Raw genomic sequence first — 576,716 nt, forward strand, 5'->3', positions numbered from 1 at the left:
TCACCTCCTATGAAGATGGTTTACAGAAAAGATGGATCATGTGTGGGATATCGCCAGCATGTTCCAACGTACAGGTAGTGTGGTAATGGAGGCTATTTGTGAGAGACAAAGTTTCAAAAACCTTTATTGATCAACACAGCTAACGGATGATTTCAAGCCAGCAGCTGTAATATTTAGAACAAATGATGCTGAATATGTGTTGAAAATGTTATCGAGGTAATCTTTGCATATTGTAAATCGATAGTAGGGTGAGTTTTTCCACTGATTTCTAGTATAACTTCCCTGTTACAACTGTGCAACACCATGATATTGTCAAGAGAGACATTCTTCTGAATACCTGGGTTTTGTTTAAAAACTTCTTTCCTCTGTCATTTAGAAAAATGTCTGCAAGGATTCCTGCTAGTTGTCCTGAAAGCTAGGCCGTTTATCATGAAAAACTCTTTCGTTAAAATTAAAATAGTTACGGAAAGAGAAGTTATAGCATTTCGTCCAGCTCAGTTGCTTCTTCTTGACTAATTTGCCACATGTTAGGAGGTACTTTTTAATTATTTTTATTGTTTCATTTATTGGAATGCTGGTATATAAGATGATACCTCTGTAAGTATAGCAATATCCTTGACATCTATATAAAATTTGCAACAGTTCCCTATGCTATATGTTCATATGATTACGCAGCTTTCAGTTTTTCTGTTCACAGCTGGCCGAACACAACTTCCTTGCTTACGCAGCTTTACTTGTGAGCGAATTTTGAAAAGCTGCGGATTCAACATTTTCACTCTATGTTTTTCTTCTTCTGTGATAAAAAGAAACTTTATCTCTTCGTTTTTCCCCTAAGCCTGAAATTTACTACTTGGACCACCTTTTGTTTCCACAGTATTACATTCTGCGACACACTTCTTCATTTTGGATGTATTTTTGACGTATATTTAATGATTCAAAATGGACAGCTAGATGACGACTCTCGAAAGGCCTTGCTGTGTGTTATTATTGTTTTAACGTGCTTGAATGCTGAAATGGTTCAAATGGCTCTGAGCACTATGGGACTTAACATCTGAGGTCATCAGTCCCCTAGAAGTTAGAACTACTTAAACCTAACTAACCTAAGCACATCACACACACCCATGCCCTAGGCAGCATTCGAACCTGAGACCGTAGCGGTCGCGCGGTTCCAGACTGTAGCGCCTAGAACCGCTCGGCCACATCCGCCAGCGAAACAGTCATAGAACGGAAACGGTACGTTTCCAGGTATGGATTCCTATTCAAAATATTATGTGCTTAGTCCCCTCTACAAGTCCTAAAAATCTGTAACGGGAATTTCCGAACATCCTGTATAACGATTGATTTGACGAACGCTACCTTTAATCCATCGGGTATCAAAGTATTTCCATGCTGTGGAAATGACTGCACGGGATCTGATGCACGAACCCTGCAACGCCGTTCTAGGCGATGTCCTATTGGAGGTGGTCTGGCATTGCAATCCTCCGACGTGTTGTCAAGTGTATAGCGCGTATCTGCTTCGTGTGGATGACTCTCATGAGTGCTTGCACGATGTAGTGTTGGGTTTGTGTTACTGTTTCTGAAGGGAAGAGAGAGGGTGAAACCTAGTGCCAGTGCATACCCTACTGCTCTCGAATACCAACGAAAGGGGTGTCAAACGGAACGTCGCTATTCGACGGACAGATCATCATCAACAGCGTCACATACCTTTACTTCATGAGGCAATGTATTGAAATTTGGAAACTAATGCAGGGCATCGTCGCAGAGACTTGAGATGAGGAGCTTTACACCACTGCCAGTCCTCCACTTGTCAGCCAAATACTGGCAGCGGAAGTTTTCCACCATCAGGATGCGAGGATGGGAACCGTCATACCTCCAAGTCGAGAGGCACCCCACAAGCGTGCGTTAGGGATCTCTGCTAAAGGGACGGGTCTCTAATCCATTTAATGGACAACATTAAAAGAATTCACTAACAACTATCAAGCAACCGACGTTGCCTACGTAGAAGGCATGAGACCGTCCAAAAGGGCTGTACGGTTGTGTGTCACGGTGGGTGGCGAGGACGCGCGCACGCAGCCTGTCCCGACAAGTGCCGTCCCTCACAGCCACTAACACTCTCACTCACACCCCCGCAGCTGTTCCGCCGGCCTCGCCGCCCGAGGCCTGGGCCGCGGCTGCCGCGCTCGCTGGAGGCCCCCGTCATTAGCGGAAGGCGGCCTCCGGTGTCCTCGCGCTCGCCTTGACCATTTTCACAGCTGTCACGTGGCCACGTCGCCTGTCACGCTACCGCTCAGCGCTCGCTAGATCAGCTGTTCCATCTGCCGCTCAGCGGGAACCGGTGCCACCGAAACATGGTAGATGCGCTGCACCGCAACAAGTAACTAACAACCCACTGTTATTTACAAGTGTCCCTTATTGTATTTCAACCGCTTATCAACTTCGTGCGCAAATCCCTCTTACTAGATCTGTACGCTCTACCTACGATTCTGACTGTTCCTACCTTACTCTGATACACCACCCAACCGTAATACCCATTATTTTGTAAAGAACCAGAAAAACGAGTCTGTAACTACAGCCGATACATATTACGGTATGTTGATAATTTTTACTTTTGGGCCGTTTATCTCTCTCTGTCTCTCTCTCTCTCCCCCCCCCCTCCCTCTCTCTCTCTCTCTCTCTCTCTCTCTCTCTCTCTCTCTCTCTCTCTGTTGCTCTCTGATCACACACATACACACACAAAATTGTAAGAATAAAGCAAATAAAAGAAATCATACCAACACATGTACCATTTCACACACACGCACACACACACACACACACACACACACACACATACACACACACACACACACACACACACACACACACACTCACAACACACACAGATACGTACACAAACACACACATACACAGATCATAGATATCTCAAAATTACACTCAGTAGTTGGCAGTAACATTCGGTCTTTGGCAATAACATTCGACATTTGGCCACACCAACCAAAATGTGCTTAAGTGATAAATAGATGTTCTTTTATGTTTTCTTTCGAATTCAAAAATGGTTCTGAGCACTATGGGACTTAACTTCTGAGGTCATCAGTCCCCTAGAACTTAGAACTACTTAAACCTAACTAACCTAAGGACATCACGCACATCCATGCCCGAGGCAGGACTCGAACCTGCGACCGTAGCAGTCGCGCGGTTCCAGACTGTAGCGTCTAGAACCGCTCGGCCACTCCGGCCCGCTCTTTCGTATTATTACGTAATAACTGTTCTGCATCACGCCTAATTTAATTACCCAAGCAGAAGTGGGTGAGTTAAACATCTGAATCGAATTGAAATAGTGCTGTGAAATCTGGAAAACAAAAATTCAGTTAGCAATTATAAGAAGAAGAACAGCGCCAAAATGGAAAAAAAAGACTAGATATAGAGCTACATCCACGGTAACTGTAAGTAGAATTACAAATTATTACCACATCATAGAAAAGTGAACAACCTGAACTGTTTATTACCTATATACACATTGTCCTAAAATGCAAATTAAATATTATAAACAAAAATATGTACACATTCCAGGCTACTGAAGATGCCTTACAAAGAATACATTCCGCGCTGACCAGTTACAGCTGTAGCGGCGCATTGAAAGCTAAGCACTAATTAATTGTTTGTGTATAGTGATTTATTTAGGAACTATAGTAGTCTTCAGCCGGAGTTTTTAGTATTTTCTGGTGAAATAATTTCAGAAGAACCTTTTGGGAACTGTTTTCAGCTTCGTTACTGTCTCATTAGACGTTTGGTTCTCTTTCTGTATTAGTCTTTTGTTTTATTCACATTTGTTGTTTATTAATACTGTTAATAATAGTAGTTACTTCCCTTGTAGAGTAAGTTTGTGTTTATTGTAGTCAGGTTTTTAACATCTTCTTATTGTAGTAGCGGAACTTAGAAAAAGTAAAATTTTACCATGAGTGAGAAGTGTGGGCTTTGCCGTAGGTTCGTGAGTAGTGGATTGCGGTGTGAGACTTGTTCGAAGTATTTTCACTGGGGGGAATGCAGTGGGGAAGCCAGTGAGCATTCTGGTGAGATCCTCTCCTGGAACTGCAGGTTATGTAGCAAGAGTAAGTTGATAGAGGAGCAGCAGCGTAAGATCTGTGCCCTTCAGGTGCAGTTGAAAAACGCACAGGAGGAGCTAGATAGGATGAGGAGGGAGAAGGGGGTTGGGGAATGGGAGCTGGCTGTTGGCAAGAGATCTGCTAGGAGAAGAAGATTTTCAGATAGTTTTACTATTGGTGTTTACAATAGATATGACCAACTGTCAGAGTCTAGTGGAGAGGAATCTCTAGTAGCTGTAGATGTAGGAAGTGTGCAGCAGACCTCAGTAGTTACGGTGGCTAGAACAGTAGCAAAGTCGAAGAGGAAGAAGAAGGTTCTGCTGTTAGGTAGTTCTCATGGCAGAGGTGTAGGTCAGCAGTTGCAGCAAGTGCTGGGGAGTGAGTACCCGGTCACCAGCATTGTGAAGCCTAATGCAGGATTGGCTCAGGTGACTGTTAACATAGGGGGGTTATGTAGGGATTTTACTAAAGAGGATCAGGTAGTGATTGTGGGTGGGGCTGGTAACAGTATTGATAGGGATGGGGAGTATGACATAGATGGTGACCTGGAAAAGATAGCCACTCAGACTGGCAACACGAATGTGCATTTCGTGGAACTGTTTCAGCGTCACGATCGGCCTCATCTTAATACAGCCGTCAGGCGTAATAACATGAGACTTGGGGGTGCGCTGATTACAGAAAGCATGGGTCACATTTCAGTGGTGTCGGTGGAGTCTATCAGCAGGACGGGTTTCACTAGACATGGCCTGCACCTCAACACGTATGGGAAGGGGAGGTTGGCAAAGCTTATAGGTGACAGCATAGGTGGGGTTGGTGGGATCACTCATGGGAAAATTCCTACAGTAGTGGGTGTTAGAGCTGCACCTTTTTTAGATTGAAGCCAGCTGATATGAATTCCTGCTTAAGGGAAGTCTCTCTAACAAAGGAACCACTTTTGACAAAGCTTAGGTATCCGAGTAATGAGGGAATTAGTATATTTCATCAAAATATACAAGGTATTAGAGATAAAGTTAGTGAACTGCTTATAGATGTTGACTCTGAAATTATTGGTATATCTGAACACTTCTTAAATAAGGAGATGATTCAGAGGCTTCCTTTACCAGGGTACAGGTTGGCTGGCAGCTTTTCGAGGAGCTCTTTGCGGTGTGGGGGAGTAGCCATGTATGTGAAAAACGGCATCCCATTTGAGTCAATTGATGTTTCAAAGAACTGCACTGAAATGGTGTTTGAATGTTGTGCAGGTGTGGTTAAATTTAACGGAGCTAAACTTCTAACTGTTGTTATTTATAGATCTCCAGACTCCGATTTCACGCCGGCCGAAGTGGCCGTGCGGTTAAAGGCGCTGCAGTCTGGAACCGCAAGACCGCTACGGTCGCAGGTTCGAATCCTGCCTCGGGCATGGATGTTTGTGATGTCCTTAGGTTAGTTAGGTTTAACTAGTTCTAAGTTCTAGGGGACTAATGACCTCAGCAGTTGAGTCCCATAGTGCTCAGAGCCATTTTTGAACTCCGATTTCACAACATTTTTGCTAAAGCTAGAGGAGGTTCTTGGTTCACTTTATAGGAAATACAAAATGTTAGTTATATGTGGTGACTTCAATATTAATTGTATAAGTGATTGTGCAAGGAAGAGGATGCTGGTAGACCTCCTTAATTTATATAATCTTATGCAAACCGTATTCTTTCCAACGAGAGTGCAAGGGAACAGTAGAACAACCATAGACAACATTTTTGTTCATTCCTCATTACTAGAAGGGCATTCTGTTAGCAAAAAGGTGAATGGCCTTTCAGATCATGATGCACAAATTTTAACTCTAAAAGATTTTTGTGCTGCAACACGTGTTAAATGTAGTCATCAGCTGTTTAGGAAAGCTGATCCAGTTGCTGTAGAGACCTTTGTAAACCTTATCAAGGAACAAGAGTGCCAAGATGTTTATAGCGCTGATACAGTAGACGATAAATATAATGCTTTTCTAAAGACTTTTCTCGTGCTCTTTGAAAGTTGCCTTCCGTTAGAACGTTCAAAACAGGGTACTAGCACAAACTGGCAGCCTGGGTGGCTGACTAGAGGGATAAGAATATATTGTAGAACAAAGTGGCAATTATATCAAAACGTTAGTCAAAATCTAAATGCAGCAGCCCATTACAAACAGTATTGTAAGGTGCTTAAAAATTTTATTAGGAAGGCAAAAAGTATGTGGTATGCAGGTAGAATAGCTAAGTCTCAGGATAAAATTAAAACCGTATGGTCAGTCGTAAAGGAAGTGGCTGGTCTGCAGAGACAGGTCGAGGATATAGGATCAGTGCGTAGTGGGAATGTCCGTGTTACTGATAAGTCGCATATGTGTACAGTATTTAATAATCACTTTCTGAATATAGCAGGTGAACTAAATAGAAACCTAGTCCCAACAGGGAATCATATAGCGCTCTTAGAAAAAAGTGTTCCGAGACTGTTACCTGAAATGCTCCTCCATGATACTGACAAGAGAGAGATTGAGTTAATAATTAAATCACTAAAGACCAAGAACTCTCATGGATATGACGGAGTATCTAGCAGAATACTGAAGTATTGTTCTATGTATGTTAGTCCAGTACTTAGCCATATATGTAACTTTTCCTTTAGGAGTGGTCGGTTTCCTGACCGATTAAAGTACTCGGTAGTGAAGCCACTTTATAAAAAGGGAGACAGGGATAATGTTGACAATTATAGACCTATTTCTATGCCATCGATGTTTGCTAAAGTTATCGAGAAGGTTGTATATGCAAGGTTACTGGAGCATTTAAATTCACATAATTTGCTGTCAAATGTTCAGTTTGGTTTTAGAAATGGTTTAACAACTGAAAATGCTATATTCTCTTTTCTCTGTGAGGTTTTGGACGGATTAAATAAAAGGTTGCGAACGCTAGGTGTTTTCTTTAATTTAACGAAGGCTTTTGACTGTGTTGACCACAAAATGTTACTGCAGAAGTTGGACCACTATGGAGTAAGGGGAGTAGCTTACAACTGGTTCGCCTCTTACCTTAATAACAGAAAGCAGAAGGTAATTCTCCGCAATATTGAGAGTGGTAGTGATGTGCAGTCCCAATGGGGCACTGTTAAGTGGGGCGTTCCCCAAGGGTCGGTGCTGGGGCCACTGCTGTTTCTTATTTATATAAATGATATGCCTTCTAGTATTACAGGTGATTCAAAAATATTTCTGTTTGCTGATGACACCAGCTTGATAGTGAAGGATCTTGTGTGTAATATTGAAACAGTATCAAATAACGTAGTTCATGAAATAAGTTCGTGGCTTGTGGAAAATAATTTGATGCTAAATCACAGTAAGACTCAGTTTTTACAGTTTCTAACACACAATTCAACAAGAACCGATATTTTGATCAGACAGAATGGGCATATTGTAAGCGTGACGGAACAGTTCAAGTTCCTAGGACTTCGGATAGATAGTAAGCTGTTGTGGAAAGCCCATGTTCAGGATCTTGTTCAGAAACTAAATGCTGCTTTATTTACCATTAGAACAGTATCTGAAATAAGTGACACTTCAACACGAAAAGTAGTCTACTTCGCATATTTCCATACGCTTATGTCGTATGGTATTATTTTTTGAGGTAATTCTTCTGATTCAAAAAGGGTATTTTTGGCTCAAAAACGGGCTGTTCGAGCTACATGTGGTGTAAGTTCGAGAACCTCTTGTCGACCCCTATTCAATAGTCTGGGAATTCTGACATTGCCCTCACAGTATATATTTTCTTTAATGTCGTTTGTTGTTAGCAATATTAGCCTATTCCCAAGAGTTAGCAGCTTTCACTCAGTTAATACTAGGCATAAATCCAATCTGCATGTGGAATGCACTTCCTTGACTCTTGTGCAGAAAGGAGTGCAGTATTCTGCTGTATCCATTTTCAATAAGCTACCACAAGAACTAAAAAATCTTAGCAGTACCCCAAACACTTTTAAGTCTAAACTGAAGAGTTTCGTCATGGCTCACTCCTTCTATTCTGTCGAGGAGCTCCTGGAAGAGCTAAAAAATTAAGCAAATTCCAGTGTTACATTGTTGATTTTCTTTATTTAAATTTACGACTTGTCACCTGAATACGTTTTTTATATTTCATTTTATCTGTTTCTAATATCGTGTTATAATTTCATGTATTGACTCGTTCCATGACCATGGAGACTTCTCCTTAATTTGGTCCCACGGAACAATAAATAAATAAAGGCGAGGCTCGTATTGTAGGAAAATTGTATTTCACTCAGTTGCAATAAGACGGTTCAAAAGTAGACATTAACAACATGCCGTAATGTTACACACAACTGAGGACGACCGGACCACAAAACTTGAAGATGTTATAAAACTTGAAGATGTTACTGGGAAACTGCCAATAACACATAGATGTCTTCTATTCTATACAGGACCTGACCAGCTAAGACACTGTACCCAAAATATCTACTTCCACATCTACATACATACTCTGCAAGCCACTGCATGGTGCATGCGGAAGGTACCTTCTATCGCACTAGTCATTTTCTTTTCCGTTCTACTCGCAAAAAGAGCGAGGAAAAAACAACTGTCTAAATGCCTCTGAACTAGCCCTAATCTCTCTAATCTTACCTTCTTGGTCCTTACGTGAGAATCGTTCTGCAGTCAGCCTCAATGCCAGTTCTCTACATTTCGTCAGTAGTGCTCCTCGAAAAGAATGTAACCTTTCCTCCAGTGATCCCTGTTTGAGTTGCTGAAGCATCTCCGTAATACTTGCGTATTGTTCGAACCTACTGGTAACAAATCTAGCAGCTCATCTCTGAAATGCTTCGATGTCTTCTTTTAATCCAACCTAGTGACGATACCAAACATTCCAACAGTACTCAACAATGGGTGTTCTATCTGCGGTCTCCTTTACACATGAACTACATTTTGCTAAAATTCTTCCAATAAATCGGTGCCGACCATTCGCCTTCCCTACTAGAGTCCTTACATGCTCATTCCATTTGCAACATTGTTGCTTTACAACGTTACGCCTAGATATTTAATTGGCCTGACTTCGTGAAGCTGCAAACTACTAATGCTGTACTCGAACATATGTGTTAACTTACATTTTCTTACATTTAGAGCTACACTATGCGATCAAAAGTATTCGGACACCTGGCTGAAAATGACTTACAAGTTCGTGGTGCCCTCCATAGGTAAAGTTGAAATTCAGTATGTTGTTGGCCCACCCTTAGCACTGATGACAGCTTCCACTCTCGCAGGCATGCGTTCAAACAGGTACTGGAACATTTCTTGGGGAATAGCAGCCCATTCTTCACGTAGTGCTGCACTGAGGAGAAGTATCGATGTCGGTCGGTGAGGCCTGGCCCGAAGTCGGAGTTCCAAAACATCCCAATGGTGTTAATGCCGCGTTACCACTCCGTCACAGGCAGTGCATCATGAACAGGTGCTCGATCATTTTCAAAGATGCAATCGCCATCCCCGAATTTCTCTTCAACAGTGGGAAACCAATAGGTGCTTAAAACATCAATGTAGGCATGTGCTGTGATAGTGCCACGCAAAATAACAAGGTGCACAAGCCCCATCCATGGTAAACACGACCATACCCTAACACCACCGCCTACGAAATTTACTGTTGGCACTACACACGCTGGCAGATGACGTTCACCGGGCATTCGCCGTACCCACACCCTGCCATCGGATCGACACATTGTGTACCGTGATTCGTCACTTCACACAATGGTTTTCCCCTGTTCAGTCGTCCAATGTTTACGGTCCTTACACCAAGCGAGGCGTCGTTTGGCATTTACCGGCGTGATGCGTGGCTAATGAGCAGCCACTCGACCATGAAATCAAAATTTTCTCACCTCCCGCCTAACTGTCATGGTACTTGCATTGGATCCTGATGCAGTCTAGAATTCATGTGTGATTGTCTGGACAGATGTCTGCCTATTGCACATTACGAACCTCTTCAGCAGTCGGCGATCTCTGTTAGTCAACAGACGATGTCGGCCTGTACCCTTTTGTGCTGTACGTGTCTCTTCACGTTTCCACTTCACTGTCACATCGGAAACAGTGGACCTAGGGATGTTTAGGAGTGTGGAAATCTCGGGTACAGACGTGTGACCTAAGTGACACACAATTACCTGACCACGTTAGAAGTCCGTGAGTTCCGCGGAGCGCCCCATTCTGCTCTTTCACGATGTGACCACTGAGGTGGCTGATATGGAGTACCTGGAAGTTGGTGGCAGCACAATGCACCTAATATGAAAAACGTATGTTTTTGGAGGTGTTAAAAAAAATGGCTCTGAGCACTATGGGACTTAATTTCTGAGGTCATCAGTCCCCTGGAACTTAAACTACTTAAACCTAAGGACATTACACACATCCATGCCCGAGGCAGGATTCGAACCTGCGACCGTAGCGGGCGCGTGGTTCCAGACTGTAGCGCCTAGAACCGCTCGGCCACTCCGGCCGCTTTTGAGGGTGTCCGGATACTTATGATCACATAGTGTAGCCGCCATTCATCACACTAACTAGAAATTTTGTCTAAGTCATCTTGTATCCTCCTACACTCACTCAACTTCTACACCTTTGCATAAACTGCACCATGATCAGCAAACAGCCGCAGAGCGCTGCTTACCCCTTCCGCTAGATAAGTTACATATATAGAAGATAACAGCGGTCGTATTACACTTCCCTGGGGAACTCCGGACGATAATACTGGGTTCTGTTACTTTAGAAGTGTTCGAGCCACATATATATGTGGAAAACTATTCCGTATGCTTGTACCTTCATTAACAGTCGGCAGTGTGTCACCGTGTGTAATGCTTAACGGAACTCTAGGAATATCGAATCCGTCTGTAGCCTTTTATTCATTGTTCGCAGGATCTCATCTGTGAGAAGAGCAAGGTGAGCTTCGCACGGGCGATGCTTTCTAAAACAGTGCTGATCTGTGGACGGAAGCTTTTCCCTTTCAAGGAAATTTATTATATTCGATCTGAGAACATGTTCAAGGATTTTGCACCTAATCGATTTTAAAGATATTGGTCGGCAATTCTGCGGGTCCGTTCCCGTACCCTTCTTATATGCAGGACTCACCTCCTGTTTTTCTCGGTCGCTTGGGACTTGGCACTGGGTGAGTGATTCGCGATATATGCGAGCTAAATAAGGAGCCAGTGCTGTAGAGTACTCTTTGTAAAATCGGACTGGGATTCGATCTGGACCTGGTGACTTATTTGCTTTCACGTCTTTCTACACCAGAGACGCTTATTACTATGTCCTTCTTAGTGGAGACTGTGCGAGGTCAGACGACGGTATGTTTGTTCGATTCTCCTGCATGAACGTTTCTTAAATGCGAAGTTTACTTCTGCTATCTTCTACAGCGAAACCAGGCTGGTCAACGACTGACAGGATAGAACCAGTTACCGAATTTCTCGGGTTCTCGGCAAGGTCTATTGCTAAGGTATGACGGAAGTAGTCGTTGCAAGCTTCTCGCATCTATCTTACAGATTGACGAATGTCTATTAACTTTCGCCTGTCGTCCTTTGCGCGTCCTCTTTTGAACCCACAGTGCAACAGCCTTTGCTTCCTCAGAATTTTTCGAATTTCGTTGTCAAACAACGGTGGGTCATTTCCGTCCTCAATCCACTTACTAGGCACGTCCTTTTCAGAGTATGATGTACAGTCTGTTTAAACTTTGCCCATAATTTATGAGCGTCCACCACACTGGAACTAAATAATCTCAAACGGTTGTCTAAGTGGGACGCTAGCAACTGTCTATCTGCTCTTTCTAAAAGAAATAGTTTCCTAACATTTTTGATTGCTTTAAATATATCCAGAACGAAAAAATATACCGAGTTGCGATTTTCAGTGAACTGTAGTGGATGATGTGGCGAATTTTATGAGGTATAGGAGCAATTTTTAACGCTTCTAGCTGCTGAATTTCATTACCTCATTGTTCCCTTTTTCACACTGAATTATATACTTTTTCTGTGGCAACGGAAATTACCTTCGAAAAGGACGCCACTGAGATCACATGTGTGAAACTTGATCGAATAAGATAACAGGGCCGCCAGCCGTTGCTATGGCGTCAGTCTACCAAACGTAAGGAGACATGTGACTCAGGAACGTTTCGTAAGTTCACTGCGCTAAAAGCCATGCAGGCTGTGCTCTGCTGTTGTACCAGTCAGGCAATCTGCTAGCGAAACTATTTACTGTCAAAATGTATGCGAGAGTCGAAAACAGGGATGCGATTGTCGTTGTTAATGAATGCTTCTAAACTGTCAGAGCAGCGGTGCAGTTGTTTACTGAAACGTATCGTGATCCTGCGAAGCCCTCACGATCTGTCTTTCCAAATGTCACTAAAAATAAATAAATAAATGAAGAAAACAATGTACGTGCCACTACGATACAGCTTGAATGTCCGAGTGGGATCAGCCAGAGGAGTGTTCGACGAACATTATGTTTCAGCACATTTCTTCCTTTCCTCTCTCACTCCATCAGCAGCTTCTGACAGTACCTCATGCAATAGGTTACAGTTTTCCAAATGGTGACTACGAAAATCGCGCTGGCCCGGAGGAATGGATTCACATCTGCCTTGATCCGTCAGATTGTTCTGTGTACTTTTCAACAATGCATGATTCGTCCCTGTACCTAATAATACCTAACATATGTACTGCTACGGACACTGGCAGACATGCCGCAGGACATAATGCAATCCACGCAGTATCAGTTTGACGATTGTTCCACCCTTTCTGGGTAGACAATTACAGAGCTTCTAAACAGAAAATCTGGTGGTCGTTGGATACAAACGCAAAATGGTCTGAGTGCTCACCAGATGTAGCGTCTCTAGACTTTTATCTGTGGGAAAAATGGCAACAAAATCTCTTCAAGGAAACACCGACGTCTCCAGCAGACACGAAATGCACTAAAGAAGACGCCTGTGCGATATGTCCAGATGAAATTCAAGGAGCACTTTGTAGAACGTATCAGTGCCCAAAGTCAACATTTGCAGCATTTGACATGACAATCATAATAATAAACCGTACCATATCATATGCTTTTGCCTACAATTCGTGCATTAGGGGAGAAATATTTACGACCTTTTCTCCTTACAGGTCACTGATTTACCATGCTGTTAACTTGTTACTATTTGAGGAAGTTTTGGGAGTTGTTGTAGGAGCGAGATTCGAATCTCATTCCGAACACTACAGGCAATACTTTCCAAATTACAGCAGGCAAATACCAATATGGTTACTTCAACAACACCTCGTCGAGTTTTCTCCGCTATTCTTCTCCATATCAACAACCGGTCGATCCCTAACGATTTCGTTACCGATGGCGCGTAATCGAGAACTTTCCGTCTTTCCTAGACCACATTACTGTCCTGACATACAGTACTTATCTCAGTAGTATTTTACTTATCTTGTCTTTCTTCTAGCCAAACCATATTCTTTAAAAAGTTTAATATAATCTTCGAAGCAGTTCCACATGGAGATCGATATAGTGACTACTTCCTCTCTGTGAAAATGGAACATGTAGAGGAAACGCACGTGATATCTCTCAAGAATTTAACATAACATTTCCGCACAAGTCGATCTCATTGGTCATGTGCATAAGACAATTTACTAAGAATAAATACCAAAATTTCGATTACAAGTGTGGGAGCGGCTGTAGAATTATCTCTGTAAAGTCTGCGCTAGACTCGGCAAAGAGAGCGGAAGACAGCAGGGGAATCCTTTATTGTATAATGTAAATTTTTCACGGTCACAAATGTCAATCTTAGTAAAATATTTATATTTATTATGCCGTATTCGGATGAATGTCAGGTCGAAACCTAACTTTTCGTCTCCTTTCGTGGAGTAAATCTTCAGCGGGGAAGGGGGAGGGGGGGGGGGGTTCTAACGTTTTCGAAGGTGCGATTCACACCCTGGCTCGCTACTAACAGAAGCAATCTTTTACTGTTGGTGAAAAGAACGACGCCACTGTACAGTGGATTATTGAAAACGAGGCATTTGGAGTGATAAATCACTTTATGCCATGCGTCGCAATTGGATGGAAGAGTCTGGGTTTGACGAATACCAGGAAAACTTTAGCTGCCATCACGTATACTGCCAACAGCGAAGTACGAGCAGGCGGCGTTAGGGTATGGGGGTATTTCTGTGGTACCATTATTACGCTGAAAAACGAAATGAACACATTTTTGCAGCATTGTGTACTGCGTACTCTAAAGGAGCAGTTCGGAGATGATGATTGTTTGTATTAGCATGACAATGTACCCCGTCATAAGGCAGCATCTGTGAGGAAATGGTTTGTGGGCATTAACATACCTGAAACGAACTGACCTGCCCTGTGTCCCGACCTGAACACAATGGAACGCCTTTGGGATGAGAGCATCGATTTCGCTCCAGACCACATCGTCCTACTTCACTTATCTTCTCTAGCTTCTGCTCTTGAGAATGAATGGGCTGCCATTCCTCCATGGACATTCAATGTCCCCAGCAGAGTTCAAGTCACAAAGGCGAAGGGGGGAGGCACGCCACACTAATCTCCTCTTTTAGGTGTCCAGATACTTTTGATCATATAGTGCACTTCCCTCTCACTCTCAGCCTTGCTTTCTCTTTCTCGCCCTTCAATGGTGTATACCAAGTCACGTGCAACAGTACTATTTCGCTTCAGTTTGAAATGTGGCATGCGGGAAGGCTCTCGATCTGTTGTCGTCTAGAAGAATCCAGAAGTGTGCAAACGAGAGAACCATGAATGTCATACAGGCCTCTGGTCAGATCTATGGAACACACAAAAAGTATACAGAGACGCAATCTGAAACAGGAAATTCTCGCTGCTACCGTCATTGTAGAAGAAGATCTACAGCAATGAGCTATAATTATATCATATGTAGGTTCTTAAGACGTAATTTTTTTCAAGTTCCTTCACCTGTGTTGTCATGTGCGTGTGGAGCATATAGTTATTGACGTTTTCGTTACTGTCTTTGTAAACATTACTTTTTACATCCCATAATTCTGGTGATATATCGCATTTATTAATTTCATAATACTCTCTCCGTACCGATAAACAAAAATAACATAGTAACATAAACATCTGAGTGTTATTTCAATCTACTTTTGATGCTTTCCTCGAGTCCTTACACCAAGGCGTTCCAAACCAGCACTGTAACTGATATACCGTCTTTGTTATTGGTATTGGTCTTAGCAGTTGTTTTTGAAAAATATATTCGAAATCGTGTTTCAGGATGGTGGACAAGTTATATATTCAGTTATACACTCCTGGAAATTGAAATAAGAACACCGTGAATTCATTGTCCCAGGAAGGGGAAACTTTATTGACACATTCCTGGGGTCAGATACATCACATGATCACACTGACAGAACCACAGGCAAATAGACACAGGCAACAGAGCATGCACAATGTCGGCACTAGTACAGTGTATATCCACCTTTCGCAGCAATGCAGGCTGCTATTCTCCCATGGAGACGATCGTAGAGATGCTGGATGTAGTCCTGTGGAACGGCTTGCCATGCCATTTCCACCTGGCGCCTCAGTTGGACCAGCGTTCGTGCCGGACGTGCAGACCGCTTGAGACGACGCTTCATCCAGTCCCAAACATGGGGACAATGGGGGACAGATCCGGAGATCTTGCTGGCCAGGGTAGTTGACTTACACCTTCTAGAGCACGTTGGGTGGCACGGGATACATGCGGACGTGCATTGTCCTGTTGGAACAGCAAGTTCCCTTGCCGGCCTAGGAATGGTAGAACGATGGGTTCGATGACGGTTTGGATGTACCGTGCACTATTTAGTGTCCCCTCGACGATCACCAGTGGTGTACGGCCAGTGTAGGAGATCGCTCCCCACACCATGACGCCGGGTGTTGGCCCTGTGTGCCTCGGTCGTATGCAGTCCTGATTGTGGCGCTCACCTGCACGGCGCCAAACACGCATACGACCATCATTGGCACCAAGGCAGAAGCGACTCTCATCGCTGAAGACGACACGTCTCCATTCGTCCCTCCATTCACGCCTGTCGCGACACCACTGGAGGCGGGCTGCACGATGTTGGGGCGTGAGCGGAAGACGGCCTAACGGTGTGCGGGACCGTAGCCCAGCTTCATGGAGACGGTTGCGAATGGTCCTCGCCGATACCCCAGGAGCAACAGTGTCCCTAATTTGCTGGGAAGTGGCGGTGCGGTCCCCTACGGCACTGCGTAGGATCCTACGGTCTTGGCGTGCATCCGTGCGTCGCTGCGGTCCGGTCCCAGGTCGACGGGCACGTGCACCTTCCGCCGACCACTGGCGACAACATCGATGTACTGTGGAGACCTCACGCCCCACGTGTTGAGCAATTCGGCGGTACGTCCACCCGGCCTCCCGCATGCCCACTATACGCCCTCGCTCAAAGTCCGTCAACTGCACATACGGTTCACGTCCACGCTGTCGCGGCATGCTACCAGTGTTAAAGACTGCGATGGAGCTCCGTATGCCACGGCAAACTGGCTGACACTGACGGCGGCGGTGCACTAATGCTGCGCAGCTAGCGCCATTCGACGGCCAACACCGCGGTTCCTGGTGTGTCCGCTGTGCCGTGCGTGTGATCATTGCTTGTACAGCCCTCTCGCAGTGTCCGGAGCAAGTAGGGTGGGTCTGACACACCGGTGTCAATGTGTTCTTTTTTCCATTTCCAGGAGTGTATATTATTGAAGCAGTTCGCTCACATAAAAATAACGCATCCACTGAGCCTTATTTATCTTTTTCTTCCTAATTTTTTTCTTTGTGGAATGCAAATGTTGGAGAATCGCACATACTGTCAGTAACTCGCTTTCGTCCATTTCGCGACCATACTGTGATCCGTGTGAACACGTTTGGCCCAAAAATGCATTACTTCCGAACATGTCACTGCACTACTACGTACACAGCTGGTGGCCAGTGTGAAGGTACCTTTAAAACTGCTCGCAAATCGGGCGCTGCCGGTGCAATTGTAAGCGCTGTGCTGTTGCCTCGCGGCCTTGCAGCAGTGGGAGGTTTCGCAACAGACTGGCGACGGACCATGACGGCCGCAACTCAAGAAGAGGCACTCTCATATGGCAGCGTAATAGGCGAGAGCCTGTCGTCCAAAATGACTTGTGTGACATTTCGGCAACTTCACACGCATTCCGTTGTCCCACTCGGGCTCCGAACGATGTGGCGCTTTAGTTAACACGCTGTAAGGCTCACTTTCTCTTTTCATGTTTTTTTCATACATCTTTTACATTAATGGCATTTATGTTACCTGACATATGTAAATATTATAAGTGCGAAACTTTTGTACATGTGTATTTTGTAACATTTGAGTATGATATCAGGTGAATTAACGTTGAGATAAAATCAGAGAGATGAAGATACTTACATAGTTGATTCGAGAGAGGAGTAATAGTATTAGTTGGAGAGCTTGGTCACACTGTCTGAGACGAACAAAAATTGTTCCACACGGCACTAATAATTAACAGCCGGTGTGGAAGGTGCTGTATAGTGGGCTCAGACAGCCAGATGTCAAGTATTGATGTCTAAAACGTTCTGGCCCAGAGTGTGTGATTATACGGTACACTAATTCAGAGAAATAACGCTGTGACTTGGAAGGTCTTTTACATAAATAGTGGTATGGCAGCAAGAATGTATCAGTAATGACAGTGTGAGGATGTACTGTTGTGACTTGGCAAGACAGCCAAGCCACTATGAGGTAGACGAAAGGCACGCGTTGAAGCTCACGCAGGCTGGCGTGAGGTCTGGAACAGTTAAAGGAGTTGAGACTAGTACAATAAGTACGTAGCTTCTGGAATACTTAACTTTAATCCATAATTGGTGAACATCGGTCTGACGGTACATGCATCACAAGATTAATAGCAAATGATAATGGCGCCTTGCTAGGTCGTAGCAAATGACGTAGCTGAAGGCTATGCTAACTATCGTCTCGGCAAATGAGAGCGTAATTTGTCAGTGAACCATCGCTAGCAAAGTCGGCTGTACAACTGGGGCGAGTGCTAGGAAGTCTCTCTAGACCTGCCGTGTGGCGGCGCTCGGTCTGCAATCACTGATAGTGGCGACACGCGGGTCCGACGTATACAAACGGACCGCGGCCGATTTAAAGGCTACCACCTAGCAAGTGTGGTGTCTGGCGGTGACACCACATGTACTATATCATATTCTCTGTCATTAATAATCACTAAATGATAGCCAGTTTGGTCAAATATAAACTACACTCATTTTCGGAAAAAACATAACACCTTGAACAACTGGAGATAGGACGTTCATATTCACAGGGCATTAGTATTTTCTGCAGAAATGATTAGCATTTCAGTCACCTCGGTTCAGCATGTGCCCTGTTACCTAGTAGGCACAGGATCCACCATGGGCCCTCATAACTTCTACCATGCGTGACGGTATCAATGGGTTTAAGGCGCGAACGGTGTCGTGTGATATAACCATCCATGCTGCATTCACATGGTTCCAAATTTCATCTGTGGTGCTTGACAATGATTCATAACGCTGCACCGGTCATTTCACCACATCCCACACATTTACGATTGATGGCAAGTCAGGTGATTGAGCGGTCCAGGGCAAAAGGCTGCCATCTTGTGACATCAAGAAGACACGTGTACGTGCAGCAACATGTGGTCGTGCACCTTCTTGCTGATAAATGGCGTCTTGGGTGTTGTGCAGAAAGGTATGGTTACGGGTCACAGGGTTTCATTCACGAAGGGCACACTACTCGCAGTGCCCTGGACTCGTAGCATCTGTGATTTGTGGTTATACCGGACAGCACACCACACCAAAAGGCCTTCAGCTGGTGCTGCACGTCTTGTACAAATGTAGTAATTGTGAAGCAGCTCCCCTGTCTGCAGCAGAGCCAAATGCGGCCATCATTTTCAAACAAACAAAACCTGGATTCTTCCGACAACACTATCCGATGCCATTCCTGTCATTCCATACACTACTGACGTCCGCCATGTTTCTGCAGATTCGTCAAAGGTAGGCAGAGAAGTGAACGATGCCCATGTAACTCATGCCATCCAACACGTGTGAGACTGCTTCTGATCTATCTTCATACCACAGTTGCTCAAGGACGCTCTGTGAGTAGGAAGAGACCATCTCATACATGCAGAGTTTAGAAGAGTGGAGCAGGATGGACAGTGATGTAATCAGACAATGATCTCAGTGTGGGTTCCACTACACTCCCTGTAAAGGAAACGTTATCACTAACAGAAATTAGTGTACGGGTTCAGGCGAACTGTATGTTAGCAAAAATTGAAAATCTTAGATTTTCGTTATTAAGGTTTATTTTTACTTTAAGTATGACTTCATGACATAGCAATGTAAGCAAAATTACATACAGGATGGTAAAATATTGATACTGGGTTTTCACAACTGTGAGGCGAAGTTCTTAACTATTATAAGACTCTTTAATGGTAAGATGATTGATGACCGTGTCTAGGGACTGACGAAAATACAAACAAATTAAACACAATTGGGGCCACAGATATCAATTACGCTATAAATGCACAATGAAAATACCCAAATATGAATGGGGGTTGGTAAAGAGCAATCAAAAAGAAGTACACAAGTAAAACAATTTCTTAACTCTACGGTGGCCGATCAATCCTTTTCGTTAGATCGGACATCTTCACTTAGGCCTGATAATCGAGAATATGTTTCGTTACAGGTCATGGTTGAATGTACAAAAATAATAGGAGGGATGGAGATGACCGCAGTTCCGAGTCTCAATTGAATATCACTTGCTGGCGTGGCGCAAGCATGTGTGTGTGTTTACCTTGCGAGAAGACAAGAGGCAATTACTCTGTCTGCAATTTGACTATATCGAAGCTGGTGGCCACGCGTTTTCTTTCTGGCCAATCAGGCCATTCGTACTTGTTATAGCTCCACCCACTAGAGTTTTTGTAGCCTATCACTCGTTTCTTTCGTAGGGCAAAGTTCAACTGCATAATACTGAAATAAACAACTTTTTCTTTCATGCTAGTTTTAACGCAGGTGGGTACAATGAGACGCTAATGTTTTGAGTTCGGTTTCTCCAAATATTTTATCTGGGATCTTCCGCCATGTTCCTGTAGGAAGGCTTTTCAAAGGATAGTCGTTAAAAGCAGGGATAAGGGCTGCTTTTTGCCAGCGGCGTACGCAGTGGCGGTGGTGTCCCATTGTGTCCGCTAGGTATCCTGTGGACGGCATGTCGTCGTAAAATTCCCCTTTTCATCAGAACTGCATGCCGTAGCTTGGGTCAGGGAAATTACTTACATGCAGTTACTAGTGTGAGTGTTAGTGGTTCATATTCATGAAATGTTGGCATATTTATTATATCTGCATATTAATAAAATTCGTTCAGTTTCATGTAACTATGTCATGTGACATAATCAGTTAACCAGATTTGCTTCAGAAATTCAATGTAAGGTGTGTTATTTGTTTGACACCTCACATATCACCAACCTTCCGCAATAATTTTTGTACTGAAGTTAGACAATGGTTGAGGTGTTATCTAAGTCAGTCAAAAGTTATACTTTTTCTTAAGCATTGAACGTTGGTCAGCCACTTGGTCTAGTTCTTATTCTGTTTAATTCTATTGGTTTCTACACATTAATTTCTGACATGGTTAACTTTGTTATTAATTTAATTCTCTCGTAAGTGAAGACTATAAATTTTTATACTGACATAAATTTTTTTTTCAAATGATTTGTGTGTATTTTAGATTTTATATTGAAGATGAGGAGCCTCTAATATCGATCTTTTAATACTATTTTCTCAACCATTTACTATTTAAATCAACTCAAGAATTTACATATATTATACAGGGTGGTCTATTGATAGTGACTGGGCCAAATATATCACAAAATTGACAACAAACGAAAAAATAAGAAGAACAAATCCGTTAGAGCGTGATAAGGGAAAACAGATGGCATTGTGGATGGCCCACTAGATGGCACTGCCAAAAGTCAAATCCATAGAAAGCGCATTTTTCAAAATAAGTACTCCATTTTTATTACATATTTGTATATGAATGTTTGATTTGGAACATTTGTATTGCTTTGTGATGGATGGTGCTGTAATATTCTCACAAATGTAACCACTCACCCGATAGCACAGTGTGCAATTCATTACTTAAATTAGGTATGATAATACATTTGTCCAGTCATAATAATTACGCTGAAGACATAATGTTATTAAAATGGAACGTTTATTGGACGTCGAGAAGATAGATATGGTGTTTATTTATGGTTATTTTGATCAAAATGCCCAACAAGTTTGTGCTATGTATGTTGATAGTTATCCTGACAGGCAGCATCCAAGTTGCCGGACCTTTGGTCGGATAATAATTGTATTTAAAAAAACCGGAAGCGTTCAGCCAAAGAAGAAGACGCGACCAAGAACTGCAACTAATGGAGATGCCTAAATAAGTGTTTTAGTTGCAGTTGAGGCTAATCCGCACATCAGTAGCAGACAAATTGAGCGGAAATAGGAAATCTCAAAAACGTCGGTTTTGAGAATTCTACATCATCATACATTTCACTCTTACCATATTTCTATGCACCTGGAATTGCATGAGGATAATTGTAAATTTTTGCCACCGGGCACAAAATAAATTACAAGACGATAACAGGTTTTTTTCAAGACTTCTGTTTAGTGACGAAGCGTTATTCACAAACTGAGGTAACGTGAACCGGCATAGTATGCACTATGGGGCAACGGAAAATCCACGATAGCTGTGACAAGTGGAACATCAGCGACCCTGGCGGGTTAACGTATCGTGTGGTATTATGGGAGGACATCTAATTGGCCCTTATTTTATCAATGGCAATCTAAATGGTGCAATGTATGCCGATTTCTTAATTAATGTCGTACCGATTCTACTACAAGATGTTTCGCTTCATGACAGAATGATGATGTACTTTCAAAGGATGGATGCCCGGCACATAGCACGCGTGCAGTTGAAGTGGTATTAAATAGAATATTTAATGACAGGTGGATTAGTCTCAGAAGCACCACACCAAGGCCTGCGTGTTCACCGGATCTTATATCTCAGGACTTCTTTCTTTGGGGAAAACTGAAAGATATTTGTTATTGTGATCGACTGACAACGCCTGAAAACATGCATCAGCGCAATGTCAGTGCATGTGCGACAATACTGAAGGCGATCTACTCGCTGTTGAGAGGAATTTCGTTACGCATATTGCCAAATGCATTGAAGTTGAAGGACAACATTTTGAGCATTTATTACATTAATGAGGTTATTACAGTTGCTCACGCAATAACAGCATGTGTTCCCATAATTTATGATAAGGTCACAAAAGTAAATGTATCACATTGGAACAACAGAAAAAAGTCCAGGCGTAACTACTTTTAGTGTTTTAATTTAAAAAGTCACACTGTTACCAACTGCTTATCTAAATGGACGAGGCATACTATAAGTGTTGGAATATTACAGCGCCATCCATCACAAAGCGAAACGGAAGTTTCAAATCAAACATTCATATTTATTTACGTACTATACGAATTTGTACTAAAAATGGGATTATCTATTTTAAAAAATGCAGTTTCTATCAATTTGACCTGTGGCAGCGCCATATAGCAGGCCATCCATATGTCATCTGTTTTCCCCTTCACGCTCGAACATATTTGTTCTTCTTATTTTTTCGTTTGATGCTAATTTCGTGAGATATTTGGCCCAGGCACTCTCAATTGACCACCCTGTACATAATCCAAAATTGCAGTATTTACATTCTGCTATTTGTTTTACAAAAATTATGGTTCTAACAGCTAATGTAAGCATCAAAATAATTCTTTAGATCTCCTAATCGTGTCAAAATTTTGAACGTTTCTATTATTGATTTATGCAAATTCAAAAATATTGTAGTCACAAACAACATTATACACACATATTATTCTAAATAAATTACTACTCTAACAGACAATGTTGTTTTTAAGAAATGTTGCACTGATAATTATGCACGAATAAAAGTTTAAAGTATTACACTCACAGACAGTAAATTAAATTTACAAAAAGTTAATTTTAATACCAATATATATGAACAGGTTTTCTTTTTAACGTCTGATTTTAATGAAATTATAACTACACAAAACAGTTCTTTACAAAAAAGTTTCTCCTGCATTACTCATGAAACAAAGATTATGAAAAGACTGTTATACAGTTCTTATCCAGACACTTACACATATTGTACAGAGAGATGTAAATTGTATGAAATCGATATGAATACATCTAAGTCCTATGTTAATTCTTGTGCTTTTTTGCAGCTTTTTTTCTGTCTGACACTGATCCTTACCTATTTTCGACCACTATTTTCACACGATGTCTACAAATGTTCTTGCATGAGGTTGGCAATGAATGTCTTTGCACGAAGCTGAAGGACTTGTGCAAGAAGATTGTCGTCAAACCTTACGGTGGGCAGCGTCGTTCTTCGTCAAATTTTGCAACAGTACGTTGCCATAGTTTGGTGTGGCCCTCATCATAATGTAGACATTTTAGTGTGGAGTCTAGTGGAGTATTGACTTTAAACACATGTATTTTTCTTCTCAAGACATTGCTGAACGTGTTTATATTTTTGTAGCAGTTCGCAGACAACTAATCTACAATAGGATGGGTATTTGGAAAAGTGTATCTTGAAATATTTTCGCCCATCTTCTCTCTTCAATATCAGTCTTGGGACTCTTCATCTTCCGTTCTTCCAAGCATCTTCCTTTCTTCGTTCCTTAGGTCTGGAAGGCTCTTGCCCTTCCACCTATGATGAAACTGTATTGCCTTGGCTCAAAGAAGTGAAATGCTCCCAAAAGTGACGCTACCTTTTCCTCTGTCTATCACAGCTCGTCTTTCATTCAGAAAATCCGCACCTATTATCATGCCCACCATTAATTTCGGTTGGATTCGATCTTTTGACCTTGGCATGAGATAGTTAACCTTGTTTGTTTATAGACATCCGCGGCATGATTTTTGATGGGATGGGTAGGATATAGGAAATTATTGACTACTAGTTGCTTTGAAGTTTTACATTCATTTGTGTTTCAATCGTCGATTAGGACGTGTAGTTCAACATTGCTTGACTGAGTTTTCCTTCAGCTCTGTAGTTCAATATAATAACGCAGTCTCGTGGCGACAGTGCGATTCTACATGTAATTTTTTGTCAAATTGTGCCTCAGACAAGCCATGGTTTCTGCGAGGCGTTTTGGTTTTAGTCAGCGCACACGTTGGTGTTTCATTTGTTTTGTGGCACGTCTTTAACTGCAGTCCTTCCGACGTGAGTATCGTCCGAAAGCGAATGTTCCCAAGGCCTGAATCCAACGTCTATCTCCTGCTGCCCATCCACCCTCCTTGTACTTCCTACATCACTGCAAGGTTGCTGCAGCAGTTAGGTACCAGGGTTGCCTTGATTACAAATCGCCATCCTTCTCGTGCCCTTGCCGGAGACTCCGCATCGTAGAAAATCGTTGATCTCATCCATTCACGTCTCATATACATTTTCCGTTGTTGTCCACCACATTGTTGTGGGCAGTTGACGATTGTTTATTGCAGGAGGTCGAGCACAAAATTTTTTTCTTATAATGTACCTTATGCCTAGTGCCTAATTTTATTTACGCCTCTTAAGAAATTCTTTACATGGTTCGGCGTTCTATCTCTGTGTTACAGTTCTAGTTTCTGTATCGTGTTCCAATTTTTTCCTGATGTTTTAAGCTAATAAGACTCCTTCTTTTCGTTATATGTGGTGTTGTGGGGTGGCATGTTAATATTTCATACTATTAGATCATCACCTTTGCAAACTCTGCATATCATGTTAACTGCTACATATAAAAATTTAAAGTACTTCTCACTTCTATGTCTCTTCTTTTCCTCAGACTTCTGGTCACATCATGTCTGGAACATACTTGACAGCTTGTTTGACATTATTTACTGATCCCTATAAGTGATTATTCATCATACCTTTTAATATGGCTTACATGATGTCCTAAACTTTTACCTATCTCATTCTATGCTCAGTTCATTCTGACTATACCATTTTGTTTGAGTGATGGAATATCGTTCCTTAGGTCTGGAAGGCTCTTGCCCTTCCACCTTTGATGACACTGTATTACCTTGGCTCAAAGAAGTGAAATGCTCCCAAAAGTGACGCTTCCTTTTCCTCTGTCTATCAGAGCTCGTCTTTCATTCAGAAAATCCGCACCTATTATCATGCCCACCATTAATTTCGGTTGGATTCGATCTTTTGACCTTGGCATGAGATAGTTAACCTTGTTTGTTTATAGACATCCGCGGCATGATTTTTGATGGGACCTTTCATTTTAATCTTCTTCGTCTTCAATATCGGTAATTTTTCATTAGCATTGCATTGGTTACATAAAGGCTTCGAAATTTCAGTTAGCTCGCTTCGGCTATCTGTGACTACATTAACTGAGATTTTCGCTACCATGGCCTTCACAACTAGTTGCATCTCGACCGGTTTGCTCTGTTATTCCTCATCTCCCTGCATTAAAGCATCCTCTACTGAATCATATGTGTGCCGCTTCAGGATTTTCACCATTTAATTCGAACTTTCTTCGTGGAAACTCCCAAATAATCGCATCTAAATGCTCTTATTATATATCTGTAACTTCCATCGTTGTATACATTGGAACTTGTGCCCAACTGTAATTTATTTTCAACTTCCGTCGACTGCTCATTATCCTCCTTGAGTTCGTTTTCTCTGGTCTCAGCCTCAACTAACTCTGCAATTCTAATGACTTCGTCCCTAGTCTCTTCTTCCATTGTGCCTGCCTCTGGTAGTTAGTTTTCTTTGTCGGTATCCTACCATTTAATTTCTCCCCAGCATTATGTTGTTGTTTACCTGCCTTGGTTTCATCCCTGCGATCTTATTTCCTCAGTTGTTACCTGTCGTGACAAAATGTTTATTTCTCTCGATGGTACGTTATCCTCTTGGAATCGGCTCTCCCTAGTTTCAGTAATAAATAACTCTGCAGTGCTAATTACTTTACCTCTTGTCTCGACTTTCGTTATGCATGCTTCATTTTGCTCTGGTAGTCCGTTTTTTGTTAAATCCTCCCAACTAATTCCAGTCTAACCTGATGTTTGCGATTTTTCGACTTCTTTCGGTCCTTGCGGTTCTGTTCCTACATCTTCCAGCTCTCGTGACAAAGCGTTTATTTTTTTCGTTACGTTACTGCTGCTTGCTTGGGTAGGTGTGCTGTTCTCCTTGACTTGGGCGCTCTCTCGTCAGTTCGAACGTTTATTGGGGTTTGGTGGCCTTATCTCCATGTCTCTTGTCGGTCCTTCCTGTCTTTGTTCGACTTGATGACATGGCTTTCGTTGGATGTGCCATACAGCGATGGAGAATTGATTAAAGTGTGTACTATGAAGTTGCCACTAAAATACCAGCAGTCATTGGTAGGATGTGTCGACCTGTTCGTCATCCACTATCCACAGCGATTACCGTTATTCCCCCTGTAGCAATTATTGCCATTCCTGGGTGGATAACCATTGCCATGGCTTGTTCCGTATACGTACACATTTCTCTGTTGGAATCAACTGACATTTCTCGGCGCGAAGTTATCATATGGTTTGTAACAGCTGACATTCCTACGTTCGGCCTCTGGCGCATTTCGCGGTCTTTCATTCACGTTTTTACGCGGGTTTCGCTTTTGTCTGCCTCATCTTCCGAGAATACGAATTCTAATTCTCTCAAAAGTCCTTTAAACGCTTCCATACCATTACCTCCATGTCCTACCAATGACTGCTGGTATTTTCGTGGCAACTTCATAGTACACAATTTAATCAATTCTCCATCGCTGTATGGCACATCCAAACATCGGTTTTTCTTTGCCATTGCTTTGAAAAATTTTACAAGGTTTTTCTCTCCGGAATTCTCGAAGTATCGATTTCGTAGTAGTTCATACTTAGCGCTTCACTCGACCAGTAGCGTGAGAGAAACTTATCTCTGCAATCTTCATATGATCGACGTGTAGCTGCTACGTTTTGCATCGTTTCTGCTACTGTTACAGACGTATGGGCACATATAAAGTCTAGTTTGTGTGCTAATGTCCAATGTTCTGGTAGTCCTACTCTGAACTGATCAATGAAGGCTTGTGGATACGGTGAGTTTCCTTCACGGAAATGCTGAAACTTCCTTAGAGTGAGGAAACGATCGTTGTCGTACCTCGTCATGGTACCGTACGAAATTCGAGAGCCCTCATCACTTCTGAACCATTTCGTTTCACATGTCAGTCTTTCAGGTTTTGGTAAATCAATTGGATATTGTCCACTGTGACTTTCACCTAGTCTTGCATGATATCGTTGGCACGGAACCCAATGACTTTCTTCCATAGGCTCTGCGAGTGTGTCGGTATGCCTTACGCTATAACCTTCGAGCCCTTGCATCTCCCTGTAACGTATTGGATTGGTGTCTTGCCTGGCTAATCTTGCCGCTTCATCATGTGGTCCAAACTGTCCCAAAAAGTATGCTTGTGGTACCCGATGTCTTCGTGGTGCCGTCTGCTGTTCGTAAGTTTCGAAACGTGCCTGTGGCATCACAAGTGGTCGGTTATAGCGTAACTTCTCCGCCTGTGATGCGAATTTTATTTGCGTGAAATCTCTTTTCGTTCCTTGTGAAACTTCTTTTCTTTCTGGCGGCCTTTTGACTCAGAGCTTGTATCATCTTGATCACTTCGCTCTTTTATAGTTCGGAACAGTTCTTCTTTGAGTTCAAAAGAAGAATGTGATGAAACTGAAGAACTGGACAGGAAGGGAAGACTTACTATACAACAGAGTAAAGACTATGACATGGGAACGAAACAGAGCAGGAAGTGCTACTATGGAAATTTTGAGCAAAGACGAAGAGGTAGTGTACAAAGATCGTGACGATGTCCTCCAGAGATGGGAAGAATATATAAAAGAGCTATATGACACAAATAGCAAACCAGAAACTCTGGAACTTGAATCACACAACAGTTTAAGTGATGACGAGAAAGGACCGACCATCATAATGGAAGAAGTAAAGTCTGCCATAGCTGCAATGAAAAATGGCAAAGCGGTAGGTACAGATACAATACCGGGAGAAACACTAAAATGCTTGAACCACGATGGAATAAGAGAAATATTTAGATTATGTAATAAAATATATGACAGTGGTGAATGGCCTGAGGACTTCCTGACAACAGTAATGATTCCATTATCGAAAAAACAAGGAACCAAGAAATGCAGCGAGCACAGGACAATCAGCCTCATTTCACTTGCAGCCAAAGTGATGGACTAGAAAAAGTAATGGAGGAGAATCTTGGCGAGGAGCAGTTTGGCTTTAGACGGAATACGGGCACCAGAGATGCAATAGGGCTCCTACGAATCTTGGGATAAAGGTTTACTGAAAAAGGAAGAGGCCTATATATGTGCTTCATCGATCTAGAAAAGGCATTTGACAATGTGGTTTGGGACAAGCTGGCGACTATAATGAGGGAAAAGAGAGTGGACTGGAAAACCAGAAGACTTATAAACTCATTATATCTTAATTAAAAAGTTTCAGTTAACGTGAGAGGAGGAAGTACAAAATGGATCAGACTAGAAAAAGGAGTAAGACAAGGATGCTGTTTATCACCTACTCTTTTCAACTTCTACTAGGAAAATATGATTGACCAATGCTCATTAGATGACAAAGGAGTAGAAATTGGAGGAAGAAGAGTAGGGTGTTTGAGATTTGCTGATGACATGGTCCTTCTAGCCACAGGGGGAAAAGAATTACAGGATTTGGTGGACACCATTGCAACTAACTGAAAAAATATGGAACGAAAATTAACACAAATAAAACAAAAGTATTGGCACTAGGAGGAAATAGGAAATAAAAATTATGCTGAATGGAGAAACACTAGAACAGATGCATTATCTTGGAAGCAGGATAGACACCGACTGGAAGTGCATCACAAAAATTAAAACAAGGATAGCAATGGCAAAAGAGGCGTTTTATAAGAAAAGGAGAATCTTCTGCAGCGGTCTGGACAGAGAACTCAGAAAGAGACTCATAAAATGTCTTGTATGGAGTGTTCTTCTATATGGCGCTGAAACATGGACTATGAGGAAAAAAGACAGAGAAAGGCTGGAGGCTTTTGAGATCTGGACATGGCGGAAGATCGAAAGAATAAGTTGGATGGACAGAGTAAAAAATGGAGAGGTACTGAGAAGAGTGGGAGAGAAAAGACAGTTACTAGATGTAATAAAGAGAAGAAAAAGAAACTGGATTGGGCATATATTAAGAAAGGATGACATAAAAACAGTTTTAGAAGGTTATGTAGAAGGGAAAAGGAAGCGAGGAAGGAAGAGATTCCAGATACTGGATGAGATGATGGACGGTACAACATACAGCAGCCTTAAGAAGGAAGCAACGGATCGCAGAAAATGGAGAGGCAAAGGACCTGCTAATATAGCAGATAACTGATGATGATGATGATCGTCATGCAATATTTGCACGTCTACTTGGATCTTGTCAATGTCTGTTCTTAATTGTGTGTAACCTATTATTACATCTCGGGATTCTTTTGCCTCTTCCTCAACATGACTTAAATTGTTCTCTGATCTCTATGTTTTTTTTTTTTTTTAATTTCACGCAATTGTTTCATTGTTTACCCATTCTGCTCACGTATCTGCTGTTTTATCTCTACGCTTTGTATCGTCATGGTGTGCGTTAATTACTGGAGAATTGCCGACAAATTAATGGGTCCTACTACCTCTTCTTCCAGTGCACTTCGTTCTGCGTTTACATTCTCTTGTCTGTCTGCAACTAACTGCAGTGAACCTTGCGGTGACACATTTCGACTTGTATTACCTGTACTTGGTTGTGAGGGAGGTCTTATTACATGTACTATGTATTCAAGACGTTCCCCATCTTCTTGCACCTCTGCAGTGTTGGTCGCCGCTTACGGGGCCTTGTTGCTCGGTATTTACGTCCTGCTGCACCCCGTGATATATTTCAGGCGGCATTGTATCGTCTGTTAGTCTATCCTGAGGTTCCCGTACGTTATCTTACTGGGTGTCAATCTCAATTCGGTCAAGGTCTCGATCTGCCATTGTTAATCTCTCTGAGTCCCGTCTTTGCAATTTTAACTGACGCGCCCTACTAAGCGCAATCATGCGATCATAGGACCTTACTTACTTCATAATATTACTACCTTCGTCCTTCCTCTAGTGTTCCTAGTTCCCTTCACACAATAAGAAGTCTGAAGGGCCCTCACTTACCACTTGGGACAGAACCAACTTATCAACACTGTGTCAACCACCTGTGCACTAACAAGAAAAACTTAAAGCTAACAGTGGCGTTACAACTATACTATGGGGATATTGCATACGTCTCTCAGTGCATTGCACGTCTCTGTCTCCCTATTGCCTTGTCAGTAGCCATTAATATTTACCATTAGATGAGCAACAAAAAAATTTATTACGAAATTTTTTAAGAGGATTTTTTTGTCCTAGTAATTACATATGATTGACCACGTTACCATGGTATTTTACCATCCTGGCAGGATCACCATTTTCTAACACGTGTGACACAGGTTCTGATCTATCTTCCTATCACAGCTGCGCAAGAACTCTCTGAGTGTGTTTTAGGAATTTGGTGTGGAACCTACGACCTGCAAGGTAGGAAGATCCATTTCATACATGCAGAGTTCAGAAGAGGGAAGCAGTACGGACAGTGATGTAATCAGACAATGTTTTCAATGTCGGCTCCACCACACTCCCTCTAAAGGAAACGCGAACAGAAAATAGTGTACGGGTTCAGGCGTAACTATATGTTAGGAAAAATTGAAAATCTTTGATTTTCGTTATTAAGATTTATTTTTACTTGAAGTATGACTTCCTGACATAGCAATGTTAGCAAAATTACTTACAGGATGGTAAAATTTTGATACTGGGTTTTCACAACCGTGAAGCGAAGATTCTTAGATTCTTTAATGGTAAGATGGTTGATGACCATGTCTGGGGATCAATAAAAATACAAACAAATTAAATACAACTGGGGCCAGAGATATCAATTACGATAAAAATACGCAATGAAAATACCCAAAACTGAATGGGGGTCAGCAAAGAGGAATCACAAAGAAGTACATAATTAAAACAATTCATAACTCTACAGTGGCTGATCAGTCCTTTCCGTTAGATCGGATATCTCACGTTTCTGCTTCAAATAGGCCTGTTAATCGGGAATATGTATCGCTACAGGTCATGGTTGAATGTACAAAAAGAATAGGAGAGACGGATATGACCGTAGTTTTGAGTGTCAATTGAATATCACTTGGTGGCGTGGAGTAAGCATGCGTGTTTTTACCTTGCGTCGGCGGCGGCAGTGGTGGGTGTCGGTGGAGCTGTGAACCTGAGAATTTATTCTCAATCTCTCTCGACTGTTAAACACCAGTCAAACACATTTCCTACGTCTTCGTTGAAGCCGGTACTCCTAGTTATTCCCCAGCTAAGTTAACTGGCTTGGTACACGCTATTTGGCTGGAATAGACAGTACGTCGTTGCCCTCAAATTGCCTGCAAGCGTTAACTGTCAGCGCTCGATGTGATTCTCACAAGGGAACTTCCCCATCGCACCCCCCTCAGATTTAGTTAGAATTTGGCACAGTGGATAGGTCTTGAAAAACTGAACTCAGATCAATCGAGAAAACAGGAAGAAGTTGTGTGGAACTATGAAAAAATAAGCAAAACATACAAACTGAGTAGTCCATGAGTAAGATAGGCAACATCAAGGATGATGTGAGCACAGGCGCGCCGTGGTCCCGTGGTTAGCGTGAGCATCTGCGGAACGAGCAGTCCTTGGTTCAACTCTTCCCTCGAGCGAAAAGTCTACTTACTTTATTTTTGCAAAGTTATGATCTGTCCGTTCATTCATTGACGTCTCTGTTCACTGTAATAAGTTTAGTGTCTGTGTGTTGCGACCGCACCGCAAAACCGTGCGATTAGTAGACGAAAGGAACCGCAAAACCGTGCGATTAGTGGACGAAAGGAACCGAAAACATTTGATCGCAAGGTCATAGGTCAACCGATTCCTCCACAGGAAAACAAGTCTGATATATTCTATACGACACTGGTGACGGCATGTGCGTCACATGACAGGAATATGTTGTCGACCCAACTAACTTGCACACTTGGCGAATGGGTAAAAAGATTCTTCTACCTTGCCCGATTTAGGTTTTCTTGTGGATGTGATAATCACTTCCAAAAAAGTGATGAAAACATAAGAGTGTGTCACATAAACTGCAACAAATGAATGCAACAGTTTCACAGTCGCACAGTTTTCTTTGTGCTCTGTCAAAACATATGTTTTTAACGTTTTCAAATTTTTCCGTGTGTAGACCGTCAAATCCAGCATGTGTCCAAGCAAATCTGAACATGTCCTGGAATTTTGGAGAGCGAAGTTGATTATTTGTGAGTGCCTGAACACTGATAATTCTCTGAAAATAAAAATTAAACTTTTCACACGACGGAAGACTTGAACCAAGGACTTCTCGTTCCGCAGCTGCTCACGCTAACCACGGGACCACGGCGCTCCTGAGCTCACATCGTCCTTGATGTTGCCAATGTTACCCAGAGACTACTCAGTTTGTATATTTTGCTTATTTTTTCATAGTTCCACACAACTTCTTCCTGTTTTCTCGATTGATCTGTCTTCAGTTTTTCAAGGCCTATCCATTGAGGGAGGTGCGATGGGGAGGTTTCCTTGTCAGTACTAGGAGACTGAGCTCCTGGGTCCAGCAGTGGTGGATAGACAAGTGGTAGATAGACAACAGATTAACTATAGCCCTACAGAAAGCTAAACACACAATTTTAATAGGTCCACTTACCTGCAAACTCCACCATTAAATCAGGAGTCAATCCCATCAACAGGCAAGTGGTCACATGACACTTTGGAACAGGACGAAATTTATTACGTTACACGATACGTTCAGACACCCTCACACAAAGCAAGCAACAACATGCACAAACTTGCCCCTGTCTCCATAACTACCTATAGGCTACCGCTGCATGTTGCGGATTCACCTGCAGTTATTTGAACCCTGGGTAACGAGGCTATGAATGGCTCTGTTTAAAAAGGATGGCTCGATATGGTCGTAGAATCGAGCTGTACACATCTACTTTCATGCCCAGCAGTTAACTTGCTGCAAATAATAATCTATAACTGTGATCCGTATGAAATGTTTATTCAAGTAAGTTACCTCAATAAACGGCCAGTGGGCCTACAGTTTTCAATTAGAAAGGAAGATAGAAACACAGTTTTATTACACTGCACTAAAGTTGCGTTAAGTGCGTTACAAGAATGGTAGCAAAATCTTCAAGCAAAATAATTATCCAAGATGCCTGTAAACTGAGTTAATTTCGTGATCAAAATACACGAAATATTTACCAGCTTAAAATAATTCAGAGTTCATCAGACGATTTCCGCATTAACACACAAGAGATAACGAGTAGGAACTCATATTATGTCTACTCTCAGTTCAGTAATCTAAGCGGAGAAGTTGAAGTTCTGCACTGAACGACATTCAGAATTCCCGAAAGTTGAAGTTCCATCAAAAGTCAAAGTACTCTAGCAGCCGTTCACCACCACACTATGTCAGCTACAGGAACGAATATCATATGTTACCTCCGGCAGCCCCCCCATGAACCATGGACCTTGCCGATGTTGGGGAGGCTTGCGTGCCTCAGCGTTACAGATAGCCGTACCGTAGGTGCAACCACAACGGAGGGGTATCTGTTGAGAGGCCAGACAAACGTGTGGTTCCTGAAGAGGGACAGCAGCCTTTTCAGTAGTTGCAGGGGCAACAGTCTGAATGATTGACTGACCTGGCATTGTAACACTAACCAAAACGGCCTTGCTCTTGTGGTACTGCGAACGGCTGAAAGCAAGGGGAAACTACAGCCGTAATTTTTCCCGATGGCATGCAGCGTTACTGTATGGTTAAATGATGATGGCGTCTTCTTGGGGAAAATATTTCGGAGTAAAATAGTCCCCCACTCGGATCTCCGGGCGGGGACTACCCAAGAGGACGTCGTTATCAGGAGAATGAAAACTGGAGTTCTACGGATCGGAGCGTGGAATGTCAGATCCCTTAATCGGACAGGTAGGTTAGAAAATTTAAAAAGGGAAATGAATAGGTTAAAGTTAGATATAGTGGGAATTAGTGACGTTCGGTGGCAGGAGAAACTAGACTTTTGGTCAGGTGAATACTGGGTTATAAATACGAAATCAGATAGGGGTAATGCAGGAGTAGATTTAATAATGAATAAAAAATAGGAGTGGGGAAGCTACTACAAACAGCATAGTAAACGCATTATTGTGGCCAAGATAGACACGAAGCCCACACCTACTACAATAGTACAAGTTTATATGCCAACTAGCTCTGCAGATGACGAAGAAATTGATTAAATGTATGATGAGACAAAAGAAATTATTCAGGTAATGAAGGTAGATGAAAATTTAATAGTCATGGGTGACTGGAATTCGAGAGTAGAAAAAGGGAGAGAAGGAAACATAGTAGGTGAATATGGATTGGGGGTAAGAAATGAAAGAAGAAGCCGTCTGGTAGAATTTTGCACAGAGCATAACTCAATCATAGCTAACACTTGGTTCAAGAATGATAAAAGAAGGTTGTATACACGGAAGAATCCTGGAGATACTAGAAGGTATCAGGTAGATTTTGTAATGGTAAGACAGGGATTTAGGAACCAAGTTTTAAATTGTAAGACATTTCCAGGGGCAGATGTGGACTTTGACCACAATCTATTGGTTATGAACTGTAGATTAAAACAAAAGAAAGTGCAAAAAGGTGGGAATTTAAGGAGATGGGACCTGGATAAACTGACTAAACCAGAAGTTGTACAGAGTTTCAGGGAGAGCATAAGGGAACAATTGACAGGAATGGGGGAAAGAAATACAGTAGAAGAAGAATGGGTAGATCTGAGGGATGGAGTAATGAAGGCAGTAGAGGATCAAGTAGGTAAAAAGACGAGGGCTAGTAGAAATCGTTGGGGAACAGAAGAAATATTGAATTTAATTGATGAAAGGAGAAAATATGAAAATGCAGTAAATAAAGCAGGCAAAAGGGAATACAAACGTCTCAAACATGAGATCGACAGGAAGTGCAAAATGGCTAAGCAGGGATGGCTAGAGGATAAATGTAAGTATGTAGAGGCTTGTCTCACTAGGGGTAAGGTAGATACTGCCTACAGGAAAATTAAAGAGACCTTTCGAGAAAATAGAACCACTTGTATGAATATCAAGAGCTCAGATGGAAACCCAGTTCTAAGCAAAGAAGGGAAAGCACAAAGGTGGAAGGAGTATATAGAAGATCTATACAACGGCGATGTACTTGAGGACAATATTAAGGAAATGGAAGAGAATGTAAATGAAGATGAAGTGGGAGATACGATACTGCGTGAAGAGTTTGACAGAGAACTGAAAGACCTGAGTCGAAACAAGGCCCCGGGAGAAGACAACATTCCATTAGAACTACTGCCGGCCTTGGGAGAGCCAGGCCTGACAAAACTCTACCATCAGGTGAGCAAGATGTATGAGACAGGCGAAATACTCTCAGACTTCAAGAAGAATATAATAATTCCGATTGAGGAGAAAGCGGGAGTGACAGACGTTAAAATTTCCGAACTATCAGTTTAATAAATCATAGCTGCAAAATATTAACACGAATTCTTTACAGACGAACGGAAAACTGGTAGTAGCCGACCTCGGGGAAGATCAGTTTGGATTCCGTAGAAATATTGGAACACGTGAGGCAATACTGACCTTACGACGTATCTTAGAAGATAGCTTAAGGAAAGGCAAACCTACATTTCTAGCATTTGTAGACTTAGAGAAAGCTTTTGACAATGTTGACTGGAATACTCTCTTTCAAATTCTGAAGGCGGCAGGGATAAAATACAGGGAGCGAAAGGCTATTTACAATTTGTACAGAAACCAGATGGCAGTTTTAAGAGTCGAGGGGCATGAAAGGGAAGTAGTGGTTGGGAAGGGAGTGAGACAGGGTTGTAGCCTCTCCCCGATGTTATTCAATCTGTAAATTGAGCAAGCAGTAAAGGAGACAAAAGAAAAATTCGGAGTAGGTATTAAAATCCATGGAGAAGAAATAAAAACTCTGAGGTTCGCCGATGACATTGTAATTCTGTCAGTCACAAAGGACTTGCAAGAGCAGTTAAACGGAAGGGACAGTGTCTTCAAAGGAGGATATAAGATGAACATCAACAAAAGCAAAACGAGGATAATGGAATGTAGTCGAATTAAGTCGGGTGATGATGTGGGAATTAGATTATGAAATGAGACACTTAAAGTAGTAAAGGAGTTTTGCTATTTGGGGACAATATAACTGATGATGGTCGAAGTAGAGAAGATATAAAATGTAGACTGGCAATGGCAAGGAAATCGTTTCTGAAGAAGAGAAATTTGTTAACATCGAGTATTGATTTAAGTGTCAGGAAGTCGTCTCTGAAAGTATTTGTATGGAGTGTAGCCATGTATGGAAGTGAAACTTGGACGATAAATAGTTTGGACAAGAAGAGAATAGAAGCTTTCGAAATGTGGTGCTACAGAAGAATGCTGAAGATTAGATGGGTACATCACATAACTAATGAGGAGGTATTGAATAGAATTGGGGAGAAGAGGAGTTTGTGGCACAACTTGACCAGAAGAAGGGACCTGTTGGTAGGACATGTCTGAGGCATCAAGGGATCACAAATTTAGCATTGAAGGGCAGCGTGGAGGGTAAAAATCGTAGAGGGAGACCAAGAGATGAATACACCAACAGATTCAGAAGGATGTAGGTTGCAGTAAGTACTGGGAGATGAAGAAGTTTGCACAGGATAGGTTAGTATGGAGAGCTGCATCAAACCAGTCTCAGGACTAAAAACCACAACAACAACATCTCCGGCAGGTCTTCCTTGTTTCAGATCTAACGTAAATTGCCTTTAATCGCTCCCTGGAGCGCACCACTCAAAAACTGTCTGCTTCGACTTGACTCCAGCGGTGTTTTGCCACTGTCTAACTCTCATTGGCTGAAGGCCATTCTCAGCAAAATACATAGTTCTTAAGTTCTATAGATTGATTTGACTCAACTTGCCCACTTTCCACTCTAAACTATAAAGACGTTTAACAAAGAAATGTTATAAACATTCTATCACATCATTTAAATAATAGTTTGTTCATATGAAGATAAGCCGACATTCTTGCATCTGTGTTCTTACATTAAATGACAACCAAATGTTGTTAAATATTCTTTAAACAATTACTTATGTGTCACTATTAGAAACATCTTTTGGGATTCTTTTCAGTTACAATGTCAGCTAACACATGTGGTTGACACTTTTAAATTTAGTTTTTAATATCGATTTTAATCATACTTAAATAAAGTTAATGGCAAAAAGAGGAATGTATTACTTGAATAACTACACAAGTATGTGAAGATGTGAAGTATTCATGTTGCATTCGGATGCTATGTTGTTGTGGACGATTCGATGTTCTTACCAACAACTGCGAAATGAAAAGGTTTAAAAAACAAAATAAATCGATAAATAAAATACATACAGATACGTAGCTTCCAGAGATGATAGCTGTATTACAATACTACCATCCGAGACAATGTCAAAATCACATGAATTCTATAATTCCAAAGTTCATATCGAAAATATACAGTCACTGTAAAATATTAACTGTTGTACAAAAAATATTGTTTCATTTCATCCACCTAATTTTTCTGAGATTGTAGATGTATTCAGATTTGCTTTACTATGGAACTGTGATTTATTATTTAATCTCTAAGAGTTGTAAGTAGTCACATTTGAGATTGCCTTACACCCCATCGTTTCTGGTGCATCTTCTGTCCTCCGGTTATTCCAGCAACCGCAGTCGACACGCTCCATGCCACTCGCATTTGGGCTGATCGGTACTGCTCACTTCGGCAATGCTGGCCACTCCGAGCCCTGGGACCCAGGCCCATAACTCCCCTACAAATGTTCAACGTTACAATGAAGACATATCGTAATGCCATTTTCACTGCCACTGTAGATCTCGAGCGTTCTTGTCAGTGAATGTGTGTGAGAGTAATCAAGAACACAATGTCTCAGCAGATAGAATCCCTGCCACGACAGCACATCTATCTAGTTAGACAATTTAGGGGCGATGTGGAGGAGCTGCGCGAATAAGTGAAGAATGTAAATCAAGCTCGACGTACAGGAGTGCTGCAAATAGGCTCAATGCCTTTCGGGACTGATCACTAGGATTCATTACAGCGATGAATAGGGTGTAGTAGCATTATTAACGTGCTATGACGCTAACCCAAAACATACAAAACTATGCACACTTAACCTTAATAAGGTGACGGTTTTCGCTCTGTCCTCTCTTTCTTATCTTACATCGAGATACGCTTGCGACGTTTGTTACTGTTACATTTTATCTCTTCAGTATTAATTTCGTCTCATTTTCTTTATTTTTATCCTGCATTTATACATAAAAACCCACTTATATTTCCCTCAGTTGGTACTACTCCTAAGCCATACTAACATTATAGACGAGAAAGTTACTCTGTTACATTTTCAGACTAAAGCACTGAACTCATTTCGATGAAATGTGGTTAATATAACCGAGAGTTATTAATAGACAATAAATAAATTAGGGGCTAATATACTAATTATTCATAGGTCGTGCAATGCTTACATCTACATCTAGATACATTATCCACAAGCCACTTGTAAGGATAGTTCATTAAGTGAGTAGTTAAAGATATTTATTGATTTGAAGAATATTACGCGAGTTACGAAAAATCTTTACTCTTAGAAAAAGCTATTTACTCTCTGATTTTTTAATTTTACCATATTTGTGTAAATGCTTTTATTTATTGATATGTTCTATGTAATACGATTCAAAATAATGAATACAATGCTTGTACTATCTCTGTCTGTTATATTTTCATCATAATGCAATGTCATAAAAATGTTGAAATTAATCTTGATCATTTAATCTGCAAGTGTGACTCCACACATCTCTTGCAGAATGATTGAAATAATGAGTGGACGAAAACAAGGTAATAAAGCTGTTTAACAGAACAGCAGAATATATTAACGTTAAATCATGTGCTTGGAAGGAAATCGCAGAACTGAAATAATAGCCCGTAATTGAATAAAAACGCATCTGATCACTCATGGATTGATACAACACTTCACAAAACCGAGTTTTTCACAAAACAATTAAGGCCTTGAATAGGAGAAAATATGGGTGTACTGGATTACAATGTTGTAACATCAGAATTCAAGTTTCACATAAAACATCATCATAGTGACATTAATTATGAATACTGAAATTAGTAGCAATATGTAACACTTTAATGTGTGAATCAGTTGGAGAGACAAGAAATTTGTGGCACAGCTTGACCAAATGAAGAAATCGGTTGACACTGAGACACCAAGAGATCACAAATTTGGTGTTGGAGGGAAGTTTGTGTGTTTGGGGGGGGGGGGGGGGAGGTAAAAATTTTAGAGGAAGACTGAGTAATGAATACAGCAAGAAGATTCAGAAAGACGTAGGTTTGCACTATTTATTTGGAGATGAAGAGCACAGGACAGAGTAGCATCGAGAGCTGCATCAAAAAATGTCTTCAGACTGAAGACAACAACAACAAACAAAGCAATAAATTTTGCTTAAGTTTAGCAGAAATACCGAGAGTTATTAATAGACAATAAATAAATTAGGGGCTAATATACTAATTATTCATAGGTCGTGCAATGCTTACATCTACATCTAGATACATTATCTACAAGCCACTGTATGGTGTGTGGACATTTTTCTGTTCCACTCCCAAGCAGAGCCAGGGAAAAACGACTGCCTATATTCCTCCGTACAAGTCCTAATTTCTCTCATCTTCGTGATCCTTACACGGAATGTACGTTATCTGCGGTAGAATAGAAATCAGCTTGAAGTGTCGTTTTTCAAAATTTTGTAAACAGTTTTTCGCTAAAAGAACATCGTCTTCCAAAATACTCAGCGATGGGTCTGCAGTTTCCTTTACAGATGAAACGCACTTTCATAAAATTCTCCCAATAGACCGAAGTCAACAATTCACCTTCTCTACTACAATCCTTACATGCTCATTCCCTTTCATATTGCTAAGCAACGTTACGCCTAGGCATTCAATGTACATGACTGTTTCAAGCAGCACATCAAGATTACGGGGTTGTTTTTGTACTCATCTGCATCAACTTACATTTATCTATACTTAGAACAAGCTCTCACTCATCACACCAACTAGAATTTTTTTTATTTTATTCTTTCTTCTTTATTCTTTCTTATACACTCCTGGAAATGGAAAAAAGAACACATTGACACCGGTGTGTCAGACCCACCATACTTGCTCCGGACACTGCGAGAGGGCTGTACAAGCAATGATCACACGCACGACACAGCGGACACACCAGGAACCGCGGTGTTGGCCGTCGAATGGCGCTAGCTGCGCAGCATTTGTGCACCGCCGCCGTCAGTGTCAGCCAGTTTGCCGTGGCATACGGAGCTCCATCGCAGTCTTTAACACTGGTAGCATGCCGCGACAGCGTGGACGTGAACCGTATGTGCAGTTGACGGACTTTGAGCGAGGGCGTATAGTGGGCATGCGGGAGGCCGGGTGGACGTACCGCCGAATTGCTCAACACGTGGGGCGTGAGGTCTCCACAGTACATCGATGTTGTCGCCAGTGGTCGGCGGAAGGTGCACGTGCCCGTCGACCTGGGACCGGACCGCAGCGACGCACGGATGCACGCCAAGACCGTAGGATCCTACGCAGTGCCGTAGGGGACCGCACCGCCACTTCCCAGCAAATTAGGGACACTGTTGCTCCTGGGGTATCGGCGAGGACCATTCGCAACCGTCTCCATGAAGCTGGGCTACGGTCCCGCACACCGTTAGGCCGTCTTCCGCTCACGCCCCAACATCGTGCAGCCCGCCTCCAGTGGTGTCGCGACAGGCGTGAATGGAGGGACGAATGGAGACGTGTCGTCTTCAGCGATGAGAGTCGCTTCTGCCTTGGTGCCAATGATGGTCGTATGCGTGTTTGGCGCCGTGCAGGTGAGCGCCACAATCAGGACTGCATACGACCGAGGCACACAGGGCCAACACCCGGCATCATGGTGTGGGGAGCGATCTCCTACACTGGCCGTACACCACGGGTGATCGTCGAGGGGACACTGAATAGTGCACGGTACATCCAAACCGTCATCGAACCCATCGTTCTACCATTCCTAGACCGGCAAGGGAACTTGCTGTTCCAACAGGACAATGCACGTCCGCATGTATCCCGTGCCACCCAACGTGCTCTAGAAGATGTAAGTCAACTACCCTGGCCAGCAAGATCTCCGGATCTGTCCCCCATTGAGCATGTTTGGGACTGGATGAAGCGTCGTCTCACGCGGTCTGCACGTCCAGTACGAACGCTGGTCCAACTGAGGCGCCAGGTGGAAATGGCATGGCAAGCCGTTCCACAGGACTACATCCAGCATCTCTACGATCGTCTCCATGGGAGAACAGCAGCCTGCATTGCTGCGAAAGGTGGATATACACTGTACTAGTGCCGACATTGTGCATGCTCTGTTGCCTGTGTCTATGTGCCTGTGGTTCTGTCAGTGTGATCATGTGATGTATCTGACCCCAGGAATGTGTCAATAAAGTTTCCCCTTCCTGGGACAATGAATTCACGGTGTTCTTATTTCAATTTCCAGGAGTGTATTATCTTGTATCCTCTACACTCACACAACGACGACGCCTCCCCGTGGATCACAGCGTCACCAGGAGAAAGCATAAGAGTTTAGATACTGCTGATGACAATATGCACCAAATATTATGGCTACAGCACAACACAGTATAAAGTAATCTGAAATTTGTCATCCACAAAGCTTAAAGTTGTGTATACATAGTCTGTAGTAAGTCGAGTACCTCGCAAGGTAATAACACATTAACTGAATACAAAATGACTTTATTGATTAAAAAAAAGACACGTTTCTGCTTACGCCGTCATCAGACAATCTCGGAACTGAAGCTAACGAGTGAACCTTATGGTTACATAGTATTAACGTAACCGACATGAACAACAGAAGCTTGTGAAGATTTGGCAGTCAGACATTAACGTCAAAAAGATAGCAAATTTCGCGTAATACGGAGGGAAGACCCATTTCTTTTGGATGACACCGCTGGTGAAAAAAAGACAACAATAAAATATCTAGGAGTATCCCTCTAGTGTGACCTAAATACATAACTAGCGGATAATATCAGTTGGTAGTAACATGGATTCCAAGCTGAAATTCTTTAGAAAAATCGTAAGAAACTAGTATTTACAAAACGTCGTTACTCGAAAAATTTCTTGTCTGTCTGAGCCTCTAACCCTTATCAGATAGGATTAATAGATAAGACTCACACAAAAGTGGCAAGTTTAGTCATAGATTTACTGAATGTAGATGTAGATGTTGAAAGAAAAAAAGAAAAACATTTCATACGGGCAGTGATTTGTCTTCAAAATAAACATACTCAGTGTGGGGCACTTATTTTGTAGAATTAATAAAGAACGTTCAAAGAAAAGCGTCATGTGTCGCGACAGCTTCACTTAGCAAGAGCGAGAGCGATGCGGAGATTTTCACCAAACTCAGATGGCTGATACTACAAGAAGGACGTTGTGCGCCACATGGGGGTTTACCGACGAAATTCGTAGAGCGGGCGTTCCAAGAAGAGCCGAAGGTGGTTTGAGGAGTGTAGCCGTAGGTGCAGATATAGATCCAGAAGGAAAATAAAGAAAAGATTAAGTTGCTATACGGACAGTGAAGGCAATTACTATTTTACGTTATTGTCAAGAGTGGAAATATATACAAGCGCAAATGAAATAAACAAATCACAGGAAAATTTTGTGAGCACCCTAACAGGTATTAATTCACTCGATTAGTATTAAATCTTACATAACGATCATATAAGAGTGTGAGAACCTGGAGGGTACTTAATAAAAATAGACATTAGGCGGCACTGGTTGCAAAATCAGTGAGATTTGTTTTCAGTGAGTCCTTCAGCTGGGCAGTATTGCAGCAGTATGCCCAGTCACTGTTGGTGATGACCAATTATGGCGAAACGGCACGACGACCTCTTACACTTCTTTACCGTTGGCCAGCTCAGTACCGTTATAATAACCGTTATTTCAACCCGGATCTCAGGCCATCAGACGCTGGTACACATAATTCCACTGTAGCTGTCGTGCTGCAAATTGTGTTTTCTTTCACGAAATGGATTCGTCGTGTCAAGATCGATCCGACTTCACACGTTTTTCGCGGTTTGAGAACGAGCTGATTTATATAAATGATCACTGGAACCATATTTCTAGAAGATTTCATTCATTACCAAAAGTTAACGTGTGATTTCACTTAGCCTGCTGGATGATTATGATCCTGAGTATTGATGTCATGTAATTTTCGTGTGCGAGTGACTTAACTTTGTTGCCTTACCACTACATAAAGGAACAAAAGTTCAAATGTGTATGAAATCTTATGGGACTTAACTGCTAAGGTCATCAGCCCCTGAGCTTACACACAACTTAACCTAAATTATCCTAAGGACAAACACACACACCCATGCCCGAGGGAGGCCTCGAACTTACGCCGGGATCAGCCGCACAGTCCATGACTGCAGCGCCTTGACCGCTCGGCTAATCCCGCGTGGCATAAAGGTAACTGCTTTAAATTTTTGCAGTGTAAAAATGTTATGCGTGTAGATATGGGGTGGGGGGCATAAGTTGTATAAAAGTTGTAAAGATAAAGTTACAAGATATTCCGCACATAACACAAATAAAGTTGCAAAGCATTTTTCCACACAATCAACCTCGGGATCATTAGAGACTAATGGTAAGCATGTACTGGACAAGGATGTGTTAAGAAACCAGCCGCGGCCCTTTTTGGGGAAACCATCCAGACTTTCACATGAAGTGAGCTCGCGATATCATGGAAATTCCTATGGCTGGACGAAGATCTGAGGACCACACTTGCTAAATGTGAGTCCAGTGCTTTAACAATTGGATCACGTAGTTCGATCGGGCCGCCTTCGAAGAATAGTGTGAAGTAATCTTGTAAATTCTTTCGTCGATCAGCGACTTTAGGCAGAGCCCTTGTAAACTTCCTAGATTAAACAGATTATGAGGCGACACCAGCATCCATCTTTTCAATATATCTGATGTCCATCAGCATTCAAGGCCAAATAACTAAAATGAGCATTCAACAGGCGGCCATTACAGCGATTCGCGTTACACATCAACCGTGTTATGGTAATGAACAGACAGGCAATTTAGGAGACAACTACCGAGCGAGGTGGCGCAGTAGTTAGCACACTGGGCTCGCATTCGGGTGGACGACGGTTAAAACCCGTGTCCGTCCACCGTGACTTAAATTTTCCGTGATTTCCCTAAATCGTTTCGGGTAAATGTTGGAATGGTTTCTTTGAAACGGCACGGCCGACTTCCCTCCACATCCTTCCCTAATCCGATGGGACCGATGACCTCGCTGTTTGCTCCCCCCCTCCCCCACAATATCAACCAACTAACCAAACTAGGAAACAAGCTTGCCGACGCACGAGGCATTCACTGAGATAGTTTCTGTTTGTTAGGCTCCATGGAGTCGCTTAGTTTTGCCGTTCTGCTGGTGAATATGACAGATACATGGTACATTAAAATGAATAAGTAACATTTTTATTTAAACAGAAAAACTCAGACAATTGTAATGTGATGCAGCAGAACAAAAATCGAAGGAAGAAGAAGACACTGGAGTATGGTCTTGAACGACAAATATGTTCCGACATATGAACGAAATTATAAGCGAAATATTAGCAAAAAAATTCATCAAATGCAAGCAATTCATATACGTTACGAAATAACGTCATGTGTGAATTTGGAAGTCACATGGGTTAGTAAATATCGTAGATTTGCCAGAATAGCTCGTTAGGGAACTCTTAGTGCTTTAAATCAAATTTCGGTGCAGTTATATCATTGACCTAGCAGAGGCTGGATGCTGGTTCAGAAGAATCAGCCAAAACGCTGGACGTCCAATGTCAGCTGCTTGTCGTCGTGTTTCCAGATGGCAGCTGCATATAAATTTACTCCTGGACCACAGTGACAAATGAGCAGACGCTGTTTTCCTCAAAGCTACTCCAGCACATGCAAGGACTATGTGCTCTATCCAGTGTGTCTGGTAGAACTAACAGAAGCCATTCACTTTAAGCCGGGGGAAGTAGAAAGGCCGCCGGATACCAGCCTCCTCCTCACACCCTATAGTCGACAAGCCAGCCTCCAATGAAAGTGGACTTACGAAGGGTAAAAAACGGTGTTTAGTGACAGAAGCAGTCTCCATTATTCCGCCAGTGTTTGAGTTTTGCTAGTGCAGTATCTTACCATCAGAGGAGCAACTAGAGGAACCAATGACTACACTATTTGATCAAAAGTATCCGTACAACCCTATGTAATGGGGAATTGGCTACTAGATGTCACGAGACAACCCAGAATACAATAAGGTGAGTACTGTGCTGTCGTCAGAGAACCAGTAACAGCAGCATGGTTCGTTGAGGAGAGATCAATGACTACGAACATGGGCGTCACCTGAGTAAAAAACACATCCGGCACAAATCATGCCTTATAAATCTGGCCAAGTCGTCAGTTGGTGATGTGATTTGAAATGTAAATGCCAAGGAATAGCCACATATAAACAAGACCAGGTAGAATTCATACGCCGATGGCTGGGATCGTCGAGCATCGCTGAGGGTAGTTGTAAAAAGTCACATGAAAGCTCGGAATGGGACTATTCAGAACGAAGGAACAGTCCCTAGGCGATGACTGTATCAGCATGAAATTTACCCTGCCATAAAGCAACATCTGCGAGGCAATCGTTCGTGGGCAGAAACGTTCCTGAAATGGACTGATCTGCCCAAATTCCCTACTTGAACCGAATGGGACGAGTTAGAAGATCGACTTAGCTTCAGAATTTACCGTCCAACATTACTACCTTCTCTGGTTTCTGCTCTTGGGAAAGGATGGGTTGCCATTCTTCCACATTCACACACCTCACTGAAAGTGCCCCAACAGAGTTCAAGCCGTCATAAAGGCTAAGGATCGATATGCCCCCATTAATGTCCACTATTATGTGTCAGGATACTTTGACCATATAATGTACAGCCGGTACAGTATGAGAAAACAACCTGATTCACGTCATATTTTTCATTCAGGATACCAGTATGCTATTTACCTCTGTTCTACTTTTGTATCTGTTATTTACGAGGGTTGCCCAGTAAATAATGCCCCATATTTTTTTTTCTCCAGAAGTATTTATTCCACAACAATCAAATTTACATATGTGAAAGACTGATGTTTTGTCTACTTGCTTTATTTTTCCACATAATCTCCTTCAAGTTCGACGGCCTTTTTCCAGCGAGACACAAGAGCGTGTATTCCCTGCCGGTAAAAATCTTTACTCTGCCTACGGAGCCAGGTTGTCACTTCGTGAATCACTTCTTCGTCATCGGCAAAACGTCTTCCACGAATGAAATTCTTCATTGGCCCAAACAAGTGAAAGTCTGAAGGAGCCAAATCGGGGCTGTAGGGTGGATGGGGTAACACTATCCAACCCAGTTTCGCGATGTGTTCACAAGTCCTCAAACTTGTGTGAGGACGAGCGTTATCATGCTGAATCAAAACATCCTGTGGGTTAACATGACGCCCAAGGCGCCGGAAGCGCTGCTTAAGTTTGTCTAATGTTTTGACATAAGCCTCTGAATTAATGGTACTGACTTTTGGCATCACATCAATGAGAATTACGCCCTCGCAATCCCAAAACACAGTCATCATGACTTTTCCGGCTGAAGGACCTGTTTTGAATTTTTTCTTCTGTGGAGAATAAGCATGACGCCATTCCATCGATTGTCTTTTTGTTTCGGGCTCAAAATGATGCACCCAAGTTTCATCACCTGTCACAATCCGTGACAAAAAGGCCTCCCCGTCAACGTGAAAGCGTCGCAACAAATCGAAAGAAATGCCTTTTCTTTGGGATTTGTGATCGACAGTAAGACACCGAGGAACCCATCTTGCACACACTTTTGAGTATCCAAGCTGATTGATAATCACATCCACACTTCCTTTGCTTACTGACAACTCCAGTGCCAATTGTCGAGTCGTAATGCGTCGATCCCGTCGAATGAGAACATCAGCCCGCTGCAACATGTCAGGCGTGACAGCCGTGGGAGGCCTTCCCGACCGCGGCAAATCTCGGAGCTCCGCAGCACCGCCCTCTGATGCTTTCACCCTCTGTGCCCAGCGACCAACAGTACTCCTATCGACTGCAGATGTTCCGTAGACGTTGCACAAGCGTTTATGAATATTGCCCACGGTTTCTTCCTCTGCTACGAGAAATTCAATCACTGCACGTTGTTTCTGACGGATGTCACTTGCAGACGCCATTTTAGAACATTCCTACACCACCGCTCTCTGTCGGAGGAAATTGAAACATTGCGTACACACGCGGGAAACTTCAAATAACTCGCACCTAAAGTTTCACATTTCTAATATTTTTTATTTCGGAGAAAAAAAATATGGGGCATTATTTACTGGGCAACCCTCGTATAATATTCCTCAACTACTTCTCCACCAACTTAATTCTGAAATTTAAAAATTCGACCAACTGACATTTCTGAAAATATTTTAGAACAGCTTATTCAGTTAGACGATAAAATCTTCAAACTCCATAAAAATGCCTTTATTGAGATTCAACATCATTTTATTAATCCTTCATGTAGAAACCAGACGTAGCTGAATTAATTCACCACGAAACATTACATTCTGAGAAGTAGAAAAAAAAGAACATAGTGAGGTTACAGACAACGATCTTAGTGCATACAATCACTTTACAGTAACAGCTAGTAAGCTAGTAAATAACGAAAGAAAAATACGATGTCCTGGTTGTATCTACAGCTACGTTTCGTGTTCTACACCAACAGAAGGGCGGAGAGTGTAAGGTACTGGCCTTCATTCAGCAAGAGTGGGGTTCAGTACCTCGTCCAAATACACTTATTTCTCTGACTCTTAACAGGTACTCAAAAACGACTTTCACAGGTACGTATGTACGGCAGGGGCTCAAGAAAGTAAATACTATGACACATTCTAAAACGTAAGTAAATATTATTTTCAACGCAAACTTACGTTTTTTTTAAATGGATAAGATAGATACTGCCTACAGGAAAATTAAAGAGACCTTTCGAGAAAAGACAACCACTTGTATGAATATCAATAGCTCAGATGGAAACCCAGTTCTAAGCAAAGAAGGGAAAGCACAAAGGTGGAAGGTGTATGTAGATGGTCTATACAAGCGCGATGTACTTGAGGACAATATTATGGAAATGGAAGAGGATTTAGACGAAGACGAAATGGGAGATATGATACTGCGTGAAGAGTTTGACAGTGCCCTGAAAGACATAGGACGAAACAAGGCCCCGGGAGCAGACAACATTCCATTAGAACTACTGACAGCCTGGGGAGAGCCAGTCCTCACAAAAATCTACCATCTGGTGAGCAAGATGTATGATAGGCGAAATACCCTCAGACTTCAAGAACAATATAATAATTCCAATCCAAAAGAAAGCAGGTGTTGACACATGTGAAAATTGCCGAACTATCAGTTTAATAAGCCATAGCTGCAAAATACTAACGCGGATTCTTTACAGACGAATGGAAAAACTGGTAGAAGCCGACCTCGGGGAAGATCAGTTTGGATTCCGTAGAAATATTGGAACACGTGAGGCAATACTGACCCTACGACTTATCTTAGAAGCTAGATTAAGAAAAGGCAAATCTACGTTTATAGCATTTGTAGACTTAGAGAAAGCTTTTGACAATGTTGACTGGAATACTCTCTTTCAACTTCTGAAGGTGGCAGGGTAAAATTCAGGGAGCGAAAGGCTATTTACAGTTTGTACAGAAACCAGATGGCAATTATAAGTGTCGAAGGACATGAAAGAGAAGCAATGGTTGTGAAGGGAGTGAGTTAGGGTTGTAGCCTCTCCCCGATGTTATTCAATCTGTATATTGAGCAAGCAGTAAAGGAAAATTCGGAGTAGGTCTTAAAATCCACGGAGAAGAAATAAAAACTTTAAGGTTCGCCGATGACATTGTAATTCTGTCAGAGACAGCAAAGGACGTGGAAGAGCAGTTGAACGGAATGGACAGTGTCTTGAAAGGAGCATATAAGATGAACATCAACAAAAGCAAAACGAGGATAATGGAATGTAGTCGAGTTATCTTGGGTGATGCTGAGGCAATTAGATTAGGAAATGGGACACTTAAAGTAGTAAAGGAATTTTGCTATTTGGGGAGCAAAATAACTGATGATGTTCGAAGTAGAGTGGATACGAAATGTGGACTGGCAATGGCAAGGAAAGCGTTTTTGAAGAAGAGAAATTTGTTAACATCGAGTATAGATTTATGTGTCAGGAATTCGTTTCCGAAAGTATTTATATGGAGTGTAGCCATGGAATGGAAGTGAAACATGGACTATAATTAGTTTGGACAAGAAGAGAATAGAAGCTTTCGAAATGTGGTGCTACAGAAGAATGCTGAAGATTAGATGGGTAAATCACATAACTAATGAAGAGGTACTGAATAGAATTGGGGTGAAGAGGCGTTTGTGGCACAACTGGACAAGAAGAAGGGACCGGTTGGTAGGACATGTCCTGAGGCATCAAGGAATCACAAATTTAGCATTGGAGAGCAGCGTGGAGGGTAAAAATCGTAGAGGGAGACCGAGAGATGAATACACTAAGCAGATTCAGAAGGATGTAGGCTGCAGTAGGTACTTGGAGATGAAGAAGCTTGCATAGCATAGAGTAGCATGGAGAGCTGCATCAAACCAGTCTCAGGATTGAAGACCACAACAACAACAAGCATAATCATTGGCGACAATTCTAAATGAAGTCGGAAGAAAGACAACTGCCATTGCGTTTCTTGATAAAGGCTACCTGAACTATTAGGACAAAATCATACGATTTATTACTGAATTGTAGACCTCAAAAAGAACTAAAAAAAGCTACGAGATCATATGTGTATCTATTATTGTTGTCCCTCGTTTTTCTGGATTGTAGGTGCTGAAACGGGTGACCTCAAAAGACAAAGATCTTCATTGTTCGTCAAACGTAAAAGATAAAATTTGGTTCTCACTGGCTTATGTTTAGATCTTTTTGAGCTCTACAATCTGGTACTGTGTACTTACATATTATGTCTGTGTATCAAGAGGGACCGAGGGTGGAAAACGTTTTTGCTTAATTTAGCTGATGAAATTTAAACGGCTGAACAGGCTTTCATCTAACATCGCTAATAATCGTTCCCAGTAATCCTGCTTTCCAACAGAAACACTGCAATGAAAATCGGACCTTTCGTTTGGGAGCTACAATGCCACTGGCAGAGAGACAGATACACACGTTAAACTTATAACACCCCCATTGGTGAAGCTGTAGTAAGTATTAAGGCGATTCATGTAAAATGGTTTCCATCGTGACTATGATCCCACGACAGACTTTGAACTGGGAATGGTAGTAGGAGCTATTCAATATTTTGAGATCCACCGTGTCAGGAGTGTATCTAGAATACCACATTTCAGGCACTACCTCTCACCACTGACAACGCAGTAGCCAATGGCCTTCACTTAACGACCAAGACCAACAGCGTTTGCATAGAGTTGTCAGTACTGACACACAAGCAACACTGTGTGAAATAAATGCAGAAATCAATGTGGGACGTATGACGAACGTGTCTGTTAGGACAACGCGGTGAAATTTTGTGTTAGTACTGGGGCAACAGGGGCATCAGGGCATTTTGTTAGAGTGGATTGCCTAGATCAGCGGTAAGTATACATTCAGGGGCAAAACTATTGTTCTCTTTTGATTGACAGGTCTTTAACCTATTTTTCTGCTAAGAGGATTATGACTCCCTGGGGATAATACTTCCTTTTTATTTCCAGGTCTTTAACCTACTGTTCCTCCACCCCTCCCCCTCCTCCTCTCAACTTCTCAGGAAACCTCCAACTCTGCCCCTCTCCCCCTCACTGATACAGATACACTTTCAGGCCTGAGTTATTCGAATAGCCGCTTCTCACTCTATCAATTTGATTAACTATTTTGCTCACTTTTGACACCAATTTGATTGACTAATTACTTAAACCTATCATCTGGAAAACTTCCCAGCCCTCCCCCTCCTGGAAATTGGTGGGAAAAAGACTGAGTTGATCATTCATTTGAAGGGAAATCGATTGCAGTGTATGGAATATTGTTTAAACAACTTAAACAATGTGTGGAATATTGTTAATTTAAACTATTAATGGGATTTAAGGTGGTATACAGAATATAGTTTATTTATTTAGCTAAACAATTTGTAAGGAAATCGATTGCAGTGGATGAATATTGTTTAAACAATTCAGACAATGTGTGAAATATTGTTTGTTTAAGCATTTTACATGACACAAGGTGGTGTTTGGAATATAGTTTATTTATTTCTAGAAGGGCAAATTATGTTTCAGGCGTTTTGTTTGTGTGGGTTGTCTACATCACGGGAGAGTCTGGACTCTGGGGCAAAGCTATTGTTCTGTTTCAATTGACAAGTAATGTCCCCCTGGGGATAATTCTTACTTTTGACTGACAGTTCCTTAACCTATTGTTCCCCCATCCCTCCCCCTCCCTGTCATCCTCCCAACTCCTCAGGAAACCTCCAACCCAACCTCTCCTGATCACTGATACAGGTACACTTTCAGGCCTGAGTTATTCGAATAGCCTACTCTCATTCTTATCAATTTGATTGACTACTTAATTAAATTCATCAATTAATTAACCCCTACCCCTCTGGTAAAGACCCAACCCTCCCCCCCTGCCCACTCCCCTTCCACTCTCCTATCTGGAAATTGGTGCCTCGTTGCTGGAGAGGAAGGATGTCATAACAAGTGTCATGACACAGTGTACATTGTTTACTTATAAAAATTTGGGTTTGCAGGGGTAGGATTTCTCTCGCTCATCTGTTTCGAAAGATGCAGCTCTTATAAGAATTAGTTACATCAGTCGCTTCTTTTTTTATCTGATCGCTCAAGGCCGGCCAGGGTGGCCGTGCGGTACTAGGCGCTACAGTCTGGACCCGCGGGACCGCTACGGTCTCAGGTTCGAATCCTGCCTCAGGCATGGATGTGTGTGATGTCCTTAGGTTAGTTAGGTTTAAGTAGTTCTCAGTTCTAGGGGACTGATGACCTCAGACATTAAGTCCCATAGTGCTCAGAGCCATTTGAACCATTTGATCGCTCAAGGAGTACCATCATAAACACCCATAACACGTAATTATGCTGTGAAAAAAAGTTCGATCGCGAAGCATGCGCCGTTCACTGGATTACACAGAACGCCACTCACACAGGCCACCGACCACGCCACAGTAACGAGAGCCTGAGAAGCAGCTGCCACACGCAGGTGTCCGCTCGGGCCTCATGACTGACAGAATGGATGTCACACTAATCCTCAAATGAAAGCATTGAGAAATTCCCTTTGAAACACATTCTCTTTCTCTGTTTCTCGTTGTGTCCTGCCAGACCTGTGCACACTGTCAGCCGCTGTCGAACTGAACCGGAAAAAAGCAGTGTTTACCTGGTAAACCCCTGTAGAATGCCAACGCATGCGAGATGCCTTGCTTCGAAGGCAAATTCCTGACTGAGAATGGATTCTGCCATTGGCTCTAAGATGCCGTCTGTGCGCAGAGAAAGGATCTCATTACAAGAAATTCAATTATATATCATAGGATATACTGGTTATTTCTAAAATTCAATTTTCAGGGACTGGATCTCACTTGTATTTGGTGGAAAACGCTCACATCCAGCAACTACATGTCCTAATAACGTAACTACATTGGGGCAGATTGAAGGTGTCATGTTGGAAAACGCTCACATCCAGCAACTACATGTCCTAATAACGTAACTACATTGGGGCAGATTGAAGGTGTCATGTTATTGGGAAATTTTCCTGTGTGTGTTCACCTTAACTGAAGGGATCGACTGAGATAATGCACAGCGCCACCAGCAGAGAACATTGCACTACCCTACCCCTTGACCCCTCCCTCCCCCCCCCCCAAGAAAAAATTGGTAAATAAAAGACTCACTCTGTGCTGGAGAAGAAGGATCTCACGACACGAAATTCAAATCAAAGTCAATAATGTATTGTTACATATTCTTTATTTAATCACTTTGTGGGAGATGCGGTTCCCTAACTTGGGTAGACATCGTGACTGCACCCCACCACCTTGCTCCCAATGACAAAACGACTGTAATCACAAGTGAATGGAATGAAATACGATATAGTAGCCACCGTCTGGGCTCTACCGCGTGTGTCTATCATCAGGACGCTGCCACGAAAGTCAAAACAGCCCAATGTCCTCAATTACAGGTCGTGCTACTAAATACCACCGATCACAGAACGGATATAGTCCTCCTTTGATATTGCGACCTCCAAGTAAGGCAACAAGTGGCTGCATTCTGTTGACGGAAAAATTCCAGACTCGCTTCCTGTCTCTGTCGGTCCCAAGAAGCCACTCCATGCTTGTCTGTGTGAACGAACGTCTCCAAATATGAAGATGGAGGTTTCCATCTCTCGTCAGAATACTGTATTCCTACTGGGTAACGCTGGAAACAAAAGGAAAGCTGACGTAATTTCGATACCAAACACAGAGTGAAATAATCCATTTGCACTACCCTGTCAAAGTAATTCTTCAACAATTTATCAATAATTTACAGGAGTCAAATAGATTGCGTAAAATGCTGACATCCACCTTACAATGATCCTTCTTCGTAATGAAACATATTTTCAGCATGTGAATACCACACACAAACATTATGTAACTAAAGTAATGAAATTTCTGTCACAAGTAGATCATAATGCAAAATATATCAGTGGTCTTATTCACCCCACCCCCCAACCCCACCCCCAGCCCCCTCCCACAACTTTTCCACTAAAACATATCTAGTGATGACGATCACACAAACTCGCAATCACAAAGAATGTGCCACTTGATTTCAGGCACTGCTCGTGTTCGCAGTGGCGAGCCGACCACTGAACGCATGTGTGCACGCAATGCAACTATCAGAAACAATAAACTTCAACCGGGAATTCAACGTCGCGATTGGGTTTGTAGAAGTACTGTAGACTTCCTAAACTGATTCTCTCCACTACATTCGGAAGGAGGGAGGAAGGTTCTACTGTTTGATGGAATAGAGACAACAGCAAATACCACTGCAAGACAGAGTCCACTGTGATGTATTGCAAAGTGCTAAATATGACACTCTTAAACCACAATCCAAATCATAAATTATACAATATGCTCGAAATGCTAGAAATATGTAGAGCGCTGTCTAGTATACTTTGATGTATATGTTCGAGAACTAACAATGAATGCACGTACTGCACAGTCATCTATCTACATTTTCAGTGGTACTCGCAAAGTAAATGAGGGGCTGGGGGTGGTTTAGTAAACTGGGAAGCATGCTGCCGTATCATTGGTCAGTGTTGAAATTATCGTAAAATTGATTGTACTATTAACTGTGATGCTTCTTACAGTATATCAATGGAGTCTTTTCTCTCCCATCTGGTCACTGGTGTGCTGTTGATTACCACATAATCATTGACTGAGATCGCTTGTTTGAGATGGAGAAAGAGTCGGTGGAGGGGGAATACCTTTTGAGGATGGAAACAGTGATCGCGTACATGATTGCAATACGAGGAATAATGCAACTTTGAGCGATTAGCTAATCCATCACCGTGAAAGATGAGGCTGTCAATTACCACAGTTTGAAAACGCTCCACAGCGCCGCAAAACTCTTCCAGTTTCCATGTGTTGCGGCTGTCTTTTATTTAAAATCATCCAGTGTGAGTGTTGTGGTAGGAGCAGCAAAATGATTTACACCGTCCGGCATCTAGTTTTCTGTGAGAGGCAAAGGATCAAAACGTGTTAACATCAGTTTAGAACCTGACACAAGCCTCTAAGTCTTGGCAGAAAAAACAAAACGTATGGCAGTGTACAAAGTATGTTACAGCAAAAAAAAAAGTATCAAACGGCAAGACAGGGATCCATTCTTGCGACTGAGAATCTGTGAGAGATGGTCCTCCTACAGTACACGAGATGAAACTTTACACTGGTCTGTGCAAGTGACTTCAGGCACTGTCCATGTGGTTCCAGTGGATCAATACGTGTACGTTCAATAGGATAGCAGCATATGCTGGATGCCGGCATGCAGACGGTATTCGTTTTCGATGTGTCGTATATCGGAAGAGAGAGATGCGATAAAAATCTTAATGGGTTTTCTGTCAGATGAAGTTAGTGGAGCTCTTACAGTTCATAATTTTTCTTTGTTGGGTGATACAGAATAACGATGATAGAATGTTTGGTGATAGATGTGAATGGACCAATAGGGATGCAGATCTGCTTTGCATTGCAGTACCTGTGTGATACGGATTCTTCATAATTTTCCCAATAAGAAACACTGCCATAACTGTTCGTACTACCTCTTGTTGCAGGAGCAGGCTTCATTTGGCGCTAACCTTACACATCGCACACGGTTGGTGGAGCTATGACAACATGTTCCCATCTCCACCAAGTGGTCAAAACACGGTCCTGCTGCATTAACTCAACTCAGTCTGTTTCTACATGGGTTGCAGAGTATGGTAGACACAGCACTCTCCGACTTCCGCCGTGCAGGATTAGCCGAGCGGTCTAAGGCACTGCAGTCATGGATTGTGCGGCTGGTCCCGGCGGAGGTTCGAGTCCTCCCTCGGGCATGGGTGTGTGTGTTTGTCCTTAGGATAATTTAGGTTAAGTAGTGTGTAAGCTCAGGGACTAATGACCTTAGCAGTTAAGTCCCATAAGATTTCACACACATTTTTTTTTCCTCCGACTTCCGCTCAGTTCCGTCTTAAATTGAAACGATCACATGCGCGAAGCTGCAGGGATGCCGGGGCAGAGACTGAGGGGCAGTTACAATATGCACAGGGACTATCTAAAACCACGTTGGAATTTTACTGTAGCCGATAGTTTCGAAAAAGGTGGCTTGTTTCGAGATGTGAGAGTGCAAGGAATATGATTCACTAGTGGCAGTAATTATTAAAAGATATCTCCTTAGGATCCAACGCAGATAGGTGTTTGAATGGAAAGACTTGATTCCACATCGTATACAGAGTTTCTACCAGAAAGTGTAACAGTGTCAACAACTCTTGTGTGTGCCTGTAGAACAAAGACCGCTTTCTATGCAGGGTGACTTTAACATGGTCGTTGTGATCGTGTTTTTAATAGCGCGGTCATTGCGTGTAATGTGTGTCGCCAGCAGTAGAATCCTTCTGTGGTCAGCTTCATATGTCGCTTACCAATAGCGTTCCTTGAAAAGAACAACGTTTTCCCTCCACAGATTCCCATTTGAACTACCTGGTGAGTGTAATCCGACTGTTATAAAGAAAAGTTACCCGTCAGGCAGAGTGGCTTTCATGATCAGTTTAATTATTTAGCCTGTCAATTTGATATCAGTGACATGCCTCCTGGCGGATGTAGATGATGGCTAGGGCACCACAGATAGGATCCTTCACTTGGTGCTTTTTTTTTTCAGCGATATCTTTTAACGATATTTCAGTCATCCAACTATACAGGGGCAGACAACCATCGTAATAAAATCAGATGTGTTACCGAATTTATAAAGTGGTTCAAATGGCTCTAAGCACTACGTGACTTAACATCTGAGGTCATCAGTCACCTAGACTTAAATCTAACTAACCAAAGGACGTCACACACATCCATGCCCGGGCAGGATTCGAACCTGCCACCATAGCAGTAGCGCGGTTCCAGACTGAAGCGTCTAGAACCGGTCGGCCACAGCGGCCGGCAAATTTGTGATACGTAGTATAAAACTAATATTTACAACTTGTCTGTGGTGTTACCTTAAAGGACTTCGTATGTGGCGAGACATTCGGTTATCTTAAAAAAAGAGAGAGATCGAAAGCGAGGGGGCGTCCTGTGACAGGGATAGATCTTAGCGCTCCGTCATGAGCCAAAAATGAGGTTCATATTCTAGTACTGTACTAGTAACGATACTTTAGCGACGTGAAACCGGATGTAATGTCCAGTTTCTTCCGTCTTCGAAAATAAGTCGTGTGAACGGGAAGAATCTACGAGTACTTTCCGCATGAGAAATTCGAGGTGTATGCTCAACAATATTGCTGCCTCTGATTGAGTAAAGTGGGTTTTATTCAACTGGTGGTCTATGTCGGAGTGGAATTGCTTAAAACTAGTGTGTACATCCAAACTGCAGCCGCTTGATTCACAGTGCAACGTGACTGGCTGCAGTGGTGACCACGAAGAGTCAGCAACCGGAAGTAACGGATTAGCTCAGCCTGTGACGGGTACAAGGGATGCACCTACCTGTTTGATCTTCCAAAGTAAACAGTGTGCTGGGTGAGCGCAACAGAAGCAAACATGTGTGTTTCACGTGAGATAAGATTCAAAATGATGGACGTTTTCACTGGATGTATTGATAATATCCGAATTTCTATCACTCCATTCATCCCCAGATGTCCTCCATGGCCATGGGAAGTGGTGCACTCTGCCATACACGCGCGTCCACAACTGCGAATGCATCTACGGTCGATATTTTTACTGATCTCTTTACGTCGGCGCTGCCAGTATACATGGGGATGGGGGGAGCGCCATATGTGTGAAGTAGATAGCTATAGCTCCTGGCAGACGGCGATTGAAGCATTTTTCATATATCAACTGCGCTATCAATTCTAAAGTTTTTTTCTAGTGTCTGGGATCAGTATGAAGAAAGTGTCGATAAGAGAGGACACAAACACATACACTCCTGAGGCTACATGGTTCTGCACTGAAAATAGGGTATAATGTTAGAGCGGTGCGGTTTCCGACCTATTTGTCATATGGAATGCCAAGCTGTTAATGTTCCAATGTAAGAAATATATTTCGAGCACACTATATGATCAGAATAAACCGGACAACCTCAGAAACAGACCTTTTTCATATTAGGTTCATTGTGCTGCCACCTACTGCCAGGTACTTCATATCGACGACCTCAGAAGTCATTAGACTTCGTGAGAGAGGAAAATGGGGCACACCGTGGAACTCACAGACTTCGAACGTGGTCAGGTGATTGGGTGTCACTTGTGTCACACTCCTGTACGCGAGATTTTCACACTCCTAAACATCCCTAGGTCCATTGTTTCCGATGTGATAGTTAAGTGGAGACGTGAAGGGACACATACAGTACAGAAACGTACAGGCCGACCTCCTCTGTTGACTGACAGAGACCGCCGACAGTTGAATGGCATCATAATGTGTAATAAGCAGGCATCCATCCTGAGCATGACATAGGAATTCCAAACTGCATCAGGATCCACTGTAAATACTATAACAGTTACGTGGAAGGTGAGAAAACTTGGATTTCATGGTCGAGCAGCTGCTCATAAGCCGCACATCACGCTGGTAAATGCCAAACGATGCCTCGCTTGGAGTAAGCAGCGTGAACATTAGACGATTGAACAGTGGAAAAACGTTTGTTAAGTGACGAATCATGGTACATAATGTGGCGATCCGATGGCAGGGTGTGCGTATAGTGAATGCCCAGTGAATGTCATCCGCCGGCATGTGTAGTACCAACAGTAACATTCGGAGTTGGTGATGTTATGGTGTGGTCGTGTTTTTCATGGAGGGGCTTGTACCCCTTGTTGTTTTGCGTGGCACTATCACATCACAGGACTACATTGATGTTTTAAGCACCTACCTGCTTCCCACTGTTGAAGAGCAATTCAGAGTTGGCGATTGCATCTTTCAGCACGACCGAGCACCTGTTCATAATGCACTGCCTGTGGCGGAGTGGTTACACGATAATAACATCCCTGTAGTGGACTTGCCTGCTTAGAGTAGTGACCTGAATCCTATACAACGCCTTTGGGATGTTTTGCAACGCCGACTTCGTGCCAGGCCTCTCTGACCGACATCGATACCTCTCCTCAGTGCAGCATTCCGTGAAGAATGGGCTGCCATTCCCCAAGCAACCTTCCAGCACCTTATTGAACGTATGCCTTTATTCGCACGAAGTAATGGCCGCTATCGACAGGGGATCTCAGGTTGATTCAGTATTTCTGGATTTCCGGAAAGCTTTTGACGCCGTTCCTCACAAGCGACCTCTAATCAAGCTGCGGGCCTATGGGGTATCGTCTCAGTTGTGCGACTGGATTCGTGATTTCCTGTCAGGAAGGTCGCAGTTCGTAGTAATAGACGGCAAATCATCGAGTAAAACTGAAGTGATATAAGGCGTTCCCCCAGGGAAGCGTCCTGGGACCTCTGCTGTTCCTGATCTATATAAATGACCTGGGTGACAATCTGAGCAGTTCTCTTAGGTTGTTCGCAGATGATGCTGTAATTTACCGTCTGGTAAGGTCATCCGAAGACCAGTATCAGTTGCAAAGTGATTTAGAAAAGATTGCTATATGGTGTGGCAGGTGGCAGTTGACGCTAAATAACGAAAAGAGTGAGGTGATCCACATGAGTTCCAAAAGAAATCCGTTGGAATTCGATTAATCGATAAATAGTACAATTCTCAAGGCTGTCAATTCAACTAAGTACCTGGCTGTTAATATCACGAACAACTTCAGTTGGAAAGACCACATAGATAATATTGTGGGGAAGGCGAGCCAAAGGTTGCGTTTCATCGGCAGAACACTTAGAAGATGCAACAAGTCTACTAAAGAGACAGCTTACACTACACTCATTCGTCCTCTGTTAGAATATTGCTGCGCGGTGTGGGATCCTTACCAGGTGGGATTGACGGAGGAAATCGAAAGGGTGCAAAAAAGGGCAGCTCGTTATGTATTATCACGTAATAGGGGAGAGAGTGTGGCAGATATGATACGCGAGTTGGGATGGAAGTCATTAAAGCAAAGACGTTTTTCGTCGCGACGAGATCTATTTACGAAATTTCAGTCACCAACTTTCTCTTCCGAATGCGAAAATATTTTGTTGAGCCCAACCTACATAGGTAGGAATGATCATTAAAGTAAAATAAGAGAAATCAGAGCTCGAACAGAAAGGTTTAGATGTTCGTTTTTCCCGTGCGCTGTTCGGGAGTGGAATGGTAGATAGTATGATTGTGGTTCGATGAACCCTCTGCCAAGCACTTAAATGTGAATTGCAGAGTAGTCATGTAGATGAAGATGTAGAGTAGAAGCTGTCATCAAAGTTAAGGGTGGGCAAACACAATATTGAATTCCAGCATTACCGATGGAGGGCACCACGAACTTGTTCGACATTTTCAGCAAGGTGTCCAGATACTTCTGATCATATTGTGTATACAGTAAAGTGTGCTAGATAGCGTCCTGCATCGATGCAGCTATGTTATCTGTATATTTCTAGGACTTCGATCAATGAATGTAATTTATAGTTTTGATTACCCATCTTTCCCTATGTGAATGGGAATTCACAGAGTATTCTTGCATTTTTAGGATAAAGTTGGAGATTGAAAGCTCTCCCCGCATTTCCATTGACTAACACTTCCTACAACACTGTCGACAATTTAATTTGTACCTGACCAGAAATACACTCCTGGAAATGGAAAAAAGAACACATTGACACCGGTGTGTCAGACCCACCATACTTGCTCCGGACACTGCGAGAGGGCTGTACAAGCAATGATCACACGCACGGCACAGCGGACACACCAGGAACCGCGGTGTTGGCTGCGCAGCATTTGTGCACCGCCGCCGTCAGTGTCAGCCAGTTTGCCGTGGCATACGGAGCTCCATCGCAGTCTTTAACACTGGTAGCATGCCGCGACAGCGTGGACGTGAACCGTATGTGCAGTTGACGGACTTTGAGCGAGGGCGTATAGTGGGCATGCGGGAGGCCGGGTGGACGTACCGCCGAATTGCTCAACACGTGGGGCGTGAGGTCTCCACAGTACATCGATGTTGTCGCCAGTGGTCGGCGGAAGGTGCACGTGCCCGTCGACCTGGGACCGGACCGCAGCGACGCACGGATGCACGCCAAGACCGTAGGATCCTACGCAGTGCCGTAGGGGACCGCACCGCCACTTCCCAGCAAATTAGGGACACTGTTGCTCCTGGGGTATCGGCGAGGACCATTCGCAACCGTCTCCATGAAGCTGGGCTACGGTCCCGCACACCGTTAGGCCGTCTTCCGCTCACGCCCCAACATCGTGCAGCCCGCCTCCAGTGGTGTCACGACAGGCGTGAATGGAGGGACGAATGGAGACGTGTCGTCTTCAGCGATGAGAGTCGCTTCTGCCTTGGTGCCAATGATGGTCGTATGCGTGTTTGGCGCCGTGCAGGTGAGCGCCACAATCAGGACTGCATACGACCGAGGCACACAGGGCCAACACCCGGCATCATGGTGTGGGGAGCGATCTCCTACACTGGCCGTACACCACTGGTGATCGTCGAGGGGACACTGAATAGTGCACGGTACATCCAAACCGTCATCGAACCCATCGTTCTACCATTCCTAGACCGGCAAGGGAACTTGCTGTTCCAACAGGACAATGCACGTCCGCATGTATCCCGTGCCACCCAACGTGCTCTAGAAGGTGTAAGTCAACTACCCTGGCCAGCAAGATCTCCGGATCTGTCCCCCATTGAGCATGTTTGGGACTGGATGAAGCGTCGTCTCACGCGGTCTGCACGTCCAGTACGAACGCTGGTCCAACTGAGGCGCCAGGTGGAAATGGCATGGCAAGCCGTTCCACAGGACTACATCCAGCATCTCTACGATCGTCTCCATGGGAGAATAGCAGCCTGCATTGCTGCGAAAGGTGGATATACACTGTACTAGTGCCGACATTGTGCATGCTCTGTTGCCTGTGTCTATGTGCCTGTGGTTCTGTCAGTGTGATCATGTGATGTATCTGACCCCAGGAATGTGTCAATAAAGTTTCCCCTTCCTGGGACAATGAATTCACGGTGTTCTTATTTCAATTTCCAGGAGTGTAGGACGGTACTATACCTGCTACATTCCATGTCTTGTGCAGAAAGAGAGCGAGCGCAGTGTGTAACTGCTGTTCAGCAAAGTTTGTTTTGCACCAGTATTAATCACAGCATCCATTCAAGTACACAAGATCTCTCCAGATATGCACTTGTCTTGTAGGTTGGCACTCCTTACCAGTGTGTAGTACATATGAGGGTGTCATGATGATAGAACAGATGGTTAAAAAGAATTGTGTGGCTTATGCATGATGGAGCTCTAGATAGAGTATGATGCATTTTACGTAAATCATCTGAGCAATCAATTCTAAAGTATGGTTCTAACACCTGAATCAGTACCAACAAGGTATCGGCGAGAGAGAAATGATCACAGAACATAAATTGACGCACTCCTGAGGCTAGATGGCTTAGCAGTTAAATATGCTATAATGTTAACGCCAAGTGGTTTCTGAAACGTTAGTCATATCGAGTGCAAGGCTCTTAACACTCTAATTCAGGACATATAAACCCAAAATCTGACATACATCCACATCGCAAGTTTTCTATCCCACTTACTATGGTGACAAACGTTAAGATGATAATCATTCCAGGTAGGCTTTCACGGCCGGCGTCTTCATCAATAAACACTTCCGGGCTAAGTTGCCGTGGTCGATCTGTAAAACTTCTTCTACCTAACGTTTCGTTCTCAACTACGGAGAACATCTTCGGAGGTGAGTCAACGACTGGCTGCTAGGAGCTGGGGCCGCCGCTTATATGGATATCGTAGAGGGCGCCAGCATCAATACACGGTTGACGGAGCACAAAAGAAACTGTCGCTTGGGACATATCGACAAATCGGCAGTAGCGGAACATGTTTTTAAGGATGGAGACCACGAAATAAAATTTGGTGAAACCAGCGTGCTAGCGAGGACATCGCATTATTATACACGTATGTGTAGAGAGGCAATTGAAATCCACAAACATCAATACAATTTTAATCGTAAAGAAGAAGGATTAAAATTGGATAAGATATGGCGGTCGACGTTGCATCAATCACGTGACAATCGATTGTCTGCAATCGAGAGAACAGACGATAGCCAGAGATAGCTGCACATCGACGCCACGTGACGTGCGGTGGCGCCCTCTATGATATCCATATAAGCGGCGGCCCCAGCTCCTAGCAGCCAGTCGTTGACTCACCTCCGAAGATGTTCTCCGTAGTTGAGAACGAAACGTTAGGTAGAAGAAGTTTTACAGATCGACCACGGCAACTTAGCCCGGAAGTGTTTATTGATGTTAAGATGATAAAACTACTTTCTCCTACACCAAAGAAAAAAATAGATTCTTTGCAACAGATGCACACTGTAGCTTTCCAGAGGAGTATAGCACCCACTGTTCACATCTGATCATGGTTCAGAATTTATATTATGCTAGCATCAGTCCTATAAAATGATTGTCAGCAATGGAAAATGCCTCTTACAGGGAAACAGAGAAATGCGTAGCAGTGGTGTTTGAGATGTGAAATTACATGCCATAGTGCACTGATTCTGTAAAGAGGACAACTGTCAAGCAAATGTATACATATGGTTTCAGTAGCTCACAGACACCTGTCACAAATACAGAATCAATACAGTAATGAAACTGAAGACTCGATTTATGTCCAAGATGTGGCAGAGAAATGGAGTATTTTGCCTACATCTTCATTCATCTAGAGGAGGGTGTTAAGGTTTTTTCATAGATGGACATGATCCATTACACATGTGTTCGAAGCCTTCTGCTGACTGTGGTATGGAGACTTTCGCTGTTGTTGACTAAAGGCAGATAGTGCTCTAAGTCACACGCAGTTGTATAGAAGTCGATCAAAAGTCATACCACACAACTGATGACCCCTGAGACAACAACAGAAATTATTGTTGAATGTGTGATAAATGACCAGTAGTAACACCTCTCTCTCTCTCTCTCTCTCTCTCTCTCTCTCTTCTCTAAATGCCTGATCAGTCTACCATTTTATCAAGCCTTTTTACAAACCCCTCTCAGTCGATAACTTTATCTATTTTCTATCATCCTTTAATGCAGATCCATGTAAGTTTAGAGGCATATGGTTTTCTTTTGCAGGAAAGCATCAATGACAGCAGTCAACTTGCATGTATCACTATTACCTCAATTGATATATTGCAGAATGTTGTTAAATGCCCATAGAGAAACTTCTCTGTAAGGTGTTTGTTAGCTGACACAGCATCGTTGTGATTGGTGGAGAGTAGAGAGAAGCACATTGTAAATACGGTTTGTTAGGGTTTACTAATACCCATTATGAATTGGGCTGTCATGTGTGTTGCATGCATTCTCCATCAAAAATTGAACAATTGAGTATTGATCGCTGTCAAATGTTGATGCTGGATGTATTGATAACATCTGAATTCCTACCACTCCAATCATCCCCAGGTTCCGTCCCTGGCCTTGGTTGGTGCACTCTGGCACATACATGGGTCAGCAATTACAATTTTGGTCATGGCGGCAGTTTGCTGCGACCCCTTAGTATGGGTGCTGGTGATGTGTCAGGGAGTTGGTGCACTGCATGTGGACTCTGGAGATGAGCATGTGTGATATGTGTTTCAGCGATCTCTGACTTCTCGCTATAACAGCTACTGCTACCGACTAAATTGTGGTTTAAGTGTGTTCTTATCAAGACATGGCAGTGGGCTCTCTTTTGAAATGGAATTTTTTGTTGTCTCTATCCCATCACACAGTAGGGCCTTTTCTTCCGAATGTAGCTGTGAGAGCCAAATTAGGAATTCTATAGTGCTTTTAAAATCCAATCATAACGTGAAATTCTAGATTGCTGGCAATCTCTGACGTCTATCCATGAGAACTACTACTACTACTTCTACTACTACTACTATTACTACTGATTGGATTGTGGTTTTCGTGTGTTGTGGTGGTGGTTAGTGTTTAACGTCCCGTCGACAACGAGGTCATTAGAGACGGAGCGCAAGCTCGGGTTAGGGAAGGATTGGGAAGGAAATCGGCCGTGCCATTTCAAAGGAACCATCTCGGCATTCGCCTGAAACGATTTAGGGAAATCACGGAAAACCTAAATCAGGATGGCCGGAGACGGGATTGAACCGTCGTCCTCCCGAATGCGAGTCCAGTGTGCTAACCACTGCGCCACCTCGCTCGGTGGTTTTCGTGTGTTGCGTTTAGTGCTTCTCAATACATTGCTGTGGACACCATCTTGCAGAGGTACTTCCTGTTTTTGCTCTCTCCTATTATGCAGTAGGCCCTTCCTTCCAAATGCAGTGGAGAGAACCAATTTAGGAATTCTATGGTGTTCTAAGAACCCATTGTAATGTCAAATTCCCAATTGATCAATTTATTGATTCCAACAGTTGTATTGTGAGTACACATCTTGTGAGTCTATCCCGCAAATTATTTAAGGATGTAGCATGCAGCTGAACTGAAATTTGGAATTTTCAGCTACCTCGAATGTAATGGACTTCCTACCAAATGACCTAACTGTACAAGTATCCATCGGTAGGAGGCTAGGGACAGAATATCCAAGAGGATTTGGAAACCAGGCAGCCCTAGTACCTACCTACAGGATGCAAGGAATAACTGGCTGCACACAGAAGGTATCGATTTAATTAATTAGTCACTCAGTCTGATAGAATGAGTGAATATTTCTTAGACGTCCACAGCTGTGGATTTACCAGGAAAATGCTGCTTTGTTTGTGCTTCAGTCTGAATGCAACTGATGGTATGTGTAGGCCCAGCAGTGCACACAACAGGATGTGGCCACTTGAGAGAGAGAGAGAGAGAGAGAGAGAGACAGAGAGAGAGCATGTGTTTTGAAAGTTATTTCTTAGGTGTCAATATGAAAGGATTGCCACCACCCCCCCCCCCCCACCCTCCCCCGATGATCTCATTCTGGGATTAGCACAACCTGAGTAGTGCAGCCTGTGCAAGTGGGAATACGTGAAGCTGCCATCCTAATGAAACTGTTGGGTGGATGGCATGCAATGCCCTGTGGTTAGTGTGACAGAATGATGAGGAAGAGAGTGCAACCACTGAACCTGTGTAAACTGAATTTTATAAATGCTATGTAATTTAGTTTCCTGTCATGAGATCCCTCCTCTCCAGCACAGACCCACCAATTTACAGATGTTGGATGGGAGGGGAGGGCTGAGGAATTTCCTAGATGGGAAGGGGTCAAGTAATTGATTAATTTAATTAATTCGTCAATCAAATTGATAGAGTGGGAGGAGGATATTCGAATAACTCAGGCCTAAAAGTGTACTTGTATCAGTGAGGGAGATGGGGGAGGGTTGAAGGTACCCATAGGGTTTGGGAAGAAGGAGGGAGAGGGGGAGGCCTGGGAGGAGGTTTCTCAGAAGGACAAGTTATCCTTAGGGGGTCATAAATCAACCATGGTGGCATGATAATCCCGTTAGCAGAATAATAGGTGAAGATCACAAATCAATCATCTATCACAATTTAATTAATGTGCATATCAATTTGATATCCAAAGTAGTGTAGAACATTAAGTTAAAAACAGGTGAATCAAAAGAGAATACTAGGTTAAGGGATGACATGGATTAGAACAATAGATTTGCCCCTGAAAGTCTGCTTGCCCCTGTGCGCTGGCGCGGTTCCTTCCGTCCCTTTACGACGAACCTGCACCTACCTGTGAACATTGTCTCAGCAGATCATCAGTAGGGAAGCCGAGCGATACCTACTGTACTTCGACGTGAACCAGGCTGCAATTAAACTCACTAATCTACGTTTCGGGAGAAAGTTTTCACATGAAATGAAAGGTTGGAAATTTTGTCCTTAATTAATATATTCTGAAACTTAGGTGAACAAGTATCACTGCCAAGCCCGTGCTAGTCTTAACACAGTCACTCACAATCCCTTCCACTCACGTTAGCAAGTTTATGATGTTGCATTTCCCGAAAACCTAATAGTTACACAAATACGGATTGTTTTTGATTGAGAATGCTTACCAAATATTAAGTCTGTTGGTACCTAATGCAGTCACCATTTTTACCCACCGACCTGCTCAATACGCCACGCGGAATTTATGTCTTTTCTCGTTACAAAATTCACTTAAAAATTCCGAAATTTCTACACACCCATCGGAATAAATATGCCGTCACTTTACCACACTTTTGATGTATGAAGCACTGCTAGATCCGGCAACTTATGATTTCCATCGGAACTACTACTACACACGTCCGAAATGTTTCATGGCTAGGCTCCGACTCCTTCTCTACCAGCAGAGAAAGGTGCGCGAAGAACATTGCTTTATCATTGGTCAGTTTACTCAACAGCCAATAGTAAAACAACATTCTCCCGCGTCAGTCAGCGCTTTTCATCAATAACCAATTGCAAAATACTAAACCTAACAACTGCACTTTTTTCCGGCTTAATTATCTAATATGCTGAAGTTTTGTTTATGCATAAAGTTATTTACTATTGTTATTTATACCTGAATTTACTTTCCCTTTACCATAAACTTACTTTACAAATCTATTCTACAAAAATCCCCTTTGTTCACATCCATACTTCTTCGAAATGTTCCCACACTAAATTCCACTACATAACTCGTAAAACAATTAGCTTCATATTAACCTTAAATCACACTCACACATCATTCATACTGCTAAAACACATTTATAACATTTTACCTACACGAAAAGACATAATAACGCTTTATGAAAATACTAGAACAGTTTATGAAAAACATTCTATTACTTTACTGCACTCTAGTGGGCACAATCGAAACTAAATCAGTCCCCTATCCAATATTGTCCTCTACCGGCTGATACATAAACTACGTGTGCATCCATTCTCGCGTCACCATCTGTCACTATCCAGTTCTGAGACACATCTCCCACTTCACTGCCTCCAAGGCAGGATCGGTATACGGCGCTACGCCTCACCTGACGTAGGCAACTTGCACTAGCGATCACCCTTGTGATGGCTTTGCCCTACTACTCAAGGGGGTCGTGAATTTCTGCAGACGTGGGTGGACTCTGAACGATCAGTACTTCAATGCCAGGAAACTGATCACACGCTGTGTCTATTAAAGTGAAGTGGTAGAATGTAGGGGTCAAAGGAAATGGTGCTACCAAATGAGTGCAGAAACGCTAAAAACTTTTGAAAAGAAAGAACTGCCTGGAGAGTTTATTTAATGTTATGTGTTTATTTGGCCATTTAATTATGATCCCATAGTATTTAAAATTTATGTTACCGTTGGTAAACATATGCCGATAAGATGTTATGACATATCCTAGAAACCGAGCGAGGTGGCGCAGTGGTTAGCACACTGGACTCGCATTCGGGAGGACGACGGTTCAATCCCGTCTCCGGCCATCCTGATTTAGGTTTTCCGTGATTTCCCTAAATCGTTTCAGGCGAATGCCGAGATGGTTCCTTTGAAAGGGCACGGCCGATTTCCTTCCCAATCCTTCCCTAACCCGAGCTTGCGCTCCGTCTCTAATGACCTCGTTGTCGACGGGACGTTAAACACTAACCACCACCACCACATATCCTAGAAGGAACAGGCTATTTCATACATCACCATAATGATTCTTGCACACTTGTTCTGACACATAAGTATGGTTTCCTACTTATAGGGTTATGTAGATATTTATAGCATTAGGTAAGTATGCACAATTTGGTGAGACTTAATGCGTCAAGTTAGTGAGCTAATGTGCCACATTAAATGGAGGTTTGTGACGTTTCGTTTAGGTGATCTAATCGACCACCCTCTATTGGTATAAGGTAAGAAGAATTTCTTGAACAGCTGAGTGCTGGTGGACAGCCCCAGGCAATCAAAACGCTGTAAGCCGGTCTAGAGGCAGCGACCGTTGCTAGCAAGCCCAGGTTTGGATTCAAAGACTTGGCCAAAAATGTTGAAAATCCTGGTACGGGAGTATTATGAAACTTGAGAGGAAAGACAATGCTCAGAGAAATGGCAGAGCGTCATACAAGCTGAAAGATGCCTTCTCACAGCTCTTTGAAATCCACAATAATTTACAATGAAATATTAATGCAAATCTGAATACTTCTGCGATCACAGAAAAATGAGACACATCTATTTTCGATATCTTTTAAACCACAGAAGTTAATATTTCACAGTGAATAAACATTTTCACAGTGAACTTCTGAATTCACAACTTTTAAACGCTTCATGCAATTTCAATATGCAGTATCTCAGATGATAGCATAGCACTTCAGGTATCATCTCTGAAAGCTAAGTATCTGTATCTATTTTATTTCTTGATTACGTTTTTCACATCTTTTCATAATGCAAATGTTTGTCAGAACACCGTGTGCTCCACAATTACACAGCAAAAGAATACAGCACGAACACCTGATATTTTGTCATACTTGTATATTTATTTAATGAACTGTTTACCATTTCCCCAAAAACTTGGTTTAAATATTAATCACAACGGATAATATAAAATCATCGTAATTTAGGAAATGGACAGTCGCATGTGTTAACTGACACCACCTTTGTAAAAGATATCCAGAAGACGCTTCTGACAAGCAGTCCTAAACAACTGTTTAAACAGTATTTAACTATGATCGGTTGTCATATATCGTGAACACACTTGGGCAAAAATATTGGCTTAATTGTTCACGGGCAAGCATTTGTTCGTATATATTGCGAATGGTATGACTGTCACTGAATGTTTATTACATTTCTGTATTTAAATATTGTTGTAATATATTAGTTTAGTCTGGGAAGTGCTCATGTTGAGTCAAATAATGTCTGTAGGGCTTAAGAACGATGTATTTTTGCAGGGGACAGCAATCAGCAAATGGGAAAGCAGACAGCAGAGGAATGAATACTACGGGAGTCAAGTGGTGGTTCAAACTTCTCGAGTGAAGAGCTCAAGGGAGCGATTTTTGACACTTTAGGACGAGTGCTGGAGAAGGTAGACCTGCCTATGGTCAAGTATGTGATTTAGTCTTATATGTGATTGATTCTAGGAGGTGACCGGCCGCTAAATTATTTTAACTTCTGAAGGAACTTTACATTTCGAGAAGTCTGAATTTTCCTGTATGCTATAGTGTGGAACTCTAACTTTTTCTGCTTGTATTACGGAACCGATGATGGAAAGAGCATCAGTTATTAGTCTTTGTATCATCTGTAAGTCTTTGTATTATTTGCAATTCTGAACTGCCTTCAGCTGGTCAATATTTCGTGTATTGTGATTACGAAATGGACTTAGTTTTCATGTATCTTTGATGATTATTTAGTTTGGAGATTTTGCTACCATTCTCCTAATGCTCTCAACGTAATTTTACCACATTTGGTAAGGGTATTATCTGTCCGTATTTTAACAGAATATCAAACGATTACTTCCCATTTATTTGATATGTTCTTTCTTGAATATTATTCAACATAATTTTCTGTTGTGCAAGTCAATTACAGACTTCAGAATAGAACTTATGTTACAAAGTTAATCGTTTAACTTCAATTTTGTATTTCCGTATATTTTATTAACACGCGATTCTAGCCAAAGCATAGGATATTTGACTGCAGGAGCACAACTACAGGTTATTATATGAAGCGAATTAGATGAGGGTCACGAAAGTAGACATGCGCATCTTGACCCCATGATTACATGATACATTCTAAACCGAGCTGTCGGTAATCCAAGTACCTACAGTAAGAGTAACTTCAGGTAAAGGCGCGAGTGGTTTGCTCGTATGGGATTCTGTTTGGAACAGCAACTACACTAACAGTACGCATTAGGTATCGTCGCAGTCTGCAGTGCAAAACTCTGTCAAAAGCCTTCCGGAAGTCTAAGAACATAGAATTTACATGTTGTCCTTCATAGGGTATCTGCAGGATACTGTGTGAGAAAAGGGCAAGTTGAGCGCAGCACGAGCGAAGCTTTCTAAATACATGCTGATTTGTGAAAAGTTGCTTGTCCGTCTCAAAAAAATTTATTATATTAAAAAGGAGAATATGTCCAAGATATCTGCAGCAAGCAGATATTAAGGATATTGGTCTGAAATTTTGCGAGTCCATTCTTTCACCCATCTTCTACGCAGGAGTAGCCTGCGGCTCTTTCGAGTGTTTGAGAGTTCGCGCTGGCCAAGAGATTCGCAATAAATAGAAGATTAGTAAAGGGCAGTGCCGAAAAGTACTCTCTGTAAAACTAAACTGGGAAGTGGCGACTTATTTCTTTTCAAACCTTTCAGTTGCTTCATGACGCCCGGGATGCCTACTTTCATATCCTCCACGAGGGAGTTGTGCGACAGTCAAACGATCCTGCCCGTGAACCATGTCTCAGTGGTGAAATTTAAAATTTCAGCTTTCCTTTTGCAGTCTCCTATTGCCGAACCTGTATGGTCGACGAATGACTGAATAGAAGCCTTCGAACCGCTTATTGATTTGACGCAGGACCAGGAATTTCTCGGGGCAAAATCTTTCGCTAACGAAGACGGTGGAATTATTATAATTATTCTTCAGAAATATAGCCATCTAGTTTCAGCATGTACGCCATTTTCATGTGCGTGTGTTTAAAAAAAAACACGATTACCGTATCGAACAGTGAGTCATTGATTGTACGCTCATCCTGATTAAGTGACTTGAAAATCTGGTGCAGGTTGTAACTGATTGATCGTAAGGAGCATCTCCTTCTTCAGTCGGATAACTGCAACCCAACAATCAGCGTGTTCCAAAAAGATTCATCCTGTTTCGCAAAACTATATCTTCTATATGCATGAACACAGGAACTTGAGATCCTTTTTAACTTACGCATAAAAACCTAAACGCCTCCCGAACAGGCCATGAAGACCCAACGGCCACCGTGTCATCCTCAGCCCATAGGCGTCACTGGATGCGGATATGGAGGGGCATGTGGTCAGCACGCCCCTCTTCCTTCGGTACGTCAGTTTCCGAGACCGCAGCCGCCACTTCTCAATCAAGTAGCTCCTCAGTTTGCCTCACAAGGGCTGAGTGCACCCCGCTTGCCAACAGCGCTCGACCCACCCAAGTGCTAGGCCAGCCCGACAGCGCTTAACTTCGGTTATCTGATGGGAACCGGTGTTACTGCTGCGGCAAGGCCATTGGCTAACTTACGCACTTATTCATCTTCAAAAGAACGATTCGATATCACATGGGTATATATTTTGAAAGTAAGCACGTACAGCCCACGGATAGTATTTACAATTAGGTTCAAAATCTTTTCGCTAATGTTCATTGTGCCCTCCACTTGACGCACGACAAACATCCAGACGAGAGTCAAATTCGTCCGTAAGTTCAAATGGTTCAAATGGCTCTGAGCACTATGGGACTTAACATCTGAGGTCATCAGTCCCCTAGTACTTACAACTACTTAAACCTAACTAACCTAAGGACATCACACACATCCATGCCCGAGGCAGGATTCGAACCTGTGACCGTAGCGGTCGCGCGGTTCCAGACGGAAGCGCCTAGAACCGCTCGGCCACACCGGCCGGCCGTCCGTAAGTCTTGAGAACGCATTTTAGGGCTCTGGCCTACAACAAGGCATGCAGAAGAAATGACTGCATCACTGTCCATTCTCTTGGCAAGCGATAGTGATAAAATAAAATTAAAACAAAAATTCCGATCGTAAATTCGGACTGTCTTTGAAACTACATATCAGACGTTACTGGTCACGGGTAGCTAAGATAAGTGTTTCAAAATACACTGTCATTACCTGACCAAAAAAAGGCTTTCCACTAATTTCCCATGGCGATCTGAGACTGCCATGGGCTTGCCTAAAGAGACAAAAGTGGCCATGAGTAAGCAAAGAAATTTTCTGGTCCTCGGTTTAATTACTGCAAAAAAAATGGCAGGTTGGCGAATTTTCACAAAGGCTTGCGCACCGTTAATTTAAAACTCATGCCACTCTTATTTCACGGCAGAGCGACACTAGACCCTCTCGCCCTTCTCAGAACTGCCGCGACCCCAATACATCCAACTTCAGAGCTACATCGCCTGCCTTCGCTGGCTGGAACTAATCGTAACTGTCAACAAGGTTAGGTTTGCCTGGGGGGTCTTCTTCCTGCTGGCGGACGCATAGTTTGGTTCGGCGTCCGAATTAACAAATGCGACTGGAAACGCGCTCACCAGCCCAGTCGTTCGTACTTCTTAGACGCAGCACTTCGCGATCACCATTTGCACAGATCTACCGCCATTTACGAGGTGTGGTACGTTCTTCCAGTACTCGGTAGCGCCACGAACAGTGTAGCTCCCTGTATTTCTGACTTCGAACACTAACGCGATTCGTATTTCCGGTCGTGATTTCTTAGTGACGCTTCCGCTGGAATCCCGATCTTCAGGCGTGATGATACTTTCCATGCTTCTGCGATAAGTGAATTTGCGCCGCCCCTGCCTGGCTTTCAGTTAACGTAAATCTTTCTATATCTATCTCTCTATCTCTCTCTCTCTCTCTCTCTCTCTCTCTCTCTCTCTCTCTCTCTCTCTTTCTCTCTTTCCCTCTCTCTCTCTTTCTCTCTCTCTCTCTCTTTCTCTCTCTCTCTAGAAAAGGGCTTAATAAATAGTCCATTTTCCTCTTGCAAATAATCCGATTTCAATTAATTTGTCTTTGTTGAGTCGGACTTCTTTGTCACTGAGGTAGCTAGTAATAATAAAGTTAATTAGTACGCTCTGAATATGTAATGCGTTATTAATCATACGAAACTTATCTTCGCTCGCCAAATTCGGCTGTAGCTACGAAACTGCACACATGAACTTGTGGTTCAGAACATACTAAATGAGCCTCGATCAATGGGTGGCGAATAGATACAGGTTCATAATGGCCTTACTGTGGCTTCACTGCAGTCACTTTAAAACACAAGTTCGTAGACACTTGTTGACATGTTTCTGATAGTGTTCGGGTGTAGGCACAGTTCACTGGAGACGGAATTCTCTTCGCTCGCCGACAGTTGACACGGGCTTTGTCATGGCCAGTAGGCAGCAGAACAGTGTTACTCCGACAGGAACTTTCTGGGAGTGGGCAACATCCGCCCTTCTACTGAAGTGCCTTTTCGGCCTCTGGCGACGCTATTTCAGAGCAGAGGCGCGGCGCAGGTGCCTCGAAACTACGGGAGGCACAGCTTCTTCCTAGAATCTCGCTGTCGCCTCGTGATACCACTTTGCTGTGCAGAATATCTGAATTGATCGATACTTTTTGCGCTGCTCTCAACAGATGATACCGCAATGTTGACCTGCAGGAAGACGTTTTTTGTGCCAAGTCTGTGCTAATTCTATGCGTGGAGTGAGTCCTATTCGAATTGTAACGGGCGATCTCGCATTTCTTGTGATTATGGAAGAATACATTCAAGTTTTTACCAGATCTGTGTGATTCCTAGTTTTTAGTATTCCCCTGTTGCCTCATCTGAAATTAAATTTAGCCACCCGAAACCCCTGCTAGAAGAAATAGAATCTGGAGTCACCATGGTCAACACAAAATGACACTTCGGAGAGTCTCTCTGTGCTTCAGTATGCTACGTGGCTGCTGTGTTCCCTGTATCTTCTACGTTGTGGCGATTCATTTCTCACTGAAATACACCTAGCCTCATCACTGAACATTAAACGTGAAAGTGGACTGTTATCTCCCATCTACATCTGCATCTACATGAATCCTATTCTCGACATACTATTTGTTGGAACAACGACCGTACTCTTTAGAAATAATATGCACTTTAGTCTATAGTCGTAGGTTTTTATTTTGCACACAGTATTACACTCCTGGAAATTGAAATAAGAACACCGTGAATTCATTGTCCCAGGAAGGGGAAACTTTATTGACACATTCCTGGGGTCAGATACATCACATGATCACACTGACAGAACCACAGGCACATAGACACAGGCAACAGAGCATGCACAATGTCGGCACTAGTACAGTGTATATCCACCTTTCGCAGCAATGCAGGCTGCTATTCTCCCATGGAGACGATCGTAGAGATGCTGGATGTAGTCCTGTGGAACGGCTTGCCATGCCATTTCCACCTGGCGCCTCAGTTGCACCAGCATTCGTGCTGGACGTGCAGACCGCGTGAGACGACGCTTCATCCAGTCCCAAACATGCTCAATGGGGGACAGATCCGGAGATCTTGCTGGCCAGGGTAGTTGACTTACACCTTCTAGAGCACGTTGGGTGGCACGGGATACATGCGGACGTGCATTGTCCTGTTGGAACAGCAAGTTCCCTTGCCGGTCTAGGAATGGTAGAACGATGGGTTCGATGACGGTTTGGATGTACCGTGCACTATTCAGTGTCCCCTCGACGATCACCAGTGGTGTACGGCCAGTGTAGGAGATCGCTCCCCAAACCATGATGCCGGGTGTTGGCCCTGTGTGCCTCGGTCGTATGCAGTCCTGATTGTGGCGCTCACCTGCACGGCGCCAAACACGCATACAACCATCATTGGCACCAAGGCAGAAGCGACTCTCATCGCTGAAGGCGACACGTCTCCATTCGTCCCTCCATTCACGCCTGTCGCGACACCACTGGAGGCGGGCTGCACGATGTTGGGGCGTGAGCGGAAGACGGCCTAACGGTGTGCGGGACCGTAGCCCAGCTTCATGGAGACGGTTGCGAATGGTCCTCGCCGATACCCCAGGAGCAACAGTGTCCCTAATTTGCTGGGAAGTGGCGGTGCTGTCCCCTACGGCACTGCGTAGGATCCTACGGTCTTGGCGTGCATCCGTGCGTCGCTGCGGTCCGGTCCCAGGTCGACGGGCACGTGCACCTTCCGCCGACAACTGGCGACAACATCGATGTACTGTGGAGACCTCACGCCCCACGTGTTGAGCAATTCGGCGGTACGTCCACCCGGCCTCCCACATGCCCACTATACGCCCTCGCTCAAAGTCCGTCAACTGCACATACGGTTCACGCCCACGCTGTCGCGGCATGCTACCAGTGTTAAAGACCGCGATGGAGCTCCGTATGCCACGACAAACTGGCTGACACTGACGGCGGCGGTGCACAAATGCTGCGCAGCTAGCGCCATTCGACGGCCAACACCGCGGTTCCTGGTGTGTCCGCTGTGCCGTGCGTGTGATCATCGCTTGTACAGCCCTCTCGCAGTGTCCGGAGCAAGTATGGTGGGTCTGACACACCGGTGTCAATGTTTTCTTTTTTCCATTTCCAGGAGTGTATACTCAGGCCATTCCACAGACATCTACTTGATAAGCGAGCGTGACCATTCCAAGGAATGTCGTGAGGACGGTACTGCGTACCATTACCGGCAGGCAGTAGGCAAAATAAAAACCGGTGACTATAGACTAAAAAATATATTATATCTCTATAAATACCTTGTAATTCACGCTTAATTGCCTGGCAATGAGTTTATCGAACCATGTTCACAATACATTGACGGAAAAAAATTTGCAATACTAAAAAACAATTTATGTAGAGTAATGATATTTCGGGAGTACATCTACGTAACATATTCAAGTGATTAACACTGCAAAATCACAGGTTAGTGTAAGAACCGTATAAGCCATTGAAAATGTTATGTAAAATTGGAAGAGGGAGAAACGAAAGGAAAGGGAAGAAAGAGCCTGCTGACGTCAGCTGCATCGTGACTGTGCAGAAGCAGCGGCGATGAGTGCAAAATGTGTGTCAGACCGGGATTCTAAAATTGTTCAAATGTGTGTGAAATCTTATGGGACTTAACTGCTAAGGTCATCAGTCCCTAAGCTTACACACTACTTAACATAAATTATCCTAAGGACAAACACACACACCCATGCCTGAGGGAGGACTCGAATCTCCGCCGGGACCGGGATTCGAACGCGAGGTCTCCTTCTTACTAGCAGTTGAGTTAACCATAGCGCCACCCGGGCACAGTGTTTATCGCAATTGCGCGAACTATGTCGGCGCGCCTCTAGGCCGATCCACATTCTCAGCTAGCATCACCTATCCGCATTCGTCGTCTATGTCCTCCATGCTCGCTACTTCGAGATCGCCGCGGGAATTCGGACGTAATTGTGCTTGCGCAATAAAGGTGGTGGCTTCAATGGCCAACGAGGCGAATCACTTATATGCACACGTGGTGTATTTTGTTTCGGACATGTCGGTCAATACAGAGATGGTTAATGCTGTTTGAGGATGACGCTGGAGTTATACTATGATGTCCATACATGCTCGACTGGAGAGAGATCTGTGATCAAGAAGGCCAGGGCAACATGTCGACACTTTGTAGTGTATGTTGGGTTACAACAGTAGTATGTTGGAGACTGTTTTCCAGTTGGAAAACACCTTCTGGAATGCCGTTCATGAACGGCAGCACTACAGGTTGAATCACCAGACTGACGTAAAAATTTGCAGTCATGGTGCGTGGGATAACGACGATGTTGACCCTGCTGCCATACAAAATCGCCCTCCAGGCCCCTTACTACAAGTGTAGGTTCTAACAACCCTACCACAAGAAAGGTCAAAAATTTATTATGATTGTAGTGTTGCTCACGCTGCTAAATATTGCATTTTCGGGCAACAACAAAGTTATATTATGTGGCAGGTGTCATTAGAGCACAGTTAATAAAGTCATTTCTTGAAATAATGGATAAACTAAGCACTCATCTTTTCGTGCTTCCCACGCTGGTCTCGTTGTGAACTCATGGCTCAATCGTCGAAAATCTAGGTAGTGATGATTCCAAGCTCGGATGCAAAGAGGCCTAGGTGTTATCCTGCGATATTCAAAAGTTTGATAGATGTGTTTCATAAGCCATTTTTGAAGATTAAACTTTTACAAGTTAGGACAATGGTGATGTAAAAAAGTAATCAGCACTCCGAATTTAAGTTACACTTCTTTTTTATTACTTTTGTTGCAATATCGCGTAACTCGTTCCAAAACATCACTTCACAATATACACTCCTGGAAATGGAAAAAAGAACACATTGACACCGGTGTGTCAGACCCACCATACTTGCTCCGGACACTGCGAGAGGGCTGTACAAGCAATGATCACACGCACGGCACAGCGGACACACCAGGAACCGCGGTGTTGGCCGTCGAATGGCGCTAGCTGCGCAGCATTTGTGCACCGCCGCCGTCAGTGTCAGCCAGTTTGTCGTGGCATACGGAGCTCCATCGCGGTCTTTAACACTGGTAGCATGCCGCGACAGCGTGGACGTGAACCGTATGTGCAGTTGACGGACTTTGAGCGAGGGCGTATAGTGGGCATGCGGGAGGCCGGGTGGACGTACCGCCGAATTGCTCAACACGTGGGGCGTGAGGTCTCCACAGTACATCGATGTTGTCGCCAGCGGTCGGCGGAAGGTGCACGTGCCCGTCGACCTGGGACCGGACCGCAGCGACGCACGGATGCACGCAAAGACCGTAGGATCCTACGCAGTGCCGTAGGGGACCGCACCGCCACTTCCCAGCAAATTAGGGACACTGTTGCTCCTGGGGTATCGGCGAGGACCATTCGCAACTGTCTCCATGAAGCTGGGCTACGGTCCCGCACACCGTTAGGCCGTCTTCCGCTCACGCCCCAACATCGTGCAGCCCGCCTCCAGTGGTGTCGCGACAGGCGTGAATGGAGGGACGAATGGAGACGTGTCGTCTTCAGCGATGAGAGTCGCTTCTGCCTTGGTGCCAATGATGGTCGTATGCGTGTTTGGCGCCGTGCAGGTGAGCGCCACAATCAGGACTGCATACGACCGAGGCACACTGGGCCAACACCCGGCATCATGGTGTGGGGAGCGATCTCATACACTGGCCGTACACCACTGGTGATCGTCGAGGGGACACTGAATAGTGCACGGTACATCCAAACCGTCATCGAACCCATCGTTCTACCATTCCTAGACCGGCAAGGGAACTTGCTGTTCCAACAGGACAATGCACGTCCGCATGTATCCCGTGCCACCCAACGTGCTCTAGAAGGTGTAAGTCAACTAACCTAGCCAGCAAGATCTCCGGATCTGTCCCCCATTGAGCATGTTTGGGACTGGATGAAGCGTCGTCTCACGCGGTCTGCACGTCCAGCACGAACGCTGGTCCAACTGAGGCGCCAGGTGGAAATGGCATGGCAAGCCGTTCCACAGGACTACATCCAGCATCTCTACGATCGTCTCCATGGGAGAATAGCAGCCTGCATTGCTGCGAAAGGTGGATATACACTGTACTAGTGCCGACATTGTGCATGCTCTGTTGCCTGTGTCTATGTGCCTGTGGTTCTGTCAGTGTGATCATGTGATGTATCTGACCCCAGGAATGTGTCAATAAAGTTTCCTCTTCCTGGGACAATGAATTCACGGTGTTCTTATTTCAATTTCCAGGAGTGTAAAACATACTTGAAAATATCTTCCTCACTGTTGAAGTTCACATTTCATAAACTGACTACAATTTGCGTCTTTTTAACATGACGACCAAAGCTTGACTCTCTATCTCACTTGACACCACCGAAGTCGATAATGGCGGTGTTTTGGAGTCAGAAAAATGCACACTACAGGATGTCTGGCTCGGAACTGTCTTTAAAGTAAGCGATTTGTAACAGTTCGTTGCGTCACTGCAATGCTAACTGCTGTGCAAGTTGCTGCTGCAGATGCAGTACGATGAGCCAGAGCCACACGCCGAACACGACAGCCTTCTCTCTCTCGGTAGCGCCACGTGGCCGTCCAGAACCCGGTCCTATTGCGGCCGCACATTCTCGTGACCACCGCTGCCAGCGGTCACGTACAGTGGCTACATTCCTGCCAAGACTTTCTGCAATATCGCAGAAGGAACATCCAGCTTCTCTATTACACGACCTCGTTCAAACTCAGTGACGTGATTATAATGGCATCTACGTCACCTTAAAGGCATTCTTGACTAACATTAACCCACCACGATTAATCTGAGAGGTAACTAACGCTCATGACCTTACAGCGTGTATTGAAAGCAAACGTGATTTGTATCCTCCTAGTGGCGTCGCTATCGCCACTCTTAGGCGTTAAATTTCAATAAACATCATTTTCCGGATGTAAAAACATGCCCACCAACTTCCGTTTATGCCGCACAACATTTTTTGGCAATGCGTTTCCTTTTTCGGGATAGTGTAGTTCTCTATCGTTCCACTGTCGATAGGCCCGCGGGAAAACTTCCATATCGAATTCACAGAACTCTACACATTGTTGTTGGTCACCGTCATGAAGGTGTCCACCAGTTGAATAATGTACAGTTAGAAACACAGATGTCGTCGCAAGACACGACAGACACCTGAGGAACGGGTAACTTTCGGCTGGCAATACCTATAGACTGTTGTCGACTTCATGAAAAACTGTTGAATGTACTCCGTGTCTTGAACGAGCACCGGAAGCCGGCCTGGGGATTTCCCTTAACGTAAACAGTGTCTTGAAACTTCTGGTGCCACGTTCGAATGCTTTGTTGTGTTGTGAGACAGACCGTAAAAAACCTTTGATTGCTGTGTTAGCACCGCATCGACGCACAATGGTTAATGAACGAGCAGCACTACAGGGTCCCTTACCGCCAAGTACATTAACCGGCAAATTACAACTGCCACCAACATTAACTTTTCCTTTACACGTATACCTTCAAATTTACGCCAAATTTCTATCCTCTTTGCTTGGTGAATTCAGAAGCATTTTACTGAAACAACCTCCATCTAATGACTTCAGAGAACACCGACAAAAACAGCTGGGAGAGTGATACACACCATTTATATATTTATTTGTTTACCTAGATTCTAGAACGAGGCAAATTTTGCACGTCAACTGGTATATATGCTTCGTAAATATAACATATTTTAACATAAAATTTTTAATTTGTTAGTATAACGCAGCCTTACGGTGTTTAAAGGAAAGAAAAATAAAAGAAATATCTATGAAGGTGTGCTGAAAAGTTATGCCTCAGAGCTGAAGTCAAAACTCTTGAAGCGCTTGAAATAAAACCAACGTAATAAAAAATCTTCGTCTTTATTCTTCATGCCTACATGTTTGCTGCCTCTGTTGCTAGAAGGTTTCGAATAGGAGCGTGTAACATGACGGCGTGTACGGAACCATGTCGGTGCATGAGAAGCAATGCACTGTAATCGAGTTTCGAATTCTAAGAGTTCGTCCACACGCTGAGAACCCTCTCCTTCACCATGACAATGCCAGACCACACACGAGCGCTGCGACATCTGCAACAATCCGACACCTTGCCTTCACTGTCAATGATCGTTCTTACAATCCCGGCTTGCTCCCATCCAATTTTCATCCGTTTCCACACTGAAAGAACACCCTCGAGGGCTTCACTTTGATGGTGATGAAGCTGTGCCAGCAGAGGCGAGGTTGTGTCACAGTGAACACAGTCAAACATTCTACAGTGGCGGTATCAACGAACGAGTCTCAAGCTGGGAGAAATGTGTTTTTCGTCAGGGTGAATACACTCCTGGAAATTGAAATAAGAACACCGTGAATTCATTGTCTCAGGAAGGGGAAACTTTATTGACACATTCCTGGGGTCAGATACATCACATGATCACACCGACAGAACCACAGGCACATAGACACAGGCAACAGAGCATGCACAATGTCGGCACTAGTACAGTGTATATCCACCTTTCGCAGCAATGCAGGCTGCTATTCTCCCATGGAGACGATCGTAGAGATGCTAGATGTAGTCCTGTGGAACGGCTTGCCATGCCATTTCCACCTGGCGCCTCAGTTGGACCAGCGTTCGTGCTGGACGTGCAGACCGCGTGAGACGACGCTTCATCCAGTCCCAAACATGCTCAATGGGGGACAGATCCGGAGATCTTGCTGGCCAGGGTAGTTGACTTACACCTTCTAGAGCACGTTGGATGGCACGGGATACATGCGGACGTGCATTGTCCTGTTGGAACAGCAAGTTCCCTTGCCGGTCTAGGAATGGTAGAACGATGGGTTCGATGACGGTTTGGATGTACCGTGCACTATTCAGTGTCCCCTCGACGATCACCAGTGGTGTACGGCCAGTGTAGGAGATCGCTCCCCACACCATGATGCGGGGTGTTGGCCCTGTGTGCCTCGGTCGTATGCAGTCCTGATTGTGGCGCTCACCTGCACGGCGCCAAACACGCATACGACCATCATTGGCACCAAGGCAGAAGCGACTCTCATCGCTGAAGACGACACGTCTCCATTCGTCCCTCCATTCACGCCTGTCGCGACACCACTGGAGGCGGGCTGCACGATGTTGGGGCGTGAGCGGAAGACGGCCTAACGGTGTGCGGGACCGTAGCCCAGCTTCATGGAGACGGTTGCGAATGGTCCTCGCCGATACCCCAGGAGCAACAGTGTCCCTAATTTGCTGGGAAGTGGCGGTGCGGTCCCCTACGGCACTGCGTAGGATCCTACGGTCTTGGCGTGCATCCGTGAGTCGCTGCGGTCCGGTCCCAGGTCGACGGGCACATGCACCTTCCGCCGACCACTGGCGACAACATCGATGCACTGTGGAGACCTCACGCCCCACGTGTTGAGCAATTCGGCGGTACGTCCACCCGGCCTCCCGCATGCCCACTATACGCCCTCGCTCAAAGTCCGTCAACTGCACATACGGTTCACGTCCACGCTGTCGCGGCATGCTACCAGTGTTAAAGACTGCGATGGAGCTCCGTATGCCACGGCAAACTGGCTGACACTGACGGCGGCGGTGCACAAATGCTGCGCAGCTAGCGCCATTCGACGGCCAACACCGCGGTTCCTGGTGTGTCCGCTGTGCCGTGCGTGTGATCATTGCTTGTACAGCCCTCTCGCAGTGTCCGGAGCAAGTATGGTGGGTCTGACACACCGGTGTCAATGTGTTCTTTTTTCCATTTCCAGGAGTGTATGTTGAGAAATAAATAGGTAGACACGAAGAATGAAAGTGTGGAATGTTAATAGCGTTCGTTTTATTTAAAAATCTATAAGAGTTTTCACGTAAAAAATTCGGAGGCATTCCTTTTCAGTACCAACTCGTACGTAAATATCTACGTAGAAAATCTTCATACTATTTTCCGCCATTTGGCACACAAATACATACATGCTCATCCGGGATCCAGAAAGCCCATGCTGATGCTCTAATGTACTATATCCTACTGCTGCTGCATCGATTTTGTAGTTGATAATTCTAGATGTAATTCTACCACACAGCACTGATTTTGTGCGCAAATATTAATCGGTTCCCTTAGTGACCTATCGCCAATGTTTAACGTTTGCAAATCATTGCTGCAAGAAATTACATCGTACTTTTATCGTGTACCTTAAAGTAAGCAAATAATTCAGATTTATATTTTATATCTAGAATTAAGGTTAAAAGAGGTACTTTCCCCATGAACCTGATTGTTTAAAGAAGGTTCTAAATGGGCACTGGAATATCGCTACCATATTTCTCCTGTTTCCGGTCCTTACATTTGCTTTTTGTAGCCAGGTATCTACGTTACAGGAACCGCATAAAGAATTCGGTTGAATGGCTGTAAAGGACGTCCTACTTTTTTCGTGAATGGTAGTGAACAAACGATGTTACATCATTGCGTAACAATGAAAGCAGCCCCTTCTCGAAATGTATTTCAAAATATGAGCATACAATGTTATTATTTATTTCCGTGTCTCTTTACAATCACATTCGAAAAGAGTTAAATGGCATTTTACAGGTCGATATTGTAGTCACTTTTCGAAAATGATGATGGTGATGTTTGGTTTGGTTTGTGGAGCGCTCAACTGCGCGGTCATCAGCGCCCATACAAAGCCCCAATTTTGACACAGCCCAATTTTTGGTACACAGTCCAATCCAACCACTGTCACAAATGGTGATGATGATGATGATGACGGTGAAATGATGAGAACAACACAAACACCCTGCCCCTGGCAGAGAAAAATCCCCAACCCGGCTGGGAATCGAACCCAAGACCCCGTGATCCAGAGGCAGCAACGCTAGCCACTAGACCATGAGCTGCGGACAAAAGGCTTTGACACCGGCTGTGATGACACTTGAAAGGAACATCGACACGGTATTTATAAATAGCCCAGATATGCACGATATCTAGTACGATTACCCGTTAATGCTTATAATATCGTTGATATACGATTTTTCTGCTTTTAATATAAATATAAATACTCAGCACTTAACGCTACTTTACTTGGTACCAGAAGCAAAACTAGATTTCATTTCGTCCTGATTGTTATTCGCTGGTGTGTTGAGCCACAACTTGCAGTTCGTAAGCTAGTATTCTGACTGTCAGCAAGTTCAGCTTGAGCCAAAACTCCTCCTTTCTTATTACGACTCTAGACTGCTGTATTAGAAAAAGACATTCCTATCATGGTATGTAACATCTTGTCTAATGACACACTCCCAGATGATGTAGTCGGGGGTGCCGATTGCTCTACGTTCACAAGTGTCTCTCCTTCAGAAGACAGCTGGAGGATGGAACTATACCCACAGGTAATGTACGACATTCTAGATTATCTTAGGACGAAACAGGTCCCCCTCCATCTTTCTGTCGCGACCCAGATTTCTTGCCATTTCTATCAGTACATGCCTTTATTTCCTTCTTTTCGGTTGTTGCTTTTCTGCCTATATCTCCTTTACCTTCTCACATTTGCCCTTTTTGAGCCAATATTGTGCACCTCTCTTTGTTGCGCCAATTCCTTAACGTATATTACAGTTTTACGACACTTGTAACACCTCCGTTTTTATCCCGACCTGATCTGATCGAATAGCAGCCCAAAATTTATTATTAACATGGCCGTGAACCTAATGGGGCTGGTAATCGGAATTGACTGCTACGGAAGTTGTTACTTTCCAGTTCGTCCTGCTCAATACTATAATACTGAATGTATGGTAATACGGAACACCAACACAGTTTTACTAATTACGAACTTATATTCTTCTCAAAACACAAAAAGGAGACAGCCACTCCCTTCATCATACATATCTAATTACGGCTAATCTCAGCACAGACTTTCTTCATTTGCCATTATCGTCACACGCTAATCCATCACTACATCCAACACTGCAATCCAAGGTTAAGCCAGCGCGGTAGACGCGAAACTAAATATCGGCACTAGAAACGTCACGGATCACTTTCATAAAGATACTTCATCACTTTCCCGGTATTTATTTATTATTTAGGGGTCTAACCACGACGATGGTGACACCCTTCTCGGTTAAAAACCCTGTATTCCAATAATGGCCTCCACACGCACACCATTCCCGCCAACCACTCTGGCGCATCTCGACACTCGCTCTCGCAACGCGTCACAATCGATTGTTCGCCCTAACGACCTGTGCCGAGTGCAAAGTTATAGTAAGGGCCTACGGACCCCTTACATACTGCGAGTGGTGGGATATACTTTTAAACATACACTGTGTACCGTTTTCCTGCCGGTACCTGGTGATGTAGTGGTTAACATCTGACACTGAAGAGGAGCGGGATTTAAATCACCATCTGGCCACCCTGATTCATGGTTCCTAACATTTCAAAATAACTTCAGGCGAATGGCAAGATCTTTGTCTCCCAGACACGACACTCAAACGTACAAATGTGTCTTTAATGATGTCAGTGTCGCTAATATGTAAATGTCGAGTGACTAGGGCCTCACGTCGGATAGACCGTTCGCCGGGTGCAAGCCTTTCGATTTCACGTCACTTCGGCGACTTGCGCGTCGATGGGGATGAAGTGATAGATTACATTATATTAGTTTTCGTTCCATAGATCCGTGCTGAGGAGATCCTCGTGGATGTGGAACATGTCAATTTTTTTTAAGCTGAAATTACAATACTAATAGTATGAATATATACAATACATCATTTGTTTCTACTAAAAAATTGGTCAATGGAGTAGAACGAGTTGGCCACTAGTAAGTCTTTCAGGCTCCTTTTAAACTGATCTTTATTTGTAACTAATTTTTTTATGTTTACTGGCAAATTATTGAAGATGAGTGTTCCTGAGTAGTGGACCCCTTTCTGAACTAAAGTAAGTGCTTTTAAGTCCTTGTGCAGATCATTTTTGTTCCTGGTATTGTATGTATGAACTGAGCTGTTTGTTGGAAAAAGAGATATATTATTTAGGACAAATTTCATTAATGAGTAAATATACTGAGAGGCAGTAGTTAGTATACCCAGTTCTTTGAAGAGGTTTCTACAGGACGTTCGTGAATTTACTCCACAAATAATACGTATTACACGCTTTTGGACTCTGAAAACCTTTGTTTGACTTGAAGAGTTACCCCAAAATATTATACCATATGACATTATGGAATGAAAGTAGGCAAAGTATGCAAGCTTTTTCATTTTTATGTCACCTATGTCTGCTAACACTCGAATTGCAAATACAGATTTGTTAAGGCGTTTCTGCAGTTCTGTGGTGTGCTCTTCCCAACTGAATTTATTATCAAGTTGTAATCCCAGGAATTTAAGACTGTCAACCTCTTCTATCTGCTCTTCTTCGTATTTTATGCATATGCTGGGTGGAAACCTCTTACAGGTTCTGAATTGCATATAGTGAGTCCTTTCGAAGTTTAATGTCAGTGAGTTGGCTTTAAACCATTTATTAATATCCATGAAAATATCATTAGCAGATCTTTCTAGAACTACACTTGACATACTATTTATTGCAATACTTGTGTCATCTGCAAACAAAACGAACTCTGCTTCTGGCAGTGTAACTGATGAGAGATCATTAATGTACACAAGAAAAAGCAATGGCCCTAAGATGGATCCTTGTGGGACACGACATGTAATTTCTTCCCATTCTGATGATGACTGATGACGTAATTCACTAGTCCCTTGCACTGACACCCTTTGTTTCCTGTTAGTGAGGTATGACTTGAGCCATTTTGCAGCACTGTCCGTGACACCATACAATTCTAATTTACTTAAAAGGATGTTGTGGTTCACACAATCAAATGCCTTTGACAAATCACAGAAAATACCTGCTGTTTGTAATTTGTTATTTAATGAATAAAGTACACTTTCACCGTAGGTGTAAATAGCCTTCTCGATATCAGAACCCTTCAGAAATCCAAACTGTGTTCTTGATTAGGATGATGGTGATTAGGATAACACAATCCCCAGTCCCTGAGCGGAGGAAATCTCAGCTACCGGGGGCGGACGTCAGTGTCGGTGGGAAAATAAATTACCGATGCTTCCTTCCTTTACTCGTTGTTTACTTCAGTCTTTCCTTCCTTCCTCCTTAGTTTTACAGTACGGATCTTATATAACAAGCAAAAGCGACCGAAAGCGGATGCGTTTATCACTGGTTTTGCGAGGTAAACAAACCACTGGGTCTCTTGACCACACCGCACGCTGCACCTGCGGTTCTTCGAGGAAAACCTGGCATACTGGCCTTCCTGTGCGTTACCGCGAAAGCCGCTGCGGTTTCCAGGAGAAGTGGACGCTGTCCCCCGAAAGGACACCGGACGTGCGAGTATTTGCCAGCACCGGCGCGACCGCCTGCCGCCTCCTGAGCTCGGCTGAGCTGTTAATGGCGACAGTGTTGATGTTGGAGGACAGAAAGCGTCTGCAGCAGATAACGTCTTCCGCTGTCCGAAGGTCTCCGCGCTGCTTACACGGGTTCCTGGAGCTCCTGAAAGCGGCCACGGACGTTCCCCGAGGCCGTGAGCCGCCACTCTGCGCTAACAGTCTATGCGTCTCTATCTCTCTCTCTCTCTCTCTCTCTCTCTCTTTACTCGCGGTGGAGCTGCCCAGCTAACGTGACAACGTTTTGAAGAAAGCTTTCCGGACATCTTGCCTGTGTATGTATTGCAGTGAAACAATATTTTAAAGGTAAAATAAATCAATAAATAAACAAATAAATAATAAATATTTTAAATGTTATTGCCACTAGATGACACTGAATTGAATAAGAAATTGTTCGGTAAGATATTCCAGGCAAGGCCTACGTGCTTGCCTGTTGGCCGTTGTGTTTCCCAGAACCAGTAACCAGGAGAGGTGGGTGTTCCCCGGCCTGCTGATAATAGGCTGCTCTTTCTCTAATCGCCCTAAATATGCGGTGGCCGCAGCCTACAAAGTTAGCTTACAGATATGTTATTTCCAGTGGTAGCTAGTGTTTTCCGACACCTGTTGTTGAAAAACTTGCAAAATCCCTACCAGGAAGCAACAGGAAATGACTGATGACTATACCTGCATTCCGCTCCTGATTCTGAATGACTGCAGTATCTAAATAACTTCGCCGAGCATTTTGGAAACTCGGGGAATCGAAGATATAGCCACGAGCTTCGTGAAGGGTAGAAATCGTTATATTAAGGAAACAAAACTCTCCTTATCTTTTGCCCATGACTGGCGCTGTATCGCACGGTGTGCAATGTGCGCATATACAGGGTGATCAAGTTGCCCCTATCTGTGATTTTTACGCAACCCGCAACGCCTTCATATACCACATGCGTGATTTTCATGTCTCTCGCTCGCTACGAGCAAACTATTCGTTCCGCAGAAAAAAATTAACGGGATATTTTTGTAGGAAATTTAATGTAGTTAAATTTGGTATAGGATTACGGTCTCGCTAGAGGTCATCGCTTTCGAATTATACAAGAAAAACGTACAAAACTGACCTTCGAACACGTTTTTCTTGAATAACTCGTAAAATGTGGCCTCCATCAGAAACATATCCCAGTGCCAAATTTAACTACATTAAATCTTCCTTAAAAAATATCCGATTCTTTTTTCTGTAGAGCTAATAGTTTGTACGTAGCAAGCGCGAGTATATGAAAATCTTGTACATGGTTTTTGAAGGCATTGTTATTTGTATAAAATTCATGCAAAGGGACAGCTGAATCACCCAGTATAGATTTTCGTCTTCATTTGACAGCTATTAAGTAACTTAATAACTCTTAATACTGTAAGTTGTAATTGTACCGCCGGCTGCGGTGGCCGGGCGGTTCTGGGCACTACAGTCCGGAACTGCGCGGCTGCTGCGGTCGCAGGTTCGAATCCTGCCTCGGACATGGATGTGTGTGATGTCCTTACGTTAGTTAGGTTCAACTAGTTGTTAGGGGAGGGATGACCTCAGATGTTAAGTCCCATACTGCTTTGAACCATATATATTTTTTTTTTTTGTAATTTTACACCAAGTAACATTAATTCCCACGACTGCATATACATCTCTACCATCAACTGAACAAAAAGTCCCGATGACAAGTACTCGGGAGGTAATATATTCAGCATGAAATAGAAGAAAGTGTGATAATTTCAGTTAAATAATAAGATAAGAGAATTTTATTTTCACCAATGCAGTTCAGATATGGGCTGCCGTATTTGTTGCTGTTAGAGTCGATCAACATGTGAGTATTACAGAGAGATGCTTCGTCAACTCAAGTGGGATTCCGTGGAGCGAAAACGACCTTCTTTTCATGGAACAGTACTTAGAAAAATTTATAGAACTGGTATTTTAAGGCGACTGCAGAAAGATTCTACTGCCGCCAACGTGTACTTCGCGTAAGAACCATGAACTAGTAAGGAGGGGTTCAGGCAGTCGTTTCTCTCTCACTCTGTTTGCGAGTGGAACAGAAAAGGAAATGACTAGTAGTGGTGCAAGGTATCCTCCATCAAGCACCGTACAGTGGCTTGGTGACCATGTATCTCGATGTAGATGCAAATTTTCTTTCGTATTTTTCGATTTAAGCACGTAAGTATCTGGTAACATTTGGTACGATCATGCCTACAGTTTTTAATATACATTTACTGTAGAATACGACTGCCTAAGTCGGTAAAGAACATTTGCGTCCGTTCGCTGCAACGCTAAAGACGGGAGTTAGTATGTAAAACAGCTGTTTATTAGAAATCACCTGTTTATTATAAAGAAGCCGCGAAAAAGTTGAAGGCCGAGCAACGGGTTTAAATGCGCACTGTTGGTGTCTTTGACAGGTAGCGTCTACTCAGTAAGTTGTCACACTCGTACCTCGGCAGTTAATTTTTTGCGAGATAGTACACTGTGTGATCTCTGGGCGAAAATGGCTATTTCGGACTGTACTGCAGTAACCGGCAGAAGGTAATACATCATGGTCAACGGAGTTATTGCTATAAGAACGTAAAAATCGGTAGGGACTTCAAGTTGAACTTTCCGGTTGTTAGACGGAGTGTTAGCTAGCCGGACACTGGCGTTTATTGAACAAGACATACTTCACGAGGTTCTCATCGAAACCAATAAACTGTATTCACTTCCATGGAAAACTGAGTGTGGTGTTTTCTGGTGTTTGGCTAAAAAATGGTTCAAATGGCTCTGAGCACTATGGGACTTAACATCTGCTGTCATCAGTCCCCTAGAACTTAGAACTACTTAAACCTAACTAACCTAAGGACATCACACACATCCACGCCCGAGGCAGGATTCGAACCTGCGGCCGTAGCAGTCGCGCAGTTCCGGACTGAAGCGCCTAGAACCCCTCGGCGACCACGGCCGGCTTTCTGGTGTTTCCTGTGTCACTGTTTCCCTATTATCTTTGACCTGATTTCCTCGTTGTTGATGCTGATGTTGTCGGAGGATATTGTTAAAGGCTAGTTGCAGCCAGTCCTGTGGTCGCATCTCGGAATCTTTCTGAAAGTGGTTGGACTGTACCGCGCTTTGTTTATTGACACTCGAGCAGTGAGAAGTTTAATCCTGTCTCGCGGAACAAAGCGAAACTAGCGACCATGATGTACAATGATTTTACACGTGTAGCAGTGCAGAGAATTAATCTGATAAAGATTTCAGACTAAATCTTTGCAGCTGTTCGTCGCGCGGTTTGTCCCGCTCGCCGCACTCCGCCAGGAGTGCGTGGACTCCGACCGCTGCCGCGAATGAGGCTTAACAAGACGCGGCGGAAGCTTCGCAGTCGCGTCCTTCCAGCCTGTTGGGGGTACTCCAAGTAGCGATCTGGAAAAACACACTGTACTTTGGCTCTCTTCGTGGTGTGGTAAAAGAGAAGGCAGGCTGTTTTCTTGCCTTTAACTGCAGTGAGTCTTTGTTTCGACCGAGAATTACGTGCAGCAATGTGGTCAGTTCTGAGTAGTTTCTTCATTTGTTTCTACGACGGTCGTTTCAAAAGTTCCGCACACTGAGCATGCGTTATGGGGCGGCTGGCGGATTTTAATTATTTTCTATACTCTCTCTGTGTTTACAAGGGCCTGAAAATAATTTTTTCTGTCAGCCAGAAAGCGATGGTGAACATACTGACCATAACTTCGTGTTTGCAAGTCCACATTCTTCTTGTACTCACTGAAAGGAAATGTTTGTACTGGCTATGTACTCGGTGGAATCACGAACTGTGACTATAAACAAAAGTTTGAGTTCTAATTGATTAATATATTCAGTAAAATTTTACACACACAAACATTGAAAGGTCTCTGTTGGATTCCTTTCGTGTTTAATTTCTTAAATCTGTTGTCATTTACGGCATAAATTCCACTTCTAAATTTACTGTGGCGTTTCTGATTATCTGGGAGGAGACTGAGTAGTGGAACGTGTTACTTTTACACATAAACAAGAACGATCTGTCACACTACTACACTTTAAAACACAGTTTATATGCAATTCATGTCACACAGTCTCATACGGAACCTACATCTGCTTTCTTTTATATACTGTATATGATTAGATACTGTCATCCTCCTTCCCTTCTGTGTGAGAGGATGAATGAGCAAATGTATTTCTAGTTGCATGCTTGAGGGTAGCAGACAAGCCTGTCTGCTAGAGAACAGTAGGACCAACGTCGGAACAGGTAGCTACGCTTTCTAAAAGCAAAGAGGTTTCTATCCTTAGTATGGTCCCGTCCGTCCGTTGTCATGTTGGTATAGGAAGCTGCCCCTCTGGCCACTTCCGTTTGTATTTGTGAGCCACCCCTCAGGAAGGGACCAGGCAGTCTGTCCGTGGCGAGCGTCTGAAGTGGTAAGATCTCCGGCTAAGCGCGTGTCTGTTAAGTCCGTAGGACAATGGATTTCTTAAGTTCAGCCTAACTGAAAATTTAATCACCTTTATTTCAGGTTTAGCTCGAAAAAAATATCTAATGTTATCTTAAATTGCAGCGCAGTGTAATTCTCGTGTGAAGTTCAGAATATATTCCGGTAGTTGCTTTGTCACTACTTTGTGAGTAAAGTGGAACCACGTGTTGATCAGTAACTCTAAGTAAGTTCATCAATCTTAAATCCGAATGACTATTAAAAGATTATAATTAATGTTAGTCTGGTTGGGAATTTGGTAAGCTAGATTGGATACCTGGTGAAACAGTTGCTCAATAATGCAAGGTTAACTTCCCCAGACAGCTCACAGCTTTTAAACCGCTTTTATTGTTTATCACCACCGCTTTCATAGCAAATCAAAGTAACAACGTTACACATGGCGACCCTGTTCTGTGATTCCGCTAGACTCTGGAATCTCTGAAACGTTAGATTGCGAGCGTTGTATAACCTTAATTTTTTCCCTGCAGCGCTCAAAAAACTTCTGCGTTGTTTCTGAGCAGACTTTCAAATGATTCACGGCGTTGTTGAGCGGCGTTGTGTTGTTTGTTTTGTTGTTTTGTTTTCTATATTGTGTTTTTTATGTGTGTGTGTGTGTGTGTGTGTTTTTTTCTCGCTTGTAAATTGCACTGCTTCGATCAAAGTTAAAAATTTGTTTTGCGTGTGAAAAAGTGCGTACTAGGTTGGGTACATTTCGTGTAACTGTCGTAATTTTTGGGGGATACATTTATTGTGATTAGTGTGTGATGTACCGGGTATAAATTGAACTAATGCAGACACGTAACCAAGCTAAAAGTAAGCAGTCCGACAACTTAAGCAACATGGACCAAGGGGATAATTTGATTTCGAATATTAACGCGTCGGACGGTTCCGAAAATGGAATGGGAAATACTTCAGACGAAATTCAAAACAGGACGAATGGGCTCACAGCAGAGCCAGAAATTAATTTGCCTCCTACTAACCAAATTGATTTGGCAGAACTCATGAAAGCCTTATTGCAACAAAATAAAGAAAACGCAGAGAAATCAGAAAAATCGTTCCATGAACAAAAAGAATCATCCGAAAAATCGATCCGAGAGCTAGGCGAACAAATGACGCAGAAATCTGAAAAATCTATCCGTGAGCTAGGCGAACAAATGACGCGGAAATCTAAAAAATCGATACGCGAGCTAGGCGAAGAAATAGACGAAAAACTAATCCAGCAGACAAATAAAGTCGAGAAGTCAATGCAGAGAGTGTCCGATGATATCTCACAAAGAATAAACAATCTGGCAAGTGAAATAAAAAGTGATATTATGAAAGAATTAGGCCGTACATTTGAACAAATTGATGATCGTCTACAAGCCTTAGAACAGGGCAAGCGGAGCCACGATGCGGAATCGAAAGAGAGCGAAGAACATCAACTTAGGAATTTCCAAGCACTGAGAGAAGAATGCCAAAGAGAACACCAGCAGGTACTCTCGAGGGTCCAGGAGGCGGAAACGCATTGTCCTGCCTCCATTAGCAACACAGTAGCGGACAACAATCAAGCGATTCACGCTCTCGAACACCAAGTAGAACAATTGAAGCAGACTGGGGCGGAGGACAACAGACAAATACATGATAAGATTGCGGCATTAGCGGACATCGTAGGCACGATGAAGGTGACGGAAAGCGAGGATCGTCTGCAAGCCTTAGAACAGGGCAAGCGGAGTCGTGATGCGGAATCGAAAGAGAGCGAAGAACAGCTACTTAGGAATTTCCAAGCGCTGAGAGAAGAATGCCAAAGAGAACACCAGCAGGTACTCTCGAGGGTCCAGGAGGCGGAAACGCATTGTCCAGCGTCCATTAGCAACACAGTAGCGGACAACAGTCAAGCGATTCACGCTCTCGAACAGCAAGTGGAACAATTGAAGCAGACTGGGGTGGAGGACAACAGACAAATACATGATAAGATTGCGGCATTAGCGGACATCTTAGGCACGATGAAGGTGACGGAAAGCGAGGACAATACTACACCGGTAGCGGTCGCAGAGACTGAAGAAGTGCGTTCGCTTCTTAGATTTCAGAAGGGACAGTTCGAAGTGAACAGGCGGCACAAAGCTGTAACAGGCGAATTACAAGAACGCGTGGTGCATCTGGAAAACCGCATGGCGTGTGATTACGAACTCGCCAATAGCAGTAAAAATAGCCGTACGGACAGTGCAGAGAGTGACTCCGGCCACGAGGGAGATTTTGACGACAAGGAAAAATGTATTTTGAGGGGCAGACATGAGAGAAATAGAAACATTCAAGGGCCTCGCCGGGAGGAAATGCGGGGATTTGATTTCAAACATTTCCTTACGGTGAGAAAGTCTGAGATATTTCGAAATTCGCAAAAAGGAATACATCCACGAGCATGGCTCGAGCAATTTGAGTTTTGTCTTCCCCCCGACTGGGCAAGTTCTCATAAGATAGAATATATGTGTGGCTATTTGGAAGGCGAACCGGCGTTTCGCATGAGGTCAGCAGCGCGTCACTGCAACTCCACTCGGGAGTTTCGACAAGCCTTTCTGCCCGCCTATTGGTCGGAAGCGGCACAAGATAGGGTCAAACATGGCATAAATATGCTGCGAAATTTGAACCAGTCTGGTTTCGGCAGCCCTGCACGCCTATTCGACCACATGCTGCTGGCAAATCAATTTTTATACAACCCATACGGGCCTGCGGAACTAATTAGGATATGCGTCACCAAATTGCCGATGCACTTGCGCGACGTCATTCTTGCGGGACGATGCAAAGAGGACGTGGAAACGTTTAAGACACTTCTCCAAGAGTTGGAATACAATACAGGAGAATGCCCGCCTAATCAGGCACAAAGTTATTACGGGGCACAGCAGCGCGACCGCAGTCATGGCCGTATTACTAATCAACGGCGTGACTGGTCGTCGCGACGCGAACGGAACAATAATCGGGACCGGCCGTATAGAAACTGGGGTGACAGTCGCGAACATAGGTGGAACAACAGAAATGATCGAGGACATGGACAAGATCGTGAACGCTACAGGTACGGCAACCAGAATCGATACTACGATGAATACAGTGGGAATAGGACTGTAGGCGGAGCACCTCATGATGTTGAAATTCGGCCGGCTAACCCTAGACATAATCCAGCAAATGGAAATGAACAAAACCGGCAATGACAAACGATCAGCGCAGAAGGCGCCCAATCGGAACAAATGAGCGACATGGCAAATGAGTAGAAAGGACAGTGAGAAGTAGAGAGGACCGTGAGGAGAAAGAATTGATTAGTTTAAATTTGTGACGTATGCATTTTGAATAATATGTTGGTAAAAATTAATGATAAAGATGTTTCTATGTGATTGATTGAAGTGATGTTTTAATTTTTTTTCTTTCCTTGTGCAATTAGGATTGAGTTTGATTCAAACATGAAGATAAAAGGTTTCTTTGTGAACGAGTAAAATGCTGTTTATGTTTTTTTTGTGTAAATTGAAAAGAGTCGCTCCTGAGAGAAGCAAGATCTGTGTTGAATTAATGCAAAACTCAGGGGAATATCCGATCTGTGGGTATTATGGGTCTGGCAAACCCAGGTCCCCAGCTGTTAGTAGCCTTGTTTCCGTTTTTCTGCTTTCATTGCTACTATCTATCTATTACTATTCTATATCTGTCAGTATAAATGAGGATCTCTTACTATAGTATGCGTGTTGTATAAATATTTTAAGATAGGAGAACTCTGAGAAAGGAATGAGTAAGTTTGGAATCTTGAAAACAGGATGCGATAATACGATTGTTTAACCAATGGCTTCCCAATATGCGATGATAATATTGATGATATATGCCTTTTTTGTTCTTTATAGCTGAGTATGTAAAGTGCTGTCTGTGGATTTCGTCAGTATATTGCTTCCCTTCAAGGTGAAAGAAAAATTGTGGTTTGTGTAATTTACGTGGCTTGAAATAGTATTATGGCAGTCAAATGACGAGCAGTTTTCCAGCAAATGGAGAATGGAACGGAAATATGGATCCTTTTTGTAGTCTTGATTGATGTTGAGCCAGAGCCTGAAAAATTATTCTACGTTAATACTTGTCCGAGAAAAGCGACGTTTATGTGTTTTGCTGATGCTGTGAGCATTACAGCTTACTGTTTTCGCTGGTGCGGGATGCACTGCAGCCTATATGATTTGTACTGAGGAAATTTCCCTCTTGAAGGTAGAGGAAGATTAAATAATTTTGATTATGGGACCGAAGGAAAGCTTGGTTTAATGTAATAAGGATGAAGCAAAACATTTGTCATTTAAACTACAGGAGGATTCAGATCTTTTGTGTCTGTTGTAAGTTCAATATGTTAAGATGAAACTGTTTTACAGAATAGAGGAGACCACAAGTTTGCCATTCATGAGGAATGAATCCACCACAGGTGGAATAACTGATTTGGAAGCGAAAGGTAACTTAAAGAAGTAACGAAATTGGAGCAAAATGGGTAAGAAAATGTAATATAACCTGTAGGATAAAAAAAAAATAAAAAAAATTTACCCTTCTCAGAGTCATCTGTGTGATTAATTATTGTGATAACGTAATTTTAGATGAAATTTTCTTACTGTTTTAATTGACAATATATGACTATGATAAATGTATAATTGCGAGTCTCTTATCAGGTGTGTCAACTGGTATAAATGTTGTGGCGTGTAAATAACCATTGTTCTTTTTACTGTGTACGTTTAAGGAAAGTTCTCCATATTTATTATGTGACAAGACATATGCGGCTAGCGTCAGGAAGAGGACGAATTAGAACAATGTTGTAGTGGTGTAAACACTTTGTTGAAGTAGCATTGAAGTAGCGTGTTGGATTAACTAGTAGTGGATAGAAGTAGAATTTTGAGTAATGCATGATTATGGGTAGTTAGTTTGTAGAACAGACAACAGGTGTGCATGTGTGTGTGTAAATAACATGTGAACCCTATGCTGTCCTGAACTATACTTGCACAAGGCATAATCCTATCCATTTTAGTGAATTAATAAGTAGCATTTGATTTATTAAAACGTAAGTGAACCACATTAGTGATGTGGATTTAAATATTATATTGTCAGTTCATTTAATTTTTATTTTTATACTGTCAAGTCATTTCACTTTTATTTTTTTATATTGTCAAGTCATTTAACTTTTATTTTTATATTGTCAATTCATGTAATTTTTTTATTTTAAAAAAATTAAGTCTCACTTTCGTTCTTAAAAATTGTGAAAGACAATACTAAGTGGTATTATGTATGACATTTTGTAATCACATAACTATGATAAACAATTTCTATGAATGCAGTTGAGAACGTGAAAGCGAACCGGCTAAACTCTTACGAGACAGCGGGAGGAGCGAGGAGGAGGGCTAGTTGTAAACTAGCATGTTTCCCAGCGGGACACGCTGTCAACCGGGCCTTTTCGGGAGCGCGGCCGACAACAAAAGAAGGGTACGCGGCAAACACTTTCCCTTGCACCTGGAGCTAATGGGTGGCCGCCCTGTGCGCCCCTTCCTGGAGGCGATGACCTGAGATGGGCGAGCGGTCCACCGCGCGGAAATCCATCTGCTGGCAACGCACCACACGCACGCGACCGTGACGAGACGGCCACGGTGAAACGACAGAAGACAGGGGATAAAGGGGTGTGGAGCCTTTTGACAGGTACTGTCCAGAGAAACTTTCAGACGTCAACGACGCCTATCGACATTTCCTGACGGATGCCTACTGTCAAGTGACAGTAAATCATGGTTCGATGTTCTCTGGTTGCTAAGGGTGTCACAAAGAAGAGCCATTAAGTGTCATCCTTGCCCAGGAATATCAAACCGGCGAGCCAATTGAGGATAACTCAAGAATGTTACAACACAAGGGGCGTGGAGCCTTTTGACACATACTGTCCAGAGAAACTGGCAGACTTCAACGACGCCTATCAACATTTCCTGACGGATGCTCACTGTCAAGCGACAGTAAATAATAGTTCGATGTTCTCTGGTAGCTGAGGGTGGCACAAAGAAGAGCCATTAAGTGTCATCCTTGCCCAGGAAAATCAACCCGGCGTGCCAAACGAGGATACCGCACGAATTTGACAACACAAACATGGAACCAAATCGAGATGTACGTGACACGGGCCACCAAGAGAAACTTCATGAGAGGCCAGAGAAGGCGGGATTGCATGCAACAGATGAACAAAAATCCCTACTGACAGCTGCAGCGACGAAACCCCCCTCCCCGCCCCTTTTATTGTGCCTCGGAACAGTGGAAGTACTGAGTGTGTCAGTGAACAGTGATTATACGGTTCTTAGTCCAGTGCATATACGTGTGTTTCTCTCACAGAAACTTTGACTCGTGTGTTTTGCAGGGGTTCGATTTATTGGTGTTTATAAGACTGACTCTTGTATTTTGCAGGTGTTCTATTTATTGTTTTTTTTTAGACTTTGACTCTTGTATTTTGCAGGTGTTTTATTTATTGGTGTTTTTTTTTAGACGTTGACTATTGTACTTTCAGAGCTGTTTTATTTATCAGTGTTTGTTTATGTGTGATTTATTAGATTTGTGATATTTTGTTTCGTAAATTAATTGCTGTGGCATTGCTTCGTTTATCAGTCAGATAGCTTTTCATTCTCATTGGACTGTGATCGATTAGCCTTTGCATGGGGCATATTTATCGTGAGGAACCCCGTAAGGGTAACAATCACATAATTAATTGTGGTTTCAGTATAATGACAAAGTGATCATTGTTTGCTAATTAACTGAAATATAGTAGAGTGATTAAATTAGTGCCACAAAGTTATTTTAATTCTACAAATTATTAGTTTTATAAGATATAGAAGTTTTTTGTGATAACCACTTTGTAAAACATGTTTCTTTTTTCTTATCACTTTTTTTTTTCCTTTTGCGGATTGTGCATTGTAATGTTCTGCTTTATAATACTGACGTTATTTTCATGTTCTTTTTTAATTGCTGTGGCACCTTTGCTATTTTCATAAATTGTTCTTGTTAATAAACAGTCATAAATTTTCCTGTGATCAGTTGGCTCTTGCAATGAGCAAATACTGGTGAACTCCATAAGGGTAACAACCAGAAATTGTTTTCATATTAATGACACAGGAACCATTGTTTTTACTTGCTGACCGAATTTTTACACTTTTGGTTTAAGTAGGGTGTGAGAAGCCTGCTTGGGAATGTCCTAGCATGGCCCAAAAATTCCCTGCACAGTCTTTTCCCGGAGCGTTGGGGTTATGAAAGGTCTCTGTTGGATTCCTTTCATGTTTAATTTCTTAAATCTATTGTCATTTACGGCATAAATTCCACTTCTAAATTTACTGTGGCGTTTCTGATTATCTGGGAGGAGACTGAGTAGTGGAACGTGTTACTTTTACACATAAACAAGAACGATCTGTCACACTACTACACTTTAAAACACAGTTTATATGCAATTCATGTCACACAGTCTCATACGGAACCTACATCTGCTTTCTTTTATATACTGTATATGATTAGATACTGTCATCCCCCTTCCCTTCTGTGTGAGAGGATGAATGAGCAAATGTATTTCTAGTTGCATGCTTGAGGGTAGCAGACAAGCCTGTCTGCTAGAGAACAGTAGGACCAACGTCGGAACAGGTAGCTACGCTTTCTAAAAGCAAAGAGGTTTCTATCCTTAGTATGGTCCCGTCCGTCCGTTGTCATGTTGGTATAGGAAGCTGCCCCTCTGGCCACTTCCGTTTGTATTTGTGAGCCACCCCTCAGGAAGGGACCAGGCAGTCTGTCCGTGGCGAGCGTCTGAAGTGGTAAGATCTCCGGCTAAGCGCGTGTCTGCTAAGTCCGTAGGACAATGGATTTCTTAATTTCAGCCTAACTGAAAATTTAATCACCTTTATTTCAGGTTTAGCTCGAAAAAAATATCTAATGTTATCTTAAATTGCAGCGCAGTGTAATTCTCGTGTGAAGTTCAGAATATATTCCGGTAGTTGCTTTGTCACTACTTTGTGAGTAAAGTGGAACCACGTGTTGATCAGTAACTCTAAGTAAGTTCATCAATCTTAAATCCGAATGTGCGTGAGATTATAACGTCTCGTCTTGACAATAATTTTCAATATAGCAACTTTTCTTTATGTTCAACCCACGTGGGGTGTACTTTGTGAAACCAGTACCACGTGCTTATACAATTGTTTGACCCATCAGGTTAATAGTAAGACGATAGTAACCAGTTCGAGGTTTTTCTTTTGTAAATTGCTTTTCGATCTAATTTATTTTAATTATCAAAATTATTGTGGAGTTACACTCTTTGTGTAAACCAAGTTGACCACGTGAAGCATGTGGTGTAATCATCAAAGTAGCCCTCAGCTATTCTTTTCGGGAAGATTTCACAAAGAGTTAATATGAATTTAGTATACCAGTGTGTGGTAATTACATGACGGACAGGATTGTGCTACGAACGTAACTTCTTTGGGTGAAAATTGAATCAGTTGGTTGTGGTTAATTTCCTCTTGCATATGTTTCAACGTTCTTTGTGTGTTGTTTTATGAATGCAGTGTTGTATGCAGTCTCCCAATCTTGGCTCCATATTTGATGTGTTCCGTAAGATTAGAATCTCACATTTTCACAATCCTAAATAAGGCACCAGTTTAGTTAGGAATCAAGTTGAATATGCTGAAATTTCAATGATCAACGTTAAAATAAATTTCCAAATATAAACTGATTTATTTCTTTATATATATATATATATATATATATATATATATATATATATATATATATATATATATCACCGGTTGTCGTATGACTATTAAAAGATTATAATTAATGTTAGTCTGGTTGGGAATTTGGTAAGCTAGATTGGATACCTGGTGAAACAGTTGCTCAATAATGCAAGGTTAACTTCCCCAGACAGCTCACAGCTTTTATACCGCTTTTATTGTTTATCACCACCGCTTACACCACAAATAAAGCAACAACGTTTCAACATAACAATATTCCTGATAATAATAATAATGTCCATGAGATAAACAGTAATGGTAGCAGTTCAGAAACGACATCTGCGGTAAGTTACAAGTAGAATGGCCTATTGCCCTGACTTCCAATCATGAATGTTAATTGCTCGCCTAAAAAGTGGAAAATAATCCCACCACTAGCCACGCAGTTCTGTCAACATTACAGATACACACGTACAGTTACTGCCACGAAACCTAAGCGATCCAGGACGGTGTTTAGTCATCGCGAGTTCACTTCCTACTTTTACCGAAAACGCGTTTGGAAGCTGCCTCTCGGTGCGAAGTGTCCCTTTGTGAATTCTAAGCGATCCAGGATGGTGTACAGCCCTCACAAGATTACTTCCTACTTTTACCGAAACGCTGTGTCATCATCCGAGAGACATCGTACGCTGACGTTTGACTGACAGACAAAGTGTCTCCCCAATTGCCTCTCCGGCCATGTTTATATATGGGCACAGTGGAGGGCCGAATGTAACATCGGCTGTCAACCGCTCTAGGCACATTCAGCAGCAACTAAATGGTCACTTTCTCGGACACGTATTATCTAATAACTCTGTTGTGAAACAATTTACAATCTTCGTAACTTTTATATGATTGAAGTTACCTTGGCTTTAGTTACTGAAAAAGTTTTAGAATACCTGCATTTCAACTTTTCCAGCTAGAATTTTTAGAATGGAATTGACAGCAGAACATGATTTCTGAACTACTTCTTTAACATTCCTTGCATTGATGGTTATTTGCACTTAAGTCATGAAACTTGATACAGATGTATAATTTAATGAATGTAATCGAGTGCTGTAATTAGAACTTCCTATCATTAATTCATGGGAATTTTCATCTTTCTGAGTCAAATATTTAGCACCTTTCTATTTTTCGTAAAAATGCCGATTCTGACCAAAGTATTTCTCCCATCAGGTTGAGACTAAAAACAGTTAATTGTGACATACATCTGCACATTATGAACAATTTTTATGTTTCTGGCTTTATTATGTATCACCACTCATTCTTTATTAAAACACTGTATTTAGTGAAACCTATTTATCTTATCATCCAGAGATGTAACAATTTTGATATTAATGTACTGAGAAATATATTGACAAAGCTTGGACAAGTACTTTAATTTTTAATTTCATTCTTATATTATCGTACAATACATCAAAATCCACTCTCTACGTCGAAAGAACCCAATGGGAATATACAGTGTTCTGAAAGACGTATGTGGGAATAGTGTAGTGGACTGTAGCACAGTATTACGGTGGTCTGCTCGTTTCCGTGATAATCGGGTACGTTCAAATGGTTCAAATGGCTCTGAGCACTATGGGACTCAACATCTTAGGTCATAAGTCCCCTAGAACTTAGAACTACTTAAACTTAACTAACCTAAGGACATCACACACACCCATGCCCGAGGCAGGATTCGAACCTGCGACCGTAGCAGTCCCGCGGTTCCGGACTGCAGCGCCAGAACCGCTGGACCACCGCGGCCGGCTAATCGGGTAAGTACTAAGGACAACCCAAGAAATGGAAGACCTTCCACTGCAACAGACTAAACTCTCAGATTACTGTTAATGACACTCTGAGAGAGGATCGGCGAAAAACATGTGAAGAAATTTCATATGAGACCAAAATGTCTGTCACCTCCGTTTCCCGAATCATAACTGAAAATTTAAAGAAAAGGTGCAGCTAGGTAGGTTCTCCATGTTCTCAGTGCAAAGCAAAGCGCAAGCCTCGGAAGAACCGCAGAAGAATGGCTTCGACGTTACCGCACAGAAAGAGAACAGTCAACCTTCAGATGGTGAATATGGGGAAACCAAGTAAGCTTGTTGTCAAAAAGAAGACCCAAGAAACTGAACTGTGGAAGCACAGTCAGGCATTCGGCATCGAGGTAGAGCTCTGGATCAGGATGGACTGTAGTATGGCATCAGAAATGTATCACCCTTGATTTAACAGGATAGATCTGAAAATCATGAGAGACTGTCCACGTGGAGTACTCCGGATGACACCCTGGAACTGTTGTTCCATAGAGGCCACCGAGTGGGAACCAGCCCAAATACAGAAACGATCCACATACAGAGTAGGGGTGACGAACAGTCCGCCAGAGCCAACAAGTCCTTTAATAGTACTTAGAAAAAGAAGGGCACTTAACACGGAGCCCTATGCAATGTGGAGAACTGAGAATAGTGAAAACCTGGACTTTGTACCACTGGTGGGGCAGGAACAGGCCAATAGAAATCAGAAAGGGGCCTTGAGGACCCCACTCATAGAGGGTAAGGAGGATGTGATGGCACCAAGCTGTGCAGTGGGCCTTATGAAGATCGAAGAAAACTGTGACACGATAACGAAGCTGAGAAAAGGCCTGCCGAGCTGCAGCTTCCAATTGAAGCAGATGGTCCATTAGAGACCATCCCTCCTAAAAGCCACATAGGAGGAGATAAAAGGTCCGACGATTCAAGGTCTGAATTGAGTAACTTGCAGGGGACATGTGACAGATTGATGGGCCAGTAACTATGAAGGGATGGTAGATCTTTGCCAGGCTCCATTGAGAGCCTTCGAGCCAGTATTGCTAAGCTCCTGGAGGAGATACTAGCGATATCGAGGATTCAGATGTTGAAGCAATTGTTTATGGATAGGATCAGGGACAGGAGCTGAATCATGGGAAGAAGAGAAGGCGAGAAGAATCTCCCATTCAGTAAAAGGTTCACTGTAGGGTTGTGCCTGATGAGGGGTGAAACATACTCAGGAAGCTTCAGCCCGCTGTTTCCAGAAGAGGAAGGCAGCTGGATAGGAGACTGACGCCGATGCCATCACAAAATTGGCCACAAGATGTTCCACAAGAAGTAATGGATCTGCACAAAGGTCACCTGGAAGGACTAGGACAGGAATGGAAGACTACCACTGAAGACTGTGGTGTCACCGCCAGACACCACACTTGCTAGGTGGTAGCTTAAATCGGCCGCGGTCCATTAGTACATGTCGGACCCGCGTGTCGCCACTGTCAGGATCGCAGATCGAGCGCCACCACACGGCAGGTCTCGAGAGACTTACTAGCACTCGCCCCAGTTGTACGACGACGTTGCTAGCGACTACACTGACGAAGCCTTTCTCTCATTTGCCGAGAGACAGTTAGAATAGCCTTCAGCTAAGTCCATGGCTACGACCTAGCAAGGCGCCATTTGTAACATTGCATGTATCTAAAGAGTCTCCCTTGTATCGCCACAATCTCCAGATGTCTCATCAAGAACGATGTATACAAAGGATGGATTAAAGTTAAGTATTCAAGAAGCTACGTACTTTTCTTTATAACATTCATTACGTATCCTGTTTCAGACCTCACTCCATCCTTCGTGAGTTAGCGCGTGCATCTTGGCCGCCTCTTTCAATTAGTGTGCGTAGTGTTGGCAAGTCTGCCGACACTACAAAGACCACACCCAAGACGAAGGGACAGAAGAACCTAGACAGGAGACAAAGCAGTCCCAACACGCCCATTTGCTCTGCCTGATTAAGTAACAGGACTTGGCGCGAAAACCTTTAAAGATAATAAGACTTTCAGAGGATGGGTGCCACTTATGATGCTACAAGACGTGACGACGATCACAGATAGCAGTGGCAATAACCGTGCTCCACCATGGAACTGACCGAAGATGAACAGGAACCATCAAGTGGGGAATGGCAATGCCCGCAGTGAGGATTATCTGAGCTGATCACAAACAAACGGCAAGACGATTTAGAAGAAATATTGGAATGGTGCGAAAAGTGGCAGTTGACCTTAAATAACGAAACGTGTGAGGTCATCCACATGAGTGCTAAAAGGACCTCGTTAAACTTCGGTTACACTATAAATCATTCCAATCTAGAAGCTGTAACTTCAACTAAATAGTTAGGTATTACAATTATGAACAACTTAAATTGGAAGGAACACATAGAAAATGTTGTGGGGAAGGCTAACCAAAGACTGCGTTCTATTGGCTGGACACTTAGAAAATGTAACAGACCTACTAAGGAGACTGCCTTCACTACGCTTGTCCGTCCTCTTTGAGAATACTGCTGCGCGGTGTGGGATCCTCACCAGATAGGACTGACGGAGTACATCGAAGAAGTTCAAAGAAAGGCAGTATGTTTTGTATTATCGCGAAATATGGGAGATAGTGTCACAGAATTATACAGGATTTGGGCTGGACATCATTAAAAGAAAGGCATTTTTCGTTGTGACGGAATCTTCTCACGAAATTCCAATCTCCAACTTTCTCCTCCGAATCCGAAAATATTTTGACACCGACCTACATAGGGAGGAACGATAACCACGATAAAATAAGGGAAATCAGAGCTCGTACGGAAAGATATAGGTGTTCATTCTTTCCGCGCGCTATACGAGATCGCAAGAATTGTGAAGGTGGTTCAATGAACCCTCTGCCAGGCACTTAGATGTGATTTGCAGAGTATCCATGTAGATGTAGATGTAAACTTCGTAAATGTGAAAAAACGATCTGGGAGGTATATAGAGGCCTATCAGCACGATTTCCCCAGTGGGGAAACCTGGTGATCGGCAGTCCGGAAGGGAACTATCACAGAAATCATGACGCAGAGACCAGTGCAAGGAAGGAAGAAGGGGACAAGGGCGAAATGTCAGTAGCAGATCGGTGCCATGTGCAGCACTGAAATCAGTAGGGGAACCATCATTATGAAGACACAAGACATTGTCTGCAAGAAATTGGTCAATGAGGAGCTCCCAACTAGATGAACAAGCACTACTACACAAGGGGTGATGGGCATCAAATTCCCCAAGGATGAGGAAGGGAAGGGGGACTAGCTGAAGGAGGGCAGTTAGGACAGCAGATGCAGTTGGTCTGTCAGGAGGGAAATACAGATTGCAGACCGTGATGGCAGAGTTCAAGTGGGCTCAAATGGCAACTGCTCCTAGTGTTGTATGAAGCAGGATCCATGCACTAACAATATCTGAGTGCACCAACATGCACACGCTACTGAAAGCCCTCAAAGGGCCAATCTGGTTCTTACAGAAAGCACAGAATCCATGAAGGGATGGTGAATGAGCCTCAGCAAAATGACACTCCTGGAGAACGACACAAACTGCCAAGTAAAAGGTAATAAGGGACTGCAACTCTGGGAGTGATAGTAGCATCCGTTACAGTTCCACTTTATAATCATGGAGTGAGTATCCAAATGGCAGGGGAACGAGCTGGAGCCGATCACATCATCAGGTCACCGTCTGTTACCAACGAAAACTTGGTAATATCCATACATCCATAAATGACATAGCAGACTCAGGTTGCAAGGGGGGAGATAGCACCTCAAGGGACACTGGGGGAAGGCCTTGTCATGGGGCTTGCGTTTCTTCTTCTCTTTCATTGGCTGAGGAATGCAGAGCACAGAGGGAGAGCAGGCTTCTGCAAGGTCTAGAACCAAAAGAGAGCAGACGATCTTTGGCAGCACAGGCTGTGTGTCCCACAGCTGAGTTGCGGTAGCAGGCCTCCGACCTGAAAGATGCTGAGGGAAGGAACCCTGGGAGGGAGTCCCATTAGCGGTGGGCGCTGAAGAAGGGGGGTACTTCTCTGGCCAGGTAGGTGGAGCAGAACCTGAAGTGGAAGGAGTGGAAAGTGCAGGAGAGGGGAAGATGACAGGAGGAATGGGATTTGGGTAAGGAAAAGGTAGCAGGAGGCAAAATTGGAAGTCATCAACAAGGAGTCGAGTTAGTCATATTTTTGACGATTCTCAGTGTAATACAGATGATCTAGAAACTTATAATCACGTATTTTCTTTTCTTTCTTGTAAGCCTAGTAATCTGGTGAGCATGGAGAGTGTTGCTTGTGACTATTTACATACACAGGTGGCAGAATACAGGGGCTTCCCTCATAGAGGCCACAGTCATCTCACAGAGGATCTGCCATACACTGGGAAGACATGTGCTAGAAACACAAGCACCGAAAGCACCTAATGGGTAGTGGGACATTTGGCTTCATATCACATCATAAGACAAACCTTTGACTTCTTTGGGAGGGTAGCTCCCTCAAAAGCAGTATAAAGACGCCAGAATTGGTACTGTTCTCCTTATGACCCTTCTGCACATATTGAACAAAATGAATGCATTGTCGTTCCAGATTAGCCCGGAGTTCCTTATCAGTGTGAGGGTTGAAGTCCCTATGAAAAAAATTCCCTGGACCATATTCAGAGACTGGTGAGGTGTAATAGACACTGAGACGTCGCCAAGGCGATCCTAAGCATGAAGAGCTGCGTATTGGGCTGCTGAAGAACCTTTAACCATAAGGGAACCCAACCATATCTTATTGACAGACTCCACTTAGCCAAACTTGTCTTCGATATTTTCGACGAAAAATAGCTGCTTTGTGGTGGTGAATGCATCACAGCCCAGGTAGCAGGGAAAGTGTTTCACCCCAAACCAGCGAGCCTGTCCCTCCTCCAAAGGTGTATAAAGTGAAGGGAGGACCCCAGAGTCACAAGAAGTACCATTCAATGATGCATTAATACCCGAAGAGGCAGCTGTAGGAAAACCACCAGATTTTTGGAGCTTGATATGCTTAATGTGCAAAGCATCCACCCTGATACCACCCACTCCGGTTAGGGGCTCTCCCATTGGGCGCCACCAATCCACAGTAAGGGCAGTCAGCCATGGTGGCCCTTGCTGGCAGTTCCAATGCTATGGAATGACAAGCAACCTCTCCAAGGCATACATGGGGAGTAAACAGCTCAGGTATCAGAAGTGTGACCTCTGTGTTGTCATGGGGCTCAGCTAAATAGGTACATAACTGCCCAACCATATGGACTGGCTACATGTGCTGGTGATCCAGCGGGGCAGCGAGGCTATGGCAGGAAAGGAATGGGAGAGGAATCCACGTTGTAGATGCTAGGGAGGGAGTTCTTCCTGGAAAGGCTCACACTACAGACAGAAAATTTAAATGTGGTGGGTCAAACCCCAAAGGGAACCAACAACGCCAAAAAGGACGAAAGAGAAAATGGAAGGGATACAAAACTGCAAGAAATATTGGTTAGCCACGTCAGCATAAATAAGGGGGAGGCGGGGGCAGTGGGGAAGGAGCAACGTTGGGAAGAGAGGGCACAGTAAAAGAAATGCAGCCCAGGAAGCGAAAATCGGCTGCAAAAACTTGAGGCCCTGAGGGCGCCACACACAAACTCACAAAAGAACTGCAAGCCCCCCTTGGGGGTAAATCAAGATGTGTTGCGTTTGTTTGTATCTCACAAACTCACAAAAGAACTGCAAGCCCCCCTTGGGGGTAAATCAAGATGTGTTGCGTTTGTTTGTATTAATGTTGATTGCCCTCAGATTCTTCTATATGGAGCTGTTAGTTTTACAAGCTACTTTCGTTTCTTGTTTTTTGAATATGTTTCCAATACAGTGAGCTGCTTTGTTGATGTAGATGAATATGTTTCATTTGTTTCTTGTTGCGAGTGTTCCTTGTTTGGATGTGTTCTGTGTGTTCGTGTTTTGTATGCTTTGTGTTTTGTATGTTTATGTTCTATCTCTGCCTGTGGTCATGAATTGGTGCTGATCTGTTTGTTGTGGAGCATTAGTTGTGTCTTTTAATTTTATTTTGAGTTTGTGGTTTTGGTTGTCTATAAAGTTCACTTTCTATCCATTTTCAACAGCTATTTGTCTGATCTTCTGTAGCATAGTTTTGTACTGTCCTCAGTGAACTGAGTTTTATTCAACCAGTGCTGTTGCACGTGTCAGAAACCTACTTCTTTGTAGGTGAGTGACTGATTTGAATTCTGATGTATGGATGTATTGGTGCTGGTCGGTTTTCTAAATATGGAAAACCAACGTTGGTTGTTGTGTCAGTGTATTGTGATGTCTGAGAAATTGAGCTTTTTGCCCTTTTCTGATACTATAGTGATTTTCATCTGTAGGTAAATTGTTTTTATATCATTGTGGAGTTGTTGTATATGGTTGGGTGTTTCATCTAGAAGACATGTGATGTCATCTATACAATATTGCCATAAATTATTCTGTAGTATTTGAGTTTCACTATGGTTTCAAATATTTTTTTCCTGATGGTATTTAAGAACTTGTTGGCTACGAGTCCACTGATTGGCGATTCTATGGGGAATCCATTCAGTTTGAGTAGTAATCTTTGACAAATAGGAAACACTATTGCTCTGTGATTAATTTTAGAATGTGTTATTTCTTTTATTTGGGATCTGAGAATGTTTTTTTATTGTTCTAAGTTCTATCTGATGATGTTGTACATAGATGTGATGTCAAATGCTATGAATATGGCCATTGTGGCTAAAGTGATGTCTCTGATCTTTTTGTATCAGCTCTTCAGTGTTGTGTATCCTTTTCTTGTTTCTGTATGCGTAATTTTTCTACAAGTATGTATTTCTCTGGCTAGGAGTTATGTAGACGCACTTCTGAAATTTATAAGTGGGCTTATTGGCGCATCCTGTTCGTAGATTTGTGGTAGACAGTTTACTGTAAACGCCTTTGGGTTCTTTTGTTTTATCTCAAACATATTCACAAGACAGAAAGTTAATATAATTGATAACTAAATGGCTCAAATGGCTCTGAGCACTATGGGACTTAACATCTATGGTCATCAGTCCCCAAAAACTTAGAACTACTTAAACCTAACTAACCTAAGGACAGCACACAACACCCAGTCATCACGAGGCAGAGAAAATCCCTGACCCCGCCGGGAATCGAACCCGGGAACCCGGGCGTGGGAAGCGAGAACGCTACCGCACGACCACGAGATGCGGACAATTGATAACTATCATGCATAAGATTAGCCAGTTTCATTTTGGCTGCTTCATTTACTTTGTTACAAACTGTGTTGTCAACTGTCTGTAGGACTCTACCAACGCTGTTTCTGACTACTTCACTTGGAATACTTGCCGTAATACGTCTGTCCGACTCAGAAACTGACAACACTGCTAGGAGAGATAGATTTCAACTGCCATATTAGTGCCTGAATACCTCCTTTCCCCACATTTACATGCAAGGTTGTGTTCTCAGTGACGGAGAGCCTTTAGCTAATCTGATTACTATACATCTCGTACATTGTGAAGGAGGTAACAAGAGTGTATAAAGCTACACACCATTACAGAGAAAATTATTACCTTCTTGTAACAATCACTGAAGTAGCACAAAGTGTTGGACATACTTGGATATGCAAACGATTAGCACTTCAGTGTGGGTGTAGAATTTAGGTAGGAGCAATTCCTTCCACATTCAGCATATAATAAAATATTAGGCACCGAGTTTCTTATTCAGAAATCGCATTTCAATCGTATTTGTTTGTGAGAAGAACATGTTAGGCCTCGTGTGAGAATAAGAAATGTCTTCCAGCACTGCTCGGAATTCGGCAGCTGCAGAATCGTGGCTTGTCGAGACGGCAGTTTCTCGCTCCATGATACTGCTGCTCGTACTGGACGGGATCCTACACGTGCCATGAAAATGTGAAATGGAAGGACTGGGGAGAGTTATAACTCAAAGCACATTCTCAGCGGTCCCGCATGACTAGCGCTCAAGAGGACAGACGTATTGCAGGATCGCTTAGTAACGTAATATACTTTGGTGTTGGGAAATATGCTTCTTTGGAGGAAACTCGAATATCCACTCGGACAATTCAACGACGTTTTGGGCATCACGGAGAAGGAGTATGACGATCATGTCCGATAGCATTCTTCATCCTCACATAGAACCAGCATCTACAGCGATGGTAAGTGTGCCATTGGATACAGAACAAGATCACCTCTAGTTCTCATTGCACAATATGTATAACGCTTATGACTTATTAAGGCGGTATTTTCGAGATCTCAGTGACGTTATCTTTCAATACGAAAACACAAAGACGTATGTTGCTCATGCTGTCCTCACCTACAGTAACTTGATAAGTGAGTATTCAACTGTTTTACTGTAACTCCCATCCATGAAAATACCTGGTCATTGCTAGTGGTACCACTCGTGATTCGATTCTATTAATAAACTTCGGAACAGAATTGAAGCATCATGATTCGATGTATCAGTCACCCAAGTTCAGTTTCACTGGGTCACCAGACGTTTTAAAGGTGATGAGTGTACATTTAGCGCACTGTATATTCCCAGATGACCCACAAATTTAATTTTGTGAACCGATAACTGCAGATTCCATATTCTATCTAAAAATATGTGGTTGTACGTTGCTTTAGATTAAATAATTTTTATCCGTCCGTGTACCACTGGTAGCTCTTTTTTTATACTTTTTAAGTGAATATGTTCCCATTTTGCTGTAAACAATGTCGAATATATTGAAAAAGCCTTATATTCTGTGGATGCAAATTTATCTTACATATCTTAAAACATTTTAATCATTATTACATCAAAATAAGTCCATGGACTTAAACATTATTTTCCGTTTTGTCTCTCTTTGTCGTCCGATATATCAAAATTGCATTCCGAAATTGCATCCCTCCTTCCACAATACAAATTAAACTTTTTTTAAAAATATCATTGTTTTGTTAAGATTTTTATGGGTACCTTAGCTTTGCAGGGTTCCTTGGGAGGTTCTAGATTCATTTGAGCAGTCCTCAAATAAAAGGGTAAGGGTATTGATAACCTTGCCGTTGAGCGCTCGTAAGCTCCAAACACACACACACACACACACACACACACACACACAGACACACACACACACAGACACACACACACACACACACACACACTTTGACTACGGACAAATACCGTATCTGCAGTAAACGAACCAGCTATCCAGCTGGATTTCTTTGAAGGAATAAAACTAATTTTGAAAATTTCGGACATGTCCTGTCCACAGTTAGCAATTCATGTAGTCTTCCTGCTAAATTGTATACACACAATAAATAAAATTTTGTAATTTCCTATCCTTCCACATGTAATTTTAATTAGCAGCACTGCCAGTAACCATGTAATTGCACTAAGAGAATCACCGGAAAGAAATGAGAAATAATGTGAATCTTTAACACATCACATCAGATAAGGATCGAGAGCAGATTACGTTCACGACAACTTGCGAGGTGCCGGGGCTAGCAGTGTATGTAACACTAAATTCTTCGAGAATCTTCATATATACGAGGGTGGTTCAGAAAGTAACCTCCGATTGGACACAGTGCGGGTTGTGGGGGGAGTAGCGACGCCATCTGTGCGTTCACGCACTCAACAGGTCAGTCGGCATCAAGCCGTGGTCGAGTGAACGTCGTACCTGCGCTAGTTTAGTTTTTGTGGCAGTTTGAAATGTGTGCTGCAATAGAAAACCCCGCCAAATGTGAAGTGCGTGCTGTCATAAGGTTTTTTACAGCCAAAGGATATTCTGCAGCAGCTATTCATCGTGAGCTTTGTGCCGTATACGGACCAAGAGTTATGAGTGAAGGAGTTGTCCGTGAATGGGTACGTTTATTTAAAAGTGGATGAGAAAACGTTCATGATGAAGAGAGGAGTGGTAGACCATCATTGGTGACTGACGAACTCGTTCAGACAGTTGATGCAAAAGTTCGTGAAAATCGACGTTTCTCAATGTCGGAGTTGTCTACTGGTTTTCCACAGATTTCTAAGACTCTCTTGTACGAGATAGTGACAGCAAGATTGGGTTACCGTAAGTTCTGTGCACGATGGGTGCCCAAAATTCTTACCGACCACCACAAAACTCAAAGAATGGCCTCTGCATTAGACTTTCTGTCACATTATGAGGACGAAGGAGAACCATTGTTAAACAGAATCGTGACCGGTGACGAAACCTGGATTAAGTACGTGAACCCTGAGACAAAAGAACAATCAAAGATGTGGGCACATTCAAATTCGCCTACCAAACCAAGAAAAGCCTCGCAAGATTTTTCTGCCAGAAAACTGATGGCAACGGTGTTTTGGGATGCCAAAGGGGTGTTGTTGGTTGAATTCATGGAACGTGGTACGACCATTAATCAAGACGTGTACTGTGAAACAATAAAAAAGTTACGACGGGCTATACAGAACAAACGCCGTGGTATCCTGACTTCCGGTATCGTTTTTTTGCACGATAACGCCCGTCCTCATTCTGCTCGCAGAACAACGGCCCTTCTTGAGTCATTCAAGTGGGACGTTATCAACCATCCACCTTACAGCCCAGACCTGGCGCCAAGTGATTATCACCTCTGCATGCATTTGAAGAAATGGCTCGGGTCACAGCGGTTTGATGACGACGAAGAGCTCAAAGATGCGGTCACAGGCTGGCTCCAGGCACAAGCGGGTGATTTTTATGCAGAAGGAATTTCAAAGCTTGTGAAGAGATACGATAAGTGTCTCAATCTCTATGGAGACTATGTAGAAAAATAGTGCAAAGATGTAGTTGTAAGATGTATATATTAAAATATTTTTATTTAACTTGGTGTATTTTTTTAAATCAACCGGAGGTTACTTTCTGAACGGCCCTCGTATAAGTGATGCTCTAAGCCCCCCCCCCCCCCCTATTCTAACTCCGACTTTTGCTGTTGCACATGGATTAAAAAGAAACGCGAACTGACTGTAATCGACCCTGCAAGTGGAGTAGAAAAGAGTTTGGCACCTGCAATAATTTAGTTTGATAGACATTAATTAAATAAAGGAAAGTTTCAATAACATAGTGAGAAATGAAATGGTTCCTCTACCGATTAATACAATGAAAGTTCTGTCCAAAATAACAACATGATTTATTATGACTAAACTCAAAATAATAAACAAAACACATGAAACATTTACAATACATCAAATTGGCTCAAATTGGATACTCAAATAAATGCTGTGAATGTGAAGTTGTCCCTAAAATAGATTGTGACATTTATGACGAAGTGGTATGAGGAGCCAATTCCTTGCAACTCAAATCTTAAGAGAAAACACACAGCCAACCCAACATTGATTGCTGCTACCCAAGACAGAACAAAGTTAGAAAAAGATGAACAGGCGCGCTCTGCTGAGCTCTGATTATCACCTAGGAAAATCCCTATCTGCTGGTGCTGCGGACATACATTACCAAACTGTCTTCTTAACTGCCAGAACACGATCTGGCGTACCGGAGGCGATGGATGGTTGCTTCTACGTCCAGTCGTGGCGATGATAATATCACTAGTATAGCCCGAAACAAATTATCCTGGACTGGTTGTTCCAGATTAAAGACTTCCTAGCAATACAAATGCGCCTCTGAGGGAGACGAAGAAGGCTCGCCACACAATCACTGACGGTGCAGTGATTGATTTTAACAAGCGAAGTCACACTGTAACTCCGATACAGTCAACTTTAGCCAAAACTGCTCAAGACAGACAATATAGGCCACTTGTACGCAGAACGCTCAATTGCCAACTGTACTCGGAAAGTTACGTTGAAGTCGAAACTTCAGCAACTTCGTCAAACAGTTACAATTAAATAAAAGTATATTAGACAGCCAATGGAAGGCAGGCTGTCCAGAGCAGCGAGAGCTCAGTCTTGTAACCCACTCCGACCGAAAGGCGAGAGCCGACTACCACAAGAGCACCCGTACAAACCGAACACAGAACATTCCCGCCCCCACGACAGTGGCCGTGGTTAAACGTTCCAATCAGCAACTCGAAAACCGGCGGAAAACGCGGGAATTTGCGCGCCAAGGCTGCTTGGGAACACAAGTCATTCCCACGCCTCGCTGGTAGCCCGCCAGAAAGTGTTTTCGCTAAGTTTCTGTGAAGTAACGGAACCTCTAGCCCAGCCGCTACTTCAGGCCCCTGCAAGCGTCTCCGCCGCTATTCTACAATGTCGGCGTCTGGAAAGCATTCACTCGACTCCCTCACACCCGTCGGCTTACTCTTTCAAGATCAGCAGAGCCCGCCTGTCACCGGACCACCCGGGTGACGAGAGACGCTGCGTGGGAAGTCCGCGTGTGAAGGAATAGCAACTTTTCACCGCATGCAATTAGAGAGGAAAATCGTAAGATAGAAATATGAGAGGGGGCTCATGCCACCTCTCACAGCCCCTACGCCATTTTAGATTGTAATTGGTGAGCGGTTGGCTCGCTTAGGAGCAAGGTAGTGAGTCAATCACCCAAGAACAATCTTGCAAACTGACTCCACATGCCACGCTCTATAAAAAAAATCACTGCAACTGAAAAATGCAGCTCATAGAGGGACGATTATTTATGATGTAGCCAACTTCACCTTCTTAATATGGAACTCTTAACACTCACACCACACATCCATACCCAGGGAGCCCCTTCCAGTCTCCGATTCACACAGACATTCACACTCTAAATATGGCCCGGGCACGTGAGCCAAATATAGAGCAGATTATTCTTTACAATCAGAGTTGGAGTGCTCCACAATTAAATGTCCAAGAAGTTACAATAATTTGAATCATTAAACTAACCTGAACTCACTCACACATGATACTATTTAAGTTAACAATCTCTTTGTGAGCTTTCAGAATCTAATTACAACCGCCGATTCATTCTGTCTCCCTGCAGCAAGAATAACCTTTACAAAATGTTCCCTGAACTGATGGTCCATTCACAATGACAGTGGTGGTATCTGCTTTAGTTTATGGGGACTTCAGGCACACTGTTTGCATACACACAACAATAAATACAAAATACAAACAAAAAACATGGTGTGGAGAACAATACAGTAATTTGTAATTTGTGCGCCCTACTCTATCACTTACATAAGAATTACAGTGTAAAACACAAACACATACAAGGTATAACATACATTACAAAAACAACACTAGAGAAAGAAATTTAAGAAAAAAAAACAAGGTTCATGGGGTGTCAAGCTGTGCTTGCACATTGCACAATGTTCACGACTGTGCTGAGAATGAGGCACTTAATCACATTGCTGGAAATATTCGAAGCACTTCACAAATTCGTTAGTTTCTCTGAGGGGTTTGGTATGTTGGATCATATGCATTGATGCAAGTGGTTCCATGTCTTGAGCATCGGAGGGGGGCTTTTGGGATGGGGCCACAGTACTGACATCACATAGGGCTAAACGTAGGGTGTTGTTGCTACGTTGTTGCAACAGCAATAGGGTGCGCTGGAGCATCTGCAGTACACTGTTGAGATTGCAGCAAGACCCACACATATGATCACGGCAGTACGGTAGGAAGACACAGGCTCTACTCATGTCGATTAAATGTCTCTGAGGTCTACTAGTTGGGATGCATCACTAGTCCAAGTCTCTTCTCTCCCTGGACAGTACTTTACGTTTCTCAATATTGCAGTTCGACGAGGGATGAGGGCATGTGGAGTGACTCCACAAGTGTATGAGGTGATCCAGACAGGATCGAACTAGGAGCGACGATTGCTACAACTGCTCTCTAAGTGAGAGGAGAAGTTAAAAATGAGATAGTTCATTTGTGGCATGATACTGATATGTGTATGCAGATTGGCCAATGCTAGTCAGTTGTAAACACTCAAATAGGTGATTATATAGCGTCCCTTTCTGTCCTGAGGCACATGAGGCGCAGGTTCTGACACCTTATGTGATCTTCGTGTACTCACGACAACGTGGTCTGCCGCAGGGAATCCCTCCAAACGGCTGCCGCGTCCGGAGAGCTAGCTGGCTGTTGCGTGTGGGTTGCGTGTCAGTGTCAACGGCCAGCCCCACTTTCGCTTGTGGCCCGGCGAGGTTCCCGCGTAATCCCTCAGGTATAAGGCCCCGTGACTGTCAGCCTGTAGGACCGGATGCGCTCGCCCTTCACGTCAGGTGGGGTGCTGATGCTCTTTTCTTGCAGGTAGCCGCAGACCTCTTGTTCCCGCTCCGGCCGGCCTCCGCATTGCCACGATCCCCGTCATCTGCACAATTCTTACAAAAATCTTATGCCTAACTTTTTCCCATGACCTTCTATGTTATAATAAATTTACATAATGATACATTGATGGTCTGTCATTTCAGACTCTCTTACTTTAATTTTATAGTTATTAATCTATGGCTATCACTATAACAAAATCTTGGTGTATCTAATCTAGACATGGAAATAATTTATCTATATATTTGTGTAAAGCACGATCTCCATACTGTACATGATGTGTGACAACTGATGCTATGTATTGGATGAACAACAAAATTTGCGGGCCCGCACTAATATTACTATTAATTATATAGATCGACAGTAGACATGTTCAAGAATTAACTACCATTTGCCAACGAACTACATTCTATGTCTTTTGATTAAATTATGTTGTTATGCAGGTCGAAGTTTTACTGTGCTATAGCGAACATGCAACTATTCTACTTTCGCTCGCCTGTCGTCCCTTCATCTCGGGTCTGTGATTTGATGACCTGAAAAATAACATCCCAACAGGCGCGCGCCAAACATTCCTACTTGTGGTAGAAAACCCCAATAATATTAATCTAGTTATTGTTAAATCCTACGGTTTAACTTATCCTAGTATAGCGTACCTTTTTTTTTACGTTATACAATACTCTTACATAATTCCTGTTACGCTGAGATGTCTCGCTGCTCGCCGCTATTGACGACGACAGTGATGTGCGCGCCGTACGACCTTGCCTCCGAGTTCTCACTATGCCTCACTGAAACTCCAGAGATTGGGTTAGCCATAGCTGTACAAGACAATAAATTTATAGTTGAACTTAATTTTGTATGTGATGCAGTTTTAGCAATGAAAGCGCACCTTTCCAGAGGCAATATAATATGACCAAGCCAAGACTGGTTCCTGTTGAGGATTCAGTCGCCCACCACACGCCAGCTACACAGTATGTCACGAATATCCAACTATAAGTCCCTGGTTATTCACCTGTGACAGTCGCAAGCAGCATGCTAAATCCCCAACCAGCACATTGGCATGGTAGGCTTTATGCCCGCATTTCTACCGTCCAGGGCACCATTGGAGTCAAACGCTCACGGGTTCACCCCGACTTGCAAGACAACGATGCTGGCGCATCACTGTAAAAACTATACTGCCAATATTCATCCTCGAAATCACGCAATATACCACAATCTTGCAGTGCACTGTTGCGTGCCTGCAAGCATTGGTATGAACGTCTCACGAACTGGTTGTGGCCGCTATAGAGCGTATCACGACTTCTCAGAACGCTTCTAAAAGCACGTTCTTGTATGCACCCGTTTGTGCGACATCTCCTCACTCATCATTATCCCTCAACCTGGACACCAGACAGGAAAAGACAAAAATATTGCTCATGAAAAGGTAGTGTCTCCTACTCCATCGACATTGGAAGTCGCGAACATAAACAAAAAAAGGATAGCAGCATAAATTCTTATGCGAGACAACGCAGCGTGTTAATACTTTAGCAATCTTAATCTATTAATGCAACGATTATTGTTCCCCGAAGAAAGGTTCATATATTTGCCTATTCTACTATGCACACCACTTACACTACTACTATACCAAGGTTCATGTATTTGCCCATTCTACTATGTACACCACTTACACTACTACTATTCCACGAACTTCTTTATGTGAGAGATGTGGTGGAGTCCTATGGACGTCTTTCCTTTCAGCGTCTCCAATTCATAAGCATTGTGGTGAGCTGCTCTCCTTATACGGTACGGGCCGTTGTAAACAGAATAGAATCTTTGGCATTTCATTTTTTGTTTGTTAGAGAGTCGGAAAGACTTCACGAGCACCCTTTGTCCAACTTGGAAGTGTCGTAGACGAGCTCCCCTGTCGGCACGTCTCTTCCTGACCTCTGCTGCAGCCCGTATCCTCTTGAGAGCCAAATCCGTCTATGGCTCGGTGCTGCGTTCGCGCCCTTGTGGGAAGTTTACGACTTCGTTTATCAAGTCCTTAGGAATCCGGTTTTTCAGTACTGTAATGGGTGCCAATTTTGTTATCCCATGGGGTGCCTCATTGATCACCTCCTGGAAGTCTTTAAGGAAAACGTCCCACGTCGTGTGCTGTTTGTTACAGTACAACCGGCACAAGTTTCCGAGTTCCTTAATAACCCGTTCTCCAGCATTCGAGCTCGGATGGTGTGAAGATATAAAAATGGGATCAATTTTACATCGACGCAACGTCTCCTTCCATGTTTTTGACTTAAACTGTGGCCCATTATCAGAAATAATTCTACTCACATGACCAACCTGTGGTAGGAAATCCCGGATTAGGGCTCGTGATACAGTTCGTCCTGTCGCCCTCTTCAGCGCCGTAAAGGTAACGTATTTGAACGTTAGTTCAACGAACACTAATACGTAAGTATATCCTCTTCTTGTTCTTGGCAAAGGTCCCATCAAATCTGTTGCTGTTAATTGTCTTAATTTGGTCGGTACGATTGGGTATAATGGTGCCTGCATGCTCACAGTGGTGTGCTTAGCCTTTTGGCAGTCTTTACACACCGACAGTACCCTCCGAATTCGACGCTCCATGTTTCCAAAGTAACACATGGTCCTTAGCTTGAGATTCCACTTGCGTGGTCCGAAGTATCCATAGCTGAGGTGAGTATGCCATATAATCTTGTTTATTAGGTGTTCAGGGATGCATACCCCCCATTCAGTGTCATTGGCATACTTTCGGTGGAAAATTATGCCTTTCCGCAGGAGGTAGAACTGCCTGACGGTGGCGTGTCTTCTGTCTATCCATTTCTGTTTCAATAACACTAGGGCAGGGTCCTTGTCTTGCTCCTTCTTGATGTCCTGCATACTACAGGTAATAAAATTTTCAAAGGCTACTTTCTGCATATAGAAAAGGCAGTAGTGATTTTCCTCCAGATCTTCTTCCATGTTGTGCTCAAATCCGATCGGTGACCGTGATAAGGCGTCTTCAATAATGTTCTGACTGCCGGGGATATATTCTATCGAAAAATTGTATTGCTGCAGTCATGATGCCCACCTAATGAGCCGCCTGTGATTAAGCTTTGCAGTCATCAGGAACTCGAGTGCCTTGTGGTCAGTGTACATCTACATCTACATCTACATTTATACTCCGCAAGCCACCCAACGGTGTGTGGCGGAGGGCACTTTACGTGCCACTGTCATTACCTCCCTTTCCTGTTCCAGTCGCGTATGGCCGGCCGCTGGTGGCCGAGCGGTTCTGGCGCTACAGTCTGGAACCGCGCGACCGCTACGGTCGCAGGTTCGAGTCCTGCCTCGGGCATGGATGTGTGTGTTGTCCTTAGGTTAGTTAGGTTTAAGTAGTTCTAAGTTCTAGGGGACTTATGACCTCAGCAGTTGAGTCCCATAGCGCTCAGAGCCATTTTGAACCAGTCGCGTATGGTTCGCGGGAAGAACGACTGTCTGAAAGCCTCCGTGCGCGCTCGAATCTCTCTAATTTTACATTCGTGATCTCCTCGGGAGGTATAAGTAGGGGGAAGCAATATATTCGATACCTCATCCAGAAACGCCCCCTCTCGAAACATGGCGAGCAAGCTACACCGCGATGCAGAGCGCCTCTCTTGCAGAGTCTGCCACTTGAGTTTATTAAACATCTCCGTAACGCTATCACGGTTACCAAATAACCCTGTGACGAAACGCGCCGCTCTTCTTTGGATCTTCTCTATCTCCTCCGTCAACCCGATCTGGTACGGATCCCACACTGATGAGCAATACTGAAGTATAGGTCGAACGAGTGTTTTGTAAGCCACCTCCTTTGTTGATGGACTACATTTTCTAAGCACTCTCCCAATGAATCTCAACCTGGTACCCGCCTTACCAACAATTAATTTTATATGATCATTCCACTTCAAATCGTTCCGCACGCATACTCCCAGATATTTTACAGAAGTAACTGCTACCAGTGTTTGTTCCGCTATCATATAATCATACAATAAAGGATCCTTCTTTCTGTGTATTCGCAATACATTACATTTGTCTATGTTAAGGGACAGTTGCCACTCCCTGCACCAAGTGCCTATCCGCTGCAGATCTTCCTGCATTTCGCTACAATTTTCTAATGCTGCAACTTCTCTGTATACTACAGCATCATCCGCGAAAAGCCGCATGGAACTTCCGACACTATCTACTAGGTCATTTATATATATTGTGAAAAGCAATGGTCCCATAACACTTCCCTGTGGCACGCCAGAGGTTACTTTAACGTCTGTAGACGTCTCTCCATTGATAACAACATGCTGTGTTCTGTTTGCTAAAAACTCTTCAATCCAGCCACACAGCTGGTCTGATATTCCGTAGGCTCTTACTTTGTTTATCAGGCGACAGTGCGAAACTGTATCGAACGCCTTCCGGAAGTTAAGAAAAATAGCATCTACCTGGGAGCCGGTATCTAATATTTTCTGGGTCTCGTGAACAAATAAAGCGAGTTGGGTCTCACACGATCGCTGTTTCCGGAATCCATGTTGATTCCTACAGAGTAGATTCTGGGTTTCCAAAAACGACATGATACTCGAGCAAAAAACATGTTCTAAAATTTTACAACAGATCGACGTCAGAGATGTAGGTCTATAGTTTTGCGCATCTGCTCGACGACCCTTCTTGAAGACTGGGACTACCTGTGCTCTTTTCCAATCATTTGGAACCCTCCGTTCCTCTAGAGACTTGCGGTACACGGCTGTTAGAAGGGGGGCAAGTTCTTTCGCGTACTTTGTGTAGAGTCGAATTGGTATCCCGTCAGGTCCAGTGGACTTTCCTCTGTTGAGTGATTCCAGTTGCTTTTCTATTCCTTGGACACTTATTTCGATGTCAGCCATTTTTTCGTTTGTGCGAGGATTTAGAGAAGGAACTGCAGTGCGGTCTTCCTCTGTGAAACAGCTTTGGAAAAAGGTGTTTAGTATTTCAGCTTTACGCGTGTCATCCTCTGTTTCAATGCCATCATCATCCCGGAGTGTCTGGATATGCTGTTTCGAGCCACTTACTAATTTAACGTAAGACCAGAACTTCCTAGGATTTTCTGTCAAGTCGGTACATAGAATTTTACTTTCGAATTCACTGAACGCTTCACGCATAGCCCTCCTTACGCTAACTTTGACATCGTTTAGCTTCTGTTTGTCTGAGAGGTTTTGGCTGCGTTTAAACTTGGAGTGAAGCTCTCTTTGCTTTCGCAGTAGTTCTCTAACTTTGTTGTTGTACCAGGGTGGGTTTTTCCCGTCCCTCACAGTTTTACTCGGCACGTACCTGTCTATAACGCATTTTACGATTGCCTTGAACTTTTTCCATAAACACTCAACATTGTCAGTGTCGGAACAGAAATTTTCTTTTTGATCTGTTAGGTAGTCTGAAATCTGCCTTCTATTACTCTTGCTAAACAAATAAACCTTCCCCCCTTTTTTTATATTTCTATTAACTTCCATATTCGGGGATGCTGCAACGGCCTTATGATCACTGATTCCCTGTTCTGCACATACAGAGTCGAAAAGTTCGGGTCTGTTTGTTATCAGTAGGTCCAAGATGTTATCTCCACGAGTCGGTTCTCTGTTTAATTGCTCGAGGTAATTTTCGGGTAGTGCACTCGGTATAATGTCACTCGATGCTCTGTCCCTACCACCCGTCCTAAACATCTGAGTGTCCCAGTCTATATCTGGTAAATTGAAATCTCCACCTAAGACTATAACATGCTGAGAAAATTTATGTGAAATGTATTCCAAATTTTCTCTCAGTTGTTCTGCCACTAATGCTGCTGAGTCGGGACCCTCGTCTTGCGACCAAACAGAAGGTATCTGAATTTTTCAAACGCCCATACAACAGCCAGCGCCTCTAACTCGGTTACTGAGTAATTCCTCTCACTCTTGGCTAGTACTCTGCTGCCAAACGCAATTGTCTTCCACACCCTGTTTCCTTCATGTACATAGTCTTGGAACACCATGACACCCAGACCTGAGTATGAACTGTCCGTGACTATGCAAAGCTCTTCTGCTAAGTTAGGGTGTGAGAGGATGGGTGCTTGTAATAATGCGAATTTTAATGCTTTCCATTCGGATTTGGCCGCCTCATGCCATTCCCAAGGAATCTTCTTTCCTGTAAGTTGATGCAACCTAGGACTGCTCTGAGTTTTGACATGTATAAAGCGGTTGTAAAAATTTATGATCCCCAAGAACCCCCTTAACTGCTTCTTTGTCGTAGGAATGGGAAACTTTTCAATCGCTTCGATCTTTTCGGGATTTGGCGCAATGCCCTCGCCCGTGATGCTATGTCCTAGAAATTTGACAGAGGACGTCCCAAAATTCGATTTTTCGATATTGATAGTCACTCCGTATTCCTTGAATGTCGCAAGGAGTTCACCGAGGACCGCATTGTGCTCTCCCCAAGATTTCTCCGCGATCAGCGAATCGTCCACATAGCTGGTGACATGACGTTTCAGATTATCGCTTAGTATGCCGTCCAGCCCCCGAATGAATGCGGCAGACGAAATGTTCAAACCAAATGGTAGACGACGATACCGGTAACATCTTCCAAATGCTAAAAAGGCTGTATACTGTCTGCAATTTGGATGGAGCTCGATCTGCCAGAAACTCGATTTTAGATCAACTGATGAGAAGATTGATATTCCATGGAAGTTTTGTAAGAGTTCCTCTAATCGTTCCGGTCTGTCTGTTTCGGGTTCTATTATGGTATTAATCTGTCGCGAGTCCAAGACTAAACGAATACTACCATCTGCCTTCTCGACTACTCTTCACGGGTTATTATAGGCTGAAGCCGTAGGTTCTATTATTCCTTCACTCAGCATTCGCGTAATTTCAGCTGCTACTTTCTGTCGATATGCCAAGGGGATTGGATAGGGTGGCACACGAAACTGGTTGTGCGGACGTACACGGAATTCATATTGGAAGTTCTTTATTGATCCTGTCTTGGGAATGAAGACCTCCGCCTGTTCTACTAATAATTTATGAAGTTCTTTGCGGTGGTCGCACCTTATATTCTTTATTGCTTCCACTTTTTCTCCTATTTTCTCCTTTATTTCTCCCATTACTACGACTTCATTCTCATCCGTGTCCTCTCCCCTACCCGCAACGTCGACCTGTTCTTCCTTTCTGTCTTTCTGACACGCATAGTTTATCCGAACACAGTTAGACGGTAGTTGAGATGGGATCAGCTGGTCGTCGAACTTAATGTGGACGGGATTCCCTTTCCTCAAAACCACTTCACCTCGTCCTAGATCAACTATCGCTTCATTCTCATTTAGGAAGTCCGTTCCTATTATCATGTCGATCGCCGGATTTGGCACGATCCAGAAGTTAGACTCTATTTTGTGTCCTTGGCAGGAGAATTCCAGTCTTGTTTGTTGGGTGACCTCCGTACATTTACCCGCTAATGCCCCTTTTATTTTGGTTTTCTTAACCGATAGGACAGGCCAGTCCATCTCCTGAGAGCACCTCTTGTATGCTGCCTCAGATATTGCTGTTATGTAGCTTCCACTATCTATTATCGCATTCATACTCTTTTCAGCTATTGCTACTGTGATGAGAGGCTGCTGGATTAGCAGCAATCTTTTCTGATATATTCGTTTGTAATAGGAGGTTCTTGTTTTATATTTTTACAGAATAAAAAACTGCGAACGCGAAGAGGTCCTACGTGTCTTTACCGACGAGACGTAACACATTTTAATGTGTCTCACGGCATAACCCTTCGATTAACATGTTTCGTCACAGCTGATAGTGTGTTTTAGAAGTGGATTTGTGTACACTTTTGATGCTGGGATTGTCGTCCAGCGCCTGTATCACTACTCCTATCAAGTACACACAAAGGTGGTCACAGGAATCCTGTTCCAGGAATAACAACTCGAGCTCGTTTTAAGTCCTCTCCTTAGCACGCACGTAAGGCGCGCAAGAGGAATACGTGAATCGCAGCATCTTGCACGAGAGATGCACTATCTGGAGTGCATACTGAAGAACAGTGGGCATTCCGCCGGCTAAACAAAAAGTGTCACGAAACCTAATATTAGGCGAAGTAACATGTTGGAGGACGAAATGTCAGGTACAGCCGTACATCTCCGGGTGACGGACAGAAACGGCCGTGCAGTGCGCAGCAAACATGTCGTAAAGACTATTTACAAACCGACCAAGACGATCTAAGCGTGTGTCTCATCGGCGAAGTACAAAAGGGGCAAACTCGCAATGTCAGGAGTATACCGCATAACGTTCATGTTTGGAAAACCCTGTGTTGGAATGACTCGACGATTCATCAGTAACAGGATATCGAATGTCGAAGTATTGCAGGTTTGGACAGGTGGAGCAATCGGCAGTGGCGGAGCACACTCTGTGTGGAACCGGACACATAATAAAACTCACACACTCGCAAGTTCTTTATGCAGAGAGGAGCTACCACGCCCGTTTGTTCAGGAAACCCACAGAAATTCACAAACTTGACAACAGCTTTAACAACAAAGAAGACTGCCTCAAGGGGAACTGATTCTGGATTATCGTCCTTCTGCTAAGGACCGTTGCAGGTAGCAAGAGAAGAACCACAGCGGTAATGGCCAGGGAAATGGTATCGGACGTCGGCACGACAGGTACTTATGATCTCCAGGCACAGATTAGACTCCAATCCGCTACCAGCAATGGACCTTCGACAATATCAGTCACTTGTGCTGGTAAAACGCCAAAACGTTAAATAATCGTCAGCCGAATATTTCGAGACAAGAACCAACAGGCAAAGGATACTGAAGAAATTCAAAGAAGCAGCATGTACAGCTGACTGCAGGGTGGTTCTGTGTACAACAACGATCTTGCGTGAGGAGCCTGATATGTAAACAAGGGGACGAGCATTCTTAAAAAAAATATACATGTAATGATTTCCCCTCTCCCCCCCCCCCCCCCCCCCCAACACGTTTACAAGTGGAACAGAAGCAGAAAAATCTATCTAATGATAAAGTACCTTCTGCCATGCACTCTGCACCGTCTGGCGGAGTTCGTAGCTAAAGTTGTAGAGGGATGGTAAAAATTGGAGTAGTGTTTTTTTCCAAAAGAACACTCTGAACATTTGTCTTAAATGAGATATGGAAACGACGGAAACCTAAAACTGTATGGATGGACATGGATACGAGCCCCACTCCTCGCTTTTACGCAATTTAATAAAAACTGGGCGAGTTAAACAGACAAAAGGTCTGTGGATTTAAAGATGCTATCATACAAAATATTATTATCTCGCAATAACTGGATTGGGTTCGTATTTCCGTAACTGTGCTAATTTTGAGTGTTCCACCTGCAATAATTTAATTGGCAGTGGGTAATCGGAATTAAGTTTAATCAAACGTGGAGCAGGTTCTGACAATTTTACTACAGTTCGTGATACGGCCACAACAGCGGCTACGCAAACTTCGCCGAAGCCAGGTACAGCGTTTTATAAAACAACGCTCACCCACTCAGTTAATGACATAACAGACAGATTAATGTTAACAAAAATAAACAAGAGTCATTATTGGTACAAAATAGTGATTTATTCAGACCAGTACATTTATAACGAGACGTTCATCTTAACCTAGCAAGGCTAGGAGAGAAAAGGTCGATACAGATTAGCACAGAAAAGGAACAAAAAATACTGTTATATCGTTATACTGCCCACTTTGAGTGAGGCTAGAAAATGATGTTACTTGACGAAATCAAACTTAGAAGTCTTTCACTAGTTCAAAATGTCCAGGAATGGTAAATAATTGTGATTGGACCTAGCGGTTACTGCTGGTTCATTTGCTCTTGTTAACAGCAACCTATATGCGCAAACTATTTGCTTCATTACCTGTGGGTACTTGGCTAAACACGGCTCTTTTTAAAAGTAATAGCTCGATATAGCCGTAGGGTCGAGACGCACATGTCTGCTTTCACGCCCCACAGCAAATTTGCTGCAAATAATAACCTGTAGCTGTACTCCTGCAGTAAAATAGTTTATGAAATGGCTAGAATTGAGAATTAATAAAATACCCAGACATACAAAATAAATTAAATGAATAATTTGATAACAAGGAGTCCACTGTAACGTCTGTAATTGAATTACAGGGAATTATGATGAATAATGTTTGTTCAAGAAAGGACATCTCAAATGAATGGGAAGTGGTCCTACAATATTCAGTTCAAATACAGACAAAAAATGTCCTTATTCAATGCAGTAAAGTAACGTTGAGAGCGTTACGAGAAAGGTAGTAAAATCTCCAAACCAAATAATCGTCAAATATTCACTTGCTCAAAACAGTTCAAAGTTCAACATAATGATTCACAAATTAACACATACGAAACATAGAATAGTAACTCAGTCTCTGTCTATCCTCAGTTCCGTAATAGAAACAAAAAAAGTCGTAATATGATGCATATTCAAACCTCTCGAAATATGAAATCTCTTGAGAAATTAAATTATGGTAGCACCCATTCACTGTTCACAATCTATCACCCATACCATCAAAAACTACACACTACCACAGGCAGGTCCGCCTTCTTCCAGAATGAACGTCCAAGTGTCCTCTTAAAGATCTAACCGAAAAGTGTTCTCAAACGTTAACGTGTCTTAGCGGCTATTCACAGCCCAGAATCTATCACCTATACATACAAATCACGCACATTACCACAGGAAGGTCTGTCTTCTTTCAACACACACATGAACGTGCCAGAATCGCTCCCTTGAGTTCTTCAATCGAAAAATTCCCATCTCCACTTGACTACAATAGTGTTCCACTACTCTCTGCTTCTCCATTGGTTGGAGATTGTGCCCAGACCAAAGTTACTTCATTCGTAAGTTCCATAAACATGATTTCCTTCATATTGACCTTTTTCCCTAGGAATTTAATATATTACTACAACATTTATATAAAAAATGTTGGAAACATTCGATCACGTTCGGACCACGTACAATGATTACAAATGAGAGAGGATGAGCCTCTGTCTATTTTTCATATTCAAGGCTACTATTAAAGTTGATTTTACACCCAAGCCATCACTTTTATGAGACAACAGGAAGTTATCAACATAAGCAGGCTTGATGGGAGCATATACATTGTTAATGCATGAGGGATCTTTATGGTGGCTCTCATTTGAATAGTATTTTCAGGAATTGAGAACAAGCGGGCAGGTTGGTTATTTAACATTAAATCTTGCGGTTGACGTTTGGGACTTGGAAGCCGCATGCAGCTATTACGGAAAGGAACACCACGAAGCACTTACCATGGACAGAACGCTGGTCTCAAGGATTTCTCGCAGACAATGCTTTCAGCCAAACAGGTGCAAAACTGCCTACCTGGATTTATTTGTTAGGCGCCTGTAGCCACAGTAGGGACGTGGACGCAAGAGAAACGTAGGTCGCCCAGCCAAGACATTTCAACAGTGTCGTAAAAACCCTTTGTGAACAGGAATAGCGGCCATAAAATTTCGTGAGTTTCCATGTCCACCATGGACTGGGCTCTATTCAGGGAGCCAGCAGGTGTCGTTGACACTTTGCCTGCGACATTTTTTGGGAAGCCTCAGGCCTTATGAAGAATTTTAGAATGGAAAGCAACATTTACGGCGGCTCTGAAATGGTATATGTTGGGATGCAAGAGCTCTTCTCTTAATTTATCCAAGGATCCTGCATGGACAAGCTGTAACATTCAGCCCATCCCGATAATGATGTGTGTTCGCTTTAGGCCTAAATGGGAACTCAAAACACGCTGCCTAAAGTGACTATTGGTAAAATAAATTGGGATTGCAATGTCTTCTCCTCTCTGCATCGGATTGGCAGCTTATCCAGAAAAGAGAAGAATGTTATGAACTTTGATTAGGATTGGTCAGCGGATAGAGCAGATGAGTTAGAGAGGAGACATTGAGATCATGGAGTCTTGTGAAAGGCGTGAAACCCTTGTGGGAGTAGTTGTGGGAGTTCTGTTGTGTTTACCAAGGTTTGATGGAAAGGGAGGAGAAGTTAAACTTGATCTTGCGATTCAGGCTCCGGGCTGGAGAGGATCCTGGTCTTGACTCTTGTGATGAGTGGTTTGCAATTGGCACATTCATCCTGAGTGTGACTTGACTGGGGAGCCTGTGGTGACGACATGGGTATACCAACAGTTTAGACCCCAGTCATCTCACACAACTCGCTGTGCTAAGGACAATCTTATTTATGTCAGGACTACCGCTTTGACGTTTGATCTCCTTGTGCACGCTACTGTATAAGTGAATTAAATTGGTCCAGGGCTTGGGGGTGTCACACGTTGGAATCTGTGTGAGATTTGAGAGTAATTGCGATTGCCAGCTTCGGCTTTAGACTGGTATACAGCGCCCGCAATAATGAATTACAGGTGCCTCACATCGCTACTCTGCAGATGTTTGCACTACCACCATCACATGAGACAGCGCTACCCATCGAGAAAGGCGTATCGCTTCTCTGGCTTGTTTTGGCAGACAGAGTCACAGTCTCACCACCTGGTCTCAACTGCACCAACGCAGTATAACTTCTAAGTAGAATAAATCCATCAATCATCATTCAGCGTAAGATAATTTCAGATTGCGTTATCCCGTTTTGAGTCAGAATAAATAGTTCAATCAGACTATCATTAGCCATTGCCACCTAATCACCACACAGAGGACTATTAACTATTTGTAGCGTCTATTCGTGTTGCGAACAGTTCATGATTTGTCATCTCCTTAACTTGTGTTTGTCCTATTATATGATCAATAAACTTTTGCCATAACTTTTTGTAAAAGATTAATCTTGTGTTGTTATATTAATCACCTATCAATAATTGACTACAATAACAACAGGGCCGCCATTTCACTAAATTATTTCAGCATTCAAGTTTATTTAGATTCTGATAAAAGAGATAATCTGTAATGACGCTAACAACAACAGCCACTGTCAAAGAGCAAACTCAATTTAGCAGATGCATGGGCCAGGTAGGCAAGTGGATTGCTTACTAGATGGCACCAAGGGCGTAAAATCATGGTCGCCTGCAGCCTTTCAAATCATACTGCAAGGCCAGCGTAGTCTTGCAATCTGGCCACCACTGGGTAGGATCCTGATTTGATGGCACCTGTCACTGTCAAATGCGATTTCCGCTTCAAGGTTTCTGTTCTCCCTTGCTAAAATTCAGTTCATGCAATGAGGCAAATTAGTTTCGTGTATGTATAAGAATCGCTGGCGCTAAATACATTAATTATTTTAGATTTGTGTGTTGTATGTTTGTGTTTTCATTCATTTATCAATGTGATTTCTGTGTTACTTGTTGATTGTTCCTGACGGAGAAGGACACTGTGTTAATGTGTGGGATTCTAGATTATTTGTGGCACTTGCATGTTATCGTAGATTAGGGTTGTTCTTATTTGATATGCGTTTGCCAGAGCAAATTTCATCGCAGAATTGTGTGTGAAATCTCTCGGTAGTAGAAATATGAATGCATGCTCACTAGAAGTAAGGCACGTTTGCTCCATAGTAGTGATAATATTCGGATCTCGTCACAAACGGATGAAGGTCAGAGTGGTAGCACTGATCAAGAGAAAGTTGCGCAGAATTCTCAGTAGAATGTAGTAGCTGGTTTTGCGGATATGTCTAACACGGAATTATCTGATTATGACAAGCAAATTCAGTCAGACGCCGCGCGGGGTAGCCTCGCGGTCTTGGGGATCTTGTCACGGTCCGTGCGGCTCCCCACGTCGGAGGTTCGCGTCCTCCCTCGGGCATGGGCATGTGTGTTGTCCTTATAGTAAGTTAGTTTAAGTTAGATTAAGTAGCGTGTAAGCTTAGGGACCGATGACCTCAGCAGTTTGGTCCCATAAGACCTTACCACAAAGTTCCAATTTCAGTCAGACAACGAGCGAGAAGGTGAAACCGCAGTACAACGCCATGTATCATCTGCAGGCTTAGCAAGACGTACCGTCGGTTAGAGTGGCAGTTCGGACTAAACATTGCAGAGCGATGCAATCCCTATCGTCTAGCCATAGAGGTATTAGCATAGGATCTCGATTTGAGGCCCTAGTGCGATTTATAATTAAAGTGGTGAAGAAGAGGCAGGAGAGAGAGATGTGCCGTGAAGGATATGAGGGATGTAATTATTAAGATACTGATGGTAGGTGAACAGCTTGTTGAAAGTGTAGACCAGGTTAAGAAGGGAGCCGTGGCTGTTAAGGAAGAGGTAGAAAGCGTTAGAAAATATCGACAGAGACGCAAGAAGTAGCAAACGACGCATAACACGATGCCAGGGCGGAGCGATTAGTAGCCGAAGATGCACGCAAGGGCGGTTTGTTAGCTAAAGAACAAGTTAAGCAGACCAAAATCGAAATGGGCAAAACCACAAAAGATTCTTGCCACACTCCAAAAAATGGGAAGAAGAATCGTCCAGGAACCGAAAGAAAAAATTAACAAGAAAGTAAAGCGCATCAAAGATATAGAGAAAAAACGGCAGAAATATCAGAGGTTACAGAAGAACAGACTGCGGTCACCTCATAGCAGAACGAACGAACAAAAGAGATCCAGTAAGAGCGTCAGCGGGTTGCACAGTTAAAATACTGTCTGATAAGGCCGCACTCCCTGATTGTCAGGAAAGGAGAGAGGAGCATGAATTACCTTTAGATGCGCAGTAAGAGGCTCTAGCACCAGCACAAGGCGAATGCCGCAGAAGTACAGACCAGTCGCTATAGGGCGTACGACACAGTGCGCGCCGTCGGTGACGCAAAGTATGGCAGAAACTGAACCTCACAGACTTGTGTACCTCTTCGTCGGAGGGAAACATTACTCCGTGAATCTGACGAAACTAGAGGAGGCCTTAACAGTGTACAAGGATCGTTTGGACACCGCACTGCAGAAACGAGGGCAAATTCGTTCGCAGGAAACGTCGAACCATTCGACCAGAAACATTTCTTATCCATTTCCAAATTTACAAAGAGAATAACAATACACTACGCCCAAAAAGTTGGATAGCTCGGTACGATAAAGTGATACCAGAACCGTGACCACTGAAATACAAGCTGGAATTTATCTGCGGATTTTTAGAGGGGTCCGGTGAAGTTATTTGAGCCACTAGATAAGAAGAAACGGCCCAGGAAATTATGGAGGCACTGTTACGTCAGATCACCTCTGCACTACCAACAACTCCTCATCAAATGGTGCAACGATTCCACTGAATCATTCAAGAGCACACCATGCGAATTACACTATGTCAACGAAATACAAAACTCAAGAGACAGGAAAAGAAACAATTACCGAAGATGGCAAGACGCGTCCGAAAGAAACGACAACAGACGAAATAGTGGAAATTATCGATCACAGAGAAACAAGGCAATTACAACAGTAATTACAACGAACGTCAAAACGGAAACTGGAGAGAACAACGAAATCCAAACCAGTTCCAGCGTGATACTAGAGAGCTACAGCAACAAAGTTACAACTGGGAGAGTAACAGTCAGTATCAGCAAGAAAATCAATATCATTGTATCCACATAAGGCCACCCAATACGTCACAGGGGAAAAGTAGTGGAAATCCAAATAGGAACTGACGCTCGGATGCTGCGGACACAGCTCAAAACCAGGTCGCTGGGAAACTATCGGAACGAGCAACATCAGCACGTTAGAATATGAAGACACAACAGAGGTTCTGCGTCAGATAGAAGAAATCATGACACGCCTGGATGTACATCCTATTATTCACGTCACCGTAGGAAACATCAATCTGACCGGAACTGTGGATAGTAGAAGCCACTTTACGGTGATATCGGGATTTGCGTACAAGAGACTAATTGCGAATCACCCTTGGCCAGCACTCACGCTGAACAAAACTAAAATCACTAGCGCACTGAGAGGAAGCACACGGAAGTGCGGATACAAACCCGGTTGATGTTTAGCTGCCAAGGGCACACCTTGTTAGCGAACTTTCTTGTCGTCCCTTCCCTGACAATTGAAATAATAATCGTCATGGACATCCTGAACCAACACCAGGCCGTACTGTACGAGTTCACATTGTAACAATTAGAGTCAGGAAAATTACATTTGCTAGTCACGCAATACGTGCGCAAAGTCTTGCCGAATGCCTCAACCTCAATTACACCAGCAAATAAGAGGAGAACAGAAATCGTGGTGTCATTAGCGTAGTCGCACCGCGCAGGAAGATGAACAAACTCGACGCCAGGTGCGCTATGCGATTGATAACATGTAATGGAACGTAGAAACATTTCAACGAATGACAAGGAGGACTTGGAAGAAATCTTACTTGAAAACGCGGATGTGTTTCTGCCGAAAACAGGAGCTATCCGCAATTTGGAATACGCATTCAGAGTTCGTGAGCACACAAAATTCTTCGTGCCACCTTACCATATTCCATTGGCCTACCGTCACAAAGTTTTCTTAGAGATCAAGTGGATGTCAGACTATGATATCATTGAACCTGCAACATCAACATTCAACAACCTCCTCACGGTGGTGAAAACATCCGACGGCTCAATTCGATTGGTGCTGGATTCGCGCCAAATCAGTACCTCATAAAACCACATATATATACACTCCTGGAAATGGAAAAAAGAACACATTGACACCGGTGTGTCAGACCCACCATACTTGCTCCGGACACTGCGAGAGGGCTGTACAAGCAATGATCACACGCACGGCACAGCGGACACACCAGGAACCGCGGTGTTGGCCGTCGAATGGCGCTAGCTGCGCAGCATTTGTGCACCGCCGCCGTCAGTGTCAGCCAGTTTGCCGTGGCATACGGAGCTCCATCGCAGTCTTTAACACTGGTAGCATGCCGCGACAGCGTGGACGTGAACCGTATGTGCAGCTGACGGACTTTGAGCGAGGGCGTATAGTGGGCATGCGGGAGGCCGGGTGGACGTACCGCCGAATTGCTCAACAAGTGGGGCGTGAGGTCTCCACAGTACATCGATGTTGTCGCCAGTGGTCGGCGGAAGGTGCACGTGCCCGTCGACCTGGGACCGGACCGCAGCGACGCACGGATGCACGCCAAGACCGTAGGATCCTACGCAGTGCCGTAGGGGACCGCACCGCCACTTCCCAGCAAATTAGGGACACTGTTGCTCCTGGGGTATCGGCGAGGACCATTCGCAACCGTCTCCATGAAGCTGGGCTACGGTCCCGCACACCGTTAGGCCGTCTTCCGCTCACGCCCCAACATCGTGCAGCCCGCCTCCAGTGGTGTCGCGACAGGCGTGAATGGAGGGACGAATGGAGACGTGTCGTCTTCAGCGATGAGAGTCGCTTCTGCCTTGGTGCCAATGATGGTCGTATGCGTGTTTGGCGCCGTGCAGGTGAGCGCCACAATCAGGACTGCATACGACTGAGGCACACAGGGCCAACACCCGGCATCATGGTGTGGGGAGCGATCTCCTACACTGGCCGTACACCACTGGTGATCGTCGAGGGGACACTGAATAGTGCACGGTACATCCAAACCGTCATCGAACCCATCGTTCTACCATTCCTAGACCGGCAAGGGAACTTGCTGTTCCAACAGGACAATGCACGTCCGCATGTATCCCGTGCTACCCAACGTGCTCTAGAAGGTGTAAGTCAACTACCCTGGCCAGCAAGATCTCCGGATCTGTCCCCCATTGAGAATGTTTGGGACTGGATGAAGCGTCGTCTCACGCGGTCTGCACGTCCAGCACGAACGCTGGTCCAACTGAGACGCCAGGTGGAAATGGCATGGCAAGCCGTTCCACAGGACTACATCCAGCATCTCTACGATCGTCTCCATGGGAGAATAGCAGCCTGCATTGCTGCGAAAGGTGGATATACACTGTACTAGTGCCGACATTGTGCATGCTCTGTTGCCTGTGTCTATGTGCCTGTGGTTCTGTCAGTGTGATCATGTGATGTATCTGACCCCAGGAATGTGTCAATAAAGTTTCCCCTTCCTGGGACAATGAATTCACGGTGTTCTTATTTCAATTTCCAGGAGTGTATATATCAGCACAAGAAGCTGGAGGAACTCCTACAAAACTTCCATGGCGTAACGGTATTCTCGTCACTCGACTTGCGGTCCAGTTTCTGGCATATTACACGCCATCCAGAGTGCAGGAAATGCACTGCATTCCTCGCCTCACGGTAGATTTTACCAATTCAAACTGCTACCTTTCAAATTAAACGTGCTCTCAGCTGTCTTCATTAGGGGACTCGATTGTATCATAAAGGATTCTGTGAAAGAATCACCACTTACGTAGACGACTTCTTAATTGCGGAACCGACGTAGGACACAACGTGATCTTAATGGAAATACTACAGACCTTCAAAGAATGCGGCGTAACTGTCAGCATCATGAAGTCATGCACTGGGACCACACGAGTAAAATTCCTCCGCCATATCATCATCACGGAAGGAATCTCTCCAGACCCGGACGGGATCGAGGCGATAGCAAAATCGGCAGCGCCAACGAAGAAGAAACAACTCCACGGCTTACTCGGTGTCGCAGATTTCTACAAGAGATTCACGTGAAGAACCTAGCTACACCGCGAATGTGCCAGCTCACCGGGACGGAGGTACTGTGGAACTGGGACGATGTGGCCGATAATGAAGTCCAGATTCTCAAAACCGTGCTAGTTAATGCACTGGTTTTGTCACACCCCAACCTGGCGGAGGAATTTTACATGGCAACGGACAGCTCATACTCTGAGCGTAGTGTGCTTCCAGACATATCAGCAAGGGGGGAACATGGTGTAAAAGACCATCGCTTTTGGAAGCCATGTCCTCAATACATCCGAGAGAAACTACTCGGTAACCGAATTAGAAGCTTTGTCGGTCGTGTTTAGCTTCGAAAAATTTCTATTCTTCCCGTAAGGCAGAAAAACAATAGTATTCGACGATCACAAAGCCTTGGAGTTCTTACTCGTGGCAAAGCTCCACAGTAAGAGACTCACTCGTGCTATAGGAGTACAGTTTTACAATTAAGTCGTACCAAGGGAGAAGAACATCATCGCGGATGCGCTGTCAGATCCACCTGTGGAGCTGGAAAGCAGTGGCACAAATCCACTGGAAGAAGAGCGCTACAGCCTGTATTATATTGAAAAGTGGCGTTTGAGAATTACGTCACCACGAGCCTAAAGGGCTTTAGCAGGGAACAAGACAAGTACCCAACTCTACTTGCGCTTAACAAAAGGTTAAGGGACAAGACGGAAACTAAGCTCATGCAATTCTGCCTATTGCGGAAGGGAATCCTCTTCTTTCTCAGTGAAGGGGAGGAGCGCCCTGGCGTGTTTGCATTCCAGATGAGCTTGTGAACAAGGTCATCTGGCACACCCACGTTAGCTATGCACGTTTTGGAACCAGAAAATGCGACCTGAAATTATTGCCTACTGTGCCATATTAAAGTTATGGCACAAGAATTCGGAGGGTTTTGGCGGTGTGTAAAGCATGATACGGTGACAATGCAGCCAACTCTGCATCCCATACTTCCATCTAAACTAAAACTCCTCACTGAAACCGGTTTAATGGGCTCTCTTGTATTCACAACTAGAGGATATAGTTACATCCTGGTAGTAGTGGAGCAGACCTCTAATTTACCCGTCTGAAAAAGGTAACCGTATATGCAGTGTGCAGAGCATTCTGCAAAGATTCGCTGACCCAGGTAGGCCATGTAGATAGGATTATTTCCAAAAATGGACCCCAGTTCCTGTCAGAGACATGTAAATCTTTGTTAAGAAAACACAGGATTAAACTGATATACACATCCTTACGGCAACCCCAATCATCCCTAGTAGAAAAGGTAATGAAAAGCCTGGAAATCCTTCGCTATATACACTGTACAAAATGACCTTATATGTTTTCCTACATGGCTTTCAGGAAGTGATGAATGGATTGCCGCATGGAGTTACTGAGATAGCTCCGGTGCCTGTTTTCAAGAACTGGCAAATCCAATCCGTGACGTTGTAGACTTCCCAACGAGTGCAACAATAGCAAATTGCTGATCTGGCACTCAGGAAGCAGTGTGAGGTGAGATTGGAACGAAAAGAGATCTGGGACCGAAAGGCACGCATAAGAGAATTTCGCATTGGTCAAAAGGTGTTCGTTAAAAGTTTCTGTCCGTCTAACAAGCAGAAACAACTGTGCCACACAATCTAGCCTATCTACAGTTGTCCTGACCGAATCTGTAGGATCACTCACATGAACACACTGGAACTTGAAACCTTGAAATCGAGGAAATCTCTTGCTATTCACCATATCCGTCATGTGTATCTATCATTCTATCTGTCATTTGGTAGGTGTTTATAGTTCAGTTACGGTAGAATCAGTTTGTACATAGAACTTCAATGGATTAGCCAATTCTAGGTTACATTGTGTAGCGTATTCTATGTTATACGTTTATTGAATTTTTGAGTGATGCATTTGTAATTATCGTTTGTTAGCTTATGATACGACTCCTTAAGGAACATGGTCAAATGAATAGCATGGCTGTTACGTCATTGTATCAACGCGTTCATTGCCTGCTTGAAAATCAAAGTCAGGATTGAACAGAAATTCGTCATAAGTGACAGATCCTGACACCTTTTTTGTGGCACAACCTCTGCATGTCGACTGAATTAAGCTCAGGGTCCAACCAGCATTTGCGTATGTGACGAATGGTCATTATGTCTTCGGACCACACTGTCGTGGCCCATTATCACGCCCTAAGGAGTGTTAAGAATGTTAGTCAAGAAATGATCACATTATGAAAATAGTCAGCTGTATAAATCTTCCATAATATCACTGCGGCCTGTGAGACTATTTCCCTCCTTTTCTTCTGCGTTATCTTATGTACTGCGCAAGGGGCGAGTGTACATTGCTTTCCGCAATTTAGCGATGACGAGTAAGAATGGGACCATTGGTGAGATGAGGATCAACCTGCATCAGTCGACTAACTTACGTGTTTTGTATTTTATTACAGTGGCGATCCAACAAGAGGAAATTGGAGGCATATTTTGTAATATATCAAGCAACATGTGTTAATGCAGGAGCAGTTGTCATGAGACAGACGAATGGGAGCATGGTTTCAGACCGGTTCGGTACTGGGTGACAACGCTGCCAGAAGTACTAAGAACAGGAGGAGTATACGTAGCGCAGTCATAAGCTAAGAGTACAGAGGGCTTAGAGGTAAAGTTGACAGGTGTTGGGTAAAGAAAATAGGTTAATATTACATTTCTGTGGAATGAGCTTGTTGGGTGAAGAGTGGATGCAGTGCCGGCCTATCATAGAGGTATGTGTAATGGAAAATGGTACTAAGACAACTCTCACACACAGAGTAGAGACACTTCACACAATATTCTAAAGACGATTGTAACTATTAAGGATGTCATGTTTAATCAAAACAATATCATACATTTCCCAGAATCCTGCCCTGCGGAGAGCCGATTGGCAGCGCTGAATTAATGCCAGGACAGCTTGGTGTCTGCCTGTCATCTTCACAGCACAACGAGAGCGAAAGCACAGGCGAGCTGTGCCACATGTGGTGGCTGCCATACACCAGTCTAGCCCAGGTGGCTACGAATGGATTCGACTGTCAGACAAGAACAGTCCACCACTGATGTCACATCACTACCTGACAGCCTGGCGGATAGCCTGCCGCCAAGTAAATGACAGCCGACAGCAACAACTCAGTCATCGGCTGTGGATGGGACCGCTACACTGGAGACTCATCCCTGACATCACGCAACTCCCTCGAAGGACCACAGAGGAGCTGGCGCCACAACAGGGCCTGGGGGCATCCCCCAGGCAGACATACCCTCCTACAGTGGCATGCAGAATCTGGTGGCCACGATCTCGACGAGTTGCTCCTGCAGTCGTGCACTATGACGCAGATGAGCATGGGCGACTGTGGTTCATTGGTTGGCTTGGGGGCAGGACCAGACAGCGATATCATCGGTCCCATTGGATTAGTGAAGGATGGGGAAGGAAGTCGGCCGTGCCCTTTCACAGAAACCATCCCTGCATTTACCTGAAGTGATGTAGGGAAATCACAGGAAACCTAAATCAGGATGGTCAGACAAGGGTGAGAAACGTCGTGCTTCCGAATGTAAGTCCAATGTGCTAACCACTGCTGACGGCTGTGACGACATCGCACACTATCAAGTGGCACATGGAGGAACAAGAAATCATCATTCGGAGATGAGTTGCAAACTAAATGCAATTCTGTCTCACCACATAATCCAAGGGAAGTTGCTCTCTTTCACCAACAATATCGAGAGACAAACAGGGGCAGTGAGGTCACTACCATCAACACCAGTGACGTCACTACCATAAACACCAGCCTCTCATTTCCTCCTACAAGATGTCATGTCCAACACACGTGATAGCACGCCAGGCTGCCCAATGCTACCAGGTCGAGATGATGCCAACAGCCCAGCTGCCTTACTGATGCTGCCATGAGCCTGATGGGTGACCAGAGCCAACCTCTGCGGCTCCTACATGAAGCACTGAGTGGAAGGCAACCCTCACTCTGGTGCAACCTCGCTGCACTTTGATGCTTAAGCCAGTCCAAAGACCATTTGTATGTGTGTTTAGTGCCATGTTCCACGTGTGTGCCTTTCTAAATGTTAACTGGCTCCCCAGAAATCCTTGTGGAGGGAGCAATATGATGTTTCATGACTCTGATTCTCACGTAATTCTGTATATTTTCTTGTGAAACTTATTTAATTTTTGATACAACTGCTGAAGGTAATTTGTGAAGTGTTTATGCAGATTCAACTTGAAAACTGTGATTTTCAAATCTCTTGCAGGTAGCAGAATCCATATTACACTGCGCTAGGGAATATGCACATCAGGTGACACATATTACTTGCTTGTTTAGATCTTGAGAATAAGTGTGTTTCTTAAATTATAATTATTGTCTATTTACGTATTATGAATGACTGAAATCTTTTGAATGCCTGAGCAAGTGCAAACCACTGAAGCAGATAACAGTTCGAAATCCAATCTCTCATCTAACTGCCTTATCCAAAATTCTTGAATAAGTAATGTATTGTAGAGTAGCTTCACACCTTTGTAAAAATGAAGTTTTAACAAAATGTCAGTTTGGTTTCCAGAAGGGTTTTTCAACGGATAATGCTATATATACTTTCACTAATGAAATATTAAATGCTCTCAGTAACCGGAAGTCACCCGTTGGAATTTTTTTGTGATCTATCAAAGGCTTTTGATTGTGTAAATCATGGAATACTTCTAGACAAGCCCAAGTACTGTGGTATGAATGGGACAGTGCTCAAATGGTTTAAATCATACCTAACTGGAAGACCGCAGAAAGTTGAAATAAATAGTTCACATAATATGCAAAAAACCGGTGATTTCTCAAACTGGGGAACAATCAAGAATGGGGTGCCGCAAGGTTCGGTATTGGGTCCTCTGCTGTTCTTAATATATATTAATGACTTGCCATTCTATATTCACAAAGATGCAAAGCTGGTACTTTTTGCCGATGATACAAGTATAGCTATCACACCCAACAGACATGAATTAATTGGTGAAATTGTAAAATATGTTTTTCAGAAAATCATTAAGTGGTTCTCTGCAAATGGGCTCTCATTAAACTTTGACAAAACACAGTACATACAGTTGCACACAGTAAATGGAATGACACCACTAATAAATATAGACCTCGATCAGAAATCGGTAGCTAAGGTAGAATATTCAAAATTTCTAGGTGTATGCATTGATGAGGGGTTGAACTGGAAAAAACACACTGAGGATCTGCTGAAACGTTTGATTTCAGCTGTTGTTGTTGTTGTGGTCTTCAGTCCTGAGACTGGTTTGATGCAGCTCTCCATGCTACTCTATCCTGTGCAATCTTCTTCATGTCCCAGTACCTACTGCAGCCAACATCCTTCTGAATCTGCTTAGTGTATTCATCTCTTGGTCTCCCTCTACGATTTTTACCCTCCACCCTGCCCTCCAGTACTAAATTGGTCATCCCTTGATGCCTCAGAACAAACTTCTCTTCTCCCCAATCCTATTCAATACCTCCTCATTAGTTACGTGATCTACCCACCTTATCTTCAGCATTCTTCTGTAGCACCACACTTCGAAAGCTTCTATTCTCTTCTTGTCCAAACTATTTATCGTCCATGTTTCACTTCCATACATGGCTACACTCCATACAAATACTTTCAGAAACGACTTCCTGACACTTAAATCTATACCCGATGTTAACAAATTTCTCTTCTTCAGAAACGCTTTCCTTGCCATTGCCAGTCTACATTTTATATCCTCTCTACTTCGACCATCATCAGTTATTTTACTCCCTAAATAGCAAAACTCCTTTACTACTTTAAGTGTCTCATTTCCTAATCTAATTCCCTCAGCATCACCCGAATTAATTTGACTACATTCCATTATCCTCGTTTTGCTTTTGTTGATGTTCATCTCATGTTAAATGACAATGAATCATTATTAAATCTTGTTGAAACAAAGATTTATGTATTCTTCACAGAAGCGTCTTTTGGCTTTATTTTCAACTGCAGAGTCAGATAACACATGTAATTATATTTTATACATATTTCGTATGGCTAATAGAATACACAAACAACGTATAAAAACAATGAATGGTCAATGTTACAGGCAACAAACAATTATTAGATCTAAAAAAGGAATTAAAACACAAAATACACAAAAATACATAGAAATTATAGTAATAGTATCTAGTAATAGGTTTTTCAGAAGGAGAAGAGTAGACCAGACTCATGGTTGTATGTCCAAGTCCCTCAGCCAGCCAGAAGCATCTCCCTCCAGGTGGTGCAGCTCCTGCATTGTGCCAGGGAATCTCCTCGTAGGGCAGTCCATTGCGATATGATGTAGAGTTTGTGGATTCCCACAGTCGCAGTTGGGTGAGTCAGTCTGTCCCCATTTGTGCTTCCAGTAATTACATCTACCATAGCCTGTTCGGATACGATTTAAAGTTGTCCAAGATTTTCTGGGAAGACCGAAGCCTTCGGGCCGTACGGTTGGGTCCGAGACTAAGTTAAGGTGATCAGGGTTAGACATATCCCATTCCCGACGCCAGGCTTCGTCGATATCATAAATGTCCTCAATCAGCTGTTGCCCTAATCTCCATGTTGGCTTACGGGACTTGAGCCTGTGGCTGGGATTCTTGCAGTCTTCGTGTAAGGGTAGGTCACGGTTGTTAGCGCACTTTTGCCATTCCCTTTTCAGTGTAGATCTTCGCCTTAGATGAGGTGGGGCTATGTTAGCCAGTACCGGGAGCCATTGGTGGGACGTCGGTTTAATAGTGCCTGAGATGAGCCTCATGGTGTCGTTTAGCTGGGTGTCCACCGTTGCTGTATGAGTGCTGTTTAGCCAGACCGGAGCGCAGTATTCAGCCGCCGAATATACTAGTGCAAGAGCAGATGTTCTGAGAACTGTGGCGCTTGCTCCCCAGCTACTTCCAGTGAGTTTGTGTAGGACATTATTTCTGGTTTTGATTTTTGCTGCGCATTTGTATAAGTGCTCCTTGTACGTCAGAGATCGGTCCAATGTAATTTCTCAGATACTTTGGTAGGGGATTGTAGTTAAGCACCTGATCTCTGAACTCTATGTGGGGTGCATAGTTTGCCTGTCTGTTGTTGAGGTGGAAACAGGAGACTTGGGTTTTAGAAGTATTAGGTCTGAGCCTCCATGTTTCGAAATATTCATCCATTTTGATAAGGTCTTCCTCAATGATTCTTTCGGAATTGTGGAAGTCTTGATGTTGATATGTGAGAGCAATATCGTCTGCATAGATAAACTTCTTAGAAGATGTCTCTGGTAGGTCTCATGTATATATATTAAAAAGTAATGGAGCTAGCACGGATCCTTGGGGCAGGCCATCATTTAACCTATATTTCTTGCTTATCTCTCCATCTAGGTGTACTTCAAAAAACCTATTTGAAAGCATATTGTTGATTAGGGTAGCCGTTTTCTTGCAAGGAATAATGCGTTGGAGTTTAAGAATCATTGCCTCCCTCCACACTGTGTCATATGCTGACGATAGATCTATGAACACGGCGATTGTCTTTTTCTTCCTTTGAAATCCACTCTCAATATGTGTGGTAAGAGATAATACTCACAGCAGCTCCGACCGGGTCTAAATCCGGCTTGTTCAATAGGAATGAAATTCTCAGCAATGGGTTTTATTCCGTTGAGAATAAGTCTCTCCAATAGTTTGTAGCATACACTTAGAAGAGCTATAGGTCTATAGTCCTCTGGGAGCTTTCCATCTTTTCCAGGCTTAAGAATGGCGACGATCTTGGTTTGTTTAAATAGTGGTGGTAGTGTTTCCGATCGTTGGATGTCATTGTAAAACTGAGTTAGCCACAGTGGAGCTCGAGGTCCTAGGTGCCGTAAGAACTCGGGGTAGACCTCATCTAAAGCAGCCGCTTTACCCATTTTCATTTCTTTCAGTGCTTCTGTGATCCCTACGATGGTAAAGGTTTTGGAGAAATTGTTGTCGGGTGTGGATTGTCGGAGCTTGGTTCTCAGTTCTTTCTTTACTTTCATAGTCTTATCCTTGTTGCTGCGTGGTGTTTTTCTCGTAAGGTTAACTATTCTGTTTGCTACCTCTTTGGGGTGTATGTTGCCACCCATACAGGTTTTAATGGAGCTTTCACCTAGGTTTTTAAGAAGGCACCAGGCTTTCTTGCTGGAGTGCTTGAAGTCCATATTTTTCATGAGAGTGTGCCACTTTTCTCGTCTTGCTGAGTCCAGGCATTGGAGAAGCTCGTCCGCAATTTCAGGATCGTTGTTTTGCGAATATGCATTATATAGGTATATGCATTCTTGGCTCCAGCCGGGAATATAAGTTTTCCTGTAGCCTCTGGGAATGTGTTTTTTGGCAATGGCTAGGAGTAATCCCACAAAGCGATGCGGGTGGGATCCATTGGATGTTGTGGTCCATTTCGGCGTTAAATGCTTCGCAGCTGGCTTTGCTAAAATTCCATCGAGGTTTAGGTGTAGATCTCACTATTGGAATCTGTATACCGACATGTAGCAGGACGGGCCTGTGCTGGCTACGAGGAAAATCAGGCAAGATCTGTTTATTGCAGCGTAATGGTAGCTTTTTGGCGTCTCTGGAAATAAAGCACAGATCGGGGTTGTAGCCTCTTTTCCATCTAGCCGAGTGGAAAGTCCCTTTATCCTTTAGATCATGGATCAAGAAGACGTCTTATATGTCCGCCCATTTCATTACTCCCTCCCCATCCTCATTGGTGTTGTTATATCCCCACTGGGTACTGTGGCTGTTGAAATCGCCCATTATCACTGTAGCATGTTGTATGTTGGAAATAGCAGAGTCATTCCATGACTGAGTTGGGGGTTTGTAGAGGTTGATGACTTCAATATCAGCAATTTTTGTTCTTATGACGTAGGCGCTTGGGTCAGTGTGTGTTTTTATATCGTGGACCTGGTCAGTGTTGTTTTTAAAGTAGGTGGCAGTGCCATAGTTATCGTGGTAAGTTGCTGCAGCAAGGGAATAGCCTGGAAGTTTGCATCTATTTTTCAACTGCTTTTCGTCGGCGCAATGTTTTTCCTGGAGCAAGACAGCATCCACTGAATGGTTGTCCAGGACTTTAATTAGGTAGTCAGATTTAGCTCTACTCATTCCTTCTACGTTGAGTTGTAGGATTTTAAGGACATCTCCAATGTCCTTGGTCAACGGGTTCTGAGAGGAACCGTTGTTTCGGGTATTCGCGTTCATATCTGTGCTGATTCTGTAAAGCTGGGAAATCCTCACAGGTCCAGCAGCCAGATTTGTAGACTATTTAGCCGTGATAAAAAAATCACGTTGCCCAGGGTGCACCACGGGGAGGCTAGTCTACATTGCACCCCAACACACATGTAATTGACCACTGTTAAATCAGAACACATATTTAATAGCAGTTACAGTCAATATTTAAATAAAGTTTCTGGTAGAATAGTGAACTGTTCATTAAATAAAAACACACATATGACAAGTATGAGGTATTGATGCTGTATTCATTTGCTGTGTAAATGTGGAGAGTATGATATTTGTAAATTTTTTGTGTAATAAAAGGTATAATAACTCAAGAAACAAAATAGATACAGATACATAGTTTCCAGAGACGATATCTATAGAGCTACAGTATACTGTCTTGCACAAAGGACATGGAAACAACCCCCCCCCCCCCGCCCACCCAAATTCCCACCTTTAGGATTTACCCATTTGTGGCAAGACGCTCCTCGTCTCTGCACCTGGACTTACCCGGACCAGTTGCCTAACTGGAACTGCCGCAGCATGCGCTGGCCGTTGGGCCCACTAGCGTTCGGCTATTCAAGCAAATTCGCAACCCCTGAATACCAGCTCTATGTGTATGAATAACTCGCCTACATACTCGTAATGTTACACACTTAGTAGCTTAAACAGATAAAAAGTAAGTGTATGCTCATAGGCAGAAATAAAATTTTTCACTACTCTCGTTATTATGTATGAGGTAACATTGCCTTTCATTATGTTGAATTATAAAGTTCAAAAGTTTCAAATTTCATAAAGGTTTTAGCGGTTTGGTAATTATCGAATAATTGTCCACTGCTCTTAGTTATTATGCTCATTTAACACATAACACTGAAACATAAATAATTCAATTCCATTTACAGTTTTTTCTTTAAAAGTTTCAGATAAACTTGGATCAGTTATACTTATATTGTTTATAAATATGTTTATTAATAGTCTCAACTGAATAGGGCTGGCAACAGGGACACTGCGGACGACGAATCAGGTATTACAAATTTTTATTTAATTACAACTTTCGTTCTCTGTGTCGGAAGTAAGTGTGGGAATGTAAGTGATAATATTTTGTGCCTCATTTCTGTTCAGATGAGAACACAGTTTTATACATGTAGTTTTCTTGTTAACCACACTTAGCAAGACAATGCCACTCATTCCTTCTATTAAAACATAAAAAGCGTAACGGATTGCTAACCCACGAAACAACTCTTCACAAATACCAATGAGTGTGAAAAACAGTCTCACCGAATGAGACAAAAAATGAAAAACCTAACTGTAGAGCTTACAGAAAGATAAAGTAGAAGTAAAATTTATTATCTGAGACTTCCGCATAGAATTCTAGAGTATCTTTCATTTACTTATCTGACTATGGAAATAAATCTGATTTATTACTTTAAACGTAAATTTCTTATTTATCTGGTTAACTCTAGCTAGAATTTTAAAGCCATAATTCTGGACCTTGGTTTCTTCTTAGAGCAGGTAATGTCTTAATAGCTATTTGGGTGTAGGCTGTTCACTTACTAATTACAAATAGATACATTTGTATTTAGTTAAATTCATTGAAATAAGAAAAATAATCCAGCTATCATGTACTACTCGAAACTTTGCACTTTCTCTAAAATTTTAGTCAGAGACACATGTGGATCATATCGAACATCTTCCTATGATTTACTAATTTACAGTAATTGTTAAGTTTCTTATCATCTGCTATATACAGGGTTGAAGATTAGATTACCCAGCCAAGATATCTTTATATTTTTTATCAGACCATGTTTTGGCACAATTTTCACTAGAATGTGGTCGTTTTAAATTCATGGTACAAAGTTCCACAGATTTACCGTTCTAGGTTGAGCACAAATCACTCTCAGCGACTATGATGACTAAGGTCTCTCCAGTTTTTTTTCACACTACTAAAGCAAATAGTTAATGGTTAAATTTATTTAATATTGCTTTTACAGCTTCCATTCATCTACACGAAGTAGTTGTATTAAACAAATGAATGCGCAGATGACTCGTCATTTTGAAGTTCGTAAATTAAGTGGTTTCCATAGTACCTTACTCTTACTACCATGAGACGAAAACGTCACTTTTATATACAGAATATCGATAGTTATTTTAACGCAAACACTGTGAATAAAACTGTGCTTGAAAGCTACAACTGAGGCTTCAGGCTAGAGCATAAATGCTGGATGATTCAAAAGGAAACAACAGATTTCGGATGTTTATTACAGATAAACTGTAAAAGATATAAACACATTGCGATTGACAATGGATAGAGGAAGGTTTAAAGTTTTGACTCATCTGGCCTGTTGTTTGTTTGTAGAAACATGGCGACTACAACAGAAATCATTTTATGTGTGGGAACTTGCGCGAATGTGTTTTGCGCCGTGTTTGTTTACAAAGATTTCTTTTCTTCCTTTTTTGCGGGGGACACTATGACAGGAATGACGTACCTAGACATTGCTTGTTTCCTCAACTTCATGAATATTCCAGTGACTACGTTTTTATGAATGACACCTCCCCGAATACTGCCTCGGGCATGGATGTGTGTGATGTCCTTAGGTTAGTCAGGTTTAAGTAGTTCTCAGTTCCAGGGGACTGATGACCTCAGATGTTAAGTCCCACAGTGCTCAGAGCCATTGGAACCACATTTTTTTTTTTTTTTTTTTTTTTTTTTTTGACAGCTCCCCGCCTCACTTTCACCTTCAGATGCGGCGTTATTTTAACAACAATATCCCACAACGACGGATTGGAAGAGGTGGAACCAGATCTTGTTCATTGTCTTTGGCCTCCAAGTCACCAGACCTCACATAAAACGACCTTTTTGTGGCGTTCCATGAATGATAGTCTTTTTCCCATCTATGGCAGCTAGTCTTTAAGATCTGAGGAATCGAATAGTTGAAACTGTCGATTCGATAAACAAACACCTGTTGATTACTGTGCGGAATGAAATGGACTACCGTTTCGATGCTTCTAGAGCAACGCATGGTCCTCATGTTGCGTGTATAGTACATTGGCTGTGCGACCTATAAGACTTTGAACCTTTCTCTGTCCCGTGAAAAGCACAATGTGTTTCCATCTTTCAAAGTTTATTTGTAATAAACAATTGAAATCCGTTCTTTCTTTTGATCCACCCTGTACTTATTCTATTACTTAGCACAGTTAAATTTCTATTTCCATAGGTGTTTGCATGGCATTACTTATTCATTCATTCTGATCTCTGAGAACACTGCTATTTAATCTTTAGCTAATACAAACAATATTACTCTTCTTTCTCTATGTCTAATTGAGGTAGCGTCTGCTCTACTTCCTATATATTTCGCAAAAATTCGTACACGTTTGTTTACTTGCCCATCAATTAAATCCGATTCCTTATGGTAGGTCCCCTCCAGAAATCATTTATTCCCAAATAATCTGCACCCAAATGTTTATTAGGACCGTGTCATTTGACTCTGATTTACAAACTTATCCTAAAAATCACAGTGGTCGTGTGCCTGTCGTTACTCACCACAGTAAGTATGTATCTAGTGAATAATAACAACTGGTCATCAAGATATCCCAGTTACTTATGAAATCGCATCATTACTAACATAATGACATATAATCTGAGTATCTCAGAGATAAACACAAGGTCATTCATTTTACATCAGTTAGACAGCAGCTGTTCGCTTTCAAAAAAAAAAAAAATGTTTCAAATGGCTCTGAGCACTATGGGACTAAACATCTAAAGTCATCAGTCCCCTAGAACTTAGAACTACTTAAACCTAACTAACCTGAGGACGATACACACATCCATGCCCGAGGCAGGATTCGAACCTGTGACAGTAGCGTTCGCGCGGCTCCAGACTGAAGCGCATAGAACCGCTCGGCCACACTGGCCGGCTGTTCGCTTTCACTTTACCTTAGTTACGTCGTAGTCTGAGTGTATTCAGTGATGATTAACTGAGTATATAGCGTGCAGCTGCCGTGCCTGTCGTTTGTTCTCTTACCTTTTAATGTTGTACAAGTGCTTGGGAAAAGTATTTCTTAAGGTTTCTGTGCGAATACAGCCCTTTAATCCTATTGGTAGCGGGATGTCCCAACAAACAACAGATTTAGAATTAAAATGGCCTCACCCATTCTGGGGCCATCGTAGGGGGGGCTAAAAGTGTCATAGCATATGGCATGTGCAAAATGTCTTGTTCTGTACATCGAGAAATAATCAGGAGGACGGTTACCGTTTGGGTTTCCATCAATCTCGTTTCACTGATACAAGGAGGACCGCGTTCTGCTTGTCGAGTGTATCGTAGCGGCCGCGTTATTGCTTGCGTCACCGAACTGAGGACTCCGTTTTGTGACGTAGAGGGCCAACAAAACTTCATGCACAGCTGCGAGATATAACTCGGATAGCAACTGTCATTGTAGTTTTTTCCATTTTTATTATTAATGATCGAACAGTCCAGGGTGCATTGCCGGTTCACAGTATCCAACGGCCATGCATCGGTGTCGGCGGTCGCGGAGAAGCTAACGTCGGTGTCTGCAATGGCGTTGATGTAAGTTCTCTGTCTGCCCTGGTCGCGAAATCGTTTGGTTTGCTGAGAGTCTTCTTAACTAAGCTCAATGCTGGTTCCGAAGCCTTGCTTAGGTTATAACCGCAATCTCGGTTGATGAGATCGTCTCTCGTACGAATTTCTATGGCCTCTCTAAGGACGCCGTCCCTGTATTTGGAAGTTCGTACGCCATCGCGTGATTCTCGGACAACCAGTGCTCTGCGACAGCTGACTAGTTGGGATACATCAGTCGAGCGTGCCTTGGTGTTCTCAGCTACTATTTCCGATGGTACGCACTGTCTGTACAATATTTGTTTTCCCACATTTACATGGAATATGGTATACGCCGGCCTTCCGCAAACCGGGATCATCTTTGACACTTCCCAATAATATTCGTGTTTTACTGGGTCGGCAAAAGACAATTTTTAAACAGGGCTTCTTCAACATGCGTCTAATTCTTTCCGATAGCGCGCCAGTGTACGGTATAACGGCAATGGCTGCCTCTTGCTCCGTGAGTTCTTCGTCTCCACAGGTTGCAGTGCTATGGTGGGCGGCGAGCACGCCTAATCTGCCATTCTGGATACCCGTTTTATCGGAATACAATTCTGAGGTGTTCCAGCTCCAGGGGCAGACTCTCTGCGTCTGAAATGGTGTCCGCCCGGTGGACTAGTGGTTTTAGTACCCCATCCCTGTGTGAAATCGGGTGGTAACTCTCTGCATGCAGATTCAGGTAAGTGTGCTTTTTCTTCCGATGCACACCGTGGCCCAGGGTGCCAGCAGCTCTTCTCTCTAAGAAGTGAATTTGATACTGAGATGTATGGAGTTCAAATGTGTAAGGAACTTAAGCAGTTTATCTCTTCCTTGGTGCCACATGACGAACATGTCATCTACATAACGGAGAAACACGTGGCTTTCAATTTGGATGACGTTAAGGCTTCCTCCTCGCAGTAGCCATAAACAAGTTCGCGACCACAGGCGATAGTGGGCTGCCCATTACCACTCTTTCCGTTTGTTCGTAGTATTCTGCATTAAACAGAAAATACGTGGTCAACCGGCCGTTGTGGCCAAGCGGTTCTAAGCGCTTCAGTCTGGAACCGTGCGACCGTTACGGTCGCAGGTTCGAATCCTGCCTCGGGCATGGATGTGTGTGATGTCCTTAGCTTAGTTAGGTTTAAGTAGTTCTAAGATCTAGGAGACTGATGACCTCAGATGTTAAGTCCCCATAGCGCTCAGAAACATTTGAACCAATTTGAACGTAGAGGTCAGGACATGTCTTAAAAGGTCGGTGGTCTTCTAATCAAATTTTGACCAATAAGCTATAGTGACTCTCGTAGAGATACCCTGGTGAATAACGAAACGATGTCAAAACTCAGCAGAATATCTCAGACTTTCACCTAGAAGCTGTCGAGGCGTTTTGCAAAATCCACAGAATTGTGGTTACAATGAGTGCATTTGTCCGCAAAAATGCTTAGTATTTCTGTCAGATATTTTGCTAGCAACTATGTAGTTGCCCTAATGTTGCAGACAATGGGGCGCAACAGCACCCCATCTATGTTAACTTTAGGAGTCCATAAATTCTGCCGGTACACGTCCTTGAGGTAACAGTTACTTGGTGACACCCACTGGTAAATCCGCGTCGTTGAGAAGAGGCTTAGTCTTGTTCTCCATGTTCTTTGAGGGGTCAGCGTTGATCTTCCTGTAGGAATCGTCATCTAGCAGGCTTTAAATCTTGTCAGAGTTGTCCTTGTGGTAAAGAAGAACAGTAGTGTTGGCTTTGTTAGCAGGTACGACAACAATCTCAGGGCACTCTCTCAGGTCCCGAATCGCCGCTCTCTCTCTATTGGTAATGTTTGACTACGTAGGCTTAGTTCTCGTCAGAGCACGGCAGGTTTGACGACGTATTTCTTCAGCTGACGATGTCTGCAGAACTGTATTCCGGAAAAACGCGTACCCAGAACGGTAAATTAGGCGCGCTCTCCGCCCCAACACTACAGTACGGCATTTGGAGACGGAAGAAGCCACGGAGGAAGAGACAGTCACTGCCTTTATACCGTACACTGGCACATGATCGGGATAAATCGCACGCATATTAAAGACGCACCGAGTATAAACTGTCTTTTACCCACCCAACAAAACACGAACGCTGTTGTGAAGTGTCAAAGATGACCTCGGTTTGCGGAAGTCCGGCTTCACCAGATTCCATGTCACTGTGGGAAGACCTATATTGGACAGACAGTGCGTACCGTCGAAGATCGTTGCCGACAGCACCAGAGGCACACTCGACTGATGTATCACCTGTCGCAGAGTACTCGTTGTCCGAGAATCACGCGATGGAGTACGAACATATCAGGATCTTGGCACAGACTTCCAGATACTGGGACAGCGCCGTTAGAGAGGCCATAGAAATTCGTACCAGGGACAACCTCATCAGCTTGATTGTGGTTATAATCTTAGCAAGGCTTGGGAACCAGCACTGAGTTGAATTAAGAGACTCTCAGGAAACAAAATGATCTGTCGACCAGGGCGGACAAAGAACTTATATCAACGTCACACAGACGCCGGCGCTAGCGTCTCCGCGACCGCCGACGCCGACGCGTCGCAGCGGGCGCGGATCAGGGACGGACCGGCTCGCGGGGGCAGTCAGTCACTTGCCCTCAGGAGCTCAGTTCGTCAGCGCTCCTGACGATGACGACATCTCTGATCGACGAAATATTGTGCCCGTTTTGGACACTATGAACTGGTAGTATACCCGTATACTGTTCGATCAACAAATACGGCGGGAGAAATTGAAGAAACACTTTATTAATATTGTTTGTCATAAATATGAACAGTTCAAACTGTTTCTATTTGAGTCAACTTTTGTCTGGAAGAATAACGGAAAAGTATGGCTCTGCAGCCATATTCCTGCTTGGATGATGGATGATTTTGAGGAAACAACTACCTCATCAACAAAAGTATTTTCACTAGGTAACCAACTACGACATTCATCACAGGCCTAGAGCTACCTGAACTGTCTGAGATGTGTCACTCCTAACCTGTCTCCTTACTGCGCTAAATTATTTTTCTCTTACTATCTTATCATTAAGGTGATTTTGGACATTTCTTGCCATTTAGGCAAGTCAGCTATTAAAGTTTTCTGTATGTGTTCTAGTCCATCTTTAACTGTCTGTACAGAAGTGCTCTCTTCAGAATACATTTTGGTAATAGTTTGATTCACTGCTTTCTTTAATTCGGTCTCCAGTCTTTCTGTAATTTGGTCGTCCTTTTCCTTTAAACATTCATCTACTCTCGTTTCTCGATCATCGGAGAGATCTTCTGTTTGGGTTACTACCTGTTGAGGAGTGGATTTCAAAGTATCTTGTTCTAGCTGCCAAATACTTAGGTTTTCAGTAAAATTTTTCTACAGATTTAGGAATACCTCTAATGGTGGTTTTATAGTTTCCAGATCAGCTTGCAACTCGTTGGTCACCACACTAGCAAACTTTGCTTTAAATTGTGTTACTTTACTTGTCAAATTATTTTATTGTTGCTTCATAGTGGTAAAATCATCGGCCATAGTTTCTAAATTAACGTTCAGCAATATTCTCGTCTGTAGCCGACAACGAAGTTTCACACGTCGCAGCTGTCGTGTTACTTAAATTTTCAGCGGCGAATTCGCCTTCTGGTACCTCAGTATCCGAATGTGAAGAACCCTTCATTTTCAGTTACTGACGGATTATCATTATACTACATTACAATACAGTTCATCGAATTTCGTACTTCTCATAATGCAGCTGACAAAGAGAGGTCCCCAGCAGTGCGATTGACTTCTTGAAACTATCTATACAGTGAGGTGAGTTAGGATACCAGATATCACACACTGGGGGCGCTCGTTTGCGAGTAACTGACAAAAGAAAAATTCGGAATTTTATGTGACACTGAACAGCATTAAAAAAATTATGTTGTGATACGGTTGTGGTGTCTAGTGGATATGATTGCAGGTTCATATGCATGAGGTTGTCAGTTCGAACCTTGTGGTATGCACAATTTTTAATTTTTAATCTTTTTCGAAATTACTTCGATCAATATTTTTATTCAAGTAATTGGTTTATATGTAGTTTTTCATTTCTATTCCTTTGTCCGACCATTTTACACAGCATATGAACTTAATTTGTTTCATTTTTTTCTTCAGAGTCACTAATGCTATCTTCCTTCAAAAGACGTGCCCTTCCACCTGACCCACCCTATATGTGTACAGTGGTGTGAGAAATGTATTTTTTGCTTGGTAATCGTCAGACAGACATTTAAAACATGTGCCAAATACCTGTTGCACTGTGGATAAAATAACGCAGATCAATATTTAAATGAAAGACGAGTTTATGAGTAATACCATATTCAAGCAAAATGAGAAATGGATATCATTAAAGCAGTAATGTGGACGAAAAGACAAGGTGATAAAACAAAAGAAATTAAATCAAAATTAATACATACAATTAATTAAAAACACATGAACAAAGATTTCAAGTGGAGGGAGAATTATAGAAAGAAATATGAGAGCAAATGAAGAAGTTGATATTATGATTAAAATTATGTTACAAAGAAATGGAATTAAAAAATTATATTGACGCCAATTAACTGAATAAAAATAACGATCGAAGTAATTTCGAGAAAGATTAACTGAATAAAAATAACGATCGAAGTAATTTCGAGAAAGATTAACTGAATAAAAATAACGATCGAAGTAATTTCGAGAAAGGTTTTGTGTACCTCACGAAAGTCGAACCAACTACCTGCCACACGTAAAGCCATTACTTTATCTATTACACCACACAGTCAGCCAAGACACTGTCCCTTCTTTAACGCTATTGCTGTTCACACAAAATTCCGAGTGTGTGATGGCTGTGGCCTTAACCTACGTCACCGTATAGATAGCTTCAAAAAATCGATTGCACCGCTGGGGACCTCTGCTTGTAAGTTGTAAGGAGTTCATAGATGGTGTATCTGCGTGCAACTCAACATTATAAAACACTTCTTTGTAAAACAAAGGCCGGCCGGAGTGGCCGTGCGGTTCTAGACGCTACAGTCTGGAATCAAGCGACTGCTACGGTCGCAGGTTCGAATCCTGCCTCGGGCATGGATGTGTGTGATGTCCTTAGGTTAGTTAGGTTTAATTAGTTCTAAGTTCTAGGCGACTGATGACCTCAGAAGTTAAGTCGCATAGTGCTCAGAACCATTTGAACAATTTTTTTGTAAAACAAATGCTAACCAGTAGCAACGGCCTTGCCGCAGTGGATACACCGGTTCCCGTGAGATCACCGAAGTTAAGCGCTGTCGGGCGTGGTCGGCACTTGGATGGGTGAGCCTCCAGGCCGCTATGCGCTGTTGCCATTTTCCGGGGTTCACTCAGCCTCGTGATGCCAATTTAGGAGCTACTCGAGTGAATAGTAGCGGCTTCGGTCAAGAATACCAACATAACGACCGGGAGAGCGGCGTGCTGACCACACGCCCCTCCTATCCGTATCCTCCAATGAGGATGACACGGCGGTCGGATGGTCCCGGTAGGCCACTCGTGGCCTGACGGCGGAGTGCTTAAAACCACTATTGCAAGCTGCGCGCCAAACTACGAAAATTCGCTATTTTGTGGCCTTCTTTCACAAAATATACTGCAATTACTTAGTAATTACAAATTTTTGCAATGACCACATTTTATTCTTTCAAAGCTACAAAAAGGAAACCTTATAGCTAAAGAAAGCACAACTAGGTGTAATTAGTGGTATATTATCTTACCTCTTGGTGTTAACAACGAACTCCTCAAAAAATATTCATTAGTTATCACAGTTTCATGACGTTTCCCTATTTATACACCTTTCTCTAATATCTTTGCTAATTTCCAATGTATGTCGTTACCGTTTACTTTTTGTAGGCTTTCAATGTGAAGATGTACGTCTAGTTACGTTGCACGAAAACTAAACATTCATGAAACTTACATACTTCGAAATAAAATTACATATACAGCATTTTAATGATATGTTTAAAACAGTGCCACCAACAGTCGCCAGTTTAACTCACCTCAATAAGAACCGGGCGCGTTAAACTGGCGAATGGTCTAAGGATTTAGTGATATTACGACACAAAATTTTATTCTCTCGGACTAATGGGCTTGGTTTCGTATGTGAACTTGAATGTTGAAAGTACGATAATTTAATTCGCATTGGGCTGTCAGAATTACCTTTAATTAAATGAAGAGCAGGTTCTAAACAGTTACTACAATTCTTAGTAATTTCGGTGAGATGAATGCAATGGCGGCTATCCAAACTTCGCCCAAGCCAGTTATTGGGGTTTTATGCAACACTCGCCCAATTTTGCGCTTGTTACTCTGTTCATAATATAATGAAGAGATTGATGTTAACAAATAATAAAACAAGAGCTATTACTGGTACAAAATACATAGTTATTTCACTCATGCATTTACAACGATAAATACATCTTAAGACGCAAAGGTCAAGAGGAGGAAAGGTATCGAGGGAAGTGACTGAAGAAAAAAAGACAGACAAATGATAAACATCACTTCAAATATAGAAACTCGACCCCCTCCTTCCGAAACAGTATAGATTTACATTTTACGAATAAGACCCCTTTCTTTGCCATTAATTACTCAGTGTACAATGAATTTCGAATACTTACCAAAGTTATCTTATTATAACAGAAAAGCAAGAAAAAGTACTGAGTAATTATTTTCCTCCCCTTCGTTTACAAGTGGAACAGGAACATAAAATCAATCGAACGTCGAAGTAAGCTCTGACTGATCTGTACATCGTCTTGCGGAGTATGTACTTCGTATACAGGGTGTTACAAAAAGGTACGGCCAAACTTTCAGGAAATATTCCTCACACACAAATAAAGAAAATATGTTATGTGGACATGTGTCCGGAAACGCTTAATTTCCATGTTAGAGCTCATTTTAGTTTCGTCAGTATGTACTATACTTCCTCGATTCACCGCCAGTTGGCCCAATTCAAGGAAGGTAATGTTGCAATTGTGCAATCACGTCATCAACACAGATTTTCTGTGAACGTTTGGGCAGGCATTGTTGGTTATGTCTTGATTGGGCCCCATGTTCTTCCACCTATGCTCAATGGAGCACGTTATCATGATTTCATAGGGGATACTCTACCTGTGCTACTAGAACATGTGCCTTTACAAGTAACAAACAACATGTGGTTCATGCACGATGGAGCTGCTGCACATTTCAGTCGAAGTGTTCGTACGCTTCTCAACAACAGATTCGGTGACCGATGGATTGGTAGAGGCGGACCAATTCCATGGCCTCCACGCTCTCCTGACCTCAACCCTCTTGACTTTCATTTATGGGGGCATTTGAAAGCTCTTGTCTACACAACCCCAGTACCAAATGTATAGACTCTTCGTGCTCGTATTGTGGACGGCTGTGATACAATATGCCATTCTCCAGGGCTGCATCAGCGCATCAGGGATTCCACGCGACGGAGGGTGGATGAAAGTATCCTCGCTAACGGAGGACATTTTGAACATTTCCTGTAACAAAGTGTTTGAAGTCACGCTGGTACGTTCCGTTGCTGTGTGTTTCCATTCCATGATTAATGTGATTTGAAGAGAAGTAATAAAATGAGGTCTAACATGGAAAGTAAGCGTTTCCGGACACATGTCCACATAACATATTTTCTTTCTTTGTGTGTGAGGAATGTTTCCTGAAAGTTTGGCCGTACCTTTTTGTAACACCCTGTATAGCTAAAGGTGTAAAAGGATAGGGAAAATTGGAGCAGCGTTTTGTTTTCCAAAAGAACACTCTCTGCATTTGTCTTACACGAGATATAGAAACGACGGAAAACTTGAAGCTAGACAAGTGGATGTGAAATCGAATCCCTCTACTAACGAATACAAGCCCACATTTAATAACTGTGCTATTTCCCTCGGTCGAAATTCTGCAGCAGTCACGAACAAAAAGCACAGCCTTAATAGAAGTTAGAATTACTTTCTATCGACACGAATGCTGTACAAAAATTACATCCTGCTCGTGACACAGTGAGCTGTTCACTAGCAGACACAGTATCTGTGGTTTCGTAGTGACATAAGCTTAAATAACACGTTGTCTGTCTATAATCAAAAGAGTAACCTTGCAAAGCCGCTATGAATAATTCAATAATCTTTAGTCGAAAGAAAAAATAGTTCTTATGGCAAGCACGTATTTAGCAGAAACTCAGTTTCCTTTTCGAAAGCTGGTCACTCACTGTCTATGGATGGCATGGATGTATGTGAAGTAGGAAGACAATAGTATTAAGTATAGACATAATCAAAAGAGTGAAGCAATTCCCGGCCTGGATTTTCTCAGTTTCAAAAAGCAGATCCAGACACAATTAGCCACTAATTAAAGTCATTTTTAGAGCGATCAACTTATTTTTTATTCGAATTACCCAGTTAAATAACAGTCATTGTAAGGATCAAGCCATCTTTTAATCTTATTCTTTATATTCTACTTGGGTTCCTGTGCATGTAATGGTATATTTTTCGCCTGTGTTCTAGGAGACAGCCAGAAATTGGACAGTTAGGGGGGACAGGTCGAGATTCCCTGGTGTGTTACTCTGCTGGGACCAAGGGTGACTTGAAAGAATTCGGTGACCTGTGGGAGGATGTGTTGACCCAGACGGGCTTAGCAGGTATGGCACCGGCCCGTATTGTTTTGGCCCAGAGGTCAGTCTGGTGGCCGCAGCAAACTTTCTCCTCACGCTTTAGAAAACGACAATGCGAGAGTCCAGCAGAGCACTAAAAACGGTGACCCGAGGAGACACTCCAACAAATAAATGTTCGTTTCACAGATGGCCCTCCAAGAAAGCACTTCCTGCTGTGGGTGTTGTTTCTTGCGCAGTGAGTTCTCACATGGCAAGTAGAACAGATCGCTATCTGCCTGCCCCTTCCAAAAGTAGCCGAACTATTTGGACTCTGCTTCTCCTTCACTAGGTGAAAGCACTTCAAACATATTCCAAGACCTGGTGGAATGGGACATTTCGTCCACTCACAGACAAGAAAAACATGTTGGGTGTTCTCAAAAACGGTTAGAGTAGGAGGCCAGGAGTAGTTTTCTCAATTTTTGTAAGCGAAAAGGCCGTGTTTTTTCAGCATAAAGAAGCGAGACGATGACGTTAGCCTGAGAGTCCGAAATTCTCGAAACAGCCCACAGAGAAGCAGCTGGCCGATTGGAGAACGATTTTTAAACAAAGAGAAACAGTAACGTAACAGTTTCGTCAATGGTTAGTGCTGGACAAATTTTTTGTCGTTGTTGATTGCAGCACGATGACACAATTCTTGTTATCTACCGGAAGCTATGTAGGCTGAATTAATAACGTTAGGAAGTAAATTACTACAGACACCTATTCCTTATCATATAACTTTGTCAAAGTTATCGGTGTTTATTATAATTTATTTTCATTTCTCAATTAGAAGTTCTTTGTTGTGGTCTCAACTAAATTCTCTGTAATGTCCTTATTACTCTGTTACTCTGTCCAAATTGAACTTTTTTAATACAAATTGGGTTCACTTGGCTCAAGTTTTCGATTTCATAGCTAGTGAAGCACTTTTCTTGTAGTTTATTTACAATGATTTGTGGAGCTGTCAATACCCAAGATTCAGTGCTAGGGACACTTTTCCTGTTGTTGTGGTACGAAGTCTGGTTTGATGCACCTTTCCATGCTATTCTATCCTGGGCGAGCCTCTTCATCTCCAAATAATTACTGCAAACTACATCCTCCTGAATCTGCTTACTCTGTTCGTCTCTTGATCTCCCTCTACGATTTTTACCTCCCCCCCCCCCCACACACACACACTTCCCTCCAGTAATGACAGCTTGATGTCTCAAAACGTATCTTATCAACCGACTCCTCATTTTAGTCATGCTGTGCCACAAATTTCTTTCCTCCCCAGTTCTGTGTAGTACTTCCTCATTAGTTACATGATCTATCCATCTAATCTTCAGCATTCTTCTGTAGAACCACATTTCAAAAGCTTCTATTCTCTTCTTGTCTGAACTGTTTATCGCCCATGTTTCACTTCCGCAGATGCCTACACTCCAGACAAATACTTTCAGAAAAGACTTCGTAACACTTAAACCTATATTCGATGTTAACAAAGTTCTCTTCTACAGAAATGCTTTCCCTGTCATTGCCAGTCTACATTTTATATCCTCTCTGCTTCTGCCTTCATCTGTTACTCAGCTGCCCAAATATCAAAACTCATTTACTACTTAAAGTGTCTCGTTTCCTAATCTGGTTCCCCAACCACCACCTAATTTAATTAGACTACATTCCATCATCCTTGCTTTGCTTTTGTTGATGTTCGTCTTATATCATCGTTTCAAGACAGTTCCACTTCGTTCAATTGCTCTTCTAAATCCTTTTCTGTCTCTGAGAGAATTGCAATGTCCTCGGCAAACTTCAAAGTCTTTATTTTTTTCTCCTGAACTTTAATTCCTACTCCAAATTTTTCTTTCGTTTCCTTTAGTGTTTATTCAGTACACAGATTAAACAAATTCGGGGATAGGCTACAACCTTGTCTCACTCTCTCCTCAACTACTTTTTCCCTTTCATGCCTCTCGGCTCTTTCAACAGCTGTCTCGTTTCTATACAAGTTGTAAATAGCTTTTCGACCCTTCAGAATTTCAAAGAGAGTATTCCAGTTAACATAGTCAAAAAAGGTCTCTCTAAGTCTACAAATCCTAAAAACATAGATGTCCCTTTCTTTATCCCATTTTCTAAGTTAAGTCGTAGGGTCCGTATCAGCTCGGTCTTTCTACATTTTTTCCGGAATGCAAAATGACCTCCCCCGAGGTTGGCTTCTACCAGTTTTCCCATTCTTCAGTGTTGTTGTTGTTGTGGTCTTCAGTCCTGAGACTGGTTTGATGCAGTTGTCCATGCTACTCTATCCTGTGCAAGCTTCTTCATCTCCCAGTACCTACTGCAGCCTACGTCCTTCTGAATCTGCCTAGTGTATTCATCTCTTGGTCTCCCTCTACGATTTTTACCCTCCACCCTGCCCTCCAGTACTAAATTGGTGATCCCTTGATGCCTCAGAACATGTCCTACCAACCGATCCCTTCTTCTAGTCAAGTTGTGCCACAAACTCCTCTTCTCTCCAACTCTATTCAATACCTCCTCAATATTTATGTGATGTACCCATCTAATCTTCAGCATTCTTCTGTAGCACCACATTTCGGAAGGTTCTATTCTCTTCTTGTCTAAACTATTTATCGTCCATGTTTCACTTCCATACATGGCTACACTCCATAAAATACTTTCAGAAACGATTTCCTCACACTTAACTCAATACTCGATGTTAACAAATTTCTCTTCTTCAGAAACGCTTTCCTTGCCATTGCCAGACTACATTTTATATCCTCTCTACTTCGACCGTCATCAGTTATTTTGCTCCCCAAATAGCAAAACTCCATTCTTCAATAAGGAATTCATATTAGTGCTTTACAACCATCACGTATTAAACAGATAGTTCGGCAATTTTCACACCTGTCAGCAACCATTTTCTTTGGAATTATTACATTTTTCTTAAACCTGGGGATATTTCCCTGTCTCATACATCTTACATGCCAGATGGAGGAGTTCTGTCGTGGCTGGCTCTCCCAAGGCTATCAGTAGTTCCGTCGGAATATCATCTACTCCCGGGATCTTTTTTCGAATTAGATCTTTCAGAGCTCTGTCAAATTCTTCTCACAGTATCATATCTCCCATCTCATCTTCATCTAAGTCCACTTCCCTTTCTATAGTATTGCCTCCAAGGTTATCTCCCATTTATATACCCTCTACATACACCTTCCACCTTTCAGATTACCCCTATTTGCTTAGGACTAGTTTCCCATCTGAGCTCTTGATATTCATACAGCTGCTTCTCTTTCCTCCAAAGGCCTCCTTTTTTTCCTGTAAATGGTATGTATCTTTTCCCTAGTGACATATGCTTCTAAATATTTGCATTTGCCCTCTAGTTATTCCTGCTTAGCCGTTTTGGACTTCCTGACAATCTCATTTCTAAAACGTTTGTATTCCCTTTCGCCTTCCATTTGCTACATTTTTATATTTTCTTCTTTCATCAGACAAATTCAATATCTCTTGTGTTATCCAAGTATTTCTATTAGGCCTTGTCTTTTTACCTATTTGACCATCTACTGCCTCTACTACTTCATCTCTTAAAGCTACCCATTCGTCTTCTACGGTACTCCTTTGCCCCGTTCTAGTCAATCGTTGCTTAACACTCCTTCTAAAACTCTCAGCAACCTCTGGTTCTTTCAAATCATCCAGGTCCCATCTCCTTAATTTCCTACCTTTTTTTGCAATTTCTTCCGTTTTAGTCTCCAGTTCAACCAATGAACTGTGGTCAGAGTCCACATCTGCGCCTGGAAATGTCTTACAGTTTAAAATCTGGATCTTAAGTCTCTGTCTAACCATAATATAATCAATCTGAAACTTTCCGGTGTCTTCAGGTCTCTTCCACGTACACAACCTTCTCTTATGATTCTTAAACCAAGTGTTAGCGACGATTAAATTATTCTCTGTGCAAAATTCTACCAAGCGGCTTTTTCTTTCATTCCTTTCATACGTTCAAATGTGTGTGAATACCTAAGGGACCAAGTTGCTGAGATCATCAGTCAATTAGAGAATGTGTAGCCTAGGCCATACTATTACAAGATTTTTCACAAGTAACAATAACGAAAAGAGCGTATATGCCCCAATTTCATCTGTCTTCGGAAATGACTTGTAGAAAAGAGACAACTCTACATTTCATGTGAAAAATTCAAGGTTTATGGTTAACAACAACGCTGTCTCAGGTTGGGTAAAGCGGATTGTTTAAGCTGGGTGGTCTATGTCGGTGGAATCGATTAGAACTACTGCATATGGCCAAGCTGCAGCTGCTTGTTTCGCAGTACACCATAGCTGGCTGCAAGGGCGGTAACGAGGAGTCGGCGCCGGCCGCTGTGGCCGAGTGGTTCTAGGCGCTTCAGTCCGGAACCGCGCTGCTGCTACGGTCGCAGGTTCGAATCCTGCCTCGAGCATGGATATGTGTGACGTCCTTAGGTTAGTTAGGTTTAAGTAGTTCTAAGTCTAGGGGACTGATGACCTCAGATGTTAAGTCCCATAGTGCTTAGAGCCATTTGAACCATTTGAGTATTCGGCAACCGGAAGTAACGGAATACCTCAGCCTGTGACAGGCGGTTTAGTACAAGGAATGCACGGACCTGTCTGATCTTGCCCATGGCAGCGGGGGCTGGCAAAGTTGGTAGTGTGCTGGGTGAGCTAGACAGAATCAGACGTGTGTGTTGCATGAGAGAAGATTAAAATGATGGGTGTTTGCACTGAACGTATTGATAACATTCGAATTTCTGGCCCTCCAGTCATTCCTGGACACCCTCCACGACTGGGGGTGGTGCACTCTGGCGTACACACGCGTCCACAACTGCGGCTGCGAAGGCGGCGGCAGTTTTCACCGACCTCTGAGGGTCGGCGGCGTATGAGGGGAATGGTACACTGCACGTGGACCTTGGGGCATGAGCGCGCTGGATGTGCCAGTGTTTCAGCGATATCCGATATCTAGCCATGGCAAGTACTGCTACGGGCTGGATCGAGGTTTAAATGTGTCATGTTTAGTGCTGCACAATACATCGCAGTGTTGTTGTCTCTATTCTATCACATAGTAGGCCCTTACCTCCCTGCCTCCGAATAAAGTGGGGAGAACTTCTGCAGTGCTTTAAAAACACAATCGTGATGTGAACTTACTAATTGATAGCAGTGTCTGACATTTAGCCATGACAAGTTATTACTACGGATTTGTTCGCAGTTTAAGTGTGTCGTATTTAGTGCTTTTCAATACATCGTAGTGGACTCCGTCTTGCAGAGGTACTTGTTGTGTTGTTAGTATCCCATCACGTGGTAGACACTTTCCTCCCTCCTTCTTCGTCCTGGTGTAGTGAAGAGAACCAGTCAGCTTGGGAATTCCATAGCGCTTAAAAAAGAAAATACACTTAGGAGACCTGTAGTGGTCGGAAACTCTAAAACCATGATGGTATAAATCCATGTCGAAATTTGAAATGCCAACTATCATATCATACATCACCGCTTCCAATTGTGAAGTCAACTAATAAGAGGTCTGGATTAATTAATGAAATTTCTCGACAAAAACATAACATCTTTGTTTATGCACGGAAACTACTGTCCAGTGCCAATGCTTTTCTTCTGAGTAGTTTTAAACTGTGTGAAGCATATTGTTTACAGGTTATATTGACAGTTTAATTAATATTTGCCAGGCGACATCTTCTGAAGCAACATTTGTAACATCTTCAAGATGTGATATTCCGCACCAGATTTAATAACTCCTGAAGGAGTTCGTGAAATGCACCATAAGGACGTGCACCAGGAAGGCTGGGGCAGCTTAGAGCCCATGGCGGAATGAAATATCCCATACTAGTTCCTATTTCATCTGCAACGATCTTTTTTTAAACCGTGTTTCGAGTCAGCCTGCTATTAGTTTTGTAACATCATCAGTTTCTCTCTCTCTCTCTCTCTTTTTCTCTCTCTCTCTCTCTCTCTCTGTGATATATATATATATATATATATATATATATATATATATATATACTCTGTCCACCCTACTCTCTACATCAAGATCTTGTGACCAGAAATTAGTTATCCAGTATTTCAGAATCGATTCCCAATGAGGTATTTGCTTTGGAAGAAAGGCGTCTCTCACGTGCACTGGTGTCCGACAGGTTGGTCCATGCATACAAACCTCTCGGGACGGCAGTGGACACCTGACAGCGGTGCAGCGAGCCTGCTGGCGTTTCCAAACTCCCCTCCACGCGTCCCGGCCCCGGGCAGCCAGCGCGAGTGCCGAGACGCATATTAAAGTGGTCTTACAGTGTAATTACGTGTTACCTTATGCAATCGAAATGAAAAAGCATCGCAATTGTTTAAATATTCCGTACATCACCTTGTATCACATTAATTGTTTAAATAAACAATATTCCATACATTGCCTAAATTCTTTAAACAATATTCCATTTGCTGCAATCGATTTCCCAACAAATTCTTTACATAAATAAATAATCTATATTCCATGCATGTCCTTGAATCCCATAAATTGTTTAAATAAACAGTATAACGCGCATTGTCTAAATTATTTAAACAATATTCCAAACACTGCGATCAATTTCCCACTAAATTCATTAAATAAATAAATAAACTACATTGTCTAAATTGTTTAGACGGTATTTCATACATTGCAGTCGATTCAGATCCGATTCTTTAAATAAATAAACTATATTTCATACATTGTCGCGTGGGTTTAGCCAAGCGGTCTGAGGCGCTGCAGTCACGGACTGTGCGGCTGGTCCTGGCGGAAGTTCGAATCCTCCCTCGGGCATGGGTGTGTGTGTTTGTCCTTAGGATAATTTAAGTTAAGTAGTGTGTAAGCTTAGGGACTGATGACGTTAGCAGTTAAGTCCCATAGCATTTCACACACACACACACATACATTGTCATGCATCCCATTAATCGCTTAAACCAACAATATTCCACATATTGTCTAAATTGTTTAAACAATATTAAACAATATTCCATACACTGCAATCGATTTCCCTAAATAAAGCTAATCAACTGAATCTTTTTCCCGCCAATTTCCGAGCGCATGACGGGCGGGAGGGTGATGGGCTGTCTCCCAGAGAGCGAGGGATTACTTAATTGATCGATTCAATTGATTAGTCAATCAAATTGATATCAAATGTGTGCTTGTAATGGTGGGGGAGGGGGGGAGGAGGTTCCCAGGGGGGTCGGGGGTGTAGGACGAGGTGGGGGAGGGGTAGGAGTCTGGTAGAAAACTACTTAACCAAGTAATAGGTTAAGAGCCTGCCAATCAAAAGGACAGATTATCCCCAGGGGTCATAATCCTCTTAACAATAGGTTAGGGTCCTGTCAATCAAAAGAGAACAATAGGTTTACCCCTGAATTACACCTGCCCCTTAGTGTAGGCAACCTGCACTAACAAATTGTGCTGATGCCCCAGTTTCCTCACTATTCTTGTGTGGATCCTGGGACCAGGAAGTGGGTAATGTACACTTGTGTAGCTACCTGCAAGTGCTGCTAGTTGCGTCCTTAACGTCTCTGTAATACTATGATTCACTTGCACATCCTTGTCTGCGTTCTAGTGCTGATTCTAGTGCAATTATTGGTGTCATGGCAAAAAATCTGGATTGCAGTGTGCAAATCTTTGACAGTTGGTCAGGAGCACTCCACGGGGAGATGAGAAGGCGATTGGAAGTCTGATCTCTACAATTCGTGGGAGTACAATAATAATAATTGTACTTTCCCTTGCACCTCACAGACTAACCTTCAATTTACTACAGTTTCCACTTCTTACCATCCAGACTTGGCTCAGTTGCAGTAATATGGTATCTCAGTAATACCCCTGACACTTTGTTTAAGTCTAACTTCTCCTACATTTCTCCCAGAAGTACCACTACAACAATACACTGAGGAAGTCTCAGTCGAGTTTGCAAAGTACTGTAAGAAAATAATGACTGCTTGATGCTCGCAGTTAGGCACCCTCCGGTTCGATACATTTCTTTCCCTTTTCGCAAATGTTCATCGTGGCGTCTGCTCCAAGTAAGATCACAGAAATATTACTTCAAATAATTGTTTCTTAATTCTTCCTTAGTCAGTGCTGCCTAGGTCAACCTCCAAAAAATTCCTGCCGTATTTGATGCATGATCAAACAGTTTACATTCAGCAATCTGTCAACAACAGCTTGAGTCTGTCCTGCATCGGTCGACGTCCTGTCACTCATCGCCATAGGGGGTCGTACATAGGTCGGCCCCGTGCCGGCAGTGTCCTGTACTCGGGAGCGAGTTCCGCATGTCTGATAAGAGTAGTAAAGATAAGGCTGATACGCTACAACCGCTATCAAGCGATCTTGTCTTAGCCCAGTGAGTCCTGGAGGCCACGCTTCAATGCTTTCATAATTACAAAGACGCATTTTGGCATTTAGTGACGAGCTGATGGTGCTACATGGGTCTATCGAATCCCTCGCTGCTCATTCACACATCCAACGCATCCCACACCCTATTGTTCCCTTCATAGTTACCAAAGTGACTTGCTGCCAATTCAGTACATCCCATCGATTCTGAACCTGTATACTTTCCATCTGCTCTCCCAGCTCAACTTCAATAGCCTCCTCATACATAGAACGAAATCTGCCCAGACATTTATCGTTGCTACCATAGATGATACAGTACTTCATAGTCTCACACCAGGATCTCAATCTTCTCTCTTCTTCCCTCTCTTTAACTACAGCATGGTCCCCAATCCTGTTACCCATGCTCCAGTCGTGTATTTCCAGCCGACTGAACACTTCTCCACCTACGAACCTACCTACTCCATTGCCACCAATTCGTCATAGTGTCACTCATCCCTTCTACTCTCAACCTATCCCTTCCCAGTGAACGTCTATGGCTTTAAAGAGGAGTGTACTGAAGTGCTTCATTCTCACTATAAAGACTTATATCCACATTCGCTAATAAAAGACCACTAATCTTTTCTAACATCATTAACCTTCATCAATCTGTATTTTAATAACAGAAAACCTGTATATAATTTATCACTTTAAATTTTAAATTTCATTGTATTTTTAAAATCCTTTTTTTGTCCGCAGCTCGTGGTCGTGCGGTAGCGTTCTCGCTTCCCACGCCCGGGTTCCCGGGTTCGATTCCCGGCGGGGTCACGGATTTTCTCTGCCTCGTGATGACTGGGTGTTGTGTGATGTCCTTAGGTTAGTTAGGTTTAAGTAGTTCTAAGTTCTAGGGGACAGATGACCATAGCTGTTAAGTCCCATATTGCTCAGAGCCATTTGAACCATTTAAAATCCTTTTTGGTGAAGAGTGGCAAGCATGCTGCTGCCAGTATATCCTCACCCGTTAGGATGGAGATATGAAAGTATAGTACTGAAGAATATCTCAGACCACAGTAGCTTTGGAGGTAATTGTGACTCCATGATAATACAGCAGCCAAAACTACTGCTATGAGAGAAGATGTTGGCGTTAATGAGAAGTAGGTGCAGAACAATGATACATTCGTAGAGAGATATAGATAGTGCTTTATGAGATACTCCAACAACAGGTTACTTCTCTATTAAGTAGCATATTGTTTAAAAATTTTCTGAAATCATTCGACACCTGTCAATCCAAGTACCAAGGAGCTCTCACGGTTGACTTCCTAGATTAGCTCCATAAGGGTGTATAACAATAATAAATCTGTTTTCTTTCTTCATAATCGAGGAAAATTTAAAACAAGGAATTTGCGAGGATTTCAACATAATACAGACATTTTGGAGAACAAGTCCATTTAATAAAGCCCGGGAACAGATCCGTTGCGTGGTGAGTTAATGTACATCATGGTATAGTACTTGGTTTTCCTGATTACAAATAATACACTTACATGCAACAGTTTCAAACCAAATACTAATTAAAATAGTGGCCAGGTAACAGAACTGGCGACGAAATATAACGACAGAGTGAGGTGTGAGAAACAGACTGAAGGTACACTGCAATTGTTTTATTTGAGCAAGAATTATATTTTTAGGATTACAGCTGAATTGATTATAGCCACCCTTTATAACACTTATTTAGGCGTTGCTCACAATGGTTTAACTAAAAACACTGACGACTTTCCAACACAAATCATATGGCCATTCTATTTGAAACCTTCTTACAGTCATTACCCGGAATTTTGTTATTTGCAATCTTAAGAAAATAGGAACTTTTGTGCTGCCTCGTTCGCACCTAAGAGAACAAACAGAGAATCAAGCTGAAGCGTCAAATTTCAGACACTGCAACGTATCACAAGTACTGGCACTATCGTTCTAGAACAAGGCAACCACCATATACTACAAAACAATCGCTACATACTGCAAAAAAATCGCCACATACTGCGAAACAGTGGCCACATACTATGTTACATGTGTGTTAAGTAATCAGTTTTTCAGCGACTTTGACAGCATCCTCTGTCTCTTTCCACTTAACCTTCTCATATCTCCATACATAAAAACTTAGAACTACTTAAACCTAACTAACCTAAGGACATCACACACATCCATGCCCGAGGGAGGATTCGAACCTGCGACCGTAGCGGTCACGCGGTTCCAGACTGAAGCGCCTAGAACCGCACGGCCACACAGGCCGGCCTCCATACTTACTGCACATAACATCCTCAATACTTTAGCCCAAAAATTTTTCTTTTACCGTTTTTTACAGTTTTACGTCAAATTCCTGAACGAACACATGCAGTACACAGGCTCAATCAAAAAATATAGAAAAGAACCAGATGGTACACTATGACTTACACACATAAATTAACACACAGATTTGCAAATATCCTAGAAAGACCGGCTTCCAGGTAGCATATAAGACTGGGAAAACCCTCATCACTACATCACAGCAAAAATCAGCCACCAGAACTGTTTATAACCTTTAGGAGTATTGCCCAAAAATGTAAACTAGATGGTAAAAATATGTACATCTTCCAGGCCACTGAAGTTGCCTTGCAGAAAATAAAAGCGAAATGCATATGACACGAAAATTGTGTTTCATTCAGTTGTTGTCAGACAGTCCAAAAAGTAAAAATGAAAGGTGGCTACACTGAGCCACAGCGCCAGAGATCGCTAGAGAGCATTGTTCCGCCGCCTCCACTGGCAGTGATTATTGAGAACTCGTAGTGGGCAGTGCTTGTCCAGGACTCGTAGTAGTCAGTTCGTGTTCAGATGTGCTAGTAGGGAGTGCTTGCTGAGATGTGATACTGAAAAGTTCTTGTTGAGATGTGATAGTAGCGAGTCGGTGTGGAGAGATTGTAATGTCTAGAATGCTTTTCATCAATATAAATTAAGGTAACAAACTACTTTTCTTTTTTTTCTCATTATTTCAATGTCCTGAATAATGCGTCATTACAGGTTCAGTCAACAAAGCATCTGGCTTGTGTTCTTGTATTAGAGTGTAATTCTGGTTTTCTTGAGTAATTATGGTATTTCTATTTTCTTTAATTAATTCAGTATAAATGATATTTAAAATTTCTTGTGTTGTTGAAGAAGAACCGTGCCAGATGCGTACGTTGAGTCATACTTCCACACACAGAACAGTTACACTTGTGCTTTGGTTTCGTAGGTTTTATAGTTGCTGGGGACTTAATTAATTAATTGTGTTAATGAAAATTTCCATTTCATTCTTTGTTATTGTTCTAAGCAGTCAGATTGCGTAATAATAACAGTCAGGGCCAACCGTTTACGAGACTTCGTAATCGGACAAACAGCTACGAAAAATTAAAAAATATTTGCATTTTATTTTAATTAAGCCCCCATGCACGTGGCGACCGCTGCTTCGGATCGTCCCTTGGAATCTTCTGATTGTAGAAATAGTAGACAGTAGGATTGTTGTAGTAATTTGTAGTTTAGTAATTGTAGTCTATATTGCATGTGTAGATTTGGTAATTGTCATTCTTCTAATGGTATTTTTTTTTTTTTTTTTTTTTTTTTGCTTTTGCAAAATTTCATTTCTGTTGTCTTGTCTACGGGTTTGACAATTAGTGCAATTATTTCAATTGTTCGATGATCGTGTTTGAGGGAAACATCTCGTGTGAATGATATTGTTGATGATAAAGTGTCATTGTGTGTAATTTTTTTATAGTGACGAGTTTTGTATATTTTGTAAATGATCACGCGATCAATGAAAAAGGCAAAAATGATGGATAGTGAGAATGACGAAATTGTTAACATGGCGAACTCGCCAACAGAGGAAAACAGTATGATGGATAATGAAGTGGAAAACAATGTAATAAGTCGGGAAAATAGTCCGGAACCATTTCAAAATTTTTCTCAATCAGAAAATTCACAGAATAAGAGATTAACGACAGAAGATTCTGTAATAGTATCGAACACAGATAGCTTTACAGCTATGGCGAAGGAAACTGGTTTTGCGAGAAATGTTAGGGGCGAAAAGAATTTCGAACCAGATCATACGGCACAGTTGATGAGTGCAATATTAAATTTGGGATCACAGTTACGATCTGAATTAAAAACAGAGATGGGAACTTTGGCAACACGGTTAGACTCACAAATGGAAACACGGATGGGAACAATGGAAACTCGGTTAGGATCTGAATTAAAAACAGTGGCAACACGTTTAGAAACAGAGTTGGAAACAATGGAAACACGGTTAGACTCACGAATAGGGACATGTTTCAAAAATATGAAAGATGAGTTAAAGAAAGAAATCAGAGAAGAAGTACAACCGATTTTGAATTCTCACAATAATAGATTAATTGCAGTAGAGATTAGACAAAGGGAACAGGATAAAGAACAGGAAGAAAGAGATCGCGTGATAGTACAAAAATTTTCAGAGTTAAATTTACAACGTGCACACGATAAGAAAGAAATATTTGAGAGAATCGAGGAATCCGTACCAAATGACAGAATAAATAATCTAACACAACAATATGAACAGTTAACTACCAAATGTGTCAACACTGAAACCCGAGTCGCGACACTTACGGAAGACGTAAATAAACAGAAAGAAAAAATAGGTGACTTATCGGAAAGAGTTGAGGAGATTTCAGATAAATTGACAAATCTTAGTTTACATGGGGACAGAGATTCAGATGATACAGCACCATTGCCATTTGCAGAAACCGAAGAGTATCAGAACATAAATAAGCATGTTGAAAATCATGGAAAATTTAATGAACGCGTTAAAAGGGAAGTTGAGGCATTACGAAAGCAAGTCAAACAAATTGAAGGCGAAATCGTAGGAAAAGACAGCAGAAGAAATTTAGAATCACAGATAGCAGAGGGCTTTGAAGAAGATAATTTGTTTCATTTACGGGACGCAACAAGAGAGCGCCAGGCGCGCGAACTTGACAATAATCGACATTCAAACTGGGACAGACGCGGTAGGTCTTTGTCGCCACGAGGCGAAAACTTTGACTATAAACACTTTTTGACTGTTCGGAAATTTAAGATCTTCCGCAATTCTAAGAATGACATACATCCATGTGCATGATTAGATCAATTTATGTACGCACTCCCACCAAATTGGCCACTAAGTCACAAACTGGAATTTATGTGTGGATATTTAGAAAACGAACCGGCGACGCGGATGCGCGCACTCATTAGAGAGTGTAATAATCTGAATGATTTTTATCATGCATTTCTATCGGCATATTGGTCCGAAAACACACAAGACAGAGTCAAACATAGTCTGATTATGCAGCGTAATTTTAAACAGTCTGAGTTCCGCACACCGGCAGAATACTTTGAAGACATGATTCGATAGAATCAGTTCCTGTCCAACCCCTATAGCCCGACTGAATTAATTCGCATTTGTTTAACTAAGCTGCCACAATCCATAAGACAAATTGCTTTAGCCGGAAGATGTAAAGACGACATTGAGACTTTTAAGACTTTGTTACAAGAACTTGAGTATGACAACGACGACGGGACTTCTTGTAACTTTTTCAGTAACAGTAATTACAATAGATTTTCAGAGAAAAGGGATAATGATCGGAACGGGCGTTATATGGGTAATTTTGAGAATGACAGACGTAACAGACAGGACAATAGATACCAGCCTTATGACAATAACAGACGTTCTAACAGAAATTACACAGACAATTATAATAACGGTAATTCTTACCGGAATGATCAATCATACGGAAACAGTAATCGGTATCATCAAGACAGAAATTATCCATACAATAATAGAAATTCTTACTACAGAAATGACCAGGGTAGTAGATACAACAATAATTACAGAAGTGACAGTCAAAATTATACAAGAAGTAGTTATGCAGACAGACAGGAAAACAGAAATTTTAATAACAGACACAACCAAGAATTTGCATCTAACAGACAGGAAGGACCTAACTGGCATCCTCCGCGTGACAGAAATTCAGAGAGACAAGTGGAAATAGTAGAAATTGATCCGCGAAATGTCGGGAATAATCAAAGACGTGACGCAAACAATCGACAATGACTAGCAGCTTCGGCTTCTGGCAGCAATATAGACGGTTCAGAAAGTAATGGCACTACGACTTTACACTACGTACGCCTGGAAGACATGAGAGACATTTTGTTAGACGAAAAGGAAAATAATGTAGACGCATTTTTACATCCTGTTATTGAAGTATGTGTGGGTAAGAATAAGTTCACTGCAGTTTTAGATTCTGGGAGCCCATTGAACGTCATTAGTGAATCAGTTTTTCGAATATGTGAAAGAACTATTGCCTGTCCTGTGTTACCTATTTCTAAAACTACAATTCGAGGAGCGATTTCTGGAAAAAGTGTGGAAGTTAAACAACAGGCCAATCTAAATTTCATTTGTCAAGGATACGAATTTTCTGCTAATTTTATTATTGTTCCATTACTCAGTACACAGATTATATTAGGTATGGAGTTTCTTAACACACATAAGGCAATTTTGAACTTTAAAGAAGGAAGTGTGAATTTGACTGTTGCCGGAATGCCGAAATGTCTGAAATTTTTCGAGTGTTTAGCAAGATCTGAATCAGATACAAAATGTTTAAGGTTTCTTACTTCTGATGTTTTCGTTGAGCATTATGACGACAGTGTGTTTATTCATGACAGTGACAATAGATACAGAGACGCGATGGAGGATATAATTAGTAGCGAAGAATTAATTAATGAAAAGGTTAAAAAAGGTGAAGTGCCAGATGACGTTGCAAGAGAAGAGCTGCACCATATTTTGACTTCACATGCTACAGTGTTTAGTCATCACACAGGAACTATACAAGGCTTACAATATTTATTTAAAGTAAAAGAACACACACCATTTCGCGGGAAAACGTACGCTATTCCTTTGGCTTACAGAGACAAGGTTAAGAATGAACTTCAATACATGTTAGATCAGGGCATTATTGAGCCAGCAGTCAGCCCTTATACCAGCCCATTACACGTTGTTCTTAAAAAGGATGGGTCAATTCGTTTGGTTCTGGATTCCAGACAGATAAATAATATTATTATTCCTGAAACTGACCGTCCACAAAATTTAGATGAACTTCTTCAACATTTCCATGGAATTAAAGTTTTATCCACGATTGATATGCGCGCAAGTTTTTGGCAAATAGAACTCCACCCTGATTGTAGAAGATATACTGCCTTTTTAGCCTTTGGTAACTGTTACCAGTTTCGGAAATTACCGTTTGGACTTACTGTATCTTCTGCAGCATTCATTCGTAGCTTAAATGAAATCTTACCTGTTTATCTTCGTGACAATATTACTTCATATGTTGACGATATTCTTATTGCTAAACGTTCTTGGAGTGAGCACAACAAAATTTTGGATTCATTATTACGTATTTTTGCACGAGTTGGCATGACAGTGAACTTGGAAAAATCTGAATTTGGTCGTTCTCAGGTGAAATTTCTCGGTCACATTATTTCTACAGAAGGTATTCTTCCTGATCCAGAAAAACTAGACGCTATTCGTAATTATGCTGTTCCTACCACAAAACGTGATGTTCGTAGTTTCCTTGGTGTCTGTAATTTTCTTAGACGCTTTGTTAGATTGGACAATTTGGCCACACCTCGTTTATGTGAACTATCTGGAAAGAATTCTAATTGGTGTTGGGATGAGGAAGCTCAGTCAGAATTTGAACAACTTCGTGATGCTTTAGTTGCTGCTCCACTTCTTTCACATCCGGATTTGTCTAAAGATTTTTGTTTGGCGACGGACTCATCATACAAAAGCCTAGGTGCACATTTATTTCAAGAGATAGAAGAAAACGGCGTTGAAGTACAGAAGACTATTGCATTTGGAAGTCGTGTTCTCTCTAAATCCGAAAAGAATTATTCGATTACGGAACTTGAAGCTTTGGCTGTTGTTTGGGCTTTCACAAAATTTCGCACATTTTTGTTCGGTAGACATACTAAGGTTTACACTGATCATAGAGCTTTGGAATTTCTTATGTCGACAAAATTAACTCATGGCAGATTGTCACGATGGGCGTTGTACCTACAGGAGTTTGATTTTAGTATTGTTTACATACAGGGATCTTCAAATATTGTTGCTGATGCTTTATCACGTGCACCTATGGGTTTGAAACAAAGTGCTGAAGAGGACTGCAAAGAAAACCATTATTGTTTGATGTACATTCAAGGTGTTGGTTTGAGAACTTTATTTCGTCTTCGCTCCAGGACATCGCTAAGGAGCAAAATAAGGATCCAATCTGGAAGGATATTAAGGAGAAGTGGAGGAGAAAGGAAAGCGTAGCGATTAGACAGCATTATTTAGTTCGCAACGACATTCTTTTTAAACGAAAATCGGTCGACAACTGTGTTTGGTTAGTTTGTATTCCTGATGAGTGGGTTAATAAGCTGATTTGGTATACGCATTTCAGTTATGCACACTTTGGTCCCAGAAAATGCTTTCATAAATTACGGGAAAATTGCTACTTCAATAATATGGAAAAACGTATTCGTTCTGTTCTTGCCAAATGCAAATTATGTCAACAGGCTAAGCCGCCAACTGTTTCTCACAGAGCACCGTTGTTTCCTATCATTCCAGCGAAATTAAAGGACATGGCTGCAGTCGATTTGTTCGGTCCAGTGGTTCGTTCTACTAATGGTTTTGCGTACATTTTCGTAGCAGTGGAATTAACATCAAAATATGTGTGTTTTACACCTTTACGCAAAGCAACAGCTCGTTCAGTATCTAATGCTTTCATCAAACATTTTCTTAAAGAAGTGGGTCATGTTGATAAGGTTATATCAGATAATGGATCACAGTTTCGCTCTAAAATTTGGCTTCGTACTCTACGGCGTCGTAAGATTAAACCAATTTTCATTTCACTTTTTCACCCTCAATCTAACGCTTCAGAGAGATGGATGAAGGAAATCAATAAATTGTGTCGACTTTATTGTCATCAGAATCACAGAACTTGGGATCAGTATCTTCATATTTTTCAAAACATTCTGAATGAACTTCCTAATGACTCAACTTCTTTACCGCCTCTATTGATATTAAAAAATAAAGTACCAACAAATCGCATTTCTGAAATCGTTCCTTTTCCGCCTTCACGGAAACTGCGGCATTCTGAAGTTGTGAACCTGGCTCTGCAAAATATTGCATCTGCGGCTCCTAGAAGAGAGAAATCAGCTAAACGTCCTGGTCGTTTAAAAATTTTGTCAGTTGGTCAAAAGGTGTTAATTAAGTCTCATCGTTTGTCTCATAAAGGAAAAGGCTTGTGTCGCAAATTTTTTCTGCTTTATAACGGTCCATATAGGATTCGCAAAATTATCCATGATAACACTGTTGAAGTAGAAACTCTTAAATCTCGACGCTCTAAGGGAATACATCACATATCTAACGTTAAAATTTTTGTGGAATGACATACTTTAGAGAAACTAACAGCTACATGTAAACATGCGGAGAATACAAGGATACCGCGCCGTGTTCCGGCAGCGGCGCGTACTCAAAGCAACAGTGAAGTCTGCGCGCCGCACAAGGCTGTCGTTGACCGCTAACAATTGCTTCCTACGTCACGTGCCTACAGCTGATCGAGCGCTGAGTGCGAATGCACTGACAGACGTAAACAAATACTCAGTCTAATTTCTCGGATTAAATTCAGTATAAAGCTATGGTGACTTTATAAATTATGTTATTAACGTTCAGTATTTTTCAGGATACGGTTGTATAAAATATTTAAGAACTTCAGGTAAATTCTGTGTGTGTCCGACGTTAAGAGGACTTGCTATCGAGAAATTTTCAGGAAGAATGTAATTTCAAAAAAAAAAAAAAAAGAAGTAAAAAACCAAAAAGATAACGATTAATTAAGTTTATTTTTCAGGTAACATATTTCCACTTAGGTACGTACTTTAGACGTAATTTGCTGCTTGCGATTACGTGATTCATACTTTGTGCTAAATCTCATGTTCTATGAATTTACTTGTGAAGCGACGTGCTTGTGTACATTTACTGATTATGACAATTGATTAATGAACAGTGTTATTACTTGTGTATATTATGCATCGCTTGGCTGCTATGCTTTTTCACTGATGTCATATTTTTTAATTATGTGCCTGCTGTGCTTATTTATTTAAATTATAATTGCCACCTGATTAGTTGTGCTGTTATGTATGTAGGTTACACTTTGTGATTTATCTGCTTGCGCCTTCATGTTTACTTATTAAGATTACATATAAACATTTATTTGCTTATGCTGATATGATGCTAATGACTTGTTTATTACGTAAGATATATGTTTGCTGCTGTGCGTATGGATTGCATATTTACACATTTCTGTTTTGTTGTCATAACTACTCTTCAATTTAGTATATAGAAATGCTGATATACTGTGTACAAATATAGAGTTTAGGTTACACTGTGGTATTAATTATAGATTGTTCGCTTGGCAGAGCCTCGTTGTAGGAATTGTGCTGCATCCATTTGTTGACATTCAGTTCTCTACTGGTATATTTACTCGCTATTGCATGTTTTGCTTATGCTCAGTGCCTTATATTTTTAAGATAAGAAAATGAACTGCAGTAATTCGACATAAACGACATTAGTACAAGAAACTTCATAGAAGTCACATGAGCTGGAGGTTTTATGAAAGCTGTATAAATGTATGCTAATAGGAAGGAAGCTAACGACATGACATACCAAAACTAGGTTTAGACCATTGACAGTTATTACACTGCATTTTTCGTGAGCAATTGAAATAGGAAGTGACACTTGACACAAAAAATACTCCACATGTTTGCTTCTGCTATGATTCTTGAAGTGGTGTACACACTGTGAAATATTATGATCATTCACACTCCGTAATCGTACTTAATTACTGAGAGTTATTCGAACTAAGTCTGTTAGAGGTCATGTATGCATTTCTTTTATTTAATGATGGACAAGGAACCAAAATGTATCTTATAATTTATAATGAGTAGAAAATTTGGGTCAGATGGATTACACAGAGGTTGTGTGTAGACACTGTGTCTTCGGATTGTATGGGATGATGAATTGAAGTTGCACTAGGATTTTGTCTGTACTTGTTCGAGGAGACTGACTAGAGGAAAGAGTTTTTATGGAAGTGAAATGATATTGGTGCTGAGGTTTATATATATCGACGTAGTGAAGAGGTATTATTGAAGTATTAAGATTAAGTGATGATTATTGGAGTTTTCGTGGACAAGAGGTAAGGTAAATGATATTGATGATAAGGTTTATATGTATCGACGTATTGAAGAGGTATTAGTGAAGTATTGAGATAATGCTGATGATTATTGGAGTTTTGGTGGATAAGAGGTAAAGTAAGTGAGGAGCATATTTTTTTTGTTGGTCCATATGGAACAAGGAGGATGAAGATGGCAGACTAGAACACTCAAGTAGAAGGAAGATTGTCTACACACACACTTTGTCAAATCACAAAGCAGTATATACTTTTTTTTGAGAGAGGAAGCATGTGCATATCTTGGCTCACTGACAGTTGTTCAGCAACCGTACATTTTGATCTGGCTTGGCAAACATTGGTCTTGACATGATGACTATGACGTTGACTTAACTATTATTGACTGTTATACATTGCTGCCACTACTACTTGTTACACATGATGAACATCAAATCTTGGACAGAGTTACATTTACACAGTTAACACTATTCAATTACACAGTAGTACTTAATGTGGATGAAAGATGAGTGAGTGTGTTTTGTGTGTTTTCCTTTCCTAATCCTACCCACCTATCTCCTAAATATTATTTTATTTGTTGGTAGTGGCTTGCACTGACACCCATAAATGTTATAGGTTTACTGGTATTTGTGTATTGTAATAGTTAATAGGACAATTATCTGATATCATTTGTGTGTTTGTTATGATTTGTATGTTTAGTGTAAAAGCATTATATGTGTATTCAAACTATTGTTCATGGCTGAACTGTCTGATTAGTGTTGGTGCTGCACTTTTCAACATGATGTGTGACATTTAGTGATGTTTAATTTCTGCTGATGAACTGTGTGATCAGTGATAGTAAAAATTATGGACTGTTACTTGTACCGTTTCTACATGATTGGTGCCACTAGGACATGTTTAATTTCTGCTTATAAACTCTGATGAACAGTGTGATCAGTGATAGTGAATTTTATGGAACTGCTTCTGCTGAGAAATGTGACTTGTTGCTGTGTGTACCTGCTCAACATTACTGGGTACCACTGATGGACTGCTTCTACTGAAATGGTGTTACTTGTTGATGTCTGCACCTGCTCAACATTGCTGGGTGCCACTGATCGATTGCTTCTACTGAAAAGATGTCACCTGTTGATGTCTGCACCTGCTCAACATTGCTGGTGCCACTAATGGAACTGCTTATACAGAAATGGTGTTACTTGTTGGTGTCTGCACCTGCTCAACATTGCTGGGTGCCACTGATGGACTGCTTCTACTGAAAAGATGTCACCTGTTGCTGTGTGCACCTGCTCAACATTGCTGGTGCCACTAATGGATCTGCTTATACTGAAATGGTGTTACTTGTTGGTGTCTGCACCTATTCAACATTACTGGGTGCCACTGATGGACTGTTTCTATTGAAAAAATGTTACTTGTTGTTTTTTGCACCTGTTGACCATTGCTGGGTGCTACTGCTGGAACTGTCAACTGCTTATTCTTGAGCTATGGAAAGCGTTTATGTGAATATTTGTATAAACTGATTTTTTGTGTATTACTGGTTGTGAAAAGTTATGAGACACTTACCTGCACATATTCGTCATTGCTGACGCTATTGATTGAATTGTTTAACCACATAATACTTGTGTAAACTATTATGTAAAGTCACATGTATGAAAGAATTTGTATTGCTTACTGTATTCTATATAATAGGTTATTGAAAGGTCAGTGCAAAGCCAAAATTTTATCTAGTTATATGATATTTACGTATTAATATTATCTTTTATTTTTGTCTGTATTTTTTTGACGAATTTGGTGGTATTTTCACCACCAATGCTGGCAAAAATACCATCAAATTCTAGCCGTGGAGGAAGGGCATATGAAAGGTGGCTACACTGAGCCACAGCGCCAGAGATCGCTAGAGAGCATTGTTCCGCCGCCTCCACTGGCAGTGATTATTGAGAACTCGTAGTGGGCAGTGCTTGTCCAGGACTCGTAGTAGTCAGTTCGTGTTCAGATGTGCTAGTAGGGAGTGCTTGCTGAGATGTGATACTGAAAAGTTCTTGTTGAGATGTGATAGTAGCGAGTCGGTGTGGAGAGATTGTAATGTCTAGAATGCTTTTCATCAATATAAATTAAGGTAACAAACTACTTTTCTTTTTTTTCTCATTATTTCAATGTCCTGAATAATGCGTCATTACAGGTTCAGTCAACAAAGCATCTGGCTTGTGTTCTTGTATTAGAGTGTAATTCTGGTTTTCTTGAGTAATTATGGTATTTCTATTTTCTTTAATTAATTCAGTATAAATGATATTTAAAATTTCTTGTGTTGTTGAAGAAGAACCGTGCCAGATGCGTACGTTGAGTCATACTTCCACACACAGAACAGTTACACTTGTGCTTTGGTTTCGTAGGTTTTATAGTTGCTGGGGACTTAATTAATTAATTGTGTTAATGAAAATTTCCATTTCATTCTTTGTTATTGTTCTAAGCAGTCAGATTGCGTAATAATAACAGTCAGGGCCAACCGTTTACGAGACTTCGTAATCGGACAAACAGCTACGAAAAATTAAAAAATATTTGCATTTTATTTTAATTAAGCCCCCATGCAAAAATTGTCAGTATACCGTAATATGACACGCAACTGAGGAAGATAGGACCACAAAAGTTGAAGATGGGCGCTTGTCTCATTCTTAAGTTCCTTTTTATTGTGTTATTTATCCAGAAACTCTCTTCTATTCTTTGCTGTACCTCTTAATTTCCTATCTTAGCTCTTCAATGAAATTTACTACATTCTTCCAGAGCACCACATTACACTCGTTTTCAGTTTCTTCGTTTGCGAATTTCCGGTAATCTATGCTTCATTTCATTACAGTGCAGCGCTCTAGACTTCTAAACTTCTTTCTTACCTTCGTATCAGTGTTTAATGCGACCATAGCTCCTCTTCCTAGACAGGTATCTTACCGCTCTTCTACTACTGTGTATATCCCAGCCTCCAGCACCCCAACCTCCAGCATAGCAAGTAGTTTTTTTCCATGCTATTGGCCTTTATCAGTTTCACCTATAATTTGTTTAGCATTAATCCGAAGAGACTACATAATAAATGTCGTGTGACTAGGGCCTCCCGTCGGGTAGACAGGTCGCCGGGTGCAAGTCTTTCGATTTGACGCCACTTCGACGACTTGCGCGTCGAGGAGGGAGACTGTGCGAATTGGACTCTCATCCTGGAGGGCAGCGGTTAACAACCCAGTTTTGGAAATGCGGAGATTTTTTCTTTTATAGAAAACAACTGTTTTACTTCCTGTCCTCCACAATTGTGTGCTCTACTGATTGCGGCGTCGACAGCATATTAAACCTTAATCTTCATAACTTCGTTCCGAATTCTGTGTTAGCCAGGCCACCTGTTCACTTTCACAAACCTACAAAGTCTCTTACACTCAGAGAAATGAGCTATGCGATCTTTGGCATCGACGTTGACGTAATTCCGCGTTGAAATTTAATACTCATTCTCCTAAATTACTTCATTCGTTGCATCTACCATATATAGGGTGTGGCGAACAAAAGTGACCCGGAGAACAGAGTTCCAGGGTACAAAGAAACACAATAGAGGAAAGGAAATATAGAACTAACCTGACTATGACAGACGCTGAAAGTGACCACCATTCATTTCTTGGCCCTTCAGAGCCGTCGTCGCCGGCCCTTGTGGCCGAGCGGTTCTAGGCGCTTCAGTCTGGAAGCGCGCGACCGCTACGGTCGCAGGTTAGAATCCTGCCTCGGGCATGGATGTATGTGACGTCTTTAGGTTAGTTAGGTTTAAGTAGTTCTAAGTTTTAGGGAACTGATGACCTCGGATGTTAAGTCCCATAGTGCTCAGAGCCATTTGAACCATTTTAGCCCTCGTCAGCAAGTTGTTGAAGGTGGATCCAAACTGTGGGAACTGCTGCGATATCATCCGAAATGTTCTGCCGCAGTTCTTAAAGATTACGAGGGTTATTGCAACAAACCTTATACTTGAGGGCTTAGCACAGAAAGTAACCGCACACTGACAGATCAGGTGACCTGGGTGGTCAGATAGGCCCGCGACCAGACTGACCTCTGCTAAGAACTCTGTCAGGCGTGAAGACTGTGTAAATGTGCTCCACTGCTCGGACGGCTGTATGGACAGTTGTTTCAAACCGTTGGAAGTAACTGTAGGTCTTTTCTTCCTCCATTAATGCTGCCATAAATGGATTCAAAATGTTGACCATGTAACGCGCTGAAGTCAGCATCTGATGAAAGAAGATCGGACCAACAATGCGGCGTGCACACACTGAACACCAAACCCCAACCTTCTGTTCAGGCAGTAGTGTTTCGTGGAAGTTATACGGATTCTCCGCTGCCCAGGCTCTATGATTCTGTAAGTTGACATAACCACTCAGGTGAAACTAGGCTTCAACACACAAAAATAACAGATCCACTTCCAAGTCATTCATTTTTATCTCAGTGAATAGCCACTCACAAAACTGGAGGCGCTGAGGAGCATCTGCTGGTTTTAATGCATGAACAGCGAACACTCGGTAGCGATACATGTATGGTACAGGTCCAGACGGAGTATTCGCTGCATGATTGACGTGATACGCCTGTCTCTTCCGACAGGCGTCGGAATGGTTTGGTAGACTCTGAAGCATTTTTTGGTGAACTGAAGCCACATTTTATAGAGCGTGGGCTCTTTTCTGAATGATTTTTTACTTGTTCAAAACATATCCTGTTTGACGCCATTTTCCGGCTAGGCGTTGAAAGGCACTCTTTGCTGGCTTGAAACCATTAAACTTCTCAGAAGTAACTAACCACACTGTTTGCACTACTTTGTTGTCACGTAACGTTCCACAACGAACACCCGCTGTTCCAATGTGAGTACCGTCGCCCCCTTTGGAGTGCTCCACTCACACTGACACAGTCCGCACCACGCTCTGAACCGGTGCTGATCATGTGACGGGCGTACAGGTGATGTGCGGTCACGGGTTGTGGTTGTCGTATACATTCACGTCCAATCGTAACCTCTCGTCCGGGCCACTTTTATTTGCCCCGTGCTGTAGAAGGAGGTATATCGGCAACCCCACTTTACGTCCTTCGAACACTCACTTGTCTTTCTTGGTACTACACAGCTTTCTTAAATGTTATCTTTTGTCGATGTAGACAAGATTAACGTTTCAGTATCACGAAAGCAGAGATATGAGATGAAAATTATACGACACTGACAACAGGCTATGCCGCACAACTGATTAGAATTACTGAGTGATGGCGCTTGCGTGGGTTACGTAGCACCCACTGAGCATCCGTGTTAGGCATATATACCGCCGTTAGTCAATGGGAAAGCGAAATCGGGTGCCAAAGATCAGGTCACGTTCAGCGATAGGAGAAAGTATGGGAACAGATACTGTTGACAGAGCAGTATCGGCTGAAAGTGATTGAGAGCCCAACACAGTAGCGCAAAGATAACGTTCAGAGCGCCAGATGCTGCCGAGCATACTATTATTCTATGTCAGTCACATTTTTATATTGCAAAAAGTACTGTACCAGCTTTAAGTCTGCTAATACTGAGTAAAAAAAAGGGCTAAAATTAAAAAAATCCTCATAATGAGACTGAATTTACAATTTACACCTGTGAAGATCATGTCAATGGGTACTTCAGCCACATAGTGACAGTAAGTGAAATACTGTAGCTGAACCATTAACCACATTGAAAAAATGCGGCATTCAGAAACGTGACATATTTCCTTGTCCTCAACACTTCTGAAATTTTCCAACTGTATTTATAATGGTGCTCATGTAGTGTTCTCCAAACAGTATGAAACATCCCCTTAGAAAAATTTATAAATTACTGTGCTGATAAACCTCTTACGTTCTTTGATTTTCAAACAGCTGAGCATAACTGGACGTACTCAAACATTTGTCTCTTTGCTTATTCAGATCATCAATAAACTGACACACAATATTTTTTAGCGCAACGCAATCTGACTTTCAATAATCCCTACAAAACAATGGCCCCGACTAACAATAACCTATACCTTTCATGAATCACTTACCTCACAAAAATCTTCGTTACTCGAACTTCTGCAATACAGCGAGCGCCAATGCTGCCAGTTACATAAAAGATTCTAACTACTGAAGGCACTAACTACTGATAGGCATACTTAGCAAATGAAAGATTTTGATAGAGAACAGACAATGTATTTACATTAATAGTGTTCAAAAGACATTATATATATATATACAGGGTGATTCAAAAATGCATGTAAATATTTTAAGGGTGTATTTGTGAGGTAAATATAAGACAAAAATGTTCTATAAATGTTTTTCCATAAACGTTTAATTCCAGAGTTATCGTTAAATACGAAAGTCATGTCCGTATCAAAACGACGGCAGTGCAAGCAGCAGGATGCCATATTCTGGTACGTAATTCACATACGTATCTCCCAACAGTTGATTCGAAACTGCATGAATAGTGTTTGTTTTTGTTTGCACGTGATGTTTACTCCTACTGTACGGAAGATGGCGCTGATGTTGTTGGTAACGGAAAAGTACGTCCTGTCGTTCATTCATCGTCGGAAGGCTAAAGGTTTCGTGCACATGATGTACTCAAACAGTGAGTATGCTGATATGCACCTTGTGTATGGTGCAGCAGATGGAAATGCACTTGCAGCAAGACGAACGTACAGTGAGCTGTTTCCAGGAAGACGGTTACCAAGTCATCAGACGTTTGTATCTGTGGACAGACGTATGCGGGAGTATGGCATTCGTCCTGGGCCACATTCAGGTCGACCACTTGAGCATGCAGTGAACGTCGAGGAACATGTTTTGGACCTGGTAGACCAAGATCCATCTATCAGTACGAGACAAATTAGTGCAGCTGTACGACTTCCACAATCTACTGTATGGCGGCTGCTTCGGAGACAACAGTTGCATCCATTTCACCTGCAAAAAGTGCACGAATTGACACCTGAAGACTATCCTCGCCGTCAGCAATTCTGCCAGTGGTTACAAGAGCGTCATTTGAATGATCCAATGTTCATTCGGCGGATATTATTCACAGATGAGGCCATGTTTACTCGTGCGGGTGTAATCAATTCGCATAATATGCACCAGTGGGCTGTCGAGAATCCTGGCGCGAGAATTGTGCGTGGATATCAACATCAATTCTCCATAAACATTTGGTGTGGTATTGTGGGGAATTACTTACTCGGACCTCATGTTCTGCCGCCAAGGCTGAATGGGCACGCGTACTGCGAATTTTTGGAGGGAGAATTGCCTGGATTGTTACAGGATGTCCCTCTTGCAACACGAGCCACCATGTGGTTTATGCACGATGGTGCTCCCGCCCATTACAGCCGCAACGTAAGGGCGTACCTCAATTCTGCGTATCCACATCGATGGATAGGTCGCGGAGGACCAATTGCTTGGCCAGCCAGATCACCTGACCTGAACCCTTTAGACTTTTATTTATGGGGCCGACTAAAGACATTGGTGTATTCTTCTGCAGTACCGAACAGAGAAGTGCTACAACAAAGAATTGAAGGTGGTTGTGAAATTATTCGTGGAGAGTTGAACGGACTGTGTAATGTGCAGAGATCATTGATGCGACGAGCACGGGTCTGTCTGCAAGTTCAGGGACAGCATTTTGAACATGCATTGCATTAAGATTTGTGCAAATACAGTACAGTACAGTACAGTCTGTAAAATGCTTCAATTTTCCTTAGTTATTGTGCATTGCTGTAGTTCAATCAACAGGACCTAAATTAATACAGTGTTCGCGAGGAATTGTTTCAGTTTGTTACGTCACGTTTATTTATCAGTTTGCGTTGTTAGTCCAAATGCACTGTAATTAAACTGTGAACTCTGGGAATTAAATACCTTACGTTGTATTGAATGTATTATCCTGTTTTGTTCATAACTCTGTAATGGCCAAGTATGGAAAAAATTGTATAGAACATTTTTGTCTTATATTTACCTCACAAATACACCCTTGAAATATTTACATGCATTTTTGAATCGCCCTGTATATATATATATATATATATATATATATATATATATATATATATATATATATCAGTTCATGACATCCAGTCTTACAGATTTACTCTTTCTGATGGACACACGTCCAGATCATCCGCTCTCAAAACTCCGCCATCTCTCTCCCCACATCCACCATTGCTGGCGGCTCACCTCCAACTGCGTAATGCTACGCGCTGTTCACATCCAACTGCCCAACTCTACAATAGCAAATATTCCAACAATGCAAACCAGCCACAGACTTCACACAGCACAGTCAGTGATTTTCATAGAGAGCGCTACATGGCGTTGTTGTTGTTGTTGTGGTCTTCAGTCCTGAGACTGGTTTGATGCAGCTCTCCATGCTACTCTATCCTGTGCAAGCTTCTTCATCTCCCAGTACCTACTGCAACCTACATCCTTCTGAATCTGCTTAGTGTATGCATCTCTTGGTCTCCCCCTACGATTTTTACCCTCCACGCTGCCCTCCAATACTAAATTGGTGATCCCTTGATGCCTCAGAACATGTCCTACCAACCGATCCCTTCTTCTGGTCAAGTTGTGCCACAAACTCCTCTTCTCCCCAATCCTATTCAGTACCTCCTCATTAGTTATGTGATCTACCCATCTAATCTTCAGCATTCTTCTGTAGCACCACATTTCGAAAGCTTCTATTCTCTTCTTGTCCAAACTATTTATCGTCCATGTTTCACTTCCATACATGGCTACACTCCATACAAATACTTTCAGAAAAGACTTCCTGACACTTAAATCTATACTCGATGTTAACAAATTTCTCTTCTTCAGAAACGCTTTCCTTGCCATTGCCAGTCTACATTTTATATCCTCTCTACTTCGTCCATCATCAGTTATTTTGCTCCCCAAATAGCAAAACTCCTTTACTACTTTAAGTGTCTCATTTCCTAATCTAATACCTTCAACATCACCCGACTTAATTCGACTACATTCCATTATCCTCGTTTTGCTTTTGTTGATGTTCATCTTATACCCTCCTTTCAAGACACTGTCCATTCCGTTCAACTGCTCTTCCAAGTCCTTTGCTGTCTCTGACAGAATTACAATGTCATCGGCGAACCTCAAAGTTTTTATTTCTTCTCCATGGATTTTAATACCTACTCCGAATTTTTCTTTTGTTTCCTTTACTGCTTGCTCAATATACAGATTGAATAACATCGGGGAGAGGCTACAACCCTGTCTTACTCCCTTCCCAACCACTGCTTCCCTTTCATGCCCCTCGACTCTTATAACCGCCATCTGGTTTCTGTACAAATTGTAAATAGCCTTTCGCTCCCTGTATTTTACCCCTGCCACCTTTAGAATTTGAAAGAGAGTATTCCAGTCAACATTGTCAAAAGCTTTCTCTAAGTCTACAAATGCTAGAAACGTAGGTTTGCCTTTCCTTAATCTTTCTTCTAAGATAAGTCGTAAGGTCAGTATTGCCTCACGTGTTCCAGTATGTCTACGGAATCCAAACTGATCTTCCCCGAGGTCGGCTTCTACTAGTTTTTCCATTCGTCTGTAAAGAATTCGTGTTAGTATTTTGCAGCTGTGGCTTATTAAACTGATTGTCCGGTAATTCTCACATCTGTCAACACCTGCTTTCTTTGGAATTGGAATTATTATATTCTTCTTGAAGTCTGAGGGTATTTCGCCTGTTTCATACATCTTGCTTACCAGATGGTAGAGTTTCGTCAGGGCTGGCTCTCCCAAAGCCGTCAGTAGTTCCAATGGAATGTTGTCTACTCCGGGGGCCTTGTTTCGACTCAGGTCTTTCAGTGCTCTGTCAAATTCTTCACGCAGTATCGTATCTCCCATTTCATCTTCATCTACATCCTCTTCCATTTCCATAATATTGTCCTCAAGTACATGGCCCTTGTATAGACCCTCTATATACTCCTTCCACCTTTCTGCTTTCCCTTCTTTGCTTAGAACTGGGTTTCCATCTGGCGTTACCAACATAAAAACCTAGACAGCCTACTTACAAGAGTTCTTTCAATAACAGCCTAATTCGATTCCACCATCTTATCACTCGTTTAAGGATCATAAGAACAAGGTAAGAGATTAGCACCATTAGCATTACCTCTTCGTCTCAATGTAGCACTTGCAACCTACGTCCTCAATTATTTGTTGGATGTATTTCAATCTCTGTCCTTTCCTAAAGCTTTTACCCTCTACAGTTCGCTGTAGTTCAAATGTGTGTGAATTCCTATGGGACCAAACTGCTGAGGTCATCGGTCCCTAGACTTGCACACTACTTAAACTAACTTATGCTAAGAACAGCACAAACATACCCATTCCCGAGGGAGGATTCGAACCTCCGGCGGGAAGGGCCACACAGTCCGTGACATTACGCCTCAAACCGCGCGTCCACTCCGCGTGGCTTTCCTGTAGTACCATGAGAGTTTTTCTCTGATTGCTTAACACGTATCCTATCATCTAGTCCATTCGTGTATTTCCCACGTATCCCTCTCTTCGCCGATTGTGCGGAGAATCTCTTCATTCCTTACCTTATCAGTCCATCTAACTTTCAACATTCTTACGTAGCACCACAGATCAAATGCTTCGATTCTCTCCTGTTGCGGTTTTCTCACAGTCAGTGATTCACTACCATACAATGCTGCACTTCAAATGTACGTTCTCAGAAATTTTTTCCTCAAATTAAGGCCTCTCTTTGATATTAGTAGACTTCTCTTGACCATGAATGTCCTCTTTGTTTGTGCTAGTCTGCTTTTTATCTCCTACTCACTTTGTTTCATGGTTCATTTTACTTCCTTAACTTAGTCCACTTTGTTATCAGCACCTTTAATGTCAAGTTTCCCGCTATTCCCATTTCTGCTACTTCTCGTTACTTCTGTCTTTCTTCGGTTTCCTCACAGTCCACATTCTGTACTCAGACTTTTCTTCCCATTCAGCAGATCCTGTAATTCATTGTCACCTGCACTCAAGATATCAATGTTATCAGCGAATCGTACCATGGATATACTTTCACCCTGAATTTTAATGCCAGTCTTGAACCTTTCATTTTCGTCATTGCTACTGCACTATGAAGACTGAACAGAAGGGGCGAAAGTCTGTATCTCTGTCTTGCACCCTTTTCAACCCAAACACTTCTTCCAGTCTTATTGTTGCCTTTTGATTTTTGTACTTTTACCCATCTTTCCCAAAAGTTTACTCCTGTTTTCTCAGAATTTCGAACATCTTGCACCTGTTAACATTGTCGAACGCTTTTTGCAAAACGTGTCTTCATTTTTCTTCGATCTTACTTCCATTATCAAGTACAACGTTCAGGACTGCCAAACCGGTCGTCATCTAACAGATCCTCAATTTTCTGTTCCATCTTTCTGCACATTAAAAACTTTTCAGGATGTAATCGGTGTCTGAATAATGTGGTGAGTTAAGTGCGAAGGTTTCTACGGCCAGCAGAATAAAATCGCTTAACTTAATCAAAAAAAAAAAAAAAAAAAAGGTTCAAATGGCTCTGAGCACTATGGGACTTAACTTCTGAGGTCATCAGTCCCCTAGAACTTAGAACCACTTAAACCTAACTAACCTAAGGACATCACACACATCCATGCCCGAGGCAGGATTCGAACCTGCGACCGCAGCGGTCGCGCGGTTCCAGACTGAAGCGCCTAGAACCACTCAGCCACACCGGCCGGCGGCCGGCGAAGAGAGAGAGGCAGTGGGGAGGAATTAAGAGAGAGCAAGAAGGGAACAGTGACCGTTAGATGAGACTGTAGTAGTAGGACAAAACGAAGGACCCAGGACACACAAAGAGATAATGACAGTGATTTAGGGTGAATGAGTGAATGAGAATGAGCAAATAGGAGTGGATGGATATGAGCGACTTACAGCGGTAGACTGGTGGTGTGAGTGAGTTGCACTTAGGGGAGCTTATCGGAACGAGAGGTGAGTTGCATGTTAAAAAGAGCTCGAATATGTTCTCAAACCAAATCTTTCGGGAAAATTTTTATAGGTGCAGAGGCAGCTGTTGCCCCAATTTTCAGTCAGTCTTTTAAACAGGAGCATATTCGCCTTTTTGTGTTTCGATAGGAGTATTTTTCCGCTAACAATTTATTACGTCCAGTCTCTTTTAATATGTGACAAATTATGTTAATTCACTGACGTATGTTAGAAGACTTCAGGATGTTCGGGATGCTTGACTGGAAACTTTATATCATGAAACTGTTAGCGCATTAATTACAAGCAAGTACCGAAACAGTAATGTGAACATTGTCATTTTTAACCGATTTTGAGTGTGATAAATTGTCACATATACAGTTAAAAGTTTCTATACTTTCTTTCGGCAATATGTCAGTTTTTAGAGGAAAGAAAACAGTCCACTTAACTGAATGTTTTCTCTTAAACCTTACAATAATTTCACTGAACTGGGATATTCTAAAATCTATATTCCTCAACTTACTTATTTTCTATTGCCTGGACATCCAATAAGGTTAATACTAGTTTTAGGGAAGGTAGGTCATGGAAAAATTAATGTATGTCTTACTAAATCTCGTTGATTTCTAATATGACCTTTGTGTGTGTGTGAGTGTGTGTGTGTGTGAGAGACAGATAGAGAGAGAGATAGAGAGAGAGAGAGAGAGAAAGTGAGTGAGAGAGAGATGATGGCAACATCGCAACTACTCGGGCAACACCACACGCCCTCAAGCATTTTCTGTTTTGTTTGGCCCACTAAAGACGTGCAGCTTTACGTGCTACTGTGAGCGAGGTACCCGACACCAGATGCTGGCTGCATACAGTTGCCTGCGTAATGATCGCTTGGCAACTGGTTCAGATGAATCTGCGTTCACTGACTGCAGCAGGTCCTGTCAGGTTTGATAGTCACCGACAAGGCTGACATCCGTCTCCGGTCCCTTCAGATTACGATATTTTGAAGACCACCGTTCTTGGTGCCGGGATCGGCACACCATTCCTTGTAGTCACGGTGGACAGTCCTTGTTCATATACCAACGAAGTTGATGACCTCATTCACGGTATAGTCACGACAACGTAAAGCCAATGTAGCTCCATTCTGCCCCATCTGTTACGTCTTCACATCGACTCTACGTATTGCGTTGGTTCCGTACAACAGACTCACATCACTTCACTGACATGACCTACTTCGAAATTCGGAAAATTTTGTAGTAAGGTCTTATGGGACCAAACTGCTGAGGTCATCGGTTCCTAAGCTTACACACTACATAAACTAACTTAAACTAACTTACGCTAAGGACAACACACACACCCACGCCCGAAGGGAGGACTCGAACATCCGAAGGAGGGAGCCGCGCGAACGGTGACAAGGCACCTCAGACCGCGCGGCTGTTAGGTTAGGTTAGGTTGGTGATAGGCCACACGACCTGAAACCAGCGCAAAACTATCCAAAGTGGGCAGTGCTCTCTTTTAATGGCGTGATCAATATTTTGTCCGGTGAGCTTAGTAGGCGCCAGTAATCCAATCCAGGACCTTTAAGAAAATTCTAAACTACATCCGTTGTGCGTTAGAAGCGGGAATGGCTATGTTCCGTGGTATAACAGATGGCAGTCGGCTGGTTCAGAATATGGTGGATGCGGTGCGTTAAGCTATGATCTAATTGCAAAAGTAGTTTATTGTTCACCAGCCGTATTACCTTCCGTTAAGTGCTAACACGTCTGAACAAGCGCCGGTGCTTTGTCGTATGACTTCCGTTCTCTTATCAGAGCTCGTGTGGACTGACAGTTGGAGCGTCCTGTAGCTTTCCCCTGAGCAATGTGTACAGAAGAAATACGACGCAACAGACTCTCTGTTGGCATTGTCTGGCGCGGAGTGCGGAAGAAGCCAGAGAAGTTATCTCGTATCACGGCTGTGTAAATACCAGATAGGGCAAGGCCGCGGCCGAACGGGACCAAACAACGGGCAACAGGCGCCTCACGACTCAGCCTTGTGTGGGAAGCAAATACTTGCGTCTGGAGCAGGGGATTTAACGACCTCCGAGCAGCCTGGCCCCGCACCACAGTCTGGAAGCCATAAAGGGGGAAAAGGGAACTAATGCAGCATCTTGAAGGAATCACAGGATGAGATTCAAAATCATGCCCATGTGGCCAGTGATGCATGTATACGATTAAATTTGCTGCCCATAGCTTTTGACTGACAAGGAAACTGTGGTTGTATGCCTCTATCAGAGTTCACTTGAGATCAATTAATTACTCAAAGCACTGACTGCACATGGACGGCCAGATGAAACAATTGCATAAAACACAACCGCCAGATTAATGCAACTCAACCAAGCCTCGGAAAGAGTAACCACACGCATTAATCGAAATATTAATGTCCTGGATCAAACGGCGCTGGTTCGATCCCACTTGCAGAATTATACAACAATATTGTGACTATGGATCTTCTCCAGAGCTGAAAAATGGGTGGATGTTTCATATGAGCTGGTCATCAAAAATAATTTGTTAACACAAAGGAGGTGGTAAAAGGTGCATACACTCTTAGAGAATTTCAATGCAAGAGTTAAAGTGATATATGGGCACCGTGGGAGAAAACAAAGAAAAAGCTGCGCCACGGGTTTACTACGCACGGAGAGTTTACTGCCTGCTGCAACATACGTGGTTACTGTGGTGACAGTGACCTCGGTGCTCACCGTCCCGGCGTCGGAAGCAGAGGCTGATTCTTCACGTAGGCGGTCGCACGAGACGTCTCCTCTGACACCGTCCATCTACAAATACAAGCACCACCCCGAAAACCGCTGGCCTTTCTGCGACGGTTGGTTTCTGAAAATCGGCTGTACTGGCGCCACACAGGCCGCCAGTCGAATTGATGCTGTAGACCAGCTCCTCAATCGTAATAACAGAAGATTTTGTCTCTGTTGAGTTTTCTGGAAAGATCGGTTTTGCGCTAGGCCTGATATTGACAATATCTCTGTCATCCTCGTCAAATTTGAACTTAACGGCCTAGATCTTAGATTCTGTCCCAAGAAATGGCCATTGTACTAATTTATTCGTAATAGGTAACCAAGAGCCACGGGTCGCCAAGAATTCCCCATCCCTTCCTCTGACATATCCCTCACTCAAGTCATTGGCAGTTGAAAAGTTACGTCCATAAATATTTAACATTGCTTTACTGTCACACGTTCAGTTTTGTGGCGCTGAATTAAAAAAAATCGTATCTTTACAGAATCAAGTGCGTTATGTTGAACGGCGGTATACAAAAGAAACGAGTATAATTCCGGGTGCGCCGCTGTAGCGTAATATGATAGCTTATGTTCTCAGCTTAAATAAACGAACTATTACACAGGATGGCAAACAAGCTCATGAAATTGGCATCGTTGGATGAATGTAGAGAATGCAGATCGGATTAGACAGTATTTTCGTTTCGTGAACAAAACCAAGGTTATCGTGCAATGTAGAGCAAGATACTGCCAATAAACATGAGTTAAGAAAAAAAGAAAAACGGGTATAGTCCCACTACAAGAGCAGTCGAAACTGTCTACGCCAGGAACACAATATAAATACATAAAATGGAACAAATACATAAAATCGGTAATACAGAAAGCAATATTTTTGGGTGATGTTCGGAAAAAGTGTAGCGCAATTCAACAATTTATTAAGTTTCGCAAGTGCCACGGCCGTCCAGATACTGACATGTGTATGTATTTGTTCGACATGACCAAGGCAATTTGAAAAAAAAGATAGTTTCGCCAAAAGAAAAACAACGCATCATAAGGTAAAAAAACATAAATCTTAATGAACCAAATAACATAGGAGTATATATCTGAAAAGTATGTTGTAAAGCGTATTATCATACAGTTGTGGACGAGATTTTTGAATGTATTGCCTGGGATTCAAAAATTTCCATAAAGTTTCTGACTCTATAAAATCTGAACTAACAGCCCCTAAATAAATCATAGTTTCAATCAACATATTATAGTATACTGGAAGATAAGCATACCTACACTACAGATTTCAGTGAACATCGTTAGGTTAGTGATAAATTCAGGACTGATACAGTAGTCTGCCAAGGAGATTCCATAGGACTGTTGCACCACAACTTTGCCTGAGGGAACGAACTGCTCCTGCATCAATTCAGCAGGAGGATGTCATGTGTAGGGAAGAACTTGTCAGCTAGGTAACTAGGTACTGTGGCCCAAGACCATGCATTCAGCATGCAAGGACACGTATTCAGTACACTGATGGTGCAAAAGATACCTGTCAGTGTCTCTGATAACCGAAGTTACGACACCTTACTGTGCTGACAGAGCTTGTAGAAGGGCCGACGACGCTCGTAAACCAGGGCGAATCAAGTCACAGTTGCCAAAAGCTGATGCCCGTCTGCCCCACCTGCTGCGACTTCGGATCAGAAGTACTGCCATTTGGGAAACGCTAATCAATCTGACTGACATACATACTATCTAATTCAGGCTGTTGGTCTCAATAGTGTGCAGCTGTACACATTACGCCCAGTTCTGCCAGCCATTAACTACAAGAAGATTTCAAGATGAAGAAGCCAGCCTCCACCATCCGACTTCGCTATCAACAGCTGCCGGCTTCTGCCTGAGTTAAGTCTGTATGCACTTAACTGTCAAGTCACGCTCTGGGTGAATAACATCTGCCGATCTGCTGTTGTTTATGGTATTCCATGACATAAGAAAAGACTGGTGAGACGACCTGATGGGAAGCGGACAGATGGCATCAGAAAACAGGCAGCAGCAACGGGGACGTATACAGCTGAACTATTATAATTACTCGCATGGCTTACACGGACACAACTACTTTGTGTACATAAGGGCGTGCTGAAAAGTAATGCGTCAGACTTTATGTGAACACTCTTAAATCATTTTAAATTACACGAACATTATTAATATTTTATATTTTTATTCTACATTTCTACATACTTATTCCTCAATATTTATTTCTCAATGTTTCTCCCAACGAGAGACCAATTCGTTGACACCGTCACCACAGAATGTCTGACTTTGCTGACAGAGACTCAACCTCACCTCCGTTTGTGTCGCTTCGTTACTATCAAAGTGAATTTCTCAAAAGTGTTCTGTAAGCTCTGGAAACAGACGACAAACGAATGGCGCCCAGTCGAAACTGTGTGCAAGATGATCGATGACAGTGGAGCCAAGTTGTCGGACTGCTGCAAATTTCAAAACAGCGTTCGTGCATGGTCTTGTACTGCCGTGCTGAAAGAGAGGGTGCTCTGAATGTGGATGAACTCTTCGAATTCGAAACTAGATCGAGGCAGGCTGTTTTTCACGCACCGATATAGCTACTTTACTCCCCGCCATGTTACACGCTACAAGTCGAAGTCCTCTGGCGGCAAAGGGCTTCAAATAGAAATAATAACGACGTAGAATGTTAATGAAGTTCGTTTTATTTGAAAACTTTAACAGTTTTACATGAAAAATTCGTACCATTACTTTTCAGCACGCCTTCGTAAATGGGTAAATACACACAAAAGAGTCGAGGGGCATGAAAGGGAAGCAGTGGTTGGGAAGGGAGTGAAACAGGGTTGTAGCCTCTACCCGATGTTATTCAATCTGTATATTGAGCAAGCAGGAAAGGAAACAAAAGAAAAATTCGGAGTAGGTATTAAAATCCATGGAGAAGAAATAAAAACTTTGAGGTTCGCCGATGACATTGTAATTCTATCAGAGACAGCAAAGGACTTGGAAGAGCAGTTGAACGGAATGGACAGTGTCTTGAAAGGAGGATATAAGATGAACATCAACAAAAGCAAAACGAGGATAATTGAATGTAGTCGAATTAAGTCGGGTGATGCTGAGCGAATTAGATTAGGAAATGAGACACTATAAGCAGTAAAAGAGTTTTGCTATTTGGGGTGCAAAATAACTGATGATGGTCGAAGTAGAGAGGATATAAAATGCAGACTGGCAATGGCAAGGAAAGCGTTTCTGAAGAAGAGAAATTTGTTAACATCGGGTATAGATTTAAGTGTAAGGAAGTCGTTTCTAAAAGTATTTGTATGGAGTGTAGCCATGTATGGAAGTGAAACATGGACGATAAATAGTTTGGACAAGAAGAGACTAGAAGCTTTCGAAATGTGGTGTTACAGAAGAATGCTGAAGATTAGATGGGTAGATCACATAACTAATGAGGAGGTATTGAATAGAATTGGGGAGAAGAGGAGTTTGTGGCACAACTTGACAAGAAGAAGGGGCCGGTATGTAGGTCATGTTCTGAGGCATCAAAGGATCACAAATTTAGCACTGGAAGGCAGCGTGGAGGGTAAAAATCGTAGAGGGAGACCAAGAGATGAATAGACTAAGCAGATCCAGAAGGCTGTAGGTTGCAGTAAGTACTGGGAGATGAAGAAGCTTGCACAGGATAGAGTAGCATGGAGAACAGCATCAAACCTGTCTCAGGACTGAAGACTACAACAGCAACAACCCACAAAAGATACATAATATAAGCGAACCTCGAAGAGAACGGTCTCTCGACACATAGTGAACAGGGATTTAGAAAACATCGTTCTTGGGAAACACAAATAGCTGTTTACTCACACGAAGTGTTGTGAGCTGTCGACAAGGGATATCAGATTTATTCCGTATTTCTAGATTTCCAGAAAACTTTTGACATCATACCTCACAAGGAGCTTGGAATCAAATTACGCGCTTATGGAATATCGTCCCAGCTATGCGACTGGATTCGTGATTTCCTGCCAGAGAGGTCACAGCTCGTAGTAATTGACGAAAAGTCATCGAGTAAAACAGAAGTGATTTATGGCGTTCCACATGGTAGTGTTATAGGCCCTCTGCTGTTCCGAATCTATATAAACGATTTAGGAGAAAATCTGAGCAGTAGTCTTAGGCTGTTTGCAGATGATGCTGTCGTTTCTCGTCTAGTAAAGTCATAAAAAGTTGAAAACAAATTGTAAAACAATTTAGATAAGATACCTGCATGGTGTAAAACTGGCAATTGACCCTAAATAATGAAAAGCCTGAGGTCATCCACATCAGTGCTAAAAGGAATCCGTTAAACTCGTTAAGACGATAAATCAGTTAAATCTAAAGACCGCAATTCAACGAAGTACCTGGGAAATACAGTTACGAAAAATTTAAATTGGAAACAACACATAGAAAATGTTATGGGAAGGCGACCCAAAGACGTCGTTTTATTGGCGGAATACTTAGAAGCTGCAGCAGACCTACTAAGGAGACTGCCTACACTACACTTGTCCGTCCTCTTCCGGAGTGCTGCTGTGCACTGTGGGATCCTTACCAGATAGGATTGACGGAGCTCATGGAGAAAGTTCGATTTTTCCGCGCTGTTCGGGAGTAGATTGGAGCATACACTTTCAAGAATATGAGGCCACTCTGTATAAGAGTGTTGCATCATTTGGTTTACCCCTCACGTACAACACTGTTTTACAAGGAAGTTATTTAATAATGTAGTGCTACACAGCTCATTCATATCTATACACATTATCAGCTGACATCAGGACCATTTTGTGTACCGCAACTTCCCATTTGCTAGACTGAAAAATTGAGTCAGTATCCCTCTACAATGAAGGGGACGGTGATGACAGGGTGCTGTGTGAAGTCCTTAGGTTAGTTAGGTTTAAGTAGTTCTAAGTTCTAGGGGACTGATGAACATAGATGTTAAGTCCCATAGTGCTCAGATCCATTCGAACAATTTATTTTATTTTATTTATTTATTTAATTTTTTTTAAAGTGGACGTCGAGCTCAGAAAGAGGATAAGGCGTTAGTATTATACACTGCAAAGCTTTGGGAAAGAAAACAAAAGAAAAATATGTAATGTGAAAGTGTTACGTGGAACGATGTATGTTTTATTATCGCACAGAATCGTATAGCGTATAGAATTCAATACCGCTCGGTTCTGTCTGCGGTTTGTTTTTCCGGCAGTATAAGTTGTACTTTCGCAGTTCTTGGTGGATAGACAATGACGGAGAGTTTGCCCATATGTACGTCCTGTACGGACCGCTGTATGCAATGGGAGAGTGGCACAGCGGCGCTTATGTGATCCCGCAGCGACGGCAACCACATCAGAGTACTTTTGAATCTGTACATAGGCGACGACGAGAACTGGATCCTTCTCTGATTATACACTGATCAGCCAGAACGTTATGATCTCCTGCCTAATATCCAGAATGTCCACTTTTGGTACGAATAACAGCGGCGACACGTCGTGGTATAGAAGCAATGAGGCATTGGCAGACTGATGGAGACGGCACCACATCTGCACACACAAGGCACCTAATTGCCACAAATTCCTGGGAGGATGGCGATGAGCTCTGATTCCAAGGTCCATCACATCTCAGATGTCTTCAATTGCGTTCAGATCTAGCGAGTTTGGAGGTCAGCACATCAACTGGAACTCGCCACTTTGTTTCTCGAACTTTTCCATCACACTCCTAGCTTGTGACATGGCGCATTCTCTTGTTGAAAAATGCCACTGCTGTCAGGAAATAAGATAGATACGAAGGAGTGTACATGGTCTACAACCAGAGTAAGATAGTCCTGCGCCGTCATGGTGTCTTGCACGAGCTCCACAGGACCCACGGGAGCCCACGTGAATGAATGTTCCCCACAGCATAATGGAGCCGCCGCCAGCTTGTCTCCACCCCGCAGTATAGGTGTCATGGAGGTGTTCCACTGGAAGACGATGGATTCGCGCCCACCCACCGTCATGATGAAGAAGGTATCGGGGTTCACTAGAACAGGTAATGCTCTGCCACGTCCCAGCGTCCAGTGCCGATAGTCAGGCATTCCAGTCTTACTTGCCGATTATGTGGTGTCAACTCTGGCACACGCATGAGTCGTCGGCTGCAGTGGTCATTCGTTAGGAGTGTTCGGTGCACTGAGTGTTCAGACACACTAGTACTCTGCCCAGCATTAAAGTCTAATGCTAGTTCCGTCACAGTTCACCACCTGTCCTTTTTTACCGACATACGACGTCTGTAACGAGAGGTGGCCACCCAACAACAAGACGTCTGCACGTGGTTTCATCTTGGTTTCGTCGCGCGTTGAAGACATTGACCACAGCACTTCCCGAACATCCGACAAGTCGTGCAGTTTCCGAAAAGCTCACGCCGAGCCTCCGTGCCACCATAATCTGTCTTCTGCCAATCTCAGATAGATCGCGCACCTTCCCCATTCTACACACGGACAGCACGCCCACTGATACTGCATGTACCGTGCGTGTGTGTCTAACTAGTATTCCTCGCCAGGTAACGCTGCTTTGACCTGGACGTGTTTATATCGATAGTAGGCCGCTGGTCATAATGTTCTGTCTGATCAGTGTACATTACAGGAGTTTTCACTGTTGTGACTGTATTTTCACATAATCACAGGTGTCTTGAGTTACAAACCGAATAAGCCGTAATTACGAGGGCAGTTCAATAAGTAATGCAACACATTTTTTTTCTCGGCCAATTTTGGTTGAAAAAAACCGGAAATTTCTTGTGGAATATTTTCAAACATTCCCGCTTCGTCTCGTATAGTTTCATTGACTTCCGACAGGTGGCAGCGCTGTACGGAGCTGTTAAAATGGCGTCTGTAACGGATGTGCGTTGCAAACAACGGGCAGTGATCGAGTTTCTTTTGGCGGAAAACCAGGGCATCTCAGATATTCATAGGCGCTTGCAGAATGTCTAGGGTGATCTGGCAGTGGACAAAAGCACGGTGAGTCGTTGGGCAAAGCGTGTGTCCTCATCGCCGCAAGGTCAAGCAAGACTGTCTGATCTCCCGCGTGCGGGCCGGCCGTGCACAGCTGTGACTCCTGCAATGGCGGAGCGTGCGAACACACTCGTTCGAGATGATCGACGGATCACCATCAAACAACTCAGTGCTCAACTTGACATCTCTGTTGGTAGTGCTGTCACAATTGTTCACCAGTTGGGATATTCAAAGGTTTGTTCCCGCTGGGTCCCTCATTGTCTAACCGAACACCATAAAGAGCAAAGGAGAACCATCTCTGCGGAATTGCTTGCTCGTCATGTGGCTGAGGGTGACAATTTCTTGTCAAAGATTGTTACAGGCGATGAAACATGGGTTCATCACTTCGAACCTGAAACAAAATGGCAATCAATGGAGTGGTGCCACACCCACTGCCCTACCAAGAAAAAGTTTCAAGCCATACCCTCAGCCGGTAAAGTCATGATTACAGTCTTCTGGGACGCTGAAGGGGTTATTCTGTTCGATGTCCTTCCCCATGGTCAAACGATCAACTCTGAAGTGTATTGTGCTACTCTTCAGAAATTGAAGAAACGACTTCAGCGTGTTCGTAGGCACAAAAATCAGAACGAACTTCTCCTTCTTCATGACAACGCAAGACCTCACACAAGTCTTCGCACCCGAGAGGAGCTCACAAAACTTCAGTGGACTGTTCTTCCTCATGCACCCTACAGCCCCGATCTCGCACCGTCGGATTTCCATATGTTTGGCCCAATGAAGGACGCAATCCGTGGGACGCACTACGCGGATGATGAAGAAGTTATTGATGCAGTACGACGTTGGCTCCGACATCGACCAGTGGAATGGTACCGTGCAGGCATACAGGCCCTCATTTCAAGGTGGCGTAAGGCCGTAGCATTGAATGGAGATTACGTTGAAAAATAGTGTTGTGTAGCTAAAGGATTGGGGAATAACCTGGTGTATTTCAATGCTGAATAAAACAACCCCTGTTTCAGAAAAAAATGTGTTGCATTACTTATTGAACAGCCCTCGTACATCATGATTCCGCCATCGGAAACGACGTGTTCTGGATACTAAATTAGTCAAAAACTGTCCAGTTCATGTTCACCCAGTATAGCGTCCTACAAAATGTACAAACCTGGACGATTTCAAAAATGTGACCATCACTTTAGAAGCACATGTACACCCATGACAACGCAGACAAATAGAGACATGTATGTGATACACGTAGGATGACGATCCGTGGTTATTACGGTAGCGTAGCTTGTATATACTGCAACTCAAATTTCATTTCCTGTACCTACTTTCCCTTTTTCTGAACAGATGATACATACTTTTAGGCTGCAGTGTCTGTGACAGTAGTGCTAAGACGTGTTCATGGCTTACACACTGTTAACTGAATCGTAATGCGACTGCGCGTTCATTCTGGTATTCATCGATGTATTGTTAACCATGCACGGTTAAATTAAAGGTCACGTTTAATTATCGCTCTCGTTCTGATTATTAAGTACTGTAGAATGGTGTATTTCATGTCATTTGACTTTAGATTTTCATTATTGACTTCTTTTATGACGTGATCTTAAGTGGAAAGTTTAATTACCGCTAATTATTGTAATCTTTCATTTAGATTTTAAGATGGTGTTCAGTATTACAATATAGTTATCAGTGTCTTATCTTTTATAAATGAAACTATCGAAAATGACCCTGCTAGCTGAAACTGGCTTTTTTGTGCTCCGAAAAAAAAGTAACGAGAAATGTCGTTGGTTAACTTAGGTTGATTTTGCAGGATTTCGAGCTTAAAGGTAAGAGTTCGTTAAAAAAAAAACAACAAAATAATCTTACGTAATGCAGGCAACTGTACTAGTATTTGGAGTCTGTACTAAACTGATCTCACATCAGACGTCAAAGTAAATCAGAAAATCACTGCTACCATCGTGAAAGATAGGCATATCCAACACAGCAGTACGTAAAGGAGTTGCCTGAGGAACTTAAATTGGAATCTTTGGAATAATAAGGGAACTTGTGCCCGAGAATTCATGTTGTGTAGATTGAAAGAGCAGTTATTTCGAGGTAGATTGTAGTACAGTTCTGGCGTCTACATCGCAAAGCTCGTGTAGGAGCAACGCGAATAGATTTAGTACCGATGCGTACAACAAATAGGTTTTTCCTCGCTCCATAAGCGAACCAACAGGGCCACAGAACACGTAATATTGTTACTGAGCAGTGACTTGTCGAGTAAACAGGTAGAATTTGACTGAAGTGTGCTTCTATGAAGTCAGACCATTTTTTATATGCAGCGAGGTAGTTACTATCACGCCGCTACAGCCCAAGACCCCACTTCAGTGGCTGTGTGATCTGGACCACAGTGGTAATTCCGCTTTAGAGTGACCGTGTGTCGCATGTACAAGTATCTTGTTGGCGCCGGTGACGGATGTGAGATTCCGGCAGACCAAGGAAGAAGCACTCCATTCTGTGCCCCGAAGAAGATATGGAATGGATAATCTGGGCGTTATGCGTTTGCCCAATATCTTGGAATTAGAAACATACGATGCAGAAATGGCCACCTCATAATGTAAACTGAGACAGCGAGTAGGTAATTAGACAGGATTACGCACTACATATTTCGAGTTTTCCTTAGAATTCGTCACTCATATCATTTAGTCAGCCAATAAAAAAGTAAGTGCTATAATCACAGAACATTACTATTCTGTATTGCCATATCCCTTGTAGACTTCGCTCATACCGCTAGTGCCTTAACCCGTTTTGAGCGAAGAAAACTTGTCGGATTTTAGTTGACAGTTGCTGTTTCCCGTACGCGTCCCAACCTCACAACACTCCCTCCCCTTTTGCCCCATGCCAACTACTATTCAAAATACGACGCACGACAGCACCCGTCCTCCACAAAGAGACGCAGCGCCATCTGTTATTCTTTCTCCTTGATTTCCGTGTACAGCTGTCGGTGAGTTACGGATGAAGGGCTATTCGTATAACAGCGATTCTGCTACATAGATAAAAAGGTTGTTCTCTCGATTTTCAGTTTGTTGAAAAAAATTGTCCACTTCAGTCGCGGCCTTTGCGTGAACAGTAACAGTAGCTGAGTCCCTGTTTACTTATTGAGACACAGAAAATGTTTCAAAAGACCTCTCAAAATTGCAATTTTTGTTATTCTGGATTACCTTTTCGCTACAGTGACGTGAAGGGGAAGGAAACAGTTGTTCTTTCTTATTTTCTCCGTAACAGAATGCCGTCAGCATGTATACATCATCAAAGACAATAAAAAAGATATGTAGTGCATTTTCAGAGGAAACAGTCACAGCCGTTTCATAATGCATCACTGTCACGCACAATGCCAGAGCTGCTGCCTGTGTTTCACTCAGCGCTCGCACAAAAAGCGATTTCTGGTCATAAAAATAACCGAAAATTGAATAAACGGATCCGGTTCCACAGTAAATATTAAACTCACCGTTCACCACTACTAGGAAGCCAATCATCGCTTGCTGTCACACCACTTTAACGTGTCGTGGACGCTGAGGACTTCAGTAACAATAGCAATAAAATATATAAAATGTTGTGATACAATAATAATGATTTATTTACGCCAGTGCTTAGTACATTGCTTTAGTATAACTTCCAGCATATGACAGTTCAAAGAAATAGATGTACTGAAATTCATTTGAAAGGCATTTTCGATACTGTGAGTTTTCAGGCAACTTTATTCTCCGAATGTTGGAGGAAAAGATTTGGAAACTGATATAAGGAAAAACGACAATACTCACAGCAAAATGTTCGTTGAAGGGAGGGGTTCATGAATCCCCCCCCCCCCCACTCCTTCCAGTCGGCTGGATGCATTCCTACTTGACAACATAACTATTTATTTATCTTCAAAAAAATGGTTCAAATGGCTCTGAGCACTAAGGGACTCAACATCTGAGGTCATCAGTCCCCTAGAACTTAAACCTAACTAACCTAAGGCCATCACACACATCCATGCCCGAGACAGGATTCGAAACTGCGACCGTAGCGGTCGCGTGGTTCCAGACTGAAGCGCCTAGAACCGCTCGGCCACTGCGGCCGGCTACCTTCACAAACATGGAAGTAAAAGAGCTACAGTACACTGGGCATGACGTATTGTAAACACCTTTTCGAAATTAAGAGGAATTTATCCTCTTGAAAGAGTCTCGTTCTGGTTAAGTTTCTAGTAGCCTTACTCAAAATGACATTTCATGCTGTGGTTGTCTCGAACAAAAGTGTCAGTGGAGCTGAGCGGAAAGAAAACAGAGTTGTACTGAAGAAAAAAAAATTGAAATAAGTTAAAGCAGATCATGAGAGCACCTGAAAAGGATGGTTGCATTCGATTGGATGCTGTAATTGACCAATAGTGGCATACTTGCCATATCGCAGATAATTTTTTGTATTCTACGTTCACATCTACATACTCAGCAAACAGCTGTGAAGTACTTGGTAGATAGCACTTGTCATGTAGCAAAACTAAGAGTTTTTTCCCATTCTAGTGGCGTATTGAGCACGGAAAGAATGACTGGTTAAGAGCCCCTATGCGTGCTGTAATTAGAGTAATCTTGTCTTCGCGATCCTTACGGGAGCGGAACATGACGGTCTGAACAATGTTTCTTGATCATCCAATTCGTACTAGTTCTTTTGTATGGCGCTTTCATGGGATTATTGGCATCTGTCTTCAAGCGTCTACCAGTTCAAGAGGAGTATTAAGAGTTTAAAGTCCCCTTCCACGACGATGTCATTAGGAACGGAGCATAAGATCGGAGAGGGACAAAGGTGTAGAGGGAAAGTTGCGGTTTCCTTTCAAAGGAACTATCCCCATCTTAAATAATCTAGTGAAACCGCTGGAAACCTAAGTCTGAGTTTCCAGACGGGGACTTGAACGCTGCCCAATATCGAAAATGGTGGCCGGAGCTCGTGGCCTTGCGGTAGCGTTCTCGCTTACCGCGCACGGGTTCCCGGGTTCGAGTCCCTGCAGGGTCAGAGATTTTCTCTGCCTCGAGATGACTGGGTGTTGTGTGTCTTTCATCATCATTTCATCATCATTGACTCGCAAGTCGCCGAAGTGGCGTCAGCTAAAAAGGACTTGCAATTTCGGCCCGGCCAACAATGCCGTACGATCACTTCATTGCATCGAAAAGCGTGTGCCATGTCGCTCAGTGTGTCAGTCACTTCAGATTTTCCAGCATTTCTGCGAAACTCTCCGTGGATCAAAGAAATCTGTAATCATTCGTGCTGCCCTTCTTTGTACAGGTTCAACGTCTGTTAGTCCTATCTGCTGTAGGTCCCACACACCTCAGCAATACTCTAAGATGGAACATACTAGTGTTTTGTACGTCCGTACCAAGAAATATTGAGTTCAACTATAAACATTGTTTAATACCGCATATGACGGTATTTTTGTTAATAGACATTGATGTAGTAGTGAGTCAAATGCTGTTCGAAAGTCCAGAAACACAGCATCCACGTGATGCCTTGGTACGTGAGTTTTAGGGGGACATGTGAGAAAACAGTACTTGGGTTTCGCATGACCGATGTGTTGAAAGTCCATGCATGGAGGAGGCCATTCAATTCAGGATACCTCATTGTACACTTTGTTCTATGATTGTGCAACATATGAACCTCATTGCAATTGGGCAGTAGTTTTGTGGATCACGTCTGCTGTCGCTCTTGAACACGGTGTGACCTTTCCTTTATTCTAACTACAAGCCACAGTTTTCCGTTTGAGAGATCTACAGTGTATTATGATTAAAATGAGAAATAACCAGCGGCTAATTCTGTATGACCCATTTCAGTTAATTTTACACTGTTTCATGGACGTATGTGCGTGGAAGATTTTTGTGTTTGTATACAAAATATCATGTTCATATTTGCATCAGAGTTCGAGCAATTAAGTGCAATATTCACCTGTTTGTTGATTTTTGCTTGTGGGGACCTATCTAACATTTCTGACTTGCTCTTAACTTCAATACCGAGTGGTTGTAAAGTAAATTGGCGGTGTTCCGTGCTACAGTGTACATGTATGCCCCGCAGGACGGTGAATCATCGTAGGTATGCTCATTAATCAGTGCGCTCGTGGAGTATGCTGAAGAACTAATAGTTCCACTTTCTGCCACCAGGTGAAAGACGGCGCTGTAAGCACTCAGAATGTTAAGTGTGAAAAGCCCTCGATGATCTGCCTCATATCCGGCATCGACCAGTAGTAATAGAAACAGGAACTCAAATCCCTATAACCACATTTAATCTTGGCCCAAGGTGGAAGCTGAAGAAAGCCAAGTGGACGAAGTTCTTTACAGAATTACACAATGCCCTGCCAGCAGAACGTAAAAAAAGATTTGGCGACACTATAAAAGCACTGACAAAACGTATAAACCAAGATGCTACCGAAAGAGTCCATCCTTAGTTGACACCAAAACAGTGAGGGGTTGTCCCAGAACTTCCCCGAAAATGGTAATCAAAAATAGTGGACGCACTAACTGGGCGGTTGACGAGTGGAGAAACGGTAAAAGTGGACGGAAACAGTAGAAGGCCTGAATTTTCACAACCTTCGTTCACTTCTCGTGCCAAAAAGTCTCGACAGCACTCAAATACGGCAAGGTAGTAAAAGCTCCAGGGTTTGGAAATGTCCACTCTGAATTCCTAATGAACAGCGATGAATAGACGTAAGCACAGATGGCTCATTTCTTCATATATGCAGTCCCCAGCGGCGATATGCTACAAGAATTTAAACGCTCGAAGATAATCGCTGTATAAAAACCTGGTACACCAACTGATAGCTCTAAGGGCTGTACATCAGTAGCCTTGTTATCTGTAAAACACAACCTACTCGTACGGTTTACCCGTAATGGAATCAGTGCAAAGTTATTCGAAGCAGTCCCGGTTGTGCAAACAGGCCTCCAGCCAAAACGAAGCTTCACAGGTCTAATTCAGCGACTCACCTACATCGTGGCATGATTTCGAAGATAACTTAAAACCGAAGCTACATTCATTGACCTCTCAGCGGGTTACGATATAGCGTGATTAAGAGGCAAGTATACAAGCTTTCTAGTGCAATTCGTTGCATACCGAGTGTTCCAAGCAGCCACAGGTACTGGCATTAAGTCGTCAGGAAAAGTGAAGAACGGTCTACTACAGAGATCAGTCCTTGTTCCACTTCAGTTGTACACCGCAGATACGCCAGAAACAAGATCAAGAAGGTCTGGTTACGTCGACTGGTTACTTGCAAAGACGTCAGAAGAAATCCTGATGTAGTGGGATAATGCTTTGCTAGTGCAGAGTCTATCCAAATGCCATCTATCCATCGAAACACCATCAAAAGGGAAGTTTTCTGTTTCCACCTAAATAATGAAATCTGAGAAGGAAACTCAACATCCAGTTTCAAGGCATTAAACTTACTCAAACTTCGAAGTACCTGGGCATAACTCTTGATAGAAATCTATTTTTCAAAATGCCCCTCATAAAAACAATCACAAAATTAAAAACGTGAAGCAACATCATCCAAAGCTGTGTTCTACAACACTGCATAGGCATCCACCATGCGTTCTGCCCTGGCTACTGTTGTCTCAACCCCGTAGAATATCGTGTCGCAGTTTGGCTCGACAGCCCATGTGCTCGAAAAATAGACCTCCAGCCGAGTAACACCGAGGGAATTGTAGCTGATGTTATCAAATCATACCATACGCACTGGTTACCAGTACGGAGCAAGATACCATTGCTTCAACTATGACACATAAGTGCTCTCACAGTCGAGTGCATAAAGATCGTGAATAACAAAAGTCTATCAATCCATCAAGATACGGATGTTGGCAACCATAAACAACTCCGCTCTAGTCGACCACTAACAAAACCTTACCAACGAATGGACTGTAGAGCTTACTAGAAAACAAAATAATAATATGCTGTGCTCCGAAAAATCACCATGATATCACATGCTAAGCAAAACGTGGTGCATGCTTAACAGAATTCGAATCCACCAACAAGACAGATGTGTATATTTTTTACAAAAATAGGGGAAGTAAACATCCCCAGTTAGTGATTGCGGAGAATCACAAACCATCAGACACGTCATAGAGGAATGTGCCACAAGATCATGCGATGGCAAACCAGAAAACTTCCTGCCTGAGGACCGAGAGTCGACAGGTTATATAAATAACCCAGATGTTCTCTTGTAAAGTTTTATATTACATACATTACACTCTACCTCTGTTATTACTTCATTATGTGTATATTTTGATGTGTGATATAGCCTTACGATAAATGAATCAGATCTTGCTTTCTAAAGTTTTAGGTCCTTGTAAAACCTCCTTCATATTTTTATATAGCTTGTAATATTTATATATGGCAAGCTACGTGACCACGGAAATAACTATGGCATGTTATATAACAATATAAAGGAGGTCCTGCAGAATATAAAATTCTCTTGCTAATAAGACCTGAATAAAATAACTTCTGATGGTGGTACTATTGTGCCGTAACTTGTTTAGGTGTAACAAGTATAGGCGGACAATTTAATCTTCAAACACGGTTGCTGTTAGAGTATGAAACCAAACAATGATACATTATTCCTACCAATTACATCGGAAATGGTCAAAATAAACGGGGGAAAAGTTTGCAAGTCGTCTAAATCAGCTAGAAGAAAACAAAATGAGAGAAGAGGCTTTGTTTTAATAATAATAATAATAATAAACATCTTTCATTAGAATAATGGATTGCCATAAGGTACTTCTCTGCTAGAAAAGCTGACGACGTGTTGGAATACCCAGTTTTTTGGCCACATTCGGAACGCTCTCATTTCATCATTTCCCACACTTAAACAAATTTGCGTCTTGGGAAACAGTTTTAGCTGTCGGAAGAAGATATGGCAGCTTCATTGTGCAAACCTTTCAAAATCACATTTCAGATTATACATTGTAAAAATGTTGGACAACGTTAACTTAACGCTGAAAAATAAGTAGAAAAATTAAGTGGATGTAACAGTCGTGTGAATTAGTCTAAATGTCTGTTCTTGCTACGTCGCACGACTGAATAAAATCCTATCAGGAACAGTTCGCGGTAAATGAAAGAAGTTTACAATCTCATATCCCCCAACCGCGCACACACACGCAAATATACTCGCACGCCCAATCCCCTGCCCACTACCCACCCGATGCACACACATTTGATGATTTTGAACACGTGTTCATACGTTTACGTTTCAAAGGCTAAAAATTTCGACACCTTGAGGAAGCTGATAATTGGCCGCGCACAGTACCTTGCGGTACGTATGGGCGCTGAATTAACAGCTGTTTCCTCGCTAGGACTACATTGCTGTGTGTGAGGTCCCTTGCGGCTTTGTACAGCTTGTTAGCGTAACCTTCAAATTTTCGTGACTGAATTCTTAGAGTCTCGTGTCTCACAACTCTTCCTAATCTCCCGAGGACTCTTTCCAACCTTGACGACGCTTAACGCTCTATTCACGGACATCGTTACGAAAAAGAGGAGAAATTCGGCTATCGCAGGAACCATTTTGGAAACGATTTATTGTAAAAGTCAGTATATTATGTTACTGAAATGTAATATTACATCGCTGCAGCCCTGTCATTCATTCTCTTTTACGAGTTACAAATATTGTCAAGAAACGAGACACATATTTCATTCGAGTGCAACAGTACCTAAATATACTGAAAGTAGATATAATGCATAGTTAAGGTCTTCTGTGATCCACGTTATGTATACAGATCGTAACACTCTACTCAACATCGCAATCTGTTCTTCGTATCGTAATTTATCACATGCTATAAAAACATTACCAGATCTATGGGAATAAACCTGTTACAGTGTCCATCTATACAACTCGTATAGTAGTAAATAAAATGGTGGGATACACAGCTGTCTCATTAATTTATTTCACTACCATATGTGGCATGTATATGTTTTCATGTAAGTGAAACTACATATGAGCGTCAGCATTCAATCTAACGTAACAACAAGAAATTTTGGTGCTTCTATGCACGCTATATAACAAAACATATAAAAAATACGTTGAAAAAAGTTTCATCATTGAAATTAACTTACTATTGTCTGTGTGTGCTGCGGTGCAAATTTCATACGTAAGTTTGCTTTTTTGTTATTATTATTATTATTATTGTTCTCCATAGCGTTACATTATCGTAATTATTAATTAATGTTTAATAGTTGTAGGTCACGAAACGCAAAGTGTGAGACTTTCCCGCTACAGGACACACGGTAATTTTATTTGTATTTTTGGTTGTTTAATATAAGCATTGATTTCTGGCGCTTTGTTTTACGTTCCACGTTGATCGTGCAAACTGCGGCAGAGCAAAGTCCATTCAACCTGCAGCCAGAACACAGAATTGGTCGTTAGTCAACAGCTTGGCGCGAATCTGCAATCGCGAAAAGCTAGGCGTTGGCCAACTGCGTCATCGGTGGAACTTGTTTCATCAATCAAAAATCAGAATGATCATTGTTACTTCCTAAGGCCTTCTTGGGTTTACGGCAAGTAATATTTTACAGCTCTAATTTGTAAAAGATTATTTGAAGTGTGTTTACGTAAATACAGTTATTGCACGGAGACTGAGGTAGCGATTTATTGCAAAATAAGCTTTTTTTCTTATTTACCTAAAGGGTATTACGTAAGGAGGAACTAATTGCTGCAGTCAGCTTGACTGGACGCCTGTTACTGGAAGTGAAGTAGTATGAAATACATTTTTGTGTTCAAAAGGGAAATACTTTCTTACGTGAAGATCATGCAGCGGAGATATTGATAGGTTGGTTCTACTTCTCTACGCCGATCCTCCATCAGAGTTTAGAAGTGCTTTTTCACCATAAACCTAGCATACAATTAAAAGCGCAAAAGAATCTTACAATACTAGTACTAAATTTCGAAAGTTTGTTGAAGTGCCAGCATTCTAAAACATATTTCGACACATCTACACTCCTGGAAATGGAAAAAAGAACACATTGACACCGGTGTGTCAGACCCACCATACTTGCTCCGGACACTGCGAGAGGGCTGTACAAGCAATGATCACACGCACGGCACAGCGGACACACCAGGAACCGCGGTGTTGGCCGTCGAATGGCGCTAGCTGCGCAGCATTTGTGCACCGCCGCCGTCAGTGTCAGCCAGTTTGCCGTGGCATACGGAGCCCCATCGCAGTCTTTAACACTGGTAGCATGCCGCGACAGCGTGGACGTGAACCGTATGTGTAGTTGACGGACTTTGAGCGAGGGCGTATAGTGGGCATGCGGGAGGCCGGGTGGACGTACCGCCGAATTGCTCAACACGTGGGGCGTGAGGTCTCCACAGTACATCGATGTTATCGCCAGTGGTCGGCGGAAGGTGCACGTGCCCGTCGACCTGGGACCGGACCGCAGCGACGCACGGATGCACGCCAAGACCGTAGGATCCTATGCAGTGCCGTAGGGGACCGCACCGCCACTTCCCAGCAAATTAGGGACACTGTTGCTCCTGGGGTATCGGCGAGGACCATTCGCAACCGTCTCCATGAAGCTGGGCTACGGTCCCGCACACCGTTAGGCCGTCTTCCGCTCACGCCCCAACATCGTGCAGCCCGCCTCCAGTGGTGTCGCGACAGGCGTGAATGGAGGGACGAATGGAGACGTGTCGTCTTCAGCGATGAGAGTCGCTTCTGCCTTGGTGCCAATGATGGTCGTATGCGTGTTTGGCGCCGTGCAGGTGAGCGCCACAATCAGGACTGCATACGACCGAGGCACACAGGGCCAACACCCGGCATCATGGTGTGGGGAGCGATCTCCTACACTGGCCGTACACCACTGGTGATCGTCGAGGGGACACTGAATAGTGCACGGTACATCCAAACCGTCATCGAACCCATCGTTCTACCATTCCTAGACCGGCAAGGGAACTTGCTGTTCCAACAGGACAATGCACGTCCGCATGTATCCCGTGCCACCCAACGTGCTCTAGAAGGTGTAAGTCAACTACCCTGGCCAGCAAGATCTCCGGATCTGTCCCCCATTGAGCATGTTTGGGACTGGATGAAGCGTCGTCTCACGCGGTCTGCACGTCCAGCACGAACGCTGGTCAAACTGAGGCGCCAGGTGGAAATGGCATGGCAAGCCGTTCCACAGGACTACATCCAGCATCTCTACGATCGTCTCCATGGGAGAATAGCAGCCTGCATTGCTGCGAAAGGTGGATATACACTGTACTAGTGCCGACATTGTGCATGCTCTGTTGCCTGTGTCTATGTGCCTGTGGTTCTGTCAGTGTGATCATGTGATGTATCTGACCCCAGGAATGTGTCAATAAAGTTTCCCCTTCCTGGGACAATGAATTCACGGTGTTCTTATTTCAATTTCCAGGAGTGTATGTGAGCAAATATCATACCTGACTTCTAGAAACTTCTTGAATTTTATCAAACATGGCAGTGTAAACTCTTTGGTTTTTATAGTACTCTTCACTGAATGAACGATAGACCTAGCAGTGTAAACTCTTTTGTTTTTATAGTACTCTTCACTGAATGAACATTTTTACATCCTGCGTTGATACTACATTATCTGAAAATATCGATAGCTTCTCCTTAAAATTTATTAGGAAAAGTGTACGACTGTTATACTGATAAGGCGGTTCCGCAATACTGAACAGCGGAAGAATTTCTGTTTTTAAAATTCAGAAACCAGCAAACGGAAACTGCGAAATCAACATATGGCCGATATTTCGGGGGACTGGAGAATTAAAATCTTACTGCCACAGCCTGCGTAACATCGCATAATAATGTTGGTACTTGGTGATTCTCCAGGCCAAAGGGCCCATACATTGATCGCTGTTATCTTTGTAAGGGTTGTCCTACATGTCTCTTATTAAACGTTTACCTGGATGAATGGCAGTTAGTTTCAGCCAAACCAAAGATAATTTTTACATACAATGTGAAGCTTCACAGGCTTTCCTAATGACAGACTGCATATATTGTGCAATCAATCTGAGCAGACCTTAAAACATATTTTAAGGAAAATTTATAAGTTTGTATGTGTTTTTTTAAGTATGTGTCTACAATCAACATCTAAAGTAACAGGGCTAAATTAAGACTGCTAAAGACATTAAAAAATACTAAACTACGACAGTAACGTGTTAGAAACGTTATATTCAAATGCGTAGCTTTAATTTTAGTTAATGCAGTTACTTCTCCTTTCTAATTAATTTCTGCTTTTTTTCAGTCTGACGTACATGGACAGGGAAAAGTGCTCAGTTTAAAAGCAGTGATATGCAGAAACTGCTCTGAAACAGGGAAACTGACTGAAAAAATTTTGTAACTTCTAACCTTAGCATCATCATTATCATCATCACCATCAACAACAACAACATCATCATCATCATCTCCATTACTTCGTCTTTGTGTATCCATGCTGAATCACTTGTTTTTTAATTTTCATCCAACCATCGTCCATTATGTCGTTACCGTGGTCTTTTCATATCTCATGGAATACAGCATACGAGAGTACACTGTGTGCGGCCCGGGTTACAACCTCTCGCTTCTTCCATCATCGCACAACACAACCACTACATTGCCTTGTACACACACCTGTGGCCTACAGGCAACAGAAACACCTACGACGTAACTCCCTTACAGCACGTGGAAAGGCGCCATCGTGCGCGGAGAAGGAAACGCGTTTGCTATGAGACGGCTCAACAGCCCCTCTGGGTCTCCCATCCAATAATACGACGCAACTCTACCCTTTCCTTCTCCATTTTCCCATCTTAACCATCTGAAAGCCTTCTCTACGACTACAGAGAATAGTTTTGGTGCCCTGTGTAATGTTCCCCAAGTGTTAGTGAATTTCGTGGCTGTGTTTTCGCGCAGTAGCGCTGAGACGATTTTATCGCTGCTTAATAGACTCTGCGATTACAATGTAACCTCTCTGTAATTATATTATCTACGTAATTTTAGCTGAACGATACCGGAAATCTTTTGTTCTCTCTCATCCTATTCAACAATTTTCCGGTACGTTCGCAATAATCTGTGTTACGTACAGATTCTGTTTTTTTGTGCTCATTTTGCGTAATAGTAACTATTTACTATTTCAATGTGTTTAACATTACGACTAATCATACCTTTTTTCCTGTGGTGTCCTTCCTTTCAGCCCCGTCGACGGGACGAGGTTCTCCTCACGCGGCTTCGAATAGGCCACAGCCCTGTGACGCATGGCTTCCTGCTCCGGCGGGAGCAGGCCACTGTGCGCCACGTTTTATTGGATTGTGTTTTATTTTCTGACCAGCGGGCCGCGGCTGACTTGCCAGCGGACCTGCCATCTCTTTTAGGCCATACTCGGACGAATGTAGTTAAAGTTTTAAAGTTCTGTGCCATGTCAAATGTTTTTACAAAGATTTTAGGGAGAGGATTTTAATTTGCTCACTGTGTGACAAGCTCGCCCATATTTTATGTAAGTGGCCAGCCAATGACAATTTTGTGTGGCATTCTTGTTGCTATGTTTTCCCTTTCCTTCGGTTTTACTTTCTTATGTAGTATTTTCCTTCTTTTCTTGCTTTCTTTGAGAGTGTTTTTCTGTTTTATTAGGTCTCTTCAAATTCGTTCCTTTTAATGTGTGTCAGGACGCTGATGACCTCGATGTTGAGCGCCCATAAGCCCCAACACACACACACACACACACACACACAAGATTTTTTCATTAATTTGATAATTAAATGTGGCTTATTTTGTGTGGAGATGTCTGTTGGTGAATGACCGCATATTAACGGCACCAATCAGTGTAATACGTTTGGTTTGCTTTCAAAACAGAACGTGCATCTAAAATTTCACTTTTTCCAAAACGAAGTCCGATAGCTTTTAGGCGTAAATCACGTCCCAAAATTATATTCGCCAACAGACAATCCCGGCAGAGAAGACTATATGAATCATGATGGTGGTAAGTAAATTCCAAAAATAAAATAAAGTATAAAATAAAAAATAATAATAATAAAACCACCAACATACCTGCAACTTCGTTGCTTGATTAGTCCTTCAATTTTAAATTTATCTTTCTCGTGATGAAGTCTAAAGATTATTACATCATTGTGATACACTTTCATCCGTAAACAAACATGACATATATCCTTGTTTCTTGAGGATATTCGTATTACAACAGTACACGCAGTACAAAATAAACGAACTTGTCGCCTACATTAGGCCGTACTCTAATCACAAATATCAATAGCGGTATTACATCCAGTTTAGTTTGTCGCTTCATGTGCCAATTAATGTGCTCATAGTAAAAGATGAAATTAAAGTAAAAACATAATTTGGAAAGGGGCACAGAAGATAAAGACGCTTGTAGTATCAAAATGTGGTGAAGTATTGAAGTTTGAAGATAATTTTGTAAATCTTCAACACGTCTGATGTCGTCTGAGGTGAATCTAAATTAAACATTCGCGACAGTAAGCGCAAAAAAACGCAAGTTAGATAGAGCTCGATGGTCCCGGCAGCATCTGAGTTGAAATTGTATTTTTCATGTGTCTCTGAGAGTGATAGAAACAGCGGCAACCCGGTTCCTTAAAGCAACGATTAGACGCTGCTCAGGGGCAAGTGCAGTGTCGGACACGTATTATTTCAAGAGCTTACGAAATGATTTAAAAGCGTCGAGTATTAAACACGACCTTCTCCATTCGAATGAACGAACTACTGTGCCGACATTGAAGCTCATTTGCGCGCCATATCTAACACAGGAGAACAAAGTTACTGACAAGTGGGAAAAAAGGAAAGGAGAATGTCAACCGCAGTCGCTCCCGCAGGGCTCAAGTTGGATCTTTGAGGCAGGGAAGAGAACGAACATGCTCACTGACTGCACGTCCTGATTCGTCCACTTTGGGGCGAATAAACTCTATGAACCTAATCCTCCATTTTACAGATATTTGTTGACTGTTTTATCCTTCAAAGTTTCAGTATCTTGATACGGAACGAATACCTCACGAAAATTACTTACTGTCTCCTGCCTTTCATCTGCACGTTTATTTCGAAAGGTTACTGAGACTTATGGAAAACGTGATGGATGGTTAAAATGGTGAATGGTGAATGTATTTTCTGCACATTTGTGCTGCCATAGCTCTTGATTCATGGAAGCGTTAATAAAGCACCACCTCAGCTGCCGAAAGTGTTGTGGTTTTTGCCAAAGGTCACAAGCACTTGCTATCTGATGTTCGGTGAACGCAGCTGGTGGTGGAAATTAAAGCATATTCTAAGCAGCAGCGGAGATGGTAATTTTCTAGATAGCTTTAGAAACAGATAGAAAATTAACACTGGCCGTCACGAAGCCTAAGCTGAGATACTAAACTTTCCATACCGCTTAGTGACAGGAAGATTCGAAATAAAATTAGGATTGGGCAAATGTTACAGTTAGCCATACAGCTATACAATAGCATATACGAGTATGTGGATATTCTTCAGCATACTAACACAAGTTAAATCAATGATTTGTTTCTCAATGCTTATTTGTACAGATTTTGTTGAAAAAGAAATACGTTCATCAAAAACTACGAGCTGTAGGCAATGCGGTAATTCATACTCATTTTGTAGCTATATTTACGAGTAGTGAAGGGTCCACTTAGCTACAATCGCTTCTAAATCCTGCTCGTTTCTTTGCGTGGTTAAAATCCAATGTTAATCACGTGGGTACCTCTTATTGTAGTGCATTTCTTGCACGTATGCAGATTACGAACAGAAGGCCGATAATTCTTCAGTGCTCTATATCTCTTGTTTATCTCATTTCTTGAGAACAGTTCCAGCACTGCTCTAGTAACGAGGCATTGTCTTGTCCCGCAAATACCTACAAATAACTGAACGACTTTCTTAGCATTACTTTAAGCACTGGTCACATTCTGTGGCATTTACTATCTTCATTCCTTTATACACCTCATTCGGCGTAATTCTGAAATGTATCTATTTTCTTTATTAACAATACGTGTTTCAGATACGTTTCTTGAACTATGTGAACAGTAAATGAAATCTCCGAAATCTGCTGTGTTATCAGCCTTTTTGCAAACGAACTGCGATGTCTACCCAACGTAAGAATTTTTCCTTTCTTTACTCTTTTTATTTCTACATATCTTTAAAGTGTTTGCAGATTCTCTTATTTTTTCTTCTATAATTTCCTTTGTCTTTTCATTGATCCTTTTCAAAACACATGTAGATAACATTGTTTGACTTACACTACTGGCCATTAAAATTGCTACACCACAAAGATGACGTGCTACAGACGCGACACTTAACCGACAGGAAGAAGGTGCTGTGAAATGCAAATGATTAGCTTTTCAGAGCATTCACACAAGGTTGGCGCCGGTGGCGACACCTACAACGTGCTGACATGAGGAAAGTTTCCAACTGATTTCTCATACACAAACAGCAGTTGACCGGCGTTGCCTGGTGAAACGTTTTGTGATGCCTCGTGTAAGGAGGAGAAATGCATACCATCACGTTTCCGACTTTGATAAAGGTCGGATTGTAACCTATCGCGATTGCGGTTTATCGTATCGCGGCATTGCTGCTCGCGTCGGTCGAGATCCAATGACTGTTAGCAGAACATGGAATCGGTGGGTTCAGGAGGGTAATACCGAACGCCGTGCTGGATCCCAATGGCCTTGTATCACTAGCAGTCGAGATGACAGGGATCTTATCCGCATGGCTGTAACGGATCGTGCAGCCACGTCTCGATCCCTGAGTCAGCACATGGGAACGTTTGCAAGACAACAACCATCTACACGGACAGTTCGACGACGTTTGGAGCAGCATGGACTATCAGCTCGGAGACCATGACTGCGGTTACCCTTGACGCTGCATCACAGACAGGAGCGCCTACGATGGTGTACTCAACGACGAACCTGGGTGCACGAATGGCAAAACGTCATTTTTTCGGATGAATCCAGGTTCTGTTTACAGCATCATGATGGTCGCAATCGTGTTTGGCGACATCGCAGTGAACGCACATTGGAAGCGTGTATTCGTCATCGCCATACTGGCGTATCACCCAGCGTGATGGTATGGGGTGCCATTGGTTACACATCTCGGTCACCTCTTGTTCGTATTGACGGCACTTTGGACAGTGGACGTTACATTTCAGATGTAATACGTCCCGTGGCTCTACCCTTCATTCGATCCCTCCGAAACCCTATATTTCAGCAGGATAATGCACGACCGCATGTTGCAGGTCCTGTACGGGCCTTTCTTGATGCAGAAAATGTTCGACTGCTGCCCTGGCCAGCACATTCTTCAGATCTCTCACCAATTGAAAACGTCTGGTCAATGGTGGCCGAGCAACTGCCTCGTCAGAATACGCCAGTCACTACTCTTGATGAACTGTGGTATCGTGTTGAAGCTGCATGGGGAGCTGTACCTGTACACGCCATCCAAGCTCTGTTTGACTCAATGCCCAGGCATATCAAGGCCGTTATTACGGCCAGAGAAGGTTGTTCTGGATACTGATTTCTCAGGATCTATGCACCCAAACTGCGTGAAAATGTAATCACTTGTCAGTTCTACTATGATATATTTGTCCAATGAATACCCGTTTATCATCAGCATTTCTTCTTGGTGTAGCAATTTTAATGGCCAGTAGTGTATTTCTCTACTTGAAGCAATGTGAAGTCTTCGAACATATGAGCCACCACAGTCAGCTGACCTTTACGGCTGCGTTGACAGGACTGAAACAATTGTCGCATAATGCTGTTAAAAATAAGGAAATTGAGGATCAGTTTGACTTTATTAGGCAGGGTAAAGGCACCAGTGAGGCACTTCTAACGATTGCCTTCGATAATGGAGACAAGAAACTTTCATACGATCTATCAACTTAGAAATACGGTTCGTAATCGTAAAAAGGTGTAAGATATCTGGAATTCAAATAGAAATGGATGTAATGGCGGAAGAAAAATCAAGACACTTCCCTAGGGTATGTGAACCTAGAAAAAGTGTCGTTTTCACACGGCCGGCACGTTAATCTAGATTTCATGTTAGTGTTCGAGGCTGGCCGGACGCCCTTCTTACCGCAACCCGTCTGCTGCTTCCCAGGTCATGTACGTTAGGACTACTACTAATAGATGGAAACTGATCATTAACTAAAGAAAAAATTACGATCAGAGAATATTTTTGATTCCACAAGTTCTTAAAAGATGGGTCGCTGTACTCGTCAGTGTGATAATAACATGTTTCAAGCGAGATGTTTGAGAATAGTAATGTGCCTGACGACATTGCGAGAGATCTGGGAGTGCTGTGTTGATCTACTTGTGTAGACTGCCGTGTCCATCCCTTCCATATGCTCGGTCTGAATTTCAGCTCCATACAGCCATAACGTGATTTTTTAGAGCGCCATCAATGAATTTGGGTTTTTGTTTGCGTTACGAAAATGGACCAGCGGGATTTAGAGCAAAGTTGTACAGTTGAGTTTTATGTTAAACTTGGGAAATCCGTGAATGTGACCTTCGAGAAGAAGATAAACGCCTATGAGGAACATTCCCTATTAAGACATAAGTTTCTCGTAGACGAAAATCATGTTTAGAAAGGCGAGAACACGTTGAAGTTGAACGTCGCCGAGGGGGACCTTCAACTTCAAAAACCGACGAAAACTTCGAACATGTACATACTCTTGTGAGATCAGACTGACGTCTAACAACCATGGGTGACATCCTGAACATAAACACTTTCACTGTTCACAAACTTCCCACATGCGAAAGGTTTGCTGCCAAAATTGTGCCTAAAAAACAACTGAGCAAAAGGACAATCGAAGAAACGTGTGCGTTGATCTTCTTGAGAGGACTGCCAATGACCACGAATGATTCACTTGTGTGGTCACATGAATTCTGGATCTCTAGTACGATCCTGAGACAAAGCAGCAAAGTGAGGAGTGACACGTTGAATGAGCAAATCAAAGATGAAAACAATGTCGATTTGTTTTTTTGACAAATTGTCAACCAAGTGTTTTACTAAGATGTCACTGAAAGGTTTAGGAAAAGGACGGATCGAGTGAGTCCGGACACTGCAGACAAGTGGATGCTGCATCCCGACAGCGCCCTAGGTCACACGACCACGTCCATCGCGGAAGTTTTTACCTCAAAAGGCATTCCCATTGTTCCACAGCCCTTCTATTCATATGATCTGAGTCCTCGTGCCTTTTTTCCCGTAAATTGAGAAATGTGTTAAAAGATCGTCATTTTGGGACTCTGGAGAAAATTCAAAAGAATGTTGCCGACGTGTTAGAGGCTCTCCCACTTGAAGCCTTTCAACGCTGCTACCAAGCCTGGGAACAGCGACCCCGCCGGTGTATAGTTAGCTGCCGAAGGGAACTACTTTGATGGGGGCAACGTTGTTGTTCGAAAAGATCTCTGATGTTTTCGTTGGAACACCCGGTGTTACACAAGTCGCGTCTTCCAACGCCTGACTCCTCCCTCTGCCACTCCGACCACTACAGAGAAGCGGACAGAGACACTGTGACTGCAGGAACGGCTCCTGCACATGGCAACACTTCATGCACCACCCCCCGCAGCAGATGGACTGCTCAGCCACACAGAGGCCTTTGTAGGAGGAGCCGTGAGCTTCCGGACGGAAACGGAGGGCATTGCTCTGGGCGCAGGCCCTGCGAACAGAGGCTGCTATCTCACCGGCGCGAGGGCGGCGCCAGATAGTTCTGCGCGCCAGACCGCCTCCGGAAGCAGCTCAGCACACGAGCCGCGCGCTCTCTCATAGGCCAACCTCGCAGCGAACTCATTTCGTCGAGTCACGGAGTATTAGCATTTCTTGAAACGATTCCATGCCCCACATATTAGCAGTATTTCCCAAAGAGCTCTAATAGCTGTATTTCTTACAGTTATAAAATGGCAAAGAGAATTCATATGCAACTGATATCAACATTGCTTTCTAGACACACGAGATAATAATATTAGTCATTCCCAGGTGACATCACGGTGACAAAAGTCATGGGATAGCGAATGCTCAAATACAGATAGCGAGGTACGTAATGGTAGTGCTTTGGCGCAGCTGCCATTTGTACTCTTGTGATTCATATGAAAAGCTTTCCGACGTAATTATGGCCCTACGACGGGAATTAACAGACTTTAAAAGCGGAATAGTAGTCGGAGGTAGACGCACGGGACATTTCATTTCGGTAATCGTTAGGGAATTCAGCATTCCAGATCCGCAGTGTCAAGAGTGAGCCGAAAATGCCAAATTTCTGGCATTACCTCTCATCAGACACAACGCGTGGCCAGCGACCTTCATTTAACGACCGAGAGCAGCGGCGTTTGCGTAGAGTTGTCGGTGCTAACAGACAAGCAAGCAGAAATCAATGTGGGACGTACGACGAACGTATCCATTACAACAGTGCGGCGAGCGGCGCGTGTGCCTTTGGTAACAGCACGACATCGCCTGCACCGCCTCTCCTGGGCTCGTGACCATATCAGTTGGACCGTAGACGACTGAAAAATTTTGGCCTGGTCGGATGATTCCCGATTTCAGTTGGTAAGAGTGTTGGCAGGGTTCGAGAGTTCTACAGACCCCACGAAGCTATGGTGCCATATTGTCAACAGGTGACTGTGCAAGCTGGTGGTGGCTCCGTAATGATTTAGATTGTGTTTACATGTAATAGACTGGATCCTCTGTTCCAACTGAACCGATCATTGAATGGAAATGGTTATGTTGGGCTATTTGGAAACCATTTGCAATCATTCATGAACTTCATGTTCCCAAACAACAATGAAAGTCACATGGATGACAATGCGCCATAACACTGGGCACAATTATTATCGATTGGTTTGAAGAACACTCTTAACAGTTTGAGTGAATCACTTGGCCACTCAGATCGCCAGACTCAAATCCTATCGAAGATTTATGAGACATAATCGACAGGTCAGTCCGTGCACAAAATCTTTCACGAACAACTCTTTCGCAATTGTGGACGGTTGTAGAGGCAGCACCGCTCCACATCTCGGCAGGGGTTCCAGTGACCTGTTGAGCCCAGGCTGGGTCGCATTACTGCACTACGCCCGGCAAAAGGAGGTCCGACACATTGTTAGGAGGAATCCCATGACTTATCACTTCAGTGTACATCCAGCTAAAACCACGCATTGATGATTAGATCCAACAGAGCTATGAAATTGCGAGGATGTTTATTCATCTGCCGTTCGAGAGAATCACAAGCACTTCCTATGGGAGGATGTTTATTCATCTGCCGTTCGAGAGAATCCCAAGCACTTCCTATGGGATTAAGATCAGATCATTTGGCGGCACAGTCTAATTGCGAGAAGCTGCGTGAGTTTGGAATTTCCTGGTAGATACAAGGTGTGTACCTTACTGGGACTCGGAACTAGGTCTTCGCCTTTCTCGGGCAAGTCCTCCACCGACTGAGGACTGAGCTATCCCAACAAGACTCACAATCCGCCCTCATCGTCTTACTTTTGCTAGTACCTCATCTCCAACCTTTCAGACTTCATTGTTTTCATACTTACCTTGGTACCTTAGTCGTAGCCTGGAGGATTGTTTAAAGAAAGAATGTTCGCTTTGCAGAGGAGTGTGTGCTGATTTGGAACTTTCTGGCCGATTAAAGCTGTGCGCCGGACCGAGACTATAACATGGAAAGTTTACAAAATTCCCAGGTTCGAGTCTCTGTCCGGTATATAGTTTTAATCCACCAAGAAGTTTCAAGTAAGCGCACACTTCATTGCTGACTGAAATTTCATGCTTGGTAATTGAGTGATTGACAAATGAGAAACATACGCGTGCAGCCATATAAACACGGCTATTGTCATGTAGGAAGACGGGAATGTTGACAGCACTCTCACCCTGAAGATGTAGAGGAAAGTCTTCGCCTTTCTCGGGCAAGTGCTTCACCCACTGAGGACTAAACTATTCTAGACACGTCGGACAATCGACGTTAAAACATTAAGCTATCGGATAACTTCATTCACGTTGTGGCCATGAGCGTGTGTAATACGATAGTCCGTTCCTGCCACCTCATACTACCAGCTATCTCATACGCGCCTCTTCACTGCCACGATTTACGACAGTGGTGGATAGTAACACCATCGCCCGGTACGAGCTCTACACTAACCACTGCGCTCCAAAGTGACCAACTGGATAGGCTAATATATTTTCATGTAAGCTTATAACGATTCTAAAAATATTTTAAAAAAATAGTTAGGGAAAATTAAATTGATTGACATGTAGAATTCTTACGAAAATAATTTTGCGCAAAAGGACACAGTGCTAACTAGCGAACTCGCAGTCCCATTGTGTCATCCTTACATAGAATGATCCATACACGGCAACGGCTACCATTTGAGGCATCCAGAACCCTTGGTCCAAATCACAGGAAAAAAAATTAGAGAAAATTAGATATTTTGGCGAAACCAAAATTTATGAGTCTGTCGGTCCAAACTGTTTTGAAACAATAGATGTTTGTGAAAATCAATGTCTTATATTTTCTATGAAAAAAATAATGTACCCACTTTGTTATGAAATATTAATTAATATTTAAGATTATATTTATTTTAATGTTAATTCACATAATTTCTATATATAGGCTAGTGACAATAGTGTTGACTGATAAAGAGCTCATAATTAATGTGAAATTAGAATCAGAACATTCACCACGAGAAACGTTCTCAAAAATTACTAATTAAGAATCAGATACTAAACGTAGCAAGCACACAGTTATGACCTATTCGAATACCTCGTAGTCCTCGTAATTCTCTGGCTTGAGTTTTCAATAAAAATGCCGATACATCCCGATTATGAATTATTACTACTACGTACATGATGTAAATACTAAATTATGTTGTCAACCGTACACAACAACTGCTTTGCGCTCTGGTGGCTTGTGGAAACGCATAGCCGAGAACTCAGTGTGACAGCCCTTCGTGAAGTAACAATATCTCCATCTTCTTAACGATGGTCGCGGGAATCGGCTCTTCGATTGAGGCTGTCAAATTGAACAATTTTCATCCGTCAATTTTCAACCTTATTTTATTAGGAAACCAGTTTCGGTGCTTTATTACGCCATCTTCAGGTCCATGACCGACGTGTAGGAATAATCTACCTCGCTTTTGATCGAAGCAGGGGCCAGCAATACTGGTATTAGTAGGTATCTACTTGCATCAGTGACCACTTCAAACATCACCCGCCGAAGTGGTCATTGTAGAAAGTATGTAGATTTCTACTAACACCAGTATTGCTGGCCCCTGCCTCGATCACAAGCGAGGTAGATTATTCCTAAACGTCGGTCAGGTGCCTGAAGATGGCGTAATAAAGCGCCGAAACTGGTTGCCTAATAAAATAAGGTTGAAAATTGACGGCTGAAAGGTGTTTAATTTGACATGCTCTTCATGAACGTTCATATGTACAGTGTGGGGCTACAGCTAGAGATGAAGCTGGTTCATTAACAGACGTCAGGAGAATGCACGCATGCTGCAATTTAAAACTCAATGATAGTGTGATTTAGGCCCTTATGGTTCTCAGCCCCTCAATTAATGGAGGACTGTCCTCGTCACGGATTTTCCAGTTTCGCATGTATACTGACGATTTTGATATGACGAGAATCTGGAACCCTCTTTCATCCATCACGCCACTTGTTTTCGAACGCGACAATATCAGTGCATGCCTTCGTTAGTCCTTCGGGAGTCCATTACTGAATGTTAGCTTATTTAAGCAATACGGATCCACGTTAGAGAGACAACGTGGTGATAAATGTTGTGGTCCATTGAGTAAACTTGAGAAATGGATATCTGACGTTAACTAATAAATACAGGCAGTTATCACTATGTAAGTGAAAAGAATAAGGTGCATGTGCATCATCTGTAGGAATACACGTTCATATACGCTGAAGAGCCAAAGAAACTGGTACACCTGCCTAATATCGTGTAGGGCCCCCGCGAGCACGCAGAAGTGGCGCAACGCGACGTGGCATGGACTCGACTAATGTCTGAAGTAGTATTGAGCGCATAGATACCATGAATCCTGCAAGGCTGTCCATAAATCCGTATGAGTACGAGGGGGTGGAGGTCTCTTCTGAACAGCACGTTGCAAGGCATCCCATATATGCTCAGTAATGTTCGTGTCTGGGGAGTTTGGAGGCCATCGGAGGGGTTTAAGCTCAGAAGAGTGTTCCTGGAGCCACTCTGTAGCAATTCTGGACATGTGAAGTGTCGCATTATCCTGCTGGAATGGTCCAAGTCTGTCGGAATGCACAATGGACATAAATGGATGCAAGTGATCAGACAGGATGCTTACGTACGTGTCACCTGTCAGAGCCGTATCTAGCCGTATCAGGGGTCTCATTTCACTCCAACTGCACACCCCCCACACCATTACAGAGCCTCCACGAGCTTCAACAGCCCCTGCTGACATGTAGGGTCCTAGGATTCCTGAGGTTGTCTCCACACCCGTACACGTCCATCCGCTCGATACAATTTGAAACGAGACTCGTCCGACCAAGCAATATGTTTCCAGTCATCAACAGTGCGATGTCGGTGCTGACAGGCTCAGGCGAGGCGTGCAGTCATCAAGGGTACATGAGTGTGCCTTCGGCTCCGAAGCCCATAGCGTTGATGTTTCGTTGAATGGTTCGCACGCTGCCATTTGTTGATGGCCCAGCATTGAAATTTGCAGCAATTTTCGGAACGGTTGCACTTCTGTTTCGTTGTACGATTCTCTTCAGTCGTCGTTGGTCCCGTTCTTGCACGATAATTTCCGGCCGCAGCGATGTCGGAGATGTGATGTTTTACCGGATTCGTGATATTCACGGTACACTCGTTAAATGGTCGTACGGGAAAATCCCCACTTCATCGCTACCTTGGAGATGCTGTGTCCCATCGCTCACGCGCCGACTACAGCACCACGTTCAAACTCACTTACGTCTTGATAAACTGCCATTGTAGCAGCAGTAACCGATCTAACAACTGCGCCAGACACTTGTTATCTTAAATAGGCGTTGCCGATCGCAGTGCCATATTCTGCTTGTTTATATATCTCTGTATTTGAATACGCATGTCTATATCAGTTTCTTTAGCGCTTCAGTCTACTTTAGGATATCGCTTAGTATTAGTATGGTTATCCATTTCAGAACACGATATTCCGAGCCAAAGTAATTTTACAACATCTAAGAAGTTTGAAATACATCTATGAAAATTAGTACAGAAGGGGAGACACCTAGGGCTGACTATCCTAAATAGATCTGGGACTAGTAGATTTATCGACGTGCTGTATCCACTAAATATTAATTGACAGTAAGGCTAATTTTACGACGAAAGCAAGTAATTTTTAACTTTTATAGCAGCAGAATTATGAAACTGACATTAAAAAAAGGCGCGATATTCTATTTTCTCGTGCAGTGGAGCCTTCAACGAGCAACGACGTAATATTTGTAGAACTTAATACAATAGTGACAAGACAAAAGCGACGCAAACTACTATTCTGCCTTCAGGAGAACATATCCCACTGGCGTCTGCCCAAAGAACCCGATGTAAACTTGCACTTTTGTGTGCTTAAGGAACATCAGACCGTGCTTAGCTGTTGTAGCGTTCATATAACTTACTCTACACCGATATCCACTTTTACGCTCCGCAAGCCACTTTATGATGAGGCGGAGCGTACTGTGTGTACCAGTGTCATTTCCTCCTCTCCTGTTCCAGCCACGAATGGTTCACAGAAAGATCGATTACTGTTAAGCCTCTGTGGGGTCTCAGGTCTCTCGAATTTTATCTTCATGGTTTTCTCGTGAGGTATAGGTAGCAGGAAGCAATATAATGGTTCACTGTTTTAAGCATGTACATTCTCGGAACTTTGAACAGTAAACCACACTGTCGAGCTGAACGCCGCTCTTGCAACATCTGCCACTGGAATTAGCTAAAAATTTCCGTGGCCCTGTCGTGCTTACTAAGTGATCCTAACACGAAACGTGTTGCTTTTCTTTGGATCTTCACTATTTTTTTCCGTCAATCCTTTCTGGTACGGTGCCAACACTGACGATCAGTATTCAATTATTGGCCGAACGCGTGTTTTTAAGCGACTTCCGTCGTTGATTGACTTTATTTCTGGACGATTCTTCCAATGACTCTGAATCTGTCTTCTGCCTTAATTTTATGTGAACCCATTCAAACTTTCACAACGTGTACTAAAGTCGAAAATACGGGTATGATTTTCATTTTTCACATATGTTAGAATAGCGATGCGATTTTAAGCTGAAAGGTATCCTGATCGTACCAAGCCCTTACGATCGGCCTTTGCAAACATTATGAAACGAAATTCAAGAAACTGTAAGTACAATAATAAAATATGTAAACAAAAAAGAAAAGCAACTTATGGCAGAAACACGGTGATATTGATTCTGCTGTGATATAATGTTGATCCCATGGTACGTGTAAATTATCATACGCCCTTAAAATTATGCATAATGGAGATGGAATGATTGACGCTACATTGGGACCTGCCGAACTACTGGAAGCAACTAATGCCTACTGTAGTTGAATATGGAGAATGGAAGAAACGGAATGGTAGCGTGAGGTGGAGCGTTGTTGACTAGCGCTGGAAGGAAGAGTGTATCTCTTAAGTCATTGTTGGGGTTCAAAATCGTTCCGAGCACTATGTGACTTAACATCTAAGGTCATCAGTCCCCTAGAACTTAGAATTACTGATAGCTAACTAACCTAAGGACATCACACACATCCATGCCCGAGGCACGATTCGAACCTGCGACCGCAGCGGTCGCGCAGTACCAGATTGTAGCGGCTAGAACCGCTCGGCCACTTCGGCCGGACATTGTTGAGGTACTAGGAATTGTCTGAAGTTACAGTGCAATGGAATAGGAGGGACAAGGCATCAATGTGAACAGGTGTTGGGATATGGGTGCAATGCCACAGCAGCGTATTTTGATTAGCGATTATTGGGTAGAATAGTGGTTGCGGAAATTGATTAAGTCTCTAGTTGCACCAAGATATGGATGATTTGCGAACAGTGCATAATCAGGCACTGGATACGAGATGAGGAAAGGAAGGCGGATGCTGAAGACGGGGTGGAAAGTATCACTCTCTGGGATTTCCATGGATTGCATTTAGAATAATGGCCTTGATACGCCTGCGCATTGAGGCAAACAGAGCTTGGATGGAGTGTACTGGTACAGCTGCCAGTGCAGCTTCAACACGATACCACAGTTCATCAAGAGTAGTGACTGGCGTATTGTGACGAGCCAGCTGCTCCGCCACCATTGACTAGACGTTTTCAATTGGTGAGAGATCTGGAGAATGTGCTGGCCAGGGCAGCAGTTGAACATTTTCTGTATCCAGAAAGGCTCGTACAGGACCTGCAACATGCGGTCGTGTATTATCCTGCTGAAATGTAGGGTTTCACAGGGATCGAATGAAGGGTAGAGCCACGGGTCGTAACACATCTGAAATGTAACGTCCACTGTCCAAAGTGCCGTCAATGCGAACAAGAGGTGACCGAGACGTGTAACCAATGGCACCCCATACCATCATGCCGGGTGATACGCTATTATCCCGATGACGAATACACGCTTCCAATGTGCGTTCACCGCGATGTCGCCAAACACGGATTCGACCATCATGATGCTGTAAACAGAACCTGGATTCATCCGAAAAAATTACGTTTTGCCATTCGTGCACCCAGGTTCGTCTTTGAGGACACCATCGTAGGCGCTCCTGTCTGTGATGCAGCGCCAAGGGTAACCGCAGCCATGGTCTCCGAATTGATAGTCCATGCTGCTGCAAACGTCGTCGAACTGTTCGTGCAGATGGTTGTTGTCTTTCAAACGTCCCGATCTGTTGACACAGGGATCGAGACGTGGATGCACGATCCGTTACAGCCACACGGATAAGATGCCTGTCATCTCAACTGCTAGTGATACGAGGCCGTTGGGATCCAGCATGGCGTTCCGTATTACCCTCCTGAACCCAATGATTCCATATTCTGCCAACAGTCATTGGATCTCGACCACCGCGAGCAGCAATGCCGCAATACGATAAACCGCAATCGCGATAGGCTACAATCCGACCTTTATGAAAGTCGGGAACGTGATGGTACGCATTTCTCCTCCTTACACGAGGCACCACATCAACGTTTCACCAGACAACGCCGGTCAACTGCTGTTTGTGTATGAGAAATCAGTTGGAAACTTTCCTCATGTCAGCACGTTGTAGGTGTCGCCACCGGCGCCAACCTTGTGTGAATGCTCTGAAAAGCTAATCATTTGCATAACACAGCATCTTCTTCCTGTCGGTTAAATTTCGTGTCTGTAGCACGTCATCTTCGTGGTGTAGCAATTTTAATGGCCAGTAGTGTAAATTTCAATTAGTAATACCGAATACGCTTCAAGAATCACAAGACAAAGAATACACGTGGGAAAGTCCTGGAGACATGGGAAGATACCACCTGGATTATATCATGCCGAGGCAGTGGTAGTGAAATCAGATACTGTGTTTTAAGGCATACTCAGAAAGAGATTTCGACTTAGAGCACAATTTACTTATGAAGACTAATAGGCTAAAGCTCAAGCGAATTGTGAGGAACAATCAAAGTGTAAAAAAATTGAGATATAGCAGTACTGAGGAGTAGTGATGTGCGTCTGAAATTTGCAAGGCTGTATACAAAGACTGGGCAAATGCACTAATGCAGGCACCAACCCCTACGCCAGCGAGGGCTTTCCGACCGTGGTGTTTCCGACCCTTTCGTTGGTGTATCAGGAACCGTGGCACATACGATGGACCAATTCTGAACCGTGAGTTTTGCGACTTTAGTCCCTCCCTCTGCTGATTTGCACGTCGTTCAGCAGCAGCAGCAGCAGATGTGTTGTCATCACTGTCATCAAATGTCGACAGCCTTCGTTTGCGTATAGTTACACAGGCCTAAGCTACACCTAAGCTACAGTTCTGTACACTGTAAGTAATAGAAATAATTAGAACAACTAAAGAGAAGCCGTGTCTTCTCAAGGATGGTCACTGCTACAGCATCCACAGAAAATGTGATGAGATTACGGACGGGTAGTGCGTGAATTCCGAATGGATTACCGTTTCAAAAAGTTCAGATGGCCGATTGGCAACATTCTTGCCCATCTGACGAAGCAAATATCCAGATTACGAAAAGAGTGCACAACTGCAAGAAAGAGTCCGTGAAGAAAAGGCAGTGCGCTTCCATCAAATTTTTAAAAACGGAATTTCGCGACCGAAAAGAGGAAGGCTTAAATGTCGTTCCAAATATTCCAGCTTATGAGGACTTCGAGACTGCGTTGTGCAAAACAAGAAAGGAAGCTGTTGCGACGATCCAGACATCCGGAACTCCTTCGAAGATTCTAAGAAGCATGAATATTTTGAAATTATCTGAAGGTGATAGTTTTCGAAAACTGATGCTGGGTCAGTTTCTGACAAAAGAGTCTTGATGTTCGGTTGTGATGAAGCGCAGAAAATCCCATGTAAAAATGGAACTGTTCCTATGAATGGGAAACATTTGATAGTTGTTCGAAACAGTTCAGACAACTGTACACCACACTCAAGTACAGAACGAGAGACGAAGGTATTTCCTGGTTTATTTGCTTTCCTCCCAGACAAAAGCCAAAGTACATGTGAAAGATTTTTTTTTTCTGCGTAGGAAGTAAAATGTCTGGGTGGTCACCGAAAAACGCGAAACTTTGAAATAGTACAATTAAAACTACGAAAAGAGTGTTCCCCAAAACGTCTTTTTTCAGCCATAATCATCACTTCGTCCAACGTCCGTGGAAGAAAATAGAGGAAGTGGGATTAATGGAGGAATATGGGGATAAAGAAGCCCGGCTGTTCTGCTGGATGTGTGCTGTAGTGGCAGATCTTCCAGGCAATAGTGCTGATGGTGCGTGGATAGTAATTATGGAGGAAATGCCCAGTCTAGAAAATAGCATGAAAAGTGGTCACTCAATGGATGGAAAATCCTGGTATACCAATTCAAATTTGGAATGTTTTTAAATAGCTACACAAAATCGCGAATGCTTTTGAATGTTGGCGTAGGAAAATAAATTCCTCAATAAATCAAAAACGTCCGGACGTATACTTCCTGATAAATAATTTGAAATAGGAAACAGTAAATGCTGTATTTCATATTAAAAATTCCAATTCACCTGCCTCATCAAAAAAGAAGGAAAAATACATAGTTCTCGACAAAACGTTAAAAGAGGTTATAAAAATGATTATAATTTCTGGCTTTCTTACCAAAAAATTGAGCGAGAAACTAAATTTCCTAAAATAACAGACGAAGTCTAATTGTTGGCTACAGTAATGTTAAGAAAAGAGGTAAAAATAAAGAATAAGAACATATGAGTAAAAATAAGAAAGTATAAAACATTTATTTGTACGTGCCTACGTACTATGTGCGTAGCCAGTCTTAAACCTGAATAAAATGGGAAGGCAGAGAGTCCCCCACTGTTGTGGGTTCCTCTCAGGATCGTAAGAACCCACGACTAAAATATCTGTGGTCGGAAACAGCACGTTGACGTCACGGGTCGCGAAGTCCACTGTCGGCAACTCACGATACCGACCCTACAGAGAGTCGTCGTCGTCGCCTTCAGACTCACTGGCACTACACACCGACTTCAGTATACGTTGGGTTATCATTCCTCATTGATTTTATAAATACCGATGCAATGTTACCCAACCTTCCAACTTAATTTTATCGCAAGTCTTCCAATGCTACGTAAAACTCTCACTCAAATATTGGATCCCCTATGTCTTCCAATCGACGTCCATTTCTTCATCTATCACATCATCTCACAGTTCCTCTCCCTCGTAGAGCTCTTCAATGTACGCTTCCTACCTATCTGCTCTCTCCTCGAGGTTTAACACTGGAGATCCTCTTCCATTTTTAATTTTGACGCCTTTGTTGTTAATTTCATAGAAGTTTGTTTTGCCTTTTCTTAATGCTGAATATGCTTCCAACTACCAATTCTTTTTTGATCTCTTCACAGTTTTCCTGCTGCCATTTTGCCTTGGCTTCCCCGCACTTCCTATTTATCTCACTGATAAGTGACTTATAGGTTACTGTTGTATTCTTATATTTTTCTGAGCATTTTTGTACTTCCATCTTTACTAGATCAACTGAAGTATGCCGGCCGCGGTGGTCTCGCGGTTCTAGGCGCTCAGTCCGGAGCTGCGCGACTGCTGCGGTCGCAGGTTCGAATCCTGCCTCGGGCATGGATGTGTGTGATGTCCTTAGGTTAGTTAGGTTTAAGTAGTTCTAAGTTCTAGGGGACTGATGACCACTGATGTTAAGTCCCATAGTGCTCAGAGCCATTTTGAACTGAAGTATTTCTTCTGTTACCTAAGGCTTCTCCGCAGATACGTTCTTTAGACCTCTGTTTGTCGGTTCAACTTCCCTGAATGGCTTTTTTAGAGTTATCTTTTCCTCTCCAACTGAACTATCTGTTATGATATTCGTTATCGCAGTATGCAAAGCTTTACAGAACTTCAGATGCGTCTCATCATTTCCCAGTACTTAAGTCTCCCGGTCATTTTCATTAATATAGATTTCCTGGTACATAACCAATGTCAAACAAAATTAAAAACCCAGCAGTTGAAGGTCAATCACACTGCCCTCTTTGTCACGGAATCAGAACCTGACTCCCACTTTGTGACTCCTGTTTCAAATTTTCAGCAACAAACTGCAGAAAAAACTGCTTAAAAAATTAAACAACATCCTTCGTAATAACTGAAGTTGCTAACGTTCATTAGTTACTACTCGATACGGCGTCGTGGTTGTCGCTGTCTTCAGTCCAGAGACTGCTTTGATGCACTTCTCCTAGCTAGTGCATCCTGCACAAGTCTACTTTTCTGCTTAATAACGGCAGCCTACATTTATTTCTTCTTTCTTACTTTAGTCAAGCCTCGGTCTCCCTCCACAATTTATATCCCCAGCCCCCACCGCACCGCCACCACATTCTTCCACTGCCAAATTAATTACTTATTTATGCCTCCAAATAGTTCCTATCAGTTTGCCCTTTTTCTTGTTTTGTGTCAAAGTTTTACGCCTTTTCGATTCACTAAATTTCCATTATTTATCCGATCTACCCATCTAAGATTCAACATTTCAAAAGCTTCTATTTCCTTCTCTTCTGCGCGTCGTTAAACTGTTAAATTTATCAGGTTTTGCAGACGCTTACAACTGTAGCTCCCAATCATCACTGTTCGACCCTCCATTCAATAACTTTCTTGTGCTCTCTCTGTCCTTTTCTCCCAAGATCACAATAGTTCTAAGGGCCAGTGAGCACATGAAAAAAGTTTCTTCCTTTGCGAAAGCGACGCCAGCGCAAGGCTGACTGTCTGACCATTGTAGTCTATTTTGAAACTCCAATACAATACAAGTCGGAAGCTTTGTGGATTTGGCATCGTCCATTTAACATAAAAGAGTGCTGAACGCTCCACCGCGCCTTGGGCTCCAGTGACTACCTGAATGAATTTTACCCTTCGAGCGTTTAAGCCACGCCTTACCGTACCCTCAGGATTGATGAACTGAGGAGTAGAAAGAAGTACCTAAGCCCAGACACAGAAGAAAGTAAGAGACCCTCTGCCAGCGACAAACAGCTTTGCCTAATGTTTGGTTCACCTGCCGCTCAATACACTAACAGTGCATGCAGCACCCATTAAGAAATTCCCAAATTCAACCAAAACAACCCTACCAAAAAACACGACGCATTCTTGTTTAGAACACAGACAAATAGCTACTATTGTACAGAGTTCTGAAAGCAACTTCCAGAAAGGAATTAAAATCTGGATTCCTGGAATGGCAAATGATAATTTGTGTTCTGTAGCCATTCATGGATTTGTTCCACTATATTCACACAATGCGTTTCGAAGCTTAATATCTCATCATCCGATAAGTTTAATTTTCTGACTTAGAGTTTGAGTGATGTCACTGTGATCAACAGGAAGCACTATAACTGCATGCAAAATTTTCACTGTCGATATTTTCGTTTTTAAATTGCGAAATGCGTTTCATCATTGTATTGTATTACGCATAGCACACATTATTTTATAAAACAACATCACAGTTGCCTTATTGTCCCTGTGGATTTCAGGAAGTGTTGTGTTCATTCGGGGTTAGTATAGCAGAGGGCAGACTACAACAATTCCTTCGCCAAATGAAATATAAATCATATCGGGAAAATGCATCTTTACGTCTAGAGTGAATCACCATATGATGCTAACAGCGCATCCGGAGAAGGAGGAATTGGGAAAGGTCTGCCTGAAGTTAGGCACTTGCAGGATGTTGAATACGTTACAGGATGATGTTTTCTTTTATGACAACGTCTTGTTACACAACAAGCTGCTTACCAGCAAGATCTACACAACGAAGAAACTTTTATTTTTAGAAATAAGAAATAAGTAGTATCATAGTGATATAACTGTGGCACGGTGGCTTAAGTGCTTGTCAGCCTACCAAATCCAGTGGTTGCGGGTCCAGTCCTATCTAAGGATTCAATGGGCCAAATGCACTTGTAATATACTCAATTTCGAATGAAAACCTGTGTAATTCAGTTCAAAGTTTGGAGTGAGCTCTTGCAGTAGGACGACAGACCCACTGTGAGAGGATGAAAAAGTTTTGGAGAATAACAAAAACGAGGAGATTAAAGTTAACCAATGATTAGATGTGATATTTAAAGGAGCACACTAAATAAAAAATATACAGCAAGATTCGAAAACAAATGCAAAACACATATGCAAAATTAAAATCCTTAAATTTAGACCCAAACTTAATAAAGAACTGCAACTTGATTCGCCGGTCGTCATAAAATCCTCTTGAACAGCGAGGTATCTTACAGTACACCCCTCAACAACATGATTCATGGTCTGGTTCTTTGCACCGCACTTTGCCTTGCTTATACTGAAAGGGTACAGTACCGCCCAACATTGAAAATAGGTACGAAATACTTCATTATTCTTGTCAGAACAACACATTTTTTGTGTAAAAGCAACTCAATTTCAATTAATACAGCGAAGCCGGATACCAGTGTGGGAAAGAATGACAATTTATTTATTTAATTGATCACATGTGCACTCCCTCAAAATAAATCCCTACATCCAGTTTGGTGAGATCTGTGAAATGAATGAATGTATGGTCGTCTGCTAACCACAGATAGTGAATGGGAATATATGATCATCTTTGAGTCAATCCTTTGGCTACCTTTGGTGAGACCAAAGAGATGAAAATTTTACCAGAGCTTTGAGCGCCTGAAATGTGGCTGACCAATAAGGTAGCAAGGTGCTTCTCCCACTTCGACAGAGGTGCGAGAGAACCGGAATACGGCCATGTTTCAGCACTCTGCCGCTGGACCTTCTGCTGTAAAGACCTGTTTTTTGTTGTGCTCCGTAATGAAAGAGTGGAGGCATGGTATGCATGTGGAATATTTAAGAGTAGTTAGAATTAATAATTTCTCTATCTCAGGAACTTTTGTGGGGAGAATTAAATGTCAGGCAGGTAATTTTAAGGGGATTGTAGTAAACCAACGGTTACAATGAAACCACGTGTAGTTATAAGTTGAGATACTTCCGTGTGCTTAAGTTAAGCTGAATTACTAGCGTGTGTACAATAAGCTGAAATATTTAAGAAATAGCGTGTGTATCATAAGTTGAAATATTTAAGAAATATCATTCCGTGTGACGCTAGATTTAAACTCTGAGAGAGAATCAAGGTGAGTCGGCCGTCTATCCAGCAACGCCACTTGGCTTGCATTGCACAGGAAGACGTGCATTTATCTCCAGAGTTCACAGTAGGAAAGTAGAATTACAAAGTGGGGCAGTGTCGTGTGAAACTGGGATCAATATTAATTGAAGTGGGAAAGCTGAAAGTGATAATGTTGTAACCATTCTTTGTGTAGTATTTCATATTGTTGTGTGGTGTATGTCATGTAATTTGGGTATGTGTGGTTTGCATGGGGGAGTAGCAAGGTAGTCTCAAAAGATTTGTGGGTTATGCTTGTTCCTTCTGTATCGCTCGATCTGGAGGAAAGTTTCGTGATGATTGTGAGAGTCGAAGTGTGAGGTATAATAAAAGATCCACCAGCCTATCCAGAAAGTGCACTGTAGCCTTAAATAAATTACGAGACCATAATATAGAGATTCACTAATGTAAAGCCATGTCCATTGGGCGGAATTTCTCATGTGATATTGTTGTAGGTTATAGAATTTGTGTGTTTAGGAATAAATCAGATAGTGAAAAGAAAGAGATTGGTGGCCTTTTTCATTGAATTGTATGCTGTCATAATGTCCCGAATTTATAATGTGTGCGCCATTCATATTCAGTGGGATGGCCATGTGTTAATAAAAGCCGTTAAATAAAAGACAAAAAGAAAATGTGGTATTGCCAGTGCGTAGTGTACAGTCAGAGTTCTGTAAATCACTGATAGTCAGATATGCGTTTCCGTTGCGTATTATTCATACAGAAGGATAATTTGTAACTAAATAGTAAGATACGAGAATTCATGTTACTCGATAAATTAAGGAAGAATCCACTTGCTTGGCAAACCACTCATCTTGCAGGCCTGACTGCTTGATGCCACAGTATGAGTAAGGCAAAGTGGGAGCCTCTCATAATTTCGACCCTGCCAGGATATTTTGCTGTTAAGATTTTTTTTATGGAATGTATTGTGATAGCGCTAAGAAGTAAAATTTTTTCTGTTTGCAATTTCTTTCTGGGTTGGTGAGGATCTTTTATTTTTTTTATGTAATTAATTGCTATATCGTCCAAGGCTGGAAGATCATGGTATATTTTTATTTGCGTAATGTCCGTAGTAACTAGGTCTCAGTCGAAAAGTGTAGCCACCATGGAGAATAGCGATTCTGGGGTGAACGTAGCAGTGCAGCAGGAAGTAGCTGTTGACCATGGGTTAATGAGCGAGAAAGACAAACACTCCGAAGGGGTTGTATTGTTCAGTGGACCGCTGCAAGGGGATCCTTTATGCGGCGGGCTTTGTCCACAAACGCGGGCTTTTCCCGACGACGCTGGCGAGCCGGGACTAGGTCAGGTATGCAGTGAAAGTGCAGCTACCCTTAGCGAAGCTACGGTTTCTCAGGCGAACGAGGTGAGCGCGTCAACGGTAGCAAATGACAGTGTGCTACTGCAGTTTTTACAGAGGATGGATAGAGATATTAAGGAGAGAGATAGGGAGAATAAGGAAAGATTTGATAGAGATAATAAGGACAGAGACAGGGAGAATAAGGAAAGATTTGAAGCAACCAACGAAAGATTAGAAGCGATGAATAGAGATAATAAGGAGAGAGATAGGGAGAATAAGGAAAGATTTGAAGCAACTAAGGAAAGATTGGAAGCAAATAAGGAAAGTATGGAGGCATTGGATAAGGGAAATAAAGAGGCAATGAGGAAGGTACACTCAGTTATCGATGACCGTCTGCCCGCAGTTAATAATCGGTTAGATGAGTGGGAGAAGAATCTGGATGCGGTGAAGCAAGTATGTGGCGCCGTGAAAGAAAAAGCCAGTAATTTGGAGGTACGAATAATTGCAATAGAGAGTGATATTACAGAACGTAGGGACGTGTTGCCAGATGAGTGAATCAAAGAGGTAGTGGAGGACTTACTTGCAGATAAACAAGGGGCATCAGACAGCGTGGAAGCTCAAATCACCCAGCAAGAAGTGGCGCTAAATAAACACAGGAATGACGTTGTGGAGGTAGTGGTCAGAATGAATACGATTAGTGCAGATGCAGAAAAGATCAGTACAAGAGGCGAGACAGGTTCTGACAGTACGCAGCGAGAGGTTTATGCCGACCAGGAGGAGATACAACCACCATTACAGTTTAAAGAGGCACAATTAGAAATAAGTAGGAAACATAGTGAAGAACTAGCACAGTTGCAATTAGCGTGCAGTAGCGAAGGTGACACACCACCAGGTAGATTGCAGAAGGAGAGTGAGATAAACTCAAAAGGCGAAAATAGGCAGAAAGAGGAAGACGAATTCACAGAGTCAGAAGAACGGTTGTGTCGGATAAAACAGGTGGCAGACCCAACTGGGTATAGTCCAAGGCTGTCTCAATTTCAAGATTCATTACCTTCATCGTGGGGACTGCTCCTCAAAACGAAGTTTGTGTATAACCATTTGAGGGACGAGGCTACAGCGAAAATGCAGGAAGACATTAAAGACTGTAGTAGCTATTTAAAGGAATTCTGGTCGAAAAGTAAGCAGGACCAGCTTACGCAAAGCATATTGATGATGCCAAATTGCAACGAAGGTGGTATAAGAGATCCAGTGTCGTGCTATCAGGAAATGCTGAGACGAAATAAGTATTTGGATGTGCTATACGAAACTGGGGAGTTCATTAGGATCTGTATAGCGAAGTTGCCAGTGAAATTGCGCAGAGATATAGCGATAGCAGGCAGAGGCGTAGACGATTCTGCGTCATTTCAGCACTTGTTACAAGGATTGGGTAATGAGAGCGATATTGTGAACGGAGACACGACTCATAGGCCACATAGTGTCGATGATAGGAACGGCAGAAACTATCAGAATGACAGGAGAGCATGGAATCCAGGCATTTCTTTCTTGTCGTAATGGATTGAAGGATAGGAGAAACTAATCCAACATATCAGCCCTTAATATCTTGCTTTAAAACACATGCAGCTGGCACTGAAAATTGTCTATGTAGCAGACAAACTCTACTAATATGTAGGAATGCGAATACCATACTTCTGAACAGAGAATAAAACACCAGTAATGGCATCTGTTAGGCTGGTCTCTCAGAGCAAAATTTGCAAAGTTTTATATGGAACACTAAAGTAAGAGGACTGTTTCCTCAAAGAAACCAGTTGCTAAAATGTTATGTAATAATGCCAATGAGTCCAGTTTAATTAGTGTGACTTGGCTATTGCAGGTACTTAACACGTAATGTAAAAAAGTCAACATTGTGGTCAGTATGGAATAGGGTACGTTTATACTGCTGTTACAGGTAACATCAGTAATGTGATCGAAGTTTTTAAATTAGATGCCATCTGATCTATAGTATGTCATTGTCGTGGTGACAGTTATAATGAAGTGCTGTGTATGGTTATTCGGAATCTGGTGTTAGTGAAAGAGGCCACTAGCACCTAAGTTTCTAACACTTGGGCTGCCCAATTCTCCCAGCTTGTATATTCTCTGCACACATTTAATTTTCATGTAAGCTTAGATTCCTAACTAGCAAATTCTTTACTGTGTATAATGGACCATTCAGAGTGAGGCGGATTGTCCAGGAAAATGCTGTACTGATTGAGACGATCAAGGGAAAACAATCTCGTGGGCTTCATCATATTTCTAACATCAAATTATGGATAGATCTAAAGTAGGCAATTTATGGTAGATAGTCAGTGTATTTATTTGTGTTGTGTAACGTTGTGCAGGGTCAAATCGAACATAAGAATTATCACGCGGGATGTCAGGAAGTATGACGGAATAGACTGGTCGAATGAGTCATGAACAGGAGTCGACAGAGTGGTGTATGTACGTATTTTTTGTCATATGAATGAGGATCAAGCAGAAACGACGTGATGATAAAGATGGTAGATAGAGAAGCGACGTGATAAATAGTAGTGGATAAAGGTGATATGTAAGGAAAGAAGCGACGTGAAGTAGTGTGATTAATAAAGAGAGATTCGACGTGATGAAGCAGTGGTAAATAAAGGTGAGTAGAATTAATAATGTGGAGATGTCTTAGATGTATGTTACAGAGAGGCCTGTGTATGCTGCAATAGAGATTGATGCCAATGGCGAAGAAAGACCAGGAAATGATGGAGTAATGCACGGACGGAGAGCCGAAATACGAATGAAGAGATGAGGACAACTGCACAATGTGAAAGGACATAAAGGGAGTATGAGATCCAGATGGTGAACGTTGTGGAATACTGACGTAAGATGTAATATAAGTGTAGATCTAATTCTTACCATAAAATATGCAATTTGGCAAAAATAATATTTTTTGTTGTTGTTGAAGCCTGGTACCTGTATAACTAATCAAAACGGTACCAATAATGTGTACAGTTATTTTGCAGGTTGAATAATTTGTGTATTTTTTGTTCTTAGATGAAATGTCGCAATTCTAAGTTGGTGTTTAGCAGAATGATTAATGGGTAAAGCGAATGCGGAGGTAAGCCGATGGAGAGAGGTGCCGAAGTGAAAGGACGAATTCGGAGACTGGAATGCTATCTCCGAAACAGCTTCATGTGTTATGTGGTTGAGTATAAGGGAGCAAAGGTATGGTATGTTGTCATGAGTGTGGTGGTGTTAAGGTTAGCTGACTTCTAGACCTATTCTGTTAGTGTATTAATGGATTGAATGAGAAGGAAAATGTGATGTCTGGTGAGTGAGAGTCGTAGAGTAGTGTAATCAATGCGCACACTCCTGTGAAGGGGATGCTACCGATCTGTAACTAAAACATTATTATGTATTGTTTGATTTGGATGAACCTCGATGGCAGGTCAGGATCTGACATCATGTGGATGGTTCATACGTGTCCTAGAAATGTTGTTATATATAATAAAATGTAAAATATATAAAGAGATACTGATTTCAGTCTGTCACAAGCACAAAGGTGCATTGTATGTTGTAGATTTAGAGTCATCAGTTTCTAAAATGTTTGTTGTGTTAGGATGTTAAAGTAGTTTACTATTTAATAACATGTGCTAGGCAATTGAGAGCTGTGTAGATTATTTCTTATTTTTTTGTTAGAACACTTTCAAGGGGTATTAATTTCAGTCTGTCACAAACACAAAGGTTCATTGTATATTGTAGCTTTAGAATCAACAGTTTCTAATATTTTCACTGTGATAGGATGTTGGAGTAGTCTACTATTGGACATTGTAATTATGAGTAGTATAGATTGCTTATTATTCCTTTTTTTTTTTACACCTTCATGTTTTGTATGAGGGACGACAGGTACAATGAATAGCACAAGTGTGGGCTGTATATAGAAAAGGGATGGATAAGTGTTGATGTTGTATGGGTAGAAAACTAGGGTGTATAATTTTATGTTTTTTAGAACAAAGATTCTTCTATTACCAATGTATCTAATAGATCATACATGTAATCAATGAGTATTTAAATAATGTAAGAATATCCTTTTGTCTGTAATGTTGTGAGATGCACGGAAGGTCTGGCTAATTGGGTGTCGTAACGCCCATACCGCTAACGGGCCGAGCTGACGTCGCCATGGCGACAGGCGACAGAGCCGCGGCACTCCCCACTCCACTGCCGGTCGAGGTACACTCCATGCGCCCGCTACAGCAGGTCAACGGCCTGGGGCGACACGCACGTACCACTGGCCATTCATGAGTTCCGCCACCCTTACGACTGGGGAAAGTATCCCGTGGAGGCAACAGCAGGTGGTTTCTTCCGCTCAACGGGGCGCGCAGCGGCGCCACGGCAGAATGGATGACTCGCGGCAGAGCCCGGTGGGCATTTGTTACCAGCAACTATTAACTAGTACTGGACTGTGGAGCCGTGAAACAAGATGACTGCTCGTTACATCTCCATAAGGTGGAAAGTGAAGGACAGGTGTTTCCACGTTGTGAGTGGTGGAAAAGATTTTGTCTTTAGCAGACAGGACGATCGTTTTGTTTTGTCTTGACCACTGAACGGTGGGATCCATAAACTTTTGACAGTGACTTGTTAAGCAGGCTTTGTGAATTGCATGTGGGACGCTTGGTATTCTTAAAGAGGACAGTTGTCGTTTGGTGACTAATTATTGTATGAACGCAAGAAACTAGAGTGGGACATTGACATTTGCACTTGTAGTAGGAGACATTTCTTGAATTGGCGCGGGAATAAGTGCTGTTTGTTGGAACTTAAGACTTTTAATTACACCATGAACTGAAAGGACAGCACCGTGGGTAATAGTAGTTGTAGGGCCATTTCTGGACGAACAGATTCGTGTGGATGGTACTCTGAGAGTGATTATGACATTTGTGTTTAATGTGAGATACAGTTTACTGTTCAGTGCTTGTTCAAAATGCCGATTTGAGTGACTCAAAGACTTTCGTCTGGGTAACCATGGGAGAGCTTTGACACCGAGACAGTGTTTCTAGGAAAACTATCAGCAACTTTTTGACCCCAAGAAAATCACAGAATGAAATGTTTCCGTGTGACTCGCAAGATAGGGAATAATGTATTTGTAATTGTGTAAATGTTTTTTCTATATGTTTCATTCCTGAAGGGACAGCAAGTGTAATTGTATTTCATTAACATTTGTGTTTAGAATAGTTACTGTTTTTTTTTGGTTTGTTCTGGGTTATCAAGTTCACGTAACATGTTTATTAGAATATTTGGTACAATGATGCTTTAAGTATTAGCCAGTGGCGTAATACTAACGTAGTGGATGGCTCTTGTAGCTTTGATCAGTAAGGTTGTCACAGGGGACAAGAGTTTGCATTGCACAACAAATATCGGAATCAACTGATGCATTTTGATGTCGTGCATAGTAATAATCTTGTTGGTGTTTTGACTGAAGCCACTTATTTTCATTATCATAGTGGTGATATTTCACATTAAAGTGTAACGAAGGCTAGTCGAAATGCAAGTTCTTGTCGTCTAAATGTGTGACAACAGAGAAATGAACAGTAGAGTAAGATACGAGAGCTACTGGTAGATTCAAGCACTTATTGCTAACTATTTATTGCGTGTATTGACCAAAGTTGATGGACTGACTAGCTCAGCAGCAGGTATTTGTACTGATGGATAAGGATAAGGTTAAACTCACTGTCGAGTAGTTGTGGCAATTGCTTAGGTGATGATAGTTAATGAGGTATGACATGATGTCTTAGACGAACTACATTACGTAACCAGTATGTAACTTGTGGTATATTTTATTGTTTTTCTTCTCAGTTTTATTTCTCTGTAGGTTTGAGGTATATTTTAGAGTAATGGTATGGAGCCTGACATTCTACATGTAACTAGTGTACGCAATGTTTTTCCTTTGTTGATTTTGTTTTGTATTTAGACTTTGCTGTGTAAAGGTTTTTACAGCGCAATTTATGAATGTCAGATTACTTGCTCTGTGTTTGGACGGTGAGCTATTTAAAATTTCATGAGTACAATTAATATTTTTTTTTATTTGTCATAGAATTAGTGAAGTTTGGATTACTGATAAAAATAACGAAGATCCCAGTAACTAAGCCAATTTTTATCTCACCATTATTTTTTATTTGTATGATATAATGTTTTATTTGTCATGTGGATTGTTGTAGATTTGTATGTGTATGTTACTCCGGATTGTGGAGAGCACAATAATGCAACAACTGTCAATAATTTGGTAAAGTAACAACATTTGGTCATCAATTTGAGGTCACCAGGGGCTAAGGTCTCCTCCTGGGTATTTTGATAACTTGCTACGTTTGTTTTAATACAGTTTTCTCAAAAAAATGTTCGGAACTACCCTCGCATTGCAAGGATAGTACCGTGCCATTTTTTTCTGCATGGGTAGCTGGTGGTGAAAGGGTACAGTACCGCCCAACATTGAAAATAGGTACGAAATACTTCATTATTCTTGTCAGAACAACACATTTTTTGCAAATACGCTTCTCGGGTTTGCCGCCGGATCGTATTGTGTAAATCGTACAATATTTCCTCGATGCAACTGCTCGACATCATCAGGTGGTGGTAGCTGCTGCTGTCACTGCTGCAAGGCGCGCCTTGCAGCAGTGACAGCAGCAGCTACCACCACCTGATGATGTCGAGCAGTTGCATCGAGGAAATATTGTACGATTTACACAATACGATCCGGCGGCAAACCCGAGAAGCGTGTTTGCAACAGATCCGTTGGGAAAGCATGAAAAGTCACAACACATTTTTTGTGTAAAAGTAGATCAATTTCAATTAATACAGCGAAGCCGGATACCAGTGTGGGAAAGAATGACAATTTATTTATTTAATTGATCACATGTGCACTCCCTCAAAATAAATCCCTACATCCAGTTTGGTGAGATCTGTGAAATGAATGAATGTATGGTCGTCTGCTAACCACAGATAGTGAATGGGAATATATGATCATCTTTGAGTCAATCCTTTGGCTACCTTTGGTGAGACCAAAGAGATGAAAATTTTACCAGAGCTTTGAGCGCCTGAAATGTGGCTGACCAATAAGGTAGCAAGGTGCTTCTCCCACTTCGACAGAGGTGCGAGAGAACCGGAATACGGCCATGTTTCAGCACTCTGCCGCTGGACCTTCTGCTGTAAAGACCTGTTTTTGTTGTGCTCCGTAATGAAAGAGTGGAGGCATGGTATGCATGTGGAATATTTAAGAGTAGTTAGAATTAATAATTTCTCTATCTCAGGAACTTTTGTGGGGAGAATTAAATGTCAGGCAGGTAATGTTAAGGGGATTGTAGTAAACCAACGGTCACAATGAAACCACGTGTAGTTATAAGTTGAGATACTTCCGTGTGCTTAAGTTAAGCTGAATTACTAGCGTGTGTACAATAAGCTGAAATATTTAAGAAATAGCGTGTGTATCATAAGTTGAAATATTTAAGAAATATCATTCCGTGTGACGCTAGATTTAAACCTGAGAGAGAATCAAGGTGATTCGGCCGTCTATCCAGCAACGCCACTTGGCTTGCATTGCACAGGAAGACGTGCATTTATCTCCAGAGTTCACAGTAGGAAAGTAGAATTACAAAGTGGGGCAGTGTCGTGTGAAACTGGGATCAATATTAATTGAAGTGGGAAAGCTGAAAGTGATAATGTTGTAACCATTCTTTGTGTAGTATTTCATATTGTTGTGTGGTGTATGTCATGTAATTTGGGTATGTGTGGTTTGCATGGGGGAGTAGCAAGGTAGTCTCAAAAGATTTGTGGGTTATGCTTGTTCCTTCTGTATCGCTCGATCTGGAGGAAAGTTTCGTGATGATTGTGAGAGTCGAAGTGTGAGGTATAATAAAAGATCCACCAGCCTATCCAGAAAGTGCACTGTAGCCTTAAATAAATTACGAGACCATAATATAGAGATTCACTAATGTAAAGCCATGTCCATTGGGCGGAATTTCTCATGTGATATTGTTGTAGGTTATAGAATTTGTGTGTTTAGGAATAAATCAGATAGTGAAAAGAAAGAGATTGGTGGCATTTTTCATTGAATTGTATGCTGTCATAATGTCCCGAATTTATAATGTGTGCGCCATTCATATTCAGTGGGATGGCCACGTGTTAATAAAAGCCGTTAAATAAAAGACAAAAAGAAAATGTGGTATTGCCAGTGCGTAGTGTACAGTCAGAGTTCTGTAAATCACTGATAGTCAGATATGCGTTTCCGTTGCGTATTATTCATACAGAAGGATAATTTGTAACTAAATAGTAAGATACGAGAATTCATGTTACTCGATAAATTAAGGAAGAATCCACTCGCTTGGCAAACCACTCATCTTGCAGGCCTGACTGCTTGATGGCACAGTATGAGTAAGGCAAAGTGGGAGCCTCTCAATACAACATATCCGTATGTTTTCCATGTCAAGTCCTAGTCAGCTGAGACACTACCCCCTGGGATAACTCAATGCCCAGGGGAGTCACAGTACACACCACCTGCATAATGAGGCAACCCCCAGTTGATTTAAGCATCTCTTAAGATGGAATTCTCTCTCAGTACACGTACACATGTAGCCAGAAGGGGCAGTCTCAACCGACGTGGGTTATTCTGGAGTTCTTTGTATCTGTGTGACTGGAAACGCATTTTTGTCGCAGATTCTCTCAAAAATGCAGTTTTATTTAATAGCTCAGATGCAGGAACAGTAGTTACTGTGTCGAGGCAGATCTTACAATGTCAATAATAGCGCTATCTCAGCTAATCAGCTGGCTATCCACTACGATTATGCTGGTACTACTGAGCTGCAACGAAGTGGAGAAAAATGGATTGTACAAGATCCAAAGCAGACTGCAAATAACCCACGACGTTAAAATTTACCTGTCTGGGTCTGCATGTGAAAAGAAAGCCAAACGCTACCAATCACGAGTATCAACATGAGACCACTCGCAGTATTTGGAATTCTAAGCAGTTATCTTATTTCATATCACGCGGAAGGATAATCTGCAAATCCACGGCATATTATTTGGGCACTATCGTAACCTCTCAAGAAAAATTGTACATAAATCCTCTCTTACACCGATTTGACGAGCTATGGGAGTATCAGCTGCTGAATAAACGACTCTGACGGCGGAGAACACCGCATTTGAAGTTACTTCACAGATTGCTATCGAGAGATGTGGTAAAACAAATACTTCTCCAAAGTAGAATGGACAGAAAGTTTGTAGAAAAATACACAACTAGCCAACAATTCGTTTACCGACAAATTTGTGATGTGCTTGTAACAAATCCGTTTATCTTTAAGTAAATATCACTAAACATGTCATTTAAGCTCACTGCACTTCCACCAAGTTTGTAAGATTTAAGACTACCAATATGAGCCCTTGTAGATGAACTTCATACTAATTCTGCTTTCCTTGTTATCTGCTTCTAGCGATATCCAGTGACAAAGCTGGGAGACGTAACTGGGCGATGAAAATAGAGTTTTATGTTACAATTGTCTCACCTGCTGAAGGAATTTTCTTTGCATGCCCACCCCTTTAACGCATCTTAGACTTTTTTGCCTTTTTTACTACGAATCGGCCATCTCAGGACCACGCTCCAATTTCAGTTCTTCGTTCTTCTTCTTTTTTCCTACCAGTATGCTTTCATCTGCAAACTATATTTTCTTGTTTCTGTCTTCAGACTATTCTGAACCAGTCTTTTTAGCTACCCTGCCTTAGAATCCTTCCATTTTCAATAAGTTTTCCCGAAAGGCTTCTCTGTTGTTTATATCTTCCGTTTTTATATTGTTTCTTTCTAAATTCTTTTTTATTTCTTTGACCCAGCTTACAGTGCACTTCTTACTCCACATATATTTGAAACTCTTATTAGTTAATTTACCGCCATGCGTTCGAAATACATGTCCAAAAAAAAAACAGTCTTCTTTTTCTTATTAGGTTTGAAATATTTTCTATATTTTCGTATAATTTGTCATCACGTCGTAATTTCCAACCTTCTGCTGTGTTTTGTGGTCCTAATAGTGTAATGTTGTTGCTTTAATTTGCTATGAAAGCGGTGCTGATAGACAATAAAAGCGGGTTAAAAGCTGTGAGCTGTCTGGGGAAGTTAACCTTGCATTACTGAGCAACTGTTTCACCAGGTATCCAGTCTAGCTTACCAAATTCCCAACGAGACTAACATTAATTATAATCTTTTAATAGTCATACGACAACCAGAATTTAAATAAAAAGAAATAAAACAGTTTATATTTGGAAATTTATTTTAACATTGATCATTGAAATTTCAGCATTTTAAACTTTAGTCATAACTAAGCTGGTGCCTTATTTAGGACTGTGAAAATGTGAGTTTGTAATCTTACGGAACACATCAAATAGGGAGTCAAGATTGGGAGACTACATACAACACTGCATTCATAAACTAACACACGAAGAACGTTGTAACGTATCCAAGAGGAAATTAACCATAACCAACTGTGAAACGTCCCCTTTTGAAAAATTATATACGTGACTGGGCTTAAACTGACACACAATGTTTTTAGCGCAACGCAATCTGACTTTCAATAATCCCTACAAAAGAATGGCCCTGACTAACATTAACCTATACCTTTCACAAATCACTTACCACACAAAAATCTTCATTACTCGAACTACTGCAATACAGCGAGCGCCACTACTGCCAGCTAAATAAAAGATTCAAACTACTGAAGGCACTAACTACTGATAGGCATAGTTAGCAAATGAAAGATTTTTATAGAGAACAAACAATGTATTTACCTTAATAGTCATAATATGTATAGCAGTTCATGACATCCAGTCTTACAAATTTCAAAACTCTGCCATCTCTCTCCCCCCATCCACCACTGCTGGCGGCTCACCTCCAACTGCGCAACGCTACGCGCTGTTAACATCCAGCTGCCCAACACTAGAATGACAGACAACAATGCAAACTAGCCACAGACTGCACACAGCACAGCCAGTGATTTTCATACAGAGCGCTACGTGGTGTTACCAATAAGAAAACCTAAACAGCCTACTTACATGGCCCCATATTTCCTACAAAAAATTTTACAAATTTTTTTGGGCAATGGCCAATACATATGTGTTAAAATTTTTTTTCACAATTACAATAACAAAGAAATCAAATGCACACACTTATTGATACAGTGTTAGTCAAAAGCTAAAATTTTCTCACTATCCATAAAGACAGTCCTGATCATCCATCACAGTAAAATTGCAGTGTTTTTTTTTTTCTCAAAGTCTGAGCAGTAAAAGAAAATGCACACGAAAGTAGTGGATTTCCATGCAATCTTGAAGAAGTAGTGTTGTCCTTCCAACGGAAAGACAGTGCTGACTCTTGACATGCAGACAGGTATTGGTCCACAACAGAGCAAACCCACAGCAGAGTCAGTTGAAGACTATTGGTAGGTAGGTCATCACAGAGCAGACCCACTGTAGTCCTGGTAGAGATTACGGTATTGGTGGGCCACCAGACGTGCAGACCCACTGCAGTTCTTGTAGAAATAATGGTACTGGTGAGTCAGCAAAGGTGTAGACCCACTGAAGTCCTTGTAGAAATAATGGTATTGGTGGGTCATCAAAGATGCAGACCCACTGTAGTCCTTGTAGAGATGGCCAGCAGCCATCTGTTGTGACTGTGCAGGTGCACAATCACCATTGAAGAGTCTTGTGGATAATATAGCAAGTCCATAACCACCACTTGTGCACTCACAAAGTTTTTGGAATTGTCCTTAGAACCAGCAATGTGGTTATCCAGTCCCTTGCTGAATTATTAACACACGTGCAAACACTAACAGTCCCTACTTCTCACATATTGTCCATATACTCTGACCAACAGAAACGCGTGCAGTGAAATGTAACTTACAAGTTAATAATATGATGAACTGGTATCAATTACAATTTGATAACATAAGAATACAATAACAAACGTACAAAATACATCATTAAAACATAATAATACAGATAACATTTGTAGTGAAACAGGATTTACAAAAGAATAGAAATAAAAAGATACATCAGTGTTACAGGAATTATGACACAAGTAAATATATAAAATAATGAGAATAGTTTTCGAAACATTAATTTCACACTTGAGCACAGAAACAGAACAGAATTAATAATGTCTAAACATCTTTACAAAGTGAATAACATATTATTAATGCAAATTCTATTTGAGGATAACAGTATTCTTCATCATAGTGAATGTATCTTAGTACTAGAAAAATTCTACAACATAAATCAAATTAGCTAAAAACATAAAGACAGGAAAAACACAAATATACAAGAGTACACAAACACATAGCAAAATAACACAGGGGGAGAGGACAGGGTTTGTTTTCAGTGTAACATTTGGTACTGCAGTATTTTGCAAACAAAACCCTTTTTTTCTTGGAGATCTCCATTCGTTCATCATTATTCCCAAAAAGTCCTATCTACACCTGCTTTCTGTACTTTTTTCGTATAACTTCTCAATGCATTTCTTCCAATTCATCGCAACTCATTCTCTTATATAGTCTACCCCCTCTACTTAAATCTACTGAGCTCAGATATATATACTAAGGAACGAGGCAATGCAGCAGCACAAAACAATTAATACAAACAGCAATGAAAAAAATTCAAATTGGCAAAGTAAGCAGCATAAATTAGCAAAGCAAATGCAATGTTGCAACTAATATAAGGCAATGCGCAGCAAACAAGAAAAATAAATCAGTAGTAAAACTAGCTTAACAGAGTAATACAAAGTGAAATTTAGTAGCACTATGCCTGGCAAACAGCAGCAGCAATGCAATAACTTATATCTAAACATGACATAGCTCACGCAGAAAAAATATTACACTAAAGACAACAAGACAGAAAAGGGAAATGTCTATTCACATCTTAATGCCTATGTAATTAAAGTGGTGCACCACAAATACTAATTCTACAAAAAATTACCAAGTACTTGAAAAGAAAATTATATATGCAGTTACTGTTATTAGTCCCTTCTTATTGTTTTTTCCATTCCAAGAGCTCCTTTTTCGAAGAATTTGGATCAGAAAATAATTATTTAATAGATCTGTTGACAGAAAGTGTTCACATTAGCAAATGCGTTTAATTTTATTTTATGAAACCAATGTTGCAAGACAGCTAGAAACCAGATATCAAATGAAATAAGCAACTACGCATACCAAAGCATAAAAACATCATTTAATATCTACGTGGCATTTCGTAAGTCAGTAGCTCGCAACATTCATAGAAAGACACTTGTCATTATCAGGTTTGCAGATGTAAGAATATTTCCCATCAATTCATAAGCATTTCAGAAAGTAGCACAAAGTACGATATGTTTCCAAATAATGAGCGTGTCGTATTTGCGATGCTTTCTACAATGGAATGTCAATAGCGAGGATAATGGCCTCCTTTTTTCTCCACCTGTGCCTCTGAAAGGCACACACTAATGGCTTTTTTTCCAGGCGACTGTCGCGCAGCTGCCCACACAATGTGTCGTGCCCACGACGCATTACGTGAAGGTCACTTAACTTTCTTACTGAAATATTTACAACACCAGTTTGCTCTACAGTGGCAGTCTCATATACAAAATTTCACGGGTCGAGTTTGCATTGCAAATGTGTAGAAACAAAATCTTATGAATATAACAGTGTCAAAAAAATTTTCGCCGGCATTGTGATACATTCACGCATTTACACACATTTCATAACTCTTAAAGCACGATTCTTGGTTTCCAACATCCTTTTTCACAAGTCAGAGTCCCTAACCACTATTCATTACTCCTTACCTTATTACACATATATATATATTCATCGACACGTCAATCTTGCGATGACACTTCAATATTTCATCATAATAAATACGTAGCATAATCAAATTCCTCATATACGGTGGCATCATCTTATTGATCATAAACATACATCAACAGCATAATACACATCGTCGTCGTAAAAATAACATCATAACACCTCAGTCAAATCTCAAAAACGTCGTAGCTTTATGCAATAATTTAAAAACCTAAAAAAATTCTCTGCTCATTTCAATAGTGTCATCTACCTCAAACGTACTTTAAAATCATGATCCCATACCAAATACATCATTTAGAGCTCTCATAGTATCACAATGGTTCCAAAAAATATGAACAGTTCACAAAGTACAGACAAAATACAATTTCGTAACTGTGAAGTTATGCAACTGTGTAATTACGTAAACATCTGCCACTGATGTAGTAAAATAAATATTTGTCTCTCTCAGTTAAATGATCAGATAGCTGTGTTATTCTGTGTTAGAGATATATGGTACCCATGTGTAAAGTTGTATAAGCAAATACCATATTAGCTAGGGCTCCTTGTGCTTGCCACACACATGGTACACAAAGTAGGCGTGTACCCCCCTGAGGATTAATGTAATTATACCCTCAGGTGTTACAGATTACAGCAATGGAATGAAATGTATCACGGAACACCTTTGTATCATTGTAATTCAAATATCTTTAAAAATAAATGATTTAAGTGCCAAATTAATCACTCAAATACGTGTCCTGTAGCGCTAAATGTGCGTCTTGCTGTAAGATAATCTTTGCGGAAGTGTCGTAGTTATTGTCCTCCGAAAGCTAAATTCTGCAGAAGCCAATGTACTTACCTCATGATAAACAAAAGTGAAATGCTTTCCATATAGATATCTTAGTTATTATGCTTATTGCCGTGATGAAGAAAGTACTGTGCTGTAACGTATTGTTGTGCTACGGAAAAGGCTGTCTCATTGTAGCTATACCACAAAAGTTACTACTAAAACATGTTTTACTTTCCAGAATAATACAGAAAAACTGTGCAGATATAAAACAGAAACACCTCAAAAGCAACATTGTAAATGGTCACTCATTAGTAGCGTTGTGATAAAATCGTGTAGCAGTCAAAGAAACCAAATGCTAAGTCATATTTAATCCCACAGAGAGTACTTCAAATAAAGAATGTCATTTTAAGTAAACCAAAATGTTGCATGAAAATCTCATTAGCAGTGCCGGTATATGTTCTAAGTATGTGAGCCTTATAGTCGTTACGTGATCGTGCAACTAACAAGCAAGAATGTACACACACAATAACACTGTGACGTCTGTTCACTATAATAATGCATCGTATTTTCTGTTTAAATAAGTTCTCTTGGTTCTTGATTGGATATTTCACTTCAAACATTGTTGCATGGTAACAGTTTCTAAGTCTGACAATGCATACTAGAAATGTGAAGTGAAAAATTTTATGGCAAAGACTAAATTAAAAAAAAAAAGATTATCTCTCAATAAACGGTTTTACATGTGAAATGTGGTGCAATCCTTTACTCTTCCTAGTACGCAGAGTTTCAACTTGAATGCAATTATCATGCGGTATACGTCGGTAAGGAATACTAAAATTTTTCTCAAGGTTAGTGTCCACGTTATTTTTCACCGAGCCAGCCGGCGCACGTGGCTGCTTGCGGTGCGGGTCATTGTCTGTCACTTTGTTGGAGCGCATCGTTAGGATTAGGAGACCTAACTTCTACAAATTCACCTTGTCGAGAGTGCCCTGCTCTGTTTGAATCCCGCCAGTTCTGATAAAATTCAGGTCTGTCGTTATGATTATATCGTCTGTCGTCATGTCGGTAGATTCCATGATTTCTTTCTTGTGGGTCACGTGGTGGAGAATTTCTCCCTGAATCGTAACTGCTTGATGAACTGTTGCGTCTGAAGTTATTCTGTCTCCCTTGATAATAATTGTTTTGGTTCCCATATTGTCTGGTTCTATGTTTACCTCTGTCATATTCGTTACTACAGAAATGCGATCTTTCTCTGTAACTACTATTCTGCCACCGGTTGGCATATGGGTGGTGTCTGTTATGGTCACGATTTACGTTGTAAGAATAGCCTTGTCGTGTCCAGTTATTATTTCTTTCATCGCGGAATTACGACGGATGTGACCTGTAATTGTTGTGTTCCTGTTTTCGCATTCCGCGATTGTCAGTGTCAATTTCCAGTTCTTGTAAGAGCCCCTGAAAAGCTTCAATGTCGTCTTTTGCAACGTCCTGCCAAAATAATACACTCCTGAAAATTGAAATAAGAACACCGTGAATTCATTGTCCCAGGAAGGGGAAACTTTATTGACACATTCCTGGGGTCAGATACATCACATGATCACACTGACAGAACCACAGGCATATAGACACAGGCAACAGGGCATGCACAATGTCGGCACTAGTACAGTGTATATCCACCTTTCGCAGCAATGCAGGCTGCTATTCTCCCATGGAGACGATCGTAGAGATGCTGGATGTAGTCCTGTGGAACGGCTTGCCATGCCATTTCCACCTGGCGCCTCAGTTGGACCAGCGTTCGTGCTGGACGTGCAGACCGCGTGAGACGACGCTTCACCCAGTCCCAAACATGCTCAATGGGGGACAGATCCGGAGATCTTGCTGGCCAGGGTAGTTGACTTACACCTTCTAGAGCACGTTGGGTGGCACGGGATACATGCGGACGTGCATTGTCCTGTTGGAACAGCAAGTTCCCTTGCCGGTCTAGGAATGGTAGAACGATGGGTTCGATGACGGTTTGGATGTACCGTGCACTATTCAGTGTCCCCTCGACGATCACCAGTGGTGTACGGCCAGTGTAGGAGATCGCTCCCCACACCATGATGCCGGGTGTTGGCCCTGTGTGCCTCGGTCGTATGCAGTCCTGATTGTGGCGCTCACCTGCACGGCGCCAAACACGCATACGACTATCATTGGCACCAAGGCAGAAGCGACTCTCATCGCTGAAGACGACACGTCTCCATTCGTCCCTCCATTCACGCCTGTCGCGACACCACTGGAGGCGGGCTGCACGATGTTGGGGCGTGAGCGGAAGACGGCGTAACGGTGTGCGGGACCGTAGCCCAGCTTCATGGAGACGGTTGCGAATGGTCCTCGCCGATACCCCAGGAGCAACAGTGTCCCTAATTTACTGGGAAGTGGCGGTGCGGTCCCCTACGGCACTGCGTAGGATCCTACGGTCTTGGCGTGCATCCGTGCGTCGCTGCGGTCCGGTCCCAGGTCGACGGGCACGTGCACCTTCCGCCGACCACTGGCGACAACATCGATGTACTGTGAAGACCTCACGCCCCACGTGTTGAGCAATTCGGCGGTACGTCCACCCGGCCTCCCGCATGCCCACTATACGCCCTCGCTCAAAGTCCGTCAACTGCACATACGGTTCACGTCCACGCTGTCGCGGCATGCTACCAGTGTTAAAGACTGCGATGGAGCTCCGTATGTCACGGCAAACTGGCTGACACTGACGGCGGCGGTGCACAAATGCTGCGCAGCTAGCACCATTCGAAGGCCAACACCGCGGTTCCTGGTGTGTCCGCTGTGCCGTGCGTGTGATCATTGCTTGTACAGCCCTCTCGCAGTGTCCGGAGCAAGTATGGTGGGTCTGACACACCGGTGTCAATGTGTTCTTTTTTCCATTTCCAGGAGTGTATGTCGCAAATGTTCAGGCAATTTGATTAAGCAAATGCGGATGAGTTCTGAGGGGCTGTATGGGTTTGACAGGTACTGATTCATGTACAACATGTCTTCAAATTATTTCACAAGACTGGAAAATTCAGATTGTTCGAAATGTTTCATCATCATGATGCTATGTTTTACTCGGTCTTGTGTAGCTTGAGACCAATATACTGAGAGGAACGCATGGTAAAATTCTCCTTCACTGTGACAATCGTGAATGACCGATCGCATTCTTTCAGCTGGTTCATTCTCTAAGTAGCCACACATAAATTCTAATCTGTGTTCTAACGACCAGTTGGGAGGAAAACAATGAGAGAATTGATGGAGCCATGTTTGTGGATGAATGTCGTTGCCAGAATTCTTAAATGTTTTGAATTTACGTGTAGTAATGAACAGCTTATAGTCAAAATCATCATGTCGGAGAGTCAAATGTCGGTCATTGTTACGTCGTTTCGGCGGTTCCATCTCAAAATTCGGTATGCCCTGCCAATTTCTTTCATAATTTCCGAAGTGTCCTGTGTTATTATTTTGTGGTTGTTCCGTATTTCTATGTCCCTCTTCCCGTGTTGGAGCGCGAGTGTCCTCTGAAATATGTAATTTTTGTATTACTTGTGCCAACTGATCTTGTACTTCTCGGATTTCTCTTTTGTGTTGCGTATTAATTTGATTCTGATTTTGTTTGAATTTCTTAATTTTTTCATACTCTTCTGTGTCAGTGATGGCTACAGGTCTTGTGTCATTCAGATCATCATCTACCTTTGTAGATAAGTTAGTGAACTGATCTGAAAGTTCGGCTACTTTATCCGTTAGTGAAATTATTTCCTCTGTGTGGTTTTCTGAACCAAGTTTCAGAGTGTCCATTTGTGTTGAAATCGTATCTACTGTGTCCTTTAAGTTTTCCTGAGTTTTTGCAAGTTGCATAACCGAATCGGTAGATGCAACTGAGTCAATTTTAGCTTGCAAGGTGTCGTGATTTTCATGAACAATAGTTTGCAGTTCTTTTATCGCTGCTTCGTGATTCTGTAATGCATTTTCATAACGCAAAAAATAGGTTGGAAATGCTCACAAATTTGTGTTTTTACGTCATTACAGACTTTTCGACATTTCGATTCGATTTTATGTAACTCAGTAGTTAAATCTTCACGTGTTTGTTCAAGTGTAGTGTCTAACTTTTGAAGATTTTGTTCCATTGCTGTGTTTGTCTCTGGTGTTGTTCCATTGTCTCTAACTTTTGAAGATTTTGTTCCATTGTGTCTAACTTTTGAAGTTTTTGCTGTGTTTGTCTCTGGTGTTGTTCCATTGTGTCTAACTTTTGAAGCTTTTGCTGTGTTTGTCTCTGATTTTGTTCCATTTGTTGCATTAGCTGTAATAACAATGCATTAATGTCTGGAATCTGTTCCTCTACGCTTTTCGGCAGTGCATTTGCACCGGCAACATTCACATTTTCACAAGCAGAAAATGTGTCTTGACTTATTTGAGAAAACGGTGAGGACGCAAAACCTGAATCTACAGTATTTGCTAAATTGTGTCCTGTCATTACGGATTCCTGAGGCGAGCTGTTGCCGAATGATTGATCGATAATGCTTCCCTTTTCACTAATTGTTTCACTGCCTACACCATTATTTGCAGCCCGCTCGATTTCCCTATGCACAATAAGCAAATTACTATGTTGAACATTAGTTAATTCATTACACGGTGGCGCTAACACACTGCTTTCGTCTTCACTGTCATTTCTCAGTTTACTTTGGAGCCTAGTATTACATTTTTCACACGCCATTATTGTCACAATATTTCACACGACAACACAGAAAAACACAATTTGAAGAGCAAAAATAAGAGAACACATTAACATAGCACTGAAAATAATATCTAGTTAATTGCAAGCGCAGCTGCGAAATACTTGCTGCAAATCTACATGCATGCCACAACTGTTTTACTGTACGACAATGAAAAACTACAACTACAAAGGAAATTCTCTCTATAATTATGCGCTAGCAATAAACAAAAGCTACACTAATTACACAGACTACAAGAAAAAAATCAGTAGATTCCAGTGAGGTATCCTCGGCTAAGGGTCGACATATGAAGCGTCCCTTTTTGAAAAATTATATACGTGACTGGGCTTAAACTGACACACAATGTTTTTAGCGCAACGCAATCTGACTTTCAATAATCCCTACAAAAGAATGGCCCTGACTAACATTAACCTATACCTTTCACAAATCACTTACCACACAAAAATCTTCATTACTCGAACTACTGCAATACAGCGAGCGCCACTACTGCCAGCTAAATAAAAGATTCAAACTACTGAAGGCACTAACTACTGATAGGCATAGTTAGCAAATGAAAGATTTTTATAGAGAACAAACAATGTATTTACCTTAATAGTCATAATATGTATAGCAGCTCATGACATCCAGTCTTACAAATTTCAAAACTCCACCATCTCTCTCCCCACATCCACCACTGCGGGCGGCTCACCTCCAACTGCGCAACGCTACGCGCTGTTAACATCCAGCTGCCCAACACTAGAATGACAGACAACAATGCAAACTAGCCACAGACTGCACACAGCACAGCCAGTGATTTTCATACAGAGCGCTACGTGGCGTTACCAATAAGAAAACCTAAACAGCCTACTTACAACCGATTCGATTTTCACCCAAAGAAGTTACGTTCGTAGCGTAATCCTGTCCGTCATGTAATTGCCACACACTGGTATACTACATTCATACTAACTCTCTGTGAAATCTTCCCGAAAAGAATAGCTGAGAGCTACTTTGATGATTACACCAGATGCTGCACGTGGTCGACTTGGTTTACACAAAGAGTGTAACTCCACAATAATTTTGATAGTTAAAATAAATTAGATCGAAAAGCAATTTACAAAACAAAAACCTCGAACTGGTTACTAACGTCTTACTATTAACCTGATGGGTCAAACAACTGTACAAGCACGTGGTGCTGGTCTCACAAAGTACACCCCACGAGGGTTGAACATAAAGAAAAGTTGCTATATTGAAAAATATTGTCAAGACGAGACGTTATAATCACACGAGCATTCGCATTTAAGATTGATGATCTGAGTGAGAGTTACTGATCAACACGTGGTTCCACTTTACTCACAAAGTAGTGACAAAGCAGCTACTGGAAGATATTCTAAACTTCACACTCGAATTTCACTGCGTTGCAATTTAAGATAACATAAGATATTTTAGATCTGAACCTGAAATAAAGGTGATTAAATTTTCAGTTAGGCTGAACTTAAGAAATCCATTGTCCTACGGTCTTAGCAGACACGCGCTTAGCCGCAGATCTTACCACTTCAGACGCTCGCCAGGGACAGACTGCCGTGGTCCCTTCCTGAGGGGTGGCTCACAAATTCAAACGGAAGTGGCCAGAGGGGCAGCTTCCTATACCAACATGACAACGGACGGACAGGACCATACTAAGGATAGAAACCTCTTTGCTTTTAGAAAGCGTAGCTACCTGTTCCGACGTTGGTCCTACTGCTCTCTAGCAGACAGGCTTGTCTGCTACCCTCAAGCATGCAACTAGAAATACATTTGCTCATTCATTCTTTCACACAGAAGGGAAGGGGGATGACAGTATCTTATCATATACAGTATATAAAAGAAAGCGGATGTAGGTTCCGTATGAGACTGTGTGACATGAATTACATATAAACTGTGTTTTAAAATGTAGTAGTGTGCCAGATCGTTCTTGTTTATGTGTAAAAGTAACACGTTCCACTACTCAGTCTCCTCCCAGATAGTCAGAAACGCCACAGTAAATTTAGAAGAGGAATTTATGCCGTAAATGACAACAGATTTAAGAAGTTAACATGAAAGGAATCCAACAGAGACCTTTCATAACCCCAACGCTCTGGCAAACGACTGTGCAGGGAATTTTCTGGCCACGCTAGGACATTCCCAAGCAAGCTTCTCACACCCTACCTAAACCAAAAATGTAAAGAAAAGGCAAAACGTCACATGCTACTTGCTAAAACACAATAATTTCTACAAATCTTTAAAATCTACCAATTTCAAACAGAAAAAGAACACAATCTGTGACACCTATTTAAATGATAGTGTAGACCTAATTCGGTCAGCAAGTAAAAACAATGGTTCCTGTGTCATTAATATGGAAACAATTTCTGGTTGTTACCCTTATGGAGTTCACCAGTATTTGCTCATTGCAAGAGCCAACTGATCACAGGAAAATTTATGACTGACTATTAACAAGTAAAATTTATGAAAATAGCAAAGGTGCCACAGCAATTTAAAAAAAAAATGAAAATAACATCAGTGTTATAAATCAGAACATTAAAATACATAATCCACAAAAGCAAAAATAAATGATAAGAGAAAAAAACATGTTTTACAAAGTGGTTATCACAAAAAATTCTATATCTTATAAAACTAATAATTTGTAGAATTAAAATAACTTTGTGGCACTAATTTAATCACTCTATTATATTTCAGTTAGTCAGCAAACAATGATCACTGTGTCATTATACTGAAACTACAATTAATTATGTGATTTTTACCCTTAAGGGGTTCCTCACTATAAATATGCCCCATGCAAAGGCTAATCGATCACAGTCCAATGAGCATGAATAGCTATCTGACTGATAAACGAAGCAATGCCACAGCAATGAATTTACGAAACAAAATATCACAAATCTAATACAACACACACAAACAAACATTGAGAAATAAAACAGCTCTGAATGTACAATAGTCTACGTCTAAAATAAACACCAATAAATAAAACACCTGCAAAATACAAGAGTCAGTCTAATAAACACCAATAAATCGAACTCCGGCAAAACACACGAGTCAAAGTTTCTCTGACAGAAACACACGTATATGCATTGAACTGAGAACCATATAATCACTGTTCACTGACACACTCAGTAGTTCCACTGTTCCGAGGCACAATATAGGAGGAGGGAGGGGGGGTTCATCGCTGCAGCTGTCAGTAGGGATTTTTGTCCATCTGTTGCGTGCAATCCCGCCGTCTCTGCCCTCTCATGAAGTTTCTCTTGGTGGCCCGTGTCACGTACATCTCGATTTGGTTCCATGTTTGTGTTGTCAAATTAGTGCGGTATCCTCGTTTGGCACGCCGGGTTGATATTCCTGGGCAAGGATGACACTTAATGGCTCTTCGTTGTGCCACCCTTAGCGACCAGAGAACATCGAACCATGATTTACTGTCACTTGACAGTGGGCATCCGTCAGGAAATGTTGATAGGCATCGTTGAAGTCTGCCAATTTCTCTGGACAGTACGTGTCAAAAGGCTCCACACCCCTTGTGTTGTTAAATTCTTGAGTTATCCTCAATTGGCTCGCCGGTTTGATATTCCTGGGCAAGGATGACACTTAGTGGCTCTTCTTTGTGCCACCCTTAGCAACCAGAGAACATCGAACTATGATTTACTGTAGCTTGACAGTGGGCATCCACCAGGAAATGATGATAGTCGTCGTTGACGCCTGCAAGTTTCTCTGGAAAGTACCTGTCAAAAGGCTTCACGCCCCTTTATCCCCTGTCTCCTGTCGTTTCACCGCGGCCGTCTCGTCACAGTCGCGTGCGTGTGGTGCGTTGCCAGCAGATGGATTTCTGCGCTGTGGACTGCTCGGCCATCTCAGGTCATCGCCTCCATGAAGGGTCGCACGGGGTGCGGCCGGCCATTAGCTCCGGATGCAAGGGAAAGTGTTTGCCGCGTACCCTTCTTTTGTGGTCGACCGCGCTCCCGAAGTGGCCCGGTTGACAGTGTGTCCTGCTGGGAAACCCGCCAGTTTACAACTAGCCCTCCTCCGAGCTGCTCCCGCTGTCTCATAAGAGTTTAGCCGGTTCGCTTTCATGTTCTCAACTGCATTCACAGAAATTGTTCATCATAGTTATGTGATTACAAAATGTCATACATAATACCACTTAGTATTGTCTTTCACAATTTTTAAGAACAAAAGTTAGACTTAATTTTTTTTAAATAAAAAAGTTAGATGAATCGACAATATAAAAATAAAAGTTAAATGACTTGACAATATAAAAAAATAAAAGTGAAATGAATTGACAGTATAAAAATAAAAATTAAATGAACTGACAATGTAGTACCTAAATCCACATCACTAATGTGGTTCACTTCCGTTTTAATGCTACTTATTAATTCACTAAAATGAATAGGATTATGCCTTGTGCAAGTATAGGTCAGGACAGCATAGGGTTCACATGTTATTTACACACTCACATGCACACTTGTTCTCTATTCTACAAAATAACTACCCATAAACATGCATTACTCAAAATTTTACTTCAATCCACTACTAGTTAATCCAACAAGCTACTTCAATACTACTTCAACACAGTGTTTATACCACTACAACATTGTTCTAATTCGTCCTCTTCCTGACGCCCGCGGCATATGTCTTGTCACATGATAAATATGGAGAAACTTTCCTTAAACATACACAGTAAAAAGAACAATGGTTATTTACACGCAAAATCATTTATACCAGTTGACACACCTAATAAGAGACTCGCAATTATACATTTATCATACTCATATGTTCATACATAAAACGGTAAGACAATTATATCTAAGATTACGTTATCACAAGAATTAATCACACAGATGACTCTGAGAAGGGTAAAATATTTTCCTACTACAGGTTATATTACATTTTCTTACCCATTTTGTTCCAATTTCGTTCCTTCTTTAAGTTACCTTTCGCTTCCAAATCAGTTATTTCGCCTGTGGTGGTCATTCTGGATTCATTTCTCATGAATGGCAAAATTGTGGTCTCCTCTATTCTGTAAAACAGTTTCATCTTAACATACTGAACTTACAACAGACGCAAAAGATCCGAATCCTCCTGTAGTTTAAATGACAAATGTTTTGCTTCATCCTTATTAGCTTAAACCAAGCTTTCCTTCGGTCCCATAATCTAAATTATTTAATCTTCCTCTACCTTCAAGAGGGAATTTCCTCAGTACAAATCATATAGGCTGCAGTGCATCCCGCACCAGCGAAAACAGTGAGCTGTAATGCTCACAGCATCAGCAAATCACATAAACGTCATTTTTCTGGGACTAGTATTAAAGCAGAATAATTTTTCAGGCTCTGGCTCAACATAAGTCAAGACTACAAAAAGGATCCATATTTCCGTTCCATTCTCCATTTGCTGGAAAACTGCTCGTCATTTGACTGCCATGATACTATTTCAGGGCCACGTAAATTACACAAACCACAACTCTTCTTTCACCTTGAAGGGAATCAATCTACTTACGAAATCCACAAACAGCACTTCACGTACTCAGCTATAAAGAACAAAAAAAACATATATCATCATTATTAACATATCATCGCATATTGGGAAGCCAATGGTTAAACAATCGTATTATTGCATCCTGTTTTCAAGATTCTAAACTTACTCATTCCTTTCTCAGAGTTTTCCTATTTTAAAATATTCATACAGCACGCATACTATAGTAAGAGATCCTCGTTTATACTGACAGGTAGAGAATAGTAATAGGTAGACAGTAGCACTGAAAGCAGAAAATCGGAAACAAGGCTACTAACAGCTGGGGACCTGGGTTTGCCAGACCCATAATAGCCACAGATCGGATATTCCCCTGAGTTTTGCATTAATTCAACACAGATCTTGCTTCTCTCAGGAGCGACTCTTTTCAATTTACACAAAAAAAACATAAACAGCATTTCAGTCGTTCACAAAGAAACCTTTCATCTTCACATTTGAACCAACCTAAATCCTAATAACTCAAGGAAAGAAAAATAACTAAAAACGTCACTTCAATCAATCACATAGAAACATCTTTATCATTATTTTTACCAACATATTATTCAAAATGCATATGTCACAAATGTAAACTAATCAATTCTTTCTCCTCGCCGTCCTCGATAATATCTTCCCTCTCTATATATCCTATGTTCCCATTTGCATTGTCGCTCAATTGTTTCGATTGGGCGCCTTCTGCTCTTATCATTTGTCATTGCCGATTTTGTTCATTTCCATTTGCTGGATTATGTCTTGGGTTAGCCGGCCGAATTTCAACATCATGTGGTGCTCCGCCTACAGTCCTATTCCCACCGTGTTCAGGATAGTATCGATACTGGTTGCCGTAACTGTTGCGTTCACGATCCTGTCCACGTCCTCGATCATTTCCGTTGTTCCACCTATGTTCGCGACTGTCACCCCAGTTTCTATACGGCCGGTCCCGATTATTGTTCCGTTCGCTTCGCGACGACCAGTCACGCCGTTGATTAGTAATACGGCCACGGCTGCGGTCGCGCTGCTGTGCCCCGTAATAACTTTGTGCCTGATAAGGCGGGCATTCTCCTGTATTGTATTCCAACTCTTGGAGAAGTGTCTTAAACGATTCCACGTCCTCTTTGCATCGTCCCGCAAGAATGACGTCGCGCAAGTGCATCGGCAATTTAGTGATGCATATCCTAATTAGTTCAGCAGGCCCGTATGGGTCGTATAGAAATTGATTTGCCTGCAGCATGTGGTCGAATAGGCGTGCTGGGCTGCCGAAACCAGACTAACATTAATTGTAATCTTTTAATAGTCATACGACAACCGGTGATATATATATATATATATATATATATATATATATATATATATATATATATATATATATATATATATAAGAGAATTTAAATAAAAAGAAATAAATCAGTTTATATTTGGAAATTTATCTTAACATTGATCATTGAAATCTCAGCATTTTAAACTTTAGTCATAACTAAGCTGGTGCCTTATTTAGGACTGTGAAAATGTGAGTTTGTAATCTTACGGAACACATCAAATAGGGAGTCAAGATTGGGAGACTACATACAACACTGCATTCATAAACTAACACACGAAGAACGTTGTAACGTATCCAAGAGGAAATTAACCATAACCAACTGTGAAACGTCCCCTTTTGAAAAATTATATACGTGACTGGGCTTAAACTGACACACAATGTTTTTAGCGCAACGCAATCTGACTTTCAATAATCCCTACAAAAGAATGGCCCTGACTAACATTAACCTATACCTTCCACAAATCACTTACCACACAAAAATCTTCATTACTCGAACTACTGCAATACAGCGAGCGCCACTACTGCCAGCTAAATAAAAGATTCAAACTACTGAAGGCACTAACTACTGATAGGCATAGTTAGCAAATGAAAGATTTTTATAGAGAACAAACAATGTATTTACCTTAATAGTGTTCAAAAGTCATAATATATATAGCAGTTCATGACATCCATTCTTACAAATGTACTGTTTCTGATGGACACACGTCCAGATCATCCGCTCTCAAAAATCCGCCATCTCACTCCCCACATCCACCACTGCGGGCGGCTCACCTCCAACTGCGCAACGCTACGCGCTGTTAACATCCAGCTGCCCAACACTACAATAGCCAACAACAATGCAAACCAGCCACAGACTGCACACAGCACAGCCAGTGATTTTCATACAGAGCGCTACGTGGCGTTACCAATAAAAAAACCTAAACAGCCTACTTACAACTGATACGAACGATGTTCTCTCTGAGGTGGATTTAAATTCTGTTACATTCACTATTATACCTGTACGAACATAGAAAGCTGTACCCGATAATGGTATCTGATTCATAATTTTGATTGCTGGTTTGCTTTTGAAGATTCTGCGGTTACAAGTATCTACTACATTTTCATCTAGGAACCTGCTAAAAGTCTGAATTTAGTTTTTCTCTAAAATTGTTTCTACTTCTTCTTGTTTACCAGCCTTGGTTAGAGAATTTACATTTAATGCGCCTAGAAATATTTTTTTCCCATTTTATTTGAGAAGGTTGCTCCGATTCAGCCTTCAGATTGCAGTTGTTGGGACTCCCCAGAACCCTTCGTCCCAATGTATTGCGTGACGCAGTGGTGGATTTCTCTCTCAAGTTACCACCTGAGGTAGTGCTTTCATTCTGCTGACTTTCCATACTTCAGCTGAAACTGTATTACATACAAAGTAAGGAATTGAACTCCATGATAAGATCGGACTGTTAGTCCGAAATTTGATTCTTTGTTTTTGGTTCACTCGACTAGGCTGTTCCGTTCTCTCCACCGTTGGGAATTAAAAAAATCACACTTCTTCCGCCTTCGAAACCGTTGGCCAGGTTTCACCTGTAACCCTGGGCAGGGGCCGTCACAGGGTACTACCATCGCGAGCCAGATGGACCCAGGTTTTTTAACGAGGTTGTTGCTCCTCCCCCTCCTTCCCCGTCACTTGCTAGACGGGGCCCCGAGCTTGGGGCCGGTAACTGCGGTGTTAATTTTTTGCATTACTTTTACAAATTATAGTTGCAATTAGACCTATTACATTATATGCCTGAGCATCTCATACCTAATTTATGACAGACAAAGCAAACTAGCAATGGGCAGTACACATTGATGAGACAAAATTTTATGACCACCCACTTAAAAGCGTGTTGGCCCACTTCTGGAACGCAATACAGCAGTGATTCTGCGTGCCATGGGTCCAACAAGTACTTGACAGGCTTTCAGAAGTTCGTGGCACCAGGTTCCTACCCACAAGTCACACACACTTCCCGTAATTTATGGGCGGTTGGTTTGTGGGCGTAAAGCTCGCGCCCGATAGCGACCCAGTTGATCAGATTCCGGTAAGCCAATTTGATCGCCAAGTTCACTATCATGCTCCTAGAAGCATTGCAGCACGATTCTGGCCTTGTAGACGCAAAGTTATCCTGCGGAAATATGCCATTGCTGTTGAAGAAGACATCAAACATAAGGGGTTAGAGCTGGTCCCTAATAATGTTTACGTGGTCCACAATTGTCGTGGTGCCTTCGATTACGACAGCAGGTCCCATGGAAGCTCAGGTAAATGTCTCCCATAACATAATACTGTCCCCACGGGCCTGTCCCTGTGACGCGCTGCATGTTTCGAGCAACCGTTCACCTGGCTGACAGCGTTTCTGGACACGACCATCGGCCTGTTTTAACAGTAAAAGGGTATCATCCGACCAGGCGACACGATTCCACTTATCCGCAGTCAAATATCGATGATCCCGAGCCCACCGTAATCATAACTGACTATGTAGTTGGGTCACCATGGGAACATGTAGAGGTCCTCAGCTGCGGAACACCATGCTCAACACTGTGCGCTGAATTGTGTGCTCCAGAACACTTGTGCCTACGCCAACACTGTTGTCAGATCTGCCACAGATCGCCGCCTATCCTGCTTTAGAGAGCAGGCAAGGCCCCGTTAACTGTATTCCAAGATGAGGTATGGACATCCAGGTTCTTGTCGCCCACTCCGTTTAAATATTCTGCAACCACTTTCCATAGATGTCCACGACAGTAGCACGCGATCAGCCGGCCAGCCTCGCCGCTTCCGAGATTGTAGCTCCCAGGCGCTGGGCTACAACAAACTGGCTTTTGTCAAAGTCGCTTAAGTCGGTGGATTTCCACTTATTGTCGCTATAATGATTTCCCATCGTTCTCTGCTCCACTAGTATTTCTCTCACCACGTCACGTGCTCCCAGCGCCACCGAGAAGCATACAATCTCGTTGCAGGCAGTGGTCATCAGTGTACTATTGTTTAAGCTATATGGGAAGGTGCCTATACAATATAAATCTTAATGAGAACCGTTAATTTAAATGTGTTGTGACAAATGAGAATATATGTAAACGCAGGCAAACTGAGGGAATTTCCATAATGAAAAAGCCAAGGCATTAATTTCTAAACAAAAATGAGTGCCGTTAAGCTCATCCCGAACATTTCAAGTAACAATCTCAAGCGATCAACACTCGTTGCCTTATTAATCTACTTTATATATGGTATTAGCCGTCTATGCTAAATACGAGAGACAAAATTCCTAAACACAAACTCTTTTTCGGTAACTTCCGATCAACGGTCCTCAAATATTCTACAGTCATTGCTATATGAATTACTTGTTACGAAACAATTTTAGCACTGTAGTTAGAACAGGGACTTTTAGTACTATTCCAACAACGAGGTTTCACTTTCGTATTTTCTTTCATCTAGTGAGCGCACAGGCCTTTCCCTCATTAAGTTGTGCTTGCGCGGCTGTTTGCCGCCGGACTAGGTGATTACCCGCTACATTACGTGAGAAAGACCGGAGCATAGCCTTAACGGAGGCCTTAGAACGCATTTAACACAGCGGGTGAGCGATCTGCTTGAAAAGTCGCCTCGTCCCCACAGCTCTGGCTGGAGCTGTGACGGCCAAAGCCTTCAACGTGGACGACTGCATGACCAAAATCCTAGTAAATAAATGAAAATTAAAAGCAGTAGTTTAAAACACGTAGCTGCTGTGCAGGGGCCAGTCACAAAAGGATTCGAAAGCGAACGCTGGGGAACACTTGCAGGAGCCACTCAATTTGTGTGGAACATTGTTTCTATTTTGAAGTGATCCTTAAAGTTCTGAGACCTAAGGTATTCATAATATGTGTTGTGGCGTATGTTAAAACAGAAAGTTGACGCCTTTATTTTTAATATAATGCCGCAGTGTATTCACTTCTCGAAGTACTCTGAGATTATGGCTAGCACTTCCTTGATCAATGACTCATTACCGCTCAGTCATCGGTGTATCCGAAATTCTAATTTATGTGTTTTGAGCAAATCTGGGCTACAACAGATTACGAGAAACGAATTTTACTAAAAGCTCTATTTAGGCACCTCCTTCGGCATTGCATGGGAACTTGAGGACAAGCGTACTCGTCATCACCGTTCCGGTCGACCACGTCTGACCACTACAAGACAAGATCGCCCTAGCGTGCACAAAGTTCATCGAAGCCTCTTCACGTCTACACCTGTTATCTGAGATCACGTAATGGGCTCTCTGCCACCTTCTTTGTCATCCTGCGAGACTGATCAGAGACTGGCAACATCGAAAACAGGAAATTACCGTCCCATGTGTAAGCTGTTGTTAACACCACGGTGCAGGCGGCTGCGTTTGGATTGGTGCCGAGACCGGATAACATGAAGTGTTTATCAATGGCGTCGCATCGTGTTCAGCAGTGAATCGGGGTTCTGCACTACTCCAGATGACCAGTATGACGGCGACCTAATCAGAGGTCCTGTTTTTGTCGTTTTGGAGAGTCACTCCGGGCACTCGCGTCACGGTTTGGAGGCCATCGAGTATGACTTCAGGTCAGGCCTGGTAGTGACCGAGTGGTCTCTGATGGCACAACTGTACGTCACAGACATCCTCCATATCACCTCTCTGGTGACGGTATCGTAGTGTTATTTTTCGACAGCACAGTGCTCGTCCACACATGGCATTTGTCTTTATTTACTGTCTGCGTGTTACTGAAACACTCCAGAGACCAGAAACATACTTAGCTTTGTACCCAATAGAACAAGTCTGGAACCAGCTCGGACGTCACTGTGCACCACTGCCAGTACCCTAGGTATCAAGGACCAGTTGCAACAGCTGTGGGTCAGCATGGGTCAGGTGTGGCTTTATGGAATAGTTTCCAGCCTAATCAGGGTTTGCACCCAGGTCAAAGAAGGTGCACCTTCATACTGGTAAATGGACTGATAGAGCAAGTAGGGTAGATCTTGTAATCACGGAAATAACATTGTACATTAAACTTCTTTCTCTCTAAACACTGAGTTACATGAGAAAATTGTACCATACGACCTCATCGATGTTGTTGTTGTGGTCTTCAGTCCAGAAACTGGTTTGATGCAGCTCTCCATGCTACTCTATCCTGTGCAAGCTTCTTCATCTCCCAGCAGCTACTGAAACCTACATCCTTCTGAATCTGCTTAGTGTATTCATCTCTTGGTCTCCCTCTACGATTTTACCCTCCACGTTGCCCTCCAATGCTAAATTGGTGATCCCTTGATGCCTCAGAACATGTCCTACCAACCGATCCCTTCTTCTTGTCAAGTTGTGCCACAAACTCCTCTTCTCACCAATTCTGTTCAATACCTCCCCATTAGTTATGTGATCTACCCAACTAATCTTCAGCATTCTTCTGTAGCACCACATTTCGAAAGCTTCTGTTCTCGTCTTGTCCAAACTATTTATCGTCCATGTCTCACTTCCATACATGGCTACACTCCATACAAATACTTTCAGAAACGACTTCCTGACTCTTAAATCTATACTCGATGTTAACAAATTTTTCTTCTTCAGAAACGCTTTCCTTGCCATTGCCAGTCTACATTTTAAATCCTCTTTACTGCGACCATCATCAGTTATTTTGCTCCCCAAATAGCAAAACTCCTTTACTTCTTTAAGCGTCTCATTTCCTAATCTAATTCCCTCAGCATCACTCGACTTAATTCGACTACATTCCATTATCCTCGTTTTGCTTTTGTTGATGTTAATCTTATATCCTCCTTTCAAGACACTGTTCCGTTCAACTGCTCTTCCAGGTCCTTTGCTGTCTCTGACAGAATTACAATGTCATCGGCGAATCTCAAAGATTTTTTTTCTTATCCGTGGGTTTTAATTCCTACTCCGAATTTTTCTTTTGTTTCCTTTATTGCTTGCTCAATATGCAGCTTGAATAACATTGGGGAGAGGCTACAACCCTGTTCCCACTCCCTTCCCAACCACTGTTTCCGTTTCATGCCCCTCGACTCTTTTAACTGCCATCTGGTTTCTGTACCAATTGTAAATAGCCTTTCGCTCCCTGTATTTTACCCCTGTCACCATCAGAATTTGAAAGAGAGTTGTTGTTGTTGTTGTTGTGGTCTTCAGTCCTGAGACGGGTTTGATGCAGCTCTCCACGCTACTCTATCCTGTGCAAGCTTCTTCATCTCCCAGTACCTACTGCAACCTACATCCTTCTGAATCTGCTTAGTGTATTCATCTCTTGATCTCCCTCTACGATTTTTACCCTCCATGCTGCCCTCCAATACTAAATTGGTGATCCCTTGATGCCTCAGAACATGTCCTACCAACCGATCCATTCTTCTAGTCAAGTTGAGCCACAAACTCCTCTTCTCCCCAATCCTATTCAGTACCTCCTCATTAGTTATGTGATCTACCCATCTAATCTTCAGCATTCTTCTGTAGCACCACATTTCGAAAGCTTCTATTCTCTTCTTGTCCAAACTAGTTATCGTCCATGTTTCACTTCCATACATGACTACACTCCATACAAATACTTTCAGAAATGACTTCCTGACACTTAAATCTATACTCGATGTTAACAAATTTCTCTTCTTCAGAAACGATTTCCTTGCCATTGCCAGTCTACATTTTATATCCTCTCTACTTCGACCATCATCAGTTATTTTACTCCCCAAATAGCAAAACTCCTATACTACTTTAAGTGTCTCATTTCCTAATCTAATTCCCTCAGCATCACCCGACTTAATTAGACTACATTCCATTATCCTCGTTTTGCTTTTGTTGATGTTCATCTTGTATCCTCATCTCAAGACGCTATCCATTCCATTCAACTGCTCTTCCAGGTCCTTTGCTGTCTCTGACAGAATTACAATGTCATCGGCGAACCTCAAAGTTTTATTTCTTCTCCATTGATTTTAATACCTACTCCGAATTTTTCTTTTGTTTCCTTTACTGCTTGCTCAATATACAGATTGAATAACATCGGGGAGAGGCTACAACCCTGTCTCACTCCTTTCCCAACCACTGCTTCCCTTTCATGTCCCTCGGCTCTTATAACTGCCATCTGGTTTCTGTACGAATTGTAAATAGCCTTTCGCTCCCTGTATTTTACCCCTGCCACCTTCAGAATTTGAAAGAGAGTTTTCCAGTCAACATTGTCAAAAGCTTTCTCTAAGTCTGCAAATGCTAGAAACGTAGGTTTGCCTTTCCTTAATCTTTCTTCTAAGATAAGTCGTAAGGTCAGTATTGCCTCACGTGTTCCAGTATGTCTACGAAATCCAAACTGATCTTCCCCGAGGTTGGCTTCTACTAGTTTTTCCATTCGTCTGTAAAGAATTCGTGTTAGTATTTTGCAGCTGTGGCTTATTAAGCTGATTGTTCGGTAATTCTCACATCTGTCAACACCTGGTTTCTTTGGGATTGGAATTATTATATTCTTCTTGAAGTCTGAGGGTATTTCGCCTGTTTCATACATCTTGCTCACCAGATGGTAGAGTTTTGTCAGGACTGGCTCTCCCAAGGCCGTCAGTAGTTCCAATGGAATGTTGTCTACTCCGGGGGCCTTGTTTCGACTCAGGTCTTTCAGTGCTCTGTCAAACTCTTCACGCAGTATCGTATATCCCATTTCATCTTCATCTACATCCTCTTCCATTTCCATAATATTGTCCTCAAGTACATCGCCCTTGTATAGACCGTCTATATACTCCTTCCACCTTTCTGCTTTCCCTTCTTTGCTTAGAACTGGGTTTCCATCTGAGCTCTTGATGTCCATACAAGTGGTTCTCTTATCTCCAAAGGTCTCTTTAATTTTCCTGTAGGCAGTATCTATCTTACCCCTAGTGAGATAAGCCTCTACATCCTTACATTTGTCCTCTAGCCATCCCTGCTTAGCCATTTTGCACTTTCTGTCGATCTCATTTTTGAGACGTTTGTATTCCTTTTTGCCTGCTTCGCTTACTGGATTTTTATATTTTCTCCTTTCATCAGTTAAATTCAATATTTCTTCTGTTACCCAAGGATTTCTACTAGCCCTCGTCTTTTTACCTACTTGATCCTCTGCTGCCTTCACTACTTCATCCCTTAGAACTACCCATTCTTCTTCTACTGTATTTCTTTCCCCCATTCCTGTCAATTGTTCCCTTATGCTCTCCCTGAAACTCTGTACAACCTCTGGTTCTTTCAGTTTATCCAGGTCCCATCTCCTTAAATTCCCACCTTTTTGCAGTTTCTTCAGTTTTAATCTACAGGTCATAACCAATAGATTGTGGTCAGAGTCCACATCTGCCCCTGGAAATGTCTTACAATTTAAAACCTGGTTCCTATATCTCTGTCTTACCATTATATAATCTATCTGATACCTTTTAGTATCTCCAGGGTTCTTCCATGTATACAACCTTCTATCATGATTCTTAAACCAAGTGTTAGCTATGATTAAGTTGTGCTCTGTGCAAAATTCTACCAGGCGGCTTCCTCTTTCATTTCTTAGCCCCAATCCATATTCACCTAGTACGTTTGCTTCTCTCCCTTTTCCTACACTCGAATTCCAGTCACCCATGACTATTAAATTTTCGTCTCCCTTCACCATCTGAATAATTTCTTTTATTTCATCATACATTTCTTCAATTTCTTCATCATCTGCAGAGCTAGTTGGCATATAAACTTGTACTACTGTAGTAGTGTATCTTGGCCACAATAATGCGTTAACTATGCTGTTTGAAGTAGCTTACCCGCACTCCTATTTTTTTGTTCATTATTAAACCTACTCCTGCTTTACCCCTATTTGATTTTGTATTTATAACCCTGTATTCACCTGACCAAAAGTCTTGTTCCTCCTGCCACCGAACTTCACTAATTCCCACTATATCTAACTTTAACCTATCCATTTCTCTTTTCAAATTTTCTAACCTACCTGCCCGATTAAGGGGCTCCGGAAAGGCTCAAAATCATGAAAAGTTCAATTTTTACTTTTTTGCGTTTTCTGAATCTGCAGACTATTACCTTTTAATAGATATATAATTTATTCAATTCCGAAGACTACAACTATTTTTAAATTTTTTTTGAAATGTGTTCTACATGGGCGTGACCCACTGTGGTGCTGTTAAACTGCTGTCAAATGGTGTTATTATTAACGTCCGTGTTCATCAGGTAGATTTTAGTGATGTGAGATAAAGTATGTGTTGTGGCTAACATGTGATGGTTCAATATATATCGCTGGTGTGATTGTCGATTGTTTCATGTTTATTTACTCTGTCGTTATCTCGAAAATATTCGTAATTAATTCTGTTTGTTGAGTCTCTGTTTTGTTGAAGTATAATAATGAGTAAAAGTAAAGTTATTAGAAATCCTCTGAAGGCTTTTAAGAAAAGGAGAAATGTTGGAAAGCCAAACGTATTTAGAAATATGGGAATGAAGATAGGTTCTAACATGGTACGAGCGATGCTTGCTTTAGACAAGGAACGCCTTCGGGCTGCAGACAGGGCTGTAAAGAGTCTAGAAATACAAGCAAGAGTAAACAGGAGGAGGAACAAGAGGAAGCTGGAGGAGGAGTTTGCAGAGGATGAAGATAATCCATCCTATGGACCTGGAATGCACTAAAAAGTAAATCCAATCTTTGTCGCTCGATTCCCAAAACTTTTATTTTCTCATACTAATTACATGTTTTCTAAGGATTTTCCAAACATATTTGTTTCAAACTTTCAGTAAATGTTACACAGTACCTTCTGCATAATTTAACACAGCCTTTTTCTAAAAAACTGTATATTTTTGAATATATAAATAAAAAATTGCAAAAAAATGTTGTGAATTTTCATTACAATTGAAAAAAAATCATCTTTAATAACTGAACTAAAATTTTGTAAAATCCCTGTGTTAAGTTGTAGCCCATATTCCAATAAATAATCTGTAAAAAGTTCAACTTCCTACCTCAAATACTTTGTGAGGAAAGATGTAATTTATAAGCGCTATTTTAACATTGCAAGTATAGGGCGTTCCGGAGCCCCTTAAGGGATCTGACATTCCACGCCCCGATCCGTAGAACGCCAGTTTTCTTTCTCCTGATAACGACGTCCTCTTGAGTAGTCCCCGCCAGGAGATCCGAATGGGGGACTATTTTACCTCCGGAATATTTTACGCAAGAGGACGCCATCATCATTTAATCATACAGTAAAGCTGCATGCGCTCTTGAAAAATTACGGCCGTAGTTTCCCCTTGCTTTCAGCCGTTCGCAGTACCAGCACAGCAAGGTCGTTTTGGTTATTGTTACAAGGCCAGATCAGTCAATCAACCAGACTGTGGCCCTTGCAACTACTGAAAGGCTGCTTCCCCTCTTCAGGAACCACACGTTTGTCTGGCCTCTCAACAGATACCCCTTTGTTGTGGTTGCACCTACGGTACGGCTGGCCTCTCAACAGATACCCCTTCGTTGTGGTTGTACCTACGGTACGGCTATCTGTATCGGTGAGGCACGCAAGCCTCCCCACCAACGGCAAGGTCCATGGTTAATGGGGAAAGAGAGTATGCCAGTCAATTAAATATTCAAAATGGAGAGGAGGCTGATTCGTATCCAACGCTAGGAATTATTCGAAGAGCAAAGTAGTTGAACTTCATTGTTTTAGACTACCTTTCTTACCGATCAAAGCTAGAAGTTGTGTTGCACGATGTTAGCCTGATGACTCCTGTACATCTACACACATACTCATCTAACCACCGTACCGTGAGTGGCGAAGGGTACCCTGTACCACTACTAGTCATTTCCTATCGTGTTTCACTCGAAAACGGAGCGAAGAAAAAATGGCTGTCTATATGCCTCCTTACTACCCCTAGTATCTCTCGAAACGTCCGTTGGCCTCAATAGCCCATCTGTGAACTGCTTCGATGTCTTCCATCAATCCAACCTGGTACGAATCCCAAACACTGGAGCAGTACTCAAGAATGAGTCTCACTTGTGGGCACAAGTGCGGTCTCCTTCACAGGTTAACCACACTTTCCTAAAATTCTCCCAATTAACCGAAATCGACCATTCGCCTTCCGCAGTACAATCCTCACATGCTCGCTCCATTTCATATCTCTTTGCTACATGACACCAATATACGTGATAGACGTGACTGTGCCACACAGCACACTACTAATGCTTTATTAGAACATGACGGGTTTGTTTTTTCTACTCATCTCATTAACGTACATTTTTCTACATTTAAAAATAGCTGTTATTCATCACACCAACTAGAAATTCGGTCTACGCCATCTTGTATCCTCCCACAGTCTCTTTAAGACGACATCTTCCCGCCAGATCATGTATGTACTCGTATATAGAAACTGGCAGCAGTCCTTTCACATTTCTCTGCGGTACTCCTGACCGTACCCTTGTCTCTGATGAACACTCGCCGTCGCGGACAATGTACTGGTTTCTATTACTTAAGAAGTGTTCGAACTACCAACCTATCAGGGAACCTACACCGTATGTTCCTTTCTTCATTAAACGTCTGTATTGCGGCGTCGTGTCTAGTTCTTGACCGAAATCAAGAAATATGGAATCTGCCTATGCCCTTCGTTTGTGGTTCGTACGATATTATGTGAGAAGTGGGCAAGCTGATTTAAACACGACAGATGCTTTCTAATACCGTGCTGATTCATTGACAGAAGTTTTTCCGCCTCAAGAAAATTTATTACATTCGAACTGAGAATATGTTCAAGAATTATGCAGCAAACTCAAGTTAAGGATATTGCTCTCTAATTTTGTGGGTCTGTTCTTTTACCCTTCTTATATACCGGGTCACCTGAGGTTTCTTTTTTCCGGTGACTTGGGACTTTGCACTGGCCTAGAGATTCCCGATAAATGCAAGCTAAGTAAGGGGCCAAAGCCGTAGAGTACTCTTTGTAAAACAGAATTGTGATTCCATCCGGAACTGGCGACGTATTTGGTTTTACCTACTGGAGTTGACTAATTATTTATGCGGTTTGCTTACGTAATCTGGACAAGATTAGGACGACCTAACATCACCGGAGTAGGTGGCAGTGACGCACCGCCACACCCGGCGCTACCCCGGGAAGTGCCAGCAGCACGGCGCTGGACGCGGCAGCTCGCCACACCTCACCTCACGGCGCCCCAGCAATTTCGCTTTAGGAAAGTGAGCGCAGCGTCCAGCTAATGTGCCACGGGAGCGTGCCGGCCGGCCGTCGCACGCGGAGCGAGAAACCGCGCCGCCGCCGCCGCCGCCGCCGCCGCCGCCGCCGCCGCCTCTCGTAACCAGATTAGCCCCGTGACTCAGCGCTCGTCGCTACCTCCAGACCTGCTACCACTGCTGCTGCACTGACGTGACGATACCGAACTGACAGCCCCACCAGCAACTAGCTGCAGTCTCCGTAGGTAGATCGATATTTTGAGCTTCACTTCTTTACATCGTGTCCCAAGGAGCGACTATATACGAGTCATAAACCGGTAAAGAGTTAGAACTTGCAGTAAAAATCAGAGAACAATAACAGACTTGATTTCTGACGATCCTTGGCGTCATCGATAGAAGGTCAATTGACCTGCTGGGTACATGATTCCATTTTAGCACAAAACACAAAAAGCTGGGGGGCGGGGGGGGGGGGGGGGGAATAGAAAGGGAGGAGAGGTTGACGTAAGAGTAAATCGAATACTTTTCCTGTATGGATAGGAGCGGAAGTGATTGGTTGCACAGCTGCTAGATGTTTAATCAGCTGACCAACTGTCCATGCAGAAAAGTCAGTTAGGAAACTCACTTTATCGTAACAACTGTTTGACTATTTTACTGAACTGTGAACATCAATCGGACCAGTCGAAAACTGTTTCAACACCACGAAATCGAAAGAAACTAATGTGAAACTATGCTTTTATTATTATTTTTTTTTTACTTTTTCAGAAAAAGTGGAATCGTCCAACATGAATCCGTTCCGTGGGAAGTAATTGGGCTTGACACAGAGCCCGTCGTTTTAACTTAGGGGGGTAATAATGTATACACTCTGTGCCCCGTCCGTGGGAAAATTAAAGATTTTCTGTCTCAACCTTGAGAGAATAATGCAAACGAACACATCCACACTTGTACTAAATTCGTTAATTAAGAAACTGAGAAGGTGGACAGGGGTTACAAAGAGTAATGGAAAAGGTTGTCTTCAAAATATTCGTATTTCAAAATGAAGAATTTTCTTATCGCCGTGAACTGCATTCACAGAAATACAGTTGCAACTAAGGACTGACTGCACGTAACCATAAGCAAGACACTCGTAGTAAAGAGAAATCATTCTTATTAACAACTTATCAAACAAGTAATGGTTATATAGTGCCTGACAAAGTGCCTTTATTCTAGAAGTTAAACTTAATCGTTGGCAGAAAGCGTTTCTGCTAAAGCAGAGACAGCACTACACTGATTAGAGTTCGGTGGAAGTGACAAAGGTGGGCAGCTACGTTGTCTTCCTACTACAAGGTGATGTCGAGTGTCGCCTGCAGCATCCTGCAGACTGCTAAACAGTTCCGGTTCGAAACACTTCACCGCGCCACTTTAAAACTGTGCTTTTATCGCAGGCGCCATTAAGCGTCTCTTTCTATTCTGTAGCACGTGAGAAATACGCTTATGATACGCACTTTACATCCCGATTTTTCTTTCACCGGGATACCATTTTCGAAATAAAATTAAGATTAAAAACCGAAGTACACCGCGGTGTGACTTGTAAAGATGGGATCAATACTTTGTAGGAATATAGATCGGAATTTCATTAATTGGGCCTCTTTCTCAGTTCTTTGACTTCGCGCGAGTGATCATGTAGGTTTCTTAGCACGTGGCGAGGCTGGCTAGTGCTGTAGTATTACTTGAGTAATTCCATCAACCACCGTTTCTACACTGAAGCGCCAAAGAGATTAACTGAAGTACTACAGAAACGAAGAGACAATGGTTTCGTGTCCTTTTATGATTAGAAAGGAAGCGGTTTCAGAACATCGAAAAGACTAAATAAGAATCGTTGAACACATGATACAGATTTTAGGGAAGCGAAAAATCCGACCTGACTGATTCATATAGAAAGATGACAGTTTGTCAATTCATACAAATCAGTTTGCGATAGAGGAGCATTAAAAGACCGTCACTGATGTCACACCGAGCGAGGTGACGCAGTGGTCAGCACACTGGACTCGCATTTGGGAGGACGACGGTTCAATCCCGCGTCCGTCCATCCTGATTTAGGTTTTCCGTGATTTCCCTAAACTGCTCCAGCCAAATGCCGGATGGTTCCCTCGAAAGGGCACGGCCGACTTCCTTCCCCATCCTTCCCTAATCCGATGAGACCGATGACCTCGCTGTTTGGTCTCTTTCCCCAAAACAAGCCAACCTACTGATGCCACGCCACCCGCCGGAAACGTATTCCAGTACTTTTGGGTAATCTACGACTATTTTGAGTATCAGCGGACTTCAGGAAGTAGTCCGGGAAGTGACAGTGTGTTCGCTACTCAGGCAGCTACCACATCATGAGACACTGTTGGTGTGGTCGATTCCGTACCCTTGGTGCACCCTTTGATGGGCTTTCTCATTCTCCAACGCTCGCATCGTTGTTCCATGAATCTTACATTCTTGTGGTGTTTTCGATTCTTATGGACGAAATGGGCAACAAGGACTTCATATCGTGAGATCCCGTTTCCAACTTTGCTTTATTGTCAGTCTCCGCCTCAGTTAGTACGTTCTCCTGACATCCTTTCTTCCCTGGCCTGCTTAAAATCCCTATCCGGCGAAACTGTAATCTGCTTATAGTATTCTTCTCGTAGTGTATAATTTCTTGACAGTACTTTACGCAGTGCTTGATGACAGTTATTTTTTAAATTTATTGCAGCTACACCTCGCCATTTATAAGAGTCGATGCCTTAAAGACCTTCTCACATTGTCACGGAATGTGGTGGACACCCTATGCCGTCATTAACCAACAAAAGAGCTTTCCACTTAGCTAGCAAGAACAAAAAATGTTGTACGTCATGTATCGTGGGAGAGATATGATTAGCACAGAGCTGGGAGCAGAATTGAACGTACGTTTATCCCACGTAAGCCTGAAGACAAGAATGAAAGAATACTGCCAGACAGTTAGGCTACAAACAATCTGCCCCAGAGCCATTCTGTTTTACTCGTATGACAGCAGGAGCACCGTTCCAGCTACTAGTTGATTTTACTGCGCAACAGGACATACAGTTGCAGATTCTGTGAGAAATATCAGCAAACTAAGCATTACTCTGGAAAAATTACAGAAAAAGATTAGTGTGTGAAGGAAAGATGTAAATGTTTTGGTCAAACACTACGGAGGAAGTTATTAAGAAACACTGGAAAGGTTAAGTACACTGACGAAAGAAATCTCGCAACATTAAAAAAAATTACTGTAGAGTAATGAAATTATGGGAATACCTTTGCCTAAGTGATTAACATTGCAAAATCACAGGTTAATGTAAGCACGAGACAAGTCATAGCAAAAGTGAAATGCTGGGGCATTTATAACCGGTGTAACCGCCAGAGTTTTGAATTAAAGCACACAGACGAGCATGCATAGTGTTGTACAGGTGCCGGATGTCAGTTTGTGAGGTAGAGTTCCATGCCTGCGGCACTTGGTCGGTCGATACACGGATAGTTAGTGCTGTTTATACATGACGCTAGTCGTCCGATGGGTCCCACGTGTGCTCGGCTGGAGACAGATCTAGTGATCGAGCAGGCCAAAGCAACATATCGAAACTCTGTAGAGCATGTTGGATTACGACAGCAAGATGTGGGCGAGCGTTGACTTACTGGAAAACACCCCCTGGAATGCTGTTCATGAATGGTAGCACAACAGGTCGAATCACAAGACCGACGGACAAAATCCCAGTCAGGAAGCGTGGGATACCTACGAGAGTGTTCCTGCTGTCATACGAAATAGCACCCCAGACCATAACTCTAGGTGCAGGTCCAACGTGTCTAGCAAGCAGACAAGTTGGTTCCAGATTCTCAGCTGGCGTCCTTCTAACCAACACACAGAGCAAGAACCGGATTTCATAAGAAAACACGACAGACCTCCGCCCTGCATCCCAATTAGCTCCTGCTTGACACCACTGAAGCTGGAAATGATGGTGGTTTGGCATCAGTGGAATCCACGCTACAGGACGGCTGGCTTGGAGCTATCGTTGAAGTAACCGCTTTGTAACAGTTCACTGTGTCACTGTGTTGCCAACTGTTGCTCAAATTGCTGCTCGAGATGCAATACGACGCGCCAGAGCCATACGCCGAACACCATAGTCTTCTCTCTCGGTAACACCTCGCGGCCGTCCGGAACCGACACCGACTCAAAGGAAGGCCTCGGCGCTTGTTGGTGACGTCACGTCAGCTAGGCACGGCGAACGCCAGGTCTGTTGCAGATAGAAACGCCTGGGCGTGCTTATCACTCTAAATCTCTTATTTTTGGACAAAATGTTTGGTATTGTTTTGGATTCTGCAGTTTTATTTAGATGAAAGATTTTCTTACTATCGTAAAGCTACAAATGAAGATCATAGTTCTGTATTACTGAATCCTGTCGAAACATACGTAGATCAATACGAGAAGATGCTTTGACCCATTGTAAGCTTCGGAAATTTTACATTCAAGTAACTATATTTACTTGATCCATCTTGTTATCGAAACTTACCCCAACCCCCTTACAATTAACTCGTTTCTTTTATTTATTTATTTATTTTCGTTTGACATCGTCACTGGAAATGTGAACTAATTTACATGTGTAAATGTCCAACTGTTGCCAGTCATTAGATTACAGTCGTTTTCAACGAAAGGATTTCTAACCAGAAACAAAACAGCTTCATACAGCGGAAATACGCTGAGCTTAAACTTCTTTAAACATGCACATTAGAAAAGATCAATATTCCCCTCTTGCAACTGAAAGGAGAAACTTTATAAGAGAAAAATTTTATTTGATAAAACAAGTGTCTCTCTTTTGCCTCTTCTTCTGTCCCCCACCCCCTCCCCCAACGTGTACAATCGCAAGATATTTCATTAACATTCAGTGCTCCTCACCCCATAGTCAACCAAGATACCTAAAGAAGAGCACCAATATGTTCACAGTTTCTTGTAAAAGCAACCCAGTACAAAAGTAACTTCCTCAGATTTACAAATAAGGTAAAGACGCACGAATTCAGTTGCTGCTGGGCCATGAAGTTGTTTTTGTATGTCAATCCTTAAAGCAGGTGGCAATTTAAGTTAGGAAGTACACTATTTGTTAAGAAGTGTAATGAATTGCACAATTAATTGATTGCAGAAATCTCTCAGAACAATGTGTGTTGGTCAACACCAGCCAATAGTTTCACATTTTCCTGTGTCAAAGAGGGAGACACCACCATTATGAGTATGCCTGCAACAGACCTGGCGTTCGCCATGCCTAGCTGCCGTGAGCCCCCATCTCGTGGTCGTGCGGTAGCGTTCTCGCTTCCCACGCCCGGGTTCCCGGGTTCAATTCCCGGCGGGGTCAGGGATTTTCTCTGCCTCGTGATGGCTAGGTGTTGTGTGCTGTCCTTAGGTTAGTTAGGTTTAAGTAGTTCTAAGTTCTAGGGGACTGATGACCATAGATGTTAAGTCCCATAGTGCTCAGAGCCATTTTTTTTAGCTGACGTGACGTCACGAACAAGCGCCGAGGCCTTCCTTTGAGTCGGTGTTGCCGGAACACAGTCTCTTTCCAACCGTACGTTCTCGTGATCACTGTTCCCAGCAATCACGTACAGTGGCTACATTCTTGCCAAATCTTTCTATATTATCGCAGAAGGAACGTCCAGCTTCTCGTAGCCCTATTACAAGACCTCCTTCCAACTCAGTAAAGTATTTGTGGCCTTAAAGTCATTCATGACTAACATCAGCTCACCAAAGCCACTCTCAAAGGTAACTAACGCTAACGATCGTTACTGCGAGTATTATGAGCAAACCTGATTTGCGTCTTCACAGTGGCGCTACTAGCGTCACTCTAACGCAATTGGTGCGAAATCTGGATACACATCATCTTCCGGATGTAGAAACACGCCTATTTACTTTTGTTTATATCGCATAACTCCTTCCTGGTGTTGTGATTGTTTACTATCAGTGTATAAGAGGCTCTGAAAAAGCTTCTGTTTGAGGGTGTTGCTACAGCGTAATTGCAACGTAGCGCGACTACGATGTGGGTATACTGTATAAGCACCGACGTATAGACAAGGGACTACTATAGAATTCGTGTGTTTCCGTCGTGCTTGCAGTAAATGCGGAAACGTGACCTATGGCTACGTTATCACCAAATGGGTCCTTATAGGACCAAGTGTTGTTATACTTTTGTCCGCAGCTCGTGGTCTCGCGGTAGCGTTCTCGCTTCCCGAGCACAGGGTCCCTGGTTCGATTCCCGGCGGGGTCAGGGATTTTCTCTGCCTCGTGATGACTGGGTGTTGTGTGATGTCCTTAGGTTAGTTAGGTTTAAGTAGTTCTAAGTTCTAGGGGACTGATGACCATAGCTGTTAAGTCCCATAGTGCTCAGAGCCATTTGAACCATTTTGTTATACTTTTCTTGGCTGCCGAAGGACAAACACCGGTAGATATCCATCGGAAAATGAAGAATGTGAATGTGGCAGCATGTCTGACGGAAACCACCGCTGTGGAGTGGTCCACCAAATTCCTTGCTAGTTGCGGTTCGACACGAGATGCTGATCGGTCACGGGCCTCTTGACGCAGCAGGACATGGTGTTTCACCAAACAGATATCTTTAATCTGGTGCCTCAATGCTCATTGTGATTTTGCCTGACTGGCATACCGATTCTGGACTGTACGCTCTTCGATCGCCTCTTATACCTTCACTTCAATCGTGATCCAAACTGGATAAGTTTTATGCTTCCGTCGTTCAGCATCCGACAAATGTCGTGTGAATATGGAATCGATTGGTCCAGGAAGACCACCCTCAACAACGTGCAGGATCTACGTGATCCTGTGGAACTAGTGCGCAGGAGTATAAGTATATTGTTCCATCGGTCGTGCAGGATCATACAACCGCGTCACGTGGACTGAGTTAGGAAAGGGGATTTCTTGCATCCACACGGGCAGTGCGGTAATGGCTAGAACACTACAGACTGTGTGCACGGCCACCACTGTTGAGGTTTCCCTCGATGCGGTAGCAGAGAGAGGTGTACCGACAGTGGTGCGACCAATGACGGCACTGGTCACAGCGGCGGCACCGCCTCACCTTTCCAAACAAGTCTCCTGCATACAGCATCATGATGGACGCATTCGTGTATGAGGGCTCTGGGAAGACGAAAGCTGCCAGGTTATATTTCTCACCATCGCCCAGCGCAGCACTGGCCTGGTGGTGTAGGTTGCATAGCACGAACACCTTTGGAGAGCGTCGCCGGTGATTTGTACAGCAATAGGTATGTTTCGGACATGTTAAAGTCGATGGCTGCGTCTTGTGATAGAGGTGTTCGCGACTTCCTGAGTTACCTAACTTCAGAGGGTGTTTGGTGTTGCCCTGGCTAGCACGTTCCCCTGACCTATCACCTACTATAAACACCTGCTCCTGGGCTACTAGGAGGTTGTCACGCAATAACTCGCCATGCACTACGATTGAGGAGCTCTGGCGTAATGTTGGAGCAGCGTTACCTGGCGTATCCGTTTCCGTCATCTCGGCTGAGTTTGCCTCTGTGTCAGGCCGGGTTAGAGACTTTGTTGCTGCCAGAGATTGAATCTCTTAGTACTAAATCTCGCTTCGTGTTGTAATGGTACTTGAATTACATAACCATTACGGCACCTCACCTCAACCTCTCGATACCAGCAATATTCTACTGTCTTTCTGTAAAATAGTTAACATATTTCTGTGACAACATTCAGATTTGATTTCATTAATGTAGAGGTACTTCGATACATCGATATGTATATATTGCAATGATATGTGTATTCTTTCTTTTGTCACTATGATCATTGACGTACTTGTAACTATTTTCGGGCGCGTAAGCGGTTATTAGAGAGTCAAGCTTTGGTCGTCATTTTAAAAAGACGCAAATTGTAGTCAGTTCATGAAATGTGAACTTTAACAGTGAGGAAGATATTTTCAAGTATGTTTTATATTGTGAAGTGATGTTTTGGAACGAGTTACGTGATATTGCAACAAAAGTAATAAAAAAGAAGGGTAACGTAAATTCGGAGTGCTGATTACCTTTTTTACATCACCATTGTCCTAACTTGGAGAAGTTTAATCTTCAAGAATGGTTTACGAAACACATCTATGAAACTTTTGAATATCGCAGAATAACACCTAGGCCTCTTTACATCCGAGCTTGGAATCATCACTACCTAGATTTTCGACGATTGAGCCATGAGTTCACAACGAGACCAGCGTGGGAAACACGAAAAGATGAGTGCCTAGTTTATCCATTATTTCAAGAAAGGACTTTATTAACTGTGCTCTAATGACAACTGCCACATAATATAACTTTGTTGTCGCCAGAAAATGCAATATTTAGCAGCGTGAGCAACACTACAATCATAATTAATTTTTGACCTTTGTTGTGGTAGGGTTGTTAGTGTGCCCACCATCAAATCGCCAACAAATTTAATCAAGTATTTTTTTCACTATACTGTGTACGCACAATAAGTATAATATTGTTATTTATTATCCTCTCTGGCGTTCCAGTTTTAATGGATAGTGTTTACGGTCCCCCTAAAGCAGTCAGGGCCTTTCCGTTTTTTATAATGAGTGGATGAAGACAGCCCAAAAAGGTACCGCTCCCCCCGTGTTTCGTCTGACGCCCAGAGTCGATAGTCTCCCCGCTATCCATGCCTCAGGACTTTACTTCACTAATAGAAACGTATGTTTGTTTCTCGTTAGAAACAAAATGTTTTTTTAAGTATTGTGTGTCCATATGGTATAGCGGCCTCAAATAAGTCTAGTGCTATATTTTGTACAAATATGTTACTGAACACATACAGCAGGAAACGAAGAACCACCAGTACTTTAGTAGCGACTGCTTATCACTACTGCAGAACATGCTGGCACGCGGATCGTGTCAGCTGGGCTTACTGAAACAGAAACTCCAGGTTCTTCTACGAAAATACATTAAGTGTGACTTTTTACTTATTTATTCGCTGTCAGTCTCTAATATATTCTATAACAGCAACAGGCACCGACAAAGGGATAAACATTAGTTCACCAAATCTTCTTTATCCATTCAGTTTGTATTATGTGTACAGTTCCTTTGCAAAACTACTTATAGGCCCCTAAATCTTCTTTGCCCGCCGCGCATAAACTGTACGGATTTAGTCCTCAGCACCGCTTTTCTTTGGGACGCATGACGAGATGCGGAGATATAGATCGGAATGTGAAGAAATGGTTCAAATGGTTCTGAGCACTATGGGACGTAACTTCTAAGGTCATCAGTTCCCTAGAACTTAGCACTACTTAAACCTAACTAACCTAAGGACATCACACACATCTATGCCGGAGGCAGGATTCGAACCTGCGACTGTAGAGGTCGCGCGGTTCCAGACTGTAGCGCCTAGAACCGCTCGGCCACCCCGGGCGGCGAATGTGAAGATTCTTTGTTTTCACCGTCACCGAGAGATGCTTCTGCTTTCTTCTTAAACGTCAAGGAAGGATTAGCGTTCCTCGTTTTCAAGTTCGACCGTAATCGTAAATGCGGCTGGGTATTCGTAACTATAGCACATATCAGTAATAGATCTGTTTTAGTTGTATCTGTGTTGTAAACATTGTGAACTAAACACACGTTGCGATCATAAACGAGAAATGGAATGCGACTGCATAGTGAAATTTGGTTATATGGCATTTGGAAGAACGTTTAGAATGATGGGGAAGAGTTTATATAACCCTTAACACAGCTGTCACACCATCAGACGCAAATACGTGCGGAACCAAGATTTTCCTAATGGAGCTACAAGATTCGAGAACGCTTGTTCGGTGAATTTTTAAAATGGCTCTGAGCACTATGGGACTTAACATCTGAGGTCATCAGTTCCCTAGAACTTAGAACTACTTAAACCTAACCAACCTAAGGACATCACACACATCCATGTCCGAGGCAGGATTCGAACCTGCGACCGTAGCGGTCGCGCGGTTCTAGACTGAAGCGCCTAGAACCGCTCGGCCACACAGGCCGGCGGGGAATTTTACTTTTGAAGTAATTACATGTCGCAACCAAACGTAAATCCCCTTGACTTCATAGTCCAACCCAGTGATGGAATTTAAACTTTGACTGTTACTTCAGTTTCACGTTAGGCTACAGTCGGAAGAATGAGATAAGCAATAAAGATATCAGAACCAAGTTGGAAATACATTCAGTTAACATGTTAACAAATCATAGTAAAATGACTGCAGCATACGGTAGCATACGAGAATGAGGACTAACAGAGCAAACGCTGAATTATAAAGTAAACGGAAAGCGAGGGGCAGAGTAATGGAATTGAAGAAGAAGAAGAAGAGGAAGCTACTCTGAAACGAATTTTAAACTGTAACTTCTCATCGATGTCGACGTGAAGCTAGTTGGACAACGATGTCTTTGGAATCGGCCATGACTCCGTTGAAGCAGTCACTGCAGCATTCGCGAGGTGTAATTTAGAGAAGATGAAATTCCGTTCTTAGCCATCACCGCTTACCCTTCCCCCCCCCCCCCTCCCCCGCTCCGTGTAACAGAGATTCTACCAGATAATATATTAAAAATGGTTACAATGTAATACGGACTCATTACCCTTGAATTACAAATTACCTACCCAGGCAGATAAGATCGACCAACGTCGTAGTCCCTCATTTTGTATTATGAACAACTCTAGCTGCCTGCTTCTCAGGAAATGTCGCTACCAACATCCAACCGGTTTCTCAATGCTTTTTATCACAGTGGGATTCCATACGGTGCCCTGCAACGCAAGAAGTGAATTATTCTCCTTAGAAGGAAATGGCAGGGGCACCTGCAGAACTGGCGAGATAGCCAGCAAAACAAGCAAAAAACGCCTCAACAGCGAACAAAGTTCCTATCTGTTAGAAACCCGTTCCCTGTCTACCGGAACGCCGCTATCAGTGCAGTAAACAGACCAAAAGTACAGCTGCAATTGTATTCAATTACATTATGCATTAGAGCATATTATTACTGAAGTAAAAAAGACGTATTTCGTCTTGTCTATTCATTGCCAATTTACTGCAAATGGAGCTTGTTTTACTTTTATCTAAGTTACATATTACTTCTCTAGAAGTAATCCATTAAAAATAGACACTAACTCACTCCGATATTCGATATCATCTCAACTGTTTTGAAAGCAGATCATATCAGTGATCAATAGGTTTTACGTTTTTCGATGTTTCAACACTTTACTCGCATGTCTCAAAGACATACAAATGCACAGTGTGTGAGTGAAGTAAAACATAGTTCAATTGGTAGAACACAGCCCTTCTACAAGCACACGCAGAATTTCTACACGTATCGCTGTTCCATATATAATAACGAGGCGCACAATACATTTCACGGACTCTAAACCCAGACCTTGCAGCGGATTCAACACCTTCGAGAAGTAGGTTACGGTAGACGATTGGAATTTTGTCGCTTCAAGACCATTTCTTTGTAAATGTGTGGTGTGGTATGACAGACATTAGGCAATTATCAAATTCCTTCGCAAATGTTGGAACAATAATTTGATCAGGTGACGTGATCAAAATATTGTTCTAGCATTTGCCAAAGTCATGCATCATATTAATTCTTCTGCCGCCAATCGCATAAAGCGACGTGCTAGCCTAGCTCTTGTTTGTGAAAGAATCCATAACACTCGTCGGCTGTTGGATTTTGTTTTCAAGACTGTTCGACTTCACTTAATGATTGCTTAAAAAAATCGGCTTTTTCTTGGAATTGACTGGACGGAAGTTCATGATCGCAGCCTGGGTATTTTGTTCTGTAACTGCCAGGCATTTGGCGAAGTTTGAACGTTTCCGCGGCTCGGAGTCTAACGCTATATCTCGACTTTCTGTGATAAATCTCGCGGAGAAAGCTTTTGACTGCGCAGTTTTATCCGTGCTATGGAAAGATTTAAATTTTGCACCGATGCCCAAGCGTTTGCCAGATCGCAGGATAGGTGCTGACCCCGCAAAATGTGTTGAGAGAAAGACTGACAGTCTCTTGAAGGAAAGTTCTTTCCCGTAGGAGACATTAGTCTTAACACTTATTGTACTTTTCCCCGTGGTTATAGGACCTTCCGAACATCCACAAAGAAGGGGTTCCTCTACGTCCGGTTGTCAGTAAAGTAGGTAGGTCTACTCTGACATACCGTCAAGCAAACCATCGTGCTCACTAGTTGGTCGGTGCGAGCATCACATTAAGTACTCGGCGAAATTATTACGTCAATTAGAGGGAATGCGTTTGAACTACTCTGTTATCGTAGAAAGTATTGATGTGGTCTCTCCCTTCACTTACGATCCTCTAGTTGAGGCTATGTTTCGTGTTGAACTAAGAAACTGTTCCGAAGAGTGTTCCGCTTACTTTTCATTCCATGATCAGCACTATGATCAGACAGAAGGAATTGTAATGAGATGCCCGTTGTAATCTATTATTGCAAATTTGTTTATGAAAGACTTCGAGAAATGTGCTTTGGAGTCAGCGTTTTTAAAAACTTCTTGTTGTTTGGCCTCATGGCGGCGACAATATGAACGAACCTTTAGATCACCTGAATGTAATCAACCAGATTACTCGATTTACGATGGAGGTGGAAAAGGATGGCAGCCTTCCCTTCTTTGAACCGTTGTTCAGGAGGAAGGTTGATTGTACATTGGGACATGCTGTTTTTAGGAAGCCTTTCATACTGATTTGACTGACAGTTGTCACTGTCCAGCTCAGTGTGAAGAGGTACATCGTGTCTTTTTTCACAGGACCCACGTCATTGCACGCCCTGAGAGTGTGTCAGCTGAGTTAGCCCATCTTGAAATCACCTTCCGTCAGAGTGGACAGATCAAACGTGCGTTGCGCTATAGATGAACCGTGTACTTGGTGAGTGATGTTAATACGGAGGTGGCACTTAAGTCTAACGCATTTTTGCTATACACAGGAAGCATCTCCCAAAAGACAGATTTTTTACGGAGAATGATATGAAATGTGTTTTCCGACCCGTCTAAGATTAGGGTCCTTTTGGGTTCCGTTAAGGACGATCATGGTTTATCTAAAGCGGGTGTCTGCCGAATTTATTGTACTTGTGGCATGTCAATATTGGTCAATATTGGTCAGACTATGAGGATCGTGGAGGATCGATGTACTGCGCATAAGAGTCACACAAGTTAACAGCAGCCCACCAAATGGGCTGCTGCAGAACATTCTCTACACACCAGTAATTCTACGGAACATAACAACACAGAGATTCTAGCAAGCACTTCCAGTTACTGGGATCGTGTTATTGAGGAAACAGTCGAGATTAAATTAGCAAGTAACCTTGTAGATGGAGATTGAGGATTTTGCTTAAATGCTGCGTAGAATCCTGCTCTCTCCCTCGTCAAAACGTAGAGTTAAAGTCACCTCACCCGTTGTATATTAATTTTCACCATAAACAATTTCTGCAATTTCTGGTGTCGGACATTTGTGGTTGTGTAGAGGCGGTAGTGTTGTGTGTGTGTGTGTGTGTGTGTGTGTGTGTGTGTGTGTGTTATCCTTCCGGAATATGTCTGCAAACCAAGAGCTTGAATTCGCTTGCGCAGCGTTACTTGCTGCAGTTGTGCCTTGAAAGTGACATGTTGGCCACCTGTCGAAATATCGGCGGTTGTCGACGATGTCGCACGGCAGTATTCCTGCAAGTTATTGGAACACTGTATGTTCTCGGATGAATTCGTGTCTCACATTAGACATTAAGTTGATTGGGCCTGTTGTGTTACCCCATCGTCTTACAGGACCCTATTGTATACAACTGCGCTACAATGCTAGAAGGGAAACAAACTCTTAGCGCAACTGTATGCTACCAGAGAGAGTCCTCTTATCCCAGCAACAGCCCCAGATTGTCCAGAAATGTTTTTTTTTTCCGCAGAAGCGTCCCTCCGTAAAAATGTTCTACGTCCATTCGAAATAAAGGGAAAAGAGTACAGGCGTGTCACTCCCGCCCACTCTATGATACTACACTCTTTGTTGTTAGGAGACCAACTTCGGTGGAATTTACTTCGTCTGGCATGTAACAGATGAGATCCCATGACTGCGGGTATTTTCCAGCACCTAGTGGAAATAAATAAGCGGGAAATCGAGGGACACAGCACTTTCTAGAGAAGAGGTATTATTCGGAGAAGTAAGAGACCAACGAGAATACCTGAATTTCCTTCCTGAGCCTTACTGACCAGTAGAAGGAATGTTTAAACATCTTTCAGAAGCTACTGGGAGCTCGCGAAATCGAGACGGCGGCAAGCTGCCCTCCCTTGGGTAGGATACAGATTGTATGCCCTTGTTTTGGAGGAACGTCTTTCGGAGCGGACCTGCAAGATATGCAGATTCACGGTAGTCAAATTAGAGACCCACCCTCAACTTGTGTAATTCATTGATCTTAAATGTATGCGTGAACATCACTTGCAGTACTATAAACATGGATTTGCCTGCTTATGCGAACTAAAGAAATGTTTCGGAAGCAAAGTGGATGACACAGCCAGTGTACTGAACGCTGAGGCAGCAGGCGTCCGATTGTGTTTCTTCGGAAAAGGGACCACGCTGGGTGGCGGTCATGCAATGACTAGGAAATGGCAGAGCCTTATTTGATGCCCTGTGGCGTCTCTGAACGAATTCTGCAACAGGGAGAACTTCCTGTTGCAAGCACTTGCAAACACGTTTTATGAGATGGAGTGAGGAGGAACGTTAGCAGAAAGCACTACTGTCTGCCAGAAGTAGAAACGACTTACGGGAAAGACACTACAAAGCAGCACGGGACAGACAATTTTTTATTGTTTATTTTATTTTATTATTTTTCAGCACATTTCATTCCCTTCACTGAGGGGGGAGGGCGTGCCTTGCTATGGCTTGCAAAATGTACTCTTTTTTTTTAGCCAAGAAGTCACGTGATTTTTTGTTTATTTGCATCTATATTTTCTTTGCTTATGTGCAATTACAATATTTTGTTAAAAAAGTTTGGTGGTTTTTTTTATTACATTTAGAAAAGACAGCCCCGCGTCTTTGAGAACCGGAGGAGGCCGCTGAATGTGCAGCTCTTAGACTAAAACTGTATTGAACAATATAAGAAGGACGGACATTGGTTCATATGGAAGATTTTTACAGAGTGGCTATGAGCACGGCAATGCTGAAAGGAAGCTCCCTTAGTGGGTGAAGAACGTGACAGGAAGAGCGAGGAATGGCTTTTTTGTGAAGAAACTGTTACGAAGAGTTTCACTGGTTAACCAAGTTAAATATAGTCCAGGAAAGAGGCCTGCACTCTCAGACACGCCTTTTTAGTGGTCGGAGCTCACAGGAAATATAATCCAGCCAGTCAGCGGTAGTTTGTAACGAAAGCGCGTTGCAGGAAGACTTTCTTGGCGGATGCCATCGCACAGTAACTAGAGAATTCATCTAATTCTTCTCTCCACCTGGTTGCCTCGCAGAGCTTGTCTTAATGACGCCACCTGAGAACGAAGGATCGCAAATTGACGTCGCAGCGTTTGTACCACCAACAGCGATAATATGGTGAGACCGACCCGCTTCTGTGTGAGATGCAGGGAAAGTCAAATAAGTTATATCTTAGAGCTTCAAACGATTGGTCTTACATGTTATGAAACGTTTGCTTCCATATTCCACAACAGGTACGTTCAAAATGGTTCACATGGTTCTGAGCACTATGGGACTTAACAGCTACGGTCATCAGTCCCCTAGAACTTAGAACTACTTAAACCTAACTAACCTAAGGACATCACACAACACCCAGTCATCACGAGGCAGAGAAAATCCCTGACCCAGCCGGGAATCGAACCCGGGAACCCGGGCGCGGGAAGCGAGAACGCTACCGCACGACCACGAGCTGCGGACCAACAGGTACGAAGTACTATCTTTCATAATTCCATGTGTTGCCTTCAGTAGCTCTATCCTTTACTAACTCGTTTCTTCACGAGCACGCTGTACTTACGTTGTAACCTCCCCACAAAAAAAATTAATAAATAATAATAATAATAATATGATTCTATTTTTTGTGTAACCTCAGAACAAAATTGGTTCCCATTTGTAACCTCCCTACAGAAATTCATTCACATTAAACCTCCACACAAAATTTGTTTCCCATTTAATGTACCCACAAAATTCTTTTCTCATTTAATGTAAGCTCGAAACAGAAAAATTCCTAAACCTCGTAATAAAAAAATAAATAAATTCAGTAACCTGGTAAATTTTGGACGACAGCAGTGCTGCGTCATGGCCGTGTAAGATCATTCTGAATAAAAAGCAAAAATTCTTACCTCGATAAAGTCGGCAACTATCTGCTCTTACAATAGCTCTTTTCGGCACAGCTCTGTGCAATGCTGGCCTATACATTAATCATTTATGAAAGGAAGCAACTGATTTTTCTTTTGCAACAATCGGAATGATCATGGATTGGAGAAATTAGTAAATTCTTTAAATTGAAATGAATGCTTGTTAGAAATTACTTTATATGACAAAGATTATTATTAGGACATTTTTAAAAGATTTACATGGGAGTTCACACAACATTACTAGATATGCGCGAGGCTGCTTTTACCTTATACTATAACGCTCAGGCTCCGCCATCGCTGCACCACGACCGGCCCAGCCAACACGATACACCAGATTAGAGCAGACTGCAGACTAGCGCAGACTAGCAACACCTTACTGCTACAGCTACACAGTTCCTACTCGGTCAACACTGCTCTCTGGTCAGCGATTCTCTTATACCTTGCATATCGCAGGCAGCGCAAACCTCTTACAATGTGATTTACTCTCACTATTCTCCCGACCCTTAGAGATTAGCAGACATGCGTTCGCAAAGTTTGCCTTATCGAGATGTTATCACAGAATTCCTTTCTGAAACATTATTGAGAATTAAACATTTTTATCATAATTGTGAATAAATAATCCAAATAATACAATTTCAATTATTTTAAAAACGACGTACACTCTCTGGGGCAGAGGTACTGTCTTGAAGTGTTTTACGTGTGTAGCGTTTGTAGTTAGTGAACCTTACTGGCAAAAAAGCTGCTTTTCCAATAAGAAAAGCCTACAGCTATTCGAAAGTGACTTGCTACGGACGGACATATGATTGTGATTAGTTATTTTCCAGATTTTTTAGGCTAGGTGTTCTAGTTAAAAAGCGAGACCATGTTTCAAGGCCAAGAGGAGCCCTGTCATGGACAGGAAAAGATGTTACCAAAGATCTGGAAGGATTGGGAAGTCTCTGGCTGGATGTAATGGTCAGGAAGGAGGTGGTAAAAAAAATTACTGTGTGTATGGCATTACTGGCCAGGAGACCCCATCCCGGATGTTCGGTCGTCTGGTGCAAGTCTTTTTACCTGACGCCACTTTGGTGAAATGCGCACCGATGATAATGAAAACAATACACACCCCCTGCTCCGAACACAGAAGATCCCCGACTCAGTCGGGAATCGAACCTCTGGCCCTGTGATCGAGAATCAGTACCGCTGACCTCAAGACCACGAGCTGCTGGCTATTGTAAAAGATTTACTGGGAAGGATGTAAAGGGTACCTTATATGACAAACAGTTTGGCTTTAAGAGGGATAAAGGCATCAGAGAGATACTTTCGACGTTGCACTTGGTAATGGAAATGGATTAACACGGATTTAAGTCAGGGATGCGGTCTTCCGACATAGCTGGTCAATCTGTTCATTCTGCTTTCTACTATTAGTAAATATGCAGATGTGGCTCAGCCTTACATTATAGCGTCGTGAATGTCAGTTCATTGCACGTAAGAATTAGGCAGCACATCCTAACACTGTACATGCACTGTTTGACAAAGAACTGAAGCACTGAGAAGACACAATCGAATGTCAGTCAATACACGTACATATCATCAGCGGGTATGTAAATGATCCGAGTTGCAATTCTCTGTGACAAGCAGAATGATCACCACAGTGCATTAGTTTCGTTCATGTTTAGTCTTGTTACCAGGCTTGATAGGGTATATAATTGGCGTTAAGTGGCAGATATTGAGTGATCACCATGAAGGACATGGAGATGCTGTGTGTTAATAGCAGATTGCACACAAACTGTCACGTAACTCATTTACTCTGCACGAAAATTTCGAGCAATACTCGATACTGCCAGTGACTGCATTGCTAAATATTTCCTTTTCCTCCTTTCTTCTTGATACAGTGAGAGAGTACTGTTATTGCAGCAACCTTGGCAGGGCTTTTAGCCGGCTCGTGGAAGGGAAGTTAATGGAGTGTCATAAAGTTGTTTGGCGCTGAAAGTCGTTCTGTATGCAGGTATGTGCCTTGCTGGAATGTTTCTTCAGATTCTAGTACGGGAGATTAGTTCCTGGTAATAATAATAATAATTATTATTATTATTATTATTGTAGAAGGGGCGAGTTCCCATGTGTGCAGACATGTAGAGCTTATTGTCGGCCGTGAGTGACAGTTTGTCACGTAGTGGGAGAGATACCACACTTTATTTGTTAACCATGACAAAACCTAGAAGAGTAGGAAATTGTTAAATTTCTTTATGAAATTGTCACTAGTTGGACCTTAAAAATTCTGCTGCAACTGGCGGACAAGATTCTGATGTGGGCGGAATCAGCTTAGTTTCAGAGAGTATGGTGAGAACACACTTCACTTACGGACACCGCAGATGATGCTTATTCCAGGGCTTGAGGCAGACCTGCAGACACAGATATCTCCACCTTAGAGCAAAGTGCGGAGGCTGAGCTGAACTTAGAGTTTAAAGACACTACTACAGCCGTCTTCCACCCTCGCACAACTTACGAGTGGTAAGCATGCGCTGTCGTTGGAGCCAGCAGTATGTGGGGAGAGCAAAGTCAGTTAATTTGCATTAGGGTTTCGTTGCACAGATATAAATTTCATAGCACATAGATGCACCCATCTTACACATCGCAGAAAGTATTGCCGATCGCTCGTGCTTCTCCAATACCTTTTCTTTAAATCACTACTCTTCTTCACTATTGTTGACAGCATTTACGACATTGCTTTAGTCCGTTCTTCTATGCACTCACCCACCAGTGCCAAGGTTATAGCATATACTGCGATCCCTTGTCCATTTATTAAATGTTCACATACTTAATTCAGTGGGTAAATCATTTTGTTAGATGTTTTCTGGCAATTAACTTAATTGTTACAGAGATCATGAGATACCACTTAGTGAAAGACGATCAATTGCGCGATCTTGTTTATTTTAAACTTCCATGATCTTCTGGGAAGCTTCCCTCCCCTGTAGTAACTGTGATCGGATCTGAAGCATTTTTTAGCATTTTACAAGTTCATTACACTGCTCAGTTGTCACCTTACATGCACACACACTTGAGGCAGACTTAGCACCTGCTGTCAGAGGTTGAAAGGGGCCTGATTGTGACAGACCGCCGGCCGGTATGATCGAGCGGTTCTAGGCGCTTCATTCTGGAACCGCGCGACCGCCATGATCGCAGGTTCGAATCCTGCCGCGGGCATGGATGTGTGTGACGTCCTTAGGTTAGTTAGGTTTAAGTAGTTCTAAGTTCTAGGTGACCGATGACCTTAGAAGTTAAGTCCCATAGTGCTCAGAGCCATTTGAACCATTTGAACCAAAATCTAGATATTAAAGCTTAATATTCAACTGAGTACTATGGCGGAGCTCGCCCAGTATTCTTGTTAAACGTAACGATACCTATTACACAGATAAGAATGGCACTAGCCCCACACACATCACTGCACCAGGAAGCAATTTTTAGTCCTTGCCTACAATATACCAAGAATATACACTCCTGGAAATTGAAATAAGAACACCGTGAATTCATTGTCCCAGGAAGGGGAAACTTTATTGACACATTCCTGGGGTCAGATACATCACATGATCACACTGACAGAACCACAGGCACATAGACACAGGCAACAGAGCATGCACAATGTCGGCACTAGTACAGTGTATATCCACCTTTCGCAGCAATGCAGGCTGCTATTCTCCCATGGAGACGATCGTAGAGATGCTGGATGTAGTCCTGTGGAACGGCTTGCCATGCCATTTCCACCTGGCGCCTCAGTTGGACCAGCGTTCGTGCTGGACGTGCAGACCGCGTGAGACGACGCTTCATCCAGTCCCAAACATGCTCAATGGGGGACAGATCCGGAGATCTTGCTGGCCAGGGTAGTTGACTTACACCTTCTAGAGCACGTTGTGTGGCACGGGATACATGCGGACGTGCATTGTCCTGTTGGAACAGCAAGTTCCCTTGCCGGTCTAGGAATGGTAGAACGATGGGTTCGATGACGGTTTGGATGTACCGTGCACTATTCAGTGTCCCCTCGACGATCACCAGTGGTGTACGGCCAGTGTAGGAGATCGCTCCCCACACCATGATGCCGGGTGTTGGCCCTGTGTGCCTCGGTCGTATGCAGTCCTGATTGTGGCGCTCACCTGCACGGCGCCAAACACGCATACGACCATCATTGGCACCAAGGCAGAAGCGACTCTCATCGCTGACGAGGACACGTCTCCATTCGTCCCTCCATTCACGCCTGTCGCGACACCACTGGAGGCGGGCTGCACGATGTTGGGGCGTGAGCGGAAGACGGCCTAACGGTGTGTGGGACCGTAGCCCAGCTTCATGGAGACGGTTGCGAATGGTCCTCGCCGATACCCCAGGAGCAACAGTGTCCCTAATTTGCTGGGAAGTGGCGGTTCGGTCCCCTACGGCACTGCGTAGGATCCTACGGCCTTGGCGTGCATCCGTGCGTCGCTGCGGTCCGGTCCCAGGTCGACGGGCACGTGCACCTTCCGCCGACCACTGGCGACAACATCGATGTACTGTGGAGACCTCACGCCCCACGTGTTGAGCAATTCGGCGGTACGTCCACCCGGCCTCCCGCATGCCCACTATACGCCCTCGCTCAAAGTCCGTCAACTGCACATACGGTTCACGTCCACGCTGTCGCGGCATGCTACCAGTGTTAAAGACTGCGATGGAGCTCCGTATGCCACGGCAAACTGGCTGACACTGACGGCGGCGGTGCACAAATGCTGCGCAGCTAGCGCCATTCGACGGCCAACACCGCGGTTCCTGGTGTGTCCGCTGTGCCGTGCGTGTGATCATTGCTTGTACAGCCCTCTCGCAGTGTCCGGAGCAAGTATGGTGGGTCTGACACACCGGTGTCAATGTGTTCTTTTTTCCATTTCCAGGAGTGTATGATTAGGTGACTTGCCAAAACACATTTATTAACATGTACATTTTGCCCTAACATGCACCTTATGCTCTCCAAAACGACACACAGAATCGTGACAATTTTAGGCACACGAGGGTATATCTAACAGCTGGCCACACAGCTCACTTCAGCCTGCTGCCCGTCCTCTCCACAGTTGACTGTCTCCACGTTCTTTCACGTATTCACCGACCTCCTCCAGGCCACCACCTCCGAAATGCCGCCATCGCTCCCCTTACATACCCATCAAAATCACGCGGTCGCCGTGGCGGGCACGGCTCGACACAAGAGTAATGGATGCGCGCAGAATTGACCCGAAGCTCGATGGACACGTATCAGAAACATGAAGGCAGGCCTACTCGAGATTCCGGTCGACCATGTCTGACCACACCAAACAGGTTCGCTATACTGTGCAGTAAGCACATCGCAACCTCTTGAAATCTGTGCCTGCCATCCGAGAACAAGTAACGGGCTCTCCGGAACGTTCTATGTCATCCTGCACCATTGCGACGGGGAACTACTGCATATGATTTCAAGTCAAGGCTGGTAGTGACGGAGGGAACTATGATGGTACAACGGAACATCACGGACATCTTGCAGCATCATGTGTTGCCTCTCACGTGATAGTATCATAGTGCCATTTTTCAGCAGGATAATGCTCATCCACACTAGGCATGTGTCTTTATCAACTGTCTACGTGTTCTTGAGGTACTCCTGTGGCCAGCAAGATCTCCAGATTTGTTTTCAATAGAACACGTGTGTGGAAAGCTGCACGGTCATCAACAGTAACTGTTCTTTCGAGAACAAGTTACTGTCTTCATATATATAGTTAAAGGCTACCCAACCATTGACCTTCGTCTGTGCGAGTGCGCACAGGTTGCCCAAACTCTTACGGGAATCGCCAAAGCGTGAGCGAGTAATGAGTGGATGGGCAAAAGTCTATAAGGTACAATACATATGTAGAATTGTGGACAGTTGGGAATGTGTGTCTCACGGGAAGCGTGCAAGGGCCCGGGGTCGAGTCCCGGTCGGGGTACACATTTTCAGCTGTCCACATCGAGGTATGACAACAACACCTGTCGGCAGCTGAGGTTCTCAGTTAGTCACCATTTATTACACGTGTGTGAGTAACCCAGACGTCAACTGTTACCCAGTGGCAGCATCCACGTTGACAAGGACTAATTGCCGCAGTTGTGGGTTAGTAAGATTGCCTCAGGAGGAGGATACAATGTCTTGATGACACCTTCCCCTACCGAATCAGTGCACGCATTCAAGTCAGGAAGGCTGTAGTGTCATACTGATAAGTAGGCTAATACTCCAAAGCTCTTTATAATTTTGACTCGATTTTGTAATCGCTGAAATAACATCAGAAATCCTTTCAGCCAGTGAAGTTTCATTTCGTTTTCTCCTTCCGTTCTGGGTGCTTCAGTTTCTTTGTCAGGCATGTATTTATATCTACATCATTAGCTACAACTATGCGATGAACGTCGAATAGTCTAACATTATTTTACTACCAAAACCCGGTTAATGTCTCGAAATTTTGTGAAATAGCTGTGATCATTGTCAAAAGTTGTAATACTGTCTACATAATGAGCAGAAATCTACTCACTAAACTAGTCACTATAGTCTAGGAACTATGCTACAAATCCCAGAGAACAAATAGTCAGCCCGCATCTCGTGGTCGTGCGGTAGCGTTCTCGCTTCCCACGCCCGGGTTCCCGGGTTCGATTCCCGGCGGGGTCAGGGATTTTCTCTGCCTCGTGATGGCTGGGTGTTGTGTGCTGTCCTTAGGTTAGTTAGGTTTAAGTAGTTCTAAGTTCTAGGGGACTTATGACCACAGCAGTTGAGTCCCATAGTGCTCAGAGCCATTTGAGCCAACAAATAGTCAGCTGCCACGAAACAAGTACGATGATCTAACTTTCTAACGGCCTTCGTATAAGGAGCACGCAGAATTTTTTAACTAAAAGAAAGTAAAAAATGTTTCCCCGAACACACAATTTTGGCAACATGGGGTGGTTACTAACAGATTCATTTAAGACGTGTTGTCATGGGTCCTGGGTCACATTCATAGGGAAATTTCTACATGTAAACTTGAAATAGATCCCAACCTGGTGCTGTTGGTTCTCACTAAAATTAGCACCTGCCGAATCGCTTCCGTCATGACTCTGACCCAAGCATCAGTTGCAGATGTAATTTAACTACGAATAGAAATTAAGGCCAGGTGGGGATTCATAGATAGACTCAAAGTAATAGATATATCGAAAAAACCTGTCAGTTACAGATACATGCAGCTTGTTTAATGATGATGTGGTAGCCATGAACTTAGAGGCAAAGAACTCATCCAATTTACACGGATTTCTGGATCAGGAATCACTGCTCGGCCAACAGAAGAAAGCGGCAAAAAAATGGTTCAAATGGCCCTGAGCACTATGGGACTTAACATCTGAGATCATCAGTCCCCTAGAACTACTTAACCCTAACTAACCTAAGGACATCACACACATCCATGCCCGAGGCGACCGTAGCGGTCGCGCGGTTCCAGACTGAAGCGCCTAGAACCGCTCGGCCACCAGCGGCCGGCAGAAAGTGGCACACAATAAATATAGACATAAACAAGAAAACGAAGGCGAGTGTCAGAGAGATTCTGTCAAATGATGATACGAAAGAAGCACAATATTTAGCTTTTCCCAAGCGCCGGCAAGTATGCTATCGAGATTAAGTGATAGTCACACTTTCTTCATCGTAATAACTATTAATCGAGTAAAAACGGTTCCATTCCATGCTGGGCGCCTGGAACAGCAACCAGTTATGAATTTCTTGAAATGAAACAGTTTAGGTAGCAAAATATTTTTTATTTACATGTAATAACTCGTTTAATCCTTTTTGGGGCATTTGCGGATTCCACGTTAATTTTTCTGTCAATCTCATGATGCCCCAAAAGGGCGAAACGCGCCATTGCCTGTAAATAAAAAAGATTTTGCTACCGAGACTGTTTCATTGAAGAACTATTAATCGAGTTCTCACATCTAGCGATCAAGAAGATGCTTAAATGGTTTGCTCATAGAAAACTGACAGGCTTCACTAAACGATTGGGGTTTCAGCATACACTAGCACCGTAGCAACACCGCATGTAAATTGCAAATCCATGTGACTCAAAGCCTAGACGTCTCCAGTGCATAGGTATGCGTAGTTATTCAGAATCGTGTCAACTCAGTGCTCCAATTTAACTTACGGTAAACGAAAAATAGCCTAATCTCGAGGATAAAACACCTATATTTGCTCAGCGAAAAATATTTTTAAATTTTTCATACTTCGCTGAATCACGGAAAAAGTTAATTAAAAGGTTTATTGGGCGTCCAGTTACCCCTGTCGTGCTTTTCGGCATTAATGGTGGATGCCAATCACCATTATCTCTCATAAACAAAGTATAATCCTGCAACTAATGAACATAATGGAAAAAATTTGTGTAGGGCACACATATAGACAACACATCAGAGTAGTATTGCTCTAATTCATATTCATTGACACATACATACACAAAAGGAATGAAACCGTACTTACTCTGACATTACTAGTAAAGTCTGGATTTTGTCTTGGATAGATAGTGGAACCATTCTGTTCCTTAATGAGTAGGAGGACATTCTGAGATGCGATATTTTTCTGGCCATCTCTTCATTAATGGTCTGAGTGCATTTTCTGGTGATAACTCACAATTGGTTTAAGAAATCAAGTTTAATAGGGGACATTTTTACTTTCCTTTTCCTATCAGCAGGGGCAGACAATGTAAAACTATCTTCTTGTAAAGATAAACACAATTAGTTTTGTCTTAGTTGACTGTTTACCGTCAGTAATATTTATAAGAAAGTGTAGAGTCATTACAGCAATCAGTATTTTCCTTTGTCTGCAAGAATATTGTCCCTGCGTAACATTCAAGGTCACCAGAGAGGAAGGAGAGAGAGAACAATGAATAAATATTATTCGCGGCCACTATGTATCAATAGCCTCTAAAGTTGTTTTAGAGCACTGCAGTCTCGAACGGATTAAAACGATTTTAGTTGTAATGTCTGCGGATGCAGGTCAAAGATAGCGGACGTAGATGAGGGTCTGGAGGATGTGGTGGGGACAGCATATCTCCAATCTGCAGTGACCTCCAATAATCGCGAAGTGGACGCAGAGCAACGCGAGATGGTGCCATGTAATTTACATTTACAGTTGTGCTTCACAGAACCACCTTACGGTATGTTGTCGAGAGTATTGCGTGTACCACTGTCACCTCCCCCCTTTTTTGTTCCAGTTACGATTGTTGCGCAGATGGGATGACGTGTGATGGGAATCTGTCTAATTTTGCCTTCGAGGTCTTTTTGCGATGTATATGTAGCAGGAAACAATATTTTGGTGGACTCTTCAAGGAAGTACGGTCACGGAATTTTAACGGTAAACCGAAAGTGATGCACAACGCCTGTCTGTCAATATGTCGATTGAGCGCGTCCGTGGCGTTTACTAACGGAACCTGTAACGAAATGCGCTGTTCTTCTTTGCATCTTCTCTATTTCTCTGATCAATAAATTCTGCTAGGAGTCCCAGACCGATGAGCAACTTTAAAGTATCGGCCGACCGCGGGTGTTGTTTTCTACCTGTTCCATGGGTGGACTACACTCCCTAAGCAGTCTTACGACATATCTCACTCTGGTATCTGCCTTTCTAGCCATGTTTCATGTGGTCATTCAGATTTAAAAGCACGCTCCCTTGTAATTAATGGATGTGGCTGTTTCCAATGTTTGTCTAGTAATTTTCTAACCGAATAATAACGGATCTATCTAATTATTTACACGCAGGACGTTATATTTGTTTATGCTGAGGGTCAACTGCCAGTTTCTGCACCATTCGTCGATCCCAATGCAAATCGTCCTGCACTCTTCGTTGCAGTTCTTCAAGGGTGGCGATTTCTCAGGAAACATTAATCTAGGAGTCACGGTTCGGTTTGAGAGGGAAAGGGTGGATAAGTTTTCTCTGTTAGTTACAGTCTCTTCCAAACCCCTAGCCCCTTCGCCCCCCCCCCCCCCCCCAATGAAACTTGCTACGACACCCGCATTTAAATTTTCAGCAGTGCCTTCGCGTGTAATAACAACAGTAAATATGAATAAAATGTTTAATATGATAACAATTCGTTTCACTCAGTGCTTTAGCATAACTTCCATGAAACTGCAATATTCTGAGGTGTATTATTTGGAAAGGAAACGCCCAAATACATTAGAACTGCTTGTATCATGCAATTGATTTAAGAACTACACAGTCCAATCACATAAATGTGACCACCGCTTACCTTCGACGTCAGTGTGCAATAACCAATCACAGACGGTTGGTGTCAGAAGTAGCAGTGAAGGGTATATAAAGCGTGTCGAAGAAAACACTGAAAACATTTCAGCTGTTGTCGTAACGCGGAAGTGGACTAATTTATATGACGACCAAAAGGGCATGATCATTGGCTTTCTGTGCAAGGGTTGAAGAAGTTTCGAAATGGCTAAGTCTGTAAACTGTGCGCGTGCTTAATGTATACCATGCATGGCAAAATGTCGCTATCCAAAACTGGCGCCAAGGTAACTCTAGTATAATACGAGCCATAGCTGATGGGGCTGAATATCGGTTACAGAGATGTGTACAGACAAATAGGCGTTCAACTGTTGAGCAACTGACAATAGGAGGGCAAAGACAGCGTCACCCCACGTTGCTTGTTGCCAGATTTATTCAAGATGGCGGATCCAAGATGGCGGCCATAGATGTGGCAATGTAGCCGGACGTCATGGAGGAATGTTCAAATTTTGCGGGAAAGTAGGTCAACTGGGCTACCTCCGCTAACCTAACCCTCCTCCCCTCCCCCTCCACTCTCTTCCCCTCCCACATCTGGATATTTATGGGAAAAGGACTCAGTCTGGACTGGGCTGCCAGACAGGATGGACATAAGTATTTATTTTGTATGCATGGTTTATTTAAAAAGTTTGAGTTGTCATAGGTAGTAGCTCCATCTAGTGTGTTCTCCATGAGATCTGGAGTACAACTGACCTAGTTCACAACAACACCACCACCAGAGGGCGCTGTCGGCCCTCCCTCTCGCCCTCCTGTGACGTAATCCAAGATGGCAGTCTGGGGAAGCAATTGAGGGAAAAGGATTCAGTCTGTGTCTAGCTGCTACACTAGGAGTACGAGCATAATTGTTTACTGTGTTAAGTGGATGTGATGTCTGTACTGGAGAAGGATGAGTATATTAGATATAATCATGCATCAGAGGACTGTGCCAATAACAAAGGTATTTGGTGAAGACGAATACGCTTTATGAAAGAATGAAGATGCAGCAGGATGGGGCTAAGGGGGCTAAGTTACACATCGCAACTTTTACTGATAAATGTGTGCGCTGTAACTGTAGATCATTTGATAAAAGTCCAGTCAGTCTTCCGAAGCGCAAGAGGCATGACGTTCACCCCAGAGTCTTCACACCCTGCCGGTAGACACGCCACGGGCTGGGCTCCCTGCCACCAAAGGTCACGTGTCGGCTTACGGTATGGCCACACAGTAGCCACAGGAGTGGCTACGAACTCCATGTTGCATTGGAAATACCTGCGGCCTTCTTCCTTCCCATCCCCGGCGCACAGATACCTTTTGTCACTAAACATATACTGCTTCAGGAGTTCAAGCAATGTGCAGAATAACATCAAATACATAACTTAAAGATGTCACAGGAACCAAATGTACCACTGCAGAAAGAGAGAGAGAGAGAGAGAGACAGGGGTTTGTAGATGACGAAGGGTATTTAAACAATTGCACATTTTATTCCAAGGAATACCACTGCAGCCACACTTGAACATGTAGTCTAAAAAGTTCGCAGTACACATGTGAAATCGTCCCTGAGACACCTCGCTCGCTTTTAGTGCAATACCCTTGTCTTTCAGCACGAGCTGATTCAGGAGCAGCCATAGTTGGCTGGACTGTTTCCCCCTGGTAGTTCTTGATAACAAGCACACACCAGTGTGCTACCAATCGCTTGCACAGTCTCACTGAGTCTATCCAAATTTGTATATTTAATGGGGGTAAGCGCATATGTTCGATTCAAGTACACAGACGGTATTTGTTTTCGATATATATATCAAACAAGCAGGTAAAACTCGAAAAGTGGTCAGCGTCTTATTTAGAGGTACAGAGATATTTATTTCGACTTCTAAATATCGTCGTTTTGGCGCGTAAAATTAGATATTGCAGCTGATATCGGTTTCGGGAGCTGTTTCCCACAAAAGTGTGCGAAGTGCTGAGGGAGGTTTCACAAGTGTGCCATGATCTTTTTAGAGTCAGTATTCAAGTGTGGCGGTACACATCGCAAAACTGAGGCAAACTACTGTGCAGCGAGCTTTTTGAAGTGTATTTAGAGCCTTATTCAGATGGATTCACTAACTCCTGGAGCAGCTTGTGCTCAAAGACAAGGTCATTTCCCACAAAAGCGCGCGAAGTGTCCCATGGACGATTTCACAAGTGTGCCACGATCTCTTTAGAGATCGGTGGCAGTGGTGGTATTTGTCGGAATAAAACGTGTAATTGTTTAAATATTCTTGCGTCATCTACAAAGCTGTGTCTATCTTTGTGCAGTGATACATTTTGTTCCTGTGACATCATCAAGTTATGTATGTGACAATATTCCACACTTTGCTTAAACACCAGATGTAATAACTCCTGAAGCAGTTCATGTTCAGTGACAAAAGGTATCCGTGCGCCGCGGATGAGAAGGAGGAAGGCCGTTGGTATTTCCAAAATGACAGGAAGTATGTGGCCAATCCTTCGGTTACTGTGTGATAGTATGTGGCCTCTGGGGCAGGGAGTCCGGCCCATGGCCTCTCTTCCAGCGGGGTGCAGAGGCTCTGGGGTGAACGTCTTGCCTCTTGCACTTCGGAAGACTGACTGGACTTTTATCGAATGATCAGCAGTTACAACACACACATTTATCAGTTATAGTTGCGAAGTGTAGCTGCCCCCTTAGCCCCATCCTGCTACATCTTCATTATTTCATGGAGCATATTCGTCTTCACCCAATGTCATTACTATTGACACAATCCGCAGATGCATGTTTACGGCCAATATATACTCCTCCTTCTCCAGCACAGACATCTCAAAAATGGCTCTGAGCACTATGGGACTCAACTGCTGAGGTCATTAGTCCCCTAGAACTTAGAACTACTTAAACCTAACTAACCTAAGGACATCACAAACATCCATGCCCGAGGCAGGATTCGAACCTGCGACCGTAGCGGTCTTGCGGTTCCAGACTGCAGCGCCTTTAACCGCACGTCCACTTCGGCCGGCAGACATCTCATCCGTTGAACACAGTAAACAGTTATGTCTATTGTCCCAGTCAGGCAGCTAGACACAGATGAAATCCTTTTCCCACCATTTTTCCCAGACCACCATCTTTGATTACATCAAGGGAGGGGAGAGGGGGAGGGTCGACAGTGCTCTCAGGTGGTGGAGCTGTGAACTAGGTCAGCTGGACTCCAAATCTCATCGTCAACCCACTGGATGGAGCAACTACCAATGACAACTCAAACTGTTTAAATAAACAATGTACACAAAATAAAGACTCTTGTCCTTCCTGTCTGGCAGTCCAGTACAGACTGAGTCCTTTTACCGACAATTTCCGTATGGGGAAAAAAGGGGAGTGGAGCAATGCATACAAAATAAAGACTTACGCCCATCCTATCCAGCAGCTCAGCACAGACTGGGTCCTTTTCCTGCCAATTTCCAGATTTGGGAGTGGAAGGGGGGGAGGGGGAGGGGTAAGGAGAGGTTGGAGGGGGTAGGGGTGGAGGAGGGGTGTTTGGTTAGTGGAGGTCGCCTAATTGACCTAGTTTACGCCAAAAAGTGAATTTCCTGTCATGACGTCACAGTGACATTGCCATCTACATGGTCACCATCTTGTATCCACCATCTTGAATAAATTTGGCAACAATGCAATGTGGGGTGATGCTGTCTTTGCCCTACTACAACTGACCGCCCAGATGAACTGAGGGGCGACCAACAATGTCCCCCAACAGCCGTACAATATTGTTGCGTCTAAGCAGCAGGCGCCAGGTTCATGCAGCCATGCTAACTGCTGTTCACCGGCAGCGAAGGATGGAATCTGTTTGTAAATACTGCAACTGAACAGCCACTGAGTGGCGACAGGTGGCCTTTTTAGATAAATATCATTAAATGTTCCATTGGACAGATGGCTGTTGGCATATATAGCCCTGCTGTTCCAGCCCAAAGGAGGGAGCGTTGTGGTCTGGAGAATCTGTTCATGATATTCCCGGGGTGATCTCGTCATTCAGGAAGATACAGTGGAACGACACATGTCTTGGTCTATCCTTGCGTACCATGTTCACGTCATTCAGGAAGGTACAGTGGAACGACACATGTCTTGGTCTATCCTTGGGTTCCATGTTCACAGCTATGTCAAGTTTGTTTTTCGGCTAAACATCTTCCTTGACTCTCTTCCTACGAGACCGCGCTGCAAAAAGTGGCTATTCAGGTTTTTTACAAGTGGTCGCATTAATCTGACTGTACACAGTATAATGTCAACAAATTCTTAACACCTTCAATTCACTTGTCACCATAGTATTGTTGTCACTGATCTGCAGATTATGTGAGCATGAAAATGTGGAGAACGCTGTATCTTTGAGTTATATGCTCTTATTTTCAGGAGGTTGGGTTTTCTGTTATTTTTATTTCTTTTTTTTTTTTTCTTAATCTGAGGGGGTCTTTCACTATGTATTTTGTCTTGTTCCACTTCCTTTGATTTTCCGGTCGAACCAGTGGCCTCTCGAAGCTGCGGATTTGTCGTCAGCAGCTGGCACGGAGAGACTTTAGCAGGCTGGAATGTTCTCCATAGGCGGGCAGGGCGCAAGTTCACCAATGTCGGCAACAAACTGAACTATATCGCGTGTTAAAAAAGCTCGTGATTTTCTATAACCGCTCAACATTTTTGCGACTCTTAGTGATTATAATAGTTTGCTCTCTGAACTGTAGCTGGTTAATTCGGAAATTTATTTATGTAATACTGAGACCCGCTCGTATATGGCAACGCGCAACGAGTTATGTTGCGAGAGTGGGAGGTCAACCACACGCGGATAGAAACACTCCTGCGGATTAACAGCTACGGGCTGGTTCACCGTCCAGCCTGAATGTGATTTTAGTCGGTTCTCCACTCTCATGTAGGCAAATGCTGCGCTAGTCCCCATACTCTGCTTCAGAGCATACGATACCTGAAAAGTTGAAATATGATAACGCATAGAACAAAGTTAACGGTTTTTACATACATGTATGATTTCCTTTCCTCGGAGAGTCTGTATAGAGACAGAAAGTGACCAACACCTCCATGGCGGCCTTGTTTCGTCCGTAATGTGGCAGAACTTACGAACGTACGGTAGTGAAATTTAGAGTCCGTTGAAATACCTGTCACTGAAACAAAAACAAAAGATGAAATTGCGAAAATATTCTACTAAACGAGTTCTGAAGTACTGGATCACCGCTAGACCAAAATACATCTGCCTAGTGCTTTTTATACCTGCTGTACATACAGTCCATACATTAAATGAAACAGTCCTCGGCCATCTATATATTTCTGCTCTGAAATCCGTTTAGCAGACTAATCACTGCATTAACAAGTACGTGTACTACAAATTTAAGTGCAAAAAGCTAAAAATAAAATGCACATAACTCAAGGTAATATGAAATCCTTAAGCAGTCGTTCATTTCTAACGAGCAACTAGAGTTTGACGTTGTAACAAAAAGTATTCACGCTATGTTCTTGTACATTCACCCATTCGCTTCGCTGTGACCCCGCAATATTAACATGTATTGAAATAACGAAGTAAAATAATACAAGGGGCGTTCAGTAAGTAATGCAACACATTTTTTTCTCGGCCAGTTTCGGCTGAAAAAAAAATGCAGAATTTGTTATGGGACATCGTGGAATATTTCCGTTTCAGCCCCTATAGCTACATGAAGTAGCCTTCAAGATGGTGTCTTTAACGACATGCGTTCCAATTAGAGAACTGTCATTGAATTTCTTTTGGCGGAGAATCAGACCACACTCTGTGTAAAGTAAAGAAACACATTATTATCGTGGGAAGTACCCCTCAAATGCATGACCTGTCCATTCTAGGTCCGCCCCGATAGCTGAGTCGTCAGCGCGGCGGTCTGTAGCGCCAAGGAGCCCGGGTTCGATTCCCGGCTGGGTCGGAGATTTTCTCCGCTCAGGGACTGGGTTTTGTGTTGTCCTCATTATCACTTCATCATCATCACTGGAAGGCAACGGGAAACTGCCACTGGAATCACTTCCCTAGAGGCTCATGCGGTGGACCTCACATGACAAGACTTGCCGTAAGGCGAAAAAAAAAAAAATCCATTCTAACAGATTGACAAGGCGGAAAAGTGTCTACAGAAAGACCTGGTCAACTGCAGGTGCAGTTCTTGCTCTGAACTATCGACCTAGACAGAAATGATTTTACGAAATATGGGATACATGGGTTAACAAATAATAAATTAGTCGAAACAATTCTCCTGTCGCCAGAAGGATCAGACATTGAACCCTTAACAACAAACGCAAGGTTTTTCTCCAATAGAAGACCCAGAACCAGAAGAAACTGGAGCAACAATCTGAATACCTTGCGCAAGAATTAACGCATATTTTGTAACAGCGAAAATTAATGTAGTAGTCGCAGAAACTAAGACGTCAGCAGCAGCAGTACCAGCAAAACGAGGGGAGACAGCTGCAGAAGAAGGAATATCGATTTCAATGACACGTTAACACTTATCTTGCGGAAAGGAGGTCATATATTTTTGAAAATCTGCAGAATGGATGACAGATGATCGAATACATACGATATAAATGTTATCGTGCTTACTTCAAAACCACACTAGTTTCGTCACCAATATTTCCTTATGCGAACTTCAGAAAGAGAGTTCTTAGATAAAAGCTCATATTGAGGTTACAGGCGTAAAATCTAAACAAGCTGTCCCATATTAGAGGAAACATATCAGATTTTTTTCCGCTTGCTGCTTATTTTAAGGACTCACCCCCTGAGATCTTAAGGTGGATCGTGGGTCGGCTGCTTACCAGCTACGTCCGGATGAGAGGTCTGAGAGAGGTGAACGACAGCATCTGCCAGCAGCCACGTCCACAGATGCCGTTGCCCGTGTACCGCCACACGGAGAAGCGCTTCTTGCCTATTTTTCTTTTCTCTTGCAGCTTTTAAAAACCAGCAAATGAAACACAAAATTGGAAAAGCAACGATAAACAGTGTTTGCATGTCTAAAAGAAATAAAAGTAGAAAGTTGGACAGACGATAGATAGGTTAATACCAAATCAATCGTGGCTAGTGGTGAACACCTCGGTATTGTTTCTTCGAGCCGTTGAATTCCAGTCGCAATTCTTAGGATTACGTTGGTGAGAATAGAAACGTAGTGCAGTTCCACTATATTTGACACTGCCATTGTGTTTTGTAAGTCTAATTCAGTGCCCCATTTACCTATTCTCTATGTCAATGGTGCCCAGCCATACCTATGAGCACAAGCAAATACTACGTAGCAACACAGGCGCCTTCCCCCGCCCCCCTCCCCCTTTTGCCTCCCAGCATCATCGACATTGACACCTAACTACAATTTAGAATCAAAAAGAATTGTCTTTGAATACTTTTATTTTTTATATCACGAAAGATAAATGATATTTAGTTTCTGCAGATGATTTATTAAGCCAAGAACAAATGAGTCATTGGGACAATTGGTTTTTCTTCAGCCTTTGTCTGTAGACTGAGGAAGCAACTCTCATCGCAAGTACTAGCTGCTACTCCTTCTTGGAAAAGAAAGCTAGCTGTTCACATCGAGGGTTGACACTTGTTACAGACATGTTTCTTATACAACCCAGCTACACTTGCTACTCGGACACCCTGCGCCCCCACTTAAAATCAACTAATTTAAAATGTATGCTGCATAATTTGTAAATCTCTTGACTGCTGGACTCATTGCTTCTCAAATGGCAAAAATTGGAAGACTTCAGGTTGTCAATTGTTTTTGTATGACCACTGCTACTAATATTAACATAATAATGTGTAGACCCTACGGCTACATTGTAGCCATTGCATAGTTAGTGTTGTGTTGTGCAGTCAGTTACTTCGTTTCTCTGTTACGAAGTCAATAATGAAGCAATTACTGGATTGCTGCTGAAACTATCTACAGCTCAGAGGAGACATTTTCATGAAGTATTTAAGCTTATGTGATGTACCTGTCTAAATTCTGCTGTCATGCAGAGCACCTGATGTGCACAGTCCAGTACCATTAATGTGACCACCTCATATGTTCGACGTCAAAGTGCATTAATCACTCAAACACAGCAAGTGGTATCACTATCGATGTGTGGTATACAAAGCGTGTCCGGGCGACGTGGAAAACTGTGCAATAGTTGTTCGCAATGCTAAAACGGAGAGCTTTATCTGACGCGCAAGAAGACACGATCGTTGACATTCGGGCCAAGGGTGGAAACGTTTCCGGAACGACTAATTTTGTAAACTATTCACGTTCCGCCGTGGTTGAAGTACACCATGCTTGCCAAAATGGCGCTATCCAAAATCTGCGCCGAGGCAACTGTTGTGCATCAGGGGCCATAGATGACACTGGTGAACGACGACAGCGGAGATTGGTACGGGCGAATATACGTGCAACTATTGAGCAACTGACGGCCAGATGAGCTAAGGGGCAACCAACAGTGACTCCTCAACGATAGTTGCTGCATATGAGTCTCCGCAGCAGGCGCCTGATTCGTATACTCATGCTGACTACTGTTCATCGATGACGAAGGCTAGCATTTGCACGCCAATACTGCAGCCGTACGTCTACTATGTGGTGAAAGGTGGCTTTTTCCGATGAATCACGTTTTTTGCTCCATCGGCGTGAAACGTCTGAAACTGAACACCTTGCAACAATTGTCGGAAGGGTCGACGCCGGAGGAGGGAGCGTTTGAGTCTAGAGAATGTTTTCATGACATTCCCTGGGTTATCTCGTCATTCTGGAAGGCAGAATAGATCAACACAAGTATATATCTATCCTTGTGGACCATGTCCATCCTTCCATGCAGTTTGTTTCTCCTCAGTACAATGTCATCTACCAGCAGTACAAATCAATTGTGTCAAACAGCTCCTAGCGTACGTCGTGGTTCGAAGAGCACCAGGATGTGTTTACTCTACTCCTTGGCCACCAATCTCATCCAAACCCAGTCGAGAATCTGTGGACCACCTCGAATAGGCTGTTTACGCCTTGGATCCTCGAGAGCGAAACTGAATGCAGGTGGCCGCGACACTGCAGGCGGCAAGTCTCCACATCCCTGCCGGTACCTTCCAGAACGTCGCTGACTGTTCCTGCACATTTCGCAGTGGACGGCACTGCAAAATGTGGTTGCCCAAGCTTTTGGTTGGTGGTCACATTGATGTGAATGGATAGGCCAGCCGGAGTGGCTATGCGGTTCTGGGCGCTACAGTCTGGAGCCTAGCGACCGCTACTGTCGCAGGTTCGAATCCTGCCTCGGGCATGGATGTGTGTGATGTCCTTAGGTTAGTTAGGTTTAATTAGTTCTAAGTTCTAGGGGACTGACGACCTCAGAAGTTAAGTCACATAGTGCTCAGAGTCATTTGAACCATTTTGTTGTGAATGGATACTGTATGTGAACTGGGTGGACAATGTGAGGACAAGATGTGCATACAGTCGTTCAACAAGCTGTGTCAACCGTTAATACTAGTATTTACAAAAATGTAATTATTAGTAACTTATATAATCAGTACTAGTCTTACGAAATAGTGATAAAAGTAATGGTTTTTAAAATTAATTACTTTCGTGACGGGAACATAGTTGTACCGTTCGGTGGCAACCACTGACCTATGTTACAACGAATAACAAATCGGAGAATAATTCACACTTATTGTAATCGTCTCCACCAGCCCTTTCCACTTGCAGATAGCGCTGCGAACATACGAATCGAAAGAAACCGGCAGACGAGACATGGCGTCTTAGCTGATCATTTAATCACGTGCGAGGTCCCTGTCATGTATGTCGGCCGTTGTGGCTGAGTGGTTCTAGGCGTTTCAATCTGGAAGCGCGCGACCGCTACGGTCGCAGGTTCAAATCCTGCCTCGGGCATGGATGTGTGTGATGTCCTTACGTTAGTTAGGTTTAAGTAGTTCTAAGTTCTAGGGGACTGATGATCTCAGATGTTAAGTTCCATAGTGCTCAGAGCCATTTGAACCTGACATGTATCCTCCCTTAGGTTACTTTGATGTTTGTGGCGCCAGGAAAGGCATCCTGCCAAATAGTTAAAATAATGAAACAAAATTCTCCAAAACTTTGCCAACTAGATAGCATGAACGCCAGGAAAAAGAAAGAAAGAAATGCAACTAAAAACGTAAACAGTTTTACTAAAATGTGTTTTTTGGGGGAAGTAGGGTTCATGACCACCTTGCTAATAGCCCCCCTCCCCCCCTTTTCATCTGATCCACACCTGGCATACAACAGCATCATTAGCGAATAGCCTTATGGGTCTTCCGACGTTATCCACTAGGTCATCTGGACAGTATGTTATTCATAGTTCAGCAGTTCTCCTGCAACTCAGCTTTCTATCCAGTTGGGACATTCAAAACATTGAGCCTGGGGGACCACGACGAGCGTTGGGGATCCCAGGTCGCGCTCGTAACTACAGCGCGGCTTGACCCGTGCGGCAGGAAGGGAGCTATGTAAACAGAATCTAGGTGTCAAGGAGAGGGGACAGGCGACGGTGGCCCGCGGCGCTTGCTGCAACCGCCCCGGTGAGTCAGAGCGGCGGCGGCGGCGGCGGCGGCGAGCTGTCCTCGACTCGGGCGCCGCGGTCTGGTGCACGTACGGCGCGGCGCCCAGCAGCGCAGGTAGTTTTCTCCGCTCCGCTCCGGAGGTGGAAGAAAGCGGCAGCTGCACCAGTGGCCCCCGCCTCCACAGCGGCGGCGGCGGCGGCGGCGGCAGCTCGCGGCGCGGAGCAGGCTGCCAGCCCAGCAGTGTTGCCAACGCTCTACTCTCACTTTCCATTGTGCAACCGGGAGGGGAAGGGCCCCCCAAGGTTTTTGTTGTGTAAGCGGCCCGCGATCCGGCACCAGCGCTCCGCTCGCTGTTGGCTCGCTCACTCAGCCGCCTGCCGCGCGCCGAAGAATGGGAACCGGGGGGCGACTGGGCTGCGCCGGGCCGGACAGTGCGAAAAATACCTGCGGCCGGACGTCGCACTCTTTTTCTGGAAAGGGCGGCCCAGCCTCGACCACCATGTATCACAGTGACAGCGCCAGGAATGCTTCGCTTTCGTGCCATTTTTCCCTCAGCCACCCACTGCGCCGAATCGGAGTTTGACGATCATTATTCACTACCTCAGGTGCCTCTCCCATCTCGGTGGCTAGCAGTTCAGGATATGTTACTGTCAAACGAACGACGCGATTTCGAAATCCAGCTTTCAATGGCTTTGGAATTGTTTAACAGGAATGGAAGACAATCAAATATTTTTCGTGAGGTTCACTAAAGAACTTTTTGTAGTAGAACGGCTCCGGTCCGAAATCTCGCAGAGCGGTGCACACGCCGCCCTTATGATGTTGGATGAAGCTGAGTTCGTTTGATAATGCGCGAGCCTCTGGTATGGGCGCGTAATTAGTTTTAGTTGCCTGTAACCTGTGAGGATAATTTCACACGTCTGGACATCGCGTAGCAACATAGCAAAGTTCGTACTGAGAATCATAATAGTCTTTTCGGGAGTGGCGGCATATTAGTTAGGACACAAGACTTGCCTTCAGAATTGACAGGTTTCGAAAACTCAGGCACCATACATGATTTAAGTTTACTACCATCATCATCATCATCATCATTTAAGACTGATTATGCCTTTCAGCGTTCAGTCTGGAGCATAGTCCACCTTATAAAATTTCTCCGTGATCCCCTATTCAGTGCTAACATTGGTGCCTCTTCTGATGTTAAGCCTATTACTTCAAAATCATTCTTAACCGAATCCAGGTACCTTCTCCTTGGTCTACCCCGACTCCGCCTACCCTCTACTGCTGAACCCATGAGTCTCTTGGGTAACCTTGCTTCTCCCATGCGTGTAACATGACCCCACCATCTAAGCCTGTTCGCCCTGACTCCTACATCTATAGAGTTCATTCCCAGTTTCTCTTTGATTTCCTCATTGTGCACACCCTCCTGCCATTGTTCCCATCTACTAGTACCTGCAATCATCCTAGCTACTTTCATATCCGTAACCTCAACCTTATTGATAAGGCAACCTGAATCCACACAGCTTTCGCTCCCATACAACAAAGTTGGTCGAAAGATTGAACGGTGCACAGATAACTTAGTCTTGGTACTGACTTCCTTCTTGCAGAAGAGAGTAGATCGTAGCTGAGTGCTCACTGCATTAGCTTTGCTACACCTCGCTTCCAGTTCTTTCACTATGTTGCCATCCTGTGAGAATATGCATCCTAAGTACTTGAAACCGTCCACCTGTTCTAACTTTGTTCCTCCTATTTGGCACTCAATCCGTTTATATCTTTTTCCCACTGACATTACTTTTGTTTTGGAGATGCTAATCTTCATACCATAGTCCTTACATTTCTGACCTAGCTCTGAAATATTACTTTGCAAACTTTCAATAGAATCTGCCATCACAACTAAGTCATCCGCATATGCGAGACTGCTTATTTTGTGTTCACCTATCTTAATCTCACCCAGCCAGTCTATTGTTTTCAATATATGATCCATAAACGGTTTCCGAAAATCATTATCGGCATATCCTAAGGTCATTAATTCAACAGGCCATGCCCATTTCCTCCTCCATCCTTATTTGTCTGCAATACTGTTCCATCCGTAATTACGTGGACAATACTTCAATTAGCCGCGCGGGGTAGCCGCGCAGTCTGGGGTGTCTTGTCACGGTCCACGCGGCTCCCCCGTCGGAGGTTCGAGTCCTCCCTCGGGCATGGGTGTGTGTGTGTTGTCCTTATCGTAAGTTAGTTTAAGTTACATGAAGTAGTGCGTAAGCTTAGCGACCGATGACCTCAGCAGTTTGGTCCCATAAGACCGTACCACAAATTCCCAATACTTTAATTTCGTACTTCTGTCAGAGACAGCAAAGGACTTGGAACAGCAGTTGAACGGAATGTACACTGTCTTGAAAGGAGGATATAAGATGAACATCAACGAAAGCAAAACGAGAATAATGGAATGTAGTCGAATTAAGTCGGGTGATTCTGGGGGAATTCGATTAGGGAATGAGACACTTAAAGTAGTAAAGGAGTTCTGCTATTTGGGGAGCAAAATAACTGATGATGGTCGAAGTAGAGAGGATATAAAATGTAGACTGGCAATGGCAAGGAAAGCGTTTCTGAAGAAGAGAAATTTGTTAACATCGAGTATTGATTTGAGTGTCAGAAAGTCGTTTCTGAAAGTATTTGTATGGAAGTGAAACATGGACGATAACTAGTTTGGACAAGAAGAGAACAGAAGCTTTCGAAATGTGGTGCTACAGAAGAATGCTGAAGATTAGATGGGTAGATCACATAACTAATGAGGAGGTATTGAATAGAATTGGGGAGAAGAGGAGTTTGTGGCACAACTTGACAAGAAGAAGTGATTGGTTGGTAGGACATGTTCTGAGGCATCAAGGGATCACCAATTTAGTATTCGAGGGCAGCGTGGAGGGTAAAATCGTAGAGGGAGACCAAGAGATGAATACACTAAACAGATTCAGAAGGATGTAGGTTGCAGTAGGTACCGGGAGATGAAGAGGCTTGAACAGGATAGAGTAGCATGGATAGCTGCATCAAACCAGTCTCAGGACTGAAGACCACAACAACAACAACTTCTTTCGAAGCAATCTTTCATCGCAAGTCGATCCAAACGAGGCTGTCAAAAGATACAAATTTTTTGGTGGTATACAGCTTTCGTTACATTATTTGTTACATTACCTGTATAAGGCCTAAAGCACCAGACAGATGTGTTAACATAATTGTATAAAAAGAGTGTAATTAACTACCGTATTTAACTACTATAGTAGATTTACGTAAAAGTGTGAAACTTAATTCCCTTACAATAAGAATCTCTAACTGACCTGAGATCTTCTCAAATAGACTGTGAATGTATTCCTGAGAAAGTAGATTGGCAAGCATTTGTGAAATACACTGGTGTGCAAAACTTAAGCCCGAAAATAACTTTCGGATGATGTGTCACTGCCAAGCAAGATGGCAATAGGCAATGAGACAAACAGAAATGATACTTTTATTGAAAAAAATACTTACACTTAGGTCGTCGCGATTCGTAGTGGTATCCTAGACATTACAAAAGGCATGGTTCTGGAAAGGATGTGATCATGCATGCTCTACGAGGTGCTCGCAGGTTGATCACAAGGTTAGTAAGGAGTCGTCGTGCTAGAGCGTCGCCTTCTTCCACAGCGCGGTTCACAACTGCTGGACGATAGTCGGTGCGGTGCTTGTGGACGTGTTGTAGCACACCTCCGCAGCACATCCCACACGGACTGGAAGGGATTTAAGGTGTCGGAACGGGCAGGTCAGGCCATCCGCTGAATATCCTCTCATTCCATGAGCTCCTCTTCCTACGCAGTTCGATTCATCTGTGCATTTTCATCCATAAAAATAAAGTCAGGAAAGAATACAGCCCCGAAAAATGCACTTAGGAAAGGATACAGTGCTACAAATACCCTTCACTGGTTAGTGTAACGTGGTCAAAGTTTGGAGTTCAATGCGCCCATGCAACATCATATCTCCTCACAACGTAACACCTGGTCCACCAAAACGATCATATTCGAAAATGTTCCTAGCTGCATTAAGCATCCTCACATGGCCAGAGGTGAGAAGACGTTTAAAGAGTTTGCTATTTAGCATCTGTCTACATCGCTCAAGATTTCCTTGCAGTCACCCAGTGACCGTATTTTCTTGCAGAGTACAGTATCATCAACGACTAATTTAAGAGTGTGACCCTTTCTGCAAAATCATTTCATCATGCTGGATCCTCATTTTTGTAAGAGACAGAAATTAGAGATGCTGGTCTGTAACTCTGCGCATCGTTCTATTGCTATTACAAACAAGACAGAGATTAACTTTTTTCGCTTTCGTCGGATCACTCACCAAGCACTAAAGAAGGAGCTAACTCCACAGCGTTTTTAATGTACAGTATAGTACCAATTCAGTCAGGTCTGGCGCTTTGTCCATTTTGGGTATTTTACATTATTTTTCATTACTGGGAGTGACTATTTCAACATTGTTCATTTATGAGTGGATAATGGGACAGGCAAAGGATGGTGGAGGAATTGGATCCTTGTGCGTGAATGCACCTTTTTTTTAGGTTTGACTAATATTTCGGCATTCTGACAGTTTTCTTCAGCTTAAACACCAGACTAAGAGAGAGACGGCATGAAAGGTTTGGCACTTTCAAACGGATTATCACTTTCGTCGACAATGTGCTCCTGACCTTCTGGATGGAAAAACAAGGTACATTAATATATTTCAATACAGCCAAAATATTTCACCCCTTCAGAAATTCCCCTTCTATATCGATATTTAAAATAGTTATCATTTATTCGTCTCAATCGCCCTTTTTTAGTTATGTGACATCTTTCGATCTCTCTGGATCATCTTCAAATCTAAGAAGTCTGATATGAGGTTCTATAATGTCATGTAATTTAAAACGTCAACTGAGACTGAAGAACAAATGAGAATTGTTTTCGATAATTTATTTGTTAAAATTTAGTATTCTGACATTGTAAATAAGGAGCTGACATAGACAGTGTGTGCTCATGGAGATGGCCGTGCAATTTGGTCATGAATAGTAGGTGATGCGGATTTCTATACTCTTTCTCGAAACGCGTACGGCACGGAAATTGCTGGTGAATTTTCCACAGGCATTTCCTTAAAATTCGATATGAGAGTGGATACTCTCAAACACGCTGGTCATCCAGAAATTTAAAGACGCCTGACGACTCAAGGAGATCGTGTCTATGCATTATAGCAGAGTCTCCGAGAAGTTTTCAACAGGAAGAAGCCGGTGTCAGGTTGAAGCTTTAGGTCGCTCCCCGAGGCGCACGCAGTCGACAGCTTCCTGTTCGCAGAAAGGATGTCATCGGGTTCAGCTTACCATAAGGCATGGATTTTAGTTACTAGTAACTGACTTGGTATCAGTAAAAGTAAACAAGGTCAATCTAACGATTATCTGCTTCAGTACCATTGTTTCGCACTTTTAAAGCTATTGTCGCCATTTTGGCAGTCGACGACAGAGTGAATATCCGTCCCTGTCAGTGACAGTCTCGCCAAGTAAGTCTCTCAGGTATCGCTTGGTGCATTCTCCAGCAGACACATATGGTGAGTTGTTGTCGAGTAAGACCCTGAATCATGTTTTTGGTGAAGAATGTCTATAGTGTCGGTATCTGGTTTTTCTGATGAGATGACTTGATCACTTTGATGTGTTGTGACATTTTCTGTCACCCAAATCCAAGTATATACATGTGGAAATTCTCTGTTTTGCCCGTCAAATCAGTTAGCCCATCAATGAAGGAAAATGAGGGGGAACTAAAAGTCCTGACCGGTGGAGGTGTGAGTGCTGGAGAGAGGACGGGAACGGTATCATACAAAGGTTCTGACTAACTCGAAAACCACGGTTTCTAGCGAAAATATTTCCCAGGACAAAATTAAACAATTTTAAATTTACTACAAAAAAAGGTGTTATTCATTTTTTTTCTCTAGGACTCATAGTGCAGTAGAAAAATCGCATATTATTAAACACAGGGTTTTCAAGATATAAAATTAGTGTTTACTGTTAAATTAGTTGGGTAACAATGAGTATTATAAGCGTGTACCACATCAAAGTGCGATAGAGCCGTGTTAAACGATTGTGTTCTTTGGGTGTGACAGGGTTTTGGGGGAGCAGTGGAGGGTAGAAGCGCAAGGGAAGGTAGGCCGCCGAACTGTGATCATGCCCTCCTCCTTCATGGGTCTGTCAGATGAAGAGGGAGCAGGTGATTCTCCATCCTATCCACCCAAAAGCATGACAAGAGCCAACTACAAGTTGTTTCACAAGGTTATACCGAACCTCCGCAGCGCGCCTTGTGAATCGCTGGTGACATATGGAAAGAACTACTAATAATACTAAAGGTGTTGTCTTCTTGCCAAAATAAAATCATACAACGCAATCTACAGAATGAGCGATTGGTTTCTGAGACTAGCTAAACGTCACCGTTTCTGTGACAAAGAATTATGTCACGCGATTTGAAAACTTTTAGTCATTTACATGACTCGTGCGCCATCTACATAGCAATCTAGTGAATGCCACAGGAACGAATACAGGACAAAAAAGAAACATTCATTTTCATATGTGTAGATTTTTCGGGCGTTTTGAGTAGAAAACGAACAAATCAAAGATCTCGAAGCCTTTACAATGGTAACAATAGTAAAGCACAGCTTTTTTCCAGTCAGTTAAGAAAAGGCAGGTAAAATTAAATTTTTCAAAGATGAAAAACGTTTTAGCGCTTGGTGACAAGGTAAATATTTGCTGGTCTTATTCGAAAAGTAAGGGCCATCTGCTTAATGCTGGTAACTCAGAACAAAGTTGTTCGAACGCAATGTAATCTATTGAATACAAATTCTCAAGTGTCGTTGTTTTGATTCAGTAGCGCGTGGCTGTAGGTAAAAGAAAACAACAGTAGCTTCAAAAATCGTTGCTCCCCCCAGTTGCGAATCGTGTGCTGTAATTCCATTTTTGTGCGTAAAAGGACCTACAACTGCTGATATTCATCAGAACTTGTGTCTGCTTTATAGATCCGGAGTGAAAACTAAAGAAAATGTAAACAATGGTGGCGAGACTTTGAAAGTGGCCGTACTGATGCGATGGTGAAGAGTGGAATGAGAGGCCCAATATACAGACAAACCAAATAATGCAGCAAGTGGACCGAAATCTGCGATATGATCGACGAGTGACGATTGTTGCTCTGTTTGATGAATTATATCGTGTTGAACACGCAACTAATGACCCATATCGTGGTAATACTCTGATATCACAAATTCTGTGCGACATGAGTGCTGAAAGTGTTTACTAACCGACACATAATATGTCAAGCGGACATGTGTAATATTATCAAAATGATGGGGATGATTTATTTTCCCACACTGTTACAAGCGACGAGACGTAGATGTCTTATACCAAGCAGAACAAAAACAACAGCCAATTCGGTTAAGCCATTTAACTTCACCAAAACAGAACAAAATCAATAATTTTCCTTACGTGTGATGAAAAATAATGACTAGCCTTTTCTGGAAGAAACAGAGGAACTAGGTCAACAACAAATTCTATAAATTTCCTTACGTGTGATGAAAAATAATGACTAGCCTTTTCTGGAAGAAACAGAGGAACTAGGTCAACAATTAAAGGCTGACGTGTACTGCGAAACGCTGAGGAGTGTAGCCCAAAATGGACGGCTCGGAAACTGTCCCGGTACAGACACACGGGCGGATTTCTGCGACGGGCCTATGACCAACCGAGCTAGCGCGAGGCTCAAACAGCTCTATCCTATGCTCAACAGGCGTAGCACACTGAACAGAAAGGTGTCGAGGTCCATGTACATGACACTTATCCGACCCCTGATGACGTACTCAGCTCCTGTCTGAGGATACGCTGCGCCTACACGCCTGCGCCGTCTGCAGCTCATACAAAACAAAGTACTCAAAACCATAAGCAATGCTCCACGATACACACGCATCGCGGACCTTCACCGGGAATACCGACTTGAGACTCTCACGGAGGTAATCCACAAACTCACCACAAGACTATACAGAAACTCCAGACATTCGCAGAACCCGTTTATTCTGAATCTGGGGAACTATGACCACAACCATAGATGGAAACATAAAAGACCAAAAGACATACTTGTAAGGGCATAACATCTATGGCCAAGCATACGCAAACATAACGGCACAGGCGAGCCCCTGTTAATCAGACGCCATTACTGGATATCCAGCTGAAATATACTGCCGAATAACTGGCACCACACAGGGAAGCCGTACCGTACACTGCATGCAAACAAGCTCCACACATCCCCCACACAGTGAGACGATCTATGGCCGATCTCCCACTACTGTATAACGATCTTGATTGTTCCAGGAATGTAGCAGCTGCAGCCACTGGGACACATCGCCATCGCTTGTCACAGTAATGATGCATGATACCCATACTAACAAATCCAACCTTGCATGAGCTATCGCAGCTAGTAAGCCACTACTGCTCTTACTACCCCTCCCACTGTCGCAGAGGTTTTTTTCCCACGGCACGAGCCATGGCACTTTTTTCCCTCTGCTCTTCAAATCGCTACCCTCACTCGCGTTTCGTCCACTATCTATCACCTGATGGACCGTGTTAATGCGTAGTCTTACCCAGACGCAGGGACAACATCACAGCCCAGCATCCTGTGATCCACTTACTAGATAACTAACATGTTTTACGGAGGTGACAGTAGAACTTTTGGTTTGGTCACCACGTTGGTGCGGGCGTGGAGGGGCCCATCTCTATATTGGGCCTAGTTCGGCCAAGCCCGTGAGTTTTCTGCGAGTCAGTGGCTGACGCGCTGCCCCCGCTTAACGGCACGTTAGCGTCGGCTACCCCGCAAGATTTAAAGAAAGTAAGTATTCGGTAAAAGAAATTGGTTTTTACGTCAGCTGCAGCTTTATATGTCAGCTTCACGATAAAGTGCCTATCAATTCGCTAATCTTCGTAATTATTGTGGTAAATGAAATGATCGTATGGTATTTATTGGCCGGGATATCATTTTCGGGGTACGGCCGCCGTTTTGCAAGTCTTTTTAGTTGACTTGCACGTAAATGATGATGACACACAACAGCCAGTCTCCTGCCGAACTCGAACCCGGGTCCCCTTGCGTGGTAGGCGGTAAAGCTACCGCTGCGCTACGGAGGCGGACATTATTGTGGTATTTCGTCCTAATTATTGTGGTACCCAAGAAGTCTGCAATGAAAAACAGGGGTTGCTATGAATTTGCGTTTGGTGCTAATTATACAATATATTGCTATGTACAGGGTGTTTCAAAAATGACCGGTATATTTGAAACGGCAATAAAAACTAAACGAGCAGCGATAGAAATACACCGTTTGTTGCAATATGCTTGGGACAACAGTACATTTTCAGGCAGACAAACTTTCGAAATTACAGTAGTTACAATTTTCAACAACAGATGGCGCTGCGGTCTGGGAAAAACTATAGTACGATATTTTTCACATATCCACCATGCGTAGCAATAATATGGCGTAGTCTCTGAATGAAATTACCCGAAACCTTTGACAACGTGTCTGGCGGAATGCCTTCACATGCAGATGAGATGTACTGCTTCAGCTCTTCAATTGTTTCTGGATTCTGGCGGTACACCTGGTCTTTCAAGTGTCCCCACAGAAAGAAGTCACAGGGATTCATGTCTGGCGAATAGGGAGGCCAATCCACGCCGCCTCCTGTATGTTTCGGATAGCCCAAAGCAATCACACGATCATCGAAATATTCATTCAGGAAATTAAAGACGTCGGCCGTGCGATGTGGCCGGGCACCATCTTGCATAAACCACGAGGTGTTCGTAGTGTCGTCTAAGGCAGTTTGTACCGCCACAAATTCACGAAGAATGTCCAGATAGCGTGATGCAGTAATCGTTTAGGATCGGAAAAATGGGCCAATGATTCCTTTGGATGAAATGTCGGCCTAGACCAGTACTTTTTGAGGATGCAGGGACGATGGGACTGCAACATGGGGCTTTTCGGTTCCCCATATGCGCCAGTTCTGTTTATTGACGAAGCCGTCCAGGTAAAAATAAGCTTCGTCAGTAAACCAAATGCTGCCCACATGCATATCGCCGTCATCAATCCTGTGCACTATATCGTTAGCGAATGTCTCTCGTGCAGCAATGGTAGCGGCGCTGAGGGGTTGCCACGTTTGAATTTTGTATGGATAGAGGTGTAAACTCTGGCGCATGAGACGATACGTGGACGTTGGCGTCATTTGGACCGCAGCTGCAACACGGCGAACGGAAACCCGAGGCTGCTGTTGGCTCACCTGCTGCACTAGCTGCGCGTTGCCCTCTGTGGTTGCCATACGCGGTCGCCCTACCTTTCCAGCACGTTCATCCGTCACGTTCCCAGTCCGTTGAAATTTTTCAAACAGATCCTTTATTGTATCGCTTTTCGGTCCTTTGGTTACATTAAACCTCCGTTGAAAACTTTGTCTTGTTGCAACAACACTGTGTTCTAGGCGGTGGAATTCCAACACCAGATAAATCCTCTGTTCTAAGGAATAAACCATGTTGTCTACAGCACACTTGCACGTTGTGAACAGCACACGCTTACAGCAGAAAGACGACGTACAGAATGGCGCACCCACAGACTGCGTTGTCTTCTGTATCTTTCACATCACTTGCAGCGCCATCTGTTGTTGAAAATTATAACTACTGTAATTTCGAAAGTTTGTCCGCCTGAAAATGTACTGTTGTCCCAAGCATATTGCAACAAACGGTGTATTTCTATCGCTGCTCGTTTAGTTTTTATTGCCGTTTCAAATATACCGGTCATTTTTGAAACACCCTGTATGAAATTTAGCTAACATACTGAATTTTCATTTAGACTGCGGAGGTCTTTGTCTATCACCGGTCTAGAGAAAACTGATGGTATGTATCAGATTCATTTGCGATTGCGCGCGTCAACAATAAAGCTACAATGAAATACTCATAACTCCCATCAAATCTCAGAAATGGTTTGTGATATTGAAACGAGATCTTGACAAATGATACTACACAAAGAGAAGAGGATTTTGCCGTATGACAGCCAATCGTAACTTACTTTTCTACTCGATATTCGAGTAACTGCAGACTTTTACAATGGAATGATGTAATTTCTTAAGAGTCATCGGTAACTGGTGAAATGAGGATTAACATGACTTTGCAACATGGTAAATGATGAAATTAAACGTTTGTATTTACACCGTAGACGTGACTTTTCATAAACTTTTGATCTGATTTGTCCTCAGTTTCTAGTTTAATAAAACACTGTTTCAGCAGTCTGTCGCATTTGCAACTTCATTAGGATATTAACGAGGTGATGGTGTGAAAATTACGCTTTGTTCTGACGAAAGACCCAAATTTTACAATGGAAACAAAATAAATGTAGGTGATACTCGAAATTCGAAACTGGTAAACGTGTGGGATTCAGGTTATAGGAAGTTTTAGGTGATTTAAGTACAGTAAAAATGAACGCGTTGAAAAACTTATACAACTGCACTGTGAAATAATTTGTGAAAATTGACGTATGAACATTACACAAACAAGAATGTAAAAAATGTGGCGTACAAAGAGATGGTTGAAACATTTCTAGACAGTATTACAATTGTGGACCGAAGTGTTATAAAAACTAACAACATTGCCAATGAGGGAACACCTCAGGAACATGGAAGTAGACACCGTTTCCTGATGTAAATATAATCTCAGAAAGGTGTACGTCTCTTGAAAGATGTGTACGAGGAGGTGGGCAGGATGAGTTAACATCATAGTGGCGGCCAATAAAATGATTTTATACAATGTTGATTAGTGCAGGCTATTACCCATAACTGTATTATGTCCATTATTTTACAGGTATTACGAATTACCATACTTTACAAAAGCTCGAACAGTCAGTGAATGCCACAACGTGCGAAAATGTACTGCATTAAATGAAACGCATATAAAACGCCGCGCTGTCCAACAAACTTGTGGTGAGACACAATGGCAACTCCTGAAATCCGTCGGCTGTCGTGCAATTACGGCAGTTCTGGGTACATGGATAAATCATGAAAACCCGGTGATTTGCCCCCACACACGAACGGATCCGGCCTGCGGGCAGACGAGAGAGCTAGATCCAACGGGCGGGGACTGCACTGTAGTTCGAAATGGTGCAACCCAGGTCGGCGGGCCGGATCCGTCAGAGAGATCCGCGAAACTGGCCCACGAATTCGGCCAGTCGCCGAAATCCGCCCTTGTAGGGGCAGCTGAAAGGTCAACAGATTCAGCTCCCACGCGGAGGACTTCTTTGCCGATGAACTGAAGAACCTGATGCCACATTACAAAATATGTTTACATGGAAAAAAGAATCAGATTTTCGTAAGACTGTCATGAACCTGAAGGTTGGTTTGAATTCCACATTGCTTTATTTGGTATGGTCCTATTGGAAGTGGTATGTCGTTCCATCCTCCAACCTTTGAACTGACTTACCCAGCGGGTAGGGGGACCTACAGTTTAACGTTGATTCCGAACCACTGGAATAAGAAATATTGCAGTGTAGCGGCAACATCTGACAGGTCCGTCCTCACTCCAGAGTGGGTGGCAGACAGTGGTGGGTTTGCGTGCCACTGGACGGAAGACGAAAGAGGGAGCAGGCCGTGCGGCTGGCTCCCTACGTCTTAGCAACAGGTACAAAGTGCTGCCCAGTGTTAACGATGACTCTGAGCCAGCACGGATCCCTCTCCTGTTGGACCAGCGATCGATATTCCTGCCCAGTCCGGACAAGTAGAGAGGGTGGGTATGCTTGTAATTGGGAGCTCCAATGTTAGGCGGGTGATGGAGCCCTTCAGAGAGATAGTAGTCGTGGGAAAGAATTCCAATGTGCATTCGGTATGTTTGCCGGGAGGTCTCATCCGTGATGTGGTGGAGGCCCTGCCGGTGACTATCAAACGCACTGGCTGCAACCGACTGCATGTACGAGGTGCATTCAAGTTCTAAGGCCTCCGATTTTTTTTCTCCGGACTGGAAAGAGATAGAAACATGCGCATTGTTTTAAAATGAGGCCGCGTTCATTGTCAATACCTCCCAGACATGGCAGCACCGTATGGCAGATGGAATTTTACCGCCAGCGGCGAGAATGAGAACTGTTTTAAATACTTAAAATGGCGACGTTTTCCTTACTTGAACAGCGTGCAATCATTCGTTTTCTGAATTTGCGTGGTGTGAAACCAATTGAAATTTATCGACAGCTGAAGGAGACATGTGGTGATGGAGTTATGGATGTTTCGAAAGTGCGTTCGTGGGTGCGACAGTTTAATGAAGGCAGAACATCGTGTGACAACAAACCGAAACAACCTCGGGCTCGCACAAGCCGGTCTGACGACATGATCGAGAAAGTGGAGAGAATTGTTTTGGGGGATCGCCGAATGACTGTTGAACAGATCGCCTCCAGAGTTGGCATTTCTGTGGGTTCTGTGCACACAACCCAGCATGACGACCTGAAAATGCGAAAAGTGTCATCCAGGTGGGTGTCACGAATGCTGACGGACGACCACATGGCTGCCCGTGTGGCATGTTGCCAAGCAATGCTGACGCGCAACGACAGCATGAATGGGACTTTCTTTTCGTCGGTTGTGACAATGGATGAGACGTGGATGACATTTTTCAATCCTGAAACAAAGCGCCAGTCAGCTCAATGAAAGCACACAGATTCATCTCCACCAAAAAAATTTCGGGTAACCGCCAGTGCTGAAAAAATGATGGTGTCCATGTTCTGCGACAGCAAGGGCGTAATCCTTACCCATTGCGTTCCAAAGGACACTACGGTAACAGGTGCATCCTACGCAAATGTTTTGAAGAACAAATTCCTTCCTGCACTGCAACAAAAACGTCCGGGAAGGGCTGCGCGTGTGCTGTTTCACCAAGACAACGCACCCGCACATCGAGCTAACGTTACGCAACAGTTTCTTCGTGATAACAACTTTGAAGTGATTCCTCATGCTCCCTACTCACCTGACCTGGCTCCTAGTGAATTTTGGCTTTTTACAACAATGAAAGACACTCTCCGTGGCCGCACATTCACAAGCCGTGCTGCTATTGCCTCAGCGATTTTCCAGTGGTCAAAACAGACTCCTAAAGAAGCCTTCGCCGCTGCCATGGAACCATGGCGTCAGCGTTGTGAAAAATGTGTACGTCTGCAGGGCGATTACGCCGAGAAGTAACGCCAGTTTCATGGATTTCGGTTGAGTAGTTAATTAGACGGTATCGGACGCGAATTTCTCGACCCCCGCTATTGGGTGCAGGGTAGCGAAGTACGTGTGGCGTGCACATGCGGCTTTTTTAGGTTAGAGGCAAGCTCTGGCACTTGGAAGTGGCCGAGCGGTTCTAGGCGCTACAGACTGGACCAGCGCGACCGCTCTGGTCGCAGGTTCGAATGCTGCCTCGGCCATGGATGTGTGTGATGTCCTTAGGTTAGTTAGGTTTAAGTAGTTCTAAGCTCTAGGGGACTGATGACCTTAGAAGTTAAGTCCCATAGTGCTCAGAGCCATTTGAACCTTTTTTTTCTGGCACTTGACCCTGAACGTAAATAACTGTAACATATTGCGCATACATAGGAAAAGAAATCCACTTCTGTACAGCTACACTATTGATGACAAACAGCCGGAGACAGCGTCTGCCGTAAAATATGTAGGCGTAACTATCCGGAGCGACCTTAAGTGGAATGACCATATAAACCAGATAGTGGGAAAAGCGGACACCAGACTCAGATTCATACGAAGAATCTTAGGGAAATGTAACTCATCCACGAAAGAAGTGGCTTATAAGGCACTTGTTCGCCCGATTCTTGAGTAGTGTTCATTTATCCGGGATCCCTATTAGGAGATAGAGAAGATCCAACGAAGAGCGGCGCGTTTTGTCACGGAATCGTTTAGCTGGCGAGAGAGCGTTACGGAGTTGCTAAACAAATTCCACTGGCAGACGTTACAAGAGAGGCGTCGTGCATGACGGAGAGATTTTCTATTGAAATTTCGGGACAGCAATTTTCAGGAGGAGTCGGAAAACATATTACTTCCCCCAAAATACATGTCGCGTATTGACCACGAGAAGAAAATTAAAGAAATTTTCTCCTCGTGGTCAATATATCGATGAGGGTATTCTTCTACTGTCTTTATGACATAGCGACGTAGCAACTAACGCTGTATCGTCATGGGAGATTTTGGGGGGGGGGGGGGCGAGGCAGGTCCTGCCTGCCCTCTTGAGTGAGCTGCGTCCACAGTACTCGCCTCTGAGTGTGTTTCTCGTTTGATGGTTTTGAGTCCTGGTGCCTACCCTAGCCAGTGTACACTGGCTCACGCCTAGCCGCTGCAGAGCACCACGCTGTCCAAACTAGCATCGTTGGTGCAAAGGCACTCGGCGAACTGCATTTGTGGAGACCTCTGTCTGTACATGCTAGCAGTTATCTACTATATACTGCAACACCAGTAGGGCATAGAAGGAGATTAGTCCAGTAAGAAGTCTTTTAAAACACACGCCTTTAGCATTCCTGCCCACCACATCAGAGAAATTTGTGTGTGCAGCCATAGTCTTTAAAAGGCGAACCTTACCTGAACCTTATTAGCTCTGGTGCCGTGGCAGTGCGATGTGGCTCTTGCTGTGTTTCGATTTTAATGACTCGAAGGCCCTGTCAGAGTGTTAAAAAATTTGTAAATCACTGCTACTGGGTTTAACTAGGAGTTCTGCACAATGTTAAAGGTTCCTTTATTCTAATATTACTAGTGTTATGGACTTATCAGATTTTGTTGAGAATTCTGAAAGCTTTCTTATTATATGTTTTCAAACACTCTTATCGTGTATATATTATGTGACTTTTATAACTGTTATAGCTACCATGTAAGGCCAGTTTCGCGCATGAAATTGCGAAGTAACATCTTTCTACCTCATTGAATGAAGTAGAATGATTCTACTTCATCATTGCCTCATAGCAATAAACTTTTAAAGATTTGTGGAGCACTATGCAAAATCATATGCCACTCCTACAGTGTGTAATAAAATGATAGGCAAACTTTAAGGACATGAACTAGAGGCGATGAGGAGTAACGCGTCGATGTTATTGGGATCATCACGTAATGCTATTCCACCCCTTCGTCTGTAATCGTGAGTGTATACGCTGGTGTGCCGCAAGCGAAATTTCTCTCAAATTGTGATATATGGACTTCATTGACTGTGTATATCTACAAAGTGTCTTAATGTATTAGTGTAACTTCTAATGCCTATGCTATATATATGATACTGTATACCAGATCTGTAGTTACTTACTTCTCTGGCTAAATGATTACAGCCAAAGGCCAATAAATAAATAAAATTTAGAAAACGAACTTCTCTCAAATGTCCTCCCTGCATTTAGGACGTTAGATGGCGTCGACTGCGTTCTCGGAACGCCTTGGTTTCGACATTTACTGCAGTATAATGATTAAAGGATCTATACTGATGTAACCAAGTTATTGCAACTCTTATAAAAAGCTGAATATAAATACACATAACTGCGACCGTTCAGTTATGAAATACTGGCTGAGTACCTGACATTGCCCAGGTATGTATTTATTCCAATTCTATTGGTCCATCTCCTCTTACCCCGTCTCTTCGTCCATCTCCTCCACACTCCACTCTCTGCCATCTCCTCCAGCTACTCTATCTGTCCTTTTGCTACTCCTCTCTCTCACTGTCCATCTGCGCCTCCCTACTCTTCCTTGTCTACCTGCTCCTCCTCCCTCTGTCCATCTGCTCATTCCTCCTTCGTCCATCTCCTCCTCCCTCACTCTAGACCCATCACCGCCTGTCCCCTCAATCTCTTCCTCACATCCTTCTAATACCACCTCACCCTGTTTCTCTCCATCTCCTCATCCCTTTCTCTACCCATTTTCTCATCCCAATCGTTCTGTCAATCTCCTCGTCCCCCTCTATACTTTATCTCCTCTCCTTTCTCTGTCCATCCCCCTTTCCCCTCTCTTTGTCCATCAACTCATCCCCGACCACATCTGTGTCCACCACCTTCATCCTCCTTTCTGCCAATCCGCCTCGCGCCCCTCCCCTCCCCCAATATTCGCTCTCCCTGAAATCACGTCCATTCTAATGAGAGCTTATTGGTCTTTACCTCCACAGAACTCGTATTTCTTTCCGGATAGTAGGTAACGTGTGTACCACGTTTCGTTGAACTTGATCTGGGAGTTTACGTGGTTTCTTTTATCGGCGCCTTTGCCCACATACCTACATGTCTCAGTATTTCACATATATTTAACACATTTCACACAGAAATATGTTCAAGTAAGACTACTACCAGAAAAATAAAATATTTCAGAAAATAAAAGAGTGAATGCGGCTACGTTTACCAGATCCTTATGTGTATTACAATAAGGTTTCTTTGACAAGCTGCATTGTTGTCAGATTTCCATCGTCCCCCGGCTCGCACTTCTCTTTGTAGCGTTGCTAGATTTATTTCTGGCCATGAAAGTCAAACAAGAGTGAATTGGCTCTCTCCTGCTAATATAAATACTCAAACATGTGTAAAGTGGTTAAAAATATTCCCATTGTCCTACGTAAAATTTTTTTAAAAAGTTTTCATCAATTGCATCCAATTAAGCAGTAACTTAAACTTTCAAGAAGACGTAAACAACTCACTTGCCTTAAGCTAAAGTGGAGGGAAAGTACCGCCTGAATCTTTCTCAGTCCATCCCAGTCCCCTTGGAGCATCAGGCTCTCATGCCCGAATTCTGTCAATTCCGACAATGGCAGTAACTTTCTGAAGGCATTTGTGGTATTTGGTTAGGAGACAGACACACTACCAGATCTGGCATCACATGATACGGACTCAGAACCTGACGATGCTGTTGCCGCGCGTTTAAATCAGTCCTCTGAAGGTGGTGAGTTAGAAATTATTTCAGTAGAAAACCTGCTTTCCATGCCTGACAGCTGCCACATCATTGCAGGCTATGACAGTACAATGAAAAACTTCAATACTTTACAAGTTCACATGACGTGCGCTGACTGTACGTTTAATTTGATCGCAAGCAAAGACGCAGATGCCGCTCTACAAATAACTAGTTTTAAAACTCCGTACAGAAATGCTATGACCAAAACACGTGCTATATGAAAACAACAATAACGAAGCTCGGTGGCAGCAGATAGATTTCACTCTGAATTAGGCAGGAGAGTGGTACTTCCAACTATAACTAGGTGGAACTCTACTTAGGCCGCCATTGTTGTTCTTCACGCAGTATTGCAAACACAGACTTACTCTTCGTAGCGTTATGTATCAGCTAAAGATTCATACTTTTAATGGTCAGGATGTGACCTTAATGAAGGAGTCTTTGAAGGTACGTTTGATGAAATGAATGTCTGACCTATTTCTATGAATTCTATGTAATGATATTATTACTGTCCTTGTTAGCGGGTTTTGTCGCCGGTCACTGGCGCCCTTGATAGAATTTAAGGAAAAAGCTCAAGCATATCTCGGATCACTCCTACCGACAATTGCGACAAATGCATTTAAATTGAAGAATATAAAGGCTAGGGATTCTTTTGAACTGCACGACTTTACCAATGTCTTATTAAGTGTCACAAATAAAAGGTTTGGACCTATACTAGATGATGAACGATGACAACTCACTGCAGCTTTTCATCCAAAGTTCTGGTTGATATGGTTGGAAATTTATAACACGGGTTGAGCGGAAGTAGTAAGAAAACGAATGTAAAAAGTCGCATAAAAGACGGTGGCACGAAACCACCGAAAGTTCAAAGAGAGGACAGAGATACTTCAAACAGCGTTGGTGGAGGCAGCAACAACGAAGACGGACAGGAGGATTTTTTTTTTATGTCTGTTGCTCAATCTAAAAAGAAGCCTAGAAGTAACACATCGGTAAAAGTAAAGCCCAGAGTATACTCAAATGTAGCTGGGCATGAAATCAAAAGAGTCATTCATTTATGTTATATATCTTGAGAAAAAAGTTTAGTAAATTCATTTATTAAATATAATGCCCCTATACCATCGAGCGCTGCAGTCGAACGGGTATCTTCGGTGAGCAAAGACGTCTCCTATTCCTGTGAAAACGAGCCTCGCTCTCAGATGAAAACATTAACATGTTGATGTTCATGTTGGGAAAATGCACCTTGATCAGATACTGTCTGAGTAAGGTGGTACCGTGGTTTAATTAACATTGATAACTAAATAATTATAAAACCAACTGATTAAACGGTTTTTCCCCTATATCTTTGATGTCCTACCTAAACTTCCTCAAACAAAACATTTTTATTTAAGAACGGTGAAGCGTTTGATTTTCTTGTTCATTTCACTACACCCTCAACAAAAGTTTACTATTACGAGTTAACAATTAACTTCAACCTCCGGTAAATCTCCTGTAAAGTAACGCTTTACCGCTTAACGAAGTTAGCTTTTTTAGTAATGGGTTAACGATTAGCTAAGCTAACTTTTTTATTACTATTGTCCAGCTATGGAAGCTTCGTAAGGATATGTAATTTATCCACGGGAGAAGCGACTTACAAAACACTTGTTCGACTGATTCTCGAGTAACATTGCTTATCATTCTTGCAAGCTTGCAAGCTTGAATCATTTGAAGAGAGAGACAATATTCAACGAAGAGCGGCGTGTTTCGTCAGGGATCGTTTGGTCGCCGCGAGAGATCACGTAGATGTGCTCAATAAACTACAGTGGCAGATACTACAAGAGAGGCATTGTGAATCACGAACAAGTTAACCATTGAAACTGTGTGTGAGTTCGTTCAGGGCATAGTTGGGCAACATATTACTTCTTCCCAAAAGAAAATAATCAGAAAGTTCCATAAATTGAAGCTAATACGGAGATTACCTTCAATCATTCTTCCACGGACCATTCCACGAATGGAACAGGGAATGTTGTTGATGTTGTGGTCTTCAGTCCTGAGACTGGTTTGATGCAGCTCTCCATGCTACTCTATGCTGTGCAAGCTTCTTCATCTCCCAGTACCTACTGCAACCTACATTCTTCTGAATCTCCTTAGTGTATTCATCTCTTGGTCTCCCTCTACGATTTTTACCCTCCACACTGCTCTCCAATATTAAATTGGTGATCCCTTGATGCCTCAGAACATGTCCTACCAACCGATCCCTTCTTCTGGTCAAGCTGTGCCACAAACTTCTCTTCTCCCCAATCCTATTCAATACTCCCTCATTAGTTATGTGATCTACCCATCTAATCTTCAGCATTCTTCTGTAGCACCACATTTCGAAAGCTTCTATTCTCTTCTTGTCCAAACTATTTATCGTCCATGTTTCACTTCCATACATGACTACACTCCATACAAATACTTTCAGAAATGACTTCCTGACACTTAAATATATACTCGATGTTAACAAATTTCTCTTCTTCAGAAACGCTTTCCTTGCCATTGCCAGTCTACATTTTATATCCTCTCTACTTCGACCATCATCAGTTATTTTGCTCCCCAAATAGCAAAACTCCTATACTACTTTAAGAGTCTCATTTCCTAATCTAATCCCCTCAGCATCACCCGATTTAATTTGACTACATTCCATTATCCTCGTTTTGCTTTTGTTGATGTTCGTCTTATATCCTCCTTTCAAGACGCTATTCATTCCATTCAACTGCTCTTCCAGGTCCTTTGCTGTCTCTGACAGAATTACAATGTCATCGGCGAACCTCAAAGTTTTTACTTCTTCTCCATTGATTTTAATACCTACTCCGAATTTTTCTTTTGTTTCCTTTACTGCTTGCTCAATATACAGATTGAATAACATCGGGGAGAGGCTACAACCCTGTCCTACTCCCTTCGAAACAACTGCTTCCCTTTCATGTCCCTCGACTCTTATAACTGCCATCTGGTTTCTGTACAAATTGTAAATAGCATTTCGCTCCCTGTATTTTACCCTTGTCACCTTTAGAATTTGAAAGAGAGTTTTACAGTCAACATTGTCAAAAGCTTTCTCTAAGTCTGCAAATGCTAGAAACGTAGGTTTGCCTTTCCTTAATCTTTCTTCTAAAATAAGTCGTAAGGTCAGTATTGCCTCACGTGTTCCAGCATTTCTACGGAATCCAAAATGATCTTCCCCGAGGTCCGCTTCTACCAGTTTTTCCATTCGTCTGTAAAGAATTCGTGTTAGTATTTTGCAGCTGTGGTTTAGTAAACTGATTGTTCGGTAATTTTCACATCTGTCGACACCTGCTTTCTTTGGGATTGGAATTATTATATTCTTCTTGAAGTCTGAGGGTATTTCGCCTGTTTCATACATCTTGCTCACCAGATGGTAGAGTTTTGTCAGGACTGGCTCTCCCAAGGCCGTCAGTAGTTCCAATGGAATGTTGTCTACTCCGGGGGCCTAGTTTCGACTCAGGTCTTTCAGTGCTCTGTCAAACTCTTCACGCAGTATCGTATCTCCCATTTCATCTTCATCTACATCCTCTTCCATCTCCATAATATTGTCATCAAGTACATCGCCCTGATATAGACCCTCTATATACTCCTTCCACCTTTCTGCTTTCCCTTCTTTGCTTAGAACTGGGTTTCCATCTGAGCTCTTGATGTTCATACAAGTGGTTCTCTTATCTCCAAAGGTCTCTTTAATTTTCCTGTAGGCAGTATCTATCTTACCCCTAGTGAGATAAGCCTCTACATCTTTACATTTGTCCTCTAGCCAGCCCTGCTTAGCCATTTTGCACTTCCTGTCGATCTCATTTTTGAGACGTTTGTATTCCGTTTTGCCTGCTTGATTTACTGCGTTTTTATATTTTCTCCTTTCATCAATTAAATTCAATATATCTTCTGTTACCCAAGGATTTCTACTAGCCCTCTTCTTTTTACCTAATTGATCCTCTGCTGCCTTCACTACTTCATCCCTCAAAGCTACCCATTCTTCTTCTACTGTATTTCTTTCCCCCAGTCATGTCAATTGTTCACTTATGCTCTCCCTGAAACTCTGTACAACCTCTGGTTCTTTCAGTTTATCCAGGTCCCATCTCCTTAAGTTCACACCTTTTTGCAGTTTCTTCAGTTTTAATCTACAGGTCATAACCAATAGATTGTGGTCAGAGTCCACATCTGCCCAGGAACAGGGAATAGAGGATCAAATAGTGGAACCAGTGGTTCAGGTTCAGCCATACACTGTAAGTGGCTTGCGAAAAATACCTTTAGATGTAGATGTAGACATAACTCCCACCTAGAGAAAATTTCGTCATTTTGTATCATTTCCACATTATACAGATACGTGTTGTTCCAATACGATGCAAGCGCCCTCCTCAGGGCTGCGCGGAAACCAGTACTCCGACAGGACAATTCGGCTCAATGCTCAGCCTCAGCGACAAGTGGCGCATCGGTAAACAGTTTGTGTTGCCCCTTATTTACTGTGCTATTGAGTTTATTTTACTTTTTCTTCTTCAGATGTTGTATGTATTACCGTTCACTATGGTATACACGAAGTATCGACGATTGTTCGTTGTGCTGAACTGTGTAAACAGAGTCGTATTTTAAATGTCGACTTACTTCAGACAAAAATTTGCCACGGTCTACATTCCCAAAGATACGATGCGACACTGATTCACAAGGAAATTTAAGGCTGGACTCCCGTTAGACGTAGTAAGGTCTAGGGAATCCTGTGTTTTAACAGAGAATGATCTATAGGAGTAAGGGGAAGCTTTGGAATGAAGTCGGAGAAACTCGTTGCGACAATAAGTACTTGAGATCTGCGTGTAGGTGGCATCTGTTCACAGATATTGTCATAATCTCAGACAGAAATCTTATAAAGTAACTGTGGGGTACATCGATTGGCCGCTTAGATACTGCTGCTTGACATCGTTACAACAATCAGCTGTTGCAGTGTGTGTATCATGAAGAGGTTTAGCCTGAAATGTTCTTTTTTCTCATGACACCTGGCTGCGCTAATCGTGAACTCGTAAAACAGTCGTCGTCGGAATTCCGAAAATCCGCACCGTTTGTATTTTGAGTAGGGTTGTCATATCTGCCTAAGACATTTTCGGAACACTCTGTGATCAAACTGTAGAAATTAAGTAAAAAATTTCTCTAATGTAATTACTTTTTATTTACAACACAATTACATGGAATTTATTGCGGCAGAAGTCGTTAGTACACCACATTTTTCGAAAGATTTCAGTTTTTTCAGCAAGTCTTTTTTCTAGTTTACATATTTAAAGAACACTCCATGCAAGTCAGCTTCGCATTGTAAGACTGATTACAAATGGCTCTGAGCACTATGGGACTCAACTGCTGTGGTCATAAGTCCCCTAGAACTTAGAACTACTTAAACCTAACTAACCTAAAGACATCACACACATCCATGCCCGAGGCAGGATTCGAACCTGCGACCGTAGCGGTCGAGCTGTTCCAGACTGTAGCGCCTTTAACCGCTCGGCCACTCCGGCCGGCGACTGATTACACCCTTCCTGGCAGCAGTCGATATCTTTCATCAGTCCACTGAGCCGACATCACCGAAAACACTCATTCCACAGCGGCACTGTGTGCAGGAACAGGAAACAAATACTCGCATAATTTTAGCAGTTGGCATCTGCGTTCAGGATTTTCGGTTTCCTTAAGAAAGTAAATCCATCTTTCTGCCATTGAGTGTTTAGACTTCCATTCTTCCGATTCACGCCCCGTTTTTAAAAAATGTCCTCTGATACATATATTCCTGAAAACAATTGTCGCTTGAAATCTTCACACCACTTTCAGTCAGGTATATAATAGTATGTTCAATCATCACCGAATCTCGAGTTTGAGATGCGTCATCCAAACAAATAATTGATATTTATTAAGAGAAATAGCCCATTATATAAGTAAATGCAATGGTGTAGATAGCCATTGTCTCTTCCTCAAATTTAGAATTCAAATAAATTATTTCTTTGTTAGGATTCTCATTCTTCATTTTGCTCAAATTCGCCTTGGTTTGCATGCCAATAAAACTGGCAGCATTCGTTTCATTCTTTGAGTGTCGTATTTCAAATGGTTCAAATGGCTCTGAGCACTATGGGACTCAATTGCTGAGGTCATTAGTCCCCTAGAACTTAGAACTAGTTAAACCTAACTAACCTAAGGACATCACACACATCCACGCCCGAGGCAGGATTCGAACCTGCGACCGTAGCGGTCTCGCGTTTCCAGACTGCAGCGCCAGAACCGCGCGGCCACTTCGGCCGGCTCGTATTTCAGCTATCGAGATTTTTCCTCTTCTCCACGCTTTATATACACTACCGGCCACTGCTACACCACGAAGATGAAGTGCTACAGAAGCGAAATTTAACCGACAGGAAGAAGATGCTGCGATACGCTAATGATTAGCTTTTCAGATCATTCACACAAGGTTGGCGCCGGTGGCGACACATACAACGTGCTGACATGAGGAAAGTTTCCAATCGATTTCTCATACACAAACAGCAGTTGACCGGCGTTGCCCGGTGAAACGTTGTTGTGATGCCTCGTGTAAGGAGGAGAAATGCGTACCATCACGTTTCCGACTTTTATAAAGGTCGAATTGCAGCCCATCGCTATTGTGGTTTATCGTATCGCGAATTTGCTGCTCGCGTTGGTCGAGATCCAATTGTCCAATGAATACCCGATTATCATCTGCATTTATTGTTGATGTAGCAATTTTAATGGCCAGTAGTGTATATATCTTTTTTTCAAACAGAGCAAAATTCGACTGCAGAAACGTGAAATAAATTTTAAGGGTCGAATCACTGAAAAAATTAGAACTCAATTTTGGTGGTCTGTCTTCGTCGTCAAAAAGCTTAACAATTCTCTCAACTCTCGCATTAACGACAGCCGTCTTTCTTTTTCTCTCTCTCTCTCTCTCTTTTTTTTTTTTTTTTTTTTTTTTTTGAGATTGAAGATTCTGATGACTGACATAAACGTGTAAGCAGAACTCTTTTAGTTTCTCTGTCCCTATCGCGTACATTGAAAAATAATTAAATATTATCATGACGGTTATTTCAATTTCGACAGTTAAGACTCCAGTAGCGCTTGAAACAGAATTGTGGAGAATATGGGCAGGGCATCCAGCTCCTTCTACATTTTTTAAAAAAATTCTTCGTCGGTTTGGTGAAACACAGTCGCGTCGATGAAGCCCTCCGTTATTGATATTGGTACTGTCTGCACAAAAAGCGATTAATTTACCTACTGGAATTTGCAGTTGTCTTACAGTGTCTATACAAAACATTGCAATTGTCCTCCATGTTTCGTTATTCAGCGCATCAAACTTCAGCAGCTTCTGTTCGATTCCGTCAATTTCAGTGAAATATTGAACAACTTAAGGAAACATCTTTTCAGTCTTGTTGTTCGACGCGTCGGTGCTTATACCGTAAAATGAAACTTGTTGCAGTTGTTTCACTGAGATGAAACTGATACAAATCTCAAACAGCGATTTCTGATCCGTACGTCCTTTCTTGACGAAAGACCGCTGTTTTGTATAATCATTCGAAGTGTGACACTTTCTCTTTCCATCCTTAGGTATTTTCGTAAGCTATGATAAGTTTATTAGACGGTAAACGGTCGACAATAACACTTTAATCATCGAAGTACGCGTCACTATACACTTCACGCCCTATATACCCGCAGTAAACACTTCAGACATTGCTAACGTGCAATCGTTCGCATTACGTTTCGAAAGAATCGTCGTATCAGATCGCTATTCAAATGGGAACTGCTCGACTCTTCCGCGTGACGCTGCTTAGCCCCGTAATGCTGGAGAAGTCTGTTATTTTCTCGAATGATTGCTCTAGACCTAGAAGGTGCTTGCACCGTCGGTAAAGGAGACGCAACATGCATCGTCATCTGTGAGACGACCTTGTGAACATAAACGTGTTGGTGAAACTAACTGAGGCTTTATTTACATGTTGCGCTAACAGATGGCGTTACATTAGTACTTGAACCAAGCTCGTAACAGTATTTTGAAAAATCGGGACAAAATTGGGAGTCGTCGGGATGTCGGGACAAGGAGGTCCATAAGGTGACGTTACCGATGTTTCGGGGCGGATGGTAACCCTAGCCAAGAGGTTCTACATGATATGAAAGCAAGAGTGTGATGTGTGATTAGTGCAACTTGGGTAACTAGACCTATAGTTCGCTACCAGACCGTAAATCCTGATAAATATATGGACAGTATCCTGTGGTAGTTCAATATAATGCAACATTTTTCCAAGGAACTAACATCTGTGTAAAACAACTGCGGTTATTTCGTGCAAGATAATGCCACAGTACACACCGACATTGGGTCTATGCGATATTACTAATAGTTTGTGCTGTTGTTACAGCTGCCGGCCGGAGTGGCCGAGCGGTTAAAGGCGCTACAGTCTGGAACCGCACGACCGCTGCGGTCGCAGGTTCGAATCCTGCCTCGGGCATGGATGTGTGTGATGTCCTTAGGTTAGTTAGGTTTATGTAGTTCTAAGTTCTAGGGGACTTATGACCACAGCAGTTGAGTCCCATAGTGCTCAGAGCCATTTGAACCATTTTTTTGTTGTTACAGCTGACTGGTCTCCACGCTCCTAAGATCTAAATAAATGTCAATTTTATCTTTGGGGAATGTTAAAAGAAAAGCAGTGCGGCAACAATCACCATACAGTCGAAGAAATACAAAATTCGGCTTATAATTTCAAGAACTTCGGCATCCGAAACTCGACAAATTTTTAACAATGTGTTCAAAAGATGTGGTGCTGCTCTTGCCGCAGCGGGACTTCATTTTGAGCTCCTATTGTAAATAAAGGTAAGAGTAATCTCTTCGCATTGCGCCGTGGCTTATGCTCAGTTGAAGGAGACCCACCAAGCTGCCATGGGACAGCTGCCGAGGGAACCAGCCGGTGCACATCCTGTACTTAAAAAGACCCTGCGTAATATAGCATAGTGCGTCGTCACCCCAACTACATACAAGTACCTCCATTCACACTGTAAACTCGTGTTCGCTGGAGACACTCACATATACATCTTTAGGTTCAGCTCTCTCCCCTTCTTCATCAAAACCTTCATCGTCTTCTTCTGCTCAGAACATCCCCTTATACATCTCCGTCCCACCCATCTCCAAATGGAGCTACATCTCGATCTATAGCTTGCCATTTGTCGTGCATATTGTTGTTGATTACTCCCCAACACCTATGATCGAGCCCGACCAGTTTTTTAAAATACATTTGCTCGCTAATTTGGCACAATTTTAGCTAACTAGACGCTATTTCTTACACATAAAATTGTGATAAAAGTAACATTACTCCGATAATAAATTAATCAGAAAGTAGTCTGTTATAGTACCGCACCAAATTACAATACATGTCTGTATTTATTGCGAAAGTTTCCATTTTTTCAGCATTATTCTGCTTCTTCCGTCATTGCTGTTATTACTTACGTATCAGAATTCACTGACACTTGGTATTTATTTGCGTTGATATTTCGGTATATGTTTGTAAGTATGTGTGTGTGTGTGAGTGTGTGAGTGTGTGTGTGTGTGTGTGTGTGTGTGTGTGTGTTCAAAATGGCTCTGAGCACTATGGGACTCAACTGCTGTGGTCATAAGTCCCCTAGAACTTAGAACTACTTAAACCTAACTAACCTAAGGACAGCACACAACACCCAGCCATCACGGGGCAGAGAAAATCCCTGACCCCGCCGGGAATCGAACCCGGGAACCCGGGCGTGGGAAGCGAGAACGCTACCGCACGACCACGAGATGCGGGCGTGTGTGTGTGTGGGTGTGTGTGTGTGGGTGGTCGTGTGTGTGTGCGCGCTTGGTGTTTGACCCATCGGCTGCGTTTCTGTCTGTGTGCGTATTTGCACTTGAGAGTCCTTTCTGAAGATGAGTATTGTTCAAGATTACCATTGCAATAAATTTAAAATAAAATAATGTTTGGCAGCTGTAAATATGAATGACGGTGTTTAATACACTCCTGGAAATTGAAATAAGAACACCGTGAATTCATTGTCCCAGGAAGGGGAAACTTTATTGACATATTCCTGGGGTCAGATACATCACATGATCACACTGACAGAACCACAGGCACATAGACACAGGCAACAGAGCATGCACAATGTCGGCACTAGTACAGTGTATATCCACCTTTCGCAGCAATGCAGGCTGCTATTCTCCCATGGAGACGATCGTAGAGATGCTGGATGTAGTCCTGTGGAACGGCTTGCCATGCCATTTCCACCTAGCGCCTCAGTTGGACCAGCGTTCGTGATGGACGTGCAGACCGCGTGAGACGACGCTTCATCCAGTCCCAAACATGCTCAATGGGGGACAGATCCGGAGATCTTGCTGGCCAGGGTAGTTGACTTACACCTCCTAGAGCACGTTGGGTGGCACGGGATACATGCGGACGTGCATTGTCCTGTTGGAACAGCAAGTTCCCTTGCCGGACTAGGAATGGTAGAACGATGGGTTCGATGACGGTTTGGATGTACCGTGCACTATTCAGTGTCCTCGACGATCACCAGTGGTGTACGGCCAGTGTAGGAGATCGCTCCCCACACCATGATGCCGGGTGTTGGCCCTGTGTGCCTTGGTCGTATGCAGTCCTGATTGTGGCGCTCACCTGCACGGCGCCAAACACGCATACGACCATCATTGGCACCAAGGCAGAAGCGACTCTCATCGCTGAAGACGACACGTCTCCATTCGTTCCTCCATTCACGCCTGTCGCGACACCACTGGAGGCGGGCTGCACGATGCTGGGGCGTGAGCGGAAGACGGCCTAACGGTGTGCGGGACCGTAGCCCAGCTTCATGGAGACGGTTGCGAATGGTCCTCGCCGATACCCCAGGAGCAACAGTGTCCCTAATTTGCTGGGAAGTGGCGGTGCGGTCTCCTACGGCACTGCGTAGGATCCTACGGTCTTGGCGTGCATCCGTGCGTCGCTGCGGTCCGGTCCCAGGTCGACGGGCACGTGCACCTTCCGCCGACCACTGGCGACAACATCGATGTACTGTGGAGACCTCACGCCCCACGTGTTGAGCAATTCGGCGGTACGTCCACCCGGCCTCCCGCATGCCCACTATACGCCCTCGCTCAAAGTCCGTCAACTGCACATACGGTTCACGTCCACGCTGTCGCGGCATGCTACCAGTGTTAAAGACTGCGATGGAGCTCTGTATGCCACGGCAAACTGGCTGACACTGACGGCGGCGGTGCACAAATGCTGCGCAGCTAGCGCCATTCGACGGCCAACACCGCGGTTCCTGGTGTGTCCGCTGTGCCGTGCGTGTGATCATTGCTTGTACAGCCCTCTCGCAGTGTCCGGAGCAAGTATGGTGGGTCTGACACACCGGCGTCAATGTGTTCTTTTTTCCATTTCCAGGAGTGTAATTACACGAAGGCTCTGGACCCACCCCATTGAAAGGTGTATATGTGTGTGTGTGTGTGTGTGTGTGTGTGTGTGTGTGTGTGTGTATTTGTGCGTGTACCTGATTGCGCGGCCCCACCCGCCGGAGGTTCGAGTCCCTCCTCGGGCATGGGTGAGTGTGCTGTTCTTAGCATAAGTTAGTGTAAGTACTGTGCAAGTGTAAGGACCGATGACCTCAGCAGTTTGGCCTCGCACAAGTTTTTTTGTGTGTACGGGTTTGTGTGTATGAAGAAGCATGTAGAGGAGAGTCGGGTAAGAATGCCCACTTAACGTACATTTTGCTGTGAAAAACTAATTTTATTCCAAAACACATAAAATCTTGTCAGTGCTTACTTTATCTAACAGTCTAACTTTATCAAGTTTATGAAAAGTTATAGCTAACTTTAAATTACATTTTTAACAATTTTTTAAAGCTTACATTTACACAGTGTTAGCAGTCTTGTTGCGTAACGCTGCGCAGGATGGCAGTTAAGAGTGCGCAGTCTTTAACAATGATCACAAATGTAGGGCCCTGAGCATGCTTAATGAGAAAATGCCTCCTGCCACCGGTGTTAACACTGCCCACAATCAACTCAATAATCTTCAAAGCTCTTTCCTTTGTCTTTTCAAAAAAAATGGTTCAAATGGCTCTGAGCACTATGGGACTCAACATCTTAGGTCATAAGTCCCCTAGAACTTAGAACTACTTAAACCTAACTAACCTAAGGACATCACACACACCCATGCCCGAGGCAGGATTCGAACCTGCGACCGTAGCATTTGTCTTTTCACGTCGAAGTTGGCGTATCGTGTTGATTTGATAGATTTTGAACTCTTCTTGTGCTCTTTTGTTTCAAGTTTTCTTTTCACAAATATTTCTTTATGCTTCTTATCTCTTTCTTTTCACTCTTCTTCCTTTTCTGGAAGCTTACTTTCCTCCACAAGCCCAATATTGCAGTATATATTACACTATTCAAAAGATTCGTATCTGCTCTTCGTAGTTGTAATATTTGAAATTATACTGATCCAATGTGATTGTTATATACTGCTATCAAGATGACTGAAAATATTATAACGAATTACAAAAAACATTTATCTGCTAAACGTAGACATGTGGGTGGAGTGAGATCACATGTAAGATTCGTCAGGACGATGCGACTGGCTGGCTGGTAGCGTCAGATGGCTGATAAGGTTACTCTACTTAAAAAATATAGCGACTGGCACTCTTACCCGACATTACCCTGCTACCCTCATATGTAGTGTCAGCTAAGGTCTTACACTTTGAAGATACGCTGAACGTGAATTTCTAATGCCCAATAGAAGAAGCTTAGTAACGCAATCTTACTCGAAAATAAGTAGAAAATGGTTACATAACACACACTTTCATAAATTATGTGCAGCGAATTTTGACCTGCACATCTAACATGGGTTAATAACACATAAATGAATAGCTTCGTAAATGCATTGGATCACTTTGAACATGTGCTGGCTTTTGCTTACAGCAATCAGATGTGGAGTGGCGCTGTTTTCCCGTACATGCGTTCATCAACTCAGAATGAAAAAAAAAAAAAAAAAACCGTTCCTTATCAGAGTGATCAGTTATTGCACTCCTATTTCCCTTCGTTCATAACACTGTACTAGATAAACCTAAATAGCATGCAAGGAATTCGACTTACTAAGATAATTCTCAGTGCCAGCTCTGTAGTCGAGAGACTATTCCTCAGAGTGACTGACTCACGTCGTTACTGTTCCTAGGACAATCAGATGAAGGTTTGTCAGCATGACAGTTTCACGCAGAAGAAACATGATATGGGTTTTGGTAAAATGAGTTCTAAATGGTTCAAATGGCTCTAAGCACTGTGGAACTTAACATCTGAGGTCATCAGTCCCCTAGACTTAGAACTACTTAAACATGACTAACCTAAGGACCTCACACACATCCATGCCCGAGGCAGGATTCGAACCTGCGACCGTAGCAGCAGCGCGGTTCCGGACTGAAGCGCCTAGAACCGCCGGCTTCAAATGAGTTCATAAGACTTATGTTTAACAAGCAATATATTGAATTTAAAGACAAGAGATAAACTTAATAGCCCCATATAGTTATTCCAAACTACAATTTCGTGATTAAACTTTACAAACCAAAGTAACATCGTCTGAAGTAGATTACTCCGATTACTTGAAAAGTTAATCCTTACCCTTTAACATCTCTGAATTCATAATAGCACTGAATGAAATAAAGCAATAAGTGATGTAATAACCAGCTTCCAGATAGATCAAGATAGCAATCTTTGAGTACCTATTTACGTTGTGCATAGACATGTGAGCGGGTACTGCAGCGCGGAGTAATGCAAGCAAACAGCTGACCTCGCCACGTGGAACTAACCTTCATCACGGTAAGTAAATTTAGTTGGTCTCAACAGCTTCCTTATGCATTGCAATGTCAGCTCAACAGCGTAGATCTCGGCCAGACAAAAGCAGTTTTCTCCTCAACATCAGAAACACAACACAAAATGTCTTCGACTTCATCATTCGAAGACCGAACAAGTGCTGACCAAGAGTAACGGACAACTACTTTTGAACAAGCAGGACTACATGTCCCACACCGGCGAAACAGTTCTGTAGGTCGAAAGCAACCGACTCGCCCAATACTTTAAGATTGAATAGTGATCAAGCAAGAGGTTGCTAAAGAGATTCTATTGATACATCTAATTTAGTTAAAGCAAAATTTCATAGACTGTACCAAATATAATCATCGCGATACACAAGATGACGAAATATACTGTGAGCAAATGAAAATGCTGAGTGACAGGCACTTTTCACCATGTCAAAATACTAGCTGCGTACGTTCTCGTAGCTGTGATTACCTTACTGTGACTTATTTGAAAGATATTTCCAAATGGAAATGCATGTTAGTCATGTTATAAATTACGAGAATACTAAAAGACAAATCTAAAGACATACAAGAATTAGAAAAATCATAGAGAAAATGCCAATAACAGAAGACTGCATAATTCCATTCGCGGCCTGAGCAACCAACAATTTTATACGATGAAGTAATCGTGGTAATGATAGTTGCAGCGATTTCAGTAGTTCTAGATCGGTAAGAATGGATGGCTCCATCGTTTTTGTCAATCTGAGGCCTAGGGTCTTCAATACTGTTGGCGGTGGTAAGAAAACGTTCACACTGAACCTAAGATCATCGCGATTGGACAGCCCGACAAATTTCACCAACCCTAGGAAGTACATCAGCCCTTCTCAGCAGCGTACTGTGGAGTGATTTCGCACTGTGCTTACAGCCGCCACAAACTAGTCGCATGCGGATGACCGTTGATCCGCTAGGTACAGGATGAGCCAAAACCCCATGACTACTTGCATAATGGTGTTGCTCCACTTTTGGAATGAAATAAAGCAGCAGTTCTGCGTGGCAGGGATTCGTTAAAACAATGACAGGTTTCTGGATGTTTGTGACACCAGATGTCTGCGCACGGGTCAACCTACTCCGATAAATTACAGCCCGGTGTTTTATGGACGTGCGACTAGTGCCTGACACCATCCCAAATGTGTTCGACTGGATTAAGATCAGCAGAATTTGGTGGTCAAGACATCAACGTAAATTCACTTTCACGCCCCTTAAACCACTGCAGTTTGTTTCTGCCCTTGTAACACGAACAGGTACCCTCCTGGAAGATGCCCTCGTCATCGGGGAAGATATCAAGCATGAAGGGATGCAGGTGGTCCGCAATAATGTTCTCATAGTCCACAGCTGTCATGGTTCTTTCGGTTATGCCACTGGTCCCACGGAACCAAGGACCCTCAGATGAATGTTCCGCATACCTTAATACCGTTCCCAAGTGGTTTGGGTCCGTGGCGCGGAGCCTGTTTCAACCAGCTGCCAGCCTGTATGATTGCGCATCCGGTCACTACCATCGGCTTGGTGTAACAAGAAAGGACATTCATCCGACCAAGTGAACGTTTCCACTGATAAGCGCTACACTTTCGATTATCCTGTGCCTATTGCTGTCACAATTGACGACATTTTTATGTCAGCATGGGAACACGTAGGGGCGTCGGTTGCGGCGGCCCATATTCAATAACGCATTGAACGATGTGCTCTGTAACACTTGTGCCTGATCCATTATTGCATGCTGCCGTCTGATCTGATACAGACCGCCGCTTTGGTGCTTTACAGAGCTGGAATGCCTCCGACCTCGACGTTTTGTGATCAGGTAGGGACGTCCATTTTTCCTGGCACCTACTCATGGTTTCAACATTCTTCAACCAGTTTCCATACAAGCCCACCACAGAAGCTCACGAATAGCAGACCAGCTTCACCCTTTACATTATGCTCATCCCCAGAGATAGACCCAGAACAATCTGCCCTTCGTCATAGTCGCGCTTGTCAATTGATTTCCTCATCTGCGGTACGTTTCGTCGTTAGAATGATTCTCTATTCGTTTCTGCTCCGCTTATACAATGGGTCAAATTGAAAGACGTGATAGTGGGTCCACAACCCATTATATTCACATAGGCAACCAATGGTCGGAAGCATTTATTTACTTCGTTATGGACACACAAAGCGTACACCACACAACAACAACGTAGCTCAACGTAGTTGTTCAAAGTTACGACCGCCAGTCTCAGTGCATGTACCGCAACGGCGCAAGCAGTTCTGCCGCATTCTCGCAAAGATCCCACGCATCTGTTGCCTACTGGAACACAGCGGGTGATGAACAGTCTACAGTCCTGACCACCTAACAAATATACTGTACAGAAGTTACCTCACACCACGTGTGTCATGTGACGACAGTGTGCATCGCACCGGCACATTAATCTATTCCGCATATCCACTGCATCAGACAGTTTGTGATGTGCCCATGGTGAGGTCCGTTACTGTGTACAGTGCAAGGCGCGTAGTCAAAGATGGAACGTTACTTATCTCGAGAGTTAGCATTCCTGCATTTAATTTACGGTGCAGCACGATGTAGTGCTCGTCAAGTACTAAGAACGCTTTCCCAACAGGCATCACCCTAACTGGAAGAAGTTTACCCCCGTGGATACCAACTTACAATAGTCGTGGTCGTTCACGTCACAGTGAGCCGGCCACGGTTCCCGCCAAAGACATGTCCAAACACAAGACATTAAGGACATGGTGGTAGATCGTCTGGCCGACTGCCCAGCAATTAGCACCCGTCAATTTGCTGGTGAAACGCACTCTTCGAAGAATACAGTGTGGAGAGTACTCAAGGAACAGGTACTAAACACCTTTCTTAAAGTACGTGTGCAAGCACAAGGACTTTGAACCCAGAGTTCACTTCTGTTAATGGATCATCGATTGCAGTGCTGTAGTGCTGAACTTCGTACAGTTCATATTATCACGAATGAGGCAACGGCCATGTCTGGAGTGAGGACAATCCCCACGCCACACTAGTCGAGGGCTACCAGCAACGATTCTCTGTCAACATATGGGCGGGCATCGTCCAAGATCACCCAACAGGATCTTATTTGCTACCTCTCCATCTGACTGGTCCACGTTAATTGGTGTTCCTGCGACGTGTGCTGCCACGGTTCTTGGAGAGGATGTGGTTTTAACACGATGAAGCCCCATTCACTTCGATGTTAATGTCCGCGAGCACCTGAACAATCGTTCAATTGGAAGGGGGGTCCTGTCCCGTGGCCAGCGCGATCGCCGGATCTCACATCTCTGCCGTTACGTCATAATCTTGATTTATGAGACGCCGGTAGAAACGGATGAAGACCTGTTTACTAGCGTCCAGGCTGCCTGTTTACTGGTACAACACACAGGGATCGTTGAGAGTGCGGCAGAACTTCATGCGCTGTTGTTACGCATGCATTGCGACTGGTGATCATCACTTTAAACAGTTACTACGAGCTACGGTTTTGTTATGCTGTTTATGTCCATAACACAATAAATAAGCGTTTCCAACCATTGGTTCCATATCCCAATATAATCGGTTGTGGACCCACTGTCACCTGTTTCAATCTGACACAAAAAGTTTGAGACACCCTGCGAATTTTCTTGAGCCCGTCACCAGTCGCCAGGCTTCATTAAATCTCACGGTGGGAAGTTGTCATCATGTTTTGGACCATCAGAGTAAATACCTGGTCGGTAGTTGGATCGGCAGTTTATATCTGAATACAGTACCTACCAAACTTTTATCAGCCTGTTCTTTGATTTGGAATTCTAATTGAGCGTATAGCTGTTTAAGAATATTCCAATTTTCTTTTATTGGTACTCATTTCGAAACGTCCCCTTAGAAGAATTATACAAGACTGTGCTTAAACTGACACACAATATTTTTAGCGCAACGCAATCTGACTTTCAAAAATCCCTACAAAAGAATGGCCCTGACTAACATTAACCTATACCTTTCACAAATCACTTACCTCACAAAAATCTTCGTTACTCGAACTACTGCAATACAGCGAGCGCCACTACTGCCAGCTAAATAAAAGATTCAAACTACTGAAGGCACTAATTACTGATAGGCATAGTTAGCAAATGAAAGATTTTAATAGAGAACAAACAATGTATTTACCTTAATTGTGTTGAAAAATCATAATATACATAGCAGTTCATGACATCCAGTCCTACAAATTTCAAAACTCCGCCATTTCTCTCCCCACATCCACCACTGCTGGCGGCTCACCTTCAACTGTGCAACGCTATGCGCTGTTCACATCCAGCTGCCGCTGCCCAAGACTACAATGGCAGACAACAATGCAAACTAGCCACAGACTGTACACAGCACAGCCACTGATTCTCATACAGAGCGCTACGTAAAGTTGCCAATAAGAAAACATAAACAGCCTACTTACATAGCCCCCATGCTCCCCACAAAAAAATTTACAAATCGTTTTGGGCAGTGACCGATACAAATTTGAAAAAATTTTTCTAATTACAACAACAAAGAAATCAAATGCACACACTTATTGATACAATGTTGGTGAAAAGCTAGAATTTTCTCACAGTCCATAAAGACAGTCCTGATCATTCATCACAGTAAAATTGCAGTGTTTTTCTCAAAGTCTGAGCAGTAAAAGAAAATGCACATGGAAGTAGTGGATTTCCATGCAGTCTTGAAGAAGTAGTGTTGTCCTTCCAACGGAAAGACAGTGCTGACTCTTGACATGCAGACAGGTAATTGGCCACAACAGAGCAAACCCACAGCAGAGTCATTCGAAGGTTTGAAGAATATTGGTAGGTAGGTCATCACAGAGTAGACCTACTGTAGTCCTGGTAGAGATTACAGTATTGGTGGGCCATCAGAGGTGCAGACCCACTGCAGTCCTGGTAGAGATTGTGGTATTGGTGGGCCACCAGAGGTGCAGACCCACTGCAGTCCTTGTAGAAATAATGGTATTGTTGGGTCATCAAAGATGCAGACCCACTGTAGTCCTTGTAGAGATGGCCAGCAGCCATCTGTTGTGACTGTGCAGGTGCACAATCACCATTGAAGAGTCTTGCGGATAATATAGCAAGTCCATAACCACCATTTGTGCACTCTCAAAGTTTTTGGAATTGTCCTTAGAACCAGCAATGCTGTTATCCAGTCCCTTGCTGAATGATTAACACACGTGCAAACACTAACAGTCCCTACTTCTCACATATTGTCCATATACTATGACCAACAGAAACGTGAGCAGTGAAATGGAACTTACAAGTTAATAATATGATGAACTGGTGTCAATTACAATTTTATAACATAAGAATACAATTACAAAGGTACAAAATACATCATTAAAGAACATAACAATACAGATAACATTTGTAGTACAGGCTTTACAAAAGAATTGAAATAACATATACATCAGTGTTACAGGAATTATGACATAAGTGAATATATAAAATAATAAGAATAGTTTTCGAAACATTAATTTCACACATGAGCATTAAAACAGAACAGAATAAATAATGTCTAAACATCCTTACAAAGAAAATAACATAGTATTTGAAAAATTCTACAACATAAATCTTATTAGCTAAACACATAAAGACAGGAAAAAGACAAATACACAAGGATACATAAACACATAGCGGAATAATACGAAAGGAAAGACAGGGTTCGTTTTCAGGGTAACATTTGGTACTGCAGTCCAACCCAAAACTTCATTCCATAGATCTTTCGTCTTATTTCAACATTTGTTTCCACCAAAAAAATCCTATCCAAGCATGCTTTCTGTATTTATATGTTCACATATTTCTTACCTCATTATTTATTTTCCATTATCTTACCTCATCATTTATTTCCAAGAAAATCCTACCTAAACCTTTTGTCCCTAAACCCTACTTTTTTGTTCATATCCTCTTTTAAATACTTTTTTGGCCAACCATTTCTTATAGCTTCTCAATGCATTTCTTTCCATTCATCACAACTCGTTCTCTTATATAGCAAACACCCTTTTAAGCTAACTTAAATCTACTGAGCTCGGATGCTAAACTAAGGGATGAGGTAATGCAGCAGCGCAAAACAATTAACACAAACACCAATGATAAAAAAATGCAAATTGCAAAGCAACCAGCAGTAAATCTAAATTAACAGATAAAATGCAAAATTACAACTAATATGAGCCAATGTGCAGCAACAAGAAAAATAAATCAGTAGTAAAATTGGCTTAACAGAGTAATGTAAACTGAAATTTAGTAGCACTATGCCTGGCAAATAGCAGCAGCAAATGCAATAACTAATATCTAAACATGACAAAGCTCAAGCAGAAAAAATAGTACACTAAAGACAACAATTCAGATATGGGAAATGTATATTCACACCTTAATGTCTATGTAATTAGAGTGATGCACCACAAGAAGTTATTCTACCAAACAAATTACCAAGTAGTTGAAAAGAAAATTCCGTATGCAATTCCTGTGAAGGGAAATGTCTTTTTGTGCTCCTTTGTTTTTTTTTAAGTACATCAAAATTATTATTTACTGGATCTGTAGGTATAAAATATTTATATTAGTACATCTATAAAATTTTATTTTAACCAATGCTGCAGTGCAGGTAGAAAATAGATATTAAACAAAATGAGCAATCTCTCAACTAGAAAGACAATAGATGTAAAATGTCTCTCATCATTTCATTAGGTATTTTAGTAAATATCATAAATTAAGAGCTCCACAGTGTAATCATATATTTTCAAGTTTGAGCGTGTCGTATTTGTGATGCTTTCTACAAAGAAATGTCAATAGCGAGGATTATGGCCTCCTTTTTTCTCCACCTGTGCCTCTGAAAGGCACACACTAATGGCTTTTTTCCAGACGACTGTCGCACAGCTGCCCACGTAATGCGTCGTGCCCACGACGCATTACGTGAAGGTCACTTAACTTTCTTACTGAAATATTTACAACACCAGTTTGCACTACAGTGGCAGTCTCATATACAAAATTTCACAGGTCGAGGATTTGCGTTGCAAATGTGTAGAAACAAAATCTTATGAATATAACAGTGTCCAAAAAATTTTCGCCGGCCTTGTGATACATTCACGCATTTACACCCTTTTCATAACTCTTAAAGTACGATTCTTGGTTTCCAACATCCTTTTTCTCAAGTCAGAGTCCTTAACCACTACTCATTATTCCTTACCTTATTATACATATACATATTTGTCGACACTTCTTCAATATTTCATCATAAGAAATACGTTGCATAATCAAATTCCTCATATACGGTATCATCATCTTATTGATCATACACATACCTCAACAGCATAATACATATCGTCGTCGTAATAATATCATAACATCTCAGTCAATTCTCAAAATCGTCGTACCTTACTCCAGTAATTTCAAAACCTAAAAAATATTCTCTGCTCATTTCAATAGTGTCATCTACCCCAAACGTACTCTAAAAATCATGATCCCATACCAAATACATCATTCAAAGCTCTCATAGTATCACAATAGTTCCGAAAAAATATGAGCAGTTCACAAAGTACAGACAAAATACAATTTCACAAGTGTGAAGTTATCCACCTGTGTAATTATGTTAACATCGGTCACTGATGTAGTAAAAAAATGTTTGTTTCTCTGTTAAATAATCAGATAGCTGTGTAATTATGTGTTAGAGAAATATGGTACCGATGTGTAAAGTTGTATAAGCAAATAACATATTAGCTAGGGCTCCTTGTGCTTGCTACACACATAGAACACAATGTAGGCGTGTACCCCCCTGAGGATAAATGTAATTCTACCCTCAGGTGTTACAGATTACAGCAATGGAATGAAATGTATCAGGGAAAACTTCCTTTGTAGTTCAAAAATCTTGAAAAATAAATGGTTTATGTACAAAAATAATCACTCAAATACGTGTCCTGTATCGCTAAATGTGCGTCTTGCTGTAAGATAATCTCTGTCGAAGTGTCTTAGTTATCGTCCTCCGAAAGCTAAGTTCTGCAGAAGCCAATGTCCTTACCTCATGATAAACAAAAGTGAAATGCTTTGCGTATAGATATCTTAGTTATTACGCTTATTGCCGTGATGATGAAAGTACTGTGCTGTAACGTATTGTTGTGCTACGGAAAAGGCAGTCCCATTGTAGCTATACCACAAAAGTTACGATTAAAACATATATTACTTTCCAGAATAATACAGAAAAACTGTGCAGATATAAAACAGAAACACTGCAAAAGCAACATTGTATATTGTCACTCATTAGTAGCGTCGTGATAAAAGCGTGTAGCTGTTACATAAACTAATCACTGTGTCATCTGGGATCTCACTGAAAGTACTTTAAATCCAGAATGTATTTTCAAGTAAACCAAAATGTTGCATTAAAATCTCATTAGCAAAAAAATGGTTCAAATGGCTCTGAGCACTATGGGACTCAACTGCTGTGGTCATAAGTCCCCTAGAACTTAGAACTACTTAAACCTAACTAACCTAAGGACAGCACACAACACCCAGCCATCACGAGGCAGAGAAAATCCCTGACCCCGCCGGGAAATCTCATTAGCAGTACCAGTATATGTTCTAAGTATGTAAGCCTTATAGTCGTTACGTAACCGTGCAACTAACAAGCAAGAATGTACACACACAATAACACTGTGACATCTGTTCACTATAACAATGCATTCGTAATTTCTGTTTAAATAAGTTCTCTTGGTTCTTGATTGAATATTTAACTTCAAACATTGTTGCGTGTTAACAATTTCTAAGTCTGACAAAGAGTACTAGTAACGTGAAGTGAAAAATTTTATAGCAAAGACTAAATTAAAAAACAAATTATCTCTCAATAAACGGTTTTACATGTGAAATGTGGTGTAAACCTTAACTCTTCCTAGTACACAGAGTTTCAACTTGAACGCAATTATCATACAGTATACGTCGGTAAAGAATACTAGTATTTTTCTCAATGTTAGCGTCTATGTTATTTTTCTCTGAGCCAGCCGGCGCATGTGGCTGCCTGCAGTGCGGGTCGTTGTCTGCTATCTCTTTGTTGGCGTGCGTCGTTATTGGGATTAGGAGACCTAACTTCTACAAATTCACCTTGACGAGAAGGCCCTGCCCTGTTTGAAGCTCGCCAGCTCTGATGCAATTCAGGTCTGTCGTTACTATTGTATCGTCTGTCGTCATGTCGGTGGATTCCATAGTTTCTTTCTTGCCGGTCACGTGGTGGGGAATTTCTTCCTGAATCGTAACTGCGCGCTGAACTGTTGCGTCTGAAGTTATTCTGTCTCCCTTGATAATAATTGTTTGTGTTCCCATTTTGTCTGTTTCTATGGTAATCTCTGTCATATTCATTACTGCGGAAATGCGATCTTTCTCTGTATTATTACTCTGCCAGTGGTTGTCATATGGGTGGTGTCTGTTTTGGTCACGATTTGCGTTGTAAGAATAGACTTGTCATGTCCAGTTATTGTTTCTGTCGTCACGGAATTGTGACGGATGTAACCTGTAGTGATTGTTTTCCTGTTTTCGCATCCCGCAACTGTCTGTGTCAATTTATAATTGTTGTAAGAGTCCCTGAAAAGCTTCAATGTCGTCTTTGCAACGTCCTGCCAAAATAATATTTCTTAAATGTTCAGGAAATTTCATTAAGCAAATGCGGATGAGTTCTGAAGGGCTGTATGGATTTGAAAGGTATTGATTCTTATGCAACATTCTTCAAAATATTTGACAAGACTGGAAAATTCAGATTGTTCAAAGTGTTTCATCATCATGATGCTATGTTTTACACGGTCTTGTGTAGCTTGAGACCAATATGCTGAGAGGAAGGCACGGTAAAATTCTCCTTCACTGTGACAATCGTGAATAACCGATCGCATTCTTACAGCTGGTTCATTCTCTAAATAGCCACACATAAATTCTAATCTGTGCTCTAATGACCAGTTGGGAGGAAAACAATGATAGAATTGATGAAGCCACGCTTGTGGATGAATGTCGTTGCCGGAATTCTTAAATGTTTTGAATTTACGTGTAGTAATAAACAGCTTATAGTCAAAATCATCATGTCGGCGAGTCGCATATCGGTCATTGTTACTTCGTTTCGGCGGTTCCATCTCAAAATTCGGTGTACCTTGCCAATTTCTTGCATAATTTCCGAAGTACCCAGTGTTATTATTTTGTGGCTGTTCCGTATTTCTATGTCCCTCTTCCCGTATTGGAGTGCGAGTGTCCTCTGAAATACGTAATTCTTGTATTACCTGTGTCAGCTGATCTTGTACTTCCCGGATTTCTCTTTGGTGTTGCGTATTAATTTGATTCTGAATTTATTTGAATTTCCTAATTTGTTCACACTCTTCTGTATCATTAAAGACTACCGGTTTTGTGTCATTCAGATTATCATCTACCTTCGTAGATAAATTATTTAGTTGATCCGAAAGTTCAACTACTTTCTCTGATAATGAACTAATTTCCTCCATGTGTCTTTCTTAACCAATTTTCAGAGTATCTACAGTGTCCTTTAAGTTTTCCTGAGTTTTTGCAAGTTGCGTAACCAAATCGGTGGATGCAACTGAGTCAATCTTAGCTTGCAAGGTCTCATGATTTTCATGAACAATAGTCTGCAGTTCTTTTATGGCTGCTTCGTGATTCTGTAATGCATTTTCATGCCGCGAAAAAATAGGTTGAAAATGCTCACAAATTTGTGTTTTTACGTCATTACAGACTTTTTGACATTTCGATTCAATGTTATGTAACTCAGTAGTTAAATCTTCACGTGTTTGTTCAAGCGTGGTGTTTAACTTCCGAAGATTTTGTTCCATTGTGTCTAACTTTTGAAGCTTTTGCTGTGTTTGTCTCTGATTTTGTTCCATTGTGTCTAACTTTTGAAGATTTTGTTCCATTGTGTCTAACTGTTGCTGTGTTTGTCTCTGGTGTTGTTCCATTGTGTCTAACTTTTGAAGCTTTTGTCCCATTTGTTGCATTAATTGTAAAAACAATGCACTGGTGTCTGAAACATGTTCCTCAATGCTATTCGGCAATGCATTTGAACTGGCAATATTCGCATTTTGAAAAGCAGAAAATGTGTCTTGACGTATTTGAGAAAACGGCGAGGACACAAAACCTGAATCTACAGTATTTGCAGGATTGTGTCATGTCATTTCGGATTCCTGAGGCAAGCTGTTGCCGACCGATCGATCGATAATGCTTCCCTGTTCGCTAATTGTTTCACTGCCTACACCATTATTTGCAGCCCGCTCCATTTCCCTATGCACAATTAGCAAACTACTATGTTGAACATTAGTTAATTCATTACACGGTGGCGCTAACACACTGCTTTCGTCTTCACTGTCATTTCTCAGTTTACTTTGGAGCCTAGTATTACGTTTTTCACACGCCATTATTGTCACAAAATTTCACACGACAACACAGAAAAGCACAATTTGAAGAGCAAAAATAAGAAAACACATTAACATAGCACTGAAAATAATATCTAGTTAATCACAAGCGCAGCTGCGAAATACTTGGTGCAAATCCACATGAATGCCACAACTGTTTTACTGTACAAGAATGAAAAACTACAACTACAAAGGAAATTCTCTCTACAATTACGCGCTAGCAATAAACAAAGGCTGCACTAATTGCACAAACTACAAGAAAAAAATCAGAAGATTCCAGTGAGGTATCCTAGGCTAAGGGTCGACATATGAAACGTCCCCTTAGAACAATTATACATGACTGTGCTTAAACTGACACACAATATTTTTAGCGCAACGCAATCTGACTTTCAAAAATCCCTACAAAAGAATGGCCCCGACTAACATTAACCTATACCTTTCACAAATCACTTACCTCACAAAAATCTTCGTTACTCGAACTACTGCAATACAGCGAGCGCCACTACTGCCAGCTAAATAAAAGATTCAAACTACTGAAGGCACTAACTACTGATAGGCATAGTTAGCAAATGAAAGATTTTAATAGAGAACAAACAATGTATTTACCTTAATAGTGTTGAAAAATCATAATATACATAGCAGTTCATGACATCCAGTCTTACAAATTTCAAATCTCCGCCATTTCTCTCCCCACATCCACCACTGCTGGCGGCTCACCTCCAACTGCGCAACGCTATGCGCTGTTCACATCCAGCTGCCGCTGCCCAACACTACAATGGCAGACAACAATGCAAACTAGCCACAGACTGTACACAGCACAGCCACTGATTCTCATACAGAGCGCTACGTAAAGTTGCCAATAAGAAAACTTAAACAGCCTACTTACAATTTGAGATCGCGTACGCTTGCAGTGGTATCGCTCTCTACCTACTCCTTTTTGTCCAACGAAATAACGTCGATTTTGTTTCCCACAAACTACGAGCTTTGTGGTTATGACCTGCCTAGTTTGTGTCAGGATAAGACTCAAAAATCATTCTCCATTTCGAGCCCTGGCTCTGTCTGAAATGACCTCGCTTTTCACGGTGCGTTAAACCCTCATCTTCCTTCCTTTCTTTGTCTGACTAAATTGCTGTTTGACCTAGGAGGTGTCTGACACAGCTATTGACGTTAATTTTCAAAACTTTCACAATAATGTAAGCGTTTTATAGTATTTCCATAAAATCTTGAAAAGTACACTCCTGGAAATGGAAAAAAGAACACATTGACACCGGTGTGTCAGACCCACCATACTTGCTCCGGACACTGCGAGAGGGCTGTACAAGCAATGATCACACGCACGGCACAGTGGACACACCAGGAACCGCGGTGTTGGCCGTCGAATGGCGCTAGCTGCGCAGCATTTGTGCACCGCCGCCGTCAGTGTCAGCCAGTTTGCCGTGGCATACGGAGCTCCATCGCAGTCTTTAACACTGGTAGCATGCCGCGACAGCGTGGACGTGAACCGTATGTGCAGTTGACGGACTTTGAGCGAGGGCGTATAGTGGGCATGCGGGAGGCCGGGTGGACGTACCACCGAATTGCTCAACACGTGGGGCGTGAGGTCTCCACAGTACATCGATGTTGTCGCCAGTGCTCGGCGGAAGGTGCACGTGCCCGTCGACCTGGGACCGGACCGCAGCGACGCACGGATGCACGCCAAGACCGTAGGATCCTACGCAGTGCCGCCACTTCCCAGCAAATTAGGGACACTGTTGCTCCTGGGGTATCGGCGAGGACCATTCACAACCGTCTCCATGAAGCTGGGCTACGGTCCCGCACACCGTTAGGCCGTCTTCCGCTCACGCCCCAACATCGTGCAGCCCGCCTCCAGTGGTGTCGCGACAGGCGTGAATGGAGGGACGAATGGAGACGTGTCGTCTTCAGCGATGAGAGTCGCTTCTGCCTTGGTGCCAATGATGGTCGTATGCGTGTTTGGCGCCGTGCAGGTGAGCGCCACAATCAGGACTGCATACGACCGAGGCACACAGGGCCAACACCCGGCATCATGGTGTGGGGAGCGATCTCCTACACTGGCCGTACACCACTGGTGATCGTCGAGGGGACACTGAATAGTGCACGGTACATCCAAACCGTCATCGAATCCATCGTTCTACCATTCCTAGACCGGCAAGGGAACTTGCTGTTCCAACAGGACAATGCACGTCCGCATGTATCCCGTGCCACCCAACGTGCTCTAGAAGGTGTAAGTCAACTACCCTGGCCAGCAAGATCTCCGGATCTGTCCCCCATTGAGCATGTTTGGGACTGGATGAAGCGTCGTCTCACGCGGTCTGCACGTCCAGCACGAACGCTGGTCCAACTGAGGCGCCAGGTGGAAATGGCATGGCAAGCCGTTCCACAGGACTACATCCAGCATGTCTACGATCGTCTCCATGGGAGAATAGCAGCCTGCATTGCTGCGAAAGGTGGATATACACTGTACTAGTGCCGACATTGTGCATGCTCTGTTGCCTGTGTCTATGTGCCTGTGGTTCTGTCAGTGTGATCATGTGATGTATCTGACCCCAGGAATGTGTCACTAAAGTTTCCCCTTCCTGGGACAATGAATTCACGGTGTTCTTATTTCCATTTCCAGGAGTGTATATGGCTTAAGCTGCCCAACGCTGAAACTATATAAAAAGGTGAACTCGAAAAGACAGGTTATTAAAATGTCTGATATTGCACAAAATACTCATCTAATAATATAACGTTAGATTTTTCTTAATATTTATATCACCATCATTTCATATATTTATGTTCTGCTTAACCTAAAAAGTACCACAACAAAGGGGATTGTAAAGTAATAATAAGGAAGTATGGCCATTTCCGTGTTCGATATGTCAACTCCTTTAGATGGTTTCAGACGTTAGGGTATTATTCTTTTCATCAGTATGGGTAAATGTTTGTGCACAGACTAGTTCGTTCCTGATGAAACACTGTCATACGGTAACCAGCAGGACACATTCACACCCTAAACATCACCTGGCATTTCTGTTGCATCTTGATTACTCTCTCTGTGAAATACCTCGTAAATCGAAATTTACCGTCTAACTGTTACTGCACATAACGGTACACTATCGAATCCTCGGCGAAAGAACGGCCTTTCACAAGTCGTTCGACATGGGAGAGACATTTCGATTTAATGCCAGTCACAAAACTGAACTATCATTCACCTGGCAGTTCGCATTTCAGGGATCCGTAATAAAACAGCGAGAATAGCACTAGACTTTAGTTTTACCTCCCAGTGACGATGTATTGTTCTTTTTCCATTTTGTAGCTAACGAGACGTCTGTTTCTTTCTTCGGATGAAGCTGATTTTGTACTGTAATGGGAATGTGAACTGCAAGTATGCCCGAACTTCATTTAGCGAATTAAATTAAGAGACGGAGCAGTACCCTGCCATTTATAACGAAAAAAGACATTCAGTCCTTTCGTATATCCGTTATGACAGGCAAGATGATGGAAACTTCTTGGCACTGTAATGTTGTTTTTTTCCTAGGTAGTTTTTCTGAATGTTAATATCATTAAATTTTTCAGTCTTTTATGCTGTGATGCTTTCATACACCGTGAAACCAATGATGCATTGCAGTTAATGTTTTCGTGTGCGTGGGCTAAAATTTTCAGTGAGAATAGAACGTAGATGATTGATAGCTCGAGCAATGGCATGTTATTATCTGAAAGTATACTTCAAAGGGCAAATATCAAAAACAACAACTGAAATAAACAGCTCGAAATCAGAGCTCTTGAATTATTGGGAAAAAATGGTATACAGAACATTGAGCGAACGCGGAGCAATTGAAAATGGATTAATAACGAAACGTAATGTGTTACGCATTTTTATGCAAATACGAATTGCTTCACGGAGTAGTAATTATTCGATCCGGATTTCAGTAAGCAAAGTAATCTTACGTGCTTTATTTGTGATGTGACACGCCGTCGGGAGAGACAGGGGTGAGAGCTTCAGCCGGACTGTCCGAAGACGTACCGAACTGCAAAGAACTGCAATACTCCCTTTGTCGACAACGTGAATAGGACGTTGAAGCGATTTCCCCAAATCCGATCACAGGGTGGCACTCGGGACAGTCTTCACTGCACAGAAAATTCAGAGGACTTCTGAAGCGTCACGGGAACTTAGTTGGTCGTCAGTTTCCTACATTTGGTTGGGAGTATGGTTTTGCCTTTATCTGCAAATAGGGCGGAATCAATGTAAAATCCCACAGACAGGAAATAAGCCAAGCGTTGTGAAGCTACATCTCTGATTGGCTAAGAAATCATATGCTTTAATACATTTCGGAAGCTGCTTGTACTCGTGCAGTCGCTTGAGACGGACATGAAACCCCGTGCAGAGAGGAAGGCAGGCACGGCGAGATACAAACAAGGACTGTTGTAGGCAGTACCGGGTACCGTAGGCGTGTGTGACTTCACGGCGGTAGTTGTGACTTTCGAGGTAAAGAAAAATCACTGGTGCCGGAATACGCTATGCAGGTATGGATAGGTTCAAATGGTTCAAATGGCTCTGAGCACTATGGGACTCAACTGCTGTGGTCATAAGTCCCCTAGAACTTAGAACTACTTAAACCTAATTAACCTAAGAACAGCACACAACACCCAGCCATCACGAGGCAGAGAAAATCCCTGATCCCGCCGGGAATCGAACCCGGGAACCCGGGCGTGGGAAGCGAGAACGCTACCGCACGACCACGAGATGCGGGCTATGGATAGGTCATGATTGGCCGCTTAAACGAATCATGTCAACAGACAGGAGCAATACGAAGCGACAGCATAGCTCCAAACAGCGCTTAACGTCGAACCTATCCTTGACAGACTGATAAAGCAGGCTTAGAAATATGGGGTAAATAGACTGATAAAGAATGAAGTAATAGCTAACGGAATCTTCATTAGAGATGTCTAGGTTCAAACACCCATATCCACCTCATGTATTTTCAAAAATAGTAAATGAAAAGTACCTAGGAAAACATGAGCAAATCAGATAAATGGCCACCAATACAACTAAAATCGAAACATCTTATAAGTGGAATCGTAGCAGCAGTAGGAATGGAACAAAGTACAAAATACAGGAAGAAATAAATCAGGAAATAATACACCCAAAGACGGATCATAGCCGGCCTGGGTGGCCGAGCGGTTCTAGGCGCTGCAGTCTGGAACCGCGCGACCACTACGGTCGCAGGTTCGAATCCTGCCTCGGGCATGGATGTGTGTGATGTCCTTAGGTTAGGTACGTTTAAGTAGTTCTAAGTTCTAGGGGACTGATGACCTCAGAAGTTAAGTCCCATAGTGCTCAGAGCCATTTGAACCATTTTTTTGAACAAATCAGACAAATAGCCAACAACACTAGCACGCTAAAAATCATAGTAGTAACAGGAACAGAACAAAGTACACAATCTAAGCAAAAATAAATAAGCAAATAACAAACCCAGCACAAGCTGAGATTTTAGAGAAAGTTCCCCCAGCTGTTAGGCAAGTGCTGGGGTTTTGATCGTCTCACACGCAAAACGTTGAGCTAAACAAGCTACCCAGCTGACCAAATAAGTTATGTCCAAATAACCTAAGTAAATGAATTTTATCCATAGTGGATGCTGTTGAACTCCGTGACTGTTCCTTTATAGGGCATAGAAAAATTTCCGCTACCAGTCACAATAAAAGGTTATTTATTAGTCACACAACCGGTTTCGGGCTTGTGCCCGTCATCAGGTGTTTATACATTCATGTACTTATTTATACTGCTGAGATCACGGTATAAATACAAAACAAATGGCCCAAGTGAACAGATCATTGACTGGAAATGATTATGTCTGGCTACTTGGAGACCTTTTGCAGCTATTCATGTGCTTCATTTTCCAAAAGAACGATGGAATGTTTGTGGATGACAATGTGCTATGTCACAGGGCCACAATCAAATGGTTCAAATGGCTCTAAGTACTATGGTACTTAACATCTCAGGTCATCAGTCCCCTAGACTTAGAACTACTTAAACCTAACTAACCTAAGAACAACACACACATCCATGCCCGAGGCAGGATTCGAACCTGCGGCCACAATCGTTAGCTATTGTTTTGGAGAATATTCTGGATAATTCCAGCATAATAATTCAATTTATCACCCGGCATGAATCCCGTCGAGCATTTATGGAACATAATCGAGAGGTCAGTTCATGTACAAAATACTGCCCGGTAGCACTTTCGCAATTATGGACGGCTACAGAGGCAGCAGGGCTCAGTATTTCTGAAGGGAACTTAAACGACTTCTTGAGTTCATGCCACATCGAGTTGCTGCACTACGCCGGACAAAATGAGTTTCGGCACGATAATTGGAGGTATTCCATGACTTTTGTAACCTTAGTGTAAAGGGGAACTGTAATGGAATAATGAAACTTTCGCAGTTCTGAGTCACGGTCTGTTCGAAATGTACACTGTGAAGAGCAAAAAAACTGATAAAACAATAACTGTCCCTTCGAACGACAAAATACAGTAAACTTTTTAAGAAAATTTGTAAATTCAAATGTTGTTGCATCTTCAATAGCGCGAAAAAGTTAACAAACTCCCTAATTCGAATACTCATCTGCATCCACAACTGCATTCCTCAGGCCGTTACAAAGAATCGTTCCCGTGTAATCATACTGGATAAATTAACAGTTACGCAACCTGTTCCTATGGGAAGAAACTGCTGAGGTCATCGGTCCAGAGGCTTACACACTATTTAATCTAACTTACGCTACGGACAACATGCACACCTATGCCCGAGGGAGGACTCGAACCTCCGACGGAGAATGGTGGGGGGGGGGGGGAGGGGGGAGATGGAGCCGAACGAATCGTGGCAACGAATCTCTGACCGCGCGGGGTACAGTTACGCAACAAGTTTGCTACCCTCCTCATATATGTGGCCTAGGCGCCTTGAAAATAAAGAGATATTAGGAAGCTTATGGAGGTAAACAATCTTTTTCTAGCTACCAAATAAATTACCCCTAAACATGTTATGATCGAAATAACCCTGTTTGGCTGCCAGGAAATTGATGAAATGTATGACGAGATAAAAGAAATTATTCAGGTAGTGAAGGGAGACGAAAATTTAATAGTCATGGGTGACTGGAATTCGTCAGTAGGAAAAGGGAGAGAAGGAAACATAGTAGGTGAATATGGATTGGGGGGAAGAAATGAAAGAGGAAGCCGCCTTGTAGAATTTTGCACAGAGCAAACTTAATCATAGCTAACACTTGGTTCAAGAACCATAAAAGAAGGTTGTATACCTGGAAGAATCCTGGAGATACTAAAAGGTATCAGATAGATTATATAATGGTAAGACAGAGATTTAGGAACCAGGTGTTAAATTGTAAGACATTTCCAGGGGCAGATGTGGATTCTGACCACAATCTATTGGTTATGAACTGCAGATTGAAACTGAAGAAACTGCAAAAAGGTGGGAATTTAAGGAGATGGGACCTGGATAAACTGAAAGAACCAGAGGTTGTAGAGTGTTTCAGGGAGAGCATAAGGGAACAATTGACAGGAATGGGGGAAAGAAATACAGTAGAAGAAGAATGGGTAGCTCTGAGGGATGAAGTAGTGAAGGCAGCAGAGGATCAAGTAGGTAAAAAGACGAGGGCTAGTAGAAATCCTTGGGTAACAGAAGAAATATTGAACTTAATTGATGAAAGGAGAAAATATAAAAATGCAGTAAATGAAGCAGGCAAAAAGGAATACAAACGTCTCAAAAATGAGATCGACAGGAAGTGCAAAATGGATAAGCAGGGATGGGTAGAGGACAAATGTAAGGATGTAGAGGCTTGTCTCACTAGGGGTAAGATAGATACTGCCTACAGGAAAATTAAAGAGACCTTTGGAGAGAAGAGAACCACTTGTATGAATATCAAGAGCTCAGATGGCAACCCAGTTCTAAGCAAAGAAGGGAAGGCAGAAAGGTGGAAGGAGTATATAGAGGGTTTATACAAGGGCGATGTACTTGAGGACAATATTATGGAAATGGAAGAGGATGTAGATGAAGATGAAATGGGAGATAATATACTGCGTGAAGAGTTTGACAGAGCACTGAAAGACCTGAGTCGAAACAAGGCCCCGGGAGTAGACAACATTCCATTAGAACTACTGATGGCCTTGGGAGAGCCAGTCATGACAAATCTCTACCATCTGGTGAGCAAGATGTATGAGACAGGCGAAATACCCACAGACTTCAAGAAGAATATAATAATTCCAATCCCAAAGAAAGCAGGTGTTGACAGATGTGAAAATTACCGAACTATCAGTTTAATAAGTCACAGCTGCAAAATACTAACGCGAATACTTTACAGACGAATGGAAAAACTGGTAGAAGCGGACCTCGGGGAAGATCGGTTTGGATTCCGTAGAAATGTTGGAACACGTGAGACAATACTAACCTTACGACTTATCTTAGAAGAAAGATTAAGAAAAGGCAAACCTACGTTTCTAGCATTTGTAGACTTAGAGAAAGCTTTTGACAACGTTAACTGGAATACTCTCTTTCAAATTCTGAAGGTGGCAGGGGTAAAATACAAGGAGCGAAAGGCTATTTACAATTTGTACAGAAACCAGATGGCAGTTATAAGAGTCGAAGGGCATGAAAGGGAAGCAGTGGTTGGGAAAGGAGTGAGACAGGGTTGTAGCCTCTTCCCGATGTTATTCAATCTGTATATTGAGCAAGCAGTAAAGGAAACAAAATAAAAATTCGGAATAGGTTTTAAAATTCATGGAGAAGAAGTAAAAACTTTGAGGTTCGCCGATGACATTGTAATTCTGTCAGAGACAGCAAAGGACCTGGAAGAGCAGTTGAACGGAATGGACAGTGTCTTGAAAGGAGGATATAAGATGAACATCAACAAAAGCAAAACGAGGATAATGGAATGTAGTCAAATTAAGTCGGGTGATGCTGAGGGGATTAGATTAGGAAATGAGACACTTAAAGTAGTAAAGGAGTTTTGCTATTTAGGGAGTAAAATAACTGATGATGGTCGAAGTAGAGAGGATATAAAATGTAGAGTGGCAATGGCAAGGAAATCGTTTCTGAAGAAGAGAAATTTGTTAACATCGAGTATAGATTTAAGTGTCAGGAAGTCGTTTCTGAAAGTATTTGTATGGAGTGTAGCCATGTATGGAAGTGAAACATGGACGATAACCAGTTTGGACAAGAAGAGAATAGAAGCTTTCGAAATGTGGTGCTACAGAAGAATGCTGAAGATAAGGTGGGCAGATCACGTAACTAATGAGGAGGTATTGAATAGGATTGGGGAGAAGAGAAGTTTGTGGCACAACTTGACTAGAAGAAGGGATCGGTTGGTAGGACATGTTTTGAGGCATCAAGGGATCACAAATTTAGCATTGGAGGGCAGCGTGGAGGGTAAAAATCGTAGAGGGAGACTAAGAGATCAATAGACTAAGCAGATTCAGAAGGATGTAGGTTGCAGTAGGTACTGGGTTCAAAATGGTTCAAATGGCTCTGAGCACTATGGGACTCAACTGCTGAGGTCATTAGTCCCCTAGAACTTAGAACTAGTTAAACCAACTAACCTAAGGACATCACAAACATCCATGCCCGAGGCAGGATTCGAACCTGCGACCGTAGCGGTCTTGCGGTTCCAGACTGCAGCGCCTTTAACCGCACGGCCACTTCGGCCGGCTAGTAGGTACTGGGAGATGAAGAAGCTTGCACAGGATAGAGTAGCATGGAGAGCTGCATCAAACCAGTCTCAGGACTGAAGACCACAACAACAACAACAACAGGAAGCTTATGGAGGTAAACAATCTTTTTCTAGCTACCAAATAAATTATCCCTGAACATGTTATGATCGAAATAACCCTGTTTGGCTGCCACGTACTTCTGGGCACTCATTTGTCTTTCCTAGGTGATTACAGTTGTTTTGCCCTCCTGCATCCGTTCTTCACAACCGACGTTTCTTGTGTCCAAGTGGACGATAGGGATTAACTGAAAGGATTTCAAGCATACACACGCAGTACAGGACACATTACGTACATGCAAGCACACATATTAACAAAATTTTAATTTTTCTCTGTGTCATTGTTCAACTATGTCCAAGACATAAATTACATTTCTAGTCCCCAATTTTCGATCAAGATATTCAGGACGTTTCTCTCGATTATCCCTCCCGCGTATTCCTAATTTGGACTTCTCTGCCCCACTTCCAGCCCACTGGAACACTTGGCTGGAAACAGCCCAACCAGCTGTCATGAGTTGGGAAGAAAGAAAAAAATAAACAAATAAATTACTGTCGCTATGGCCTAAATCACAGAACGGAATCGTGTCACTTGTAAACAGAATAATTTGCATATGAAATCACTTGATCCTACTTTTATCACAACGTACACACATTTCTGTCCCGGGAACACAGAATTGTTACACTATTGTGAATTTTAGGTTTCCTCGTCGCAGTAAAAATTGCGTCACTGTTTTTTAATCAAGCCACAATCAGTTGCTAGCTGTACACAGTGTGCTGTGAACCGTACGTTAATGTAGACATGGGCATAGGTGCACAAACCGGGTCACAGTTTCAAAAATTGTAACATAATAAAATAACGACTGTTGTTGCACTATTCGATAATCATACGTGATACACGTAAGCTCTAAGAATTAAGAAAGATTGTTACACTAGACATAACCACTAATCTTTAGCGCTGAAGTCGAATAGTGCTGCCGAAAGTTCACAATTTATGATGGCCCTTATTTCCAGGCGAGGGCACTAATTGTTGAAGACCCCAGAACGTCAAAGGCATTATAATCACGAAACTTATAGTGAGCAATAGAGTGTACGGGTAGATGTAGATGTTATTATTATTACTTGGCTTTTGTTTACTGAAGCATACTGACAACAGCTTGATACAAATATAACATAATTTACACAGAAAAACACAAAATAAAAGGTCTAAAACGGTTTAAAATTATTTTACGGTGCTCACTTAGATGCAGTGTCCGCCTCCATATCTGGTAATCTTCACAGCTGACTGCCTTGCGGAGGACCCGGTTTCGATTCCCGGTACTGCCAGGTATCTTCCCTTGGCGGGAAGCCAGATGCCAGAGGACGATCTACTTGACCAAGAAGTACCTGGTCCACATCACGAAAACTAACAACTCCCGGGAGAGCGGTGTGCTGACCCCACGCCTCTCCGTAGAGGATCTAATAACGCCATTGACAGAGAATGACACGGCGTTCGGTCGGCACCTATGCGCTCGCCAGGGCCTATGGACGGAGTTTACGTTTATATAAGTGCAATACAAATAGCTAATGGAACAAGACATACTAACTACAGGCAAAAGTTAATTTAAAAAAGGAGTCATCGGAAACTTGGAAGCATACACCTGAAGATTACACTCTTTATGCAACCACAGCTAGAACACCCAATTTCATACACATCTTTTTCAGTCTTGTGGAAAACAAAAAAGGGCTTTGTAAATTTTAGGATCTTCGTGACACAATAGGAGCACTTATTGGAAAGATACACCTTCAGTTCCACAAGGTTTTGCGGTAGGTAGTTTTGCTGTCCTTCGAAGAAGCTGCACGAAAAGAGCAAGTGCTTTACACCTTTTTGTTCTTTCTTCTGACAGTTGCAGAGAGATTATTCTTTATGCCTATCAGGTGTAAGTGAGCAGCAGTTCGAAAATGGTTCGTACGCATTCGTACCAAGGTAGTTATGAACTTCTTGCTCGCTTGGAATTTTTGAAACCAAGGGGTGCTTCTTTCGATTGGAAGAGCTGCAGCCAGAAATCATCAATGTCCAACGAATTTTGGCACTGTCAAACTGGAACAAGGGATCTGTTTTTTTTTTTACTCACAGTTGTCCTGATCGCATTGGATGAACGTTTCAGTTTGTCAGTTTCGATTCTGACGAGTCGTCATCGAATCAGTATTTTGTTACAAAAGTAACATTTCGAACTTTAATCCGATGTTCATCTCTGCAGTTTGACATCAACTTAACAGATAGCCAAAAAGAGCTTTTTTTGACACTGACGCTTATGTGAAACAATTGTGCACCCTCTTATATTAAAAAATGTCAAAATATGGACATATTTTACTACTACTACTACTACGTGATCAGGCCCAGTGGACCGCACGCATCTACAAGTTTCCTCCTCCACTGCATTCTGTCCATTGCTGCTATCCGCCATCCGTCCACATCTATTTACACTTGGTTAAAATATTCATGGAATCCATCCCTTCAACGCTTCTTCGGTCTCCATGGCGATCTCTTTCCACGGTGTGAAATCCAGGCGCTCCCGAGACCATCTGTGATCACCCATCCGGGACATATGGCCGGCCCACTGCATTCGTTTGGTTTTGACAGTTCCTGCTATGTTGGGCTGCTGGTATAGTCCCTCAAGCTCTTGGTTGTATCTGATCCTCCATTCCCCTGTATCTGCATCCAGAACCGGACAGAAGATCTTCCGAAGCACGTTTCTCACAAAAACAAGGAGCTTATGGAAGTCCTGTATCCGGATACTCCATGTCTCACAGCCATATAGAACAACAGGCTGGATCAGAGTGTCGTACAGTCGAATCTTGAACTATCTGGAGAGATATCTGGACCGAAGCAGCTGTGCTAGGCTGTGGTAAGATCGGTGTCCTGCTTGTATTCTGGCATTGATTTCTGCTTCAGTTCTCAGTGAAAAGTGCCCCTAGGTATTTCAATTCTTGCACTCTCTTGTAGGACGGGTCCCCAACCTGCAGTGATCGTAGATGATCAGCAGTCTGATAATGACCACGCGTCATAACGAGGTACTCTGTCTTGGCTTCGTTTACGTTTAGCCCAAATTTGCTGGCAGCCTCCTTTAGTGCTTTCGTCATATGCTCCAACTCCTCTTCCGACCTAGAGAGTAAACAGATGTCGCCTGCATAGGCTACGTATGCCAGTCTCTTTCCTTCGATTTCAATCCTTTCGTTCTCTTGAAAGGTCTCGCGTACGATCTTCTCGAGGGCAAAATTGAACAGGATAGGGGACAAACCATCTCCTTGCCTAACTCCTGTCCCAATTTCAAACTCCTCAGTTACGCGATTACCCATCTTCACCTTTGCACGTGTTTCTTTCAGACAGATCTTTATCAGATTGATGAGTTTCTCTGCTATGCCAAACTCCCTTAAACAGTTGAACAGGATCTTGCGATGTATGCAATCATAGGCCTTCTTAAAATCAACGAATAAAATATGCAAATCTTTACCATATTCACCCAGTTTCTCAGTGAGCTGCCGGAGACTGAAGATGTGATCTACTGTTGACCATCCTGGCCGGAAACCTCCCTGGTACTCCCCAATCACCGATTCTGCCAATGGTTGAATTCTATGTATGAGGCAATTGCACAGGATCTTAAAGCAGGGCGATTCCTCGATAGTTGTCACATTTCAGTTTGTCGCCCTTTTTATGTATTGGACAAATCAGAGCTATTTTCCATGCTCCTGGTAGTTCTTCTTTGGTCCATATTGCCTGAATCAGTCGATGTATTTTTTCTGCAAGTTTCTCTCCTCCTACCAGGATCATTTCAGCCTGTATTCCATCTTCACCTGGACTCTTATTGTGTTTAAGGTGTCTGATTGTGGTTTTTATCTCATCTGGGGTAGGTGGGGGATAGTCTGCATCGGCTGTAATTGGGTACTGGAAATCAAACTGCAGTTCGGGTTCATCACAATTTAGCAGCTGTGGAAAGTACTCTTTCCATCTCTCAGCTATGTCCCTATCGTTCGTCAGGATATCATGGGAATCTTTGACAAATTTCTGCTTGGCCTGGTGACCTTTGCAGAGGTATTTCACCTTCAGAAACATTTCCCTAGTCTTTTGTCCTCTGAAGTCTGTTTCTGCTTCAATGATGATATTCCTTATGTATTTCCTCTTTTGCTTCTGTATTCGTTCGGACCTCCTCAAATTGTGCTTTGCCCTGTGCCAGATTCGTCCCCTTCAGCCACTTGCTCCTGGCTTCCTTCCTCCTTTCCAGGGCATCTGCACATTCCTTTCCAAACCAGATCTTCTTGCCCACTGGGTTTCCCATAACTGTTTCCTTTGCTGCATCCCTAACTGAGCTCTGGATGTTTCCCCACATTAGTTCAAGGTCCTGATTCGCGTCCATTTCACTGAGTGCTTCAAAGCGATTACTAAGTTGCAACTGGTATCCGGGCTTCGTTGCCTCATCTTTTAGTTTCTACCTTTACATTGTATGTTTAAAAGGCCTCTGACCAGGAAATGATCACTCCCACCTTCGGCACCTCGCGCTGTCTTAACGTCTAACACCCATCTCTTGGCTCTGAGATCAATGACAACATTGTCTATTGGATTTACCGTTTTCCCATCTGGTGACACCCAGGTTCCTTTATGTATGTTTTTCCGCTGGAAGTTTGTGCTGGAGATGAAAAACGCTAATGATGTAGCGAAGCTGATGAACCTAACCCCATTGCCATTGCTTAGTTTGTGTAGACTGTGCCTTCCTGTTGTGTCTTGGAATATTTTTTTCTTTCCCAACCTCCCAAAATAAACATATTTTGATTAATAAAAATTAATTAGTGATTCATCTACCAATATATAAACTACTTTCGTTTACTTCCTTATGATTATGTTTCTGGATTGTAGGTAGCGTATTTTTTTTACCCCTTTCGAGTGTTGGGATCACTTTCTGATCTTCCTGCGAGAGTCTAATGCGAAGAGGACGCTGCAGGCCCAACACGAAAGCAAGCACCCCGCCCCGCATTCATCTCTATGACAAAGTGCCGACTGTGTCAAAACATTAAGAGCAGAGGGATTTGCGAGCAACTACACCGCAGCGATGGCGGGCCGGCATTAACTCGGCAAACACGGCGAGCGGCGCCGCGCTACGAGTTAAGACGTTTCCAGGCACAAGCAGTGGCTGCGGCTTCTCCCCTCCCGAGTAAAAGCGCAAAGCGTAAAAGGTTGCTTTGTTACCATTGAGTGACGAAACGGCGGGCCAACTGGGACACAACGACTGCCTCGTGGCCTCTGGGTATTTGCATAATTACTTATCGAGGAGGGCGGCTTGGAACACACTGCTACGGCCTGCAGATTTCAGGAATTCTGGATCTCTGTCTAATCAGTTCCTTCAGATACGAGACTTTTTGTTCATCATACCCCAAATTATCACGTAATAAAGATTGGTTCTGACGTAAAATAATATTTTCAGGCTTAAAGTTATCTGTTTTCAAGCCAGGCATTTTACTTATCTTATCAACTTCTATCGCCTGATTCAAGTTTTTGCTTTTGGCTTCCAGCATTACTAACATTTATTGAAAGTCAAAAATTGCCTCTTTATTCGTACTGAAACAATAGATTTTGTAGAGGGCAGCTTCTATGAAAGAGAACGATCTTCAACTTAATTTTAAATACTTTCTTTAAAAATCATCCCAAGGCACTTGAACTACTATGATTTACGAAGTCAAAATGTTCGATGCAGAGTTATTTATTCCGTCTAAAAACGTTGCTTTAGTTACGATTAATTAATTAAAATGGTGATAAAAATGCATCGACAATAAGGAAATATTTAGCCTTGGCAAATTCCTATTTATATTCCACTTATCAAAAGCAACCATTTGTTACACATCTGTTCAGTTTTTCTTTTGACATTTTTGTAGCGGTTTTTGGTTTTATGTGTATTTGCGGCTTCTATCATCACGTCAGACCGGTTCAGTCAATACACCATTGACATGCTTTCATGCAAAGAGAACCGTCAGTCTGTGAGGTTCCCAGAAATCTAGTTTGATGCACTAATTCTTGCGTAACATTTGACTTCACTGTAACTTAAAATTCTATAAAAGACAAATTCACAAGACATTGTGTAATTTTGACTTACGGCTTTGTAGCGCCATTAGAATGACTCACGGGCTATCATTTTATACCGTCTCAACCGACGGTGGGAAGTTTCATACAGGTAGCTGTCTCAGCTGACGGTGGGAAATCAGACACGGTTAGTTTCTGGCAGAGTGGTGAGAGCAGCCGTTGGTGGTCGGTTTGGGAGCTACAGCTGTACATCTCTTCAGATAGTGTGGTAGCAACATTGATGGCAGCCATGTTGATGTACACCTCTTGTAAGATTTGATTTGTGATGGAGGTTAACAATAAACGAACGTTTTGTAATTTTTTGTCCTCGTTTTTCTAACACTGAAATCACTTCAGACATCACACGACGCCGTATATCTGAGACACTGGATGAAAAGACAGAGACTGACATGCGTATATCCACGAGTATCGTGGATTACGATGTCTACTCATGGGAGCTCCATTACATGCCAGAGAGGAAACCATCTCAATCGTAAGCGGCCAAAGTTCTACCCTTACAAGGGAAGTCTTCGGGTTCGAGCAGGAATTCCGTGTTCCTGTTGCATTTAGAAGCTTAATGTATCACTGTGATGAGGCCGGTGGAAGCATTCGACTGTGTTACTCTTAGTTTGTCCACTATCGATCTTTAAAAATGTACGCGATTTTCCTCAACAAAACTCACGAAACAATATGCAGAGTCACAATTGGCACATTCTACGAAAGCAGTAGCTGGACAATCCTCAGAATCACTTTCTTCAGCTGCGAAATCAAATGCCACTAGAATCACGTTATTGAATTCAGCAACATGTGCTGGAGTATTGTACCCAGTCGCTTGCCAGGAATATTGAAGCATGGGCTGATACACTGGAGCAGACAGCTGGTTATGAATAATAGAATGCATTTTCATTATGAAAATTCTATTTCCTGATTTAGTGTCGAAGTCGCTGGAGAGAGTCCTTATAGAGTCTGTTACCTTCCTTGCACATATTTTATACTACCGGAAGAAATATAGATCCAAAGGCTGTACGTATTTTGTTGTTTTGGCAGAATGAACATGCTATCAATGTCTTAACATGCAAACGAATCATTTACTATTATTGTATCCTTGTGAGCACTTCAAGAATCACAAAGTAGTATACACTTCTGGTTATATGAGATATAGTCATTAACACCATTCAAAAAATGATTTAAATTGGTCTTTTGATATTTTCTCATTCGTGCTAGCCTCCAAATGAATGATTGATGGAAGAATGTCTTCAAGAGCCTTTTTAACTTTTGGTCCGAAAGTTTTTCTTGAAAACAAACATATAGTTTTTTTTTTTTTTTGTTAGGCATCCATTCATTGAAAGTCCAACATCTATTGTATAGCTAGATTACATTACGTGCAGACTGGACCGAGGCAGTTGATGATTTTTTCCCCTTTTTAGATAGTGTCGCACTAGAAATTAGTTAGTAATTAAATTCACTTTGATCAGTGTTCTAAACGCAATGTGGCTGTATGTGGAAACTTGCTATTTTCTGGTTTACTTTCTCTACAAAACGGGCCCTAGCCTAATGAATATCTTGGTCTTCCTGTACATCTCTCGCTGTCATGAAAGCAGTATGTTTCTAAGGCACAGTCTTACTCTTGCCTTTTGCATTGGTCAAAATTTCGGGTGCCAATAATGGACATACCTTCCTTCATTCCTTGCTATGTCACATTGGGATAGAATGTGTTGTTTTACCTCCATTTCTTTGATTGCCTTATTTCCTCGAAATTGATGTTTATTACGTCTTTTTTTCTCCACATAATCAGCTAATACTTTGATGTTACTTACAGATGGAAGCCTCTTCAATAACGAGCTGCAGGTAGCAACTTCACATGGAGATGTAAGATTATCATCTTAAATACGAGTACATTCAAGACGCTCTTTCAAAAATTTTGTGTAAATACTAACACTATAGGATTTCTTCTCTGGTGGAAGTTCATAGTCAACAGAACTGTTAGCTCCTCTTTGAGGATTACTGTTTCCGCCACTGCCACTGGCACTACAATCTTGAACACTATTAATCGAGTTATCGTCTATAAAGTCGTTTTCTTCATCCACTATCCTATGTAGTAGAAATTCAGTTGAGCAGTCAAATGAATATTCATGTTTCGGAATAATCAGATCCCTCAAATACATTGCGAAATGTCATCATCCTGTCCCACACCGTCTACGATGCCGATAATATTTAAAACGTCCCAAATTTTAATCGCTTCGTTCATTTGTACTGTAAATGTTTGACAATACTGTCACAGGTATACTAAACACGTCAACTACTTGCTGAGATAACTGATTGTCCTCCTCAAAGGACTGCAAGCATTGTTGAATGCAAAACCAAAACAACACTATCTTATGCTGTCGTTGACGTGCTTAGAAATGTCAGATGGGTCTGTGTACAAATATTTAAATACAAATCCCTGTTGGAGCCGACAGACGCCCCTTGATAGAGTAACAGCCTGGATTCAGCAGACACCAGTCATGTCAAACGTAGACGTTCGCTGTCACACACGGTATCTTAGAAATATTTGATACTGATGAACAGGTAGGTTCTATCCTCGTAGATTTCCGAAAGGCGGGCGACACTGCGCCACGTCGCCGATTAACAACCCCGATAGAATCGTACGAAGAACACTACAGTCACACAGATGTAACTGGGTCGTTAATTTTGATTAATAAAATTCAGTACTAAACTGGAACGTACTGGATGTCTGTGTGCACAATAACGGTTGAATATTCAAATTTAAAGAAGGACAGCGCTCAGTGGCAAAAATCCGTTCTTTAACGCAGATCTAGGTTTCGACTATAACGTAGCTGTCATCGGTGCATTACCGGAAGAGTAATACAGCTACCAGCACCTCAGAGCACATACTTTTGACAAATGACACTAGTTTTTTCGTGGTAGAAATATGTAGAGGGTAATGTCATTGGTCACAAGTATGTGCTGGTAGCTATTTTACTCTTCAGCTATTATACTCTTCTGGTAATGCACAGATGATGAAATGTCATAGCCGAAATCTAGAGCTGCAATAAACTACGGATTTTTGCGTCTGACTGCATGTCCTTCCTTAAATTTGAAGAATCTAGTACGTTACAGGTTGTGGGTGGGCTGTTTAGGTTTTTTTATTGGTAACGCCGCCTCTGTATGGGGATCACTGGCTGTGCTGTGTGCGGTCTGTGGCTGCTTTGCATTGTTGTAATACTCGCCATTGTAGTGTTGGGCAGCTGGCTGTGGGCGGCGCGTGGAGTTGCGCAGTTGGAGGTGAGCCGCCAGCAGTGGTGGATGTGGGGAGGGAGATGGCGGAGTTTTGAAGTTTGTCATGAACTGCTATATATATTGTGACTATTGAGGTAAATACATTGGTTGTTCTCTATCAAAGTCTTTCATTTGCTAGCTGTGCCTATCAGTGGTTGGTGCCTTCAGTACTCTGAATCTTTTATTTAGCTGGCAGTGGTGGCGCTCGCTGTATTGCAGTGGCTTGGGTGGCGAGGATTTTTGTGAGGTAGGTGATTTGTGAAAGGTATAGTTTAATGTTAGTCAGGGCCCATTCTTTTGTAGGGATTATTGAAAGTCAGGTTGCGTTGCGCTAACAAAATATTGTGTGTCAGTTTAAGCACAGTCAGGTATAAATTGTTCAAAGGGGACGTTTCAAGGAGAACGTGAATGGCGAGTGTTCCACAAGGAAGCATAATACCACGTTTGATGACAATATACATAACGCTTTTATCAGATAATCAGCAGCACTGCTAGGATGTTCGCTGTAAACGGCAAAGTACCGTCGTTGAATGATCTTAAGGTAATACATAAAGAAGTGGCCCGAATTTCCATTTTGGTGTCATGAATGGGAGCTCTCATGAAATGTGAACAAGCGGAATATGATGTCCATGAAAACAGTAACAACCCTGTATTATCCAATCACAAGATTAGTGGTGGCATTGCAGAAATACTGAAGAGCAGTATTTAGAAGTGATATGAAATAAAACGAACATGAAAAATCTGTAGATTTCTTGGAAGAGTTATGGGGGATAACAAAGCAAACCGCAAATTAAATGACAGTGTGGCCTCTGCTAGACTACTGCTCTAGCATTTGGAGACAGTGCATACATCACGAGATGTGTATCAGAGCTGTACAGGGGAAGCTTTGGAAGACGAAACACGTAGCTCTCACGAAACCCTGAGAGACAAATTCAAAGAACTAGAGTTTTGCTGCAAACGTTCCGTAAGGGCCATGAGAGTAATATATGGAGACTGGGGCGTGTGCCAAGGCGATCGTGATGTTTTCCACCAGTTACTTCCAAAACCGTCTATGTCTCCTCAAGCTAGGGATGATCACAGCTCAGTATTCGAAACCGACGATAATTATGGGGCTCTTTTCCTTGATCAACATTTCCTTGACCAGTAATTGGGAAGATTTTAATGCGACAATCATCATCAGTTACAATAAACACGTACTATGCGATTATACTCCAGCAAGAAAAAACTAATGATACATGCATCACATACAAACCTAAAGTGCGAAATGTGGTGAAACTGACATTTTCGTCGAATTTCACGTTATCGATATTTGCGATGCAACTTGTATAGAACGATATGTAGATCAAATTAATTTGATTTGACATAACGTATTCCTTTATTTTTACTAATAATATACGTTACTGACTGTCAATACATGAAGTGAAACTTTCTGACAGATTAAAACTCTGTGCCGGACCGAGACTCGAACTCGGGACTTTTGCCTTACAGTAGGAGGCGAGGTACTGCCAGAACTGAAGCTATGAGGACGGGTCGTGAGTCGTGTCTGGGTAGATCAGTTGGTAGAGCACTTGCCCTCGAAAGGCAAAGGTCCCCAGTTCGAATCTCAGTCCGGCACATAGTTTTTATCTGTTAGAAAGTTTCATATCAGCGCACATTCCGCTGCAGAGTGAAAATCTCATTCTGGAAGACATGAAGTATTTGTAGGCGTTTTTTTTCTTGAGAAGTACGTTTAGCTGAGCTTGGAATTTCACAGACAGACAGCAGATCAAGCGGGCAGAAGGGAACCATAACTTAACGCAGACTGTAAAAGGTGACGCCGACGCCAGGTAGGACAACGTTCGCGGGAGGCGGCTTTATGTACTGGACAGGACCAGGAGACGCCCATCCTTCTGAATACGCTTAGCCTATTCATCTCTTGGTCTCTCTCTACGCTTTTTACCCTCCAACCTTCCATCCCGTACTAAATGGGTGATCCCTTGATGCCTCAGAACTTGTCCTATCAACCGATCCCCTCTTCCAGTCACGTTGAGCTACAAATCCCTCTTCTTCCAAATTTTGTTCAGTACCTCCTTATTAGTTACGTGATCCACCCATTAAATCTTCAGCATTCTTCTGCAGCACCACATTTTGAAAGCTTCTATTCTCGTCTGGTCTACACTATTTACCGTCCATGTTTCACTTCCATACTTGGTTACATTCCATACAAATACTTTCAGAAATGATTTCCTGGCATTTACATCTGTACTCGACGTTAACAAATTTCTCTTCTTCAGAAACCCTTTCCATGCCATAGCCAGTCTACATTTTATATCCTCTCTGCTACGACCATCATCAGTTATTTTCCTCCCCAGATAGCAAAATTCATCTACTACTTTAAATGTCTCATTTCCTAATCTATTCCCTCACCATCATCTGATTTAATTCGACTAGAGCCCGCATCTCGTGGTCGTGCGGTAGCGTTCTCGCTTCCCACGCCCGGGTTCCCGGGTTCGATTCCCGGCGGGGTCAGAGATTTTCTCTGCCTCGTGATGGCTGGGTGTTGTGTGCTGTCCTTAGGTTAGTTAGGTTTCAGTAGTTCTAAGTTCTAGGGGACTTATGACCACAGCAGTTGAGTCCCATAGTGCTCAGAGCCATTTTTAATTCGACTAGATTCCATTACCCTCATTTTGCTTTTGTTGATATTCGTCTTCTATCCTCTTTTCAAGACACTGTTCATTCCGTTTAACTGCTCTTCAAGGTCCATTGCTGTCTCTGACACAATTACAATGTCATTGACAAACCTCAAAGGTTTTATTTCTTCTCAATGCATTTTAATTCTAACTCCAAATTTTTCTTCTGTTTCCTTTACTGCTTGTTCAATATACAGATTTAATCACAGCGGGGATGGGCTACAACCCTGTCTCACTCCATTCCCAACCACTGCTTCCCTTCCAAGTCCCTCGACTCTTATAACGGCCATCTCGTTTCTGTACAAATTGTAAATAGCCTTTCGCTCTCTGTATTTGACCCTGCCACCTTCAGAATTTGAAAGGGAGTATTCCAGTCAATATTGTCAAAAGCTTTCTCCAAGTCTGCAAATGCTAGAAACGTAGGTTTACCTTTCCTTAATCTATATTCTAAGTCTTGTATTCTAAGTATTGCCTCACGGGTTCCAACATTTCGACGGAATCCAAATTGATCTTCCCCGAGGTCAGCTTCTACCAGTTTTTCCATTAGTCTAAAAATAATTCGTGTTAGTATTTTGCAGTTGTGACTTATTAAATTGATAGTTCGGTAATTTTCACACCTGTCATTAACTGCCTTCTTTGTGATTGGAATTATTATATTCTTCTTGAAGTCTGAGGGCATTTCACCTGTCTTATACATCTTGCTCGCCAGATGGTAGAGTTTTGTCATGACTGGCTCTCTCGAGGCATTTACTGGTTCTAATTGAATGTTCTCTACTCTCAGGGCCTTGTTTCGACTTAGGTCTTTCAGTGCTCTGTCAAATTCTTCACGCAGTATCATATCCACCATTTCATCTTCATCTATGTCCTCATCGATTTTCGTAATATTGGCCTCAAGTATATCGCGATTGTATAGACCCTCTACATACTCTTTCCACCTTTCTGCTTTCCCTTCTTTGTTTAGAACTGGTTTTCCATGTCCGCTCTTAATATTCATACAAGTGGTTCTCTTTTCTCCAAAGGTCTCTTTAATTTTCCTGTAGGCAGTATCTATCTTACCCCTAGTGATATATGCCTCTACATCTTTACATTTGTCCTCTAGCTACCGCTGCTTAGCCATTTTGCACTTCCTGTCGGTCTCATTTTTGAGACGTTTGTATAACTTTTCGCCTGCTTCATTGACTGCCTTTTTATATTTTCTGCAGTCATCAAATAAATTCACGATCTCTTCTGTTACCCGAGGATTTCTACTAGACCTCGTCTCTTTACCAATTCATCCTCTGCTGCCTTCACTATTTCATCTCTCAAAGCTACCCATTCTTCTTCTACTGTATTTCTTTCCCCCATTCCTGCCAATCGTTCCCTAATGCGCTCTCTGAAACTCTCTACAACTTCTGGTTCTTCCTGGTCCCATCTCCTTAAATTCCTACCTTTTTGCAGTTTCTTTAGATTTAGTCTACAGTTCATTAGCAATAAATTGTGGTCAGAGTCATATCTGCCCCTTGAAATGTCTTACAATTTAAAACCTGGTACCTAAATCTCTGTCTTACCATTATATAATCGATCTGAATTCTTCCAGTGTCTCCAGGTCTCTTCCACGTATACAACCTTCTTTCATGATTCTTAAACCAAGTTTTGGCTATGATTTTTTTATGCTACGTGCAAAATTCTACAAGGCGGCTTCCTCTTTCAGTCTTTACCCTCCCCCCCCCCCCAGTCCATATTCACCTACTACTCTTCCTTCTCTTCCTTTTCCTACTATCTAATTCCAGTCCCCAATGACTATTAAATTTCCGTGTCCCTTAACTTTCTGAATAATTTCTTTTATCGCATCGTACATTTCTTCAATCTCTTGATCATCTGCGGAGCTATCTGGCATGTAAACTTGTACTACTGTGGTAGGCATAGGCTTCGTGTCTGTCTGGCTACAATAATGCGTTCACTACGCTGTTCGTAGTAGCTTATCCGCGTTCCAATTTTTTTTACTCATTATTAAACCAACTTCTGCAGTACCCCTATTCGATTTTGTATTTATTAACATTGTATTCACCTGACGAGAAGTCTTATTCCTCCTGCCACCGAACTTCACTAATTCCCACTATATCTAACTGTAATCTATCCATTTCCCTTTTTAAATTCTCTAACCTACCTGCCATATTACGGGATCTGACATTCTACGCTCCGCTCCGTAGAACGCCAGTTTTATTTCTCGTGATAAGTTATTAAAAGAAAAGTAATTAAAATCGAATGCTGTCTCCAGAAACTCAGTGATCACAGAGATTTCATAAGAATTAAGTAGCTTGTGATTTACAAAATTTCCTCCGACGATATTAATAGTTTCAGCTACCGGAATATTTGTATTCAGATTTTTTTTTATATCAAGCGAAGAAAAGCGTGCACCTGCAGGGATTGGAACATTATAAACACTTGCTGCCAGTTCATAACTGTTTTTTACGTAGAAATCGTTTTCGAATATATAAAACTCTTTTAAAACTTCATTCAGATTTCTACTGAAATTATATGAGGGACAACAATTGTTCTTCGCTATTGAACGAATCGGCCAACCTTGCTGACGAAGCTTTATCTGGGTCCTAAGATTAGGCATCTGTGGATTCATTATTTTTTATTGTTGCTTTTCTTTTGGCGAAAATTTGTAACCTCGCTGGTCCTACCCTTGTAGAGCCTAAAATTGTGAGAATGGCTTTAACATAAGCCGAAAGTGGTTATAATAAACAAATGATATTGTGTTCTCGATTGTTGTTTTAATGAAAGTTTGCAGTCTTTTCTCTGGGACTGAGGGTTTAATAAACAAATGATATTGTGCTCTCGACTGTTGTTTTAATCAAAGTTTGCAGTCTTTTCTCTTGTACTGAAGGTGTTTCCTATTCGTAGCTCTTCTGCATGTAATACTGTCACACATAGCCGAATGTAAATGAAATCTGTATGTGGTTCACAGGCGCTATTGCGGGCTCTGGTCTGGATTTGTCGAACAACGCTGCTATCTGGATGGCCGGATCGTTTTCTGTTATTTTGGATGCCCTGTGTATCAGCTCTTTGACAAAAAGTCGTCCAGTCCAAGGTCTCCTCCTTCTTCTGGTTTTACAGCGCGAGATTCAAACCAGGGACCTTTGCTCATGCATCAGTAAGTGCTCCATCGACTGAGCTACCTAAGCACTACGCACGACCTTGTCTCCCGCTAACTGTTGTTTTCAGTTAGGAGTTTGGGTTCAGAGTCTCTTGTATAAAGTTCTTGTTTACGATTTGGAATGCATACTTTAGAGTACAAAGTGTCGTTTTTAAATAGTAAATCTAAACTATATCCCAAGCGTAGATCTTTAATGACATCTCACGTTCCACTTGAGGAGGCACTGTATGGATTCGCTATCAACAAGTGAAGGATGTCGACAGAAAAACAGAAACACAGGGCAGGCATTTGGAATGCGCTATGCACCAAACAACATGGATGACAAACTGACTGACAGCGCACTCCCGGAGCACCTCCCCTGGCTCTGAGCACTATGGGACTCAACTGCTGAGGTCATTAGTCCCCTAGAACTTAGAACTAGTTAAACCTAACTAACCTAAGGACATCACAAACATCCATGCCCGAGGCAGGATTCGAACCTGCGACCGTAGCGGTCTTGCGGTTCCCGACTGCAGCACCTTTAACCGCACGGCCACTTCGGCCGGCAGCACCTCCCCTGGACAAAAACCGAATAAAGCTTCTCCGGAACATGTGAGGTGCCGTGAACACTAATACAGACTCTGAAGATGTTACCTGTGGCCTGTGTGAATAAAAAAATTTTAGAGGCCTTGTGTACACACTAATTGTTTGGTTTATTGCAATGGAACGTATGAAACCTCGACTAAAGTAGATCAAGATTTACCAGCCGGCCGAAACGAGGACACTGGAGACGGAGTAGAAACCTGGGTTGGAAGAGAATCGTGAAGGAAGCCGATAGTGGCCGGTAAAACACAAGGTATTTAATGGAAAGTAGATGAGGATAGAAGAACAGGGATTGAACCACGCTTCCAGTAAGAAGTGTTCAGTGTCTCAAGCAACGCACCAGCTTGTCCATCCGGTAACATTTCCGATAGGAACAGAGGTGAACGAAAGATCCGTGAGGCTATTCGTGAATTGATGCTGTTGTATTTAGGAAAATATCAAAGCAAGAAAACTGTAGCAAATTGCAGGGAGAGTTGCAGAGTATAGGCGCTTGGTGTTTGATCTGGCAAGTGACCTTCAATGTAAATAAATGTAATGTATTCGTATTGAGCGCAAATAAGCTCAAAGCTCAATTAATATTCGATTGTACTATTGATGCTAAAGTTAGTAGAAACAGTAAAGACAGTAAAATATCTACGAGTAATCAATCTGCGTCTCACAGAGTAGAATAATGACATAAAACTAAAAAGCAGGTATCTAGCTGAGGTTCATAAGAAGAATCCTAAGAAAATATATTTCTTCCATGAGTGAAATGCCTTAGAAAATAGTCGTTCGACTGAGACTTGAATACTGTTCTTCAATCCGGGTCCATTATCAGACAAAATTAATAGCGTAGATCCAAAGAAGTGCGACAAGTTTCGTCATGGGCATGTTCAGTGAGCACTATCGTGTTGCGAACATGTTCATCACACTTCAGTCGTAGACGATACGGGATAAGTGATGGGTATCAGAGAGAGCGTACATTCCAAGAAATGTCATACAGCATATTACTTCCTACCACATATACTTCGCGAAATGACCTCACCGTCAAAATCCGAGATATTATAGATCATACGGAGGCCTACCACAGTCGTTCTCTCACGGCTCTTTTGTGGAACTAACAGTAAGGGCGGGGCGCGGGGAGAGGATGGGTACCTGATGTAATCTCCCACATATCGTAAGCTGGCTTGCGTAATGCAGATGTAGCTGTAGGTGTAGAGAACACATAATAGTTCAAGGATTTGCAAATGGGATTGTCTTGAAACTGTTAAAGGCTGTGAATGTGAAACGCAGAACAACACTGAGGTTAATAGCCATCACAGTGTATAAAAGAGTTGTGTGCGAATGGCAAAAGGACTACCAAATGTGCCGCAGCAGCCTTTATGAATAAATTCATGCCTTCTCGCTTACAACCAAATCTTAAGCTTTCGGGAAACACGCCCTTTCCTATCTTCTGGATTGCAAGTTGTACTGAGTTAAAAATCACCGATCTGATGATGCGAACGGGAATAATTCACGAAAGGTTTAGTTGTTATAACGCGACGGAGAAGCCTGTAAACCTAAATTTCTCTGTTTAACAACAAGAATGATCAGCTGATATAAAATTTTGGAAAGGCAAAGTAGAAAAAAAATGGGAAATTTCGGCTATCTACGAAGCTTCATTGACCTGGCGAACAGAGCAGAGAAGGTGTAAAGGGCAGAAAAATAAAGCTTTTTGCATTTAAAGAAATCCCTATGTATTCTGAAAATCTCTGCCTTGTGCATGACATAGCGAAGTCAGTATAAGCGAGTATCCACCTGCAACGGTTAAGTATTGCTTTGCCGGGAGAATCGCAGTGCAAATTGATACTTGCTCACTCAAGTTACTGGTTTTCTTGAATTCTGTAGAATGACAAATCTAATTGCGGTTTTTTAAATTATAGAATTTGGCCGATAATAGAAAGCGTAGAATATTTTTATCTTCCCATAACTTCTTCATGCGTTGGCTGATGGCCTACCTCTGTTCATTTGACATTACCCTGTTAGGTTGTGAATTTCGTTGTTGGACAGCACAGTTTGCATTATTGATCAGTGGCCTGAAACTTTCCCTGTACTGTATGGTGACTTCTATGACTTTAAGTGGTGTTTTTTCTTTAATTTGGAAATGAAATTAAAAACTTTCTTCGCTAGCCTATTGTCAGTCATTTCCTACATACACGGAAGAGCCGAAGAAACGGGTACACCTGCCTAATACCGTGTAGGGCCCCCACGAGTACGCAGAAGTGCCGCACCACGACGTGGCATGGGCTCGACTAATGTCTGAAGTAGTGCTGGAGGCAATTGACACCATGAATCCCGCAGGGCTGTCCACAAATCCGTAAGAGTACGAGGGGGTGGAGACCTCTTCTGAAGAGCACGTTACAAGGCATCCCATATATGCTCAATAATGTTCAAGCCTGGGGAGTTTGGTGGCCAGCGGACGAGTTTAAACTGAGAAGAGTGTTCCTGGAGCTACTCTGTAGCAATCTCGACGTGTGGTTTGTAGCAATGTCCTGCTGGAATTTCCCAAGTCCGTCGGAATGCACAATGGACATGAATGGATGCAGGTGATCAGAAACGTTGCTTACGTTCGTGTCGCCTGTCACAGTCGTATCTAGATGTATCAGGAGCCCGTATCAGTCCAACTGCACACACCGCACATCATTACAGAGCCTCCAACAGCTTGAACAGTCCCCTGCTGACATGCAGGGTCCATGGATTCATGATGTTGTCTCCATAAACGTACAAGTCCATTCACTTGATACAATTTGAAACGAGACTCGTCCTATCAGGCAATATGTTTCCAGTCATCAACAGTCCAATGTCAGTGTTGACAGGTGCAGGCGAGGCGTAAAGCTTTGTGCTGTGCAGTCATCAAGGGTACACGAGTGGGCCTTCGGCTCCGAAATCCGATATCGATGATGTTTCGTTGACTCGTTCGCATGCTAACACTTGTTGATGTCCCAGCACTGAAATCTGAATCAAATTGTGTAAGGGTTGCACTTCCGTCACGTTGAACGATTCTCTTCAGTCGTCGTTGGTCCCGTTCTTGCAGGATATTTTCTGGCCCCAGGAACGGCGGATACTTGATATTCACGGTACACTCGTGAAATAGTGGTACGGGAAAATCCCCACTTCGTCGATACCTCGGAGATGCTGTGTCCATCGCTCGTGCACCGACTGTAACACCACGTTCAAACGCACATAAATCTTGATAACCTACCACTGTAACAGCAGTAACCGAACAACTACAGCAGACACTTGTCTTATACAGGCGTTGCCGACCGCAGCGTCGTATTCTGCCCATTTACATATCTCTGTATTTGAATACGCATGCCTGTACCAGTTTCTTTGGCACTTCAGTGTATGACCATAAAACTTTAATCTCCTCTTTCTTCTTGTGTCTGTGATTGCTTCTATGTTTCTGCATAGATCTTCATTTCTTCTCTTCGTTCAGTTTTATCTTTGTTCTTTTGTGGTCCTAAAATTTTTCTGAGTATTTTCCTTTCTTTCTTTTCCAGCTCTTCTTGTTCACCTCTTTTATTCAGTGTTAGGTATTCAGATCTATAAAGTACTTCTGGTTTAATTACTGTTGCGTAGTGCTTAATTTTTTCCTGGAATGGTACTCATCTTTTATTATATCGGTTTTGGGTAATTTTGTATGCTAATTCCATTTTCTTCGGTTTTCCTTTACTTGTAGTGTTACGTAACCCATTAACTTACCAACGCTTGATGTTTCCGTGTCGTCTTTGTACATATGAATCCGGTTTTAGCTGGAGATTCCGGAAATGTTTCCATCATTATATCTGCATCTCTTTTGTCCTTATAAATCTTTGCAACATCGTCATCAAAGGCGAGACGTTTCACCTCAGGCCTACCTCCTCCTTACCCTTCTTGTAGTGCTGTATCCCACTCTGCCGTGCGGGGTAGCCGCGCGATCTAGGCGCCTTGCCACGGTTCGCGCGGCTCCCCTCGTCGGAGATTCGAATCCTTCCTCGGGCACCGGCGTGTGTGTTGTCCTTAGCGCAAGTTAGACTAAGTTAGATTAAGTAGTGTGTAAGCCCAGGGACCGATGACCTCAGCAGTTTGGTCCCACAGGAACTTTCCAATTTCCTATGCCACTCTCTATTGACCTTGTCTAAAACCAAACTGAAGACAGTCGGTGAGAGCCCATCGCCCTGTCGAGCATCTGTTTTAATTCTGAAGTATTCAGAAACTGCTCTTAGAAATTTACCTTTTGAAGTGGTGTCTATGGGTGTCTGTTCTACTAACCGTCTCGTGGTTTAATCAAATTGGTTCAAATGGCTCTGAGCACTATGGGACTTAATTTCTGAGGTCATCAATCCCCTAGAACTTAGAACTACTTAAACCTAACTAACTTAAGGACATCACATACAACCATGCCCGAGGCAGGATTCGAACCTGCGACCGTAGCGGTCTCGCTGTTCCAGACTGTAGCGCCTAGAACCGCTCGGCCACCCGGGCGGCGTGGTTTTATCGATACTTGCTTCTTCCACTGTTAGGAATACTGTGTGTCTGCAGAATCATACTTTTTTTTTAAGGCAATCAATGTAATGACTTTGTTAGAGTTCCATATTGTTCTGATCCTGAGGATGGTTTTCAAGTTAAAAATCTGCTCTGGGCACGACCTATTCTTTCTGAACTCCGCTTGATACTCGCCAGTTGTGTGTTCCGCTTTATCTTCTGTCTTATAGACACAGTCGAGCTTTGGATATAATTTTGTAGGTGACCGGAAGCATAGATACGCCTCGGTTTATACGACGTTCCCAGGTATACGCAGTACCTTTCAGTCCTCGACACTATCACCATCGCAGCAGATGTCGATGTTTCGCGTCTATCACGTCGGTTAGACGTAGATGCCTTGGTATTTTCCCATTTAGTTCACATGTGTTCTGTTTTTTTTTATGATCTACATTGCAGGTGAGAATTAAAACACTAATGTATAGAGGAAAACAATAGTTACGACAGATTCCGTTATTTTTTCTGTTTCAAAGCAAGGACGAAAAGTGGAAAGAGCTGTGGCTTCCTATATGCTTATGTATGTGCCCTAAATGCAGTTGTTACCCATTACGACAACCGTACGCCAGCGTGATGTTTTTCAGCACAGACACTGTAAACAAGTCCGTGGGATATCGTTAGTAGTTTCCTGCAGCAACAACGGCGGCTTCCTGCGATTTTTCCACAGAATAAAACTTGCGGCGGAAAGAACATCAGCTTTAGTATTTCGACATGACATCAGCGGTAACGTATTCAGTGGACACATTTTCCGAATTTCTCTATTATTTTCGTGTACATCCTCGCACTATACTATAATGACGAGGAGTATCAGAGAATGGAATTTGCGTACATTGACAAAATAGTTTCGTGTGGGCAGAAGTAAGTGGTAACTTCAGACGTCTGTTTGTATTTGTTTGCATTACCCAGAGAAATGAAAATGGACAACAGTTAACCATTTCATTCCGACGTTGTCAGACGAGGTGATACAGTGATTAGAAGACTGCGAAATGTTCCTGCCTTCAACGTGGGCGAAGAAGTGTCTGTTTTTCACTGATCTTTTCAGCCGTATCCTAGCGATCTGCCGTGAAACGTGTGAACGGAGACGGGGGAGCAGGTGTGCGAGGGCGATGTTTCTCATTTACAAATATTTAGGAAGGTTTGCATTACAGCTGAGAGTAACAGCCTAACAGATTAGTTCGAAACTGGAGAACTGGAAAAATGTTAGTTTGTTGCTGCAAGAACACTGCCCCATTCAGAACTGTGTTATAGTGTGTGTGTGTGTGTGCCGGCCGGTGTGGCCGTGCGGTTCTAAGCGCTTCAGTTTGGCACCGCGTGTCCGCTACGGTCGCAGGTTCGAATCCTGCCTCGGGCATGGATGTGTGTGATGTCCTAGGTAGTTAGGTTTAACTAGTTCTAAGTTCTAGGGGACTGATGACCTCAGAAGTTGAGTCCCATAGTGCTCAGAGCCATTTGAACCATTTTGTGTGTGTGTGTGTGTGTGTGTGTGTGTGTGTGTCTGTGTGCAGCTTTTCGTGTGAATCAAAGTGTGTAGTCGACGACTTGCTCAACGTGCACTGTGCCAAAAATCTCAAATCCACCCTTCCAGTGACCACCCATATCCGCTGATCATGGAATCGGCGATTTGGGGCATAACGCTGTGCCATCTGTTTTGGTTTACTCCTCTCATGCCTCCATTGTTTCTCCGGCCGCGTACTTTATGATGCTGGTCCAAAGCGACACACATCCTGCCCTGGAAGAGAAAGGTGTTGATCGAACCCTACACTGTAACATAGACATGTTTCTCGTCCCCTTTTCCGGTAATAAAATAGTAAAATTGAAGCCAACGCTACTCTGTTCCGTATCAGAAAAGGTAAAATGCTATGTCGGTGCTGAAATTAAATCAGTGAATACAACTCCAGTTAATGTTTCAGTTCAATCTGAACGTAACATCACAACCTTTCTAAACGTTAATCCTAAAATCCGAATGCTTTTTACAATCGCCAAAGTAGCTTAAACAGATTCTGGTTTCACAAATGATTAAGTCAAAAACAAGGCCTACGTACCAAAGATTAAGACGACGTCCTACATGCGACACGCTTTTAGCAATTCTGGTCACAGTCTACCAGACTACAGCTTCCGGTAAATGTTTTCTATCTAATACCGGGTAACAAGTCTAGTCAAATATCTTCTTAATCTCCTTAAATTCATCAACGGTAAGCAGTGTCTTCCAACTTGTTCATGTGGAAGAGGAGAGAATATTCGCAATCTTCAGCTAAATTTTCCTTTCGATTGTACCTAATTTGATCTGTTTGGCGCGCTGAAGTAGAACCGGAAATCTCAGGCGTAACTCTACGACGCCTGACCTAGGAGTGACCTGTTGCTACCCTTGGTTTCCAACGCCAACGTTTCAATGCTGACCTGGCGGATAAAGGCTCCTCTGAGAAGTCCCATAGCTCTCTATCTACATTTCTTACGGAAATATACAGTGTTCAAGAAAGTGTCCTGCAGAGATAACACTGATCATGCCTTGAAGAAAGTACGTTTTGACACATGGGCCATCCTACCTATGACGGCATCTATCTCATCTATCTATTGACACTACAGAAGGGGCTCAATGTGGTGACCGCTCATTCTGACACAGCCGTCACCTCTCCTTCTCAAAAAATAGCGTTCACGTGCGGATACCACTTGCTGCTCTCGGATCTGTTAATATGCACGTACTCTTTTCCAATGGGTGTGGAATACACCAAAGCTTTTAACTACCCTCTTAGCCAGAAATAGAACGGATTACGATTAGGTGAACGGAATGATCATGCTACTGGAACTTCTCGATCGATCACTAAACGTACGAGGCGTAGAAAGTTGGTGATAAACAGCACCTATTAAGTTTTATGTCCCCATAAAATGTAGACTGGCAGTGGAAAGAAAAGCTTTTCTGAAGAAGAGAAATGGATTACAGTGGCAGTGAGTATTTTCTAAAGGTACAGTATATGTTTGGAGGTTAGCCTCCTATGGAAGTGAAACATGGACGATAAACAATTCAGACAAGAAGAGAATACCACCTTTTGAAATGTGGTGCGTGCTGAAGATTAGATTGGTAGAACACGTTACTAATGAGGAGGTACTGAATAGAATTGGGGAGATAATAAAATTGTGGTATAACTTGTCTAAGAGAAGGACTCGGTTGATACGACACTGTCTGAAACATCAAAGGGTGACCAATTTACTTTTTGAGGGAAATGTGTGGGGTAAGAAATATAGAACGAAACCAACAGACTTTAAGCAGGCTCTAAAGGATATAGACTGCAGCAGTCATTCGTATGTGAAGAGTCTTGGACAAGATAGAATAGCGTGGAGAGGTGCATCAAACCTCTCTTCGGACTAAAGACCTCAAGAACAACACAACACTGATACTAAAGCGAAACAGAACCATTACGTCCAGGACCCTAACTGTTCACTCGTGATTGTTGTTGTAATTTATTATCCAGTCTGAGCGAATCCCGATTCATCCGTATTCAAAACGTAAGTTGCTGACTGCAGATATTCAACGTTCCGCCTTAGAATCTACTAGCAGAAATGTAACCTGACATGGTACGGTTGTTAGTTGAAATGCTATACACGCTGTAAGTCATACGGAGAAAGTAACGGAACTAAACACGCTAGAAAGTGCTTTATGCCTTCAGTAGCTCCATTTTATCGCACATTTACTTCAGGATTAGCTTCTAATCATGACAACATCGTCTCCTCCATAGCCGCAGTGCGACCTCTGCGAATTCTGCCATAGTATTTTGTTCTTGTTCCGAAAGATGCGTGTCTGAAACTAGCTGGAACAGCGAACTGAACATTTTTATCATATGGAATGGCTCGTACATGGCACATGCCCGTCAATTAACAGCGTCAGCTAAACAGTAGCGGAATATCATGTCTCGCAGTTCCTGCGTGGAACAATAGAAAATAATTTCCCTTTTTGCGTTGGTTACTACCCGCGGAGTCACTAATTTTGTTCTGATGACAGCATAAGTTCAAAGCAATGCGTACGAAATGGCTGATGTGGGAGAGAGCTGTAAGTGATATGTCTGGCAACCGCAGCACAGTCACTTTTTATAAACACCTTGAGTAACATTTGACCAGTTCTATCTTCTGCAAGATCACAGCACACTTTTTTTAAACATCTTGTGTAACCTATCAAGTTGTGAGATTGAGAAGCTCTTCTTATTCTTGGCACTCTTCACGTGTCTCACAAAAGTGTCCTGCCTGGATGAGTAGAGCAGTTCGACACCCCATTTACACATGCGACTTCGCGCCCACATGAAAGAAAAATCGGAAGTGGAATGAGGAAGCGCAGGTAATAAAGTTACACTCCTGGAAATTGAAATAAGAACACCGTGAATTCATTGTCCCAGGAAGGGGAAACTTTATTGACACATTCCTGGGGTCAGATACATCACATGATCACACTGACAGAACCACAGGCACATAGACACAGGCAACAGAGCATGCACAATGTCGGCACTAGTACAGTGTATATCCACCTTTCGCAGCAATGCAGGCTGCTATTCTCCCATGGAGACGATCGTAGAGATGCTGGATGTAGTCCTGTGGAACGGCTTGCCATGCCATTTCCACCTGGCGCCTCAGTTGGACCAGCGTTCGTGCCGGACGTGCAGACCGCGTAAGACGACGCTTCATCCAGTCCCAAACATGCTCAATGGGGGACAGATCCGGAGATCTTGCTGGCCAGGGTAGTTGACTTACACCTTCTAGAGCACGTTGGGTGGCACGGGATACATGCAGACGTGCATTGTCCTGTTAGAACAGCAAGTTCCCTTGCCGGTCTAGGAATGGTAGAACGATGGGTTCGATGACGGTTTGGATGTACCGTGCACTATTCAGTGTCCCCTCGACGATCACCAGTGGTGTACGGCCAGTGTAGGAGATCGCTCCCCACACCATGATGCCGGGTGTTGGCCCTGTGTGCCTCGGTCGTATGCAGTCCTGATTGTGGTGCTCACCTGCACGGCGCCAAACACGCATACGACCATCATTGGCACCAAGGCAGAAGCGACTCTCATCGCTGAAGACGACACGTCTCCATTCGTTCCTCCATTCACGCCTGTCGCGACACCACTGGAGGCGGGCTGCACGATGTTGGGGCGTGAGCGGAAGACGGCCTAACGGTGTGCGGGACCGTAGCCCAGCTTCATGGAGACGGTTGCGAATGGTCCTCGCCGATACCCCAGGAGCAACAGTGTCCCTAATTTGCTGGGAAGTGGCGGTGCGGTCCCCTACGGCACTGCGTAGGATCCTACGGTCTTGGCGTGCATCAGTGCGTCGCTGCGGTCCGGTCCCAGGTCGACGGGCACGTGCACCTTCCGCCGACCACTGGCGACAACATCGATGTACTGTGGAGACCTCACGCCCCACGTGTTGAGCAATTCGGCGGTACGTCCACCCGGCCTCCCGCATGCCCACTATACGCCCTCGCTCAAAGTCCGTCAACTGCACATACGGTTCACGTCCACGCTGTCGCGGCATGCTACCAGTGTTAAAGACTGCGATGGAGCTCCGTATGCCACGGCAAACTGGCTGACACTGACGGCGGCGGTGCACAAATGCTGCGCAGATAACGCCATTCGACGGCCAACACCACGGTTCCTGGTGTGTCCGCTGTGCCGTGCATGTGATCATTGCTTGTACAGCCCTCTCGCAGTGTCCGGAGCAAGTATGGTGGGTCTGACACACCGGTGTCAATGTGTTCTTTTTTCCATTTCCAGGAGTGTATGTCTTGAAGCATGCCCAGCAAACTTTTGAAATGAACCTTGCTACACGAATTTTAGCTATACAGGCGACAATATGGAGCTTAAAAAATCATACGGCTTCTAGTAATTTTTGTTTTTCTTTAGCGACAATAAATTGCAGAACTGTACACTCCGAAGGTAGAGTAGTGGAGATTGAAGAAGAGACGAATGAGATCAAATGGGAAAGATTATAGCTATCAGAAATGTCGCAAAAAAACAAACCCAATCACATTTAAAATCAGTCCATGTTTTTACAAGAAAGGAAGAGAGTAGGCAAAAATTTTTCAGATGAATGCTTTATTGAAAACAATAAAACTGCTTTTGTCAGCCTGTATTTTACATACTCTCTATCACAAGTAATTTTGCTGCACAAATAGCAGTACCCATCAACTTCTTTTAGAGTCTCGTTTCCTAATCTAATTCCCTCACCATCATCTGATATAAATCGACAACATTCCGTTACTCCTGTTTTACTTTTCTTCTTGTAATCTCCTTTCACGACACTGATCATTCCGTTCAGCTGTTCCTCCAAGTCCGTCGTCTCTGACAGAAGTACAATGTCATCAATGAACTTCAAGGTTTTCATTTCTTCCCTCAGAAGTTTAATTCTCTTCCCTAATTTCTTCGTGCTTTCCTTTACTGATTGCTCAATGTACAGATTGAATATGCATCTGTAATGTCTCGTTGCACAACCAAATTGCTTTTACTTAAGTCGCCCTCTAAAATTTGGGAAAAATAGATAAACAATATAATAATTTTTAGCTGGACCTGAGTATTTTAACAGCAGGATATTGTCATGTGAGACATCTGACAACATACTTTGAATATGTAAATAATTTGTTGCCACACACACCTAAAAACTAAACTGCGCACACTGCTGTAATAGTGAATTCTCGAGTAACAAAAGAAATTCTTCACTCCCACTCCATGCCACTCTTATTTTTCTCTACCGTACTGTACAAGAAAATACACCCCCGATCCCAATGAACATTCCATCGTAGACACCAGATTCACATGTTGGACACACGCTCTATCTCACAGAGCTTCCATTTCCTTTCTATGCCCTGGCTGGTGCTATGTCTCCAGTATTTGCATAGTACAATTCTCTCTCTCTCAGACGGGAGCGCTAGTTCTCATAGAGCGGCGCTGGCAGAACGCCACACTGTCGCAGAACGTGTCGCAATACTGCTGGTAATATGCACCACAATATTAAGTAACGGGGTTATTTGACTAGCGGCCTTTTGCTCTCTGCTGAGGGTTAAGCAATCCGACTCCTCACAAGGCTGCTTCGAAAGGCAAAGCGGCCTCGATACAATTACCAAATGTCGCGGGCGCTGCTATTTCACGCCCCAAGTCAGTGTGCTCGCTAGCAGGGGGAACCTTGAAAACCGAGGTGCACTCGCAAACAAATATGAGTCAGTGAAAATAATGACAAAAACGCTGGATATTCTGCAGGTGTGTGTTATTATAGGATCATCTCTGTAATGTGTATAAAGAAAATGAGCTCCGCAGTATATTTCCTAGTAAATGAAAATGTTTTTAGTTTCATTCAACGTAGTATACCCGTATTTTGGATTTTGCTTCGTGTTCGAGGATGTGTTTTGTCTTCGGGTACCGTTACATGAAATTATGCACATGAGTAGGGAAAAAAGTAGAAAATTGGGGTTTAACGTCCTATCCACGAAAAAATCGTTAGACAAGGACCACATCTTAGCTTTTCCCATAGCTATGTGCCATCTATGATCACACAGTACCATTCTGAATATCCCGCTATTCACAGAAACTGAGAACCATTACCTCATAACTGTTTAATAAAGAAAATAGAAATAAAATAGAACTATGTTCTAATTACTGAAGCGATGGGTACAGAAAAATTACCGTTGTGACATATAAATATTCAAAACATGCACATCAGTTCTGTATCCCGAAATGGCATACAAACAAAAACGCAGATATATAGTAACGACAGGAGAACGTACAATCTACGAATACAAGGTTATGCAGGATTCATCAGAAATCTCATGACAAACTTTGGATTCTGTGTCCTAGATTAAAAACAAAGAAAAAGCAATAAAAATGTATGATCGACAATAGTTTGAAGCTATTTATGGGTAAATTTTTTACTAATGTTTCAGGTCAAAACATATAACAAGTATTCAAAATTTCTTGGATTTGCTTCCAAAAAAGCATGCTCTCGTCATATTATGGACTATCGCCTGCTTTGTAACACTTCTGGTTGGTTTCGAGAGGTTTCTCATCGTGCTATAACATACCGTTGCGTCCCTGCGTTAGGAATGTCTGCTCTGTTGTTTTACGTGATCCCACGGACGATAATGAAAAGGACTGAGGTCGGAGGAAGCGCAGGCCATGACTGATCCACCCTTATCCACTCATCTTGCTAGATATGACCACTGCATCTCCAGCAACGTTTCTGAAATGCCCACCATACAGGAACCAAATGGTTCCTCTTTTTGTTCAAATGTTCAAATGTGTGTGAAATCTTATCGCACTTAACTGCTAAGATCATCAGTCCCTAAGCTTACACACTACTTAACCTAAATTATCCTAAGGACAAACACACACACCCACGCCCGAGGGAGAACTCGAACCTCCGCCGGGACCAGCCGCACAGTCCATGACTGCAGCGCCTCTTGTATGTGAGAGAATATAATGTAGCAATTCTGAAAAAGTATTATCAATAAAATCTTTGCAGACATTCTGAGTGAATAAGTCCAGCTCACACATTAATTTGCTGATGTCTTGCCTGCATAATACCATCAAGGATTTTTATCCACTCACAAATTAGTGGCTCTAAAATTTACTATTCCATCTCTTCCAAATGTTGCCTTATCTGTATTCATCACTGAAAAAACAAACAACTGATTTTCACTTTCTTCAACACACGAGTGCCAAAAGTTCTCCCAAGGTGACAAATGGAGGACCCAGATACGGATACATTAGCTGCCTCTGAAATGTACTACGGGCAATGCTGTGTGATACATCAATGCTGCTCTTACTGCCCATCAGGAAACAGAAGAAAGTGCTGCAATGACGTCTCGTCAACCTAAACTAGCTCTCACGCCTTGTGCAACAGATGTATCGTTGCAGACCAGACTGGTCTTATCGCAAAGGACTACGCCCAGCGAGTTTACATTGGTCGTATCGAAGAAGTAAATGAAACCTGGCTTTTTTTTTAAATGCGTTTCATTTCTTTCCCCGAAGCGTAAAGTGGGTTATTTGAAATTCGGCTACTTTCCGAAAATCTTGTTCTTTTTCATTTGTTTCTAGAATAATATGCCCCAGACGAAAGTATGAACGCCTAGTGTGTGCAAGGTAGTACCGTCGATTCTTTGTTCGACACGTGCAGGGTGCAGGGTAAGTATCGCCAACACATACAGCTATTCAGTAAAATATCTGTATTTCATTTTCTACACCTAAAGGTGCAAGAATCCTTTCAGCCTAAAACCATATGAGCTGGCAGTGTTTTAGAGGGAGATCAGATTGGGAAGATCTCGAAGTATATCGGACACACTCCGTTGGCTGAAAAAATTCGACAATCACCTATTAGAGAACGACAGAGCCCCAGAATATATTAAATTTTCTGGGGCATAAATATATAAACGTATACAACCTTTATTGTAATCAGTTAATATTAAAGATCATACGCAACATAAATAAAATAAATAAGATAAATTCTCTTCGACACCTAGAAAAATATGTTCCTCCTGGTCAGTTCCTCAAACAGTCGTTCCTGACTCTTAAGATCCCGTCACAGCAACTCTATATTCCGTGCAGCCTGACGTCGATTAGTATTCGCGTAACTGTACATAAAAATCATATCTGCCTTCTCATGAAGTTAATATCTGCCTTGGTTAAATACAAATATGTCACAACTTATACACTGGTGAACCATCCGAAAATGTCCGTAAATTTTAAATACAAACATGTCCCTACAGCAACAGATAAACATCGAGAGCAGAGTGAATACATGTGCAGGTTAGTTTGTATCGATAGCACCATCAGAATATAAGTTCCAGTTATTTAAATTTATTAAGTTAAAACTTCATTTGTTGGGTATAAAGACAAGAAACTGTAAAAAGTCACCTTTTGAAATTTTGTTTATTCCCATCCACTGGTTTTCGAGAGTTTTCGGGCTCAACTTCAGATGGGGCGCGGGGAAGTAATAACATTGCTTCCGTGCCGTGGTTCTGGGCACTGGCTCTGTGATACGAGGACAGATAAAAAGACGTTAACTAATCTCCATGACTATATCAACCATGACAGGTGCCGACAAACTTTATACTTATTGCGACAATATGGGCGTCATTGTAATTAGCATCCACCTGGTAGCTTCTATTTTAATTGTCAATCGGTCACAGATTAATCACTTACACTAGGAATATTAATACTGATTGACACCATAAATCAACGAGTATCCTTGCTTAGAAAATATTATTTCGTTTTTGTGCATGTAACACAATCGATGTGTGGGCTAATAGATTCTTCTAAACTGGTGTTAACGTTTTCTTACAGTAATGACGGGTTCTGAAAATTGCAGTTGTTTATGTACACAAGCTGTGTATCAATAAAATGCAGTTTATCTACCACGGGGGCATTAAACAGCATGACTGCCTTTCTTGTAACTAATTACGAAGATACTAACAGAAGTACAACTTTTTCAAAACTTTTTAAATTCAGGAATCCACTTCTTTTCTTGGAGACCTGTTCAGAAACTTATCACAGTGTACCATTCGCGTAATCGTGTCGTTATTACAAACGTAACACAAAACTGACTGACTCTCCCTAATAAGCACACAGCGCAGGTACCTGGTGAAACGAACCGCTATATTTCACTGAGGTCAGCGATGTAAGTCTTTCTCGGAATGCAAGGTTTACTCCTATGTTGGAATTAATACCTCTTTTTAGTTTCGCACATTGTTTTTAAAAAGTGAGCTATGCAGAGTCCTCTTCTTGCTTTTTCTTGCTCGGACCACCATACGCGAAGTTATACATAGGATTGTCGTGTAATTTAAGATGAAATAATAATCGATTTCAGCTTAATAAGTTCTTGTTTCATAGTATTGTGTTTAATCAGATTCACTAATAATGTTTAAACCGTCTATATTGTTCAGCCTGTTAAATATGTTGGAAACGCTATCTTTTATAATTTATTTATTTAACCTGACCTGATTAGGGCCATCGGGCCCTCTCTTATACATCGGGCCAGGGTTCACACATGCAGTATTTTTTTTACTCACAGTTATCTAAGAAAACACAATGTCAGTATGGCAAATATTACAGTATTAAAATGAATTGAGCTTATGTAGCGACAGTGTGAGTAAGTATTATTGACCATGAACTAATAAAGTTAAGACTGTCAATATTTGTACTACTGCTGCTGCTGTGGCCACAAATAGTGATGATAGTAATAATAATGCCAATAACAACAATCACGATAGTGGAAAATACAAAAAGTATTTATAGGCGTACAAAATAGATGTTTTCTGATATAGCGAGTTGTGGGGAAATAAAATTTAAAGAGACTGCACTAGCTAAGGATACTGAGAAATAAGGAAAATCTAGTTGGAAAGGACAGCGTACAACGGTAACGAGTGCGTACAGCGAGAATGGTAATTATTACAGTTGCTTTAGTCTAAATGTCGTTAACTGTCTCCTGAAGCTGGAGACGTTGTTCAGTTTTCTAATATAATGCGGGAGGTTATTCCAGAGTCGGGTTCCAGTTACTATAAGGACTTCAAGACGTGGCTGAACGACGGAAAGGATTTTGCTTTGATGGAAACAAGTATTTTGCCATGTTGCTCAGACAAAAGTGTTAAGAGGGACAGTTTAGTTTGGTTAGCCAGTAGAGAAGACATAGGGTATGGAAATCTCTGCGCCTGTCTGCATGCATTCAACATGATTGTTAAATATGAGCAAAGAGTCAAACAACACAGGTATAGCTAACACGGATGTTCACAACCAGCTCCGGGTGATTTTGCAGGATAACATCGCTGTGATCAGTAATTGGAAATATAAGTTTCTTTCCCAGGTCGAGAAGGAAGAGATTTTTTAAAAATATTTTTGTAGGGTATGGAGAGATGCTGGTGCCTCCTTGCACACTGCAGTTACGTGCCCAGCCCAATTTTGATTTTCATCTGTTATTACTCAAGACTCTTTGTGAAAATAGAGAAGTTGATATTTGTTCCATTTAAGGTTAAAATGATTCCCGGTAATTTGGGCTAATGATCCTAGAATCACCAACCAGTACCGCTTGGGTTTTGGATGCGTTGAGCTTTCACGCTGTATCGTGCGCCCATTTTGATAGTACACACTGGCCGGTATTAGGATTCTTCAGGTTCATTGGTTTTGCACTCAGGCACAACTTGTGACATTACAGCCTTTATCACTGCGATTTTTAACATGTAAAAGTTTTTTTTTTCTGTATTCGCGTCAGTATGTGCGAACTTTTAACATATACCAATGAATGTTGTAACCAGATATCTTTGCCGCGCTCCTGAAAAGCGCAGAATATCACGATAGCTATAAACTGTTATACGCTGCTATCGATCAGCAAAAAAAAAAAAAACGATGCACCTATGTTTCAAAATAACAATTGCCAATTTTTACTTCTGCAGGGAGCCGCGCCGCTCTCTAGCTGTTCTGTGAATGTGTTGCGAGTCGGACGCAAAAGTATTGTGCTCCATACTGATATAATCATTTTATTGGAACTTTAAGAGTTTAAGTGATTAAAAAATATATGTAGCCACAAACAAGTGAGAATGTACATCATGAAAATTCGCTCCACCGCCACAATGGGTGGCCATGTTAATGTAAGTTTCCGTTTCATAATATAATACTTGAAGCCTTTAAGTTTATTTAATTTCAAAGAAAATCTCTCAACCTTATTTTCATTAATTATACTTGTGATAATCTTTCCTGTTTAAAAGATTTATGCAGCTTATGATCCAGCGTGTGTTCTGTCGGAACAGGAGGCTGTCGTGACGACATCGTTATAGTATTTATTCCAAGTTCTTTCAGTTCCGTTTATATGTTCGTACAAATCCAATTAGTTGGTCCCTTAGGTTTCTTTCATGTAACTTCCGTCTGTTTTCTCCGCGCGATCTTCCTCCGAAAAAAAATTTCTGTTCATTTTTTTTAGTAATTTTCGATATCGCGAATGAGAAAAGACAGCCGCCTCCTGCTCCGAACGGAACACCACGACTTTTCTAACGTCGGAGAGTACCGCACGAATTTTCCGCGAAAAGGTAATAGAATTTCTTAAAGCTGGATCAATTACACATGTTGCTGCTGTTCTCCGACAAATCTGGTGTGATTAATAGTAATTTATTCTGTCACGACAAAAAGAGCCAATTTTATTTTTACCAAAGCAACGAAGCTTTCAATTAAATTACTAAAAAAAATAATCATACCAGAAACTGGAGGTAATTAGCGTACATGTGGTATTTGCAGTAGGACAAGACTGATGACACATCACTGACATACAATGAAAATAGGACCTAATACCAATCCAGGAGGAAGACTGATACTACCTGCCTCCATTGTGACGTCATGGTGCTGGACTCGACGCATTGCTGGCGAGACGTCAGGTACTACCGAAACCACTGTACTGCACTTGGTGATAAATTTAGGCTGCTAAATTTGGCAACTAAAATGTCAAAGTCGACGGTGTCAAAAGCATTGTCAAAGTCCAAAAAGTACATGATAGTCGCCTCTTCCGCATTTGCAGTAAGCTTCAGGTCATCTGTTACATTTATTAAGGCAGAATTTGGGCTGTGATGTTTACGGAAACCTGACTGGTATTCGTCTAGTAGGTTGTTTACGCGTTTCAACATTTGCAGGTCGATTCTGCAATCTCTGTCTTTAACGAAACCCGATTATTATCATCATGCAAATCATTTCAATGCATAAAAACTCAACAGTAACACAGTTATGTGTCGCCAAGTTCCCCGCTTACCAACGACGACTTCTGGCATAGAAGTAAACATCGGCATGGCGAGAAAAGTGTTTCATGTACTAAAAGCAGGAAGACTGTAGAGGATACATTTCATTTAAAGGTACGATACATTATATCTGACCTGCGTTGCAGTCTGCGGTTGTTTGCTGATGATGCCGTGGTGTATGATGGGAAGTAGAATCGGAGCTGTATAAGCGATATTTTTGCAATTTAATAATGTCATCCAAAGTGTGAGTGACCTGAAAAATAGAACTGATAATTCCGAAACTCTTAGCGACTGTGAACTAGTCTCAAAGGAAATGTTAACTTTTGAGTTTATTGTTGCGATACACGTGTGCTATGAGATCTTACTACGTGTCAACAATATAAGTAAATTATGGCAATCGGTTCAAGTGAATTTGAAAGTCGCTATTGATACTTTACGTTCATTTCGTGACTGGATTCAAGAACTCCGTAATACAGGATTTAAAGCAAGCTTTGCAGAAGGTCGATTGCTTGTGGAAAAAAGTAGCTACGAAATTGAGTCTCAGTTACAAGAAAAAAAATAGCAAAGAAAAAACGAATGTTCGGTTGTGAACAAATTGATGATCCTCTACAGTCTGCTGAAATGCAGTACAGAGCTAGCTTTTTTAACTCAATGATAAACAATATAATAATCGAAACTGAATATCGACTCAAAGCCCTCAACGAATATTTTGAACGATTTGGTTTTATTTACGATATGAATTATTTGAAATCGTTTTCCAAGGGCGACCTTCGCAAACACTGTAATGATTTAGGTCAATATTTCGAGAAGGCGAAAATAGCGACATACAGTCTTTCGAACTTTTAACCTACAGGACTCAATCAAAGATGCAAAACCACTTATTCAGTACATATTAGAAAATAATTTGGAAGAAGTATATCCCAATCTTTACATAACAATCATAACAATCCGGTCAGTATAGTTTCTGCCGAGAGACGTTTCTCAAAGTTAACCCTGATTAAGACATACGTAAGAAGCACGACGTGCCAAGAAACACTATCGGCGGTGTCATTACTATCAATTGAAGCAGAAATAGCGGCTGGTATTAATTACGACGCAACCTTAAAAAAATTCAGTGGGCTTATTTTAATGTGTGTTTGTTTAATGTAATTTTTGTCGTTGGAATAATCCTTGTACATTATAATAATAAATTTTGTGTCTAATTATTATTAATATATAATTCAGGTCGTTTAATTTAACATTTTCTTTCTGACTTAAAAGTGAAAGGGGCCTCTCAAAGTTGATTCGTCGCCGGCGTTCAGTTTTCGCCTAGCGACACTACTGGCAGGCCAGATACCGCATAGACGTCTCAAGAAATGAAAACAACAAATAAACAGGTGTGAACTATGTTACAAGAGTCAAGACTTACAAAACGGAAGGCAACTTCAAAAAGTTAAAACCTATGTTTTGACTGAGCACAGAGAAACTGTGTGATTTTGAAACTGTTGCGTTCATTTGTTGCAGCTTATGTGACAAACTATTATCTTTTCATCATTTCCTTGGGAGTGATAACATTAACATTCATACAAACACCTGTATCGGGCAAGAAGGCATATCTCACTGACTTACCAGCCGCACAAATTAGGTGGGCTGATAGGAGATTTCTATCATAGACACACGTACTATCACTAATGCCACGAATGACACACCAGACGTGGAGGATTAGGTTGACTTGTCGCCTTTGATCAAACGTTTGCGGTTCCCATTCGAAAGCCACCTCCTTTCGGCTACTAATAGAGCAGTTGTGGAGCATCAGCTGTCGTTATAGGTCCCTATCGTATACTTACACTTCGCTGTTGCAGACGGACGTTACACCACGACACAGACACAAATTTGAATACAGCGGAAAAAAAGAATAGCACGAGGGAGATTTGAACACGTTCCATCCGCTAGGCAAACAAACACCGTAATCACCTAACGACGACGCCATTTGTTTTCCCGCCTCCTCTATACTGCACTTCTTTTTCTTGGGCCGTTCACTGTTTCTCTGTTGCCTTTTTTTTCACAGTTCAGTACACCTTCTTCCACTTTTCAAGCTTGATCTGTGTTCAGTTTTTGACGGCTTGTCCACTGGGCACTCTTACCATTAAATCTGACGGGGGGTTTCCTTGTAAGAAGCAGATTACACAATGTGGCCGAAGCAAGTAGGTGTATTGCAAGCAGTTCCACACAGACAACGAAAGTTTTCCTCAACAAGTGTACTCTATTGCTAAGTTATACTGAAGCGAACTCTGAGGAAGAAATTCCTAAGAGAATACAGCTGGGGCATAGCTCTATACGGAAATAAAACGTGATTGCCGAGGAAACTGAAGAGGAAGACACTGAAAGCTTCCGGTTTGTAACGAAACAGAAGGACGTTGAAAGGAAGAAATTGTGAGTAATAGAAACAATGGCTACAGAAAGAAATCGACGCAAAGATGTTGCTAGAAACAGAAGTAGGTAGTTGGGAAATGTGCTACATTCTATAGAACAGTTAGCCTAGAAGTGGAAGGAGATGCAGGGAAAAGTTTTATATGGAGAGAATGATTAGAAAATGGAAACCATACTATCCAGTACCTGGTCGGCCGCGGTGGTCTCGCGGTTCTAGGCGCGCAGTCCGGAACCGTGCGACTGCTACGGTCGCAGGTTCGAATCCTGCCTCGGGCATGGCTGTGTGTGATGTCCTTAGGTTAGTTAGGTTTAAGTAGTTCTAAGTTCTAGGGGACTGATGACCACAGCAGTTGAGTCCCATAGTGCTCAGAGCCATTTGAACCATTTTTATCCAGTACCTTGTGTGTAAGTGATCAGCAGAGATGAAAAACATGTTAATTGACTCTTCCGTCACTTCTTGGTAGAACAATTTCATAATTACAAAAGAAAAGCGGAGCACTTTGAATTTTCTACAGTGCAGTCAGTTAAAGTCTGATGCTGGACTTGTAAGCCGAAAATCCGATAATGAAATAAGTTAACACCGTTGAACATGTACAATTTTGTGCTTTTCAGTTATAAGATGTAAAAACATTAGTACAGAAGAGAAATGATAGAAGGTAGAATAAAAGCGGAGTCGAAAACTGATCATTCAAAAAAAATTTATAACTGCTATCGTTCCTTCATCATACAGATGTCATCTTTGCATTAAAGGATTTAGGGAAAAAAACTGGCTAGCTTTCTGTGTCTGTATTTGTGTTGGTTCTAGTATTGGTCTTTCAGCAAACATAATTTTCATCTCTGGCAGTAATACGCGCAATCAGAAAAATTAAAAAAAAATAGTTGGAGTCTGACACGGTACTGCTCGTGGTGCGTTTAATATTAGTTGAGACTTTTGACCGTTTAGTACGGAGCAAGTGGAGGGAAGCGTAGCTGCCAGCGTGTGTTGAATGGGTAAGGAGGTAACGATGGTGGCAGGCCTACTCCGCTCGAAACCTGGCAGGCTCGATTGAATGCTTGAACAGCTAGCTGGCCGATCTGCAATCTTTCTCAAACGATTTTAAAGAAACTATTCTATAATAAACTCTGATTCCCGCACATCTTATAGCTTCATCTCTCATTCCAGCTCATCTTATAGCTTCATTCGTCAGCTTCGTGATGAACTGCCTATTATTTCGTTAATGGTAATAGTTATTGTGATATTTCGACAGTAAGTAAACTACTGCAAAAAATTTTTTTAAGTTTGCAGTGAAAAAGAGAAGTCACGATGAATTTGCGTTCGGTCATATGTCACTGCGTATGTAATTTAGATATCACATTGAATTATTCTTCAAAGTTTCAAAGTTTGAAGGATATCGCTATCTGTCCCCAATGTCGATAAAACTGAATGTATGTAAAGGGCTCTGTGACGAAGGCACGTCCCAGTGAGAAAGCCAGAATGAAATATTTATAGATTCCCCGTATCTCATAAACGGTCTGATATATCGAAACAAGCTTTTGGCAAACGGGACCACCATTATCTGGTGAAACGAGAGTTGCCGTGGGTCTTGCAGCAATATAAGTCTAGAAGTTACATGTTTATTTTTATACCGAGAATGGGCTTTCTAATAACTACTGAGCTGTCTTTCCCTCGGCTGCTAGTTTAATAATACACTTTTAGGGTTCTGTCACAATTTCAACTGCAGGAGAATGTTAGTGAGAACACATTTGTAAACTTGTAAACACTGCTGTGTTAGGCAGAAGAATTAGAGTTTAATATGGCAATAAAAGAAGTTACATATTACTCAAAACTCGTCACAGTCCTTCAGGAATCCACGTGTCCTCAGCTACCTTCTTGGTACAGCTGACAACTCGAGTCCAATCCTGTGGTGTAACGCTTGCAGTGGCTTCTCTTGTCAGCATTTCAACCTCAATGAGCGTAAATTTCTTGTTGTTTTTTTGCCACATTACTTTCCACCTAGACCCATATATTCTCAGTCGGAATTAAATGAGCATTACAATGAGGAAACATGATTCAAAAATGGTTCAAATGGCTCTGAGCACTATGGGACTCAACTGCTGTGGTCATAAGTCCCCTAGAACTTAGAACTATTTAAACCTAACTAACCTAAGGACAGCACACAACACCCAGCCATCACGAGGCAGAGAAAATCCCTGACCCCGCCGGGAATCGAACCCGGGAACCCGGGCGTGGGAAGCGAGAACGCTACCGCACGACCACGAGATGCGGGCGGAAACATGATTCAACTATGCCTTTTAGCGCTAGCCAATTTGTCGACCTGCTAGCATGGAGTTTTTGGATTGTAAAGCACTATAAAAGTTCCGTTAACTCCGCCTTACACAAGCAAGGTTCAAATTTATCCAGTGAAATATTTCTTTGTATCCAGAGCAAAATAACCGCTTTCCTCCACTGCATTGTTGGAGCCAGTGTCTCCAGATTGGGAAAAAAATATTTATTTTTTTGGAACGTTTGGGGAAACAAAAGCTTTGCAGAAATTTTTGGGGGAAAAAAATTTCAGCATTGTGGAAATTGGGTTCAAATGGCTGAGCACTATGGGACTTAACTGCTGAGGTCATCAGTCCCCTAGAACTTAGAACTACTTAAAACTAACTAACCTAAGGACATCACACACATCCATGCCCGAGGCAGGATTCGAACCTGCGACCGTAGCGGTCGCGCGGTTCCAGACTGAACCGCCTAGAACCGCTCGGCCACACCGGCCGGCGGAAATTGGGGAAGTTTTGTTTTGCATAACCATACTACTAACGCCATCTCTGATATTTTAGTTCAAATAACACATATTTAGTTTTATAGACAGGCTCTCTCTCTCGCCCTGTCATCTCTTCAAATCAATCGATACATCTTTCCTTTTTTTGATCTGTGGTATTTGGTGTCAGCTTCATGTCGATGGCCGCAGGATACACATACAACTGTAACACGTGTTGATGTCAAGGCGTGTTCAAACATTGCTAGCTGAAGCTACCAGCCCATGCAGTACCTGATACGAGTTTTTATTTCTGCCTTAAGGAACTACACAGATATATATGACTATGGTTTATAGTTTTGTAGGTGTGAAAGATAGTAAGCAATGATTTCGATCGACATTTGACAAATGGTTGCCATTTCTCCAACTAAGTACAACAATGCAGAATTTTCACTGCGACACATAGCGTTTGTCTCTGGCTCTTTCTTAGTGGTTTTTTGGGTGTTTTGTTTGTTGTTGTGTTCGCTGATGATGTGATTTTTTGGGTATATTAACTGAAAGGAAGGAAGTAGGTATCGATTACCTGAACTATTTACCATGTGAAGATATCCGCCTGCATGGGATACCGAACCACAATACGGTTTTGCAAATCACGTTGTACAGTGTCACATCATTCGGATCCAGCTTACTGAGTGAGATCAGTTCGTAATTAGTCGAGCGCTGAAATATGTAAGGTTGGGTTTTTATTTATTTACCGAAAGTATACATAAATCTCCTTCTTGGTTTACTCTGTGGTCCAGACTTCGGTATTGTCCTTTGAGAGCTTTTTTGCTTGCTTGGTGTTACCATTAGGGTGTCTCAAGATATAAGTGGCAATTTTTTCACGAAATGAAACACATATGACCTCTAATTTTTTGCAGTTTGATCTTAATAAATCACATAATAAAGATTATTGCTATATTATGAAGATAAGTGCTGACTCGATCCCAGACATGAGACATGAAAATTTGTACTGAGTGGAGAAAGATTCTGAAATTTAATGTTTATTTGTTAAGTGAAACACTAACATGCTCAATTTTTTTTACTTTTTGCTATTTAACACGTAATAAACATTATTTTTTTTAAATTTTGTTTTCATACTAGGCTTTCTGCGATCAGGATAAATATTCAGATGGTATTGTACTGATTTTGTTTCTCCTCAAACGTGATTAAACGACGAAAGTCTTGTACAGGGCCTAGAATTTATTTTGAACGCGATGGAACAAGTTCACACTGTAAATTTAAAATAGTACACGCGTATTAAATCGCAATGTAACTATAATTTGCCACTGCGCCGGCACCAGTGGCTGTGACAATGGGCGACGAACGTGATGTGATGAAATATCTTCAGTATGATACATCAATAAATGTTTTATTAATTAAAACTGGACACACGTTCACCGAGCAGCTACAATGCAACTGATTGAACGTTGCGACTGGCAGTAGCTGAAAACATGATCTCGTAGTCACGAAGACTACCGACTTGGGCCGATATATCTAGCAGAAGTAGGGAGAAAAGTGGGACTGCTATGGGGTTTATGTTAAATCTTGTGTTTTAAAACCTGAAATTCTGAACAGTCTTTAATAAAAAACGATTTATCATTACAGTATAAGTATTTTTCAAAAGTTTTCAAAAATCGAAACCTGGTATTTTTATGTGTGGGTGGGTGGGCGCGGGTGGGATGGGGGGGGGGGGGGGGGGGAAGGGGTTTGTATGGTTGAAGAGGTACGTTCGGGGCTTCTGGCACCTGAAATTTTAAAATAAAGCACAGGTGTTGCTTCAGCTTTCCTCTTTAGCTGTATCGTTCACTACCCTCAGCGATGAAACCTTCTTTTGGCTTCTTGAAAAAAGCATTATCTGGTCGCATAGCAATGCATCAGTGGAGAAAACTGTTAACGATTTTCAGACGATCGAACAATGACTTGCTTCCGACTGAAATGAATTTGTAGAAGTATTTTTCTAAAATAAAAAAAGAGAAAGTCATTTAACAAAAGGGTGATCTAAATAGAAAACTGAAGAGACGTCTTCTATATTTACTTATTTAACTTATAGTAGAAAGGAACTCAGAGTTCTTCCTTCGATGGAATGCAATGTTTCACATGGCCTGATAAATTATCTTTCGTTAATTTTCAATCTTTTTTACTTTATTATTGATCTACATCATCGTCAGACACTGACAAGGCAGAAACTTTAACAGTCAAATACCGCAAATACTGCCTTTTCTTCTGTAAAACTGCTTTTGAGACGGTTTTATCAATTTTCATGTAAGCCAACCATCGACTTCAAAAAGCACAAGCCTTGGTGAGTTGCTTTCACTGCCGGAATAAATTGAATCCATGATGCGACACAGGGTGTCACGATGAACAGACAAACGTCTAACAGCGCTGCTGCCTTATCCTTGCTCGTAATTTAGTACTGAACACAAACGAATGGTATTTCTGCGGTGTAAATAGCGTCGTCTTCCGTCGCGCTCGGTATATTGCACCTGGAGGTCGAATATTAAATTTTCTGTGTAACTCCACATAAAAATATCACAGAAATCTTTGTCAACTCTCGATAATCATCTTTGAATAATTATGTAGTCAGTTCAGATAAGTAAAACTCAATTTCGGACACAGTCAGGTTGACTCCGAGCTTTTCTTTATAAGACTATATTTTATCTTGGTCTGTACTTTTCCAGTAATTGGGTTGTTGTGGGGGAGGAGACCAGACAGCGAGGTCATCGGTCTCATCGGATTAGGGAAGGACGGGGAAGGAAGTCGGCCGTGCCCTTTCAAAGGAACCATCCCGGCATTGGCCTTGAGGGATTTAGGGAAATCACGGAAAATCTAAATCAGGGTGGTCGGACACGGGATTGAACCGTCGTCCTCCCGAATGCGATTTCCAGTAATCCTGGAACTTTTTGAAGAGTGGAATATCAGGATTTGTTGTCACTTGGCTGAGTTTTACTTCGAACAAGCTTTTTAACACCAATTCATACACGTGATGGCGACAAGCAAAAATAACCATATCTCCGTTAAAGTTTTGTTCAAGAAGCACACATGTACAACTGATTAATCGGTTTGACCCATATTTGAAGCTTTAGTATCACAACAAAGAATCTGCACTTTATCTTCGAGTGTCAGTCTATAACTGGGCTACAAACAGCTTGCGTCTGTTGACGTCTTGAAGAGCTTTTCGAGCCTTGGCACAGCAATAAGTTTTCTTTATTCAAATATGAAGTAACTATTGGAAGATATTCTTCTTTTGACTTTCGATCATGTAAAGCAGGTAACAGTTTTCCATCCCAGTGAACAGTTACATACAGTATCATGTTTTGAAAGTTAGCAAAGGCTTCCGCACCCTCTTTCTGTTATTATGTACGAATTCTTTGAATCGAGAACTTACTTGTGGAAAATTCCTCAGTATTGTATCCAAATGCCTAAATGTCGTTGGAAGCATAAACACTTAATCTTTCATACTTAACTAGCACCTATCTACTGCTACCAATCTTGGACTAACGAATTTTTTTCGCGTAGCTGTTTTACAGGTGCCGAGATGTATGTTCTCGAACAGAGTTGGAAAATCTTCTTGTAAATACATGTCATTTTTGTTAGAACCAGAAGATGAGTCTTTTGTAAGTGTTCGTAAGATGATGTCGAAGGAATTGGCTTGGAAAACTACTTAACGCTTCGTTTTACTTAATAGTTCTGAGCACGCCCTTTCTTCTTTATGAGGCTATTTTTGGTCCACTCCAGCTAAGTGATCAGGCCGACCTGTCTTCGTTAACTGAAGTGCATCGGTGTATGCAGTGTCAAATAAATTGCCTAAGTTGTAGACAAACTCTTGTCCGCGCTGCTTAAATGCGTTTTGGGTTTTTTGTGCATTTTTTTTTTTTTTTTTTTTTTGTAATGCCCTCCAAGCTTCACACAATTAGGCAAGCATTTGATTGGCATACAGTAGGATTTGCAGTTTCATTGATAGTTAAAGTCGCTTCACTGATATCATAAAACAAAACTGCCAAATCTTGTCTGAAAGGCCAATACTGAGCATGTAATGTTATACGCCGCCTATTTAAAGCACACACTTTTTTGAACTATTAGGTACAGCGTGTTAACTTTTACATGGCAGACCACTGGTCTTGAATCGGCAGAAGTTAGTAAAAGTCGGACGGCTTTGGCGGATAGTGATTCGTTTTTGGCTGCAGCCAACGTTAGCTATACTCTGTTCATCAAAAGAATAATCCTGGTGTAAACATTACGCCATGTATTCTTCCGCGTTTGCCTTCATCTTATTGGATTTCGCTGCACATGGTGTGGAAGCCAAGGGATACGTTTTATGCTGTGTTACACGCACATAGGCTGAGCGATAATGTGGGACAACAGTCTTATTGGCGCATTAAACATGTACAGCATGGCCAACCAGCTGGTCCAACTAACCTGCAATGATGTGAGCAGTTGCAGTTCACACGTAAAAGAGACGAGCAAAGAAACAATATAGCTGCGGATGCCATTTAATTTTTAAAGACAATGAAAAGATATTCGGCAAAACCGTACGCCTAGGCGACGAGACGGAAAGCATAAAATGCTCTCTTTCTCATCTAGCATAGTACCCTAATGACAAACAAGAGTGATGAAAATTCCTAACGTAAGCACAGCGTAATTTTTGTGAGCGAGCTATGTGTGATGCAAAAGCATACCGCACGGATTTCATAGTACTGTTGAATACTGAAGTCACTGCAGGTATTAATTACAGTCATTGGTCTGGTAATTTCTTAGTTCCTTTCTTATCCGAGAAATACATTTCAGTTCTGGAACTGTCATGTGCTACACTGATAACTAGTCGATCAACAACAGAATCCACGAAGCCTCCTAAGAGCCGCATTTTCTCCTCTTCTTTTAAGACGTGCCTTTCTATATCCCGCCAGCGTGTGGCAATGACGTGTGAAATAGCTGCGTGCGTTAGTCCCACTATGTCTTGTGACTTAACAGTCTTGTTACTTCTCGGGCCAAATTCCTTAACTGGGCTTCTGATCAGTGTTTGGGTTCATACAGTAATGGAACAGTGGCAGATGTAAAAATGCAGCATTTGTATGGTGTGCTCGATGCTGTGAAAATGATTGTTTTTCATGTTTCTACGACACTTATGGCTCTGATTCGTGTGAGACTAAATCTGTGGTATAAAACAATGGACATAGTCCAAATATAGAGTATTTGGGTTTTTCATTTTTGCCCTAAAAATTAAATTGTTATGGTTTATTAATTTAAGCATCGTTTATTAACAAAATTTCATAAAATATCGATGATTAAGAATTTATACTTGAAATGAAAACAGGAATTTCGAGTGCAATATGTAATTGCAAATAAGAAAACGTGCGTTATTCATAAAAAGTGATGATGAATTTTACAATTGCAAGATGTAGGTATTTCAAATTGAACGAAAAAAAACAACTAAGGCTACATCTGAACAAACGATCCATGTACCACACTAGGTTATCAGTTCACTACGCTACCGATTCCGCTTTGCATGCAACTTGCTTTTGTATCTCAACTGTATCAAATACAGTCCCTTGCAAAACTTCAAAACAAATTTTTCTGTAAATTTATGAGAAACATTAAAAATAACCTATTTCTCGGCAATTTTTAAACGTATTCCACTACGGAACGACAAACAGCCTCAACCATTTTGATATAGCGTATTAACAGCGCGACAATCGCAGCACAACAGTACAGAGACTGTGATTGTACACGATTTTTTAAATAAAAACTTCATAGCTAAAGTGTGATTAAGAAAAACGGTGATGGCCGTTAATACATTAGAATATCTTAAATTTTCATTTAACTTAACTTGGTAATAATACATCTAATACACAAGTAAGATCTACTTCCAAGTGCGTAACAACACCAGAACACGTGTGCTGCGGCTTCTGACCAATCAAAGCGTTTGTTTGTTCACATCATGTTTATTATTATGATGAACCGAGTACAGCTGACAGTACTGTGTGAGGTATCCATTGTCGTCTGCTGTGTTACTTTGTTGCAGTTCAGTGGATTTAGTGTTGTTTCCTTTCCTTGCAATAAGTGCACGTAATTGCTGTAGCTAGAATCTGTATTTAACATGTCAATACATATGACGATTTCATTTCCGTTTACGAACAGCAATTCAGCGATATTTTACTTCCGTGCATAACTTCTGCTTTCACGGAAGCATGTAGTGTAGTTTATGGTGACAGCACTGCAGGGGAAACTTACAGTTAACACACTGTCATTCCACTGACATGTTTAGTGATTAATAACAATCCGTTTACTAACAATGTTAAAAATGTTTACCATCACGTCAACGTAATACTGTGCGTTCGCCTTACTTACCAAGTACTGAGATGTTGCAGTTCAAGTCAGCACGAGTTACCGAAGTCCTACGTTTACGAAATTTTATTTACAATTGTTTTTCAAATGGTATCAATGAATTATGAGGATATGCGTTCAACAAAAACGACTTCGACTTTTTTGGAACACCCTAGTTGGCATTAAATACACAAATTGTCCTTTTATGGGTAGTTACTATTAGTCAATTTGAATATTTGTTTCAGAGCAGTTCACATGTTCAAAAGGCGATGGAACCAAAGAGTTTCCCTAACTGTGGAAATGCACACTACAAGCACATAAAAAATATTTGTCTAATCATGCAAATCGCAAGAAGCATTTAGAGGCCCTCAAATTTTCGCAAGTCGTTTGCAGCAACTCAAAATTAACAACATTTTATGGTGCAAATACATCTAGAAAAAGAAAAATTGTAGAGCTGGAAGTGGTGGCGTTCATTGTAGAGCATTGTTTAGTATCAGCAGTAGACCATCTAGGAGATCTTTTGCCAGCTTTTGATAAGTCATCTATTGTTCCCAGTGGAGTGAAGTTGCATCACACAAATGTACAGGGCTGATTACTAATGTGATTTCACCATGTTTGCTTGAGGATCTCCTTCAAGACATTGGCGATAGTCCTTATTCGACGGTAGCATAGTATGTCCACTGACACCAAGAAAATGTTGTGCATCGCCGTGCATTATTTAAGTCAAAACACGAGAAAGATAATAACAAAGTTTTATAGACTGTTGGAAATAGGAGGTGGTGATACTGACTCTTTAGCTAATGTGTTTAAAAAGACGCTATCTACAGATGGCCTTGGTTTAAGTTAATACGTATAGGTGTGAACCGAGCTAATGTAATGGCAGAGAGCACTATTCAATCTCTTCAATTTTGAAGGATTGTTTGCCCCATCTCACTACTGTCAAATGTGTGTCAGACTCATTGCATCTTGCCGCAGAAAAAGCTTGCAAAGTATTACCTTCGCATTAGAACATATTGTTACAGAAGTTCAGAACTGGTTTCCGTGCAGTAGCAGTAAGAAGCGGCAAACTGAATATATTCTGCTGCATGCAACACTGGCCGAAAAGAAATTGCTCAAAATAGACAAGTTGTCAGGATCGCGCTGTCTGGCTCGCATAGGAGCCTTTACTAAAATTTTAGATCAGTGAGATGCTTTAGAGCTTCACTTTAAATTGGCCAAGGATAAAGAAAGACGCTATACTGCTGGTCAGTTACATCTTATGTTATTATCAAAACCCAATAAATTATATCTTATATTTTTGAAACACTTACCATAAGCAATCACCGATTGTAGTCGCATGTTTTACGCTGATAATAATGTTGGTCCTCTCACGCTGTTATCAGAACTACATTCTTTGCTGCTGAACTATCTGTCAATTTTAGTTCCCCTAGAACGATTAAGTAACGTCAAGAGGCAATTGTGAAATAAGGCTAAAAACAGTGTCTGTTTAGTTAATTTACAATGTTTCACCAAGAACCCACAGTTGATTCAATTAAAATGATTAGTTACAATGAGGTGACAGGTGGTATTGACCAAAAAGATTTAAGAGTTGCAAACGAGCGATGTGTATCATTTCTTTGTCAAGTACACCAAGAAATTCAGAGGAGAATTCCAAAAAATCTAAAGCTTTTGGGAAAAATTGCCTGTTTCACACCTGACTCGGCTACTAGCCAAGTCCGGCTTGATGTGTGGGATGTAATGGCCAGTTTTAAAGAATTGCTTGGAGCTGACATGTTGACAGTACTTTGGATTAATGGCGAGTTCTCCCTTTCCAGCAATGGAACGATGTTAATTTAACAGCAGAGTCATTTTGGGCGAGATGTTAGTCTTTGAAGATGCTGCTGGTGAGCAGAAATTCCCGACTATCAGCAAGTTGGTGACAGGGGTTTTGAGCCTGCCGTTCTCTATTGCTAGTGTGGAGAGAGGATTTTCCATAATGAATGTAGTAAAAGACAACTTGAAAAACAAAATGCATACAGCCACAGCAGATCACATAATTAGAGTGTGGTACAGTCTGAAGAATTAAGCGAGTAATAAATTAGAGCGAAGCGCTAAAATGCTTACCAAATTTAAGTCAGAATATGTGTATAATACTCACAATGATGCCGATGTCATGTCACTTCTGGCATAAAAAAATTAATCCTACTGGTATTATTGTTGTTGCACTCCATTGCAAATGATAATAAACAGTGTTTGCATCAGTACAATAATTATAGTAGGACCACATGTCACATAATTTCATTGATTGTACCACGTAACATGATATCTTTTTGATAATACATCAAGTACTATAATTTTTAGGCCAGAGAAAATTTATATTTCGGTTGGTAAATGTTTAAGAGATTAAAAAGTTCTAAATTATGCCGCCGTAATTGTACTTTTGCCACTCACTAAGCCACAAAATAGCTCTTTTATCTGGTTGGTTGGTTGGTTTGGGGAAGGAGACCAGACAGCGAGGTCATCGGTCTCATCGGATTAGGGAAGGACGGGGAAGGAAGTCGGCCGTGCCCTTTGAAAGGAACCATCCCGGCATTTGCCTGGAGCGATTTAGGGAAATCACGGAAAACCTAAATCAGGATGGCCGGACGCGGGATTGAACCGGCGTCCTCCCGAATGCTCTTTTATCTGTTTCTAAAGTTTCTGTAGCTTCTAATGGTATGCCAATAGCACAATCAAAATAGATGAAGAAAGCAGATGTGGCGCACATATAGCATGCTTTATATTTTTTTGGTCAGGTTGTCTGTTTTTATTTACAAATTAAAAATTTTAGTTCATGAAGTACATTTTTTTTATATGTACGATAATTTTACGGTCCTGGACTCATAATTCTGTCTCTTCATGTTGCCAGTATTGATGATAAACATTTCTATTCCTTTTAACTATTATTTAAGATATTTGGGGAAAAACTGCCAAAATGGCATCATTTTGGGGAATTTTCTGTCTGCTATGGGGAAATTTAGAAAACTCAATCTGCAAACGCTGGTTGGAGCTTTATCCGTCACAGTGAAGTGGTACGGCGCCATATCCATTACTATTGTCGAATGCGGAGGTATATTTTTCAGCAGAACGTTATCTTCACAATCGGTGACTACTGCAGAACACTTCAGCTACGAAAATTACCACTTTACAACGAGAAATAATGAGTGTAGTTGCATCTAACGCGCGACACTACGGGCTACTGTTTATCCACGGAGTCAACAGGGACGCTTTACCAACCGAACTGCAGGCGGCGTGGTAGGGAAAGCTGGCTCGCCGTTGGTGTTACCTGAGCAACGGCGTCATGTCCCTTGCGGTGAGCCAAACGTCAAAACTCGCAACTAATTTTAAACGCACTGCAGGACCCTGTTCCATCGACCTGACATGTCTCCGAAGATCTCAGTTGCATACTGCAACAGTTCCGATAACCATGCCGCGGCTGTTTATTTCCCCGATCCTTGTTAAGTCCGACGCAGTTCTTCACTTCTACAGATCTCAATGTCGACGGTATGTGAAGCTCAAAATTTCCTCCCCCTCTTCCGTCATAAAATAAAGTTAAAAAATGGATAATTTCTACGCGCAGTTCGGTTGTATTCTTACATATCACCGAAGAATCATACAATCAATGTAACATGCCGCACCATGATGAAAACAGTGTCTTATCTCAAATAAAAATTTTAAAAAAAGATTCATAACCTTAAGGAAAGCAGATCTCCAATCAAATATCCTGACATAAACACGTGTATTCATGACCACTGTGTTAATTATGTTACGCATTCGGCATTAGAGACACCCCTAAATTTCCGATTTTTTTATTTTGCTGGCTACCTATTACCTAAAGAGGGACGAATAACATTCTTTCAACGTACTGCTTAAGAATACAAACCATTCATCACTGTTGAAACAGGTTAAGATTAGCGGCACAAATGACTGACATAACGTTTTCTTTTGTAAGGAAGCTCAGAACTAGATCTCCAGTCGCCACCTTGGCGACAGCACACTCTATAGTTACAGTAAAATTCTGCATTAAGCATAGAGAGAATTGCAATATTACACTGCACATTTAATTTCCTTGCGAATACCAGATCTTTTTATTTGAAATTCTCGAAATCTTCTTTCAAATAGGAGAATCGTAAAAGTAAAATTAATTTTGTTTCTTCCTGGGAACTCTACTCACGAATAAATTCATTGCTATAAATAATTATTAGCCTCGTATCTATTAATCGTGTAAACTTCATTCTATGTGTTATCACGTTTTACCTATTTGTGTTCTGTGTTTTCTGAGGCGAAGATCAGGGACTAACCCAGCATTTGTCTAACGAACATTGGAAGCTGCCTAACTGCCAAAAAACAATATTCCGACGGGCCGGTGAACCAGATCAAAGGTCGTCAATCCAGCGCGCGTATTCTTTTCGGGTCTAATTCAACTATCAGTCCAGCAAGCTAACACAACTGGGCGTTCAGCTTATGAGCAGATATTTATTGCCAAGAAATTCGTAGGTTCCTGTACTTCTGGGTGTGCATGTTAGGTCAGGGAAATACAAGAGCACACCACCTCCAGAAACGGCATAAAAAATGTTGTGTTAAGGCCTCTGCATTAGAGCATCTTTAGTTATGATGTTGTGAGATTAACGTATGGAACGTAAATTAGCGAATTCGTTGTGTATAAAATTCACTGCTTTACGTTCCGAATAGGAAAACTGTAATCGAGCTGAAACTATCGTTACTTTTATCACTGCATTTTGGTCTCATTTAGAGAATGTGAGTACTTTATTACTGCGTGAGAAACAGAGGGAATAGAGGAAAGAAAGTTAGCCACCATAGTTGCAGACAAGAAGCTACTCAAGTTATCTGTTTGACCATCTCATTTTAGCAGTCGCGGCTAACGAGAACTGATAGAGTTTAATGACCTGCTGACGATTACTTCATTTTGCACAGACTGCTGTGTGAATGGTAAGTGAATAGAGTACCGAATCGGCACTGTCCCGCATTGATGCTGTCACAGATACAAACTACAGAGTTCGCCAGAAAAATGTATACACTCTTTGCCAGGCTCTATCGAGATATCGATATTGTCGTTAGATTTGAGTTAAGAGAGTGTTATAGTATGGTCTTTGGCTCAACAGATGTACTTTCGTCTCGGTATTGAGAAAACAAGATGGCTGGAGGACGCTTGACAATCGAGTAACGACAATGTATTGTGAAGTGGTTTTTCAAGTTTGATAAAGCCGCTGAAGTGCATCGTCAGTGGAGGTGGGAGTTTGAAACAGAACTGCCAACCCGCCTAACAATTAACCGCATAATTGACAAGTTTAAATTGCATAGAACGATTTGTGACATTCACAGAGGAATGTCAGGAAGACAGCGTACAGCTACAAGTCTTGCCCCGTCGGCTCTCGTGTTGGAAAAGTTTGTTAATTCTCCTCGGAAGTCTGCTTGCAGTACAACTGTACCAAGAATTCTGAAAGCTGCAAAGTCGAAAGTTTACAACCCACGATTACAGTAGGCGATTAATGATGACGATCCTGATCGCCGAAAGCAATTTTGCGAATGGTATCATCAAATGGTAACTGATGACGAACAATTCGTGAGGAAGGTAGTGTGGATTGACGAGGCACAATTTAAACTTAATAGAGCTGTGAATTAGCATAACAGCGTATAGTGGGGACCGGGAAATCCGAATGTTAATGTGGATAAAGCGGTCAATCTACCAAGGGTTCATATGTGCCCCGTTTTCTTTGATGCTACTGTCAGAAGTGTACCTGGAAATGTTACGCACATCAATTTTGTCAGGTATACGTGCGCTTTGTGGAACTGCTGAGGAGGTCTTCTACCAACAGGACGGGGCGCCACCACACAACCACCTAGCGTACAAGCTTTCCGGGACGACAGTTTTCCGAGGCATTGGAAAGGACGAAGAGAACCCATTGAGTTCCCTCCATGGTCGCCAGATCTAACACCTGTGGACTTTTACTTGTGGGGAACTGTGAAAGAAACGTCTATCGACTTAAGCCACACACGCAGGAGGAACTTCGCCAGAAGATTACAGCGATATGTGCAGCGATCTTCACTGTAACGTTGACTAACGTAGTTGCGGCGGTATGTGTATAGCCGCCAACGGTGGACATTTTGAACATTTAAAGTAATCATGTGCTGAACTAAAGGATGTACCACATGCGTGATCAAATATTAAATGGAAAACAAACACATAAGTAATACTATTCGTTCCTTAAGTGTGTTTTCTGGCAGACTCTGTACTTGCAGTACCATAGTGTAGAGAATTGTTCTGCTGACAATATGACGCCTACAGCCACTGCTTTGATTAATTCAATGAAGATGCAGTAATAAAATTCACGTTGTCTCTATATAGCCGACAAACTGCAGGGACGGATTCCTGGCTGGTAATAGACGATAAAACGTTCTATGAATATGTGTCCGGAAATGGACGGTGTGCGTGCAACAAGAAATCGTCTTGGAACACACTACAGAGCTGCATCGCATCCACCTCAAAACATTTGTTCAAAGTGGCCTCCATGGGATGCAATGCAAGCAGTTATCATGTAGGACATACATAATCGTACTTCAGGTTACATAATGTTGGCAGGTCACTTGCCTGGAGCTTGTACTAGGGTTCGTCTCAATATCCTGTTGACTCCGGTTCTCCAAATCTGATGTACGCACAGTCCGCCGCACCTCTGCATGTTCGTTTGTCTGGAAGGACACAAGATCACAAAACGCCCAAAAAGGGCTCGAAATGTTGTGTGATGTGGTTGGTGTTTGTAATGGTAGTTGTTTTGGTATAGTCGTGCTGCTTCTCGACCGATCCCATCTGCTGGGCCGTACACAAACACGTTGGTGTCTGTAATGGTAGTTGTTTTGGTACAGTCGTGCTGCTTCTCGACCGTTCCCATTTGCTGGGCCGTACACAAACACGTCTCGGCTTGTTACCGACATGAATACCAGACCATTCAGCTGCTTACAGTACGCTGCGCGAAACACACAGCATCTGGTCAGAGGAGCTGTCGCTCGTCAGCGCCATCTACAGTAGCAACGATGCAACTCCGGACACATGTTCATAGATCTTTCTACTTCCATTATCAGTCAGGAATCCAACTTCGTAGTTTGTCGGTTTTATTAATGTTCACCCTGTATAAAAGCCTATGTCCCGACTGATTCATTCACTCACTGACTCCATCGCCCAGCCCAAACCACCCCACTTAGGATAGAAACTTGAAATTTGCAGAGGGTGTTGATCTTACACTGTGGGCGCCGTTTAGGAAGAGACTTTTCAATAGTCGATCCCTAAGAAGGGATGGGAGGTTTTTTGGAAATATGTCGTTATCAAGGCAATTTTGAAGCTAGATCTACGATAATTGGTATTTGGTTTCACGGTATGAAATAAAGATACATAAATGCAAAACAAACACCATATGTGTTGAAGGCCTAACAATACCGACTGGCCGCCCTGTCAGCATCAGGCCTGAGGCGTCGGCGGATGCAGATACAGAGGGGCGTGTGGTCAGCACAACGCTCTCCCGGCCGTTGTCAGTTTTCGTGACCGGTGCCAGTATTTCTCAATCAAGTAGCTCCTCAACTGGCCTAACAGGGGCTGAGTGCAGCCCGTATGCCAACAGCACTCGGCAGATCTATACGGCCGGCCGCTGTGGACGAGCGGTTCTAGTCGCTTCAGTCCGGAACCGCGCTGCTGCTATGGTCGCAGGTTCGAATCCTGCCTCGGGCATGGATGTGTGTGATGTCCTTAGGTTAGTTAGGTTTAAGTAGTTCTAAGTTCTAGGGAACTGATGACCTCAGATGTTAAGTCCCATAGAGCTCAGAGCCATTTTTTTTTAGATCCAGACGGTTACTCATCCAAGTGTTAGCCAAGCCCGATAGCGCTTAACTTCGGTGTTCGGACGGGAACCGGTGTTACCACTGCGACAATACCGTTGGCAAGAGAGAAATATGTGCTTCAAATTTTTGTAAATTTAATCGCAGTGATGATGGTTGGTTGGTTGGTTGGTTTGGGGAAGGAGACCAGACAGCGTGGTCATCGGTCTCATCGGATTAGGGAAGGATGGGGAAGGAAGTCGGCCGTGCCCTTTCAGAGGAACCATCCCGGCATTTACCTGGAGTGATTTAGGGAAATCACGGAAAACCTAAATCTGGATGGCCGGACGCGGGATTGAACCGTCGTCCTCCCGAATGCGAGTCCAGTGTCTAACCACTGCGCCACCTCGCTCGGTGCAGTGACGATGAAACAGTGGCTGAAAGTTTTTTTTAAAAAATAAATCATTATTAAAGAACTACTGAAGTATTTTTAAAGCTATGACTTCTTGGTCACAAATAAAAAACAGACATGTTCCATTGTTCTTATAAGTTCAACACCTAAGCTAAATCTATGAAATTTAGTTTTACACTTCTCGGTTAAATGCAAGGAAATATGCCTTGGAGGATTAAAGTTTCTGTGGAAATATCACCACAAGAACAAAAAGGTATGATTAACAAAAACCTCCGGACTTCACCTAACAGAATCGCTTTTTCGTCAGATGTACATTTGTACAAGACATTTCTTCTGCAAGATTATTTAGCATGAAAGCTTCAGAAGGTGCTGCAGTTTTTGAACAACATAATTAATAATTTGATTAAAGAAAAACGGAAAAAATCTGTGCGAACCACACAGTCTATGTGAACGAAGCTGCGCGCGCCAAACTAGTGTGGTATATAGAAACAAGTTTCCTGCTTCGCACTAATATATTTATGATGATCTCTAAATTCAGATATCCGTGAGACACATTGGAAGTCGAACTGCGGGAAGCTACACTATGAAATCTGATGTGTCGGCAGCTGGGCCAACACCTTGTAGATCGAAGTGGCTGAAAGTGCACGCTAAACTAACGCAGACGGGCGCGAAGTACTGGAACATGAGACTTATTAATGAATAAGAAGAAAAGTACGTAGCTGGAATAAGATACTTAACTTTATTCTCTTGTTGGAATACATCTCTTGAATAGTAGTAAGCTATAAGCACTGATACAAATGGCGCCTTGCTAGGTAGTAGCTATGGAATAAGCTGAAGGCTATTCTATCAGTCTCTCGGCAAATGAGAGGAAGACTTGGTAGGTCTGGTCGCAAGCTATGTCGTCCGTACAACTGGGGCGAGGTCTATTCCGTATCTTGTGACCTGCCATGTGGTGGCGCTAGGATTGCGATTACACAGTGGCGACACGCGGGTCCGACATGTACTACAGGACCGCGGCCGATTTAAGTTACCACCTAGCAAGTGTGGTGTCTAGCGGTGACACCACAAAATCTGCTGCCTTCCAGAGGCTGCCGAAGAAGATGAGCCAGCAAGAGAATAGAAGAGAAAGAAGGAAGGTCAGAAATAGAAGACCCATCGATTAAGGGGGTTAGGACGTCAAACGGGCCGACTTGGAGCAGGAGAGGCATCACAGGACATTTTAATTTCCAGTGTCTATACTCTTACAAATAAATTCATAAAACTTTGTCAGCATCACCAAGAAGGATTCAGGATTCACACTCATTGCAGTGGAAGTTCGAAAACATAACAAAATAACTTTTTTTACGTGTGAAATTTCATCATTTTTTCACTTACTGATGGCTACATTTGATGCTATAGATACACTTTTCTTCATAAGTTAGAGAGATTCTTCGATGAATTTTGCACAGTATACATATCATACTTACAGGTGTATGAAACTCTAGAAATTATTTAATTTATGAAAAAACGAATGATCTGTTGTATTTATGTTTAGAAAAGAAAACAAATTTTGTAGTTAATTACCTCAATTTTTACCACAGTTGTTAATAGATTTGGAAAATTCTAGAGTTTCATACACCTTTAAGTATGGTTTGTAAGCTCTGCAAAATTCATGGAACCATCTCTCTTACTTATGAAGAAAAGTGTACCTATAGCAACAAATGCTGCCATCAGTAAGTGGAAAAAATGATGACATTTTACATGTAAAAAAAATTACTTCGTTATGTTTTCGAACTTCCACTGCTATGAGTGTGAATTCTGAATCCTTCCTGGTCATAATGACAAAGTTTTATGAATTTATTTGTAAAAGTATAGGCAGTGGAAATTAAAATGTCCTATGGTGCCTCTCCTGCTCCAAGTCGGCCCGTTTGACGTCCTACCTCCTTTAAGTCCATTAGAGAGGGAGGGTAAGCTCGTGTTTGACAAGCGAGGTGAAATTATTCGTCCGCGGCGCCATCATTGTGAAGTGATTTAGTGAAGCTACGCAAAACAAAACCTACATGAGGATAGCTGGAACGAGATCCGAACCACGGTACTCCCGAAATTAGTCCCAATGTGTGAACCATTACGTCGCTGCGGACTCATTTCATCGCGTTTCCTTCGAGTCCTCAGCCTGTTGCTTCGTAGCAGAAGATTCGCCTACTGCATGTTTACGTCGTACGTCCGCCTGGCGTCCTGACGCGTGACGGAAAAAGAAGTACAAGAAAAAAAAAGTCACATTTCCCCACAGCCTTTCAGTGTCGCAATATTCGCACCAAGGACACTTCCAATGAGGCAGTTATAATTTATACGGTCCGCATTACGTAACAGGCTTTTCCTCCGGTCTGGTGGCGGCGTGCAAGTAGATGTTTTCTGCACCGATGATATCACTCGTGTGCGCAGCTCTCCCCTTTTCGCCTTGGTATATTGTGAAAGTGGGCTCCCCTTCCCCTCCCGGCGCGCGCCCGTCCCTCCGTTGCGGTCCCCCCTCCCGCTGCCCCGGCTGAGCGCTCTCACGCTGCCTCAGGAGGGCCCCCACTCTCCCTCACTCTCGTGTCTCCTTCCCCCCCGGCCCCTCGCCCCCCACGGGCCACCCGCCCCCACCCCGTTTACCGGATCCATGTTAGTGAAAGCAAAGACCGAGCGGAGCAGGCCGTGCTGGACTGTTTGAAGTTTTGCTTCGGCCCCCATTAAGACAACATTTTAACACACACACAGACTCACGCGCGCCAAGTCCAGAACACACACGCACAACAACTGGGGGAGAAGCAGAAGCGGCAGTTCCGTCCAACATCCGGCGGGGAAGAAGGAGGAGTAGGAAGAGGAGGAACAGAAGAAGAAATACGGGCGAAGAGGAAGAGAAGCGTCTGGAGAAGCAGGAAGAAGAACGGCGGCGGCAAGTGTGTGTCTGTGTGTGTGTGCGTGTGTGTGTGTGTGGTGTGGACGAAGAGGGGAACGACGACCGGCCAGCAGACAGACCACAGACGGACTGACGTTGCAGCACAGCGACGAGACCGAGGAGGCGGGTTGACAGCGAGTGCGGAAGCCGGTACGGGAGGGCGCGAGGAAGCGGCGAGCAGACCAGCACAGCGGCGCGCCGGCACGGCAGACGTACACGGGGAAGCGTGCGGGCCGCGCTGCAGTCGGCATGAAATGTCACCGGCGGAAGGAGGAAAACAGCCGAGGAAAGCACCAGGACAGCAGCAGCAGCGGTGGCGCCAGTAGCGGCCGCACCGCCCCTCGGACAGCAGACGACACACAGGTGGCCAGCTGGTGGTGATGCTCGGCTGCGGGGGTGACCGACCGACGACGCTAAGGACGTAAACATCGCGCCACGCCGAGTGAAATAAACTCACGCGCCACAAGTGAATCGCGGAAAGAAGTGGATCAGTGAACGACAACCCTGTCTCCGAGACGGAACAGCTCTGCACCACCGACACAGCTAGTGGCCACTAGCAAACTTTCATTATTTTTCCCTTTTTTTTCATTTTGACCAGACAGACTGTGCCTGTCTTACCTGCTCACAGTTCCAGTTAACAAGTCGCACCGGCCCTCAACATAGCGCACATCTGCCAAGAGTGAAAGTGTTTCCTCCAGAGTCGACCAAACTGCGATTTTGTCCGGCCAGTTCGCTTCTTCTCCCACCTGGTTGTGGAACGCAAACCCCTTTCAAACAAAGTAACCGAAACCAAAGAGCTATCTGTGAACGTGCGTGTTCGTGGATCGTGTGTGTCTCGCCTCGCCGCAAAGTAGGAACGAGAAGAAAACGAAAGCCTGCGCATCATTTTGGTGACAAGCGTGGCAAGCGGCAGCGACGAGCGGCGGTTTGTCAGCAACGCGGCGAGCCGAGCCAGCCAGCGCTCGCTGAAAGCGAAAGTGTTGATCTCGTTTTTCCGTTCTCTCTTCCCTCTCGCCCCGCGCTAAAGTGTGTTTCGCCGTCTGCGCCAGCCGGCAGTGCTGTGGTGTTAGCCAAACTTGCTCTCACTCTCGCAAGGGAAGGTAAAAAGAAAAAAATTGCGTATTGAAACGCAGTAAACCATATCTGAAGAATAGCACAACTGTGAAACTGTGTGCCTTTAAAAGAAACGAGTGTACCTGTCTCTGTGTTCCCGTAGATTGTTGTTTCCTTTTTTTGTCTTACGTTCTTTTTGTTGAAGCCGGCTACCGACAATCGGCAGTGTGCTCTCCTCGCCGTCAAAGTGAAAGTGAGAGGATTTGATAAGATTCCAGCAATGTGAAAACAGATTTTCGATCCAGCTGGATATTGGCCGTGTGTGTTTGTGTGTGTGTGTGTGTGTGTAAAAATATGCTACACATTGGGAAGTGAGAGTACCTTATTACAGGAAGTATTTTTTTTTTCACCCCTCTTTTCGAGACGACTCCCAGTACAGTGCGCCTTGCGTGCCAGTATGGCCACGAGGCGGGTTTTCGAAAGTGGCGTATACGCTAACGATGTTGTCCCGGATGAGTGCTCCGCCCACGCCAACAGCTGCCGCTGCTGCTGCGAAACCTCGCGAGGATTTTGAAACTCTGCCGTACCAGCCCGTGCTGCTTTCTGTAGGATATTTCGGAAGACTGCAGCTGCCCTGATTGCTTCACGTCGCTTCGGTGAGTAAAAAGGCTTTTCTTGGTTGTCGTAAAAGTGAGTACAAACGGCGTTGCCTAACCCGTGACGTATGTGACCGTCTCTGACCTTGTCAGACGCTACAGAAATGTTGACGTTCAAAGATGCAGTTCTATTTGCGGATGTGTTCTGCATGACTTATAATGGCTTCTGTTGAGATAGAATCAGGCGACGAGTATGGGGTAATGAGGCTTTTTGTTGCTGTGACAGTTTCGTGGTGGTAGACGTAGATACTGTCTATGGTTGCATCGGGGCAATTGAGTTGGCCACGCAGCGTGAGCGAGCGGCAAACTCCGAATCCGAGCGACTCTGCGTGCAGGGGTGAGCCGCGGGTGGCTGCCTGGTAGGGGTCCGCGCGTTTTTCTTCCTATTGTGGCCCCCTCGCTCGGCGTGTTTTGTTGCGATGCTACCGAGGATCGGCGGGGAGGTCAAGCCGGGGCCTGTGGAGTAGGTTGTCCAGCTGCTGACCTTGAACAGGCTCAAGGCCCTGCCCCCTCCCCCCCCCCCACCCACCACCACGCCCCATCCCGTCCTATCGCGTCCCCGCCCATGCAGGACGCGCGAGCTCTGGGGCCTGCACTCACCCCAACGGCCCGGCTCCCCGGTGTGCAGACAGTGAAAGTGATGGAGGGGCGCGCTTCCCCTCTGCTGTCGGCCACCCCAACCGGCAAGCCACCCTGCTGCCCCGACCGTCTCTCCCCTAAATCGAAATCCCTCTGTAGTCCAGCTTAATAAGCGACTGCCTTTCAGGAAAAAAGGTCTGGGCTAGCAGCGAGAATGTACTTCCCTCCGTACAGCGTGCTGTATCAGCGGCCTTTGGCCACTGGTCGGTGGCACAAAGAAAGAACAAAAAAAGCAGGGGGAGTTGCCAGTGCTTACGACACTCGAAATGTTTGTTCCAGTGGCCTAGTGACCCAGTGATTTCCTGAAGGGAACGTCTCGTCTCTTATCTCGCCGCGATAAGGCATTGTTGTCACACATTCCCAAGGATCTCTCAGAGATGTAAACTAGCAACGTCAGTCAGCAGCCAAGGATCATGCTCTTCGGGTGGAACTATACTGTTATCTGCAACCGCGGTATTAAATGAACTTCTTACAAGTAGACTCAATAAACAAATCTGTCAGTTCGCATTTCATGGCACTACAACGGCATATTTTGTTATGTTCTTGGACTTTCCCCTTTCTGTTTCCCACCCGATACCTGTGCAATTTTTTATACAGAACGCCCAGCATTTAAACAGTAATTAGTTAACGACAAAGTTTCTTCTATCATCGATTTCTCACGATCCAAACTATAAATTGCATGACAAAGATTGTGCACACAAGGCAGTGCCAGCTGATTTCTAGACACAGATTGCCACCTACATACATATATTCTATAAATCATTGTAGTGCGTGGCCAAGGGTGGTTTCCACCATGTATTGAAGTTTATCCCATCCATTTCCCAAACGAATCGTGGAAAGAACACTTGATAATATCGACGGAATTATTTGCCATTATTATGCTTCCTTTTTCTGCAGCCTCCGCACGAGGGATATGTTAGAGGCTGAAAAAGAAGTTGAAAACCTGCTCTAAAAATTTTCGAGGTGCCATAGATTTTACGAAAATAAACATCTTCTTCGAGAACTTTGAACGTAGCTGCTAAGGTTCAGTGACCATGTCAGAATTATATTAGAACAAATAAGCCCTCGGTCACAAATATTAAGTCAAAATTTACCAGGTTTCGACGCTACTATGAGCGTCGTCTTCAGAATTAAATTAACTGTTCTAAAACATATTAGGTATATAATACATTAATAAAATTAAAATTACTCTTGTTGCAACCCTTGTTCACTCAAGTACGAGCAGCCCTAAGCGGCTCGCAATGTTATTTACAACTATTCATGACGTCGCCTTTCCGGCTTAGATTTTTTTTAAATGTGGCTTGTAAGTACTGCATCTCTTTCCAGTCAGTACAAACTTTAATTTTATTAATGTATTATATACCTAATATGTTTTAGAACAGTTAATTTAGTTCTGAAGACGACGATCATAGTAGCGTCGAAACCTGGTCAATTTTGACTTAATATTTGTGACCGAGGGCTTATTTGTTCTAATATATCTTCTTCGAGCATTTATTTTACATTCTCCTGTAACTCAACCACACGTGGTCCATTATCGATACTTTTCATTGTATACACCCGGTGCCACCTGTTGCTCCAACCAGATTGGAATTCCACAAACGTTTGCAGTAATCCAGAAGGAGGTTGCAAAAGTGTACTCTAAGGCTGGAAGTTGATAGAATCTCTTCCGTAGATAATCTACTTACTGTACACGCAATTGAGTCTACACTTCACACCCCCAGTCCTCAAAATCTAAATGACACGTTCTGATCTAACCAAAATAGACAATGCACGATAATAGTGGTATACTGTGGCCTAAAATAACGGCAAATCACTTCCTATAGATTTTCGAAACGGATTTCTAAATAGTTTTCAAAATGGACATTCTTATTCGCAGAAATTAAACTACATATACCAAGACTGAACACTTGATAAATTTTTATGGTGGCGAAAGTTCCTATCGTCAAACTCTCCAGTATATTTTAGATGTCGTAGCCGCGTTTACGGAAATACAAATGCAGTTGTTCCACCCTACTTACAGCTATTCTCGTCATGCTTTGTCATTTTGAAACCTCCTTTCAGGTATTTTCGTTTTCATAACTCATGGCTCGTAACGATTTCGTTAACTGCTCTCTTTGAGCCTCTCTTGAGTGCTCTTCGTCGGAAAATAAATAGCTAAGCTGTAATTTACATCGTGACAAGCAAGAGTTATCATTTTCTCTATCAAATGTAAACGTCTAGCGTAGAGGTTTGGAAATGTAATACCTTTATACATGTAAAATTCGAAGTAAATAGTAATAAACTACAACATCCAGCCAAAAATAATTAATCTTTGGATTGCGACGCTATCTGAAGTGGCTATTAACCTGAAAATATTGGGGTTGGAAACGATAATCAGTATGCGGAAATATTTATCTTGGTTGTCCCCACTTCTCTTAGTACATATGGCTAACGTACCGGTAGAGAAGAAATCTCTGTGGAAGAATTTTTTTTGTAGCTTCATTTTTGTCTGCGTAAAGAGTCACAAAATTCACTGAAGCAAAGTCAAACGTTCTATCTTTGCTTGCGTTTCGCATGAGAAGTTAGTGCTGTGAAATGTTCACGATTATTATGATTCCTTTTCAAATCCTTTAAAAAGAGGACGTGTGTTGTACGACATTAAGGAAGCTTGTTATAAAACAGTTAATGTGATAAACAACGTAGTATTAGACAACTGACTTCAAGGCAATTAATTAGCGTTCAGTACCTTCATCCCAAGATATCTACGACTTTTAAAAACCTTTTTCTTTCTTGTCTGTGTTCGCGGAAATCAGTGAAATTTGTACAAAGAGACAGACTTACTACGTTCGTTGAAAACGGATTGCGAATCTCGAATGGGATCAAATAGTCACACTAAAAGATATGTAGTCAATAACAGGAGTGTTGCAATGGTTCCAAGAACAGTTATAGAAATACAAAAAGATCATTTCCACGAAACTAAATTACGTGCTCAAAAATCTATGTTGCCACTTCGCCGAATTTACAGCACGTTTTAATGGTTAAGATGCCCATAATGTATTCGAATGCTACCAGCCACCAAGAATAGTGCTATTAATGTCATTTATTTTGGGTCATTGAGTAAAAAGTTGGACGAGTATCTTCTGGAGAACTTCAGCATACGAATTTGCACTCAGCAACCTTGGATGCAAAAAATGGTTCAAATGGCTCTGAGCACTATGGGACTTAACATCTATGGTCATCAGTCCCCTAGAACTTAGAACTACTTAAACCTAATTAATCTAAGGACATCATACGACACCCAGTCATCACGAGGCAGAGAAAATCCCTGACCCCGCCGGGAATCGAACCCGGGAACCCGGGCGCGGGAAGCGAGAACGCCACCGCACGACCACGAGCTGCGGACCCTTGGATGCACACCTGAAGATAATTATTGATCGAAACAAGTAATTCACAGTACGCTTGAAATTATTTCCCATTACTGAGACAGCTCTTCCGATGCTATTAATACGCTCCAAGAAGCATGCCTTACAACAATACATATCAGTTTTCCTAATGTTTTCAGTTGGATCTGAGGCCTTGACCAAGGCCCCGGAAACGACTATCGTTCGTGCAAAGGCCCACGCACTGCAACTAAAAGCTATTACGGAATTCTAGTCGCAGTATTTACTCTTGTCGCAAAATGCCTTCCAAAGAATATATGTAGAGAATGAAAACGTACAAAGCTTCGGAGAGTTAGTCGTCATAAATGAGGAAATCCTCGCGCTGACAGCTGAAAACCATTTAGAAACTCATTGTATGCGCGTAACATGCGTGAAATAATGGGAATTGCTTCCACTATTAAGTCATGGCAACCTGCAGAGCGTAGACGACCACATGTGTGTGTGCGTGTGTGTGTGTGTGTGTGTGTGTGTGTGTTTCCTGGCCGTCTTCTTAAGATTCCAGCGGTGTAGCACTCCGCATGCACATGTGATACAGTCAGTGTAACTCCTGCACTATGTTGCCAAAATGTGAAAAATATTTTTATCTCAATTCTGAACATGTGAATTTTAGTTCTGAATGACTGTGAAAGTCCTACTTTACATTTCATTAAAAATGAAAGGGTTTTAGTTGCCACCACAGTAAACTGAACGGTCAAACAGTCGTGCATGTTGTTGCTTGTGAACTGGAAAGCATTATCAGCTAACAGAACGGAAGCCATCAACAAGTATTTCTAGGAGGAGTAATACATTTTCTAGAATGTTATCCTAAAGGGGGTTCTCTATGAAAATTTGTCGCGGTTCCAGAGATTCATCACTTGTCATGCTGTTTTCAAAATGGTTCAAATGGCTCTGAGCACTATGGGACTTAACATCTACGGTCATCAGTCCCCTAGAACTTAGAAGTACTTAAACCTAACTAACCTAAGGACATCACACAACACCCAGTCATCATGCTGTTTTGCTACGGTTCATAAAAATAAACCTGAGCTGCAGGCAAGTTTCACACTACGAAGAAAACAAAGACGAGGGAGAACATGAAGAGATTAGCACCTAAATGAAACTTGGGAATCTGATTTTACCAAGACGTACCTGCATTCGCTGTTAGCGCGAAGCCAAGCAATCGCTCCCATCGTTTTTAAACCGAGCCCTCCTAGTATCTTCATGATACGTTATCGTCCTAAGTAATCACGAACAAGTTTTCAGAAATATCAACCCCCCATGAACCATGGACCTTGCCGTTGGTGGGGAGGCTTGCGTGCCTCAGCGATACAGATAGCCGTACCGTAGGTACAACCACAACGGAGGGGTATCTGTTGAGAGGCCAGACAAACGTGTGGTTCCTGAAGAGGGGCAGCAGCCTTTTCAGTAGTTGCAAGGGCAACAGTCTGGATGATTGACTGATCTGACCTTGTAACAATAACCAAAACGGCTTTGCTGTGCTGGTACTGCGAACGGCTGAAAGCAAGGGGAAACTACGGCCGTAATTTTTCCCGAGGGCATGCAGCTTTACTGTATGATTAAATGATGATGGCGTCCTCTTGGGTAAAATATTCCGGAGGTAAAATAGTCCCCCATTCGGATCTCAGGGCGGGGACTACTCAAGAGGATGGCGTTATCCGTTATACTTTATACTTATACAATATAAGTTATACTGTAAACAGTCTATTAGAATTTGTTCTGTCAGTAGACAGTGGAACGTGCGTCATCTAGAACTGAGAAAGAAATGTTTGAATCATAATGGTATAAATCTCGTAAAAGCAAAAATATTTGTTTTTTCACAATAGCGAACAATTATTGATCCTTTTCAGTGTTTTTAAGAAATAGTTTAAAAGTGCCCGTGAATCGGCTCTTCATTAATCGGTCTTAGAAATGGTATGCTGAGGGTTAAAAAGTCGGACAAGCGGTCACAGGAATTAACCAAAAACAGAGCCGGAATATTCGTAAATGGAATGAGGATGAATCTATGTATCTTAAAAACTTGCTCGAGAAACTGGATAAAGCACTGTGCAAATTTTAGTTAAAATAATTTACAGTTGTTTTTGACTTTGCTGTACATCTTGTTATTTTGCTTCTGAATACCCAACGACACTATTCTTTTTATCAGTTTCTCCTTGAGCACACTATATCTCGACTGGCGTAATGCTATTTTGTGCTAATCCCTTCAACTCTTGATAATTTGTTTCACATATTTTAATTTTTCTTTGGCCCTACAATTTTTTCATCTACATCATTCCTTATAAGTTAGTGTACCCCATTAAGGTCTTACATATTCTTTTCACGTCGATTATCGCAGGTACTTTCGTTTTTTGTTTTACTAGTCTGGCTAATCATTGATGTAATATCTTTAGCACCATATTTGAAACGTTGTCAGTTTCTTGTTACTCTCTTCTAACATATCCGCCTTTCACTTCCTTAGAAATGCTGTGTTTCAGAAGCAAAATTTCAGAAACGTTCCGTGTGAATATTTGATATCGAGAGACGTCTTTCATTACAGATAACGGAAATTACTTGCTTCAAACTATGTACGATTTCTGCTCGCATTTCTCAGCTTAATTTCTGGCATCTTTATATAAAGACAGATACGTAAAATTAAAGTAAACCAAACTGCTTGAACGCCAGATTGCTGACACGAAAAGTGTCAGATACGAATTACCTATTACCTGACAGTTACAGCAAGCAGTCGTTACTATCAATTTTAGAGTAGGTCTATCCACGCCTACATCAGAGTCAATCAAAATTATGATTACGGAATGCCACATACCTGTTACGGAATGTCATTCCCCTGCCGGAAAACAATTGCGAAAAGCGTTCACGTAATGTATGATTCAAGATGGACAAGGATGAGAGAGGACGTCGTCCAGGTATTTAGTCGAACACATACCTGAAGTACTTAGGTTAAAACATGGAAAGATTAAGTCATGAATATGATTACTTTGATCTAAGCTCTGCCAAACCCAGTACCTCACTCTGTTTCCTTTAAACAGGAGGGAAACTTGGAAACTGGAACAGGAATGTTGCCTGATTACTGTGGTAAACCTCTTAAATTGTATATCCGCTTATATGCCAATGTTCGAGTTCTAAAACCCGTCTTGGAACTATGTACTGTGCTCCGCAAACACGAGGTGGTACACTGTTTACACAGTTATAGAGTCATCGATGTTGTCACTTTTTAATTGTATACCAGTTACTTGATAACACACAATATCGATTACATTTCGGAAGTTACCTTGGGCATGTACGTTATGATGTTAAATAAGTTATCATCTGTTGCTTAATAACAAGAGACATGGTCGGCTAGGGCGTGGGGCTGTTTCGTTAGAAAATCCCTAATCGAGAGTTTGATGGGCCGCTCGTAGCGTAGATAACTCGCTCTTTGATCTCGGCTGGGGCGCTTATCTGTCCGCGAGCCGAGAATGAATAGGAGCGATGCGAGGCGCGGGGAAAGTGGGTCAGTGTGCCCACTCAGCCAACGAAGCCGCTATCAAAAGCCAGGCGCACGCAAAAATATACAGACCTTGACCCGATAAAAGTTTACCAAAGCGTCATCTCCTCCTTATCTGACAGCGTGTGCCGGCTCGTGTGTGCGTACATGATGCGTGTGTGTGTGTGTGTGTGTGGTGCTGACAGAGCGTAGCGCAGAGATAGACGAGCGAGCTCAAGGACGGCACAGATACTCTCCCAACAGCTTGTCCGGCGAAAGCGAAAGTGTGCAGCACAAAAACATAAACCAGCGTAGAACCGTCTACTCGTGCTGCTTCCCTCTCTCGTCCAACGAATTCTAAACTGTACTACAAATTGGTGGGGTGTAAACCAGTCGATTGACGGAAAATGTCTTACAAGGAAGAAGAAACCCGAAATACCTGAAGCATTACAGATCAGATAGATATATTACTGATAACAAATAATTTAGAAATGTCACGAAATTGTCGAGATCGTATAGGAAAATTCCATGTACTCCGTATCATTCTAAAAAGAAGAGAAACGTACGAATGTAAAAGTAACTTTGTGAGTATCCCAAAGTACTGTTATAGTACCACTACTGTTCGCAGTATATGTAAATGATCTATTTGTTAACTTAGGAAGTGCCATGAGGCATTTTGCCAAGGATATTGTTGTATACAAGGTATTCCAGGAGACATTTTAAGTATTCAGGAATATGAAAGGAACTATCATTCGAAGAAAAATAGTCTAGTAAACATGGGCTGTAAAATGCGTAACTTAAGAGTTATGAGTACGTTTTCATCTTGGCTACTGTGAGGTTGTAACAATGGAAAATTGTACTGAAATGCAGGAGGATCTGCAGCGAATTGACGCATGGTGCAGGTAATGGCAATTGAATCCCAATGTAGACAAGTGTAATGTGCTGTAAATACATTCAAAGAAAGATCCCTTATCATTTAGTTACAGAATAGCAGGTCAGCAACTAGAAACTGTTAATTTCATAAATTATCTGGGAGTACGCATTAGGAGTGATTGAAAATGGAATGATCATATAAAGTTGATCGTTGGTAAAGCAGATGCGACACTGAGATTCATTGGAAGAATCCTAAGGAAATGCAATCGGAAAACAAAGGAAGTAGGTTACAGTACGCTTGTTCGCCCACTGCTTGAATACTGCTCAGCAGTGTGGGATCCATACCAGATAGGGTTGATAGAAGAGATAGAGAAGATCCAACAGAGAGCAGCGCGCTTCGTTACAGGATCATTTAGTAATCGCGAAAGCGTTACGGAGATGATAGATAAACTCCAGTGGAAGACTGCAGGAGAGACGCTCAGTAGCTCGGTACGGGCTTTTGTTGAAGTTTCGAGAACATACCTTCACCGAAGAGTCAAGCAGCATATTGCTCCCTCCTACGTATATCTCGCGAAGAGATCATGCGGATAAGGTCAGAGAGATTAGAGCCCACACAGAAGCATACCGACAATCCTTCTTTCCACGAACAATACGAGACTGGAATAGAACGGAGAACCGATAGAGGCACTCAAGGTACCCTCCGCCACACACCGTCAGGTGGCTTGCGGAGTATGGATGTAGATGTAGAAACATATCTCTTCTACTAATTAAGTGCTCACAGCTCTTAATTAAGATATATATTTTAGAGCCCGCGTTTACTTTTTTTTGTTGTTGCTTCGAATGACCTTTCGTGTCACATCCCTGAATACTGGCCATTCCTCCTGGAACACACTGTATAAAAATGTCACAACTCTAGATAACTGTAACGAAATGCAGAGAGACCTCCGGACGATCGACGTTTGGGGTGGAGTTATCAGCTGACTCTCTCAACCCAAACAAATGTAACGTGGCGGAAAGACCAGTTATTTTGTGATGACACAATTGCCGAACACTTACTGAACGCAGTCACATTCATTAAATATCTAGAAATATATGTACAGAGAGATTTAAAGTGGAACAACTACAGGAAACTAATCGCAGCAAAGGCAAATGCCAGGCAGAGATTCATTGGAAGAATCCTCGGGAAGTGTAGTCCACCTACGAATGTAACCTACAAAATCCTTCCTCGACCGATAACTTGAGTATTGCTTTGGGGACCCTTACTACATGGGATTTGAGGATGAAATGGAGAAAATCCGAAGTAGCGTGTTTCATCACAAGTTAATTTAAGAAGTACGAAAGCGTATCACTGAGATGGTTACCAAGTCCAATGGTAGACACAACAAGAGAGGTGTCGAGCATAGCAATGCAGCTTTTTGTTAAAATTACTGGATGATACAGTTCAAGAAGACTCAGCCTATATAACGCTTCAGCCTTCGAAAATATTAAGACGGCAAAATTAGAAGGATTCCAGCTCGACCCGCGCATCATTCATGACTCGAACAGGGAAGGGGGGTGGGGGTGAAGTTACAGTGGTACACAAACTACTCTCCGCCATATTTCATAAGGTGGCTAGCGTAGTGTAAGTATAGATCTACAATAAAGAGAACGCGATGTGTAGCACTTGAAAACATAACGTAGTAGGCAATACTTATGTTTCGGATTCCTCCTATATAAATAAGTGGATAGGTGTGCATGTCAGTATCGAGCTGGAGGTGCTTAATTCCTTAGTAGTGGCTCAGTCAGCTATGTTTATTGTTGTACTAAGAACGAGAAATGAATGTTACCTTCGCATTAAATTGCTTCGTGGTTGGAGGACCCAGCCAGGATATCGACAGGATTACCTCATGCTGAATGACGCTACTGCACTGTTCGGTATGTATGGCCAAGTGCACATTAAATATGCGATCCTTTTTGGGAGCTTCGATCATGCGACTTAATTCTGTTGTATTTATTTCTGTGGGTTCTGTCAATTGGGCATTTCACGCAATATCTGCCAGTGAACAAGCATCTGTTCTCACTCAAGTTGTTGAATGATGAGAGACAACACAAATTATTTCATTTTCGTTTGATCGTGTTTACGACTGACTTCAGCAGAAATTCGAAGCCTTTGTCTAGCGGGAAGATGGGTGCCTAGTATGAGACGCACTGAACAATCGGTACAGTGGAGCAAAGAAGAAGCTAAACATTTTTGAACATTCGTTCAAATGTTCTTCACATCTTACTTTAAAATGAGCAGTCCGATCTCTTATTACAATCCTCTATTTTCAAGTTGTTATGTATGCGCAGAAAACCAGTGTACAAGTTATGCTGAACGGTACTTCGTACCAGAATTTATTAGACATTTCTTTTCGTCTTCTATTCGTGAAAATAATGACTGAAAAATTAATGTCACTGTCTCATTATTCGCTAAAATATCCCTTCTCTTGTTCATATGATTAAATCGTTTCGAAGTCTATAACAAGTTTACAATTACCCACCAGGCTTTCGTGAGAATTAGTCCCTCTTTCTTCTAACGATTCAACTTAAATTTTGCGAGAATCTTCGTAACACCCAAAGGCCGAATGAACCGATCGTAGCACTAAACCTCCGTCTGATATTCTCCATATTCTTCCTTCACGATGACTTCTGTGAGCCCCAGTTTCTTGAGCTGTGTCCAAGAACAGGAGCACCAAAGTACGGCTTGCGGTCTCCTTTGTGGCTGGAGGTACGCTTAAGTAAAATTTCCCCAAAACTCGATTTCTTCCATTTGCTCACTTTACACCTTTCTTGTAACATTCAATGTAAGCCCAGTGCTTCTATTTTATGTGCATTGTATTGCGTTAATCACGTCTAACGCAAGCTTTTCGTGAAGAAAACGCGCTACAAGCATCTCCAATAAACACACAACAAAATATTGTTGGAACACTTATTTTCAATAGAGATTGCATTTTCCTTAATGAATGTACTATCTCTGACGTCGATCTGTTGTAGAATTTTAGAACATGTTTTTTGCTCGAGTATCATGTTGTTTTTGGAAACCCAGAATCTACTATGTAGGAATCAACATGGATTCCGGAAACAGCGATCGTGTGAGACCCAACTCACTTTATTTGTTCATGAGACCCAGAAAATATTAGATACAGGCTCCAAGGTAGATGCTATTTTTCTTGACTTCCGGAAGGCGTTCGATACAGTTCCGCACTGTCGCCTGATAAACAAAGTAAGAGCCTACGGAATATCAGACCAGCCGTGTGGCTGGATTGAAGAGTTTTTAGCAAACAGAACACAGCATGTTGTTCTCAATGGAGAGACGTCTACAGACGTTAAAGTAACCTCTGGCGTGCCACAGGGGAGTGTTATGGGACCATTGCTTTTCACAATATATATAAATGACCTAGTAGATAGTGTCGGAAGTTCCATGCGGCTTTTCGCGGATGATGCTGTAGTATACAGAGAAGTTGCAGCATTAGAAAATTGTTGCGAAATGCAGGAAGATCTGCAGCGCATAGGCACTTGGTGCAGGGAGTGGCAACTGTCGCTTAACACAGACAAATGTAATGTATTGCGAATACATAGAAAGAAGGATCCTTTATTGTATGATTATATGATAGCGGAACAAACACTGGTAGCAGTTACTTCTGTAAAATATATGGGAGTATGCGTGCGGAACGATTTGAAGTGGAATGATCATATAAAATTAATTGTTGGTAAGGCGGGTACCAGGTTGAGATTCATTGGGAGAGTGCTTAGAAAATGTAGTCCATCAACAAAGGAGGTGGCTTACAAAACACTCGTTCGACCTATACTTGAGTATTGCTCATCAGTGTGGGATCCGTACCAGATCGGGTTGACGGAGGAGATAGAGAAGATCCAAAGAAGAGTGGCGCGTTTCGTCACAGGGTTATTTGGTAACCGTGATAGCGTTACGGAGATGTTTAATAAACTCAAGTGGCAGACTCTGCAAGAGAGGCGCTCTGCATCGCGGTGTAGCTTGCTCGCCAGGTTTCGAGAGGGTGCGTTTCTGGATGAGATATCGAATATATTGCTTCCCCCTACTTATACCTCCCGAGGAGATCACGAATGTAAAATTAGAGAGATTAGAGCGCGCACGGAGGCTTTCAGACAGTCGTTCTTCCCGCGAACCATACGCTACTGGAACAGGAAAGGGAGGTAATGACAGTGGTACGTAAAGTGCCCTCCGCCACACATCGTTGGGTGGCTTGCAGAGGATAAATGTAGATGTAGATGAATATGTTATTTTCATCTTTTTTACTCATAGCGTTATGCTTACTGCAAAGAACCTCGTTTGATAGCTGTCTGCTGTAAGTGAATTTTAAGAATCAATCAAAAAAATACTGCCTATTGTTAAAAGTCAGTATGATATGTTACAAAAGTAAGTCCCCTTAAAATGTCGCATTACAACTTACTAACCAACTAACAACGTAAAATTATCAACATATTTTCCCCATTGCTGAAGATGTTCCCGTGTATTCACACAATGCACATGCTTATAACAGTAATAAAGTTGCAAATACATTAACATACAGTATCTACAGAAGTATACCTACTGGTTTTCCCACTTGACAGTTCGTCAAAATAGATTAATTGCTGACATATTAAAGATACAACTAAGTGATTTTTAGTCTCCGCCTCTCACATTTCATTTGTGAATTCATAGAGTGAAAAATAACGATGTCCCTTAGCAGAAATACATAATTAAAAAGTAGAATCAGTTTACATTAAAATGGAATACAGGCAGTGTGCAGATTTCATACTCTCGCTCACAGCACTAGCTGAATGTGGCTAGCAGTCTTTCGCGACAATAATGAGGATTGAGTCGGTATTTCGAAAGTTACGGCGGAAATATTTCGTGATTATTTCGATGGTCAACACATTCTGAAAAGACACTTTAAATTACTACAGTGCCTCAAAATGAATGTTTTCATTGTGTTCTTATGAGTTTGCGAATGATTGTGTCTCCTGAAACTAGGAAAAATTCGTTGTAGAAATTACATTGCTTTAATTACGACAGTATCTCGACTCAACTATGAACAAAGATAACTATTCAATACTTGCGTACAAGCACAAACCATATTCACCATAAGGATATGGTACTCAGTCACATAGGGAACGCGGTTGTCCAGATTAATAAGAAATACAGAGTGTATTATGTGACCCGTGGTTTCAGGAAACAGTGCTTCGTGAGATAACACGTATCACACAACATGCTATGTTTCGTGTTAATTTATAGAAAGCTCTCTCTTTCTCTCTCTGCGTGAGAATACTGTTGAAATTACGCATAAGTAATTTGCACAAGAAATTTATGCGTTCCACTAAAACAGGACTCCCCCCCCCCCCCAAAAAAAAAAATATGCAGGCAATATGGCTACAGTCTCACTGTTTATCTTCGTACACATTCTAACAATTCTTCGTATGTAAAAGCTAAACAAAAATTATCTAGCAAATAATAATTAATAAGGCCTGATCTTAACGGTGTCCAGAAATACCAAAAGCTGCCCGTCTGCTCATTAAAGTGGTTACGATTATCTAAATTAGGGAATCTAATTAACATGTTGTTTCGTGCGTGTGCACAAGCAAAAAGTCCAATCATTGCAATGGGAAGATAACGTCGAAAAACGGAGAAGTTTTTTAAGTGCCCTAAAATCGCTTTGGAGCACCTAACGACGCAGCTCTTGAAGTGAAGAAGCAAATCAGGAGGGTGAAGAAGAGAGCTCGAGAAGAAGCTACCCAGTTACCCGAGATACCTGTATACCTGGGTGGAGTGGTGAAGCTTCATAATAACGGTTATGATATTGTTACGCTAATGCTTCACTCAGAAAATATGAAGAGGACCTAGAGTTATCAGATGAGTCAAGCGCTGGGGAACCAATAATTGCACAAGAACCGTTGCGAAATTGATGTTCATGGAGAAACCTTAAAATTGATGATGGCAGTAGTTTTCTTCTAGAAGATGATGGATTAGAGGAGGGGATAGTCATTTTTAGTGAAAGCAAAGGAAAAGAAAGCTTAAACCCGTTTTCCCATTTTCTTATGGAGGAAATATTTCTGAATTGCACCAAGCAAGCAGTTTGCACTAATCCACACCATACATTAACGTTTAGGAGGCCCAAGTGTCGAAATAGACATGCTTCATGTAGTATTTACCCTGCTCCCTGTTTCGTCTGATCAAACATGCAATACTTCACTTGGATTCGAGAAAAGTAAATGTTGTTTTTGAGGCCACTGCGATATCGGCCCTTGGTGAAGTTTCTCCTCAAGTTAAATAAGTGGAAGTTATTTCTATATATTGAGAGGAAATCAATAACGGGCTAAGTGTCAAATGTTTTTGAGTGAGTCCCGTCAAACGAAGTGCCGTTGCCAAAACCTGAAAACTGGGCTAAGCGCTACGATCACTTCTAGTAGTGCAAGGTGCCACACAGCTTTAAAATTGTCTGCAGCTTGTGACACAGAGATTTTGTTCGGATTGAAAAACATAACAGACCTAAAGAACGTCAGAGTGCCAAGTACCAAAGGAACTTGTAAAACTTATGGAGAATTCGACACCTAACAAACATTTGAGGTTACTGTGATCCAGCCGTGCTATTTTTTGTTTTAAAAAAATAGCCGATACACAAATTATCACAACAAAAATAAATATTTCCCAATGTAGCTGGATTCCAGTGAAAAGAATTGCACCTAGTGTTGTCAAGATGAGGACAATGTTTAGCGAACTTACCCAATTTCTGTCGACAACCGTATGGCATTTTGCACATTCGGCGTTTTTCAGAATAAAATATTTATTTTCATTGATAAAAGGAAGGTAACCTAAAAACATTTTGCGATAGTTGTGTGACTATTACTATAGACGACAAATAAAAAATATTGATGAGGTTACTTCATAAAAATATTTTTGTAAAAATAACTTAATAAATCGGAATCAGTCTTTCATCATTTAGCCCGTTAATGATTTCCACTCTACATATGAAGAAGAGTTCGCGATATCGGTCTGACTGACGAGTACAGTCAGAACGAAGATTTGTGATTTCATCTCAGCATGCATGCAATGTTGCCAAATGTAAGTAATTGATATGCTGAGATTCTTGTGCAAGCTCCTGACAACGAAATTTTAATTTTTGATTACTTTATGGATATCTGGTTACAGGATGCTAATACCACCTCGCAATGTGGAATTGGTACGGAAAACTGCACCGAACAACGAATTCTGTTGAGGGGTTGCACAACAAAATAAATAATATTACGGAAAACTCTCACCCTGGAATCAACGATTTATTGGAATGATCGAAGGACGAATCGGTACTCACAAACTGCATGTGCTTGAAGCTGGAGATGAATCTTGAAAGGAAAAAGAGGGAAAAAATGGTTGAACTTGAACGACAGGATAAAGAGAACTGTAAAAAGTTATGAAGACTCTGGCAACATTTCCCCCACTCAGAAATTGGACGAAGATCTATTCAGAAGTGTTATATTATAAAGCTATCAAAGCCACTCAGACCTTGCGATTATTTGGTTAAAATTATTAACTTCGTACAAGAAGCACTGTTACTGTTAATTTTAAGTAATTAATATATAAACTGCAATGCAGTTGTAGCATAAAGAAGAAGAATTCTAGAAAACTATCGGCGATACCGATAATTTCCCAGGGCGCGTAAAGAGTTTTTAAAATAAATTTTATACAATTTACAAAAGCTGTGTTTGTTTCCTAATAATGTTAAATATATCCTTGAAGTGATGTACCTTTTACCGTGTTCTAAAGGTTTACTTTTCATATTTTCCGATGGCCAACATAGTTTTTTATATGCGTAGTGCGTGCAGTTTGCTTGCCTCGGCTTAACTTTTGCTTATTGCTTATGGAAAGTGGTTTTTCTTCTATTGCCCTCTTTTGTATAATGTTGGGTAAGTAGAAAGAATCATTTCCACCACGAAATTGCTACCAAAAATGGCATTGTGATGTTCAACATGAAAACGCAAATTACTCAAACAACAGCCCATGTTTTACAGTCTATAAACTAGCAGAAAGTGTTGTCTGACCTCATAGTAAGTCTGAAATAGCAGTATATGCTTCTATACATATCTTCGTACTGCATGCTTAAAACAAAACAACAACCTAATTCTCAGACAGAATTTTTTGAACAGTATTTAATCCAAAACATTTTAGAAGTATAAGTCGATGCTATAATAATCATATTAAAACACTGTTTTAGCTCATCGAATAGAATCACATCAGTATTCCATGTTGCAGCTGTGGAAAACTGCTTTCTCTTCGAACAGTACATTACAGTATCCGGTAGTCTGTAAAAAGCACGTCAGTCTCACGAAATTATCACAAACGATTAAGAAATCTGGGCATTCAGCTGTAGGGATACTTTGTTACATGACGATGAAAATCTAAATCTGTGTATATTTTAGGCTTTCATCGTAGTAAACAAAGTGCGGCAGAAACGAAAATCCGTTTTCAACTGCGTGCCATTGTTGACCGCGGTCACTACGTGACCACATTTCTCCGGCGTTCATATTAACAAAAGAGAAACTTTATATTTTAATCTTTGAATATCGAGAGATGTAATTATGTAGTCTGCAGCCACGCCAAAGGAATTACAATTTGTTTATAACGCTTACACATTCGAATTATATTTACGTTTTGTATCTTAGGAGGATTCTGGTTTTGAATGTTTTCTTTTACAGTCTAGAAAAGTTTGAAAGCTATATCATTATAGGCAGACACACAACTCTTTTTCGAAAACGGGGTCACTTGACCATTTTATTTGAGAAACCCGTTTGGAGTATGTCTGTATTGACATTCTGGGACCGAAGAAAGTGGAAATCAGACGTTTTGAAATTTGTTTACTTCCTTTTAAGCAAGACTTATCTTTATCGGCGTGATTACTAATACGAGTAATGGGAGAGCCCCGCGTTCTGAAGCTTTTTCATCAAGATGTTCAGAGACAGTGACGAATTTTATTTGATAAAAAATTTCATTTGATTAAAAAGCTGACAAAATCTATTTAAAGAATGTTGTTCATTAAATTAGGTGAATACAAGGGTGTACCCTGATAACCTCTACTGCAGTCATGCATCCATCATGACTAGTGGTTCTTTATCAGCAATGTGTGATGATTCGTATTATATCAAACTGTGCTCATAATGTATCTTGGATGGGAAATTGTTGTGAAAATATTTTGCTGGGGAAATCCAAGCCTTCCTGTGTTCGATCAGATTTGCCTATGAGCTATTAGCTGATAGATATTCCTACAGCAGACTTCCACAACACAATTCCTTCCGAGAGAAATGGGAAGATTTTATCTGGCCGTTTTTCATCAATTTTTCTGCAACACTCTTCCCACTCGTGTTGAGCGCTTGTTCCGTTTTTCTTTTTAATTCGTGCATTCTCCATTGGCCTTTACCAGATACTTGGTGGGAAAACCGCCTAAACTCCTGTCTATGCAAATTGAAATGCATTGTAACTGACAAGCTCTATCGTATAGGTGAAGTAATATTCAGTTCGTAGCAACAGTCGCGTCCCATGCCAAGTGATTCTAGTGTAATCGCCTTTCCTACGACGGATACGCAACGCTTAGAGCTGAGTAATCCGTTTCACAGTACATACACATTCTGAACGTAAACCTTAAATTATAATCATCCCGTCTAAGGATACATAAACGCGCCTAGGACGGCTACATACATATTTATACGGAAAATCCTTGTATATTACCTACTGCTTCTAGGCTTGAATACCTTTAAAAAGCGACATCTTGTCAGCTTAAATGAATTCGCAACCCTGAAACCTGATTTTCAACTGTCACTCCCTACAGCTGATGCCAAGATCTTCCCTTTACATTAACGCTTACTACCTGGTGGTACATCAAGTGTTCAAGAAAATGTTTGTTATAATTGACTTTTGCATACTTTTGCCAGTAAAACTTGACAATTGTTATCAGATTACAAACCGATAACTCTAAGAGCGAAAGTTAAAAAAAAGGAAAAATTTCTTTACGCATCACGAAATTTATTTTTATTGATTGAAATTCACACTTACAACTTACTGTTTCTAGTTGCACATACTTAACCTGTAAATCTATGAATATTCGGAAGTAATCACTTACTTGCAATCTGTGACAAATAGACGTGATAAAATAAATTATAAACTTTAAGATACGAGCAATAAAGAAGGGAAAATTTGCGCAGATAGTGTGAGTGACGCAAGGTAGGTGTAAGGTTGAGAATAGAAGGTGCGAGTGGGCATGTTACGTACCGTTTTGAGAGGACATTGCGAATTACTATTAGAACATTACGAGGTTAATACGTATCGTAAGCGCTGCCATGGAAGTAAAACAGGAAATGTAACACTGTCCAGAAGCTACCATGTATACTAGCTATAAAGTAACCGGTATAACAGTTTTATATTACATTACATAGTGTATATACCAGTACTGTAATTCAAATGATTACAGATAGGGTTCTCACTCTACAGCTGCATCTTTTCCATTGAATTTATTTATACATTTATTTCTTTATTCCCGTATTCGTGTAGGTACGTGGAGAGAGAGGACCTGGAGGCGGATGAAAGAGAGAGAGGGAGAGGGGAGGGGGTGGGGGGAGGAGGGTTACTTTTCAAGGAGGGAGAGGAAATGTTTCCATATGGTTGTTGTTGATTCTGTGAAGCTGTTGGACTGAGAAACAGACGTTAATGGATAATGAACTGAGTGATTTGTAGCCATTGTCTGCTCCTTCAGCATGTCAGCTTTTTGCAAAATCCGATACCTATGTATTTCGGGTGCCTCTATTACGTTCAGCTTTTGCAACTGCATATTGCCTGTGAGAGGTTGAGAGTCTTCAGCAATGCCGGACAGGATGTGTTTTCTGTCAGCTGAGTATCTTTCAACATTCAGCTAACGCGTTTGTGGTAAGGTATGCCCCCTCCCCCTCCCCCCCCCCCCTCTCCCCTTGTTAGGTACAATTGCATTTTCCGTGCCTGAAAACAACATTCACGGACAGCCCGTAACGACGTAACTTCTGTTTAAGAAAGCGTTTTGTGCTTGCACAGTTTTGCATTGTTTGACCGTATTTCAATATACGGAGCATTAATGTTCTAAACCAGCGCTTTCCAACCTTTTCAGCTGGCGGACCCCTTCTACTGTCGAAAATACATGGCGGGCCCCTAGTCAGTCAAGAGCATAAAAACTTTAAAATTTCAGAGCGAAACCCATGGGAACTGAAATGAAAGCTTCTTAATACAAGTGCCATGTTTCCAATGCCCCCCCCCCCTAAGTATCAATAGTCTTTGGAGCTTCTTGTGATTGTTCTTCCTTTGATCGTCCTCCCTCCTCATTCATTTCAACTGGAAACTTCCCTTATTGTGAAGGCGATGGAGAAACACGCACCCTTCTTCAATGATCCCGACTTCAGCCACGGATCCATGTTAGAAGTAATAAACTTGTCAAAAATCGACTTATAAAATAGGTGGTGGACTGACAAAGCACGTTTAACATTTAACGATGCCTGGGGCCTAATACGTGCCAGCGAGCGTTGTGATTGGTCGACAAAGCTCGCTCTGCGCATGCGTAAAAGGTTTCAGCGCATCTAGCGTCGTGAGCCGGGGCACAAACTACCCCCGTATTGTTGCGAAACAGTCGATCAGAGAAGCCGCATTCTCCGGTACTAAACTGTGTATGCGTTCTCACTTAAAAATCGCAAAGTCTGCTTGGGAATACGACCTGAAGTATACGTTTTTCACACGAAAAAAAGTGTTGAATTTGAATTTCACATCTTTATTCAATAATTTTACTTATTATTTTACACGATTTGGTGAAACGTGGCCGCGGACCCCCTAGAAAGAGCCGGCGGACCCCTAAGGGGTCCGCGGACCAGGCGTTGGGAAGCCCTGTTCTAAACTATGACTGTTTAAATAACTGTTGTGTCTACATCGATCTGATTAGACCACGTGAGACAGGTGGATATCACAAACAACTGGACGCCTATTTTGTAATAGCCAAAACTAATGATATCAAAATGGTTAAGACATGTTTTGAGAAGGGATGATAGTTGCGTACCAAACTTTACTGCAGATTGTACCTCTTCAGGACGATGGAGTGTGGAACGTCCCAGAAAGACGGAAGAGAGCAGGTTTTCTAGCACGTGAAGGTGATGATGATGGTGATAATGACCACATTCACCGTTAATGGGTTCCTTTATTCACCACTGCGGCACACCCGGGCACAAAACTGCAGTTACCACTGCTGGTTGTAAGATAGATATGTAGATAGGTAGGTAGATTAATAGCTCTATTTTTAATTGCATAGATTCATAGTGAGGAGACCTACAAGGGTATATAACATGTCATACAAACGAAAATACATAGGCTGATGTAACAAAAGCCATGGGATATCTCCTAATATCGTGTCGGACCTCCTTTTGCCGGCGTACTGCAGCAACTCGACGCGGCATGAACTCAACAAGTCGTTGGAAGTCTACTGGAGAAATACTGAACCAAGCTGCCTCTACAGCCGTCAATAGTCGGGACTCGCCACGGTTTTCCAGTCGTCTTGATCTAAGTGGTACGGTCACAAGCACATAGTGTTAGCAAAGGCACTCGCATCGGTCGTCTGCTGCCATAACCCATTAACGCCAAATTTCGTCGCACTGTCCTGACGGATACGTTCTTCGTGCGTCCCACATTGATATCTGCGGTTACTTCACCTACTGTTGCTTCTCTGCTGCCACTGACAACTCAACGCAAACGCCGCCGCTCTCGGTTTTTTAAGTGAAGGGCGTCGACCACTACGATGTTTGTGGTGAGAGGCAAGGCCTGAAATTTGGCATTCTCGGCACACTCTTGATACTGTTGATCTCACTATATTGAATTCCCTAACTATTTCCGAGATGGAACGTCCCAGGCGTGTAGCTCCAACTACCAGTCCGCGTTCGGAATCTGTTACTTTCCGTCGTGCGGTGATAATCACGTCGGAAACATTTTCACATAAATCACCTAAATACAAGTAACAGTTCCGCCAATGCAGTGTCCTTTTATACCCTCTGTATGTGATGCCAAGCCCATCTGTATATGTGCATATCGCTATCCCGTAACTTATGAAACTTGCGTGTAACGTATATTTACGAAACACAAATATACTAATGTCTCTCCCACAAGTCGTAAAGGAATCGGTGATGCAGGTTTTGCAATAGGTACAAATCTAGACCATTGTTTTTTTCATTTAAACAGATTTTAAGGGACACTTACGTTCTTCGATATTGTTAATAATATAACATTCATTAATTGGTTCCAGTAAGAAATTCATCATTGGATTAAGAGTTAATTACGAATTAATCTCTTTGTGCTTCGAGTATTTGAAGCTTTTATTGTTGTTGGTAAGTTACTTTATAAACGTATTTTTTAATAATTGACACATTTAGAGGCCAAAGCAGGTGATTTATTTCTTTATGTGGATTATTCTTATTTCTAGCACTGATTTAATAAACTAAGCTGATGATTCGAAAAAATAATAAAGTTCTTATGACAAATTTCATTAAGGTGTAAAGAAACTGGGAAGTAGTAGTTTTCAGTTTCTTTGATGGTCTCTGCAAGATGTTGTTGAGCTCACATCAGATAATAACGCCACGTATTACATACGTATTTGGACTCGGAAGAACCTTAGCTTGACTCGACGGGATGTCCCAAGAAATGATGATATATGACATTGTTGAATGGAAGTCAACGAAGTATACCAGTTTCTTTTCAGTGTCTACATCACACATACATGAGAGCATACTCATTCATACACTGTTGAGCATTAAATTGCAGCACCATGAAGGCCCCCTGAAACAAACGTTAACTGGCACGAAGTGTACTGCAAGCTTGGTTGTACAAATGATTCGCATTTCAGCCACATATTGTAGGTATAGTAGATCCATCCACTCTATGCATAAGGAAGCGGTACCTTAATGTCGGTTGTTCGAAAGAAGATCGTGTTGTCCTGAACGGAAGGGGAAGCGTCTACCAGCACGAGGTGGAATTCGACAGCGGCTGAGCTGTAGCCCCCTGCGGTTTGTCCTCCTGCGATACTGCTGCTCATGTTGGTCGGGATCCCATAACTGTCATACGAATACGGAATCGATGAGCGAGGGAGGGTCACACTCTACGGCATGAAGGTCCTCAACTGCCCCACGTGACTAGCAGCCGAGAGGACAGATACACTGACGCTCGACCCAGCGGTGTTGTATAGCCACGTCACAGCGACACTACGGAAGCTCCAAGGCACGGATGAAGGGAGCGTTTCAATGTTTTGTTCCTACTATACTTTACACACACAAGAAGTAAAATTGCGCTATTTGCTATGCTTCCTCGTGTTTCGGTTTAATGGTCAGCAGTGTACACGGGCGGAGAACGCGGATTTGATGGCGATGACCATGTATTCATTGGACTCGAGGTGCCTGGCCAGAGAACGTCAGTCTCCGTTAGGGCTGGGCAAACAATAGGGCAGTTGGAGCGGGCTCGAGTATTGTCAATGTGCCGAGGAGGGTATACAGTGCCAGTTCGAACTACCAAGTGACATTTGACTCGCGCGGAGCGAATGTTAGCGAAACGCAAGAGACTACGAACTACCCACAAGAACCTGTGACTCTGCTTACAATTTGCAGCTTTTGTGAAACATCTACACCTACATCAGTACTCGGCACTTCATTTTTAAATGACTGCTCGAGTGTTACATGGCGGGAAATAGCTATAAATGTCACCAATGTATAAGTTCATCTTGTATTTCAACAAATTTCTAATTAAAGTTTTTTATACTGTATTTCAAAAAATGATTCAGATGGCTCTGAGCACTATGGGACTTAACATCTGAGGTAATCAGTCCCCTAAAACTTAGAACTACTTAAACCTAACTGACCTAAGGACATCACACACATCCATGCCCGAGGCAGGATTCGAACCTGCGACCTTAGCGGTCGCGCGGTTCCAGACTGAAGAGCCTAGAACCGCTCGGCCACACCGGCCGGCTATACGGTATTTATGAATGTATAAACATTTATGGTGATTTTTAATAAAGCCAATACTCAAAGGCGAAAAGGATCCCATTAAAAAGTATTATTCGATTCTGAACGCATGCAATATTTTATTTGGTTATTAGAGACTATAATGTTTTACCAGGTGGGTTGCAAATGACTGTTTCCTGTCCCTATTGACATATTAATGCCTAACACATGAAATAAACCACATTAAACTGACTGCAACTGAGATCGTGAGAATAAATTACACTGGCAAGACATGTCGTCGAAAACTACCAACAGAATTCGCGACATCAACCTGCCCTGATACCCGTGCGTGTAAAAGCGCCTTTTCATGGAAGGTGAGGTTCGCCGGCCCAACATCGAATTCACCCGGCTGACGAACGATGAAGGTCGGTTTGGCGAATAGCCTATATGGGGTTTATAGACGGTTTCCCACATCGCACTACGTGAATACCGGACTGGTACTCAAGTCCAGCTTTATTTACACGTTTTCAAAACATTTAGAAAACTTTGGCCCACTTTCACGTGCATAACACTACGCGCAGACGGCTGTGGTACCCACATTCCGGCCGTCCCTTAAATTAACCATGCGAAATCAGTTAATAACCATCGCGACCCCCCGCCGATGCGGGAAAAGGGCACAAGAAAAATAAGAAGGTGATTCACTAAATCGCAGTACGAGCAAAAAAGCTACAGAACTGGACTGAATCCCCCGGGTTCCCGGGTTCGATTCCCGGCGGGGTCAGGGATTTTCTCTGCCCCGTGCTGACTGGGTGTTGTGTGATGTCCTTAGGTTAGTTAGGTTTAAGTAGTTCTAAGTTCTAGGGGACTGATGACAATAGATGTTAAGTCCTATAGTGCTCAGAGCCATTTTCTTTGGACTGAATCTATGTCGCAATAATTTATTTATGTATTAGTTGCTATTTTCACACATTACCTGCACCCTGCTTATTTTTATTACTAAAATCCGTAATACATTAATATCGCTGAGCCACGTGGTAGACATAGTACGAGGAGAAGTCTCCAAATCGCTGGGCGATCGCAAACTCGAGCAGAGCCCGAGTATTACCGAACTGTCACGTTGTTGTTGTTGTGGTCTTCAGTCCTGAGACTGGTTTGATGCAGTTGTCCATGCTACTCTATCCTGTGCAAGCTGCTTCATCTCCCAGTACGTATTGCAGCCTACATCCTTCTGAATCTGCTTAGTGTATTCATCTCTAGGTCTCCCTCTACAATTTTTACCCTCCACGCTGCCCTCCAATACTAAATTGGTGATCCCTTGATGCCTCAGAACATGTCCTACCATCCGATCCCTTCTTCTAGTCAAGTTGTGCCACAAATTTCTCTTCTCCCCAATTCTATTCAATACCTCCTCATTAGTTATGTGATCTACCCATCTAATCTTCAGCATTCTTCTGTAGCACCACATTTCGAAAGCTTCTATTCTCTTCTTGTCCAAACTATTTATTGTCCATATTTCACTTCCATACATGGCTACACTCCATATAAATACATTCAGAAACGACTTCCTGACACTTAAATCTATACTCGACGTTAACAAATTTCTCTTCTTCAGAAACGCTTTCCTTGCCATTGCCAGTCTACATTTTATATCCTCTCTACTTCGTCCATCATCAGTTATTTTGCTCCCCAAATAGCAAAACTCCTTTACTACTTTAAGTGTCTCATTTCCTAATCTAATTCCCTCAGCATCACCCGACTTAATTTGACTACATTCCGTTATCCTCGTGTTGCTTTTGTTGATGTTCATCTTATACCCCCCTTTCAAGACACTGTCCATTCCTTTCAACTGCTCCTCCAAGTCCTTTGCAGTCTCTTACAGAATTACAAGGTCTCCGTTGATTTTAGTACCTACTCCGAATTTTTCTTTTGTTTCGTTTATTGCTTTCTCAATATACAGATTGAATAACATTGGGGCAAATTACTCAAACTCGGGGCCATCGAGAAATACGGGCCGTGCAACGAACTTGTGACGTCACACTTTGCGAACCCTCGGTTCTGTGCAGGATCCAAGGGAAATCAGTATCTAATTGGAAAGTCACCCATAAAAGGACCTAATTTTTTCGTGTGCTGTCGATAACCAGCGTGCATTTAAACAGTGTCACGTGCTGTGACGTACGCGCCACGCCCTGTCTTTCTCGTGGGCCTTGCTCAAGCTCTTGGAGACTCGCTCGAGCACAGCACTAGTGTCAGTTGTGCGGACAGGGGCGAACGACAGGGAAAGTGGCGTGGCCGGCACGCGCGCGGCGCGGCCCAGTTCCCTTTCGCCGGCCTGCTCCGGTGTCGGCTCCGCGTGACACAACCGCCTCCCCTGGCAGCGCGCGCCGCGCCTCCTCCGCCGACCGCCTCTTTCCTTCCTTTCCCACTCCGGCGCGGCAGCCGGCCAGCTTCCCTCCCCGCCGCCACACGGCTGGTAATTTCTCGGCGACCTTGACCTTCTTCGGCTGCGGCGACTCTCGCTTTCCGCTGTGCTCATCTCGTGGCGCAACAGCCGCGACCCCGCCACAGCCGCTCCGGCTCGCGGGCAAACATGGCGGCCGCGCTTCCGCCACAGCTGGCGGGGCTGTCGACGAGTGTCCGCTTCACCAATCATAGTCCGGCCTCCACCGCTCATCTGCCACTGCCGAGCCAAGTGTTGTAGCAAAAGCACGTGCGGCGAACGTTGCCGCATGTGCCGGCTCGCAATAGTTTTCGCGCTGCACGTAAAAACTACGGTGCTTGCTTTAAACAAGTTCAGAACTCGTGTTCGTAGCTGCCGGTACCACTACCGCTGTTACCACATGTCAAGGATACGAATTCCCATAGTATAGTAGGGATTAAACTTTCAAAGTCGTTCCGCCTTTCTTACCTTGTCCTGATAACTTCATTCTTGTTTGTGTTCTTGAGTTATTCGTCCGTTCTCTTTATTCTTCGCAACTGTCGGTTACATTAGCTATTACCGAGCGAATCAGCGGTGCGATTACAGCACGGGACTTCCATTCAGTTGCAGCGAGACTCAGATCTTCGTCCGGGCATCCAGACGTACGTCCTGTGTAATTAACGTAAATCGATCACGGCAAGTGCAATCACAAGTCCGCCTCTGCGGATGTGCGGTCAGTGCGGCGAATGCTAAGTGAAGGGTCCGGGTTTGATTTCCGGCGCCGTCCGGGGTGGCCGAGCGGTTCTAGGCACTACAGTCTGGGACCGCGCTCCACTACGGTCGCAGATTCGAACCCTGCCTCGGGCATGGATGTGTGAGATGCCCTTAGGTTCGTTAGGTTTAAGTAGTTCTAAGTTCTAGGGGACTGATGACCTTAGCAGTTAAGTCCCATAGTGCTCAGAGCCATTTGAACTATTTTTTTGATTTTCGGCCAGGTCGGAGATTTTCCTCGCTTAGGGACTGGGTGTTGTGTTCTCATAACGTTCGTATCGTCATAATTGGCACTGCACTATTGAGATCGATGAATGGGCACTGCCGGAAAGCCAATAAATTGAAAGTAAAAAAAGTGCCACCACGGTTTTAATGGACACAGCCGAATTCCTTTCTGATCAATGTCGTATCCGACATTGTGCCTCATCTTCAATTTCCCACATCGTCAGCATGTCGCCAATTCCTAAACGCAGTTCCTACACAGTCGGCTACTTGGTTACCTATTTAATACGCCATTGGTCCATGTATTGAGGGCAATATAGCAGCGATTCTGTGAGTCACGGATTCTATAAGTCCTTGCTAGGTTTCCACAGGCCTGTAGGACCAGACCTTTCTAGACTGTGAAAATCTCATCTGCAGAAACCAGCACGGTTTTAGGAAACAGCGGTCATGCGAGACACAGCTGGTCCTCTTTGTGAATGATATACAACAGGCTCAAGATACCAGCTCCCAGGTTGATGCCATATTTCTCGACTTTCGAAAGGCGTTCGACTCAGTTCCGCACTGTCGCCTGCTCCAAAAAGTGCGCGCTTACGGTCTATCCGATGACATATGCGCTTGGATAGAAAGTTTTCTAACAGACAGAGAGCAGTATGTCGTTCCGAATGGGGTGACTTCAACAGAAACAAGCGTAACTTCAGGTGTGCCCCAGGGCAGCGTAATAGGTCCGCTGCCTTTTACGATTTACATAAACGATCTGGTTGATGGTATTGACAGCGGCATTAGACTGTTTGCCGATGATGCTGTAGACTACAGGAAAGTAGTATCACACGAAAATTGTGAACAAATCAATGAGGATTTGCAGAAAATAAATGCTTGGTGTAATGACCGGCAGTTACGTCTCAATATTGGTAAGTGGAACCTACTGCGTGTAACAAAGCGAAAATCCCCATTAATGTACGAGTACAAAACAAATGCCCAGTCTTTGGAAGCGGTAACATCCGTCATGTATCTGGGTGTGACTATTCGAAATGATCTCAGATGGAATGATCAGATTACGCAAGTAAAGGGCAAGGCTAACTCTAGATTGCGGGTTTTTTCTGAGAATACTGAAGCGATGCAGAGCTTCAATAAAGGAAATTGCTTACAAGACGTTAGTTCATCCAGTCTTGGCGTATTGTTCGTCTGTATGGGACCCTTACCAGTTGGGTCTGATTCAAGAGATTGAGAAGGTCCAAAGAAGAGCGGCAAGTTTTGTGACTGGTACATTTAGCCATTGCGAGAGCGGTACAAATCTCACAGAAATTTTGAAGTCGGACATGCTTGCAGATAGACGGCGCTCTAAACGGAAGGGTCTGCTCACTAAATTCCAAAATCCGACGAGAATGTAGAGCATATATTGTTACCACCAATCTTAATATCGCGCAATGATCACGATACAAAGGTGAGCGAAATTAGAGCTTGTACCGAGGTGTTCAGACAGTCGGCTACCGTGGAGTTGCATGTCAATTATATGCGCTGAACGGTGTGCTTCGAAACACTTGTGCCTCTACTTTGCAAAGCGGAATCTCAGCAGGGTAAATGAAAATGATGAGTATTAGCTTTTAAAATACATTTCTTCTCCTTTAATTACGAAAACCAACAACCGTGTAATATTTGTCACATCCAGACTTCATCCATTATGCGTTTTATCCGATTACTGCAAACTCAGTTTTCATATTAGTCTTGCTTTGTTAATTTCTTGTTTCTCTGTTGTTATTTGCAGCAAATAACATCCACCATTTTTAAATAGCGATTAACCTTATCACAATCGTTCAAATGTGTGTGAATTCCTAAAGGACCAAACTGCTGAAGTCAGCGGTTCCTGCACTTACACACTACTTAAACTAACTTATGCTATGAACAACAAACATACCCATGCCCGAGGGATGACTCGATTTTCCGGCGGGGGAGGTACGGCGCAATCCGTCACATAGTGCCTCAAACCACGCGGCCCCTCCGAGCGGCAACTTTATTACATATATGTGGTTTGAGCGGTGGCTAAGCTCTTACTGAAAGTAAAAGTTTTGTAAGACTCGTACTTCGTTTTCTTCTGTTATCACTGTTGTTTCTCACATCCGTGGGGTAGCTGCTCCGAGAACCTCCTTGGCACTCGGTACGGCACGTAGGGACGTCTGCTGCCGAACTCTATCTCAGTCAAATAATAAAAATACAAAGCAAATTTATGAACATCTACAGGCCATCATCTGCAAATAAATAACTTCTTTCCAAGCTATCTACAATCAGACCCACAACCCAGTCACGTGCTTCCACCACAGACACTACTTTCTTTTATAACAAAACTAACTATACAGAGGCTTGCCCATGTACAGACTGAGGGGGTAGAGAAAATTTCGCACATCTAACAACTGAGAAACTTTCCAAATTAAGTTCTCACGAATTCTGTACTCTGTACAACCTGCATTGTACTGTGGCGTCAGATCTTCCGCAGGTCGCTTCCTATCCTGCTTTACAGGGAGGGCAAGCCTCCGACCTCCACGTTCTGTGGTGAGACGTATCGTCTACCGTCCAACACCTCGCAGCCTACTCGTGTTCTCACTGTTCTTCAAACACTTTCCAGAGATGTTCACGACAGCAGCAGGAGAACAGCCGACTAGCTTCGACGTTGCCAAAGCAAAGTTTCACAGCAAAAGGGCAGTCGATATATAGTACCTTTCGATCATGTTACTGCGGTGCATCTTTTATTATTCAGAAAATGTTAGCTATTCCTGAATTCAATCAGTTTGTCTGCTGTGATTCCCGTATATCTTGTATTGTCACAGCATAAAGAAAATCTACCGTTATTTGTCGAATATGTAAAAGCTTTCTACAGACAATAAGCTGTTTCGAAGAACAGTCACTGACAACAAGAACGTACAGTAAGAATGTAGAGATCTGGGCTGCGATATCAAACGTATGACAAGGCTGCTGCAGATATCAGGTAAACAAGGCCGACGAAGGAATGTCGAAAGGCATTTCCCTTGACGGCGAAGAACACGCAATCGTTTTCTGCTTAACTCTCGACGAAAGTATCATTTTTTTACGATATATCCTCATTTAATTTATTTCATCTATTTGTAACAGCTATACTTCCTCCAGCCTCGCGGGCCGAATGACGGAGCTGATTTTGTGTGCGTGCGCGTGTGTGTGTGTGTGTGTGTGTGTGTGTGTGTGTGTGTGCGTGCGTGCGCGCGCGCGCGCGTTTCTTTAGAGAAGCCTGTCAGTATTCTAATAGCCTCAGTGGTGAATTGAAAACGTTTCAAAATTACGTTCGTTCGCTTCCTAACGTTTGCTACTGACTCTTGTCAAATGCTCTGTGTACATCTGTAGGTAAACATCAGGTCAGTCGTTACTGACTTATGTCTGCATATAGAGATGGCGAAGGGGCGGGGAACGGAGGAGGGGAAGGATGCTTGGTGAGTTGCTAGAAAGGACCCGCTACGGGAAGCGTATAAAGTATCAGAGATGGATGGATAATCATTATAGCGACGCTATAGGGACGGCAATTGGCAAAATTCACTCACATAATAGACTCTGACATGAATCACGCTATACCCTGTGGCTACACGATGGGAGGGTTTGGATTTCGCGAATGCCAGTTGAACGTCACCTGCCGTCATATGTGGTGTCAACAGTGAAATACGGAGGAGACGATGTCACGGTAAAGGAGCGTTGTTTGTGTTTAGCGCGTTTCTCCTTATTTCGCCTAAGAAAACGCTAAATGCGAAAAGGATATGAGCGTAGTTTAGGACACTGTGTACTGCGCAAAGTAGAGGGACAGTTCGAAGACGATGATTGTATCAGCGTGACAACACATTCTGTCATAAGGCAGCATATGTGAGGCAATGGTTTGGGACAATAACGTTGTTGAAATGGACTAGCCTGCCCAAAGTCCTGACCTGAACCCAATGTAACGCCTTTGGGTTGGGTTAGAGCATCGACTTCGGTTGAGCGTCAGCATCCAAGAACACTACCTACCCTGGTTTCGTCTCTTGAGGAAGAATGGGCTGCCATTCCTCCAGAGACGTTCAGAAACTTCATTGAAAGTGTCCACATCAGAGATCAACGTCCATTAATAGGTGTACCGTTACTTTTGATCAGATGGTGTATACCATTTTCTTCCAGGCGTGACGTACACCGGATCGTTAATCACATTTTTTGTACTTTCGATCTTATTTTCTGAAAGATGTGGAAACTTAATGAAATACGCAAGCCACGCTTAAGGAGAGGTGTAAGATACGCTCTTGTTCGAATTCAAATAGAGCTATATTTGGGTTTACTCATTTTTCAGCCGTAAGGTGCGCTCTGTTCAATGGTACAAATGGCTCTAGGCACTATGGGACTTAAGATCGGAGGTCATCAGTCCCCCTAGACTTAGAACTACTTAAACCTAAGGACATCACACACATCCATGCCCGAGGCAGGATTCGAACCTGCGACCGCAGCAGCCGCGTGGTTCCAGACTGAAGCGCCTAGCACCGCTCGGCTACCGCGGCCGGCTGGTGCACTCTCTGATAATGGGTTAGAGAAGCTAAATTTGTTTGCCAAGGTTGCTAATAATAACTCTTATTCTCGATAACCGGCGCCATGGCTGCAATGACAGGCTCTGTCCTGAGCGGCGTGAGACAGATGTATGTCGTTAATAACTGTGTCTATAGTTGTTTTAATTTTGACACGCCGATGCATCAGTCTTTTTCTGCTTTTTTAGGAAATGTACAATAACCTGTCTGTCGAGATCTGAAGATGGTTACATTGATTACCGGAACCGGTTATCGAGAACGAAGGTTATTATTACTAGCGATCTTGGCAAAGAAGTTTAGTTTCTCTGATCTAGAGGTATCTTTGACTCAACAAAAGAAAGAAGAGTGATAGGTATGAGGCATCGATGTTGAGATCGTTAGAGGCAGCGCGAAAATCCTCTGAACAAAGGAGGGAAGGAAATACTCTGACGGATTTGTTCACTCGCATTCATCTGGAGATGTATAGGGATGTAATGGGAAAATCTAAATTTCTTTAATTGATTTGCGACCTGAATGCCGATCCTCACAGATATGAGTCTAGCCTTTCAACTGCCGCGCCCTCTAATGTTGTTGGTAGATTCGAAAAAGGGACGAAAGATCGCTGGAGAAACGTGAATCTGTTGTGTTTGTCCAGCCGCAAACTCCTCGTGGTGTTAGGAGGAAAAATGTAGTATGATCGAGCACATTATGTAATAGAGCAGAGATTGCTCAGCTATGGAAGAAAATAGGGGATGGAGAATGAAAATACTACTGCAACAGTGCATTAAATGTAAAATTTGATAACTGAAACTGCACAACAGAGAGAGTGGCCGGGAACTTGTACAGAGTTAACTTACGGCACGGGGGGGGGGGGGGGGGGCAGCGCATGTAGGGGCCAGAGCGTTACATAAACTGCCGGCCCAACAGAAGTGGCATTAGGCACGCGTTTTTGAGCGTCCACGGTGCGTGCCAGAACGAAAGAGCGGCCCGCAGAATGGAAGTCGTCTCTGTTACGGCCGCTTCTATTAATAAAGACGCCCACGCCGCCTCCGTGTCTCTTCTCATCTCTCACTGGCGACTTGGCCGCCTCGTCACAGGCGCGCCTCCAGTGTGAAAGCGGCGCCATTGCTGGACGCAACGACGCCGCCGTTGCGCAATCGGCGGCTGCCGGCAACGTCTCTCGCACTTACCGCCTTGTGTCCAACGCCAGTGGGAAACCGGTAGCCGACGAACGCGTTAATCACGTCTACTTTCAAAAAATGGCTCTGAGCACTATGGGACTTAACTGCTGAGGTCATCAGTCCCCTAGAACTGAGAACTACTTAAACCTAACCTAAGGACATCACACACATCCATGCCCTAGGCAGGATTCGAACCTGCGACCGTAGCAGTCGCGCGGTTCCAGTTGTAGCGCCTAGAACCGCTCGGCCACTCCGGCCGGCCACGTCTACTTTCATTAATCTAGCCACATCTGCGATTCTACAGAGGATTTCTTGAAAAGTGTAAATATAACCTCATCAAGGCGGTAACGTCTCTCGCACTGGGTAACGTCTCTCGCACTGATCGGCTTGGGTCCAACGCCAGTGAGATGGCGGTAGCCGACCAACGCGTGAATCACGTCTACTTTCATTAACTTAGCCACATCCGCGATTAGGTAGAAGAATTCTTGAAAGGTGATAAACAGAACTTAACCACAGACGAGTCATCCACAGACTTAGAACTACTTCGAATCTGCCTCATTAAAGAGAGATAGTGTTACAGTTACAGGGGTTTCACAGTGATTTGAAGCCACTGTCGGAACAGGAGGGGGGGGGGGGGGGGGGCGCCGGGGGGACGAATTTCGTTACTTACTGAGCCATAGATTTAATCGAAAAGTTTATTGGTTGGGCCGCTCTGCTGTGCTACACAATCAGAGTCATTTAAATAAGGTCTTGATGTTGGTTTCATTCTTGGGTTACTACTTCGTTGTCTTGCATCTGTTCGTTCTCTTCGAGTGTCCACAGCAGAGATCACGCCGCCATAAAAGCGGACACAGGCCATACATCTACATCTACATTCATACTCCGCAAGCCACCCAACGGTGTGTGGCGGAGGGCACTTTACGTGCCACTGTCATTACCTCCCTTTCCTGTTCCAGTCGCGTATGGTTCGCGGGAAGAACGACTGTCTGAAAGCCTCCGTGCGCGCTCTAATCTCTCTAATTTTACATTCGTGATCTCCTCGGGAGGTATAAGTAGGGGGAAGCAATATACTCGATACCTCATCCAGAAACGCACCCTCTCGAAACCTGGCGAGCAAGCTACACCGCGATGCAGAGCGCCTCTCTTGCAGAGTCTGCCACTTGAGTTTATTAAACATCTCCGTAACGCTATCACGGTTACCAAATAACCCTGTGACGAAACGCGCCGCTCTTCTTTGGATCTTCTCTATCTCCTCCGTCAACCCGATCTGGTACGGATCCCACGCTGATGAACAATACTCAAGTATAGGTCGAACGAGTGTTTTGTAAGCCACCTCCTTTGTTGATGGACTACATTTTCTAAGCACTCTCCCAATGAATCTCAACATGGTACCCGCCTTACCAACAATTAATTTTATATGATCATTCCACTTCAAATCGTTCCGCACGCATACTCCCAGATATTTTACAGAAGTAACTGCTACCAGTGTTTGTTCCGCTATATTATAATCATACAATAAAGGATCCTTCTTTCTATGTATTCGCAATACATTACATTTGTCTATGTTAAGGGACAGTTGCCACTCCCTGCACCAAGTGCCTATCCGCTGCAGATCTTCCTGCATTTCGCAACAATTTTCTAATGCTACAACTTCTCTGTATACTACAGCATCATCCGCGAAAAGCCGCATGGAGCTTCCGACACTATCTACTAGGTCATTTATATATATTGTGAAAAGCAATGGTCCCATAACACTTCCCTGTGGCACGCCAGAGGTTACCTTAACGTCTGTAGACGTCTCTCCATTGATAACAACATGCTGTGTTCTGTTTGCTAAAAACTCTTCAATCCAGCCACACAGCTCACTCGTTATGGCACTGGAGCTGCATTCTTGTTAGGCGAGATTAGGCGCCTGGGCATCTAGATGTATATTATCCTAAGTCGATTAGGGCAAGTATCATCGCGGAATGACCAGTGAGACAGAGCTAAACCTACGATCGCAGGTTCGGATCCTGCCTCGGGCATGGATGTGTGTGGTGTCCTTAGGTTAGTTAGGTTTAACTAGTTCTAAAGTTCTAGGGGACTGATGACCTCAGAAGTTATGGCCCATAGTGCTCAGAGCCATTTTTTTGACCGACTCCCTGGTTTACCGAGCTCCACGAAATTAATTCATTTAGATATTTGGGCCAATGAGAATAAGGATCAAAGTGCCCCTCTTACTGCCCAAACTTATGGCGCTTCTGTAAGGCTCTACTTCGTGTCACAACTTTTAGAACTTTCCCCGTGAGAAGTGTGATCTAACACTGGCCATCATGGGAAAGTAACTCGACCTTGAACCGGCCTCGTATGCACCGACATTTACCAGTTTATTGGGATTATGGAAAGACAGGCCCGTTACCTCCAGGCGAGAGAAAACTCCTTCCTGGAGTACCCAATAGCAAACAGCCGAAGTCCGGTAATAATTTACAACTGGACTCGTCCTCTGACAGTCGTTTTTCCCTCGTTCTATTTGCGAGTGCAACAGGAGGGGAAATGACAAGTAGTGGCACAAGATACCCTCCGCCACACACCGTACGGTTGCCTGCGGAGTATCTATGTAGATGTAGATGCTGATGACCGAAAGCCCCGGCCAGCACTCCAAATTTAGGTCCTCCTTGATGTATCTAAGGCAGTTAAGGCGAATCTCGGGATGGTTCCTTTAAAAACGCACGTCCAATTTCTTTCACTATTCTTCCCCATTCCGAGTTTGTGGTGTCGTCTCTAATGACCTCCCCTCCCACCTTACTTCTCCTCCTGACGCGGTCATGATGTGACATGCTACGAAGAGACTAACTAGTGTCGAAAGCGTGGGTACCTGCGCCAACACTCCAGCACGCGGCCAGCATTATCCATCTTCATTGGCCCTTGTCCAGGTCCCTCGAGATTCATCAGTAACTTTACGAATTTAAAAAATTTTATGGTTTCCTTTAATATAAAGGAACAGATACATAGACACAAACGTAATATAAATAGGTCTCTCACCAAAAGCCCCGTTCGATCATTGTTAGGCAGTTTAGGTCGTTTACCAAGTTGCAATAACTCAAGAGATATAAAAGATTCAAAGACGACTCGTCACGGTTAGAGTTGAGAGTGTCATAGAGAAACCGAGCCTTCTTCAGTTGGTAAAACCATTTGTCTAGCCGTGCTAGCTCTTATTCTGCGGAATTCTGCATTTGTCTGTACCGTACGACATAGTGTTGTAAGTAACCATTTTTTGTACAAAATTATAAATCTTATTATTTATCTTGTATAAATCTTACAATATACGATAAAGTCCGTTCTTTGTGGGTCGTATATGAACCGCACCTAGTTCCATAACCAGATGCACAGTTTTTCCTACCGTATTTAAATGTATCCACTCACTAGTCTGAAAATATGTCAGATAACTTCATTTCTTCATTATCAAAATATTAATATGTCAAAGAATTTATAAAAAATTCTGTACAGATAAACACGAGAAGATGCAAAAAAGTTACGAAACCGGTTTTGTGAGTCTCTAACCGACTTCAATAATTACAGCTATTGCAGACTTTTGGACTTTTGATTCAGTTTTATATTTTAAAAGTTTTAACACCTGTATGTCAAAGCCAGTGTTGTACTCTGCGAATGGTAGCTCAATTGTGTGTAATTACTTTAGTTGTAGCTGTCCCTGTTTTAAAATTATCGAGTCATTCGGAGTAATGATCCACGCTATGTCCTGTGGTAATCCAATGGAAGGCCTGGACAACTAACTGCCATCAAGTGTGGTGCCAACAGTGAGATACGGAGGAGATGATGTTATGGTGCCACAAAGTAGTCAGTACGTTAAAATTAGTTCGAACAGAGTCGTACCGACATTTTTTTCTTCCCATATTCAATACGCAAATGGAATTGGAAGGGGAGAGATAATACAGCATCACTATATACCTCCGACACACATCGTACTGATGTGGGTGTGGATAATACAAGGAAACGCAGATTACCTGCTGCGATAGACAACCCACGAAAATTTTTATGAGGCTTAATTATTCAGGCTTATGTTTGTAAAGAAATAAATAAACTCAAATGAGGTACAGTACTTCAAATCCCCGCCTCCAGTATTGTAACAGTTTCCCTCCGCTAATTCAGAAAAAATGGAAATAAAAAAGGAACGTGGGTTTGTGTCGTTCTTCGGATATCGACATATGTTCCTAAGTTAAGTTGCTGCATAAAAAATGGTTCAAATGGCTCTGAGCACTATGGGACTCAACTGCTGTGGTCATCAGTCCCCTAGAACTTAGAACTACTTAAACCTAACTAACCTAAGGACATCACATACATCCATGCCCGAGGCAGGATTCGAACCTGCGACCGTAGCAGTCGCACGGTTCCGGACTGCGCGCCTAGAACCGCGAGACCACCGCGGCCGGCTGCTGCATAAAAACACACACACACACACACACACATGCACACGTGTGTGTTTCACACTCTCCCGTCTCTCATCACCATCATCATAACCATCGTATACCACAAACATTAGACACACATACAATACATACATGTAGTATTACAAATATTGTAATGGAGCATGTTGCAAATAAATAAACAAAAAATAAACCACACATGACTATGTGTATGTAGTTACGTACTCTGTGTGTGTGTGTGTGTGTGTAGTAGCCTGCAAATGAACTAGTACCCTCATCGACACTGTTGTATCGATTAGTAGTCCTAACAACAAGAGCTTTGATAACTGTTACGGAGCCCAGAGACTAAACAACAATAACATCTGGCGAGCACTGACTTGTGCAGTCAGTCGGTCATGGCCTCTCTTTAAGTCTGGTCATCTAATCTGCATTTTTCATGACAAATACGTCACTGGATCACATTACTGCGGCTTCGTAGTCCATTTTTTTCAAACGTGTTCAGATAAATACGTTCAATGATGCTATGTTAAGTATCTGAGATGGCCTGCCGAGACGTTTTGGTTCTTATAAATTCGATTCTCAGTATTGTTGTGGAGTGTCTTTTCCAGATATTAGTTATAATCTTGTACGCTTTAACACGAAGGCCTTGACGAGCAATATTCCGTTCTTTCCTAAAAGCCACTGTCACTGTCATCTCCGTCTTCTCCTCTTCCTTTACCTATGCCTCCTCTAATAATACTAAACATGGCTTCATATGTGCTACGGCAATCTAGATCATTTTAAATGCTCTTTAATATTATTATTATTGCTATTAGTGCCAATTATTATTATTATTGGGAAGGTTTTGTAATATCTTCGGTATGTGTTGTTCCCTGTCAGGTGTAAGAGCTGGCGTTTAGGTCCTAATCTGGTCAAGCTAAATAAGTAATAAATAAGTAAATAATATTAAGTGAGAACGATTCAGTTAGCCAAGCCGAAGAGTTTTTGGGATAAAATTGTAACATATCCATTTACATCAACGCAGTACTGCAATTTCTGTGCTCAGATTTTAGTTTGCTTCAAACACAGAAATTCATAGCTGCCACTCTCAAAATGTGAAATGGTAGTAGAATTGATTATAGGATTTATTATTGTTATTTAGCGTATGGCTAATACAGACATATCATGAAATTACATATACATATGTACATATTGAGACACAAGAAACTTAAGTTTGTCTTTACAATTGAATATCCAGTCCTTCAATCCAGCGCACTGCATCTGGAGTTGCTAGCAGGAAGTCCTCTTTGGCGCCGTGATAGGCTCGAATCCTGCATTCACTGACAATGTGGTGAACAGTCTGGTATGGAGCCCCGCAGTCACAAGCTGGATAAGGCAGCTTCTTCCACTTAAAGAGAGCATCCCTGCATCGCCCATGGCTGGTACGGATTCTGTTGAGAGTAGACCAGGTCTTGCGTGGTAAGTCGAATCCACTTGGAAGTTTAGCACCTGAGAAGATGTTATGCAGGTGCACATCTGTCACTGCTTCCCACCGACCTTTCCATTCTTCAAGAGGTTTGAAATTCTTAGCAACCATGTCAACAGCATCGCACAGAGTTGGATGACGTGATTCCAGTCTCTTGCGATTTAAAAGTGGCAGGTCGCTATGCACGGGTAGGTTAGAATTCCTGGAGATCTTGTGGAATTCTCTCATAAGGGCAGTACATCTGCGTAGATCAGGAGGCATTATACCGGTTAACAGTGGAAGCCAATAAACTGGAGTAGATCTGATTGTGCCAGATATTATGCGCATTGTCGTATTCAGCTGGGTATCAACAAGCCTTGTATGATGACTATGCATCCAAACAGGTGCACAATACTCAGCACTTGAGTATACCAAGCCCAGAGCTGAAGTTCGCAGGGTGGTTGCTGAAGATCCCCAGGTAGTTCCGCATAGCTTATGGAAGATGTTGTTTCGAGTCCTCAGCTTTTGAGCTAAGTTAAGAAGGTGTTGTTTGAAGCATAGTGTATGATCCAGGATGACACCAAGATATTTTGGGTTCCAATTGTGACGAAAAATTCTGCCTCTGAAACTTACCTCCAGTTTTACGTTCGCCAACTGGTTATTTAGATGGAAGCAACACATTTCTGTGATCTTGTGGAATTCTCTCATAAGGGCAGTACATCTGCGTAGATCAGGAGCCATTATACCGATTATAGGATTAATAACTAATGACTGATGTCGTCGTGTCGTAGCGACACCGAGCGACACTAAGGGATGAAAATAGGAAATGAAATTATTACACAGGTTCTGTCATCGGTGACAGACTTCGGTTTATTGGAATTATCCTGGAATACTTTAGTTTGTTTCCTAAGAAGATTTATTATAAAGGGCTTGTGGAACCCTGGCGTACTTACCGCGTAGTTGGTTGGTCGGTTGATTTTGTTGAGATTTTCACTCTGCAGCGGAGTGTGCGCTGATATGAAACCTCCTGGCAGATTAAAACTGTGTGCCCGACGGAGACTCGAACTCGGGACCTTTGCCTTTCGCGGGCAAGTTTGGAAGGTAGGAGACGAGGTACTGGCAGAAGTAAAGCTGTGAGTACCGGGCGTGAGTCGTGCTTCGGTAGCTCAGTTGGTAGAGCACTTGCCCGCGAAAGGCAAAGGTCCCGAGTTCGAGTCTCGGTCGGGCACACAGTTTTAATCTGCCAGGAAGTTTCTAAATCAAGATGGCTGGAAGCGAGTTTGAACCGTCGTCTTCCCGAATTGGAGTCCAGTCTGCTAACTGCGCCACCTCACCCCGTACCACCACAATGAGCAGCAGCAAAGAGAAGCGTAGAGATATGAAAGCAGCTTTTTTTCCTCCCTATAAATGTGAATAGATTGGGAGAAAGTGTATGTTTGGCGACTGCTGTAAACTGAGAGATGGCTCACAAGAAGTAGGAGGGAAAATTCCATGCCTCCTCGACATCTACGTCATTAAAGACGGGGCGCACTACTGCATTCGGGCAAAGAATCGGAAAAAAATAGACGTGGTCTTTTGCAAACAGTCATCCAAATATTCGACTTAAGAAGCGCAGAGAAAGATGATCGCACTGTCTTGGTCAGTGTGAGTCCCAGAGTGCATGTATAGCCCTATTTGCACAATTAGACACCTGATGAGTCATACAGAGTTCGCCTGCATCTCGTGTATTGTTTATGGTGATTCGTGCCGCGCTACTTCCACGTCCCAGTGAAATTTCTTCTGTTTTATTTATTGTTCTCAGTACATTATCTGAGTTCGTAGATAACTTTAGGCCATTTCTTTATCCATTGTCAGGTGTCAGACGAGGTTGCAACTCAGGTTCGCATTATCTTACCACGGTATTAACACTTACGGGAAGGACTTAAGACGGAGAATCAATGAAGTTTACCAGTTGTACTATAAATGTTTGAATATTATGAGCTGATGGGCAGGGTCAGCAGCGTACTGCGGCTGCTGCTAATGCCTTGGTGTACGGTGAAATGTCATCGATTTGTGACTTTCAGAAAATACAAGGTGACTTATAGAGAATTTCTAGTTTCTGTGTTGAGTGGCAGCTTGCTTAAAATGTTGGAAAACTAAGTTAATGCAGATGAGTAGGAAAAATAACCCTGTGATATTCGAATACAGTATTAGTGTGTGCTGCCCTCCACGGTCGTGTCGATTAGATAGCTAACCGTAAAGTTGCAAGCCGGCCGCAGTGGCCGAGCGGTTCTAGGCGCTTCAGTTCGGAACCGCGGGACTGCTACGGTCGCAGGTTCGAATCCTGCCTCGGGCATGGATGTGTGTGCTGTCCTTAGGTTAGTTAGGTTTAAGTAGTTCTAAGTTCTAGGGGACTGATGACCTTAGAAGTTAAGTCCCATAGTGCTCAGAGCCATTTGAACCTGCCTCGGGCATGGATGTGTGTGATGTCAAAAAAATGGTTCAAATGGCTCTGAGCACTATGGGACTTAACATCTGTGGTCATCAGTCCCCTAGAACTTAGAACTACTTAAACCTAACTGACCTAAGGACATCACACACATCCATGGCCGAGGCAGGATTCGAACCTGCGACCGTAGCAGTCGCGCGGTTCCGGACTGAGCGCCTAGAACCGTGTGTGATGTCCTTAGGTTAGTTAGGTTTAAGTAGTTCTAAGTTCTAGGGGACTGATGACCTCAGATGTTAAGTCCCATAGTGCTCAGAGCCATTTGAACCATTTCGTACAGTTGCAATGCGATATAAAATGGAACGAGCACTAAGGACGGTAGTAGGGAAGGCGAATGGTCGTATTCGATTTACTGGGAGAATTTTAGGAAAGTGTAGCTCATCTTTAAAGGAGCGCGTGTATAAAACGCTGGTGCGGCGCATTCTTGAGTACTGCTCCAGAGTTCAGGATCCCCTCTAAGTCGGATTCAAGGAATACACCGAAGCATTCAGAGGAGTGTTGCTAGATTTGTTACCGGTAGGTTCGATCAACACGCAGGTATTACAGAGATGCTACGTGAACTCAAATAGAAATTCCTGAAGAGAATCGATGACCATTTCGCGAAACGCTATTGAAAAAATTTAGAGAACCAACATTTGAGGTTGACTGCAGAACGACTCTACCGGCGCCAAAATAAATTTCGCATAAAGACCACGAAAATACGATAAGGGAAATTAGGGCTCGTACGGCGGTATATAGATACCTGTTTTTCTTTCACTCCATTTGCGAGGAGAAGAGGGAAGGAAATGAATAGTAGAGGTACAAGGTACCATCCGCCATACACCATACGGTGGCTTACCGATGTACACGCAGATCTCAGTTTTGCTTCATCTGAAAAGTGTTTCGCTGCTGAAGTCCCTCCTGTTTTTTCGAGTAAGATGTAACTGTAACGTTAAAGTCGGTCTAACGCATATTTATAAATACCTGCTGTTCCAAATATTTTATCTTACTACGTTGTCGTTCAGCTAGTAAAATTACGTAATGGCTCGTACACCTGTTCGATGTATTTAGTACGCGTAGAAAGAGAAAAATGTAGCTCTGACAGCGTTGCAGTCTCTACTACTGACCCTCAAAACGTCGTACTAGCTGCCTCAGACACTCACATTTGCATGCTGTCAAGGCGTGTTTATTTCCACGGAACACAGCGATAATCTGAGACTCGGTAGGTCCACACTTACGTAGCTGGAACACATTTTTCAATTTCATCTGTAAACGCGAGTGATGCAGACGTTTTTCATCTTGCTGAGAGTGTTAGCCCGCATTTCGATGAGTGCAAAAACGCATGGATGTTATCAGAGCAGAAGAGAAGAAACCAGCGCCGAAGACACGGATTGGGACGTATGAGCATCTTCGCCCTTTCTAAATTAGCTGTCGAAATGCGTTTGCTCCGAGCGTCTGCTCACTACATCAGGAAAGCCACACCCTGCTGAAAGCTGTAAGTGATGCGCGCGAAAGCAAACATTCAGTAGGATTCCTTAGAAACACGAGGCAAGAGATATTACAAGAAGTTATATCGCAGACAGTTCGCCGGACAGTGGCTCTTTGAACTGTCTGAGGGCTATTCTGTGGCTGAAGAGTCAACAGATGTCATCTGTTCATGCCACCACTAAATTCATGGCACTAGAGTAACCATCACTGGCAGGCTCATTTTAAAACTGTCTTTTGCTGCGTAGAGAATAGGAAGTCTGAATAGAAAGTCTAGGATAGGTAATACCATCAGGGTTTTTTCGATAAAAGGCGGATCTGAACATTACCAACCATCGAAAAATTTAACAACGTGGTTCTTTATATACGTTCAGCAATGTACATAAACTACGTGTTACAGACAAGACTTCTATATCTACATCATACTCCGCATACACCTAAAGATGTGTGGCGGAGAGTTCTTCAGGTGCCACTAACTGATTTCTCCTGCCCCGTTCCACTCGCGAATAGCGCGTGGGAAGAACGAGTGTCGGTAAGCCTCTTTGTTAGTTCCAATTTTTCGAATTATCTCGTCGTGGGGCTGTCTCGCGAGATGTATGTGGGACGAGGTAATATGTTTTACAGCTCTTCCCGGAAAATGCTCTCTTGGAATTTCAGTAGTAAATCTCTTCGTGGTGCACAACGCCTCTTTTCTAGCGTCTGCCATTGGAGTTTGTTGAGAATCTCTATAACGCTCTCACGCGGACTAACCGACTTCGTGACGAAACACGACGCTCTTCGTTGGTTCTTCTCTTTCTCTGTCTCCCTCCGTTCTATCAGTCCTATGTGGTAAGGGTCCCAGACTGAAGGACAATACTCAATAATCGGTCGAGCAAGCGCCTTGTAAGCCACTCCCTTCGTGGATGATTTCCATTTCCTTAAGATTCTTCCTATGTAACTCACTCTGGCATCTTCTTTTCGATATTGGTTATATATGGTCACTTCGCTTAAGATTGATCGAGGATTTAAACATCTGACTTTGACTAAGGACCAGATCCAGTGCAAATGACCTAAATCAGAGTGACTAACGAACTAAATTACTTACGATAACGTGTAAACCATTTTACCACAATAGCATCCTGGAATATTTGGATAGTTCATAGGAATGCTTCGTGAACTGAAATGGGAATCTCTGGAGGGAAGACGACCTTTTTTTTTTTTTTCGGGAAACGCTATTGAGAAAATTTATAGCACCATTGTTTGCAGCTGATTACGGAACGATTCTACTACCGCCAACGTACATTTGGTGTAAGGACCGCGGAAAACAAGATAAGTGACATTAGGGCTCTTGTAGAGTGTTCTCACCTCCGTTTACCATACGGTCGCTTATGGAGTATGAATGTAGATGTATGTCGTTGTGCGGTAAAATAATGGCTGAATGACACCGAGAGATAGATTCAGAGCGTGATGTAAACAGGGCAAGTTTTGATCCTAACTGGACATTTACCAGCGACTCCTCACTACATGCTATTCCATTTACTAAACTTTTTTATTAAAAATTAATCAGAGAAAGTAATAATTGTTACATATTCTTTAAAAAGCTTGTTGCGCGCTTGTGTACATTTTATTTCATATGTACGTCCCAATACGAACGCAAGCATGCCGTCTGATGATACATTAATCCTATTATTGATTGCTAAAACAACTACAACCACTAGCAAATGGCCAGAAATCAGAGCATATACTAAATATTAAGGTTATCAGTAATAAAATACACACAGATCTATTTATCTACATATAAGTGTTGTATCCCACTGTCTCTGGTCATGGAAACTGCTACTGCCATAAAGCAGTTCGTTCATTTGTGTGGATTATACGCTGTACTGATAACGTGAAAACAATGAAACCATGTGTCGGATCCATTCTTGCGCTTCGAGAAGAGTTATCTGCAGTCTGAGCTACTTAGTTAACCATTACGAAAAAGCGAAAATAGTGGAACCAATGATGATGCGTCAGTAACAAGAAAAAGCTTTGTGTGAACTCACGAAACTTCTCAAAGAAACAGCAGGTATAGCAAACGCTATCTATGGGGTTGTTACAGCAACCCTCCAGAAGGCAGTGGCGCGGCAGACAGTTTTAACTTATAAACATGCCATGTTTGCATTAAGACATAGCTCTCGACATCTATGGCTGGTGGTCTCTCGTCATTCGTTACTGAGGAATTGCATTGCGTTTAATTTTTTACCACTATTTACCTTGTATCCGTATTGCACTGCAAATATTTTCACGGTGGTGTAAATGTCGACGGCATGGGGTGTGCGTATTGTTTGGAAACAAATTTGTTCCATTCGCTCATGGTACTTGCTGCTGTGTACAGTAGTGCCCCCTTTTCTTCTCGGCCGCAACCTTTCATTGAATACTGCTCCTGCCTGCCTCTGGTTTGTTTTTCACACAGCAGTACGGACAGATTTACTCATGAAGAGCTGACCGATATGCATATCGTGTATGGGTTCAATATAAACAGTTATGTCCGAGCGATCTAAGGAGCTGCAGTCATGGACTGTGCGGCTGGTCCCGGCGGAGGTTCGAGTCCTCCCTCGGGCATGGGTGTGTGTGTTTGTCCTTAGCATAATTTAGGTTAAGTAGTGTGTAAACTTGGGGACTGATGACCTTAGCAGTTAAGTCCCATAAGATTTCACACACATTTGAACATTTTTTTTTTTTTTTACTTTTTGTGATTCGATATTACTGACTTTTTCACTGCTGTGAAGACGTTTTCGAAGAAACAAACGTGGTAACAAACCGAATAAATCGTAGTTACACTATTAATCCGTAGCGAGCCACCGGAGAGAATGGTCTCTTACAGCAAAATCCTCAGAAAATATCCCTGAACAGCCTCCGAAGCTTTGTCGTTGGCGTTCGGATTCAACCCGAATATGCAGAAAAAGTATATTTTGATGAAGCGCATAGATGTAACAAAAGCAAAACTTAATGCATAGAATTGGATACTGCACATTACTATTGCCTATGCCCTCTACAAGCAGAATTCCTCTATTCAGAACCGGTGAACAATGTTATCAGGCTCGTGGATCTTTTTCCATCTCCTGTATGGTATTCCTACATTTCTTCTTCAATGCATTTATAATTAAGAGCCTTTACCGGAAATTTTTCTTAACGCTGAGAGTCTACATGTTCCTTCCACTTTCTCCTGTTCCCCTTTTTTCCTTAGGTTATATATTCCTAAGGCTTTCTTTATATGTTCATTTCTTTCTTGATGTTCCCTTGCACATCCTTCCCGAGTCGATGTTTTTAGAAGCTCACTTTTCAGCACTTAAACACGCCTCGCTCAGACCTGCAACAAGTCAAGAACCCGCCACCCCGAGGAACAGAGAAGACGCAACACGGAGCACGCTGCTGCCATTAGTTGTGAAGCACGCGTTCGTCTTCGGCACCTGGACAAATTGGAGCTGGCCGGCGGATTGTCTCAAGGCACACGTCCGTGTCAGGTGGCTTTCCTTCCCCGCCGGCAAAAGTTGAGCAATAGTAAAACTGGAGCAAATTTACATTTTAAATTTTGTCCTCCCGGAGTGCGTTTCCGTGTCGGTTCTCCGAGAATGAGTAATGGTGGCGTCGGCGGCCGAATTCCTCGGCGGTCTGCGCGCAGGTAGAGCTCTGCGGGGAGCGGCCACCCTTTTGTGTCGGAACAGAACCATTGTGCTCCCCTCCGTGCCAACAGCCAACAAGGGAAACACTTTCCGTCCTTTCACGTGCAGGAATTCTCCCCACTGTCACTTTCGGAGGCCGCGCCAGCCGCGCGGCCAAGAAACGCTTCTGCCGCATTGTCGCAACCTCGGCGCGGCGGCCGCTGCAATGGGTCGAGCCATTATCCTAAAAACAACACGCCGCCGTATTGTCGAAGGCGCCTTTGTAAAACACGAGCCACGCAGCGAGTTCTCACGACAGGCAGCCGCTGAGGGCAGTGCGGAATGTTCGAGGGCCTCGAAATTCCTGGACTTCGCGTATTCGTACAGTGGAAGTACTCGATTCGAAAGGAAAGCCACATAAAAGCCTGCTGCCACTTGAATCACGTTGCATAATGCTTGAAGAGCCGTAGCTTTTATGGCAAAAGGAATTTACCATCATCCGTTAATCCTCTTAAGGTCTTATTTGAATGCTCCTTGGAGTAATATAGTTCATTGTAATCAGATACTGGCACGTAATCTTGTAACGTCTAAACTGGTCAACTGAGCCGTCACTTCCGACAGCCCCTAATTACCACTTTAGAAGTAAACCTAGGATTCAATTCCATGTCACTAAAGGGAAGTCGAGGTCGTTCCTGTTTCCCAGGCTGTTGGCAGAGACCAGGAGTGAGCACACTTATATAGCAATGAAGTTCCTGAATGATTTACAAATTTTTTAGATTTCTAGCCGAGTTGTAGTTTTTTTTTTCTTCTTCTTCTTCTTCTTCTTCACCTTCTTCACTTAATGTATTAGGTAAATATCCTGTTACGATATTCCATCTCGTGTATGGTATTCCTACGATTCTTCTTCAATGCATTTATAATTAAGAGCATTTACCGGAAATTTTTCTTAACGCTGAGAGTCTACATGTTACTTCCACTTTCTCCTATTTCCCTTTTTTTTCCTTAGGTTATATATTCCTAAATCTTTCTTTATATGTTCATTTCTTTCTTGATGTTCCCTTGTACATCCTTCCGCTCGTCCTAGATATCACATTTCTTGACCCTGTATTCTACTTTCTTAACGTCTTGTTTTTGTTGCCCATGCTTCAATTCCGTAAGTAAGGGTTGGTACTGCTATTGTTTTACAAAACTTCTGCTGGACTTCCATCCTGGCTTTATTCTGCAGATTTCTTACTACGGTTCCATATATGGAAGTAAATTTATTTAATGGTTATATTCGTAAGTGATGTCGCATCCTCGATGTTTACATTGTTTTATTTCTCCAACGTTTTATTATTCGAGGCTATATTAGATCTTAACTGTTTTTCTGCCCTGAAATGCCATCACCTTCGTTTTGGTCCAAATGGCTCTGAGCACTATGCGACTTAACTGCTAAGGTCATCAGTCCCCTAGAACTTAGAACTACTTAAACCTAAGGACATCACACACATCCATCCCCGATGCAGGATTCGAACCTGCGACCGTAGCGGTCGCGAGGTTCCAGACTGTAGCGCCTAGAACCGCTCGGCCACTCCGGTCGGCTCACCTTCGTTTTATCAATCGATAATGTTAGGTCGTAATCTGAGGTTATCGGCAGCAACTTAGATTTCCATCTGAAGGTCATATTCAGAGAGAGAGAGAGAGAGAGAGAGAGAGAGAGAGAGTGTTAGAGAACCACAGCAACCTAGTCGTACCCATTTATTTGCGTTCATTGGCTTTGTCGCTACTTTTTCATCTTCAGCTTCAGAAATAAGTTTCCTATTTTATACGAGGGGAAGTCAGTATCCGGGACTGAAGTATTGTCGTCCGCAACAATAGTACACAACGTGTCACTCTTCTCCCGCGTTAGCCTTTGTATTGTAGCACACCGTGAAACATGGCAGTTCCATTGTCGACCTGCACCAAGGGCGGAAATTATCTGTCGAATGCAAACGCTGAGGAAAATTTGGAAGTCATTGAGGGTATGGTAATGGAAAACAGACGACTCACTGTGGACGAAATCACCAACACTTAACATATCAAGTCATGGTTCAGCGTATTCCATCTTACACGATAGACTAAATTTTTGAAAAGTGTATGCAAGGCGGGTGCCGAAACAATTATCAGCGCAGCATAAAGTGCAAACGATGGACATTTGTCGCAAACGTTTGGCTGTTATCATCGCGAGGGAGATGGATTTTTACAGCAAATCGTTACTGTAGACGAAACGTGGGTGCATCATCACTAATCAGGAAGTAAGGCGGCGAGCACTGTTTGGAAATACCCATCATCATCAGAAGCTAAGAAATTTAAATGTCATCTATCAGCTGGTAAGATTATGCTAACACTATTCTGAGACATGGAAGGTGCAGTAGCCGTTCATTTCACACCGAGAGGCCAAACTGTGAACAATGAGAACTTTTGTGATGTGTTGCGGACTAAACTGAAACCAGCAATCGAAACCAAACGTCGTGAAAACTGCGAAAAGGTGTTATACTGCAGCCACTCGGTCACATTCTGGTAAACAGACGGTCGAAACAATAAAGGAGTTGGGATTCGTGTGGCTAGAATACCCGGCATACAGTACAGACCTGGCTCCAAGGTATTTCCATTGTTTGAACCATTGAAGGAAGCGCTCAAGGGAAGAAGAATTGCGACCGGTGCAGAAGTCATTGATGAGGTGCAAAATTGGTTACCGGTGCAACCAAAAATCTTTCTTTCCGACGGAATCAATAAACTTCTGAATCGTCGGACAAAGTGCGTTGAAGTGTAGGAAGGTTACATAAAAAAATTAAGTAAATTTCAGTTTTCTATCATTAGAATGAATATTCCTTTTCTCAAAAGGCCCATTTACTTTTTGACTTCCTTCGTACCTTAAACGTATATATTTATTTGAGGAGCAATATTCTCTATAAGCGTTTATGATAGGGAAATTGTTTTCTAGGAGTTGAAGAATCACTTGAATAATGTGACGTACTTGCACTGATAAAATCCAGTAAGTAACAACTCACAATATGACTGAATTAAAGCGAAAGAAGCTCGAGATTCTTCCGAGTGTTTTATAGCTTCTTATAGAAGTTATCAAACATATGCAAGCAATCCATTAATTTACAATGAATAAAGAAAATAGTAATAAGTGCCGTAGAATACATAACGTTCAATTCAATGGACACTTATCGCCAATGTCCTGACGCGGCATTTTGACGAATTTCGGATGAAACTGTAAATTGGTTGTGCATTTCCGTTTGGCTTGTCCTTCAAAAATTACATCTGGAGCATTCCGAGCAATAGTCCCGCGGTAATCAGCCAAAACAACTGGAGACCACTTTTTCCCCATCACTGTAATGTCCTGATGAAATAACTCGCCATGTTCGTCAGTTGTAGGATACTGCCCCGAAATTTTCAGGGAAGAAGCCAAAGTGCACATGAAAGGAGTATGTTTCAGATACATGTTACAACACAAGTTTTTCGAACCGTGGCAGGCACTCACCCACAGGCTTATCACAGTTTTGTGCTCTCCTATTCCCTAAGGAACCGAAACAAACGTTTAAAAAATTTTCCCAGCCTTCTCATGGGCGTATAACATTTCATCAAATTGCTTGCCTCTTGGGAACTCTCGAATGTGTGGGACAACGAAGATATCCCTTTGAATTTTGATTTAGTCATTCATGATTCATTTTATTTACAAGATTTTTAATGTGTTACATAAAGATTATTTTAAATAAAACGTAACAATCACTACCACTAACTGAACCAAATTGTTGAACTGGTATGACCGGAGCGATGAATGTTTTCATTACATTGTTTCATTCTTGTCATATGTAACAATTACACGTAAGCTGGCAATAAATTTCTTCTCTTTTCTTTTATGAGTGGAAGCCAGAGTAAAGAAGTCTCGATTTTATCTGCGATTTTTTTGTCCTTTTTGCGGACCAAACACATGGAAGTGGCAGGGCGCCATGTCCTTCGGTCTATAGGGCAGTTGCTCAAGCTGCCCCCACTAAACTTGGCCATTACTCTTTTTCGTGACCCTGGAGACTTCTCAGCGCGCATTGTCGTGGAGCAGAACCCCTCCCGCTGTGAGCAACCACGCCGTTTGCTCTTGATGGACTTGCGTAGGCTACGGACTGTCTCATAGGAAAAGTCACTGTTAATGGTTTGTCCGTTCTCGAGGAATTGGATCTCTGACATCGAAACGGACGGTGAGCATCACCTTGCCTGATGAGGGCACAGCATTGAATTTTTTACGAGAGGGAACGACGTGGCCCTCCCTAGATGTCTGACTATCTTTTCCCAAGTCAGCATGTGCAAATATCCACCAGTTTAGTTGTTACGGCGTTTCGTAACTTTTTATTTGAACACTCCTTGCAAAATGGAATTGATAAGAAATAGCTAGTTTCATACAATTTACATTTTCACAGTTGAACTGTGCAATGGATGAAAAGTTGTAGAAATATCATGTAAAGAGAAAATGTTAACTTATTTGTAAACCAAAACCTAGTAAATTTTCAATTTTCTCCAGGACGATCAAACTCCAGAATAAATCTTACCCCAAGATTGCTTCAAAATTTTTCAAGTGTCACCATTCGTGATGATGCATCGTGTCATATCCGTTCCATTATATGGCGCTGCCTTTCAGGCAGAACTACAGACTATCGAACATGTCCCTCCAAGTAATGGCTGCTGAATAAGTGTTTAAGAAGATCAAACCGCGAATGTCATGTCCCATCCCGGCAGGGTCAGGGATTTTCTCTGCCTCGTGATGATTGGGTGTTGTGTGATGTCCTTAGGTTAGTTAGGTTTAAGTAGTTCTAAGTTCTAGGGGACTGATGACCATCGATGTTAAGTCCCATAGTGCTCAGAGCCATTTGAACCATTTGTCATGTCTCATATACCCTGCCCCCTGGACAGAAATAGTAACAGTGTACCCAGTTCTGTGTGCAAGTGTGGAAGTGTACCAAACATGTGCGCAACGTGTACCTGAGACGGAAAATGGGAACCAGTCAGGCATTCGCCTAGTGAGATGTGGGAAACCACCTACAAACCATATCCAGACTGGCCGGCACACCGACCCCTTATCGATAACCCTCCGGGCGCATTCAATACAGAGCCGGAGTTACCTCCACGTCCTGGAAGCGGACGCATTAACAAGTGAGGAAACACTGATTGATAATACACTACGAAAAAAGAAAATGCCTAAAATTACATCATTTCTGTAGGCTGGCCAACAGCAACCAGTCAACAATTACAGAAACTGGCACATCAATGCACAATTTGGTAAAATTTCAGATAACCTCGCAAAATTTAAAATATCGTAACTACGGACTTGCATTTAAAATACCAACAGCATATTAAAATTTTCATTGAGTAGTAAAGACAAACTGCACCTTTTGGCACGGAGTGGTATGTATTAAATCACAAGCAAACACCGTGGAAAGTCACTCAGGCAGAGCTGTGACAGTTAAGCGTGATTAAGAAATAAACATTCAACCCTTACCGATCGCGTTTTAACAAAAAAACCAGTCACATGATGTAGAATGTAAAATCTAGCATTCTGTTAAGGAAAAGAGAAAGATGACCCTATAGGAAATAGTAGAAATCACCGAACTTGTTCCAAAACTCTAAATGTGATTGAAAATAATTCGCTTATTCTATTCTACGATCAATTCCTAATAAATTAGGAGCCGTTGAATTATTTCTATCAATTGCAATCTTAATAATTCTACCATTTTCTGTTCCTATCCCCATTCAGAATGAAGTGGTTAACTTCTCCACCATAATTATCTTCTATTGCCTTGAAGATAGATTATACACATTTATAATGAGTAGTCTCAAGCGGTTCATTACGTAATGACTATTGCATTTTTGTAACACTGTTATCCACAGATACACAGGCACCAAATTTGTTTCTAATGGAACAATACTCTGTTTTTGCTGCAGAGCAAAACTGACCCGATTAAATTCTGTCGTAACTCTGAAGCTGTGAACACATTGACGACTTGAGAAATCTTGCCAGCTATTCGTCAAAGTCAGTATCACTGATCACTTAGAAAATATTTGCTGTAAGAAAATTCACTCCGTCACTCTGTACAGGGATCGAAACAGATAGATCATTTGTTTTTTGTTGTACTTTTTCATATGTCAAATATAATTAAGATGTAGGAAGAAAATCCTTTGTTAAGTTTCTGTTCCAGTTGCTCATTATTAAATGTACACTGCGTTACAGGAGTATATTCCTCCTTTCTGCGGCAGCTGAATCAGATTACAAACTAGAAATCAGCTCAGTATTCGCTCATATGAATCTGAAACAGCGGTTAGGAAACTAATACATGTTTCTTCGAGTAGCAAACTGAAAATTTGTTACGGAAAATCTTTCATTTTCATTACTGAGTTGACCATGTATTTTAAGCTGGTTATTGATTATGCCCACAGTCTAGATAGTGCAACAGGAGAAGTTTTTAAGAAGGGAGAAATTGTCCCATATGCAAGCACATGTCCGACAGTGGTATAATTATCTGATTGGAAAAATAAGCAGGTGTATTTTACGTCGATAGCCAACAGACGGCTTTCATCTATAAACCAAACCCTCGTCCGTTTGTCAGATTTGGAATTCCGATATTTATGAATTCTATATTTTTGGCTGTGAGAATTTCATTTGTTTCTGTAGTGTTCGTTTTAGCAAAAGTTTTCCGATCACGTCTTGTATGTAATCAGTGTTTTATCCTTCTGTTGCGATGGTACTGATGCTAGTTTGCCAACATAAACGACTTTTTCCTGCCATATTTCACTGAACGACGCTAATGGTTTTCCATCCCGAACGTGTCAGTTTTTGAGATGTTTTCAGTGAAGTATAAATTCCGAAATCCTGGGCACAATTACTCAATACTAAAACTACATGTTAATATGAAAAAAAATCTTGGAAGACACAATACTTTGCGTCTCTTCATAGCGCATATCAAACTATACAAACAAAAAACTAAAATTATGATGATTTGTGAGCTTGTAAGTTACTTACGCGCTTTAGTAAGTATTAACAATCAGTCACAGAACGCAACACGCTCATGTTTTTGCGTCTCGTCACTTGGATGCGGTAAGCGTGACTTCTGACAATGGAAGGCCATTGCAGTAACCTTCAATGAACGTTGATAACATTTTTTGCCGATCGAAACACATCTTTTGCTGAAAAAGAAAGGTACTTCGTACTAATCTCGTAACCGTTATCACTTATATGTGTGTCAATGATATGGCAAACTCTTTGTTGTTTGGATATTAACTGTCGTCCGTGAACCTAACTGACGGGAAGTAGAGCATTGCGCTGTGTGCGTAATACAGGTAACGCTGAGGCCCTGGTATCACTTACTGCTCAGCGATTTGTAGACCCAAATATTGTGCGGTTGAGGCACTTTAGTAATATTGCTGATCCGATATCAAGATAGCCGCCATTGCATTTCAGCTGCCATCAGTTCGAGCTCTGATAGCAGAACTTAACAAAATATTTCACAATTCTCTATCCTGGTAGTACAAAAAGTTTTCATGTTTGTTTTATCAGTGTATCTGATAGCCTTCATTTAATACTCCATCATTTATTGTTTATTTTCTGCGTCAGATCAAAATCTCGTAAGCCTTTATCGTTTCCGTTGTTTTGGCTTTTGTAAACGGCCTCAGTTGTAGTAAGACGACACATCAGTTTTTCCAGAAACTTGGAACCTGAAAAATTCTTGGAAATGGAAATGTTTCCTCTTATGAAGCACTCTGTACTGGATTGTGAATTCGAGCCTTTTATAAATTTCGAAAACTTACATGCGGGTCTATTTCAGGCGTTAGTATCTGCAGTGAATGAACAGATTGAAGAAATTACTTTCATTACATCATATCATGAGTAAGATTCATTTGCTTCTAAATAAGAATTCAGCGACATATAATACATACACAAGAGACACCCTGTGCAAAGTGCTGTTTTTAGAAAACGAATAAACTTTATTCTGATGATTTTTTGTAATTCTAAGACAAAAAGAAAACACTAAGCAAATTAATAGTGCCAGAAAAGCTCTTGGTCAGAGCAAGTGTTACAATGACAGATTACGCCACTGACACATGTGTCTTCTCTGCAGTCGTTTTCAAAAAGCAGCCGACTATCTGCGGAGAACACGCTATCTGCAAGACGGGATAGTAAACATCGTTGCTTATGTAAACAGGCCATTAGTGCTCATGTTGAAGAAAGCGAGAAATAAATAATGGCAGTTTGCCTGCGAAGGAGAACACGTGGATTATGACACGGAAGTACTGATTGAATTCTCATCTTTTACGCTCTTCTCATTGGCCGCTGATGAAATTCTCACTCAGGTAAACTAATGTGAAAACTTTCAAAAACGGGTAATATCGCGCACAGTATTTGTGCCAGAACCGTACGTACCTACGTGAACTGCGGTATTTATTGAGTGTTTGGATGTTGGCGTTCTACGTTTCCAGAGATGATTCGCTCGGAAAGCTTGATTGTTAGACATTCCGCTGACTTGCAACTGTTATGGTGAGGAACCATAATGTACGTTTTTCTGTCTTCTTAGCTTAATTACGCAAAAGATTATTACATACTCTTTCATCAAACTCCTACTGCGGATGGGTGGTAAGAGGGTGTTCTGTTTATTTCGTTTTAGTGATCCAAAACCACTCGTCCAGCAGAGACGTACAGAAAAACCTCACCGAAGAAATTTCTCAAAGAATAAGACCTGTTGACAAGAAGCCTAGTAGGCCCTGGTGGTTAGAATGACTGCTGCAGTTTCTGATCGAGTGCATCAGTTTTAAAGCAATGTGGTAAGAAACGCCTCTTGAGCCTAACAATTAAGTGTCTCATATAACTTCCCCTCGTTGCGCTTACGCGACTGAACGTACAACCATTAAAGTATTATGTTTTTATCTCAACTCAGTGAGATCATTGCCAATCATAACCTTGCTGTAGTCGTGATGCACAAGAAGTTGCAGACAGTAACAGTCCATAATAAACATAGAACAGCTACGATATCGGAAGAATACTTTCGAAAGTTTTATCTACAATATGCGATCAGCGACCTCGGATCACAGAATATTACTGCATGATATGATTACGTGATGAATGTAGTCACAAATAATCCAGCTAACAAGGCCACAAAGATAAATGTGGTATTAGCACTTGAGGAGCCTTCTGTTATTTAATGTTGTTATGTGGCCTTCGTGTTAATAAACGAGGTTAGAGTTTGCTGTCCCACAAAAACTTGCTTTAGTAATACATATGTGAAGTCGTTTACGAAATTATAAAATGGAGACTGTAAGTTCCGAAGGCATGCAAATAACTGATTTATGTACCCGTACACAGGTGAAGCTGAAGTTCTACTGGAAATCTCATATTGTCTTCGTTGAATGAAGTAAAAGGGTCTGAAAATTAATCACTTTCAATTGGCCACTTTCTCAAAGGTATCACGTACGCTTTTGGAAGCCTTATCCCTGCGAATCGCAGTAGTACATTAATTTCTTCTCTTGAATTATACACCTCAACGGACAAAATGGAAAATACTTCGTGCAGTGAGAACCTCAATGAATGTTATGATCGTGAGAGAGCACCAGGTTAATGGATCCCACATGACACAGAATAGGGACTGAAAAGTTTTCAACATTATAACTATTTTTCACATACTTTGATGACGAATGTAGGACGCGACGAAGCTTCTGCTTTGTTGTTGACGTAATCCCAAATTGAATTCTGTGCTACGTGTATTACCTATTAAACAGTTCTTTTCTAATTTTTGTTGGTGTCAATTACACAATTTTGGGATTTCTAAATGAGCAGATTACTGTCTCATTTCCATGTCCCTATATGCAGTATTTATCTATAGGTTTTGCAATTGCATCCTCAAAGAAATTAAACTGAGAAATGCCAAGTAACGCTTTTTTAATTACTTACAAAGTGTGACTTTGAATGTGTGTGATGTCCTTAGGTTAGTTACGTTTAAGTAGTTGTAAGTCTAGGGTACTGATGACCTCAGATGTTAAGTCCCGTAGTGTTTGGAGCCATTTTGAACAAAGTGTAACCAACTGTAGAAATTGTTGCAGAGAGAATTCAGTCGTAGTTGCAAATAAAGATGGTTTTATTAATTCTTCATGTGCGACGCGTTTCGCCTGCATTTAAAGGTATATTCTGACAATCTAGGGAAATTGCAAAACCCGGTACAAATATAATGACCATATACGAAAATCTAAAACAACAAACCACGTACAAATTCTTTAACTCTACAAACATAAAATTTACAGGTCCTAAATTGCGTTTGGGGGCGGAGGGTTTGCTAAAGATGAAATGAGATGATTATTTACCCTTAGTTCGGTAAGTGTTAAATTTTTATATTTCTTACTATGGGGGCCAGTACATCCTTTAACTACCACCCCCACGCCCCTAAACGCAATTTAGGATCTGTAACTTTAATGTTTGTAGAGTTGAAGAACTTTTACGTGGTTTGTTGTTTTAGATTTTTGTATATGGCCATTATATTTGTACTGGATTTTGTAATTTTCGTAGTTTGTCTGAAGATGTTTTTAAATACAGGCGTACCGCGTCGCAAGTGAAGAACTAATAGAACCATGTTTATTGCAACCACGACTGAATTCACTCTGAAGCATGACCACGCTTGCTGTACCGGTGCCACAGAGTCTGCGAATGGATTGGAAGGACTTTTGATAGAAATTGTTTTCTTTTTACTATGAAGCACAAGATGTAAATTAGTTTTCGTGTTCAGTTTGAACAGAACTGTTTGATAATGCATGAACATTTGTTCACCAAATGCGACTTTTATCATCTGAAGACGGCCACTGTGGGCGAAACGGGTCACGATTGTCTTAAAAAATAAAAAACCTTGTAATATATCAGTCAACATCACCTGAAACGAAATGTCGTTTTTTCCAAATGTATTAGTGGTCAGAAATATTCGGAAAGATATAAGCGGCCATTAGCATGGGGTTCAGCGATACGGTATGTCATACCAACAGCCCGGGTTCGATTCCCGACTGGGTCGGAGATTTTCTCCGCTCAGGGACTGGGCGTTGTGTTGTCCTTATCATAATCATTTCATTCCCACTGACACGCAAGTCGCCGAAGTGGCGTCAACTCGAAAGATTTGCATCAGGCGAACGGTCTACCCGTCATGAGGCCCTAGCCACACGGCACCATGGGGTGTGTCCACCCTCCGCCTTTATCACGGCTTGAACTCTGCTGATAATTTCAGTGAGGCGTCTGTCTGTGGACTAATGGCAGCCCATCCTTCCATAACAACTGAAACCGGGGAAGGTAGCAATGTTGGACGATGGGCTCTGGAGCGAGGTCGACGTTCTAATTTATCCCAAAGGCTTTCCACTGGATTCAGGTCGGGACTCTGGACAGGGTGGTCCCATTGAAGAATGTTATTGTTCGTAAACTATTGGCTGCGCTAAGAAAGATGGCATTTATTATGCTAACATAAACTATCATTGTCTCCGAACTGTTCTTCTACTGTACTCAATACACAATCCTGTAAAATGCTTCCCGATCCTTCTACATTTAGCGTTTTCCTGAGTACAATTAGGATACCACACGCTAGCCCAAAAAAATCCGATATCGTAACACCAACTCCAACGTACTTCACTGTTGACACTACACGCAATGGCAAGTAACGCTCTCCAGGCATTCACCAAACCCTTCCATCGGCTTGTCACAGGATGTAGCGTGATTTATCATTCCAAATCACTTGTTTCCAGTTACTGCCCACTGACGCGGTTCTTCACACTACTTCAAGCTTCGCTTAGCATTGACTACAGAAACGTGTGGTTTATGAGGAGCCCATTATTTTTTAAAAACTCAATTGCACAGTCATTGTGCTAGCTGGATTGCTGGTAACACTTCGGAACTCCTTCCGCTGATTTTATGCGATTTTTTACTACCAACTTCGGGAATGCTCGACGCTCTCTATCTGTCAGTCTAGACGTAGTTGTGGTTGTTCTTTCGCGATTCCACTTCACAGTCACATCACAAACAGTCACTTGGGCTTTAGAAGGGTTAAAAAGTCTCTGATGGACGTGGTACTCTGGTGACATCCAGTGCCTAGTCCTCGTTCGAAGCCCTGAGCTCTCCTGACCTCTCCATTCCGCAGTTACTGGTTTTCTACCGAGAACAATATACTCCGACCACCTTTTATAATGGCGGTTTCGCCTCTGGTGACATCTAGAAGTCAGTTCCGCACTGCATATGTGTGTCCGGATACCTTTGATCAAGTAATGTATCACTTTCAAGCAATTTAATTTGTGCACAAAAGAGGCACTGACCCCAAAAAAAGTCTGGAAAAGGATGCCGCTGCCCGAAACCGGTTTCGGTGTGTTTCCGCATGTGCGATATTAGCTGTCACTCATCTGAACGCATGTACTTCTGCCGCAACCTTCAGCTATTATGTCATTAGTATCGGTTTTGCAGTAGCTCTGCAGAGAGGTTAAACTTTTTGCGGCAGAGTCAAAACCGAACACTTGGTTAGGCGATTCCACACCAGTGTCTGCCACAGCCAGCTGGCGAGGGGCCAGCCGAGTGTGACGCAACGGCGCGAGGCGGACGCGTCCCGGCGCGTCGTCACAGACACACACAACACGAAAGGAGGTCCACCGGCTTATCGGCGCGTCTCGCTGGCCGGCTAATGACTTGTAAACGACACCTCCTTGTTCGTCGCATGCGCAACAAGCTCAGACTACGTCACGTTTAGTCGGATACGCAACGCGCTTACACCACGACATTTCAGATCTGGTAGATAGCTGCGGGCCACACACTGTTTTTGCGGGTCAACTGTCTCACGACCCTCAGGACACTGTATTCATTATCCTCAAGCGAAATAAATTCTCACTGCCCCCTTTTTTGGCTTCATGTTACCGGGAGTGTCGTGGATAGCCATCGCAGCACTGCTCCTGTATGATATTTGTCCAGCTGGATATGAGTTTTCTGCATGCAGAGACGTTCCTCATAACTGCAGTGAATCCCAAGTGTAGGTTTGTGTCATAAACCGTTATATCTACCATCCTTGCTGGGACTTCGATGTCGTACAACACTTAATCCAGCGCTGCGCTACACCTGGGTGACTAAATGATTGTCTACGTACCTATTTGTAAGTTTTCATTTCTAACATAATATCCATCAATGATCATTTCATTCGTTGCCTAGGCGCTCAGTCCGGAGCCGCGCGACTGCTACGGTCGCAGGTTCGAATCCTGCCTCGGGCATGGATGTGTGTGATGTCCTTAGGTTAGTTAGGTTTAAGTAGTTCTAAGTTCTAGGGGACTGATGACCATAGATGTTAAGTCCCATAGTGCTCAGAGCCATTTGAACCATTCTCTTTAAGCCGGCCGCGGTGGTCTCGCGGTTCGAGGCGCGCAGTCCGGAACCGTGCGACTGCTACGGTCGCAGGTTCGAATCCTGCCTCGGGCATGGATGTGTGTGATGTCCTTAGGTTAGTTAGGTTTAAGTAGTTCTAAGTTCTAGGGGACTGATAACCACAGCAGTTGAGTCCCATAGTGCTCAGAGCCATTTGAACCATTTGACCCATTCGTTGCCGTGTCGTATAACATGGACCTTACATCTACCTATAAAACGCAATATGTAAGCTGACACGATTCCAGAGAGTTAACAAAATAGTTTTTGTACTTTTAACATTGCAGCACAGTCAGCAATCGTGATAATCTAATATAGAAGGAACTATCAGCCTCAATTGCGGTAATGAAACCAACCTTTACCTAGGTTTCAGCCCAAATAAGAAGGCTCAGTTATTTGGCCTGAAACCGAGGTAAAGGTTGGTTTCATTACCGCAATCGAGGCTGATAGTTTCTTATATATAACAAAACAGTATTGCAATATCAAGAGAATCTGTATTGATCCCTCATGAACTGCTTCGCTGCCGGAGATATTTCATCAATAGGAGGAAAAATTGAAAGCCATTAGTCTAAAATAATGAGTGATGGATGGAGCAGTAGGCTCAACCTTAGCAAAACAGTCTGTACATCTTTCCGGTAGAGGAGGGGAGTAATTAAACGACATTGAAATTTGGAGAATGAGCGCAGTCGGAGTGAACAGACAGAATTACGTGAGTGCAGCATTGTTTGATAGCTTACTAACGTGAAATTATTCATTCAATAAGATGTTCATTTCCAGCAGGTAAACGGTAGTAGGTAGCCCAAGTGCTGAATGTATACTTCTAGCTCAGTATACTCTATTCTATTTTATCATCACCGTCACTCTCATCATCTTTATCATCATCTTCTTCTTTTACCTATCCATTAGTGAACGCATCCCGGTTCTATGAACCGTAGTATGTAGCAACTGATCTTCCTTTGTAATCCTACCAACTGCTTTATGTTATCGGACCAAGATATTTATCATTACTTGTTTCTTCCTTTACCCTCGGTCTTCTCGTCTTCAAATGGTTCAAATGGCTCTGAGCGCTATGCGACTTAACTTCTGAGGTCATCAGTCCCCTAGAACTCAGAACCACTTAAACCTAACTAACCCAAGGACATCACACATATCCATGCCCGAGGCAGGATTCGAACCTGCGACCGTAGCTGTCGCGCGGTTCCAGACTGAAGCGCCTAGAACCGCTCGGCCACCTCGACCGGCTCTTCTCGTCTGTTATCAATTGAAGAAGCATATATTTGGTGATCCATGAGATTTGCAGTAGATAAGTAGTCTTTCCTCTTTTGAACGTTGCGGTATTAAAGCATTCTGAGGTAACTCCACGTCTCAGAGGCCTCGATATTCATTACTAATGGCTTATTTAGTGTCCATCTTCAGAAAATAACATGCGCTGTTTGATTCCTAGATAAATTTACTACACGGCGAGTATCTTTCTGATTTATGTCCATTCTTTTGCGAATTTTCATAAGTTTATGATTGTGTGTCTTTTCATAACTAGTCAAAAGGCCTACATTTTTATCCTGATCGTACTAGTTTTTGTCTAGAACGAGTAGTGCAACTGTTGCTCCTCTTGTATTTAAACTTTTTCTAAACATGAACTGCGTTGCATCGTTGAATTTCTCACATTTTCATGTAACTGCAAAAATATTTTCAAGGGATGATTCTATGATCTTCACATTTTCGCGAATTCCTCTTTTTTGGCAAGGGAATGAAAGCTGATAACAGCCAATGGGTAAGGGTGACGATCTGTACCGTCGCTTTGCGTCCGGAGCAATTTTCTCATACTTTCCTTTTTTACACTTTTCACTCCTTGAGCCAAGACAGGCTGTTTGAGAACTGGCTCATAATTCAGTTAGGTACCAAGCTCGGCAGGGGTCACAGGAGTTCTCCTATTGAGAATATTAGCTAAGACAATGCCCACTGTGGCATTTGGCTTACAAAAAAAGGGAAACCTAAAACCGTGCCTGGGGCGTGTAATGCAACGAACTTGGCTGAAATCTTGCTGCAGTTAACGAGGAATAGGAGATATCGAAACACCGGGTTCTGTGCATTTAATTATTTAATTGACATCAAACTCGATAGTTCATCCACCTTTGAAGTTGCACACCACATTAATCTCACTGGTAGAGAAACAGACACAGATAAATCTGAAATGCGAAACGCAATACGACTTCGGATTTTTCAGGTGCACAAAGCTGTAACCTCCCAACATATATATATATCATTTAGCGTAACCTACCAACAGCTTACTTCCGTAACCTTGGAATAATAAAATATGACTAACCTCTCAATAAAATTGTGGCTTACTTATAACCTTTTTAATAATTAACTCACTGTGAATCTAAACTGGTGAATTTGGACGCCAGCAGTGCTGCGTCATGGCCCCGCAAGATCATACTTACCTCAATAAGGTCGCCGTATAACGCGTATATATCTGCTCCTATAAGAAATTTTTCTGGCACAGCCCAGTGCAATGCTGGCCGATAGATTTGTCGCGTATAAAAAGAAACAGCTAATTTTTCTTTACAATAATCGGGATAACCATGGATTGGAGAAATTAGTAAATTCTTTAAATTGCAATGAATGATTGTCAAGAGTTAATTTTTTAAGCAAGATTGTTATTTAGAGATTTTTTAAAAACATTTACATGGGACTTGATATAACAATAATACATACGCGCGAGGCTGCTTTTACCTTATACTACATCGCTCAGGCACCGCCATCGCTTCCCACGACCGGCCCAGCCAACTCGACACACCAGACTCTACGCTACGACGTACACCTACTGCTGCTGACATACTTCCTACTGCAGCCAACACTGTTCTTTGGTCTGAGATTCTCTTATAGCTTACATACCGCAGGCAGCGCGTGAGCAATCCATCGAAATTACATCAGCTCGAGTGCGCTAGTAATAAATTCCTTAGTCATGGACCTCTTACAAAGCATTTCCTGAAGCGCAATTTCTAATTACGCTCTAAAAATACCTTTGGAGTGAACACCGAATCAGTAGGTTACTTACGTAAGAGTTTTTCAAATGAACTACAGAGCCACACAGAAGCTCTGTCACTATTTTTCTATCGTAATAGGACGTTGGCAACGGTTGGGGGGGGGGGAGGGTGAGGGGGAGGGGGGAGAGAAGGAGTCAATCCAATATAGTACCTGTCTCACTGGCAGAAGTTCCTGGAGCGTTGTACTGTAATATCTGGGTTCGCAGCCCAGAAGGCGTTCTGCATCACGGTGTGATTTATTATTAAAGTTCCAAGAGCGTACGTTCCCAGAAGAGTCAGCAAATGTGTTGTATCCTACAAGGTGTATCACGTGAAAAGACCATGAAGATATGGTCAAAAATACCGTCCACCGCCACATAGTGGCTTGCGCAGTATAAATGTAGATGTGGATATAGAAGCAGTCACCTAGAAGGTAAAGATGAAGGAAGGTAGGCAGTGCAGATCTTACTGCACCGTTGACATCCACGCATCTAGAGGTTCAGCACCAACTCAGGAAGGAAATTAGTCGTAACTCAGAAGGAGCAACCATCCCCACATGCACCAGTGACATCTCGCTGAAAGGACAAGAATCTATAACGGTATGACAAATTTCGAATGGGGTGATAGCAACGCTTTCTTTGTGGTAATAATATTCACAGAGGCACAAGAAAGAATTACATGTCCATTCGAAATCGAGACGTTTACATATGTTACACTGTTTCACTTGTACAAGGACCTAGGGCGGATTTGATCGAATTTTGTGCAAGAAGTCTCCCAAATGTACCGATTCACCTGAAGTGATTCACCGAAATCTGAGACAGGTCATAGTTTACAGTATTAGGTCGACAAAGAAATGACTCAAAAAAGTTTCTCATCGCCATCATGACTTACGTATTTTTTAAATTAGAAATCTGTTTTTCATTGGTTACTACCACGCAGGAAATAGCTAGTACAGCCACTTGTGTAAAGGAGTTGAAGTTAAACCAGCATTCTCGGTGAGATCAGTCGGGCGCACTTATCTCCAGCCACGAGCAGGACACTGCCGTTTGTGTATACTATTTACCCTGATAGCGTGCATACCGCGCGGCGTAGCCACGCGGTCTTAGGTGCCTTGTGGCGGTCTGTGCGGTTGAAGGCGAACTGTCACGGTCCGTGCGGCTCCCCCCGTCGGAGGTTCGAATCCTCCCTCGGGCATGGGTGTGTGTGTTGTCCATAGCGTAAGTTAGTTTAAGTTAGATTAAGTAGTGTGTAGGCTTAGGGACCGATGACCTCTGGAGATTGGTCCTATAAGAAATGGTTGAAATGGCTCTGAGCACTATGGGACTTAACATCTGAGGTCATCAGTCCCCTAGACTTAGACCTACTTAAACCTAACTAACCTAAGGAGATCACACACATCCATGCCCGAGGCAGGATTTGAACCTGCGACCGTAGCAGTCGCGCGGTTCCAGACTGAAGTGCCCAGAACCGCTCGGCCACCGCGGTCGGCTTTGCTCCTTTAACATCGACAAGATGAGTTCTACTTTCAAGAAAGTGTAACCCAGCCACCAATCAGGCCTGATGTTCGGTAAGCTGGTATTTTTTATGACCAAACGACAGTCTTCCGGAAATCAAGGAAGAAGGCATCAAAGCAGTCTCCTTTGTCTCTGGCGTCCTGGAATTGATGGAAGAACAGAGCGAGCCGTGTTTCGCAAGATCTCTGTCTGCGGAATCCTAGTTGGTTTTAAGAAGCGATTTTCATTCTCACGGCACGCCGTAATGCGTGAACACAGAACGTTGCGTAATTCTACTACAGATTTATGGGAGTGGTACAGACTATAATTATGCATGTGTTTGGCGACCCTTCTTGAAAACGGAAATGACATGCGCTTTTTTTTTTTTTTTTCTTCAATCCCTAGGCGTCTTTCGTTGTTCCATGACAACGCAGGAGAGAAATTCGTAGCGGGCCGATTACCGTCAGTCTTTCTTTCACTTATCATTCGCGATACGAAGTAGGGAGGGATGAGTAATGGTACCAGAAGTGCTGACAGACGACCATCGTAAGGTGGCTTGCGGATTGCAAATTTAGGTGTGGAACGAGCTAACTCCTGGAATTTCTTTGTTAAAATTCATGGTGAACCTTCAGCTGTCCTTTATTTTGCACAATGCGCTTCACTAGTAGTTTTGGACAAACGACAATAATGAAGCAGCCGCGTGGGGTAGACGCGGGGTCTCGGGCGCCTTGCCACGGTTCGCGCGGCTGCCCCCTTCGGAGGTTCGAGTCCGCCCTCTGGTATAAATGTGTGTGTTGTTCTTAGCGTAAGTTAGTTTAAGTTACACCACTGTAACTTTTCAGCCGTTCATGCCAGCTTATGCTCGGTAATGGTCATGTGACCGAAGCCAATAGCGAAGCGCATTGTGGAAAATACACGACAGTTGAAGGTTCACCATGAATTTTAACCATTATTTGGCGGCTGAATATCTCTACCTACAAACATACGTAAATCCTGGGATTTCCCAGTCAGCTTTGCCAATATGACGAATGGCTGTGGTAATATTGTGGTTTTGCGGACTGTCATGAGTGCCAGAGGGATGCGGCGGCGAGACAGTAGTGTCCGCTCGGTATGGCGGGCGACGTGGCGACACGGCGCAGCGCGGTGTCCAGGTGATTAGTAGTTGCGAGGCGTGCCCGGGTGAAAGCGTTCACGCTTCGCCAGCCGCCGGCAGCAGGCGGTCCTCCCGCAATCCCGCGCCATGCTGCGGCTGCAACTGCGTGCCTACCGGCGAAAGGCGCAACTCTGCTGCTACGCGCTTTCAGCAGCCGAGCCTGTCCGTCGCCTCGCGGTTCTTCGGGCAAGGGCAATTCTCGAGTCGGACACCTCCTCTTAATGTATGCTGTGCGACGAATCGCGAAGTCTGGCTGGTCCTGTTACCTGCCCCTCTGACGTGGCTGGCTGTGGACCCTGGACTACCGAAGGCACCAATGGATGTCTCTGTGGCCATACACGGCGCTAGCTATCGTAGCGGACGTTTCCTTACTTGCATATTATATGTCGCGAGAGCTATTATGCCTCTCCTATTTTCAAAGATATACGACTGCCTGAAGAACTTGTCATATTGGATTTCGCCGGTTTTAGCTGAATCATATTCGATTGCTTTTACGAGTACATTCCGTTGGTGCGTACGTTCGTACGGTTTTTCCTCCACAACAGATACACATGACAGAAACTTTAGTCACCAACAATACATTCTCCTTCACTATTTACAACGGTCTGCCAACGCTGGGATAACTTTTCGATTCCGTGACTGCAGAAATCACATGGTTTTGAGGCGAAGAACTTTTCGACCCATCTTCGGAGCGCTTTTTCATTCGGAAACAAGTCCCTTGAAGACTGGTGAATAGAGAGTAGAAAAGGTGAAACTCTGACGGCGCAAGATCAGGCGAATAAGGTGGATGCGGAATTACTTCCCGACACAGCTCCGGTATAGTGCTTCTTGTCAGTCCAGCAGAATGCGGGCGAGCGTTATCGTGGAGTTACATCGCTTCACGCAGTCTTACTTGTCGTTGTGCTTGGACGGCGTCTGCAAAACGTCTCAGTTGTTGACAATAAATGTCAGCAGCTATGCCTACGCCTCGGGGGAGCAATTCGTAGTACCCCACCTTCGCTGTTCCACCTGATACGTTCTTTTACATTTTATCGATATGCGTGCAGTAGACGACGAAATAGCAGAGATGCACGTATGGCTACCCGCTGATTTTTGTTATTTTGGCTTATAGCATGCGATAGCCACACATACTGTTTTGAACCTTCGCACCGCCGCACGATGATGGAATTATCACATTTCATCACATTTGCCACTTATCGAATACACTGTCCTGGATCATTGTGGATTAATACGTTTCACTGATATTCAGCAATACCAAAGATCTTCCTGAATGTGGGGTTTTACTAATGACAAAACGATCCTCCTTAAAACGAGAAAACCATTTTCTTGCCGTGCTCTGTCCAATGGTACTATTGCATGCACGTCACAAATATTTCTGTTTGTCTCCGTTGATGTCACTTCTCTACTGAACTCAAACAGAAGACTATGTCGGAAATGTTCCGATTTCACCACTTGCCACTCCATTTTGAAACATCCACAGCTCCATTTACTATCTCTAAATGACTAAATGACAATATGTAAACTCAAACAGCAATAATGAACCACAAATAAAATATGACAATCAATAAATAAACTCGTAGCAACCAGAATACCAACATGCAAAACAAAAACCTTATGAAATTATACACTAACCTAATTTTGTAACTTATATCCTACGAAGATATACTGTTTCAAAATACCAGCTCAGTGAGACTATCAGCAGGATATGTAATACACGGTAACAAATAGCACATGTTCACCTTGGTATAGTGGGCAGACGCATGGAGTTACATAGAAAATGTCTAAAGCAGGCACTTTGCGTCCTACTGCTTCCAAATATTTATGATTCACCTTTGCGTTTATGAAAGATTCTGGGAATTTAGTTATAATAGACGTATGTTCTGCGTTATTCGATATTATGTACTTACAGGTGCGCTCACTCAGGAGTCAGCTGTCATTGTCCATAACTTATAATAAATTAAGCGTGAAACACCCAAATTCGAGAAAATTTTTGAAAAACGTTGACTATCTGGTAAAACAGACTAGCACTCAGAAAAAACAATACAACAGACTTGCGCATTTGAGAAATAAGTGAAAGGTAACTTAGTCTCAGCTGTCTACAAAGCATAAAAGAAAATTCACAAGCTAGTTGTTTTAGGAGCTTTCTTATTCGGACAAGACCGTCTTGAATCAAAGCACATATGCAGACGAAATATACTCCGGCACCGGTATAGGAATGTTCCTGCTGCTGTTTTTTCTCTTTGTTTTAGTTACTTTCAAATGCAAAGGAAGAGGTTTATTTTTCTCGCAGTGGATTGTAATATTTGCACAAATTGGAACATACTTTACACAACCAGCTCACGTGTTTATCATCGGGGGGGGGGGGGGGGGGGGGGGGGGGAAATGCTTATCGTTAAGTAATTTTCGTAACAAGTGTAAATACGGTGTATGAAGATGGCACGTTCTCACTTTCTGAGAAATTATATACAGAAATAGTTTTCAAAATTGTAGTTAATGTATGAACTAAAGATATAAGGAGGTGTTGCTTTCATTCGTGTGCATGAATGGTTGACGCAATAATTACGATACCGTGACAACAGACACCTATCAGTGCCTTCGAGAAAACTTACGTATATCTCTGAAAGGTCCTGAGGCATCAAGGGATCACAAATTTAGCATTGGAGGGCAGCGTGGACGGTAAAAATCGTAGAGGGAGACCAAGAGATGAATACACTAAGCAGATTCAGAAGGATGTAGGTTGCAGTAGGTACTGGGAGATGAAGGAGCTTGCACAGGATAGATTAGCATGGAGAGCTGCATCAAACCAGTCTCAGGACTGAAGACCACAACAACAACATCTCTGAAAGGACCAGAGCTACAGTACCTTTCGTAACGTTCATATAAATAAGAGGACTTTTGTAGCAGATGAAGTGAAGTAACAGCTAATTTTATCCTCAAGTGTCACTTTCATTGCAATTTTGAAATTTATTACTGCATTTTCCTGCTTCGCAACTGAGAACTTTCCAACTTCATTATCGCGACTTGCATGAGTTTCAGAGAAAGAAATAAGTTCCCCATAAGTAAACGACGACATGCCTATGTTTAACTGATTAGAGCTTGTCAATTTCGGCGCCCCGGTTAGTAAATATTACACAAATAATCTAGAAGTCTAGGATTTAATATCGCATTGATCCTACACTATTTTCTTCATTCATCGCTTTTTTCACGTCTGGTGACGATTTGCTAACGTGAAAACTTCGAAGTTGCACAGAGATACGGAATCCATGTTAAACTGGAGAAGCCAGTTGTTGGTTAGGTTAGTATCCCACGTAAGGCCATTTCGTATGGGCGTTTGAAAAATATTCAAAGATGTGACGGATGAGTGTTTTGTAAGCAGTCTACGTCGTAGACAGCCTGTGAGCTTGCTCTTCGAGCCTTTCACTTTACAATCCTGGAATTAGTCTTCTTTTAATTTCGACCTACCATTTTTTCAAAGTTTGCACTGTCTGATCTCAAAGTCTCTGTCTGCATAGTAATCCCATGCTAGTGGTAACGGAATGCGAAGGGCATAATATCCTAAGCAATTTGCCAAGACTGCAGAGACATATATCATTCCGTGCTTAACGACGAAGTTGTCTTTCTTATGACGTTATGAAAGTCAGCCAATCAGCATCACAAGTACAAGATGCAGCAACTCTCTCCCGAAGAGTAGGTAGTCTGTCATTCAGTATAAGGACTCTCTCTCTCTCTCTCTCTCTCTCTCTCTCTCTCTCTCTCTGCATTCTTCCTTTACCGTCGCGTGAGGCTTGTTTATCTGCTTACACTAGCTGCTGGTCTATAAGTTTAGCTCTGCGCTAATACAGTAAGCATAATTCATTTCCGTCTTCAGACGTCTGTTTTGTTATAGGTCGTACACGAAAGACGTGCAGATTGAATTCGGCACTTAATCGCGACTAAGTGGCAGTCAATAGGTCTGATTCACGTACAGAAGGCTCTGGTTTGCTCCCCGTACCTACCCATGATTTTTCTCTCTGTCTGAGTTCTAACACGTTATCCTACCGTACGAGGGCGAGTGAAACGCTATCTGAAGGAGAAATAGGGCGAGAGAGATGGCGTAACAACGTGTGCTTCGTTTAGTGTTAATCAATTACACATTAGACATTGCTTCAAGCAACGGCTTGTTGATACGATCGCACAGAGTTCTGGGTCCGATCAGGGAGTTACATTACGTTGTATGTAGACCTGCAAGCTTTCGTGTCCATTGTCACTCAAGGTAAAGTATTTTTTCTACAAGACTGTCGTTTCGAGTCCTTTCCAGGGATCTTCTTCAGGATGATCTGGTGTTTCTTGTAAGCTGAACACTACATTACGTTATATTCCCCTTTCTCGCGAATCTAGCTTACCAGCATAACACCTTTGAGACTTTTTCGTTATTAGAAACCCGTCAATGTTAAACTACAAATACAGAGACTATAAACTACAAATACAGAGACTATATCGATAAACTGCAGATAAATGATTGATCTGCGACCAACATGAAGTAAATGCAGTATTCTTCAGCAGTGATACTTCATATTGTCATTCTGTTTCATACCCTTCAATTCCATTAGCAAAATGCTAAGAGAGGAGAGGGGAGAACTCAGATACCGAAATGCGCAACACGCTTCTGATCACATCTGCTAATCAGTGTAGGGTTGTTATTAGCAAAGAATTTATTAACCATAAATCTGTTTGGAACACCAAGATGTCAGCAATGTACTGCGGAGATAGTACGTCCAAGCCTTTTCCAAATAAAGGCAAAGGAAAATCATGCTGAAGGAAAAGTGAAACGATACATTTTTATTCATAAAGGAGTATATGCTGAGACAAGATAAAATCGATATCGTTGACTGACAACTGGCATTCGTAGACGATGAAGCATCAGTTTTGCATTGCCCAAACACCGAACGCACTCTCTGAATATCTGAAGTGGACACTTGTTCTTGTGCACATGTTCCAAACTACAGTTATCGGTGCCAACACCTGCGACACAGGAGGAGCTTCAGTCAGTTGCACGAGAACAATCTGTAGATAAGGTATATTCCGTCAACAGGTTGTACTAACCCCCTCCTGCGTATAGGACGAATATGATGCCAGAATGTGATTAGCGAAGCTGCTACCTGTTAGTATGACCGCGGGAGGAAATGAAGTGGACAGAGCCTCTGCGATCCTTTTGAGATATTGTGAATGCCATATTATACTGTTTTGTGAATGGCGAGAAAAGAAACGAAAATGTCTGGTTGACTGAAACTGTGTGCCGGATTGTCACTCGAACCTGGAGCGTTTGCCTTTGGTGAGCAAGCGCTCTAATGACTGACCCATCCAAGTACGGCTCATAACTCACCCCCACAGCTTTACTTCCGCTAATACCTACACTCCCACCTTCCAAACTTCACAGAAGTTCGCCAGCATTAATTGTAAGAACAGCACTCCTTGACGAAAGGATATTGCGGAGTCGTGGCTTAGCCAAGCGTGCGTGACTTTTCCCAGAATTAATTTTCACTGTGAAACGTAGTGTGTGCTTATTTGAAACTCACTGGCAGACTAAATCTGCGTGCCGGACCGGGACACGAACCTCGGAGCTTTGCCTTTCGCCGGCAAGTGGTCTACCGACTGTACTTCTCAGTTACTCGTATGACTCACGACCCACCCGCACTAGCGGAATTAAAGCTGTGAGGACGGATCGTCAGTCGTGCTTACGTAGCTCACTCGGTAGGGTACTCGCCCGCAAAAGGCAGAGGTCCGAGGTTTTAATCTTCCACCAATTTCAAATCAGCACATGACGTGGCTGTGCACAGAACATTTCGCTGTCGACGGAACATTTCGCTGTCGACTCGTTTCACTCTAATAAGGAAAGAAAGAGATCTTCAACTTCTAGTATCACACTAGAGCACTATTCCAAAATGCTGCAAGGTGTGCATTTAACGTCCGGCGTAACCATACTGCTTGTATGAATTCTGAAGTATCGGATGAAACGTAATTAAGCAATCAACTTGGCCCGTCCTAGTACTTTTACTGATGACTGCTCACTCTGTACAGCACCTGGAAAAAATAAAATAAAAAATTATCTGACACTTTGTTGTTCGTTTGTAAGATGTACTGCCCATTAGGCTAATGAATATACCATCAAAAGTCAGGAGATACAGCAGAAGTTCTTCTAGAGAGGTGTTTCGCATGCACACTGGCCGAACTACAGTTCCTTAAATTTACCTGAGTAAAAGTGGGACTGTAGTATTAGCAAAAAACTGTCATTACGCAACAACAAATGGCATACACTTTCAAAATATTCAAGGACCTGAGCCGAACTAATAAGGTTACCATTTCAAAACAGGCTTTCTACAAATTTGTCCGTTTCTTGTTAGTGGCACCGATATAATAGGCTTATTATGGAAGAATGAAAGGCGATTTTGATTCGGTCGACCTTCATAGAAAATTTTCAGTTGTCAAATATCAAAGGGCCGTCGTAGTAACCTTGAACAGAAACCAGGGACATATCTCGCTACTGAAAGGAACATAACCGTTTAGTTTAATGAGGAGAATAAAAGTTGTTGTTGCCTGCTTTCCATAGCTTTTTATTGATCGTTTTCTCATTTTCTTGTGAGAGCTCTGCACGCCGTGTTCTCGAAAAGTCTCCTCACCTGCCTTGGAAGATAGTGTCGAGCTGTTGCCTGCTGCTTTCAGTGGACTGCTGGTTCTGGTATTTTGATTGTCCCTGGAGTGTGTATCACATTACACACTTCCTCTTCCATGGGTGTCGAGTCACTCTTACGTAATCACTCGTAGTTATGCAATCCATCTTCTGAACACTACTCTCCACTTTTTTTTCTTCACTCCTCTTTCTGAAGTCACCTCACAAACCATTTTCAGCACGGCAATTGCAGCTTCGCTATTGCCGTCAGAGTGTACTGTGTAATGTTGTCATCCACATTCACAAGGAAAAAAGAAAAGAAACCAGCTATTCTAGGGCACATGTTTGGAAAAAAAAACTTCTGCATTTTGCGCTTAGGTAAGAGTAAATGACTGCTTGAAGAATTAATGTTTATCTTTGTAGATTATATTCATGACAACTGGGAAATCGTTGGAAGTCTCCAAAAGACTCCGTCCGACCTTTCTGCTGTGCCATACATACAAGCTCTTTGTGACACTCTACTGGTTTTATTATACATGCTATCACGTTAATAGTACGGGTTCTTTCAGGCCCCAACAATTCTGAACTGCCTAGATTGTAAATTTTGTTAAGTTGGATTAGAAAATTGATACAACTTGCTTTGCATAAGTGTCTTTAACAATGTATATCCTATCATGAATGTTTACATATTTCTGCTGAAATGTGTTCAATAACTAAAGAACCTCTTCTTCCTGATGTGATCGAACAGTTACTGTTCAATCGCTGACACAAATAACAGGCCACGCAATGTCAAGAGGAGCGTAACTAACAATAGCAAATTGGTATTGAATTTAGTTAACATTTGCACCTAAGGCAAACTATCAACAAGATAGACTATTCTTTTTTCAACATTTATGACTGGGTTCTACTGGGACTGGGTGTTGTGTGATGTCCTTAGGTTAGTTAGGTTTAAGTAGTTCTAAGTTCTAGGGGACTGATGACCATAGATGTTAAGTCCCATAGTGCTCAGAGCCATTTGAACCATTTGGTTCTACCGCCCGTGTCCTCCATCTTTAACTATTCAAATACAAAGTGTAATTGCCGGATGCGAACAAGGCAAATCTGGGGAATGTTGAAGTTTTGGTTTTTGTTTCGTTTTTGACCCACGTAGCCAAGAGCCCAGTAGAAAACTGTTAGTTATATAACGTTAAGCCAATATATGGCATAGACAAGTGCTTGACTTGGAAACCAAGAGGTCGCGAGATAGAATCCCAGTAGGCTCTTGGGTTTTTCAATCTGTGTTACCCCCACAACGATATGAGGAACGACACGTGGTTCGGATTCCACGTTAAATTGTAGGTCCCCTTTCCCCGGTTGGATGACTGGGGTAAGTTAGGGACACACAAGTCGCCGAAGCGGCGTCCAATTGAAATCTTGTGCCAGCCAGTGAGCTACACGAAATTATTATTACTAGACGGCATAACAGCTACCTAGAGGTACTTCTCGACCAGAAACGTGTCTTTAAGAAACTCTGGATTCTAAAAGAGGACGGACAAGCGCAGTGTAGGCAGTCTCTTTAGCAGACCTGTTACATTTTCTAAGCGCCATGCCAATAAAACGCAGTCTTTGGTTAGCCGTCCCTACAACATTTTCTATGTGTTCCTTCCAATTTAAGTTATTCGTAATTGTAATTCCTAGGTATTTAGCTGAATTAATGGCCTATAGACTTGACTGATTTATCGTGTAACAGAAGTTTAACGGATTCCTTTCAGCACTTATGTGGATGACCTCACACTTTTCGTTGTTTAGCGTCAACTGCCAATTTTCGCACCATACAGAGATCTTTTCTAAATCGTTTTTGATCTTCTGATGACTTTACTAGTCACTAAACGTCAGTGTCGTCTGCAGACAACCTAAGACGGCATTTACCAGGGACATGTTTGGTCTTTACATGATCTGAAGGCCAGTGTACACGGTGCTCACACTCCACTGGAATTGGTACGAGCAGCCGTTGATCCTGTCGTTATACGGATGCAGCATCTCGTCGGCATCTCCGGTGCTCCTACTGAACAAATTGTGTAAGCGGCGGTCATTAATACAATCAGTATTATGCCTTTCTCACTTGCTTGGCCTTTTCTGTTCACGCCCCGTTCCTAATTCATAACTTATGGAAGCATTTATGTACATCTTTATTGTTTTCACAGCGTCCGATTTGCACCCGGCGACCAAATTAGGAGCGAATGTTTTTCCAGCCTGCCTAAATGGGTTCACATTAACACTTTCGATTATCTACGACGTTTCGCTGCCATACAATAATTACAGCCCACACTGGATCTCTGTGAGAAGCTGCATTTTAATTATAACCACTCAGTACCTTCCGAACAATGAACGCTTCCAAAAGTTCAGCTAATAGAAAGCTTCAGGTCAGAACATGTATATTAGTAAACGGATGAAACGGTGCACGATTCCAGTTGCAAGTTGCCTATATAATGGCTTCCAGCGGTAATAAAAAGTTGATTTTCAATATTTCATATAATTATTGACTGAATTTAAAAATTTGAAACGCTGTTATAACCCACTCAATACAAATATTAATTTACTTTATAGATTTAACATAGTAAGTCAAGTGTTACAGTTAGAAACTTTGAATATGCCCTGAGGCATCATAACTCCTAACGCGCTAATTAGCCAGACTATGTCCATCGAGTGCTCGATAACGTGCAAATAGCGATATCCAGCGATCTTTAAAGATGATTTCAAACCATTTCTATGCATTTTTCTCTTGCACGTTTAACGTCAGGTATTTAATACGTTAACTCGTTTCTAAAGAAAGCGAAGTGTATTGCTGTTTTGTACAAAAGAGTTCAATTCTTTAAGAATCGGGGAGAGAGAATTGCTGATTTAGATTAAAAATGCGTAATTATATCAAGGTGGCTGAGCATTGAGTGCCAAACCTATTATCTCTTATTTGAAGTCTTTCTTTTTGGATGCGTCTGTTCATAAAATATTCAGTACTAAATAATTATGAGACCTTTAGTATTGTTCATCATAACGCAATAAGACTGAATTTAATGTTGCTGAACTGAAAATAAAACCAAAAGACTCGAAAATGTAACAAGCCACCGCTTCTTGCGTGTATTCAGAGACGAAGGTAGAATCAAACATTTAGAAGGGGGCAGCGAAAAGAAATCAATCGTTTATTAAAATCAGATAAACAGGATATGTCATCATTTATCACGAAAAATGCACGACACATCTCGCTCTACTTTCTTACTGACTTCCATCACGCATATCAGTGCTACATTATCAAACAACAGGCATCGCAGAGAAATCTGCATCGATTGTCAGGTGAGAAGATATTTACAAAGTAGTTTTAAGTATATTGGTGACAGTGCTGTAAAACTTGTGTAGAACTTTTTAGCGGAGTACTTGATTCGTCGCTTGTTCACCTTTGCATCCTAAGAAAATTGATTAAGAAGAACAAGTACGTTGTCTGACCACTTTTCAAGGACATTGAACGCTCTGAACGTATTATTTGAACAACAACTGTCGTTGGATTTTATGTAATTCCAGCAGGAGCATCATCAGTAAACCTCTCCTTAATCTGTAACATAGGAGTCTTATGTTTTTAACGCGTAGAAGTTTCCACTGCGACTTTCCTCCAGCTTCTGCAGTACAACAAAATGTGAAAGTATGCTGCTGCCAGGCACACACTTTGCCTCGTGTCATTTGAAAGGCTGCGAGCAAAGCAAGCACACAGGCGTGTTCAATGTCAGAACTCCGAAGGCTGTTTGAAACATGGTCGCCTATCCGGCTCTCACCAAAGTCATATAACAGTTATAGAAACAACCTTTCAATCTCGCTTTCACTGGATAAGGACGCACTTCGCTCTCGTATTGTATTTGAGTGTGGCAGTGATCACGATGGCGGTCCTCTGGGGCTGTGACAGCAGAACGTCGTTTAAGGTCCGTACTCACTGTGTTGGCTCTTGGTCCCAATCCCAGTCTGAGTAAGATAAATGACCACTCCAACTCTTTTTACCGTAGAGGCTTGTAAAAACTGTTCCTTTGAAGTATGTCGTAAATACGCGTTGACTATCTGTGAAGTCGAAGTAGCACTATTTTGGCAACGCTTATGATAGAAGAGGTCTTGAACGCTAAGACAAAAAAAATTTAATTACTTGCAGACTCTGCTCCGGCCAATGAATGCCACAGGAGATTTTATTCTGTGTAACTGGGGTATCCATCCGTTCCGATACATAGGAACCTTCACCTTCTTCTCCCGACAAGAAACAATATTGTCCCGATGTTGCAAAATTATGTTTCGAGCTCGGCTCGTGTGCGGAAGTAACGCCGTAGTTAGTGCAACATTAAATGCAGCCTCAGTTTGTATTTTATTTCATTTATTTTATTACTCGGAAGATTGCAAGCCTAAGCACTCCGCGGAAGAAAGGTGGATTTACTTTCTAAAGGAAACCGAAAACCCTGAACGCAAATGCCAACTGCTAAAATTATGCGAGTATTTATTTCTATTCCATCACAACGCCACTGCGGAAAGAGTATTTTCTCTGATGTCGGCCCAATGGACTGATGAAAGAAATACACTGCTGCCAATGGGAATCAGTCTTACAGTGGCAGTTTAACTACAAGCTGACGTTCATGGAATTTTATACTTACGTAAAAGTGAAAAAAAGACTTGATGAAAAAGGTAAATCTTCCGAAAAATATGATATACTAACTATTTCTGCCGCAATAAGTTCCATGTACCAGAGTTGCAAATAAAAAGTAATTATATTAAATAAATGTTTTACTTAATTTCTTCACCTCCATCTCAGAATGTCCCAACAAGATCCTATTTGTAACAAAACTACATAATTTTAAACAAAACAATCACAAGAGGCATATATGAATGTTCAGGCTATTAACGAGGCATATACGTGGTGGTCAAAGACAGTCCGATAAGCTTGTAAAGGAGTTGCAGGATGGATTGTGATGAGAAATACTTGTTACAGAAAAAATTCGATGCGTTGCGCCGTTTCCGAGTTAATTAGCATTGAAGTTAGCAAGCCAAGCTGTTGCGGACGCACATTCAAGCAGCCCGCCAGAGACGGTGTGCGAAGCGCGTCCTTCGTTTGGTTTGTTAATGCCGAACAAGACAGGGACACAAAAATTAGACATGGGACGGTAGTAAGGATCGAACCCAAGCCAAAGGCTGAGCAGTCTCTTGCGCTATCAATTGCGCTATGGGAGCAACTGATACCAATTGTATCAGACGAGCCTCTTGAATATGCACCCGCGACTGCCTCTTTGGCTAACTTCAATGCTAAGTAACTCTGAAACGGTGCCAACGTATCGGTTTTTTTCTTAACAATTGTTTCTCAGCACAACGTAGCTTGCGACACCCTTATAAGCTTTTCACATTGTTTCTGACGACACTTTATGTTCCAGCCGATGAGTAGATTCGTACCATATTTGTTTACAAATTGAGGATGAACGTTCCTAAATTTCCATTTTTTTTGGTACGTACATAAAGACGTATAACTAAACATCCCTCACGTGTAGATTGTTCTATGAATTTTCGGGAGAACCGCCGGATATGAGTAATTTCTTGCCACGATATTTTGGCACAGTCTTACAGCCATCTTCAGATGTGTAGTGACCAAGGTATACCGGACACTATTTAAGGTAGCATTGGTGCATAGTAAAATAAATAAATATAACGATAAACATTTTCTCAATAGTCGTAGAAACCGGTTATCACATTGAAGTAAAGTAATGATAATTGGAGAACAACAATGAAAGCAGTAGCACGAAACATATAACCTTTGCTACATGCACAATAACGCAGAATTACCATCAAAGCCGCAGTACTATGGGGACTAAAGCACAATGACGATGGAAGCGCCATGACGCTTTCAAAGAGTGATGAGGCACAAGACATTGAGAACAAGTTCTGCTAAATACAGGAAACACGCAATAACAAGCGGAATAATTTGCGGAGGAAGAACATACGCTGATGAAACTTAGGCTGAGTATGTAAAAGATAAGGCATGTGCAGTCTTTAATGCTTGTCACTAGTGCCCGTATTTCACTCTGTAATAATCGACACCCAAAATTGCAGAATAAGAGACGTGGAGAACGGTACACATTTGCCACAAGGGCACGATGGCGAGCAAGATGGTTGGCCGCAACAATACTATAGTATTTCTAAAACCGCGTCAATGCAGTTACATTGTCGAGTGAGGAAGGGCACACATTTTGTCTTCTTTGCTACTGACAGTGCATTTTGTTTCTCCCGTTATTCTGTTGCCTTCTTCAAGACAGTGCTCTTACTAAACAAGTAAGTACAACGATTGAAGTACTTCGATTAATGGTGATTTCGGCACTGATCAGGCGATAAATTATGTTTACAACGTTTTCGTAAACGAATTAAAGTAAGTCCGGTATCGCGATTGGACACAATGCCCCACTTGCATAAGGGCACATCGACCCACGTGACCAATCTGCCCACTGTCTTTTTGCAAGTAAGTACACGTATTAACTTTAATAGATCCAACGTCGTCGAAGTCTAGATGACATTCACTGTAACTGTTACGTAAGTAAATTGTTTCCAGCACTGCTTTTAAACCGGTAGCTTCTGTGTGATGCTTGACTTTTTTCCTTCCAAAACCTTTAATTTGGGTTCACGTTTTCAGCTAGAACGATTGTAATATAAATTTCAAATTATTACTTGTAGGACACGGTGGGACTAATATTTTCATGTATCAAATCTACGTGTATCTTCAAATATAGTCATAATTTTACTCATCGTTTTTCAGGTGTTGAAGCAGATATGAGATTAACCATGACGGAAGTAAAATGACATGAAATATCAGTTATGGAACTGGGCAAAGAGTTTAACATTACAAGAGATACATAACCGAGGTACTGCAACAAATTCAAAGATTTAGGGCATGCTGACACGGCATGTTCCGCGTAAAACTGTTTTTCCAAAAAAATTTGACTATGGTTAAGCTAAATTACATGATTAAACTCCTCAAGAAAGAAAGTAAGCATTGTTAAGAAGTTTCTGTAAGATGAAGATGAGCCTGCCCTCTGTCTCAGGTGTCTTAGACTATTTTCCCACAGAAATCCTTGTGATAAATCGATTTAGTGCACAAGCTGTTAGCGGTGGGCACATCTGTAATGCTTTAAAATGACATGAAAGGACTTTTCAATGAATGTTTGAACTGTATAGGTCCTATCGCGCATTCAGACGAAGATCAATAATAATTTAGGACACACTTCTTTGTCAAACTCTTATAACAAAGATACAATTTATGATTGTAGTTTTTATGATAAAGCTGTAGAAATTTGTTGTTGTTGTTGTGGTCTTCAGTCCTGAGACTGGTTTGATGCAGCTCTCCAGGCTACTCTATCCTGTGCAAGCTTCTTCATCTCCCAGTACCTACTGCAACCTACATCCTTCTGAATCTGCTTAGTGTATTCATCTCTTGGCCTCCCCCTACGATTTTTACCCTCCACGCTGCCCTCCAATACTAAATTGGTGATCCCTTGATGCCTCAGAACATGTCCTACCAACCGATCCCTTCTTCTGGTCGAGTTGTGCCACAAACTCCTCTTCTCCCCAATCCTATTCAGTACCTCCTCATTAGTTATGTGATCTACCCATCTAATCTTCAGCATTCTTCTGTAGCACCACATTTCGAAAGCTTCTATTCTCTTCTTGTCCAAACTATTTACCGTCCATGTTTCACTTCCATACATGGCTACACTCCATATAAATACTTTCAGAAATGACTTCCTGACACTTAAATCTATACTCGATGCTAACAAATTTCTCTTCTTCAGAAACGCTTTCCTTGCCATTGACAGTCTACATTTTATATCCTCTCTACTTCGACCATCATCAGTTATTTTGCTCCCCAAATAGCAAAACTCCTTTACTACTTTAAGTGTCTCATTTCCTAATCCTATACCCTCAACATCACCCGACTTAATTCGACTACATTCCATTATCCTCGTTTTGCTTTTGTTGATGTTCAGAAATTTGTATCAACATAAAATGTGAATATTAAAACTGATACATTTTCAATTAAATAACGAAGGTTGAAACGAAACCAAATGATAAAATCCTATGGGAGAACTTGACGTAACTGCTATGCCAGGTTGCCACGTGGGTGGGGCAGGCCCTGCTGGTGCACTAAATATTTTTTATGACTAGGTAAACAGTGAAAACGCTTAAATACTTCGTCCTAAAGGTGCTGAAGCAATTTACCTCATGTTTCCGCTGAAAGAGATCAACAAAAACATTTAAAATAAAAGCTGGGGAAAAAAATCAAGAAAAAAGTGGGCCGCTTGCCTCAATCTCTCCTATTTCTGAATTATTATTATGAACTGCAACGAGGTTGCACGTATTCCGTATCTTTACTTGAACTGTTCCGACAAGAAGAATAATGTTGCACGTCATTACTGCCGAATATTCGTTTCCTTTGTGTCTTTGACTTATCCTACCAAAAAGTGAAAGAGATTACTATTTATCACTTTTCTCCGATTTAGAATAAATTCAGCGAATCGTATTTTGTATATCGGAAGAATGAAGCACCAGAAGAGTTGACCCGTAGATAATTTTCACCGATGACTTTAAAAATCTGCTTCACTGGATTCACTTATCTCTTGAAACTGGGTTGAGCAAACGTTAAGTAGCTTCCGTCGCAAGGATTCGGCCTGGTTTCTCACCTCATACCTGAGCTAATTAACTGACAGGTCCCCGCAAATGATTTGGTACCGACGTGTCTTTAAATCCCAAAGAAAAACAAAATGACACATTTAAATGACTTACGTAGATTTAGTTTTGTGTTTGTGCTTTTTAATAAACCTTTTGAGCCGATTTCGGCCTCTTCGTGTAGAGCTATGCTGAAATGCAAATCAGCGAACGGCTACGTAACCGACATGTGCCATGATGCGCCGCACGGACGCACGTACCTCCTTCTGGACGACCATTCTTACCTTAGTTGTTTATTATTCCGCTTTCCCCGTTTGTGTACCGCCCCCTGTTTTTTCTGCTTGTACTGAGGGACTCTCGTAACCCTCAACATCCGGCCGCGTGATCTCTACCATCCGCTCTCCATTCACTTTCTTTGCTTTCATCCCCCACCCCCACCCCAACAGACGGGAAACATGGCGCAGCACGACACATCCCGTCTTAGAGTACCCTTGCCTTTTCCATTTCCTTGTTACTCAAAAGAGACATCACGCTCCAAAGAAAAATCTCGATTAGATGGAGGATGACAGGTTTCCAAGTTACAGTACACGTCCCCCTATACTTGTTTGGCGAGTCAGTTGACTGATCAGAGACCAGGGTATACGCACAGTAATTTGCTTGTTAGCTATGCACAGTGTTGCGATGAACCCTCAAGCATGTAACTGACTTACTTTACTTGCAAAGGATCTAGAGATAGGAGTGCAGACGAAGGATCTAGAGATAGGAGTGCAGACGAAAATGAGATATTAAGAACCGCGCGATTCCGCGAAGTGAGTAAGACAGCAAACTCGAATTTGGGAAGACTGATGTCAGATCCCCAGTCTGCCATTCTGGCGTTTCTGTATCTACCAAAGCTAGTGTCAGAATGCTTTTTGTAGCGACTACCAGGGTTAAATGCGTTCTCATTATTTGACCATCTGAAAAAAGCGCTGGAACTGCATACCTTCAGCGATGTGGGCTGATTCAGTGGTCGTCAAACTGCGGACCGCGAGCCGCACGCGGCCCGAATAAAATATTTGAGCGGCCCGCTGTTCTCAGCCGAATTTTATGATAATGCGCATCTAGCTACTAACAGGCGAATCCAGAAACGTCAACTAATATTAAGAGCTTTTTAATAGTGTAGTTGTCCTGCTCAATAATAAACTGAAGTATTTACAGAGATGGTTATATCTTAAGATGTGCTTAAATTTGATTTTGATACTTTCGGTCGTGAGCTAACAAAGTTGGCCACTTACCCATGAAGCAGGGGGGAAATAGCGCGGACACTGCGGGGTTGGAGGATGTGAGAAGGGAAATGTTTTCTTGTTTTCTGCCAATGCTGACAACCTGCGGGCGTGCGCGCCTCTTACCTATCACATCCTACGGTATAAATTTTCACACAGAAGTAGCATGGAGTGGTGAATGCACATTATAGAGACGGTCATCTTCGAATTTGTAGCAATAAGTATGAAACTAAATAAAAAGTGTTGTAGAACAATACAATGAGTAGAAGAAATATGACATTATAAACATTAAGTAAGCATTTGCGATCGTGTCTCATATTTCATAAAGCACTTGAAAAAAGTATAATTGCTATTATTAATCAATTAATCATCTGCTCACTCAGGCAACATAACACGTCGTCAGGCAGATTAAAGTATCACAACTTTGGGGTCGGTGATGACCACAGCAATCTGAAACAGAGAGCAAAATGGGTCAAATGGCTCTGAGCACTATGGGACTTAACATCTGAGGTCATCAGTCCCCTAGAGCTTAGAACTACTTAAACCTAACTAACCTAAGGTCATCACGCACATCCATGCCCTAGACAGGATTCGAACCTGCGACCGAGGCAAAACAGAGAGCAGTCGGCAACAAGTGTTGCAACTTTTAACGATCAGTACTAGGGAGCCGGTGGCCAACTTATAGCGGCTTTACTATAGCTAATCTGTTGGGGCTCTTACTATACGGATTTACGTAGTTTACCAGTTATAATACAATCGGTATATATGCGGTCCGAGGTATCGCCCACAATGTCAGTACTGGCTCTAGAGCGAAAAAGTCTGACAACCACTACTCTAACTTGTCTTCCGGTAAAGCATTTGCCTTTGGGTGTAACGTGATTGGCTTCATACATCAGCTCCCCTGGTTCTGTCTGTGTAAAATAATCATACTGATTCTTTATTCTACAATATGTTCGATTGCTTCCATCGTCAGTAGTGAAGTTGAGCCGCTGTAACTTTTTCACTGGGTTGTCTACTGCCGTACGAGAAGTCGACATTAATACGCGATGAGTGTAAGTCTGTTCCGGTGTAACTGCTTTTTCATTTAGATACAAAGTGAGCTGACGTTACAATGCTCACTATGTATTGCAGGATGGTTCGTGGAAGTCACTAATGACTGACCTCTAATTCACTATGAGAAGGATAAGGGAAGGAGTCGGGTGTGGCTTGTAGAAAACGCTATCCTGAAGTCTGATTGAGATGAGTTATAGAAACTACAAAATACAAATCAGAACACCGAGCGGGGTGGCGCAGTGGTTCGACACTGGACTCGCATTCGGGAGGACGACGGTTCAATCCCGCGTCCGGCCATTCTGATTTAGGTTTTCCGTGATTTCCCTAAATCACTCCAGGCAAATGCCGGGATGGTTCCTCTGAAAGGGCACGGCCGACTTCCTTCCCAGTCCTTCCCTAATCCGATGAGACCGATGACCAAGCTGTCTGGTCTCCTTCCCCAAACCAACCAACCAACCAACAAATCAGAACAGACCGGCGACAAGTGTGCGTTACAAAGATCGAAGTGGTTTACATTCACCACAGTTAGGTACGCTTTTGCTATGCTTCTTCCGAGTTTAAGAGAGCTCACTCTCTCTACAGCAATCAAAGATACTCTTTTTTAAAAACAAGATCACTTACTCTAAAACAAATACTCCTTTTGCTTAGTTTCTGCTCCTTTGATCGGACGTGCTTCCTGTCGCAACAATGCAGCCTCATCCCATACTCAGAAGTGAGTTCACTTAGGTATACTCTAATAACGAAATGATTATCCGTATGCCCCTCTTCCAGACACTCAAATTGCAACTCGTCCTAGAAATGTATCTTGTCAACCGGATTTCGTCATACACGCGATTTTTTTGGCGTTAACGTTGGGTGAGAACTAAGTACTGAAATACTGTTAGTATCAGATGATATATCCGATATTTTGAGCTTGGACACGGCGCAAAGTAAAGGTAAGAAATAACTATACATACGCAAGTCAGCTCAGAGATGTGTTTTAGTAGAATGCTTCATTTAACTGTCTTCAACAACAAGTGGTTAGCTGGGGACGTCTGTATAATTATGCAAAGCATACATATTTCTTTGTGTTCTTCCTAAATGCAAATTCGTCATATTGTATAACCTGGCCCACCCACTCCGTTGCAGATTGCCTTCCAAGGGCAATAAAAATTTGATTTTCAGTATTTCAGTACCAAATTTAAATATTTGAAATGCTTCCTCAATCTGCTTATTAAGAGCTATAGTCTTACGTTAAAGGTTTGACACAGTAAGTCAAGTATTAAAGTTATTACCCCTTGAAATAGCCCCGAGTGAGATGGCGCAGTGGTTAGCACACTGGACTCGCATTCGGGAGGACGACGGTTCAAACCCACGTCCAACCATGCTGATTTAGGTTTCCCGTGATTTCTCTAAATAGCTCCAGGCATAAGCCGGGATAATTGCTTTCAAAGGGCACGGCCGATTTCCTTCCCCATCCTTGGCACAATCCGGGTTTCTGCAACGTCTGTAATGACCTCGTTGTCGACGGGACGTTGAACCTTAGGATTTCTTCCTTCATTGAAGCAGAGTAACTCACGGTGAGCAAATTCTCCAGTCTGTATTCTTCCAGTACTTGAGAATGAGAGTACGTAGCGACTTCCAAACTGCAACTAGGGCTGGGTGAAAAAATCGAAGACCAATAAAAAAAAATGGTTCAAATGGCTCTGAGCACTATGGGACTCAACTGCTGTGGTTATCAGTCCTCTAGAACTTAGAACTACTTAAACCTAACTAACCTAAGGACATCACACACACCCATGCCCGAGGCAGGATTCGAACCTGCGACCGTATCAGCAGCGCGGCTCCGGACTGGAGCGCCTAGAACCGCACGGCCACCGCGGCCGGCACCAATAAAAACCAACGTCATTTGGATAGTGCGTTTTGAACGATAAAGGCTTTGCATGTTTGACGACGTATATTTAACACGGAAACTCATTTGTAAGCTTTTCTGTACATGGGAGAGTTCGATTGTTTTTGCAATCAGGTGTGGTTGGTTGAGTGTGTAGTTACCGGTGATCCGATATTCTGTTAACAATGTAGCACGTACTTAAAAATGGGATATGTTTGATTCAAATAATACCACTACTGTTTTGCATGACCATTACATCATCATTAAAAACAAAAATATGTTCTCAGGCCGGCCGAAGTGGCGGTTCTAGGCGCTACAGTCCGGAACCGCGCGACCGATACGGTCGCACGTTCGAATCCTGCACCGGTCATGAATGTATGTGATGTCCTTAGGTTAGTTAGGTTTAAGTAGTTCTAAGTTCTAGGGGACTGATGACCACAGAAGTTGAGTCCCATAGTGCTCAGAGCCATTTATGTTCTCAGATATATCTTGACACTGGACTATTACTTGTTATTCTCGTAATAGAAAAGGTACTATCAATATCGGCGCTTCACTTTATGAATGTTCAGTCTGGCGTCGACACCTACGGTATGTGTACTAGCTTAGTTTACACTATTTTGTCTTCGGAGGAGAAAAAGCGATACCGTTACGTATAAGCAAAGCTATGGTCGCTAGCTGAAATGTAAATGGTACCATATATGTCTGTGAACAGTGGCAGCTTGGGCGGCAGCGCAGCGTTCGTCTGTCCGAGTGGGGAATACCGCGTGGAAGCCGGCTGAGAATGATAGCGACACAAGTGCCCGGCGATCTGAACGGCGCAACGCCGCAGCTCCCCCATCAGAAACAACTACTGAACGGTCTCCACGCAAGCAGTGGTAAGCACGCTTTCTGTTACTTCCGATGAGACAAATAGCTGTGTTGGTGAGACGATAGCTTCCGCGGTGCCAGTTAGCGATCCCTATCCGACCTTTCCTTTTTAAATATTTTCTCTTTGCGTCCAGTCACCTAAAGAAGTTGGTCTTCGATAATAGCCTGAAATTCCAGCGACAAAAATTTGGTTTTAACATATTTTGATTGTTAGTGACTAATCTGTGACGCGTATCCTTCTATTACGCGGATAGGAAATATCACGGAGATTCTCTACGCAAAGCTCCGAACGAGTGTTGCGTGAAGGTGTGCCGTATCAGCAGGTCGGTGTGCGCTGCTGCCGGTAAACAGTGAGTGAACAGGTCCCTGTGTGCCGTGGGAAGTGTGTCACGGACGCGACCAGATCCGCGTGGCGCCGCTGGAGCACGTCGTCTGCCCTACTAGTAGTTCCACCACGCAGGCCTGTGACGTTCACAATTATAGAAATCTCTCGCATCAGTAGGGTAGCTTGACACGACAAGTCGATTTTAATATTTATTTTTTATTTTTACAGACGTTCAAAAAAAAAATGGTTCAAATGGCTCTGAGCACTATGGGACTTAACATCTGTGGTCATCAGTCCCCTAGAACTTAGAACTACTTAAACCTAACTAACCTAAGGACATCACACACATCCATGCCCGAGGCAGGATTCGAACCTGCGACCGTAGCAGTCGCGCGGTTCTGGACTGAGCGCCTAGAACCGCTAGACCTCCAGACGTAAGTCGTCTATGTTTAGAATTGGTAACACTAAGTGCCTATTCTTTCACATGCGTCTGAGTGGTCTAGTTGCATGCTGTGATGCCGTGCGGAGTGGCCGCGAGGTTTGAGGCGCCATGTCACGGATTGCGCCGCCCCTCCAGCCGGAGTTTCGAGTCCTGTCTCGGGCATGGGTGTGTGTGTTGTTCTTAGCATGAGTTAGTTTAAGTAGTGTATAAGTCTAGGGACCGATGACCTCAGCAGTACGGTCCCTAAGGAATTCACACACATTTTTGCATGCTTTGATAGTCTCGCGGAGTTCCCACTATCAAAAATGTTCAAATGTGTGTGAAATCTTATGGGACTTAACTGCTAAGGTCATCAGTCCCTAAGCTTACACACTACTTAACCTAAATTATCCTAAGGACAAACACACACACCCATGCCCGAGGAAGGTCTCGAACCTCCGCCGCGACCAGCTCCACAGTCTATGACAGCAGCGCTTGAGACCGCTCGGCTAATCTCGCGCGGCTTCCCGCTATCGATTCCGTCATGATTCATTCCGCCGAAACTCAGGAACTACGTATTCGGAAATCCAGTTGAATAAATAAATAAATCAGCGCCACCCACCTTAATTACAGAAAAATTATTAAATGCACTAAAATTATGTGAATGGGTAGATGGGCATGAAACCAGTGAAGTCGTTACGACATCAGTCTAAACCGTCACGATATATTAAAACTTAAATGTAATAAATATTAAAAATAAAAGTGCGACCATAGACTAAATCAAATTATGTATTTTTTGTAAATGTGTTGGCCACTGTTCCAACTGACAGTATGCCGGGAATATGAATAAATATGTATTCGTAACAGAAAATTTGTGCTACAGCAGGACTCGAAAGCAGATTTCCTATCATGAGCGTCCATTACATTACTGCATTACGTAGCAGGTTCAGCATAACTGAATGACTTGCACTGATATCATTTCATATCGCTGCATCTTCATCTTCACTGATTTCATCCACATCGATCAGTTCGTTTCATTTTAGTTCATTTAATTCATTTCATGCACACCGCCTGTGATGAGGTAAGCCATGGTCCTCCACCGATTATCTATTCCTCCAGTGGTGCTGTTTTCACGCACACCGTGTGAGAAGCTCTTGGTAGTAGTGTTCTGCGATCGTAGATTGAAATATCAGCGAGAATGAAAGTCTGAGTCAGGCGGTAGGTGTACACAGAATACAAGGGGACTGATCATGACAATTAAAAAAATGAATTCAAATCCCCGTGTGGCCCAAATTTTCGACTCGTCACTACGCATTCACGCAAATACCAGTTACTATCGCTTTCACTTCTAATTATATTTGTTGTGTGTTAAAATTGGGCGTGCTATTCCTCATAGTCCTGGGCGCGATTATTCACTTTCCGGAGCAAGGCAAGAGATCGAAAACCAACCTCGATAATGCGAGTTGGTTTTAGAAATAGGCAGATATATGTGAGTATGAACCAATGTATAACAAGACTGATTACTGATAACTAGTTCATGGGTGAGTTGTATAGAAATTCAATTAGAAAATAAATAAATATATGTTCAGTTGATAAATGTCCGCCCCCGGTAGCTGAGTGGTCAGCGCGACAGACCATCAATCCTAAGGGCCCGGGTTCGATTCCGGGTTGGGTCGGAGATTTTCTCCGCTCAGGGACTGGCTGTTGTGTTGTCCTAATCATCATCATTTTCATCCCCATCGACGCGCAAGTCGCCGACGTGGCGTCAAATCGAAAGACTTGCACCAGGTGAGAAGTCTACCCGACGGGAGGCCCTCGTCACACGACATTATTATTATTACTTGATAAATTGCTGAAGCTTCCTCTGTGAGATACCTATCTTTATTAATTCATGCTGAACGTATTTGTAAGAAGGAATAAAAAAGATATAATCTTTAAAAATCATTCTTATACTGGTACAGAATTCGTCAGTTTTCTACCAAGTACGTCTGACTACGCCATAAATTTCAGTTCTGAAAATGTAATAAACGTTAACGTTGTCCCGGTTAAATCACTGAAGTTTCTAATAAATAGACAAGAACGAAAAAGAAATATCCATTTTTTATGCTGTCATTCATGATTTAGGACCTACATATATTCCAATATTTCATGCTACTAATATTACCTGGAATAATCCAGAATTGTAAACAACCACCGTTCCGGTACCAAAGAGAACAAGCGGGCTAGATTTGACTTTTTTTTTAACTTCTTGTATGTCAGTAGCTTGGTGGAAACTTCATTGACAACAGATTTAATTGCGACTGCTGTCACACGTCTAAACAAGACAGCATTCTTTACGATAGATAAGACCAGTGTCAGCTTACTTATGCTTTCCTGTAATTAATGCGTTTTCACTCGGTTAGACTGTTCAAGTGTCCTTTAACATGCTCTTGTCCTTGGACTGAGGATTATCGCCATAAGTCTAGGAAGGTAGAAGCTCGTCACATTACGAACGCCGCTGTTTCGCGCTGCTCTATTTCCTTTCACGCAAAAGGACGCGTTGAACCACCTAGTCCAGCTAGCCGTAGTGTCCTTGATAGGGCAAACTAATGAAACAATCAGTTTGTCGGTGACGAAACGACAGCCTTGAATTTAATAGGCGTGTACGCACGCAAGGCTACTACTCGCTGTGTGGAACCGCTATTCGACAGCTGCTTTTGTGCGTGTCACGACCCGCACGCACTGCGTGCGGGGTCGCACGCGGCAAGCGTTGCGTAAGTCTTACACGTGTCTCCCTGCGGGGGAGGAGCTTCCTGACTCAACGCGTGCCGTGTCGGAGCTGATTACCTCCAGCGACGACGCGGGATGCCTTCCAGGATCGGCTGACAGCTGCTAACGCAAGAGCTTCGGATGGGTGACGCCATGCCAGTCGACTGCGGCTATGAGTAATTTCGAAATGAGTGAAAAGAAGTACGATACGGTAAAACCACAACTGTGATTGTAGTATCTAACATTCGTTCAAACAAATGATGCAACTTTGTGAAAATTCGGCAGTGGACAATGTCAATGTTTAGAATAGACTTCACAAGAAAGCCATGTTTAGGGCTGCTACACAGAGCTACCATTCTATGTAACCAAGAACCTATCGATCAATTTGTTACTGATGATCAATTGTCTCCATCGTATATTTGTATAAGAGGTGTTATTGGCTTCATGAAGTTTAAATCAACGTTCAAAATACAGGATACTGGCGGCTCACACAGAAAACTTTGTCTATCGTCGCTCGGGCAAGGTCATTGCATAAGCCATAAACCAGTTTCTTAGATTTCTCAGTTATGAGACCTTCTTCTTCCACGTGCGCTGAACTTTTTACGTTTAAGTGTAGTCTCTAACTTTCAAGGCGCTGCATTACATTGTCGCTACAGTCAAGTGCCCTTTTCTTGATGATGTTTATAGTTTCTCAGCCGTTTCCAGCTCTCCTCTCCCTGCTAAATGGGTACGCGGAGTTGAATTTCGTTGTAAATGTGTGGAAACGTGAGCGCAGTGTAGCTTGGATTTAAGTTCTTTGGTGTTGTTTAAGGTCTCTTGGAATATCTAGGTTCTTAGAGTTTTCTGTCATTTTTGGTACCTCATTACCACATCATAGACAATGTGTTGATGCTGTACAAACGAGCATATGTACACCTGCCTTTGAAAATGCACGAACTGTTGACATTTGCCAGTAGTACGAAGTAAAGTGTTTTTTTTAACAATAAACTGATTGCCTCAATGTAAAAAGGGTTACTTTCAATCGATTTATAGTGAATGTGGACCGAAGTATGATGATAAGAACACTTGTCAGACATTTGTCAAGATTCTTAATATAATTTAATAGTGGTCGACTGCAAATGACAAATGAATCATATACAACAATGGCTAAGGTCGACGTCTAATCAATTTGTTTCCTCCCTCTACCAGGCTGCACATCAAAAGAACACTTATTTTCGAATTTCCGAATCATTTTCTCCAGACTCACGGCAGTCATCGGACCAAAGCCTTTTTCCAAACCATTCAGTGTCGGGAAATTCTGCAAAGCGACGTGTGCACAGTCATCATTCTTGTAATACAGCTTCACAATCAGAGCGTGATCCTGCATAGAGGCAGCCACGGCGAACGTCGCAGACGTGAAAGGAGGAAAAGCCTTGCACCCGGCGTGTTTATACCAACTTCAATGGGTCGTGCGCATGACTGGTTCAAAATGGTTCTGAGCACTATGGGACTTAACATCTGTGGTTATCAGTCCCCTAGAACTTAGAACTACTTAAACCTAACTAACCTAAGGACATCATACACATCCATGCCCAAGGCAGGATTCGAACCTGCGACCGTAGCAGTCGCGCGGTTCCGGACTGAGCACCTTAACCGCGAGACCACCGCGGCCGGCGCGCATGACTGGTGTTCACCACTCGTCAGAATGACGTCAAACTGCAACGAAATATTATCGGAGAAGGGGGAAAACGTATGGCGAAAGAAAAATAAATAGTTACAAAATGTAGCAATAGATGGCTCTTTAAGCATCATAATTTAACAGTGATCGACTACAAATGACAAATGAATCATACAACAATGCCTAAGGTGTACATTTGATGTTAAATAAACTGTACTACCAAGTGTGCATGGGTGTACAGGTGTGACGCTGTTAGTTACGTAAGCCCATCCACCACATCAAGGTCATATCACATCGGATGGGAAAAATCGGTTTTTAATTGTCCTGAGGCCAAATACCGCAAAAAAAGCATCACTCACATCGGTTTTTAATTGTCTTAAAGCCAAAAACTGTATAAAAAGCATCAATCACATCGATTTTTAATTGTCCTGAGACCAAAAACCGCACACTGTTTTTTTTCTTCTGCCATCCGTTTTCCCCCTTCTTCGGTAATATTTCCTTGCTATTTGACGTCGTTGTGACCAGTGGTGTTATTTTTATAGCGTTTTGAAAGTTTAACTTAAATTATAATTCCCCTGTGTATTCGATGTGAACACATTTCTATTCTTCAGAAACTCCTTCTTGCCACTGCCAGTCTACATTTTATATCTTCTCTATTTCGACCATCATCAGTTATTTTGATGCCCAAATAGCAAAACCCATCTATTACTTTATTGTTGATGTTCGTCTTACATACTCCTTCTAAGACAGTGTTCATTACGTTCAACTGCTCTCCCAAGCCCTTTGTTGTCTCTAACAGAATTGCAATGTCATCGCCAAACCTCAAAAGTTTCATTTCTTCTCCCTGGACTTTAATTCCTACTCCAAATTTTTCTTGTGTTTCCTGTACTGCTTGCTCAGTATACAGATTGAATGACATCGGCGATATGCTACAAACTTGTCACACTATCTTCTCAGCCACTGCTTCCGTTTCATGACCCTCTATTAAATACCATCTGATTTCTGTACAGTTTGTAAATAGACTTACACTTCCTGTATTTTACTCCAACCACCTTTAGAATTTGAAGTGTAGTCCAGTCAACACTGTCAAAAGCTTTCTCTAAGTTCACAAATGCTATTAATGTAGGTTTGCCTTTCTTTAACCTACCTTTAATGAGAAGTCGCAGTGTCTGAACTGCCTCGCATGTTCCTAACCTATAATTCTCCAGAATTCAAACTTATATTCCCCGATGTCGGCTTCTGCCAATTTTTGCATTCTTTTGTAGAGAATTCGTGTTATTATTTTGCAACAGTCGCTTAAAAAGTAACAGTCAGCAACTGCTTTCTTTAGAATTGGAGTTATTATATTCTTCTTGAAGTCTGAGGGTATTTCACCTTTCTCACACATCTTGCTCCCCAGACGGACGAGTTTTTGTCATGACTGGCTCTCCCAAGGCTATCAGTAGATATAACGGAATGTTGACTACTCCTAGGGCCTTGTTTGACTTAGGTCTTTCAGTGCTCTGTAAATTCTTCACGCAGTATCAAATCTTCAATCTCGCCTTCATTTCCGTCCTCTTCCAGTTCCTATAATATTGCCCTCAAGTACATCTCCTTTATATAGAATCTCTATATAGTTCTTCCACCTTTCTGGTTTCCCTTCTTTGCTTAGGACTGGTTTTCCATCTGGGTTCTTGATATTCATGCAGGTGGTTCTCTTTCCTCCAAAGGTCTCTTTTAATTTTCATGTAGGCGGTATCTATCTTTCCCCTAATGCTATCTGCTTCTAAATCCTTACATTTGTCCTCTAGCCATTCCTGCTTGGCCATTTTGTACTTCCAATCAGTCTTATTTTTTAGACGTTTGTATTTCCTTTCGTCTGCTTCATTTACTGCATTATTAGATTTTCTCCTTTCATCAGTTAAATTTAATACATCTTGCGTTACCCACGGTTTTTTACTAGCCTTTGTCTTCTTACCAACTTGATTCTCTCCTGCCTTCACCATTTCCTCCCTCAAATCTACCCATGCTTCTTCTGCTGTATTTCTTCTCCTGTTCTAGTCAATCATTCCCTGATGCACCCTGTGAAACTCTCAACAGCCTCTGGTTCTTTCAGTTTATCTAGGCCCCATCTCCTTAAATTCCTACCATTTTGCGGTTTCTCCAGTTTCAATCTACAGTTCATAGCAATAAATTGTGGTCAGAGTCCACATCGGCTCCTGAAAGTATCTTACAATTTAAAATCTGCTTCCGAAATCTATGTCTTACCATATATAATCAATCTGAAATCTTCCGGTATCTCCAGGTCTCTTCCACGTGTACAACCTTCTTCCATGATTCTTGAACCAAATTAAACTAGGATTAAATTATGCTCTGTGCAAAATTTTACCAGGTGGCTTCCTCTTTCATTTCTTTCTCGCAGTCCACATTCACCTACTATTGATCCTACTCTTCCTCGTCCCACTATCGAATACCAGTCCCCCATGACTATTAGATTTTCGTCTCCCTTAACTATCTGAATAATCCAATTTATCTCATCCTACATTTCTTTAATCTCTTCATCATCTGCGGAACTAGTTGACATAGAAACTTTTACTATTGTGGTGGGTGTGGTCATCGTGTCTGTCTTGGCTACAGTAATGCGTTCACTGTGCTGTTCATAGTAGCTTATCCACGTTCCTATTTATTCATCATTAAATCTACTTCTGCATTACCCCTATTTGATTTTGTTTTTATAACCCTGTATTCACCTGACCAGAAGTCCTGTTCGTCCTGCCACCTTATTTCAGTATCTCCCACTAAATTTTCTAATCTGCCAATACGATTAAGGGATCTAACATTCCACGCTTCGACCCATAGAACGCCAGTTTTGTTTCTCCTGGTAACGACATCTTCCTGAGCACAGATTGTCAGCTATACAAATTGTTATTTTACTCGGCTACCAGTATCGGTGATATATTTCGCCATCTTCATGCCCCCTGACCGGCGTGTAGGAGGATTTCCACCTTTGGTGTAGTCAAAATAGGAGTAAACATTCAGTGCTCGGTATCCATAGATTTTTGAGACAGCAATCACTTCAGACATCAAATGCCGGCAGTTGGTCAAAGATGGGAAGCCTACACGCTGGTCTGGAGGCCTGAAGATGACATAATATATCGCCGAAACTGTAAGCCCAATAAAATAACAATTTAGATGGCTGATAGGCGTTTGATTAGACTTTCTGTACTGAACAGTCGAGATCCCGCAACCGTCTGTGAAACGACGGGCATACAGAGAGCTCTTCCTGAGTAATCACTGTCTGGAGATCCGAATGGGGAACTATTTTACCTCCGGAATATTTTACCTAAGAGGATGCTATCATAAACGATGTGAATTCAAAATTGCTACTACGAAAGCTTTAGGCTTCACGGCGCTGAAAAACTGGAGCTGCTGAACCTTTTGAAAGTGCTGTTGTCCACGGCGATTAACTGCAGGGTTCCCTTGTGCTTTTCCTCCGACAGCGCAGAACGGTTCTCATGAATGTGAAGGTCCAGATCAACGATTTTGTTTTGTGTCGAAGACGACTAACGAAATGTTTTTGACGGACTTGGCGTCACTGAGATGCTTCCGCCTCTTTAGCTATCACTAGAAGGCCTTGACAGGCAGTTCAAAGACGTGACGTCTGGTGGAATAAGTTGATAGGGTCAATGTGCGGTGACCCACCGCAAAGGAACTCAACCTCTCACCGCGGCTGCAGTCGCCTTTGCAGCAACCACTTGCATTTCGCAGCTTTCATAATTTAACATCCCATCATGATGAAACTTTTTAATAATGAACAATGCCTCGTATACACATGAACTATGCCCTTTGTCTTTTTGCAAGGGGATCCTGACGTTATCGTAGACATAGTAGATCTTTGAACCCTTGCGTCAATTATTCAAAGCTTCCCACGGAAACCTGCGAGATTCACATTGACTTGACGCAAACCAAGCCCATTTCGTCTGTTATTTCACCGAAACTGCTCTTGTGTCCATGTGCGTGAAATGTCTGCCATGCTTACAAACAAAAAATATACATTTACTCACAGTAGGCTGTAGAAAATGGTTTCTTTTTAGCAGACATCTTGAAGTATAGTTTGAGGATCGCTGGATTGATCGTAGAGGCAGTTTTTTCTTATCTCTGAACAGCACAGTCACCCGATGTGACACACGAAGGATTTATTCTTCTGGGACCAGTAAAAAGACTAGTTTACGCGACTGCAGTCGACACTCGCGTGGGCGTTGTTACTATGACTGTCGCAGCTGCCGAAGTTGTCCGTCTTCCCCTTGAGAACACGGAGCGTGTGTAAAATTCATGATACATCACATTTTAGTCCTATGTGATCATAGTGGTTGACACTTTCAGTAGTTGCTTTACAATTTTTTGCGGCAACATAACATATATTGAACGGTAGTAAATCAAATTTGCGTGTGGTTTGTTTGAGGGCTGTTATAACGCAACTTCAGTTTGAATTACTTAGTTTTTGGTGATCAGTTCCTATCCCCGTTTATTCGACACAACGCGACAGGTAGATGAACTGATTTGATTTCAATATTTTAATCGATAATCACGACCAAAAGGGCTTTAAATTTCTAACCATCGCTTGGCGATATACAAATTAGGCCAAAGGCAAAAAAAGGCCCTATTGTTGAAGGCGAGGCACTAAGTTTTGATCGTGTGGGGTCGCATTCAAACGGTGCAAGATAGTCTCCGTTCCTGGGGTGAGGAAATAGGAAACAGGGCTGAGAGGTAGCTTAATACGTGATCGAAGGCGAGTTTGGTGCAGCATTCTGCCAGTTTCAGGGTAGGCGAAGGACATGGCCGAGATCGTTCTGGACTCGCATTTGATCTTCGCCTGTATATCAATGTAGACAAGAATGTGAACCTGATTCTCGGTGATTTCGAGTAAAGAGTTATTCTCAGTCTTGTCTTTGTAACGGGAAAAAGATGTGAAATTTGCAGCTATCATGTAAACCACCTGGAAATGGAAAACTGTGAAGAAACGGTAAGACCCATACAGAGTAGGTCGCGTTTAAAAAAAAAATAATATGATACGTGAATTTCAGAAGTTAATTGCTCAGTCAGCCACCAACACTGTTTCGTTTGGTACGTCGATAATGATTTTCAAAAGAGCTAACTTTATCCAAGAAATGTCGTAGAAGTGGTACGGCCCACTTTTTTCCCCCTCGGTGCTATGTACACATTGTCCAAGTTAATATATACATTGTCCAAGTTTTATTCTTGGCGTATAAGCGACGTCAGTGAAGGTAATTACGACTGTAAATAATAGGTGTGTATTCGACCAGTCAGTTATAATCGGGCAATGTTAAGTATTTATTTATTTATTTTTTCTATGGTCAGCAAAGATCATACAGTCAACGGTAGTTACAAAAGTACCATGTTAACATCATTGTAGTTTTCACATTAGAACAATAACAAGGTCGATATACAAACATAAGCCTGAGTTCTAAAAGAATACCATACAGCCAGCAGAAGTTACAACAGTGTTAAGTTAACATCAGTACAAATTTTACAATAGAACAATAATAAGAGTGTTGAAGTACAAAGATAAGTTCATTATGCAAATTAAAAACACGAAATTACGACCAAGGGTTCGAACTGAACGGTGTGAGAGGACGATGACATTCACTGCGACGTATAATTCAAGGCTGCACAACGATGTCGTTTACAAAAATTTCATAATGCAAAGTAGAAACACAAACAGACGTCCCGGATTTCGAATGGGGCTGATTCAACGAGAGGACAAAATACGCACAATTTGTAGGTCAGAGTTGGATACCAGCTTCTTTTAAATAGTTCTCGAGCTAATAATACCTATATATGTCGAATCAGCGAAGTAAAGCAGATACCCATGCAGGGAGGGGGTAGCTCCTCGCAAACAACTTTTTTTTTTATAAGGCTGCCTGTGCGGCCGAGTACTTGGTACACGGCAGTATAACGTGGTTCAGATCTGCCACAGCCGTCGCATCCTGATCAGAGTGTCCAGAAATGGTGATTTTCAATCGATACAGATGGGGGGGGGGGGAGGGAGAGGGTTAACACCCGTGTCCCAGTCTCACGGCGATGGGGGGATAACATGACGTCTATTAAGCTTCACTGAGGTGAAGCATGGCCGAGAAGAGACGTTCCGTCGTATAATCGCCAGGATGCCGCTCATGTAGTCCTGGGATACGTGCCATTCTCAGTTCCAGCCGTGAGAGACAACTTTCTTGACTGTCGAGGCGATATCCATAAAAGGAATCGGTGTTGGACACAACTGTCCTTCCGTAATGCTCCTCTTAGCGAGGCGATCAACAGTTTCATTATAGAGAATGCCTTGATGCTCTTTTATCCAAAGTAAGCGGACGTCAATACCCAATGTCCGCGCGTCTATTATGGCCTCCAAGACGTATCTGTTAGTGTGTTTATCAAATGCCGTATGTTGTAGCTTATGCTAAACACTTTGTGAGTTCGTGAGGATCAATAATCTATACGAGCTGGAAAGTCTGCGTGCCATAATAATTAGCCTCCCTGATGGCCAGTAACTTCGCCGTGTAGATAGACGATTAAGGGAGTTGTAGAGGCCGTATCCCACATTCGCCTCAGTTTTAGAGTCCAACATTTGGTAAGAAAGTGCTCCAGATCGTTATAAATATTTGTTTCCGTTCTGAAATCGAATGGCAGGTACGACAGTGGGGATGGGGTGAAGAAAGTGCCAAATGGAGAACGAAAGCAAGGGAGTTCCGACTTTTGAATGACTAGCGGTAAAAAAATGTCGCTATTTCTTGCAGCTGCGAATTAGTAAGGGAGTTCGGTTCATCCCTCGTCTGTGAAAAGCCTCTGTAAGATCGCAGAATTGAACCATCGCCTTGGAGGAGCCGCTGTCAGAATTGGAAGACCGACTAAAGAGAAAATTACTGGACATCTGCCGACGTATGTTGAGCGGCATTGCAGACGCTTTCATTAACAGTGTGTTGGTGTGAGTCGATTTCATGAGTCCAAGTAAGAGACGAAGAATGCTGTAACGGAGACATCGAGTTCATGCAAAGTCGTTTTCGTCGCGTTGTCGTAGACAATGCTGCCATAATCGAAGACAGATGGGTTCAAGACCTCATACAGTTAAGAAGACTGACAGTTCCGCTCCCCACCGAACTCTAGCAAGCATCCGCAATATATTCGCAATGTTTCCACCTCGTGTCCACGTCAGTTGCCAGTCAGAGTGGACGCCAAGTAGCTTACCATGTAATTGAAGACTATAAAGGCCAAGCTGAAGTTCAGATGAGAAGTAATTGCATCGTTCTCTCGTGAATATCACCAATGCAGATTTTTCGGGCAACTAACCGAGTCCATTTTCTAACTCCCAAGTGTCTCATGCGTCATGAAGCCATAACTTGCTCCCCAAACGCATGGCACCTGTGCATCTATACAAACGTCGTCCGTACACTGAAGAACTTCGACGTTGGGGCTAAATGGTGTCTCCAGGTCGCCCACATAAGAGGTATATAGTAGCAATGTGAAGCAGTGGACATGCGTTCGTAGCGTGTCAGCGTTGCTATATCACAAATCACCAATGGAGCACTACCTCTAAATCAACAGTTCAACACATTCTCCAGAATGTTCTGAAGGAGATAAAAGTGTGTACGAAGTTTGACCCGCACACCCTGACTCCCAGTCAAAACCTCGAGTGGACGCCTGTCGCTAATTTTATTATTATTATTATTTCTTTATTTTGATTGCCGCTACTTGGTTGAAATGCAAAATGCCGACAACCCTTTTCTGGAGAAAATCACCACGGGTGACAATGACTTTGTTTTATCAGCATGAATCTACCATAAAACGACAAAGTGCAGAATTTTGACTACGTACCGACCTTCAAGCTAATGTGACACGCGATATAAACAACATCTGAAAGGAAGACTCCTCTAACACTTCCACGTGGTTGTATTGAAAGTTACGCGCGTTGAACCCAAACATTAGTAAAACAACAACTTTAACGTTTTTATGTTTATTTTTAATCAATTCTCTAAGCTTTTTGGGCTGTTGGGTACGTAAACCGTGACGATAACCGTTTCTAAAGTCAAGATCGGTTCGACACTATACCAAAATATTTCAGCGTCTTTTATTTTCGCCAATCGCACACCAGTCCACAATGGTAATTGTTCAGGCTGTCATATAATGCATGGAATATGAAAATGATACGTGCTGCCAGGTACGAAACATTACTAGGAATATAGCATAAACAGCAAGTAGAACACGATCGTTTCACAAAATCTCCTTCAAGTTGTGCTCCACATCATTTAGAAAAGGCGTTGTAGTATCACCGCAAAAGATACTAAATTTTGTGTTCTTCTGCAGTTAATTTCGAAATTTTTTCGTCGACTGGTAGACGTTAAAATTTTAAAATGGTGTACACTACGCGTCTATAATTTCAAAATATGTTAAATATCTACTTCACGTTGTGACAGTAGGTGGCACTACGCCATTTTCAATTCTGCCAGCTGATGACATTAAGGGTAGCATTAATTCCAGAATAATATACAATTTTAACGCGTTTATGGCAGTTTTACATCAAGATTATAGATTTATTTTATTCTGTATAGAAATGTCCACAAGTGTAGTTTTCAAAAGTAAATTACTCGTATTGTTGTAGCATCGAACCGAAATGGACTTTTCCGAAGCTCTCACCACGCTAAAAGCAAGCTACAGTTGTATTTTAGAATATTGGCTAAAATTTTAGTTACATGTCCGAAAACCATCTACAAATAGTCGCCATTTCAACGTCAATAGCTGTCATCTTCCAAGAAATATCATGATGATCCATATTGCTTCCACCGAGCGAGGTGGCGCAGTGGTTAGACACTGGACTCGCATTCGGGAGGACGTCGGTTCAATCCCGCGTCCGGCCATCTTGATTTAGATTTTCCGTGATTTTCCTAAATCGCTCCAGGCAAATGCCAGGATGGTTCCTTTGAAAGGGCACGGCCGACTTCCTTCCCTAATCCGATGAGACCGATGATCTCGCTGTCTCCTTCCCCAAACAACCCAACCCCCATATTGCTTCTCGTGTCTTTCCTAATTCTGACATTTATTTACCGCAATAGGTAGCTTCATTTGAGGGATACGGAGTAAATGCTGTTATCATTGGTGTACAAAGTGAAATAACAAAGGTTTCCTCCAGGAAAAGTATCGCTTTCCCGAAGGACGCCGTAGTTGTGCACCTGTGTACTTACCGTGCACTCTTGTTTTGGATTTCAACCGCAGGTGTTCCGCTCAGCCGTATGGTTTGCTTAACATCAGGAAACCCAACTCGAGAGTTCTTCAGCTTCTTCTCATCTCCAACGCTCGCCATTTCACACGAAAAGCCATTACGACCGCGTGTTTACAGTTGCACATAAAAACAGAAGTTGAAACTTGTCGAAACGTCATCAAAGGGGACTGGTTTATAATTTCGCTAAGACTTTACTTCGGTATTTTGTGCAATTCCAATTTACGCTGTCCGTAATTTATCTATACTTCCTTCATAGCTGACGTCGTTACACAGAAGTGAAATCGTGTTGACGTCTTAGGACGAATCCAAATATGCAGAAACAATTTCAGTTACGGGAGTCTTACTAGGAAGGCCAGGTGGGTATGGGCAACATATCTCCCGAGCAACAGATACTAAACTAGTGTTTTGGTTTGAAACGCAGACCTCAAAAATACTGCTAAGAGTGGTGAGATTCAACGTTGCAGAGGCATTAGCCTCGGTTATAATTACTGCTAAGTCTCTATTTTGACGCTCACGAGAGCTAAGGACGAACATGACGTCCCATTTCTGGGTCAACGTTGTCTGAAATGGAATTTTCATTTTAAGATATGCTGTTGTCAATATAATTGGCACCAGTTTTGTTATCAAAAGTGAGCGAAACATCGTCACACTACTCCAAACATATATATTGCCTCATAAAGTTATTATCACTTTTCACCTGAATGGGAATCTCATGTTATCAGTTGTTGAGACATTAGGCACGGAAATTAAGTTTAGGTTAACAAGAAATTACTCTCTGGATGCCCAGGCTACAACTAACACATGTATGAACTTGAAATACTATTAATTATAAGGTCTACCAATTCTCATGCAGAAAGATACCCTTTGCTTTTCCTGTACGATTGCCCAGTTTCTCCATAATCACACCGTTGTTCCAGTCCACTGTACTGATACGATGCAGTTAGTCACTGATGCAATGCTGGTAACTAATTCCATTGTGCGTTGTATCTGGCACGGGACTGTATCAATCATGTTTGTGTATAGCCGTTACATGTAACATGCGGAGGACCATGTAAGGTTTAATGATGGTTTGGAAGCATTGCATCTAATCCGTCGCTCAAGGAAGAAACTGGGACTGAAAGAAGATTACAGATTAACATCCCGTCGACGACGAGGTCATTAGAGGCACAGCACAAGATTTTAACGAGGGAAGGATAAGGAAGGAAATCAATCCTGTCCTTTTCAAAGGTACGAACCCGTTATTTGATGATGATTTAAACCTGTGTCCTCCCTAACAAACCTAATCTCTCTTTAAATTTGACGATGTTGCTGCTCATTACCAAACTGCAAAATGTTTACTGTGTGAGGCTCTTTTACATGTGTTATTATATCGGTTTAGGATGGATCGTTTGCGGAATGTGACGATAAGAGAATGTATGGGAGACCAACAACTCAACGGAAACAATTGAAACAAAGCGTCTTGTTTGGTTGGGACTTCCGAGAGATATGACAGCAGATAGCTGAAAATAATGCTGAAAGAGAAATTAGCCTAAGTAGTCCACTTAGAAACTAGTGTGAAGGCTGCAGTGCGGTGAGTGCTGAAGGATTCCTACAGCGTGACTGGCCAGATAAAAACTGGCGAACGGCTAGTGAATTCTGAACAACGGAGTAGTTAACACTGACCTAATCTGGTTTCCAATCGTTTTAAGGTGAATGGTAAAATCTATGGACATAGTTGGGCCCCATTTGAAGAAATGATCAACCACTGGGCTCCTCAGAATACGCTGTACGCCCTCTGATACAACGAATCGACTATAGCTTTAGTGATAAATCTTTATAAGAAAATGCTTCACTTATATTTTAAGTTTTCTGTGTCGATGTTTAGGGTTCTCAAAACTAAATGATTGCTGCAATAACAATGTAATTAACGGTAACTGAAATATTAGCAGTGTGGTTACGACCCGCACTGTCTGCAGATCTTCAGATGCTGCTACAGCAAATTGAAACAAATATTTTGTTTCAGAAGTAATTTTCAAATAAATCCTTTGCAACTTCTATAATTTGATTCCGTTTCTTAATTTTTTCCCATAGAGTTCTGAGGTCTAGTAAATAACTGAAAAACTAAGTGACACATAATTATTGTATTTATACTAGTTGCAGTTGCTAACTAAGAATCTGTAGTGTCTCAACATCAAAGGTCATCAATATCTTCATTTTCTCCTCCCATTCCCCCTATCGGGACGTAAACTGTACACCCCATCTGCCCATCGTCTGACTCTGAAGTTAATCTTATGTGCAAGCTTCAGAACGTGTTCTAAATGCCTGCGTAACGTGTGCCTGGAGCGGGCATCTAGTGGAATATAGGAAACCGCCTAAAAACCACATGCGAGCTGGCCGGCTCACCGACCCTCGTCGTTAATTCGCGAGGCGGATTCGATCCTGGTCAGGTCCGCCTCACCGAGTACGGGAAGCGGCGCGTTACCACGCGCGTCTCTCCGGGCGGGGATTCTTGTTGCAGTGTATAATCTTTAAATTATCATTATCAAAATAACCATTAACGATCGCTCTATTACCGATTAAAAACTGAACTCGATAACGGGAATTGCGAAATATTCTGGAAACATGCCAGGACGGCCTCAGTCAATCTAGGCATGGCAGCTGTCGGCACATTTGTTGTGTCTTCGTTCCCATGCTGCGCTTAGTCCAAGTACCGTAAAGGCCTTCGTTTGCTCATAATCAGACTAACCTGTTATTTGTTGCAAACTGAAACTAAGAAATGTGTGTGATTCCTGTATTTGAATACTCGTTACGTTAGATTTCACAACTTCACCGTAACAGCTTTGAGTTTTGCCCCTGTCAGAATGATGTCTCTGAGCTTTGCTTATGCAGATCCGGATGGTCTCGCGAGAGCAGGGAGGCGGTAACGCTGTCGAATGCCCATTGTCGCTACGTCATTCTACTTGGACGGCGTTGTGACTATTGTGAGATTTTTTTCCCATTCTTTCTTTTTTCGGTCTCTGGTTGTTTAGAAAGGCGGAAGGAGTCGTCTGAGGCCTTGCTGGAAAGCTGTTACGGTTACTAAACTCCTTCACTCACTGAAAGCTCACTAGTGATTGACGGCTCCCGTTCATATCCCAGCCGTAGGGACTCTTGAGTATTCTGCGAACTCGTGACTGCTCGCTTAGCATTCGCTGTTGCTCATTAGAACCAGTTCTGTTGCGCCTTTCCTGAGCATTATTCCTAATTACGTTAATTACTTAAATTACATCTTGTATCCCCGTTATCTTTCCTGTTTACTGTATCGATCTGGGCAATCTGCATAACTGTTAAATGAGATGATTTTGACACTTCTCGCAATTTGCGGTCGATTCATATCAGCCTACACTCAGCCGAAGGAGCCCGTCTCTTTTCCTTTCTCGTAGGAGTGCCAGTCACGCAGAACTTTCGGCAGCCGCTTTCGAGATGTCGCAACCAGTCGTAAAAAAAACGACAGGCGTGGTTCCTTACCGTGCCGTATGTTGCGGTAGCTCAGCCGGTGAACAAAGATTCGCTTCAGGTTAGACAGCACTACGGGCCATTCATATCAACCGTTTCTAAGCCACGGCCACGTCAATCGGAATTCCTCTCGTATAATAAATCAAACAAATTGTTAAGCTGGTCTGAATAGGATGAGCCTAGAGCAGAAATGCCAGAAGTGAGGCTTTGCAACAAATACAGGGGCTTTTCTCCATTTTGGTATAGTAACAAGTAAAGTAGTGACGCATCAGCTGGGAGACTCCGAAGATCAGTTTCAGCAGCCTAATCGGAAAGGCTTTCCTGTCCTTCGCACACAATGGCACCTTTGATTCGCGAAGTGTGAGAGTTGTATGTTTTAAGTGTATCTCATAGGTGTAGGTGACTGTAATGGGTGGGTGTAGTGCGATGTCATGTTTGTGTTGGATGATAATGATGGAAGAGAGAGGCTGAAAGCCGTTGCCGGCACACAGTCTACTTCTATCGAATAGCAATATGGGAGCCGCCGGGCTTAACGCTCCACCCGACGGAAGGATCGCCTTCAGTAACACTGTCACATACCCTCGCTTCATGAGACATTGCGGAGAGATTTCGAATTTAATCCAGGACATTGTCCCAAAGACTGGTGATGATAAGTGGCTCAGCTATTCCGCACCACCCCTGCCCCTCTTTGCCGTAAAGGCAAAGGCAAAGCAGCCAACAGCACGTGGCGTACCAGGCGCGTATCCGTCCAAGTACTGCCCATGCACGGTGCTGCTTAGCTTCGGTGACCTGACAAGAACCACTGTATACAACGAGGCAAGGCCGTTGTTTACAATTGCGGGCCGTATCGAACCAGTCAGAAGACTGTCAGAATGTCTTCTGTCTCAGGTTCGAAACCCGCCAGCTCTTAAATTTTGATTAATAATCAGCATTGGCGGCAGAAGACTTCCGGCAAAAGAAGTCATTCTCATTTTGCCAACGGCCTTGTCAAAGATGGCGGAGGAGCACAGAGATTCTGGGCACTCTCTTGTCCTTGGGTTGGGAAACTGCCCCTGCAGACGGAAGAATCAGCAATGATAAACGACATGCGGATGCTGAAGGCAATGGACGGCATTAAAGGCACATAACGTGTATCCACAGAACATGTGGCCTGTAATTGAAAAACTGTCATGATGATCTCTCCATTGGCAAAAAATTCCGGAAAAGTCCCCCATTCCGACCTCCGGGAGGAGACTGCCAAACGGGAGGTGACCATGAAAAAAAGATTGAATAACCAACGAAAGGATAATGTTCTACTAGTCTTTTAGATGAAGTTAAGGGATTCTGCTACCTAGGCAGCAAAATAACCACTGACGGACGGAGCAAGGACGACGTCAAAAGCAGACTAGTATAGACAAAAAGGGCATTCCTGGCCAAGAGAAGTTAACTAGCAACAAACATAGGCCTTAATTTGAAAAAGAAATTTCTGAGAATGTACGTTTGAAACACAACATTGTATCGTAGTGAAACATGGACTGTGGGAAAACCGGAACAATAGGGAATCGAAGCATTTGAGATGCGGTGCTACAGATGAATCTTGAAAATTAGGTGGACAGATAAAGTAAGGAATGAGGAGGTTCTGCGAAGAATCGGAGAGGAAAGGAATATATGGAAAACACTGACAAGGAGAAGGTACAGGATGATAGGACATCTGTTAAGAATCAGGGAATGAGTTCCATGGTACTACAGGGAACAGTAGAGGGCAAAAACTGTAGAGCAAGACAGAGATTGGAATGATTGAGACGTAAGTTGCAAGTGCTACTCGGAGATGAACCCAAATTCTACGGAGGTAACTGGCAAGTGGAATCTATGGGAGATGCACTGACGTAGAAGAACAGTGACTATTATATCACTTTTCGCCGTAAACAGCCTCTGCCAGAATCAGCTGCGGTGGTCAACAAAGAGGCTGTTGAAATGGATGCCCGTAGTTTGTCTTGTTTAATGCAAGAGTGATTAGACGACTACTTGTGCAGCGTTTGTCTAGGCAATCTAATACTGGACGACGACTGGTTGTCAGAAGCCGTAATGCCCAAATTCACTGCATCGCTATAGGGCACAGTGATTAGTATGGGCGCAGGAAACCAATCACTGAATGCGCGAAGCGTGGTAAAAATTACCTGATACATCTTGGTAAACTGCTAGGGTAGAGCGCGGGTACGTCGAACTCGTCACTAGCCTATGTATTTCGCTTGTCAAGAGACGGCATTGTCCACGCCTAGTACAGATATTCTCGAGTGTGTGTGTGTGTGTGTGTGTGTGTTTGCTAGCACGTGATAGGATGGGCCCCGAAACGTCTGTCAGATGTCGTGTATCTTTAGCAAGAGAATTTATCAGTCCATCTCTCCCGAACTGAAGGAGAGAAGGAATGAATATCAGGTTTTAACATCCCGTCGACATTGAGGTCATTAGTGACGGATTACAATCTCGAAACGTTTCAAGTATGGGGAACGAAATCAAACCCTTTCAAAGGAACTATCCGGGCGTTTGTCTGAAATGGATTAGGAGAATCACAGAAAACCTAAATCTGGATAGTCGGATGCATATTTGAACCGTCGCCCTCACGAATGTGAGTCCAGTGTATCCCTAATTACGACAGAGAAGTTTCAGAAAGGCTTTGCTGGCCTCAGTGTGCTTGTGTACCCCTACGAACTTCCAGTTCACCTGGCAACAATCTGTGACACCAAAGAGAGAGTTTTGGGGGACTCGTACTCAGCTCGAATGATTCTCCTAGCGTTGTGGGCTGCAGCTGAGAGTTTTGGATCATCAACTCTGTGCCACCTGCAGCCCATACCAATACGCGTTGCCTGCGAGACGGGATCTCATACACTTATCAGTACCTGTTTCTAATCCAGTTGTTCGTGAGCGCAATTTGTCTCTAGTCTTGCTCATAGGAAGTGTCACTCTTAAGAATATATTGCTGCGACGAAAGGTACGCATCTCCTGACAGCTTCATAGGGGCGTAGCTTGAGAAAATATCTTGACACACAGCTTCTAAGGGTTCCGATCTACATTTACTTAAGCTAGTCGAGAAGTTTACAGTCTTTCTCAGTAAGCCAACTTTCGTTGGATCAGTATGTTAGGAAACAACGGCTCTAATCGTAAAACACTGCAGTCATTATATATTATTATATATAATGTCCACAGCCATGTAATATATTAGAAGAACGTTTACTGCCCGAACTGTTATTAACTGTACATGTACATCACAACTGCGATTTCGGCCTGTTATATAATTTTCAAGTGACAGCTCACTACGAAGTGTGCTGATGACTCTGCCTCCTATCAAACATTTTGTACATTGGATGTGTATAATGAAGCTAGTATCTTTGTCATTTATACAGTTATAATTACAGCAAATGCTACGTTTCTTACATATGCAAGTGAAAAAATTCCCGTCTTATTACATACATGGGATATGTTCTCTTTTTTATGAGATATGTTGGCGCACTGTACATTGTGTTATCACAAGGAAACGGCATAACAGGTCGAAAGCGCAATCCAAGCAGAAAATGTTCTCCTTTGTAAAATAATATATCTTTTACTTGGGTGTTCCAGATGTATAGGTGTTATACAGAGTGTAACCAGCATAAGTACAGATATTTCTATTGGTGACTGAGAGCAGTGTACTGAATAATATTACATCAGTATCTACTCCATTTGCGAACTAAAACTATAGCTATTAGGGGTAGTGTGCATTTAAGTTGGTTAGTACTTCCACGTACATGCGGCAAGAGCAGCAGGTCGTGTGCTGATGTGTGGACGCGTGGACGCAAAACGTTAAGTCTGTACTGACAGGCATAGTCCCATTAGTGCTGCAGTTACTACCGCGCAGAAAACATAGCGTCGTAAAGTTTGTGACGTGGTTGTGGGAGGGCTGTTTGGCGCCGAGAAAAACCAACCAACACACTGATGTGTGTACACAATAAGGTACCACATATAAAAAATCTGCTCTTATATCCGTCACATACAGTATACTCAAAATTTCTGGAGTTACAAGTACGCCGGCAGTGGTGGCCGAGCGGTTCTAGGCGCTTCAGTCTGGAACCGCGCAACGGCTACGCTCGCAGGTTCGAATCCTGCCTCGGGCATGGATGTGTGTCATGTCCTTAGGTTAGTTAGGTTTAAGTAGTTCTAAGTTCTAGGGGACTGATGACCTCAGATGTTAAGTCCCATAGTGCTCAGAGCCATTTGAACCATATGAAGTTACAGATACGTTTTAATAGACAGCGTCATGCATTCCGGTGCAGCATAAAAGACATTCGGAGGTGACACAGTCCTTTTCTTTTTCCACGTTTTCGCGAGAGATTGGTTACATTACTTGGCGCTGTGTGGCAGATGTTTACGGATTCGGTCCACATGCCATTCTGCCGGCGGAGGCTGTGCCGCCCCAGCTGATGGCATTGTGTCGCGTGTCCCCTGTCACTCCCCGCATCAGGGCTCGCACTCACCCCAGATCCCCTCCACAGGAGGCAAGCGGGTGACTAAGCCGCTCATCGACCGCCTCTCTGGTGCTGACAGAGTGTCTCACTGGGGTCAGGGCGCAGTCATCACTTCGGGACAGCTTTCTGTTATGCCAAGCATACAGCGAGCCTCAGGCGGAATTTCAGCGTCTTGGGGGAGATTATCCCGCTACATAGAAATCCCAGCCTGCCAACTCGTTTACATCACCAAACCCACCACTCCTACCCTCTCCTGCTCCCATTAATTTGTACCCATCGTAACTATCCCCTCTAACCCGGAGATAATAAAACTGTGAAATTCATGGAGTTACTACACAGGGTGTTCCATTTATCTCGACACGCCAAATAATTTTTTTGTCCAGAACCAGAATGAAAAGAAAACTTATCAAGCAAATGATTACGTACCAAGGGCTACGTTAATTCCATTCATTACAATGATATGTTTTGAGTTTGGTTAGTAGCTCCAAACATATGTGGCAAGAGCAAGCCATTAATGCTTATTTTCCCCTGGGCAGCAGGTCAAGTGTTGCAGTGTGGACGCGTGGACCCAAAACTGTCAGTCTATACTGACAGGCGTAGTCCACTTAGTGGCGCAGTTACGACCGTGCAGAAAACATCAGATCGTCACGTGAGATTGTAGTACATTTTTTGAATAACACAATATATTTTTTATTCAACTCCTTACCCTCAAGATAACCAAAACTACAACACAGTTTATCCACATAAACACGAAGCTATTAAAAACATAACACAAACTTAGCTTTGGCTCTCCAATAATAGCCCATGATGCTAGTACCTAGGGCAAAGTAGCTCGTCCACTTTCTAGAGCTGAGAGTAAACAAATGGAAATCCAAGGAAATGCACACCAATCATTCAGTCAACCGGCTTTGATTGCAGGATAGGTGAGTACAGTGTACATCAACCTGAAAAATGCAGTGAGACTACAACGTGTACCACAGAGCACGACATTGTTAATTCTGAGGCTAAAGTGACGCTCATTATGGTAAGCAGCGAAAACAAAACTAGACGCGCGTGCTACTGTTTCAAGCTTGCAATAACTACTTTCAAAACCAGTCAAATCGGTGTGGTAGTTTCATAGGAATACAGAATGCGCTGCATACGACTGAAATACGTCCCGAAACATGTCTTGGAACAAAAAGGGAGAATATTTGTTTTGCACATAGCGGAGCTTTAAAGATGGCTGTGTTGACAGTTCGAGCGGTGCGGTCTATTGCCCGACGAATTTGTAGCAGTTCAAAATGGTTCAAATGGCTCTGAGCACTATGGGACTTAACATCTGTGATCATCAGTCCCCTAGAACTTAGAACTACTTAAACCTAACTAACCTAAGGACATCACACACCCCATGCCCGAGGCAGGATTCGAACCTGCGACCGTAGCGGTCACGCGGTTCCAGACTGAAGCGCCTATAACCGCACGGCTACACCGGCCGGCCATTTGTAGCAGTTCTGAAGCGAATGCCGTGTAGTGTTTCCTTCAGTTTAGAAATCGAGTTGTTCTCACGAGGGCTCAAGTCAGGGGACTGCAGTAGGTGGTATAGCACTTAGCAGCCCCATCAGTCAAACAAAGCAGCTTGCAATGTACGTGCTGGAGCATTGTCCTGCAAAATGATGGTCATGTCATGCAGAGAGTGTCATCACTTTTGTCTCTGTGCTGTTCATTTATGGAACACAACCTACGACTCCTCTCTAACACTGTATAAAAATTTGCGATTGTACGAATTTTCCCCCAATCAGCCTTTTTCGTCCTTCGTTGGCTAGGTTATATGTTTACGGCAAAACTGTTTCCAAACATTCCGAGCGAGCTGTTGCAGTGGATGAGGTACTAAACTCACGTTGAGAAGATAGAATGTGCAAGTCTCCAACCGACCATCTAGATTTACTCCCGTGTTTCTCAAAATCGATTAAGGCCAAAGTCGGGTATATTCCATTGAAAATGACGTGGTCAATTTCCTTCGTCTTCCTACTCAATCCGAGCGGTGCTTAGTCTTTAATGACCTTATGGTCGATTGAACGCTAAACGCTAAACTATTTCGTGAGATTTTCTGAAATTTAGTTCGGTAAGTGCAAGTGTGTATGGAGGCTTTAATGCGGCATAAAAAACAGAAACAGAAAATGGTAGATAGTTGATAGTTCGTTGTAATAATGTGAGGCCAGTATTGAAATCCGAAAAGGCTACATTGATTACTACAGAAAATCAGCCGTTATGTCGTGAAAATCCACAAGAAACCATGCACCGGTTTATACCATCTACAGCAACTCGTTTATCCGCAAGAAGTGAGAACGAAGTCATCCGGGTAATCGGAAATCCGGATAAGCCGGAAAACCAGGAAATATAGAATTACATGGATTAAATGCTGTGAACAAACACTCTATTTTCAGGTGGAGACACAAACTATACCTTATTTTCAGATATTGAGACAAATGAGTTTTATATCAATATAATAATCAGAAAATGTCTTTTGAGACAGATTCGTATGTCATTTATGTAGAGCACGATCACATAGCCGTTTCTCAGTCAGATTGAACGTCCTTATAGAGACATGCTGTCATTGTGAACATAATTATTGAAAGGACTTTAAAAAAGCTGCGTGGTTGCTTAAAATAGTCGCTGGTTTTCCCTGAATTTCTTTAGCAGCTGTCATGACGCATTTCGCGTGTAACTCATCATATGGTGACATATTATAACCAGATAACGTAACAGTATATATTTGTAAAAATCTGTTACTTCGTCTGTTTGTAGTAAGTCCTCAGATGATAAGTTAGACCTGAAACGCGTTATAACAATTAATAAACAAAATTCAGAGAAAACCAGCCGCTGTTTTTAAGCAACCACGCAGTTTTTTAAAGCCCTTCCAGTAACTATAGGTAGGCGCTTCAGTAGCATTAGCTCGGCCGAAGTTGCTTTCTTCTGGCGTTCGAAATAAACGATTATTTTGTGCAGCTGCGTTGTTACCCATGTGATGTATATCATAATGTTCTGAAACAGAACGATTGTTTCGTCAACTAACTCATCACACGATCGTAGTTGCCCGCAGACAAACAGAAGGCAATAATTTGCTCATCAAAATTGTCAAATGGCTCTGAGCACTATGGGACTTAACATCTGTGGTCATCAGTCCCCTAGAACTTAGAACTACTTAAACCTAACTAACCTAAGGACAGCACACACATCCATGCCCGAGGCAGGATTCGAACCTGCGACCGTAGCAGTCGCGCGGTTCCGGACTGCGCACCTAGAACCGCGAGACCACCGCGGCCGGCCAAAAATTGTCCTTTTGCAACCAGTCATTTACGTCTATGACACCCATGTCTCAGCATCCTGGAATCTTGGCAAATGCTTCAACACCACATTCAGAAGCTAAGTCTTTCAACGACTTTCCTTGATCCATCCTGTGCAGTGCAACTGCCTTTTTCTTTATGGACACTACCATCTTCTTTCTCTTTCTCGACCTTTTACACTCGCAACAAACAGGGGCGATACAGTACCGTGCACCTTGTCAGGAATCTGTGTTTGGCCGTTGGTTTAATTCAAATTTAATTGTTGTCGTCTTCAATTGCTATTGCTATTACTTCCAGAATATAAAATGACGAACAGTTAACATAAAAAGAGAGAGATCCGAACTAATGGTGGCCGGATAAGTGAGACTGTGAGGCTACACTGTCTCCATATACGTTGCTCTTAATGTACAGTGTTACGGTGCTGATGTTAATATAATTCTGCGTCATATTTATTTTTTCCTATGGACAATGACGTTGGCCAAATGTTTAATTTGCTAGGAGGGACACTTGGTAACTGCCTCAATCGCACATAGGAAACATTCAAGTGGTCCTCGCTGCCACCCTTGACAGCTTGGAATTAGTTTCGCAACAGTATTTCGGTGATACCTATGAACAAACTTCGCTGCACGTTTTCCAGATGTCACTAATTACGTTGTGTTGAAACGGATTAATTAATTTGTGTCAGACTCCGTAGGCCAATGGGAGAGCGCACGGATTGCGGTAGAAAGCACCCGGAGCATATGGCTCAGCGGGCGCCAAAATAGTGAACCGGTTTGTGAGGGAGGCCTTCGGAAAGCGAAAGTGTGTGCTCGCCGAGCAAACACAGCGCGGCATGGGACGGACCACGCTGGCTTTCTCCAAGCCGCGCTGCAGTTGCCATGGCGCCTGGCAAGCTCCGCTATACCCTATGCGGGCTGTCTTTCTGGGCTGGTGTTCCCAACTCAACCGACACAGCTTGCTATCAGGCAGTTTCATGTGATATTAGCGTTCACATTTTAACTGCTAGTGAGGCATCGTAGATCCTCGAACTTCCAGATGGTACCATTTTCAGCGTCCAGAATTCTAATTATACCTGGGTTGTATCTCACATCGACTGCCTAGTATGATTATTATTATTGTTATTATTCGATTTCGGTGAACTCAAGACCACGTGAAACAGCTGATTTATGACATCATATTCGTTTCCTCTTTTTGACGTAGAAATATTTCTTCATCCTCGCACAATGTTGTTTTCTTGTTTCTTCTATCCATGTCCCTCCTCTCTCCTTTTGTGTTTTCTTCAGGAAACCCTTGACTTTTTACACCATTCATGTCTGTTATTTATGTCTTTGTCTGCTATTTCCAACTTTTGTAGATCTCTTTTGACTTCTTTAAACCACGAAATTTTAAGGTTTTTTTTCTTTTTACTTCTGCCAAAGAAGCTGAATATCATTTGTGAGCGTCTTGTTATCTTTTCGTTTTAAGTGGCATATGGAATCTGTTGTCATTACATCACATTCTCAGTTTTTATATACGCCTTCTTATTGCTTCTGAATTCTTTCCTCCCCAAGTTGTTTATATATTTGGCTTTGTTGTTGTTGTTGTTCTTTTTTTTAATTTATGGTAAGGACTATGGGACCAAACTGCTGTGGCCATCGGTCCCTAGGCTTACGAACTACTTAATCTAACTTACGCTGAGGACAACACACACACCCATGCCCGAGGGACGACTTGAACCTCCGACGGGGGTTGGCTTTGTTTACGCCGAGTTTTCTAAAAGATCTCCGGGTTAATTACCACATTGTGATGGCTAAATTTTGCCTTAAGAGAGAAACGTTTTGATTGTTCGTGTTCTTTGTTGAGCGAAATGCCTGTTTCTATTTTTTCGGTTGTATTTATGTTAGCTGTTTTGTCCAGAGCATTTGGCTGAAGTAATTCTTCCAAGTTTTTAAATTCTCGCCATGGTTATTATTATTATTATTACTATTCTTTTCTGAAGAAAAATTATCTTCGTAACTGTACGAGCGATTGTTGAAAGATTAGAAGAAGAGAATGACGAGTCTCGGAGCGCAGTGCGGGCAGATTTATAGCCTGCTGTAGCAGATGCTCTCACATCGCTGTTCAACGGCTGGATCTGTCGTATAGAATTCAACAGGGTCGTGAAAATTTGATATTTTGGGGAAGCGTATCGTACTAGAGCAGTGTTTGTTAAATCTAATAACGTGCTACAGTCGTCCGGAAGGTGAATAAAATCGGTGACCCGCAGAGGGTATGGTTGCCTTGCGAGTGTTTCAGTTACAAAGTTGACCGCAACGGCTAATGTGCATCTTAGATGTCACTGGTATCTCAGTTTTATTCCAAGTGTATCCCTATAACAAGGCGACTGTTTGTCCGGCAATACAAAGACTTCATGCGTAACTTTTTAAAGTGGCAGTCGGCAGTCGACCATAATAGCGTCGTTTATTGGAACTTTCTGCCGCCCGTTAGAGTTTAATTGAGGAAGAGGACGAGCACCCTGCACGAGGGCCAACCACAGAGCCGATTCCGGTCAGCTGTGGCCCGCTGTTTGGGGGCAGCGTTGCTTGGCGAACAATAGCCGCGCAGACTGCGTGTTTCATAACGCGGCTCACTTGGCTGGCGGCGCCGCGCCGCGCCCCGTGTTGCGAGTGCGTGGCGAGTGCGTGGCGCGTGTCTTGCCGATGATGTATGGCACGGAGGGCACGCACCGCCCGCGCCCGCTTTCTCCGCCGGCTCGCCTCTTACCCCTGGCGCCCGGCTTTCTCGCACTCGCGCTGACCCCTCACTGCCCGTACTGAGCTGCGTGTCAGCTCTGTTTGGCAGAGAGAACCCTCAAACATCTCCAGCTTTGCAGGTATAATTTTGCATCCGAAGACAAAACATTTCCACACAGAATGTAAACCAAGCAAACAAGATTCTTAACGAGAGTATATGAAGCAAACACAGGCAAATACTTACACTACTGGCCATTAAAATTGCTACACCAAGAATAAATGCAGATTGATTAACGGGTATTCATTGAACAAATATATTATACTAGAACTGACATGCGATTACATTTTCACGCAATTTGAGTGCATAGATCCTGAGAAATCAGTATCCACAACAACCACCTCTGGCCGTAATAACGGCCTTGATACTCCTGGGTATTGAGTCCAACAGAGCTTGGATGGCGTGTACAGGTACAGTGGCAGTTGCTCGGCCACCATTGACCAGACGTTTTCAATTGGTGAGAGATCTGGAGAATGTGCTGGCCAGGGCAGCAGTCGAACATTTTCTGTATCCAGAAAGGCCCGTACAGGACCTGCAACATGCGGTCTTTCATTATCCTGCTGAAATGTAGGGTTTTCGCAGGGATCGAATGAAGGGTAGAGCCACGGGTCGTAACACATCTGAAATGTAACGTCCACTGTTCAAAGTGCCGTCAATGCGAATAAGAGGTGACCGAGGCGTGTAACCAATGGCACCCCATACCATGACGCCGGCTGATACGCCAGTATGGCGATGACGAATACACGCTTCCAATGTGCGTTCACCGCGATGTCGCCAAACACGAATGCCACCATCATGATGCTGTAAACAGAACCCGGATTCATCCGAAAAAATGACGTTTTGGCATTCGTGCACTCAGGTTCGTCGTTGAGTACACCATCGCAGGCGCTCCTCTCTGTGATGCAGCGTCAAGGGTAGCCGCAGTCATGGTCTCCGAGCTGATAGTCCATGCTGCTGCAAACGTCGGCGAACGGTTCGTGCAGGTGGTTGTTGTCTTGCAAACGTCCCCATCTGTTGACTCAGGGATCGAGACGTGGCTGCACGATCCGTTACAGCCATGCGGATAAGATGCCTGTCATATCGACAGCTAGTAATAGGAGGCCGCTGGGATCCAGCACGGCGTTCCGTATTACCCTCCTGAATCCAACGATTCCATATTCTGCTAACAGTCATTGGATCTCGACCAACGCGAGCAGCAATGTTGCGATACGATAAACCGCAATCGCGATAGGCTACAATCCGACCTTTATCGAGTCGGAATCGTGCTGGTACGCACGTTTCACCAGGCAAGGCCGGTCAACTGCTGTTTGTGTATGAGAAATCGGTTGGAAACTTTCCTCATGTCAGCACGATGTAGGTGTCGCCACCGGCGCCAACCTTGTGTGAATGCTCTGAAAAGCTAATCATTGCATATCACAGCATCTTTTTCGTGTCGGTTAAATTTCGGGTCTGTAGCACATCATCTTCATGGTGTAGCAATTTTAATGGCCAGTAGTATAATACCAGCGCCAAAATGTTCCCATCGCAGCACAAAAAATGTGAATATATTCCTGTTAATGTACAAGACTCTCACTGAAAAATAGAATACTAGCAGCCTCATTCTACACTGAAGAGCCAAAGAAATTGGGACACCCGCCTAATATCGTGTACGGCCCCTGCGAGCACGCAGAAGTTCCGTAACACGACGTGGAATGGTTACTATGGGACTTAACATCTGAGGTCATCAGTCCCCTGCAACTTAGAGCTACTTAAACCTAACGAACCTAAGGACATCACACACATCCATGCCCGAGGTAGGATTCGAACCTGCGACCGTAGCAGTCGCGCGGTTCCGGACTGAAGCGCCTAGAACCGCTCGGTCACCGCGGCCGGCAACACGAAGTGGAATCGACTAATGTCTGAAGTAGTGCTGGAGGGAATTGACAGCATGAGTCCTGCAGGGCTTTCCATAAATCCGTAGGAGTACGAGGGGGTGGAGATCTCTTCTGAACAGCACGCTGTAAGGCATCACAGATATGCTCTATAATGTTCTTGCTTGGGGAGTTTGGTGGCCAGCAGAGGTGCTCAAAGTCACAAGAGTGCTCCTGGAGCCACTCTGTAGCAATTCTGGACGTATGGGGTGTCGCATTGTCATGCTGGAATTACTCAAGTCTGTCGGAATGCACAATGGACATGAATGGAAGCAGATGATGAGACAGGATGCTTACGTACGTGTCAACTCTCAGAGTCGTATCTAGACGTACCAGGGATCCCATATGACGCCAACTGCACACGCCTCACACCATTACAGAACCTCCACCAGCTTGAACAGTCCCTTGATAACATGCAGGGTCCATAGATTCATGAGGTTGTCTCCATCGCGTACACGTCCATCCGCTCGATACAATTTAAAACGAAACTCGTCCGCCTAGGCCACGTGTTTGCAGTCATCAACTGTCCATTGTCGGTGTTGACGGGTATAGGCGAGGCGTAAAATGGTTCAAATGGCTTTGAGCACTAAGGGACTTAACTACTGAGTTCATCAGTCCCCGAGAACTTAGAACTACTTAGGGAGTCCTAAGGTCCACAAAGAGGGGGTACCTATGCGCCCGATTGTCAGCAACATTAGGGAACCTACTTACTTGCTGGCAAAATATCTGGCTGAATTACTTAGCCCCTATGTAGGTAAATGCCCTCACCATATACGTAATTCCGTGGATTTCGTGAAACTTCTGGACAACTTCAGACTGAAAGACACTGATATCCTAGTGAGCTTCGACGTGGTTTCACTATTAACCAGGGTGCCTCTACGAGAGTCAGTCGAGCTTATTGGGCAGAAATTTGACGAGAAGACCACCGAACTCTTTAGGCATGTCTTGACCTCAACGTATTTTCTGTTTAATGGGGAATACTATGAGCAAACGGATGGAGTCGCAATGGGAAGCCCACTCTCGCCGGTGGTCGCGAATTTGTACATGGAGTACTTCGAGGAGGAAGCCTTGGCATCATCCAATGGGAAACCTACCTGTTTCTTCCGTTATGTCGATGACACGTTCGTCATCTGGCCCCATGGTAGGGACAAGCTCCTGGATTTCCTTACACACCTAAACTCCATACATCCAAACATCAATTCACTATGGAGAGCCTGGACGTCATGGTCAAGAGAAGAGCTGATGGTACCCTGAGCCACGGTGTGTACAGGAAGAAAACGCACACCGACCTGTACCTGCATGCAGACAGCTGCCACCACCCTTCTCAGAGGAATGTAGTACTAAAAACACTAGTACATAGGGCGCGCAGTATCTCAGACGCAGAGAATCTGCCCCAGGAATTGGAACGCCTCAAAACCGTGTTCCGAAAAAACGGGTACTCGGAATGGCAGATTAGACGCGCTCTCCGTCCCACCACCACAGCACAACCTGTGGAGACGGATGAAGTCACGGAAGAAGAGGTAGCCACTGCCTTTATTCCGTATATTAAAGAAACACCGAGTTAAAACCGTCTTTTGCCCGCCCAATAAAACACTGGGAGGTGTGAAAGATGAAGTTTTTTTTAATTTTATTTTTAATTTGTTTTTTTATGACCTCGGTTTAAGGAAGGCCGGCATATACCAAATTCCCTGTGAGTGTGGGAAGACTTATATCGGACAAACAATACGCACCATCGAAGATGGTTGCCGAGAACATCAAAGGCACACTCGACTGAAATATCCAAATAAGTCGGCGTTAGCAGAGCACTGTTTTTCCGAGAAACACGAGATGGATTATGAGCGACCAAGATCCTGGCTCAGACCTCTAAATATTGGGACAGCGTTATACGGGAGCCTATCGAAATCCGCACCAGGAAAGATCTTATCAACCGAGATAGCGGCTACAATCTCAGCAAGGCTTGGGACCCGCTATTGAATGTAATTAAGAAGACTCTCAGCAAGAAGTACGAACTGGCGACTAGGGCAGACGTAGCAAGCACATCGACGCTACGACAGATTCCGACACCCACGTCTTCGCGGCCGCCGGCGCGCGGGCGCGGACGGCGAAGAGAGCGGCCCGCGGGGCGAGGATATTTAAACCGGCCGCCCGTCCTCAGGAGCTGAGTTCGTCAGCGCACCTGACAATGGCGACATGTCTGATCACCGAAATATTGTGTCCGTTGGACACTATGAACCGGCAGTATACCCGTGGACTGTTCGAGCATGTATGTTGATGTTTCCAGTTCCTGGCCTTCGCATTTCGTTTATTCCCAATATATCTATTTTCATTCTTGTCATCTCCTTTATAGCATTGTGAATCCTTCCTCCCTGGCTCATCGTCCTGACGTTCCACGTTCCAATTTTGATTTTGTCTTGATATTTCGATCTTCCTATTTGTGCGCTTGTAACTGCCACTCCCGGAGATCCGATTGAAGGACTTACTCCGGATACTAATTCAGCTGCAAGCATAGCCATAGTGATTACTAGGACGTATCCATTTGGGATCTTTAATTAGGTGAGTGTCCAGTCTGCTTCCTCATTCTTATGCCGTTGACCAAATTCAACAGTTCATCGGCCTTAGGAGCCAGTTTCCTGGCTCCAGGACAAAAGAGTGCCCTTCTCTTGTTGGCTCATCCATCCGAATATGTTGGTCAGCGAGAGTTTTTTGTTGTCTCTTAATTAAACCCCAGCAGAAAGTGTTGGTGTCTCCTCCGCCTCCTTGACTGTTGATGAGTATTTCCTTCTTCCACGCCTGGAGCCGTCGGACATCCGACGCAGTCACAGCCGCCTCACTCCGGTTGCTGCCTCCCGCGTTGTGAACTATACTCGGCTTCCCCTCACCTCTTAACAGCCGGCAAGCAAGCTTCCCCGATTGATCGTCTGGTTCATTGAGTACTGAGCCCTACCACCACATCAAGGTGATAGTCCCTGGGAGGGCTAATTAATTATTAATTTAAAAAATTAAAATTTCAGGACACTTACAGGGATTCAGAACCGCCAACCTCTGCCGTATCACAAAGAATTCTTTACCCCCTACACTACACCACTGATTGGGATAACACAATTAATTTTAATGCTCTAGAGCAGCGATCGTCAAACTGGTCCGTACTGGTCACTAGTAGGCATTCCAGCTTTCGTAGTGGGCGGTAGGCGGTAGGCGGTTGGGGTTTACAAATATTTTCATTCGGTTTTCATAAGACTTTGAGTTAAAGTATTTGGTAAGTAAATTTTATTGTGTGTTTTAACTTGCTGCAAGTCTGCTTTGTAAATTTTATATAGTAATGTTACTTCCCTACTTTACAAATAGCCGTAACTGTGAAAATGGTGGGCTATTATAAAATTTTACTGCTAACAGACACAAACGAAGGCGGTAGGTAAAACAGGTTGACTATCGCTACTCTAGAGCACCAAGCGAAATTTCTATTGATGTCTTTGCACGTCCGGAATATTTAGGCGTTGTAACTGCCCAAAATGTTTGATTACAATAATGTTCAACTAGTGATGACTTCGCAATTATTTTCAATAATGCGCCTGATCTGGCGGGAGAAATACAACATTATCACACGGATAAGATTTCTAAACATCTCTTCTTGAACAGCCTCCTCTCTGGATTTTTTAAAAAAGAAAAATAACTACAGAGGCGTTGACAAGTGATACTCGGAAACCGATATTTGATCAGATTAGCAAAACAGAGTCAGATATAACATGTGAACACGACAGCGAACATCGCATTCGGATTTCGAAATTAGATTTTCGTCTTCCGCAAATTGTTTCGCTTCTGAACGTGGTGATAACCAGGCAGCCTGGAGTCAGATATAACATGTAAACACGACAGCGAACGTCGCATTCGGATTTCTAAATTAGATTTTTGTCTTTTGTTTCGCTTCTGAACGTGGTGATAACCAGGCAGCGTGTGACAGCTCACCACTTGTAAAAATACTAGATCGCACGTCAGCATTACTTCCCCTTCCATGTCTCTCGGGCGTAAACACACAATGGAGATTAGCTGTGACGATAGATGGAAAAAGGAAGTGGGTAGCTCAACTCTGCTTAAATAGGAGACGTCTACAGGCTCAATTAATTATGTATATGTTGATGAAGAACGACAACTATATTAACAGAGAAGCCCACAGATTGAATAGGATAAAAGCACTGAAATAGGTGGTAAAAGTGCCTGGATGAGAGTAGCTATTACTGCACCTAGAGAGAACGCTCAATCACCCGAGAAAAACCGACACATAATGTAATCAGAGGACACAAAATGGAAGAATAAAATACCCAGTTGCAGGCGGGCGAGTGAAATACTGTCTATGGCACGGGGCAGTAGGACGTGGCACCTTAGCCTTAGCGCTGGCATGAAGACATCGATGTTCCGGGGTGTAATCGTAATTACGACTTGTCATCGCAATTCCGGATGATGTGATTCGCAGTTAGCTGGCAACAAGATCGTTAACTCTTTCTCCATCTGACTCACAACCTTCCACAGACCTTTCTGATGTTTGTACATATCAGTTACGCTGTCTCAACATGCCGCCTGAATGGTACGCTCTTGTGGTCCATAGATTGAGTATACCAACCACGTAAACGGTCTCAGTGTAGCAGAGTTGTTGCTGTGGCGTTATTTAAAACTTCGGGTATGGAAGAAGATGGCCGACTGCGCAGAGGGCTCTATTTTTGATAGCCGACGCAGTCTTGCTCGCTTGCACAATTTTGGGCAGGTTGCTCATTTGCGTTAGGTTGCCAGATGATAACCTCTTCTAAGCCCAGCACTGCTTGTCCGGCACCTGTCTGGTGCACTCTTGTGCGAAGAATCTCTCAAACGTAACACAAAGAGCTTAGTTAAACGCAAAATAACATCTAGATGAAATTTGCTAACTTCTGAGTTAATTTCAATTACGACCGCAAAACGTATAGACATGTCTCTGTATCAGTTGTTCATTACTGTCTATTTGGCATCTCTCGTTCACCTTTGCAACACACTTAGAACATCACGAATCAAATTATAATCAAAGGTATTTAATACCATTTCTAGCCCCAAAGGCTTGTTAAACGCTAATTAACCTAATTTTAATGTGGCAATAATGGTTTTGGCAACTCAGGCAAATGTAGTCTCGTGATGACAGAGGTGTATGTAACTAAATAGAACCTAAGAAGAGGAAGGATAAAATATTGGCTTTTCAAGCAGGGTCGAGATCAAAACAGTTACATATAATACTTTTTGGATGAGGAACGTAGATGGCCGCTGTTTCTTTAAAGGAATCTTATCCATATTTGTCTAAAATACTAAATAGGAAAGCGTGGCAATGCCCGCTAGCCATATGAACCTCGGTCGCGTGGAAGCGTGTGTTCGTCGCTGGTCCACATTACTCGGTTTGACCCTGACAGGCTTTTGATTTGCTGCTGGAGCGCTGCGTGCCAGACTGCTTCTATTTATTTGCACTCCATTGGTACCGAGCTCTGCAGAACGCCGACGAGTAAAAAATTCATAGTTATCGAGTCCTATACGTGTCCAGTAGGCAGACAAATCTCGATGGCGCTGTCGTTCAGACATTTCCTACGCATTCGCATCTACCCACCCACCCACATTTAGGTTACCCCTGCTTTACTTAAATGGTCTGGGGCAAATGGAGGGATGCTTCCTGAAGCAGCCTACATCCTTGCCCATTTTTATCCAACCGGAGCTCTTTGGTCCGTTTATAATGACGTTGACATCGACAAGACATAAGCCTAAACCGCGTTTCTTTCTGGTGGGAGATACGCCGTAAAGGAGAAAGACAGAAGCTTTTTGAAACGTGTTTTCTCCACGCAACTGCCAGGATATTTCCTTTGAAAGGACACGGTTAATTTCTTTATCCCTTCCTTGAATCAGTCGTAGCTTATGTTCTATCTCTGATGACCTCGATGTTGACGGGACGTTAAACCCTAATCATCCACTTTTTTTTTAATCGAACTGGTTCCACCGAAGCTGGTTTCCTTTGTTGACGGTTTGCAGGGAAGATGGATATTAGTCACAAGTTTCCATCCGTGTTAACTCTGGCCATCAGTCAATTCGTAGGGCACAGACCAAGGAAAGAGCTTCCGGTTACCAAATTTTTGTGCATTATCGCCTTAACATTGTTGTCCATTATCATTAAATCTTTCTGGCCCCAAACGTGTTTTCTAACTGGCCAGCGCAATAGTTGAGACACTGTACTCTCATTCGAGTGGAGCACAGCCCAAACCCCCACACGGCCATCCTGATTCATGTTTGCCTTTAAACCCCAAAATAATATAAGGAAGATGCCGGGATGGCTCCCCTAAAAGAACACGGTCGATTTGCTTCCCTGACACTGCCCAATTAGAGCTTGTGCATAATTTATAACGCGTTCGCCACCGACAGAATGCTAAATCCCAACGTTTCTTCCTATTTTCCAAAAGAGTTGCGTATCGTAAAATATTTTCTGCGTATGATTTCTGCTTCGCACGCTTACACCAACATAGCATGCATTTCATTTTTCGTTATCAGCAACGAATGTTTGTGTTTATGTGATCCATCATTAACTACGTGAGTTTTTACACTCACTACGATAAGTCTGCAGCAACATACGAAAGTATTTCGGCTTTGAGTATAGACGCCATTTGGAGCTTCGCAACAGTTTCTGCACACGTGCACGAATTGTAAACACGCGCGTTTATTTACATATCAGTCGATTCGTCTAACGTTAGTGCCGACTACTTTCTCAAGGTGGTTGCTACTGTTGAGTCTGCAAGCGTTGATCGCCGATAGAACCGAGCCTCTCCGTAGGTTACTTTGCGTACCTTAGCGATCAGTTACAGAATGACGATGCCAGCGAATCTGCCGGTCATTTGATCTGTCTCCTCCAAACTGTACCACAACTGTGGTTGCCCCAATTTCTTTTTATTTTCCGAATCTTCTCGCGGTACGGTCTCGAATTCCATTAAGGCAACACAGATACTATCATCACTAAAATACATTTTTTCTGTCTTTAATGTTGAAAATCGTTACCGACAATTTAAAATTACTCGTTTACTAGCCCGAGTGACGTTGCCTTCAAAGCAATTTATTACCGGGAGTCACACGGCACTGTTATCGTGGTACTTTTAGCACGAGAGAGACCGTTTTGATGATACCGTGGACAGTCTACGCCTAGATATAATTCTCGTAGTTTTTGTTGTCTCGGTGTCACTAAAATACGTAACGTATAGATACTCTCATTGACAGAACTACGACAAGCTTTGGAAAATCCTTGCCCGAATTGGGATTAATGATAAACTCGTGCTCCAGAATTGGGTCCTATACTTGTAGGCTTTATCATTGTGAAATAATTTTGCAAAACAAGAGCAATGACTCATGCTTTCCACGTACATTGCTTGTTGTCTATACTGTAATATTGTTGGAAGAACAGAATGAGAAACAGAATATTTCTCTCGAAGATCGATGGTATAAACGCAATTCCGAAACAGAAGCGATTGGATATGTTCGCTGAATGGACCCAGACAGTCTACCCCTAAAGGATGATGGCAGGGCTCTTAAAAGTTGTAAACCCAATCACCGTTTGTGTGCCCCACGTTCTGGCTAGCGGCTCTTGGAAGAGTAACAGAGGAGAGGTTTGACATAAGCCCTAACAGCTCGACAGTGAGGAAGCCGCTGCTTAGTACTGAGACGGGCCGGCATTAGATACCTTGGTTACACGAACTAAAGGAGAAACGATTTCACAACATCGCCAGTTTCCTCAAAAGTAGTGTTTGTTGTGCAAAGAATGTGTGAAGAAATACAGTGCTTTCAGACTGTCATTATTTTCGTTATTATCTACCTGTGGTAACTAACCTCTTGAAATACACAGAAGTTTAAAGAAATCTTGGAAAGTCTGTACAGTTTACTGTTCTTCGTTATTGTGCTGTCTGCTGCCTTAGCTATTAAAATATAGTACCAACCAAACATAAGGGTCCCTTTTGTCCTATTCATGCTCTTATTGTTTCAGTTGCTTCTCTTAACCAATTATTGTATCTTACCACATCTTCTCGAAGACATCCAAATAGTTTTTGTTACTCTAGTAGTCTGCCGCTGTGGCCGAGCGGTTCTAGGCGCTTCAGTCCGGAATTGCGCTGCTGCTACGGTCACAGGTTCGAATCCTGCGGCCGGCCGCGGTGGTCTAGCGGTTCTGGCGCTGCAGTCCGGAACCGCGGGACTGCTACGGTCGCAGGTTCGAATCCTGCCTCGGGCATGGGTGTGTGTGATGTCCTTAGGTTAGTTAGGTTTAAGTAGTTCTAAGTTCTAGGGGACTTATGACCTAAGATGTTGAGTCCCATAATGCTCAGAGCCATTTTCGAATCCTGCCTCGGGCATGGATGTGTGTGATGTCCTTAGGTTCGTTAGGTTTAAGTAGTTCTAAGTCTAGGGGACTGATGACCTCAGATGTTAAGTCCCATAGTGCTTAGAGCCATTTGAACCATTTTTTTCTCTAGTATATTCCATTTACATCTTTATACTATTTTTCTGTTTAATAGTTGTCTCACTTCGTTTGATATTTGACAATGTTTTCCTGCCTCAGTACTGTTTGTGTAAGTACCTTTCGTTAAGTAATTACCGCTTTTGTCTTGGTATTTATACGTTGCTGACACTCGTATTTTGCTTAATTTGATCTGCTACACATCTCTAATCGTCAATAAACTCTGATAATCTACATTTATGACTTCATGCCTAACGTGTTTTTGCTAGCTCTCGATGGACTTTTACTCTGCATATTAAGTGTCTGTAATACCTTGGGATTCGAAAGTGGTGTACAGCTGTCACACAATCTAATAACCAAGATACGAGCGTACAGAGTAACCCCACTGATAGGAGATCGTTCGATGAGTTTTTTATAAACAGAACCAAATATAGAACATGAAAGTAACATCGAATGTGACCGAGTGAAGCAGATCTCAAACGTTCTTATTATGTAAGTGTTATGGCAGAAATGGAACGAATTCATACCAAAGTATAGCAGAGATGAATTGTGACCTTCAGTGGGAAACTTTGGATGAAAAACAAGATTCTCGCGAAACATTGTAAGGTAGAGTTAGAGAATCAATATGTGACGAAGACTCTTACAGCTCTGCTCGCACCAACATATGTCTCACTTAGGACCGTAAGAATAAGATGAGACAGGTAAGGTGATGTATAGAAGGACGTAGACATTATTTCCTCACTTGTTCCGTGAGTGGGATAGTACAGAAACTCGCCAGTATTGGTGCCAGGTACCCACCGCCAAACACTGTACGGTGCTTGCGGTGCATGCATGGCGTCATAAAAAAATTCCATATTTCGAGAGGTGTAAGTGTGGAACATGCCTCTGAGCACTATGGGACTTAACATCTGAGGTCATCAGTCCCCTAGAACTTAGAACTACTTATACCTAACTAACCTAAGGACATCACAAACATCCATGCCCGAGGCAGGATTCGAACCTGCGACCGTAGCGGTCGCGCGGTTCCAGACTGAAGCGCCTAGAACAGCTCGGCCACCTCGTCCGGCTAAGTGTGGAACAAAATAAGATAAAAATGTCGAGTAAACTTGGGCTCTAAAAGGCACATGTCAAGCTTTACGAACGCTAGTTAATCTTTGCTACTGTAAAACACATCTCTACTGAACAAGTGCCCATCGCCTTTGAGGTAAGTATTTTAGAGCTCATGTTACTGGAAATTTTTTCTTGTTTTGAACCATTCTGCCATCTCTTAAGATATGAAATACGTGGGTTGGAACTTAAATAGTGGCAACTATTTATTCACAACCGATACAAAAGTGTTACATGATTGCATCTGTTTCTCTCCTTCAAAGAAGTCACCAGCATTGTGTAGAACCCGTTGCCAGCAATGGGGAAGGCGTGTTCTGTTGATGGTACAAATGGAGCGGGCTACTGCCTGTCGAATCTCCGGAACAGTTCTGGAGCGAATGCCACGAAGTGGTTCCTTCATCTTCGGAATCAAATCAAAGTCACAAGAACTTAAGTCCAGGGAGTATGGTGGATGGTACAGTACTTCTCTGTCCCATCGACCGAACAGGGCAGCCACAGCTTGCGCTGTATGCGGCCGCGCATTGTCGTGCAAAATGATGGCTGGGTTGCGCAGAAAGTGTCACCGCTTCTTTCGCAAAGCTGGTTGCAGGTGATGCTCCAAAAACGAACAGTAATACTGTGCATTGACGGTCTGCCGGGGAGGAACGTAATGCGATAGGATAACACCATCACAATCGTACACGAGGATCACGATAATTTTAGACCGCTCCACTGGCACCATCAACAGAACAGGCTCTGCTGACGGTATAGTACGCCTTCCACATCGCTGGCAACGGGTTCTGCGCAACGCTGGTGACAATTTTGAAGGATAGTAACAGGTGCAGACATGTAGTTCTTTTGTATCGGTTGTGAATAAATAGTTGCCATTATTTAAGTTACAACCCTCGTACTCTTTTTTTAACAGCCTGTATATGTAGATATCGGGTTGCCTCAGGACTATTACCAAACAAGTCGGTGCAGTAGTTAGCACAATAGACTCGCATTCGGGAGAGCGCCGATTCAAATCCACTTTCGACCAAACTGAATTAGGGTTTCCATGACTTCCTTAAATCCAGACACATGCTGGGATGGTATTTCTGAAAGGGCACGGCAGATTTTCTTCCCCATTCTTGAATCATTCTGAGCTTATGCTCCGTCTCTTTGACTTCGATGTTGACGAGACGTTAAACCCTAATCTTCCATCCTTTAGGACGTAAAAGCAGATGTGACACCCCTAACTGGAACTCACCGTTACCTTAATCGTCAATAAGGACGCTGTGGCCCTGTACATGATATACTTAGGCGTTACGTCGCTCCTGCAATATTTCAGTCACGATTTTCGAAAGGAGAGGTATCCCAAAGCTGACGTATTCTCTGTTTTGAAAACAACAGTGTTGTTAGTGCAATTTGGCGTGCTCCCTGCCGGGAAGGCCAGGAGGCCGGGACACGGCGGCCTGCGCGATGACCCGTAGCAGACCCAACGACTGGGTGGCATCGCTCGCGGGCAGCGATGCGTGCAGCGACTTTGTATGCAGATTAGTCTCCCGGCAGGCGTGTGTGCCTCGCGCTTTTCTTCTGGTCTCACCCTCAACCGGACGGGTCTTCCTTGTCGCTGAGAATGAGACATGCGAGTCAATGACTAAGCGAAAAAGTACCCAGAGCCCTGGCACATTTCGCCCTACCTCCTATCATGGACGAGTGCGGATGTTGGTGTCATTACTACTCAGCTGACAAAGGTCATGGGATATCTCCCAACAACGTGTCGGACCTCCTTTTGTCCGGCGTAGTGCAGTAACTCAACTTGGCATGGACTCAACAATTCGTTAGAAACCCCCTGCAGAAACAGTGAGCCATGCTGCCTCTACAGCCGTCCATAACTGCGATTGTGTTGCCGTTGCAGGATTTTGTGCACGAACTGACCTCTCGATTATGTCTCATAAACATTCGATGGGATTCATGACGGGCGAGCAGGTTGGCTAAATCGTTTGCTCGAATTGTCAGGAAGGTGCTTCAAACAGGTGACATGGCGCATTGTCATCCATAAAAATTTCATCGTTGTTTGCAAACTTGGAGACCATGAATGACTGCAGATGGTCTCCAAATAGCTTAACGTAACCATTTACAGTTAATGGTCGGTTCACTTAGACCAGAGGACCCGGTCCATTCCATGCAAATACAGCCCACACCATTATGGAGACATCACCAGCTTGCACAGGGCCTTCTTGACAACTGGGGTCCATAGCTTCTTTGAGTCTGGGCGACACTCGAACCCTACCATCAGCTCTTTCCACCTAGAATCGGGACTCATCAGGCCAGTTTTCTAGTCGTCTAGGACTGAACCGATTACGGTCACGAGCGCAGAAGAGGCGTTGCAGGCGACGTTGTGCTGACAGCAAAGACACTCGTGTCTGTCGTCTGCTGCCATAGCCCATTAACGCCCACTTTCGTCGCACTGCCATAATGGATGCGTCCGTCGAACGTCCCACATAGATTTCTGCTGTTATTTCATGCAGTGTTACTTGCCTGTTAGAATTGACAACTCTATGCAAAAGCCGCTGCTCTCGGTCATTAAGTGAAAGTTGTCGGCCACAGCGTTGTCCGTTGTTAGAGCTAATGCCTGAAATTTGTTATTCTCGGCAAAATCTTGACACTGTGAATTTCGGAATGTTGGATTCTTAACTGTTTCCGAGATGGAATGTCCAGTACGTCTAGTTCCAACAACTATTCCGCTTTCAAACTCTGTCAATTCCCGTCGTGCTTCCATAATCACGTCGGAAATCTTCCTTCGTGAATCACCTGAGTGCAGATCACAGCTCCGCCAATGTACCCTTTTATACCTTGAGTACGCGATACCACCTCCATCTGTGGGACCGATGACCGTAGCTGTCTGGTCCCTTTAATCCCACAAACCAACCAACCAACCTCCATCTGTGCATGTGCATGTCGCTATCACATGACTTTGTCACATCAGTGTATTATTATTAACATTATTGTTATGTATTTAATAGGCTCTTTTAGACGAATACGTCTGCAGTTATAAGATTCGTAGGACACGAAGGGAAGAGATTAATCAAAAATCTACGAAGATTAGTGTTCTTCAGTCGCTTACCACCAGGCAACGCTGAACAGAATGTTGCCAAAATTCTTTGGTCGTAGGTCCGAACCTCGTGGTCGTGCGGTAGCGTTCTCGCTTCCCGCGCCCGGGTTCGATTCCCGGCGGGGTCAGGGATTTTCTCTGCCTCGTGATGACTGGGTGTTGTGTGACGTCCTTAGGTTAGTTAGGTTTAAGTAGTTCTAAGTTCTAGGGGACTGATGACCACAGATGTTAAGTCCCATAGTGCTCAGAGCCATTCTTTGGTCGATATTTGTCATCTGTTTTTCTCCGTTACCCGTCCAAAGCCAGATGTGTCATTTACTTCTAAATATGGCAGCCAAATACTGGGTAGAGTAACTAAAAAAAGTAGATAGGTAATGTGTCGTAATGTAAATGGTTTCTGCTTGACGCAGATCTCTTTCGCAAGCATCGGACAAGCGATGTCCAGGTGCCTTTGCTGTCCAGCTAGGGCGAAGTACTTTTTCATGTCGTCGCCTTGGCCTCACGAGACCCCAGTGATTTCACTTTTACTTTCGGCTGCAGTGAAGTGAAACCAAAGGGTTCTTCTCGTCATGTGTTATCGTAATTAGCCCACTAAGTTTTCGTGTCGTGTGGCTCTTGTGTTACTTAATCTTCTGATATAGCACCACCTCTGAAGAGTGCCAAGGTTTCGATAACTTAGTTAACAGAAGCCATCTGGCTTTTTAATACTACTTTATGCTGTAAATAGAATGATCAAAGTACTCTGTCCTAACTTTAGATGTACTTTAGATTTACAGTTATTCAGAATAAGGAAAATCTGTATGAAAATTCAGTTTTCTTAAAACTCGGCGCTACAAGTTACAGTTGGTTACTTACGGTACTCTTCAAATTAAAATGCATCCTCTAAGATAGTAAATTCCCTGTAGATTAAATATTTCGTTGTTTTCCTACTATGTTAATTATTTCATGTATTTCATAGGATATTTCACAATCGACAATGGCCTGTAGTTACAAAATTACCTCCATACGACTCATCCAAGCGTCAAAACTGTTCGTTAGCATGAGGAAGCTAATAGCGCCCTAATGACATAATTCGGGCTACTGCTCCACTATTGTAGCACGAAAATGTAGATCACAATATGGAATACTAAAATTTACAACGGTTAAGTTACAGTTCGTTTTCGGTGACTGCAGACGTCTTTCATTTAATATTGTCGCATCCGATTTATTTTTCGTCGCTAGTTAAGTCCAAGATGTATCGTCAGTGATTATCTTCACTGCTGGGAAACTGCCATTTAACACGGAAAAAAGCTGTAGAAACAACATTCTAGATCAGTGGTAGGCAACCTGGTTCCTACTGCCGATCAGTGGACATTCCAGCTTTCATGGTGAGCTTTAGGTGTAGCGGTTTTAAAAATATTTTCATTAGATTTCCATAAAATTTTGACATAAAATATTTATTAAGTAATTACTGTGATATGCGTTAACTAGCTGTAACTCTGCATCATAAATGTTGTAATGTTAAAATTATTTCCCTACTTTATAATTTTTCATTACTGAGGAACCAGTGGGCGGCTAGAAAATTTTACAACTAATAAGAGATTCAAAAGTTGGCAGTGGATAAAAAAGATTTACAAGCCCTGTTCTAGAACAACCTCAGAACATACAGTTCAAATGGCTCTGAGCACTATGCGACTTAACTTCTGAGGTCATCAGTCACCTAGAACTTACAAGGGAACCTCCCCATCGCACCCCCCTGAGATTTAGTTATAAGTTGGCACAGTGGATAGGCCTTGAAAAACTGAACACAGATCAATCGAGAAAACAGGAAGAAGTTGTGTGTAACTGAAAAAAATAAGCAAAATATACACTGAGTAGTCCATGTGCAACATAGGCAACATCAAGGATTTTATGAACTCAGGAGCGCCGTGGTCCCGTGGTTAGCGTGAGCAGTTGCGGAAGGAGAGGTCCTTGGTTCAAGTCTTCCCTCGAGTGAAAAGTTTAATTTTTTATTTTCAGACAATTATTATCTGTCCGTCCGTCCGTCCGTCCGATGCAAGGTAACTGCGCCGTAGTATGGGGACGTTGTATGAAAACGTAAAAATCATATATTTGACAGAGCACACGGAAAACTGTGCGACTGTGAAACTGTTGCATTCATTTATTGCTGTTTATATGAAAAAACTCTTATGTTTTCATCACTTTTTTGGGAGTGATTATCACATTAACAAGAAAACCTAAATCGGGCAGGGTAGAAGAATCTTTTTACCCATTCGCCAAGTGTACAAGTTAGGTGGGTCGACAACATATTCCTGCCATGTGACGCACATGCCGTCACCAGTGTCGTATAGAATATCAGACGTGTTTTCCTGTGGAGGAATCGGTTGACCTATGACCTTGCGATCAAATGTTTTCGGTTCCCATTGGAGAGGCACGTCCTTTCGTCTACTAATCGCACGGTTTTGCGGTGCGGTTGCAAAACATAGACACTAAACTTATTACAGTGAACAGAGACGTCAATGAACGAACGTACAGATCATAACGTTGCGAAAATAAAGATAGTAAAATTTTCATCCGAGGGAAGACTTGAACCTAGAACCTCTCGTTGCACAGCTGATCACGCTAACCACGGGACCACAGCGCTCCTGAGCTCACATTGTACTTGACGTTGCATATCTTGCACATGGACTACTCAATTTGATTATTTTGCTTATTTTTTTCATAGTTCCACACAACTTCTTCCTGTTTTCTCGATTGATCTGTGTTCAGTTTTTCAAGGCCTATCCACTGTGCCAACTTATAACTAAATCTGAGGGGGGTGCGATGGGGAGGTTCCCTTGTTAGAACTAATTAAACCTAACTAACTTAGGGACATCACATACATCCATGCCCGAGGCAGGATTGGAACCTGTGACCGTAGCGTTACCCGGTTCCAGACTGAAGCGCCTAGAACCGCACGGCCACAACGGTCGGCTCAGAACATACAGTCCCATCAGTACTGAGCAAGAACGTTTTTCGTAGATACACGTGTGTAACCACTTTGCTGAAGACTGATGAATTTTGCCGTATTGTGAGGATATACCCATTTGACGTTGCGGAAAACATTCCTTACGACAGTGTGACTACAAAGGAGTTAGCATGTAGTTTGAGAACACTTATGCAGTATGGGTCAGTGCTCTACACAGATGCCAAGAGCTGTCAGACGGCCCGTTCTGTAGTGGGTTCTGTACTTATGGCTGCCGCGAAGTCGAATACAGTGCTCTCGAGTGTCCGCTCTCATTCAGTTTTAAATGCGACTCGTTCGCTTATCTCCACCCCTTACAACTCGTATAATGATTTGAGCTTTAAGACGTTGTTTCAGTTAACAGTCATCGATTTGACATGCAAGCCGAGTGAGCAATGATTTAACAATAATTGTTTATCTCCACTTGTTTTCGTTAATAAGTCATGAAATAAGAATAATATGAAAGTTTTAGCGCAAGATGGAAATCAGCTGTGCCAACAAAAATGCCTGCCTCTTCCAACGGCTTTCCTCATCAGCCAGAACCTTATCAGAAATGTACCGTATCTTTTTGTAAAGAGATCATTCTTCCGACTGGTTTAGTCACGTCCTCAATCTCCCCATCTGTACATACATATTAAACATCAAGACAACTTCTTTTATGTGTGGTCATCTTTATCTTCGGCAAAAAGTCCCTCTGCAACCGCTCTCAGTGCCAAACTGACAATTATTGGATATTTTATCGCGTATCCCCGTAATCTGTCTCTCTTCCTGATGAGAGCTTTTCATAGGCATGTTTCCTTGGTAATTCGTCGTATAGGATGATTCATAAGTCTCCACACATAGTGAAAGCGCTGAATAATGTTTATTTTTTTCATACAGATAGTATTGTATGGTGCTGCAGTTACCGGGTGTATTTCGCATCCCTCCCTTTTTAGTTGCTCTAACCAATTCTGGTGAAAAAGTGATAATATTTCCCCTGTTGTTTGTTGGCAAGGTAATCCGATTCTTCTTTTAAGATGGTTCACATTCTGGATTTTCTGTCGGTTCACAATTAATTTTAATTGATCTCACAGATAAAAGTCCATTGATCTGTCGATGGGTAGGCCACTCCACCGGACCATATCGAAGGGTCAGTGCCCCAGAAACTGCTGGTTCGACCATTGGCGCACTTCAGTGTTGTATTGCGGTGGTGCCATGTCTTAATGTCAGAAAGCGGCGAAGTCCCACCTTCCCCCAGGATTGACATGAAGATGTCATTTTTCGACATGTCGAGAAAGGCGTTTTTAGGTTTCATTCACCGAAAAACGGACCAACAGTCCTATTACCCCAAGTCTATCACCACATTATGAGTTCCTCCAAACCTTGACTTTTATAGTCCGACACCCAGTGTGGAATCCTGTCAGTCCAGAACGTGATGCACTTAACAACTGACGTAAAAATTTGCCTCATCTGAAAAAAGAATGAAACTAAGAAAGCCAGGCACATTCCCGTGAATGTTAAGTACCCGCTCATAGAACTCCATCCCAGTGTCATGATCGTCCTCTGCCAGATGCTGAAACATTTGCAGCATGTATGGATGCCACGAGTCAGTCCGCAGAATGCGCATCGCACTGCTTTGACCGATTCCCATCTGCGCATTTCCACGTCGCGTTCCTATTGTCGGAGTCCTAGCCACCACTGCTAGCACCTTGGTTGACGTACCTTCATCTGGTGCTGTCATTGGTCTTCCAGATATGCTCCCATCGGCAACGAAACCTGTCGTTGGAATTTCTAGTTAGGTTTTGTGACAATGTCGCGTGTTATCTGCGTTCTGTGCGTTGCACTAAGATTATGCGCTACTTGACGTGTGGTGCTACTCGTAGCTAATAGAATGTCAGCCGTTCTTCCTTCGCTAATGGCATTTATTTTCAGTTTGTTCACCTTTCTGGGAGCGAAGAAGTAATGAGTCACTGCTGTCATCATTTGTATGGAGACTCACGACTCAGACTGTACTCTGACATCTATTCATTCCGTATTTTATCTGCACACTTATGTGACATTGCCTTATCGCTTCTATATTAAGTCCTCAACCTTCCGCCTAGTTCAACGTCACCTTCGAATTTTATCGTAATCCTTTCATGTTAGCATATCTATCACATTTTTGTTCCTAGCACCTCTTCATTCTTCTTCAGCCAATCTAGGATTAGGTATTATAGTCTGTTACGGCCTCACCATCTCTTCCTTGGCTTTCACACACTCCTCAATGGGGCTGTATTTCATCACATGTCGAGGGATTCCCTGAGATCATGCTCGCAATGCATGCTCTTTCCAACAACACCTCCTATGGATTACTTTTTCAGGTAATGGCTGAACCCCCCTCTCATTCTCGCCATATTTCTTCATTTCTTAATTGGTCTTTTCTTGTGCAGCCTTCCATTGATCTGAGGAATGTCACTGCAAATTATCAAGTTATCTTAGACATTTTGATCTTAAAAAAAATGGTTGACATGGCTTTGAGCACTATGGGACTTAACGTCTGAGGTCATCAGTCCCCTAGAATTTAGAACTAATTGAACCTAACTAACCTGTTAATATCTCCAGTTTATAATGTAGTCTTATATACTGTTTCGTATGTGTCACTATTAGTAATTTTTCTTCAGAGTCCTTTGTTATTACCTGGTCATCGGTAAAAAGCATCGTATTTAAAAAATTTCCGAGCCCATTTCTTATACCTTGAAGTATTTTTGCCTTCATCCATTCCCTGATTAGGTCGTCGATGTAGATGTTGAACAGTGTTCGAGACATTCTACAGCCTTGCGTTACTCCCTGGTTTATCTCAGCTCTTTGCCAGTATCTGTTCTTATTTTGGTATTTTTGTATAAACCTTGACATATTTTTATCAGGCGCCTGGGAAGTTCTTTCCTCCTGCATTATTGACCAGAGCATTTTTGACTGTGGATACAGTCACATGCTTTTTCATAGTCGATAAATGCTAGGTGTGTTTCCAAATTGAATTGCCGTCTTTTTCGTTAAATTTGTTTTACGGCAGGCTGATTGCTATTCTAATAAAATTGAATGAGATGTTTCGAAGCCTTTCATTAATTATTTTCCTGTAGTTTTATAAGAAACATTCAAGAGACTAATTCGTGTAATTAATAACTGTAATCTCTTCATTTCATACTTAATGTGTCGACTTATTTCTTATCGCGCTTCTTGGGAACAATGTATCTAAGTATGTGCAGAGCAGTGATACAGCACCAAAGTAAATATTCTGAAGTCAATAACGCTATGAAGATGTCAGTAAATATACGATTAGGATCGCGCTTTATATGCTGACGCCAGAACATCATTGATTTATCGTGGATGAAAGTCTCGCTAGCCACTAGGTAATTCAGTTGTTGGAGAAGAGGAGAATAATAAACGTCAGCAGTAAATGTCCTTTATTACAGACAGTGGCAGTTTACGAGCGCTATTAAAGAGTCGTGAGGCAACGACGAACATTTGTCTCGGGCGGGCACGGCGATAGGGCGGCGGTATTTGCATCGGGCGGTGTCTTCTCGCTGGGCGCCCACGGGAAAAACAGGGAGGAGGAGCGAGCAACAGCTGCCCGGGCCGGGACCGCCACAGGAAGCAGCCGCAGCCGAGGGGCGCCGGGGCGGCGGCGGAACCAGATGGCGATGATGGCACCTCACACCGCCCTGCTGGCTGCTCAGTTCGCCCACACTCTCCACATTCACGACCAGCTGTGCAGCGAAGGAAAGTCGGTGCCAGCGTAATTTATCAGGCCACTGACGGATGCTGCTCGGAAGATAAAACTGTTGTACGCTTATGCATTGAAAGCATTCAGTTAAACACCACAATATTTTATCGTAGGCCGTTCTGTCTTACTTTCCTCATCCAGCCACGGCCGGTTCGAGAACGTTCCCACACAAGCGACGTATCATTTGACGCCTCTCCCCCTCCCGCCCACGCCCTCCACACTCGAACATTAATTGCCTTTTCTCACTCTGTCTCTTAGAGCTAAATCTAATGATCAAAAAACTCAAATGTGTGTGAAATCTTATGGCACTCAACTACTAAGGTCATCGGTCCCTAAATTTACACACTAAATTATCCTAAGGACAAACACACAAACACCCATGCCCGAGGGAAGAATCGAACCTCCTCCGGGACCAGCCGCATAGTCCATGACTGCAGCCCCTTAGACCGCTCGGCTAATCCCACACGGCAAATATAGTGATCGTCGAAATTTTTTTTTCTTTTAAAATAAGCACAACTTGGATACTCCACTGTAACACAAATGCATTTATGAATTATAAATAAAAAGCACAATATTCGTTACATTCTACAGTATTAATTTAGTTCGTTATCCGATTTTCGGGTTTCTAGGCCACCACCAGACTTTAACTGAGTATTAGCACAGTCTTCGTGAACAACATTGAAAAAGATGTACAATGAGACATCAACACAGAATAAATGTCCGCCGCCTTAGCTGAGTGATCAGCGCCTCTGAATGTCATGCAGCGGCCCGGGTTCGATTACCGGCTGGATTGGAGATTTTCTCTTCTCGAGGACTTGGTCGCGTGTTGACCTCATCATCATCGACATGCAAGTCGCTCAGTGTGGAGGAATGTTTACAACTCGGCCGCGGAACTTCCCCATGTGGGGACTCCCGGCCATCTATGACTATCACTCATTTCACAGAGTAAATTGCATCTTTGACAATGTAGTGGTATTCTTTGACAGTGCAGTGGTATTGCAGTTTAAAAAGTTACACTGTAAATAAATATAAAGTGAGCAAGTCAGAAAAAAACTACACACTAAACTTGAAAAACCCAGTGCCTATATAACTACTTACATTAACTTGACAATCTCGCTAAAACGAAATTACTATTGCACAAGAGTATTAAATAATAGTTGGAAGAGGTACTTCACATGGAAAGTTTACAGAAACAAAGTAAAAGACAGGTGGGGAGTCCCTGCGATCTATGTCACACGACCACTCATTTCACAGAGTAAATGTCGTCTTTGGCAATGTAGTGGTATTGCAATTAAAAAGTTACACAGTAAATAAATATAAAGTAAGCAAGTCAGAAGAAATATTAACACAAAACTCGAAAAACCTAGTGCCTATACAACAATTTAAATTAACTTAACAATCTCGGTAAAACGAAATTACTACTGCACAGGAGTACTGAAGAATAGTTTGAAGAGACAATTCATGTGGAGAGTTTACAGAAACAAAGTAAAAGACAGAAGTGACAAATGTAACAACAGAATATACTGAGGATGTAAATAATCACAATAAAATAAATAAAATACAGGGAAAAAAGGAACAGAATGGAAAAAAAAAACACTATGGAAATCATTGCCGAACTGTGAGGATTACGTGAAATCTAAAAGACGGGAAATGTTGAGCTTTGTTTGGTCATTCACTACTAAATCAAGACTGTGGGTCACAAATTTGTTGGTCCCCATGGTTTTCAACACGTTATTTTAATTAAATTACGACTGCATTGCCAATGGTAACATTTACTCTGTGCCGGCCGGAGTGGCCGAGCGGTTCTGGGCGCTACAGTCTGGAACCGCTTAGTTAGGTTTAAGTAGTTCTAAGTTCTAGGGGACTTATGACCTCAGTAGTTGAGTCCCATAGTGCTCAGAGCCATTTGAACCATTTGAACATTTACTCTGTGTTCGTGCCTCGCTCTGCTGAGTAACATCTTTTTCAATGTTGTTCACGAATATTTACTTTCTTTGACGACGATCGCCTTTTAACTTGTGATGATAGCCTTGTAAGCCGAAAACTCGTTACAAAAAAAAAAAAAAAAAAAAAAAAAACTTCGGCAGAAGTTTTTCGATATTGTGTTTTTTATTTACAATTATGTTGTTCTAACGAGAAGCGATAGAACAGTCAACAAATATTTCTAAATTTTATTACAGTGCCAAATATTAAAAGAAGAAACCATTTTTCTTTCATGTAAAGTAATTCCTCAGATCTTTAAGGCCGTTAGTGGACACAGAAAGAATTAAGCACGCAATATTCTTCTATCTTCAACCAGCGTGTTCTATCTTGTAAACTGAGCAAAAAGATTGAAAATATAAAATTTCTCTGGTATTTTCAGTTTAATAATGGGAGTTATTAATTCCATAATTTACAACTTATTTCATTTTCCATCGGAAAAATGGGACAGAAATATAAAACACCGCGACTTATTGTTATATCGACGTGTTAAACACAAGAAACCGTTTAGCTGAGTAAGCTGTATGTTACATGTGAAGAACATTCACCAGTATGGATTTAAATTTAGAGAATCTGCCATGAAAGCAGTTGAAATTTGATAAACATTCTGCATAACTGAAAAGGAACACACTAAAGTCACGTATAATTTAGAGGGTTGTTCAGTATATGTACGACCATCGATACTGTTGACGAACTGGAGTAGCGAATTGTACAGGCTTGTGAAGGCTTACGAGACGGTCCGGGTGAGTTTAAAACAATTCGTAACTCACTGCAGAGGCGAAGACAGTGCTGCCTCTAAATGAGATGACGACACGTCTGACAAGTCCTTCAGTCCAGTGGACGAGGAAAAACTACGGGAAAAATTTCATATAGTTGCAAATTTTTGTACAGTGGTAGGATGGAGTGTCATGAACAACATACTAGAAGTCCTCACAGATGGAGTGTGAGCGTTGGGTTGAGGTGGGGGTTTAGAGGTCCCTTTTTTACGTTTTTCTTGAATAGCTTGGAAACCGAAACGATAAGTGTACGGGGTGAAGATGGTGGTGTGCATGGGGTAGAAGCGCGAGGGAAGGTAGGTTATCGGTTGTGTTCACGCACTTCCCTGCAAACTGAAGGTTTGCGCACATATGCCTGGGGGGGAGGGGAGTGCATCGATTGCAGATGTGAATTATTAAAAACACTAATGCAAGAAACATGTATAGACCGAATTTACACTGTTCTACTCTGCTAGAGGGGAAATTGATTCTTGGCAATCCTGTGCGGCAGCTGTTGTGTTCTTCCGCGAAAGACGACTTCCTCCACCAGGCGCGCTGTTCTATTTGCAGTTTTTCCTGTGACGTACTGTGATAGGTACGGTGGGAAATCATCTGCTAGATCTTCAGTTTGCAGACCTATGAAGCGGGGAAGAGTATGAACACAATCCGGCGACGTACCTTCCCTCGCGCTATTACCCGACACGGTATCCCCCCCCCCCCCCCCCAACCCCCACCCTTCGGAACAAAATTCATCCGTTAATAGGGTTCTAGTGCACTTATACGTGGTACACAATTTTAATATTTGCTTTTAACCCACTTCATTTAAAGACAAACATTAATTTTATACCATTAAAACACTATTTGTAATTGTCTGCGATTTTACCATCCCCAGCAACGCGGAAACTTTTAGTCCTAGAAAGAAAATGTATATGACTTTTTTGTAATAAATTTAATATAGTGTAATTGTATACTGGGAAATATTTTCGGTAGAAGCCGCGGTATTCGAATTATTCAAGAGAACCAAAGAAAAGTGAGTTTTAAACGCCCACATCCCAACACTCATACTCCATCCGTCTCGATTTTTAGTATGTTGATATTGGCACTTCGTCCTACCGTTGCACAAAAATTTGCCACTGCACGAATTCCCCCCCCCCCCCCTACCATTTACATTTTTTGGTCTTCATTGACTGGGCTACTTTAACGGGCACGACTTACAGTAAACTGTAACAAGTAACATACTGAAGTAGTATTTCTTGTGAAATTTGACCCTAGTCAGATGGGGACTCAATCGATAAGTTTACACTGCAAAGACATTTATACTGAGACAATATTTGATACTGAAGTCAGTGCAATGTTTTTGCGTTCATTGTCGTATGTTTGCGGCCACGTGTGTTCTCGCTACAAGTTATTGTATACCACGTGCATCAATTTTCCACTTGACCGTCCTTGGTGCCCGTCACTACTTGACACCCCAAGCGGCCGCGTGTATCTCCTAGGACTTGAACCATATTTGCCTTCAAGCGCGGATTTTGGGATCTTTCGCTCCCAAAACTTCGTTGTAGATTGACTTCCAACGAAGCACCAGAAAAAAAAACAACGCGCTGGCACCAATCGTGTGTTATTCTTCAGATTTATTACTTGTTACCTGCTGTTGCTAGACTATCACAATTACCTATGTGCGAAATTTCTCTCGTTACGTAAGGGAAAGGGACGTGGCAAGGAGATGAAGGAGGAGATGAGTAAACTATGTTTTCCGACTCTTCAGTGACGGGATATTCCAGAATTTGCAAAAATCGCTGTATACTTCAGTGCGCGATATCATTCTTGAATCCTCTACCGAATAGCTGCTTAGAGCACCTCCGTAAAGTTTCCTTGCTTATTAAACAAGTTGCTGTTAAAGTCTTATCCTTGAACTCGTTTACACTTGTTAATTACGCACAACTGAATAATGTTCGATAATGGATCCCGACGAACTTACGAAACGATCTGTACTCCCTGGAAATTCGCACAATGAACAGCTATCTAGAATTTGCCTTTGACTTCTCAGTATATGTGTGATTCCTATACGTTAAGGCTTTTGGAACGTTCATTTTAAAACGTACCAGTCTTAAGCCTTAACCGTTGATGCGCTCTAAAGAAACTACGACTTCTGACAACCCATGGCAGTATGTTGTACATCCATGCTCCGCTAGCTAACATTGATTATCTTCAGGATCTAATACTAGTTAGCGCACTAGATAGTGGGCTTCTGCATGCGTCTCGAAACTTCAGAACTCTTTCGTCGGATGCTATTTTCTCACAGTCTGTGACTGTCTCGACTTGAAGGCCAACATGGTGCTATATATTGCAAATTATAAACTAGTATTTCTCAGAAGCACTCTTCATTTCATATTGGTTTCCGATGCCATTTTCATATGCTCACTAATACTTCAACACAATCTTTAGTCTGGTTAGATATTCTGCAACATACTGTTATTTGTCCACCAGGCGTTCTTAATATTGGCAGAAATTTTTCTATAATTCACATCCCTTTGGCTCATGAGGCTTCAGTAATTTATCGAATAGTATCTTTCTATTAATCAAAAGCTTTAAGTAGAGCGGCATATACTTCCGTTACGCAGTAACTCGTTTTTATGATGACCAACGGTGTACGATGCCAACCAGAAGACTTGAGCAAGTCTAACAGACGGATGTGATTTACAAGGCAAAATAACTTTTCTTTTTGTCAGGTGAATAATGTTTCATAGATGTTCACTGGATTCTGGACACTGAGAATACTCCACATGATTACGAATTTGGGACGAGAAGAGACCTATGACAGAATTTTGTTCCGAACTTCATACCTCTCGCAGTTTCCATTCATTATTCGAATAAAACAATGTTTAAATGCTGAGGGCAGTACTATAGCACCGTCTGTAAACACTGTACTTTGCGTTGCGAAATAAAGGAACTTTTATACAATTTCCCGCATACATTTTCTGTGGCTCAGTGGTGAACTGGCAGGTTACGAATCTAAAAGTTTCAAGTTCGATCCTCAGTCAGTAATGGAATTTTTTCTGTACTTATCACTTCTTTGTATGTAAAATTAGGGCATTTACAGTTTCACTGTGGTTCAGTATTCACGTTAAATGAACGTTCTTCTATAGCCGACTGTGTAAATTAGTTCGAAGGTCGGAGGAAGACAACAGCTAACAACCTACAATAGAATCGTGCTTAGTACAGCACAACTTTTGGGTTTATGACAGCTTTACCTTCTCTGTTTCTCAATTAACTGGCCTCACAGGTAGCTGAGTGCACGTCTTGTTTGAAATTGACCCCGAAATAGTGATAGGTATATATTTAAACACGATAAGAGTGTATGATAAAAATATTGCACTTTCTACTCTTGCCCAGGTGTTTTGGCACTGAAACGTTTTCAAAATACCTAAATAAAGATACTTAGAGGCACTTAACAAGCCTATAGCGAAGAGGTGCAACATGGACTTCAGTCGATGAGGTGAGTCGTCTTTCCTTGTCACAACCTGGGGTGAACCGTGGCGGTAGGTTGCATACTTCTGTACGAAAAAGTAAACGAAACCAAGGGCTACTGTTCCCTGCCGGCAGAAATTAAAGGACAGACCTACTTTTACCGTGTGTTTACATTCGTGAGGGAGAAATGAGTTGCAAACCAGAGCATTTACCATGATGGCTTATTGTCTTCGGAAGAAGAGTGTGGAATAAAACGTAAGCTTGCAGACGCGTTATACCGAATGACTATTTCCGAGACGCTGCATCACCAACAGAGGAGCCATGAAAAGATTCTGGACGCGACTGTCAAACTGGTTGTAGCTCTTTGTGTCCGAGCCGCGCGTCCTTAACCCAGAAACCCAGTGCATCCCCCGTGCATCATTTCGACTGTGGCTTGACCGGTTCCTAACCGCCCGAGAGAGGTGTTGCTTTGATCCCCCCGTCATGTGAATGAATCTGAAATTCTGCAGGCTGCCGCGGTGCCTCGTCATGGTAAAGCAGTGAGATGCCAGACGATCTTCCATAAGTTGCTTTCCAAAATCCGCTGTTTAGATTTTTAAAATTAGGTTTTTGTCGCCTATACTTCTTTGATAACCTGATGTCTCGAGCGACGAAGCAACATTTGTCTTCACAAATGTGTCTCTGGTAAAATTATGATGTAACATATTCTAGCCGTCATCAGCACCATCTTTCAGCTTCAGTTGTTAGCAACATTATGACTATCTCCGTCCAGTGTCTTACTGTTGATATCCTTAACAGGTCCAAATTGTTTACTCATGCACTATTCGATGACTGGTGAGAGACTGCAACGAAAATGCTGGGAAATGTCGCTTTTTCAACGATCCATCAACACAAGTACGAGTACAATGTTTCACAAATTATGCATATAGTTTTTGCTATCACACCCACATAATTATGGAAAAAAAGTACATGAATTTAAACAATATAGATCATAATGGGTGCTAAGCAACTCACTCGTACCGTCAACGTAACAGAGAAAAAAAATCTTTGTGCATAATTTAGATTCTCAAACATTCTAAGGCTTTGAGTACGTACGGACGTCAAAACAGCATAAAAGCTATGTCATGATTTGATGGCAGTGAAGACAACGTGCGGTGGGACAATAACTCCACAAGAGATGAATAAGTTCATTGTGTAACCTTGTAAGAATGGCATTATTGTTAACCAGAAGGTTTCAGTTCGTAAGCGTCTTAACCATTGCAGGAGCACGCTCATCCACCAATGCTCTAGATTCGCATTCAGTAGGAGCAAGACTCAGAATCGCGTCGAACCATTCACCTTTGTGAGTTTGGAAATCATGTACGAGGGAAACCAGGTTGATACCTTTCTCTATATAGCACTTCATAAATGGAACTCGGACACGTGGATTTTGAGCGGTTACGTATTTCCTCCAGAGATACGAGCCCAGGTTCTGGTGCCACCCTTACACATTTTATTATCCTTTCACACCCAAATCTTAGACTGTGCGGCTGGTCCCGGCGGAGGTTAGAGTCCTGCATCGGGCTTGGGTGTGTGTGTTTGTCCTTAGATAATTTAGGTTAAGTAGTGTGTAAGCTTAGGGACTGACGACCTTAGGAGTTAAGACCCATAACATTTCACACACATTTGAACATTTTTTGAACACCCAACGCTGGTATAGCTGACAATACATAGAAATGAAGACAGTCTTGCTGTTTCACTTTCGCATACTCTTATCTCCTTCTCCTACATAATCTGATCCAGTGAGTAGGCACTCTATCCTTGTAGACGACGTAGTTGAATATAATAGGTAGATTAGTGCTGAGCATGTGAAGCACGCCACGTTGTACATATATTTAGGGAGTAATAATAAGAAGCGACATGAAATGGGAGAATTGGGCAAAATGAGTAGTAGGAAAGACGAATGGAAGATTTAGTTTAGTTTAAAGGTTCTAGGCAAATGCCGTCAATACACATATAAAAGAAACTACAAACGAGACGTTACTGCGATCAACTCTGTTCCTCCAGCGTTTGGAGCCCTTACCAAATACAAAGAACAAAGGCTCTTGATCAAACTCAGAGACGCCCTGTTTGGATCATAAGGGAGTCGGAATCGCCCATATAAAAATGCACTTGAAGAGGGATTCAAGGATGAAAGACGAAGCGGTTCTCGCGAAACCGTGTTGGATAAATTTGGAGAAACTGTGTTCTAATAAGACTGCACGACTATTCTGCTGCCACCAGTTTATCTAGCAAAGAAATCATACCTACATAGGTACGTAGGTTGCCATTTTTCCCCTCCCAGTACGTGAATGGAATAGGACAGAGAATCCTTAATATTGGCTCGAAATATCCTCCGAAGTACACTCTAGAGTGGGTCCCGAGGTACATACTTAGATGCAGATGTAGCTCTGTTCCATTGTATACTTTACAGTTGATTACGGACTAAATGTGTAGATGCAAATGAATGATTCCAATGTTAAGGAAAGCTATAATAAAAGTCGTCCAGCATGTGGATTGGGAAAATCGTACGCAGCACTAAAGACAGCCTTGTTCGGTGGAACGGAGTACGGAGGCGACAGTGACGTGTGTGCCAGGTTGCGAGTGCGGGTTGCGGCGGGCAGAGTCTGCTGGACACGGGCTGCAAAGTGCCTGTGTGTACGGCGGCGCCGGCGGCTGCTGCGTGCGCCTGGGTGGGAACCCGTTTGTGGAACAGGCAGGGCGGCATTGTGGGCACCCGTTGGGAAACTGGTCCAGCCGACAGCCGACAGCCACCAGACCCGCGCCTTGCACAACGGCCGCCGCTGCGCCGTGCCGCACCGCGCAGGGCAGCGCGGAGAAACCAGCGCACGCGCGGCTCGCCGCAGCGTCAGCACGCCATAAACCACGGCCCGCGGCGCGCGGGCTGCGACGCTCTGGCGCCCAGCTTACGTATGGTAGGCGAACAATCACCCACTTTCATATCCTTCAGACCACTGTCCAGTGCATGGCCGAGCGTACTTCCCATTGTACCAGTTATTACGGGGGTGCCCCACTGCATTTGTCTGCCTTGTATGTGAAGGCTAATCTCAGGATCTACTGTATGGATTTTGATACGGTTTTCACTAATGGACATAGTGACTCACGAGGATGGTTTGTGTACATAATTTATTACGCCTGCGCCAGACACGTGTCCGGCCGTAGTTACTCTTGCGAAACCGGAGCGCGTTGCTAATTTAGTCTAATCTTGTCTTCACGATCACCACGTATGAGGTTGTAGTATAGTCCTAGAGTCATCACTTAAATTTGGTTCTCGGAACTTTTCGAGTAGGCTCGGGATCGTTGGCATCTATCTTCAAGCATTTGCCAGTTCAGTATTTTCAGCATCTCTGTGACATTCGCCCATGGGCCAAACAAACCTATAACCGTGCGTGCTGCCATTCTTTCTATATGTTCAATAGCCCTGGCATCAGTCCCAAGTACTTGAGTAATAGTCGAGGATGGGTCATACGAGTGTCTTGTAAGCAATCACCGTTGTAGACTGACAGAAGTTCCGTAGTATTCTACAATGAACCGAAGTCAGCAACTTCCCTTACCAACGATTGAGCCTGTGTCACCATTCCAAGCCGCGCGGCGTAGTCGCGTGGTCATAGGCGCTTTACCATGGTTCGCGTGCCTCCTTCTCCCCCCCCCCCTCCCCCGTCGGATGTTCCAGTCCAGTCCTCCCTCGGGTATGGCGTGTGTTGTACATAGCGTAAGTCATTTTAAGTAAGATTAAGTAGTGTGTAAGCCTAGGGACCGATGACCTCAGCACTTTGGTCCCACAGTAACTTACCACAAATTTTCAGTTTTTCACTATTCCATTTCATAGCCCGATAAATTGTTACCCTCGTCTATCTATACGAACTGAACGATTACAACTGTGACACCCGGCTTTTTTGCGCATAGGATACTACGATTTTTAATTTTCTGAAGTGCAAAATTCCACATTTCCGAACATTTAGAGCAACTTGTCAATCTATTCACCACTTTGAAATCGCTTCTGCATCTGACTGATTATAGCTTAAATTGGAATGATCGCATATACAGGGCGTCACACTAACTATTGCCACCTACAATGACTCCGAAAGTATGATAGTAGCTGAAAAGTTTGTGGGACAGATTTCCATTGGACAACGGGGCCCATAATATGACGTTGGTTTTTTGTTGTTAGGAGGGGTCGCGTCAGAGATATGAATGTCAACTTTGTTTTTTTTTCTTTTTGTTTTTTAAATTGGATGCTATAGTTTGGTACTTATTTTCTGATGACGGTTATCGAGACGAACCCAAAGATGTGCAACAGAAAGGTCTTTGAAGATCAACGAAGGTCAAAATGGTGGCATGAGCGTCCATTTACAGAAGGTGTTCAAAGTGATGACCATTGGTATCAGTGCAGTGCTGCAATCTTCTTATCATGGATTGAGTGGTATTCCTTATCACATCGGCACTTATCGAAGGACAATTCTTTCTCGCATATCTTCAGGTGTAGTTCTAACGTCTTTATAAACAATGTCTTTTACGAATCCCCACAAGGAAAAAATCCAGAGGCGTCAAGTCTGACGAACGAGCCGGCCACGACACATCTCCTGTGAAGTGATAAGGAACACCACTTTGACCTTCAAAGACCTTACTGTTGCACATCTTTGGATTCGTCTCGATAGCCGTCATCAGGAAATAAGTACCAAAATATAGCATCCAATAAAAAAAAATTGACATTCATATCTCTGACGCGACCCCACCTAGCAACAAAAAATCAACGTCATGTTATAGCCCCCTTTGTCCCGTATAACTTTTATCCCACAAACTTCTCAGCTCCTACTATACTCTCGGAGTTATTCTAAGTGGCAATAGTTAGTGACTCACCGTGTATAGCTGTGGGGAAAGCAAATCAGAGACTGTGATTTATTCGTAGAACACTTTGTAAATGTAACTGGTCTATTAAAGAGACTGCTGACAGTCCGGAACCGCACGACTGCTACGGTCGGAGGTTCGAATCCTGCCTCGGGCATGGATGTGTGTGATGTCCTTAGGTTAGTTAGGTTTAAGTAGTTCTAAGTTCTAGGGGACTGATGACCACAGATGTTAAGTCCCATAGTGCTCAGAGCCATTTGAACCAAGACTGCTGACACTGCGCTTTTTCGACCTCTTGTGGAGTACTGCTGTGCGATCTGCACCAGATAAGATTGACTGAGGACATCGAAAAAGTTCAGAAAAGGGCAGTTCGTTTTGTATTATCGCTAGTAATGGAAATAGTGCCACGAATGTGATATATTATTTGGGGTGGCAGTCATTAAAACAAACACGTTTTTCCACTTTAAAAGGACCTTCTCATGAAAGTATGGAAGTATTTTACTGGCGCCAACCTACATAGGGAGAAATTATCGTTATAACAAAATAAGAGAAACCAGAGCTCGCTTGGAAAGATTTAAGTCTCCCCAATACCCCTCTACACCTTCCACCTGTCCATGCATCTCTTCTTCCTTCCCTCTCTCCATCCATTTCCTCCTCCCATCTTGCGCTGTCCATCCCCTCCTTTATCCACAACAACGTGTCCCCAGCCATGTTCATTGGCACATGTAGCCCCTGTAATACATTTCAATAAAGCTGGCTGGTACTACTCCCACAACATGCATGTCATACTTGGCAAGCTACATACCAAGGCTTTACAAACATTTATGTACCCCCAACATATGGGCAGTCATGCAGAGCAGGTTTATAAAGGACGCTGGTATTATACCCTGACATGTAGGCTGACCCTTAAAGCAGTTTGATTTGGCTGGGTGATAAAGTTACCACACTAACATGCCTTTCATGCATTGCAGCCTATATGCCAGGGGCTGGAAAGCCCCTATTCGAGCTAGGAGGTTATAAACCTCGCAGTTCTGATACTTATGAGGCTCGCTGCTTCTGTGCCAAATTTGGTCGAAATTATGAGGAGATCCTGGACATACACACATATACTCTGCTTTATATATATAACTAAATTAACAGATAACAGATTTAACTTTATAACCAGACGCCCTTCCTGATACCACACTTGTCAATGTACCCTAGGAGAAGCAATTCATGTGCAGTGTCGCTTTGTGAAATGTGCAGAATTATTTCCGTGCGTGATGGTATTGTAATTGTTTGTGTATCGTATTGTCTAAGGCAGAATTTGGGAACCAACACACATTTTCCCAAATGAGCGTGGGAATCCCCATAAAAACCACACACATGTTGGCCAGTGTATCAGTCCATGGTAGTCAATCAGTCACGCAGATTCAATCCAAATCTGACTCACCTCCATGTCTCACAAACTAGCGCCCTGTGCGTTATGCTATACCCGTAGGTGACCTCAATGGCCATGTGGCGGTAGGATATGACTTACATGGAGTGTTGCAATCTCAAGAGTGTCCGCCTGTACCTGTTACAGAAATCTTTGCACTAAGACATCTACATATTTGTCAATATTGTCTTCCTTTTCCAGCATAAGATTCACTAAATTTAACTGTCATTTTGTGATGATGTAGTGTGGATTTTAACTCGCGCTGGGACTTAACACAAAGAAGTTCAACCGATGCACTCGCCCATATACACCATAGATTCTAATTTAATTGGACCACTCGATTTTGTTCCTCCCTTCATGCTGAAACTGATAAAAATCAAGTCCATAACATTACCAAAGTGTGCGAACAAATCTGTTATATAATATTCTTTCTAGCTGTCCATTTCGGGTAATGAAAAACTCCAAACCGGAAGTTATCAATAATAAACAAGCCTGCGCCTTAATGCATACTCCCCACAAATGCCACCACGTATATTATTTTTTCTGCTCACCTTGTGAGGCTATGACATCATTTTAGTTTCCCAAAACACAACGTCTCCCATCTCTGTAATCGTAATGTGCCTTATGTACCACTGCTCAATCCTCCTACTAATAACAAGAGAGAAGGAGCAGTTCTTTTCAGGTGTCAGGTGAAGGTAATAATGGAGGCATTCCGAGGTTTTCCTACAAGTCACTTACGTATAATGCCGGGATAGATCCTTCATTAACATCACGGTTGGTATTCTTCCATGTGTGTCCCATTCACCCACTGACTCACTTCTAGCAAACACGAAGTCTGCGACTGTCAGAATACAACTTATCTTCCTTTTCTTATTTCCTACCATTTCTTCAATCATGACGCGGCTGTTTTGAATGGTTATCTTGGGTAATCTTGACGTATTGAAAAAGAAACTAGTCTACTCCAGATTACTGCTGCAAAGTGTTAACGCAGGATTTACCATTATTAGCTAATGAGCTTCAGCAACAACTGTTCGAATAAATAACAGAAACCACAAAACCCAGATGTAAGCTCTAATACCCCTCATACAATTTTCTTCTCTCCTCACGGGGACTGGGTGTTGTGTTGTACTTACGTTCGTATCGTCGTAACTCACAAAGAAAATCGTTTCCAATACACTGCCGTATCATCTTTTCATTACAGAGATGGCTGAATGGGCACGAACCGAAAGCCAATAAGTTAAAAGGAACTGGCTGTTGCACTTCGTTTGCACCGTCGGCTTATGTACTATGTTTATTTTCTCTGAGTCGTGTTTTCTGCATTCGGGATCCCATCGGCAAAGAGTTACCATAGGTTATTCGACGACAAACGAGTACTTCTGTTACTTCTTTTGAAGTCCCTTAGAGACTGGGAGCATTAGTTCAAATGAGGGAAGAAGGTATGTTGTGGCCTTATCGAAAAATTATCGGAGTATTCGTCTGAAATGGACTAATGCAACGACGGAAGTCCTCAATCAGGATCTGCATTCCACGTCACGCGAATGCGGGCCCAATAGTGAATCCCCCATGTGACTCGTTCAGCTTATTATTATTTTTATGCTTACATGCTGTGGTCGATACCTCTTCTCCCAATCTACCATTATCATGAAAATGCTGTCATGGTAGGACTACCATTTTATCGCTCATCTAATACTATTTAACTGGTTCATCGTTCAATCGTGCTTTCTTAATAGCTCTGTCGCCTTAGACCGTATTTACATGCCGTCGTTCTGGTCGCCCGCTTGTTCTACTATCACATACACACTTCTGTTTGGCAGAATCCGTCAGTGGTTCACCTCGTTGTCTCGTTGATGATGATTGTCACAACATCCTGCACTCTGTTCATACTATTTTTACATCCCTCTAGCTGGGTAATTCCCACTCTGACTCAACATCCGTATTTCCCCGCTGTTAAGTGCTCACTCAGAATGACAATGTTATTGATGAAAGCGAGACCAACTATGGAACACGCGTTGTATTCGGGAAACTGTCAGTGTGAAGTGAATAAACGACATAGAGACTTCCAGCTGTGTCACTGGCCTTACAAGTTTGGAAGAGTTATTCTTATACACTGCCCGAGGCTTTCTGAAAATACATTCATGTGTGCGAACATTGTTTTGGCTTTTTCACAAAGTGTCCTTCATTAAAGAAGTTAGTAGCACATCTTCTTTCCAAAGTAAGCGTGATTAAGACGCGTGGTTCTCGGGAAGAGATGGGTTCAAACTCTCATCTAGCCATGCTCATTTTGGTCCTTCAGTACGGTGACGACTGATTATATCACCCATTTTTAATGAACTAGTAGCGTTGCTTCTGTGGATATTTTGAAGATTTAAAAATATTTCTTTAGACGAATCAGGCACGTGCAGTGTATTAACTTTTTCCATTTGAGAATACATTCAAAATTTATTATATACAGTATACATTCTATTTCATGCATGAGGGATAACAGCAATGGTTGAAACAGTCGTTATGTTTCAAAACCTATGTTGCTGGTGAGAAATAAGATTCCGACGTTCCAGACAATGTGCAGCATTGCGAGACCTTATTCTAACGATCAGGCAATTGCGAGAGGCGTTCAATAAGTAATGCAACCCATTTTTCCTCGGTCAGTTTCGGTTCAAAAAGTGCGGAGTTTGTTGTGGGACATTGTGGAATATACCCGATTCAGCCCCTATAGTTTCATGAAGTTCTAGTTTCATGAAGTTCCGATGGTGGCGGCGCTATAGATAGCCCTCAGAATGGCGCCTGTAACGGAGGTGCATTCCAACCAGAGAGCTTTAACTGAGTTTCCTCTGCGGAAAAGCAGAGCACCGCATACATGCATAGGCGCTTGTAGACTGTCTACGGAGATCTAACAGTGAAGAAGCATGGTGAGTAGTTAGGCGAGGCGTCTGTCATCATCGCAACAAGGTCAGGCAAACCTGTCCGGTCTACCACGTGCAAGTCGACCGCACACAACTATGACTCCTGCAATGTGGACCGTGCGGACACTCTCATTCGAGGTGATCGACGGATAACAGTCGGACACCTCGCTGCTCACTGGACGTTTCTGTTGGTAGTGCTGACACATTCGTTCGCCAGTCCCAACAGTTGAGACACTCTGAAGTGTGTTCCCGCTGGGTTCCTCACCCAGAAAGAGCAACGAAGTACCATCTGTGCGGAATTGCTTTCGGTTACATCTACATATACATTTATACTCCGCAAGCCACCCAACGGTGTGTGGCGGAGGGCACTTTACGTGCCACTGTCATTACCTCTCTTTCCCGTTCCAGTCGCGTATGGTTCGCGAGATGAACGACTGCCGGAAAGCCTCCGTGCGCGCTCGAATCTCTCTAATTTTACATTCGTGATCTCCTCGGGAGGTATAAGTAGGGGGAAGCAATATATTCGATACCTCATCCAGAAACGCACCCTCTCGAAACCTGCAGAGCAAGCTACACCGCGATGCAGAGGGCCTCTCTTGCAGAGTCTGCCACTTGAGTTCGTTAAACATCTCCGTAACGCTATCACGTTTACCAAATAACCCTGTGACGAAACGCGCCGCTCTTCTTTGGATCTTCTCTATCTCCTCTGTCAACCCGACCAGGTATGGATCCCACACTGTTGACCAATACTCAAGTATAGGTCGAACGAGTGTTTTGTAAGCTACCTCATTTGTTGATGGGTTACATTTTTGAAGGACTCTCCCAATGAATCTCAACCTGGCACCCGCCTCACCAACAATTAATTTTATATGATCATTCCACTTCAAATCGTTCCGTACACATACTCCCAGAGATTTTACAGAAGTAACTGCTACCAGTTTTTGTTCCTCTATAATATAATCATACAATAGAGGATCCTTCTTTCTATGTATTCGCAATACATTACATTTGTTTGTGTTAAGGGTCAGTTGCTATTCCCTCCATTGAGAACAACATGCTGTGTTCTGTTTGCTAAAAACTCTTCAATCCAGCCGCACAGCTGGTCTGATATTCCGTAGGCTCTTACTTTATCAGGCGACAGTGCGAAACTGTATCGAACGCCTTCCGGAAGTTAAGAAAAATGGCATCTACCGGGGAGCCTGTATCTAATATTTTCTGGGTCTCATGAACAAATAAAGCGAGTTGGGTCACACACGATTGCTGTTTCCGGAATCCATGTTGATTCCTATAGAGTAGATTCTGGGTTCCCAGAAATGACATGATACGCTAGCAAAAATCATGTTCTAAAATTCTACAACATATCGATGGCAGAGATATAGGCCTATTGTTTTGCGCATCTACTCGACGACCATTCTTGAAATCTGGAACTACCTGTGCTCTTTTCCAATCATTTGGAACCTTCCGTTCCTCTAGAGACTTGCGGTACACGGCTATTAGAAGGGGGGCAAGTTCTTTCGCGTACTCTGTGTAGAATCGAATTGGTATCTCGTCAGGTCCAGTGGACTTTTCCTCTGTTGAGTGATTTCAGTTGCTTTTCTATTCCTTGGACACTTATTTCGAAGTCAGCCATCTTTTCGTTCCTGTGGTGATTTAGAGAAGGAACTGCAGTGCGGTCTTCCTCTGTGAAACCGCTTTGGAAAGAGGTATTTACGAGGCTGATCTAGTCGAGCATGGTCACTAGCGATGAAACATGGGTTAATCTTTTCGAACCGTAAACAAAACGGTAATCCGTGGAGTAGCGCCACACCACCTTTCCTCCGAAGAAAAAGTTCAGAGGCGCACCCACAGCCGATAAACAAAATGGTTCAAATGTCTCTAAGCCCTACGGGACTTAACATGTGAGGTCATCAGTCCTCTAGATTTAGAACTACTTAAAACTAACTAACCTAAGGACAACACACACAGCCATGCCCGAGGCAGGATTCAAACCTGCGGCCATAGCAGCAGCGCGGTTCCGGACTGAAGCGCCTAGAACCGCTCGACCACAGCGGCCGGCTCAGCGGTCTTCTGGGACTCTGAAGGGGTTATACCCTCCCTCATGGTGCAGCGCTCAACTTTGAAGTGTACTGTGCTACCCTCAGGAAATTGAAGAAACGACTTCAGCATGTTCCTCGCCACAAAAACGAAACAAAACTTCTCTTTCTCCAAGTCTGCGCACCCGAGAGAAGCTTACAAATATTCATTAGGCTGTTCTGCCTCAAGCGCACTACAGCCCCGATCTCGCACTTTGCGACTTCCATCTGTTCTGCCCAATGATGGATGCACTCAGCGGGAAGCAGTACGCGCATGGTGGAGAGGTTATTGATGCACCAAGATATTGATTCCGACCTCGACCAGTGGAGCGGTACCATGCGAGCATACGGAACCTCCCAGTAAAGTGGCGTAAGGCTGACCCTTGAGTGGAGGTTACGTTGAAAAACAGGTTATTGCAACCAGAAGAGTGGAGACAGATTTGGTGTACTGGAATTGTGAATAAAGAGCAACCTACTTTCAGAAAAAAATGTGTTACATTACTTATTGAACGCTCGTCGTGTTAGTATATAGCAAAACAAGTGTAAAAAGTCAGATTACATTTCTGCTGTGTCTGTCTCTGTAGTTGAGAGGTCAGGTCAGCTGACTGCCATGCGGGAGACCCGCGTTCTATTCCCCGTAATGCAGCGATTTTCCCTTGCAGGGAGGATTGGTACAGGGCGCATTCTGCCTAGTTAGGAGCTACTCTAGCGACTGGCAGTGGTTCTTAAGTCAAGGAGCCCGACAACGCCGGGAGAGTGGTGTGCCGACCACTCGCCCCTCCATAAACATCCAATGACCCCATTGACACAAGACCGCCGTCGATCTCTCGGGTCCAAATAGCACGTCTAGGGCTACAACGCGCGACCTTGCTTGCCTTACTACATTTTCTGTTGTAACGTTAATTCGATGCGAAAGCAGCACGATAAGGAAAAAGAAGTACATTACTGGCTATTAAAATTGCTACTCCACGAAGATGACGTGCTACAGACGCGAAATTTAACCGACAGGAAGAAAATGCTGTGATATGCAAATGATTAGCTTGTCAGAGCATTCACACAAGGTTGGCGCCGGTGGCAACACCTACAACGTGCTGACATGAGGAAAGTTTCCAACCGATTTCTCATACACAAACAGCAGTTGACCGGTGTTGCCTGGTGAAACGTTGTTGTGATGCCTCGTGTAAGGAGGAGAAATGCGTACCATCACGTTTCCGACTTTGATAAAGGTCGGATTGTAGCCTATCGCGATT

Source organism: Schistocerca nitens, chromosome 1 (assembly GCF_023898315.1).
Source record: "Schistocerca nitens isolate TAMUIC-IGC-003100 chromosome 1, iqSchNite1.1, whole genome shotgun sequence".
NCBI lineage: Eukaryota > Metazoa > Arthropoda > Insecta > Orthoptera > Acrididae > Schistocerca > Schistocerca nitens.